This window comes from Perognathus longimembris, chromosome 2 (assembly GCF_023159225.1).
Source record: "Perognathus longimembris pacificus isolate PPM17 chromosome 2, ASM2315922v1, whole genome shotgun sequence".
Classification (NCBI taxonomy): Eukaryota; Metazoa; Chordata; class Mammalia; order Rodentia; family Heteromyidae; genus Perognathus; species Perognathus longimembris.
Genome location: NC_063162.1, coordinates 116,220,295 through 116,797,010, shown reverse-complemented (window position 1 = coordinate 116,797,010; position 576,716 = coordinate 116,220,295). Strand labels below are relative to the sequence as shown.

Sequence of the window (576,716 nt, the reverse complement as noted above, 5' to 3'; positions counted from 1 at the left end):
CTTTTTCTTGTGAAAAGATACTGTCAGGACTAGAAGTCCTGAAATGACAGGATTTCTATCAATGGACAGTAATAGCAAGTGTAGGATGTTCATTTTGAATGATTGCCAAGTGAACTGGAGGGAATAATCATGCTTGGATTTTCTTGCATTCTTTTATCACTGAGGAAGATTCTGCAATCATTCAAAGTGAGGGATGGAAGTCATCTCAGGACCATTGGATAGGAGTAACTTTGCATCATACTACCCAGATTTCATTCTTCCCTATATGAAAGAACTGAGGATATGCTTACCAAGGAAACCTTGGATATGGTTAGTGATGAATGTTAGGAATGTACCAATACAGTGACATCATCTAACCTGAGACCCTCATCTTATAAATTAGAAAACAAAGCTTGGGCAATTAGGGCTTTTCTAAGGTTTTATACAAAGCAGAGACAGAACTCAAGGCCCTGTTTATATCATCCCATGAGCAGAGGAGTCAGTACAGGAGTTACGGGCAACCCAGGTAACAACAAAGGAGTCTGTCTGTCTGTCTCATTGACAGCACGAAGGAAGAAGGCACTTGAAATGGAGAGTCAAAGGCAGCTTTCTTCAGTGAGGGCTCAAGTCAACTGCTTTGAAGTCATACTGTAAGCTTGAAGCACTAGGTTTAGTTGGCCCTATGAAAATGAGCTATGCCAACTTCAGAAGATAACATTCCTATCGAATTTTAAGTGCATCTAGAAACACATGCAAGTATTTCTTAACATTGATGTCAAAATGAGATAGGAATTTGGAGAAAATTGCTTCATTAGTTTTTTTTTTCAACCTTTGAAAAAGATTTGAAGTGTACTTTAAGTGTGACCCACACCAATGTGAGAATAATTCCTAATTGTGACATCCTGTCTTGTGGATGGGTGTGCTGTATATAACTTTTCTATGACTCATGTCATTAATTTGGTTTTAGGAGGACAATCAGTAATTGACCTCAAACTGTTTGAGCTTACATAACTAATGAAGCATGTCATTGGATACATTAATGTCATAATTTGATGTTTAGAAGTAGATTTATTCACTGGAAAATAGGTTCTTATTTCAATTAAACATGGAAAATAAATTATACTCTGTTTAAAGAGCATTGTTTTCTCAGAGTTGTTTCTGAAGCCTGAGTTTAGGATCTGCTATCAGGCTTTGGTTGAGGTACTCCGGTTGAAGATAAAGTGTACTTCAGAGGAATACCAGGGGATTAGAACTAGGATAACAGAGAAAAATGCCAATTTACTGAATAACGATGAGCCAATTAGAAAAAAAAAAACATTGGCCTGAACTTCATGGGAAGGCACCGAATCGTTACTAACTCCTGTGGTATTCAGAATAAATAACATCAATCATGGTGAACTACCCATGTATCCATATGTAATTCCATAAAAATTCTCTTCATTTTGACATTATTAATAGTGACTACAATTTATAAAATGGCAGTGCTTCATTGAAAACCCTTGCATCATTTAAATGTGTCAGCTAAGAACTTGAAACTTTTCTAGCATTCATTAAAGTGATAATTGCTGAGTTCTCATGGGAAAAAAGTAGTTTCTCATTTTAAGTCCTGAAGTTTCAACAGGATTTGGTGTAGCATTTCATTTCACTTCAAATCCTAATGACTCACTACATTCTTTTCCCCAGGACTTATCCCCTGTTTACCCTCAGAGTTCTCTCTCATGTAGACACAAGTCTACTGAATCAATGGGCATGACTATTTTCATGAACAGTGAAACAGTTCAACTTCTGTAATGCTATTGGAAGGTGCCATTTAGCCTGCAAGTTTTAAGAAAATTAACATTTCCTATATGTTTAGGTCTTTATTGAATTTGGCTTCTTAAAACTACTAATTTCTAAGAGAATCCTCTCTGAGCTGAGTTGAGCCAGTCTCATATGGTCAGGAAGTAACAGTGTCCTCATTTTACAGATGGAGGCAGCTGCCATAAATAGCTAATTAATGACTTGCCCAAGTTCACACAGGTAAAAAGCCAGAAGGTAAATTTGTGACTCTTGCACAATCCATTAGAATGTTTTCATGTCGGCCACTGTAGTAGAATTAAATATAATTTATATATCTTTGTCAGTGTTCTTTAATGAGTAATTCTTATTTGCATAAATGTGCTAGCATTTCCATGCCCTCTGGGTCATTAATTTATTTTTATAATTTTAATTATGATGAGACTCTCAGTGTATAAAATATGAATACTGATACATTAAACTTCATTGTTATTAAAACCTATAGTGTCAATGGTAGGATTAAAAAATGAGAGCTGTTACTTAGATACAGGCTGTTAAGTATTACTTAACACATGTGAAATTACATTTGGCGGGAAAAATATTTCCTTCTTTGCTTGTGAGGGAGGGCAGCACTAGAGTTTGAACTCGGGGCCTTTCACTTGCCAGGTAAACCCACTACCATTTGAGCCATTTCTCTAGTCTTTTTTGCTATTGATTGCTATTTTTCAAATAGGGTCTCATATTTATGTTCAGGCCCACCAAGACTGTGATATTTTTATCTTTTGATTTTTATTTTAAAAATGAAGGTCTATCAACTTCTGTAGTGATCAAATATAATGCTCTAGTAGGAAGTATATCTTGTGGTAGTTTAGCTAAAATCTGCACTGTACCTCAAAGCTTAGGAGTGGTTTTAATAAACCATTATACACTCTATCATTAAGTATCATTAAATCCTTTTTTCTCTTACTTCATTTATGCCAGGTAAGTTTTTACATTATGAGTGTTAGATTAAGCCATAGAAGAGCTTGTAAAAAACAATTAGAACACACTTGAAATTCACATCGCAAATGTTACAGGACAGGTTTTCCAAACCAGCCATCCTATCTAGTATATTCTACCAGTTCCTCAAAGCTACTGGGAGGTTGAAAAGTATTTGCCTTCCTCACTGTGATATGCATACATTTCTTGGTTTTCCTGCTGTTCAGAAACGGCCTGTTGCTCTAATAGAGGTTTCCATCTTGCTTAACTCCAAATTCCTTATAGATTGTGTTGGTCCAGCCATTCTCATTTTACTCTTTCTTATATTTTTCTAAACATAGAGTCCCAACCCAACTGAAAATTTAAAAAGTTAACAAGATTTATCTAATATGTTCTAAAAATTAGAGATATAAATAAAAGTGGAGGAAACATTTTTAAACACATCTGGAGGCCTTTTAAAAAAAGATTATTGTAAAGGTTATGTATTAGAGGGGTTAGCTACAGCTAGATAAGACAGGTAATGGGTATATTTCTTTTTGAACATTCACCCTGGAGGCCATTTGTAAATATTGAAAGTATCATATACACAAATTAGAAATATTATAAAATTTTCAGAATTGGAAAATACCTTAGAATTCCTATTTGAGTGAGTTTTACTGTAAGTTACGCTGTTGGTAGGACTGTAACCAGTTCATCTATTGTATTCCAGTGGACTTCCCAAGAACTGTGGAAATGTGGCTTTGTTATAACTTACATGTAGTTATTTAGTGGTTTGAATGAAGTACTGTACAGGCTTGCACATTCCTCAAGAAACAATGTTAGTTTAAACTTTGCCCTCATTTTTACCTGACCTAACCCCAGAATCAGTAACACGTTTCTTGCTAGAACCTTCATTCTTAACATTTTATTCTCTTCAACCTGTTTCATTCTTTTTTCTTTCCCTCTGAAGAGTTCTATCTGCCTATTTTCTGTAATGTTCAGGTAATACCAGAGTTTGTGTTTCTTAAACTATCTCCTTTGTAATTTCTAGTTAATTACCTATATCTTTGTTGAATCTATCTCAAATACATGGCTCTTAAACATTAACTGCACATCTTCTGTGTGTTGTGCACTCTGCCATCAAATCACTAGAGATGTAGAGATGTCCAAAAATAAGCATAATGTTATGCCTTCTCCTACAATTCACAGAAGCAAGGCTAAGAGGAATAGCTAACAAACTGGTAATGGGGCCTACCAGTTTGGAAGAGACTGAGGTACCTTCATAAACAGCTAGAACACATGGCAAATGCTGCAGAACTAGCCCCTACTCCCTGTGAGATGTGGAAAGGAGGTGCAGAAGAGATTAAAAGGATCTAAAGTGTAGGTGGATTATAGCCAGGGGAATCTAGCATGCCTATACTGAAGAATTACAAGTTTGGTTTTTTTTCTCATTTGATGTAATGTTACAAAGTCAACTTGAATCATTAATTCTATATGTATAGGTAGGAATGGAATGTCGGATATAGTATATGTATAGCTGCCCTCTGTGGATCCCAGGAAGAATATATCAAGTAGATTTGGGGACATACTATAATACTTACAGACCTAAAAGCCCAAAAAGCAATGTCTGCTTATTTCATCTGCTTACTGGATGTTGTAAAGGTCCCTGGCAACAGGACCAATGTGGTTATTGCTAGCCTAAGTTTAACTTCTCTGACTTTCAGTCTTCCCTGTTTTTTACAGATACAGATAAAAAATATGCAAGTCAAATGAATTGAACTACTTTTATATACAGCCTAATATCCTCATGTAATTTCAAAACTAAAGACCTGGTAAGACCCAGTGCTACACCCAGAAGCTCCATGTGAAGATAGAGGCATACTAATACTGTATAAAACTGTTATCAAATAGATTTTATAACCGGTCAGTGACCCACCAATGTCACTTGATCTGTTTGGTGTCCCTGATGGCTTTTTTCCCTCTTGCTTGGGTCTTTATTGACTCTTTATTGTCATAAATGACAAAGTCCATTTTGTGTTTCCTTCCATCACTTATTTGATGATAATGTTAAATTGCCTGGATTGCTATTAAAAACCTTTAGAGTCTCTGGAAAGTTAAATCCTATGAACTTTTGTTTGCAAAACTTCTAAATATAGAACACACAATATACCATCATACATTTAAGGAATTCATTTTAGGAATTTTCCATTCTGTATTGGAACACTTAAAAAGTGAAAGCCCTGAGAATAATATAGTATATTTAACATCTGTGTATTTCCCTCAGATCTCAGTCATCATGTTTTCTGGATTGCAGTTGACATATTGAAACACTAATTCTTGAAAGTACTTTAATATATGATGTATTTATGATGCATTAACTTTTATTAGCATGCGTCAAAAAGAAACAAAAGAGCTAGAGCAACAAAGAAATTCCAGTTTTATACCTGATTTATTCTGTAACCCTTTATGAAGAATGTTTGAGCTACTTGCTAAGTAAATAGCATAACACATAAGACAGGCTTAAAGATTGCTTAAAATTTTGAAACAGAAAATAAAATGTACAAAAAAACACCATGTATGACAAGTGTATGGCAAATGCTGGGTGAGTGTTGCAGATGACAGGTACTGTAAGAATTCAGAAGATGGAAAAATAAGGACTGGCTTCTTGAGAAATGTGGCAATTTTATGGGACTTTGAAGATGTTATTGTGAAACATGAGTGATAGGAGCCAGCAGAAGGTGAGAGCTAGACACCATTAAGTTGTGAATATCCAGAGAAATGAGGATCAGACGCATTGTAGGCAAGGAAAGAAACAGGCTTGATAGTGGAAGGCCCTTGGAAGTATTTGTAGACATGGGTAGATGCTGATACTTTCTGTGTGTTTTAAGCTGACTACCACTGTTCATTTAAGAGATAGATTTGTCAAAGAGACAGGTCATTGGTTTGAGAATGAGATAAACAGGGTGTGTAGCAGGGTGGTCATGGTAACTAAATGGCAAGAAATGAGAACTTGTGAAGAACAACTTGACAAGACTTGATTACTTGTTGTCCAGAGAAGGAAATACATAAGTAGAGATAGGAATTGTCAGTTTGGGAAAGAAAGTGATATTTTCATTAGTCTTTGCCTGGAGTAGGAAAATTGTATATCTAATAGTGTTGTAAGAACTTGCTGTGGCAACTGCTTAGGTCTAAGAAACCATAGAGGAAGAGGAATTTAAGGTAGGAAAAGATGGATTCCATAATATAAATCTAGTAAAGTCAGTGCTAATCTTGGTGGGGCATGGTGCTACACATGGTAATCCCAGCTAGTAGGAAGGAAGAAGGATTTGAGAGACTAGCTTACAAAGATTTGTGATACTCCATCTCCCAAAGAATGCTTACAAAAAAAGGACATGACTCCAGTTGATAGAGCACTTGCCTAGCCTGCAGGAAACGTGTGTTTAATCCCTAATACCACAAATAAACAGGTAGATAGACAGACCTATAGAAAAACATTGACTCACAGCTATGAAAAGATGCCCACCCACCTCACTATAATCAAAGAAAGGAAAAGTACAATGATAGTAAAATATTTTTCCTATTCTACTAAGGCAAGCAAAAAAAAAATAATGCCAGGTACAATAAATGGGTGATTTTATATGTTACTGGGAATATAAATTGATATAACACTATGAAGGCAATCTAGCAGTACTGACTAAAATTCATACATATTCAGTAGCATTTTAAGTTTTCAAAGAAATTCTGGCACAAATATAAAAGGTGGCATGAAAAGTTTGCTGTGGCACTAATTCATCACTCACTCCTAATTTCCTTTGTGGTGCTAGAGATTGAACCTAGAGTCTCACACATACTAGAAAAGCAGCCTAGCATTGAGCTACATTACAACCCCAGTGCATTAATTGTAATGGAAAACCATTGGAATTAAGATAAATGTGTATTAGGTGGCTGAATAGGACATGGCCCTATATGGAATACTGTGTCACAGCTAGAAAGAATGGTGTAGGTCCATGAAAACTTATTTGCAAGATCTCATGGTGAGTGGAAAGGAGCCAGATTTAGAACTGTCTGTTTTCATTTATCTGAAGAGTATGTCTGTTTTTCTCAGCATTTATAGACTCAAGAAGAATATACATAAGCCAAGCTTAGAGAGACAAATGGTGCATGTTTTCTCTCATATGGGGAAGCTAGATTTAAACTACACCAAGACATGATAAATTATACAAGACTCTAGGCATTCACATACATTGAGACCACAGGAGGATATTCTTAGGAAGGAACACAAAAGCACAATGCTATGTGTCTCTGATCATATAAAATATTTATCTAAATGAAAAAAAGGATATACAACAAACTGATAGTAGGGGCTTCTTCTAGGTGAAAGTGAAGTGGGTAGGAAGTAAATTATCAGATTTTAGCAAATCAAAATACAGACTGGTCAGTCCATTTGATTTTCAAATAAACAACTTTTTTGTTTGTTTGTCTTGTGTAGTATTTGAACATGTTTACACAAAAATTATTTGCTGTTTTACTAAAATTTGAATGTGGAAGTTTGTGTTTTATCTGGACACATTAATAAGTGGTAGCAAGTATAATTTCAGCTTGAAGTTTGTCATAACATAAATGTATCCATGTATACTTTGTGTGATAACAAATGATATTCACACCACGTGTATATGTAAAAGATGTACTAAACACTAGAAGTTAGTTTGCTTTGAGAAATGGCCTTAATAACTTACTTTCATTTTCATACTAGAGAGTATTGGTAAACCAATAGATTAAAGAATATTACAGCCATACAAGATTTTTATCTTTGAATATAAGAGTACAATATTTATTGCAATTCATTCTTGAAAATTACTGAGAATAGATTAGAAATGTTCCCACCATAAAAGGACAAATGAGGTACTACTTGGTAATAAAATTTAGCATTCCCCAATGCATAGAACTTTGAAATATCACATTGTACATGATAAATGTAGATTGGTTTTTACTTGTCACTTTAAAAACTTAAATTGGAAAAATAGATTCATTGGATACATATTCTTCCCTAGGATGTATATCCGCAACTGGGGATTTAAAAAAAAACAACAACAACAAATTGCAATTAGTATCTTTAACTAGGTATAGCTTGTTGAGATAATGCAGAATTGTTTAACATTTCTTAGAAAGTAACATGTCATTTCCTAGAAACTTTGTCTTTATAGGACTTTTTATTTTACATTCTTTATCAGGGACTTACTAAACTTTATAGTTTGAAAATGTTCATAAAAGGAATGTTAGAGAAAGAGAGAGATAATATGTAATTTTAACTGACAAATTCAAAAGAACACACAAAAAAAGGCCAAAAAAAACCTTACAATATTCCTACCACCTTTGACACTAGACATGGAAAAGCAGAATTTTTTTTTCTTCTGTTTCTTCATCTAAACTTCCTACACCCAGAAGTAAGCTGACTCTTCTGTAAAACATTTTTATTTATGTTCAGGGTATTCAATTAAATTGAAATTGAAGATAAAAATAAATAATATTTTCACAAATATGCCCTGCATATTGGTATACCCTTAATCTTAAAACGTATTTTTGTCTGAAATTCAAATTTAATTAAGTGTCCTATGTTTTATCTGACCACTCAGTTTAGATATAATTACACATATATAAACATAAACATATACTTTCCTTTTATCAAAATAGAATCACATTTTGAATTCCCCTAAGGCTTTTTCCTTTCACTATCAATTTATTTAGTTTACATGTTAGAATTACTAGTACTTCTAATGGCTGCTTGATATCATATTGTAGATACATTCAGCTGTCTGTTGCTATAACAAAATACCAGAGATATAATCACGTTTTGGAGGTTCAAGTCCATGATTGATTGGCATTGTTGCTCTGGGCTATGGCAGTGTAGCTCCTCACAGTGCAGAGAATATGGTAGAGCAAACTCTTTACCTCCTGACAGCTGAGCTGCAAAAGGAGAGGAGAAAAGCCAGGCACAGGTGGTTCATGCCTGTAATCCTAGCTACTCAGGAGGCTGAGATCTGAGGCTTAATGTTTGAAGCCAGGTAGGGCAAGAAAGTCCAAGATACTTACCTCCAATTAATCACAGAAAAACTCCAGAAGTGGCACTGTGACTCAAGTGGTAGAGTGCTAGCCTTGAGCAAAAGAAGCTCAGGGACAGGGCCCAAGCCCAGAGTTCAAGCTCCAAAATTGGCAAAAAAAAAAAAAAAAAGTGAGAAAGGGGGTGGTGGGGGGTGGTTATACATAGCACTATCCCCTTTTGAGTGCATAATCCCAGTGACCAAAAACATCCCCCAGAGCCCCTCTTCTTAAGTCCAAACTATAGGGTATATCATGCTTTATTTGACTATTTCTATCGGATGGTTAGGTATTTTATGTTTGTAGGGTTTTGTGTGTGTGTATGTGTGTTTTAATAATATTTTTGTTTATGTGGTACTGAGGAATTGAACCTAGGGCCTCATGAATGATAGGCAAGCACTCTAACACTAAGCCACATTCCCAGCCAAGTTTGTGTTTTTTGTACTTTCAGATAAATAGCACAGAACCTCTTGGATTGACTAAACATAAACTATAGTGCTGTTGGTCTGCATTGTGAGTGTTGAGTAGAATTATAGGTCTTTTTTGGGAGTGTGCAAATTCTGGGGGTTGATCTCAGGGCCTGGGCTCTATCCCTTACCTTTTGTGCTCACGGCTAGAGCTCTGCTCTGTCACTTGAGCCACAGCTCAACTTCCAGATTTTTGCTGTTTTTGCTGGTTAATTGGAGATGAGAATTGCACAGGCTTTCTTGCACAGGCTTGGCTTCTAACCATGATCCTCAGATCTCAGCCTCCTGAGTAGCTAAGATTACAGGCCCGAGCCACCAGTTCCCAGCTATAGGTCTTTTTTTTTGGTAAGTTCTAGAGAGAGGTTGGGTATGTGTATTCGAAGATATTTGTATGTTAGGGACAAAGTATTGGAAGGAACATTCTAGGGAAAGGGAACAGCATTGCAAAGATAAAATAAACAATGTTACCTTGAGAGTATAATCATATCATAAAGTACCTTAGCCCACACTCTTTTTTAAGTTTTATCTTCATGTTAGAGTGAGCGGTAGAGAATTGTATATGCGTCTTATTTACATTTTAGAAATATCACTTAGCACTGAGAAGAAAATTTGAAGGATGGATAAATCTAAAGGCAGGAGGTAGCTATGCTGAGACACCAGTGCAATAACCTAATAAGCAAGAGATACCAGCTAGCAGCCTGAAGGAAAAATGGAGGATGATTTTGTGATACTCCCAAAGAGAATGCCTCAAAAAGCTGCCTGAGTTTTAGGTAGGCCAAGAAAAGACCTGAAGTCATATTTAAGAGAACAACTAGCTCAAGTTCCAGCAGCCTGCATTTTAGAGAGGGATAACCTTAAACCCCAAGTAGCTCCTGCTGCACAAATGAGCCTGGCGCTCAACATCTGGACTAAGATTTTTCTGGCTGTGGTGATGCCTGCACCCTTCCTGTGGTGATGCTGATTTTACTATTAACCTGTTACATTCTTCTTTTTAAGAAAGTCCTAAGTTAACAAACTGAAGTCTCATGGTCGCCTTGGTAGTTTGTTGCTCTTTAGTTCCATTTGGCTCTTGGCCTCCATGCTTTTCCTGAGTAGATGTGACCACCCAGAGCCTCTTCCTGTAGGTTGAAGAAATTATTAGTGAGAAACATATGGCGCTCCTTCCCCTGGAGATACATTTGCTGCCTCTGTCCTAGCAAGCTTCAGCTTCAAAATTCAGTCTTTGCAGTAACATGAAATAAAAAATTCTGAAGTGCTGCCTCTTCAGAGTCCCCATAAACAGCTGTGCAGGCAGCTCTACCCCAAATGGATGACACGTGCAGATGTGTTTCTGGGAGGAAAGTACAAGTGCTCTCCGGGTGTTGTTTTTAGCTTCTCACTGCTGCAAGGGTGTCTTTGCTTTTTCAAGGAAGAGGTACACTGTGGTAAGCAGTGTTTTATGACCCATAATAAAATCCCTTGTAAAGACCATTTTTTGACCAAATGAAGCTAAGTGTTCTTTTCAAAGTCCTCATTTGCTCCTCTCCCCCCCTTGCATTGGAATGCAGACAGTTCAGCATTAATGAATAACATAAGGAAATAATGTCACAAACTCTAGTTCTTATTTGTTAAGCTGGGAAAGCAACTCGAGTTAATTATGTAAGAAACTTTGCAGTAATTTTGTCCCTATTTGGTAGTTGCTTCTGAATATACATGTCCATTAAATAAAATTTGACTTTATATTCTTAAAGTATATGATTGTTATCCTATGAAAGTCCCTAAAGGATAGTTTGAAGGAATCTTGAAGTCAGAGGTCCCCAAAGAAAAGTCCTTCTAGTCTGGTTTTTAAAAAAATGACTTAGAACCACCTTAGAAAGTTAGGTTGCTTACAGAAAGATACATATAATGTATTCCATGAATAATAGCAGATGATTTCTAAGCATCCTTCCAGACCTAAAATCTTTAGACTTCCAAATGAAGAGTATGCAACATAACACCTGATTTAATTAAAGTAATATTAATCATTTTAAAGATCATGTCCTATAGTGTGTACATAGTTTTGTTTCTTAACCTTACTAATGAGTTTTGGAATGATGGGAGGCTTTTGTGTGCTAAGTGCAGAAAACTAGGTAAATGTGTGCAGAGACTATTGCTATAAAGTAGGTACCAGTTCTAAGCCATTACCCACACTGGAAGGTTCACACAGTTTTTCAGTCATAACAATTATTCTAAAGAAAGTGTTGTCCCCACTTTACAAATGGGGGAAAAAAAGGTTAGAGGCCAAGGAAGGAGGTTAAGCCACAAGCCAAGATCACACCTAGCATGTGGCATGAAGATGGAGCAGAGCTCTCAGAAGATACCCATTATAGTTGACTTGTGGAACCACCAAACTAACCTATTTCATTTATCTCCACAATTAACTTTCCCCATCTCCTGTCTATTCCCTATGTTACAATATCAATAATAATATGCCATTCTTTTATATTACCACCCACTGACTATAAGATAAGATACCATGAAGTCCCTTTATGTGCCTAGTAATAAAGCCTTTGGCAGTGTGGCACCATTTAGCTGAGTACCCAGGATCTGGCCTGATGGGGCTATGACTGGTCTCCAAACATTTAAACACTTGCCTCTCTAAAGTCTTTGCTAATGCTGTCTTCCACGCCAGAGGCTTCTCACACCAAACTGGATACTAGTCCATTCCCAGCATGGCTGTTCCTTCCTTCCTGATGCTTGCTTAGTGCCTGAAGCACCTGTGTCATCTGCAATTGTTGCCACATACTGACTTGAAGTTCATAGGTGTGTACTTATGTCCTTTCTTCCTATTAAAATAGGAACTCCTAAGGCCTCTTGCCTCCCAGAATAATACCCCCTAACACAAAGTCTTATACATTATAGGAGTTTCATAGTTCTTTCAGATTTTGTGTGTACTTTACAATATATCAAGGACTTAAGTATCCAAGATTCTACTTAATATGGTATGTGTGTGTGCATCTACACACACACATACATACCATCTCTCTCTATATATATATATATACATATATATAATATAGATAACAGAAATGTATAACCTTATGTTTAAATCTCTCCTTTCTGAGGTTAATTTTGTTTTATAGATAGGGAAACTAAGGCCCACAAAAGGTTTTGAATGAACAGCCTTAGATTATTGAATTTATGAGCAGAGATTCATAACCAACGCTATTAGCTCTAGATACAGCTTTTTTCCCCTTTTAAATCAAGCTGCACTCAAAAATGGAAAAATTGCATGTCACATGAGATTATACTTGTCCGTGAGGAAGTTTTTTATATTTTTGTACTTTCACTTAGCAAGCATTCAATAAATTCTTAGGGAATAACTCATGAGCCACAATGCAGTATCATAGCCTTTTTGCTGAAGGAAAGACATGGGAATGAGTTAACTCCTGGACACAGAGCAAGAGCCAAAGTGATTTTACTTCATTTTAACATCATCTGTAAGATCTATCACGTCAAAGTAAAAAACCCACAAGATTTCTCTGTATGCCTATGGGGGATACAAAGATTGCATCGCATTTCTGTTCCTCATGAATTTCAGCGTATCTGAAAAACTGTTGGCAGTTTAAAAACAAAAACAGTCAAATGCACAATTAAAAGGAGGTGGACTCGAGCAAGACGGTGGTCCTCTTCTTCCTGCTATATTGCATATAAAGCAGTCTTTTGAAGTCTTGTTGCTGTTGGAATTGATCAGGAGCTGTCAAGTTTTGAAGCAGAGTGGAAAGTGTGCATAGGCAGGAAGCTTGATGCGATGTCCGCCATCCAGGTATATTACCTAAGTGCAGTTCGAAATGGCTAAGATCTTCAGGGAGTGAATGAACCCACCCAGGCCACCCTCCAAGACTGTGGCTGCAGTGTTCGCTGTGTCATTTCTGAGGTAGCAATGTTGTAGTACACGTTATGGGAGAACTGGGACTAGAACCAATGAGTCCATTTCTGAGTGTATCTAAAGGAATGGAAAGCAGGGTTGTAAAAGATGATTGAGGCCTGGGAATATGGCCTAGTGGTAGAGTACTTGCCTCATATACATGAAATCCTGTTCTATTCCTCAGCAACTTATAAACAGAAAAAACTGGAAGTGGCGCTGTGGCTCAAGTGGCAGAGTGCTAGCCTTGAGCAAAAAGAAGCCAGGGACAGTGCTCAGCCCCTGAGATCAAGCTCCAGGACTGGCCAAAAAAAAAAAAAAGATGATTGATTGTGTACTCGTGCTCATAGCAGTATTCTTCATAATAGCCTACACATAGAGTCAGCTATATCAATCAATGGGTGAATAGATAAACAAACGATCATGGAGATGTTTTGGGATGTTTTTCAGCCCTATGAAAGAAGTTGTAGCATATGGATGAGATAATGGAATATTATACTAAGTGAAAAGAGTCACCCAGAAAGACAAACATGGTATGGTTTAACATATATGAGGTATCCAGAATAGTCACATTCATAAAAACACAAAGTAGAATGGAAGTTTCTGGGGCAGAGGGGAAGGGGAAATGGGGAAATCATAGTTCAGTGGACATAGAGATCTATTTTGTAACAAGAAAAAGTCCTGTAGATCTGTTACACAATAATGTGGATATACTTAGTACTGAGCATGCACTTGATATTGTCTGAGATGTTGAATTGTTTGTTAAAAGTATTTTTACCACAATTTAAAAATTTTTAAGTATATGTATCAATAGTAAGGAAAAAAGATCTTGGGGTTGACTCCTGTTACTCTCAAGTAGCCTCTGCTTGCTTGATGATTTCACCATCATCATTTATGTGTTGGCTCGGGTGACTTTTACCTTTCTTCCTTTAATCATAACACCTGCCTTAATTCAGTAAGTTATCAATTCAGTGTAAAACAAAACAACACTCTTTTTAATAGATTTAGGCCCTAGACTCCTTTAACTCTTTTAACTTCTTCTTTGGGAAACAAACAACAGTATGGAGACATTGCTGTGGAAAAAAAATTTTTTTTTGAGACAAGGACTTGTTAATGTAGCCCAGATTAGCCTTGTGATCCTTCTCTTTTAGCCACCCGGATGCTGGAGTGTAGATGTATACCACCATACCTACCTCTGTAAAATTTTTTTTTTTTTTTTTTTTTTTTTGGCCAGTCCTGGGCCTTGGACTCAGGGCCTGAGCACTGTCCCTGGCTTCTTCCCGCTCAAGGCTAGCACTCTGCCACCTGAGCCACAGCGCCCCTTCTGGCCGTTTTCCATATATGTGGTGCTGGGGAATCGAACCTAGGGCCTCGTGTATCCGAGGCAGGCACTCTTGCCACTAGGCTATATCCCCAGCCCTCTGTAAAATTTTTTATAACAGATTTGAAAAGATTGGTGCTTACAGATCATAGGGATTCTACAAGTTGTATATGTCTTTAGAAGTTTAAATCAACTACTATGTATTTTTTAAATTAAAACTTGGAGGATGTGACTACATTATTCAGCTTAGCTAGATATATCTAGATATCCATACTTGTTATTTTTAAGCTGCCATTTCTGAGATTTTCTGTGTGATGTTGGGTGTTTAGTGTTTGTGGCTAGAATATAGAGTCTTTTCCTCATTAGAAAAGCTAAAAGCCCAGGGAGGGCCAGTGGCTCAAATTGTCACCCTGTCCCTTCTGGAGGCTGAGATCTGAGAATCACAGTTTGAATCAGCCCTGGGCAGGAAAAGTCCATGAGACTTTTATCACCATTTAACCAGCAAAAAGCCCAAAGTGGAGCTATGGTTCAAGTGGTAGAACCTTGAGGGGGGAAAAAAACCAACCCCAAACCTCACAACCTAAAGGACAAGCACCTAGCCCCTTGAGTTCAAGCCTGAATGAATGCAGGTATCAAAAAAAACTTGAGGTCAGTTTTTAATTTGTATATTTTGGGTTTTAAAAGGCAAGAGGATGAGGGTTCTGGAACAGGTAGAAACAGATAGATCTTTAAACATTTCTAGTATGCAGACACAGAGGTCCAAAGTCTTTGGCAGGGAGTTGCCAAAGATAGTGTCCTACCTCAAATCACCCTGAGCTGGACTTCATTTCACCTTATTGTCCTCCAAGGTCATGTGTTTTAGAAAGATAAGTAAAGGTTCCAAGTGACTACCTACCACAAGTATGACTAGATGCTGAAACCTTTTGTACCAGAACTTTGCTTTGTAACATAATAGGGGAAACTTTTAAACCTGTGTTTAACTTAAAGAGCTTTACTTGGCAGTATCCCTAGTTTCATTGCATTGCTTCACTTGAGTTACAGGGAAATATTTTAAGTCTTTTATAGGAAAGATTAATTTAGATTAAAATCTTGGGAAGCTGATGTAAAGGTATGTCTCATGATACTGTAAACTGAGATAGAACAGATAATAAGCTTAGGTAGAGAATCCTTTGAAATGTCTTTAATCGAAACATTTCTAAGAAGCAAAGGTTTGGTTTTGTTTTTTTCTTCCTTAGTATTTATTCATATTGTTCTCTGGAATTGGGCCCAAGCCCTGTTCTGAGATGTGACTAAAATTTATAATGATAATTCTTAACTTAGAATTAACTTATCTTCTAGGCATCAAAACTTGAAATCAGTGTTAGTGCATTCATGTGGATTCCTGTGCTTGGAGTGATGTTAACCAAGTCACTTTAATCTACTCTAGCCTTTAAGCAAAGGGCAGCTAGACCCACAGTCTGAGTGCCAAAATAGCACAACTAATAATAATGATTATGGCAGAGCCCAAGGAGGAAAACTATGCAGCTATTAAAAATCATATTGCATGAAAAATTTACAGTATTGAAGACATTTATTTAGATGGCAAAATATTCACAACAAACTGTTTGGAAGCCACAAAGTAAAATATATACAGAAATATCATTTTTACCTAAATAGATATTTTAGTTATCTGTACAAATACGATAATATATACAATTTTTTAAGATAAAAAGACCTATAAAATTGTTATTTATTAGTAAAGTTTTCTCTGTTCTCTAGTGAGCTTTTGAGTGATTTTCTTTTACTATTGACTTAATAGGTTTTTTGCTTTAGGTATATATGCATTCATTTTTATCATTTTTTTTTTTTTTCGCCAGTCCTGGGCCTTGGACTCAGGGCCTGAGTACTGTCCCTGGCTTCTCTTTTGCTCAAGGCTAGCACTCTGCCACTTAAGCCACAGCACCACTTCTGGCCGTTTTCTATGTATGTGGTACTTGGGAATCGAACCCAGAGCTTCATGTATACAAGGCAAGCACTCTTGCCACTAGGCCATATTCCCAGCCCCTGTCAATTTTATAGTTACAAAAATATGGAGTATTTGCTATCTAAATAAACACAAAAGCAACACACTTTTTTGACTCTTGATTCAGGCTTCTTATAAATTTAGATAGGAATTTTTAGTCATTGAGATTTAAAAATTTTATATTGCTAATTGGCAGCTTAAATTGTTTGAGCACTGTGTCATGAAGCAAGCAGATCTGCACTACTCAAAAAGGGAGGTGCTTAGTATATATAGGAAGCTAAAGATGATGCGCTAGCACGACATTACTTTAAGTTAGTCATGCTTTTTTTTTTAAAGAAATCCAGTGCTTACAAGATGTGTGCTTATGTTTCTAATAAAGATGTATTTGGCACAGCAGCAGATGATTTTTTTTAAAGTATTCTGTGCTTCATTTTCACACTCCTGTTTGCTCGTTTCCAGTTGTTTGACCTGCAGTGGTTCCCTGGCCAATGCAGTTCTCCTTCAGGGTGTTCATGTCTGGCAGCTTAGAAGGAAGAGACAACCCCCCCCCCCATCCCACCCCTGCTCAGGATGTCCACGGAGCAGGTCTCAGGCGTCCCATTTACCTGTGCCATGTGTCACTGCAGTGTCTGTCCTAGATCTTGATTCACATGGACTTTTAGAGCAGTTGCTGCATTTTCTTCCAGTTGTTTGCAACTCTGTCTCCCCCAGGAAACAGGACGCCTATCATGGCAGTGACCATCCTAATAATTACCATCTGTTCAGTGTTCACCAAACACTGTGCTTCTACTCGGCATACATTGCTCCATTTAAACCTCTGGTTACTAGGAAAATTAAACGCTGTCTTTTCCAATTGATGGGCAAACTAAAGCTTCGGTTTTAAGCAAGCTAGGACCTGAAGCAGAGCTTCAATCTGGAGAAAGAACCAAAGGGGTAAACCAGCAAGGAAAATGCTATGCTATGTTGTTCTTGGTAAACTGGTTTAGTGGTGCATCTCATGAATATGTTTGTCTTTTTTTTAGTCTCTTCTGCTGTGGATACCCAATTATTTTTCCAACTCTTGTATGAAGAAAATGCATTTATTCCTCACCCTCCCCGCCCTTTCTTATATACCATTCTCACATATTGGGAGTGAGGAAAGTCACTCCTAGTAATTCTGAATTTCAGAAGGCCACAATAGTATGCTCAATGTCTTAGAATGTGTCTCTTGACTGGACCCAAGGCACAGGAGGTAGAGAACCAGTGGAGCCAAGAGCAAGGCTCCTGAGATTGACCCCTCCCCCCAGTACCATAAGAATTAATAAATAATTTGTTTCTTGTTATTTTGGGTTCATTATTGAACCAGCTTCTACATATCAGTTTCTTGCGCTCCCAGTGGGGTGGATTAAATGAGTCACTAAGGAAAAGCTGCTTAAAATGGTGCTTGACTCATAGTGACTGCTCAGTATTAGGCACTATAAAAGCAGTGATCACCCTTAATAATAATCATATTCACCTGATTTTAATTTTAGGAGTTATATTAAACAATATAAAAGTATATGAAGAAATGCACCTCCCTCTGGTCTCTTTTTATTTCCTCTACCCAGCATTAACCACTACCAACAGTTTGATAGATATCATTCTAGAACATTTCCTGTGCCATTAAAAAGAATTATAAATTGTCCCTTCATTAATAAAATCAGGTTGAGAGTGAAAACTATTATAGTGCTATTGAGAGTGGAGACTGTATTTAATTAGTACTTAGCAACTCTGCAAAGTACTAAGGATTCAGCAACAGATATGAACTTGAATCCAGTTGAAATTCTGTTTTGAGTGTTTACTAATTTGTTATTGTTTTGTTTAGGATATGATGCATCAGCTTCTCCGAGGTCTGGATTTCCTCCATTCTCACCGAGTTGTGCATCGCGATCTGAAGCCTCAGAACATTCTGGTGACCAGCAATGGACAAATAAAACTAGCTGACTTCGGTCTTGCCCGAATCTATAGTTTTCAGATGGCTCTTACCTCAGTGGTGAGTAAGACAGTGCTGTCCTTTTGTTCAACTCATTTTTCCTGTTTCTGGATGACCAACTGCCCCTTTTTGGGCTCCTAATGATATTACTGGCCTCAGGTAGTCATGGTCTGAATGTCTTGGCACATTTTTATATAGCAGTGGGTAAGATGAAAGCGTTCTGCTTTCAACTACAGGCACATCCCGGCCAGGTTTGTTGTGAACGGGACTCATTGCAGTAATAGCCTATTGCATCTTAGCCATGAGAATGGAATCAGTTACAAGTTTCCAAATGCCTTTTGTCATAACCACTCTTTTCAGAGCTGAACACATATGATAGGTGAAAATGCACAGCTCAAGGTCAGTGTAGGTCTAGAGGGTGCTAGGAACATTGATCTGTCTGCAGCATCCTAGCTTGAGAAGCAGCCAGAGTGCTCAGGTAAAGCTGTGGTCCCAGCTGTAAAGAAGGAATTAAATTGACAGTGAACTTGGATAACCTTTAATTGCCATTTGGGTTCAAGACTGAACCCAGTGGTCCTGTTTTAACAATAATCTGTTCATTGTCTCATTCCAAACCATTGAAGCTAATAACTTTGGCTAGCTCTTATTTCTCCTTATAGTTCATTGTGTCTGAGAGGAATATTTGTGAAAATCTGCACCTTAGGTATAAAAAGAGCAGTCTGAGAGTAGGTATTAATTACCCTCTTTTTTAAAGTTCTTTTTTATTTACAGTGAATTCATGCCCTGATACAAAAAGGCAACCAGAGTTCTTTTGCTATGCTACTTTTCTTTTATATTTCTGTGCTCTTTAAGTACTTGTGCAAAGGAGTTACCATACTTTTTTTAAAGCAGGAGGTTATTGCTTTGGATCCCGTTGACTGGTGAAGAAAACTATGGAGATGTTGCCTTCAAAACACTGTTAAGTCCTAAGTAAAAAGAGTTCTGAGCCTTGAAGAGATTCTCAGATCGGGGGCAACACTGGCCTGAGTAGGGGGCATGGTTGAGAAGTACATATATGGTGACCTCACAGTGACAGTAACAGTGACTACTTCTGGCATGTGGGCTGGTGTTATGGTACCTGAGCTGACCTGACCATAAATAGGGTCAGGTCAGGGGACTCGGTCACAGGAAGCTCCCAGTCCCAGGCACTTGACCAACAGGTTCAGTAACCTATAGGTCAAGTGCCCACCCTTGTCTCTAGGGATTCAGGAACACCCATCACCTGGGATGGGACTTCCCTTCCTCTAGGAATTCAGGCACACCTATCAAGACAAGATACCAGATAGTACAAATGACCATATGACCAATGATGGCGCTGGCCAGATCCGACCTCTATATTACAAGGGTACCCAAATTCCAGTCATGAGTCAATTGAAAAGTAGAAATTTAGGAGAAAAGTTAGAAATTCTATAAGATATGTAACTTACTTGCCTGGGGGGTGGGGGATGGGGAGAATCTAATTTACCAATATGTTCTGTTATACCCTGTCCTTCTGTCCTTCTCTGTACCCCTAACTCAATAGAAATGCTGCAGCCCACACAAGAAAAGCTCTTCACATTGTCAATATCATAGACTTTATCCACGGCATCAGAATTTCTCCAGAGGGTTTGTGTTGCTATTGTTGAAAGATAAATCCTTACTCTTTTCCTCTTTGCCCAGCATGTACCAGTACTTTCTAAAGCACAAGTCGATGTTTAAAGGAGCTTTGGGTGGAGTGAAGCAAACCCTTGTGTTCTTATATAATCACAGGAGAAAGGGCTGAGTCTGTGTGTTTCCCCAGTGGGAAGGGTGAGGTAGGCTTTGGGCTTCCCTAGGAAGTTATTGCTGCATGTTGTTTTGGGGCCCTGGGGAGCAGTTTGAATAGGCTTTGTGATCCAGGAGAGTGGTGGGGGTAGGGGCCTCTGAATACATTAGTTGCAGGAGGATAAGCTATCACTAAGCTGGATACCTTCTTTTCATCCTCACTCCCAAGAAGGCACTAATAACCATAAATAAAAACAGGAAACCTAAGTTTTTAATTTTTTTTTTGGCTGATTAAACTTGAAAAAATATAGCCCAGCCTGTGAGCAGCATCAGTTAACATTCCCATTCTTGCTGAAAGTTGGATGGTCTTAACAGGAAAATATAGACCAATTATTTCAGCTTCAGAGAAAAAGGAAAGGCAAACATCAATACGTGATTTTTTTTCAGGGTCTAGTTTGTACTGTTTGTTTTGTATTTCCTATGGTGACATTAAGTAAAAGATGTTCACAGCTGGGAAAGACTTTATTTGAATTGATAGTTGGAATTTCATGACAGTAATAAATAAGTATGTCTCCTATAAGGTACTGCATGTTTTAAATTTTATATATTTTCTCTTGAAAAATCCACTTAATATAGTAATGCTTTGATTCACACTCATGTAAAAACTTAGAATGGCAGTTGTTTGGACTGAACTGGGATGTATTTTTAGTATCTCTTGAAGAGACTACACTCCACTTCCTGAAAATACACATTTTTCAGTAGCTTATGTCATACAGGAACTGGGAATTAACTTGATCTGTGGAATGGCAGAAGAATCACAATTAACTGACATCTTAACTACCCTGAGAAATGTCAATACATTACTTGCTCTCAAAGCCTAATTCAAATCTCCCTTTCTAGTACCTCATGCAGGAATCAGTCCTTCTTTCCTGCCTCAGTTTCTAGAGTGCTGTCTTTTGATAGTATTGCTTTCTGCTTTACTTGTGATTATTTGGGGATTGTATTATCAAGCTGAAGTCACTTGAAGCCATTTGCTTGCGTCTTATTCAGCTTTATTTATTTTGATAGGCTTTTAGGGTGTTTTTTTTTTTAGCCTTGGGGAACATTCCTTTATTTAGAATTGGGTATTGAAAAAGCATAATTGTCTAGTTTATGCTGTAATTGTACATTCCACTTCATAGAATGAGTGAATCAAGTTAATGAACATATCAATTACCTTCAATACCTGTCAATAGCCCTTCTATCTAATTAAGACTTTGTACCCACTGACCAGTGTCTCCTCACTTCTCATAACTCAGCAGCCACTGGCAACTACTATTCTCCTCTCTGCTCCTGAGTGTTGAGTCTTTCAGCTTCCAAGTAGAAGTGTGAACAAAGCAGTATTTGTCTTTCTGTGACTCTGTGCTATCCTCTGAAAGCCATGTTCAAACTCATCCACATGTACGTTTACAGTTCAAGGACAAGCTCATACTTTAGACCTAACATCTATATATGAAAACACATGCCAGACCATATACATATAAAGCATACATATATAATCAAACTGACTAAAGTATGGCCAGTCTGTGGAGGGGAGGATTCTAATAGTGTCCCTTCAGGAAATATTTTAATCAGTAAATTGGCACTGTAGGGATAAGCCATTGAGTGATAAAAATTGAGAGAGTTACATATACATTCAACGCTTTCATATTCCTGCATGGTTACCTGGTCATACTAAGCTGAAGGACTTACTAAAACATTTACCTTCAACTATCAGCCCATTAAGTACACCATCATGCTGATGGATTCTTTGACAGGTATTCAAGTTCAAAGTCTTGGACATTAGTCTACATGCTGTAGCTAGATCTCATGTGAGACTATCAACTCAAGTTCTTTGCCTTACATTTAGAGCAGTTTTCTCTGCTACCTCATGAATGCATGAACTGTGTGAAGTGAACTTCCTGTCTTGAACAGAAAGCTGTAGACACACAGAAATGTGGCATGTTGTAATTCTACTTCTTATTTGAAGATATTTTTACTCCACTGAGTTTTAGTATTAAAGAGGTTTTATATTCTTCAAAGATAGCTTTCTCCGAATAAAATGTGAATTATTAGACAACTTGTGTTTCTATCAGTCTGTGTAAATATATGTACATGTAATATAATACATGATTTTTTTCTGTTAGGATTATTGGTACTAGCTTGTATGCTTATGGTCTTTCTAAAAGTGTCTCAGTGTTCTCAGATACAAGCTAGTCATTTCAGGGGCAGATGCAAGTGTTACCCTGATGTATCACCTAGTTGTTCCAAACTTCCAAAGCAGCATGTTCTATGCCACCATTCCTGGACAGGTGAGCTTTTCAATCATCCTAGTGTGTAACCCTTTGTATTCTAATATATGTTATTTTATATGCACGTGCCTGTGCATGCACGTATGTGTGCATACTAGTCCTGGGGCTTGAACTCAAGGCCTGGGTACTGTCCCTGAGCTTGAGCCACAGATACACTTCTGGCTTTTTGGTGGTTAATTGGAGATAAGAGTCTCATGGACTTTCCTGCCTGGGCTGGCTTTGAACTGTGATCCTTGGATTTCAGCTTCTTGAGTACTCAGTAGCCATTAAGAATATAAAGTAGCACTTGACTCTTTTATATTTTCAATAAAAAAACTTATCCTTTTTTTTCCCCAATTCTGAAGTTTGAACTTGGGCCCTGGTACTTGTTAGGCAAGCTTCCACCTCTTGAGCCATGCCTCTAGCCCTTTTTCTTTACTTTTTAGATTGAGTCTCATACTTGTGGCTTGGGTCTGATCTCAGACATTGACCCTTCAACCTCTGCCTTCCACATAGCTAGGATTATAGGTGTATGCTACCTTACCCAGCCCTTCACTCTTATTGTCATAAATAAAATATATTATATTTGTTGCTCTTTTTTGGTAGCAATTAGCTTGTGATGATAGTCATGAATGTGTGCTGTAGTTGTAGCTAGAGGTGATATATACCTTAAGGACAAGTGTTTAGTTTGTCCCTATTTGATAAGTTGGGACTGATTTCAAGGTTAAAGTATCCATTTGATGTCTGCCTTGCTGGGCCTCCAGCATAACACTCAGATGTCTTTAGGGAATATTGGATTCTTGGTGTTACATATAAATAGTCATGTATGTATGTACCTGTACCCATACAAAAGAAAGGCTAATGCTTAGTTAGTTGAGGCTTAGTTGAGGTAAGGTCTTGTTATACATCCTAGGCTGGCCTAGAACTCCATAATTAGTTCAGACAGGCCTGGAACTCAGGCTTCTTCTGCTCCAAGTACCAGGATTATACATATATGCTACCCTAGGTAGCTCAAACATCTAGCTCTTAAAAAGTCATAGGATTAAGATATAGATGGAAGCATTGTGTGCTTTAGACCTAGGGAAGAGGAGCCTGCTGGCCTGGGTCTCATGCTTTTGGGAAACCTGTGCTGTAGTGTTCTCCCTACATCATCCTTCATGGGACACAGAACCCAGGGTGCCAAAAACACATTCCCTGACTAAATTTAAGTGGCTTATCCTTCCTCCTGAAGCAGATTTTGCCTTGTATGCCCCTCTCAACCTAGGTAGAGAGCCGAATTGTGCACAGGGACTGCCCTAGAGAATGCATGTCCACTCTCTCATGGTTTAAGAAGTAGTTAGAAACCAGAACAGAGAGCCCACTATATACCTAGCACCTGACATTGGTTTTTTTTTCAGAAAAGTTTCCTGGAGATTGTGTAAAAACAACTTCTGTATCCTATAGTAAGCTATGAGATCTGTGGATTGATTACCAAAGAGAACAAGTAAGAGGAAAGTCTTTCAGTTGCATGTGTAAGTGCTATGTAGGACTCATGATCATGCGCTTCTGTAATCTCTGTTGACAGTGTTTCAAGATATTCACTACAATGACTGAGGACTAACTAAAATTATATTCAGTTATTCTGAAGCCTTTTCTGAGTACTTCCCATTAAAATGTAGCATGTGATACAGTTCATTCCTGTCTGTCAAGTAATGGAGTCTTAGTCCTGGCAGTCCCAGTGATTCTGATTGACAGGAAGCCCTGGGACCAGCAGCTTATGGAGGGATTGATCTTCATTTAAAAGGGAACTGATAAGATCCCATTTACCACAGGTATTACAACATTTGGATTACAACTTTTGCCTCTAACACTAGGTGTTTTTTGTTTGCTTGTTTGTTTACCTCCTCTGTGTTGGTGAAACTCAGTTGTGGTAAACACTAAAAACTTTTTTTTTTTGCCAGTCCTGGGCCTTGGACTCAGGGCCTGAGCACTGTCCTTGGCTTCTTTTTGCTCAGGCTAGCACTCTGCCACTTGAGTCACAGCGCCACTTCTGGCCATTTTCTGTATATGTGGTACTGGGAAATCGAACCCAGGGCTTCATGTATACGAGGCAAGTGCTCTTGCCACTAGGCCATATCTCCAGCCCCTACCAAAAACTTTTTGAATCCAAGTAAAACCTTTACTTTTTGGTATGTTTAGGGGAGAAAATTAACAAAATGGAGCTGTGGCTTTCAGTCAACAAATAATGACTGATCAGTTTCCATGTGTCCAACACTGTCTATGAAGCTGGGAGATGATGATAAACAAAAATGGGCAAAGTCTTTGCTGTCAAGAGCTTGGAAAGCCAGGCCCTGGTGGCTCATGCCTGTAATCCTAGCTCATCAGTAGACTGAGATCTGAGGATCCCACTTCAAAGCCAGCATGGGCAAGACAAATCTGGGAGACACTTACCTGCAATTAACAGACAGGCAAAATGGCAGAAGTGAAGGTATGGCTCACGTAATAAGCACTAGCCTTGAGCAAAAAAAAGCCAAATTAGAATGTGAGGCCTTGAGTTCAAGCCTCACTACCTGCCTAAACAAGAACAAACAAACAAAAACCCAGAGAGCGTGAGAGCAAACGTGGGGAAGGAGTACTTAAGATCTGAGTAAAATAATCACACAATGAAATGTACACTTAGAAACAGAGGTAAATGCAATAAAGGAAAAGGATATGGTATGTGAGGCCATGTGACCCAGGAACCTGCTAAGGCTTGGGGAGTCAGGAAATCCTTACTGCTTCCAGAGTCCCCAGCATCCTCCCTTTTAGAACCTGTCTGGATGCCGGCCCTGTGGATGTGTGCTCAGAGCACTCTGTGCCTGTTGTGTATGTGTTTGGAATAGCTCATTGTACGGGACCCAGTTGGCACCGGCAAGTGACAAAGTGAAGTAGGACCAGAGATCGGAGAACAATGTCATCTTTTACAGGAGAAAAATAAATTGTTTATGCTTGTTTCCTCTTCGTGCATGTTTTATTTACTATGGAGACCTGGCAAAGTTTGTGCCTCAGCTTGGGCAGCCGAATTGCTCCCACAGAAGCCTCCAAGGGCTGCCAGTGCATACTGAATAAATCAAACCAAGAGCATTACATGAGTATAATGGAAAAAACCCAAGCCCTGTCGCCTCAGCACCTCAGCTGAAAGTGCAGGACACACCTCTGAAGCAGGAAAAGCTCCCGTACCTCCCTCCCGGCTCAACCTCTCACCATGACACAACCAGGTCTGTTTTGTTCAAACTTGCAGTTGCCAGTACATATTTCATAGCTAACAATGGAGTGTTTGTGCCGGTTTCGTTTTCACTTTCACCACTGAGGGAAGTAGAACACAATGGGGCAGTGCACAGAGATGGGAACAGGACACGTTTTCTTTAGGATTCCCAGGGCTGGCTACGTGGAAAATGCCAGAGCCAATATAAACATGCAAACCCATCTCCGGTGTGGCATTCTCTCAATGGTCATAAAACATTCCGAATTAGCATCTGATAGGTTAACTCTGCCTCCCAGGAAAGGCAAACATTGATGCCCACTGAGAGAAATTTCTCCCATGTAGAAAGAAAATGAATCCTGTATAGAAGGCTGCTGTTAAGTGGACACACACGTACGCATGCACGCGTGTTCATGCAGGTATCTAATTACACCAACTGTGTTGGTGAACTGAATCAAATGACTGCTCTCCTTGTTTATAAAAGATAGCCATTCATTTGACTCACCTAATTCTAGCTCCTTCATAAATGGTCACTGTTGCCAATTAGTTCTGGATGTGAACACTTGAACTGTAATTCTTCTGCCTGAGGATGTTTTCTCTAAGGGAGCACTGTGTGTTCCTCACTCCCTCTGTACACTTTCAGCCAGCATATCCTACCAAGGTGTAGAACAGATAGGGTCGGCTTGTCATCTGGCTTTTTTAGAACCCATTATAAACACTCCTTACAGTGCCATTCTAAACACAGAAGCCCGAGTCCAAATTTGAGTGTAAAGATCAAACACTAAGATTGGTAAGACCAAATGTTAGAGAAGTTACATAGGCAAAGGTTCCAAACGATGACAAAATGTTGTTGCTGCTTATCTTGAGAATTTTGTTGTTGTTGTTGTTGTTGGGTTACAATACTGGGGTTTGAACTACTAAGCCACCCTACTGCACAGCTCCATTCCTTTGTTCACAGTAGTTATTTTTGAGATAGGTAGGTCTTGCTTCCTGCCCAAGTGTGTACCTGGGCTGTGTGTGATCCTCATGTTTTTCTCTTCCACTGGTTGCTAGTATGACAAGAAAGTGCTACCACACTCAGCTTCTTGAATTAATTTGGAGTCTCATGGATTTGCTACCTAGGTTGGCTGGAAAGCCACTATCTTCCTGATCTCAGCTTCCCATGTAGCGAGGACAATAGGTATGGACCACAGAGCCTAGCTATTGGTTGAGATGGAGTCTCGTGTATATATCAAGCTGACCTGGAACCATGATTGCCCCAATCTCCACAACCTGAGTTCCTGATATTACAGGCATGAGCCACCAGTGCCTAACATTTCTTCAACTTTTTTTTTTTTTATCTTATCAGTTATGGGGCTTAGGCTTGGGTGCTGTCTCTGAGCTTTTTTTGTTCAAGGCTAGCACTCTATCACTTTGAGCCATCACTCTGCTTCTCATCTTCAGGTGGTTAACTGGAAATAAGAATCTCACAGGCTTTCCTATCCGGGCTGGCTCTGAACCACAGTCCTCACATCTTACCCTCCTAAATAGCTAGGATTATAGGCATGACCCACCTGCCCTTGGCCTCTTTAACATTCTTACAGGAATCTGCCTCCTATGCTAAATCCAGGGGCTTGTCTGAAGAATTTTAATGAGATAGTTTACTTAACTCAAGCACTGTATTCTTTTTATACTTAAACTATGAGGCATGGTCTTTGGAATTGAATATAAAACAATGTGTCTATAACTTGGATTTTTGTGTCCTCTTCACTACTTGGGATATGTAAGCTCTTGTGGTTTTAAATTGAAATTGTTACAGACTTTCAATTGGACATGACCTTTCTTTTTTAAATTTACTCAACCCAAATTTGGAATAATTCAGTTCTTCACAGTGCCTTCTGTGGATGGGAGGGAGAGAAGGAAGGAAGGAAGATAGGTTCCATCTTCCCTGTTCTCCAGTGCCTAATAAATGAATTCCAAGGCTGGGTGTAATGGCTCGTACCTGTAATCCCAGTTACTAGAGAGGCAGGGGTTGGAAAATTGGAAGTTTAAGGCTATCCCAGGTAGCAAGACCCCATCTCAAAATAAGCTGAGCCAAGTGATGCATATGTCTGTCATCCAGCTACACAAGAGACCATATTTAGGAAGACGGAAGCCTGAGGCTGAACCAGAACAAGAGTTTAAGAACCTACCTGAAAAAAATCTTAAAGTAAAACAAGAGTGTGTGTGTGTGTGTGTGTGTGTGTGTGTGTGTGTGTGTGTGTGTGTGTAGGGCAAGTGGAAGAGTACCTGCCTAGCAAGTCAAATCCCTATGTTCAAGGGAGAAAAGAAAAGAATAAATTCTAAACTCTCTCATGGCATACAGTTGTTTTACAGTCTAGCTCCATTTTCTTTTCTATCTTCCCATCTGAAGATAACCTCTGTGCACATAAACACATATTACTTTCCATCTATCATCATCAAACATCTCTATTCTTTGAACTTAATTGTTTCACAACTCTTCTTTCACAAATGAATCGATGAACACATTTTCAACTCTGTGCTTTCCATGTTCCTTGTGTCATTGCATCATCAATTATAACCACTTAAAGATTTTTTTGTATTTGTTTTAGACGCAACTTTCAGCTGGTCTTCCCACTTGCCTGCGTCACTCCCTGATAATAACTTGAGCTCTAAGGCAGTAACATTTACACTTTGGATATCTGTCTAAGCAGCCATTCCTAGTCTTCAGAGGATCAGTATTTTGTTTCATCCCTTCTGTTCAAAGATCATATACCTTCCTCCATCTCTCCAACTTGTGTATTTTATTTCCTGTGTGATATACTTGTACTTAAAAACTAGGACTTCTTGGGATAGTTAAAGGAAACAAGATATCTCAGAAAATGCTTCTACTGTAGAGCCTTTTATTTAGTCCATTTGAGTCCTTGAGATTAGGTATGTGTTTCTGTTCATCTGTACAGGTCTCTCCAAAAGCTAAGGTCACACTTGTAAATGATTATTTTTCTAATGCTGGATTTTGTCTTAATTTTATGGACTTTTTGTTACTTTGCCAAATTTGTCTTTAAGTGATGATCTTGAGGTGGCTGAATCCTTCCTTTATTGCCCCTGCTTCCAGATTTCCTTTACTATAGAGATTGAGACACAAGGTGAGGGATATTGTTGCAATCAGCATCTGTAAGAATAATAATGGTTTTTAAATCCTCATAAATGTGAATATGAAACTTGACATTGGACTGCGGTGAAATAATCTACCTTCAAGTCTCAAGCAAACATCCAAGTGAAAGAAGTGGAAAGCGTAGGAGAATTTCCTTTAGTACTGCTCATATATTTATTTGAAGGCTTGGCAAAATCTAAAAATGGGGCTGTAAATTTAACAGCTCAACCATAAAAAACCCAAAATAAGGAATAAAAAGCCCTACTACTCCTAGGTTTAGATACTAACATATAAAGTTACAAACATTGTTTTCTTCTGCTGTCTTAATGTCTAAAGCCATCCTTCCTTGTCTTCCCCATTTTTATTTTGATTAATTATTTCTTAAAGGTTACCAATGCTTTGAAATGTGTAGAAGTATTTTCTGAGTACTTGGCTGATCTACTTCAGTTGATAGATTTCATGGTAGTGTTAAATACTGTCTGCACCTTATGTAATGCTGGGTAGTTTCTGTGAGGTAGGGACTGCACATGGTATCAGTTCTTGTGGGAAAATATGCTTCAGTGGCTTACTGGCACTGGTTTTGGAATGTGGCATTTAAATGTACCTTTTTACAGTGGGAAAGAATTCTGTCAAGAATAAACAGTCTGACCTTGTTAAATGGGCCAAAGTCTGTCTGTAACCTAGTTCCAGAAAACTAGCTTTTACTAGTTTAGAAAAGGCAGATTAGGAGAAAGAAAAAATAACTGAAACATTTGTAGTGCATAAAAAAAGGTTACTATCAAGAATGTAAAACCAATTCCTAAACTGATGGTCTTCCCATATATTCATGAACATTTCTTTACCTTACTCTGAAACTCCATTTTTGCAGAATAGATGAAAGATTAAGAGTACAGTTAATCAGAAAAGCAGATGTCCTCTTTTTCCTGGAAAGACAGGACTGGCTTACAGAAGGGAGTAGTCAGAGCAGCCATGGAACATGGACTACCATAGGAAACCAGAAGGCTTGGGGAGATGAAGGAAGAGTGTACAAACTGCCAGCTACTTCCCCATTACCCACAAGTCTGTGTATTTTAAGCTCAGGAATGCGACATTTGTTCCTAACATTTCTCTCTCTCCCTGCTTTCCCACTTGCTCCCATGTCAGCCATTTACCTGATGATCTAGACTTTTATCCTGCTAGCAGCAAGACATGAGAGCTGTACCTCCATATCATGGGACATTGTTGCCCTGTGCTCAGATGGCCTTTGTTCTCCTTAGCTAGCGAACTTACTCTTTGAGGCTTAGCACACCTCTCTAAAAGCTGCCTGACTCCCCATGATTGTTCAGCAGGTCCCTTTCTGGGCACTTGTGATGATTTGCCCGTCACAGAGTAGCACTGACACTCATTTCAGTACTTGAAATCCCTTGCAAGTCCTTGGTTAGTTGCTCAGAGAGTGGAGAGACAGAGAGACAAAGACAGAGCGAACATAGTGAGAGAAAGGAGGGAGAGAGAAACAGAGATAGAGGGAGAGACAGAGAAGAGAAAAGGGCTGAGATCTGGAAGAATGCCTTTCCCTAAACACTGACTTTCCTAAAAGGTGCATGAAATTTCAGCACCTGAAATCTCATTCATTGTATTACTTTCCTTGTATTCATATTTAGATCATATTCTGGAAAAACCAAAACTTTATGCTTTTTTCATACACATATGCCTGGTTGATTGGTTGAGTATTGTCAGTAGAATGGAATCCATCTCAGTGTTACTAGTTTCTTAAATGTCAAGTAATTAATTTATCAATATTAATTTAGGAAACATTTTTAGTGGAGATATAGTAGAAACCAAATCTTAGGCTCTAAGAAACTATATAGCTCTAAAAAACACAAAACCTAATATTTTGTGTGTTGTGTGCCACGGAGCATACACAGGCTCGCATATATTCTAGACAAGTGATCTACCTCTAAGATACACTGACATCCTCCCCCAGAATTACATACATTTTTTAAAATGGATAAAATAACTAATGAGGGGCTGGGGATATGGCCTAGTGGCAAGAGAGCTTGCCTCGTATACATGAGGCCCTAGGTTCGATTCCCCAGCACCACATATACAGAAAACGGCCAGAAGTGGCACTGTGGCTCAAGTGGCAGAGTGCTAGCCTTGAGCAAAAGGAAGCCAGGGACAGTGCTCAGGCCCTGAGCCCAAGGCCCCGGACTGGCATAAATAAATAAATAAATAAATAAATAAATAAATAAATAAATAAATAAATAAATAAATAATGAAGTATTTAACCAGTGAGCTTGTGGCAAAGCTTTTCAAAATTCATCTAATGTGTGTAAAATATAATTTCATATGCATTATAAGTCTTACTAATAATACACACACATATATGTACATAGAGATACATATATATAAATTAATTTCACATAATACCTGGCCATTTTGGTTCTTAATGTGTGTATGAGCAAAGACATTGCAGTAGAATGCAAAATTTTTAAATGTTAAGAAAAAGTCTAGGGGCTGGGAATATGACCTAGTGGCAAGAGTGCTTGCCTCCTACACATGAAGCTCTCGGTTCAATTCCCCAGCACCACATATATGGAAAACGGCCAGAAGGTGCGCTGTGGCTCAGGTGGCAGAGTGCTAGCCTTGAGCGGGAAGAAGCCAGGGACAGTGCTCAGGCCCTGAGTCCAAGGCCCAGGACTGGCCAAAAAAAAAAGAAAAGTCTAAGGGAAATAATAGACTCACAAGTTCTTACATTGAAACACAAATTGGCTATTGTCATTCTTCTTACTGTAAAGGAGTTAAAAATTTGTCATAATAGTTAAGATGCTAACAAAATTAAATACATAATTTGGGGGGAGAATGCAGTCAAGAATTTATTGAATATACCACAAAATTAAGAAAAGTAAGGATGGGTCAAACGAGGCTGAGAATGTTGAAAGGGGTGACACTGATACATTATATTCATAAGTTGCTTTGTTAAATGGCATCTCCCTTGTACAATTTTTTTAAAAAGATAAAATACACAATCAGTTTAAAGTAGGAAATGCCGCTTCAAGAGTGATGTTTCTTGTGCTGTCAGAGTGGTCCAAGTAGTAAAGTGCCTGCTCAGCCAACACAAGACCCTGAATTCAAACTCCAGTACTTCATAGAACATTTCTTGAATAATTTTATCCAAGTAGACCAACAATCTTGTTGAGTTTTTTTATGCTTGCTATTCTGCATTTCTTTTATAGGTTTCTTGTTTTAAAGGATTTATGTACAACTCTTGAGTGTGGGTGGAGTAGAGGAACGTGCTTACAGTGTACTTACAGGACTTCCCTTGCTTGTGGTTTCTTGTTTACTTTTTTGCTGTTTAATTTCTTGTAGGCATTTTCCATCTCTAACATAAAGCTTGCTTGTTCTCTTTCTTACCTTTACTATGTGAATATATATTTATATAAAGCTTGTTCTCTTTCTTACCTTTACTATGTGAATATATATTTGTACAATCTCCTGGATTGAATGTGTGAATGGTCTCTTGTCTGTCTGTCTATCTCTACCTGTCTCTTTCCTTCTCACATCTCTTTCTGATATCCCTGCACAACAGAAACATCATGACACAAACTACTTATGGCTTTCCCTGTCCTAGACAATCCTCTTCCATTTTTCCTTTTAACTTTATGGCTATAATCATCAAAGCCAGAATCCTCGGATTTCTTTCCTCTGAATCTGTTTGTATCAACATATATTCAGGTGCAAGTAGGATTCCCTAAAATGAACACTCCCCAAGTAGATTCTCCCAAGTTGTACAAAATGTCTTGAATGGTAGGAACCTGGAGATATGTGATTGTGTAATTGATTCTGTTGTCAGTGGTGTCATTATGGTTCCATAACTTAATACTGGGAAAATTCCATTCTTCTTCCCTCAATGAATTGATTGGATCTTTCCTCATTGTCTCACAATAGCTGCTTCAGAATCAGACTTTATATATCCTCTCCACTAGTCTTTTAAGCACTGAGTAAGAAACAAGGGCTCTTCGATCAGGGGAACCAATCTTTTGTAAAAGCTCTCTTTAGATATCCACTTAGGTTTCATAACCCAGAACTGGATAACATAACTAACCACAGCATAGTCACATTGCACGTTAGCCCATTGCTGCCTGAATAAAGTCAGATTATAATGTTATCCAGGAAAAGGGAAATAGTTCTTGAGTAGATAACCAGTTTAGGGCAGGGCCCTTCATTGGTTGAGGAGATTTCCCCAAAAGACAAGGCCACTATTTGGAAAGAAAACATGCATTGGTTCCTTTTCCAGAGGTAAATGTATTTAGTGACACTTGGTTATTATATAAATATGAGACATTTTGGGGCACAATCTATGAAAATTCATCTAGGTATGTCAGAAACTAAAAAAAATTTTTATTGAGACAAGCTGTGCACTTGGTTCATGGCCATAATCCCAGCTACTCAGAAGGCAGATCACAGATTGAAGCCAGTCCAGACAGGAAAGTCCATGAGACTCTTTATCCCCAATAAACTACCAACAAGGCAAAAGTGGGTTGTGGCAAGTAGTAGAGTATTACCCTTGAGACAAAAAGCTAAGGGGCAGCACCCAGGCCAAATTTAAATCCTAACACAAATACACACACGCGCCATACACACAAACACACATACACACAGATACAGCAAGAGAAATGTCTATTACTTTTTAAAATATAATTTTACTAATATTCCTATAATTTAGATTACCTATATGTATGATCTCTAATGTAATACTAGTTACTTTATATTCTTACTTGAAATATATATATGTATATGTATTTAGGTACTTTTAATTATCTATAAATTTGAAGTTGCATTGTTTTATATGTGGTGGAGTCAAGGAAAGTCATATGAGAGCCACGTTTTGAGCCAGTTCTTAAAAATTAAGAGTTTCCACAAAGGTGGAAGATGCCATCTAGGTTGAGAGCTGAGGAGGGAGCAGGGCATGGTCAAGAAACAGCAAGGAACATGTGAGTTAACAATGGAAAGTATCTTCAGATAACATGATCAAAACTTCCTTTTTTTCAAAAGATCTAATGCAAAGTGACAAGAGGTTTGACTGGCAGAGAAACTTGCATGAAGCTGTAAAAGTGACATACATGATAAAGACCCCAAGGAAGCTGGCTGGGAAAGAGAGGGGACAGAATAAAGACACTGTTAAATGTAAATTCAGAAAAAAGTAGGGGGAGGGGAAATACCATGTCAGAGTTTGATAAGAAATGTCCTTTGTGGGGGAAAAACAACAACAACAACAAATAAATATTATTCCATTAGTCAAATCGTTGTCTGTGTTTGTAACTCTACATATTATAGTTGTGGAGATCAAATAGATGGATACTCAAGACACAGTAGTTGCTGAATCTATATGATACCTCACTAGTAGTTTATATAATTTATAAATTCCTAATGTTTTAAAACATTGCTCCCATGTCATTAGGATATATCATATTTTTTTCTATTTAATGCAAGGCCTTCTTTTGAAAGCTCTTCCTTTTCTTCAAGACTTAAATGACAAATGCATTTCCTTTTCGGGCCTAAAGTAATATGGTTGTGTTCTGCTTAATTAGACCACCTGTCTTTCTCTTCCTTCTTTTTTATCCCCATAATCCAGCTTTTGCTGAAGTTGGGAAATTATATACCTCACATGTGGTCATTATATGACTAAACCCTAATAAGGGCTATGTAATGTACACAGCCACAAAATACCATAAATTATTCTTTTCATTAGACAGCAAGCACCTTGAGGAAAAAAAATGGGGCATCATGTATATTGGGCTCACCGAGTAGTAATTGATGATAAGAATTTATTTTTCAGAAGTTTGTGCCTATTATAGAAGCAATGTGTATTCATTATAGTAAACATTGTGTGGTCTGAGTTTATCTCTGTTCCCTTTCTTGGTTCAGTTCATCCATGAACTTTTTTTTAATGATAACATGGATTTGTTTTTATAAAATTTTAAATTACTATCTTTGGAAGAAAGAACATAAATAGCTTACTAAAGATACCCTTTATTAGATTTTTTTTCTTCTAGGAGCTCAATTTTACATTTTATATTTGTTCTTCTCACTGATCCTAAGGAATATCAAATTTGTAAATCCTCTGTGTTCAATTCCCAGTATAGGGAAGAAATAAGCATTGGTTATGTATTCTAGTAAGAATCTGTTCTGTTTGAAATTTTTTAAAAGGCTAAAAATATCATCATCACTACCTTGTGTTCTCTCTCTCATCTTACATAGACTTGGTGATGGCCATGTCCCTTAAGGGACAAGGTACCTTCCAAGACCAGGTATTAACTTGGAACCATCTGGGAAGTTGGTGGAATTTAAAACACTATATACTTGGTGTGCTTTCTAATACTGCATTTGCTTTCCTTGTGATTATATGAGTGTGTGTGTGTGTGTATGTTCTATATCTCATCAGGTACTCGTGAATAAATAGTTCACACCCTCTCAAGAGAATAAGTCCTTTCTTTTCTTTGAACAGTGACTCCATTGATCCTGTTTTAGAATTTCTTCCCATGTTTCTCTCTTCCTTCTTGACAATCTTGTTTTTGAAGTCTTAAATGGATTCGAGTGTTCATGGAATATTCTTTTTTCTCTCCTACCATTTTCAACTATAGGCAGCAAGAAATTCTGGAAAAATCTTAGACACTGGAACACAACATGATGGTTCAGGGAACAGATTCTGGACCTACATCTTTAGTTTGAATTTTATCTTGCTACAACAAGTTAAGTAACCTACAAGAAATTCTTTAGCCTCTCTGTGTTGTAGATTTCTACTCTGCTGAAGTAGAGAAAAGGGACCTACGTTTCAGGATTGTGGCAGGAATTAAACAAGTTCACAAAAAGAGAAAGTACTGCATCAAGTTTGATCATTCAGTTTTGAAGTAGTAATATTCCTTTTTATACCAGAATGTGAACAAGAAAGGAAAGAAAAATGAGTATAAGAAATAAGTCCCTCTCCTTTCCCCTCTCCCTCTTACTGCCCTCCCACTCCCCCTTCACTTGTTCCTCTCTTCTCTTTTTCCCTCTCCCTCTCCTCCTACTCTTCCTCCCCATCTCCCTCTCCCTCTCCTTAGTAACAACAGCCTGTTACTTAAAGACCATTCATTAGAGGCTCAGTTATTAACATCTTAGAAAACCATTCTTCTTTTATTGTTATTTTTCTCAAAATGGGGAATATTCCTAAAACGAATATGCTGAGGAACTCTTTCTTTTATCAGACTTGGGAAAAAGAGATTCTAAACACATATCTGTGTTTTGAATATAGGCTATTGAATATGCAATTCCACACAATCGTAGTATTCTTTAGTTATAGACTGACTATAAAATGGATGAGTGTATTGTCATGAATGAACTGTAAAATACATCTACCATCTAGCTTTCAGACACCCATTTTTCAATGTGAGGACTTGGAATGACACTAATCCCGCATTGTTCTTCTGTCCTTGTTCCTTCCTTCCTTTCATCCTCTAGGCAAATGGGTAAGAATATTGGAAGAAGAATTGGGATTTGTCTGTGCAGTCAATGTTAGCATTTTAGTCGTGTTTTTATACTCAATCATTTTGCATTCCCTTTATCACTTTCTCTTTAGGTGGTATTTAATTTAGAAAGTTTCATTTCCCAAATAGGATAGATTCTTCTGTAGTAAATAAGTGACTCATTGTACCATGGATTAGGAATTAATGTCACAAATAACATGCACTTCACTCCCATGGTCTACTGAAGATATGTCACAGAAGAACTCTTCCAGTTATTAGACTTGAATTAAAAAAAAACAAACAGTTAAAAGAAATTCCTGAGGCTTTCAACCCAGCCCTTCTATAACCTGCACTGTCTTGTTTGTTTTACAACGTCATTCAGGAATGCCCCCATTCACAAGAAGTTGGTACCTGCTATTGTGAAAATTTTTGTATGGCATTTATACAGTTGCTTACTCTTATTAAGTCCTTATGAACATTTATCTTGGTATTGCTCTCACCTGCTTAGAATTGTATGTTCCAACTAAACCGCAATAATGTCTAAAGAAAGCATGCTTTGGCTTTTCTGCGATGAAAGGTAAAGGTGTGGTTTGGCCACATAAGCAGTACTGTGTGGAATGTAATTCAGGAGCTTCTGCAACATGACCTGACTGGGATCTGACAGAGATCCAGCTTTCTTTGAACACTTCCTGCTCTGCACTCTCACAGCCCTTCTTAAGCTGCTCAATTCGATCTTTGTATGAAACCTTTCACTTTACTTAGGTTTCATGTTATTTCCTCCCTACTCCTTCATACTGCCCATGGCTCTAGAAGATGTGTTTGCTAAGCATGTCTGAGCTCCATTATTGTGAACCAAAAATCTAGATGATTAACTACTTGTTATACTCTTCTTCTCTTGGTGCCAAAAGGAACATTATAATAGAAATGACACTACTAGTAGTCCAGATAGTCTACCACTATTTTTGTATGCATGTGAAATTCCAATGGAGCATATACTCATGAAATAGTGATAATTTCACGTAAGTGTAGTCTGGGAGGATTTGATACTGATAAGACTTTTCACAAAAGGATGTATTTCAAAGAGCAAAAGAAGAGGAGGGGGAGGGAGAGGGGGAGGGGGGAAGAAGAAGAGGAAAGAAAAAAGAAAAGAAAAAGAAATTAATTCCAACAGGAATATCTGAGAGGCAGGAAAGGAATGGCAAACATGCTTAAATAAATGGTTAAGTTGTAAGAAAGAGGATAAGGTAATTTCCATTCTGGATATCATTAACCTTGTAGTTTCATGTAGGCAACCTTCCATTTGGTTGGCATCTTCTAGTACTTTATGCTTCATTCTTTATTTCTTTCAAATATCCCCCTTTACTTCTGTAGCATCATAGTTTCAGTGTTCTGGTTTTCCTCCAACTTATTTGTCCCACTCCTCTTTGCTGAATCCCCTTCTATATACTATAGCATATTTACACACACTCTTCCAGTCATCTCCTGTACTCCGGAGGAGATCCTGGAATCCGGGAGCTCTGCTGTGTCCAACCCAGGCCTTCTCATGAGCCTCAGCCCCAAATACCATAATCCTCAGTAGCAAGCCTGCCCAGTCAGTGTTCACCACTAGCCACCCAGGATGGAGTCATAGGATTCATTCTAGATTCCTCTTCTCTTTATTTGACTTATTTAAATATTCCTCTTGTCTCTTCCCTGGTCCCCCCCCTCCCCTTTTGTCCCTACTCCATCTCCACAGAAGTGCCCTTGGGTCACCAAAGTTGTTTGGTTGCTGCCTCCAGGATTATCTTCATTTTCTTCCTTTATAATTGCCAGACTTCAGTTACAGTGTATGTAAATCAGCTCTTCACTTCCTGAATAAAACCCCTTCAGCGTAGCCCTTTCTCCCCACCACCCCCCACCTGAGGTTCTGTGGAATGTGGTCCACGCAGTTTCATAATTTTCAACTTCTGTTTAAGTTGCTCCTCCTGCCAGCTGCACCATTTCAGCTCTCTCTGCAGCCTCTAATCCTATACAGTACCCCTACTCCATCTTGTACTCCAGCCTACCTTTATGGATATATGTATAATATTTGTGGATATCTAAAATTTATGAAACCAAGAACCTGCAAAATATTTCTATGAAACTTACATGATATAAAGCCCCATTTGATCTATGAAATGGCCACCATGTTTCTCCAATTTACAAGTCAAGGAGCAAAGACACAGGGAGGATAATACATTTCAAAAAATGAACCTGGTTTTGAACCTAGGGTCTTAAATCATACTCCTATATGTGGCACAGAGTGTATACAATTGATGGCTGCATGTGTGCCTCCTCTTTCAACTGAGCTTTTTTGGCCAGGTGCCAGTGGCTAACGCCTGTAATCCTAGCTACTCAGAAAGCTGAGTAAGGATTGCAGTTCCAAGTCAGACCAGGTAGGAAAGTCCATGAGCCTCTTATCTCCAACTAACCACCAGAAATAGAGCTGTGGCTCAAGTGATAGAGCACACTAGCCTTGAGCAAAAAAGCTCAGGGATAGCAACAAGGCCCTGAATTCAAGCCCTCGGACACAGACACACCCACACCCACCCCATACCCACGAACCCAAATTTGAACCCAGGCTCCTAAATCATTCTCCTCTGTATGGCACAGAGCATATGCAATAGATGGTTACACATTAGCCGGGCCCTAGTATCTGATACCCATAATCCTAGCTATCCCAGAAGGCTGAGGTCTAAGGATGAAAGTCGATATTCGAAGCCATCCCAAGCAGAAAAGTCAATGAGAGACTCTTTTATCTCCAATGAACCAGCTGGAGTTGGAAGTGTAGCACAAGTGGTAGAATACCAGCCCTGAGTGGAAAAAATCTAAGCAAGAGCACAAGGCCATTAGTTCAAGCCCTAGTATTGGCACAAAACGACAGCAACAAAATTCAGCTGAGCTTTTGAGAGCAGATATGTCTGCAGTCATCCTTGCAACTTAGATCCAATGCTTAGCACATAGTAGATACACATTAATATATATTTGAATTGATGGTTGAAATAACATTGTAAATGTCTCATACATTGTGTGAGAAGGGATATTAAGAATATGTGACAACAGCACAGATGTATCTGCATGTCATGTCACCCACACTGTGCATTGTCTATGTAGAAGTAAAACATCTATGACTACCTTAGAAGAGGATTGGTTTATTCCTGATATCAGTAGATTGTTCTAATTTCTGTTAAAGTCATTTATCTTTTAAGGGTCGTATGTATGAGTACCTAATAGCATCATCATTAGTTTATTTACTGATTTAACTGAGGTCTTGGGCAGCTGCTGCCCACTGTTAGGACAGCCTTGCTTTGCAAAGAATTCTTAAGGAGGCCAGGCTTTCTTCCTCTGACAGTGAACTAGTTTATCAATTCAGTTGGAAGAGACTTTCCAGTGTTGGCCAGAGCATTTACAATCGATGATTGCAATTGATAATTGATCTTATGTACATCAAATATATAGAAAAGAAAGATGCCAGTTACTGCAACAGATGCAGAAATAGTTTGCTTAGGCTATAGATAGGAGCATACTGTGGTTTCTGGAACAGTCCTTGTGGAGAATTGATGAAACCTGGTCTCTGATACTTGCCATCATAGTAGTCTACTTATTTCATAAGCCAAAGCCCATATAGGAAAAAGCTTTCTTTCCTAGTGCAAAGGCTTATAACTGACAGAGGAAAAAAATTAATTAATTACATGAATATTAAGAGGTTACTTATCTATTATAACATTGGGCCACAAGTTGACTAATTAAAAGGAATGCAGGTTGGAAAGCTGCCACAAATCTGCTCCTTTCATTTAGAGGGCCACAGGCTGAAGCCAGTGATTGTGCGTGACAGACTCCGGGAACAATGGTGCAGCGCACAGACCGTCCAGATGAAGCATGCTCGTCTGAATTACACCGACGATGGGGTGGCCTGCAGGCAAACAAAATGGTTAAACAATACATAATCAAGTTTTTATTTGGTATTTCCTGTGAAGCTGTACCAGTTGCCAGGGAGAGTACTGTATTTTTTTTCTTCTTCAGCTGTATTAATTGTTGACCATAGCTGGCAGAGCCCCAAATGGGGACAGATAAGAGGGAAAATGGCATCTGGACATTAAAGCTCCAAGTGTACTGGGGGGGAAAAAGCACACACAAAAAAATTACAGCATATATCAGGAATTTTCCAACTAACGATGTGCGGATGTGGTAGCACGAGGGAAAAAGAGCCAAACTGAGCTTGCTTTGTTCGCTAAGAGAGGCCCCCCTGTAACATTCCTTTTAGCTGTGCATATTTTGGCTTCATTTGTACAGTTTTAACTTTATACTGTGTGTGGAGAAGCTCAATTTTAACTGGCTGTGCCTAATAATTCTACTGCAATAATTAAAGCTCATGGATAGCTGTGCAGCTATTAGTTGCTTGGAAGCCGCTTCAAAAAACCAAACTTGTCAATATAAGCTGGCAAGTTTTTGAAGTGATATGTCATTACTGCAGAGGATGGCAGTAATTATTATTTTTTAATTTCACAGCAGTTTTTAAGACTATTCATTTGTCAAGAAAAATAAGAACAACATCCTAAAATCTTCGGGGGAGGTGAGCTGGGATGAACTGTAACAGGAATAGAGATCATCCTTAGCCTGTAAATAAAGATAGTCTATTACTAGTTTGTAAAATAGAAAAATTTTGTGATAGTGGTATTCCTATTTGCTACTTTTACATTCCATTCTAAAGTGGATAATTATTAGTTGATGGCAGACACAAAAGTATTGCAGGGTTTTTGTTTTTGTTTTTGTTTTTAACCTTGTTTTAATTTGGTAACAGTGAAAAAACATCCCAACTCAGCACAGCTCCTTTCTTAAAAGACTGATAAGCCTTGGAGTCTCCACTAATAGTAGTAATAGTAGTATATACCAAATGTAAGAACCATGAGATAGTCTTTCCAGCTTTCCAGGGCTACTGTTACAACGGGAGTGGGAGTGTGTGTGTGTCTGTCTGTGTGTGTGTGTGTGTGTGTGTGCGCGTGTGCACATGGTTTTGGTGGTTACATACCTGGGTTTGAATTCTAGCTATGACACATGTTAGCATTGGACCTGACCTTTTCTATAGTTACTAACATGTTCCAAAATGATAAAATATAGACAAAAATGCAGAACCTGTCTTATATGTGTTTATTATATTTAAATGACATGAAATATGTCCAGTCCTTAGTGAAATGCCAGGCATGTAAGAACTTCCTGGTGAACTTTGGCTGTATAGTGACATCTGCTCTCTGGGTTTTCCTTGAGCTTCTCAAAAAACATTTGTTCTCATGAGAATCTATGTTGGAGTTGGATATAGAAATATAATAAATAGCAAGGGACAGATTGTTTGTTCTGAAAGCCAAGGCCAAAGTTTTGTTGTTGTTCTTTTTTTGTTGTTTTTATGTTTTACTTTTAAGCATTTTTAGAGGAGCTGAAACTTTGAAATCTCTTTTTGAGAGCACTAAGAGCCAATTACTAGTTGAGGACAACTGGGAAACAATACTTTCAAATCACATTGCTCTTCCTACGATAGGCTTCCAGCTGCAGAGCGCATGTTCTTCATGACGTCATAGATGCTGCCTAGTAACAGAGTCCAAGGCTTCATCTCCAGACGTGAAGAGAAAATCTTTTCTCCTTATATCAACCCTGTATATCATTGACTGATTTTTTTGTGAGTCCTGTTTTAGTGACTTTTGTACACATCAGTTACAGTTGATGGCTTAGGTTGTTTTTCATTTTCTGCAGAAAATGAAACTCTCTTAAAGGCTCAAACTTAAAACTCTAGAAATGCATACGGAAACAACCCCAGTGTTCAATGAGCTGTCGACTCAGTAAAGGAGTGTTAGTATTTCTGACTGATATGTAGGTCCCAAACATCATTAGATCCATAAAATGTCCCACAGACCAAAGCATGTATTAAAACAGTCATGAGTTCTTGAAAAATCGAACCAGCTTTTTTTCTAAGTAAATCTTAAGTCCTGGAAACATTTTGAGGTTTTGTTCAATAATATTGCTATTGAATAAGATCTTTTGGGTAATTTAGTAATGACTGTAATAAAACATACACATGTAATAAGTTTTTATTTGGTTTTAATTAGCATCAGGAATAAAAGTTATTAATTCTTCCCCACCAACACAACAGCAACAGGCTAAAATGTGGTCAGCTTTAACTTAAAAACTAGAAAACTCCCTTTTCATTTTTACAACTAGCATTTTTCTCTTCGGGTGCTTTTTAAGTTGGGCTGTTAGCAATTTAGCCTGTCTTTAATTTTAAGCACCATTCTTCCAGTCTGGAGATCCCAATAGGAAGCCCCATTTTTGTAGTTTCGCTTCCCATTGGCTAGCTGGGAAAAGAGCATTTCTGCATAAATTGGATGCTTCCTTCTCCCCTGGAGACCAAATATGCTCATGTTTCACAATCTCCTGGTTTGTAAGCTTGAGTCCATTGCCTGAAGCTGGAAACTTTCACTTTGCAGAGCATAGCACACACATTGAAAGCCAGATCCAATGCCCGTGACATGCCCATGGCTCTGACAGCAAACTGAATGCATGCTCCCCCCGGCCCCCGCCTCCAGTAATCCAGTATTTCTGAGCTGCTCTAGCTGAAATCAGAAACTGATGTGTATGTGAGAGGTGTCCTTCAAAGAAAGGTATTTCCTTTGTGCTTCCCCAGAGCACACAGAATCCAAGGGGTTAACCTGAGAGCTGCTTTGAAAACAGAGGCGAAGGTCAGTGGCGGCAAGAGCAAAGACTTTTAAAGCCTGCCTTCCTGAGCCTTTCAGCCTGCCTTCCCCACCCAGGGGATTGTAAACATTGGCTCCCAGCCACCAAGTCCCACTGCACAAAACTTCTCTGTGCTTTCAGCATATATACATTTATGCTTCTTTTTTTTTTAATGGAAGCTGAAGCAGAGGCGAGTTATTGCTGAGCCCAGAGAACAAGTCTCTGTTCAATGAAAGGAGAGGAATCCTGTCCTGCCGGAATGTGAAAGCATGCAGATACGCTTATTTAGTGGTGCCTCACATGGAACTTAGCTGCTGCTCTTAGGTCTGACTTTCTCAAGTCAAAAGAATGTGTAGAATGCTGTCACTTAATCAGAACCCAGAAGAGCTCTTTTATCTGCCATTTGTTAGTAACTAGCAATATTGCCCTTATCTCTTTGTCCTTTAGCTCAATCCCCTGCCCTCAGATACGAGAACTGGTTACATGGAAGTGTTTATTACTTTGAGCATTGTTTCTGATTTTCCCTTCTTTAAAAAACTCAAGACTTCCTTACCAACAGAGAAACTAGGGGATTCTTTTAAATTTATTTTGTAGTTTAAATTGTCTTAGTCCCAGACCATAGTTATTTGGTGATGTTTAAAAGAAACCAGGGTGATTCAGATATTTGTGCTGCCACTTACAAATTATTCTTCAAAAGCCTATTTTCAACACAACCTACTATCACAAATAAATGTCATTGATTCTCTTGCATAGAACAGAATGGAATTTCCAGAGAGTCTTAAGTTTCTTTCTCATGAACCATTTAGCATGGTTTAGGGTGCTAATATCCTTCTATCTATAAGTAATTTTGCATAATTTCAATGTAATTTAGTTGACTTCTGAAGATGGGAGCAGAGAACTCATTTTAACAGATTCACATATTAAGATGTACTACACAGGCTGAGAAAAACTATATCCCTTATTCTTTTTTTGCTATGACTTAAAAAAATACTGCTTTTTAGGGGCAAATAGATAACATCTTACCCTTCTGAATGGCTATTATGAGGAAAATTTTGTAATAAATCTGGATGATTGCCTACAGAAAGTGGAGTTAGTCACTAGACATTCCCATTTAAATAGCAACAATTCTGAAAAGCATTGGAGAGTGACTGAAGCCTCTATCTTGTTGCACAGGCATGCATGTTGAATGACTGACTCTTCTCTAGCCTGTAGCTACAGTCAGTAAGAGATAATGTGCCTTTGACTTTTGCCTCTCAGGCTAAATGATCCTTAAGAGGTCTTTTCCACAGTGTCTTCTGGGATTACAGTTTTTGCTTTATGGAATCATGAATTGTTAAATAACTCTTGATGCCCTTTCAGTTTCCCTGTTGGTCAAAGTTCCATTTCTTTAAATGTCAAATTTTGTGAACATCACTAGCCTGATGTATTGGTACACAGTACAATGTCCAAGTGGTGTCACTGAGCATGTAGAATTTATTCTCAATTCCATGATTCTGGGATTGAGAGAACTTTATAAATAATCCCACGTGACTTCGTGATTTTACAGTTGAGGAAAATGAGACCTAGTATATGAGGTAGTCTATAATAAATAGACACTGATATATCTGGAACAAAAAGCCCAGTTCTCCAAATTTCAGTCCAGAGCCCTTTCCCTTAGATCATCATGCCTTGTACCATTTATACAGTATGATGACCCTGGTGATCAAAGGTAGGGTTAATAAATGACTATATGATGGGTGTGCCTCTGCAGGTAGCAGACTATGTAGATTATGAGCAAAGGTTTTATAGCTTGAGCAGGTGGTAACATGAGATCTTGGCCGTTGCTTGTTCCTAAGGCTTTGGTGACTAGCATGTCAATCATTCATTTATCAACTTGGCACTTCCTCTTTGACTCGTTGAACATGTGACAGTGACTCTATATTACCATAGTGAACTACACATCAAAGCTAAAAATATAAGCAAAGCTACCCACAGAGGCTAATTCATAGCCCTAGCTGCTTTTAAGACTAGATGAGAAAGGTTGACTTATAAGTATAAAAGACTACAAAGTCACAAAAGAAAAGTATCCTTTTCAACAAACATCTCTTGTATGCATAGCATTTTGAAGATTAACATAATCCATATTTGATATGGAAAATGAGAACATTAATATATGATGATAATTTAGTTAGAAAAATACTCATAAACTACAAAACAGGAAAAGTTTAAAACATCATGAATGAACTTTAAAAAGGGAATAATAGGGGCTGGGGATATGGCCTAGTGGCAAGAGTGCTTGCCTTGTGTACATGAGGCCCTGGGCTCGATTCCCCAGCACCACATATACAGAAAACGGCCAGAAGTGGCGCTGTGGCTCAAGTGGCAGAGTGCTAGCCTTGAGCGGGAAGAAGCCAGGGACAGTGCTCAGGCCCTGAGTTCAAGGCCCAGGACTGGCCAAAAAAAAAAAAAAAGGGAATAATAGTCACATGGAAAAACAAACCTGATAGTTGGTCTCTGGTGAAAATGAGCAACAAAGACAAACTTGTGGCAAAGCTGGCCAGCAAAAAAGATATATAACAGAGCACATTGGTCTGCTTTGCTATTGGGTAGAAGAACTTTTTGGAAGAACTTGTGACTTTTGAGGCAGGATCAGATAATGCTGGAGGGAGTACCTATCAGCCCAGCCCATTTACAGGTCTCAACCTTGAGAACCTTATTTTTCCTTCTGTGTATTTACACTGGGCAAGGAAAATGCCTACATGTTTATATGGATATATGAATATATATTTTGTGTATACATATAGGCATAACAAATAGGAAACGAGAGAATTTGGAATTGCACATAACAGATAATCCTGTTAAATTTTTCAAACTCATTAGAATCCTCTGGCTGCACATGACCTCCATGGTAGGCATTAAGTACTGACTGCTGGGAGTATGTAGTGTTCAGAAGTGCCTGAAGAGGTTTATAATTTGGTAAGCGAATTAAATGTGGCCAGAAATACCAACTGAGAAGGGTACAAGAAGTACTTAGCAAAAAGAGCAATGATAATGAAATACGACCAAGGAACCAGAGATGAAATGATTTACAATGCTTGGTTTTCATTAATGAAACGTTTCTGTCACAATACTCTTCATGAAGATAATCATAGAGGCTTAGCCCTATTTCATTGGGTTAAAAACATGTATTATAACATTCACAAGGAATTTGGGATTCCACAGTAGATGCTTCCATTCTCTTCCAAGGTAGCAACCCCTGGTTCTTAGTGATACACTATGACTGATGTATTTGGACTTAATCGCTGAAGTAATACAGCCATTCAGTTGATAGAAGCTCTAGGTAATTAGCAAATGAACTACTCACATTTCCTCTCTTTAATCCAAGTTAGTTACATTTTGTTTCAGGATTTTCTGTACTGAATTTTGTTATTGTCAATGGTGCTTAGATGGGAGAGTTTATACATTCAGTGTTGGGGGTCTCATTGGAGCGATAGTGTGGCATCCTTCCACGTGTTCAGCTTGTTTGCTATACTCTCCTGCATTTGGTTCAGTGAATTTTTACAGTATGTCTAAACTGCTTCCCTAAATTTGAAATATACGTCTCTTCACTTGAATTTTCCTGTATGCTAAGTGCTTTCTTGACATCTGAAGTCTTACGTTTCGTTATATATCCTTGAGGTTTTTCTTTGAAGCAGTCTACTCCCTCTGCTGGCTCTAGCTATGAAATGAAAGCCTGTGAAAATACAATTCTGATTGGGAATTCTAGGGATTGCCTGCATATGTTCTTCTGTGCCTTAGAGTTTTTCCAAAGTGTAAAATTAAGCTCTGGTTTGGATGCTTCTAATTCAGGATATGAAGTTATTCATGAATCCAGGAGATATTTTATAAAGTTCTTTAGAGAGCAATAAGAAATTTTGAGGCTAACAATGATTTGATCATTAAGAAATTCTGGCATGCAAATTTATAGTATAAATTTGAATATTGATTAGTTTCTTAATTGCAATCATATTTTTATTATACACAGGCAGATTATGTGTACTTTATCATCAGGGCAGTAAATCACCCATTCTATTTAGTGGAATCATCTGTGTTTCCATATCACTATTTGAATGCCTTATAGTTCTAGTCACTTTTCTTTCTTTATTTTTTTATTTGCCTCCCTGGGTTCTGAACATTTCCAGACATGCATAGTCTAGAATTTATCTTTATGGGGCTGAGAATATGGCCTAGTGGTAAGAGTGCTTGCCTCTTATACATGAAGCCCAAGGTTTGATTCCTGAGCACCACATATATAGAAAACGGCCAGTAGTGGCACTGTGGCTCAATTTGGCAGAGTGCTAGCTTTGAGGAAAAGGAAGCCAGGGACAGTGCTCAGGCCCTGAGTCCAAGCCCCAGGACTGGAAATAAATAAATGAATGAATGAATGAATGAATGAATAAATAAATAAATAAATAAATAAATAAATCTTTATGATCTCAATTGATATCATAGTGGATTGGATGCCCAGTTGTGTTGGTGAATTTCAACATTATGAAATAAATACCTTTCCAAATGGTATACAAACAGTCAGGAAAGTTTATGTAACTAAATTTTTCTGCACTCTACTTTTAGCATCAAAAGATAATCAGCTGGTTAAAAATACAAATAATCTAAAACTTTAACATATATCCGTACTGACATAAATTACATAGTTAATAGACATAGCAAGATATAAACACACATCTGAAGTAAAATACAGTGGTAATAGATGCTCCTGTAATAAAATGCAGTGGTAATAATGGTTATAACAAAGTTTTGAAGGGCACTTTATAACTTCTATTTTCACTTTGGACTTTCATTTTCGATAAAAAAAACTAGATTTTTATGAATATTGACTTTTAGAAAGCAAAATATGTCTCTATTATGTCTCTATATCTCTATCCAAAAACATCTAAAACTTTTAAGTTATGCATACTCGAACAAGTCTAATACTTTTGTTTAATTCTCTATTTAATATCCAAATTGTCTAAAAACTCTTTATATTAAAAAGAATATCAACCAGATACTTAATAGAAAGGCTGAGAATTTGGCAAAAGTTAGATATGGAAGGGACAAAAGTGAGAAACAAAAAAAAACTTTACATCTTTCCATTACCAGGTAATTTGTATCCAAGTGATAGGTATCATTTATGCACATGCTTGTAGTCCCAGACACTTAGAAGGAGACTGAGCAGTTACTAGAGTTCATGAATTTTTGAGACCAGACTGGGCAACATAGTATTACTATCTCAAAGATAGAAAGATAGGGAGATAGATAAATGGATAGATAGATAGATAGATAGATAGATAGATAGATAGATAGATAGATAGATAAGCAAGCCCATTGTACTACCATTTTTAGAACCATATGTCCCTGTATATGAGGTTAGTCAAAAGTACAAGCAGTTCCAGGACACAGTAACTTGAATGACTAGAAATATTGAGTGGTGGCCAAGATACAAAGACAGTGGAAGTCTCATATATCCCTGTGTGGAGTGTAAAATGGTTCATTTACTTACGAACTATTGAATAGTATCCAGTCGACATTTGCTTTTTCAATATATTTTGTTCCCAAGACAAATGAGTGCCTATGTTTAAGTTGTGGTCCGAGCTGTGGTTGTGTAGATGTGTGTACCTATGTAAACTTATGTTGTACATGTTTTAAAAAAAACTGTGTATACCTAAATATAAATAGGTAAATGAATGTGGAGGCTAAGTAAACATATGCTAATAGTGGCTAAAACTTGATTTGAATTTTGTTAGATAGTCTTCAAATAATAATATATAAAATGGATTTTCTGTCCCTCTTTGTAAATCTGGAAGAGTTTTCATGCCTTCAGAATAATTTTCTTTCCTCCTTGATGTGATTTGTTACTTGTTCCTTTTTGAGTTTGGTTGTTGTTTTTAGAAGCTTGGGAGACCACTAGCTTCAAGAATACAAGCAGCTACCTGACATGGATCTCTAGAAAGTAGCAATTTTCTTTGAAATGCTTATAATTGGAAAGGTTGTTTTCTTTGAATTAGTTCTGAGGTAAAAGCCAAGTTGAACATGAAGGGTTACTTTTCCTTTCAAGTATTGTTTGCAAGCAGCAACCACACTGCCCTAAACACCCAGTGAGCCCTGAGTCTAGGTGAGAAGCCTTTGTTGGCTTTTATGTTCATAAGTGTCTCTCTCCTAATAGCGGATGTACCTAGAAATATTCTGCTAAGTCTTTGGTATGAATGTGGTTCTTCCTAGAAACTGAGACATCTTTTTTTAAAGTATTGTGGTTCATTAAGAGCAACTCAGTTTATATGTTCTCTAATTATTTAGTTAGTAAAACTTTATTTTTAAATCACCTTTTACTTCTCCTTGTAGATCTATGGGTTTTTTTTTTTAAATTAAAAAGACTTAAAGTTTGTTAAGTATAGAAATGCATTTTATAAAATGAAGATTTTGGAGATGGTTTTAGCAGCTTTGTAATCTGGTAGGTAAATTGCGTGCACTGTTGTTGTTTGACAAGCAACACTGTGTCTAAAGGGGTAAGGGGTGAGGCTGAGCAAGAGCCTGACTTAAGGAACTGGTTAGAGGATGATTTCATTTGCAGAGATAGAAAAGGAGAACAAGCTTTGGAGGAAGGATGATGACACACAGTGCCAAGATTTAGGCCCTGAGTCAAGTACTGTCAATAAGCAGACCTTCCCTTCCTTCTGTCCAGGACCCAATCATTTGCCCATCCATGACCCTGATTCAGTCCCTTGGGATACCATTACCCTAGAAAAACATCTTTTGTTCTTCTCAGCTCTCTAGTAAACCTGCACTGCTCTGGGAATGTTGATTGTTTTGCAGATAATAAAAATTATTTTAAGTCCAAAAAGAGAAGCCCTGAGACCCCACAATGAGGAGGATGAGCCTGAGTCAAATAAACCCTGCTTCAGTCCCTGATTCTCATCTGATTGGGACTTCTCTTCTGCCTGCCTCCTTTTCTTAACTATAAAAATAATCATCAATACTCACTCCACACCACTGAACTAAAGAAAATAAAAGGTAGTAGATGGTCAGTCAAGCACAGCACTTTACAGACAAAAGTTTGCTTCTTTCTTATTTCTAACCCCCTTCACTACTCTCAAAAGATAAGACTGAAAAGCTTTAGAGAAAAGAACACAAAAATCACATAGAATAACCCATTCTTATAGTTAACAGTTCTTGTTCAAAAGTACTTCCTTTTGCCTAACCCAGAATCCTAATGCTGCAATCAAAGTCCTTTCACTTGTGACATCTCCTTTTTTTTTTTGCCAGTCCTGGGCCTTGGACTCAGGGCCTGAGCACTGCCCCTGGCTTCTTTTTTGCTCAAGGCTAGCACTCTGCCACTTGAGCCACAGTGCCCCTTCTGGCCATTTTCTATATATGTGGTGCTGGGGAATTGAACCCAGGGCTTCATGTATATGAGGCAAGCACTCTTGCCACTAGGCCAAATTCCCAGCCCGGCCATCTCCTTTTTTATTTGCTGTTTCCATCTTGCTAAATGAACAGCTGGACACATCCCTATTCTTCAGAAGCATACTTTTTTTCTTGCCTTTAACATTTGAACACACAAAATGTAATAACAGCTTTGGAGTCCTCTGCGCTGGAAATTCATTTCTGGGATTCCAAGTTGTTTATTTTGTAATGGTATGGTGTGTACCTTTTTTTGGATAGAGGCATAGATAGGGAAATGTGGAGGGAGTATATACCGCAGAAGGAGCTATACCTTGGTGGCTTTTCTAGCAGAGCATCTCCAACTTGTTCTTCTTTGAGGAAGATAGTGTTCGCAGAGTTTCAGTATGTTCTAGCATATTTAGCATATGGGTGTTCCTGAGATTTGAATTTAAAACTAGGTTTCCACACCTCTTGTCCCTTGTACTCACTATAAACTGCTGGGACTCGTAGCTAAGTTTCATGCTGCTTGTGCAAAAATGAACATAGTGACCAAGGAAAAGGAAAGCATAGACATCAGAGGCATTCAATGTTTCCATAACAAACAAAGAATTTCGAATTCTCTTACAAATCTGAGTCATTATGTGGCCTCCCAAGGCATATAGATTTCCTCACGAGTTAAAATAACTTTTAAAGAGGAAATGATGAGCTCCCCAGCCTGCCATATCCTGTGTGCAGAACAATTTTCATTTCTACTTATCTGTGAAGGTTGAAGGAATGTCTGCAAATATTTGCTTGGTTTCTATGGTGAAGGCAAAGAGAGATCAAGTGGGTGATTGTTTAGTGACAAAATCAAAACTGTGCTATACTGTACCTCTACAAAGGAAAAGAGTTTGTTGCTTGAAATGTAGTGGTAACTATTTCAAGTTTAACAAGTTCAAGATAAAATTTAAACAATGCAGCCTGAAGGAAACCATCGGCCCTTCAGGCATTAAGAAAAAAATGCACTTTACAAAAATAAATTGGCCCTGGCACTTTATTAAGAAATTATCTGTTGATTAAAAGTAGTGTTGGTGGACTCTCATAATGCCAGGGTTAAGTGTAGGGACATGGCCATGTTCTGTAAATTTAAACTGTGTCCTTTACAAATGGGACTGCATCAAACTGCAGAGCAAAGCAAAGCAAAGGACATAGCTCGCAAGATAAACAGAAAGCCCACAGATTGGGAAAAGATCTTTACCGGCCATACAACGGACAAAGGCCTCATATCTAAAATATATGCAGAACTAAAAAAATTACCTTCCTCCAAAACAAAACCGCAAAGAACCAATAGCCCTCTCAACAAGTGGGCTAAAGACTTAAAAAGAGACTTCTCTGATGAGGAAAAGAGAATGGCCAAGAGACATATGAAAAAGTGCTCTACATCACTGGCCATAAAAGAAATGCAAATCAAAACAACATTGAGATTCCATCTCCCCCCAGTAAGAATGTCATATATCAAGAAAACTAACAATAACAAATGTTGGAGGGGATGTGACCAAAAGGGAACCCTACTTCATTGTTGGTGGGAATGTAAACTAGTTCAGCCACTCTGGAAAATGGTATGGAGATTCCTCAGAAGGCTAAACATAGAGCTCCCCTATGACCCAGCAGCTCCACTTTTGGGTATCTACCCAAAAGACCACAAACAAGAACACACTAAAGCCACCAGCACAACAATGTTCATCACAGCACAATTTGTTATAGCTAGAATTTGGAACCAACCCAGATGCCCCTCAGTAGACGAATAGATCAGGAAAATGTGGTACATATACACAATCGAATTTTATGCCTCTATTAGAAAGAATGACATTGCCCCATTTGTAAGGAAATGGAAAGACTTGGAAAAAATTATACTAAGTGAAGTGAGCCAGACCCAAAGAAACATGGACTCTATGGTCTCCCTCATAGGGAATAATTAGCACAGGTTTGGGCTAGTCACAGCAGAGGATCATATCAGCCCAATAGCCCTTATGAACACATAAGATGATGCTAAGTGAAATGAACTCCATGTTATAGAAACGACTGTCATATCACTGTTGTAATTACTATCAACATGCCATGTGAAATCGTAGCTTCTATTATTGATGATCCTCTTGTATCCCCTTCCTATGGTTGTACCTGCACTATCTGTGTATCTTATCTGAGTACATTGGAAACCGTGTATACTGGTATTAGAACTAGGAAATAGAAAGGGAATACCAAAATCGAGAGACACAGGGTTAAAAAAAAGACAAACAACTACAAAAGCAATACTTGCAAAACTATTTGGTATAAATGAACTGAACAACTCATGGGGGGGAAAGGGAAAGGGGGAGTGGGGGGGGGAATGAGGGAGGAAGTAACAAACAGTACAAGAAATGTATCCAATGCCTAACGTATGAAACTCAGTACCTCAGTTTGACAATAAAAATTTAACAACAAACAAACAAACAAAAACTGTGTCCTGTACTTGCTTCTCTCTTTCCCCTCCCCTCATCCTGAACCCCTCCATTCTGCTGTCTTCTGACTACAGAGACATTTCTTTGGCCATGCATTTATGTTTTGCCTTGATGTAAAATGCTGTCAATGTGCTGGGGTTGAAAAAGTCCACCCAACAGTGATCTAAACCCACAAAAGACTGACTGTGGGCCTACTAGACTGTAAGAACACAGTGAAGGAGACACCGTTTGTTAAGTGCTGTGATTGTGTCTGGGGAAAATGATGCAGGAAAAGAATAAAGAATAGACAGGTTAGAGGATCATCCAGAGAAAGTTCTCTGCATATGGGAAGGATACAAGATAGGAGACAGCAGACCTGACTGAAGAACTTCAGCCTTTGAGCGGGTTGAGGAAAAACTTCCTACAGTAAAGGGGAAGCCAGTGAGGGTAGAAGCTAGATCTTGGCATTGTGGATGAGCTGGACTCGATGTGGAACATGAGGCTCTGGAGCATAAAGGAGACTCTTCCCTCCAGTTAACAAGTTAGAAGTGGGACTGGGGGCTCAAATGGTAGAGCACTAGCCTTGAACAAAAAAGCTCAGGGACAGTGCCCAGGCCCTGAGTTCAAGCCCCAGGGCTGGCACCAAAAATAAAATAAAGTGACTGCCTAAGGATATAGCCTTGGAGAAAGCTATTATGGAAGGAATATAAAGCCAAGGGGAATACTAGAACCAGACCCTAGTATTCTGTACTTAATCACTACATGGTTCACACACACACACACACACACACACACACACACACACACACACACACACACACGTACACTGTCCTTCAGCCAACTTATTTGACCTACTGCTTTCCTAATTTCCTGTCCAGTGCTAGGATGGTAGCTGTCAGGTGGGGACATGATGAACTTAATTGAAACTCACTTTGACCTTTTAAATAAGACTTACTGTCTGGGTTAAAACTCTTTCAGAATAGATCTACTTAAATACTAATAAAATGAGAAATAAAAAAGCTCAGAAAGAGAGAAAAAAATACCACTGGTTTCATAAAAGGTCAGAAGTCTAGACTCCTGACCTTCATCTCCATTAGTGAATCATGTCTTTCCTCCCTGAACATATATCCCCATCCCTATCTTACTGAGTGGCTCTCTTCCCTCAGGTTGCCCTTTGTCACCACTTGGAGGAAACCCCCATCCTCGCTTATGTTCCTTGTGCTGTTCATTGCCCTCTGGGTCCTCTGAATCAAATTAGTACAGTTCATTCTCTCTCTCTCTTTCTCTCTCTCTCTCTCTCTCTCTCTCTCTCTCTCTCTCTCTCTCTCTCTCTCTCTCTCTCTCTGTCTTAAAGATACCTGAGTATTCAGAGGGCCATTATTGTTGGACAATATCATCCCTCTAATCTCCAATCTAGGGGATTTCCTCCATCCATCTTCAGCACTGCCATCAGGAGTTTCCTGTAACTCATTCCTGTATCTAGTCATCACCATCCCCCACCACTTAGGGACTCTTGGTATAGTAACAGAGAGTACCTGAAGGTCTTCCTGTCCTGTGCCCTCTTGACAGACAAGAGAAGCTGAGGCTTGGAGAAGTTCTATCTTTGTTAGTTTCTTCATCTGTGCACACTATGTGTATCAGCCATGATCCCAATAGGAAATAATTACATTCCCCAAATAAGGTAATTCTGGGAGGATTTGTGAACGGAAATGTAATTTATAAATAAGTGGATTTAGGGAGATGCAGGATGATGCCATACTTTGACTCTCGGTGGCAGTCAGGCAGGTAACATTCCCAGGCAGGGTGGGGAGCAGTTACTGGAATCCAAACTCAAGTTGAGCAAACCAGCCGAGGTTGTCATTGACTTCGTGACAGCAACACAGCGAGCACTAGAAAACTCACTGGAAGGAAATCAAGGAGTTAAGGTCTTGATCTTTGGAGTCTTCTCCCTCTCTCTGAACTCCTGCCAAGGCTTCCCCTTAGACAAACCCAGTAAGAAATGGAGGCAGATGGCAGATAGAGGTCCACCTCTAGGGCAGAAAAGATCCGGAGAGGCAAAAAGGAATATAACCAGGATGATGTTCATACCAGGCTTTCTGGTGTTAGAGCCATCTAATAAGCATGAATCGATAACATCAACAGTTTTTCTTAGGATCTTGGTGACAGAGTATGTGAATAAAAGACTGTTAAGTAAAACATTGAGAGAGTGTTTACTCTGACATGTATTTTTTTCAAGTCAGAGTCGGCCTTGGCTGTGCTTTATCTTATACTGTTATTGAGCTGGTTCAAAAAATTGTGACTAGAAGAGATCAAAGCAGTTTAAACAGATACATTCACTTGTATAAATATCCTTGAACTCCTCCCCCCTTCCGTTCCCCTTCCTGTTGCCAGATCCATTCAGCACCTCTAGAGGCTGTTAATACATGTAATGATTGTAATAAACATCGTATTTGCTTTAGTTCCAGCTGGCTCCAACCACCAAACTCTCTCTATAGTCCCTATTGTTATCTTTGCATACTAGACAACTGCATTGCTACCATTAGTAGCAACCTCTGTCACAGATTTCTGAGTGTTGATATTTATATATTGTACCCCTGTCTCTCAATAATGATTTTAATTTCCGATACTTTGACTGTACTTAGAATTATTTTACCATTGAGAAATTTTAATAAACATTGGTTGGATGGCTAAAGAACTTACTCTTCATAATTTCTTATGCACTAAAACTTTGAAACATTCTTTATCAATACTCTCTATAGAAAGCTCTCAACTAAAATTGATACATTTCTGCTTACATATGACTTAAACTGGTTGTAAGTTAGGCAGTCTTCCAGTGGAAGTTTTTGGAATCACAAAAGTATAGTTACTAAGAAAGAGGAATTTTTATTTTATCATCAGAAAAATTGTCACAATTCATTCTTAAGAGTTTATAACTAGGGCAGGGGATATAGCCTAGTGGCAAGAGTGCCTGCCTCGGATACACAAGGCCCTAGGTTCGATTCCCCAGCACCACATATACAGAAAACGGCCAGAAGCGGCGCTGTGGCTCAAGTGGCAGAGTGCTAGCCTTGAGCAGGAAGAAGCCAGGGACAGTGCTCAGGCCCTGAGTCCAAGGCCCAGGACTGGCCAAAAAAAAAAAAAAAAAGAGTTTATAACTAAATTTCACTGAGGTAAATACTTTAAGTTGTGCAAAATTTGAGATTTTTAACTCTTTAATATATGGGATAATAATGCATAAACCTGGGAAAAATCTACGAAATTCTATTCATATGTACATATGCACATACATACTGTGTATATACTATAAAATGTAATAACTTATTATTTTAAAATTTATGTTCTAAATTGTTTAAATTATTCTACTTGAGAAGTAAATAGAAATATGTCTTGTACTATTAGTCAAATCTATGAAGAAGAAATGCCTTGTACTTTTTGGTCACATCTATGAAGAGTAAACCAAAAAGACATCTCTTTAGACAAACATTAATGGTTAAAACTACAGTATAAAAACAGATTTAATCTAATTTCCCTCAGTTTTCTCTCAAAGTGATTTACACATATGTTAAGCAAAAATTTTACAATTAAATGTCCGTATGATGTATGTGGCAGTACCAGGACTTGAACTCAGAACCGTGCATTCTCAGTTTCTGTGCTCATGATTGATGCAAAACTGAGATGTTTAGATCTTACCTCTCCTTGGAGTCATTAAGTGGAAATTAGTAGCAGATGTCAGCATGCAGTGCACTATCATAATTCACAACTAGAAAGTAACAACCTTTCTTTGAAGCCATTTCTTGAGAAAATCAGTTCCACAGGCACCTGTGTTTTTGAAATTTGTAAATTCTTTTAGAATGTCGTATTAAAATATTTCCAAGTAAGTTTAAAATCATTCCCTGTTGGATGTTTACTTATAGCCTTTATCTTTGCCTGCTGACTTGCAGATGTGCTGTGTGTGGGGAGAGGATTGCAGGGTGGAATTAGATAGTCCTGGTTAGAAGCCCAGTTCTTCTATATCTCAGCTCTGTGTCTCTGGACAGACTACTCAACATTTGAAGACTGAATCTTCTCAGCCATAAAATGTTTTTGGTGGCTTACACTATAATTTTAGCTACTTAGGAGGCTGAGATCTGAGGATCAACAGTTCAAAACCAGGGCTAGGAATATGGCCTAGTGGCAAGAATGCTTGCCTCGTATACATGAAGCCCTGGGTTCGATTCCCAAGTACCACATATATAGAAAACAGCCAGAAGTAGCGCTGTGGCTCAAGTGGCAGAGTGCTAGCCTTGAGCAAAAAGAAGCCAGAGACAGTGCTCAGGCCCTGAGTCCAAGGCCCAGGACTGGCAAAAAAAAAAAAAAACAACAAAACAAAAAACAGTTCAAAACCAGCCTACCCAGAGGGGCTGGAAGAGTGGCTCAATTGGTAGAGTATCTGCCTTGCAAGTTAAGGCCCTGAGTTCAAACCCCAGTTCTGCTTAAAAAAAAATAAAACAAAACCAGCCAAACCAGCCTAGGCAGGAGAGTCTGTAAGGCTTCTCTCCAGTTAACCACCAAAAAGCCAGAAGTAGAGCTGTAGATCAGGGGGTAGAGTGCTAAACTTGAGCCAAAAACACTCAAGGACAGCACCAGACACCTCCTCAAGTACCTACTGACATCAGCTAGCTTTACATCATTAACTTTGCTTGTCCTTTCCACTTTCTATCCCAACACTGCCATTACCCATTACAGTGGCACTAGCAAATACTAGCAAATAGAATTCTTCATGTCTTAGAAGATTTATATACAATACTTAGGAGTGATTTATTCCAAAAAGGCAGAATCTTGCAATATTGGGACATCCATGTCACTAATACAATAGAGTGATCATATGGTCATTATTAGAGACATTCAAATTATTTAATAAAGATTCATTTTTCATTTTGAGTGACAGCTAAATTTTAGAAGGAATAAAAGGAAACTTCTTTTTACCATTTCAACTTTGTTTGATGGTAATAATAGTTTTTGCAAGCTGAAGTACTGAAAATGAGGTATTTAATCCTGTTCAAGGTTTTTAGAATGAATAATCGATGAGAAACCAGATTCTCCATATGAAAATAGGACGGTGAAACCTGTTGAAATTGTTATAAGAAGAAGGAAAGGGGTTAGGGGTAAGAGAGATTATAGAGTGAGATTGATTAGGATATATTATTTACACATGTGGGGACATCACAATAACTATCCCCTTGTATATCTAATATATGCTTATAAAAATTAATTAAAAAAGAAATTACTTCCTAAAATAATATTGTATCCAAAGGATACAAAGAATACTTCATTTTTATGAGACTTAGCTATTTTGGATGGAGTTGAAAAAGTGGTATGTGGCCCTCACAATGTCTATGAATGTGTATCAGCCACTCAAATGGAATTTCATGGAGTGTTTGCACCTGTGGGTTTTGTTTACCATGTGTCAAAGAAGCAAAGAATATTCCCCTAGATAGAACCCAGTATTGTCCTTAGTAAAAAAAAAAAAAAACATCTTTAAAATATCTTTAAAAAATACAAGGGCCCAATCATCTCATTCCGTATGAGACAAATTAAGGTCTTGCCACCTAAGTTTTCCCAAAGCTCCAACTGATAACTGAACTCACATTGTTTGGGAATTGACTGTTTGTATTGTGTTTATTTTGTTGCATCACCAGAATCTCTCCATTAGATACATCCAGATAGCCATTAAACAGAACTCTTTCCCTGAATGAATTCAAAGCATACCATGTGAGATGAAATGAAGAGGAAGGGCTTGTCAGTGTTGCTATATAATCACCCCCAGATTTAAAGAAGACATTTAATTATCACTCATAATTTTGTTGGTTAACTGAATTCAGTTGAGCACTGCTCTACTGGTGCTATATTTACCTGGAGGGATCAATTCATATTGAACCTCTAAGATGCCTCATCCACTGGCTTTCAGCTGAGAGCTCATAACTGGGGCCATCAAGAGCATCTCCCTTGTCTTCTCACAGCATGGTAACTGGTTTCCAAGAGAAAGCTTCTCAAGGGCATATATTGGAAAGGGCGAAAACTACAAGGTTTCTCAGGACCTACCTTTAGTTGCCTCCTACATTACTTCTGTCATCTTCTGTAGGTTAAGCAAGTTGATAAGGCCACGTCAGCTTCAGTGAAAGGTGAATAAACTCTGCTCCTTGATGAGAAAAGTAGTGTGCACATACAAAGAAACCGAAGTGATGGAATCTATTTTATAGCTTTGCTACCCCAATCTTAATGCACCAAGTAGCATAGCATCAACAGGTGTCCATAAAGCCAAATTTTATGATAGTTACACAAATGTCAATAATAATGCCATTAGACTGAATGCTAAGGATAATGGAATTGGAATGATATAAAATATTTATGTAATAATAATGCAATTAGACAGAATGATAAAAAGAATAATGGACTAAGAATAATATAAAATATTTGTGTAATAGATTTATGTCTTTAATTCTTTATCTGACAATCAAGACTAACTTCAGGTATTCATAGAGTATCTGCCTCTCCCCTCCCAATGAAAGGGAAGCACTTGATCCCTTATACACACAGGAAAGCCCTAACATGATGTTTTACCCAACCCATAACCCGGCAGAAACAAGTACAGTTAGTTGTGTTTGTTTTATCTATTTTGTACTGCTCTGTATTAAATATGTTCTTCTATTTGGGAATCTTTGCCTCTGAATGACTTTTTACACATGGCATGAATAATTGGGTTACACATTCTCTCTTAGATTCTTCCCCAGTTTGTATTTGTTTTCTGAAAAGAGCAGCATGGAAGATGGTTTTATTTCAATTCCTCACAGTGTCAGGATAAGAGCACTTTTGACTTGTCTTGGGTAATCAGAGTACTTCAAGGTTTCATCTAACAGCTACTCAACTCTTCTACTTTGCCATTAATCCTGGCCTGGGTAGAAATTCAATTAGAATTGTTGCTGTTACTTATTTTCCATGTTCATTTTTAGTTCCCTTAAGAAAAAAAATTGTTCTAGGATAAGAGGATTTAGGGGGTTGAAGGTGGAATCTGGTCTTCACTGTCTGAAGTTTGTGTTACTTTGTTGTCTTGTTGAGACACTGTGAGGTGGGAGCCCAGGGAGTGTGGATAATGTACTTTCCTATTGCATTTAATCACCATATCACCATGGTGATAAATCACTGTGTGCTATATAGGAGTTCTTTCCAAATCAGATGTTGTCATGAAATCATTCAAGATGGGAAGATTTTAAACCAAAAGCCAGCTTCCTTAGTAACACTCAGATCTGTTTTCCATTTTAGGTGGTCACCCTGTGGTATCGGGCTCCCGAAGTCTTGCTCCAGTCCAGCTACGCCACCCCCGTGGACCTCTGGAGTGTTGGCTGTATATTTGCAGAAATGTTTCGTAGAAAGTAAGAAATACATTTCCTTTTTGAATCTTTGGTAGTTCTAAGTTGCCCCGTGGCATTTCTGTCTCAGTGAGGTTCATAGTCTGAATCCATCTGTGCCTGACTGCTGCTTCTGGGCCTGCCCAGAAACCAGCTTCTTTGTCCTTTACGGTGGAGTTTTGTCTGTACCTTCTAGCTCTTAGAAAACTCTGGGAAAGGGGCTGGGGATATAGCCTAGTGGCAAGAGTGCCTGCCTCGGATACACGAGGCCCTAGGTTCGATTCCCCAGCACCACATATACAGAAAACGGCCAGAAGGGGCGCTGTGGCTCAAATGGCAGAGTGCTAGCCTTGAGCGGGAAGAAGCCAGGGACAGTGCTCAGGCCCTGAGTCCAAGGCCCAGGACTGGCCAAAAAAAAAAAAAAAAAAACAGAAAACTCTGGGAAGGAATACCCCATTATTTTAACTATATATATTGTTTTTGTTGGTAATGATGGCATGATGAATAGGAAGCATATTATAGTATTTTCTTAGGGAATAAATACCCTCAAGGTAAGACCTTTCCCACAGAACAACCAGGACCCTTAAGAACAGGAATTTTATAGTAGCAATTCTGATGATAAGAACTGTTGGAAAAACATAAGCCTGAAAAGATGTAGGTAAGGAAGATATCAATATTGTTTTGGAATACTTTAAGCACTGTCATGTGGATGAGAAACTGTACATATTTAGGCTACTATAGAGGGTAGAAATGTGACCAAGGATATAGAAATTAAGGAAAGAAAGATACTTTCTCAGAGGGGAGACAATTTAACAACTAGACAACCATCTGAAATGTAGAATGGGATTTGTAAATTACCACATTGATATTCAAGAAGAGTCTGGCCCTCCTCACATTGGAGACCTTTAGCAGCATCCATGGGACAGATGGAGGAGATTCACGGTCTCCAGGGCCACCTGTCATAAGAGAGTCTGTCGTTCACTTGTTTGACGTTCAGGTCACAAAAATAGCCAAACAATATAATAAGGATCTGCCAGGAAAATAATCCATACCTGGGTACTAAGTTCAGCTCGGTCAAAGTTAAATAGAACCGAGTCTTAATCTAATCTTTTTCTTTTCTATTTTTATATTCATGGGAAAAAATGTGAGTCAGGAAGCTGAGTATATTCCCATGGGACTTGGTATGTCCAAAACGTAGCTTTAGGGTACCTCATGAGGAAAAGAAGTGCTTGGCTGATGCTTGTTTGTTTGCTTGCTTGCTTGTTTAAACCAAAAGAAGCTTTATATAATAAATTGCGAGAACTCATTTATCTCTAGAACTCAACAAGTTCATCTGTATCTTAAAGGATGGGAGTACAGAGATGCTTGACGCTGGCCTAGTGTGTCCCTAGTGCAGTGCACACAGCTCTTCCTTTGTCTTTGTGTTACCTCTTGTAATCCTTACAATAAGAGGAAACTAAGATGGAGTGGTTAATTTGTTTGTCTAACATTAGGCAGCTAAGAAGTAGCAGAGGTATGAATCAGAAGGAAGTCTTGAAACTTCTGACCCAGTATTGTTCTTTTACAAGGGAAGTAAGAAAAAAAAAGTAACATTCAATTCAGCTGTAGTGTCTACAAGGCAAGCTAAATAAGTGGTTTTGCAGACCTTGTTGGAAATTCAGGCCCCATTCCAGATCTAATGAATTTGAAGATTTTGGACTGAAGCCCAGCAACCTACACTTGAGCAAGCCCTCCACTTGGTCTTAATACACCTTTCAGAATAGGAACCACTAGACTGGATGACGGGATCACCAAGGAGTAGAGTATTCAAAAGTGTGACTTCCAGGACACTCTCTTCAAGATTCTGATTCATTGTTGGGCTAAGAATTCTTCTTTTTAAATGTCTCAGGCTGGATGCAAGTGGTCATGCCTATAATCCTAGCTACTCGGGAAGCTGAGATCTGAGGATTGTAGTATTATCGCCAGTAAGCCACTAAAAAGGCTAGAATCGGAGCTGTGGTTCAAGTGATAAAGTGCTAACCTTGAACATAAAAGCTCAGGGATAGCTACCAGGCCCTGAGTTAAAATAACCCCAGGACTGACTGGTATTTTTTTTTTTAAGTATCTTAGGTAATGGTTTTCATCCAGTGTAGAACACCTTGGGTTAAAGTTATGTGGTCAGAACAGGAATAAGTGACTCAGCAGAGGAGGGAAAAGAATTAAGATAGTCATTCCAGGTCATCTGCAGAGTAGCTTGATAGAGCTGAGTTGATTAGAGAAATGATGTGTCTAGAATTCCCCTCAGTGTAAAGATGGAAACCCTTTTTTCTTTTTTAGTGTAAGTGGGGTGGTAGGAGTTTGAAGTTAGTTCTTTTTCAACAATTCAAACTTGAATGTATCAACCATGACTGATGAGTTTTAAAAACAATAGTTTTTAAAACTGTTAAAATGAAGATAAAATTTAAGATACATAAAACTAAACAGTCACTGGTAACGAATTTGCTATCTTTTTAATGTAGGCATGTCCCTCCTGTGGAACAATTGCAGCCTCAAGTTTTATTTTTCACTGAAGTGATAGTATAATTAGTAATCAGGTTCTCAGCCTAGCTTTCAGATTCATATACATTACCTAGAACAGAATATTGTGCTAATTCATCAAACTGTACATATACATATATATTATATATAATACACATAATGTATGTATATATGTATAATTTGAATTTTCTACTCTGCTGTGTTTCTGCTCTTGGTGTTATGTGACCTATACAACCATATTTTTGTCCTAGAATGTTTTGTGTCATATTACAATATAGCAGGAATGATATTTTAGAGAGACCCAAGGAGCAAGTCACATATTTAATGGCTTTGGTTGCCAGTCTCCCAATATTGGCCAGTTTGATTAATTCTATGCCATACAATTAAGAGGTATGTACCTTTTCTTCAAAAGTCAAATACTGAGGAAAGATGTAGTCAGTGAAGAGAGTCTTTATGCAGATGGTTGTCAAAGAGCCAGAGAATTTAAATACCATCTGTCACAGTTATCTGGGCTTAATAATTGTCCACCCTGACATGCAGAAACATTCTACAAAGTGGATTGGAGATTTTTTTAATCTTGTTACTTTAACTCTTTGTCCTTGAGCAGTCAGTCCATCTTTGCTTCACATTGATTTATATTTTAATGCTAAAGACATTGTATGAATTTTCTAGTGACCAGTCATCTTAAAAAATTGAGAGAGGTGGATGGTTATGGGGTTTTCCAGGTTACAGCAAAGTTATAAATAATGCATATTTAAAAAATAAAACATGCTACTAATTCTTCGAATATGGTGATTATGGCAAACAGATAGTAATTCTTAGAAGTTCTGGTTTACCAGCTCTGCTGATCCCTAGCTCAGAAATGCCAAATGCCAGCAAGGGAACATAACAAACACATTCACTGTTAGAAGGAAACAAACAAGACTTCATGGCTACATTGCCTCTTGTCTGGTGGCCTCTCCAGGCTTGTTGTCATTGATTTCTATGAATTACATACCCAGTACCTGAGAAGCCTACAGTGAAACTGTACTTTGTGATTTGGTGGCCAGTAAGCAAATGTCTAAAATGTCACTGGATGCCTTGCCAATTTTTTCATCGGTTACTGTGTTGGTACCTCTCCATATTTGAGTGTTCTTCTAGTGACACCAAGGAAATGAGGTCCTTAGCTGACTGTTCCAGAGACTGAGGTTCCAGAAGATAATAAGCTGAGACTATGAAAGAAAACCCATCACCTTAAGTCAGAACACAAGTGTTCAACTCAGGGCACTTAGCTGAACTTGTAGGTTTCTTATCTATCAGATAGTTAAATAAAGAAAAACTCTAGAGCATTTTCTTGGGAGAGAAAAGACGCAAGTTGGTACACAGAAAAAAAGATTTATCTTGGTTGAGTTTTGCCTAAGAGTTTTTGCCTAGTTCTGTCTAAGAGCATTATTACTTTTGTAATTAATCAATTTTTTTATGGTAGTGGGGATTAAACTCAGGATCTGCACACTTTTTAGGTAGGTGCTCTACTATTTAAGAGCCATTTGATCGGCTGATAGAATGACATCCCCACAAGTACTCAGCTGAGGCTTAAAAGTCAAAGTCACCTTGGAATCTTCTTCATGGTCCCATGTCCAAGTGCTGTAGATTCTGTTTCTTGGGCACTTTCAAATCTTGCCCCTTCCTATCCTGACTTCTGTTGTCATAACTTTAGCAGTCACCCAGCCTGAAGCAAAAACCTACTACCTGTCTGGTCCCTGCTTATTTGTATATTTCTGATAAATTAATACTCATTAGCACCCATGTCAAAACATCAGAACTAGTACAGATCATTAGTCCTAAGACCTTCCTATAGAAATGTCCCTCTTTATTCTGTCATCGTATACTTCTTCCCAAGATGCCATTTTTTAGTGACAATGTTCCACCTGTCCAAAGCTTGTCTCAAGATTTTCCTCCTTAGAAACAGTTGCTTTCTTACCTTCTCTTATCTTCCAGAGTGGAGCCTAGAGCTGCTTCTTTCAAGAAGAGGCCTGCTGTGCTTTGCCTCTGATTGGCTCCACAGCTGTCTATTTGTACCTGTCTCGGGGCACTTTTCTCAACCACATTCTTTCAGAAACTGTGCAGACAAGTTTCTGTCCATCTCAGCTGCAGCAATGATAAAATGCAAAACAGTGATCTTTATTAGGAACCAGACATCAATGTCTACGTTCCAGCCCTTCCAGTTTTGTGACTGAGGGCAATCAGCAACTCTAGAGCCTGGTGTCTTTCTATTGGAATTTACTTGGCTTCAGAGTCCTCAGGCCTCTTCCTACTAGAAGTCCCCAGACCTTTGTGCTCTTTTTTTTTTTTTTTTTTTTTGGTTAGGCTTCTGATATTAGTAGAAATGTTGGAGTGGATAATGTACAGGATTCACTCCAGTGTTGTTATTCTTCATCCCTGGGTAGATATATGTCATTTCTCTAACTCTTTAACATGTCTTACACAGCTCAGAATTGTTGACAAGGGTTATTCCACATCATTATGTACTATCCTGAGCACTTGACCTACATTATTCAATTTAATCCTCCAAGTGTCTTGCTACTGGTCATTGACAGCACTGGAAATCAGAGCTATACCATCTATAACAGCTATAGTAAACTACAGATGAACTACACTTGGGAAATTAGGAATAATAATGTCATCCAAAATGCTGTCATTTCAGGAAGTAATGAAGATAACAAAATATGAATAAATCAGATATTTTATGCTATTTATTTAGTTAGCTACTGGGTGTTAAACTCAGAATCATACTATACTTGAATTGGACTCCACTCCCCTTTTTTTTCTTTTTCTTACATACATGTTGTCCCATATATGTCCCAATACATGTATGGGACAAAACAACTCTAATCAAATAGAATAATATATTGAAGATTAAACCAACTACCTGCTGTTTATTAAGAAGGGAGAGAGGTCCTGTGAGTGTCAGTTTTCCTGGCCTGGCCGTTTCTCTTTCTTATCTCCTATATGCTGTCATTTTTTCTAGTTTGGGTGGAAGCTATAGATACAAGTTGGGGCTCCCGTGTATAAAACTAGCAAAGCTGAGTTGATGAAGCTACCTGAACTTGTTCCCCTGAATTAGACTGCTAGAGCAGCAGTTTACAAATCCAGTGTTGACCAGCACTCGCAGGCGTTCCTCAGTATGTCTCCTTTAAAATTTGCCTGCACCTGAGATGCCTGTTGATCTGTGGTCTCACTCCAAATGCTATTTTCCAAAACAAGAATTGCTGAAGGATGGATCACGGTAGATCTAGGTGCTGTTGAGCAGTGTTTTTTTAAATGCTGAAAGTCTAGCTGTTGTAAAAATGCCAAATGATGTAGAAGTATAAAATGTGAACTTGTCTTTCCTTTATTCTCATCCAAAATCTTGAAAGAGAACCCTTTGAATACACTTGCCAAACTTATTGATTACAAATTGGTGTGTTTACTTGTAAGGATGTAAACACAAGCAGGGCGCCAGTGGTTCACACCAGTAATCCTAGCTACTCAAGAGGCTGAGATCTGAGGATCGAGGTTCAAAGCCAGCCTGGGCAAAAAATTCCCACTGAGACTTTCATCTCCAATAAACGACTCAAAACAGGAAGTGGTGCTGTGGCTCAAGTGGTAGAGAGCTAGCCTTGAGCACAAAGGGACTCAGGGACAGCACCCAGGCCCTAAGTTCAAGCCCTAGGACTGACAGAAAAAAAGAGAGAGAGAGAGACTATTAAACACATACATTCTCTCTCTCTCTCTCCCTCTCTCTCTCTCTCTTTCTCTCTTCCATAAACCCAGAAATGGAATTATATTACTCATATTTAAGCTGGTGAATGTTGTCTGTTCACTTATTTCCCAATTTAATATTTAATCTTTGTTAAAAATTAGAATTTGTGGGGCTGGGGATATGGCCTAGTGGCAAGAGTGCTTGCCTTGTATACATGAAGTCCTCAGTTCAATTCCCCAGCACCACATATACAGAAAATGACCAGAAGTGGCGTTGTGGCTCAAGTGACAGAGTGCTAGCCTTGAGCAAAAAGAAGCCAGGGACAGTGCTCAGGCCCTGAGTCCAAGCCCCAGGACTGGCTAAAAAAAAAAAAAAAAAAAAAAAAAAAAAAATTAGAATTTGTTCCTTGGCGTGGGGGTGGGGGGACTTCTCTTATAAACAATCTTGCACTAAGATCCTTGGGCTTTTTTTTTTTTTTTTTTTGAACATTCATCCAAGTATTCCTGTATGGTAAATTCCAGAAGCAAAATTACAGGGCCAAATGACATTTTTAGAATTCTGCTAGCTCAACTAAATTACCCTCCCCGAATTCTAACCTACAATCTGTTTGTAGCTTAAGGTGGGAGATGAGATTGAGATATTTTTTAAAGATTAAGAAAAGTTGTCAAGAATGAAGCAAGACAAGAACTCACAGATAAGATTTAGCTACCACTTCTACTTTCAAAAATATCAACTGGAAAATACAAGTACTATAATTTTATAAAACTGTTAAGCTTAATTTGATGTTTCAACTGTAAAATTCACTGTGGGTTTCCTTTTTATCTGTTGGATTGCAATAGGGAAGGAATTGACCTTTTTGTCAGTTAAAAAAGTTTATCTTAGATAAAGTTCCAAGCAATTTTTCGGAGTCATTTTTTTCCCAGCCTCCATAGAGCAGAACCTTGAAGACTCATTCTTCAAGGTTCCATAGAGCCTCTGGCTGGAGAAGGTTGTGTGTGGAGTTTCTGATCTTTCCAGGCAGGACCTGAGGCCTGGGCCGCTCTCTTCACCTCATTCTTTTTTATTGGTCGCCAGAGCTCATGCATCATTATTTGATATTTTGCCTTGAGGATCTACACCTTAGGATAATTCTGGAACCTCTTGTATCCACTTCCTCTAAATAGGAAAGGAAACAGACTAATAATTTCAGATCTAGTTGGTCATAGAATCTCAAGTCTTTCTGGGCACATCTTTCAGCCACTGGGTCAGATAATAATATTTAGTTTGAAGCAAGAAATTATCTACTTTTTAACCCTAAAACACTGGCAAGGACATGTGATCCATTGAAAGCCTAATTCTTACCAGTTTAATACCATCCATGCAAATAATAAAAGATACTACAGATAAATATAGTTAATGAGATTTCATTGTGTGCCAGTGTAATTTTTCTCCAGACAGTAGTAAACATTGTTAGGACAAATTAGTTAGGACAGGTGAGTAAGGTGTGGTAATGACTAGATGTTACACTGAAGTAACAGATATGCTGACACTCTGTAGGGCACCCCATTTGGCCCACTGCTGTGGGCACTGTATTCTGATACCTAGGTTCTACTGTTTGCACTGCGGTTCTCCCTCTGTGTTGAGTTTCTTACATGGCAGCTGGACAGGCTGGTGTTTGATATGACCTACTACTTGGCAAACCTGAGAAGTGTTGGGCATTTTTGTCATGGAAATAAAATATACTAGTTTGACTTTTTTTCCTCCTTTTCATTTCCTCCTTTCATCTCCTCTTATACCTTCCGCATTCTCCTTTTCCCCTTCACTTGTCCTCTCTTTCCTCAGTTGGTCACTAACTTCTCTTCTCCCCATTTTAGGAAATATGGAGCACTCAACATGATCTTCCATACCAACTTCCTCTGCTAATATATAAAATTATTGGGGTTTTTTTACTCCATTTTTGTTTGCTAAATTAAGTTCACAGATACTAGGATTTCCTTTGGGATAGGATTCAGAATGGGTGGTTGCTTAGAAGAGTGTGTGCATGTGTGCACGTGTGTGCACGTGCACATAGGTATTCATTTTCATAAGATAGTGAAGAAATAAAAGTTGTAGCAGAGATAGCTAAAGATATATGTACTCTATTTACTTGAAAATTGAAATATTACAAAGGTACAATTCAAACTGACAAATTTCCACTGCAGGGTTAGGTGGGTTAGGTTTTATTACATACTAGCTTGAGCTGTTACCAGCTTTTATCACTGGCACAGTTAGTTTGCTGAACTGTCCTGTTCAAAACCCAGGAAGAGATGCAAAATGTTTGAAGTTAAGCAACAAGAGCCTACTACATATGTTGTGCTATGTTGCCCACCCATTTAATGGGTAGTAATTTGACTGGGTAATGCATTTCAATGTCCAGAAACAATTTGAAAGCCAGTTTGCTGTGTTGTTTTGCTTATCAGAGCCATACTGCATTCTCCAAGAAAGTCAAGTTCAGAGTCAGTTAAGTTATGTAAAGTCCTGAATGTAGTTCTTGGTTTGTTTCTTTTTAAAATCTTAACTGGTACTCTTTCTTTGTTTCTTTCCCTCTCTCTGTCTTTCTTTTTTTACAAATTGCAGATTGATAGCTTTCTATTTCACTACCTACTATGAGATCTAAATCAGAATTTACTAAGCTTTTTTTCCAGTCCTGAGGCTTGAACTCTGGTCCTGGGTGCTGTTCCGGACTTAAGCAACAGCCCTACTTCCAAGATTTTCTGTGATTTAATTAGAGATAAGAGACTCACAGACTTTCCTGCCCAGGCTGGCTTTGAACCACAATCCTCAGATCTTGGCCTCCTGAGTAGCTAGGATTACAGGCCCAAGCCACCAGCCCCCAGTTCATAATAAGAACTTTTAGTTTAAAATGATGCCTATTACCCTTTTCTCAATTACTTTACTTAAAAATACAGAAACATCCAACATTATAAATAAAGACTGATAGAAAAATAATTAACAAAATTATTTGGAAGAATTTCTATTTAGCTAGAACTGGATTTTGGGGTGCTGAGGGGGGTGCTTTGTTCGGTATGGGTGAGGCCCATCCCCAGCATGATACACATACCCAGGGGTAAGAGGGAATGGTAACGTCATTTTTGTTATGTGCGCCTTCAGATAGACCTTTTTTCGCCTTCTTTTGTCCCTTATCTCAAAAACACATGTTGATTTAACTTCAAAGGAAAGACAGCAGTTCTAGCTAATATTCTACTGAGTGCTTCAGGTACTGTGGACTTAAGTCTGCCATCAGTACTCTCTCTGTCTTGCTCTGTGTCAGGGAGAAGACTGCAAATACCAGACAAAACATGCCTGCACGAAGGGACGAAGTTCTAGAGGTGAAAATGGGGCAACTGTAGCTGAGGACAGAGACATCGTAGGGACGAAGTTCTAGAGGTGAAAATGGGGCAACTGTAGCTGAGGACAGAGACATCGTAAGAGCAGCATTAGATGAAACTGAAAATGCTACATGTGAAAATCTAAGAGAGCCTTAAATGTTTACATAAGGAGTTCAAAGTAATGTCTACATTGTATTGACTACGAATTATCTGGGTAAGCTGCTTCCCTTAGAAGAATGAGAAAACAAATGAAAGAAAAGAAATCCTTGTAACGTTTAGAAAAAGCACTACTGATCAAGGCAAAGTGACATTATCCAGATGACTCAGAAAAAAAAAAAAAGATAAAACATTCTAAAAATTATTAATTAGAAAAATCAGGTCCAACTTTGTAAAATTCTCTAAATTAATGCAAATATGCAAGAAGATATATACTCTAAAGCAGAAAAAAGTCGCAATAATTGCACATCCTAAAATGTACAAACATCTGGAAAGGGAAGATGACCAAAATGTGAAATTGTCAGGAAATTGAAGCATAGTAGCTCTTGCTTATTAATTAAAATAATTAAAATCTGACATGAAATAACAACTAGAATTGCTATGGTAGAAATAGAATCATTAATGTCACAAGCTATATTGAACATTCTCACAGAGCCTAATGTAATAAAAGATTTCAAGTGGAAAGAAAGTAGAAAAAGGTAAGTACAAAAGATAGATAAAGAAAATCTGAGCTAAGTTGATGGTCTTGAAATGCATTTAATCTAAACTATAACTGAGGAAACAAATGCCTAATCTGAGAAAAGACTTGAGTGTACAGAAAAGTTTTGGAATACTATGGGGAAAGTCACTGAAAAGAAACACCCATTGTTAAGGATACTCAATACAGTGAGTCCTGATAATGTGACTTGAATCATCTAGGGAATGAGATATTTGTTAGCTGTCATAAATGTGATTCCAGACATAAATGAGCTCCAGGGCCCACTTAACCCAGAAGCTATAGCTTTGTTTCTGTCTCTGTCTTGGCATCCTCAGACTTCATCATTCATGGCAAATTGGCTACAGTAATTCCAGGTTTCCCATCTATACACCAGGATGCCTAGATGAAAAACTCATTATTCTGGCTCAAGATTCCAAACAAGAGTCCTGAGATTCATCCTTAGGTCTGCTTATGACATACACCTACACCTGAACTAAGGACTGATACTAGAAACATGCAATCTGCTAGTCAGATAGATATATGGGAAGTTTGAAGAATATCAGTGTTCTCTTGGAAGGGGAAAAAATACTAGGGAGACAAGTCATGGACCCCACCCCCACTCGAAAGACCAACAAAGAATACATCTTGGGAAAATGTTTGAATTGTGTGGAGAAAGAAAAAAAAATGCCTACAAGAATCGAATAAATTTATTTTAAAGCTCCACAAAAGGAAAGGCTTGCTTAGACTTCTCTTGTGTTTAACCAACAGGCAGAAAAGAACAAAGAATTCTGCAGGCAGAACTAGACAGAGGGAGGAAGGAATCTATCATCTAAGAACTTTGTACTCAGCTGAGTTGTCCCAAATGTGTAAAGGCAACAGAAAGTTTCAGATCTGCAATTAGTGTGTTGGTGTGTGTTTGTTGGTTTAGTATCCTTTGGGTACACTTGATAAGAATGGAATGCCATAGCCCCTGTTGTTACTGTATTTGATTTCAGTACCCTGGGTATTGTATATCTGTTTATTTGAATTAGGGAAGGGAAGGGGAAATAAAGGATAAAGGGCAAACCAATGCAAAAGTGATACTCACAAGATACTATGTTGGAAATTAACTGTACAACTCGGGGCGGGGGGAAGTGGGATAATGAAGTAGAGGATAACAAATATGACAAGAAATGTATTCACTACCTTACGTTTGTAACTGTAACCCCCCTGTACATCACCTTGACAATAAAATTAAATAATAACAGAAAAAGAATGGGTTGCCATGGTGTGAAAGGCCTTGTTGGCTGCTCAGTGGGACTGGCCACATGACCCCACAAAGGCTCTTAGGAGAGATGGGATGTCAGCAGCCCTCACCTGTTTGTACTGGCCACACTAATGACCCTATTGGAATGTGGTTGCGTTAGGCTATTTTTTTTTCACAACATCTGGATGATGCTTAAAAGCAAATAATTTAATTATGAATTATTAGTCCTTATTATGAGAATAGCCCTGTAATTGGACTTCAGAAATTCCTCTGAAATGCCTCAGGCAAGAATGTACCATCAGATTTAAAAGTCTAATTAAATATGACTAAAAGTATGTTTCATTTGAGCCCATCTGTAACTAAAAGGAAATAGTCTTTAAATGCTTTTTTTTTTGGCCAGTCCTGGGCCTTGGACTCAGGGCCTGAGCACCATCCCTGGCTTCTTCCCGCTCAAGGCTAGCACTCTGCCACCTGAGCCACAGAGCCCCTTTTCCGTATATGTGGTGCTGGGGAATCGAACTGAGAGCTTCATGTGTAGGAGGCAAGCACTCTTGCCACTAGGCCATATTCCCAGCCCTTAAATGCTTTTTTAAAAATAGGTAAGAGCAGGTCCAAAGTAGAAGACTACAGATGAATGGAAAGGGAGATGAATGAGATCGAAGGTATTATAAAGAAAAATGTAGTAGCCAAATTATAGGTCCCTTGGGAGTCAGGCAGCAAAGAACATCTCCTTTTGGGAGATGCAAAAGGCAAATTGGCTTAAGCTTTCAAGGGGATGATTTGTCCTCTAGTAATATAATTTCTGATGTTTTCTTCTTCTTTTTAAAAATTGGTATTGGAGTTTGAACCCAGGGCTTCACACTTGCTAGACAAGGGCTATACAACTTGAGCCATGCCCTTCAGCCATGCCTCTCAGATTTTTCTTCTGGAAATAGCTTAGAATCTCAATCCTACAGGTCTCTCAAGTATCTAGGATTACAGGCATGAGCCACCAGTGCAGATGTAATTAAGTTTATAAACTGTAAAATATTGAAATTATTCCAGATTATGAGGCCAACATGAGCCTGTTAAAACATAGATCCCTCTTAGGCTGGAGGCAAAACAGATGTGACAAGAGAAAGTCAGAGGGGTGACCACCAATATTGGAGCAGGTCTGCTATTGCTGGCTTTGAAATATATGTGGGACCACATCAGGAACTGGAGAGAGGCCTCAGGGAGTTAAAAACTATCCTGGCTAAGTGCCAGGAAGGAAGTAAACCTCCAACCCCATGTCTTTTTAAATACATTGAACTACATTTGGCCAAAAACTTGAATGAGACTGGAAGCAAAATTATCCTTAGAATCTCTAAAATGCCAGCACCTTGATGTCAGATTTATAGAAGTGCCATAGCAAGACTTTTGGCTTAGAGGACTCTGAGATGGTACATGGTTGTTGTTTCAAGTCTGAATTTGTGGAATTATAGCATCAATAGGACATTAATAGACCAGTATATAAAACAATGGCAACAGCAATTATAAACCTCAATAACACCGGGTACTGGTGGCTCACACCTGTAATCCTAGCTACCCAAGAGGCTGAGATCTAGGATCAAAGTTTGAAGCCAACCCAGGCAGGAAAGTCTATGAGACTCTTATTTCTAATTAACCACGAGAAAACCAGAATGGAGATGTGGCTCAGTGTTAAAGCACTGTGCTTGAGCAGAAAAGCTTAAGGACACTCCCAGACCCTCTATTCAAAGCTCTATGACTGACCAAATGGCAGCCTAATAGGACTCAAAGGAATAAATAGTACGCATTGGAAGACACACAATTCAGAATGGCACAGTGTTCAGAATGTTTTCGCTCTACACAATAAGGAACAGTCTTAAAGTCAGTGGGACTTACTGCAAACCTGCACTCCGCACCCACCAAGAGTGTGTGAAAGGATGGGGAGCTTAGAGGAAGAATGGGATATATGTTTATATGTTTTATATATACATACATGTTGTGTGTACATTATGTATGTTGTAGGGCTTAAACTCAGGGCCTGGGTGCTGTCCCTAAGCTCTTTTGCTCAAGGCTAGGGCTCTACCACTTTGAGCCATTGGTCCACTTCTGGTTTTTGAGTAGTTAATTAGAGATAAGTGTCTCGGGTTGTTTTTTGTTTTGTTTTGTTTGTTTTTGTTTTTGTTTTGTTTTTGGTTTTTTTGGCCAGTCCTGGGCCTTGGACTCAGGGCCTGAGCACTGTCCCTGGCTTCTTCCCGCTCAAGGCTAGCACTCTGCCACTTGAGCCACAGCGCAGCTTCTGGCCGTTTTCTGTATATGTGTTGCTGGGGAATCAAACCTAGGGCCTCGTGTATCCGAGGCAGGCACTCTTGCCACTAGGCTATATCCCCAGCCCTTGTTTTTGTTTTTTGCCCAGGCTAGCTTTGGCCTGTAATCCTCAAATCTCAGCTTCCTAGTTATAGGAGGATTATAGGCATGGGGTACCCAGCTGTATATCTTTTTTTTTTTTTTTTTTTCGCCAGACCTGGAGCTTGGACTCAGGGGCTGAGCCAATGTCCCTGACTTCTTCTTTTGCTCAATACTAGCACCCTACCACTTGAGCCACAGCGCCACTTCTGGCTTTTTCTATATACATGGTGCTGAGGAATCGAAACCAGGACTTCATGTATGCAAGACAAACACTCTACAACCAGGCCACATTCCCAGCCTGTATATCATTTTTTTAAGAAAAATATTTTACAGATGAAGAGGGTTACCAAAGGGGCTTTAGCACATGTAATTTAAAGGATGGATGTGTTTACAGCTACTTGTTTGTTTATTTAAAGCCAGTGGTGTACGTACATAGTAACAAATTGGTGAGAGGAAGAAATTATGCAAAAGGCAAGATTGTTTTGACAATGGGTACACACTGTTCCGTTTGTATTTTATTCCTTCTAGAACCATTGTAAAAACCGAACCACATCTGTTATCACAAGGTCTGGGTGTTATGATTCCTAAGCTCTGAAGGCTATTTGACATAAGACTTTACCCCAAATAAGAGGTACACGAAATTGCACTGTGATAGGAATTACACTGGTAATATAAAAGTTTGCCCCTATATGTTGTAGTTCTCAAAGTAGCTGGACACAGGAATTGACACTGTGGCATCAGTCTGTCTGGGTTTAAATCCCAGCCCTTCCAATGAGCTTTGTAGCCATGGGGCCAGTTCCTTTAGTTCTCTCTGCTTCAGTTTCCTTTTCTGTGAAGATGGATATAACTACCCCTCTCATAGTTGGTTATGATAATTTAATATCAAAACCCTGAAGGAGCACCTAACACATATATCATAAGCAATAGTTGTCCTTTCTTGTGTGTGTATGTGCTGGTCCTGGGGGTTGAACTCAGAGCCTGGTCACTTTCCTTGAGCTTTTGTGATCAATGCAAGTGCTCTACCACTTTGAGCCTCAGCACCATTTCTAGCTTTTTGGTAAATTAGAAATAAGCATATCACACTTTTCTATTGATGCTGTCTTGGAACCTCAATCCTCACACCTCAGCCTCCTGAGTAACTAGGATTACAGGCGTGAGCCCTGGACATGAAGCTTGCTCTTTTCTTGAAACATGGAAATATTCCCCAAATTGAGGATTTATGGCTCCTTGGACTCAAGATGAATAGTTGGCCCCAGGGACTCCTCCCAAGTGGAGATGGCTGATGCTTTGTATCTTAGAGAGCCAAACCAGAACATCTAGCCACCTCTCAGCCCATTCCATCCCGAAATACATGCTACTGTTGTCCATTTCAAATTAGTGAGACTTTATAGATCCTATTGGCATTGTGGCAGTATGTTCTTTAAATAAAACCTTTCTTTTTGAGCACCTGATGGACATACCTCATCTGCTATTTCATGAGTAAAGCTTCACTAAATAACAACAGACTACTGTGAACTGATCCATCAGTACTGAATTAATATGAGAAATGCTAAGTTGAAAAAAGTTGTATGTCCTCTGAACTTATCAGAGGTCTTATCATTAAACTTTTGGTTTTACATTAAAAAATAGATTCCATGCACAGATGAATAGTGCATACATTCTTTTCGATCTTTGCTTCAAATTTTGCTGCAAGTATTCTGCACATTCGGTTTGAGAAACAACTGTTCTAACATAAAAGCCTAGTTTTTACCAAAACATAACATTTATGAGTTAAAATTGTTAGGAATGGTAGTTTTGTGGTAAAGATTATATCGTTAGAGATGCCGATTTATGTATTTATATGTATAAAGCAGTGTGAAGTCTTCTCTTATTTTGTAGACTGAAATGGCATTTGTTAGGTTACATTAATGACTGCTCAATAGACTTTCTCTGACAGAAAGAATGAGATCATGTCCTAAGAGGGTTGAAACCTCCCCTGGGCAAAGACTGAGTCAGCAACTACATACTGCTCTGGGTCTTCTGGATCTGTCATTTGTAAATACAGTGAACCCTTTTATAAAACAATTTGTATCTTCTGCCAGCAGCTCTTATTGAGATGGTAAGTTCTACAAAGTTAACATTCTCTTGTGTGAAGAAATTCCTTTTCATTGTCCTAAGTTTATCTTTAAAATTGTAAGCATTGACTCCTTGATTCAGGATTAGTGAACACAGCCATGTTTACTATTACTGATTTAATAAATGTCAGCCCTACTCCCCTCTCTTGGATCTTATTTTTCTAAACTAAATAATGATAGTAATAATTCCATTTTGATTAATGTTAAGAACTGCGGAGGGTATGATGTTTTCCTTTACAAGTTAAGAAACTGGTTTGCCACCATTTATGGATGCCAGCAGAAGACACAGACTTTTGGAATAGAAACAAAGGACAATTTATTACTCACAGCACTTGAAATAGCAAGAATATTGGCATTTTTGCAAGCTTTCCAGAATAGGCGAAGACGGCCAGGCAACACCTTTATACACAACTGTTGTTAAGTGTGGCTTAAATGGTAGAGCACTGACCTAATAAGTACAAGGCCCTAGTACCAATGCTTCAAAAAAGAAAAGTTTGTCTTTTGTCCCAACAGGAGACATTATGTTGAAGAGTACCACCCTGCTATGTTCTAGAGCTAAGACATTACCTCTGTTCGCTAAAGCTGTAGGGAGAAAAAAGGCCCTTGCAAATCAAATCTGCATGCAAATGTATGCAGTACCTCTGCTTGTAAGATGCACAGGAACCCAAGGGACAGGCAGCATGGTCTCCCATCATAAGATCCCCTCCATTCCTTTCTGTGAAACAATTCTAGTTTAATTACCCACATCTAAATTCTGTGGCCAGCCCTACAGTTCTGAGATCAATTTAAGTTCATGTTTTTATTTCCTGTCACACAACTTAAACTCCTTGAGGGCAGGGACCTGTGTTTACTTGGCTAGCACAAGAGCATAGAACTGTGTCTGGCATTTAGTAAAGTTTTTTCAAGTGAGCATAAGAACTTCCTGACTTCCTCTTGGAATTGGAGAGCTATTGGCACTGCCCTGCAGAAACAGCTCTGATAGCAGAGTCTTCAGGAAACTTCCTGAACGGGTTCCAGGGACCATGGACCTGGAGCACTCCCCACCCCCAACTCACCTCTGGCCCTTCCATCTCCTCCTTCACATCTCATCATAAACATTATTTCCTCAAAAGGAATACAAATCTGTGCCCTTTAATATTCCCTCTCATAGTACCTAATAATTTATTCTGATTTTTCCTGATTTAAACCTGCTTGTCACATCTCTCATGAAGCTGAGAAGATGAGCCAGTCCATCTCTGTCTGGCATACCTCTGTGTAGCTAGTACTTAACAGAACAACAGAGCATGGTATAAAAGCTACCAGTAAACAGGCATTGAATGGATGAACATCTTACAGGATATAGCTTGGCACCTATCAGAAGTAGCTTTGCCATACAATGGGTAATGCATTATTTCATTCTTGCTTTTCTGAAACCAGTTTCCCACGTTTTTCTTTTTTCCTGTCACACAATCTCAAGATTTTTCTTGAGCAGGATTTAGTCATTCTTAAGTTTCACATCCCTAGAAAGCATTTAATTTTAGAGGCTATACATTACTGATCTAAATGCTGTAAGCTTATTAAATCAGTACTGGTCCTAGCATTATTCCTTTATTCTGATATTTACACACTTACCTATTCAGCCGTCTTACCTCATAAGGAAATAAAACTTACTCAAACCAAGACTACTGGAATTCTTTTCCTAGTGAATGAACATGATTTCACTTTTGAGAAACGCTAGATAGTTAAGACTCATCTGGGCACAATGGATAATAGCAAAAGACAAAGCTTCAAAAAAGTATCTAAATTCCTACATAATTGATTAGCATGTAATAATTACAAGCAATATTAGACCATGCATGCATATGTAGGTACTAAGCTACCTAGTATAGATTTTTATAGCTACAAGAGTTTAGGAAAGTTAAATATTATTCTGAATTGCACTAGAAGACTACAGGCTCCATGAAGTTAGTCCTGAGGTAGATCTTGGAGATATTTAATTGGCTGTTTAACAAGAATTTTATGAGGCAAGCCGTAGGAATAATTGATTCTTGGGAAAGCAAGACTTGGCTAGAGTGGAAAGTATAGGTTGGGAAATAGTGGTGTGTATGCACAATCACTGTTTGGCTATAAGAATTGCACAGTCTTTTATGACTGCTTTTTCCATTCAGTTAAACAGCTTACAGAAAGGAAGCCACACCTTCAGGCAAATACAGCTGGGGTGAGGTGAGTGAAAGATGGAGCCCTACTAAGGAGTTCTCCATGAAGTAAATAAACTCTGAAGAAAAGATTTGGAAGGGCATCCAATGTTCTCATAAATTCCAGCTATTACTAAAGATGAAAGGGAAGTCAGAGCATGAAAAACAATAGGAAGAAGTGTTTCCCCAGCCCCCTGTAACTGCCTGTTTACAGTACAGGAGGAGCAGCAGGGCTGCCCAGATGGCAGAGCCAAAGTTAGAATGAAGCTTCCTTGCCCTAAGACCTCTTTAGGAAATCCTGTTTGTAACGGTGACTTCACTGCAAAGCCGTCAGGAGCCTTCTCAGCACTGGAGAAGCACACTTCTGGACAGAGCACTATAGTTTCTAATGCAGAGTTTGAAATCTTATTATCGTGTGCACTCGGCAAGATAGAAACTGCGTATTGGGTGAAACTTGGGTCAGACCATATTTTGCAAGCATTTACTTTATCTTTCTTGTGCCATTGAAACACTGGTAACACAATAGCTTAAAAACAAGATAAGCTTCATCTTTTTTCCTGTATGGGTATGTTAGGGAATGATGGTTTTGATGGCCTTTAAAAAAGCAGGAAAGGGCAAAGCCCTGTGATGCCATTTCTTTGGCATGACTTCATTTAAGAGAAATATCTGAAGAGCCTGGGAACTGTATATGTGGCTTAAAGTTAGTAAAACACCAAACCAAGTTAACCAGCAGGTCCATCCCCAAAGAGATCATTGCTATATCTAGTTAGAGTCTCTACTTTTTTCCTTCTGCCACTCAGGTTCTTTGGGACGGGGACGGGGGTGTGTGTGTCAGGGCTGGCTATGTGTTTTCTGTGCCAACCTTCACAAAATGGGATTTGTCTTCCCTCAAAAGACAGGTGGTCAGGCTATTACATAGAAAAGGATCTGCCTGACTGCTGGCCTCTTTGAACACAAAGCATTATGGCAGCCCAGCACCCAGTCCCAGATCCGACCCTGTAGCCTAACAATCTGGAGGCCCACACTGGCAGCCTGGGTGGGAAACAGCTTTGGTCAGTTAGTGTGAAGTTCTTACTGGCAGATTGAGTTGGAAAGCCAGGCTGATCTGTCACTTTCTGTGTCATAGGAGAAACCTCTAAGGTCCTGGGAGCATGTGAAACCAATACAATTCTTCCTCCGGTCATTAGGATACAAGCTCTCCTTTCTCTTTACAGGGTGGCTTAAGCTTAGGGAAATGAATTCTGGCCTTTCCAGACTATGCATATTACTTAATGTGTCCTGCACTTATTACACGAATCAGGAGATTTCACAAGCCTACCTCCTATGAGACTAGGTTAGTCATCAGAGTAATTATTCAATAGTTAGAGGAAATATGATGGGGAAAAGTAGATCTCTGGAAACCTGAGAGGAGAGGACCTCAGAACATCAGATTGCTCAGGAACAGCCATTCCGTTGTAGTCTGTGAATGTGAGAAAACAGTCACGATTTAAACTGTCTAAACATCAAACTCTTCTTAGCTATGCCAACCCCTACACATTCTTAGAGAGCTCTTCTCCCAGAGGAATTGCAGTCTGATAATAACCAAGAAAGACCCAGTTCTTCCATGTTGTTAGCTCAGTGCACTCTCAGTATCTCTACATTGAGGCAGTAATTTTGCCATTTTCAGAAATAGGAGGAAGTTAGGTCAGGGCTGCCAAACTACTGGTTGAAAAAGCTCCTGGTTTTGGATTAAATACCACATCTAGCCACTGCACAACAGCACAGACAGAAAAAAAAAAATTTGGACCTGACTTTCTGCTTTTGCCTTCCATTCTCCCCTTCAGGGCCCATATGGATTCTAAGTTTGGCCTTGTTTCCAGAGGACCCTGTGGGCTTATTTCTTATTATTTTTTATCATCTTTTCTAAAGCTGATAAGACAAGTCCATAGGGAAGAAACAAATAGTACACTTGGATGAACTCTGCAACACACAAAGACCTTTCCTCTTATCCCAGATTCTATATTTTTCAAAATGGGTAGAGGGAGATGCCAACTGGGCTCAGTGGCTCCCGTCTTTAATTTTAGCTACTTGGGAGGCTGAGATCTGAGGACTGCAGTTCAAAGCCAGTCTGGACAGGAAAAGTCCATGAGACTTTATCTTCAGTTAGCTACCAGAAAGGCCCTGAGTTCAAGCCCCAGGACTCATACAATTGAAAAAAAAAAAAAAAAAAAAAAAAAAGATGAGACAATCCCTAACTAAACAGCAAAAAAAAAAAAAAAAAATCTCACTTTCTATCATATTTGTGATCTTTTGGACAGGATAAAGAAAAGCTTTAGTGATAAGGTGTGTAGATTGTAAAATAGTCAAATAGTGATTTCCCAGCTTATCAGAACCCAAGTTGTACTCTTGAACACTTCTCCAACCGTGGAAAGATGAAAAGGAATTTAAGGAACCTCATCAGCCCTGTCTCCCTCATCCTTTAGGTTAAACGTCATCTCCTTAAGTCTTTCCTGACCACCATATATTCCCTAATGGAGTAGCATATTTTCTTACTATTACTAACCACTTAATGATTAGATTTCTTTTACCCTAATGTGTAAATTCCCTAAGACAAGCATCTTATTCCTCTTTTACTTTGTCTCGCTTTAAGTATACTAAGGCTTGAACTCAACCTCCCACTTGCTATGCAAGTATTTACCATCTGAGTTATGCTTATTTTCCATATAGAGTTTGCACACTTTTGGAGCTGGGAATATGGCCTAGTGGTAGAGTGCTTGCCTTGCATACATGAAGCCCTGGGTTCAATTCCTCAGTACCACATATATAGAAAAAAACAGAAGTGGCGCTGTGGCTCAAGTGGTAGAGCCTTAAGCAAAAAGAAGCCAGGGACAGTGCTCAGGCCCTGAGTTCAAGCCCCAGGACTAGCAAAATTAAAAAAGTTTGCACACTTTTTTTTTTCTCAGTGTCAGCTCTAGATCACCTCTGAAGCCTCCTGAGTAGCTGGGTTAACAGATGTTCACCACTGTGACCACTTATTTATTGAAGTACAGTCTCGGTAATTTTGTTCTTGCCTGGCCTAAGCCATGATCAACCTATCTTCTCCTCCCAAGTATCTGAGGTTATAGGCATGAACCACCACACTCAGCCCAGTCTTTCTGTGCTCCCTGCACTCACAGAGTGATGAGAACAACATTGACTCTAATGTGCTGAATGAACGAATGAAGTAGTGAAATGCTATGTGATCAGTTTGTTCCCAGTTCATCGACTTGAAAGCTCCTCAGGTTCTCTTTCGTTTTATGCAATCAGCTAAAGAAAGTTACCTGGTCTCAACAAACACCAAAAGCAGTATCATTTCCACTTCATGATTTTCTTTGAGAAAAACTAGGATTTTTCTGTTCGGTCTTAAGTCCACTAACAGTTCCATTGTCATATCTAAAGTACTCAGTCCAGTGAAGTGGTGATGAAAACCAGTTTGGAAGAATATCTGGTTTGGTCTCTTATCATTTCTTAGCTGGACAATGATGACTCGTTATTATCCATCCCTCAACCTCAGCTTCAAGTGTAGAAAGGATATTGATGTACAACTCCCACATAGTGGTGATCTAAAGTTAAAGATTGGCTGCATATGAAGCACTTTGTCTCTTCTACTGCACTTAGTAAATCTAAGCCATGATTGTTGTTTATATTGTTTTCCAGAACAGGATTAAGGCTTGTTTCTTATCTAGCATCAGACAGGGAAAGAATTCAGTGTCAAAAAGGCTCAGGCCCTCCTTTGTCAGGAATATGGACAGCACTTCAAGTACAAAAACTTGAATGTGGGTCACGGCTGACTTGGTGGCATGGCCAGATGACTCAATAGTGAAGTCATGAAGGTTCTTTACATCTGTGCCTCTCACCCCACCACAATCACTACAAGACTAGAACTGGTCCAGGACTCTGGCAATAGGATGAATATGCAAATGAGCTTCAAGAAACCCATCTCAGAATATTAAAGCAGCTGGTCAGTGCTCTTCATACTGAATCTTGGACAGAGGGGTTCAGGATTCCTGCCTTGTCTCTCCATTGTTTCTGCAGTACATCACAGAATCTAGAGTACAGTCCCCAAGGCTCTCATAAAGAATCTTGTCCTAAGCCACAGTAAGAAGGATCTCACACCAGCTCATAGGGAACTCCCAAGTAGTCAGCAGGAAGAAAATGACTCTCTTGCCATTCTTCTCTTCAGTTGTCCTTTTTTAAAAAAAGGAGACATTAGTTAATTAGAATGCACTTTAACTGTCCCTTCCATATCTTGGCTGTAGTTGGCTCACTATTTTTGGTTAAGGAAAGAGTCATGGCTGATACATTTAATGATTTCACAAAGACACAGCCGCCTGAATTTGTAAGGCAAGTGCTTCCGTCTCCCTTCTTAAGAGGAGTCCCATTTGCCTTACTATTTCCAAATCATGTAGTTGGCAATCTAAACTGTTAAATATAATATACATAAAACACTTGCATTATGTAGATAATTACACCATTTTCATGGTTTGTATTGTGTCTTTTATGTGACAAAGTTAATACGTGATTGTTGGAGAACACTTTTGAAATATGGGCCAAAAGTACAAGATAAAAAAATATTTATTGTACTAGAAAGTAAGAAAATGCTAAAACAAACAAACACACACAAAAAAAAACGAAAACAAAACTAACTAACTAATGGACCCTGTAAGATAAATCACAAGGTTTAGCTTGAGGAAGTCAATATCTAAGATATTTTCACATTAAAATACATAAACAAAATAAAATTCAGAGCCCATACATGTGTGAAGAAAGAGGAGAGAAAAGATTTTTCTTAAAGTACAATGCCAGCTAATAAATATACATACAAGAAATATTAGGCTACTAAAACTAGTAAGTGGAAAGTTGATACAGAGCAGATTTACAGAGTGTAACTTTCTTTAGAAACTGATTATTTTAAAGTAAAATGAAAAATTATAAATGATAATAATTCAGTGACCAAGAAATGATTATTACCAGTGATTTGATGAGTATTTTTAACGTTTCCTATGCATATTTTAATTTTAAAATGAGATTATGATTTTTGTAATCTGCGTTTCTTTCTATAAAGATAAATCATGATCTTGCTTGCATTTAAATATTCCTTAGCACTTGATAGACATGTAATAAATATGTGTTGAAATAAAATTTGTAAGATTTCATTAAGTAAGGCTGTGATGCATGCACGTTTGTACCAAAAATTCCTGCATTTTCACAGTGATTCCCTTAGGACTAATTTCTGGAAATGGGATAGTAAGGTAAAACTATTCAAAAACCTAAGACATTTTTGCTTTGTAAGAAATTTTTATTATATACTAGTTGTACAAAGGATTGTACAAAGGAGTTTCACATATAATGTACTTTGACCAAATCCATCCCTTTTTAATCCTTCTTAGCCTCCTCCCTCACTTTTAATGTCCTGCCCTGATTTCTAGCCCCCTCCCCCAGTTTTAATGGGTTTCATTGAACATGCATGGATAGTACTTGCATCATATTCAACCACCCCATTGCCTTGTTCCTTTTGCCTGACCCTGTCACTGGTTTCACCACCAAACAACCCACCTATTTTACACATTCTTTTTAGGCTTGATTTCACAGAGAGAACATTTTGCCTTTCTTAGAGAGAATATTTGCCTTTCTCAGCCTGGCTTAGGCAAATCCATGAGATTCATATTTCCAGTTAACCCCCAAAAAGCTGAACCAGAGTTGTGCTCAAGTGGTAGTGCCTCAGCTGTGAGTTAAAAAGTTGAACCAGATAGTGAGACCTTGAGTTCAAGCCCCAGTACTGGCACATATGTATACCCCACCCCCCCCCCCAAAAAAAGAAAGAACATGAAAATGAAGAAAAGAAAAGAAATGTTCCTCTTCTTATAGTGTATAGGTTTGATTCTGTCAAGACCTAAATATAGTGATCACTGGGTTTCCCAAAGCCTTCACTTTCTTATATTGTTGGAGCAGGAAGTCGGAATATTTTGTTAACACAGAAAGCTCCAATTGGGAGCTTTTGATGAAACCTCTTTTTTTTCTTTGTGATAGGCTAGCATTGAGTACCATTGTTATCACCTGAGGCAACATGCAGACTTTAAAGCCAGATCCTTAACAGACATGAGCACCAGCAGTTTCCAAAGATGGATAGGGCAAGGTATGGGGTATACATGTTCTTTGGGCAGCTGAGCAGTGTGCCCTTTTATACCAGCTGGTGCCCATGGTAACCCTGATCAGCTGACTTAAGCCTCCAGCAGTGGGAGCAGGGGACATATTATCTCCCTATCCATGAGTTACACAGATTAATAAAGAGAAGCAGGAAAAGGCTACTCAGAAAGAGAGATGTCTTTTGATTAAGATGAGCAATTGGTAAAACTGTACCATGCTTTGTATTGGCTGATGTTTGTCATTTGCTCTTAAACTGGCTTGCATATTCTCAAGCAATGACAGTTGGGCTAACTGAGAGCCGTTAGTCAAATCCAGTAACAGTATTAATCTGTGGTTGGAAATGACTGTTAAAGTAAGTGCCAGGCTATTCAGTTGTGGTTTTTCTTCCAGCTTCCAATTGTGCCAGGCTTCCAGTGGGAGGAATAGAGGCTGCGGTAGAGGAAACCGTTGATAAACGAAAGAAACCAGAAACTGTCACTACCCATAACAACAAAAGAAAAAAAATATTACAAAAAAGGAGGGAGATGACAAAGGAAATTGTACAACTTGGTCTAAGCCTGTACAGTCTGCTGTGCTCATGAGGCAAGAGGCTGGCATGGCGGTGGTGCCTAAGGCACTGACTCTAATTTTCCAATGAGAGCAGCAGGGCTGTAAGCACCAAACCATGCTCTCCAGTAATACTGCTGAGCAAGAAAGCTTTTCTTGAAGGAAGTGAATGACTGGCCTTTAATTGAGACTATTTCTGTCCATTTCCTGACATTACTCCTCAGACCACTAATGCACAAAGGAATCTGGGAAGATTTAGTCATCAAGTTATGTTAGAGGAGGCTGCCCATAGTGCTTTGTGCTGAATTTTCCAGAACAAATGTTCAGTAATGTTGCCACCATTCACCAGTTATCAAGAAATATATACTGTAACCGAGAAGTATAGCAAAGTCTCTACCTCCAGTTTCTTTTATTTCGAGAATTTCAGACTGGCAGTTATCTGTCCGTAGGTGTTTACCAAAGCTCTGAGGAATGCTTTAGAACTCTACGGAGAAAAGGCTCATAGTAAATGTGATTCAGTGAACTGAAAGATTAATTGACTCCATATAGGAACAGAAAACATGAGAGTAACAATGGAAGACAGTATATTTCCCAGTATGGAAAGGCTGTTTCACCCAATTTCACCCAATTTCAGATGTTCATTGTTTTTTTGGGTTTTTTTCCCAATTGATTTCTTCTGAAACCAATCTGTTAGTGGCATCTTAGATTCAAGGGAATCTGGTGTTTGTGTTTGGACAGGCAAAATTCATCATTTTCTGCCTGTCACTGGCATCCAGTGTCTGGGTTGTTAACTTTGAGACCCAAAGCATTTTCAAATACTGGTATGGAAAATCTATTTAATTTGGCCATACTGGGGTTTGTGCTCAGGGCTTCAGGCTTGCTCTGCAGGTTTTCTACCATGAGAGCCATGTCCCCAGCATATTTATGAAAATATATATATATATATCATTTTATAGTTACAGTATATAGTTACTCAGGAGGTTAAGGTCTGAGAGTTGCATTTTGAAGCAACCCCAGGCAGAAAAGTCTGTGAGACTCTTTATCTCCAATTGGACAAACAAAAAACTGGAAGTGAAGGTGTATGGTTCAGTGATACAATACCAGCCTTATATGAAAAACCTAAAGGGAGAGTTTCCTGGCACTGAGTTCAAATCCCAGTACTGGCACCAAGAGCCTTGATCATGGATAGACCATAGAATCTGAGTTTGTGTGGCTCATAGGTCATATCCAGTCATTGGCAGAGCAGGATAGGGTTTCCTGTACAACCTGGAGAGTCGCACAGAGTGTGTTGTCTTTGCTGCTGGTCAGAACAGACACAGAGCAGGGCTCAGTGAGGCTGACAACCACATCTCTGAAGCATCCTTCTATCTGAACACGGGCAGAATTCCCAAATGAAAACGCCAAGGTACCAGGAAGGCTCACCTCAAATAAGAGGGGTCGGTAAGAAGGGAGACAGGAGAACTTTGTTCTGTGGTAGGATGTGGGATGAGGGAGTGCTGTCATTCAGCTACTTTGTACTCAGGCTGTGGCCTCCTCCCTACTTTCAAGTGTCAGACTCATCTTTTGCAATAATTTATTTATTTGAAAAGTAGTATCAATGCTAAGAAAATAATGCCAAAGATAGGCTGAAATTTTGTTTGATTCATTTTGGTAAGTTAGTAAAGAACAAAGAGATTGCTATATAAAGAAAATTAAGGGCTGGGAATATGGCCTAGTGGCAAGAGTGCTTGCCCTGGGTTTGATTCCCCAGCACCACATATATAGAAAAGGGCCAGAAGCGGCACTGTGGCTCAAGAGGTAGAGTGCTAGCCTTGAGCACAAAAAAAAAAAAAGAAGCCAGGGACAGTGCTCAGGCCCTGAGTCCAAGGTCCAGGACTGGCAAAAAAAAATAAAATTAATAAAATTAAAATGTCATTTAGACTTCTTAAACATTTCAAAACAAAAGTAATGTAGTAAAATTAGTTCTGTGCCAGAATTACACAACTTGGAAGAGCGTTTTAAGAGCGATATACAGTTTATTATCAAAGTATACCAAGTGTTATCTTTAATGTGTTAAATTCATTTACCCATAATACTTTGTAACTTTATACTACTCTAGTTAATTAGCTGAGATAAATGAATGCAGCATAAACTTTTCAAAGTTTTAAGTTTACCTTGATTCTCCTTATTTACTTTTCCAAAATATGTGTGTACACCATTGGATTTTCTTGACTTATTGTAAACTTAGAGTTTTACAGTTTGATATTTGATCTTGACTTAACCTCCCGAGAGCTCAAATCCACTTTTTAGAATGAGGATAATATTTACCTAGCATTGTGTAGTTAGAATTAATTCAGGTATTAATGTAAAATAGACTAAGCCAACCCTTTCCTATAATAACCACTTGGTAACTTTCACTTTATTTTATTATTAGCTGTTAACAGTGAAGAAGAGTTATCCTCTCTACTCTTTTTAATTTGTAGTGTTTATTTATATAACTTTTTGGGCAATAGTAACCTAGAGATTTAAAGATTCTAGTACATTTCCTTAAAACTCCTTCTAAGATTGTGTGTGCTGGTACTGCACTTGAACTCCAGAGACTTGCACTCTTACTCAAAACTCTTGCTCACAACTGGTACTCTACACTTGAGCCATGCCTTCAGTCTGCCATTTTTCTGGTCAATTGGAGATAGAGTCTCACAGGTTTTTCTGCCCTGTCTGGCTTTCAAGCCTACTAGTGTTCTATAGCTCATCTTCTGGAGTAGCTAGGCTTACAGGCACGAACCACTGGCACCCAGCCCTTTCAGGATTTTAATCTAGTCAAAAGTTGTATTTTTATAAGTTAAAAGAATCTAAATTTGGTTTCAAAGGAAAATGTGTCCTTCATTACAATTTCATGACTGCTAAGAATAATCAAAAAGTCAAACAGCCAGTAAATAAACTTTACATTGAAAGTTAACATTTACTTGTTTAATATATAAAACATAACCAAATTATTTTCTAAATCCAGAAGCAGTTTTTGAATAAAATATCCATGTCATTCTCATAAGACTTACTCCATTTAAATCTTCAGTTTTGTTAGAGGCCTATGAAACCTCATATCACCCTCACTCTCAAAGCTTTTTGTTAAATGTCTGCATATTTATCTTTTTCTGATTCCAAAGGCTTAATAACAGGTACACATGACTGCATTTTCACTTCTTGTTTTTAATGAACTTTATTGCATTTCTTATATTGAAAAGTAAAGTCTTCAGCAGTTTTGGGAAAGGATTTGGAAGGATAGGGGAGGACGAAAATTACCTGTAATCCATACATCAAAATGTATCTTCACATTCCCATTATTATACTTTCTGGTAGGTAGGTAGGTAGGTAGGTAGGTAGGTAGATAGATAGATAGATAGATAGATAGATAGATAATACTCTATTTTAGTATATAATACATAAAGTTACAATAATAGGTAATACATTTTATATTACTTAAATATATTTACTACATTTCCAGTCATATATATAATATTTAATTTATGTGACATGAAACATCTTTTGTTGCCAAACAAAAAGAAAATGTAGCAAATAGTCACATCTAGAGAATGTGTAACGCACAAGGGTCATAAATACAATAACTCTTAGCCTCTTCATTTTGGGTTGTTGTTTTTTTTGTCAGCCACCATTGCCCAACATCCTCCTCATTTTTTTAGAAAAAAATCATTTTTCGCTGAGTGCCAGTGGCTCATACCTATAATCTTAGCCACTTAGGAAGCTGAGATCTAAGGGTGGTGGTTTGAAACCAACCCAGGCAGGAAAGTTCATGAAACTCTTATCTCCAGTAAACCACCAAAAAGCCAGAAGTGGAGCTGTGGTTCAAGTGGTACAGTACTAGCCTTGAGCAAAGAAGCTCAAGGACAGCACTCAGGCCCTGTGTTCAAGCCTCAAGACTGACACACACACACATGAAAGTTATTTGTTTCATAAATAAACTGCTTCATATAAAGGCTGACCTTAACATTTGTTGGTAACATATTTTACTGTGCTGCAAGAACTTACATTTAAATATCTCAGAAAAGCAGTATTAATTAAAAATCATAATATGTAATGTTTCCAGCTCCAAAGCTAGCACACTCTGTCTTAAGTTGTGAATTCTTCTCAACTCTGTTTCCTACATGAAAATCATAATGTCCATATTTCAGGGTTGTTTGTGGAGATGAGCAAAATAAAAATCACTGTTGTTTTTATTCTGTTTTCATTAGGCCAGATCAATGCCTTGAAAAATAAAAATTAACAGAAATATCACCATTTGTAAATAAACATGAATTAAAATGTTCAGACCCACTGCTAGTCAGGGATATACACATTTCTATAATAATTTATTAATACCTTCAGAAACAGAAAGTATATTTCATGAACTGCTCTATTTCTGGTATCCAGACCAATATCCAACACTCAGTAAATATTCTCTGAAGAAATGATTAAATGAACAAATAAATGAGTAAAAGTGTCAAACCTCTAGTTATTCATTACAGCCATAAGGACCTATGTAACTTTCAACATAAAGAAAAGACCGCATTCAAGAGCAAGGAACCTTGGTATTTATCATCATCCTAACTTATGTCATCTCCTAAGATTTCTAATGTTCTTTATAATGAACACAGCAAAATATCATGTCTAAATTAAGTCCGCATTCTTTGTTTTGAGGAAGGACTAAAATAACAACAGCACTGAATTTCTATTGCATATATAATCATGACAAGACAAGGAAAAGAAATGACAGAGAGAGGGGGAAAAAAGAAAATGGACAACAGGGTATTAACTAAATGACTAACATTGGGATGAGTGAGCATTCGATTATATTTGCATTCTCATCATTCTTTTTTTTTTTTAACTGAGCCAGGATAATTTTACTCCTCAGCAGTTCTGTCTACTTCATTCACATGGTTTGCTATTTTTATCATATTTTCATCTGTGATACAGCCAGAAGCTGGGATACCTGATTTTTACAGATGACCAGAAGTCATCACTGCATTCAGTGAATTGTTAATGAGTAACAGAGACAGCATTATGAATTTGGTCTCCATCTTCTGATTTTATACTCCTTTCCATTACACATGACTAAGTGCTTCTGTCTTGTTCTAAAGAAGTCTTTGGTGGACACAACCCTGTTCTGTTCTAGAAATAGCATTGCAACCTGGTCTGCCAGAATGACCAATTTCATGTGTTTTTAGGAAGCTGGGATTATTCTTTTCCCTCTTAAGGGAAGTACAATAAATCACGCACCAAAAATAATGCTTTAGCCGCCAGATTTTGCTTAGTAGGTGGTTTCCCAAGGATGATCCAATGTATTGAGTCATCTTATGAGCACTTATTTGTACATTTTTTTCTCTTTTTTACATGTTCAACCTTTCAAGCCCTCCTGGGAGGTTCAAGGCTTTCTTACAATGAATATAAAGCAGAATATTTCATCCCCCAAATATCCTTTTTCCTTTCGCTTCCACTTTTCAAATCTAAGATAACCCATGATTTCAGAGAACAGCAGGATAGAGACCTCATATAAAACAGTATTTAAGTTTCTCTAACATTGGGAACAATCCATCTCTTTCCCTGCATTACAAAAAAAAGAAAGTATAGACAAATATGCATAAATATGTGGGAACCTGTATCAAAAACCTTATTGAGACATAAAAGATCTACATAGACACAAAAGTTAAATATTAGGGAAAGATTTATTTTTTCTGAATGAAAAAAGAATTTCTCTTGGCCAGTCCTGGGGCTTGAACTCAGGGCTTGAGCACTGTCTCTGGCTTCTTTTTGCTCAAACCTAGCACTCTGCCACTTGAGCCACAGCGCCACATCTGGCTTTTTCTGTTTATGTGGTGCTGAGGAATCAAACCCAGGGCTTTATGCATGCTAGGTGAGCACTCTACCACTAAGTCACATTCCCAGGCCCCCTGAATGAAAAGATTTTATAACAGTCTTTCCAAGCTGAGCACTGGTGGCTCACACCTGTAATCCTAGCCACTCAGGAAGCTGAGATCTGAGGATCGCAGTTCAAAGACAACATGGGCAGGAAAATCTGTGAGACTCTTGTCTCCAACTAATGAGCAGAAAACTGTAAGTGGTGCCATGGCTCAAGTGGTAGAGCTCTAGCCTTGAGCCGAAGAGCCCAGGGACAGCACTTAGGCCCAGAGATCAAGCCTCACGACGTGTGTGTGTGTGTGTGTGTGTGTGTGTGTGTGTGTGTTTTTCCGGTGACTTTCACAACTACAATCAGAATCCCAGTAGGATTTTTCTCAAATATTTGGGAGAGTGAGATTGGTGGGGATAACCAGGAAATTTTTTGAGTGACAAAAAGTTATGAAGAGAAATTTCTATTATCAAGCACAAAATGTATTATGCAGCTGTAATAACCAAAACGATGCGGTATCACACTAAGAAACAACCAACATGGATGAACCAGTGTAGAGTCACAAAACACCAAGACAAGATAAATTATGCAGGACTCTAGGCATTCACACACAGTGAGACCAAAGGAGGATTCTCTTAGGAGAGGGACACAAAGACACAATGCCTTTGTGCCTCTGATTATATAAAATAATACTTATCGAAATGAATTCTAGGAAATGAAAACCCAGTCACAAGCAAAAATACTGATGTATTTCACTATGTAAAAATTGAAAGCTTTTGTTCATCAAAAAATAATGCTAATAATAAACACATTGCAAAATAAGTATATATCTTGGAGAATATGTTTGCAATGTATATAACGAAATATATCCTCCTTACTCTATAAAGTATACCATCCTTAATATAAAGAGTTCTTAAGGTTAATTGGGAAACAAACCACTGTCACACTGCAGTGTAGCTACATTACTGTCGTGGCCACATTATGTCAGTGTCAGAAGGCTAACCAAGCTTTATAATCAAAACGCAGTTTCAATGACACAGAAGACTGAAAGAAATTCAGTTCTTATTTTCCATTCACATATTCTTTGTGAAGAGGTAGTTTAAGGAAACTACACATGGTGCTATAAATACCTCAAGACAGTTTGTCCACATTGACACTTCCATTTCCTAAAATGAAACCCTCACTTGGCCCACAGGGAGAAGAAAGGCCGGCTTTGTTTACCAGCTTTCCTCCAATAAGCACATCCATATGTTAGAACTTCCTCTCATGAGTCATACACAGTTGTCAAATACCAACTTTACTTTGTTTGACCAGGGCAGAAATCAAGTCCTGTGGAAGCACAGCACAAAGTCTGAATCATTTGATTGTGTTTTATTCATATCTGAATTTGCATCTGTCACAAACCCAGTGTATCTTCTGTGAAAAACTGCATTCTTCAGATATTACTGAATTAAAAAAAGCAATACCATTCAAATTGAGTCTGTTCCATGTAGATAGTTTGTGAAATTTCTGAGGAATGTTATGGGGTTCATTTCCTGTACTAAATTGTCAAGTTATCACCCATGGCTGGCTCCACCTAAAATGTGCTGGAATATTATATTTCTATAGGATACCAGCTACCATTTGTAAAGCAAAAAGAAAATATGCCCCATGCCATAGGAGTTCCCTGTCATGGATATAAAAGTTATAAAGAACAGGAGGAAGCACGTGTGGGACTAGTGTTTTTTTTTAATATGTCCTTGATTCTTTTCTTCATCTTTGTTATGACTGCTAAACACTTTCTTGTCTTTGTACTTTTCAAGTGAAGGACTGCATACTCTGGGTTCACTCTCTCCAGGAATGTGGTGACGTCTTCATTTGTTTGAGAAAGATCTTAGACAGTCTGTGACTTCTCTTTATGTACTTTGGTCTCTCAAGTTTTCTACACTGCCATATACCCATGTATATATTTACAATCAGCAAAATGGATTATTCTTTTTTTAAGTGCCAGCCCATCATTAAAAATACAAATAGGGGGCTTGGAATATGGCCTAATGGTAAAGTGCTCGCCTCGTATACATGAAGCCCTGGGTTCGATTCCTCAGCACCACATATGCAGAAAAAGCCAAAAGATGCGCTATGGCTCAAGTGGTAGAGTGCTAGCCTTGAGCAAAAAGAGGCCAGGGACAGTGCTCAGGCCCTGAGTTCATGCCCTAGGACTGGCAAAAAACAAAACAACAAAAATACAAATAGGACAAATAAGCTTTTGGGGATTTTAAGCTAGTTCTTGGGTCAGCAGATTTATCCTAACAAGACTGGTGGTAACATTTTTTTTTGTCAGTTGTGGAATTTGAACTCTGGGCCTGAGCACTATTCCTGAGCTTTGTTGCTTCTAACCAGTGCTCTTCCACTTTGAACCAAAACTCTACTTCTGGTTTTCTGAGAGTTATTTGGAGATAGGAGTCTTACAGACTTTCCTACCCTGGCTGGTTTTTTACTACAATCTTCAGATCTCAGTCTCCTGAGTAGCTAAGATTACAGGCATGTGTCACCAGTGCCAGGCTCATGGTAATTTTCACAGAAATCTCTCAAGGCTTGAGACAAGTAAATAACACTACCATATCTATATGCTAGGCAGTAAGAAAATCAGCCTTCCACTGTTAATAATATTTATAACCAATGATTGAATCCAAATTGAGGCTATGTTTAGATCATTTGTAATAATCGTTGACTGATACTTTTGCTTCCCTTTTGAGAGTAGCTTCCGAGCTGGAAATATGACCTAGTGGCAAGAGTGCTTGCCTTCTACACATGAATCCCTGGGTTTGGTTCCTCAGCACCACATATATAGAAAACAGCTAGATGTGGTGCTGTGGCTCAAGTGACAGAGTGCTAGCCTTGAGCAAAAAGAAGCCAGGGACAGTGCTCAGGCCCTGAGTTCAAGCCCCAGGGCTGGCAAAAACAAACAACAACAAAATAAAAACCTTGAGAGTAGCTTCTTCTTTTTTAAATGTTACTCCAGCCAACAGACACTTTTATTTCAGAAAACATTGTTTTCCCTCAAAGCAACATTAAAACCTTTAGTATTAGAAAGATATTGTTTTACTTGACTTATATAACTGTAACCCCTCTGTGCTTGACCTTTATAATAACAATTTTTTTTTAATTTAAAGAAGTTGGGTTGTGGTGGCTCACACCTGTAATTCTAGCTACTCGGGAAGCTGAGATCTGAGGATCGTGATTCAAGGAAGTCCATGAGATGCTTACCTCCAATAAACTTACTCAGAAAAGGCCAGAAGTGGTATTGTGGCTTAAGTGGTGGAGCACTAGCCTTGAGCACAAAGAAGCTCAGGGACAACACTCAGACCCTGAATTTCAAGCCCAGGACCAGTGAAAACGAAAGATACGGTCTTGATGACAACTGGCTGATGCCAGCATTGAAGTTTTTGCAGAAGAAAGTGCATGTCTATAAGCATAGATATGATCATATCCACTCCACACCAGAGCTTGGAAGATACCCTGTGGCAAAAAAAAAAAAAATGTTGTGTTGAAGACAGGATTCATGGATGCAGAGATTAAAATAAGAAATGGTTTGGAAAGCCACATTTCAGTTGCAATAATGTATGCAGTATGTGTTAATGAAGTATGTTTCCATGAGATGGACTTAGTTTTGCATTTTACTTACTCTTCACATAAGTATTTGAAGTCAGGCTATCAGAGAGAGAAAACTTGAGACTTAGTTGTTTTGAGTGGTATATGTTGCTGATGAATCTCAGTTCTGTCTCCTGCTACACCTGGATAGCATTTGTGAATCATTCTCAACTCACTCTTCAGCTTGTCCCACCAATTAATCATCATATTGGACAAGAAGAATTCTCCTATGCTTCCTATATGTGTGGGTAGCTCCACCCCCTGAAAGCCTCCGTGGATGTCTGCCTCCAGATTATACTTCCCTCAAACTGTGACTTTAACCAATTATACTGAGACATATGCAATTCTATCCCTGCAAAGTGGAAAGAGGTATATGGTTTATAAAATCTTCTCCTGAAAAATAACATCTTAAATTGTGGTACAAAGATATATTATGCCCTCACACCTACACACACACACACACACACACACACACACACACACACACACACACACACACTCTAGTCCTTTAGTGAGCTATTATGGCAGGGGGCGGGGGGAAGATTAAACCTCCATCTAGATCACCTTATTCTCCAATGAAATTACAAAGGATGAATTTTCATTTGCCTCTTCTGCAACCTACCTTGTGCCAAGTGTCCTGAATAGTATCACCAACCATCCCAGGTGCTTGGGGATTCGAAGTTCTCTGGGATATAGTATTCGCTATGCTAAACTGGAGCTATCCTGGACAAACTGGGCTGGTTGGTCATACAGTTCCTGGGCCCTCCCCTACCCAAACAGCTAAGCACTTCTCACTTCGTTCTTAATCATGGATAGCTTCCTGTTATAGTGCTTCTCTCTTTCACAGGCAGGCACGGGACATCATAAAGCAAGGGCAGGAGTTGTGAAGCAGAATGAAACTGTTGTAAGGTGTAGTGAGGTTCTTACAAGTTGACTAGATCTCTGATTCACAGCTGTGCAGAGCCAGAGCATCAGTGGTTCACACTTGTGATTCTAGCTACTCAGGGGGCAGAGATCTGAGGATCGGTGTTTGAAGCCAGCTCAGACCACAAAGTCCATGAGACTCTTATCTCCAGTTAATCACCAGAAAGCCAAAAAGTAGAGCTATGGCTCAGGTGTTAAGAGTGCCAGCCCTGAACACAAAAGCTCGGGAACGGTACCCAGCCCTGAATTCAAGCCCCATTATTGGCAAAAGAAAAAAGAAATCTGTTGAAATTGTTTTAAGAGTGGGAAAGGAGGTAAGGGAAAGAAAAAGAGGAGGTGAGATTGATTGGGATGCATGTATACATGTCACAATGAACACCTCCCCCTTGTACAACTAATGTATGCAAATAAAATAATTACTTCTGACAATGAAAATACACTCATCCAACATTTCTTCAGAAGAATAGATGTTTTATTTTAATGACTGTTTAATCTTTTTATATGTAAATATGACTCCATAAATATATTAATTTCTTAGTTTTCTCTGGCTTTCTGAGATTTGATTAAGTTGTAGCTTAATTTTAATGTTCAATTTTGAATTAAAAATGATAGTCTCCCTCTCTACTCTGTCTCTCTTCTCCCCTCTTCCTTTCCCTCCCTCTCTCAGAAGTCTAGTAAATGTGAGCCCTCTGTGGGGAAATAGGTTATTCACATCTGGTAACAAGGAGAAAATTGGTTCAGCTGTTTGTTTTCCTTTTTTTGCCAGTCCTGGGCCTTGAACTCAGGGCCTGAGCACTGTCCCTGGCTTCTTTTTGCTCAAGGCTAGCACTCTGCCACTTGAGCCACAGCGCCACTTCTGGCCATTTTCAATATTTGTGGTGCTGAGGAATTGAACCCAGGGCTTATATGTGTATGAGGCAAGCACTCTTGCCACTAGGCCATATTCCCAGCCCCTCAGCTGTTTATTTTTAAGGGAATTTCCAGACTCTTAGTCTGCAGTCTGCAGTAAGCAGTCTCAGAGATGCCAGCATTCTACCTTGTTGGAGATAGTCTTTCTTATAAGTGGCACCTTCCTTCCCTTGTAGAGAACTTTCTTCTCATCTGTCTCAGTAACAGATTTCATCTCAGATTCTTCTTTCTGCCTCAGCCCTTGCTTTTTATTCCTAAGTTTTTCGCCTTTTCCTTCTATGCGGTTTCTCTCCTACCAGCCTTTCTCCCTTTCTGGGCTGTTATGCTTCAAAAGTACCTCCCCTCCACACCCTCTCTAATCCTTTACTCTTCATTTTCCCTTTGCTGCATTTTTCTTTCTTTGTTTTCCAAGAAGCCCATCCCTGCCTGCATACCTGGGCAGAGTCAGCTCCTGATGGCAAAATTGCCATCCTTAACGCCCCTTGCTTCTTCTCTGATGGTTTTGGCAAGATGTGGGGTTTAGGAGAGTAATTGTCCTTGGATCCCAATTTTTAATACCCACCATTTCTAGTCAGATGTTATCTAGTGTCTAGTGTAGGCTGATTAAAGCATAAATAGATACAAGACCTTCCCAATCCAGTTGAGCTCCCAGGCTTACATACCTACTCAAATGTACAGATTTGTACAACTACATATGCTCATACTTGAATTACCCAGAGATGGACCATGAAAGAAAATTCTGAATGTAGGAACTGAAGTTTATGGAAAGAGAGAAGTAAAGCCTTCTTTTTGGGATAAGCAATGATTATTCAATATATATTCATTGAGTACCAGACTTGGACAGACTGGGTAAGTTATGTGCTCTGGGTACAGAAACAAGGAAAGGATAGCTTTGCCCTTAGAAAGTTTTCTGTTGGTGTCAGATGCCGTGGCTTACACCTGAAATCTTAGCTACTCAGGAGGATGAGATCTGAGGATCACGGTTTGAAGCCAGCCAGGACAAGGGAGTTCATGATAGGAAAAGCCTGAAGTGGTGCTGTGGTTCAAATGATTGAACACTGGCACAGAGCACAAAGAGGCACAGGGACCAGGCTCAGGACCCCAATTGAAGCCCAGAGGGGGGGGGGGGAAATGTTTTCAATTGGTATAGAAACCAAATCAATGAATAATAATAGAAATGAGCTAGTATCGAAGTAAGGAATATAATCTATGGCAAGTTAACAGTGTTTTTGGCTTTTTCCCTTCTAATTTGAAAAGTAACTTTGGTTCATAGAGCAATAGAGGGGTTATTCTTATTAAAATGTAATATGTACATTGTGGGGAAAAAGTAATTAGCACTCACAAAAGACTGACAGGGAAATATAAGAAAGCAATAAGTCACTCACCTCACCACCAGGAGTAAAGCAAAATAGCGTCCAAAAAGTGCTTTTTTTAGACATAGGCAGTTGGTTTTATTATTAAATCCTAATCTGATAAATCAGATGTTATGAGAGATTCATCTCATATTAACAGGTCCTTCAGAACTTGTAGAACATAGATCTTTGGATGTGTACTGAGTTGACTAAAAACATTTGTCACCAAGCTTCATAACATGTACTTAAGCCTTTCATATATTTAGGCCTGAGGCAGTTTTCTTAGTAGTCTTTAGTGTTCTGGATCTAATGTTTGATTAAGAATATGAATGTGTGTGCATGTGTATGTGGGGGGGGTGCGTGTGCATGGGTGTGTGTGAGTGTGTATGTGAATTGAAACAAGGCTTTTACACAGCTAGGCTAGTACTTTACCAATGAGTTACATACTCAGCTCAAGAATAATTTTTAACTACTATTTTTTAACTGTTTTGAGATATGATTTTTTTGAGATATCATACAGTTGACGCAATAGTATACTATAATTCAATAGTCTTTAGTTTAATGTAGCCAGAGTTGTGCAAAAAGCATTGAGTTTTACATATTCATTGCCCCCCAAAAATAGCAGCTAAAGTATAACCACAGGTCAAATGGGGGTTCAAATAGTGTTCTGTAGGGTGACCCATAACTTTCTTATCTTTTTAATTCCATCTGTAAATGAAATCTCTTTTCTTCATTCTGCATGAATTACTTCTTTTCTCTAACAGACATATTTGTATACACTGTTCATCTACACACAGCGTATCCCACTTCTACATGTATTCCATTGCTCATTGAGATTATTAGTGAGGTTTATATGTTCTTTCTGTTATTTTCTTTAAAATATGCATAATTTGAAACTTGATCCTTTGACCTGAGAAAAAACTTTTTTTTTTTATTTTTGCCAGTCCTGGGGCTTGAAATCAGGGCCTGGGCCTGGGCACTATTTCTGAGACTTTTTGTGCTCAGGGCTAGCCCTCCACCACATGAACCACAGCACCACTTTTGGCTTTTTCTCAGTAGTGTATTGGAGATAAGAGTCTTGTGGACTTTCCTGCCCAGGCTGGCTTCAAAATGCAAATCTTCAGATCTCAGCCTCTTGAGTAGATAGGATTACAGGCCTGAGCCACCAGTGCCTGGCTTGAAAACAGACTTTTTAATACATGGCGATGTAGGTTTTTTGCCAAATACATACAGAAACAAATGATACTACAAATTCAGATTTAATCTTCATTGGAAAATTTAGCATTCATCTTTGACAAAACTTACTCTTTCCTTGATAAAATTGTAATGGCTGTGACGTGTGAGAATTATGTAATGGCTCTGAGAAAGGCTTACTCTGGAGTTCATCACAGAGAGACAAACACCCGTTTTCTTGCTTTCTGAAAAACTTTATCTCCTGTGTATAATATTGAACAGGAAAAAGAGAGATGTGTGTGTGTTAATTCTTAGATACCTATTTTAAAGCTGGACATTCTAATGAGTAGTATATATTCATTATCGCACTTTGTGGATCCTTGAAGGTAGAAGGTGTTACCTCCATTTTACAAATGAGGCAGCAAAGGTCTAAGGAAATCAAGGTCCTTTGGGAAGAAATGAGTGAGTAGGGATTCATTTGCAGAACAGACCATCTCTAGAGTCTTCCCCAGTCAACAAATACCCTTGGAAACTCAGCATATAAATGAAAAAGAAAGAAATGAAGGGGTAAATTAAGACTTACTACCCTCTTACAAATTCAAGAAAGCTTTCAAGAAGATCCTTGCCAAAAAGTAAAAAAAAAAAAAAAGACACCAAGAATACTTGTTTTGGCATGATAATGCCTTAGGTGATACTGTGAAGAAAATTGGCTTTGCTATGGTTTGAAAGGAATGCAATTTTGCCACTGTATTTTGCAACATTCTCCAATTAGTAGGAAAAATGCTTAGCAATGTAAATGAAAATCTTTATCTTAGTATTAACTATTATGAAATGTGTGGCAAAGGAATATATTTGAAGGAAATAATTGGAAATAACCTAAAATTCTATTTCATAAAAAATCATGGCAATAGGGCTAGTAGTATGGCTCAGTAGTAGAATATATGCTTAGCATGTGTGAGGCCCTGAGTTCAAAATCCTGTACCAAAAATAATAATAATAGTAATGTTCCTTTCAGAGTATTGTTCAGTTTTCAGATATTTCCCCCAAAACATTGTGAAGTAAATTGGCATTGAAGTGTGCCATGACAAAGTCCTTGCAGTAGGTCTCTCTGTAGTTTAGAGCAAGTTTAATATAGGAAGAGACTCCCATAAGTGACAGGAGTGTTTGTACAATAAAATGTAATAGTCCTAAGAAATGAGTATGGAGGCAGTTTTAAAAAATAAATGGGAGCTCATAGCTATATGATAGAAAGAGCTGATAAAATTAGAAATGAGGCTCATGAAATCTGGAGTCCATGAAGGTGTTTGGTAAGTAAAATTTCTGTGCTGTTACCCTAAGTACTTTCTTACAGTTTTTGATATAGCAAAATATGAAACTCACTGATCTTGGTGATGCTGTGTATAATAAAAATACATTTCCTTGCATGCTAATTCAGGAAAACAATTACATCATCTTTAAGCCATAGTTGGTAAATGCAGTTGTTCTGCTTTCATAATCAATCTCCAAAAATACATATATAAAAAAGAAATGCTTTGGCCTTTAGATTTGCTACTGTCAATATAATCCTTCTGTTGGTAACTGGTTATAGAGGAATCCGTAGGTATGGCACCTAAATAGACCATATGATTTTTGCTTAGTGATTGTTTCTTTGAAAAACTTGCATAGCTTTGTTGTCTTTTTAAGAGACTCACTGTAAGTAATAGAGCATTGGGTTCATTCTTCAAGCAGGGTCTCCTCTCTCTCAGTGTATCTAGGATTTCGAGAAGGGTTATTTTCAGGCTATGAAATGAAACAGAGATCAAAGTTATACTGGGCATCTTCAGGTTCCCTTGGTCTTGACATCTCTATCTCTTTAAGTTTCCTCTGCTTTCTTCCACCTCAGCTCTATGTCCTAGTAATAAAGATTCAGCCAAATCTAGGTCTGTGTGTGTGTGTGTGTGTGTGTGTGTGTGTGTGTGTGTGTTGGCTGAATCATTTTACAATTATAAAATCATCCAAGACAATAGAACTGAATTATCTTCTTCCCTTAAACCAAAAGAACATAATCAAAGGCTTTGGTTTATATTTATCTGCCTAAAATATACTGTAAGCCAAATAAACTTAAAAGATATTTAACTCGGCTAACTTGAAGAGGGAATTATTACTCAAAATGACCTTAGTGAAGACACAGTTATGGGTTTGTTGGGGCTTTTTTGTTTTGTTTTGTTTTGTTTTTGTGAGAAAACGCAGACTCTATAATCTCAGGAATTTTTTTATCCAGAGAGCTTTTATTTAGAGACAGATTATATCCTAGGAGGTCCCTGTTAGCAGAATTAGTCTTGCATCTGCATATTATACCACAGCATATTAAGATTTCCTGTTCTTGGTGTACATAGATAACTCTTGTATCAAAAACACGGCTTGTACAAACTATGAGAATCTTCAGCCCCAAATTGTGAACAGATAGTTCTGGAAATTTGATCACATTCATTATCTACCTCTGTTTCATATGAAACATTTCTATTGTCAAAGGATCCATTTTAATAGGATCTGAGAGTACACAATCAAGACTCAGTGGTTTTGTGTAACACTGCCAGCCCACATCTACAAAGGCAAGTAATATAGCTCAGCCACACACCAGGTTTCCACTCCCATAGGTGCCGAAAGTCATTCTGACATCTACATTAAATGCTGCCCCAGAGATTCTAGTATTCCCCATAGCAGGTTTTACTGAGTGTTCACAAAATGGTGGTTATGATTCAGACTGTAAAGGAGAGCCAAATGTGTGGGCCAGACATAACTCTGTCACAAGCTCATTTTATTTTGTAGGCCAGATCTAGCCATTAAGAAGACTTTGGGTCTTGGGTGTGTGGCAGAATAGATTATCCTCTGGTAAAAGAAACCTAGCAAATAATAGGCAAAATATAGAAAGAATTTGTTAAAATCGTAGAGCAAGAAAGAGAATATTGCTTGGAGGTAGAAATGAAAAAGGAGTTGAAAACTATAACAGTAAGGGCATGGGCCACTGCTACAGCTAAGCCTTCAGCTGGGTTTCAGTGCCCACTGCTACAGACTGAATGTGCTTCCCCCATATCTGTATTCAAGACTCCTAATCCTAAAGGTATTAAGAGATGGAGACCTTGAGAGGTGACTAGGTAATGAGGTGGAACCCTCACAAATGAGATTAGTGCCCATAGAAGGAAGTGTCAGAGAGGTCTCTTGTCCTTCTTGCCCTTCTGTATGAGGAAGCAAGAAGGCAGCCTTCTATGAACCAGGAAAGAGTGCATCACTTGGAAAGCCCTCCCATCCTGCAAAACCATGAGGAATACCATTTCTGTTCTTTTTCAAGTCCCCTAGTTTATGATGTTACATATAATAGCACAAAGAGAACAAGACACACACTGAAGAACAAGAGAGTCTATGTCTTTGCCTCCCTAGAAGAAACATTCATTCAAGATAGTCTGCTTTGTTTGTTTCCCAGTAGCCAAGGCCAATGAATTTATGCCAAGCCATGTCATAATACTCAAAGTTGGTTTCACACCCACATCTGTGTCTTCGTGATAGGGGATGGGGTTGTCATGTTCACATAGCCACTTACTTTTTTCAAATTTTTATTATCAAACTGATGTACAGAGGTTACAGTTTCGTACGTTAGGCATTGGATACATTACTTGTACTGTTTGTTACCTCGTCCCTCTTACCCCCCTCACATAGCCACTTATTCAGCCAAGTTAATAGTGCTCCATTCCATGTATAAACTTACTGAGCTGACACTGCTGGCCAGTGCTCATGCTGTTTTAAAATCAATCTGTAGCAAAGAGCAGTCAATTATGTTTGTTTCTAGGCCTATTAATGCCAGCTTTTGTAATTTACTCTCTCACATTAAGGAAACAAATGAGTGTGAAAAGAAAAAGTATATATTAAAGGTAGGCAAACAACTGTAAAATAAATTAGTCCTGGTAGGGGTGGAGTTAAAAAAATTTAGGTGAGGCTGGGAACATGGCCTAGTGGCAAGAGTGCTTGCCTCTTTTATGAAGCCCTGGGTTCGACTCCTCAGCACCACATATATAGAAAATGGCCAGAAGTGGCGCTGTGGCTCAAGTAACAGTGCTAGCCTTGAGCAAAAAGAAGCCAGGGACAGTGCTCAGGCCCTCAGGCCCTGAGTCCAAGCCCAGGACTGGCAAAAAAAAAAAAAAAAAAATTAGGTGAACCACTTTCGATCTGCTTGGTGGCAGTAACAAAATACCTTAGACTAGGGAATATGTTATAAACAACAGAAATGAATTGCTCACAGGTCTAGAATCTGAGATATCCCAAATGAAGATGGCAACAGATTTGATGTCTGGTGAAGATTCTCTTCTTCAAAAATGGCAGCTTCTTGCTGCTTGCAGACATGGCAGAATCCCATTTGTAAAGACGGAGCTCCCAAAGGTCCCATCTCTTAGTACTATTGACTTTGCTATGAGGTTCCATTATGTGAATTTAGGAAGAGCATCAACATTGAGATAATAGCAGCCATCAGTCAGTAAAGTCACTGTAGAAATAGAGCATTCATTTATCTGGTGGATTGCTTCATTCCTTGTTAAAAGTCAAGCAAGAATTTAAAGACACTTGCAAATCAATCTGAGTACTTAATCCCACAGGCACTAGTTTGTGAAATACTCACAATTTTTTTCCACAGAGTCCCATGCTGTTTCTCTCCCTGCGGCTTAAGCTGCAGAGATTTGAGCTAAGAAAAAAAAATTACCAAAATAAAAGTATTACATCATAATAATGAGGTATACACACTTTAGGACAAGGCAGACCTGGTTTGAATGTTAAGTCTGCAATTTGTTTTATTTAAGTTAAGTCACATGACACCTCCAATTCCCTCCCCTCATCTGAAAATAGCAATAATAATATAATAAATAAAAAATTTGAATTTTTGTGAAATTCAGTGAGATCATGTTTGGGGAGCACATGATACCATGCCAGTTACAAAATTTACACCGGATAAAAGATAGCTTTCAAAGATTGCAACTTTCTTTTGCCTTTCTTAATGTATTAACTGAAGTACTGTAGATGCTAATTCATTAGAAAGGCAAAATTAGAGCAGGAAAGGGTGGGCCAGCGCTATTCAGGAAGCTGAAATCTGAGGATCACAGTTCAAAGCCAGCCCAGGCAGAAAAGTCCCTGTAAGACTCTTGTCTCCAATAAACTACTCAAGCCAGAAGTAGCACTATAGCTTAACTGGTAAAGCACAAGCCTTGAGCACAAAGAGGCTTAGGGACAGCACCTAGGCCCTGAGTTCAAGCCCCAGGACCAGCCCCCCCCCCCAATAAAAAATGAGGGAAAGTGTGAGTTGGGAGGGATGGGTAGAAATACTGAAAGGGGGCTGGGGATATGGCCTAGTGGCAAGAGTGCTTGCCTTGTATACATGAGGCCCTGGGTTCAATTCCCCAGCACCACATATACAGAAAACGGCCAGAAGTGGTGCTATGGCTCAAGTGGCAGAGTGCTAGCCTTGAGCAAAAAGAAGCCAGGGACAGTGCTCAGGCCCTGAGTTCAAGGCCCAGGACTGGCCAAAAAAAAAAAAAAAGAAATACTGAAAGGGGTGAAGATGATCAACACACTTTGTATTTATGAGCTTCTTTGTTAAATGACAACTCCTTTGTACAACTACTTAAGGATAATAAAATATTTTTAATTTTTTTTGGAATTTTGAGAAAGACTTTCCCTTCTCATTTTGCTATTTTTTAAGGCCTATCTCTGCTGGGGATTTGTCTCAATGGTAGATTGCTTGCCCAAGCGATTGTGGGGTTCAGAGGTGTATTCACCAGCATGGCAAAAACTAGCTGCACAGATTGACTTTTATAATCCAATGCCATGATTCTTTTTTTTTTTTTTTGAATGTGTGCTTGAACTCAGAGCCTACTACTCTCCATTAGCTCCCTCCATTAGCTCAAGGCTGGCACTCTACCACTTGAACAACACCTCCACTTGTAGTTTTTTGCTGGTAAATTGGAGAAAAGAGTCTGTTTGATTTGTTAGCTTGGGCTAACTTGAAACCTGGATCCTCAGATCTCAGCCTCCCAGATACCAGAGGCTGGGCTTCATTCAGCATATGAATTGGAAGGGGATACAGTTCAGCCCATGTGGTTGCTTTAAGTACATGGTTTTCTACAGCATGGAAATAATCAATTTCAGGAATAATGTCAAGAATAGAAAGAATGAGTGAGGAGTTTTTATCTTCTAACCACTGAACTCATCCATGATCTTGCATGACACTCCATATTTGACCTATAACAATCATGTTTATTAAAAATATATTTTTAGGAGCTGGCTAGGAATGTGGCTTAGTGGTAAAGTGCTTGTTTAGCATGCATGAGGCCCTGGGTTCAGTTCTTCAGTACCATATAAACAAAAAAGAAAGTCATTAAATAAGCCATTAAAAGAATAGTTAAGGGCTGGGGATATAGCCTAGTGGCAAGAGTGCCTGCCTCGGATACATGAGGCCCTAGGTTCGATTCCCCAGCACCACATATACAGAAAACGGCCAGAAGCGGCGCTGTGGCTCAAGTGGCAGAGTGCTAGCCTTGAGCGGGAAGAAGCCAGGGACAGTGCTCAGGCCCTGAGTCCAAGGCCCAGGACTGGCCAAAAAAAAAAGAATAGTTAAGAGGTCAAATTTAAGGCTTTATAAATTGATAGTGTAAAAAAAAAAAGAGAAATGTTCTCAATATAAGCTACAAGTATGTTTGATACATTAGTGTTGAAAATACCTATTTATTTGTATACCATAGGTGTGTGCAAAATCAGACAAAAATTGTAGTTATGTACCAATTCAGGTGAAGCATGAGGGACAATGATTAGGGAGAAATCTAGAGAAGTACACTCCAAAAAGGCTATCTGAATTACTTAGGAAATATCACAAAAGGAGCTTATTAAATTGCCAGTTAAAAGTTTAGTGTAGACAAATGGGGCTGTGTGGTCAGAAGAGGACATGGTAGCCTCTGAAATTCATGGCTAAGGTTGTAAACTTGAAATGGTTAGCAATTATAAAATGAGAGAAAGGAAAGAATGATCAAGAATACAGACTCAGAGTTTCACTGGCTCACTGCAGGATTCAGAATAAACAGGCCCATGGAGTATTCTGGCAACAGCAATTTGAATGAACAGTACTCTGAGACAGTCCTTACCCGGGGTGAAACTAGGGCCATGATGGGCCCAACCCTGTCATGCAGTTAAGTCAAACTTTAAAACATTGTGGCAGGGCTGGGAATGTGGTTTAGGAGTAGAGTGCTTGCCTAGCATGCATGAAGCACTGGGTTCTATTCCTCAGCAAATTATAAACAGAAAAAGCTGGAAGTAGCGCTGTGGTTCAAGTGGTAGAGTGCTAGCCTTGAGCAAAAAGAAGCCAGGGACAGTTCTCAGGCCCTGAGTGCAAGCCTCAGAACTGTCAAAAAAACAACAACATTGTGGCAATGGCATTGTTGTTAGAATGACCATAAGTGACATATACCAGGATTATGATGATGATGATGATGATGATGATGATGATTACTACTACTACTACCTGGGAGCCAGGAAACACCAGTTATCTGTGAGAAATCTTTACTGTGAGATGAGAAAGAGAGACAGACAGACAGACACTTCATTGATCCATGGAGAAATGCCATAATTCTTCTTTCCTATCCACAGAGAATTATTTTGATTCTTATTAGCCAGTGATAATGACAAATGTGATTGAAATAATATAACATTCTGTGTTTCTCTTTTTCTCTTTTTTAGGCCTCTTTTTCGTGGAAGTTCAGATGTGGATCAACTGGGGAAAATCTTAGAGTAAGTAATGACTGTACTTTCATATCATTGGCTGTAGTGCTGAAACATTCACAGTGACTTTCCCCTGATCTTCTTATAATACATCTATCTCTTGTCTTTTCCTACCTCAAGCTGCTGCAGCATTGTTACTGTGTGTGTGGTGAGTGGGGCAGGGGAGAAGGACTGTGCTCTGCAGAGCTGATCATGATGTGTGGCCTGACTGCTCTGCTGTGCTGTGGATGCTGTATATTGCCTGCCTGAAACTTCATGTGGATGCTCTTTCTTTGCTTATCTCAGCTTCAGCCCTTTGGTATATATGTTTTGTCTGCTTATGGTCATTTCAAATCTGAAGTTGGGCACTTGGTCTACTAACTCAACCCATCCTTGTCCACTGGGTTCCTGTCTCCATCAAATATCCTTGGTTACCCAGGTTAGTCTTATATTGATATATAGATATCTTACATTGTTTTGTTTTCCTGGACCAAGGAGCTGATGCTACACAGTCCCAGTTCTCTTTCTTGCACCAAAATAAGAAATTGGAATCATAGACTCTCTTTCTAGGTCTGTGGCTCAATGACTATCCAGACTCAACAAAGTCATGCAAAATACCCTATAAAGAGCTTACATATGCCTCACACATGGCAGGTGTTTTTCAAATGTTAACAATTGTTGTGGCTATGATTATAATTCACCATGAATTAGTTAACCTTTTTGTTCTTAAGTGTGTGATCTGAGAAGTGGGACTGAGAAAATGGAGCGCCATACTGTTCTTTCTTAGGCTCACATTCTTTGGTCCTAGTAGTTTGTTACTTAGCTTCTTGATAGTTTTTGCAGAGTTCCATTCATGCTAACATGTGTTTGCATGTGAGGTTATGTATGTTTGTAGAATGTAGCTGCATTTCTTCTCACAAAGCATGCTATATGGCATTCCTTCTGGATTTACACTTTCGTCAAGCCCCATGAGAACTGGGGTGGAGTAGAAAGAAAGTGGGAATTCTGACTAAAAAAAAAAATAGTTATGCCTCTTAGGAAATTTGAAGTCTGCAAGACAGCAAAAAAAAAAAAAAAAGTATCCCCACAGAACATTTCAAGTTAGCACTCTCTATTCAAGCATGGCTACTTATAGCAGAATAAACTCTGGAGTCAGACTTTGTTCTTCTGGTGACTGGAAGCAGCTCTTCAGACTGTGGTCAGTGCTAGTGCTGCCACTGGGTCTGAACCTAAGGGTGGCAAGGCCTGAAGAAAATTTGCTAATTTTGTTTTGGGTTTTGTTTTATCTTGTTGTTTGGCTTCCTCCTCCCTCCCTCTCTCCCCACCCTTCCCTCATTCACTCACTCACTCTGGAGACCTCCTGGGTCCAGAGCAGTTGCTACTACTCCTCCTGAGCATCCTGGAAGATGGATCCCTTATACACAAAGCCTTTCTTTCACTCCTGCTTCTGAATGTCAAGTGATTTTTGTTCTTTTTTTTTTTTTCAATCATTCACTGAGGAACTCTCATCTACTTTTCCTCATGATCCTTGAATAAATTTTCGGTGCATGCAACCCTAAAGAGGGCAGAATGGAAGTTAGGCCTCTTTGGAAAGGAAGGGTGATCATCACTGAAACTCTCTTGCCAGGCACTGGCAGCCGTCACCCGCTTTCCCTTGCTCACACCTCCTGGGTCTTCTGGGCATTGTTAGCACTACCTGGTACAGGGATCCAGGGCACAGGACCAGCATGCTTGACTGGCTTCCAAGGGAAATCAAAGCCACACTGGCAGAGGCCTGCAAATCCTATGTTGTCAGCAGAGAAGCTATAAAGTTGTATGTTTTGTACCTTTGGATTTCAGTTCTTGGTTTCTGGCATTGCTTCATTGAACTTAACTTTTCCTTTTTAATTTTCTCTTAAGTGCATTACCTTGCCCCAGAAGTGGGACAATGCTGCACCCTAGTGTCACTGCTGAGATACTTAAGATTATTTCTGTCCTTGCCATTATAGTCATTATAGTTAAATGTCTTTCAAGTTAAATGTCAACGTTTAAGGCTTGTTTTCAGCTATCTAAATAGTGGAATGTTATGTAAGCACTTTTTTACTGAACCCATCAGAATTTCTCAATGCTCATGGATAGGCTATAAAGGGACATGAAATTGATTTTCTTTCAAGGAAAGCTATATTCTAGTGCTCCTAAGGAGAACCCTTTGTGGGATTTACACTTTGAACGAACAGAAAGAACCTTGAACATGGAACAGTCCTTTTCAGCCTGTGACAGTTTAGGGCATTTTTAAAAGTAGTGTCTCAGATAAATGGAAGTGAAATACTGGATTTAAAATAAGGAGAACAGGTTAACTGTGGGCTGCATGACACTTGGCTGTGAGTATCTGGCAGTCATTCTTGTCGTTCCCATTCTCTTTTCTTCATCTATAAAATGGGAATGGTGTACCTGGCCTGTGTGTCTCAGGAGTTATTTTCAGGAACCAGAGGAGGTGATCATCTTTATAACTTTACATATAAACATTCATAGAATCATACTATTCCATATCTAAGATTTTAACACACTATAGATATACTCAAAGCTGCCAATGACAGTTGGAAGGCTGAAGTTGGGAATTCATGAGTTCAAGACCAGCTAGGTATATATAGTTCAGGGTAATTCTAATTACCCCTCCTAGAAACCTTGTTATTGAGCACATTTATATATTGTTCAAGTCTCCATTTTGATTTTTGATTCCAGTAAATGTGTCCATGAGTCCGACTTGGTATAACTCAGTATTATAGCTCTCACCAGATGCCCAATGGGCAGAATTACTATGTTGACCCAGATATCTAGCAACAGGTGCAGTGGTGACAGCAATCTGCTCTTCCCCGGCAATTCTGTGTCCTGGCCTCTGTTTAGGAAAGAGAAAGGGGAACAGAACCCTGTAGATCTCATGGCATTTATCCCCACATCTTTCTGAAGCACGGAAATAGACTCATGAGATCACCTCTTCCTAGGCCTTAGGTTAGTTCTCTGATTTTCCCTGTTGTAACCTCAACACTTTTATGAAGATTGTATAATATATAAAATATGTCAGGCCACTGACCTATATTAATACTTACAAAGAACTTTTAACTCACACATATATCAGAATCAAGCAGTTCATATTTTCAATGTAGTAGTGGTGTGTTGTCTGCATTTTGTATTAATGATATTTAAAATTAGGTAATAAAATGAGCAATGTATTGATATTGACTGTATATACTGTTATCTCAGATCCTATGCAATGCATTTTAAGTAAAGTATTACTAAGTATCCTCATTACAACTGTAAATTACTGTCATTATATACCTAAAGACTGAGGCCCAGAGGTATGAAGTAATACATCCTTACCGTCCATTAAGTAGAAGGTGCTGAATTTGAACCCAAGTCTGCCTATTTCCAAAGTCTGTGCTATCTTTTTTATCCCTTGCTATTCTCTCCACATTTCCGCTCCCAGAATGCTTTTCAGGGGAAACGTAAGTTGTACTCTTTTAACTATTATTTACTCATTTTACAATACTATAGATCTCCTTTACAAAACAAAGTTTGCATAGAAAAGAATAACATGCCTTTTAGTCTTCCTTTCTGTCTGATTTTAATGTATATAATTTGCATATATTTGCTGTCTAGGGGGTTACTCTTTACCCAAAAATGTAACCAAATTGATGTGTTAATAAGCCATGCTGGATGAACACCTTGAAAGCATGGTCTTGCTGAATGAAGTGTTCTATCAGAACCCAAAAAAGCAAAGCACACTTGGGCATTAAGGAAAATGTGTGTGCTCAGGCAGGTCTTTTCAGCGGGTTTTCTTTTGTCAGTACATTAGGGCTCTCCCTTAGTATAGTATTGTGTTCCTGTTGTACCTATTTTCTTACATTTAGTATCTGCTGTTAGACTGGTTTCTTACCTCCTAAGAATGAATTTTAGAGTCATACTATGACTTCCAGGAGCTTTGCTTTCTTTACAACATAGTGAGAAAACACTGCCTAGCAGCTAATTCTCATTTACATGTTGTTCTTCCATAGTGTGATTGGACTCCCAGGGGAAGAAGACTGGCCTAGAGATGTTGCCCTTCCCAGGCAGGCTTTTCATTCTAAATCTGCCCAACCCATTGAGAAGTTTGTAACAGACATCGATGAACTGGGCAAAGACCTACTTCTGGTAAGTTCTTGCAGTGCAGAGTCTTCCCAGGGCTGATGATCTTCTGCAGACTGGGGGATGGGCACACATGTCAAGTTCAGTCTTAGCTACATGCATCACATGCCACAGCTTCTGTGGTTCCCTTTCCAGTTAGTGGCTTTTGCTTCTGGAATGTCTTTCTGATATCCACTGTAAATGCACCCTCCTTGAATATGTATTTGAATGCAGCCTTAGAGGACTCTGTATTTGCTCAGACATAGGCTTCTTTAGAAATAAATATTAGGTTTCCTTTTTTAAAGTTTCGAAATTGTTTGTCATTTTAATGTTAAATAGTTGCTTCTTTACAATTAGATCCCCCCCCCCCCCCGGTCAAAGGAATCAAATACCAACACTCCTTCTAGCTACTGATCATTTTAGTAAGTATTTAATGTGTCATGGACATAGAAAATATTTCACCCAAAACCAGATCTAGCTTGAGTGCCCACCCACCACTCGGAAGGCTATAATCTGAGGATCAAAACCAGGCCAGGCAGGAAAACCTGTGAGACACTTATCTCCAATTAACTACCAAAAAAGCTGGAAGTGGGCTGGGAATATGGCCTCTAGTGGCAAGAGTGCTTGCCTCCTACACATGAAGCTCTCAGTTCAATTCCCCAGCACCACATATATGGAAAACGGCCAGAAGGGGTGCTGTGGCTCAGGTGGCAGAGTGCTAGCCTTGAGCGGGAAGAAGCCAGGGATGGTTCTCAGGCCCTGAGTCCAAGGCCCAGGACTGGCCAAAAAATAAAAAAAGCTGGAAGTGAGGCTTGTGTGTGGCTCAGGAGGTAGGATGCTAGCTTTGAGCACAAAAGCTCAGGGACAGCACCCAAGCCCTGAGCTCAAACCCCAGGACCAGCACAAAAAACAATACCCCCAAACCTAGAACTATTGTACTCTGAGGGTAAAACACTAATACCTGATAATTTCTCGTACTTGAGGGGGTAGAGCAATAGATACAGAGAGTGTGCCTACTGTTCTTGCTGTTAGAACCCAGTGAATAATGAGCATATCCTTTACCTCCTTCATTGAGAGCCCTTGATTTTTCAGAGATGCTCCCTTTAGTGGATATTGAATCACTGGAGGCCTCTGTTTGAATAGCTTTTCTGCTGCCTGTGAGTTCTGGAGGCATTGGGAAATAGTGTTCAATGAGTAGGAGTGCTTTTCTCCAGCTGAGCTCTCAGCAGGAGGTGTTGGTGGCGGGGTACAAGGGGGAGATGGGGGATTGATTGCCTTAGAAGTGGAACTGAGATTAGGGACGTGGTTGACAGTTTGGAACCACAGAGATTACTCCTGCTGCTTCATAAACTGGCGTCTCCCTGCTTTCACCTGCATTCATTCACCATAGCATCCCTACAGCTGAGCTGTCAGCCTGGAACAGACTTGGGTGACTTGACATGAACCTGAGGGACTCATTGGAGGGCTGCTAGCCCCACCCCCATGGCCCCTTCCTGGGGTTTTTAAGGAAGCATCCTTTCTGGGGCTAATGCAGCTCTGGGGCCATAGGTGTGGCTTCCTGCCCTACCCTCTTAGGCTTCAGTCCTGACTTACCTTCTCACTGGGCACCCTTGTGTGGCCTTTTTCTGAGGAGCCATTTAAACCTTAGGAACATGTACAAAATGAATACTGTTGGACTGGGAATATGGCCTAGTGGTACAATGCTTGCCTCGTATACATGAAGCCCTGGGTTCAATTCCTCAGCACCACATATATAGAAAAAGCCAGACGTGGCACTGTAGCTCAAGAGGTAGAGTGCTAGCCTTGAGCAAAAGGAAGCCAGAGACTCAGGACTCAGAAGTGCTCAGGCCCTGAGTTTAGGCCCCAGGATTGGAACAACAACAACAACAACAACAACAAAAGATGAATACTGTCAACATACGATTGAGTGTGCCATGAAATAAATATTCATGTTCATTGCAGCCACATGATAGTAAATAGGTAGGTAAACACATGGTACTTTGACCTGTTCTCTATCAGTTGTGGTTTTCTTTATTTCTTTTTTACAGAAGTGCTTGACATTTAATCCAGCCAAAAGAATATCTGCCTATGGCGCCTTGTCTCACCCATATTTCCAAGATGTGGAGAGGCGCAGGGAGAACCCAGCTTCCCACCTGCCGCCCAGCCAGAACACCTCAGAGCTGAACAAAGCCTGAGGCCCCTGGCCGCCTCAAGCTGAGCATCTGGAGAACACCCTTGGTGGCTGATGGGACCCCCTGAGCAAGCCCTGCAGAGCTGTTGAGGCTCACTGTCTGGAGGCCTTCCAGATGCTGTCTTCTGGTTGGGCTCTACTTTCTCCAAGGAAACCACCTAGTTTACTGTTTTGAAATCAATGCAAGAGTGATTGCAGCTTTATGTTCATTCATCTGTCTGTCTGTCTGTCTATCTGTCTGTTTCAAAAAAACCTGGAAAAAACTCCAGAAGAGAAGCTGCTGACCAATTGTGCTGCCATTTCATTTTTTTCTAACTTTAAATGCTGCCAGTGTGGAGTGGGTAATCCAGGCACAGCTGACTTATGATGTAATCTCTCTGCAGCTGCCAGGCCTGATTTGGTACTTTTGAATTGCGCGCGCGCACGTGTGTGTGTGTGTGTGTGTATGTGTGTGTGTGTGTGTGTGTAAGAAAGAAGAGAGATCCTGCTATCTCTTAAAGTGTTACTTTTTGTAAACAACAAAAATAATTGCATTTCAAAGATTCCAGATGACTGGCGAGTTACATGTGCTTGTTCAGGAAGGTGAGTCGCCAGAGCAATCTTCACAAATTAGTTGAGCCTATGTCCTCAGCATTTCTTTTCTGGCCAAAAGCTTTTGCAAGCAGAAAATAAAATGAAGTTCTAGGCACAAATCGAAAGAAAAAAAATGAAAAAAATCTAATGTCTTTTAGTTCACCTGTTTTATAAAACGCATGCATTCTTATTTACTCTTCTAATGCTGAGTTTACTCTTTGTAAGTCCTTCTATATAGTATCATACTTTATTGGAAAATAACCCTATAAGCTTTATATTACTTGCTATAGATTTAGGGAATATACCTCAAATAAGTTGTTTTTTTTAATGTAGGGAAAGCTTTTATTTTCTGGGTTGAAATGTCATTATTTCTTTTGTTGTTGTTATTATTTTTGTTTTAGCAATTTGCTAAGCTAGTTCTTTGCATAGTAACATAATGCCATTTAAATCTGTATCCTTCTACCACACACTGCCTTTTTTTGTGAAATATCCACCTTATCTATCTCTCAACATGTCTCATATATATTGCTACCCCCTTATGTATGTAATAACAGATTGCCCTAGCTGTTCTGTGCCCCACCTGCTCGCTCTCTTTCGGCGAGCCTTTCATAAACAGGCAATTTCACATTGTGGTTTACAGCCCCAGTTCTGCAATCCTAGCAGGGTTCCATCTGTTCTCACTCTTCACGCAATCTTCCCACCTGGCATTCATTTATGTTACCTAGGCGATGGGTAGGATACTTGTTCTGCTCTATCACCAACAGAGATTGCTAGAAACTGTTACTTAGTGTTTTACGTTGTTATAGTATATATTGTCAGCATAGTAGCTGAGGGAATGACTTTTAACTTTCTTTTTTTTTTTAGCAGTAAATATTTAATCTCTAAAACGATCTTTTCTCCATCCTTTCCTCCAACCCCAAAGCTGTGTGTGTTTCTAGTGCCTTGTGCTCACTCTTCCTCTCTGCAGAGCCAGGCTGGGCATTGTAAACAGCTGGATTTCTTCTCTTGCTGTTTTCAGCCTTTTATATCCCATGCCACCTGTCTGCCTTATACTGACTTTAGTGCTGAGCTGGCACTAGTAAGCAGAAGACACAAAAAGTGTGTTTGGGCAACATTAGCTGCCTGTGCTTTTTCTGAATAGTATTTTTAAGTGTATACAGGAAAAGGCTAGATCATGTTTAGCCTTAGAACTTTCAAAGAATGGCCTTTGCTTCAGCCAGCAGAAAATGTTTCAGATCATGTTCATGTATTCTCAAGCCTTACTGAATTTTTCCCAGCTTCATATTGCATATGACTATCTTGAATAGAGGGGGGAAATAGGAGTTCCCTTTCCTTGAGAGCTTTTGAGGCTAGGAACCATTTCTTTTTAAATACTTATGCTTTTTAACATTTTTCTAATTGAGTAGAGGAACAGGATTTTTTAAAGTAAGACTTAAAAATATGGGCCTTAACAGTGTTTTATACTTCCTTCATTGTGACAGCATTGGTATGCTGTCAACACTAAATGATTAAGATGATGACTTTGGAGCACTCAAGACAAGGCGTAAGGCGTTCTCCATGTCTCACCTGGAAAAATCACTTCAGCCTTTCATTTGATCAAGGTTCATAATACAAAGACATTTTTGCTGGAGCCTAGAAATTGAATTTAAAAACTCACTGCACTGATTTATCATGATCTTTTGATTAGCATACCACGTCTTAAAAATGAACATAATTTTTTAGCTCTTTTTTGCTTTTGCAAAAGTATTTTCGTATATTTGCTCCAGAAGAATGCAGCTTTTCTGAACTGGAAAATTTTCAGCATTCTTAAGCATTTTAAACAAGTAGCCCAATTTTTTATTCTTATCATCTGCTTTGGGCTTATGTGTAAGTAGTGTTTATAAAGAAAAATAAGAGCATATTTTGGCATTAGATACTTCGAAGGCCCAAAATGCAAGAACATTGCAGCTTCTCTGACCTTTGCAAGCATCTCTTCCAGTTGCGCTTGAGCAGTTACTTTCTAGATATACATCCTTCCAACAGAGCCTTACCACTTCTGAAAGCCAGATCCTACGCAAGCAGAATGGCTATGAGAACTCCTGTAATGTAACAGCATCTAGAATAATAATAGCTTTAGGGAATGGGACTTACTTTTCTGGGACAAAGCTTTCAACCATCTTTGTCAACAGCTAGGCAATGGTGGATTGAAAAGGTCACACTGCCCCAGGTTCTACTGAAATATATGTCAAGTAAAATCATTGCAACTGATCCAACATTAAGCTTAGGACTCGTGTGCTGGAATGTGCCTGACACACTAGTTTGGGGGTTCCACTCAAGACACCTAGGTATTGTGAAAAGCGAAGTTGTTACAGCCATTGTATAAAAAGAGACAGAAATGTATCCATTATCATAAGCTATTTGCATTGGTAATAAAGGCCTAACCTTTTCCTGAGAGCTTATAAGAAAGCCAGTGGGTTGTAGCCTCCCACTTGTCCCTTTTAGAAGAGGATGAGAATTCAAACAGCAAAGAATTGTTTGAATTAGCTTGGAGCCATTTTGCCCCCTCCCCCCCCTGTATTCTTCCGGCTTTTCTCTCAGGAAGTACACACTGTGAATCACAGACTTTTCATTTAGCCCCGGGTGACTTAACAAAAAATAGTTTAAAATTACTCACCTAAGAATAGAATCTCAGTGAAATTTTCAGGATGCACAGGATGTTGATAACTTAAAAAACATATATTCCACCTAATAAATATATAGTTTGACCTTAAAATGTGGTACAATCCATCTTGTTGAGAAAACCAAAGTACCAAACATTTTTTAACTTAAAATCACCTATCTGTATTCATTTTTAAATAGTCATAGTTGCTTCTTTTAAAAATGGTGTCCTTTAAAGTCAGTAATGACACTTGTCATTCCAATATGAAAATTAAATCATGTAAACTTCCCTACTTGTCAACAACACATACTGAAATTCTTTTGTCCAAAGAGTTGCTTTTAAATGACAATTTGACTTTCTATGATAAGCATGTAAGAATGGCTTACATTTTATTTTCCAAACATGCCTTTTTTGCATAGTTGATTCTAGGAGAGAATTATGTTAAAAGTTAACATGTCACCTTAATTACTTGTGTTAGTGATATTGGTAGAATTCAAAATTATGCATTATTTACTTGGTGACATAAAAATAAATGGCTTCTAAATCTTTAAAAATTATTTATAAAACTGGAGAATGGAGTTAATTCTTGACAATGGAGATATTTTAAAGATAACTTCAGTGTTGCATATAGTTTGAAAGATATATTTTTCTTTAAATCCATCATTAAGAATTTATATTAATGTTTCCTGTAACTCCAAATTTATCCAAAAAACAAATTTCACAGAGAAGCTATCCCAAGCACAGATAATCATTTTCAAGATTGAGTTGCACAAACTCAAACATTTGTATTCATCCTTTCAGAGAAATAAAAAAAAAACACTTAACTATACATGTCTAAGATTATTCACTGTTTAAAAAAACTAGCTTTTAAAGGCATGTGTTTCCTATGACAGCTGGACTTGGGAAAAATTATAAACCTTACCCCCAAATCCTTTGTCATCTTCACAGTAGAAAACCTTGAGCTTACCAAAGCCTGACAAGCATTGTACATCCTGGGTAATTCCTGGTGTTCCCCCAAATGCCTGCGAGGCTTCCTTTCATGCCATCTACTTTTTAACCCAGTTTTGAAACACAGGTATACATACATACTTTATGTCTCAAACATCTCAACTTCTTTGTACTTTCTTAGGAAATAAGCCAAAACAATATCTTTGCCCTTTATCTTTTTACCTCTGTAAACAAAAGAACTGTAGAATCAGAAAGGATTCATTTTTCTTAATGTTTCTTTTCTCTTCTTTCTGGGCTTTTTAAAATGAAATACCAAATGCCTTTTCTAGTCTTTTCTGTTAGCATTCTCCAGGGAGCTCACTTAGCGTAATGAATGGACGCCTGTTAGGATATTTACATTACCTTGATTCTGGCGCTCTGGCCTTCAAGACGAAAAGAAGGACCACCTGAAAATAAATACAGGCTTTTCCTCAAGCATCTACTGAAATACTGTTACAGAAACTTAAAGTTAAAAGAGTAGGAATGGAAGGAAGTTTTCTTGCAAATTTCTGTTTAAAATTCACAGTCCTAAGAGCTGGGTTGTTTGCTTATTTAATCTAGCAAATTCCACAAGGTGGCGCCTTGAGAGAAAAATAAATACCTGACCAAGGCTAAAGAGGTACTTCTACAGACTTCATTCTACCGTTATTTTTCTGCACATCTTTCTTTAACTCTTGCCTAATGCTTGTTTTTCAGGATAGTTTATAGTTTTTATAATGTTCTGTAATTTAGATATTGTTCTTATCAGCTGGGTTCTGAATGACTGCAAATAAATTATGCTTGAGGATGGCGTTTACTCCCATTTTGATCATTTACATGAATAAAGAAAGCTTCCTCATATATCCAGAAAACCATTTTGGAGGTATCAAGTTACCTCACTTTTCTGTTTTTTTCAAGATACATACTGAAAAGGCAACTCATATCTGTGAACAAGATAGTTTTGTTAGGTGTATAAAACTCTCATGGCTACAGTCAAAACGCCCATTCCTCTGTCTGCTCTCACATCCACTATCTACAATGGTGGGCTTTTGACAGACTCAAATTTTAAATTCCTAATTAAAAGTTAGGTGAGCAAAGTAAGTAGTGCTACAGTAACTAAACTATTTATTTTCCCTAAAGAATTGCAGACTTGGAAGAGAGCCTCCAAAATACCCCAAGTTCCCTAGCACAACCCAGCCGAGGTTGGCAAGGTGCTTGCCATTTGAAGCAAATCATGCTACACGTAGCACTAGGAACTGTCAAGCCTCAGAGAAATCAGCCCCCATTCATCCCTTTGTCCCCACAGAAGTAGATTCCATGTTAAACCCCTCAGTGGAAGACCGAATTCAAGCTTCAGGTTAGTTACCTGGACGGTCTGGACACTCCTTGCTCGCTTTCCAAACTGGACACCCCCCACACCTGACAGCCTTCCTTCTAGGCCCTGCCCCCAGCAGTTGAGTGACAGGGAGTGTGGCTTCCAAGCCCCATCCTGCCAGATGCAGTCTGTGGGCCAGGGCCCTGCTGCTTCTCAGGAGCATCTGTTGTGCACTGGGGATGTAGATCATCCTAGAAGCAAACAGTGTCTTCTGCGTCTCATTAAGTACAACACAGTTCGCACATCCGGGTATACAGAGATGGTGGTGGGCACTGCTCTGCCAGCCCTACCAGGCATCTCAAGCTCTTAAGCTCAGCTTTTTTTTCTTTTTAAAGGGAAGATGTGTAATTACAAGGAAGATTTTTTTTATTTTTTTATTTTTTATCATTCTACATAGATGATGGCAGAAGATATATTCTTGGGAACGTTTAGTTTTGAAAAATTGCTTGTTTTCTGGTTCATCTTCAGTTGACAGAAGCTGATTTGTTACTTTCCAGTTTCTTCTTTTTGTTAATTATATGTAAGTTCATTGTCTCATGTATTAGGAAATTTTCCTGTTTGGAGGACTCTTCTGTGTGAATTGTTTGCTCACACAAATCATTGATCCCTTTTCTATTTTAGGGGTTTGGACTGTCAAACTTAGTTTTTCTTACAGAAAATAACATGGCTACAGATAGACTGCCAAGAACAATGACTAGCACTAAACAGCACAACCACATGATTATGTAATTTCTAACTCTTTGTGGTTTCTAGCCAAATTCCGTTGATGTGCTTTGGTTACTTGATATTTTCTAATCTTAAATTTTATGAGGCAATGACATTTATTAGCTAGCAAAATTTTCATGGTCACCAACAATTCTGAGTTTGACCTTGAAGCCTTTGAATAACTAAAATAGATTCCAGCATAATACATTTCTTGAATCCCCAAGTGTGCTACATTTTTTCACTCTGGTCCTGTTTGCAAGTATACACATGTATATTATAGCTCCTCACTTTTTATTGGTTTATTTTCCTATGACCAGTCATAAATGTATTATTAGTACATGGATTTAATAGCATCCTAGGAACAGCACTTAGCAGGTGAAGAATTTTTTCAAGTTGTTCTACATTTGCGTAAATTATTTCTATTATTATTCATGTATGTTATTTATTTCTTGAATCACACTAGTCCTGTGAAAGTGAATCTGAAGGTAGAAAATGTTAGGACTTCATTTAACCTTCATTATCATGGTTTTGATGGATCTAAGAAAATAAACATTAGACTAAATCCCAAAATAAGCTGCATGCATTTTTAACATGACTCATAGATTTAAGTCTATAGGTGTAGTACTTGGAGTATCTCTGGCTTACTGTGTAAAAGAATTAAAGCAAAGGACCTTGTAGTTGGCAGTTTTGTCAAATATGCATAGAGTGTAGTGTGAAATTATAGCAAAGGTTTAAAAAAGAAGAAGCTAATGGTAAAATATTTTAGAGGCTGCTTTAATTAAGGAACTGGACCACGTGGCCAGTAGATGCCAGGTGGAGTCAGGCCTCTAGGTGGCGCCACTTGTGTGGCCTAGTAATAAAGCTTCCCTGTGCAGTCTAGTGTCCTAGTAGGTGTCCTGTGCAATAGTGGGAACAAGTGTACTATTGAGAGAGAAGCAGAAAGTAGTTCTGTAGAAGCAGAACTGGCAGCATATGCCTAGAGGCTTCTAGAAAATGTCAGATGGAGAAGTCCAAGTTTCCAGGCTTCAGGAAACTTAGCTATGTACAGAAGCAATCCAGCTGGGTAATAAAAAAGCAAGGATTCCAAGTACCATTATTGACAAAGGGATGTTTAACCAACAATCCCCAATACCCCAAAAGCTGGTTGTGTTTCTGGTAGTTTTGGTTTGATCTGAAGGTTCAAGGGCAAGTGTTTTTGTATAGAAGAGAAAGTGTTAAGAAATGTGTTAAGAAAAGCACAATCAGTTCCCAGAGAGTGCAGATGAGGGAGTTTTATTGTAAGAATCTCATTTCTGAGATGTGTAGAAATACATTTTCACCATAAAATGTATTAGTGTTTCTGCATTCTTGTAGGGCCTACTTCATATTTTCTTCTAGGCTATCATATGCTGTGAGCTTCTTTTTGTCTGACTTATTTTTTATAATAGAAAATATTTTTTAAAGTAAAAAAATCTCAATTGGGACATTAGGCTTGTTGGTTTCTGTGTTTGAAATCACAGTTGTAGAGCTGTAGGCTGTGCACTCCAGATGCTAACATAGGCTGTGTGAACCAGTCCAGGATGGCCAATTATACCTCCCCCCACCCCCATACATCAGTCCTTTGCATCTCTTCCTCTTTCCCACTTAAGGTGCTCCCTGCCACCACCCTGAGCTGTCTACCGGGTGATTCCTTCTTTCTCTGCTGATTTTTGGGCATAAAAAAGATGTGATAAGCAATATTTTAGGCACCAAAGTCCCAACCTAGGCCTGGCTATCACCCCAACCTGACCTTTGGCTGGCCATAGTCATCAAGAGGTGGTTCTTGATAGTGGGCACAGGATGTGCTTATGACATCCATCAGACAGACTCTCTAGCATCTTCATATGCATCTTATGCTGCTTAAGCCAAGTCATTCTTACACAGAGTATTCACTTTTGGCTGTGTACCAGGAGACCAACTAACCAAGAATAAAACCACATTCCAGACTGTTTTCTACCCATCTACCATCTATACTTTGACTGTGTTTCTTCATACTTGAAGCTCATTCTGCTATTTTAATATCAGGGTACAGACATCAGGGTGCATGTTCCTTCATGGTGCATAATTCCTCTCGTTCCAATTGCTCATATTGCTACAGAGTGCTTGTTTTGGTGCTTTGGGTTCTGCAGGTCAAAGAAGCAGTGTGGAAAATCACTGTCTGGAGCACAGTCTTACAGAAATATTGGCAGATGACTTGGTGTTAAGGATATTGCTTCTGCTCTCTTCTCTGTACACGAGACAAAGTTATGGCACTGGCCCGTGCGCTGCTCAAGGGTGAGTATAGCACATTCCTTGAAAAGTAAGGATTTCTCTATGTGGCCAGATCATTACCCTCCAAGAAAAAATGACCTTGGGTACAGACAGCAACAGAATGAGAAGGGCTGAGAGGTCATGCCGCTCAAATGACCATCTCCCATTTCACACAGCCTTCCTGAGGGAAAACAAAAGACAGAAAGAAAGCTTATCTCTAAGGTTACCCTCTTTGGTGGTCCCTGAACTGAATGAATGCTCTGTCTCCCTTTCTTTGAGTCAGATGAAAATATTGGTCAGTTTGCTCAAATTTTTTGCACTTGGACAGAAGAACGGAAATGCAGGCATTCATATTTTGTAAAATATGTCATTCAAGGACCACCACAATTTCCATTAAATTTCCCATCACTAGAAATTGTTTTTTGGAGCAAGAAAAAAAACCCGTCTTACCCCAAGTTTCTGAGTTCACAGATGGCTGTCCCTTCAGGCATCTTCTTCTAAGACACTTGGAGAGGGAACTGTAGCAGCGATTCTATTGCCAGTGGCAAAGGTGACAGGTCAGGAAATTCAGAGGGTTACAGAGCAATCATCCTTTGGAAACTGGATGTCTTACTGGGTGCTAGAATGCAAATTTGGGTATTTATTATCAGATAATGCAATTCATTGTTTTTTTTTTCAAATTGATGTTGAAATGTCGCTGTCCATTGTATTCACTTATGTGCAAGCAAAATTGATGAAAGCAAAAAGAAAATGGTTTGTACATTTGTCATATCTTTTATATTTCTTACAATAAAACATATTGGTAGCAAATAAAATGGCAATTTTAAACTGCTTTCTTGGAGAGTGTCTTCTTTTACTTTAATATGAAATGAATGTAATTGCAATAACATACTAAATTTCAGAATGAGTTATCACTCCGAAGGCCAGTGGGTCGTGCCTGTAATCCCAGCTACTCGGGAAGCTGAGATCTGAGAATCCCTGTGTGAGGCCAGCTTGGGCAGGAGAGTCCCTGAGACTCTAATCTCCAGTTAATCCTCAAAAAGTTGTAGCTTAAGTGGTAGAGTACTAGCTTTGAGTGAAGATACTAAGGGATACCCAGTCCCTGAGTTCAAGCTCCAGTACTAGCACACACAAACACACACAAAGAATATATTAGAATATTTTACACTTTTAAGAGACTCCTTTCTGATGTTCAGTGTTTAAAAACATACATAGAAGTAACCTGAGCTTACAGCTTATTCAGCCAATACTGGGCCAAGTATTATTAGCTGGTGAGGAAAAACCTGAAGAACCAAAGATGAGTAAGATGTGGGCAGTCCTTTCAAGAATCTACAGATGGAAGAAGGGGCTATGGAGAAGGATGTGTGTTACCGATGGCTCCTAACCTGGAGAAGAACAAAGATTTCGCATCAGAAATAAGGCTTGACAGAACTCAGAAGTAAAGGCCAATGTTTACCAGTAGCACAAGGAGGAGTATTTTGCATGTGTGATTATGTAAGAGTAGGCAGATGAGAGGAGGAAGATTGGTAAGGCTTGGCTTGGCAGTGGCTTCCACACATTTAGATCATACCCTACAAAAAGATGTATAATCTTAACAGCATGATCCGGTACATCCATGTACATGCATACACTTTTTTTTGGGGGGGGGGGCAGTCCTGGGCCTTGGACTCAGGGCCTGAGCACTGTCCCTGGCTTCTTTTTGCTCAAGGCTAGCACTCTGCCACTTGAGCCACAGCACCACTTCTGGCCATTTTCTACATATGTGGTGCTGGGGACTTGAACCAAGAGTTTCATATACAAGGCAAGCACCCTTGCCACTAGGCCATACTCCCAGCCCCCATGCATACACTCGTAAGCTGTGCCCAAACAGATGCTTTGGTATTTCTGTTGTACTCAAAGCCACATTCCATCAAGAGCCTACTTAGTAGCCACTGGCAGCTAATTTTACTCTGGAATTCAGCCCAGTTTCAACTTCCCTGTTCTCTAAGAAAACACTTAACTGTTTGGATGGGACTCAAGGCCATGTTCTGCAAACTTAGATACTGACATAATGATGCTGTATTTTTCACACCATTTTTTATTTTTCATTCGCTATGACTATTGGTGGCAAAAGTTAATTTTGCAACCTCACTGACAGGGAGGCAGCTATGGTGATAGTAGGTGAGACTGCATGTCGTCCATATAAAGGTGTCTGGGAGCACTGAAGGGTTTTACAGGAAGATCATTTCTGTTCATGTTTGCCTACTTCTGTTCAACAATGTGTGCACAAGAGAAGTTCCTGACATACTACAAAATGGCTCTGCACTGCTGTTTTGATGTATGTAATCCCCTCTGCATGAAGTAGTAGATATGTATAAACTGACCTCCAGAATTTGTTGAATGCTCCTGATAGGATTCACCTTTTTGTTGTTTTAGTAGCTCAAAACAACACACATTTATAGTCTCCCATTTCTGTGGCTCTGCATGAAACATGGCTCTCTGGCTCAAGGTCTCTCACAAGCTGCTAACAATCACCGTGTGTGTGTGTGTGTGTGTGTGTGTGTGTGTGTGTGTGTGTGTCATGGGGGTTTGAACTCAGGATCTGGACGCTGAACCTCTGTGCTCAAAGCCAGCACCCTACCACTTGAGCCACAGTGCCAGTTCCAGTTTTCTGGTGGTTAATGGGAAATACAAGTCTCATGAATTTTCCTAACGGGGCTGACTTGGAACTGTGATCCTTGGATCTCAGCCTCCTAAGTAGCTTTAAGGATGACAGGCATGAGTCACCAGCTTTCGGCTCACCTTCATTTTTATAAGCCTTAAATCACACTGAAATTTTAAAAATCTAGAAGAAAATGTTAAGGGCAGATAACCTGGGTTGGGCTGGGAGGGATGAGAATGTTGAAAGAAAAAGATATTAAAAGTTGGGGCTGGGAATGTGGCTTAGTGGTAAAGTGCTTGCCTAGCATGCATGAAGCCCTGGGTCTGATTCCTCAGAAACAAACAGAAAAAGCCAGAAGTAGCTCTGTGGCTCAAGTAGTAGAGTGCTAACCTTGAGCAAATGAAGCTCAGTGACAGTGCCCAGGCCCAGAGTTCAAGCCCCAGGACTGGCCAAGAAAAAAAAAGTAAAAGTATCTGGTGTGTGTGTGTGTGTGTGTGTGTGTGTGTGTGTGTGTGTGTGTGTGTTAACAGAAAGGGAATCAGATACATTCAGAGTGTATTCTAAAAAAGGAGTATTATTCAGACCAATAATCCAATTTTTAAATGGGCAAAACATTTGAAATGGCCTTTCACCAAAAGAAGATAGAGAAATAAGTACCTAAGGGAATAAGGTGTATTATTCATTTATTTTAATGGAAATTGAAACCACAGTGAAGTACAACTAGTTAAAATTTCTTCAGTTGAAAACCTCAAATGTTGATGAACATGTAAAATAAACTCTCACTATTGACTGTGGGAATGCGACAGGATACAGTCACCTTGGAAAGAGTTGAGTTAAACATAACTTAGAAGCTAGGTGTGGTGGTACACACGTGTAATTCCAGTTTCTCAGGAGATGGGAGGCAGGAGGATCATCACTATGCAAAGCCAGCCTAGGCAAAAGTAGTTGATACCCTATTTGAGAAATAAAGTAAAAGAAGAACTGGGGCATGACCTAAGTAGTAGAGACCTTGCCTACTTTGCCCAGTGCTCTAGATTCAATCCCCAGCATTACCAAAAACAAAACAATACACAACCCAATTATCTCACTTGTAGGTATTTATAGAAAGAAATGGGAACTGTGTGTACAGTAACACGTATGTAAGTGTTCATAGCAGTTTTTTGTTTTTTTTTTTGTTTTTTTTTTTTTGGCCAGTCCTGGGCCTTGGACTCAAGGCCTGAGCACCCTCCCTGGCTTCTTCCCGCTCAAGGCTAGCACTCTGCCACCTGAGCCACAGCGCCCCTTCTGGCCGTTTTCCATATATGTGGTGCTGGGGAATCGAACTGAGAGCTTCATGTGTAGGAGGCAAGCACTCTTGCCACTAGGCCATATTCCCAGCCCCCATAGCAGTTTTTTCATAAGTAAAATCTAGAAATAATTCAAACATCAATGAAATGATTAAATTGATAAACAACACCTGACATATAAATATGATGGAATACTTACTACTCAACAATAAAAAAAAGTAGAACTATGGATAGCCGAGTGTTGTGTATGTGTGTAAATCCACCATGTGAAATTCTAGAAAAATAAAAACTGTAGTGACAGAAAACAGATCTCTAGTTTCCAGAGGCTAGGATGTAGAGAAGGAGATTAACTACAAAAGGGCACATGAGAATATTTTAGAGACATAAATGTTCCATAACATTTGTCACATTCATCAAATGATACATTGTAAATGATGGATTTTATTCTATGTACATACATTTTAATAAGGTGTACCTCAGTAAAACGGATCCTTGGGTGGCAGAGAGTATAGTGGGTTTCAAACTCAGGGCCTTGACCTTGCTAGAGAGGCATTCTACCACTTGAGCCACATCTCCAACCCCTTTTTGCATTAGTTATTTTTAAAGCAGGGACTCACTATACTCAGACCATCCTGAGGTCTGCTCAACCTTCTTGTGCTTCCACACTTCTCTGAGGATGCAGGCATGTGCTATTGCACCCAGCCATTAGTTCAGATGGAGCTTCAGCCTACTAGGCTGCTCTCAAATCATAATATCTCCCCTCATTTCTGACTCTTGAGTATCCAGAATTACAGGTTTGAGCCCCTTCAAACTGATTCTTTAAGAATTTCAAGATATTCTTTTTCAATGCCAACAAAAACCAGCCAACAGTCACCTGAAGAAGAGATTGATGAAGGAATAAGAGTAACCCTGAAGAAAATGGTAAGAATGAAAAACAGCTGGGCACTGGGAGCTCACACACCTGTAAGCCTAGCTACGCAGGAGACGGAGATCTGAGGATTGGAGTTCAAGGCTAACCCAAACAGAAAAGTCTGTGAGACTCTTATCTCCACTTAATCACCAAAAAGCTACAGGTGGAGCTGTGACTCGAGTGGTAGAGCCGTAGATTTGAGCACAAATGCTCAGAGATAGCACCTAGGCCCTGAGTTCAAGCCCCAAGACTAGCACACATGCACATACATATAGAAGAAGAAAAAAAGGAGGATAAGGGATAATGAAAGCGCTAATGAGAAGAATATACCATATTCATTTACAGGTATTATGTATCTTATGATATTGGAACTAATATCTGCCTATACCGCTTCTCCCAGGCGGCAGGGGGCGCTGTGGCCAGGCGCGGCCTTCGGGTCGCACGCGGCGCCGCTCTCTACGCGACGTAGAGAAGGGGCAGTAAGACTCGCGGCGGGCCCGCTTACGCTGTGTCTGTGGCCTGGCTTTTTTTCCCCGCCGTTGTCTTGCCGAGTGGCTAACCCAGCATCATGGGGAAGCGGGACAACCGCGTGGTGAGTATCTGAGGAAGAGAACAAGGGGGTGAGTGATGCGAAGGCCCGGCGCCGGGCCCCCTCGCCGGGGAGGCCGGAGGGCTGCGGCCGCGCTGGGACCTGGGCCCATAGACCCGGCACCCCCACACACCCCACCCCGTTCCCTCGCGCGTGCGCCGCACACGCAGTTGGCGCCTTGGGGCCCCAGCCCTGCCTGCTCTCTTCCCGCACCCCCATCCCAAGGCTGCTTGGGGGCTCTGTGTGCCATCTCCCCTCCCGCAGGAGCCAAACAGCACGGTGTTTAGGCCGGGAAAGATGCTCCTTCCTTAGTGTTCGTTCCCAAGTCAGGGGCCCCTCCGCGGGCCTCGCTCACCCGGGTGGGCGCCCCTTGGCTGGCGTACCCGGGCGGGCTGCGGGCGCGGCGGCCTCGGAAGTGACCCCTGCTCCCCCCCGGAACAAGGAGCGCGCCGGCTCAGCGACCCGCGGGTTGGCTCGTGGCCTCCGCACAGGGATGGAGCGTGTGAAAATAGTTGCCCCGCAGACTTTGTGGCCCGTGACTAGTGACTTGACTTCTCCGAAACGGCTTCCTCTTTTATTAAAGGGACTCCTCGTTGTTCACAACCTTGCAGAATAGTTAGGATCCCACAAGTCTAGACGACGCCCGAGTGAGTGTGTGCGTGCCCAGGCGACTTCCGTTTGTGGAAGGATAGCATTGCTCATCTTAAAACCTTCTGTTTTCTTCTTACCTAGTGTTCTTAATGGAGAAGGTTTAGGAACCACTGTGGCCATAAACCATGATTACAAGGTTAAGGGCAGCTCTTTCCTCCTGGCTGCAGATGAGGTCTCTGTTGGTGACTATGAGTTGATATGGTGGGGTTCTGGGACATCCTCACGTTTGAGTTATTAGACTGTTTGGGTTCGTGTAATGCCTTCTCTCACTTTCTCCCTCCCTTCCTGTCTCCCTCTTTCCTCTCATCTCTCTTTATCACTTGAGCCACAGCCCCCCATTTTCGGCCTTTCTGAGTAGTTTGAGATGAGTCTCTTGGACTTTTCCTGTCCTGACTGGATTTGAACCTCAAGCCTCACTCAGCCTCCTTAGCTAGCACCAGCGCTAGGTAGGCTACTTGTGATGTCTTCTAAAGCTTAAAAATCACCTGACTGGATACAGTTTCTTTCAGAGGATTCATTTGTTTCTTTACTGAGGAAAAAGTTTGGTTTACATATTTCTTTTAGATGCTTGAAAAAACATCAAATTAGCTTCATTTACTAGAGCGCTGTTGAGGAGGAGGGGTTCCTGGGGCTTGAATTCAGATCTTGAGTGCTATCCCTGAGCTTCTTTGCTCCTGGCTAGAGCTCTACCACTTGAGCCACAGCTCCATTTCTGGCGTGTGTGTGTGTGTGTTTGTTTATGTGTTTATTTGGGCCTAAGAATCTCCCAGACTTTCCTGCCAGAGCTGGCTTTGAACTAGGATCCTCAGAGCTTAGCCTCCTGAGTAGCTTGGATTACAGGTGTGAGCCACAGGCCACCAGCAAAACATTTTGGTAATAACTCAGTGTGTTGTGTTGGCATGCTGTCATGGCGCACAGTGTTCAGGTAACTTTTTGTTAGCACTTCAAAGACTAAGTGAAAAAATGAAACTAACAAGTTGAAGACATGCATGGTCCAATTTATAATTCATTCTCCTTGTTGTGGGATTATGTAGACAGTGACCAAAACTGTGTCTTCTTACAGTGCATCATAACTCTTGATTTATTTTACAGCAGTTTCAGGTTGGCAGCAAACAGAAAGATAACAAAGGTAGCCAGTGTACCTTCTGCTCCCCCATATACATAGCCTCCCCATTATCATCCTCCCCAACCAGAATGGTATCAGAGTGGTTACAGTTAATTAACTTAGAATGACACATCACTGTCAATCCTAAGGCAGTGGTGCTCACTGTTGGTATTGTACATTCTGTTGCAGGTGTGGACAAATTTGCAACATGCATCCACATTATGATACCATCCAGAGTACTACATTGCCTTAAAAATGTCTGTGCTCTGTCATTCTTTGCCCACCCTTACCCCACCAAGACCATTGGTCTTTCTGGCTCTGTATGTTTTGCTGTAACATGTTTTTTCAGTAACAAATTTTTTTTGTTTTTGTTTTTTGTTTTTTTTTTTTTGCCGGTCCTGGGCCTTGGACTCAGGGCCTGAGTGCTGTTCCTGGCTTCCTTTTGCTCAAGGCTAGCACTCTGCCACTTGAGCCACAGCGCCACTTCTGGTCGTTTTCTATATATGTGGTGCTGGGCAATCGAACCCAGGGCTTCATGTACACGAGGCAAGCACTCTTGCCACTAGGCCATATTCCCAGCCCAGTAACAAATGTTTGTCTCTGGAAATATTGCCCTTTTTTTCAGATGCTCTCAAGAATAATTGAGATTTTTTTTATGTTGATGATACTGTCATGGTTTTAGAAATAATTGGATCATTTTTTAAAACAAATTTAAGGTTGGACAATTTTTTGAAAAATAGATTATTTTTAGAGCAGTTTCAGATTGACAGCAAAATTGAGCAGGAAGTACAGAGCGTTCCTGCGTATATACACCCACATAGCCACCTCCCTAATCAACGGGACAGCAGTACTTTTGTTCACGATCCATGAACCCCCAGTCCATGAACATGGTCACGCCAAGTCCACAGTTTACATTAGGGTTCCCTTTTTGTGTACATTGTTGAACAGTATTTTTAAATGAAAATTTTAATATTCAACATTTATAAAGGACTCAAGTTCATATGGGACCGTTGTTTCTGAAAGCATCCTTTATGTTCTTTTCTGTTCATGCTGTCTACATTGTGTCTCCTAGGTAAAAACTGGTACTCAAAAACAGCAAATTAAATACTGTAGGTTATACCTTAACAGTTGTACTGTATTGTTCTTTTGTTACCTGCCAACATATATAAATAAATTACATGAATGTATAAATATATACCTGCCAACATATAAATATATATTATATGTGTATGTATGTACACACACATACATACATTCCCTTGAGCCCAATTTACTATCCTGAGTTTTATTAGCAAATCCTTTCCTGTTACCAAACTCAGCCATGTGGAGCCAATTATAGTCACATAGGAATATGAAAGTTTGAACTATGAACATATAGTATTTTAAATGATTAAGTCATCGTGAGATGTTAAATTGCTTTTTTTCCTCTTTGGTCATGGCGCTTGAACTTGAGGCCTGAGCACCGTTCCTGAGCTCTTCTGCTCAATCAAGTTTAGCGTTCTACTACTTTGAGCCACAGTGCCACTGCTGCCTTTCTGGTAGTTAATTGGAGATGAGAGCCTCACCAACTTCCTTGCCTGGTCTGGCTTTGAACGGTGATCCTCATATCTATCTCAGCCTCTTAAGTAGTTAGGATTACAGGTGAGAGCCATTAGCACCAGACAAATTGCATTTTGGGCTAATAACTCACCTCCTTAATGTGAAGAGTATTATTTTAAAACATTATCGCATAAGTAAAAGCCCTGAGTATTTTGCATGGAACCTAGCACGTAACCTAGCTTAGTAAATAAATAGGAGAATTTGGAGTGTACTATTTGTGTTCAGAAGCTTAAAAGTTTTACTACTTAATAGTAATTGTAATTGTACCTCAATTATCTGTAATTCTCCTAGCACATGAGTACTGCTTTGCTAATATTTTTGTCTGAAGTGAAGGATAGGTTCATATGTACTTTGGAAAAATAGTGTGACAAACTGGCATTCGAATTTTAATATATTTTTACAGTATTTGATAAAACATTGAAGTCTGGCTGGATGCTGGTGGCTCACATCTGTAATCCTAGCTACTCAGGAGGTAGAGATTTGAGGATATCGTCTGAAGCTCAGGCAGACATCTGGGAGATTTTTTTTTTTTTTTTTTTTTTTTTTGCCAGTCCTGGGCCTTGGACTCAGGGCCTGAGCACCATCCCTGGCTTCTTCCCACTCAAGGCTAGCACTCTGCCACCTGAGCCACAGTGCCCCTTCTGGCCGTTTTCCATATATGTGGTGCTGGGGAATCGAACTGAGAGCTTCATGTGTAGGAGGCAAGCACTCTTGCTACTAGGCCATATTCCCAGCCCCCATCTGGGAGATTTTTATCTCCAATTAGCCAGAAGTGGAGATGTATGTGGCTCAAGTGGTAGAGTACCAGCCTTGAGAGAAAAGCCAAGTAAGAGCATTAGTCCCTGAGTACAAGCCCTTGAACCAGCACATCGACACGTGCACACACAAATTGAAGCTGTTATACATAGTGAATATTGTGACTTTGAAACAGAGAATAAAAAATTGGCATTGTACTTTGTGAATTTCCATATAAGCACTCTTTGCTTAATGGGAGTGGCAGTATTGTTTACCTTGATTTTTATTTATATATTTATTTCATAAAGGTGCTGAGTTCCTTAAAATCCTTTTTTTTTTTTTTTTTTGGTATATGAAATGGTAAAAAGAAATGTCTCAATTCACACTTTGTTGCACCTGAATCCAGATTTATAAAACTGTATAGGCACTTAAGACAGTAAATTTTTGGTAACTTGTTTTTACCTTTCACCAAAGAAATGGAAAACATTTTTCCATATCAAGAGCTTCATTTGTTTGTTGCGGAGGGGGTGGGGTGGGGGGAGGGGAGGGTTGAACTCAGGACCTGGGTGCTATTCCTTGGCTTTTTTGCCAAGGCTAGTGCTCTACCAATTGCCACAGTTCCACTTGTGGTTTTTTGCTAACTAGTTGGAAATAAAGTCTCACAGACTACCCAGGCTGGCTTTGAACTGTGGTCCTGATCTCAGCCTTCTGGGTAGCTAGAATTACAGGTGTGAACCACAGAGCCCAACAGCTCTACCTCTTAAACCACACACATAACCCTCTTACCCCAATCCTTCTGTTTTTAATAGGGTCTTGCTAACTTTGCTTGACCTGGTCTTGAACTCAGTCCTTCTGCCTCCTAAGTAACTGGGACAGGCATATGCTTCCACTTGAGTTTTCCTAATGACTAGTGATGTCAAACTTTTTCATGTGCTTATTTGCCATTGACGGTGTGTTTGGAGAAATGTGTATTCACAGCCATTGCTTTCTTTTGGATTATGTTATTATTTTGGAGTTTGGTTAAGTTATAGCAGTTTCTTATATACTCTAGATACTATTCTCTTATCATATATATGGCCTGAAAATATTTTCTGTGAACTCTCTTCACTTTTTTATATCTTTTGATCAAACACTTCTAGTTTTCATGAAGTCCTATTTTTTATTTTCTGTGTACAATTTAATCTACCACCATAGATAGGTACAGTGTGTCCCTGAGCTTTTGTGCTCAAGAGTAGCTCTACCACTTGAGCCACAGCTTCACTTCCAGTTTCCTGGTGGTTAATTGGAAATAAAGAGTCTCACAGACTTTCCTGCCTGGGCTGGCTTTGAGCCAAGATCTTTAGCTCTCAGCCTCCTGAGCAGGTAGGATTACAAGGCTGAGCCACTAGTGCCTGGCTGTCAGAGTATTTCTTGGGTTGTAGAATACACAGTAAATTTAGACTTAAGTCTTCTTTGGAGTTGAATTTCTTAATTTACTAGTAAGCACAGTATGATCACCCTTACTTGGTTATTTGGTTTTAGGATAAACCACTACAAAGCTGTCACTCACTAGGTGAGAGGTGTCATTATTTCATTGAATCTCTGGTAATAAAGCAGATAGTATAAATGAGCATTTATATTTTTAGTAGTTGTTTTAATGGAATTAATTGTGTTCTTTCCTCAAGGCCTACATGAATCCAATAGCAATGGCCAGATCAAGGGGGCCAATCCAGTCTTCGGGGCCCACGATCCAGGATTATCTAAATCGACCAAGACCTACCTGGTATTTGTGAAATAATTTACTGGCTTATAACCTTTTAATAAACATAGCTGATTCTTACAACTCTTATTGCTGGATAACTTTTGTTTTTGGGGCTTGCAAGGAGGCTACCTAAAATTGTAAGTTTGAGGAACCATGCCCTTTATTGAGAGCTAACCAGATTTTAGGAAGGATAATGTTCAGCTTTGTTTATAGGTTTTCTGCTGGCTTTTCAGTAAATTAGAAACGTTTACTGAATAACTAATCTTTTGTAAATAAAGCATTTTAGTATATACCTTGTTATTTTTTAGTATGTCTTCCTTATTAGTAGTACCTTGGGCTAGTTAATTCATAAGAGAACTCACAAGGGTCTCAGCAGATAATTCCATGCCTGGTAACATTCATGATGTGAAAAGATTCCAGGGACAATCAGCAAAGAAAAAGTTGCGTGGGAAAACAGGAGAAGCCTGGCACTGGCTTCCAAGGTTCTCACCCAATGAAGTTATAATTATAAAAGACATTCTTAATTCTCTCCACAGGGAGTTTGACAACACATGAAATGTTGCTGGCCTGGGAGGTTCATTAGAGACTTGATACAACTGTTGTTATTTGTAGGCTGGGTATGCGATCTAAAATTTCAAGTTCCCAGAGGGAAGCAGCTCTTGAACCTAAACTGTCCTGCACAGTTTACTCTTAAGTAAACTATTCTTAATCAGGGAAAAGAAACCTCCAGAATCTCAGTTCCCAGATGCTCACTTTGGGCCAGTTTTGTAAGGAGGCTTTTCTAACAATTAGCATTCGATTTCTGCAGATGTGTCAGGAACATGACTAAATGGGAATATGTAGTAATTAAAATGTGTCAGACTAGTGGGTAGCCCTTAGTTCACACTAACACTGCAGCTGTATGACCTTGGGCAGATCTCTTACCTTTTGCTAACTCCAGTCTGTCTGTAAAATGGAAGTACATATTACCTTTTCTCACAAGGTTGTTGTGATGATTAAATGAAAATGTACATAAGCAGTGTCTGTTGTAATTGTTGCTGTCCCCTGTGTTAAGTCTTAGAATCCATGTATAGAAGAGGAATGATAATCATCTATTGGGGCTGGGCATATGGCCTAGAGGTAAAGTGCTCGCCTCGTATACATGAAGCCCTGGGTTCGATTCCTCAGCACCACATATAAAGAAAAAGCCAGAAGTGGCACTGTGGCTCAAGTGGTAGAGTACTAGCTTTGAGCCAAAAGAAGCCAGGGACTGTGCTCAGGCCCTGAATCTGAGCCCCAGGACTGGCAAAAAAACAACAAATATGTGTGTGTGTATGTGTATGTATGTATGTATATATGTATATATATGAGTCATCTATTTAAATGATATGAACAAATTATGAAATTGTGAACGTCCATCTGATTTGAAGTGCTTAAAACCTTATTTGTACATTCTGTTTTTTAAGGGAGGAAGTAAAAGAACAACTAGAAAAGAAAAAGAAAGGCTCCAAGGCTTTGGCTGAATTTGAAGAAAAAATGAATGAGGTTTGTTAACAGTATCTCTTAAAGAGACTAATCTTTTTTTTCTTACAATAAAAGTAAAATCCTTTTTGTATGTTTTACTTGTAGTTAACCAAGCATTTGGATATAGTTCTTTAGGTTAAGATGTCTCTTCATTTTAGCAGTAATATTAAGTTGAATACATATTTGTGTTTAAATGTATACTTTCTTTTAAAAATAAGAGAATAAGCTGGTGCTAGTGGCTCATGCCTGTAATCCTAGCTACTCAGAAGACTGAGATCTGAAGGTAATAGTTTAAAGCTAGCCCAGGCAAGAAATTCTATGAGACTCATCTCCAGAAAACTGTTGCCAAAAGCCAGAAGTAGAGCTGTGGCTCATGTGGTAGAATGCTAGCCTTGAGCACAAAGGCTCATGGATGGTACCCAGAGTTCAAGTGTCAGGACCAGCACTGAATGATTGAGAGAGAGACTTAACCATCTAATGTTAGTCCCTAGGAACACTCTCACTCCACCCATTCTCCATCTTAACCTGGAATTTCCATAGTGTCCATAGTGCTGCTTGTTTCTGATTGCAAACATATATGTATGTTCCAACCATAGTGAAGAACCCAGCTATTAGTCTGGAAAGAGAGTCTTAACTATCTTTATTGAAAAGAAAACAGGCCATGGTCTCAGCAATAATATCTATCTCTCTATATGATATTCAGTAGGGTACTCTTCCAAAATAGCAAGTAGAGGCTCCTTGGTGATAGAGTGAAAGATGGAACTTAGAGTTGCTTGAGGTTTTGTTTTTTTATCCCCTTTGTACCAATACAGGGATTTGAACTCAGGTTCTTGAGTAATCTCAGCTTTTTTGCTCACAGCTGATAGCTGGCATTTTGCCATTTGAATGCTTCCAATTTGAGTGTTTTGCTGGTCAATTGGAGCTAGGAGTCTCTTGGATTTGTCTGCCCACACTGGCTTCAAACCTCAGTCCTGTCCCGTGTCCCACCCCCCTCCCCATCAGCCTCCTGAGTAGCTAGTATTATAGGTGTGAGCCACTAGCATGTGGTTTGGAATGAGCCTGGAGTCTCAGTCCTGCGCTCAAACAATCTTCCAGCCTCAGCTGCCCAAGAAGCTGGGATCGCAGACATATAGCCATAGTGTGTCCACCACTGCAAGCCATAGTATTTTTTGACCAATTAAAAGCAGGGATACTTGAGAAACAACAGCATGGGTAGGAGGTAGTACTGGATGTCTCTATATATTGAGTCTGTTTAGAAGAGATCAATAGCTTCTGATAGTGTCTATAACTTTTTTGCAGAACTGGAAGAAAGAGCTAGAAAAACACAGGGAGAAATTATTAAGTGGAAATGAGAGCTCATCTAAAAAAAGACAGGTAATGCCATTTTAATTTATTGCTATTCTTAATCTCTTTGTCGAATTTTCATACTAAAACCATTAGCAGATGCACTTGATAACTCACATCAACTTATTTAGTCTCATATTTGTTTCCATATAGAGAAAGAAAAAAGAAAAGAAGAAAGCTGGTAGGGTGAGCAAAAGTTTTCTATTTTTATAAATATTGCAATTAAAGAGTATTTAAAAACGTAAGGATAATTTAATCTTTATGCTAAAAGTAACTTAAGACTAGGTGAATTAAGCAGCAGGAAGGTCATTTGGCTGTGATGAGTGGCAGTGTTCTGTCAATAACATGGAAGATGCCAACCTCCTTGTAATCTTGTAACTTCTCTGCTGCTGTTAGGGAAGACAGTTGATCACCATTGCCATATATATTATCATCTTGTTGAGATTTTTGAAGGGAGGATGGGAGTGAGACTTACATTTTAATATTTAAATCTTATGAATATGGCATCTATTTCTCAGATACTAGATTGATTTCACTAAGTTCTTGAGAGACTTGATAAATGAAAACAATTCCCGCATCTCACAAGCTTTAATTGTTTTGTGCTTGGTCAAGTATTCATCTTCTTCTTCATCAAGCTCTGATTCTTCCAGCAGTTCTTCAGACTCTGAAGATGAGGTAAGGTTCACTTGGAATAGCTCATAAAATAATGTCTTTATACTTTTTAATATGAAACCTATAAAGTACCTGTTATAGGACTGACATGAATAAATGAAATTCTTTTAATAATTGGTATGTTTTTACTTTTTAAAGATATATTTGATTCACAAAATATGAAAAGAAGAAAAATATATGAAAAATCTAAAATGCTATTTGACTAGATGTTAAGGTTTATATGTGCTTCAGTTCACTTGACTTATAAAACAAGAAAGTGGTTTGTTACATTATGAATATTAACTAAAGAATAATGCATGTTTACAAGCAGGTCCTTCCATTAGGTTTTTTTCATTAATAAAATTTGAATATTAGTGAATTACAGTAATTACATTTCTGAAAGAGAAAGCAATTTTTTAAATGTTTTATATAGGATAAGAAACAAGCAAAAAGGAGAAAGAAAAAGAAGAACCGTTCACATAAATCTTCTGAAAGCTCTATGTCAGAAACTGAGTCAGACAGTAAGGTAAAATGATTTAAGTTGTTAACATTTTAGATAACAAAAACACTTAATTTCTTCTCTTAGTTCTTGCTGTCTTGAATTGTTTTTAAAGTTTTTATTCTTTGAGGTTCCATGCCACCTTACTAATAATGTTTAGATGCCATTTAATAATTCTAAGTCCTTTCACATATCTCCTTGTCTCCATATACTCATGATTTGCCATTTTTACAAAGAGTTGAAGTTCAGAGGGGTAAAAAAAAAATCTTGTTTAAATTCATGCACCTAGTATTAAACTAGACAATCAGTATACATATTCCGCCCCCCCCCCCTTGGTGTACTGAATTCAAGGCTTTGTTTTTGCAAGACAGGGACTATACCACAGAGCTATACCTCCAGCCCTTCTTTGTACTGGTTATTATTATTATTGTATTTTTGTGTGTACTAGAGCTTGAACTCAGGACCAGGGTGCCCTCCTTTAGTTTTTGTGCTCAAGACTAATGATCTACCACTTGAGCCATACTTCTGGCTTTTTGCTGGAGATAAGAGACTCATGAACTTTTCTGCCCTGGCCCACTCTGAACCACCGTTCTCAGACAGGCATGAGCCACCAGCACCCAGCACTGGTTATTTTGAGATAGTATTTTGCTTCTGGACCAGCTTTTGATTAATGGATGGTATCTCAGAGAGTTTTCTGCCACACTGTCCTGGAACTGAGGTGCTCCTGTTTTCATCCTCCCACGCAGCTGGGATGATAGGTTTGCATACCTCACTCAGCTAGAATTTGAATCAATATCTCTGAATTTGAATCAATGTCTGGTTCATTATTCTGTACTAACCAAAATTATCAGACACAGCTGTCAGAATATAGTGATTATTTTAGAAATGAAGAGGCTTAGTATAAAAATCCTCATTTCAGGCTGGGAATGTGGTTTAGTGGCAGAGTGCTTGCCTAGCATGCATGAAGCCCTGCGTTCGATTCCTCAATACTACATAAACAGAAAAAGCTGGAAGTGGCACTGTGGCTCAAGTGGTAGAATGGCTAGCCTTGATCAAAAGAAGCTCAGGGATAGTGCCCAGGCCCTGAGGTTCTGAGTTCAAGTCCCAGGACTGGCCAAAAAAAAGTTGATTTCAGTGGCTAAGAATGTATCTCAGTTGTAAAGTATATGCTTAGCACGCACAAGGACTTAAATTCAGTGTTGCACACAAAAGACAAAAGTCTCAAGTCTGACTTTGTAAGTCTGATTAGGCTCAGAAGGAGTCATAATTTTGACAGATACCCAATACCCTGTCTGATTCTGATACAGAGGTATCATCCATGGACCAAAAATTGACAAATACAGTTCTAGGTTCTCAGGAAACTAAAGCATCTGTTTGAATTTTGCACAAGATGTCAGTGTGCCCCAGCCCCAAATCTAGAAAGCAACCAAGAAATGGTGATTTTCTCTTTTTTAAATCATCTTAATGATACAAAGAGGTTCCATAGTATTTACATATATATGTATATAATTTATTTGGGGAAATTCATCACACCTATAGTTTGTTGGTTTATGATAGTGCTGGGGTTTGAACTCAGGGTTTAGACAGGTTTTCTACCTTGAGCCACTCTCCCAGCCCTTTTGGTGTTATTTTTCTGAGTTAAAATCTCACTTTTAGGGCTGGGGATATAGCCTAGTGGCAAGAGTGCCTGCCTCGGATACACGAGGCCCTAGGTTCGATTCCCCAGCACCACATATACATAAAAAATGGCCAGAAGCGGCGCTGTGGCTCAAGAGGCAGAGTGCTAGCCTTGAGCGGGAAGAAGCCAGGGACAGTGCTCAGGCCCTGAGTCCAAGGCCCAGGACTGGCCAAAAAAAAAAAAATCTCACTTTTATGTCCTCACTAGCCTAGACTATAATTTTTCTGTTTTTGTGCTTTCCCGTGGTGCTGAGATAACACACATAAGCATAACACCCAGTCATTGTGTTTTCCCCACACCTGGGATGACAGGTGCTCCATAGTTGGTCAAGGAGAACTTTTTTTTTGCCAGACAGGCCTTGAACCATACATAATGCCCCAATCCCTGCCTCCCAAAGTAACAAGGATTACAGGTTTGTGTCACTGCAGTTTATGTTGCTTTTCTCAAGCTCTCTCTCCTCCCTTGTTTTTCTTCTAAAGCAGCAGTCTCATGATAATGATAGCTAACATTTTCTGAAGGTGGGGGGAGGGAGGTATTTTCTGCACTTGACTATCAATTCCTTAATCCTGTTAGATAATTATAAAGTAGACAAGAAAACTGTAGGCTCAGGGATACTAATTGCTACAACTAAGAGATTAAAAACAAAATTTCTTAGCTCTGCTACTGATGAGTGGGCCAGTCAAATTAGTGGGTGCTGAGCAACAGTATAAACTAGAAATGCAGGGAAAATAGGCAGTAGCCTAAAATTCTATTTAAAAATCAGCCACCTAATAGACAAATATCCTGACACATATCCTGATTCTAGACCTAAAGTAATAATATGACATAATTAAGAAGGGGAAGTCTACTTGAAGTGGGGGAAACAATGGGAGAAGGTGATTAGGTGAACAAGATCAAAGTACTTTGGGAAAATATTGTAAATAAACCCACTAACAAATTCAAAAAAGAAAAAGAGGCAAGGAGGAACTGAATATACATGTGTGGTATTGTTACCACTACTAACCCTTGTAATTAACATACATTATAAAATAAAAGCAACATAAAGTCACATGGGTATTTCAGGCAATTTTGGAAATACATAGATTTGATACATAGTCTAATAAAGCCTATTTGCTTATAAGCAAATATTTAACAGATTTCTCTTTTATTTTCAGAATAATGCTAGCATTAAAATAAACTTTTCCCATCATAAGCAAGTCATTTTGGATTTTAGTTTTTGTTCTATAATGCTATACCTTTTACATTTAAAATCGACTTGTGTGTTTCGTATTATATATAGATACTTACGCATATATATTTGTTTAGGATAGTTTTAAAAAGAAAAAGAAATCAAAGGATGTGACTGAGAAAGAAAAGGTAATTTTCACACTGCCTTAAGATAATCTATTTTACAACATTTAATTGACCTCAAGAAACTAACAATGATGTAAATAAGTAAAAAATACATTTATTTTTGCTTTTATGGCATTTCATGTTGTTGTAAGAAAAAATTTTCATACAGCTTCATTATTGAAGGTTAAAAATTAGAAGATATTCCTATGGCAAGTTTGAATTTGTATTTTAATGGATTAGCTCAGATTTAAAATATAATGAAAATTCAACCTTTCCTTTGTTTATGCAAGGTACTTTTTTGTGGAGGAATATGGTATTGGGGTTTGAGCTCAGAACCTCATGCTTGCTAGGCAGTTCTAACACTGAGCCATGCCTCCAGTCCTGCTTTTCACCCAAATTACTTTTGAGATACAGTCTCCTACCTGGGAATGCACCTGGATCGCGAGTCATTAATTTTAGACTCCTGTTGTTGTGAGGCTTATAGTTGTATGCAATAGCATCCAGCTTCCCCCTGAAGATGGAGTCTTACAGACTTTAATTTTACTTTGTTTGGTTGGGAACTGTAATCCTACAATTCTTAGCCTCCCATATAGCTAAAGGTATAACAGGTGCATACTACTGCACTCACCTATGAGGTGGAGATGGGTTTCACAGACTTTTCTTCCTGAGCTGTCCTGGAAGTGGAATCCTCCCATTCTAGAGAAATATGGAGGATATCATATCTAAATGCATATGTTGTTACATTGTTTAATTTTTTTTAATTACCTTGTGGGATTAATGGTTAAATCCTGATAAATGTCACCATTTTTAGATATTTCTAAATTGAAAAATGGGTGATTTTCTGATTGGGAGAATTCTTAGAACTTAAACAAAATTTGTGTTGTATCTTTTGTGTTTGTATTGTATTAGAAACAATATCTTTATGTTACACTTATTTATTTGTCATAGGACATTAAAGGACTTGGCAGAAAAAGAAAGATGTATCCTGAAGATAAACCCTTATCATCTGGGTCCTTGTCAGAATCAGATTATGCTGAGGAGGTAAGTAAAAGAAATGATGCTTGTTCCTTCAGAATTTGTTTGGCATTCCTCCAGAAGGTAATTATGACCATTATTTTAGTAATTCTCCATACTTCCTCATGGTTCCCAATATCTAATTTTTACTCTTCTAGTATCTTTCTGTACTGAGGTTCTGAGTATATGAAAGAAACGTGTAACTATAGCAATTGAATCCAGCATTTTTATATGGTTAAAATAGACTGTCCAACTTCCTGTTTTTGTTTTGAGCATATAGTAGAGTCGAAAGATGCAAAACAAATGTTGGCATGATGTTTGCAAAATGAAGGAGAATGAGGCTGTTTCTCAATCTGTTTCTGTTTAACAATCTGCATCTAGTCCATTCTTAGTTAATTTTGATTAGGTACTTATATAATCTTTAGTGTTTTTCACCTTGATTTTTTCATCTGTAAGTAGAAGTCGTGTCATATTACGTTATTGCGGCAACTAAGTGAGATGATTGTGAAAGGCCTTAGAGAACACATGGGTCAGAGTAAATGATGCTTCAAGTTTCCATAACTCTTAGCAGAAAATCTAACCCAACAGTGCACTAAAGTCATTTTGAATTTGCAGCTTTCTTTAGAGATCTACATATTCACTCCCAACAGTGCAATAAAAAGAGTTGAGATTCTGATCTTTCATTAAAAGGAGAGCTTGAGCTGGGCACCAGTGGCTCATCCTTGTCGTCCTAGCTAGTCAGGACGCTGAGATCTGAGGATTGTGGTTTGAGGCCAGCCCAGGCAGGAAACTCCTGGAGACTTTTATCTCAAGTTAACCACAGAAAAAGCCTGACGTGGCACTGTGGCTCAAGTGGTAGAGTGGTAGCCTTGAACAAAAGGAGCTCAGGGACAGAGCCCTGGCCCCAGGACCAGCCCAAAAAAAAGTGCTGTTTTTTTTCTGGTTCCGTCTCTTTTTCTGTGCCAGTCTGCTGCTACGTTTGCCTTACCTAGCTTTATTTCTATCTGCTCTTTTCCCTTTTCCCCAGGTCCTGAGTTCTACCTTTCTCTGTTGTGTCCGTTCCCTTCTGATTTGTTTGATCTGTGAATAATGCTCTCAGTCTCATCAGACTTATTACCTCCAGTTTGTAGCAGTATTTTGTAATGCTCCATGAAATGAAACTCAGAGCTAATATACTGATTTAGAGTCATTAGTTGGATTTGAACTGAGAGTATCCTACTTGTTCAGCAAGTGTTCTACTGCTTGAACTTGAACTACATCCCCCCCACCCTTTTTGCTCTCATTATTTTTCAGATAGGGCATCCATTTTTCCTGGGCCAGCTTCAGACTACAGTCTACCTGCCCCTGCCTTCCAAGTAGTTGGGATTATAAGAATATCACTGTGGGCTCACTAAGTTTTTTTGCTCCATCCTATCTACCTTATGGGTAGCTATGATTATAAGTGTGCACCATCATACCTGGCTAATTAATTTTTATATTACTATCCTTTACTAGGAATATAAAGAAGAAATGAAAATAAATTATAGTGTATTTCAGTTTAAATGTTTAAGTATCACTAGGAGACAAAATCTAAAGACAACAATGCAGCATAGAGCTGGTGCAAAATGTACACATTACAACTATTCAGTGGCATTGTCATTAATGACACTTTTCAGTATGTGGTTGGAATTTACTGAAGATCTTAATGAAATAAAATACAGTCTTCCCTCTCTATATTTCTGTGGCATGCATACATTGTACCTTAAAATCTCAGACAAGATACTTTGTATTCATATTTACAATAAATTTACTTTATCATTAACAGATTCATTACATGAATCATTAACAGGCTATTCTAAAGTCATGTAGGATGTACTCCTAGACCTTACATCGCAGCATCCCTTGCCTCTGCTTGGCTGCATATGGGTGCAGTACATCTGCTATCTCCCTAGTTATTATAATGACAAGAATAACATGGGAAGTGCCTTCTAGAACTGTCACCCTCCTACAAGCAAATGGTCTCTAATGCTTGTTGACTGTTCTTAGTTGTTTTCTTCTGTCATTACGCTTTCATCTATTTGTGTTATGTAGTCACCTAGCACGCATATCCCACAGAGAAACATTTAGTCAACTTTATACTCCAATATTTTAGTAATTATGTTTTAGCTGTTGAATAATAAAACAAAGCTTAATATAAAATGTCTTATATTTGGACATGTACTTAATATATATGAGCTTCACCAAGTTTCAATTTAAAATCCAAAGTAATTACACTTTAAAAGATAAAAATGAAATGGAAATGGGGTGATCATTGTCACCCGTAAGGATTTTACTCAGTTGGTTTGGACTGAGTACCTATATATGGACCCACCATTTGTTGGCAACATCTGGAGAAGTACCTACTCTATTTCAGGCACAGCACCTACAAGGCAGGTACTTCTTCCTTTTCATAGATGAAGAACCTAGTGGGTAGGATACAGATCCTGGTCTGCATTCGTTCAGAGCTCATTATTTTGTTCCCACAGACCACTCTGCTTATTGTTGCAGGTGCTGAAAGGCAATATAAGAGAGTACTACTAGAGATTTAAAAAATCTTACTTTTTATTTAGTTTTCACTGAAATGGCATTAAGATCTAATAGGGATTGTTTTAAAAGTGATTTGGTAGACTGATTTTTTTACATCTAACTTTTGAAAATGTAAGATGTGTTAGAATATGAAAGAAAAATGAGTACAAAAGAAAATGAGTACAAATTACAGGTTTGTTTTCTCCACAATTCCGTAGGTACGAGCAAAAAAGAAGAAAAGCAGCGAAGAACGAGAAAGAACAACAGCAAGTATTTCTTATGTTTTTTATATGGCAACAGCTAGACTGGTCCAGTTTAATATAAGACAAGTAATGGTAACACAACTGTACTTACTGTGAAAAACAAAGGACTGGGAAAAGTGTGGTGCCCAGCAGCTTCACTTGATGAGGAGAAAATCAAATTGGCTCCGGAAAGAGAAAGAAAACCTTGGTGGCAATATCTGCCTTTCTAAGATACTGTAGACAGTCTAATGTCTTACTGTTAGAAACAGAAGCTCAGATTTTCACAAGACTTTTTTTAAGGTGCTTTAAAGTATGGTCATTGCTTCTATCTTCTGAAGTTATTTCTAGATCAGCCAAAGCCAGAATAACAGGAAAAGCCTCTTGAAGCACTAGCTGCAGTGGAAAATAAGCAGGAAAGTGGCATTGTAATGACTCACTAATATTGATTACTCTTTTTTAAAACCAGTCTGTCATTATGGAAATTGAGAAGCAGAAAAGAAGAAGAGAATTAAAGAGAATGGCAATGCATTTTTCTACTCTAATAATTTCACTAAAAAAAAAAATTCATCATTTTTGTTTTCCCTAAAATCTGTCATTTTGTCAAGACAGTTGTGTTAAACTCCTCTGTAGTGGCATTTAGAAATTATACAACATGAATAATAATATGATTCTACTGAATTTATTAAAGAGATGAGATGTCTTACTTCCTTAGTTGTGTGGGTTGTTTATAATAGTTTAGATATACCTAGGTAAATATGTTCTTTGTTTGCATATTTCCCTGTAGTAATGTTTTTAATATGGAATTTTCTTTATTAGGAAAAGGCAAAAAAGAAAAAGAAGCATAAGAAACACAGCAAGAAGAAGAAAAAGAAGGCTGCTAGTTCAAGTCCTGATTCGTCGTAACGTTTAGAAAAACCAAGATTCCCTTAAAGAAAGTGCAATGTCTAAGAAAATCTCAACTGTGAAAATTATGATATATTTACTAAAATGCATGAAATTTGTTGTTTCTAAAATTATTCCTGGACTCTACAGTAGCCATTCAGATGCTGCTGTATGGAAGGCCATGATTGCTGCCTGCTTTTTGAGCATCTACTTTCTCCTCTGTGCTTGATAACTCTGGGAGATACTACACTGCAGTCATGCTAGTGGTTAAGACATTTGGGGATTAAAGCTAATACTTTTGACTAGATGTATCTATGGATAAACAGAAACTGAATCTAGATGCATCTTTAAGATGCAATCAGAAATGACCAGATGATTCTAGTTAAAATTTTTGAAGTAGGGATTACATTAATAGTTCAGAAATCTTTACTGTGTAGATAAGTGTGTGTTAATTTTTTTCCCCCTGTATATTTTTATTTACCTAGGAAGGAACTTTTAAGGCGGGAGGGTGGTTTGCTAACTAGCTAGCAGAATAGCGTGCCTTTGATCCTCACACATCCTGTTTTTGTGGACACAGCAGCCATGCTTCCTGGGGAGTTTAGAGCTGGGTACCAGCAGTCTTGTCCTTTACTGAGCTTAGTGACATCCTTGGATTTTGTGTGCTGCATTGAGTGAGCCAGAGATATGAAGCCCTTTGCAGCATGAGAAAAAAGCTTGGGAAATTACCTCCACCTCAATAATAACTGAATGTTTTTTAGCATTAGAATGTGTTATGTTGTTTGAATTTTGACTACACTTTGACTTTGGAGAGGAATAGTTTCAAATAGACACTGGTACTTTTGGAAATTGGTAGGTGAAGATCTAAAATGCATGTTTTATACTGTTAAGTTTTAACCAGTCAAGACAATTTTATGTAACCAGTGATTGTTAACTTTATTTTTTGTATGACTTTGTTTAGGTTGCAATGTTTAGCTTTAGTTAACTCCTTACTCTTGCTGTCTTACATTCATAACTATTTTAATGGCATATTTGCCAAGATATTTAGCATGTAAAAAGCAGGGATTTGATTTTTTTTTAACAGCTTCATATTGAAGCTGAGACCATACACAAGTTGAGTGCAGGCTTGATATGCTGTATCTTGTTATATAAAACTGTTGCCAGAATCTTAGTAAATACATTTTAAAAGTTTGTCGTCTTTGTATGTTAGTAACAAACTATGATAGGTTAACTTTAAGTGAGAATTACATTACTTCTCTTACTGTGTCATATTTTACTAAGATTTTGTGCCTCATATCTCCTGCTGAATTATTAGGAATGTTAAAAGGAATTGATAAGTTGTTTTCATTTTACATTTTTATATAATCACGTAATAAGAAATGTAATTTGATGTACAATTTTACCTGTTTCAGAAGGTTTGCTAATTATAGTGGTATATGCACAGAGCATTTTGGCATGACAAGAGGCTGAATAAATAGCTATTTTACTTAAAAATAGCTGTGCTCTTATGTCCCTTTGAGTCACAGGTAAACTTATAAAGGTAAAATACTAGTAGATGTTAGTAATAGTTGTGTGAGGTAAACCCTCACAATTTTAGTGGTTAAACCAAAAACAAAAACTTTTCCTTAGAATTTTTGTTTTGTTTTTTAATGCTAGCACTTCATACTATTTTTTTATAAAAGGTACCTGTATGCATGCCAGATGTGGTGTAACATCCTATAATCCCAGCACTCAGGAGGCTAAGGCAAAAGGGTTGTGACTTTGAGGCTAGCTTGGGCTATATAGAGAAATCCTGTCTGAAAGCAACTTTTGTTTTGTTTTTTTGCCAGTCCTGAGGCTTGAACTCAGGGCCTGAGCACTGTCCCTGGCTTCTTTTTGCTCAAGGCTAGCACTCTACTACTTGAGCCACAGCGCTATTTTCAGCTTTTTCTATATATGTGGTGCTGAGGAATCGAACCCAGGGCTTCATGTATATGAGGCAAGCACTTTACCACTAGGCCATATATCCAGCCCCTGAAAGCAACTTTATGTGCCAGAACAGGCTTGACCTCGACCTCACGATCTCACTTAGCTTTTTGTTCATAGTTGGCACTCTACCACTTGAACCACACCTTCAGTCCAGCTTTTTTGCTGTTTACTTGAAGATAAGAGTCTCTCAGATTTGTCTGCCCAGGCTAACTTCAAGCCTCGGTCCTCAAATCTCAGCTTCTTAAGTAGCTAGGATTATAGGTGTGAGCCACCAGTGCCTGCCTGGCTTTCTACACACTCTTTAAGTACATAACATTGAGGTGCTTTATATTTTCAAAGCACGCTTCTCAAAATTGTTCATGAAAATGCTATTAAAATCATCAGTTCATTTGCTGTACATTTGAATGTACAAGTGCAGCTTTACAGACTGGTCCCTAGTTCTGCTCCACTAGAAGCAGCTGTTTAAGACACTGGGAATGAGGGGAAGAAAGCCATTTGGAGCTTTTTCTTTTCAGTCTGATTATTCTCGAGGAAGCATCATTTCATTGTCCCCTTCTGCACGACAACCTTAACAGTCTTCCCAAAAATGATACAGGAAGAATGAGTCCCAGAGTAATGCCAGTTGTATATTCTGTAGTAGTTACATGTTGCAAAACTCTGCATCAAACTACTCTTTCATGAGTTTTATAAACGTAAAGCATGTGGGACTGGGATGGAGACCTAGCAGAAATGGACGAGTGTCTGAAAAACGCCTTTGTGTCACTTTTCCCAGTTATTTGGATTACCATATTTAAGTGCTTAAGTACCTTAAAATCAATTTAATTTTGTTTATCCAGAATACAGTTTCATATTCCTCCAACAAGATGTGCTAATGACCCATTCTTTAAGTTTCTTTTATCATAACAGTCTAGCATTGGTAAAACCAAATTTGAACCATTGTCATTATTAGTATTTTTTCCTTGAGCAACACTTAGGGCCTTGCACATTGCAGGCAAGTGTGAAATGTTAAGACCTGGTAGGTTAAAATTTTCACACTTAAGAAATTTTGCCACGTTTTAACTTAAAATCATGTGCATTCATCTGCTGTTTTTGCAATGAAAGTTTTTTTTCTAATTGTATCTGCCTTGTCATGAAACTGTGTGTGTGTGTGTGTGTGTCGGTCAGTCATGGGGCTTGAACTCAACCTGGGTGCTGTCCCAGAGCTTCTTTGTCTTTGGTTCAAGGCTAGCTCCTACAGCTTGAGCCACAGTGCCACTTCTGACCTGAATAGTTTATTGGAGATGAGTCAGACTTTCCTGCATGGGCTGGTTTCAAACTGTGATCCTCAGATCTCAGCCTCCAGAGTAGCTAGGATTACAGGCCATGAGGCACCAGAACCCAGCAAAACTTACTCTTATGCTTCATTAAAAATTTAGTAAGTGGGGCTAAAACACTGCCCTAGGTTTAATTTACAATAAAAGAAACTGGTGAAATATTTCACTCTCCGCTCAGAATGGCCATCAAGAATGCAAACAACAAATGCTGGTGAAGAAACCAGGGAAAAGGAAATTCTAACACACCCTTGGTTGTGCAGCTACTGTAGAAGGTAGTGTGGAGATTCCTAAACAAAACAACAGAAACTAGAAGTTGAGCTCCCTTCTGATCTAGTGATACCACTGTTGAGCATTTATCCAAAATAGTGCAAATTAGGGTACAATAAGGGCACCTGCACACCATGTTCATTCAATACTGTGCTATCCTAAGTTATGGAAACAGCCTAGATGCCCTACAACTTATTCTCAAGAATATAGTATGTATACATGGTGGAATTTTAGCCACCAAGAAGACTCACTTGCAGGGAGATGGATGGACCTGGAGAAAAATCATACTGAGTGAATTAAAAACAGGTTCAGAAAGACCAAGGACATGTTTTCTCATGTGGACCATCTGCATGCATGTGTGTGTGTGCACACGCGCACCTATAAACAGCCACAAGACAGATTCCATGGTGTAATTAGTCCATTTGAACAATAAACAGCTTAACAGAAATGAATATTGGGAAGCTGAAATGAGACTCCTTTGTAACCTCCCTCTGACAGTGGGCAGTGACTAGTGGACAATGACTAGTGGGCAAATGCAGTTACAATAATATACATAAGAAGCTAGAACTGGGAAGCGAGGTATGGATAGGCTAGGTGGAGAATGGTAAAGGAGTGACCAGTCAAGATGTACACATAAATGGACAGGTTAAGCTCAATCTCCAGTATACACTTATTTGAAAATAATTTAGAAATTTCAGCCTAGGGTTAATGGTCTAGGTCGGACCAGTATTGACAAAGTCCTGGTTCATGACCTTGCAACAACTAAACAGTCCTAAAAGTAATCTGAGTGTGTTTTCTTGCCTTTTTTCCTACCAGAATATTACTCTCGACATGAATTAGGGCAGCTGACATTTTGGTCACTTTGGATTACAACAGGTTTTCCTACCCATCTGATGTGAGTGGGGTTTTATAAACTTTTAAGTTCCAGAGTATCATAAGAGGATATTTGGTTAGAGTTTAAAGCTTATGTCCTTGGAGGGACCTGTTTATTGCCTGGGAAATTAGCTGAGAAAAATCCATCTCAATTACAATCATGTTCAAATACAAAAATATTTTTAGTTAGAATAGCAAAAAAATACGGATTTGGTTGTTTAGCCCTCAAGAAAAGGTACATGCTGAAATTCCAAACATGCTTCAGATCACAGTAACCTTAATGAAAATCCTGAGTACGTACTGAAGGATAGTAACCACTGCTGCCTGTTTTTCCAGTATTTGACAAGGTTCTGTTTGGTTGCTAGGAAGTTTCTGTGGTCACATTCCCTGTTGAGAGATTGGAGTAGTGAGCTGTGGGATCTAGTTTAGGACATCCAAACTTGGAGCAAGCCTATCTGGGAAGTACACAGTGTTGAAGCCAAACAGCATGGAGCAGAGGGCTCTGAGGAAACTGGTGGAATCCATCAATAAAACTGTCAAGAGCTGTAAGTACTGACCAGACTTCCAACACTACCTGACCATTTTGGTTCAAATACAAATGTTATCCTAGTAACACTAAAGTCCTATGTCTAATATTTTGGTTACAGTGAGTTAGACAAGCGGATAATTATGCTAGCTCTTGCACAGAATAATGTGTGGGCATCCTAGAATATATTTGGCTGTGTAGTAAAAATAGTTTGATATTTCACATAGTTTGAGTGCTAAAGGTAATCTGCTAACCCAAGGCTGAGCTTACAATGAAATGTAATCACAACTTCTAAATTACAAAGGTTTGTTGTAGCTACTGCCCCCAGTTTGCTAGCACAAAACCCATAGTGGTAGATAATTTTAGGGGATTAAAACTACATGTATATTTAGATGTTTAAGAAATGGCATGATTGCTTTGCACATGGCTAGTGTTTGCATATTAAAGGTACTTGTATTTAATAGATTTCCTTTTTAATCGTTGTCCTGAAAGACCTTTAAGAAACTTGTCAGTTTTCTTCCTCAGCCATGAACATAATATTGACCGACAATCCTGTCTTTTAGACACAAAGTTAGTTTCAGCCACTTTTACAGAATCATTAAGAATGTTCTTTTTTTCCCAACACCAAGACTCAAACTCAGTATTGGTTGGCAGACAGCATGTCTATTTTTTCCTGGGTGATCTGAGGATAGATGTCACCCAAGGCTCATTGTAGAATTAACTTGTTTTTCTGGTGGTACTGTAGTTTGAACTTGGCTGAGCCAAGTTAAGCCATGGCTCATTTGAACCATGCCTCCAGCTTAGGTGTTTTCTAGTTATTTTGAAGACAGACTATGGCTTTTCTGCCTGGGCTGGCTTCTAACTATGATCCTCTACATCTTAAGACAACTGCATTGTCCACTATGGTAGACATCAGCTAGAAGTGACTTTAAAATTGTATTTTCTTGGTCACACTAGGCAGTTTGGTGGGGGGAGGGGTTTTACCAGTCATACGTGGGTAGTGGCTACCAAAGTAGATAACACAGATCAAAAACAATGCCACTTCAGAAAGATCGATTGGTGGTCCCAGGGACATGTAATTCTAGTTTTTTTCCAAGTAGCCTTTTTTTGTTTGTTTGTTTTTGGCCAGTCCTGGGGCTTGGACTCAGGGCCTGAGCACCATCCCTGCTTCTTCCCGCTCAAGGCTAGCACTCTGCCACCTGAGCCACAGCGCCACCTCTGGCTGTTTTCCATATATGTGGTGTTGGGGAATCAAACCCAGGGCCTCATATATATGAGGCAGGCACTCTTGCCACTAGGCCATATCCCCAGCCCCCAAGTAGCCTTTTAATCTAATAAAGGTGTTGATCTCAGGGTATATTGACTTAATGGATGAGCTAGCTATGTATTCTTACAAGGTCTGTGTTTAATGTTCCACTGTCAGACTTAATTGTTGAACTTCATTGTGCACTGGGGCACAAAGTTGTCAGTGTTGACATATACTCTTATTTGAAGGTTAGAAATATCTACATCAGGGGCTGGGAATATGACCTAGTGGCAAGAGCGCTTGCCTCACATACATGAAGCCCTGGGTTCAATTCCCCAGCACCACATATATAGAAAACGGCCAGAAGTGGGCTGTGGCTCAAGTGGTAGAGTGCTAGCCTTGAGCAAAAAAGAAGCCAGGGACAGTGCTCAGGCCCTGAGTCCAAGGCCCAGGACTGCCCCCCCCCCCAAAAAAAAAATCTACATCATAAGAATTAATGGAAAGTTTGTGTAAAACATACCAACCTAGATGTATCCATAGTTTCCTGGAAAATTCAAATTTTTCATTCCAGATAAAACCACTGGAAATGGGGCATTTAGAACTGATGGAGTCATTTCATATTACTTAACTAATTGCTTTGACATCTAGAAATGACTCTCATCAAACATACTCCTTAACTTCTCCAATTACAGTCCTCGAAATTTGACAAGTACTCCAACTCACAAGTGGCTGACAAAAAAACATTTAAGAGCCTACCCCTGGATACTCCTGGATATTGAGTTTATGTTTAAGCATGCTAAACCAACACCTTTTGACTAGGCATCATGGGCTTCTTGTAATCCTATCTATTCAGGAGACTGAGAGCTGAATGATCAGTTTGAAACAAGACTGTGCAGGAACGTCCACTGGACTATCTCCAAAGCATCAGCAAAATGCTAAGGTAGAGGTGTGGCTCAAGTGGCAGCATGACACTGAGCAAGTCCAAGCAAACCTCTGAGTGATGTACAGGACAAATGCATGCATGCACACCAAAATCCCACTTAGTAATTATGATTTAGCAAATCTGAGGCAAGTTCTAGACTCCATTATTTTTGTTTTGTTTTGTTTTGCCAGTCCTGGGGCTTGGACTCAGGGCCTGAGCACTGTCCCTGGCTTCTTCTTGCTCAAGGCTAGCACTCTGCCACTTGAGTCACAGTGCCACTTCTGGACATTTTCTGTATATGTGGTACTGGGGAATTGAACCCAGGGCCTCATGTATACGGGGCAAGCACTCTTGCCACTAGGCCATATCCCTAGCCCTGAGGCAAGTTCTAGAAACCTGCATATCTAACAAGCATGGAGCAGTGGAGAGGGCGTCAATTCTCACAAGCAGTCCAAAAGATGAAGTCATGAGAAACATTGTTCCTGTGTGATAAACATTAATCCTCAGGTCATGCATTCAAGATCCTCTTCCTCTTCACCTCAATTTTTACTTCTTGCCAGTTTGCCATGACACCAATTAGGTGTCTTCAAGTCTCTAATTCTGTCTGTTTCTTGACTCACATTGTGTACCGTTCCTAGAATGCTCTATTCCATACCTAAATAAATGCTATTTCAAAGTCAACTTCCATGAAAATAGCCAACTCCTCTACCCCACTGTAAGTTTTCTTCCTTTACATGTCTTTGGGAAAAGTGAGAATTATTACACAATTTTGCAGTTTTATACTGCTGTAAAAGACTTGTGAGTTAATCCTACCTTAATTATGTAAGCTAAGTAAAAAAATCCATATCATATCTTTTTTTGGGGGGGAGGGGTGTTACAGGAAAGAGACGGTTACATTAGGCCCAGGTCACCTGACACCAACAGGAACAAAATAGCTGCTAAGTAAACTACACCTGAATAACTCAAAACTAACTTGTACTTTTATTCCTTTTCATTGTTTTAGTCCAAAAAAGTGAGGTACAGTGTCTCATCAACCTTTTTCAAAGTTTAGTAGAAAGAAGCGGTGGAAGATTTGATATGGGGTTAGACCGTAACACATTTCGAGGGGTCCTGTACAGCATATTTGGAATGACTGATGATAGGTTGATGAACAGAGGTAAGAATAACAGACTTATATATGCCAGTCTGAGATAGAAACTGTCTACATGTATGTGTATTCAATTGTCATTAAAAACTATTTATTTTAATGCCAAACTGGGAAGGCAAAATTATACTAAGTGTAGTTAGTATTACAAACAACAGTTTATGAGGATGATTGTTAACACGTTCACTCAATTTCTTACTCATAGCTATATAGCTCTGAGAAATTATCACTAATGAACTAAATTTTTTTTAAGGTAAGTTGCTTTTGGCTTACACTTTACACTTATCTTAGCTACTTAGGAGGCTGAGATCTGAGAATCATGGTTGGAAGCCATAAGTGAAAGTGTGGTTCAAGTGATAGAGTGCTACCCTAGAGCAAAAAGCCAACACTGGAAGGCCTGTTTAAGGCCCAGTACAAGCACCAAAAAATAAATACATAAAAAAAGAAATCATGGTAACTTTAGAAATGGAAAATTGTTAGTATAAAAATGATAACTCATGGGCACTGGGAATATCAGAAAAAATATTTAAAACAGGAAATGATTAAATGTAATCACTAAGTTTCTGGATCAGATCTTTAAAGTGTACAGTATTCACATATATGTATTGTTGAATCACAAAATAGCTCTAAATTATAATACACTTAAAAACACATTCTTTTTCTTTTAGTGTTTTTTGCATTTGACAAAGACAGTGATAATTACATCAATGTAATAGAATGGATTAAAGGATTATCAGTGTTTCTTCGAGGGACTTTTGAAGAAAAGCTGAAGTGTAAGGTTACTGGTTTAATGACATATACTGCCAATTCTGTATTTAGTGAAGGTTTAAGTATTTAAAAATACGAAATCACTTCAACAACCTTGCATATAAGAAGTTCATGACAACAGAAAGGAAGGAAGGGAGGGAGGGAAGAAGGGAGTGAGGGAGGGAGGAAGAAAGGAGAAGGAAGGGAGGAAGGAAGGAAGGAAGGAAGGAAGGAAGGAAGGAAGGAAGGAAGGAAGGAAGGAAGGAAGGAAAGGAAGGAAGGAAGAAAGGAAGGAAAGGAAGGAAGGAAGGAAAGGAAGGAAGGAAGGAAGGAAAGAAGAAAGGAAAAGAGGAGAAAAGAAAAAGAAAAGGTGGCTTAATTTATAAGGTGATGAAAATGTCTCCAGCCCCAGGGCCCCAAATCATTGCCTTCAGTTTTTTTCTGTAATACTCAAATGTCATCAGACTGGCCTGTCATTAAGATGAGCCTTTGAATTATGATCCAGACTAACAGCAGTTAAGGGTCAGGCTTGTATCAACTCTGATCAGATGGCAAGAGTTTCGAAGTTTCTAAGGCTGCCTCTGGGCTCAGCATAAAATAGGGCTTGATTTGCAGCTGGGTGTGTTGCCTAGGTGCCATGCTTTGTCTCTCCACCGAAGAAGTAGCACAAGGTTAACGCACATTAGCAACTGATGTTGAAACTCACAAGGGTGGGAGTTGGTACAGATGATTGAGGAGAGAAAGAAAGATGAAGATAATGTAAGGTCAAAGAGAAGTGTGCTATAAATGGCGCTCACTCCTTGGGAATTCCAAAGACTATGATCTCCCAGTTCACAATTTTGTCTAACACTAAGCTCTAATTTGTCCCAGATGTTCATTTCCTGTGTTTTGCTCTTCTGGTATTTTCTGAGTTCTCCTGGTTATTGTTTGGGTTCTTTCAGAGTTCTGGAAAGAATACAAATAATTTACATATCAGTTTTCAAGGAAATAAACTGTTTAGTATCTAATTACTTTAGCAAAAACTGCAGAGTTCTACATAAACAAGCACATTTTTATCCCTTGTTCTTTCACTTGAATTTGGCTTTTAGATACTGAAAAAATCTCTAAATTAATATATTTTAAGAACTGTATCTAAAAATGACCAAATCTGGTATTTGTGATTTGTTAAATTGCCTTTAAGTAGTTGTACAAAGGGTGTCAATTCAACTTTACCAGTATTTAAGTACAATGTATCTTGATCAATGTCACCTTCTGTTGTTCTCCATCTCTAGTTAGCACTTAAGCCTGGTGCAGTGTTTTCATGTTGGTGTTGATAGTGGTGATTGTTCTTTGTTGTTTTGTGGGGGTAGGGATAGAAGAACTAGAAACTCATACATGTTAGACAGGCATGAGTTCCACTACTGCTCTTATACAAAAATCTCACTGAGAAGTGAAAAGCTAAGCTTTAGGGATATAAATCCTTTTAATACTAGTACTTGGTGAAAATGACTGTGACACCGAATGCAACTGTACCTGACTAAACAGCATCACACCATCAAAAAACAAAAACACTGCTGTCTTCAAATCCCACTTCTTGAAATGTTCCTTATACATTTAAAGATAAATTAATTCACGAAAAAATACTACTTTCTTTAGAAGGGTTGTAATGAAACTTGTGTGTATGATATAGGCTGAAGACATTTAACAGAGACACAACTAATCTGGTACTCTAAAAAGTTTTCTGGGTGCTATTACTTTTGCCAAAACATTTAACTAGACCACAGACTGAAAACTCCTACATTTCTGTATCCCCCCCGGACTTGGTCACTGGTGGGATGAATGAGTGGACTCTCATGCAGGACACAGGGAGAAGCCAGGCAGGAAAGTCACTCTGGGGAGGAAATATTTGATAATTTGGGGCTGCAAAAGAGCAGGTCAAGGTAATGATTGAACGTTCTATCCTAAAATCTCTCAACTATATAGTAAATTTCAATTAGTGATAAGTATAGTAGAAAATGTTTTTATACATTAGTATCTAATGTTGAAATAACTAGAAGACTAATGACATTTTAACTACTCTTATTCACGTTTTAAAATACCTTATGCTTCAGTCTGTTTTGAAGTTTATTATTTGAATGGAGATGGTTATATTTCTCAAGAAGAAATATTTGACATGTTGAAGAACAGTCTATACCAACAGTCACCTGAAGAAGAGACTGATGAAGGAATAAGCGAATTGGTAGATCTCACTCTGAAGAAAATGGTAATAATGAAAAACTACTGGGCACTGGTGGCTCACACCTGTAATCTTACCTACTCAAGAGGCTTAGATTTGAGGATCATGGTTTGAAACCAACCCAAGGAGGAAGACTATGAGATTCTTATCTCCCAATAAGTACCAAAACCTACAGGTGGAACAGTGGCTCAAGTGGTAAAGTGCCAGTCTTAAGTAAAAAAGCTAAGGGACAGTACCCAGGCCCCAAGTTCAAGCCCTGGTGTGGCATAAACAGAAAAAAGGAAAAGCTGTAAAACCTGCAGTGCATTATATTCAATCAAGTAGAGGTTGCATAGAGCTAGAGAAAAATGATTTATCTTCCTTCTTAATGAATGTAACTCTTAAAAAGTCAATTTGTAGGCTGGGAATATGACCTAGTGGTAGAGTGCTTGCCTCACATACTACTTGAAGCCCTTGGTTTGATTCCTCAGCATCACATATATAGAAAAAGCCAGAAATGGCACTTTGGCTCAAGTGGTAGAGTATTAGCCTTGAGCAAAAAGAAGCCAGGGAAACAGTTGCTCAGGCCTTGAGTTCAAGGCCCAGGACTGGCCAAAAAAAGAAAAGAAAAGAAATCTTAACTTATTATTTTCAAATATTTTACTATCAGTAAACCTCATTAATTTGTGGGGAGATACAACTTCTGTAATATGTGGTAACATATTACATCTAGACAGCTATTTTTGATGGTAAAATTTGAGGCCATTACTTATCAAGAAATTGCCTTCCTTTCTAGGATTATGACAATGATGGAAAGATATCTTTTGAAGACTTTGAAACAGCAGTGAGAAAAGACACACTTCTGTTGGAGGTGTTTGGACCATGTTTACCCGAAGCAAAGGTAGAGTACAAGTATCAAAAGGAAAACTTCACAGAGCCAGAGAATAATACTTGGTAGACTGTATAGGTAGCCTATTACTGTTAAAAGAAATCAGTCTCCTCTTCCCAGGTGGGGCCCTACAAAGAACTATAGACTAGATCAGTGACTATATTCAAGATTTTGAGCTTGTAGCCACTCTAAACTCACAATTTGTTTTAAACACCGTGGCAATATTTTCTCAAACTAAACCTAGAATATACTGACTTTACTCAGTGATAAAACATTAAGAGTAGATTCAGCCAGTACCCACCATAAATTGCTAGATTTCTCATCTCTTTCAACCTAATTGCTATCAAACAATAAGGATAAAAAGGTTTTCAAAACTCCTAGATACACAGTTTTATACTGTTTTATCTGTGTTTATGAGGCTTTTCATGTGTGAATCTAACATGTTTTCTGAGCTGGAATGATTAGCCTCATAGTTGATTGGGCTCGTAAAAGTTCCTTTCTTTGATCAGCTCTTCTTTTCTTCAACAGGACAAAGTGATATTCAAAAATAGCAGAAGTAGGAGGCTAGAATTTCCCAAACTGGTTTTTCAACTGCTATAAATCAAGTCAATTTTTCCTGAAAGTTAACAAAAGCGTGTAATCTTCTAATTTTAACTTGGTTCTAACAGCATATTAACTTTCTTACTTTACAGAATTGTCTTCATTTTGAAGCCCTGGCATTCAGAAACATCCTGACGTTTTGAATGTAAATTGCTCAATACTGACATTAAAATTGAAAACATCTTTTTTTGAAAAGTTTTTATATTCACTTCACTTAATTTGTAGTTATTGTGATGTGAAAGAATACTGTATTAACAAGAATAGTTCCCTAACTATTAAGTATAGATCAATGAAACTATAATATTAGAGAAATAGTATGAATTAAGTTCAAAACATACATTTTAAAATAGTAGTTGGGGATTGAAGTGTGGCTGAGTAGTAGAGCACCTACCTGGCAAGCACAAGGCCCTGAGTCCAAATACCAACACCACCAAAAAAACAAAACAAAACAAAAAAACAGGTTTTTTGTGTGTGTGTGCCAGTACTGGAGTTTGAACTCAGGGCTTCTCACTTTTGCTTAACTTTTTCCCTCATGGCTGGTGCTCTTCCACTCGAACCATGGCTCAACCTCCAGCTTTTTGTTGGCCAATTGGAGATCAGTGTCTCAGAGAACTGTCTGCCTGGGCTGGCTTCAAACCTTGATGATCTGAGTAAGCATTGTAGACATAACCTACCAGTGCCAGGGAGCAATAGAAATTTTAAAAAAGAAAAAAAATTCTCTTTAGAAAATACCAACTTGTTACTGGCAATCTATATTCTTCTTCTTTGTTTTAATGGACGACTTGGACATAAATTTTCCAACTTGTCATCTGGAGGCTTTGGTACAGATGAAATTACCTAGTTAAAAAAAGAAAAAAGAATCACTAAAGTTGGTTCTTATAGGACAAGATTAAATAACTAGAAGAGGAAAGATACAGCCAGGCATGTAGCTCATGCCTCTAATCCCAGCTACTTAGGAAGTGAAGAGCAGGAGGATATGGTGCTAGACCAGCCCAAACAAGAAAACTGGTGAAACCAAGTCTCAAAAAAAAACGTGCTGGATGTGGAGGTGTGTGCTCATAATCACAGCTATGTAGGAGGCATAAGTAGGGGATCTAATCAGGCTGGCACAGGCAAAAGGGTGAGACTATCTGCAAAATAACCAACCCAAAAGATGACTAGGGGCATGGCTGAAGTGGTAGAGTAGAGCAGTTTTTTCTTAAGTACAAGGCCGAGTTTAAACCCCAGGACTAAAATAAAACAAAACAAGGGCATACATGTAAAAATTCAATCACTGCCATAGTCTTTTTTCCCCCCGCATTCTGGGGCTTGAACTCAGGGCCTGAAAATTGATTGTCCTTTTGTTCAAGGGTAGCACTCTGCCACTTGAGCACAGCACCACTTTCACCCTTTTCTGTTTATGTGGCACTGAGGAACTGAGCACTGGTGGCTCACACCTGTAATACCTAGGAGGCTGAAATCTGAGAAGTACAGTTCAAAGTCAGCCAGGGCAGGAAAGTCCCATGAGGCTCTCCAGCTAACCACCAAAAAGCCAAGACTGGAGCTATAGCTCAAGTGGTAAAGTACTAGTCGGGTACAAAAGCTGAGGGACAGTGACCAGGCCTGACACACACACAAAACACAGCTAGTCAGGCACTGGTGGCTCATGCCTGTATTCCTAGCTACTCAGGAGGCTGAAAAAAGGATCATGGTTCAAAGCCAGCCCAGGCAGGAAAGGCTGTGAGGCTATCTCCAAGTAACCACCAGAAAACCGGAAGTATCTCTGTAGCTCAAAGCAGTAGGGCACTAGCCTTGTGCACAATAGCTCAGGGACTGTGCCCAGGTTCTTGAGTTCAAGCCCCACAACCAAAAAACAAAATAACAAACCAGAGCTGGGAATATGGCCTAGTGGTAAAGTGCTTGCCTCATATACATGAATCCCTGGGTTCAATTCCTCACCACCTCATATATAGAAAAAGCCTAAAGTGGGCTGTGGCTCAAGTGGTAGAGTGCTAGCCTTGAGCAAAAAGGGGCTAGGGACAGTACTCAGGCCCTGAGTTCAAGCCTCAGGACTGGCAAAAAACAAAACAAAAACAAACCAACAAACAAAAAACACAGATGTCTAAAATGGTCTCCTTACTTTACCTAACAAAAATGTTTTATTTCAAAAGCTAATTCAAATGTTAACTTCCCTATTTGTGCTTAGGGGATAATTATGTAAGTAATATAAAAACTATGACATGTGACTATTTTTTTAAAAAAAGAACTAAACTGAACAATGTAGCAATCTTTAGAAACCTCATCTCTGGACTAGGGATGTAGGTACTTGCCTAACATGTACAAACAAGGCCCTGATTATGATTCCTAGCAATGCTAAATAAACTCATCTCACTTTTGTCTATGGCTATATCATAGCATTTTAACTTTATAATAACTCTGAAGAGACATAATTTTTACTAGTTTTCTTTATCAGTTTTGGCTTATATTAGACCAAAGGAGCTTTGAGAGGGGAAAAAAAAAAAAGAGCAGGCCTAAAATCCACTATCAGACTGATTTAATTGACTGAAAACAATGCTTTAGTATTTTGTTATCTACGGTAATATATAACACATCTGATTCATCATTGAAAGCAATTACCGTCACAACAAATGTTACAGGAAGATATATGTGGGGGGAGGGGGCTATTTAAAGAATTTAAAAATGAGGAATGGGTATGTGGTTCAGGTAGTAGAGTACCTAAATTTAGCAAAAGCTAGGCCCTGAGTTCAAACCCCAGCACCATCAGGAGAAAAAAAAAATAGCTGAAAGTGGAAAAAAAGTAACTGCGATTTTATAGTTCCCACAAATAGTTTTCCCAAATTAAATTGTACTCTTTTAAAAAAGTTTTTAAAAGTTATCTTCCCTCTTTTGTCACTTATCTTTATTACCTTTTCGGGGGGGGGGGTAAGGGGTGCTAATACTAAGATTTGAACTCAGAGGCAAGGGAGCTCTCCCTTAGCTTTTTCACTCAAGCCTAGAATTCTACAACTTGACCCATGCCTACATATAATCTCACCTCTTTAAGTTTATTCCGAATTAAGTTTGCTGTTGTATTCAAGGAGTCATCCTGCAAATCCACCTTAGGTATGTCTGGTAACTTAGGTCCAATCATAACCTCATTAGTACTTGTGCTTGTTTCAAGAAAAGTTCCAAGTTTACGGTCATCGTCTCTTCTTCTTTTCCGTTCCTGTAGTTGTGTTGTTCTAGGCATGAATCTGTCAACTGCCTCTGATGAAATAAGGGCTTTCTGTGCATTCAAGCAAGGTACTGAATTCTTGAAATTGTTTAATGGCATTTTCTGTGAAGAGTTAGTATGGTTACAATGCTTCCCGGTTTCATTATGGCTACTACCATCCTCGTAGGAGTGTGACAGTCTGTTCATGTGCTCCCCAGATGAACAGGTACATCTTGAGGCAAAATAACATAAAGGCAATTCACAAGAATAAGGAAGACAAGGACTTGAGTTCCCAGAAGTCTTCAAAGAAGCTGCACAAAATCCAGATCTATCTGAGTAGAAGTCTGGTCTGAAATCTCTGTTTTTATATTCTGGAACCATTTTTTTCTTTGACTTGTAATAGTCTTTGTGTTTAAATGTTGAGGGAAAGGGAAAGAAATGGATCATTAGTTGTTTTTATTCAGAATCATATAATTTGTAAAAACAAATTTCAAAAGTTAACAAATTTTACTCCAAATTTTTTAAAATTATCTTTAATTAATTATATAAAGGAATTGCCATTTAACAAAGCACTTTATGATAAAAATGGCAAAGAAACATATGAGGAAATGCTCAACATCCCTGCTAGTAAAGGAAATGCAAATAAAAACAACCCTGAGATACCACCTCACCCCAGTTAGAATGGCCTATACTCTGAACTCAGGAAACAACAAATGCTGGAGGGGATGTGGGGAAAGAGGAACCCTTCTCCATTGTTGGTGGGAGTGCAAATTAGTACAACCACTTTGGAGAACAGTATGGAGGTTTCTCAAAAAGCTCAATATAGACCTACCCTATGACCCAGCCATACCACTCCTAGGCATCTATCCTAAACAGCAAAATCCAAGATATCAAAAAGGCATTTGTACTTCCATGTTTATCGCGGCACAATTCACAATAGCCAAAATATGGAAACAACCCAGATGCCCCTCCACAGACGAATGGATCCAAAAAATATGGTACTTATACACAATGGAATACTACATAGCGATTAGGAATGGTGAAATACTGTTATTCGCAGGGAAATGGTCAGAACTTGAACAAATAATGTTGAGTGAGACAAGCCTAGATCACAGAAAACAAAGGGGCATGATCTCCCTGATATATGACTGTTAACAAAGGGAGACGGAGAGACAGTAGAGACCAAGTCTGTGAATACTGTATATGTTCTTGATACATTGTATATTGCATATATGTCAACCTGACCTAGACAAGGGATAGAAAAACAGGTCGTAAGATATCACAAGAAATGTACACACTGCCCTACTATGTAACTGCACCCTCTTTGCACAACACCTTGTAAAAAAAATTTATGTCCAATTAATAAAAAAAAGCACTTTATGAGCACAATATATCTTGATCAATATCACCCTTATTAACAATGCATTTGTATGGTTAAATGCTTTTAACTTTTCTTTTTTCTGTTTGAGGAATCAAACCCAGGGCTTCATGTATGCTAGGCAAGCATTCTACCACTAGGCCACATTCCCAGCCCTTATATGCTTTTAAAAGGATACAAAGGCACACCATTCCCACCATCCCCTTCCCAGGCTCCCATCTTGACAGGTTCGCTGTCCTTTCTTATCTGTGTATCTTACTCCTCACACAAATCCCTCTTTGTGTCCCTTCTCAAACATCAACCATGTGTATTTTCTCTGGACCTTTGCATTTCCTATTTAACTATAGATCTTAGGAAAGTCTTCCATGTCTTGATGTAGAAAGCTTCTATTTTTACAGCTTGCAAATACACTACATGAATAGATCATGCCACTTAGTTTGTGTTTTAGTTATTAAAGTTGTGTTGGTGAAATGGCTCAAGTAGTAGAGTACCTACTTAGCAAGCATAATATCCAGAGTTCAAAAAGTATCACCAAAAGGGCAAGGGGAAAAAAATGAAAAGATTAAAGCAAATAATACTGTGTTGGGTCCATTTTTTAGAGTCTGTACAAAACTCTTGCCTGCTTTCTCCTTCCAAAAGTCAACCATAACATAAGAGTGAGGTATAAAGTGTGGCAAGCATGAAATTTACTACGTGTTACTAATTGTTAGGGTTAATATTTGGGAGGTACATTTTTTAAAGTCTACCTTTGTATAGTCTGAGAGTTCTTTGTTTTTTCTTTTCTAAAATGAGACCATGTGTAATGGAAATGCTAGAATTCTGCAGGTGAAAAGCAGCTCAAGTGAAGTGTCCAGGACCAATCAAGTCACTGTTTAAAAAGACAGCATCATGCTGTCATCAAAGATGAAGTAATATTCAAATCTAATTTGGAGGTTAAGGGCAGAATAAAAAGGTCTAAAGAGAAAGGAATGAAGATAATGCTGTGGATTTTAATCCCTACTTTATTTTAGTAAAGTACAATACAGACATGCTTTTAGGCCAAACATTTAATTTCTTGGCATGGGAAACAAGGCCCTTTATGATTCACTTCTTGCCTACTTTTCAATCTTATCTTTCACTGAAACCTCTGTACTTTGATTATTCTGTACTAATCATGCATGCTGCTTATTTGGCCCTCTTGCTATTTCAACATTCCCTGGGGCTTGAGGTTAATTATTTAGTAACTTGCCTGGCTCCCCCTTCTATCTCTTCCATCCCCAGTAGTAGAGACTCTTCTAAGCAATATTTGCTAAAACTCAATCACTTCTTATATCCTATAAGAAGTCTTCTATGTATCAATATCTGTCCCTGTCCACTCTAATTGAAAATACAATGCTGCACAAAACTTGTGGCTTAGTAACTAATATTTATTTGCATCTCCTCCTACTAGACCAGCAACTCCAACAAGGCATACCTAGGCATACCTGAGACACAGGAAATACTAAGCTTTCCATACCTTTAGTTTTAGTAGTTCTTGCTATATAAGCCTGCCTTTCTTCTAATTTCTTTCTAGTTTCTTCAACTGTCTCAAATTCTGGAGCATAGCACACATGAAGCAGTCCACCAAAGAAACTTTGTTCATCCATTTTTTTCTTGGCTACCCTAAACAGAAATATATGTTAGCATCATTTATTAACATAGAATTACTTAGAATGAAAGCTTGCCTAGTACATAATACATGATATAAGGAGAAAAGTCCAGCTTTATACACATGTATTTATTAAATGTATAATACATATATTATTTAGGCAGCTATGCATATATCTTACCCTAATTCATAGTGTATGTGTACATGTCATACCCACACATATTGAACTAATTAAGATGTTTTGTTTGTAGATGGCACTGACTTACTGATCTCTTTCCTCTCCTGTTAAGTTTTTGAATGAAGCCATTCACACATATACTATTTCTTTTCACTTAGAATCCAGCTGGCTAGACTGAGGTAGAAACTATGCTCATGACATAAGAGTTTTTCTTTGTGCTGAGTCAAATGGGCCTTGAGAATTAGTTTATATTCAATTTAGCTTTTTCAGTAGTCCTATTCTAGGACTCACAAAAAAATTAAATGAATTAAAATTAATTAAATCATTGAATTTTATACCTTGACAGGCAGTGTCATGTGTTTCTTTAATTAACATCTTACAACAGTTATATGACAAAACAGAAGCATTTAAACATAATTTAGCTAATTTTACATACACATTTATGGAGCTAAGTTCCAAACTGTACTTAAAGATAATCTATTATATTAGGTGCTGTGAGAATTACAAAATCTTTAAAGAATATGCGAAAGAGCTGGCACAATGAGGTTAGGAAAATGAAATTACGTATTAAGAGCATCATATTACATATTAAGAACTACATATAACCCCAAGAAATCCTTTTATTGGAGGGAGGTGGGAGCTGGTTCTAGGGCTTGATCTCAGGGACTGGGCACTGTCCCTGAGCTTTTCTGCTCAGGCTAGGGCTCTATCACTTTGAGCCACAGTTCCACTTCCAGTTTTCTGGTGGTTAATTAGAGATAAGAGTCTCACAGACTTTCCTGCTGGGAACTTTGATCCTCAGATCTCAGCCTCCTGAGTAGCTAGGATTACAGGCATGAACCATCAGCACCTGGCTCCCATGAAATCTTCTGAGGTATACTATGGGTGCTACTGGCACCACAGGAAAAAAATAAATCAAAAGGAAATGAAGTTTAAAAATGCCAACATCCAGGGAAAGATGAGCCTTAGACCATATTAATAAAAGAAAATGATTAACATAAAACCAAGTAAAGACACTGTATACTTCAGCCTTATTGCAGCATTAGATGTATGATATACAGAAGTGTGGTAAAGTTTGGGTTAATTCACATAAAAGCATGACATAAGAACTGCAAGCGGGGCTAGGAATATGGCCTAGTTGCAAGAGTGCTTGCCTCATATACATGAAGCCCTGGGTTCGACTCCCCAGCACCACATATAGAAAATGGCCAGAAGTGGCGCTGTGGCTCAAGTGGCAGAGTGCTAGCCTTGAGCAAAAAGAAGCCAGGGACAGTGCTCAAGCCCTGAGTTCAAGCCCCAGAACTGGCCAAAAAAAAGAACTACAAGCACTATTATTCTGTTACTCTGGACAGGAGAGACTATTCTAAGCTTTAACAAGTTCATACAACATCAAGATATAAGTCTTTTTATATATGAACTTCAAAAACATAGGCTTGGGGCTGGGAATGTGGCCTAGTGGTAGAGTGCTTGCCTAGCATGCATGAAGTCCTGGGTTCTATTCCTCAGCACTACATATACAGAAAAAGCCACAAGTGGCGTTGTGGCTCAAGTGGTAGAGTGCTAGCCTTGAGTAAAAAGAAGCCAGGGACAGTGCTGCCGCCCTGAGTCCAAGCCCCAGAATTGGAAAAAAAAAAAAAAGAAAGAAAACAACATCAAAAGAAAAAACAACAACATAGGCTTAACAGTACTTAAGCAATAAAATAGGAACATTTACTTTAAATCCCATTTTTTAATCTACTGGACTACACAAGATGGATTTACAAAAGATGGATATAGTGGTGCACTATATCCCAGCTCTAGGGAGGCTAAGACAGAAGGATCAGCCTGGCCTATACACAGTGAATTCAAAGCCACTCTAGTCTACATAATTAAGCATGGGAAGAAGGTAATGGAAACAATATTCTGAGAAGGATAAGCTTTGAAAAGACTACAGGAAAAGCTGCTTTATATGGCTTACTCATCGCTACTAACTTTATATGCTATGAAGTTGATTCCCTGGCACTGAAAGAAAAAGAGAAAGAAAATACAGGGGATGGGAAGATGAAAAGAACAGAGAGCCATATTAAGTTTTGAGTAATTCAGACATGACCAGAGCAACTTGCAGCCAAAATGATAGCCATACGATCAAAGGAAACGAGACACTGCTTAACTGGCACATTACCTTGCTCTTTGCAAATTCATAAACTTAATAAGATAAACTTCTGTGAAGTCTTCCGCTGGGTATTCATCAAGAGCATTATATTCTTCAATGGTACCATATAGAGCAAAACGCTCAACTAATTCCTTCATTGCTCCCACTGCAGGAACTCCTTGTATTATTAAATAACGAGATTCCAAATTGATTGTATATACCTAAAAAAGGGGGTTGAGCTTGTTAAATGTATTTCACATTTAAGTCTAAAACGAACCTGCTTTGTAAATCAGGAATACTGTCAACTGGATTTGCAACAACACACACAAAAAAATTTTTTTACATGCCATTCTCTGCATAACGAATAACATCCCAGCCAGTAATCCTGAAAGTGTCTAAATAAAGCATAATACACACACACGCCTGTAATCCTAAGTGTCTAAATAAAGCAACACACACACACACACACACACACACACACACACACACACACACCCTTGGTGGCTGGGCGGAAGTTGCTGGTAGTAATCACTCAACAACTATTTAGTGGTTGCCATGTAGCAAATACTAAAAGCTCCGTTCTCACGGAGCGGCTTTCTGAAAGTTAACTAAAGCGGTAGTGATGGCCTTTGGTACCTGAGCCTGGGTTTCTCGTGCCACCCGCCACGAGAGCAAGAGCGAGAGCTGAGAGCAGCCTGGCCTTGTCTTCATTTAGGGAGACCGGCTATGGGGAGCTAGCGCTCAAGTAAAGCTATCGGCGACCGTGAGCGAAGCAGAAACCACTTTACCCTGACAGCGCGAGGCCGTCGGCCCTCCCGATATTTGGCCCGCGTGTCGCACACGGCCCTCTGGACGTGGTGGTCGAATAAACTCCCGAGCTTGCCGTCACTCGACGCCATCTTGCCCGCTTTCCTCCTGGCGGGGAGGGAAACTTCCGTCTTCCTGCGCTCCTATAATCCAATAAGAGAGCGAGATGGATCCAGGCGTGCTAGGATTGGCTGGAGGAACTGTTTTTTTTTTTTTAAGCGTCGACCATCGTTTCCGGAGAACGAGAATTTGACGAATCAGGTACCACCCCCTGGCGGCAAGGCGGAGAGAACCCGAGGCTGAGCGAACTTCGCTGGTCTCTCCCACTACAGGCGCCGAGCACCGTGGGAGAGAAGGAGGGGCCGATCGATCTTCTCGGGCTCCGACGCCCTCGGCCTGCCGGGCTAGTCAGACACCGAGGCTGTGTGGGCTGACCCGAGCGGCGCCTTGGGAAGATGTGGGGCGGCGACCGCCTCGCGGGTGCGGGAGCTGACGGGGCGGCCGTGACCGTGGCCTTCACCAACGCTCGGGACTGCTTCCTCCATCTGCCCCGGCGCCTCGTGGCCCAGCTGCACCTGCTGCAGGTAACGCGCGGGCTGCGGGACCCTGGACGGCAGCCTGGAGGTGGGACGCGGCCCCGCCGCGATCTGTCCCAGCCGAGGGGCGTCGGTGAGGGGGGGAGGGCGAGGGGGGGGAGGCTGCCTGCTGCACGTGGGGCACCGCTTAGAGGCCAGACGAGGGGTCGTTCGGGCACCCTGATCTGGGTAGCGGGGTTTTGCACCCCTACATCGCCTCTAGTGCGGCTTCCGGCCATTGAGTGACTTACTCTCTCTCGGAGTAGACTTTGAACCATGCTAGTCTACTCCCACTCTGCATCCAGAAAGAATTCTCACTCCAGGTTGGAAGAAAGCGCTTGAAAGCGTGTCTTTATCTGTTTGTTTATGTTTCATATTTTGAAGCGATTTGCAAGTGCCAGCTTTGGGGTGCTGGGGTTCCTGTGGGTTAACTGGGCGCCGTTTCCCAAGAGCAAAGCGCCCAAGAGCAAAGGTTAAGGTGATGACAGTTCTACCTTGCACTGCTGGAGCGCAAACGCCTCCGGCGTGCGCTCTGTAGCCGCACACGTAGGGAACTAAGATCTCTTGCACTTACTTGTGTGGAGCGTCACCCCTCGGGACACGGTGGTGGAGGGGTTGCATAGTCCTAATCTCGGGGGGGGGGGGGCTGGAGATGCACCATTCGCAGTATCATAATGGAAAATAGTCTCAGGAGAGTGAGTGTGCACATGGTGAGTGGGGAAGGATTACACTATTTGAAATCGAAATCCTAGATGCATGTTGCCAAATCACAGGCTAGTCCCGCAAGAAATACCTGTTTCCCACGATTTCAAGTAATCTACCTTTCCTCTTGAGCTATTTCTTAGTAACTGTTTTTCTTCTTTTTTATTTTTATCTGTCTTTGAAAATATATTCAGCAGAATGCTTCAGTTCTTGTTATTATTGATGAATTTATTTTACCAGTGAGTCTTTGGGCCTTAATCAGCTTTCTTAGTGAATGGAAGGAGTCAGTCAGTCATCAAGGTAGACCTTAACTTTTGTGCTGTCAGCTCTGTGAGAGATTTTCTGCTTTCAAATCCAAATCTAATGAGTTCATAGGAGCTTAATTTATGTTTCCTTATAATTATGATAATTATTATAATTAATAATTTCATCCTAAGATGTAGTTGTTAAATTTGTCACTGTTTAAGGATTTAGTAGTCTTGCTTTTTGTGTGCAATTTTCAGTCTTCAAGAAATATTCCTAAGAATTAGGTCAAGGGCCGGGGCTGGGAATATGGCCTAGTGGCAAGAGTGCTTGCCTCATACACAGGAAGCCCTGGGTTCAATTCCTCAGCACCACATATATAGAAAATGGCCAGAAATGGCGCTGTGATTCAAGTGGCAGAGTGCTAGCCTTGAGCAAAAAGAAGCCAGGGACAGTGCTCAGGCCCTGAGTTCAAGGTCCAGGACTGGCAAAAAAAAAAAAAAGAAAGGAAAAAAGAAAAAAAAGAATTAGGTCAAGGGTATCTTTTAGAAACTCAAATGTCTTCAGGCCTAGAACAAAATTCCCATTTCTTCTAAGCTTGTATCAGTAAAATAGGTCATAGGACCCCATTATCAAAGTGATACATGTGAAAAATTATTAAGAAAATAAAATTACACATAATCCTAGAACCTAGAGATAACTAATATTAAGACTTCAGATCAGGGGCTGGGGATATGGCCTAGTGGCTAGAGTGCTTGCCTCGTATACATGAGGCCCTGGGTTCGATTCCCCAGCACCACATATACAGAAAAATGGCCAGAAGTGGCGCTGTGGCTCAAGTGGCAGAGTGCTAGCCTTGAGCAAAGGAGAAGCCAGGGACAGTGCTCAGGCCCTGAGTCCAAGCCCCAGGACTGGCCAAAAAAAAAAAAAAAAAAAGACTTCAGATCAAACCTCCCAGGTTAGCTTCTTTTTCTTTCTCTCTTGCATGTTCACACATATTCACTCACAATTTTTTATCTTACTATTTGTTAAAAAGTCATCATCAGTTAATGTTTTAGTATAAATTGCTATAGTTTGTTCACCATGATTGGCCATTTGGATTATACTCAAGTTTTAGAAATTAAAAGTGATACTGTGCTGGGTCTGAAATCTGAAAATTAAAGTTTGAAGCCAGCATGCACAGACAAATCTTTGAGACACTTATGCCCAGTTAGCTAGCAAAAAGACAGAAGTACAGGTATAGTTCAATTGGTAATATACCAGGCTTGATCAGAAAAAATTAAGGAATAGCACCCAGGAACTGAGTTGAGCTCATGCCCAAGTTCCAGTGCAAGACAGACAGACAGATGAAGGGAAGAGGGAGGAAGAGGGGGAGAGGAGCAAAGGAGAGAGGAGAAGAGAAAGGGAATATACTACAGATAATCTGGTGACATTTTTGGTTTGGTTTAGTTTGCTTCTTTGAAAGAAGATATTAGAAGATATGTGTGTGTGTAAAAGTCTGTGTATGTTAATCCAGCTACCTATTGTCATTTTAAGTTCTGAAACAGTTAAATTGATTTGAAATACAAGGGTACCGGCTTTCTGCATAACATCACTAGTGTTGGCTGTTGAAAATGGTTATAGCCTTTTAAATGATATGACAGATGCGGATAACAGCTATGAGCTGCTGTCTTAGAACTTTTTTTTTATGTGTATAGATTGCAATAACAGTTCATCTGAATCCATCATACCATATGAAAGCTTTCAAATCTTTTTCCCATTCTTTGTATGAATAGAATCAAGCTATAGAAGTAACCTGGGGTCACCAGCCTGCATTCTTGAGCTGGGTGGAAGGAAGGCATTTTAATGATCAAGGTGAAAATGTGGCTGAAATTAACAGACAAGTTGGTCAGAAACTTGGACTCTCACATGGGGAACAGGTAAGTCCAAAATGATGGCAGAAACTTTCTTCTGATGTCTCATAACAGCAATGAAATAAAGATTAAAGTTTGGGCTGGGAATATGGCCTAGTGGCAAGAGCGCTTGCCTCCTACACATGAAGCTCTCGGTTCGATTCCCCAGCACCACATATATGGAAAACGGCCAGAAGGGGCGCTGTGGCTCAGGTGGCAGAGTGCTAGCCTTGAGCAAAAAGAAGCCAGGGACAGTGCTCAGGCCCTGAGTCCAAGGCCCAGGACTGGCCAAAAAAAATTTAAAAAATAAAGATTAAAGTTTATTTACAGCCAATTTCAATATCATAGGGTGATTACAAGGCTTAGTGCTTTTTGTTGTTGTTGGTTTTTTTGCCAGTCCTGGGGCTTGGACTCAGGGCCTGAGCACTGTCCCTGGCTTCTTTTTGCTCAAGGCTAGCATTCTGCCACCTGAGCCACAGCGCCGCTTCTGGCCGTTTTCTGTATATGTGGTGCTGGGAATTGAACCCAGGGCCTCATGTATCGGAGGCAAGCACTCTTGCCACTAGGCCATATCCCCAGCCCCGGCTTAGTGTTTTTTTAAGTATGCTCTTCATATTGAAATTGGCTATACTTCATTAGTTATTATCTTGCTTTTTGCTATGCTTTCTGCTTGATTTTATTTCTTACATTCTTCACTTCTGGTCAACTTTTATGAAATTATTTCTCCTTTATGAATTGAGTTTTATTTTCCATTATTGAGCTGAATTTCATTTGCTTCTGATGTTCTGTGCTTACCAATTCTTTCTAAATGTCTAAACTGTGGAACTAATATGTTCATTGTAAATACTTTATAGTTGGAAGGTTTTTATTTACTGTATTTTCCCTTCTAATAAATTTTTATGGTTTGTTGGAATCTCCCTGGACTTGGAGGATTTAAAGAATGAAGTTATACATTTTTACCCCCATAAACTGTATCAAAGATACCTTTCTAAAGGTATCATTCCTTGGTGTCATCAGGTTCCAGGAGCCCCACAAAAACTAAAGTCTGCCAATGGGCATGTGCCTTATATAAGATGTCATAGTATTTGCTACATTCTCCTGTATACTTTAGATTATCACTAGATTACTTATAAAAACCTAATTCATTGTCAATACTATGTAAATAGTTATACTATGTAGGAAAAAATGACAAGAAAATTCTGCACATGTTAAGGACAGATGCAATTTTCCCCCTCAGATTCTTTCCATCTACAGTTGGTTGAATCTGCAGAGGAACCCATAGATACAAATGATATGAATTGAACACTCAGTATATATGTGATCTTTTATTTTAGCAGTGCCACTAAGACACTGTCTCCCAGGGACACATTGGTGGGGACAAAAAGTGGACTTGCTTGTTCAGGAATCTTAGTATCTTGTTTGTTTGGAGCTGCTTTTATGCTTCTCAGAATCATCCATTCAAGTAGAGTCTAAGGAAGGGACTGAGGGCAAATTCACTGACATGGGGCACTTGGAGGTAATTCTACTCCAGTCCACAAAAGCAGAGAGGAAAGGCTGGTTACCTAGAACATTTAACACTTGGTGGTTTGATTCCCTTAATCTACTGATATGAATAGCAAAGGGGAAAGAAAATAAGATGGTGGTCTTCAGCTTCATTAAGGTACCACAGCATTACATGTATCTGTTTTATAACTGAGTAAGTGGGTATTTGCTCTTGTTGTTTTTTTTTTTTTTTTTCTGTGAAGGATCGTGCTTTGAAATAATTGTCTCTGATCTCTTATTTCAGTTTAGTTTCCTAGCAGCACCGTGATGAACCTAGTTTTAAAACTAACAGTTGCAAAACACTTTTAGAAATTATATTATTTATATATTAGTTCAAGAAATGACTACATCTTCTCCCTTTCTTTCCTTCTCTCTCTTTCTTTCTTCCCTTCCTTTCTTCTTTCCTTCTCTCTTTCCTTCCTTCCTTTCTTTCTTTTTTCCCCTTCCTATCTTTCTTTTTCTCTTTTTCTCTCTCTGTCTTTCTTTCTGTGTCTTTTTCTCTTCTTCTCTCTCCCCTCTCTTTCTCTTTTTCTCTTCCTCTCATCTCCTCTCTTTCTTTCTTTCTGTCTGTCTGTCTGTCTGTCTGTCTCTCTCTCTCTCTCTCTCTCTCTCTGTAAAGGATTTTGCTGTATCAACCAGTTTGGCCTTGAACTCATGATTCTTCTGCCTCTGCCTCCATAATAGCTGGAATGACAGGCATATGACACAGTACATGGTTCTTATATTTACTTTTGGGGAAAACGTTATGTTAGGATATTCCTTTATTTTTATAATTTCCTGTGAAATATTTTTCCTAAAAAATTGAGTATATCAAAGTCTAGCTAAGAATAAGTACTTATGGGCTGGGGATATAGCCTAGTGGCAAGAGTGCCTGCCTCGGATACACGAGGCCCTAGGTTCGATTCCCCAGCACCACATATACAGAAAACGGCCAGAAGCGGCGCTGTGGCTCAAGTGGCAGAGTGCTAGCCTTGAGCGGGAAGAAGCCAGGGACAGTGCTCAGGCCCTGAGTCCAAGGCCCACGACTGGCCAAAAAAAAAAAAAAGAATAAGTACTTAATAAATGTTTGTCACATGAAGTATTGTAGATATACACACACACAGAAAAAGAAAGACCTTATTATTTTCTAGGCCTACAGGAAGTCTTGTAATGTCATTTCAACTTTTGAATTTTTTTCCAGGTGTTTCTCAAGCCATGCCCCCATGTGGTATCTTGCCAGCAAGTTGAAGTGGAACCCCTCTCAGCAGATGACTGGGAGATACTGGTAAAGAAAAGCTAAAGACTTTCTCATTTTAAAATTAAGCGACTTCAAAATATCAGTGGCTTTAGATGTTTCTTCTCGCCATTATAAATTCTGAGCTGAATTATAAGAATGAGTTGATAGAGATCTAATGTATAATGTGAGTTCTATAGATAAGAAATTGTATTGAGTTGGATTCATTCTAAGCATGTAAATTTTAAGTACTTATTTATCACCTTTAAAGAATGAGTAACTGTGATAGAATGGATTTGTTCATTTTCTTAACAGTGCTAATCTTTTGGCTCTATGTACAAAATACTCTATGGCATCTTGTTGTATACCTTAAATATATACAATATGATTTAAAATAAGGAAGAATGAACTGAGATTTCCATACTAGACTTGGGATGGACGCATGTGAAGTGAATTCACTTTTCCTTTGGTTCTAGGAGCTGCATGCCGCTTCCCTTGAACAGCATCTTCTAGATCAAATTCGAATCGTTTTTCCAAAGGCCATTATTCCTATTTGGGTTGATCAACATACATACATATTTATCCAGATTGGTAGGTGTGATTGTGCTGTTTGCCATTGCACTCTGAACTCAGGTGTGAACAACGCAGAGGTGAACACACACTAATGAGCTCTATTTTCTACACAGTTGCACTAATGCCAACTGCCCCTTATGGAAGGCTGGAAACTGATACTGAACTCCTTATTCAGCCAAAGGCCCGCCAAGCCAAAGGAAATACATTGTCAAAAGCATGTGATGTGCAGGGGAAATTTCATAACTATGGAAAAGACCAGAAAGGAATGACAAAAGAACTTCAGTCAAACACAGGAGGCGTTGGATCTAATGAAACAAATTCCACAGTTCCCAGTGATTCATCATCAATGCCAAGTTTGTGGACTATGATAGGAAGCATCTTTTCTTTTGGATCTGAGAAGAAACAAGAGACATCTTGGGGTTCAACTGAAATCAATGCTTTCAAAAGTATACAGTCCCAGGCTGTTCCTCTAGATAACACTTTCAGAGTATGCAGATCTCAACCGCCTAGTGTACGTAACACATTAGCAACTTCTCTGTTCGACAGACACTGTGCAATTCATGTGTTTCCATGGGACCAGGAATACTTTGATGTAGAACCCAGTTTCACTGTGACCTATGGAAAGCTAATTAAAGTACTTTCTCCAAAACAACAGCAAAGCAAAGCAAAGCAGAATGTTCTGTCACCTGAAAGAGAGAAGCATGTGTCAGAGCCGCTAGATCAAAAACAGATTAGCTCAGATCAAAGTCATGAAGCTGATACATACTGTGTGCTAAAGGTAGTCTGGAATGGACTTGAAGAATTGAGGAATGCCATAAAATACACCAAAAATGTAGAACCTCTTCATCTTGGAAAAGTCTGGGTTAGTATAGAGTTTTATAACTTTGGTTAAAAACTTATAATAATTAAATTTCCCTAAATGTTGAATTAGAAATACACACATAGTCAATACAGTAAAGAACAGTGTTCATAGTTTGTGGTGGTGAAGAAGAGTATGCATTTATCCTGCAAACGCTTTATATGGGTAAAGATTGTATAGTATGCTTTCTAATCTAGGATAGTTAGATTGATATAGACCCACAAAGGTCAAAATTATTTGCTTAAGGTTGTATAACTAGTAAGTGGTACAACTAGGATTCAAATCCAGACAGATTGCTCCAGGGTTCATGGCCAGCATAGAGTGTGCTACAAAACTTTGCAGCTTTAATGCCTGCAGAAAATCTGTCCCCAGGGCTGGGAATATGGCCTAGTGGCAAGACTTGCCTCTTTTACGAAGCCCTGGGTTCGATTCCTCAGCACCACATATATAGAAAATGGCCAGAAGTGGCGCTGTGGCTCAAGTGGCAGAGTGCTAGCCTTGAGCAAAAGGAAGCTAGGGACAGTGCTCAGGCTCTGAGTCCAAGCACCAGGACTGGCAAAAAAAAAAAGACAGGAGTTAGTACTCCCACACTACTTAAAGCCTGAGGAGCCATAGACAGTGAGAAATGAAAGCAGTTGCCATCTGTACTCAAATACAATCAACAATGTTGGCATGAGTCTTTATTACCTTATAAGGTATGTTAATGAGGAAGGTTCTTAGTAGTAATTAAATTTGTTTTTAACTTTTGCATAAAATTGTAATATTAATGGGGCACTATATATTTGCGTTAGTCTTTAATTCAAGATATGAACGTTGTTTTTGCTTTTGTCTACCATTAGTACGTCTGAATGTACTCTTTAGAAATTAATAGGTAGTAAAGTGAGATTAAAGGCCCCCCCCCTTTTATATAGTACTGGTGATTTAATTCAGGGCCTCCTAATTCTCTATCACTTCCACCACACTCCTAAAATTCCAAGACCTCTTTTTGTTTTTATTTTGCTTTTTACATAGATTCTCTTGTGATTTTTTTGCCTGAGCTAGCCTTGGACCACTTTTCCTACCTCCATCTCCATCTGTAGCTAGGATTACAGGCATGAGTCACCATACTCAACCTTCAGTGTTATCAGTATTTGGAGAGGAAAAGAATTTCTTGAACATATTTTTATAGTTAAAATTAAAAATGTACAACTTGTCCGAAAGTTGTTTTTAGTGTCATAATTGTGATACCCTTCCCGCTATGTAAGCTTAAAAATGCTTTCATTAATGGGGATGACAAATTATACCTTTACCTGTTAAATTGAAATAGTGTCTCCATGGCAGATTAGCTTCAATCAGTCCAACTCTTTCATTAGTTCTTAGCTTTTTCAAATGAAGACTGTTCAAAGATTTGTAATTAGCATCTCATTTGAGTGTAATTCTATCATGGTTTAAAATGTATTGTGTATAGAGTCAAATACTTCCATTTAAAGCTCTTATACCGGGGGGAAAGTTTGTAGTATAGCAACGTTTGTACTTCTATCCTAATCTGCTATTGATATAGTCTAAATGTTTTTGTCCCTTTGAAATTCATATATTGAAATCATACCCCTAAGGTGGCAGTATTAGAAAGTGAGACCTGGGGCTGGGAATATGGCCTAGTGGTAAAGTGCTTGTCCCGTATACATGAAGCCCTGGGTTCGATTCCTCAGCAACACATACATTGAAAAAGCTGGAAGTGGTGCTATGGCTCAAGTGGCAGAGTGCTAGCCTTGAGCAAAAAGAAGCCAGGGACGGTGCTCAGGCCCTGAGTTCAAGCCCCAGGACTGGCAAAAAAAAAGAAAGAAAGAAAGAAAGTGAGACCTTTGGGAGATAATTAGGTCATGACAGGGAAAGTCCTCGTGCATGGGACCAGTGTCCTTGTAAAGAGATCCAAAGGAACTCCATCACCCTTTATGTCATAGGAGCAAGAAGGAGAGGGTCCTTTCACGAAGGAGTGAAGAGAACCCTTCCCAGACACCAAGTCTGCCAGCACCCTGATCTTAGGCTTCCTGGTCCCCGAAGGTGTGAGAAAATAATCTGCACAGTTGTCATTGTTTGTTATAGCAGCCCAAGCAGACTAAGACAACTATGATTCATTGTGTTGACTTCTGTAATTCCACCTGAATTAACTAACATTAATATGTATGCTATGATGTAGTTGTCATTGAACTTTGAGAATTTATTTATACATTTATTTATTTTTACATTTCAGATTCCAGATGACCTGAGAAAGAGTCTAAACATAGAAATGCATGCCGTAGTTAGGATAACGCCGGTGGACATTGCCCCTGAAATTCCAAGAGCTCTAAAATTACAACCTAGAGAGAACTTAGTGAGTTACATGTATTCCACAATATTTACTTGCTAAGTAGTAAGAATGTTCTGCTTTTGACTAAAAAGACAGAAAAGTGATTTCTTTTCATTGTGTTGAAAGATTTAGAACATAAATTGTTCCATTTTTTAATCATTTTTAAGTGTACAACTCAGTGGCATTCATTACATTCATAATGTTGTACAACCATCAGTGTTTTAAAAACTTCTATCAAAAAAACAAAAACTTGGTACCCACTGAGCATTGACTCCATTCCCTTCTCCATCATGTCTGCATTCCAGAAGGCAGAAGGAAAGGCACAGGCAAAAGCCTTCTCCTTGCAGTTTCTTTGCCTTTGATTAGGAAGAAAAGCCCTGAATTAATGTTGACTGCATGCTATTGGCCACATACGTACTGTTAAGGTGAGAAGAGAGGAGTTTGCTTTCCTCTCCTGATAGCAGAGGGAGGCAAGAGAGAATGGGGTTTGAGTGGTTATTGAGTCAAACTATTCTATTTGTGTCACTGAGTATAGAGACAAAGAACACTTACAGTTTCTCCACTTACATAAATGTTTCTTTCAACTATGCCATATTCATCACCCTAACTGTAATGTCAACCCCATGTTTATCTGTAGCACATAAATGACCCTTATTGGTTTGGTAACATTTACATTTGGTTTAGAAAAGATGTTAAGGCAGGGATATTAAAGTTAAGTCATTTCTTAGGACAACTGACTATTGTTCTTTTTTTCCCCCTCCTTGAAGCCTGAAGATGTAAGCGAAGAAGATGTAAAAACTGTGTTCTCTTCATGGGTACAGCAGTCTGCTACCACCATGCTTCCTTTGATAATATCAGAGGAACAATTTATTAAGCTGGAAATTAAAGATGGTGGGTAAATACATTCTTTTGATCTGTTTTTACAAGATATTTGTAACATTTTTGTTTTTCCAACCTATGTTATATGAGAATAGTGGAATATAGTAATCAGATTTTTACATATTGAAAAATACCTTAAAGTCTCATATTTAAAATCTTCACCTCAACTCCAATATTAACTCTCCTTTTATTATTTCTTTTTAATAGGGTTAAAAGAGTTCGGTCTGAGTATAGTTCATTCTTGGGGAAAAGAGAAAATAAAAGAAAAAGAAAAAAGTATTTTTCTGTTGAGTACCAATCTGCTGCAGAAGATCTCAGTACAAGTAATTACTTTCTATTGAATATTTAGTAAAACAGAATTTATTACATGTGATTGATAATAAAGTATGAATTTCCTTGTAAAAACTTACATTCCAAAGTATATTAGAAACCCAAATGATAAGAGTAAGGAATAACTTGATTTAAAATATTTTATTCTACAATCTCTTTAAGGTGGCTATATGAATTGTTGATTTATCCTACATTTAAAAATTAACTCAGGGGCTGGGAATGTGGCTTAGTAGTAGAGTGCTTGCCTAGTGTGCATGAAGCCTTGGATTCGATTCCTGAGCACTACATAAACAGAAAAGGCCAGAACTGGTGCTGTGGCTCAAGTGGTAGCGTGCTAGCCTTGAGCAGAAAGAAGCCAGGGAAGTGCTCAGGCCCTAGTTCAAGCCCCAGGAGTGGCAAAAAAAAATTTTTTTTTCAGCATAATTGTCAAGAAAAGACTCAGTATTAACTGACAAATGACTCATGAGTCAAAATGCTAATATTTTTAAAACAAATAAAAACCTAGTTTTAGAGGTTTGATTTTAAAAATGCATATTTGCATGCAATTTTGTTACTATTTTGGCAATTTTTAAATTCTCAGCTCTTCATGAGTATTACATTCCTTTTTTTAAAAAAATAAATATTTAAAAATGTATTTTAAAATGCTATGTTTCAGTGAATATCTTAATAGTCATTCTTAAAGAATTGAAGATGCCACTAACCATTTAAAATGTCCCTTGTTTGGGATTAGAAATTGGTTGTTGTTTTTTTAATAGAATTGAAAGAATAGCACTCAGAGAAGATATAACTATAGCATTGTGAAAAGATTAAATGTGACACAAATCAAAATTGCAAATACATATCTGTAAAATGTACTAAGGAGATTACATTCTCTCTGCTAACTGACCATAAATATTTATGAGTTGTTTTTGTCATCATAGGTATTTAGCTAATGATCTTGCATGCATAATTTATCTATTATCTATGGTATAACAGAATCAGCTTTTCACTTTTCTGAGACCCAAGAAACAGGCAAAAGACGTAACTTTGAAATGTAAAACTAATTTTTCCTTGCTACTATAGGTCCTTCTAGATCCTATGGTAAAAGAAGAAAACAGTGAGGAAATTGACTTTATTCTTCCTTTTTTAAAGCTGAACGCTTTGGGGTAAGAAGTTATGCCCAAACTAGCATGTTTGGCGACATGTTTGACATTAACTCTGGCAAGGTTTCTATGTTTAAATTTTAAAGTGGATGTGAATGTCAGTGAATGAGCTTTCTCATGCTATAGAGGATACTTTTTCAAAAGTCGTCTCTGCCTTCAACATGATTAGCAATTTTCCTTGCCCTTTTAGATGAAAGAAGTGTTACTAGAAATTTTACATTGAGAATTGATTTATGAGAAAAAAGCAGTTAGACACCACTTGGGTCAACATGTCTGACTAAAACAATACCTCCTAGTACAGTATTTTGAAAGTTAAAATTTTAAAAAATCACTTGAATGTTAAAAAATATTTAAAATTAAGTTATTCCTTTGTCTTATTTTATAATTGGGAATATTTGTGTTTTCTCAACTTTTCAAACAAATCTAAAAAGAAGTTTCTTGTAATTTCATTATATCTTATACAATATGAGAATCTCATGTAAACGTTACCCTTTAGAATACTTCACAGTGATTCTTAGTAGATGTAATGATTTAGTTTCCTTTTATACTGTTCTATAATCTGTGTTTTGGCAAAAAAAAAATTAAGCCAGTAAAAATAAAGAAGACTAACATACAAATGTTTAAGTGCAGCATAATATATATTAGCAGAGAACAAAATCTCTTCAGATTTTAATTTTACAAACTTAATATTTCTATTATTAACATGAATGAAGTTAGGATAGTGGTTAAGAAGTAGCTTAAAGTTCATGTTTGTGTAGTCTACAGATTGAACTTCGTTGGTGATATTTAAGAAGACATAAGTGTTATCCCAAGTACTTCAAAAGCACTCTTTCAGATCTATTGATTATAAAAATTATCTGAGGATAGGGGAGTGATTAGGTATATATGTTAAGACAAACCTGTTTAAGTAATCCTCTTAGAGAAAATGTTAGTAACTGCACATGTTCAAAAGTCAAAAACAAAAAACTAAATTTCAAAGCTGCTTATAAGATATAGCATTCATTAGTGTACCTTCTCTCAAGTAAAGAAAGAGTTCTAAAACTTTACTCTCTTATAGTCCTTAAGTAAACTGAGAAGGAAAGGTTAGCTAGGTTTCATCTTGTACTTCAGTCTTGTGTCACATAACAATTTACTTATTTTGCAGAGGTGTGAATTCCATAGGCATATCCTCTATGGAACATATCACCCATAGTCTCCTGGGCCGTCCTTTTTCTCGGCAGCTGATGTCCCTTCTCGCAGGACTTAGGAATGGAGCCCTTCTACTCACTGGAGGAAAGGTAGGTGGTTAAATGTGCTCTTTTTCAATAATTCAACTTCAAATTCCTCTCTTGAGGTTTGCTACTATGATATGTTAATTACAAGATAAAGCAAGCAATCATTCATTAATATTTTTGTATATATTTAGATACTGAGAAAGTAATGATGAACAGGACTGATGTTCTCCTTTTTTCTGGTTAAATGGATATAACTTTATGATTTTTTTGGTTTTGAGGTTTTAAATAGGGTATTAAAAGGTTTGATTGAACTAACCGTGATTTCCTATAATAAATTCCACTTAATTGTGATATGTGATTCTTTATATGTTGCTAAGTTCCATCTGCTAGGGTTCTGTTAAGGATTTATTTTTGGAAGTTTGTTTTGAATTTTTTTTTTTTTTACCAATGCCAGAGTTTGAACTAAAGGCTCACATTTTCTTGGCCTGCTGGGTTGGATGGCACTCTACCCCTTGAACCATGCCTCAAGCCCTGCTTTTTGCTGATTTTTTTTTTTTTGGCCAGTCCTGGGCCTTGGACTCAGGGCCTGAGAACCATCCCTGGCTTCTTCCCGCTCAAGGCTAGCACTCTGCCACCTGAGCCACAGCGCCCTTTCTGGCCGTTTTCCGTATATGTGGTGCTGGGGAATCGAACCGAGAGCTTCATGTGTAGGAGGCAAGCACTCTTGCCACTAGGCCATATTCCCAGCCCTGCTGATTATTTTATGAAGTTAGAGTTTCTAAGACTTTTCTGCTTCAAACTAAGGTTCCCCAAATCTTAACCCTTCTGAATAGTTAGGATTAAGGTATGAGCCACTGTACCTGCTAAGCCTTTTTGTTCTTTTTTTCTTTCTTTTCTTTTTCTTCCTTTCCATCTTTTTGTTATTGTTGTGGTGTTGGTAGTGGTGGTGATTAATTGGAGAGTCTTGTGCAATATTTATTGCCCAGGCTGGCTTCGAACTGAAAACCTCTGATCTCAGCCTCCTGAATAGCTAATATTAATAGGCATAAGCCACTGGTATGTAGCCCCACCCCCCCACACTCCTTTTTTTAAAGGAAACACTCCATTTTGATCTCAGGGTCTTGTTCATGGCAGGCTCTCTACTACTTGAGCTACACTTTAGCCTTGAGATTTTTTTTTGCATTTAAACTTACGAAAGATGTTACTGCTTATTTTAATTTTTTTTTACTGTCTGGTTTTTATTGTCTGGTTTTGCTATCAAATAATATTGGCCTTCTAAAGTAAGTTGGAAGTGTTTCCTGCTCTTTTGCAGGGAGGGAAAGATTATGTACATTCTTTTTTAAATATTTGGTAAGGTCTCTAGTAGAACTATCCAAGCCAGGAGATTTATTATTAGCTTTTTAGTGGCAAATCCACTTTCCTTAATGGTTATAAGATTATTTAGGTAATTTTATTTCTCTTAGTGGGATATATTTAATAGTTTTTAAATGTTTAGTCCAATTCTACAGTATCAAATGTACTAATATGAAGTTCTTTTTCTCTTATTATCCTTTAATACTGCAGAATTTGTTTTGATATACTATCTTCAGTTTTGTGTCTTCTTTCCTTTTAATCTTTTTTCTTGGCCAGTCCTAGGCCGTGAACTCAGGGCCTGAGCACTGTCCCTGGCTTCTTTTTTGCTCAAGGCTAGCACTCTGCCACTTGAGCCACAGCACCACTTCTCGCCATTTTCTGTATATGTGGAGCTGAGGAATTGAACCCAGGGCCTCATGTATACGAGGCAAGCACTCTTGCCACTAGGCCATATCCCCAGCCCTCCTTTTAATCTTTGATGGTCTTACTCAAGCTTCCTAATCTTTTAAAGGAGCTTACTGACTTATTCTCTACCAATGCCTTATTGTTTCCAAAGTGCAAAGGCAGCGGGGTGGTCTTTGGCTTTTAGTTTAAAACCGTAAGCTTCTTCATTCTCATTCACTATTTGCTTTATTTTTATTGACTTTTTTCTTCTACCCCTATTTCTTTTCCTTAATTCTTATTACATATATATAGCATCAGGAGCTGGGCATGGTGGCTCATGCCTGTAAGGAGGCAGAGACAAGGAAATGGCAAATCTGAGGTCATTCTATTTTACATAGTGAAACTCTTTCTCAAAATTTAAAAGAAAAAAAATCAAAGCAACCGTAAAGTTACTATATCTTACTGATTCAGATAACAGCCATACAGAGTCACTTAGGTGTAGTATGGCTAACATAAAGAACAACAGAAGACCTGGTTTTGAGTTCCAGCTCTGTGGCTGTTGTAGAGTATCACCTGTGTTCATAGGAATAATCTCACTTAAGGAAGATAATATATATGGAAGAGATTTATAAACTGATTGTGTGTGTGCGTGTGTGTGTGTGTGTGTGTATCAGGAGAAAAGGCCTTCTGACCTGTGAGGCTAACACCTCACCACCTCAAGGTTCTTTACTGTTTGGAACCTATTTTTGAGATAATGTGTTTGTGCAATTCAATAAACTATTATAATGGAAATGCATATTTTTTGAGAGCCTCTGAAACTTCAGACTTCTTCTATCAAGCTTGGCTGTTTTCTGGACCATAGTAATCAAAAAAAATTAAGATTGATATACAACTGTTGGAGATAGACAAATGACCATTTAAAAATAGTAGATTAAAACTGATAAGAGAACTATGAAACCTACCAGATTCAGCTTTTCTAGAGGACACTAGCAATTTCTCACAAAATATTAAGTATATAGAATATTTAATAATCCATAATATTTCCAGAAATTTATTCTAAAGATATAAATGTATATGTGTGGAGGTTTATTTTGATGTTATAATAGCTAGAAGTTAGAAGACAAGCAGCATAAATGTACATGAGAAGGGACTAAGTCATTATTTTCTAGGGAAGTGGAAAGTCAACTTTAGCCAAAGCAATCTGTAAAGAAGCAAGTGACATACTGGATGCTCATGTGGAGATAGTTGACTGTAAAGCTTTGGGAGGTAAGAATGTGCTAATTAATGCTCTACATATAACCCTTTTCTAGTAGAAAGGCATGTTACCAGTGCTATTAGTTAATGGGTATAAGTATCATCTAATTTTTAACTTTCTTGTGTATCATTTAGTTGCTCAAAATTCTTAGAAATTTTAAGACTTTGTAATGTTTATGATTTTTTTATTGTTGTTGGTTGTGGGGCTTGAAATTTGAGCCTGGGCGCTGTCCTGAGCTCTTCAGTTCAAGGCTAGTGTTCTGCCACTTGAACCACAACACCACTTCCAGTTTTCTGGTAGGTAATTGGAGATAAGAATCTCACAGACTTTCCTGCCTGGGCTGGCTCTGAACCATGATCCTCAGATCTCAGCTTCCTGAGTAGCTAGGATTACAAGAATGAACCACTGGTGCCAGTGTGGTGATAAATTTTTGAAACTTTCTATATTTGAAGGCAGCTTATTTGTTCCTTACCAAACTTCTTTGTAGACTGTCTTCCTGGAAATGTCAACTTACAGCACGTGGAGAAAATTAGTATTTAGAGTGGACTCTAGTGGATATAAATGATGTCTAATGTGTTGTGTGTTCTGGTTGAGCGGCTGACTCAAGTCAGGTGCAGTGGGTGCAGGTGCTCAGCAATGAGAATTCTGTTTATCATGTAACTGTCTGTGCTTATCTATTCCGTGAAAATAAGAGATTGGAAAAGTTTTCGACAATTTCATTTTCTCTACACTACACTACCAAATTGTCCTCTCTGGTCATTGTATTTTTTTTTTAACCTCTCTGTCAGTCTGTCTAACTATGGTAGTCCTGAGGCTTGAACTCAGTGCCTGGGTGCTGTTCCTGAGCTCAAGGCTAGTGCTCTACCACATGAGTCAACACTCCACTTCTGGCTTTTTGTTTTTGGTAGTTCATTGGAGATAAGAGACTCATGTGCTTTCCTGCCTGGTCTAGCTTAAAACCATCATCCTCAGTTCTCAGCCTCCTGAGTTGCTATAATTACATGTGGGAACCTGTGGTGCCCAGCCATCCCTGACCATCTTTGCCTTTGGGTTGAAGTCTCATGAGAAAGTTTTAATTTAGAACTGAGTAACAGGCAATCTGTGCATCAGAGTATGAATTTCTATATTTTCTGTTCTTTAAAAATTAAAACTTTAGGGCTGGGGATATAGCCTAGTGGCAAGAGTGCCTGCCTCGGATACACGAGGCCCTAGGTTCGATTCCCCAGCACCACATATACAGAAAATGGCCAGAAGCGGTGCTGTGGCTCAAGTGGCAGAGTGCTAGCCTTGAGCGGGAAGAAGCCAGGGACAGTGCTCAGGCCCTGAGTCCAAGGCCCAGGACTGGCCAAAAAAAAAAAAAAAAAATTAAAACTTTAGGGCTGGTAATGAGGCTCAGTGGTAGAGTTGCCTAGCATGCATGAAGCCCTGGGTTCAATTCCTCAGTATCAAATAAACAGAAAAGCCACAAGTGGCACTGTGGTTCAAGTGGTAGAATGCTAGCCTTGAGCAAAAGAAACCCAGGAACAGTGCCCAGACCCTGAGTTCAAGCCCCATGACAGCAAAAAAAATTTTTTAGTTAATTAAAACTTTGTAACTTTAGCAAATTTAAAGACACATTTGTGACTCAAATATAGCATTATCTGAAACTGTACCTTTTACTCAAATTTATTCTTTACTACATCCTATTTTTTATTTAATTATCTTATTGTAAGCCATCTGAAATTCTATGGAGCAAGACTGGGTATGAATAAATGCATAAAGACAGAAATTATGGTAGCATATTCCTTGTCTTAGTGATAATATTTGGCATTTTACTAAACTTCATTGAAACATATTAATGATCAATAAATTTTTGTGATGGTATATGATCAAAGCACAGACTACATTTTTATAGTTAACTCAATACTGAGTTCTTCTAATGCATTCAGAAGGGTATCCTGAAATTTTCCATCTCTGAACTAGCATTGAAACCTTATCTTCTGTGTTAAGGTAAGAGGCTTGAAAACATACAAAAAACCCTGGAGGCCACCCTCAAAGAGGCAGCATGGAGGCAGCCGTCTGTTGTTCTGCTGGATGACCTTGATCTCATAGTTGGACTGCCCACTGGCCCAGAACAAGAGCACAGTTCTGATGCTGTGCAGAGCAAGCGGCTTGCTCATGGTAATGCATCCTCCATTGGCTTAAGCATTTTTCTTCTGCCAGTCAGCACTAGTGATTCTTGTGGTAAATCTAGTCTTAATAACACATATGCTGTGCTGTATGCTACTTTTGGGGCCTTCTGTGGCATTCTGTGGTTCTGTGTTAGCAAAATTGGTAGAGGAAGAGCAGTGTGAAAGTCCTTAACTGAGCACTGGTGGCTCACGCCTGTAATTCTAGCTATTCAGGAGGCTGAGATCTGAGGATTGCAGTTCAAAGCCAGCCAGGGTAGGAAAGCCCATGAGACTCTTACCTCCAATTAACCACCAGAAAATAGGAAATACAGCTGTGACTCAAAGTGGTAGAGCATTAGCCTTGAACAAAAGAGCTCAGGGAGACCACTCAAGCCCCACAACCCACAACAACAAAAAAGTCCTCAACTTCATGGCTAACTTTTTGGGGCCTTTTCATTTTCCTTTATAGTCTAGAAATTGTTTACTTTACAGATTTATTCCTGCTTTTGTTTATTTAACAAATATTGTCAAATGCTTGTGCACGAAAGTGTTATTGCTGGATAGGGACAATGATTGCTACTACCACATATCAAGTGCCCCCTTTAGACTTGGGATTGCTTTGTGCAGTATTTACATAAATTCTCCTGGTTTTGCAGGTCAGGAAGTAGAAAGTTAAAGACATTAAGTAATTGGAACAGGGTGACTGGTTAGAAGGCATACAATACTAGAAGTATGTGCAGGATACTAACTATAGGAGCATATCATCTGAATTGGGGGTGAGCTGGTGTAAGGTGAAGGCTTTTGGAAAAATTGACAACTGAGCTGAATTTTGATGGTGGAAAAGAAATAGCATGACCTAACGTATGAAACTGTAACCTCTATGTACATCAGTTTTATAATAAAAACTTTAAAAAAAAAGAAATAGCATGAAACAATTTTATGCTGATGAAGCAAAAGAAATATGGCCACGGGTGAAGGCACAGAAGTATAAGAAATCATAGTATGTGAGGGAATATTTGTTGATTGGAGCTTGGAATGCAAAAGAGGGCTGCTCAAGGGTGAGGCTGGAGGATTTGGTTCCACTGATCTGCCTTGGTTCCTGAGTGTTGAAATTGACACACGGTATAACCAGAGTTGGGGTTATTATTGTCTAGTGTTAATATCACACTGAAGTCTGTAAGACCTATAAATCTAGTTCTAACTAGTCTTATTCTGAATCCTAAGTACCACATCTACTAGTCTAGTGTCAAGGGAATGCTGTTGACTTATGCATCAGGACTTGCATATCACTCAGCTTTATTTCACTTCTGACCTTGAATGGGAAGAGATTATTTAGAAAATGATAGAAATTTGAGCTGTATTTTGCTTCAAAAAAACAGAAAACATCCTGGAAATTTGAAGCCCTTCTAAAACATTCATGTTAGAAATGCCTTTATTATTTACTCACTTACTTCATAATAAAGATCCAGGAGTAGGGAACCTCACGCAACATTGTTCTGAGCATTATTCAACCTGAATTTACAGAGCCGCCTACATTTCTATTAGATCAATTACACCCTGGTCCATACTGGGTGCTCAGTGGTAAATGAGTGAGTGAATTAACCTTTAAAATGAATGAAAGAAGCTGCTTCATCTTGAAGCTCAATGTTAACTTAGCCTTCTTTTTATGAAGGTACAATTATAAAATTGCATGGTGTTTTTCTTGTGCTCTTACACTATATTCCTTAATTTTAGCTTTGACTGATATGATCAAAGAGTTCATTGCCACAGGAAGTTTGGTGGCACTGATGGTCACTAGTCAGTTTCAGCACTCTCTGCATCCTTCCCTGGTTTCTGCTCAAGGAATTCATATATTTCAATGTGTCCATCATATTCAACCTCCTACTCAGGTAATACACTACTACTGAAGATGATTGAAATAGATCTCTCTTTATAAAAACTACTTTTTTTTTCAATGACATGGTTTTAAACTTACTGCTTTGATGTGGTTTTAAGAATATTTACAAAGCAAAATTTGGTGTATATTATGCTAGTTGTACAAACTGTATAACCATCTGAAATATTCCCATGTACTTTCTAAGAGAATGGTATTTTTTTTTTTCTGAATGAAAAAGAACATGGAGAATGTTTGCTCAAACTTTTTTTTTTCCTGCCAGCACATATAGCCTGTGCTGTATGTCCACTTTGAGGACTCATGCTTTTAAGTTTATAGGCAGTGATCTGAAAGAAGTATATTCTGGAACTAGCAAGCATATTTAAATTCTCCATTGGAGTTCTCACCTCATGTCTACCCTAAATATTGAGACTCAGCAATTTAATCACTTTTTAATAAAAAATATTTTGCCCGTTATTAAGTACAACGAAAGATTGGGACATAGCTGAGTGGGAACATGCCTACCTAGCATGCATGTGGCCCTGGCTTTAATGCCTAGCACTGCCCAAAAAAAAAAAGTAACAGAATGATAGTGATATAGTGATGTTGGTCATTTTGTGTGCTTTTAGAAATAAATTTTATAGGAACAAAATAAAAGCTCAGAAGAACTATTAATTAAATGTATGAGGTGGTCATATCATGTGATTGACCTGGAATCAAAATGAAAAGCAAGTGATGAAGGACTACAGAAATGGAACATCAGTAATGGTCATTGATTGTTAGGAATGTCCTAATGTTCCACCATTGCTACCATCTTAAAGAATAAGAACAAAATTATTAAAGGATCTGCTTTATTGAAAGGCCACGAGGCAGGACTGGGGACATCCTCAAGTGGTAGAATGCCTGCCTAGCAAGCACAAGGCTCTCAGTTCAAACTCTAGTACCATCAAAAATAAATAAATAAATAAAGAGGTCATAAGACTAACAGACTGCAGAAGAGCCTATATCAGCTATGGAGAAAGTTCTAGGGACCTAAACTTAAAAGACCAGACTGTGCCAATGGCTTGCACCTATAATTCTGACTATTCAGGAGACTGAGAGTTAGAAATGGAGGTGTGGCTCAAGTGTGGTAGAGCACTAGCCTTGAGTAAAACAGCCATGCAAGAGCACAAAGCCCTGAGATCAAGCCTCAATACCAATATACACACCAAGACCAGACTCAGAAGTATATCCTCCTTATTTAGTATCATGATTGGTCATGGGCAAAGCAAACAATGTATTTGTAAATGTTGAAAGCAAAGGCTGAACAAACCCTGCATTGATGTTGAATTTACTATTAGCACACAATGTGGAACTGTGGGGTGAATCTGTGAATGCTGATATAAAGAAAGAATCTGTAGAAACTGGCAAGCAGTTATTTACCAGAGGAAATCTGACAGAGCAGTAGCCTAGGTGTGTAGTAGTTGTATCATCTAGGTTTGTAGAGTGCTCTCTATGATGTTTACACAATGGCAAAATTCACAGAACATGTCTCAAATGTTAAGTGAGGTATGACTGTACTAAAATATACAATTGAATAAAGGAAATAATTCGAATTTTGTGGGTTTTCCTTAGGAACAAAGACGTGAAATTCTGCATAATGTAATAAAAAATAAACTGGGCTGTGATGTAAACAAGTTCACTGATCTTGACCTGCAACATGTAGCTAAAGAAACTGAAGGGTTTGTGGCTAGAGATTTTACAATGCTTGTGGATCGAGCCATACATTCTCATCTCTCTCGTCAGCATATATCCACCAGGGAAGGTACATTTCTTGTAAAACCTGAACTTGCAAACTTCTTCCCATTGTAGAGAAATGTAATTGCAGTAGGTCAAGAAGTAGAGCAAATGTCCTGAAAATTAGAATAAATGAAGTCATTATATTCAATGTACATTATATTAAAAATGAACTGTGTAACTTGAGAGTACGGATGAGAGGGAGAGAATGAGGGAAGGGTTGACATTGACCAAAAAGTATTGTACTTATAACTTGATTATGGAATTGTAAACTCTTTGTACAACTTAATAAGAATTAAAAATGCGGACATGAGGGACAAGGCAACAAACAGTACAAGAAATGTATCCAATGACCAACGTATGATACTGTAACCTCTCTGTACGTCAGTTTGATAATAAAAATTTGAGAAAAAAAAAAAGAATTAAAAATGCAAAAAAAGAATTAGTTACATTCCATTTTAGTATTTGGATAAATTGTTATTTAAGTAGAAAAATTGACATTTTCAGATAAAATGATGGAATATTTGGAAAATTACATATTGAGAGACATTTTATTTCTTTTTAAACAGAATTATTTCTATCAACATTGGACTTCCAAAAGGCTCTCCATAAATTTATTCCCACATCTTTGCGAAGTGTCAACCTGCATAAACCCAGAGACGTGGGCTGGGATAAGATTGGTGGATTACATGAAGTTCGCCAGATACTTATGGATACAATCCAGTTACCAGCCAAGGTATTTTCGAGACAACACAATAACAAGCAGCAACAAAAACACCAAGTACTTACTCCCTGAAGAAACCTTGAACTATTGGCTTTGGTTCTATGTGTTTGTTTTTCCCAATCTGTTGGATTAAACAAATATTTATTGAGTTACCAAAAGAATTTCTAGCACTCTTTTAGATCTTTAACAGATTTTTAAATATTCATGGTACTCCTTTCTCATTGGAAATTTACAAGGAAACTCAGGTCATATTTATAGTAAATACATTTTTATGTGAATTTCATAATTCTGTTTTGCTTGATTCACTAGAAGTTATTAAAGCAAAATGAACTATGTTTTGACATCTGAACAGAAACAAAAATAGAGAAAGTGTAGGTACAACCACAGGAAGGTGATGATACAAGAAGATCATCAACAATAGAGGCTACAGTTACATATGGCACGTTGAAAGTAGTTACAACTGTGATATAACAATCGTTTCCATAACATGGAGTTCATTTCACTTAGCATTATCTTATGTGTTCGTAAGGTTGTAACTATAGGGCTCCTGTGATCCTCTGCTGTGACTTGCCTAAACCTGTGCTAATTATTCCCTATAAAGGAGACCATAGAGTCCATGTTTCTTTGGGTCTGGCTCACTTCACTTAGTATAACTCTTAAGAGGTGTAAATATCCTATAGGTCCACAGGGTAGTGCATTAAGCCACATTCCCAGACTCTGGGCATCAGTTCTGGAAAGTCAAGAGCTGGCAGGCAGCATAAAGTAGGTAGATGCCTAGCAATATGGGGCAGATGTAGATTGCTCTTCAAAAGATCCCAAGGTAGAGTCTAGGATGCAGGATGTAGGATGTGTTATGCAGGTTGTAGACCTGAGAAATGAGGATTGGTGCATGAGATGGGGGACCCATCAAAGACTTAAGTGGACAAAGGCCATGGGTGGCATGTAGCTGGATGGCAACTTCTGAGACTGGTTGTTGCCAGGACCTGGGGCATGTTGAGTGCAGCACAGTGCCTGGATGAGAGCATGGGCATGGAGCTTCGTGACTCCAGATGCTGGGTCTTTGCACCAGGCATTACTATCCAGGTAGAGGGAGACCATATGCTTAACTGCAGGCTTGTAGGCCTCATTCAGATTCCAGTGGAGATAGAGATGAGGTTGGAATTTTGTCAACAGAGGAAACTCAACAGGCAGAGACCAGGACTCCGTCACTAGAGCCTAATGTTTGGTTTACTTCAGTGTTTGGCTCACATTGAAAGGTTTTTGCTCTCTGAGCAGTTAGTGATTTAGAAAGTGATTTAGATTTTCAGTTAATTGCTTGTACCCTGGAGACTCTGATAAGATTTTACTGTCTATTGTCATTACACTTGGCTTCTCTCTTATTTCTTTGATTAGTATTTGGAGGTACAAAGGTGTCACAACTTGAACTATGTGGTTCACAACCTGTGAACCACACAAGTGGAAGTATACTTGTTAAAAGATTAGTCTTTTGGTTTTGTTTGTTTATTTTCTTATTGTAGTACTTTGATCATGCCTTAAAAAAAAGAAAAAAATAAAACCAGCTTGGCCCCAGTGGTTCCTGTCTGTCATCCTAACTTGTTGGGAGACTGAGATTAGGATGATAGTGATTAAGGGCTCGCCTTGGCATACACTCAAGACCCTTTCTCAAACAGTAAGCTGGGGGCTGGGAATATGGCTTAGCAGCAGAGTGATTGCCTTGCATTCATGAGGCCCTGATTCTTCCGCACCACATAAACAGAAAAAGCCGGAAGTTCAAGTGCTATGGTTCAAGTGGTAGCGTGGTAGCCTTGAGCAAAAAGAAGCCAGGGACAGTGCTCAGACCCTGAGTCCCAGCCCCAGGACTGGCACAAAAAAAAACCTCTTCACAATAAGCTGGGTATGATGGAATGCACCTGTCACCCTAGCTATGTGAAATGTGGAGATAGGGACAATCTTGGTTCCAGACCAGCCTGGACAGAAAAGCCTGAAAGACTCCTATATCAGCAGGAAAACTGGCATGGTGGCATGCACTTTTCATCTCAGCTATGGTAGGAAGCAAAATACAGGAGGATCGTGGAATAATGCACATGCCTAGGTAGAAAGCAAAGCCCTATCTCAAAAATAACAAGTGCCAAACAGGGCTGGAGGTGTCATTCAGTGGTAGAGCACCCGTGTATCAAGCAGAAGACCCTAAATTCAAACCCCAGTACAACCAAAACCCAACCAAACTAAAACAGGTTTAGAGTCAGAGATCACTTGCCTAGCACAAGTAAGTCTTTAGTTTCAATCCTCAGTAACACACACACACACACACACACAAAATAATAATAATAATAAATAAGTAATTAAATGACAACAGGAAAATGGAGAAAAATTCTTATGCAGTTTTATACCAATGTATTTTATGGTCCAACTGGGGAAAACAGGTGGTAGTTCTTTTGAATTAACTGATTATTTATAGTAGGAATTTTTAAATTTTTAAATTTTGTTTTTATCTTTACATAGTTATACAAAGGGATTTCAATTCAACATGTTAGTTTATGAGTATAATCCATCTTGATTAATGTCATTCCTTTCATTGTTCTCACTTTTTTCTACTGTTGTGATATTAATAAGGAAAGATGATAGTTATGAACCTCTTGAGATCTTTTTTCCTATATGTTGATCTTGAGCTGTTGCTTAGTCATGGCTGGTTGGACTTGAGCTCTTCTTCCTATTTTTAATATTTTTCAGTACCCAGAATTATTCGCAAACTTGCCCATACGACAGAGAACGGGAATATTGTTGTATGGTCCTCCTGGCACAGGAAAAACCTTACTAGCTGGAGTGGTTGCACGAGAGAGTGGAATGAATTTTATTAGTATCAAGGTATGTGTACATGTATCTTTCTTTTTCCTGTGTTTTTAAGGTAAAATCTGAATAGCATACAATTAGCTTTCTTCAAGTGTACAACTCATTGGTGTTTGTTGTGTTTACAAAGTTGTACAATCAGCATCTCTTACTGTTCATCTCCTTTTCTCTTCTCCTTCTTCTTTGGCAATCATGAATTGGCTTTCTGTCTCTGTGGGTTTGCCTCTTTTGTATATTTCATATGAAAGAAAACAGGCAATATATGACTTTTTGTCTAGCTTCTTTGATTTATTTTAATATTTTTATGTTTGTTGTAGCACGTTTCAGTACTTCATTCCATTTCGTGACTGAATAATATCTGATCACATGCCACATTGTGCTTTATCTATTCATTATTATGGGTAAAGTAGCTAAACATTTGGGTTGTTTCTACCATTTGGCATTTATGAGTAGTGTTGCTATAAATATTCATGTACAGACTTTTATATAGAGACATAAGTTTTCATTTGTCTTGATGTGTAATGACAAGTAGAATTGTTTAGTAGCAGAGTAATTTCCTGTTCCTATTTTTGAGGAACACCTAAACTGTTTCACAGAACTGCATGATTTTTCATGTGTGGGAGTTCCTAACTCACTGAGTCCTTGCCAGTACCATGTATGTTTCTTCATCGTGCCTTGGGGTCATACATGGAAAGCTCATACTAATCCATTTGTTAGTTCAACAGTGTAAACAGTAGAATAATGAGGCACTTGTCTCGTTCAACTCTTACATTCTCATGTAAGGCATATCTTCGTGCCCTGTGAGTAGAACTATACATATATTATTTTTTTAAGGTATTCAGATTTTTTTTAAAAAGGGCAAGCTGTACTTGAAGGAACAACACCTAGAGGCTAGAGACTATACTGACACAGGAAGCTGGATTTTTATTGTTCTGTCACTTGTCATTCCATTCTACTTGTGTCACACTAGGCCTGAGTTTTTTTTTTTTAAATAGGAATAATTAAGGGACATGCCAGCAGATATTATGGGGGCAATGCCTTCCTGTCTGCCAGCTGGCATGTCATTGTGATCTGGGAATCCAGATAGTTCAGATAAAGGCAGAGGAATGATGCATTCTAGGCATGTTCAAAATTGATTTATAGGGCTGGGGATATGGCCTAGTGGCAAGAGAGCTTGCCTCATATACATGAGGCCCTGGGTTCGATTCCCCAGCACCACATATACAGAAAACGGCCAGAAGTGGCACTGTGGCTCAAGTGGCAGAGTGCTAGCCTTGAGCAAAAGGAAGCCAGGGACAGTGCTCAGGCCCTGAGTCCAAGGCCCAGGACTGGCCAAAAAAAAATTTTTTTTTACTTATAATATATAAGCCAGTTCATTACTTTGTGATTAGATTTTGCTTACTTTGTTTTATTAAGATATTTTGTAAGCTGCATATATAAACATCTGACAGTGATAAAAAAAAAAAAAAAGCTAGAGCTTTAGTTGTCCTAGCTTTTTTTTTTTTTTTTTCTGAGCCCAGATCACAATTGGGCCTGAAAAGATTTCATCAAGATGCCAATTTTCTCTGGTGGGTTAAAGTGGAACCAAGCATGAGTACGCTAGAGATGCTCTTACTGAAGCCTTTGTCTCTACTGCTTCTAATATTTTTCCTCACTTATTTCTTGCTCCATCCTTTAGTCCTATCATTCTGTCTGTATTCGAGGACATGGAATTAAATACATAGCTAGATGTCTAGGTGGCTGAGTAATAGAAGTTCTTTAATTTGGTCATATTTATGATCCTTTGTACATAGTGATTTTTTTAAAACTAGAGATCACTTCAGGATCTATTCAGTTTAAAAAGAGATCTCAATTGCCTGGAGCCAGTGGCTCATGCCTGTAATCCTAGCTATTCAAGAAGCTGATATCTTAGGGTCATAGTTCGAAGCCAGCCGGGGCAGGAAAATCTGTGAGACTCTTTATCTCCAATTAAATACCCAAAAAGCTGGAAATAGAGCTGTGCCTTCAGCAAAAAAGCACAGGAACCTCACCCAGGCCCTTAGGACAAGCCCCAGACTAGAGATCTCAATTAAAGGAAAGACTACAGACATTATTAATTTTTCTTTATACAGTTAAGTTTGTTTTGAATTTTTTTCAATTGCCTTGCAAGAAAGGCAACATATTCTTCAATTCCCATGTAAGTAAGTTGATTTCCATAATTGAAGATGCTGGTGAAAGTAGGTATGTAATCTACCTTTTATTTTTAGAGTCTACAACGATTTGAGATAGATGAGTCTTTGTCCCTTTTTAAACCATTCATTGCTTCACAAAACAAATGATTATTCAGCAGTGAGGAGACAGGCAGTGTTTGCCCACTGAACAATGAGCAAAACTTTGTTTTTGAAGCTTGCATTCTACCAGTAGAAAGGGACAACGAGCAGCTAGACACATCCAGTACAAAAGCCACCCTAGGTAGTGATTGCTATGTGGAAAGAAAGCAGAAAAGAGGCATGGGGTAACTGGAGTGGATCATAGTTGGCATTGTCAGGCAAGGGTTTTTTTTGTTTGTTTGTTTTGTTTATTTGTTTGGTTATCATTTTGACAGAGGTCTAAGGGAAACACAGCTATAAGCCAAGCCATGAGATTATTTAGGGCAAATGTTCCAGACAGAGGAAACCCCAAGTGTAGGAACTTGTGGTATGATATTTATTCCAACACACATTAATTTTATATATATAATATATATATATACACACACACATATATATATATTGAGGAGACATATACTTAAAATATATTTCTCTGGCATATATATATATATTTTTTAAATGGCCATGTTTCATTTCAACTTAGAAAAAAAACAAAGTTTTATCATATCTTAACTCTAACTTTATTTTACTTAATAGGGTCCTGAGTTACTCAGCAAATATATTGGAGCCAGTGAGCAAGCTGTTCGGGATATTTTCATTAGGTTGGTTCCTTATGAATATTTTTAAGCAACTTACTTCATTATTATTTACCAATAAGTGCTTTTGTTTTTTGAAGAACTTATATTCAGATACATATAGGCATTATTAATAAACTAAAGGGTAAGATTTCTCTGTTTTACCAAATACTACTTAAATACAAATACTTCTAGTATTAAATTTTGGAGATTATTTCATTTTGTATTTATAATGAAGTGGGTTTTTTGTGGGGTTTTTTGCCAGTCCTGGGGCTTGGACTCAGGGCCTGAGCACTGTGCCTGGCTTTTTTGCTCAAGGCTAGCACTCTGCCACTTGAGCCACAGCGCCACTTCTGGACGTTTTCTGTATATGTGGTGCTGGGGAATTGAACCCAGGGCTTCATGTATACGAGCCAAGCACCCTTGCCACTAGGCCATATTCCCAGCCCTGAAGTGGGTTTTTTTTTTAATGGAATAATGACTGGGCATGGTGCCTTATACATGTAATCCCAACTACTTGGGAGAAAGAGATTGGGATGATTGCATTTCCATGCCAATCCAAGCAAAAAGATAGTGGGGACCACACCCCCACCCCTGCCACCTTATCTCAACCAAAAAGTTGGTTGTGCACCTCTCATACAAGTTATTTAGGAGGAATGAGCAGGAGAATCCTGGGCCAGGTTGGCCCAGGTAAAACACAACACCCTATCTCAAAAACAAGTCACAAAGAGCCAGAGGAGGCAGGGCTCAAGTAGTAGAACATCTATCTAGCAGGAATGAGGCCCTGAATTCAAACTTCAGTACACACAAAGTAGAATCTTAAACGGTTATTCAAATACATTTCAGATTCCTTTTTTTGTTGTCAGTATTTTGGCTCTTTTGATACAGTGTCTCACTGTCTAGCCTCCTGGCTTGAAACTTGCTATGTAGCTCTGGCTGTCCTTGAACTCACGATTCTTTTGCTTCAGCCTTCTGAGCATATGAGGGAAATAAACTATCTCTGAAGTGTCTCTATGTTTTTTAAATTCTAAGTTCTTTTTTTCCTCAGTTCCTAGTTTGTCTGTTCTACATCAAGGTATAGATGGCCAATTTAATTAAAATAGTGTTGTTATTATTGTGGACTAAGTATAAAATTGCATGTGAGTAAAGATGATAATATTTAAAGGTAAACATAATTGCGCATTTATTTTGAAATAGATAGGAGCACAAACATTGTACATATAAACAATATTTTTTCCACATAAACAATTTTTAAAAAATAGTAAAAATCGGGCTGGGAATAGGGCCTAGTCATTAAAGTGCTCACCTCATATACATGAAGCCCTGGGTTCAATTCCTCAGCACTAGATATATAGAAAAAAAAAGCCGAAAGTGGCACTGTGGCTCAAATGGCAGAGTGCTAGCCTTGAGCGGGAAGAAGCCAGGGACATTGCTCAGGCCCTGAGTTAAAGGCCCAGGACTGGCAAAAAAAAAAAAAGTAAAAATCAACATGTATCTACTACCCAATTTAAGACTAGAACATTACCAGGAAAATGGCATATTAGAAATAAAGACCATACCACTACATTATTGACAAAAGGCTCAACTAGCCAAGAAGATTTGATAACTCTAAAATTATATCTAATAATACAGCTTCAGAATATTTAAGACAGGAAAAATTGACAGATCCACCGTTCAGAGTAGGAGACTTCAACAGTTCTTGGTAATTGTTGGATTGAAGCAATAAAATCATAAGAGGATATTTGAGCAATGTTGTCAACTGTTCTGGTTTAATGAGCATATTTAGAACATGCACCCAACAACTGGAGAATGCATTCTTTTCAAGCCCACTGTACATTCTTAAAAATGAGCTACTCATGAAACCAACACGTACCACAATTGCTGTGAATTTCAAAGAAACAGTATTGTACAGACAGTTCTCTAAAAACACAATTAAAATAAGTACTAAAACTTTTACTTTGTTGGTGATACTGGTGATTGAACTAAAGGCCTTGCATTTGCTGTTTCGGAGGCTGAGAGCAGGAGGTTCGAGGCCAGTCTGGGCAGAAAAGTTCAGGAAGCCCCTTCCAAATGAGAGCTCGGCACAGTGGCTTGAACCTTGGTTAACTGTGAGGATTAGAAAGAATACATGTTTATATGTCTATGTTTGTAAGTGTGTATACACAAAATTAGTTTGCAAGCTCTTAAGCCCTATTCAAATGGACAATGTTTGCTGTTCTCAGAGCACAGGCTGCCAAACCCTGTATTCTTTTCTTTGATGAATTTGAATCCATTGCCCCTCGAAGAGGCCACGACAACACCGGTGTTACCGACCGAGTGGTTAACCAGTTACTGACTCAGATGGATGGAGTAGAAGGCTTACAGGGTAATCAGCATAATGCACAAATATACTGTCATAACAAGATTTTACTGCATTTTAGGGTTTTTTTTTAAAGTGTTGTTTCTTTTTTCCCTTAGGTGTTTATGTATTGGCTGCTACTAGTCGCCCTGACTTGATTGACCCTGCCCTGCTTAGGCCTGGTCGACTAGATAAATGTGTATACTGTCCTCCTCCTGATCAGGTGACAATTTCATATTTAGAGTCCCAAATCCAACAAATGCTACACTCTTTCCTTGTGAACTTTCCTTCTGCCAGGTAATAGCAATGGTCCTTAGAAGACTAGCTTTCTTAGGCAAGGGCTTTAGTCACTGTTTGCCCAAAGGATAAACAGATTCTAAGTTAGATGCTAAGTTTTTTCTTTGGCCCAGCCATTTTCCTGCAAGTCCAAAAAACTTAGAATCCTGCCGTGTTCACCAATTGGAGAAAAATAAAAGGCAAAGAACCTAAAGTATTACATGTCTATATTCTCTGTGTTCAAGATCACACGCCTCATTATTCTGTTAAAAAAAAAAAAAGAAAGAAAAAGAACAACCTGATATAGAATCAAGCATATATGAATAGTAAGAATGTCATCAGGTTAGAATGACAGTGATAAGATTTTTTTTTAACTGTTCTAGTTATGTGTTGGGCCAAACCTGGTTCTCAAATTTAGGAATTTTTGGAAGAACAAGTAAATAAATGGTCAGAGTTTTAAAATATCAGAATATGTCACATGTAGCAACTATTTAAATTATTTAAAAATTCCTTTATTGAACACTTGCTCAAACCTAGCAAATAATCAGTCTGAGTAAGACTGGTTTAAACTAAAATCATTACATGTTGCGTTTTACTGATTTTCTACTTATATCCATTGTATTAGAGAAAAGATTCCAAGGAAAATAGACTTGGAGTGTGGTTTTCCACTTGTAAAGCTTTTTAGACAAGTATATTTATTTTTAACTTTTAGCAATACTTGAGTTTTTTTAAATAAAGTTAATTCATAAGATAAGCTATTTAAGATCGTATTTAATTTTATTTATTGAATCAATTCATTTTTCTTCCTTCAGGTGTCGCGCCTTGAAATTTTAAACGTACTCAGTGACTCTCTACCTCTGGCAGATGATGTAGACCTCCAGCATGTGGCGTCGGTGACCAGCTCCTTCACCGGGGCCGATCTGAAAGCCCTGCTTTACAACGCCCAGTTGGAAGCCTTTCAGGGAAGACTACTCAGCAGTGCACTCCACGTGAGTTCTGCAGGAAGTTTGTCCTGTCTGTCATCTGAAAGAACAGTTCAGCCAAGTGCTGCTAGCCCATGCCTGTAATCCTAACTACTCCAGAAACTGAGATCTGAGGATCACAGTTTGAAGCCAACCCAGTCAGGAAATATTGTGAGAGTTTTAGCTTCAATTAACTACCAACAGCTGGAAGTGAAGCTGTGGCCCAAGTGGTAGCTTTGAACAGAAAAATTGAAGGAACAGCTGCTAGGCCAAGTTTAAGCCCTAGTACTGGCACAACACACACACACACACACACACATACACACACACACACACACCACCCCCCCACACACACACACACAGTTCAGTGTCAAACTTTCAACTGTGAAAAATACTAATTTTAGCAACTTTAATAGAACTGCATAGAAATGTAAATTTACCTTTGGTTAAATGTTCCATAATTGGGTTGTAGGTTTGTTATCCATTTCTTTAACATTACCTCATTATTAGCAGTATGTTAGTGTTGGGAAGGATATTATTTAACTTGAAATATAAATTAATATGAACAGAAAAATAATTGAGTTTTTCCACTTGTTTTGTATTTTGATTTAAAAAAGAAAAATCAAAGCACTGGTGGCTCACACCTGTAATCCTAGCTATTCAGGAGGCTGAGATCTGAGGATTATAGTTTGAAGGCAGCCTGAGTAAGAAAGTCCATGAGACTCCCATCTCCAATAAACTACCAAAAAAGCCAGAAGTAGAGCTATGGCTCAAATGGTAGAGCACTGGCAGGCAGGAAGGAACAAAGGGAAAGAAAAGGAAGGGAAGGGAAGGGAAAAGAAAGGAAGAAAGGTCAATCAAAATAGCTGAATTTGAATGTGAAATGTGCTGCCTGGCCAGTAGGAGACAATCTTGATTGACATTCTAAGATGTGGATCGCTGTGCAATCACTGACCTTTCCTTAAGCCATTCTCATATGTGCTTTGCTTTATTTCTCTTCTACGTTCTATATCTCAGCCCTAGCGTCATCCTTTCCTTTAAGGATACTACTCTGTGTTTTTTGTCTAGTTTTGGTTTTTGCTGTATCATAGGCTATGCCATATATTTTCTAGGAATTTTTTTGGCATATTTTTCTCTCAGTTTTTCTTGGAGATTTTTGGAGAGCCTAAAGATCTTAAATCTGAAAAGAGAATTAAAGTTTTTGCTGCTTATTTTGTCAAGTCATTGAAGTGATTAATTTTGTGCTGGCATTTGGGAGATTTTTTTTTTTTTTTTGGCCAGTCCTGGGCCTTGGACTCAGGGCCTGAGCACTGTCCCTGGCTTCTTCCTGCTCAAGGCTAGCACTCTGCCACCTGAGCCACAGTGCCCCTTCTGGCCGTTTTCCATATATGTGGTGCTGGGGAATCGAACCGAGAGCTTCATGTGTAGGAGGCAAGCACTCTTGCCACTAGGCCATATTCCCAGCCCTTGGGAGATTTTTTTGTGGGTTTTTAATTTGCTTGTTTGTTTCATTTGTTTGCAGTGCTGAAATTTAACCCAGGACCTCGCACATGCTAGGCAAGTGCCCTACCACTGAACTACATCCCTATCTCTAAAATATTAATTATCCTAATGATAGAATGTTTTAGGAATACATATTTGTATGTATGTGTACATCCTATATCGTGGTTGATTTATCATTTTGGAGAAGAATAATATGAATGGAAAGGAAAAGATTAAAACTCAGAGATGTGAGTTCTAGCTTTGTTACAGACTTTTTAAAAGCAAGATGTTTGGCAAGTTATCTACACATTCCATCTTGTCTTATTTTAATAGTTACAATTTTACTTCTGTGCCTCACAGCCATTAGAGAAATAGTAAGAGCATGTTAAAAAAAATTCTGGGTTGGGAATGTAGTATAGTGTTAGAGTACTTGGCTAGCATGTATGAAGCTTTGGGTTCGATTCCTCAGTACCACATAAACAGAAAAAGTTGGAAGTGGCACTGTGGCTCAAGTGATAGGATGCTAGCCTTGAGCAAAAGAAGCTCAGAGACAGTGTCCAGACCCTGAGTTCAAGCCCCAGGACTGGCAAAAAAAAAAAACCCTGAAGTCCCCTTGTATGGCTCTGTTCTTATGCTGTTTGGGTTCTTAGCCTCTGAGTTGTAGACTACTTATATCTTACAACTGCTTCTCCTTTTGTGTATTTTAGGATCGAAGTTCCAGTTCTGATAGTGACCTGAGTCTGTCTTCAATGGTCTTTCTTAACCACAGCAGTGGTTCTGATGATTCAGCTGGAGATGGCGAGTATGGCTTAGATCAGTCCCTTGTTTCTCTAGAAATGTCGGAGATACTTCCAGATGAATCAAAATTCAATATGTACCGGCTGTACTTCGGAAGCTCTTATGAGTCAGAACTTGGAAATGGAACGTCTTCAGATCTGGTACCTAGCACATTTGTTACTACACAGTTCAGAACTAGAAAGCTGTGCATTGGGCAGTGTGTCTCCTAACTAACCTCTCCTACATGTTCTTTCCCCTTGGAAAGTCTTGTGTTCCTTAATGCCACTCGTTAGTTGTTTTCAGACTTTCAAGAAGGGATGAAAAGTGGGATAAAAGTAGCCAGGAGGGATGGGAATATGGCCTAGTGGCAAGAGTGCTTGCCTCGTATACATGAAGCCCTGGGTTCAATTCCCCAGCACCACATATATAGAAAACGGCCAGAAGTGGCGCTGTGGCTCAAGTGGCAGAGTGCTAGCCTTGAGCAAAAAGAAGCCAGGGACAGTGCACAGACCCTGAGTCCAAGGCCCAGGACTGGCCAAAAAAAAAAAAAGAAAAAAAGTAGTCAGGAGCTGTGGCTACCCTGTTAACTCAGATAGTTGAGGACATTGAGAAATTTGACAAGATTATGTCAACAATTCTTGACCCCCCAAATGGAATCTGTGATTCTTTTGAGAAAACAGAAAGGCAGTAAAAGTAGTAATATATCAAGAAGGAAATGTTCACATGAAATTAGAATTAATTTCTGTCATTGATTTTCTACTGAAATAACATTTAACATATATTCCTCTCCACCTACCCACCCTCAGCAAGGGCTCTCATCTCTTTTTTTGGGAAACATATAATAATTTACCTGTATTTAGTTATTTTCTCTTGGTACATTTGTATTATTCAGATTCTAAACTTTGAAACTTGCCTATTTGTATTCCTAAGAATAGTAAATATTGTTTTAATTCTAATCTTTAATTTTGAGTTCTATTTCCTAATTTCCTTCTAGAAATAAATGTTCTAAGGGTATATAAGTATTTCCAAAAACCAAGAATAAGGCTCTTTTGGAACCTCTCCTGACCATTAACATAGCAGACTCTGGAACAGCATAGATAGAGGGAGGTGAGACTCAAGCAGGAAGCCCTGAGTTCACACCCAAATACCACCAAAAAAAAAAAAAGTATAGAAAGAAAAAAAGTGTCTTCACTCAGGGATAATTCTGTACCATAGATACAAATGAACCTTATAAACTTTGGTAATTTCAGTAAACTAAAATGTGAAGTTATGTATGTTAAAGTGTGTCTTTCCTTCTTTGGCCCCTCCCTCCTGTTCTTTCTTCCTTCTTGCACATTTCTATACTGATGACCTCACTGATGACCTCAGAGCTCACTGTGTCTCTCTGCACCAAGCTCCATGCCGCAGGATTTGCCGGGACTTCCTGGAAAAGATCAGTTGTTTTCACAACCTCCAGTGTTCAGGACATCTTCACAAGAAGGTTGCCAAGAACTTACACAAGAACAAAGAGATCAGCTGAAAGCAGAAATCAGTATTATTAAAGGGAGATACCGGAGCCAAAGTGGAGTATGACTGTTTTCCTTCTCAATATAACTGGGGAAGGGAAATTTTTTTTATTTGCTGTTTGTTTTGTTTTGTTTTCCTCTTTCATTTTTTTTTTTACTCTCCTTTTCTTCTCTTATTTGTGTGGAGATTAGCAGAGCTGAGGTTCCAAGCTAGCCCAGGCTAAGAAGTTAGCAAGAACCCATCTCAACCAACAAATTTGGTATAATGGTACAGGTCTGTAATTCCACATACATGAGAAGCATAGAGAGGGAGATTATGCTCCAGAGCTAGTCTTGGGCAAAGACATAAGAACTATTTAAAAATAACTAAAGCAAAGGGGCTGGCCTAGTGGCAAGAGTGCTTGCCTTGTATACATGAAGCCCTGGGTTTGATTCCCCAGCACCACATATATAGAAAATGGCCAGAAGTGGTACTGTGGCTTAAGTGGCAGAGTGGTAGCCTTGAGCAAAAAGAAGCCAGGGACAGTGCTCAGGCTCTGAGTCCAAGCCCAGGACTGGCAAAGAAAAGCAAAAGGGCTGAGGGTGTGGTTCAACTGGTAGAGCACCTGCCTAGCAAATGGGAGGCCTTGAGTTCAAACCTCAGTTTCACTAAAAAGGAAAATGAATTTTTTAAATTGTTTTTCCAGTTTTTGATGTGTATTTCTTTTATTTGTATAAAAGCCATATATATGCAAGGTATTGAAACATTGACTCAAAAGATTATGAATTTCTTTGCTTTCAAATTCTTAGTAATTTTATAAGAAAGGGAAGGTATGCCTCCTGTAAAAACTGACAAAAAATAAATGATACTGGGACTCCTAAGCTAGCTAACTTTCTGTTCATTTGTGTTGAAGGAGGATGAACCCCTTAGCCAATCAGGACCAATGAAAGCCAGTCTCACTATCAGCCAGTCCCACTTAATGACTGCGTTCACCCACACAAGACCATCCATCAGCGAGGACGACTGGAAGAACTTCACTGAGCTGTAAGTAATTACTTTCAAAGTACAGCTGCTCTCACAGGTGGAGTTATTGTCTGCTTCTACTTGGGAAGTCTGTCTCTAAAATCAAAGATGACAATTGTAAAGCTGGTGCCAGTGGCTCATGCCTGTAATAATAGCTACCCAGGAGGCTGAGATCTGAGAATCATGGTTTAAAGACAGTCTGTGCAGGAAAGCCCATGAGAGACTTATCTCCAGTTAACTAGCAAAAATCAGAAGTGGAGCTTTGGCTAAAGTGGTAGAGCACCAACTTTGAACAAAAAAGCTAAGGAATAGCACCCAGGCCCTGAGTTCAAGCTCCAGTAAAGTATACACACACATACACACACATGCACACGTGCATGCACACACACACACACCTAACTTAAAACTAGGATTGTAAGCTAGGCATCAGTGACTCCACACCTGTAATTCTAGCTACTCAGGAGGCTAAGATCTGAGGATTGTGGTTCAGATCCAGCCCAGGTAGGAAAGTCTGTGAGATTCCTATCTCCAATGAGCCACCAGAAAACCAGAAGTGGTACTGTGGCTCAAAGTGGTAGAGCTCTATACTTTAAAAAGTTCAAGGACAGCGCCCTGAGTTCAAGCCCCATGACTGACAAAAAAAAAACTAGGATTGTAGCTCAGTGGTAGTGTACTTGCCTAACATGCATGAGGCCCTGGGTTCCATCTCCAGGACACACACACACACACACACACACACACACACGTGTGTTCTATGTATATATAATAATAGCTCTGCTTTTATATACCTAGAACATGGGTAATATAGACATCAAAACCTAATTTTCATTAATTCATTTTATTACATTTGAATTATTTATAATGAATTTACTTAATTTTAGGAACTGTGGAGAAACAGGAAAATTAAAAGCTCTTGAGTATTCTAATTATGTGATTGACATTTATGAAAAAATATATACCTGTTTGTCTTTCAAAGAAATGTTTATGTTATCAATCTCAAGAATATTTACATTATATTCTTTTTACTTTTTGGCTCTATTTAGTATACACGACTTGTATGTGTTGATGTTAGAACACTTCTCATCTTGCTACCTCGCTGTCCCTCCTCTGGCTGGTCACATGTTATTTTAGACGCTTGTCATTGGCAGTTCTGTGAGCCTGTGGTACCCACAGACTATCTTTCTCCATGAGTGCATCAATGTAGTTCAAGAAATAGCTGTTCCTGGTCTCTATAAATAATCAACTTTTCTTATTTAACTTTTTTTAGCACTCAGAGGAGAAAGGATGTGGGTGTGTACATCAGTAATAAGTAGCTATAGAAAAGCAAAAAATAAATAAGGAAGGAAGAAGGAAACTGAAATTTCCCTTTGTCTCACATAGCTTGTGTGCTTTTATAATTTTTTCTTATATTTAAATAAGATGTGCACATACTGTCATGTGGCTGTTCCATCCTAGCCATCCACACACAGTGAACATTGTCTTATCCTTTAAGTAACTGCTCTTTGTTAGTGTCATTATGCCACACTCTCCAGTGTGACACTTGAACTGTTTCTAAGTTTTCTGTAGTTGCTGCATTCTTGAATGGATGTTCCATTTTCACACACCCTTCATTGTCACTTGGATAGACATAGATTTGTTGCCTTTCAAGTTACTGAAATATTTTAATGCTTTCAAAATATGTTGCTAAATTGCCTTCCAGAAATCCTAGGCCACTGTTTCTACAGTGAACATGACAGCTGAGAGAGCTTCTCTTGCCCCTGGCCTGGTGAACCTTGGCCAATTCCATTGCAGAAAAATTGTACCTTGTTTCATAACTTGCCTTTCTGTGATTAAAACTGTGGAGATTGTATCTTTTATGCTACCTATTGCCATTTGTATTGTGGGTTTTTTTTCCTAACCTCTTCATTCCCTTTTTTCTATTAGAGTGCAACTTTGAAAAAGAAAAATGTAATCATCCTTTAATTTCTGTTACCATTTTTTTCTACTTTATTATTTCTCTTTTACTTCTTAAACACTGTTCACAAACAGTCCATGATGTTTCTTTTGTAGTTCATAAATATTATCTCTCTATTTTTTAAGGTATGAAAACTTTCAAAACCCAAAGAAGAAGAAAAATCAAGGTGGACCAATGTTACGGCCTGGACAGAAAGTAACATTAGCATAAGATACACTTCTGGTTTTCTATGTTTGTGTGTCTTGTCCCAACATTTTAACAGTGAAAGTGGTGTAAATTTCTTTTTAATTTAATAAATTTGCTTAATCTATAAAATCATATAAATGCTGTGATGACACAATGATCAGGATTACTTTGAGATTAAAACAGTACAGTAAACTGAGATATTTATAACAGATTATGTATCTTATTTCCTATAAATCTATATTAAATTCTTATTGAAATAGTACTGGCCAAGTGGTAGAACTAATTTATTTCTCTTTTAGAAAAAAGATAATATAGAAATTAAATAAAGTTTTTGGAACTCACAGTTGGATTATTCAACATCTTTCTAGCATTGAACATAATTTATGTTTCGCAGGGGCTTGGGGTTGTATTTGTTTTTCCTTTTATTTGCTGGTCTTGGGGTTTGAACTCTGGTCCTAGAGTGCTGTCCCTGTGCTTTTGTGCTCAAGGCTAGTGCTCTTCCACTTGAGCCACAGCTCCAGTTCCAAATCTTTGTAGTTAAATGGATATAAGAGTCTCATGGACTTTCCTGAAGCTGGCTTCAATCCTCAATCCTAAGATATTAGCCTCTTGAGCAGCTAGGATTACTGGCACCTGGCTTTTTTATAGTTTTTGTTGTTGTTGTTTTAGGAAAAATAATGCACCCTTTTACTAACCTAATTGCTAGTTCTTATAAAGCATGAAAATGATACTGAATTTAAATAAATAGTTATCCCTTAGCCAGAAATGCTAGCACTTTGCTCAGTCTCTATGTCCAGCTCCATGCCAGTAGACTTTGAATGTGGTTTTTCTCTCCCCATGTGCAACATAATTTTATCTGATAGCCTCTTTATCTGTGATCTACATTGTAAAATTGGCCACTACTTTCTATGTATATATTGGGTAATGAAAAAGGAAAAAATTAAAATATACAAATAAACATGAGACAGCAGTATAGATGGACAGACAGTAACTGATGCCTGTCTGTGCCTAGTCATGAGGCTTTGTTCCGTGATGTCCTTCCTGCTCCTGACTTCAGCCAGCACTTCAGTGGATTGGAGATATTTCTTAAGTAGGTTGGCCTGGAACCTATCCCATTGGAGCAAATAATAAGCCTTCCTGTTTCAAGAACTCTAGCTATACCTTTTCCTCAGACCTCATGGCTAGTTGCAGTGTTTCCAAATTGATAATCTAGTATTAGCTGATAACCCACATGGATTTTTCATATCAGACATCTTATCCTTTCTGACAAAATTGAGGAGATAGGTTGCTGGAAAGTTTTTTTGTTTTTTTGCCAGTCCTGGGGCTTGGACTCAGGGCCTGAGCACTGTTCCTGGCTTCTTTTTGCTCAAGGCTAGCAGTCTACCTTTTGAGCCACAGTGCCACTTTTGGCCTTTTCTATATATGTGGTGCTGAGGAATCGAACCCAGGGCTTCATGTATACGAAGCAAGTACTCTTGCCACTAGGCCATAATCCCAGCCCTGCTGCAAAGTTTTGTATGAGAAGAGTACAGGAGGGTGACTATAATGTGCTGTGTGTTTTAAAAAGCTAGAGGAAGGGATTTTGAAAATTCAGGCCATCAGGAAATGATAAATGAGAAGAATGAAAGTATCAAACATCACATTATCCCAATAATAGGCACTTTTTGTGGCACTAGGGATTGAATCTAGCATCATGTACATTTTAGGCAAGAGCTCTACCACTTGAACCACACCCTAATCCATTTTTGTTTATATTTTGTTTTTGAAATGGGGCCTTGATGACTTTGCCTAGGCTGAGCTCAAACTCAAGATCCTCTTGCTTCTGTCTCTTATGTAGCTGGGATTATAGGTATGTACACCCAGAAATATGTACAGTTCTTTATATTTCTTTATAATATCAGTTAGAAAATTTTAAATTCTGAACTCCCTGAATATGGTGGTGTATGCTTGTATAATCAACATTTGTGAGGCAGAGGCAGGAGGATTGAGAGTTTGAAGCCAGCACAGGCTATAGTAAAAATCTTGTCTCAAAAACAGAAGAAAAAAAAATTTACTCCCTTGGGAAACTTCCTGTCTCCACCGTTGCTGAGGCGATTCCTCCATTTAGAAGTAATACGTTCACTGTGGTCAGTGTATCACAGAGAAGTTCTGGTTCTTTGATAATCCCCAGAATGCCTAGTAACTTTTCAGGGCACCTGGGAAATGGCTTGGTGAGTGGGCCTGAATTCTTTGGAGACTATTCATAGCAAGAACTTGTGATGTTATTACAAGACCATTTCCCTAGACACTTGACTTGTTCATTCTTGGCTGGGACCATGACTATATTAGAATAACTCAAATCAAACATTGGTTTGTTGATTGGAAGATTTTTCAAAACTTATTAAGACCTTTGCTCCAACATTTTGGTCTTCAGAACACAACAACTGGATAGCACCAAAGCTCCCTGTAGTTTGGTAACTGCTGTAATTAACATCTTGTCTTTGCTGCCACCTGTGATCATTAAGTACATCTGGCCTGCCACATTGCAACTACATGAACTCAGCTTCTCCATGGTTAACCTGTCTCCAGCAGAAATCAGATTTCTACTGCAATATTTCCCTCTTGCATCCTGATAGCGCTAATTCCATGCGTAACTAAGTTCACATCTGTTCCAACACCTTGCCTTACTATGCCCTGGGAAAGTGGGTTTGAGTCACTTGATCTCCGTTGCAGCCAAGTGTGTCAATGTGACATACTTCTGAACAATGAGCATAGGTTAGTCCCCAAGGCAGGCTTCGGTTATAGAATAAGGATGCATGGCTAGAACCATGTATAGTACTTGCCTGGAATGAGTGAGTCCACCGTTTCAATCGCTAGCATAGGGACTGTCTCTATGATTGCCCACCTTACTGATGCCCTGCTATCTGAAATATGTTCAGCTCTAGCAGACCTGCCAGTTTTGTGTTCCTGTAGCCTTTCCCTAGATGTTTATAATCCATGACACAAGGGCAACTGAGGCCTATTTGGGAGTGTTGGATATCTGTGTAGAGCAACACATTAAAAAAGGGAGCCCTAGCCAGGGGCCAGGGGTTCGCACCTATAATCCTAGCCACACAGGAGGCTGAGCTCTGAAGATTGTAGTTCAAAGCTATTCTGGACAGAAGTTTATGAGACTCTTAACTCCAATTAACCACTGAAAACCTAAACATGGAGCTGTGGGTCAATAGTAGGGCACCAGCCCTCAGCAAAAAAACTAGGGGAACCAGGCCTTGAGTTCAATCCCTAGAAACAGCACAAAAAGACAAAGTATGATTCACATATCTGGTATGAAGTAAGAGTTTAAAAACGTATCTAAGGGAGCCACCAACATGCCTCTCCTTTTGCTGGCCCATGATAGCCACCTCATCCCAAACATGTATATTGCATGTTCACACAGAAGAAAGCATACATTAATTACACAAATAAATTTCTTTTTACTGTTCATACAATTTCACCTGCTTATTGTGACCTAGAGTTCTTGATGGAAAACTTACATGTTCTGGAAAAGTTTTTCACAATCAAAACCCAGAATGACTTGGAATAATATTTTCACATCCTTTTTTCATCGAAGAGAACTATTAAAAACTGACTTTTAAACATCTTGTTTAAAAAAAGTAAAAATAAAAATATTGTTAAAACAATCACTTAAACACTCTGACTTGACTATTCATGATACAATTTGAATTTAAAGCTGGTAGAAGCTAGCACATTATCCACTAGTATCTGATTTGGAATCAGGACAAACGAGGCCCTTTGCTGTGAGAACTGGAATGATAGGTAAATAAAAGACACATCCTCCATCTTCTTGAGAACACTTCTCCAGGCACAAGGAAGATCGTAAAAGTCAAAACTGAAATGCAACCAGAGAATACACAACTACAGGAATCTGCAAAAACTTCAGAGAAAGAATTTAAGGGTCTTGGGCTGGGGATATGATTAGCGTATGGGATTCTATCTCCAACATCAGGCTGGGGCAGGGGAGACCTTTCAAAGGTTCTTGGTGGAGTAGGAAGTATGGACAAGGGCTCAGCACCAGAAAAGTGAGAGAAAAGAGGAGAAACAGTTCAGTGCAATGAGGGAGAGCAGGCTGGGAATATGAGAGCAGGCCTAGACAACATCAGAGATCAACCTGAAAACAATAGGAACCTTTGGTGATGGTTTTAGAGGAAAATGAAATACAAACTTTACTGTGTAATTATACAAGAATTATCAACTTCTAAACAAATGATCAGTGTATAAGGTGATTTATAAACAAATACATTTTAACCCAAACAGTTTCAAAATTAGCTGGCCGAAGCCTGTAAACCTAAACACTTAGGAGCTGAGATCTGAGGATCCTGTCCAAAGCCAGCCCAGGTAGGAAAGTCATTGAGATTTATCTCCACCTGTACTCCAAGAAGCCAGGAGCAAAGGTGTGGCTCCAGTTGTAAGAGTGCCAGCCTTGAGCAAAAAATATCTATTACTCAAGGCCCTGAGTTCAAGCCCAGTATACACACACCAACTTAAACTCTATTTACTATAGCATTTAGGAATACAGATGAAATTGTACAAAGATCCATCTACCATTGCCTTTTTCCAACTGTACAGCACTGTGTGTGCTACAGCAGAAATCATTACTATCCCTTTAGATTCTCAACTTCTCTGGGGTCAAAATCTACTGGCTAAATCAGAAAAGGCCTTGCCCTCTCCCTTTACACCACTTCTCCCTCAGGTACCCAGCCTGCACCCGAAGTACCTGGCTTCCCCATCCAAAGCATGTTATTAGGAGTTCCTGGTGTATGGCTTTACTTTGGAGTGGACATTTTTAGCTATCAAAGATATTGACCTATCAGTTACTTTCATGTCTGCCACTTGCTCTTCAGATGGTACTGGGGAAACTTCCACTAGAGATTCCCAGGTTTCCTCTGTGCTATGAAGGGATGTGTCTGCCCTGCAGATGGATGGCCTTGCTGAAGCCCATCTCATGGAGGGAAGTAAGAACAATCAGGAGCAGCTCTATTCAGGACAACCAATGCTTCTGAATGCCTGTTTGCTATTGAAGAATCAGATGATTCTTTTTTAATTGCTTTTCCTTAGGGTTATAGCAGCCAGAAGCTTGTTATGACATTTTCTAAACAAGGAAATAAAGCTACGTGACTTTGACAAATATTGTTGGTCATGCAACATTTTATTTGACTAAACCTTTCATCAGAAATCCAAAACTTAATATTTTGTAGTTATATAAAAATACAATCAATTTTTTGAGTTTGTAGAAATAAATTATGAAGAAAAACAGATGGTGCCTACTCCTAATGGTCTCTCAGAAATTGCAGCCTTTGCCTGGGAAGATACACATACAGAATGTTAACATTCACCTTCAAATGTTCACTTTCCATTCTTCTCTATCCCTTATCAATTTCTAAGTCACAAGTAGAACATTAACAATTACTAGGTAATTGGGAACACACTTTTTAGTTATTTTCCTATATAAGAATTTCATGGTGGCTCATGCCTGTAATCCTAACTACTCCGTAGCTGAGAATTGTGGTTCAGAGCCAAGCACAGACAGAAGTCAGTGCAGCTCTTATCTCCAATTAACCACCAGAAAACTGGAAGAGGAGCTGTATCTCAAAGTGGTAGAGTGCTAGCCTTAAACAAAAAAAAGCTCAGGGACAGCACTAGGCCCCAAATGCCGCCGCCCCCCCCCCAAAAAAAAAATTCATGGAAGAAGCAGTATAAATATAAGAAAATGGAAAATCCAGTTTTCAGGGATTTTGTTTGTTTTGAACCCAGGGTCTAATACATGCTGGGTGAGGGATATATTACTGAGTTTCCCAGCCTCAGTTTTAGTTCTAACTATAAGTGGTTGGCAACTGTCTCCTTAATTGTTATTGCAGGAGTAGGTCCAACATGAGTCCATATATAGCCCTTCTCTGGTCTGGTGGGGACAGTGGGAAATGGTGATGACCTTGACTTGAAATACTCAGAAGGTGCATGACAAACAAATTCCAAGTATTCCATCTTCCTTGGAAGGTCTTCCTCTGGCCCTGGAAGACAGTCAATGGAGAGGTTAAAGTCAGTTTTGAATTAATACATACATTGGACTCAACTGAGAAATGGGTCTGAAAATACTGAACACTTGAATCCTCAAAAAAACCCTGACTAGGCAGTTAGGATTCCCATTTTGCACATAAGCACAGTGAGGTGAATAACGATCTTGACAAGTCTCACAGCTGGGCAGAGCTGAGGACCCAGTAGTTTGTCCCCAGAGCTTGTGCTCTGCTTTGCGCTGGGCTGCTTCCTCTAGGGAGGGAGACACTGCAGAATTTTAGGGTCAGAAATGGTAATAGAGGAGTCATGGGGAGGAGAGGGGAAAGGAGGAGAAAGGGGCCCAAGCAGATGAATATATTCTTGTACATATATATGAGTTAACTAAGTTCAAGAAGTTACACCCTTTGTCACACTCACCTATGATATAAGATGCAGGATCAAATTGATCTGTGGGGCTAGAGAGAGTGGGAATGAGCCACGTCAGTGCTGCGCTCTTCTCACAATACTGGTCCTGGATAAAACCCCTGATCTGAGCATAGTAGAGCTTTCCGTCTTGTTCATCAATCACAGAAACAACATCACCAATTTGGTAATATACCCCCTGGGAGAAACAAGATAATATCATATTTAAAATAAAAACACATCAACACAGCTATGAATGTAGCTGCTTTAATCAGACAGCAGTTTTCAAAACAGTCAATAGAAGGTCTAAGGTATTAATGTTTATGTTGATACTTGTTTCTTTCTTTCTTTTTTTTTTTCTTTTCTTTTCCTTTTTCTTTTGTGCGGGTTCTGAGGCTTGAACTCAGGGCCTGAGCTTTTCTTTTTTTGCTCAAGGCTAGCACTCTACTACTTGAGCCACAGCTCCATTTTTGGCTTTTTGTTGGTTCACTGGAGATAAAGAGTCTCATGGACTTTCCTGCCTGGACTGGTTTCAAATTATGATCTTCAGGATTACAGACATAAGCCACCAGTTCCTGGATGCTTCTTTCATTTTTAAATAAAAAGAATTACAGACATACATGCACATTATGACAGCTTGTACCTGGAACATGAACATTTGTTCATGTAAATTCTCTGATTGCATTACGAGAGTACTTCACTTCTTAAGAGTCATTTTGGTTTACAGAAAAATGGGAGTGGTATATACAGCACTCTCTCTCCCTATACCCTTCCCATAGCACATGTGTATCCTCTCCCATCATCAGTGACACAACTAATGAACCTACACTGACAAAATTATGACCAAAAGCCCAAAGTTACCTTACGTTATAAGCTTGGTGTTGTATACTCTGTGTGGGTTTGGCAAATGTAGAATAACATAGCTTCCTCATAATGGTATCATAGAATAGTTTCACTGAATGCCTGAAATTCCTCTGTGCACCATGCTATCCCACTTTTTTATCCAGCATCATTATCCTGTAGAATGTTGATGGGACATGATAGAAGCCACATAAGGCAGAGAGTGCAGCCTGTGTTCCAACACCAGCACATAGGTCCTGGGAGGACATAGGTCCTCCCAGTGCTTACTTGTTGAGCATATACTCTATACTCTTCCAACTATCCAGTTAAACAAAACAGATACCATAACTTCACATGAAAATGTGAAGGAAAAGGACCAGGAAAAGGACCAAGGAAAATGACCACAAAATTACAAGAACTAAAGAGGCCCAGGTTCAAGCTCCAGTAAGGGCCTCTATTTCAACCCCCCAAAAAGAAAAAAAAAAGAAAGAAAAAGAGCATGAGAAACTATAGGAACACATGGAGATTGAACAACATATTTCTGAATGACTGAAAAAAATCAGGAAGAAAAAAATTTTAATTATTATATTTGAATGGAAAAGAAAATACAACTTACTGGAACCTTTGGAATATAGTGAAGGTGCTACTAAGAAGAACGTTTATGGATATGAGCACTCACATTAAAAATCAGAGAGATGGAAGTAGTGGCTCAAAGTATAGAGCACTAGCCTTGAGATGAAGAGCTCAAGACGGTGCCCAAGCCCTGAGTTCAAGCCCCATGACAGACAAAAAAAAAAAACAAAAAAATCAGAGACCACAAATAAGTAACCTAAATATGCACTTCAAGGTCTTAGAAGAACAAGAGCAAGCTAAATCCAAAATCAGTACATAGAAAAAAATAGTAAAGAACAGAGGAGGAATTAGTGAAATATAGACTAAAAGAAAAGGTAAACAAAATTGGTAACTCTTTAGCTAAACTAACTCAAAGTGGAGAAGACTCAAATCAATATAATTAGAGATGAAAAGGCGGACATTACATCAGATAACATCAAAATGCAAATTAATATAAAAGGGGGACTGCTTAGAATTAGTAGGAGGGAAGAAGGGGAATAAGAGGAATGAATATATTCAAAGTATATTATGTACATACATGAAAATAACAAAGAAATCCATTATTTCCCAAATGATTTGTAGGTTGCATCTGTTATAATCCCTCCTAAGACTTATAGTTTATATCACCTTTCTCACTGAAGTAACATGTCTGAAGTAACAGATGTCCTTTGGCTTTGTCCCAGGGATCATTATCAAAAAGTCTTGAACTCTCTCACCACGAATCACTATTAATGGGAATTAATACCTTTTCTTCTCTAACTTCTGCTCAAAGGCAGCTTAGAGTTTCTGTGATCCTGCTCTACCTACTAGAAATCATGATCATCCTGCTCTACCTACTAGAAGTCATGATCCACATTCTCTACATTCAGACACATTCCACCTCTCTTCATCTTTGCATGCCTTCACATGGGATGGGATGGCTTACTCTTTCACAGCTCCACACTATACAGTAGCATTTTAAGGACAATTCCTATCATCTGGGTTAAAAAAAAAATCTACTGAGGACCCTCAGATCATATTTCCATAGGCAACTTCTCCTCTCAACTTAGATCTGGATGCGCTGTGTTACAACAGCCACAAATAGGAAAACAGCTTGGAAGATTTAGAAAAAAAAAAAAAAAAGAACAATTTCATTTTATACAAACACAGACATTTAGACTAAAACAACAGAAGCATATTACACAGGCCCAACTGCTCTTCCATTAGCTCCACAAAAGCTTACCTTGTAGAAAATGGATTCTGCAGTGATGATAGTGGAAACAGATTCAGGAGCTTTGATGGGCTGTGAGAAGACAAAAACAAAAACATTAGCAACCATCACAACATGTACTCATGCAGAATATATGAAGAGTTATTCTTTCGGCCACATATTAGAGTTGTATAATTTGAGAAATTCTAAAATGTATTGCTTGGTGACAAAAATACAGTAAAAGAATAGTGTTGCAGCCACGTATAATAATGACACCTGTATTCCCAGCACTCAGGAGACTGAGACAGATTATCATGTGTTTTAGATCAGCTTGGCCTATATAATAAATCTAGTGTCCAAAATAAAATTCTTGAATGTACCATTTCTGCTATCATTAGCTTAAGAACTGCTTCTGATAATGCTGCTGAGATCTAACACAAAGCTCCTCATGACTCCATTAGACATAAACATTTGAATTACAAAGAGACACTAGTTCTAGTACCCTGAGTATGACAAAATGGAAATAATAAAAACAATGCACAGGTGAATACAGTGAAAAAATATATTTTTGAAGTGTTCACCTCAACAATTGAACCTGCAAGCTGTCGTTATACATTTTCCATTTTGTAGCAATCCTGAAATAAAACTTTAGAAACTTTGTAAGTTCTTCGTAATGTGTTCCTTGGGAACTATTTTGAAATCCCTGCTTAAATTTCAGTAACACTTCAATGCCACAACATAGAATCTAAGCCTCCTCCATCTGTCTTGGTATCGTCGTTGATGGATATTATAGAGATATTCATAAAGAAATAATTGGAGAGAACAATCTGCAGAACTAAAAAGGGCTAAAAAGCCTGATACAAATATAAAAATATATATTTTGTCTACTCAATAAAATGCCTCATCTTAAGAAAACTAAATTATAAAATCTCAAATAAGTTAGAAAAATTTTAATTGTTAGAAACAATACTCTCATTACGAATCTGAAATCTGGGCTGGGAATATGGCCTAGTGGTAGAGTGCTTGCCTCATATACATGAAGCCCTAGGTTTGATTGCTCAGCACCACATATAAGGAAAAAGCCAGAAGTGGTGCTGTGGCTTAAGTGGTAGAGTGCTAGCCTTGAGCAAAAAAAAGCCAAGGACAGTGCTCAGGCCTTGAGTTCAAGCTCCACGACTGGCAAAAAAAAACCATATATATATATATATATATATATATATATATATATATGAAATCTGCATAAAAAGCAATTGCAGGAATACTCTGTGCTTTATAAATGAGTATGCTCAATTTAAGAAATGTCTTTACTGGGATGTAAAGCATCTTTATTCTGAAAAGAGTAATATACTGAGGTTTAAAAGCACTGGTGGTTCATGTCTGTAATCCTAATTAGGAGGCTGAGATGAAGATTATGGTTTAAAGCCAGCTAAGCAGTAAAGTTGATGAGACTCTTATCCCCAGTTGACCACTAAGACGCTAGAAGTAGAGCTGTATCTCAGGTGGTATAGTGGTCCTGAGCATAAAAGCTTAGGAACACTGAGTTTAAGACTCAAGATTAGTACCAGAGGGGCTAGGAATATGGCCTAGTGGTAGAGTACTTGCCTAGCATACATGAAGCCCTGGGTTCAATTCCTCAGCACCACATATATAGAAAAAGTCAAAAGTGCAGCTGTGGCTCATGTAGTAGAGTGCTAGCCTTGAGCAAAAAGAAGCCAGGGACAGTGCTCAGGCCCCAAGTTAAGCCCCAGGATTGGGGAGACGGGGGGGGGGGGGGGGGAGATCAGTACCAAAACAAATCTGTAGTGAGTAACTGTGCAATGTCACCTTATGGCTTACAAAACTAAAACTGAAAAAAAAAAAAGTGGTGTCAACTCTATCATAAATATCTTTTTTTCTTTGGCCAATTCTGGGGCTTGAACTGAAGGCCTGGGCACTGTCCATGAGCTTCTTTTACTCAAGGCTAGCACTCTACCACTTTAGCCACAGTGCCACTTCTGGCTTTTTGTTTATGTGGTACTGAGGAATCGAACGCAGGCTTCATGCATGCTAGGCAAGCACTCCACCACTAAGCCACATTCCCAGCTCTATGGTTTCTGTTTTTGTAACAGAAGAGGACATAATAGTTTAAATTTTTTATTCATATTCATCAAACTTATCATTATGAATCAATAAGATGTTATAATAGCATATTTAATGTTGTAAGAAAACCAAAAGATGACACATCACAGTATTATTTTCTTAAATCTTTAAAGAATAAAAAAAAAAGTTTCCTAGTGTACCTTTGCATATCAAGAACTATGATCTTGGACTGAAAGCATAGCTCAGTGCTTGCCAAGCATGCATTAAGCTGTCAGTTCAAACCCCACCATCACCAACAATCAAAACCCAAATCATAATCTCCCCTCTTTCTTTGTAAGGATAACCTGTGAACAAGGACTCAAGGTTAATGCTTCTTTTATATTCACATTTTATATTTTCCAGGGGAAAATGATGAGAGGAGAGACAGACAGACAGACAGAATGAATGACTAATGATATAAACAGCAGGCATTCTTTTGGGAAGTCTGGCCCACTCCCCACAACATGGCTGGTGGGTTCCTAAGAGCAATTTCCATCTTCAATGGTAGTGACAGGGCAGTGACAGGGCCCACTATACACACAATGTCATTACAGTAAAAGAAGCGGCCCACAATCATCTTACATTTTTTAATTTAAAAATATGTCTTCTCCCTTTTCCTTTAGTGGAAACTTTCTTTTCAGCAGCTGGAGCAGATTTATATTTGGTGTTTCTGAGACGAGCAGACCTCCTATGAATTTCTTGTTTGCTCTGTTACATAGAAAACAAAAAGAATGACAATTTAAAAAAAAACACTGCAGAAAAAAGAAATACGAACTGTGCCAACACAACCATCTTACAAAGATCACAGAGCATATACTTTTGAGGATATCTGAAAATTAAGGGCTAAGACCTAGGCAAACATACACCTCCAAGGAGCCTCACTCTTTACGAGGTGTGAGCTGCTAGGAACAGGAGCAGAAGCTTGGGTCAAGTAGGGATTATTCATCCGTTTCATTCATCACACACAAAACCTAGAACTTAATTCAAGGCGGGAGATGGATTAGACTAGGTATGCTGTCATTGTCCCACGACATAACCTTATTACTAGCATGATCTAACGACAAGGTAACAAGAGAGGGGAACCCAGGGCCTACACCATGGGGAGCCTGCCCCTGCCACAACGCGTCCGTAAAGGGCACGGCCACCCGACGTGTTCAGTGGCCCTCCAAGTCCTACTCCACGGGGAGGCTGGGTCGCTTTCTAGCTTCTTTCTACTTTGAACTCCGCACGGTGAGAGGGCGAAGTGCTCAGGAAAGGGGTCGCGGCGGTGCGCGGGGAGGTGACCAGGCCCGGGCCGGGCTGGCGCTCACCTGCTTGCCGCCCCCGCCCCCGTTGCTCTGCGGAGGGGCGGCCGAGGTGCTGGCGAAGGTCGCCGTGCCGAAGCCCCCGCCGCCGCCGCCGCCGCCACCACTACCCCCGCCACCGCCCGCCGTCCCCGCGCTGCCGCCCGCGCCCGCGCCGCCCGCGCCGGCCGCGCCGCCCCGACCCGTGCAGTGGTGGCACAGGATCTCCCCCTGCGGGCCCTTCTTCCACATGGAGGACGACGTGGTCTTGCAGACGCTGCAGGTGGGCTTCAGGCCCAGCGGCATGGTGGCCGGCTCGGGCGGCCCCCGCGGGCGGAGCGACACGGGAATGGCGCTCGCTTGCCCCGGCCGCCCTTAGGCGGGCCCGCCACCCAGACGACAGGAAGAGCGGGGCAAGGCGAGGGCCGGGACGCGGAGCCGGCCGGAGCGAGGACCAGGCCGCATCCACTGCCCCCTGCAGGCGGGCGGCAGGTCCCGGCCGCCCGGGGCCCCGGGACCAGCCCGGGGTGGGGGCGGGGCTTGTGGGGGCGGGAGAAAGGAGGGGCCTATCCTATCAGAGAAGGAATCTGACACGGCTTCCGGAAATGGGCGGGGCTTGTGCCAGGGCCAGACACACACCCCCATCCCCTGACAGGAAGTGTCCCTCTCTACAGTAATTCCTGGGAGCTCTCTGCAGTTCATCTGACCCTCGCCTGGGGGAGCGGTTCTCAAACTTGTAGAGGGTTAAGAGTTGCTAGGTAAAAGGCAGGATGCCCTGCAAAATATGAATTTCAGATTTAAAAAAACAATTTTTTTTAGTGTGAGTATCCCATGCAGTAATCATTAACTGAGATTCACGTCTAGACAGGTGCCCTGTCCTGTAATTTTTATTTGCTAAATCTAAAAATCTTACTTAGGACATCTTTTTGTTTTTTTTTTTTTTGGCCAGTCCTGGGCCTTGGACTCAGGGCCTGAGCACTGTCCCTGGCTTCTTCCCGCTCAAGGCTAGCACTCCGCCACTTGAGCCACAGCGCCGCTTCTGGCCGTTTTTCTGTATATGTGGTGCTGGGGAATCGAACCTAGGGCCTCGTGTATCCGAGGCAGGCACTCTTGCCACTAGGCTATCTCCCCAGCCCCTAGGACATCTTGATGCTTTTAAAAATTATAGTTTGAAACTTTTCTAGTTTATGTGGGCTATGTCTACAGAAGTTTATATATTACAAGTCAAAATGGAAACATTTTGAAGTCTAAAATGTAAAGCACACCTTTAGTTGGGCATAAGGTGATGGTGCTATTGTATGTAGCTTCTATACCACTTGAGAAACATGGAAGAGGAAAAGGAATACAACTAGTTTAGCATTGTTGGTAAATAGTTCTGACCCTAAGGACTTGCTGAAAAGGTCCTAGGATCACAGTTCCGAACAAATGCCTGGCCTAGGCCAAGCTATTATAAAAAGACAAATGGCCTCATTTAACATCATTAGTCAATACAGACCTTTTCAAGAACAGGAGCCTCTTTCCAGTCTTATACATACCCTTCTTTGTAATCCTGGGATTCCTAAACCTTCCTGAACCTTGAGCCTTAGCTCAAGCTATTTGTCTTGTCTACCAATCATTCTTTATTCTAAAGAACATATGCACTTTGGGGCCTAATAGCTTCTATTTCTTCTTTATTAGTTGTTGTTCTCCTCCTTCTCCTCCTTCTTCTTCTTCTCCTTCTTCTTCTCCTCCTCCTCCCCCTCCCCCTTCCTCCTTCCCTTCCCTCCTCCCCCTCCCCCTCCTCCTCCTCTCCATTCCTTTCTTCTTCCTTCTCCTTCTTCCTTCTTTTTCTTCTTCTCTTCCTTCACCTCTCCTCCTCCTCCTCCTGCTTCTTCTTTCTAGTGTATTTCTTCTGCCTAACAAGATGCCTTCCTTTGCACTTTGGCTCCAAGTCACTTCTCATCCACTGAAAAATTTGGCCCCTGACCCTAATTTACTAGCTTCCTCTGCATCACAGGATACCATCCTCCAACCTGTGGAAATGCAATATTCTTCTCAAGTCTTTATCCCACTCACTTGCATGTTCTGCCCTTTAGCTCCCCAGACCTTGGTTGTACCCTCTGTGAACATTTGGGAGAAATATACTTTTCATACTCTAACTTCTCTACAACCTATTAATATGAAAATTTATATATATATATATGTATCCAACTCATACATTTGCAGCTTATTACAAACTAGCCACACTCAGGTAACCAAACTGAAAAACAGATCTAACTATTGCAAAAGCTATGCCAGCCCCCATCTTCATGTCCTTTATCCTGCAATAGTTAGTATAACTTCTAATAGTGTCAATTTTGTAAATTCCCCTTCATCAGGTAAAGGAAATTTCCTTCTATTCCTTTGTTTATCAAGAATGTGGGAGTTGGGGATTTAACTCAGTGGAAGAGCACCTGCCTGGCAAGGTCCTCAGCGCTGGGGGGGAAAAAAAGCTAAAAAGAATCTTTTGTCGAATGGTTCTTTTTTTTTTTTTAGGTAGTGAATTGAATATGTTCTTGTTTTTAGGCTTTTTTTTTCTTCTTTATTGTCAAAGTGAAGTACAGAGGGGTTACAGTTTCATATGTAAGGCAGTGAGTACATTTCTTATCCAACTTGTTACCTCCTCCCTCATTTCCCCCCTCTCCCTCCCCCTTTCCCTCTTCCTCTCCCCCAACCCATGAATTGTACTGTTGTTTACAATAAATGGTTTTGTAAGTATTGCTTTCATAATGGTTTGTCTTTTTATCCTTTGCCTATTGATTTTGGTATTCCCTTTCCCTTCCCTAGTTCTAATACACATATATACAGTATCCAGGGTACTAAAATCAGATACAGTGATAGCAGGGGTGAAACCACGGGAAGGGAACACAAGAGAAAAAAAAAAGAAGAAAAAAGGGTATGGTTTCACATGGCATGTTGAAAATAATTACAACAATGATATACACTTGTTTCCATAACATGGAGTTCATTTCACTTAACATCATCTTATGTGTTCATACGGGCACAGTTATTGAGCTATTGTGCTCTTCTGCTATGACTAACCTAAACATGTACTAATTATTCCCTATGAGGGAAAACATAGTGTCCATGTTTCTTTGGGTCCGGCTCACTTCACTTAGTATGATTTTTTTCCAAGTCCTTCCATTTCCTTATGAATGGAGTAGTGTCATTCTTTCTGATAGAGGCATAGAATTCCATTGTGTATATGTACCACATTTTCCTGATCCACTTGTCTACTGAGGGGCATCTGGGTTGGTTCCATATTTTAGCAATGACAAATTGTGCTGCGATGAACCTAGTTGTGCTGGTGACTTTAGTCTGGTCTTGCTTGTAATCTTTTGGGTAGATGCCCAAAAACGGGGCTGCTGGGTGGTAGGGTCAAATGGTTCTTTCTCTCTCCCTCTCTCTCTCTCTCTGAGATGATCATAATGTTTTTCTTTTCTTTTTTTTTTTTTTGACAGTCCTGGGGCTTGAACTCAGGGCCTGAGCACTGTCCCTAGCTTCTTTTTTGCTGAAGGCTAGCACTCTACCTCTTGAGTCACAGAGCCACTTCTGGCTTTTTTCTATTTATGTGGTGCTGAGGAATTGAACCCAGGGCTTCATGTATGCGAGGCAAGCACTTTACCACTAGGCCATATTCCCAGCCCCCATAATGTTTTTCTTTATTCGTATATGGATTACACAAATTCCTGAATGTTAACTGAATAATGCAACTCTTGTAATCAGTCCAACTTGGTTGTGATGGTTTATCCTTTTTGTGTATTGCAGGTTTTCTTTACTACTATTTTGTTTCAGATTTTTACATCTATGTTCAATAGTGATATAGGCTTATAATTTTCCTTCCTTATAATATCCTTGTCAGATTTTTATATGAAGTTATGTCAGCCAAATTAGAAGTTAGCAAGAAACTACTAGAGGTTATTATATGTACTGATATAAAAAATCCCTCGGGGGCTGGGAATATGGCCTAGTGGCAAGAGAGCTTGCCTCATATACATGAGGCCCTGGGTTCGATTCCCCAGCACCACATAGAAAACGGCCAGAAGTGGTGCTGTGGCTCAAGTGGTAGAGTACCAGCCTTGAGCGAAAGGAAGCCAGGGACAGTGCTCAGGCCCTGAGTTCAAGGCCCAAGACTGGCAAAAAAAAAAAAAGAAAAAAGAAAAAAAAAGAAATGGTAGTTTCTCTGTACAACACCTTAATAAAACAATATAATTTTTTAATCCCTCAGATATTAAGAAAAAAGCAATTTACAAAATAGTGCATAGGATAATCTGATTATTTTGTGTAATTTAAACTTTCTCTGTTGCATGTATTTATTAGAACTAATCAACTTTGGCAATTGATGTCAACAGGAGTGGCCACAGAGGGGTTTGGTTTCTGTTTTGTTTTGTCTTTTTGTGGTTGTGGAGCTTGAACTGGGCTGTCCCTGAGTTCTTTTTGCTCAAGGCAAGTGCTGTCCCGTAGTTATTTGCTCAAAGCTAGCACTCTGCTATTTTGAGCCATAGCACCACCTCTAGTTATCTGGTGATTAATTGTAGGTAAGAGTCTCACAGACCTTCATGCCTGGGCTGGCTTTGAACAATGCTCAGATTCAGTCTCCTGAATTCCTAGGATTATAGGCATAAGTCAACAGTCCACAGCTAAAAGGGGAATATTTTAAGGAATCTTGCAATCTTTTATATTCCCTGACATCTTTTTCAGCAATACATGCATTACTTTAAATCTAAAAGAAACAAAAAAGGAGGAGAACGCATCAAATGGAAGACATTTTTCACTTTAAACAACCCCCTTCTCCTCCAAGAGGCTGCATGAGTGGCGGCTGATACCTGGTTCTGGTCCTCCTCTCTGAGTTCATTTCCTTGCTTGGAAAGCAAGGGTGATATCTCCCTGTGAAAATATTATCAGTTATTGTGCATGTCACATAGTTCTCACTCAATAAGTGGGATTTCTCCAAATAGCAGTAACTATAGTATCCCAGAACTCTACACATAAGACAGCTGAGCAGAGAAAATGACTAGGAGGTCAAATCTAGAACAAGAGAAATGGTAGAAGAAACGAAGGCGCCATCAGTGAAGGTTTGGTCCAGTACCCTTCTCCCCCCACTAATGAATGCTTCAGGAAGACTATGACCCACAGACCAGGGCTCCCTGACATGCCAGGGGAGGAATCTCAGACTAAAACAAGGTCTTCGTGCACTGTGCAACTATAACAAATTGCCTGAGACTGGGTAATTTATAAGGACCAGAAATTCATGTGCCCAGTTTCTGGGGACTAGGAAGTCCATAATGAGGTGTGGTGTCTGGAGAAGGCTCATTGCTGATGGATGACTACGTTGGGGTCCTTCCACAATGGAAGGTTGAAGTATAAAAGGGAATGATCTGTCATTCTAGCCTTTGTATAAGATTGCTAACAGCATTCAGTAAAGTTTCACTCTCACAATTTAGTACTATCACATTGGTGATTAAATTTCATGCCGACATTTGGGGAACATGTTTAGACCATGAGAGATATTCAGCCTGGAGTCAGACAGAGAATTCAGTTGGAGTACATAGACATGATTTACTATGCATGGGTTGTCTGAGCAGATTGTGATTGATGTGTGTGTGTGTGTGTGTATGTATGTGTGTGTGTGTGTGTTTAAGCTATAACAAATACCTCCCTCTGTCTTAAAAAATTAACAGTAAGGGAAAAGAATAAGGCTAGATTCCCCCAAGGAATTGTCAGTGTCAGCGTTTGGTCTTATTTTCACGATTTAAAGTGTTTATTAACTAAATTATTAAATGTGACACTTTTGTTTCAAGGATCATTGGACATTTAGGATTCTTGACCATTTACATTTGGTTTACTCACTTGTCAAATGAGGGTGTCAAGAGCACATAACTCATAGAGTCGATGTGATTAAATAAATTAGTATAGGTGAGACTGTATCAGTAAATTTACATCTAGTAAATGTCAAATATGAGGCTCATAGGAAAGGACAAGGAAGAGGGGAAGAAAAAAAAGACAAGTAGAGGAGAAGAAAGTAGAAGAGGAGGAGGAGGAGGAGGAATAATTCCTTTTGACCAAATTAAAGCCAGGTAACTAGTTATAACTCTGGCAGATAATCATGTAAATCATGTTAACTATACTTTTGGGGAAATGTAATTTCCTCAGTTTTCCTGTTAACATCAACAAACTAGAAAAACTAAAGACTGAATGGAGAGAATGAAGGAGATGACTGAACTGTGAGAAGGTTGAAGGGAAAGCATGGCATCTCTGTCTTCTACTGCGCATGTACCTTTACTAGCTATGTTATAACCTGACAGAATGAATTTCTGTGTAGGGTGTGCCCCATGGGGCCCAGCTTTATGCCTTGACTCAGTGTTCTCAGCCCAAAATGTGCTTCCTCTCACCCTTCACGCTTGGCCCTACCTTTGAAAAACCATACAGACCTATGACATAAATTACATTGCTGATTTCCTGACTCTAAATAGCTGTTCATTTCTTGTGGGCCTTCTCTCCTTCTACTTTAGATATGCACATTTTACATATGTAGCTCCAATATGGAGAAGAGCAGCCTGAAATCAAGCTTCTCCACAGCTTCTCATGCGTGTGGAGGCTGCATAGTAATTTCCCTCCAGCCATCAGAACGACCTGCACCTACTTCCCCATAAGTAAATGTTATGTAACTGATATAACCATGCAGGGTCTCTAGAGATGGCTTGCAGTGGAATTTCCTGAACATCTTCCTCCTATGATGGCAAGACCATGCCTCCTCCCGGATGGACAGAGTAATCTTGCACCTTGCTCCTCAACATGAATTGGAGAATAAGGTATGGTCCCACTTCAACCCCCTACCCCTGAGACCCAGCACAAGTGCATCGGCCAACACACAGCTTGGCAAATTGGGCTTCACATAGAATTCCTCTCTCAGGCAGCAAGGTAAGCCAGCCACCCCATACTCCAACTGCCACTCCCTTAACTGTCATTCAGAACTCTGCTTCTCTATTCCAGTGCTTTCCTATCCTTTTGAGGGAGTGCTGGCTCAGGAGCCAGGAGCCTTCTGAAGACCAGGTGAAAGATTCCTTCTGTGATCAGACACCAAACAACTGTAGTTGGCTGAAGAAAATTCAGTTGCCTTTGGTTTTGATTGCTTTATGTGAGTGCCTTGAAAATCATACCGACTTTCACTTTTCCAGTTTGCAGGACACTGGATAAGAAACCAGATTGGTTATTTGGGCACCCTTTTGCCACTCAGTTTTAGGTGGAGGCTGCTTTCCCTGAGGATGTCTAGACTTTACCACAAAGAGAAATATTTCCTTTTCTCTTCAAAATGTAAATCTATTTGCTATTATAAGGAATAAATGATCATTGTAAAAAACAACAATACACTATACAGTATATTCCATATTGTCTGCTGTATCGCAGACAACCATCTGCTTGTAGTATCTCTCCAGTCCCTGGGAGTGTATGTGTAAAAGATTAATGTGATCTAACTAAGTACTATTCTGAAATCTATATGGATTCAAAAGTATAGCACTGCACTTTCATATCTATTCACATGTGTCCTTCTCCTGTGTCAAATTAGCCATTGCCTTACCTCCTGTTAGATGGCTGCAAATTTCTTACAGTTAAGCGTGATGAATGACATATCAAACTTCTTTTGACATGTTTCTTTGTCTGTTTGTGTGAGTACTTTTCTGGGATAAAGTGCTCCAATATATACCTACTGGGTCTAAAGTAGTGCACAGTTTGAATATGGCAGGAGGCTGCTGTAGTATGCCCTGGAGATCTCTGCCATATGGCTGCCCTAGGGCTCACTGCCTCCCAGGTACAATGGGCCCCAGTGCCTAGGATTGCTTTGGAAGCCACAAAAACATTATAATTTGTTAAAAATTATCAGAATAAACAAATACAATAAGTGTAATTGTGTGTATGTGGTGGAAGTTCATCCTCACCAAAAGGTTAATTTCATAATAAGATGCAAATTAGTTTACAGTATTATATTTATGTTTCACCTTATTATAAGTATATGTATATATTTACCATGTATTCACCTAAATATTTAACACCAACTTGGTAAGCTCTGAGCCAAGGGAGTTCCACTTGGTAAACTAGTACCTGAATGTTATGAGGATGGTAAGGTGTTGGAAGTGTGATTATAAGAGCATGAATAACAGTTTTTCTTCTTCAGGAAGATGGACTTGGAGGTCAGGGAGACAACAGACGTTAGTTTGGGAGATCACCTGGCTCAAAAAGGAGAAGATAAAGATACCCAAGTCCAATCTGCTCAGCCCTACATGTCTTCACATCAAGACAGGACACAAGACACTAGAGGGAGACCATATTTACAGGCTACTAAGCATACAAATGTGTATGTAATACACATTTCAGAAGAGAGAAACTCAAATGAGAACAATAATGCAACCAGTCCATTCTCAGATGCATCTATTCGCAGAGGTAAGAATAAAGAAATTAGAAATTACCTTTCTAGAAAAAAAGATCAAATGTTGTCTTAAAATAGTTCCAAGGATTTAGTTTTGTGGTTTATTTCTTCTACTCTTCCTTTATCATGAATCCCGATAGCTGGCTCTCATAATAGAGTATTCCAAACTTGTCCAGGAAATTCAAAAATTCATAATAAACATATGGTAAATAACTTCTGGATTTTTTTAAAATATGAGTTAGTCACTGATTGTAAATCAGAATGACAGGCATGTGCCAATGCATTCATCTTTTTCTTGGTTAAAGTGGGGTTTCTGAACTTTTTGCTTCAACCAGAATCTTCCTGATCTTTGCTTCCTGAGTAGCTAGGATTATAGGCATAAGCCACTGAGCCAGATTGCATCCAACTATTTTAAATTAACTTTTGTTCATAGCCCCCAAAAAAGATCCATATCATCCTTCTCTATGTGCATGTCCAGTGGTCCCAGCACCATGTTTTGAAATGCCTAAATCTTTTTTTTCTTTTCTCTTCATCAAATTGTTTGATGGAACAATTTGTTGGAATTAATTGACCATAGAATAAGGCTTTCATCTCTAGGCTTTTTACTCTGTTCTATTTGTCTACATGTCTATTCTTTTAAGGCTGAGCCACATTAATATTTATTCCTTTTCAGTCTGCCACATAGTGATTATTTTAATACAGGTACTACAACTTAGACACATATAGTCTGCGATTCTGATTAGGAAGGTAAGTGTCATACTTCCTATGCACAGAACTGCTTACAAAAACAAGATTCCACCTCCTATAAGTTAACATTTTTTAAAAAGCATTGTTATTATAAAAGTGATGTACAGAAGGGTTATAGTTGCATAAATTAGGTAAAGAATACATTTATTTTCTAACAATGTTATCCCTTCTTTCACTCCCAGTTCTTTTTTCCTATTCCTACCCACAAGTTGTATAGTTCATTTTCAACAGTGTCCAGTGAGTATCACTGCTGCATTTGTTCATCCTTTGTCCCACCATTTCTGTGCCCCCCTTGCCTTCCCAAAGACAGATAAACTTACAAACAAGACAAAATGAAAGAAAAACAAAAATAGCAACAAAGAAAAAAACACTGTTCCACTTCTTGGATTTCATTTCAATAAATATGTTTGTATGATCCCATAGGCATTTATATGAGCATATTGGCATTGTACTTTTTTTGTTCCTCTCCTAAGAATATCCTCCTCTGGTCTCACTATGTTATAACTTAATTTTTTTCTGCTGTTCCTAGGGCTTGAACCCTGCACCTTGGTGCTCTCCCTGAGCTTCTTTTGCTCAAGGCTAGTGCTCTACCACTGGAGCCACAGAGCCACTTCTGGCTTTTTTTGAGTAGTTCATTAGAGATAAGAGTTTCACCCAGTTGCTTCAAACCAAGATCCTCAGATCTTAGCCTCCTGAGTAGCCAGGATTACAGGCATGAGCAACTGGTGCCCATCTTATAACTTAATTTTAAACACATTTCATTTCTTCCTTTTGAAATAAGGATAATGCCACAATGAGAGGAAGATGGCCAGGGGCATGGTCAGAAGGCCCAAGGAGATCTGTGATGTAAGAAGGAAGGAAGCAAAGTCTTTCTGTGAACTGCTTTGCAGGTCATTCACATGGAACTCTCTGGTCTGACTTTGAATTTGTCAAGTTCTCTAGCTTCTGTCTCAGTCCATAGAAGGAAAGGGAGCTGCATAGGGCAGGTAGGCTGGAAAGAGAAGAGGCCGATTAGCTCTGCAAACTCCACAGCACCAGGCCATCTCTGAGGAGCTAGTGTCCTCTCCCTGTGCTGCTCCTTCTGTGCATTAGAGTGGCTGGATCCATAGTGATGGGCCCACCACACACTGGGAATCATTTTGATCCTAAGGAAGATGGGGTATGCATAGTGCAGAATTACTACAGAATTATTTCTACTACAGAATTACTCAAACCCTTCAGTTTGTCTTTGAAATTTTGGAGCTTCTATGAATAAACCCTAAGGTCTCCAATAAACACCTTGAACAGCTAAGTAGACTCTTCTAGTGTTTACTTATTTTATCCTTGGGATGGAGTCTTTCCATATTGCCCAAATGGCTCTAGAACTCCTGCACTCAATTAACCTTCCTGCCTCAGCCTTCTGATTAGCTGGGACCATAGGCACATGCCGTGCTGGACCTACAAACAAGTGCCACAGCACGCAGGTGTGGTGAAATATTATTTAAAAGTTCTGCAGATTTGTACTTTTGTTGTTATTCTATTTGCCAATGAAAAACTAGCCCTGCCCACACTCCAATAGGAAAAGTTCCTTTCATTTATATCCAAGATAGTTACATTTATAGTTTCATTTTTCAATATTGTAGTATAAAAATAATGTTTTTATCTCCTCAGCCTTCATTATAAAAGTGTTCCTCATCGTGTGCATTCAGCTGTTAGTCACTGCCATAGTCATCAGCATTTTTCTTTTCTGGTAAGTCTTTATCACATACTCTCACTGAATCAGCTTGCTTTAATTTTGATCATTTAGGATAGTATATATTTTTTCTTAACCATTTTTGTGGGGAGAGGGGTACTGGGGCTTGAACTCAAGGTTTAGGTACTACCTCTTAGCTAGTTAGCTCAAGGCTGACATTATACCACTTGAGCCACACTCTACTTCTATCTTTTTTTGTGGTTAATGGAGACAACTGTCTAATGGACTTTCCTGCCCAGAGCTCAGCCTCCTGTATAGCTAGGAATACCCGTGTTAAGCCACCAGCACCCAACACCATTCATTCTTTTTTTTTTTTTTGGCCAGTCCTGGGGCTTGGACTCAGGGCCTGAGCACTGTCCCTGGCTTCTTTTTGCTCAGGCTAGCACTCTTCCACTTGAGCCACAGCGCCACTTCTGGCCATTTTCTGTATATGTGGTGCTGGGGAATCGAACCCAGGGCCTCATGTATATGAGGCAGGCACTCTTGCCTCTAGGCCATATCCCCAGCCCACCATTCATTCTTAATCACTGTCTTCTAGACATATTTCTGAAGGTTTGTGTTGTGATGTGTGTGTGTGTGTGTGTGTGTGTGTGTGTGTGTGTGTGTGTGCTAGTACTGTGGTTTGAACTCAGAGTCCTGAGTTCTTGCTTGACTTTTTGCTCAAGGCTGGCCCTCTATCACTTGAGCCATGCCTCCACTTCCATTTTTGTTGGGTAACTGGAGATAAGCAGGTCTCAAGGACTTTCTTGCCTGGCCTGGCTTTGAACTTTAATCTCAGCTTCCTGCTTACCTAGGCTTACAGGCTTGAGTCACTAGTACCCAATTTAAGAAGATTTGTCTTCTGAAGCAACCACTAGACCAAGGTGGTGGTAGATTTCTAGAATTTTACTTGTCTTTCTGAACCAAGAACTTGCTTCTCTTATTTGGAGCATTATTTTTTCAGTCTTCCTCGAGCTACTTTCACAGATGAAACTGGATAAAGGGAAACAAGTGGGATTGTGGAGATATAGGAGGCTGAAAGGCTGTTAAATCCAGGAATTTAAGAGAGAAGTTGGGCCCATCACTGCTTCCACATAAGCTCTGAAAGTTCGGATTTACAAAATGAACCATGAGCTGATGTATTTCACTTTGCACACATCCCAATCTCAGTATTTGCATTAGTTGACATTTGACGAATAGCTGAGCTTCATGCTGCATGTATGAAATCCCAGCCCTCAAGTGGCCGAAACAGGAAGATTGCAGGTTCTAAGCCAGCTTGGGCTACATAGTGAGATCCTGCATCAAAACAAAAATAAAACAAACACAACCAAAAATCCAAAATTGCTTTTGACTCCAATTTATGAAAGTACTTTTTTAATAAATCTATTGGGAGGGAGCTAGGGACTTGAGGCTGGACTATATGCATGGCAAGCACATGTGCTCTACTACAGAGTTCCTCTGGCAACTTATTATTTCTCTCTTAAGAAACGTTCGCTCTTGTGTCCCTAATAGGCTTTTTTCATCATTTAGGGCTTACCCATGCATCTCACCATGTTGCCTTGCTTCAATTTATGTAGATAGCAAAAGCCTATCTGTGGTATAAACTTGTATTTGTTTATTTTAACCAGGAACGATTTAAGGGTATGGGTATTGGCAAACCCTTGGTTCACCTATGCATTCCTGTAAGTACCTTTAATTGATTTTAATAAAACAGTTTGTCTATTAGCAACTGATGAGAGTTTAATGCCATTTGTTGAGATAAAGTCTAATACTCTTGAGTAATTTATAGAGATGGAAGGGAAATGAATTCGTGCTTTTCCCAGGTAGGGTTAGTGGTGTGTGGGGGTGAGGGTGAGGAGACATCACCATAAAGTGGTAGCACTAAGAAGGCTTCTATCCACGCATTCCTGAGAGCATAGTTCTAAGCTTGCGTTGTGGTGGTGATTACATAGATCTACACAGATACGTATGCATAGTTCTTTGTCAAAGAATTTACCCACTATCTCAATGTGGGTAATCATGTTACCCCTACACACCTTAAATTTTAAATCACACCATTGATTTTTTACTCTTGTATGATACACTGTAACCACTGGAGGAATTTAATTGCAGGTTGCACAAAGCTTGTCTGTCTCTTGCAACTTCCTGTGAATGTAGAATTCTTTTTCAAATGAAAAAAGTTTTAAATGTCCTACAAGCCATCTGGGGATGGCAATGGAAAAGTTAATTTTAAAAAGCTCGAAAAGAGAGGGAGAGGTAAAGGAATTAATATTTTTGTTCACTTTAAAAATCCAGATAAAAATCATTCAACAATACATAGCAGTATCTATGTTCATTTATTCGTCTGTACATAATACTGGATATAAACAGGGGAAGCCAATAACACATGTTTTTACATTATCCTCTAGCCCAGCCTTCTTTATTATACTGATTTTACTTGCTTGCTGTGAGCATCTCCGCCGTCAGGTGCCTACAAATTACATTCTCCTGGGATTGTTTGTAAGTAACCCCTGTTAGCATCATCTGTGTCAGCTCACCTCTGATCTATACTGCTATTACGTTTCCTGCAGAGTAACAGGTCATATGTGTTGGTGAAACATTTTCTTCCCATGTGCTGCAGGATATTGCCCCCCATTTTCTGGTGAGTTAGGAGGATTGGGGACCCCAGGCTTCTGCTTGCTGCTTTGTTCAGGCAAACACAATCCCTCACAAGTGAGGGACATGTTTCCAGAGAGTTAAGTCCACCAGATTTCTGCGAGGTACAACAAACAGCAGTTGAACAGTCAGTTCCACGTGTAGCTCACAAACTCATGACCTAGAAACACGATTTTCTTTATTTTTGTATACCTTATTTCAATTTCAAGTCCTCCTGGGAACAGAAGTCATCTTTAAGCTCAGGATGTCTCCCAATTCCACACCTTTTCTCTCAATTCAGTGGTTTCTCCCCACCTCACTCTTCCTGACCCCACTCCAGTGTCAGAGTTGGGGCAGAGGTGGAAACAGGGCATGTAGTCCTTGGCTCACCCCATTTACCCATACTCTGGCTCCTGGTTCCCCATTGCTCATCACTGTGTACTTCCCTGACATTCAAGGCTACCCTAAGGTCTACAAAACCATGTAACTCCCTTGCTAACACCCAATCTTTTTGTTCTGCGGGTGGGCTGGTTGGGGAGAGGGCAGGATTTTACCACTTCTCAGCACATCCTTGGGCTCCTAGATTCCCTGAATTTCCTGGAAGGTCACAGGGCTCCTACCGGAACTTGGCAGCATCTAAGTCATCCTCCAAACTTGACTCCCACACCAGAAGCAGTCCAAAGCCTCTGCTCCTGGAGGCCTGGGTCTCCTAGAAGCTCACTGGTAGCAGTTGCCAGGATGTTTTGCTTCTCTTGGGAGGTCAGGGTGGTGTTAGCATTTGGGTTTCTGTTTCTTCCAAATGTCAGTGTTGGGGCTGGGAATATGGCCTAGTGGCAAGAGTGCTTGCCTTGTATACATGAAGCCCTGGGTTCCATACCCCAGCACCACATATATAGAAAATGGCCAGAAGTGGTACTGTGGCTCAAGTGGCAGAGTGCTAGCCTTGAGCAAAAAGAAGCCAGGGACAGTGCTCAGGCCCTGAGTCCAAGGTCCAGGACTGGCAAAAAAAAAAAAAAAAAATCAGTGTTGACCATCCTTTTCTATGAAGAGTTACTTTTTTTTTTTTTTTTTTGGCCAGTCCTGGGCCTTGGACTCAGGGCCTGAGCACTGTTCCTGGCTTCTTCCCGCTCAAGGCTAGCACTCTGCCACTTGAGCCACAGCGCCGCTTCTGGCCGTTTTCTGTATATGTGGTGCTGGGGAATCGAACCTAGGGCCTCATGTATCCGAGGCAGGCACTCTTGCCACTAGGCTATATCCCCAGCCCCCGAAGAGTTACTTTTGCCAACTTGTTTATCCCTATCTGGTTCTATATTGTACTTGAGGTAGCCCATACAAACCAGATGACCAGGTGAATTGATGGAGAGATCTGATGGAAGAAAGAATAGGATAGGAAAACAAACATAGTGATTAGACTCATGTGCAAAACACATGAAGTCCTCTAAGCAGGAGTGTCCTGATCCTTGATTGGGCCTTGCTGGCCCAACAAGCAAAGATTCATGACCAGCATCTGTCCCAATCCAAACTCCACTGTGATTCACATGTTGGAAGAAACACACACACACACACACACACACACACACACACACACTTTTGTGTGCTGGAGTTTGGAGAAATATGATGGAATTGAGTCAGAGGGGAGAAAGGAAATACTTTGTGAGGAAGGTTGGAAGTGAGTGCCATATGAAAGTATCGTGTGCACATGGGGTTTAGATATTATTTTTCCTCTAATGGAAGTAAAGTCAGCTTACTTAGGTAAACTTAACAAAAGAATCAGGAAATTTACCAGTTGGGCCTGAAAATCCAGAAAGGAGACCCAGGATTTTGGGGTTGCGGTTCTTTGCCAGCCTCTGACCCTGCCCATCATGGGCTAGCTGGAGAAGTTCTAGCTTTGGTTAGGGTGTGCCTTTCTTTTTCTTCCCTTAGATTAGATTTTTTTTCTTGGTCCTTTTTATGAACCAGTAGGTCCTTCAAGTCCTCCTTTTTGTCTCTCTGACAGTGTCCTGTGGGCTGGGGAACTTCTCCAACCCCTACTTGTCATCCCCACCACTGTGGGGGTGGGGGAGGACTGTGGACCTCACATAGCATGGTGCTCAACTGGCCCCGCTGCCTCTAGTCTAGTCCCACGTGGGGAGGGCATGACCTCCAGTGCAGCCCTCCTGCAAACCCTCCTGTGCACATTTCCTCTCACTCCCTTAGACTCTGCCCAAATGTGCACACTTTAAGTCAACTCCTCTGGACTCTGGGGATCAGCCTCAGACCCCTAATAGCAGGCTTCTGACTGATTGTAAATTTTGTCTTCAGACAGTTCTTCAAGGTCTGCTGCTAGGCACCATATCAGTGTAAGTTTTTTACTCTATGTTTCCTTGTACTGTGTGCCCTTTTTGTTGAACGTATGTGAAAAATAACCCTGGTCTCTGGTTCTAGTTTCTTTGACGTCGAAGAAGTGTTATGGGCCGCAGGAATAACCTCTATGGTGACCATAGGGCTCACTTTATTTGCTCTACAAACAAAAGTACGTATTACTGAAACCCATTTCTCTCACAGGGAGTGTACTGGATGTGTACCCATGTTCCTCCTGACCTTTGCATTCCTCCCTGAACTTTGCTGTCTTGTGGGCCTCACTACCACAGCCCTCTGGCCCTCAGGCTTTCTGTGACAGTAGGAGCCCCAGCTGAAGACTGGAGGAAGGAGAAAGGCATTTACTTCCACAACACCTTCCAACAAGTTCCTGTTGGGTTTGTCATGTTCCTTATACAGATTCACTTTCCCAAACCAAACAACCCAAAGTCAACCCCAAACAACCCAAGACCCAGGCTTCCTGTCCTATTCCCTTTGGGCACACAGGTCACAGCTCTTTGATTGCAAGCCCAGCTCTACTTGTGCTGGTTTCCTGCAGATACTGCTGTAAGTGTTTCTATGCAAGCCTTTTCAAATTATCCTAGTTAAGTACCCATCTGTTCCCTGCTGGGGCCTTCCCTCATACAGGGAGTTTGAACTTCAAAGGCTGCAACAGTTCACCAGCACTCAAAAGTGCCTAGATTCCCCAATTCAGGACTATTGCTTCCTTCTTTAGTCCTTCCTTCCTTCCTTCCTTCCTTCCTTCCTTCCTTCCTTCCTTCCTTCCTTCCTTCCTTCCACCCTTCCTCCCTCCCTCTCTTTCTCCCCCTCTTTTTCTATATCTCCTCCCTCCCTCCCTCCCTCCCTCCCTCCCTCCCTCCCTCCCTCCCTCCCTCCCTCCCTCCCTCCCTCCATCCCTCCCTTCCTTCCTTCCTTTTCTTTCTCTCTTTCTTGTGCCAGTCCTGGGGCTTGAGCTCAGGGCCTGGGCACTGTTCCTGAGCTTTTGTGTCCCACTTCCAGCTTTTTGGTGGGTTATTTGGAGGGAAGAGCCACACAGGCTTTGCTGGCTTTGAACTGATGGCAGCCTCCTGAGTAGCTAGGATTACAGGTGTAAGACACCAGTGCCTGGCTTTTTCTTTGCTTTTTTTGGGTGCTACGGATCAAATCCAGGGCTTTGGGGTGCCAGGTAAACACTGTACAGCAGAAGTGCATCCCTGCCAGAACTAGTTGTTTTTAACTGTGATGTCAGAGTCTCTCCAGCCTGAAGATGCTCCGTGAGACTTAGTGAAGTCTTTTCAGCCAGAACTGTTCTTTAGTTCTGGCTGCTTTACTGCATCATCCTATTTTTCTCAGTCCTGAACATCTTTTTCTACATTTTTATCTAGCCAAAAAGCTGAGAAGAGTGATGTTAGGAAAAAAAGTTCCTTATTGCCCAAGCTGATTTAGGTCACTGAACATAAAGGCAAGACCAAAATTCACAGTAATGAGTTACAAAGAATTGTTATTGCTTTGAAAGCTTAGTATAGATTTTTATATATGTATACATCTCCTTTTGATAGTTCAGCTGGTAGATTTGAGGACTGTAAAAATGAATGTATTATAAATACAAAATATATAGTATTATAAATATATTAATATATAAGACATAACCAATTAGTATAGTAAAATTAATATATTTATTATGATATTAATTATATATGTTAACAGTCTATATTATAATATATAATAATGTAATATATGATATATATGTGACAATACCCAGATAACATTTGGTATATCTCACTCCATTAATATTTTCTATGCATATGCTCTTAAAAATACAAATAATTCTGATCATACTATACATACACATTTAAATCCTACTTAGTGGATATACCTTTTATAGTAAGGGAAATTTCATATGAGTAATAAAAATAGTAATAAATAATTAGTGCAATGAGTCCCCAATGTTAGTTGTGGCTCCCATCATTTATTCATTCCCATGCTCCTATGTTTTCCTCCCTCTTGAAGAAAATCCCAGTCAGTGTAATATTTTTTATGTGGCAGTTTCCAGTGGGGGTTAATGGAGCTTCATAGTTCTCTGAATTTACCAAAGCAAACTGTTAGCAATGGGCTGATTCCTATCTCTGGGGAATAAAATGCATCTCTTAACATCCTGACATTCCTTCTAGATGATAATGGAGATGTTTGCTGTTTGTGTTTCCTCAGTGGGACTTTACCTTGCTAAATGGAGTGCTGTTTGTTTTCCTCTGTATTCTTATGCTCTACGGAATTATCTTAATCTTCATACGCTCTTATGTAAGTGGCGTTTGGGGAGCCCTTTAAAACATTGTTAAAAGTCTAGGTGAAGTACTGGCTGTGTGCATCCGGGTCTTGTGAGAAGCAGACATGTCTTGGGGCTAAGCAGGTAGGAGTTTTAAGAGTAGAAAGGTTCACGAAAGAAAGGACGACGACACCTGCAAGCTGGGTAAGTTGGGCGCCCAGGATGGCACCTTTGACCCCCAGGTGAAGGAGAGTGAAGGCAGGTGGGATGGGAGCCTTCTAAACATGATGCAGTCATAGAAAGCTCAGCAAGGCCCTCACCTCTCCCAGGAAAGGCCTTGCTGTTTCCAGCCAGTGGTGTGTAAGTTGCTTATGACACACCTTGGTGGCTGCAGAGCCCAACAGCTGGAGCCCATGGTCCCCTCCTTGACCTCCTTGTATGTGAAGGTCTGAAAGTCCATCCTAGGGGCTACCATCGTGGGGGAGGTACTACAAACAGGGATTTAGTGTGTGAATATTGAGCTCCTGCTTTAGATGATGGCTCTTCCTCAAGAGAACCTTGAGGTGACCTGTTTGAAGGGGGTCAGGCTGACTCCCTCCCATGTTCCGGTACTTGTTTGTTGGGAGGCACAGTGGAGGGAGAGATGGGCTCCTCGGCTTTCTCCATTAACAGCATTGAGGAGGCTCCTTAGTGTCCCAGTCCAGCGTGTTCTCCTTTGCTCTATGTTTATGAGCTCTTGCTGGATGTCAGATGTTGGCCTATGTGTTTTTCACACAGGCATCAATCACATAGAACTCCTACAACATTCCTGAAAGTAAATTCCTGACTGTCTCTTTTATGGATAAGGAAATAAGCTGAGAGAAATGAATCCTTTGGAGGGTTCTTCTGGGTAGTAAAGGGTAGAGGTGATGGGGAGGCCACACCTCTGTGACTCCACAGTGCCAGCTCTGATTTTTCCAATGTCAGGTCCTTATCTGATGGCAGTGACCTAAGTGAGCCCTTTTGTTATTCCAAATCTTCTTAAGCTCTAATTGTTTCCTCCTTCTCTCCCCACAGTGGCTGCATCTCCTGTATGCTGCACTTGGTGCTCTGGTCTTCTCCCTCGTAAGTCCATCTCTCCCTCTCTGATGAAGAATGTGTCATGTGCATGGGCAGGCGGTGTTCTGGTCAGGGGGAGTCAGTGATTTGCTGGAAACTCCAGCAACGCCCTGGCGCCTTCAACCACTCATGTTCTCTTGTTTTGTTTTGTTTTTTTGGCCAGTCCTGGGGCTTGGACTCAGGGCCTGAGCACTGTCCCTGGCTTCTTTTTGCTCGAGGCTAGCACCCTACCACTTGAGCCACAGCGCCACTTCTGGCCATTTTCTATATATATGTGGTGCTGGGGAATTGAACCCAGGGCCTCATGTGTACGAGACAAACACTTTTGCCACTAGGCCATATCCCCAGCCCCCCAACCACTCATGTTCGCAAGCAGAGCACCCTCAGGAGGCCTGGAGGGCCATGCTGACACACAAAAGCATGGCTTTTCTTGAGATGGTCAGTGTTGAAGAAGAGATCATTCATAGGCCTGGAAGCTTACTGTTGCAGATGTGGCTTCAGTTTTCCCTATAAGACACTGTTGCATTCTTATTCCTTCCCTGCAGGAACTTCTGCAGGAACTAGTAGAGGTCACTATGGATATACCTGAGAATAGCTTTCCTCCTATCTATCATCCATCTATTTATCATACCTCTATCATCTATCTATTTATCATCTATCTATCTAATCTATGTATCTATTTATCTGTCTGTCTGTCTCTGTCTCTGTCTCTGTCTCTGTCTCTCTCTCTCTGGGTGTAGGTCCTCAGCCTTGAATTCAGGGCCTGGGCACTATCTCTGAGCTTCTTTGCTCTAGGCTGGCACTCTACTACTAGAGCTATAGCTCCACTTCTGATTTTTTTTTTTGAGTAGTTAGTTGGAAATAAAAAGTCTCATGACTTTCCTTCCCAGGCTGGCTTCAAATCTTGTTTCTCAAATCTCAGTTGCCTGAGTAGTCAGGATTGCAGGTGTGATCCACTGGTGCCTGGCTTAGTCCCATCTCTTTCTGTCCTGTCTTTACTGTGTTTTATTGTTGTTGTTATTTTTAGTAGTAGTAGTAGCAGCAGCAGCAGCAGTAGCAGCAGCAGTACCAGGGCCCTGAATTCAAGCCTCAAGCTCATTTCATTTCTTTGCTAACAGCTAGTGCTCCTCACTTGAGCCATGCTTCCAGTCTAGCTTTTTGAGTTAGAACCAGGTCTGTTCATAAGTAGAGTACATCATCATCATCATCATCATCATCATCATCATCATCATCATCATCATGACTTTGCAGTCCTGGGGCTTGCACTCAGGGCCTGAGCACTGTCCCTGGCTTCTTTTTGCTCAAGGCTAGCACTCTGCCACTTGGAGCCACAGCGCCACTTCTGGCCATTTTCTGTATATGTGGTGCTGGGGAATTGAACCCAGGGCTTCATGTATAGGAGTCAAATACTCTTGCCACTAAGCCATATCCCCAGCCCTTGTGGCTTTTCCTGTTTATGTTGTGCTGACGAATCGAACCCAGGGCTTCATGCATACGAAGCAAGTGCTCTACCACTAGGCCATATTCCCAACCTATATGTAGCATTCTACTTTGGTTCTTTCATTTAAAAAATAACACAGGGCTGGGAATGTGGGTCTGTGGTAGAATGCTTGCCTCGTATGCATGAAGCCCTGGGTTCGATTCCTCAGTACCACATAAACAGAAAAAACCCACAAGTGGTGCTGTGGCTCCAATAGTAGAGTGCTAGCCTTGAGCAAAAGAAGCTCAGGGACAAAAAAAATAAATAAAAAATAAAATAAATAAATAAAGTTTTACTTCAAGAAAAAAAAAAAAAAAAAAAAAAGAAGCTCAGGGACAGTGCCCAGGCCCTGAGTGCAAGCCCCAGGACTGCAAAGTGATGATGATGATGATGATGATGATGATGATGATGATGTACTCTACTTATGAACAGACCTGGGTCTAACTCATTCTTTCAAAGAACTGCATGGTATTCTATTGTTTGTTTTCATCATGTCATCTCTTTTATGATTTTAAAGCTTTGTTATGGTATCACGGCTAAAATTCAGGATATTGTGCATGCTAGGAAAATACTCTTTTCAGTTACATACACCTACAGCTGCCAAGGTTCTTTGTAAAGAAATTTATTTTGAAAATTTCTAAACATACTCAAATATAGAAAATGGCATAATGATCCCCATAATCATCACTAAAATTTTAACCATCTACATTTTGCTTTATTGTATTTCTTTTGATTGTTGTTGTAATTGTGTCTTCTAAATGTTGGGAAATTTTTATACTAGGAGATTAGGTCTCATTTCTTCTCCTATTATAAAGAAAACTGGTCTGTAACAGTCTTCCTTTATTGGGTGTGCTCAGCTGTTGTGTGTGATGTTGGCTGCTCTGTCTTGTGGCTTGTTTCAAGCAATTTGTTTCCACACAAAAGTAGGCTGGTGTTCTTTTGTTTTCCATTTGTAGGCTGAGCAAAACTCTTGAAGGTTGCCCAACACCAAAAAAAATAGCTAGAGGAAGAATCTTTTCTATCTCTGTCTCTCTCATATTGTGTGTGTGTGTGTGTGTGTGTGTGTGTGTGTGTATGTGTGTGTGTGTTTTGTTTTGCCAGTCCCTGGCTTCTTTTTGCTGAAGGCTAGCACTTTACCACTTGAGCCACAGAGCCATTTCCCGCTTTTTCTGTTTATGTAGTGCTGAGGAATCGAACCCAGGGCTTCATGCATGCTAGGCAAGCATTCTACCACTAAGTCACATTCCTAGCCCCTTGTGTGTCTATTTTAACTACTGCAGTTGTATGCATATTTGTGTGTGCAAGGAAGTGAGGCAGGGCACTGCACTTTCAGACCATAAAGATAGCTATATTCATGTACAATTTCAGTATCTAATTTTTCTTCTCTCTTTTCAAGTACTTGGTGGTGGATGTGCAAATTATGGTGGGAGGCCGCCATCATTACTCCCAGCTGGACCCTGAAGAGTATGTTTTTGCTGCCCTGAACATCTACTTGGACATTGTCAACCTTTTCCTTTTTATTTTGCAACTAATTGGAATGGGGAGGTAGTCTTATGGCCCGATGGGCTTGCCTGGGTAAGAGAAGAAGGAAGGGTATGCATGAGTTGGTGCCAGGCTCAAGCATGCAAAGGTTACTGCTTCCTAAGCACTTTTATTAGAAAAAAAAAATTAAGGATACTTATTTCTGGCCACATGAATCCGAGTGTTCTGTAGATGGTAGCTGTTGCTGTTGCATTTTTAGTTCTATTATCACATAACAAAAACTTTTGGGGGATATTTCTGATATAAATTCAGAAGATGAGTTTCGCAAATATATGTGTTTTTAAGATACTCATGCTTCGTTTTGGGGGCATTACTTAAAAGCTGTAAACATCTTTCTACTTGAATAAAACTGGTTACAGAAATCCAAATTTACCTTTCTTTTCCCATATTCTGTGGCAATATTTCAGCACCTGGTGTGTGTGTGTGTGTGTGTGTGTGTGTGTGTGTGTGTGTGTGTGTGCGCTTATGTGTGCATGCACACACCAGTACTGGGGCTTAAACTCAGGGCCTGGAGGCTGTCACTTAACTTTTTGCTGAAGGCTGATGCTACTTGAGCCACAACTCCACTTCTGGCTTTGTACTGGTTAGTTGGAGATAAAGAGTCTCAAGGACTTTCTTGCCCAACCTGGCTTCACACTGAGCTTCTCAGATCTCAGTCTCCTGAATAGCTAGGATTACAGGTGTGGGCCACTGGTGTCTGGATCCAACTTACCCATTTTTTAAGTGCACAGTTCAGGAGGGTCAAGTATATATCATTGCACTAACTAATTTCTGGAACAAATTCCGATTTCATAAAACCAAAAGCTCTATAATAGATACTCCTTAAATAAGAATTCCTGTAATATTCTGAATTGATATGTACTTATATTTTATACCAGTTTATATTCTTGAAGTTCATATTCTATATAGCTCTTTACCTCCATCCAAGAGCCTCACAGCTGGTGGGAGTAAGATGATGAGACAAAATTTTAATCAGATGTAAAAGCTTATGCTTTCAAACACATCACTTGCATCCCTGCTTCATCTATTCTAGTTTCAAATTCTGGGCCAGGCAGTCTTTGGTGTTTGTCCTAGCAGGAAGAATATTGTATGGCTGCAGGATGAACAAGGGCACTAAGCAGGCCCATTACTTGTGTGCTTGAGGGAACTGGGAAGGGAACTAGAAAGATGGCTGTGTCCTATGAGGGCCCTCAAATAGTCCCAAAACATTTAAGATCTTGTAGGCACAAGGATTTGATTTCAGTATGGCTTTAGAACTAGTGTGGTTATGGTGGGTAGGTTAGGGTAGAAAAGTGGGAAGAGGGCAGAAAGGGTTCAGAATGAGGGCTAAGAAAACCTAGGCTTACAACAGTAAAGGGCAGAACTAGGGTGCTAAGTGGGGGGGGTAGGTAGAGTGAGCTAATCATACATGATCAAGATAATGAAAAAAAGCTGCTGCTGTCTGGAATGGGTCTCAGAACAGGAAACATTAGGGATGTCCCAGGTTTTCCTTTGCAATTATCACTAAAATTAGGCCATCTTCAGGAAGACATGGCTTGGGGAATGGTAAGATAAGGTGATAAACATAGGCTTAGATTAGATATTTTCAATATGTAAAAACAACTTGGAAGAGCAAGAGTAGAGTTCAGGACTTAGCGAGACAGAATTGGGGGCAATTACAATGTGCTGAGAACTGGAGCTGTGACATCATCTAGTTGCCAGGAGTGAGGGAAAAGAAAAGGAAATCCTAAGGGTTGAACTCTGGAGATGCCCAGAATTTGGAAATAGAAGGCATAAAGAGAGTACTTTTGACCAAGATGTGAGAATGGCTAGAGTATAATATGGGGAAGGCAGCCTAGAGACTCAGGGAGGTGTTGATACAATTCCTTTACGGTGATGTGTTTCAAGTCCTTGAAACTTCCTGAGGCTCTTCATCATGAAAAAAGGTACACAATGAAACTAGTAACAGGGCCAATGGGTTTGAAAATGACCAATTGAAGCAAGAACCAATCCCAGTGGTATGGAGACCGCAGGGATGGTTGGGGTGGAACAAGAGATTAGAGGCCTAGCAAGGTCAACAGGTTCACCCAGTGAGAGGAGAGAAGTGGCAGGGAGAGATACGAAGTTGTGCTTTTACTCTTGATTTTTTCCAGGAACTCTGTGCCTGTTTAATTGCAGAGGGAGGTGAAGGTGCTGGAACTTGGGACAAACTAGAGTGAGGAAGGATAGGAAAGGATGGTTTTATTTATTTATTTATTTATATTTTATTATTACTATTATTTTGCCAGTCTTGGGGCTTGGACTCAGGGCCTCAGCACTGTCCTTGGCTTCTTTTTGCTCAAGGCTAGCACTCTACTACTTGAGCCACAGCGCCCCTTCTGGCTGTTTTCTATACATGTGGTGCTGGGGAATCAACCCAGGGCTTCATGTGTATAAGGCAAGCACTCTTGCCACTAGGCAATATTCCCAGCCCGAGAGGATGGTTTTAGACAGGCCAATGGCAGGACTGACAATCACCTGTGGCACTTTCTGGAGGTAGAGCTGAGAAGATATGAATAGAAGGAGGGAGGAATGGATTCTGCACAACCTATGCTGGGGGCTGAGGAATTAGAGAACATTGGAGATTTGATCCAACATCTCTGGACTGTGCATGAGAAAGTCAGCCAGAGATGACTTCATCAAAAGTACCAACAGAAATAGGCTTAGTGGTAGAGTGCTTGCCTAGCATGCATGAAGTCCTGGGTTTGATTCCTCAGTAACACATAAAGAGAAAGGGCCACAGGTGGTGCTGTGGTAGAGCACTAGCCTTGAACACAAAGAGCTCTGATCAGGGAAAGAGCCCAGGCCCTGAGTTCAAGCCTCAAGACTTGTTAAAAAAAAAAAAGTACCAACAAAAATAAAGCTATGATTTATCTGAATGTATAATTATGAGGAAGATGAAACCCTATACATTACATAATTCCTGACCTTCTGATTTACTTTTTACTTTGATATGAAAGGCTCTGTGAATTAATTTCATATGAGAAAGCAAATACAACTGGGAAGCGGGAAGTTTAGCACCTTCTCCTGGGCATCCAGAAAACCTTCAGGCACACAAGCTGCTGGTTCTTGAGCTCCTGCTGCCTCAGGACAGCATCCCACGTCAGTGCTGGTCCAGCACATTCCCACGTGCACACACAGTCTATTTACTGTAGAAGCCTCGCTGCATGTGCTGCTCAGGAGGGCTGGAGACTGAAAGAACATTTAGTGCTTTGTCAGTCTTTTGACTTAAGCATTCCATATAGACTGACCAAGATGCACCTACCTACTAGGCTGCTTAGCAAATGAGTAATTTGTTCTCAGGTACTAGACATTCATCTTGAGGGAAAAAAGTGTAATTTGAATTTGTCAGGAGTAGTCCAAAATCCAGTGGTTGTTAGCATATCTCAAGCTATCCATGAAAAAGTGATGGGAGATTTTTGCACAGGAAAGAGAATTTACAGAAGTCTTCAGGTTATATTTTCTCTAACACCCATAAACATAGGTCCTACCAACCCTCCTCTAGCACTAGGCAGTTTGACAAGCACATCTAGCCACACACAAGTGAACTTCAATTTTTTTTCATATTGCAATGTATTATCCGTACAAAGGTTTCTTTCCCAGAAGTCAAGTAGTGATATAATGCATCTTGACCAATGGCACACCCCACCTCCTCTTTCTTGAGAGTCTCCCTGTCTGGCTCAGGCTGACTGGGAACTCACTACATAGTCCAATTTGAGATCCTCCTTTCTCAGCCTCCTGTTGGGAAGCTAGGCACATGCCTCTGTGCCTAGCTATAGTTTGTAAACTTTGCTACCCAGGCTGGTCTCAAATAGTCATCCTCCTAATCTCAACCTCCCAAACTGCAAGGATTATAGGCAAGTGCTACTGGCATTTCAGCTCATTTTAAACTTCTTATGGGGGATGAGGTTTACACAGGAACACATTTTCCCCTGCTTTACATCAATTTACATCATTTGTGTAAATCAGTTGACACATCTCTGTCCAGGGCTATTTTGGGCTCTCTGTTCTATCAATCTACATGTTTATCCACTAGTGTCCTAGTTGTGGTTCCCATGGTTCCAAAATTGGATAAATTCTACTTCGGTTTGCTCTTCTAAAGTTTTAGTTACTCCTGTTTCTTTGCCTTACCATATAGTTATTTTATCGATGGCTACAAAATAAAAGTCTTGCTCAAATTGAGTGGAAATCATTGCAAAGTAATTGCAATGCAACGTAGTTCTTCTGTTGCCTCGTGGCTTTGTACGTGCCTCGTGCCTAAAGCTCATGGCTTTAGGCAGTGGAAATGTGAACAACACTCAAGTTTTCAGATAAAATGGAGATACACTGGTAGGGCCAAGCTACATGCATTCTCAAATTCACAATTTCTACTTGATTAGCAAGGCCTATTGGACTCTTTCCATCTTGTTTAATCCTCCAATTTGAGCCAATCTACTCCAAACTCAAGGTGTCAGATCAGGAAGTCATAAAGCTTCCATGGCTCAAGGTTCAGTTGTAAGGGCTTAGCTGGGTAAATAGCTGCATTTTTTTTTTTTTTTTTCAAAATGGGTGCACTTGGAGGCTTTATCTGGTAGAGGGCAATGTGCTGGGAAAAGCCTCTGTTCATAGACCTTTGTATGTGCAGCCTATGAAAGAATCCCATTGATACTATGAAGCAGGTTGTGGGGTTACAACGTATCAATTCTATTATTCATTCAGACTTGGAAGCCACATGGCCCTGAATTATTCAAAGGGATCCCAACCACAAGGTCTCTTTGGCTTCTCCTCCCCATCACAGAACATTTCCCCAATCGATTTCCACTACAGGAACATAAGGAAGAATTGTGAAAACATGTGGCACAAACAGACAGCAAATGCTTAGAAAACCAGCGGCAGAAGAGGCCAGCTGTGGGGAAGACGTAGCCTCTCTTCTTCTGTAGCTCTTGCTCCAGGGCCAGGACTCAGGAGCTGTTAATTACTCTCCTGTGGTAGCGAGGATGTCTCAGAAGCTAGAAAACCCAGGACTCTTGGACCTGCAGTCTTTCTTCTCCCCTGCCCGCAAGTCTTTGGTACTTCCTGTCATCCTTGCACTCAGCACTTTGTCCTTGTTGTCACTTATGTCAACTGTGGCAGGGACCATGGCTGTGAGTGTAGCCTGCTGTACATCTACAGGCAGCATTGTACTGACTCTTCCACTTGTATAATGCTGTCAGTCTGTGGCTCCAACACTTGTGTTTTCACTTCTCCCAGAGCTCTTGATTAGACTGTTTCTTATAATGGATACTATATCTTACATGAGGGACTAACTGCCTGCTAGTCATAAAAACAGCCAACCTTTGTGTCTGGTTTATCTGCTGGAGTCAACCAGGAAGGCACCATTTGGATGGTTTGTTTCCACCTTTCTCTAGTTGCTAGGCCTCTGAACATTAGTACAAATCCTGTTCATTAAGTTAGGGCAGCAGGGCCCTATAGCCTCTCCCAGCCATACTCTACTTCCACCACTGAAGTGACAGCCTTCTCTATCGGATCCTTTCGTGTCGGTTCCTCTATGACTCATGGTTTCTTTTCCAGAAAATCATGTTTCTGTCAGCATTCCTTCATCTTTGCCAAACTGAGGTCAAAGACTTCATTTTATCCCACTTACAAACCAGTGAGTGAGCCTGTCAAGAGTCTTAATAGAGACATGAGACTCCTGGGTCAGAGGCAAAGGACTTTTTCACACATGCAGAATGCACGTGCATGCGTGAAAAAACACATCTCTGGTTGTACAGAGGCCATGATGCAACAGGCCTGGATAGATGCTGGGCATGTTTTGTGTTGTAGCTGAAGAATATTGAGCATGAGGAATAAACTGCTTTTATAGGAAGCAATTAAGCCTTGTCCTCAAGGTCATTAGTTACATCAATCTGGAGATTTGGCTCAGGCAAAGTTGTTAAGGCCTTGTAGTTAGGCACACCAACTGAGCAGGATATATGGCATAAGAGACCCAAGAGGCCTGTCTCTTCTAGTTACTATACTTCCCTATGTTGTCCTATTCACTCATGTATTTACCTCTTAACCTGCCTAAAAGCTGATGCATCACAGTTCAAAGATTGAAGGATAATTTCTTCAGATGTTTGGCCATGTCTGTTTTGTCAACGACCTGTCCATAAAGAACTAGGAACTAAAGAAAATTTTGTGGTCCATCTCTTTTAAGAAGAATTACTATTGCCAGTTTTAAAAATGACTGTTACAAAGTATATTACTGTACATGACTGATACAAAGAGCATTTCTGGGGGCTGGGAATATGGCCTAGTGGCAAGATTGCTAGCCTCATATACATGAAGCCCTGGGGTTTAATTCCTCTGCGCCACATATATAGAAAATGGCCATAAGTGGCATTGTGGCTCAAGTGGTAGAGTGCTAGCCTTGAGCAAAAAGAAGCCAGGGACAGTGCTCAGGCCCCAAGTTCAAGCCCCAGGACTGGCAAAAAAAAAAAAAAAAAAAAAAAAAAAGAGCATTTCCATCTTTCTAGAAATCCACTGGATCTGGTGAGGTTAAAAGACAGTACTGGGGCTGGGGATATAGCCTAGTGGCAAGAGTGCCTGCCTCGGATACACGAGGCCCTAGGTTCGATTCCCCAGCACCACATATGCAGAAAACGGCCAGAAGTGGCGCTGTGGCTCAAGTGGCAGAGTGCTAGCCTTGAGCGGGAAGAAGCCAGGGACAGTGCTCAGGCCCTGAGTCCAAGGCCCAGGACTGGCCAAAAAGAAAAGACAGTACTACCCATGTACCAATAATATCAATAATACCCTTGGCACAATGCTGAGATGAAACTACCTCTCAGTGTAAGAGCTGAACATATGGGTATTTTCTCCTATGGGATATTTTTGGCCTAACCACCTTCCAAAGTCTATATTGTGTTTGATATTTACATTCCAAGGTTTTACTTTTTAGAGACACAAGTGTAATTTTAAAAATTACAACCAAACTTCAATTAGTCTCAGAGTTTAATTCATCACAGTTTAAGCAACGAATAATCAGGACTGCCACGATGACAAAAATGAGATGACTGGCTGCAATAAACACCATTTAAGGGATAATTCAGCATATGGATATTGGTAGTTAAGAATCCACACAATGAAAGGCATATGTAAAACCATATGATTTTAATTATCAATGGCAGACACCCATCAAGTAGGACTTAGTGGCCTGGAATTACATATGTGCATTAAGGGCAGATGCTGAAGGGTGATTTGGTCACTCAGAAGTAACAGAAAAATAGTTATGGAGAAGCAGGTCATTTTATTAATATGAAAAAAATTCCTAAGCAGTTAAAGAAACATATCAAAGTTCTATAATATTTTTGTGTGTGTTGGTCTTGAAGAACAAAATTTTAACATTATTCTCCTGAACACTGCAGTGGGGAGAATAAAAATGAGCACTAAAGTCATATCATTTTAGCACACTATCCTGTAATGCTAATCAGATTTCTCTTTGGGACACAAGATGCTTAGCAAATGGGCTACTGTAAAAATACTAGACACTAATCAACTACATGTAAGAACTAAATTAATCTCTTTGTATACATTTAATTTGAAGATAGTTAAAGCTTCCTGACTTGCTTGAAGTCTATAATGTAATGAGACAAAATGGAAGTAGTTTAAGTAATAAATGTTTAATCAAAGAATTTTACATATTATTAACAGCATTCATTTGGCCAAACATCTACATGTTTGTAGAATCCTACTGTATATAAAGTGGGAATGTATCAAGTATAGACTATGAAAGTGCAAATAACAAGTCAAGGTTAATTTTTTTACATTATAAAATAAACTTGTTTACAAAATAGGCTTTGCCGAACTTTATTACTGAATTGTAAAGTCAATGACTGTGTCATTTTTTAAAATATGTATGAAGGAAATACAAACTGGATAATGATCACTTTTCATGCTTAGGAGAGACCAGCACTGGAACAAAGGATACTGCACAAGTGTATGGACACTGGACCCACCAAACCCATGTTCACATGGGGCCCTCCTGCTCCTCACTGGGGCTGTGCAAGACATCTCAACATGGTGCAAACTCTTCCTACTGAAAGGATGACAGCTTGGTCTAAAAACTTAATGGTGTTCATATTTATAATCCAAAATAAATTTGTAGAAAAACCATTAGTGGACTATTTTGCCTTCATATACAGTAGTAAACTGTAGATATTAATTTTAATAGGGATTGATATCAATATTTCCAATAATTAGAGGAATAAAAAATTAACATTGAATTTTGATATCCACTGCATAGGAACAATTCCCACAGTTTTTCTTAAGGAAATAATATAATGAGTCCTGGCCATATGAATTAAAAATAAAAGAATATTTTAAAAGCAGGTCTTAGAGAAAAAAAAAGTAAACAAGTATAATCACAACTTACGTGGATATCAATACTCAAATGACTTTTTGCCTGGCCAAGGACTTGCCTGTACAAACTCAGTACAGAAATTTTGGTTTCTGTAGATTTCTGGTAGCAATCTGGAAAAACATTAAATGGAGTGTTGCGTATATCTAGTTTGCTTATGTTATGCTAGTTTTGATAATATGTAAGTAAACAGCCATTCCAACAGTTTACTCTAGTTTTAATTACACACTGTACCATTGTATCTTAATTACAACTAAGACCAGTAGTTTCTTCACAGTAATAAGACACTGATAACTAGGAAGTTGATTTTTTTCAATACTAAACAGTAATCACACAGCGAATGAGTATTGTGCAAGTGAACAAACACATGTCAGCATTTGCTCGTTAGGCAAACAAACTGAACAATTAGTTGTATTTACTGTAAAGGCAAGGCCATGGGTGGTTTTATGGAGGTCTTTGCAATTCATAGCATAGTTACTTCAGAAGAGACATGGAAATTTGAATTAATAACTTATTTAACTGGCAACTATCCATTTAGGTTAGGCAAAGGCACGGTAACATGTTGCGCAGGATGTTTTATTGAATTTTTTTATAATTGTGGGATTTACTATAACTCATGAAAACTCCACTTTTTCTATTTTATAAAACACCATTAAAAGTAATTGCACCCATTAGTAATTAGAATGCACTGTAAAATTGTGAAAACAAAGAACTATGATTGCACTTCCAATAAAGTGTCTCTTAAAATACAGCACCGCTGTTGCTAATCAACTGTATTTTAATATTAAAATAAACTGTTTTTAACAGCAGCATTAGGTTTAGTTAACTTAAGCTACAGGCTACATTTATTTAAATGCAGTCTCCATGGCAACAAAAGCCCATTAAATTCTGGAACATCATTGCTACCAAGTGGCACCTTTTACTCCCAAGATCGCTGACACTGCCCTGGAGCACGCTATAGGATACTGCATACCTGAATGCTTTGCTAGTCAGCGCACGAGGCAGAGGTTTGGCACAATTGGACTGTAAATAGACATAAGAGATCTTTGATTTATGTGAAAATTAAAACTAATTCCACTGTAGCACTAGAGAGAAACCTTGGATACTTCACTTCATACTGCTTAGACAAAAGGGAAGAAGAAAGTTTTGGAAGAGCACAGAGATTGAGGACATACATGTTATCACTGTCCAAACCAGGTTTCTAAAATTAACTTGAAAAAAAAGCCACAAAAAGACTGGGGAGTATGACTTCAATTTAAGTGTTCAATTTAAATATTACCAGCTCTAGGCTAAACAGCACTGAATTTTCTTAGAATGTGAAAACAACCTGTTTATTTGTATTTCTCTTGCTCTTTTTTTTTGTCAGCAAAAAGGGGAAAAACTAACCAATTATGTACAAAAGAAACTCCTTGTGAGGTTATATGGATGATGAAGCTACCTTTAAGGGGACTCTTTTGTATTCAATCCTAACAGTGATGTATAATTAGATTGGAATTAAGTGGATCAAAATCTCTATAAAGCATACTCCACCTAGCATACCATCTGTACCTGCCATTCATTAGGAGCCCAAATGTGTGCACTTCAGACTAAATGTACTTGGTCAAGCCAGTCACTTGAAGTTTGAGGTGTTTGACTTGAAGCATCTGAACCATTCCCTTTGTTGGCTGCTTCAGTATGACTCTCAGCAGCTTGAGCTAATGTTTCCCCAGCCAGAATATTCTCTTCCAAAGGATTCTCTTCTCTCTGGATTCCTCTACTTTCACTGACAGCAGCATCTTCAAACACTGTATCTTCTGGTGGCACCAGTTCCATGTCCCTCATACCTTCTGACTCATCTTTGTCTCTGGGATGTTGAGACTCTGAACTGATTTCTGTAGTTGCTGGAGGAATCAGGGCAATGCTCTGAGGGTTCATGTCATGGAACCACGCCATGATATTGCCAAGGAGATTGTCATTTATATTGGAGTCCTGGCCGGCTGAGTCAGGGTCACTCGATGAGGGACAGAAATCACTTCTTGTTTCACTGAGAGGGTGTGAACTCAAGGTATCAGTTGAAAACGGGTCACTTTCTGCTCCAAGTCTCATAAGGCTGTCACCAAATTCCAACAGCTCGGAACTACTCAATGCAGCCCGTGGGCTATCTGTATTCCTGGAGACAGAGTCTAGCCTGGAAGGTAAAGAAGTGCCTATTGCTCCCAGGGATGCTTCATTACCGAGGAAGTCTCTAGTTTCTTCATCAATGGCTAGCCCAGACTCTTGCAGTGACAACTGAATTGCAAGAAGTATATTGGGATCATCTTCATCTAAGGAACTCAGAGCCTGAGGAAATAGAAAGTAAAATCACATTAAAATTTGACCAAAGGAAAAACAATTGAACTGAATCAGATTTGTCATTCTTCCTTTAATGAACAGATATTACTACTACTTTTTTTTTTTTTTTGCCAGTCCTGGGGCTTGAACTCAGGGCCTGAGCACCATTCCTGGCTTCTTTTTGCTCAAGGCTAGCACTCTACCAATTGAGGCACAGCGCTCTTTCTTGGCTTTTTCTATATATGTGTGGCTGAGAAATCGAACCCAGGGTTTCATGTATACAAGGCGAGCACTTTACCACTAAGGCCATATTCCCAGCCCAGATAATATTACTTTTATCTATACAAATCATCTTATAGATTCACAGTTTATAATTTTCTCTTTGTCTATGTTAAAGAGGAAAAATAATCTAAGATAAGTGTGAAATACAGGAATCTTTTCTTGCACAGTATCTTTGAAACAAATTATAATGGAAGAAAAAAGTGGAAGTCAAGAAAAGTAAAAGCAGGAAACCACACTAAACAGAGAAGAAGCACAAGTTAAACAGAGAAAGAGTAAAAGCATGGGCAATGTGGCTACCCAGCAAGGCTACCTGAAGAGAATCCTGGTTTTCAGAGCGACTGGCAGGGGTGTAGTCACGCAGAGAGGAGCTGTGTAGCACACTCATAGATGCAGAACTTACCACCGAGGCGCCCGGCCTGCGGCCACTGCCGCCCTCTGGAATATCTGTTGGAAGCAATTAAGACCACAGACAACTTAGTGACAACTTAGATTTATCTTTTTTTCTCCATACATTTTGCTATTTAACTTGGCAATTTCTCTTTCAGTGCTAGGGAAAACCTGTGTTCTCACACATGTTCACTGGTCTTTCTGGTATTTCTCAACAAATTAGTTTCACTGTGAGCAATAATATAGACTTAACACAATCACTTTGGATCTGTGCATGTAAAATGTTTGTACCTTATATGGTTTGTTTCTTAAGGGCAGGGGCTACCTACATTCATTCCACTTTCATTTTTCTTTTCTTTTTTTTTTTTTGGCCAGTCCTGGGCCTTGAACTCAGGGCCTGAGCACTGTCCCTGGCTTCCTTTTGCTCAAGGCTAGCACTCTGCCACTTGAGCCACAGCACCCACTTCTGGCCATTTTCTGTATATGTGGTGCTGGGGAATTGAACCCAGGGCTTCATGTATACGAGGCAAGCTCTCTTGCCACTAGGCCATATCCCCAGCCCAATTTTTTTTTTTTTTTTTGCCAGTCCTGGACCTTGGACTCAGGGCCTGAGCACTGTCCTTGGCTTCTTTTTGCTCAAGGCTAGCACTCGGTGACTTGAGCCACAGCGCCACTTCTGGCTTTTTCTATATATGTGATGCTGAGGAATCGAACCCAGGGCTTCATGTATACAAGACGAGCACTTTACCACTAGGCCATATTCCCAGCCCCCCGCTTTCATTTTTCTTAAGTTAGAAAAGTTTTCAGATCTCAAAGAATTTTGGGTACTATAATACCCCAAAGAGCAAATCTTTAGTACCTGACATCATAGTCTGTATATAATTTAACACTTAAAAATTAAGTAATTAAAATGACTTTTTCTTTAAAGAGTATCTCTAGGAAAACTATGTCTAGGAATAAGATAGTCTGAACATGGTAACAGTATCAGCAGCTATAATTTACTGAGTGCTCATGAAGTGTTTTAAATATGCTATTTAATTTAGTGTTCACAATGAGTCTACAAGGAGATATTATTATTACTTTCTTTAGACTCAGGAAACTGAAGGTTAGAGGGGATGACTTGACCAAAACTATACAGCTAATTTGCAGGGCAGACAGTGTCATAAACTCAGTTATGTCCAATTCTACAACCCATGTTCTTTTCTTCTTTTTTTGTGCTGGTGCTGGAGCTTGAACTCAGGGACTCACTGAAGGCTGGTGCTTTACCATTTGAGCTCTATCTCCACTTCCAGGTTTTTGGTGGTTAATTGTAGATAAGTGTCTGACAGTTTTTCCTGCCTAGGCTGGCATAAAACCGTGATCCACAGATATTAGTCTACTGAGTAGCTACGATTACAAGCATGAGCCACTGATGAATGGCTACAACGTATGTTCTTACTCCCTCTGGTTTTCAATATTCTGTGACAATAGAAGCATCTACACTTTTATTGTGAATCTAAAGTACAAACTTGAAAATACTGACATTATTTTGAAAATTAGCTGAGGAGAAACTAAGGAATTAACGTTACATTCCAGAGCTTACCTAAAGTGCTTTCACTTGGCTCATCAGCCTCTGGAGGGTTACTGAGCAGACTGTGCACATCTCCTCGACGGCGCTGCTGCCTGTGCCTCCTCCGGTACTGAAATTCAGCATATTCCTGCATAAACCAAAGGTTATAAAATACAGGAGAGCATGCAAGTTCTTAAAATGCAAGTAAAATAAACTACACTTTTTGCCAAGGGGGAAAGGTGTGATTTTATGTATATTATAAAATCACTTGGTTGTACAAAAAGAAACCTCCAAATTGTGTCATGCCAAGGAAATGGGAAGAGCAAACAAAAACCAAAAAGCAAAAACAAAAAATTCAAACAGCCATTACATGTGTTTCAATAAATTGGGAATACTTGCAAACCTCAATACTAGACAATAACTCAGTGTTATTCTTATGCCTGATGTTATCTAATACTATAGCTAATACAACAACCACTTTATTACCTTATGTTAGTTTCTCCCTGGAGGTCTAGTTTATAACAAGTGACTGTGATGTATGTAAGGGTGGGAAGGAGGGGAACACAACAGAAAACCCAGAATACACACATAGTGTTAAGATACTTTGCTAGACCTTCAACTTTGTGGTCTATGGTGTTTGTCTCACAAGACAAATGACTAGATTAAAAACTAGATTAAAGAACAATGTTAGGTTAGCTTTAAAATAAGATTTATCATTGGGCTTTCTTATTAGGTTATCTTTAAAGTAAGATTTATTACTGGGCTTTCTTTTCTTATTAGCCAATGGGTAGTGTTACCTACAACACACAAAAAAAATGTTTTTGATTTAGCATATGGAGAGAACCTAAATTAAAGACAAATGTCCTTGACTAATTTATATTTGTGGTAACAAGTTAGGTTTGTTAGTCCCAAAAGCCCTAGTCTGTAAGGATTCACTATTATCTGGGTGTAAATGTGCTTTTCCAGATTTCAATGACAAAGGAACTGAAAACTAGAGGTAGGCCAGGGTATGTGACAGCCTAGTGATAAACATTATAGGTTTATGATTATCTCAGTTATCTGAGAATGTTCAATATAATTATATAAGGCTTTTGCACACAACGAAAGCACTCTATCATGAGTACACTCTAAAATTCGATTACATTTCTTCCTCTACCTGAGTTTAATGGATTCTAATTAAGAAGTGGGAGGCATTCTACTAAGGTAGAAACCAAAGAGTGAATGATACTACAACACTTGGATTTTTAAAAAATAACTGCAAAAGAAACCTATTCTATTTCTAATTATTTCTGATTGAAAATGTCCTTCTCTCATGATGTAAGAGATTTAAAATGGTTTTCACATAAGTATCTGAAAATTTCCAAGGAATCATAAAGTTCTTTAAGTAAGTGCTTGAAAAAGCTTAGTCAGGATGCTCCAAGTGACTGGAGACTATTAAGGCCACAGAGAAGATGAAAAACCTCTTAAATTGGCTGGGTGCCAGTGGCTCATGTCTATAATCCTACCTAATCAGGTGACTGAGACCTGGAGGACCTAGGTTCAAAGCTACATTGAGCAGGAAAATCTGTGTTACTCCATTTCCAATTAAATGCTGGATTGTAAGACTAGCTCTAGTGGTATAGTGCCAGCCATGAGAAGGAAAGCCAAGAGAGAGTGAATCAAGGCCTGGTACTGGTTGGTGCCTGTGTGCACATACAAACACCGAAAGTCTTAAGACATATAAGAAAACAGGCTGGCAGTCGTTTTTTAAATTTAAATACAATAACCAGCATTTATTGAGTACCAATTTCATTAGTGCTTTACTGAGATACTTTAATCCTCTCTGGATTTCTCTGGGGTAATCAAGGAAGAACACAGTCTAAGAGCTAGTAAGATAAGAGAATTTGAATTCACATGCCCTACAGACTTTAAGACTACTCTTCCCATTGATTTCCACTGTCTGTGACATGACACAAATATTTATGCCTATCATGACCTCATTCAATTTAATTCAAAGAGAATATTATGGAATTAAAATGGAAGATATAAATTCGATCTAAAATTCATTACTTCTAGAATCTGTATTATGGAAAAGAGTTAATTTTAGAAGTATAATTCTGATAGTTACTTGAGATAGTTATACAGTGTATAGAATTTGAAGATCTCACATTATGTGGTAATTCTTTAGATTCATAGTAAAGTTTACATAAAAGTTTGATTTCAACATGCCGAAGACTTTAAAGAAAAGTAAGTGAATTGAGTAATTTTTGTTAATGTTATCAACTCAAAACCAAATTTAAGTGACAATCATATTAGCAGGCCCAAATATTGCAGGATTTTTAAAGTGATATCAGAATCAGAACCTACGAGAAGTTAGTGAATACAATGATAAAGATTCCGCCTTTTGCTAAACTGTGTTCGTTTCTTTATAAATGAAGCTTATTTATGCCTCCTTTAAGGAGGAGATTTTACATGAATATTCTCCAAACTGTCATTACAACACAGAAAAGTAAGTCCAGGATCAAGATAGGAAAGAATAAGGCTCTTAATTTTTTTATAATACAAATTAAAAAATATATTATTTTTGTTTGCAATTTAAGCCAATTAAAAATTACCATATGTGCTCTTTTTCTAAGAAAACTAGTCTTTCAAATCATTAATTTCTTGCATGTCTTTATGAATAAGAAAGGCCATAGGATGAGTGCAAGTATCCTCAGTAGCAGAAAGGTATCTGATTTAAATAAGCCACATTGCTTCTGGATAATAATTACTTTCACTGTTTTTTTTTCAGTCTCAGTAATCAAATGGGCTATAAATACAAAGGTTTCATTGTTCTGTCTCTAGAAGAATTGAGTTGAAGGATCATTATGATATATGTATCAAATGTAGCACCACTTTTATAAAGAGCAAAGGAGAGAGAAGTACAGAGAACTGCTAAAATTAAAATTGACAGTGGCAATTTAAATCTCAGAAAGCTGTGACTAAGATTTTCACTCAGTCTTATTTTTATTTGGCACAACTGCTGTTGGTAGTGTTAAATTTTTTAGAACTTTCATATTTTAAAAATGGCATACCAATAATAATAAGAACAACAAAAAACAAAGTAAGAGTGAAATCTTAGAGGGAAGCAGAAAGTGTTTCTTTCACATTATTACTGTGAAGTTTTCTATCTTATTACCTGATTACAAATAAATTTTATCAAAATCTTACAGTAACTTCAAAAATATATTGTCATTTAGTTTCTTTTAACAGATGCAGAATGGAATAACACTATAACTAAAATCACATCTCTAATGTGTATATGTATTTACAAAATTTATGGTGCTAATAAATTAGAAGATATATTTCAAAAATTTATCTTGCAAATATGCTATTACTGAGTAATAAAAAGGAATGTATTTAACAATATGTAGCCCAATAAAATCAATAGCTGAATTTTGTTACCAACAAAAGAGGAAGTATCGTTGATAATTTCAGTAGGATTTAGATGAGTGTGCAAATGCAAGTAGGGTTGCACTAAAGAAAAACACAAAAACAAACCAATGCCACCTCCCTCCCCACAAAACAATTACCTCAGGTGATGCAAATCCTAAATATTCCCAATCCCATGTTCCACCAGCAAAGCTACAAAGAAATTAGACATACCATTTGATTTATTAGCAGTACTATAAAGTACATACCAGATTCTTGTCCTTTTAGTTACTTTTAATTCTTTTGCTTAAAACTTAAAGTAGATAAATCATTCAAATATAAAATGATGAAAAACACTGCTATGTTATAACAAAGCATTATATGATTACTTCTTTTTATTTAATAATTAAATATTTATGTAAAAATAATAGAGCCAGTGAATTTCAAATGCTTATAATTCTTTTGTTGTTGGTCCTGGGGCTTGAACTCAGGTCCTAGGCACTATCCTTGAGCTCTTTTGCTTGAGGTTAGTGCTCTACCACTTTGAGCTCTACTTCTGGTTTTCTGCAAGTTAATTGGAGATAAGAGTCTCATGGACATTTTCAGCCAGGCTGGCTTCAAACCATGATCCTCAGATCTCAGTCTCCTCAGTAGATAGGATTACAGTCATGAGCACATGCTGGTGCTCACAATGCTTATAATTCTTGCAAATAAGAAAATACATACTTCAGATGATAATGTCAGAAGTAGTGTAAATATCTGATATAAAATAACCAAAACAACTACTCTTAATATTTGAAAGATGAATATGGATCACTTACTTAACTTTACTAATGTCAAGTTTCTCATTTCTTTATAATTTAACACAAATATGCTCCTCCTAACAAGGCAGTTTCTAAATTCTATACCCTAAAATCTTTGCAACTATCATTGTGTCACCTCATATATTATACATTTGAAATGATGCAAAGAATACTCTTCAAAGTGAGTTCACCTGACATGTGAAATTAATATTGCCTAATTTAGTCTGAAGAACTCCATACTGATAGACAAAACCACCAAGAAAAATAGCAAGTACTAAGGGAAAAAAAAAAAAATCCCCAAGGGCTGGGAATATGGCCTAGTGGCAAGAGTGCTTGCCTCATATACATGAAGCTCTGGGTTCAATTCCTCAGCACCACATATATAAAAAATGGCCAGAAGTGGTGCCTAAGTGGTGCCTAAGTGGCAGAGTGCTAGCCTTGAGCAAAAAGAAGCCAGGGACAGTGCTCAGGCCCTGAGTTCAAGGCCCAGGACTGGCAAAAAAAAAAAAATTCCCCAAAAGGAGTGAGCATAACTTTTATCAGCTATCCATATTTGAAGTGTAAATAACTTCTGAGGACATGTGAATTGAGTACAGAAATGTAAGTGCTAGCATGTGGCTCTGTGCACATCCTTTTACCTGCGCCTTGGAGCTTCTGGAGAGTCTGCAGGAGCAACTCCTCGAGCTACGGATGCCAGGAATTCTTGCCTTTTCTGCTGTACAAGGCATGCTGCTTTGATGATCTTGTGGCGGGGTGTGCGAAGGTAAGGCCTATTGACTTTTTGGGCAAGGTCTTCAGTGACCATTTCTAGGTCTGTCTAGGAAAAGAAAAGGAAAAAAGCTTATAGGATAAATGAACAGTTGCAGTAAATCTGGAGTTTATAGTTTCTCCTTTAACTCCATGTCTTTTGGAATAAACCCAAATTTTGAAAAAAAATTTTGAACATGTCTTCTATTCTGTGCATTTTTCTAGGTTAAGAAAGAATCACTTTAAACTCAAGGAAAGCAGCAATCTTTTGATAGAAACAGAAAAGCAGATGGTATAATTATAAAAAAAAAAAAAAAGCAACTGCAAGCCAGTGGCTCACACTTGTAATCCTAACTACTCAGAAAGCTGAGATCTGAGGATCATAGTTTGCAGCCAGCCCAGTAAGTGAAATCTGTGACTCTTATCTCCCATAAACAATCAGAGAACCAGAAGTGGTGCTACTGCTCAAAATGAAAGAGCTCAGGGATAGCAGCCAGGCCCTGAGTTCAAGCCCCACAACTGACCAAAAAAAAAAAAAAAATTAGGGGGAGGGGGAAAGGGAAGAGGTGGAAGAGGAAGGGGAGGGGGAGGGGGAGGGGGAGAAAGAGAAGGGGAAGGATGAAGAGGAGAAAGAATGAGCCTAATTGTTTACAAGGAATTTAGAATTTATCTATGTGAAAAAGCCTAGTACATTTCAAGGCATTCTATAAGAAAATACACTAATGCTATGATGTAGACTACATCACTGACAAAGGAATTTATGGTATATCAACTCTACTGTGATTTGAGATTAGGTCTGGAAGGCTTATGGAGTAAATGCATACTGAAATTTCAAAGAAATATAAGCAGCTCAAAAAGATAACATGAAAATTGCAACAAGTGGTGGCTTGAAAAAGAGGAATTAAAAATATAATTGTATTATTATTATTAAGGTGTTGTACAGAGGGTTAGCACAACACAATCCAGGTAATGCTTACATTTCCACTTAGGATAATGTTACCCCTTCCTTTCCTTTCCCTGAAGTTCCCTGCCGCCCCTCCACCCCACCCACTACATCCCAGTCCCCAAGTTGTATGGTTCATTTTCCATGTGGTACATACAGAATACCATGATCGATTGATTTGTTCACTCTTCCTCCCTCCCTTTCTGAGACTCCCTTTACCACCACTAAGAAGAAGAAAAAGAATAAAAGAGGAATATACAATGCAGTTGGTTAGCTATAGTAATATCAGGTTAGCTTAAGTGTTTTTGCTTTTTAAATACTGTAACTTTGATGTTATACTTTAAAAATATCAGTACAGCACAACATTCATTCAAAACTTCAGCACATTTAAACATAAAGAAAATTTCAGCAGCTTTCCCTTTATTTAAGTCATTTTAAAATAAAAACAAAATTATTTTATTAGTTTCACCTAAATTAGTTAAAACTTAGTTAAGTGGCTGAAAATGGGGAAAAACTGTTTTTGTGATAATTATTACCCCTTTTAACATGTCATTTTAAAAGGTATCTTACTTGCATTAGTTCAAAAATTTCTTTCTTTGTGCTTTTAGGCTCTAGGAAAAATCCATATGGATAAGAACACTTGAGAATACGTCGAGTTTTTAAGAGCACATGAACTGCATCTTCGATGAAAGTAGTATCTGGGCAGCCTCCTTCAGCTATAAAATAATTAAAACATTGTGAATTTTTTGGAAATATTGTAAGGTAAAATTAAACTCCTAAGAAGAAAGTAAAGTAGCTGTATGATAATACTTACTTAAACAAACCCCCAAACTTTCAGCATTCATAGGTGATACATATGTGTTTGTAATGACAAAGATGAGAGCCTAGGAGCCATGAAGGAATACATACTCGTCCCAGAACCTGTTCTCATTCTACTGGCAAACAAATGTGGCTTTAGGTCAGCCTAATGTTTTATACTTCACCATAGTTTTCAGATTATATTGCTAAGTTGTTTTCTTGCCACTAGGCCATATCCCCAGCCCCCTAAGTTGTTTTCTTGCTTAAGAAAAAGTCTAACTGTTCACATAAAAACAACCATGTATGCCAGACGCCCATGGTTCACATCTATAATCCTAGCTACTCAGGAAGCTGAGATCTGAGATGAGGATCGTGGCTTGAAGCCAGCTGGGGCAGGAAATTCATGAGACTCTTGTCTCTACTAAACTACTCAGAAAAAGGCAGAAGTGGCACTGTGGCTCAAGTAGTAGAGAGCTAGCCTTGAGCACAGTGAGGCTCAGGGACAGTGCCCAAGCCCTGAGTTCAAGTCCCAGGACCAGCAAAAAAACCCAAAAAACAATGTAAGGAAAAAGATAAAATATTATGAGAAATGAGTAAGTAAACAACGCTAATAAATAAAGATTCAAAGCGAAAAAACAAAAGAAGGATAAGTGAAGAGGACAAGAGAAAAGGAAACTTAATAAAATAAAGATATAACACTCTTGCTTTTTCTTTAGCTGAAAATAAAAATTAAACTGTAGAATAGATTGGTAAGTATAGATTAGTCTGCATGCTTCTACAAAGATATTTCATGTACATATACACAAACTGATATATAAACCACCCTAAAATTTCTGTGTATATAACTAAGATCCCTGGGTATCTGAACCAAATGTTAAAAAAATAAATTCAAGGGCTGGGGATATAGCCTAGTGGCAAGAGTGCCTGCCTCGCATACACGAGGCCCTAGGTTCGATTCCCCAGCACCACATATACAGAAAACGGCCAGAAGCGGCGCTGTGGCTCAAGTGGCGGAGTGCTAGCCTTGAGCGGGAAGAAGCCAGGGACAGTGCTCAGGCCCTGAGTCCAAGGCCCAGGACTGGCCAAAAAAAAAAAATTAAAAAAACCAAGTACCCCTCTCACTTGTTCATTATGTGTGAGATGGGTTCTCGCTTTGAATTGCTCTATCTTTTTTCTTTTTTTTCCTCTTAATTTACTATGCTGTCTGGAACCTCAAGTATATTGAACAAAAGCCATTATTAGCACCTAGAAATACTGAATGTTTACTACATGTTAGGCAGTTCTAAGAACTAATGTATCATTAGTGAAGAAATAGGCAAAAATTCCTTCTAAAGAAGTACATACTCTGTGAGACCTTTCCTCTTCTAACTTCATTGTGTATAATACTTCCAAAGTTTGATATTGGTGTGAAAGTTATATAATTAATAATGCATACAACCTAATAATAACTAACAGACAAAGCTGCAATGGACAATCTTTCCTCCATTCTTATTTATTTTAGTTATGGCTATATTATGAGTAATTATTCTTACAAAATGAGGGTTGTTCTAATTTTATTAACTGGAGTAAGTACTTTCCACATACAAGCTAGGATTATTTTAAGAAACATGCCTTTTAAAAACAAACATAAGGACTAGGGAAGGGAAAGAAAAATGAGGGAAGGTGTAATAAATATGACAAGGAATGTACTCACTACCTTATTATGTAACTGTACCCCCTCTGTACATCACCTTGTCAATAAAATTTAATTAAAAAAAACACATAAGGGCTGGGAATATGGCTTAGTGGTAAAGGGCTTGCCTTGCATGCATGAAACCCTGGGTTCAATTCCTCAGCACCACATAAGCAGAAAAAGCTGGAAGTGGCACTGTGGCTCAAATGGTAGAATGCCAGCCTTAAGCAAAAAGAAGCCAGGGACAGTGCTCAGGCCCTGAGTCCAAGCCCCAGGACTGGCAAAAACAAAACACACACACACACACACACACACACACACACACACACACACACACACACACACACACACACAAAACAAATAGAAGAACCATTACTCTTTGTGGCGTTTTGGGATATAAAGTTCTAATAACGTAATCAATCAACACTCAATCTGTATTTATAAATCACTTTAAAAAATACTTTTAATTAAAAAATTCCCAACTTGCCGTTTCTCATGGCTTTGCATGCTGACCTCAATTCATTATTCTCTACTGAAAGGATTTTTAAAAACTATACTTGACTTCCATTCTATTTGGTAGTCAAGTATATTTTCTCAAGAATCCTTATTATGTAAAAGCTGGGTAGCATGCTTATCTTGCTCCCTTTGACTAGCCAGGGTCAAGGTATTCCGTTAGGGCCCACCCATTCTTCCCCAAACTAGAATATCAGTAGTAGCATGGAGTACACAAACTATGATGCATTTTTGACCAGTAACAGCAAAGAGGAGCAGATTATGTGCCTAGTGGGAAACCAAATCACAGAGGCCTCATCTAGACTATATTCAGGGCTTAAGAAAATTTTGTATTGGAAGAAGCCAATACATCTAAGGTATTACTTTAGGATCCTAACTTCCTACCAGTGAACTGACTTAGCATGGAAGAATTTTTATATTAATTATCACACACACCATGTACAACTTACTTTCTTTGAGAGCTCTACTCAATTGTTCCATCTTTTCTTTGGCTGTTTTTAGAAGGCGTTGTTCTAACTAAAGGAACAGAAATAAATAATTTAAAACATTCTCTTTACTTATTCACAACAGTGCAGTTTAGTGCATTTAAAATGATTTAGAACGTACCTGATAACTATGCTCATGGTTTTTAAATCTTGTATAATAGTGCATAAATCTGTCAAGTTCCTGAAATCGTTTGTGTTTTTTCTCAGCCTAGGAAACAAAAGTCCATAAATGACTTTCATTAAAACTACTGTTAAAATTGTTTTGGGGGGAAATTATTTAAAGGTTTTATTAGTAATAGTTATGTATAAAAATGATTTTTTTTCTTTTGGTTGGGAGAATAACACATTTTAAATACTCCTAGAACAAAAGTAATAATACCTGTAATAAACCACTAAATCCATAACCCTGTATCTTCAACGTTTTATATTGTATGACTTGCTAAGGACTGATTTGTCCCTCAAACATTCCTAACCTTAACTCTCTAACCACTAATGTGACTGTATTTGGGACTGTCATTTGGGTAGGAACTACTCTAACAGGGCTGGTGCCCTTACAAGAAGAGGAGACATCAGAGCTCTTTTCACTGGTCAACATTGAGAACAGAGGTGAAAAGGTGGGTGACTGGCTATAAAGAAAAATGAAAGCCCTTGCAAAGAGCCAGTCAACTGGAACCTTGGTCTTGAACTTCTCAGCTTCCAGAACTGTAAGAAATATATTTCTGTTGTTTAAGCCACCTAGCCTATGACAGCTGTCTGACACTTGACTGGATGCTTTAATATTGCACTGTTGAAATTATGTTAAAATTGTTTTTAAGTTTTGCTGAACACCAGTGGCTCATGCCTGTAATCCTAGCTATTCAGGAGACTAAGATCTGAGGATTACAGTTTGAAGCCAGCCTGGGCAGGAAAGTCCATGAGACTCATCTCCAATAAACTACTCCAAAAAAGCTGGAAGTGGCACTATGGCTTAAGTGGTTGGTAGAGTGCTAGCTTTGAGCAAAGAGAGGGTCAGGGACAGTGCTCATGCCCTGAGTTCAAGCCCCAAGACCAGCAAAAACAAAAAAGAAAAAAATGTCTTATCTTTATCAAAACAGGAACTGGAAAACAAAAAGAAAACATTCCCAGGTCTTAGAGCTATTTTGTTTGAATGAAAGGCTACTCCAAAGTGTATTCAACTTAATGGTTTGTTAAGACAGAGATAGGAAAAGAAATGCAACATATTTCAATGTTATTAACAGGCTTAGGGTAAAGTATTGGCTTAACTAGTTCTTTTTACCTCCACAGTCATTTCCTTGGATTGCTCCTCCACATGCTGAATGACTTCATAGCGAGTACATCGGTAATAACCTCCAGTGGAGGAGCTATGTTTTTTCCACTCTTCTAGGCAAATCCAGCAGAAGTCATACTTGCACTTAAAAAGAAAACATATATGCCAATTTTTCTGTATGTTAACCACAAATGATGTTCTGCTTTTTAGTCAAATTATGTGTGATGATTACATAATCCTGAATGTGTGACCAGAAATAAATCTCAGCTATGTCCTCCATTTCTTATGTTTCCGTTGGGTATCTCTTCATCATAGAAAAGAAGTGAGGAATAGTGTCACTAGTATACAGCCCCTTATACTGAATTGTATGAACTCATTTAACTCCATTACCATTAATTTCTATTTTATTCCCTTATGACCACAGAGTACTGTTTTGTACTGTTTCCTAATTTTTGGAATGTTACTAAGATTTTCTTTGATGAACAACGATATCCATTGTTTATGAATGCTGATACTTGAAAAGATGGCTTTGTCCACATTTCTAAGATACAGTTTAAATATATACGTATACACATATTAATCATCACATATATTTTATTAATTATGTATTCATGTACTTTCTTTGCCCACTAGTTTTTGGGTTGTCTGATACATCATGGACAGAAATAAAAGTAAGTCTCTGTGATCATGTACCTTTTCACAACATAACACTTACACAATAAACTGTGCACTTGTTTCATGGTTTTGTTGTCAATTCTATTTTTGACAGATAGTAGCAAACTTTTGTGTCTGATTTGATACAAATACCCTTCAATGCAGCTTTACTGATTTCTCAATATTAGTGAGAAAACTTTTAAACAATAGTCAAACATTACCTTCTATAATGGGAAAAACGATACAGAATTTAAATGATTTTTGTGTTTTAGTTACAATGTAATTAAATTTGTTCATTTATTTTATTAAATAGTTGTATAAAGGAGTTTCAATTCCATAATTCAGGTTTTGAGTATAATGCATGTTGATCAATGTCACCCCTTCCATTGTTCTCCCTCATCTTTCCCAGCCCATCCCTCTCTTCAAATTACACAATTACATTTTTACATAATGTATACTGACTATAATGACTGCATTTGCTCCCTCCCTTGTTGCCTCTCTACCCCCCATGAACATGTTTCAGCTTCTTGGTATTCATTTTGTTAAATAGTTAGATATTCAAAGGAGTTATACCACTAGACACTTCCCTGTAGACACTCCCTCTAGATACTAGACACCTGTCCTTTTGTCAATTTGTTTTTGTGTACACACACATAACCCTGAATACCCTCAATATATTATCATGTATGTATTTTAGATCTAACTTCTACATGTGTGCAAAAATGTGCCCTTTGTCTGATTCTGACTTACTTCACTTAATATAATTTTTCTAGGTTCCTCCCTTTCCCTGAAAATGGCATATTATTCTTTCTGACAAATGAGTAAAATTTCATGGTATATATGCACCATATCTTTGTGATCCACTCATCTGATGTAGGATATCTAGACGGTTTCTGTAACTTGGCTATTGTGAATAGTGCAGCTATATATGTATGAATGTACAATTTATTGTATCCCGACTTTAATACTCTGGTAAGATATACCTAAGAATGGTATTCCTGAATCACAGGGGTGTAGTATAATGTTTTGGGTTTTTTTTGGAGGAATCTCTAAACTGCCTTTCAGAGAGGCAACAATTTTTTATTCTGATGTCTAACTCAGATGAAGAAAGTTACTGTTAATTGATTTAAACTAACTAATAATGAAAAGTTTATAGTTCCCCCAAAATTACATAAGAGGAACTAAACAGGATATTTGTTTTAAATATATGGCAGTTTATTTCTGTGCAATGAAGCCAGGAGTGTATGTATTTATATATTTTGTTAACCTTCAGTCCTATAAAAGTCATTTTTATATTACTTTTCAACCAAATGGATCTTTGTTGGTTTTTTCATTTTATAGTAGTAAATTATGCATTTAGCCAATAGTTTCATTAGCAGAGTAACATTTCTGTTTTGGACTGATAAATGATATATATTAGGACTCCAAATGCAAAACATGTAAGATGTTCTTTAACCTCTTACCTTGGCGCACTGCATGTGATTGCAACCTTCATTCTTCTGTATTGGGGACTTACAATTAGCACAAGGCTTGGAGTTAGTTAACAACCAGAGACAATTGGCAGCATCTTCATATGCTTCACTAACTCCTACAACTTTGGGATATTAATTCGAAACATAAGAATATGTAATTTAGTACACAACTTCAGGGAGAAAAAACACGCTTTTGTTTTTCAGGTATCATCACTGTGATCACATTTATTTTCATATTAGAGTCTACAACAAAGTTTCTAAACTGCTTCATTTTGATAATATAATTGTAAGGAATTCTATTCCAAAGAAAGGAATAGAGGAAAAGCATAAAATATAGTGTTTTTTTTTATGTTGTCCTATTCACTCATGTATTTACCTCTTAACCTGCCTAAAAGCTGACGCATCACAGTTCAAAGATTGAAGGATAATTTCTTCAGATGTTTGGCCATGTCTGTTTTGTCAACAACCTGTCCATAAAGAACTAGGAACTAAAGGAAATTTTGTGGTCCATCTCTTTTAAGAAGAATTACTATTGCCAGTTTTAAAAATGACTGTTACAAAGTACAGTCTAGAAAGAGCATTTCTGGGGGCTGAGGATATGGCCTAGTGGCAAGAGTGCTTGCCTCGTATACATGAGGCCCTGGGTTCGATTCCCCAGCACCACATATACAGAAAATGGCCAGAAGTGGCGCTGTGACTCTGGCAGAGTGCTACCCTTGAGCAAGAAAGAAGCCAGGGACAGTGCTCAGGTCCTGAGTCCAAGGCTCAGGACTGGCAAAAACAAACAAAAAACAACAACAACAAGGTTTCACTATTGTAGCTCAGCCTAACCTCAAGCTTGGAATTCTACCACAGACTCCTAAGTACTGAAGTTAAAAGTATTTGCCAGTACATCTGACTCAATCTTTTTTATCCACATGATATTCCTAAAACTACACCTAGCATTTGTCCACTTATTTCTTTCACTCTCATTCCTATGCTGGTACATGCTTTATATGCCCCATGTCAATCTAGAAGCAGTATGTGATCAACACCTTTCTTGTTCCCCCTTCACAGCATCTCGTTTATTCTTCCACTTTCTCCTAAATGGTTTCTTTTCCATTTCCACCTTTTATTACTTTAGTTAGGGTTCTTCATACCTATCACATGTCAAAAGTACAGAAAACCAATCTACTTCCTTTCCTCCCCCCTCCCAGTTATATAGTGACCTTTTCAAAATTAAAATCTACTTAAAATATATATATATATTTTTTGGCCATTCCTGGGGCTTGGGACTCAGGGCCTGAGCACTGTCCCTGGCTTCTTTTTGCTCAAGGCTAGCACTCTGCCACTTGAGCCACAGCGCCACTTCTGGCCATTTTCTGTATATGTGGTGCTGGGGAATCGAACCCAAGGCCTCATGTATATGAGGCAGGCACTCTTGCCACTAGGCCATATCCCCAGCCCTAAAATATTTTAATTGTTCCCTACTGACTATAAGAAAAAAATCAACTTGCTTTAGCAAAAAATACAAAGTTCTTCATGATTTGGTGTAATTATTTATTGGTTAATTCTGTGGCTTAAACTTGGGGCCAAGGCGCTGTTCCTGAGCTTTTTTGTTCAAGGATCAGGCTCTACCATTTTGAGCTACAGTGCCATTTCCTGGCCCATTTATTTGAAAGTACTTCAATCAATCAACCTGATTATACACACATTTTCCAAAGGATGGTGAGTTAAGGTTTAGCTCTACTGTCCAAAGCAGAGAAGAAACCAGACACTTTTGAGATTTTAAAGATAACAATGAAAAGCCATCCAATACCCATATATATGCCACAAGATAAAGATAGCTGACCCTTTGGGAAGTGGCTCTGTCTGTAAACTAAGGAGCTGAGTACTGTCCACAGCTCACTAATAGTAGAGAACTAGAGCTCTCCGGCTGCAGAAACTGAGTGCCTATCATTAAGTTTATATCAGCACAATAGCTCCTAAATGATGGAATGTGAAGCACTGGTTTTTAATTCTACACAGCAAAGAGTAACAACTGTAGCAGAGCAGTGAGGAGACTACACTCTAGACCTAAATCCATTGTAGGAGATGGGTTTGATGAGGGTGATGACAGGAAGAATTTTCAGATAATTCAGTGGATACAGGAATTTCAGAAGGAATTTAGTGTAATTATGGCTAATCTGTGAAGACAATGCTGCTCACAAAAAGTACTGCTATACAACTTAATCATTATATCTCTTTTATATTTAAAACATCTAATTTTACTTAAAAGTAGAGGCTTTGCTCCTCTCTTTGGCATCAACAATATTTTTAGCTCAGAGACTCTAATATATTCTTATGACCCTAATTGTCCATTGTCATAATAAATAAAGCACAAAGACATAAAACAAAGACGCTATGTAGTGTGCGACATAACAATTTTTTTTCTTCCACTCAGAATGCTAGCTCCTAACTGCATTCTAGAGGATGGCATGAAGCAAATTATATTAAAAAAAGAACCAACAATTAATAAAAAATTACACTGGAAAAAATGCCTTCACTTTCAATTCTATAAACATGTTTGTGCTGTGATTGTTTTTTTTTGTATTTACTGTTCACACCACTTAAAATACCTCATCTTCTTTTAACTGTATGCTAATCTTTTTCTCTTCTACTGAGTTGCAAACTCTTGTATTAACCTAAATTACAAGTCTATTATATCTTGAATTTATTATTATTTTTAATGATGTAGTGTGCTTAGCCCTCTTGGTAAGAAAACTTAACTTCACTTAGTGTGAACAGAATCTAAGTTATCTAATCTAAATCTAAACAGTTGTTTTTAAAATACTGCCTTTTTAAACAGACAACTTGAATTCCATAACTACTGATTAAATATGAAGTATGAGAAAGTTGGTATGGAAACTTTATAAATTAATCATATTTTCACAGAAAATATAATCATTCCAACTTCTTATTCTGATTAACAGACAAACAGAGGTAATTCAATGCTTAAAAATTGTTTGAGCCATTACATAAAATTCATTCACAGGCTGAGGAAGATTATGAGTTTAATACAATACAGCAAGACTCTGTCTCCAAACATTTATGTTACTTATTTTCTCAGAAAAACTGCTTATAACACTAAGAAATATGTAAATTTGAAGCATTTAATCATACATTTTAATAATATATTTATATATATTTAATAATGATGATGTTCTACTTTAGTATAATTGCTCACTAAGCTGTACCCTAAAGATCATAAACTTAATGGTCACTAATAGTATCATCCTTGTTACATCTTTTAATGTGGAGGATACAAGAGTACAATGAGAAAACAAAGCAGCCTTGGCTTTGGCTCTTTCTCAAGTGTCCTCAGATTCCTATCCTATTTTCTAACATTCCTCAGTCTCTGAATCAAACCAAGCTGCATGCTATGGTTCTTATATTCCTAGCTACTCTCTCTCTCTCTCTCTCTCTCTCTCTCTCTCTCTCTCTCTCTCTCTGGTACAAAAAGGCTCTAACTCAGGGACTAAGCACTGTTTCTGAGCTTTTTTGCTCAAGACTAGCACTCTACCACTTGAGCCACAGCTCCACTTGTTTTTTTAGTGGTTAACTGAAGATAAGAGTCTCATGGACTTTCCTGCCTGGGCTGGCTTTGAACCATGATCCTCCTGAATTCAAGCTAGAATTACAGGCATGAACCCACCTGCAGACACATGGCAAAGGTGAAATTTTAATCTGTAGCTTCTTTACCTTTGGATAACAGAAATATACTAAGGGTCTCACACTAGCTAGGCAGGTACCACAGCTCATCCTGTTTTGTTTTGGTTATTTTGGGGATAGTATCTCTCATTTTTGCCATCCTCCTATATCACTGAGATGACAGATAGCCCCAATTATTGGCCTTATTGGGGTCTTGTTAACTTTTTATATAGGGTGGCATCAAACCACAATCATCTGGATTGTTTCTGCTTCTGGAGTAGCTGGGATTACAGGGAATGACTCACTGCTCCCAGCTCTTATTATTATCAGGATCATAATCATATGCAAGGATATTCCTTCCCATACCCACCAACAATCTGCTCTCATTAGCCAGGCCATATCCACTTCCTTACATAGAAAAAAATTTATCTGTGAATACGGAATGACTGATCCAATCTTAAAAAGTTAGCAAACAACTAGATATAATTACTTATCTTAAAATACTTGCTTTCATGTCTCAAATTAGAAACATATTTAAATTTCAGAATAAAACTGTATGCTATTTACTTTTCTGTGGTACTTTAAATCTTTTAGGCAACTAGTACACACACTAACCTACAACTTAATAAAATTACATCTCCTTATACTTGTCCTGCAAAACACTTCCTTCTGAAAGATCTGTGACATTCTCCACCCTTAACTTCCACAGCAATCTCATCTATAACTTATCAGCTAGCTACCATATCACACTATATTATATGCTTCCCTCTAGTCTCATAAGTTTTTTACGTGAGTATATGGTCACCAGGTAAATTCTTCATCCTGATTTGTAACACCTCAAACCAACTCTATTATCTAAAACACCTAAAATAATTTTCCTTTATATTAATTTGAAAGAAAACAGGTGCTGCAAAACACTTGAGGAGATGAACAATTATTGTGTAGTAATTGCTACTGGGATAAAGTATTTAAAAACAAGTTCCCACAGTGATTCAGATTTATTGTACCACCAGCCACCAGCTCCTTGGTTACTCAATATAAACTAAGAATTAGTTTCATCAATAAAATAGGATTACTAGAATTAACTCATAGCATTTCTGTGAGGACAACAGCAATAGCGCATTTAAGGAAGTCTTAGTGACGACAGTTGTTGCTATGGTATTTAATATAAATATATATACATATATATATATATATAACCACATAACAGCAAGAAATTAACTTGGCTTTTCTTTCACTGAAAGCTTTTAGGGAAATGAGAAATTCCTTCTTACTACAGATAATAAATACAGTGTTTCCTATAAGGTACAGAAAAACTAGTTGACTTACTATAGTACCAAAAAAAAAAAAAAAGAGAGAGAGAGGCTACAAAGGTTGGGGGGTACAATTCAGTGGTAGGGTGCATATTTAGCATGTGCAAAGCCTTGGATCCTCAACACTAGGGAGGGGAAAGAATGGCTGAAGGTTATAACCTTCACTTAGTCTATTTACCTTAGGTTGGAAAGGCTTGCTAGAAGATGTGACCTAACTATGATTCCTCCTTGGAATTTCCAAAATAATGTTGGTTAGAGGTATAAGACTAAACAGGAGAGATCTAGCATTAACAAACTTCTTCAATGAAGAATGTAGAAACATGGCACATTATCTTTTGAATGCTATTAAGAAATATGTAACACAGCTATCTAAAATTCCCCTTACGTTCTTCTGGTTTCATTTCAGTTATTTTTTGTAGCCAATTTTTCCATGTTTCACAATCACAAGGCTCATGTGCTTCACCAAGGCACTCCCTAAGAAAGAAAATAAAAAAAAACATTTAGAAATATTGTTCATCACTATCAAGATGAAAAACTAACATACAAAGTATTCTTCTAATTTTATAGTTGAAAAATTAAGACATAGTAACTAATGAAAAATGAATATTTCAAAAGATGAATTGAAATGTAGTGTCAAAGCTTTATTAGCATACATTAGTGATACAAGGGAATTTCATTGTGACATTACCATACATGCATACAATATACCCCATCCCATCAACCTCAACCCTCTAATCACTCTCTCTTATTCCCCTTGGCCCTTTCCATAAAACAGTTTCAACTGATTTCTACTTTCAAATGTACATGTAGAATAATTGGACCATATTCACCCTCATCTACACACTCTTTACTACCTGATATCACTTCCCAACAGTCTGTTTCACTCCATTTTCTGTGTATATTAATTGTACAAAGTAGTTTCACCACAGTATTTCAAACATGCATATGTATTTTAATCAAAATAACCCCTTCTGTTGTTCTATTCCCCTCCCCCACTCCCGTTTAATAGTGAGATTTCATGTCATCTTCATAATATACAATTTTGACACTATTTGCCCTCCCCTCTGTCGTACTTTTAATCTTCCTCCTTTCTGATGTCACCTCAGCCTCATAATATATACCAACACATACATACATATATATGTATAAAAATAAGTACATATGTCTTTAAAGTCTAGAGTATATAAAGTGGTACATTCATTTACCTTTTAAAAGTTTCAAATGGATTTCCTAATATTATAAGTTTTTGCCTGCCTTAAGAGAATAATTTTGAAATTAAATTTTATTGACAAAGTGATGTGCAAAGGTGGTACAGTTACATAATAAGGTAGTGAGTACATTTCTTGTCATATTTGTTACACCCGCATTTTTCTTTCCCTTCCCTAGTTCAGGTAAGCATATATACGATATCCAGTGCACCAAAATCAAATACAGTAACCACGTAGGGTACACCAAAGGAAATTCACCTAGAACATTAAACATAATGACAACAATAGAATCCTCCTGTGTCCTTCTCTTGGAGATCTTTTTGCTTATCCTCATCTTATATAATCATGTGTACATAGCTGTTGAACTATTGTGATCCACCAATAGGTCTATTATAGACCATTTTATGTTTGTTTAGTAGTTGTTTGGTTTTAGATACATAGTGTAAAGTCGCTGACCCAAACATGTGGAAATACCATTTGAAAAGAAGTTTGTTATTTTGCAGGCCTGTTCTCTACTATCCACCCCCCAACAGTCATATATCAAGGAGACCATGTGCCTGTTATCTGTGTTCTAGGCCTGTCTCGCTCAACATTATTTGTTCAAGCTCTGACCATTTCCCTGCGAATACCAATTTTATCATTTCTAATAGCTATGTAGTATTCCATTGTGGACAGACACATTTTTTGGATCCATTCATCTGTAGTGGGACATCTGGGTTGTTTCCATATTTTGGCTATTGTAAATTGTACAGCAATAAATATGGATGTGCAGATGTCTTTATGGTATCCTGAGACCTGTTGTTCAGGATAGATGCCTAGGAGTGGTATGGCTGGGTCACAGGGTATGTCTATCCTGAGCTTTTTGAGGAACCTCCATACTGTTCTCCAAAGTGGTTGTACTAGTTTGCACCCCCACCAACAGTGGAGAAGGGCTCCTCTTTCCTTGCATCCCCTCCAGCATTTGTTGTTGCCTGAGTTCAGAGTATAGGCCATTCTAACTGGAGTGAGGTGGTATCTCAGGGTTGTTTGTTTGTTTGTTTTTGCCAGTCCTGGGGCTTGGACTCAGGGCCTGAGCACTATCCCTGGCTTCTTTTTTGCTCAAGGCTAAGCACTCTGCCACTTGAGCCACAGCACCACTTCTGGCCGTTTTCTGTATATGTGGTGCTGGGGAACTGAACCCAGGGCCTAATGTACACGAGGCAAGCACTCTTGCCACTAGGCCATATCCCCAGCCCCTCAGGGTTGTTTTTATTTGCATTTCCTTTACTGCCAGGCCTGTTGAACATTTCCTCATATGTTTCTTAAGAGCATAATTTTTAATCAATTAGGTTTAATCCTCACTAATACTTTAAATTCTTGCTACTTAAGATTCCCTGGCTAGCAGTATTGCTACTTCTTGGGTGCTTACTACACAAGCAAGAGAAGCAGGTACAATGGGACCTATAGTTTAGAAGTCTGTGTGTATGTGGGTGTGCACTGGTCCAGGAGCTTGAACTGAGGACTTGGAGATGTCCCTGAGCTTTTTTTGCTCAAAGAAGCACTTGAAGCACAGCTTTAGGCTTTGGGGGTAATTACTTAGAAATAAGGGTCTCATCAATTTTCCTGGTCAGTTTGGCTTTGAACCATGATCCTCAGATCTCTGCCTCCTTAGTAGTTAGGATTATAGGATCCTCAGATCTCAGCCTCTAGAGTAGTTAGGATTACAGGTGCGAGCCACCAATAGCCAGCTAGAATTTCATTTTATCACAATTACCACATAACTCATCATTGCTGCAGAAACATTGTTTTAAGCCATTCTTCTGCCTTCTTGTTTCCAAGTAATCTAAGTTCCTTTTGGAGTAAACTAAATTCCTTTGACTAGAATTTGGGAAACTTTGATTTAAATAATTTAAAGCACCAATTTTTCATTTATAATTCAATTTTATATTGCATCTATGGCTATATAAGAAGTCAAACACTAAAGCCATAGGTGGTGTGCTATGCCTATAATTCTAACTAGTTGAGGTAGAGGCAGAAGGTTCTCAAGCTTGAGAACTACCTTGGGAAAGTTAGTATGACCCTCTCATAGTCATTTTCTTTTCTTTTTTTGGTAGTATTGAGGCAGGCAGAAAGAAGTCAAGCACTGAAAAAAGCCTAAAGCCTTGATTTTAATTTAACGTAATGTTATATTGTGTAGTACCAAATTCATTACTACAGTTAATAACAAAAAATTCATTTTAGGAAGAAAAAAACACAATCTGGAGATATCACTATCACCACCCCCACTTTGTTAAATAAATATCTTATTTGCAAAGGTTGTGTTTGTTAAGACACCCCAAATGACTTAGGTAGAGTTATCAACTTAAGAGGCTAATAGTTTATTATGCTAAGACTGTAGCAATTCTATTTCACACTCATTAAGATGACTATTATAAACTAGAAAATAACAAGTGGTAGTGATGACTTACAAAAACTAGAGCAACAAGGTATTGTTGATAAAATCACAAATAATTTTACAGCATTATGGAAAAGTTTGGAGGTTCCTTATAAAGTTAAACATAAAATTACTACATGACTGAACACATCAACATTAGGTATGAATCTGATTGAACTAAAATCAGAGACTCAAACTTGTATATCAATGTTCATAGCAGCATATGACAGTCTAGTCTAAAGTCAAAACAACTCAAGTGTGTCCATCAGTAGATGAATGGGATACTATTCAGTCAAAAACAGAATGGTATTTTTACACATGCTACTACATGAATGAACTATCATCTTGTTAGGTGAAATAAGCAGACACAAAAGGAAAAAAATGTATAATTTCACTTATATTAAATGTTGAACATAAGCTAATTCAGAGAGAGAAAACAAAATGGTGGTGATTTGTGGCTAGAGAAAATAGTCTCTATCTGGCATCATAAAAAAGTCCTAAAAAGGGGCTGGGGATATAGCCTAGCGGCAAGAGTGCCTGCCTCGGATACACGAGGCCCTAGGTTCGATTCCCCAGCACCACATATACAGAAAATGGCCAGAAGCGGCGCTGTGGCTCAAGTGGCAGAGTGCTAGCCTTGAGCGGGAAGAAGCCAGGGACAGTGCTCAAGCCCTGAGTCCAAGGCCCAGCACTGGCAAAAAAAAAAATTAAAAAAAAAAAAAGTCCTAAAAAATGGATAAGGGGTGGCAGTTGCATTGTAAATGCAACTGATACCAAGTGGCACACTTACAGTGGCATATACCTGTAATCCTAACTACTCAGGAGGCTGAGATCTGTGAGTTGTAGCTCAAAGCCAACCTAGGCAAAAAAGTTGGTGAGATTCTTACCTCCAGTTAACCACCAAAATGCCAGAAGGAGCTGTGGTTCAAGTGGTAGGGTGCTAGTCTTGAACACAAGGCTCAAGAACAGCACCCAGGTCCTAAATGCAAGCCCCAGGAGCAGCACACCACATACACAGGCACTATTTCAAAAATCTTCCTTGTAAACTATAGTTTATTTACAGAGCTCCTTGCAACTTAACACGTATTAAACAATATTGAGCCAGGTGTTGGTGGCTCAAGTCTATAATCCTAGCTACTCAGAAGGCTGAGATCAGGGCTGGGAATATGGCCTAGTGGAAAAGTACTTATCTCATATACATAAAGCCCTGGATTCGATTCCTCAGCATCACATATATAGAAAAAGCCGGAAGTGGTGCTGTGGCTCAAGTGGCAGAGTGCTAGCCTTGAGCAAAAAGAAGCCAGGGATAGTGCTGAGGCTCTGAGGTCAAGCCCCAGGACTGGCAAAAAAATAAAAAATAAAAAAAATAAATAAACAGAAGGTTGAGATCAGTGGCTCACCATTTGAAGCCAGCTCAGGCAGCAAAGTCATGGCAGTCTTATTTCTAATTAACCACCAAAATGCTGGAAGTGGAACTGTGGCTCAAGTGGTAGAATACTAGTCTTGAGCAAAAAAGCTCAGGGACAGAGTCCAGGTCATGAGTTCAAGACCCAGGACCAGCAAAAAACAAAATAAAACAACTAAACAACAACAAAAAAACCTCCCACAAGTGGTTATTTTAAAATGGAAATGCATGTATTATATTTAAGTGTATATCCAAATCAACTGTTTTCCAGAAAGTGATATCTGTGATAACTGTACATTATCGTTTGGCACATATACTATCATATTCTTCTGAGTAAGAAATATGCCCCAGATCTAGAAATAATACTTCCATATGTTGCTTGAGATCATGTGAAAATGCAGAATCTATATTCATCACTACTCATCTTTCAAGTCTATTTGTTAATTATACCTTAATAAAAAAAAGTCTTAAGATGCAATATATTCTTATGCATGTCATATCTAAAACAAATGAGGCCAATGAAAATGTATTTTGATTTACGTTTAAGATTTTTCCTCCTAGAGAATAAACAATCTATTCAATATTCAATATATCTTCTTTAGAGGAATCAATACAATGGTCTCTCCTAATATTTTCCAAGGGACAAATAGAAAATAATCAATGGCAAAAAAGATCCACTCTCTGAAATAGACCTAAAATGACTACCATCTTCAAAAGGCTAGCCAGTTATCAATGTGCTTAGTATTGTGGCCCTGTTGTGTGAGACAGCAAAAGTCAAGAGGGTTTTCCTTGCCAGAAACTCACAGGAAGACACAGACCTGCTGTGTCCTTGAGTGCTAGCCCAACCAGCAGTATCTCTTCTGAGTGTTGTAGTAGCTTGGCACAGTTTCCTAGTTCCAATGCAACACAAAGAGTAGATATAAAAAGAGAAGCTTATAAATAAAGAAGCTACAGCAAGAACTGCTTATTACAAATGAATGCTAAAGTATAAGAGAAAATAAGCTTGTCTTTCTCTAAGTGACTGATAATCTTGAGTAAAGTGTAGTTTTGTTTACACTAGAAAGTTAAAAATTTCTACTTTGTTTTGTTTGTTTGAGACAGACCCTTGCTCTGTGGCTGAGGCTGACTGAATTTTCTGTGTAGCCTAGTCTGTTTACAAACTTATGATCTTCCTGCATCAGCCTCCTCCTGAGTGTTGGGATTATAGGTGTGTGACATCATGCTCAGCTCTTGAGGACATTTTATTATTTATGGAAATACTTATGTTTGCACTTGGCCTATTTGCTACACAGGCACTGTACTAGTGAGCTATGCCTCTATCCCTTTTTTGCACTAGTTGTTTGTTGTTTTTTTTCTCTATCTTTTTTTTTTTTTTTTTGGCCAGTCCTGGGCCTTGGACTCAGGGCCTAAGCACTGTCCCTGGCTTCTTCCCGCTCAAGGCTAGCACTTTGCCACTTGAGCCACAGCACCGCTTCTAGCCGTTTTCTGTATATGTGGTACTGGGGAATCGAACCTAGGGCCTCGTGTATCCGAGGCAGGCACTCTTGCCACTAGGCTATATCCCCAGCCTTTAAAAAAAATTTTATTGCCAAACTGATGTAGAGAGAGGTTACAGTTTCATACGTTAGGCGTTGGATACATTTCTTGTACTGTTTGTTACCTCCTCCCTCATTCCCCACTTTCCCCTCCCCTTTTCCTTTCCCCCCCCATGAGTTGTTCAGTTGCTTTACACTAAACAGTTTTACAAGTATTGTGTGTGTAGTCGTTTGTCTTTTTACCCTGTGTCTCTTGATTTTGATATTCCCCTTCAGTTTCCTAGTTCTAATACCAGTGTATACGGTTTCCAATGTACTCAGATAAGATACAGAGATAGTGCAGGTACAACCACAGGAAGGGGATACAAGAGTATCATCAATAATAGAAGCTACGGTTTCACATCACATGTTGAAAGTAATTACAACAATGATATAACAGTCGTTTCCATAACATGGAGTTCATTTCACTTAACATCATCTTATGTGTTCATAGACTTCTTTGATGAGGAAATAAGAATGGCCAAGAGACATATGAAAAAGTGCTCTACATCACTGGCCATAAAAGAAATGCAAATCAAAACAACATTGAGATTCCATCTCACCCCAGTGAGAATGTCATATATCAAGAAAACTAACAATAACAAATGCTGGAGGGGATGTGGCCAAAAGGGAACCCTACTTCATTGTTGGTGGGAATGTAAACTGGTTCAGCCACTCTGGAAAGCAGTATGGAGATTCCTCAGAAGGCTAAACATAGAGCTACCCTATGACCCAGCAGCCCCACTTTTGGGCATCTACCCAAAAGACCACAAACAAGAACACACTAAATCCACCAGCACAACAATGTTCATCACAGCACAATTTGTTATAGCTAAAATATGGAACCAACCCAGATGCCCCTCAGTAGACGAATGGATCAGGAAAATGTGGTACATATACACAATGGAATTTTATGCCTCTATCAGAAAGAATGATATTGCCCCATTTGTAAGGAAATAGAAGGACTTGGAAAAAATTATACTAAGTGAAGTGAGCCAGACCCAAAGAAACATGGACTCTATGGTCTCCCTCATAGGGAATAATTAGCACAGGTTTAGGCTAGTCACAGCAGAGGATCACAAGAGCCCAATAGCTATACCCTTATGAACACATAAGATGATGCACTAGTTGTTTTTAAGATAGGGCCTTCCCCTTTATGCTCAGGCTTGTGCCTGGACCCAGATACACCTATTTTACGCTTTCTATTACAACCAGGCAGACAGGCAACTGCCACTACTCCCATCATTCAATGGAAAGAAAATTTTCAAACTTTTCTGCTGACCTTGAACTATGATCCCTAGCTAGTATTATAGGTATGAATCACTAGCCCTTGGCTTGGAGGAATTTTATTTTTATTTTTTTATTGCCAGTCCTGGGGCTTGAACTCAGGACCTGAGCACTATCCCTGGTTTCATTTTTCTCAAGGTTAGCACTCTACCATTTGAGCCACAGTGCCACTTCTGGCTTTTTCTGTGTATGTGGTGCTGAGGAATTGAGCCCAGAGCTTCATGTAGGCTAGGTAAGCCCTCTACCACTAGGCCATATTCCCAGCCCCTGGTGGAATTTTAATGAATGACTAATGACAGTATGTCAAAGAACATATTTACTGCTGAAACTACATCTCAAAATGTCAGTAAAATGTATAGAAGGGGAATGTTGGCACACAGACAACTGAATACTGGCTATAGACACTAAGGAATGAATATACTAAAGGCAAAAAAGTATCCTGGTAAGAGATTATAAAGACAAAAGTAGTTGTCTAGATTCTTCAATCCTGTCTAACTATGACTGGAAGGAATGGCTCTTTCCTTGAATATGAGCCAATATACAGCAGAACTACTAGCAGGATTATACAGTGGCTTTAAAGGGCTCTGGAAAGAATAAAAATCTTAAGTAGCCAGAGATTCCTTCAATCTAGAAAGCTCTTTTTCTCCTCTACCATATCAAAAGCTATTAAGCTAGTGTTAGAAACTGATGTTCAAGAGATGTTATTCTGTCGACAAATAAGAAAAATTTCATCTATTTTGGCCAAAGGACTTTTCAGAATCTCTATTTGCATATGAAGTCTATGGAGTGACAGATGAAGCATGAAATTACTGCTTTACTCCAATTAAGATTTATGATTCTAAGAAGGAAATGGGTGTTAACAAGATGCTTACTATGGGTACTGGAGGAAAACAGAATGAGTTGGTGACAACTTTAATGCAAATTTACTTTCCGAGTTCCTGAATACTTATGTACTTGAAATCACTGGAAACATGAATAGTCTGGAAACCTGATACTGTGATTGCTCACCCTGTGCATCACTGATTCAAACCTTCCTACAAGAGTTTTACATCTTCTTCCTTTGTGTGGTGACATTATTTTGAAGGGTTCTTTTTTAACAGTTTTGTAAATACATGTTCCAGTGCTCGGTGCTATATGAAAAATCTATATTATTTGGAACATTCTTGCTAATAAATGTGAAAAATAACTCTGAATTGTAATTAGCTGTCTTTGTGGGCTTAGAGACTAAATTCCAAGTAAGGTTCTCAGTTTTCTTTCTTTTTGTCGGTCATGGGGCTTGAACTCTGGGCCAGAGCGCTGTCTCTGAGCTCTTCAACTCAAGGCTAGCACTCTACCACTTGAGCCACAGCACCACTTTCAGGTTCTCAGTTTTCAATAGAGATATACATGATTACAATTAAGGAACAGAAAACATTCTGAAGCTAAGCAGAGTAGAAATGATCACTATATTAAATGAAACATGAGTTGGCTAAGAAGTAATTTTGACAAGGAATTTTTAAGACTGTTGTCTAAGACAAGAAACTTTGTACTAGTTCAGAGGTCAGAGAAGTTACACAGTAATATATTTTACTTAGCACAAAGAAAAATAGGGGAAGTCTATCTAATTTTTGAATACCATTTTCCCAGATCAGAAAAACTCCTATAATAAAAGCTAACGCACCTCTCTGTACATCAGTTTGATAATAAAAATTTGAGAAAAAAAAAAAAAAGCTAACGCAACATTCTAGGTTCAATTACAAGGGTTGTGATCAAGTTACAAAAGGGCTATTCTGTGGTAAGAAGGAAGAAGCCTATGAACACCTCTCTCCCAACAATGAATTCAGTTATATTCAAGCAGATATTTCTTGGACATCGTCCAACTGACTCTGTCACATGTTATTTTTAAAAGAAATTATTGTTGTCTTTTGTAATCATCTTTAGATAAGCATTTCTGAGTGTGTTGGGGCCAGAAAGGAGCAAAAAACCTAGAGTTATATGGCTTTATTTTGTAAAAATCTTTGCAGTTTTATTTTACAGGATATTTTTGCTTCTCCCTTAAATAAAAGGACAAAAGAAAGAAAGAAAAAAGATAAGGGTGACAGAAATTGTGACCATTTCTACTGAGAATTTGATTATAGCTAAAGTTTTCATATAAGAGGGCAAAACTGTAACACAGGGATCATAAATTAATTTCTTGATAGATAAAGCAAGCAATGTAAAATTCTAGAGAATCTACCTCATAGTCTTATAGTTTAATAATTATCAAAACTAAAAGGCAACACTACGCAGAAGAACTTAAATGTTAGTCTGATCTACATAAAACCTGTTTTATTTTATACAAGTCACCTTATTCTCTTCCTCTCAGGTGCAATGTCCAGAATATTATGTTCTATTTGCTAAGTTCTCTACTACCCTTATAAATATAAGAAGATCAAGCAAATGATTGCCCAAAGTGACCTTAGTCCACAGGATCATTTGCAGATCCTTTTAAACTGGGAAGAAATTCAAGCAGAGCCTGAGATTATGACATACAGTCTCCATGGATTTGAGTATTACCAATCTGGTATTTGAAGTGCATTTGAGAGTAGAGTTTGTCCAAGTTTGTCTACTGGGTTCGATTCCCCAGCACCACATATATAGAAAAAGCCAGAGGTGGCGCTGTGGCTCAAGTGGCAGAGTGCTTGCTAGCCTTGAGCAAAAAGGAGCCAGGGACAGTGCTCAGGCCCTGAGTTCAAGGCCCAGGACTGGCAACCCCCCTCCCCCCAAAAAAACATGGTTTATCATTAACTCCCTTTTCATTCCCTAATTTTACTCTCACACTGATTTAGTGAAGTAGAATTAGTATCAACCATTCATAATAAAGATATAAAATTTTAAAGATTAGAAATTTCTCCTCTATACATATTGCAAAATTAAAGTATGTAGGTATAGATACAATCATTGCTCAGTATTCTGGCATTTTATTTGCTCAGTGTGATTCAGTGATGAAAGTAACAAACACGGTTTTCGTTTCATTAAGCACTATAAACAAGCATAAAATGTAGGAGTCAGCAAATATTTTTGTCAAGGACTCACTAATAAGCATTTTGAATTTTGCTGCATATAGTCATTCTGGCAACTACTGAATTCTACTTCCTCAGACATAGAGCAGACAGAGATGATATATAAATATGAAAGGTTATGGCAGTGTTGCAATAAAATTTCATCTTCAAAAATAGGTATAATACATAGTGTGCTGGCCTTTGACGTACAATGGTGTCATCCCTAGGCTGCTAGTTCAATAAGTATATTCAGATAATGATGATTAAAAAAATAGACAGCCAGGGATAAGGATATTTCCCTAAGTGTTTAGCAATGTTAAGATTAATTTTCATTTCTAAGTATAAGCCTAGAATTTTATATCAATCTAAGAGACAACCATTCATAGGTAATAATTAAGGAAAAAGCTAAAGTGGTAGACCATTTGCCTAGCAAGAGGGAGAGCTTGACTTTAAATCCCAGTACACACACACAGACACACACACACACACACTCTCTCTCTCTCACAAACACACAGAGGTACAGTGAGTGCCTGGCAACAAGCACATGATACATATGAATTGTTGCTGCTTATTACACATTTTTAAAAATTGGTAATTATAATGAGGACATTGTAATTTAAAGGCCTGATTCCAGGTAGAAAGTCTCATTAGAAAAGTGAAAAGGCTGATTCCAACTTGTCTTATACTAACCAGCAGAAGAGATGTCCTTTTCCACAGTCCACAGCAGGGGCTCTCAGCAATGGGAAGCTGAGTGTATCAGATCCAGATGTGTTGGACCCTTGTTTTGTTAATCTGACTGCTCTTTCACACCCCGCAGTAGGACACCATTTAATGGCAGGATTATTTTCAACAAAGGCCTGTTTGAACAGTAACAACAACAACAACAACAACAACAACAACAACAAAAGAAACTATTTAAGCTGTAACTTCTAACATAGTGTACCTCCACAGAAGATAAAATCAGATAAGAGTGAAATAAAACACTTGAAAAGTACTGAGAAAAAAAGGAAAAAGTGGCACTTCAGTAATGACATAATTTTCAAAACTTATTTTCTCTAATTTAAGTATCAGGCAAATATAAAATTATTTACACAAGAAAGTATAACTTATATTTTGTCATTCAAAATGTCACTTTTCTAATGGCATTGAAATTATATGTAATTACGATTGGGGTTAGAACTGCAAATTTCAAAGTGGTACCTCAATAATACATAAAAATCAATATTATGATGTTTTCTATGTTAAAGCAAGGCTGCTTATTTTATAAATTATTTTAAAGTCTATGCATTAGAAGTTTTTTGTCCTGTTTTGTTGTGGCTTGAGCTCACAGCTCAGGATATTTCCCTGAACTTTTTTTTTTTTTTTTTGCTCAAAGCCAGTGCTATACTACTTGAGCAAAAGCTTTAGTTTTGGCACAGGCTGGCTTCAAACCACGAATCTCAGATCTCATCCTCCTGAGTAGCTAAGATTACAGGACTAACAATTCCAGTGCCTGGCAACATTAGAGTTTAGACTAAGAAAAAGCTGTACAAAGCAATTAAAATGTAATTTATAATGCCACAATTTATTTTTTTTCTTAGAAATAAAGGAGATTACTATTTTAAAAAAAATAAAACAGAAACAACTAACAACTGTTGGATGATTTAGTATAATTAAAATTGATTATCGGAAACATACCTTAATATCAAACTGTAGGTATCGTTTGTCCATCTCCTTAGAAACTACACTTTCTATGATATCCACAGGCACAAGTTGAAAGCAATCATATGCAGGGCAGAAAATGTTGTGAGCTTCACCTTCTTGAATTTTCAGATTCAAAAATCTATTAAAATGATCAATTGATGGAAAGGGGCAAGGATATAAGTTGTTAGTACATTTTAAGAGTTTTTCCTTCATGGTAAATTTTTTCTTAAGATTATAATAAAAATAACACCAACAAGACTGGAGGCATATATGGTTCAGTAGCAGCCACTTACTAGCATGTACCAGGCCCTTCATTTTATTCTCCAAAACATACACAGACACACAAACATGATCATATGTGACCTTCTCAGGAAGCTGAGAAGGATGAGTTTGTTGCCATCCTGGGCAACATAGTGAAATCCTGTCTCAAAAAAGAAAAAAATCAAAACATACATATACTATAAATCTTTTAAGTTTCTATTTTGCTTTATAGTCTCTAAAAATTTCAAAAGTCTTAACATTAACATTTCAGAAAAGAATGCCTTAGAAAGGTCATATTCTATTCTCAATATTCTACAATTTTAAATAAAAGGATCAATGGTATAGAAGTTAACCACAGGTAATTTGAAATACTTAGGAGCAGTATTGCAAGGTAACATGAGTTTTTAAAGAAAAAAGGCATTCTCATATTTTATTTAGTTGAATATTAAAATGAGTGCTATGACCTACTGTACATACATTATTTTTATTTTTTATTTTTTGGCCAGTCCTGGGGCTTGAACTCAGGGCCTGAGCACTGTCCCTGGCTTCTTTTTGCTCAAGGCTAGCACTCTACTACTTGAGTCACAGTGCCACTTCTGGCCGTTTTCTGTATATGTGGTGCTGGGGAATCAAACCCAGGGCTTCATGTATACATGGCATATTCCCAGACCTGTACATACATTATTAACATAGCAAAAAACAGGCATCCTGCAGATGTGAGTTAAGTTATTAAGAATAGGATTTGGGGCTAGAAATTTCTAGGTTTTAAACTTAATGATCTTAAGCATTTACTTCACAGTTCTGAGTCTCAGTTTCATAATATATAAAATGATGAAATAATAATTATAAATAATATGTATTCTTCAGGGTTTTTACACAGATTATATATGTGAAATACCTACAAGGTACCTGACATTGAATAAAAACCTATACATATTAGCAAGGACTATTATTATTTAAGAATCAAACTTACATAAGTAAGGTAAGGAGTACATATCTTGCTGAACAGGGTTATCCCCTCCCTGTTTTCTCCCACTTTCACTCACCTGACTCCCCTCTCCCCAAGCTGTAAAAGTTCATTTCCAACATAGTGTCTATTTTTTTTAACTTAATTTTTTGCCAGTCCTAGGGCTTGAACTCAGGGCCTGAGCACTGTCCCTGGCTTCTTTTTGCTCAAGGCTAGCACTCTATCACTTGAGTCACAGCGCCACTTCTGACTTTTTTGGTGTACATGGTGCTAAGGAATTGAACCTAGGGCTTCATGCATGCTAGGCAAGCACTCTACCACTAAGTCACATTCCCAGCCCTACCTCAACAATTTTTAAGAGTGTAAAGAGGTATCAAGAGTAAGAGAACCACAAAATGTAGACTTCTTTTTTTTCACACCACAGGAATCTTTCTTTTAGTTACACATAGATTCCATGAAAAGTTGGCTATAGTTTGGTTTAATACTTATAGTGCCCTGTTAAAGAATGCAGTGTGCTTAGACACAGCTAACTAAATGATGTTTTGAACTTTATATATCCCTAAATACTTCAAAGCAGATTTAATTACCCCCAGGTAACTAAATGACAGAACTGAAAAACAAAACCTCATTAAAGGTGGGATCAGTTCTCTGTTAGTCATGTTACTAATTCTCCTTAAAATATATTTTTTTTTGCTAAGTTTACTAATAGATAATAGAGCTGATGACTATCAGTAAAAGAGATAAATTTGGGGTAAACTTTACCTACATTTTTATCTTGTAGATCAGCTTCACAGATGCTATCATAGTTAGGTTCTCTGCTTATTACAAGGCTTAGAAAAATGATAATTAGATTTATTGACTGATTACTATATATCCTGTTTTAACATACTTTATATATGTTGTCACTTAAAACCTGACAGTAATACTATTAATTATTTACTATTATCATCATTTTAGAAACTAAGAAACTGAGGCACAGTAGTTTACCAATTACTTAAATAAACAATAAGTGACAGGACTGAAATTTATAACACAGACAACTATTTAATCTACAACTCGAGCTCTTATCCTTAGTATTAGGAAAGATGTTCCAGTCTGGAGAAATCATAATTCTTTTTTACCTAAGCCTTAGGGATAAATGCTTTATAGCATTTGGGGAAGAACAATACAGATTGAGAAACTTTCAAACTATACAAAAACCTTAAGAAACTCTCCTTAAAAATATTTAACAACATATGAATCACTCAACAAGGAACTTGTTTTACTGGTCTTTGATTTGACAAATACTACCCTCATAGCCTTGGTAGCGTGGAGAATCCTATAAAGGCTGGTAATATACCAATGAAAACAATAATTAAATCTTTTAATAATATTTGACAATTAAACTTTATTTGACAATTAAACTTAACATTATCTAATGGCTAGTGTGTCATGAATATGGAAGATGGTTACTGTGGTACAAAATTAGGCTAAGAAGTTCAAAAAAATTAAAAGTTAATTGTTGGGCAGACTCAGTTTTCACATATCAATCAAATCTAATGGCTACAAACTTGGGGCTACAGTTAATAATTTTAAGGTAAATAAAGTACTGTACTTTAGAAAGACTTTCTGCCTGCAGAACTGAGTTAAGCTTGCTTTAGATTTTAAGCTACCACCCTTGCCTATTAGTTTACTTGTATCAGCTATAGTGATCTGACTGTATCTGTTAGACTCACAGAAAGTCTAATCTGTTTTAAAAAGAACTACATATTCTTTACTCATTCTGATTTCTTGAAAAGCAGCAGCTATTCTTTCCAAATGAAGGCTTGCCTCATATCCCAGTCAAAAAAACACATAAAGAAAATGTACTTAAAATGAGACCAGAATGACAGATTAGCAAGTTGCCTAAAGTACTGGGATGAGGAAATGGGTGTACGAGAATTTTAGGAGTCAGAAAATGGTCAGGAAGGCTTCAAGGAAAAATGAGGAAATTTCTGAGGATGATATATATTTACTACCTTGATTGTAGTAAATGTCTCTCAGGTATTTACATGTGTTTAATTTATATTATTTTAAACATATGGCTTCATATATGTCAACTGTACCTCAACAAAGTTGTAAATTAAATCAAACCAAAGAAATCTCTCAAAACAAAAAACAAAAAAGACAATAAGCCAAAACCCAGAAAATGCCTCAAGTTCTTGCTCTTAGCCATATGGTGTTCCTCAGTTCACTACACTTTGTATTCAGTACTTCAAGGAAAAAAATTTTTTGAAATCATTTTGAATATTTCCTTATTAAATACTAAGAATATACTTTGTGTGGCTCAAGATAACCAGATAGTTTACTGCTTACTAAATTGATGTGCATTTGCTCACAAATCTCTCAAAACATACAAACTCATAACAGAGGTACTAGATAATAAGAAAGTCTAAATCTAGACAAGATAATGCGAAGGAAGAAATAAACAGGAGAAGCAAAATAAATTTCCATTTCTAATATATACTCAATCCCCTCTAGGAGAGATATTTAATTTTGAATTGACTACAAAGAAAATCCGAATACCCTTAGTTTTCACAGATGTTTTAAGGTTATCTGCTTATCCAAAAACATTCAGAGAAAGTATACAAAACAAATGCTTAGAATTCTTAGGATATAAGTAAACTGATTCCTGAAGTTAAGGTGTAGGCTTGAAATTTATAGTAGATGTAACAAGATATTAAGAAAATTAAACATACTTGCTTTGATATGAAAATGAGAAAAACAAAAATATTCATCCTTGGACTTAAGGTGGAACATACTGTAGTGTAACTCAGAAACCAGTGATTTGTTTCTTTAATATTGAAAGTAAATAATTTCATTACAAAATCAGTGTTATCATGCAATAAGAGATGCTAAGCTGTTTATATACTCACGACTCCCAACATCCTCTACAAAAGTCATGTCCACAAGGCATGTCCACTGGATCTTCAAATACAGAAATACTGCACATACAAATGTCACACTGGAGATAAAATAAACAATTACTCAAGGAGAGTCATACTTTGGCAAGAGAACAATACATTCATTTTGTTCATTAAAGGTGAAAATATTAGTAATTTAAAGTTTTTCAAAATTATAATGGCAGTTAAAGTGCCTACCTTTTGATAGCAGAATAAATCTCATTATAACTTTTATAGTATTTAAACGTTTTGTTGCAAAAACAAACTTCTAAATTTACCAATTAATCATCATCTGTGCATTTGGAAAAAGAAGTACAAAACCAAGTCATTACAATATCTTCAGGTTAAGTTCAAATTGTGTGCTATAAAGTAATCACTTCAGTATCATGCTCTTCTCTTACACTGGAAAATCTACATAACTTGGTGTTTTAAACACAGCAACTCAGGATACTAAGAACAGCAATTTAGGGGCTGGGAGTATGGCCTAGTGGCAAGAGTGCTTGCCTCGTATACATGAAGCCCTGGGTTCAATTCCCCAGCACCACATATATGGAAAACGGCCAGAGGGGGCGCTGTGGCTCAAGTGGCAGAGTGCTAGCCTTGAGCAAGAAGAAGCCAGGGACAGTGCTCAGGCCCTGAGTCCAAGGCCCAGGACTGACAAAAAAAAAAACAAAAACCAAAAAGAACAGCAATTTAAGGTTTTCTAAGCAAGGATTCTTGATATAGAATCTTTTCAACAACTACTTATTAGAAGCAATCTCTATAATGTTATAAATATGAATTTCTCTATAATGTTATAAATATGAATTAAAGAAACAGAATTCTTTCTTTTGCTTATTTATTTATTGTCAAGGTAAAGTAAAAAAGGGCTACAGTTACATACATTAGGTAGTGAGTACATTTCTTGTCCACCTTGATAACCCCTCGCTCATTTTTCTCCCACCTTGCTCCTCTCCCCCATCCCCCCCAGTTATATAGTTAGTTTATAACATATTGTCTTATAAGTATTGCTGTTGTATTGCTTTGCCTTTTATACCCTTTAACAGAATTGTTTTTGTTTTCTAAAATGGACTATATAAAACAAACAATGCTTTTATATTTGTCACAAATTTTGAGCAGTTGAACCCTTCAAGAATTATTAAAATTTTCTACATGGCATACAAATGGTATGCTGATTAATCCTACAAAAGAGTAGCACTGTTTCTTAATAAAGAACAAACATTTGGGCTGGAGGCATGGCTCAGTAGTAATGTGTTTGTTTAGCAAGTTTTAGGTTCTGAGCTCAAACTCCACTGAGGGTCAGAGGAAAAACATTATGGAAATCTATCTGAATAACAAACTCCAGGAGCTTTCATGAAATAAATACAGAATTACTAATGTTTGTAAAATTAAAAAAAAACATTACACTTTGTATTTTTGGTTTAAAGTACCTATCAGAAACTCAATTTTTAATATTTCAGTATGCTGTGTTTAAAGATATGAAAGCATTTTAAGTGAAAATGTAGATGCTTTCCCCAAATTATTTTGTTTAGAAATGAGAAAAGAAATATTTTGGTTTTTAATACGTAATTCAGAGCTAATATATTCTAATAAGTATTTACAAAAGCATGAAAACAACTAAATCTTTAAAGAAACATGTAAGATTCAATTACAAGAACACAATCAGATAATGCACTGAACAGTATTAAATAACCTAAAAGGTGCAAGACTAAAACAAAGGTATGAGAAGTAGAATTAATACTCAAACTTACCAAGCTGGTATCTAAATCCCCTGGAGATAAACTGACTTCATCTGGAGAGGTGACAGAAGAGCGTGTAGTCCTTGGAGTTCTTGGAGAAGGAAGTGTATCCCAAGCATTATACCCACTTGGTGGTGGAGTTGGCATTTGAACTCCTGATCGTTGGCAGCAGTTTTCTGGGTTGGACATCCAAGCTTCAAGTAATTTTTCCCTGTCCCAGTCTTAAAATTAAAAAAAAAACCACAGAAAATAAAAAATAAATTAAAAATCAGAAACTATGATGTTTTAAAGCTACATAGTAACTAAACAAATATGAAAAATCAAAATACAGATCATTAAGGAAAATTAATAGTAGTTACATACAAGTAATAGCTGAAAGTGAGTATTTAGATATGTTATCAATATTTAAAACAAGATTTAAACTTCTATAAAACTACCATGGCTAATCAACATGTCAATATCTACCAACATGTTAAAAAAATCCCAGTAATTTCTATCAATAATCAAAACAGATGACTCATACCACTTTTAGATTTTATTAAATTTTTATTGATGTACAACAGCTTTTTTATCCCTGTCTGTCCCAGTCTCTCTGCCTCTCCCTGTCTGTCTGTCTGTCTGTCTGTCTGTCTCTCTACACATACACACACCTCAAAACACTGGTTTTTTACTTTGTTAATAGAATAGCAACAAAAACAAAGTGCTTTCTTCCCCCCACCTTTTTTTAAATTTTTTTTTCCTTTATTGTCAAAGTGAAGTACAGAGGGGTTAGTTTCACATGTAAGGCAGTGAGTACATTTCTTGCTCACCTATCATGGCCTCTCTCATTCCTCCCCTCCCCCCTCCCCCTTTCCCTCTCCCTCCCATGAGTTGTACGGTTGGTTACATCAAACAGTTTTGTAAGTATTGCTTTTGGAATTGTTTGTTTTCTTGGTCTATTGTTTTGGAGAGTCAAAAGCTTTTCTCTGTCTATGGGTTTACATTTAAGTGTCCCAGATCTTCTAAGATTATTTGATTTTATTTCAAAAAATTATCTTCAGGCATAACTTTCTTTTAAAAAAATTCTAACTTTAATTCTAGATAGTTTGCCAGTCAAATTAGCCTCCTTTACTAAATTATATATCCTTTTTTCCCCAAGGGTAGAATATCCCTTTTGCCATAGATTAAGCACTGGTGGCTCTTGCCTGTAATCCCAGCTACTCAGGCGGCTGATGATCATGATTCACAGCCATCTCAGACAGGAAAGTCCATGACACTGTTATCTCCAAGTAAGCAAGAAGCAAGAAGCCAAAAGTGGAGCAGAGCTCAAGTGGCAGAGGGCTAGCCTTGATCAAAAAAGCTCAAGGACAGTGCCCAGGTCCTGAATCCACACCCCAGAAAAAGTACAAACTTTTTTTTCAAATATTACAAACTAAGGTCTGTATTTTGTTCCAGTGGCCTAATAATCTAGATTTGTGCACTTGCTATATTGCCTCAATAACAGCAGTGAATAGTATGTTGTTTTCTGGTTAAGGCTAGTTCCTTTTATTAGAACCAACTGGAATCAGAGAGGCCATGGAGGATAATCCTAGTGAAATCTCATGGAGTGGACACCTGAAATACGTACGATAGAAGTTCATCAGGTAGAAGGGAGAGATACACAAGAACTCAGTATTTTTTTTGTTTTGTTTTTGCCAGTTCTGGGGCTTGAACTCAGGGCCTGAGCACTGTCCCTCGCTACTTTTTGCTCAAGGCTAGCACTTTGCCACTTGAGCCACAGCGCCACTTCTGGCCTTTCTGTATATATGTGGTGCTGAGGAATCGAACCCAGAGCTTCATGTATATGAGGCAAGCACTCTTGCCACTAGGCCATATTCCCAGCCAAGAACTCAGTATTTCAAAGGCCTTGAGGCAAGAGGGGAACAGACCAATGTAGCTAGAGCATGGAGACCAGGGGGGCAAGCATCATGTGAAGAAGGAGAAACTAAGAGAGTCTCAGCCACACAGGATGTTTGATAAGCACCTCGGTCTTCAGTTTAGGAATGACAGAAAGTCAATGAAAAACTAGAGAATGAGTGGAAGCAAAGCAAAGCAGGAAAAGGCTATTATAGAGTAAAAGTAATAAAAGCTGGGAGGGTGAGGCAACATTTGTGAAAATGAAGAGAAAGGCTAGGCCTGTATTCACCAATACCTCGACAATACTTGAGTTTGAGGTTACTCTGAGAAAAAAACCAAAACAAGCTATTGAGACCATCTTAACCAATCAGTTGGACATGGTAGCTCATGAGCCTATCTTCCCAGCTATACGGAGTGTAAATAATAGGATTGAAGTCTAGACTAAAACTCAAGACCTTATTCATAAAATAACTAAAGCTAAAAGGGCTTGGGCCATGGCATAAGTGGAAAAGCAACTACCTAGCAACCTTGAGCACTTGAGATAAAACCCTAGTACCACTAAAACAACCAAAATTAAAAGGAATTGATTATTTACTAATACTTGATATATAAAAAAAGGAATGGAAATAATCCTTTTAATTACAAAGAAATTATGTTAGCTTTAAGTTCCGTATGATACTATAATTTACACCTAAATGTTATCTAGCTGAACATAGATACCTGTGGCAGAGATGGTTATACGATCACCAAAATGCTGCAGTATAGAAATGATGCTTAAAGTTAAACCTAGCCACATAACTTAAATCTGGCCAACAGAAAGCATGTATCTCTACTAAGACTGTCTCAAAAAACTTCCCACATTTAATCTTCCAAACTTTTCTCATGTCCTCTAAACTGCTTGGCTGGAATGAAGATAACCCCCAGTGCAAATTCAGAAGCCATCTGTTTAAGATGACAAAGTTTCAGACAGGGTCCCTATTTTACCTAATCAAAATGGAAATACTCTGGACTATGATATGATTAAGAAATGTTAATAAGGGTTCCAAAAAGGATATATTTGAAGACTACTAGTAGATTTTTGAAATTATGGATGGTAATATACCAGTAATATACTAACATTAATTAGAAACAATATCAGGACAGTTAAAATATTATACTATAATAAAACTGTCAACATCATTACTCTCATCCTTTGAAGCCATTATTAAGTAAAGTAAGTACTGTGATAGAATGATTGTGATGATGGTCACTACATGACTAGTAAGTGGGTAACAAACACCGCATAGGTAGACTAGACAAAGTGATGGTTTACATGTTCTGATTGGTACAGTGAGACATGTCAACATACTACTCAGAATGATGTACAATTTCCAACTATAAATTGTTCCTTTCTTGATTTCTTTAGTAGTTTTGGATTTTCCTGCATAAACATATCAATTTTCTACAAATTCTATATTATTTGTATTCTGTTAAAACCTGCAATTATTGGACTGAGAATGTGGCCTAGTATACACGAAGCCCTGGGTTCGATTCCTCAGCACCACATATACAGAAAAAAGCCAAAAGTGGCACTGTAGCTCAAGTGGTAGAGTGCTAGCCTTGAGCAAAAAGAAGCCAGGGACAGTGCACAGATCCTGAGTCCAAGCCCCAGGACTGGCAAAAAAGAAAAACAAAACAAAACAAAAAAACCCCAACCCCCCTGCAAATACAAGTATAATTTCTAGTTCTATGAATTTTGCCTTAAAGAAACACAATTTAAGGTATTTTGTTTTTCTGCACAAGTGTTTTTTCCTTTTGGTGTGGGTGTGTGTGTTTTAGATGTAGTTTGGGTTGCTCGTGAACTTGCCACAGTCTGCAGAGTGCTGAGATTCCAGATGTGTCATCTGCTTGGCTTCTACATAAGATTTTATATTATGATTACTAAGCATTATTATTAACAAAAAATGTTTTGTCTATCTCATATGACTTAAAAAGATTCTGAATTTGTTCGGATTTTGTTTTGTTTAGTTGGGGGGGTTATTTTGGTACTGGAGCTTGAACTCAGGGTCTGGGTACTGTTCCTGAGCTTACCACTTGAGCCACATAGCTCTACTTCTGGCTTTTTGGTGGCTAAGTAGAGATAGAAGACTCACAGACTTTCCAGCTCAGGCTGGCTTCAAACTGTGGTCCTTAGATCTCAGCCTCCTGAGTAGCAAAGGCATGAGTCACAGGTCCCTGGCTTAAGTTTTGGTTTTTTTGAACCAGGATTTACTTCAGAGTTGATATAGTACAACAACAGTAATGGAACATTAATAGATGTCCCAGGAGCTTTCCAGGTAGATCAAGAGAAAGAGCAAATAAATATTATAGCATTGTGTTCTACGAGTATAAACACACACACACACACACATACACACACACACACAAACACACACACACGGCTGGGAAAAGACAGAGAGTGTTCTGATGGAGATTTGGTTAGTCAAAAAAGGTTTCCTAGAAGAGGTGTTTTTTTTTTTTTTTTTCTTAAGGAGAAGATGGAATAAGTAAAGAACTGGGAAGACTAACTGTTGGATAAAGAAGCCTGTATCACAAAGTCTATTGAAAATTTTGGATGTTTTTTAACTTTGTAGAACATTAGTAAGGATTTTCAGCATGGATGACATGATTGAACTAGAATTTTAAAAGAACATATAAAAAATAAATTGAATGAAAGAAGACTGGAGACTAGGACATAGGGAATTTAGATGAAAAATCAGAGCTCAAATACAAGTCAGTAGTAGGAATGGAAAGAAAAAGGGAAAGCTGGGGGAGGCTGAGAGATATTTAGGAAGAGTAATTATGGACCCGTGGCTAGATGTAATGGACACATAGAAAGTATGGCCATTCTATTTCTAGCTGTTACTTAGGTAAATGTTGGTGGAGACTCATCAAGAATAGAGAAAGGGATAGATCAACTGTGACATCTTAGGGTGGGAAGAAAATGACAAATTGGCACTTAGAAATAAAGTCTAAGCTGGGCACAGGTGATTCACACTTGGTAATCCTAGCTATTCAGGAATTAGAGACCTAGAAGGTTGATGGTTGAAGCCAGTCTGAACAGAAAAATGCAACAGACTCCATTTTCAATTAACCAGCAAAAAGCCAAACTGGAAAAAGGAGTCAAGTGGCAAAATCACCAGCAAAGAGCATGACAGCTGAATGAGAGAGACTATGAAGCTCTAAGTTCAAGACCTGGTGCCAGGAAAACAAGGGGAAATAAATAGTCTAGAATGTTTGATCAAAGTAAGATAGTCCATATTATTTAGATGTTTTGTTTTAAACTATTAGTTTCATTATATAAATGTGCCTAGGAATGTCACTCAGAGTAATCCACTTAACAAACTTATTTATAATGCATTTTAATACTCAATCCATATTTAATGACCTAAGGCTCTTTGGGGTTAGTTCTAGTAATCTCTGTTTAGTTTCCTTGACTGTTCTTTCTACAGTAAAATTTTAAAATGATTGGTTTATAAATTGAATCACTTTACACAGGCAGTTCAAAAAATTATAGAACAGTACAAACCAATACTGAAAAGTTACTCTGGAGACTTATCAAATTAACAGTGGAGGGGCTGGGAATATGGCCTAGTGGAAAGAGTGCTTGCCTCATATACATAAAGCCCTGGGTTCAATTCCCCAGCACCACATATACAGAAATCGGCCAGAAGTGGTGGTGTGGCTCAAGTGTCAGAGTGCTAGCCTTGAGCAAAAAGAAGCCCGGGACAGTGCTCAGGCCGAGTCTAAGCCCCAGGACTGGCAAAAAAATCCCAACAAAAAACAGTGGAGATCAATGGATGATAAAATAGAATTTGAAATTATTTTCTGGTCAAAAGATAATATAAACATTTGGAAGGTGGTATTTTAGTATAGGTGATAAAAGTTTGTTTTAAAATATACAACTAGAGGTAAAGATATGGCTTAGTGGCAGAGCCCCTACCTAGCAAGTGTGAGGCCCTAAATTCAAACTGTAGTTCCACCAAAATTAAATAAACAAAACAAACAAGACCAGAGCCTCAAAGTAACTGTTATAACCATTTATTTTTCTGTATTTTAATACATTTGTTAAAACTTAACATTTACTTTTCTCTTTAAAATATATCTTAAAATGTCAAATATTGAGTACACAAAAGAGGGTCCAACTCAGGCATGTGACAACTCCTATAATAAGTAACTTAAAAATCACCTGAGCTAGGTGCTGGTGGCTCCTACCTATAATCCTAGCTACTCAGGAGGCTGAAGTCTGAGGATCACAATAAGACTCTTACTTAATCAAAGACTCTTAAGTTTCAATTAATCACAGAAAGCACTAAAAGCAGCACTGTGGCTCAAATGGTAGAGTGTTAGCCTTGAACAAAGGAAGCCCAGGGACAGTATGCAGGCCCAGAGTTAAAGCCCCAGGACTGGCAGGAGAAAAAAAAAGAATCACAATGAGCTGTGACAAACTTATGCCATAAAGAAAAACTAACAGCTGGGTGCTAGTGTCTCACATCTGTAATCCTAGCTTCTCAGGAGGCTGATATCTGAGAATCATGATTCAAAGCCATCATGGGCAGGAAATTCTATGAAACTCTCATCTCCAATTAACCATTAGAAAACTGGAAGTGGTGCTCTGGTTCAAAGTGGTAGAGTACTAGCTTTGAGAGAAAAAGCTCAGGAACAGCACCTAGGCCCTACAACCGATGACAAAAAAAAAAAAAAAAAAAAAGAAGAAGAAATAACAACAAAGAGCCCTTAAAATGTACGTAGTATGCTTCTGAGTCTTTTATTTTCATTTTCTGCATTTCATGGTAAGAAATAGCTTTTAGATACATAATTTCAAAACTAACACCATATTCTTAGGTATTTGATAGTACTATCACAACCTCAGCCCTAAATTACTATGAGAACAGCACTGGCACTATGAATTCCAACATCCAATCACTGTCAAATCAGACACATTTCTAAAGGGAGGTAATCTATAAGCTGACTTAAGTACTTTAAATAAAAAATAGCTCATTTTCTCTTTTTAATCAATAAGTGCTTCATGCTTCAAAACGCAGTAACCACTGCACAAAAATCTACAGAGGCTTATTTGACAAACCATTTTGTTTTATATTGAAATACCAAGATAGCTCCTCTCCCACCACTTAACGCTGAAAGGTTTCACAAGGCATCTGTACTCTAAGAAGCATAATAAATTTAGTTCATTACCATGAGCTCGAAGTAAAGCTTCAGCAGTAAAGAGAGGAGCCTGAAGCATGTCTGCTGTTTCCACAATAAGCATATCTTTCAATCTACGAAGATCTTGCGGTCTTAGTCCTTCATACGGCTTTGAAAAGAAGAAATATAAAGTTAAACTGATCATACTGTATGGTAGTATCAAAGTATCTACAAATACATGTGTATTGTCATTTATTTAATCTTTCAGTTTCAAGTTTGGTTATAGAAATTCTAAAGAGTTTTTTAGGTGCTACCACCTTAGATTCAAACTACAGCTTTAAGGTATCCTCTACACTTCTTTTAAGCTAGAAGGCAGATGGTGGGGCACATGCACCTAATCATTCTAAAAATAACAACATTGCATTATAATAGCAAGATCTCTGTTCCTTATAATCTAGATTTCTTTGTGTGTGGGGGAGTGGTCTTGATGCTTGCAGAACCTGGGTGCTGTCCCTGAGGTTTTTTGCTCAAGGCTAGTGCTATACCACTTGAGTAACAACTTCACATCTGGCCTCAGCTAGCTTTGAATCATGATCCTCAGCTCTCACCCTCTTGAGTAGCTAGGATTACAGGTGTGAGCCATCAATGCCCAGAGAGTTTTGAAAATTTGCATACAAACAAATGAGAAATAATAAAAACAATAGTCATTATTACAGTTCTCATATATATTTCCTTTTTTTAAAAAGGCCTTGTGCAAGCACTCCTCCCCTTAAAGAACAGCCTCAGACCTCTCTGTTTTAGTTGGTTTTCAGATAGGACCTTGTACTTTTGCCTGGGCAGACTTAGACTGCAATTCTCTTACCTCATGTGCAGCTAGAATTGGAGACATATACCATCATGCCTGGCTTATTTGTTGAAATGGAGTGTCACTAATTTTTTTGCCCAGGTGGTCTCATACTGTGATTCTCCTGTTTGTTTCCCAAGTAGCTGTGTTTACAAATGTGTACTATTCCAAATGGTCTCAGTTTCTATCACTGAGACCAGAGTAGCCATGTTAGTACAGTAAATATAAAACAAAAGATCACAGCTTGAGGAGCAGTAGAAATTTCAAATACTTAGTAAAATAACCATTAAGGACATCCTGTGCCAGTAAGTATTTGAGTTCTTACAGAGCTGTTAACAAATATAAAGGACTTAGGACCCACATTAAAACAGTTAGAGTAATCAAAATGATTTTTTATAGCTGGTGCCAGTGGTTCACTCCTATACTTCCAGCTACCCAGAGGTGGAAATGAAGAGGATCACAATTTGAGGTCAGTCTAGGCAAAAGTTCAAGAGACATCATCTCAACCAACAGGTGGGCCTGGTAGTATACAGTTGTTACAATGGAGGCAGAGATGGAGAGGATCACAGTTTCAAATCAGTCTGAGCAAAATTTTTAAGAAATCATCTCAAAAGGAAAAAGCTGAGCGTGATGGTAAATGCCTGTTATCCTAGCGATATATAGCAGTAAGTGTCCATAGAAAGATGGAGGTATAGACTGGCTTGGGGCCAAAAAATGAGATTCTACCTAAAAAATACCAGAGCAAAGTAAGGCTGGAGACATGAATTAGAATTAGAGTACTAGCCAAGTAAGTACAAAGCTATGAGTTCAAACCCCAGTACTTGAAAAAAAAAATTTCATGATAAGCTTGTACAAACAAACCCTACAGAATATAACATACATTATATCAACATAATAATAAATATCAGCAGAAAAGTAGAGGGGTAATCCTGTAGAGTGTTATAAGAGGTAAAATAATATCTAAAAACTTAAATATTATTTAAAATTTCAATCTGTTTACCTCTATAAAAGTTGTGTGTTTCAGAAAAATATATTAAAAAGAAAAAGAAAAGAAGCTGATGTAGGTCAGTGGTAGAGCACACACCTAGCTAGCATTCCAAGGCCCAGGTTTGATCTCCACCAAAATTAAAAAATAAAAAAGGAAAGAAGTATATGCAATATTATTAATTAGTCAAACTTGTCATTGCCATAATTTTTATTGGATTAAAAATGAAATGAATAGGCTGAAAGTCCATTTTATGTTCTGAAACACCTTCTTTTGAAAAAAATTATCTTTAATTATATAAAGAGGTTTCAAATCACTATGTCAGTTCAGTTTGTGAGTACAATGCATCTTGATCAATTTCATCCCTTATATCATTTTATCTATCTGCCCCAATCCCACCCATTTCCTTCAAGTTATCTGGTTCCATTTTCACATATGTACATTGAATATTGTGGCTATATTCACCCATCCTTCCTCTCTCCATGAGATATCTTCATAAATCCTTTATATTTGTTGATTTGACATGGTTAAGGCCTAGTAAGAATTGTCTTAGTTAAGTTTTAACCATGAAACTGCCCATCACCTTACTCTATAAAGCATTAATTTCGCCTAACAATCACAGATTGTGTTAAAAGCTAGCGTTTTCCTGTCAATTATCTTCACCAATGCCTTTTGGTATTTGTAGAACCCTTGTGAGATGCAATGAAGGATTAGCTGAGACTTTTGTCCTCTCCCATAGGAAGTTAGTTCACTGGGTTCCTGGAGTTCCTGCTATTGTTTTCCATCAAACACTAGAAAGACATAATGGCTGCCACTCATACAAGGCACAGCTGGCTCTCACCTTCTCTGTTCAACACAGTATTTTCATTCCTTATCTTGGCTTACCTACTACTTTGTAAGCAAATAATTTTTAGCATGATATAAGAAAAACAAATGGGATTTATTAGGAAAGTAAAAAAGAATCAGTTGGGATGGTAAAGAACTGCCAGCAGAGACAGTGCACAAAAGCAGTCTGTGGTGCTCCTCTTACTAAAAGTAAGGGTGCAGACTGTGTTAAGTACATTTCCTATCACATGGCGTTAAAAACCTATTCATCTATGTACCCATATAGTTGTACTGCCATGAATGTCTCCATATGCAGGTATCCCACTAACTTATCTAGAAAGAAATGGAAAATTTACCTACTCTCTCATATTCGATGATTAAATAAACACTGCAATGCAACTTTAATTATCCTTAGAAAAAAACTTAACCTATGATGCACTGTTTACATTTAAGCTAATTATAAAAGATAGTTTTCCCCTGCAAAAATCTTGTAAATCTTGCAATGGTGAACTGTGTAGTACTCCTTGTCTAGTACAGAAGTTATACATGATGTATCATATCAGAAAATGTATTCTAAGTCCACACTTGGGATTTGGGGTACTTCTTTGGTACCTCTCCTTATTTCATCATTCCACACCTTGTTTCATCAATGAGAGTATTTCTTGATATCCCTACTGGGAACAACTGTGTATTTCTTGGACTTAATTCCCACATACTTAAAATTTCAGGTTAGCCATCATTCTACGTCATTCATTTTAGCCAAAGAATTAGAAAGAAAATGGTGAATTCAATTATGACTGCAAATTAGTGTTGTCTAGAAACCAATAGTGGAAGTAACAGGAAAACGATAGTTTTCGTTCAATTTTAACAGAATATACACAAGTGTTTTTCCTTTTTTTTGGCTGGAGACCAGGATTCATACTTGGTATGTGACACTTTTGTTGACTGGCTACAGCTCTACCAACTGAGCCATGAAAGTTTTATTTATTTTTAATAAAGATTAAAAAATTAATGAATGCATTTTGTTGTTGATGTTGTTGTTCCTTTTGCTAGTCCAGGGGCTCGAACTCATGTCCTGGGTGTTGTCCCTGAAGCTCTTTGTGCTCAAGGCTCGTGCTCTACCACTAGAGCCACAGTGCCACTTTTGGCTTTTTTTTTTTTTCTTCTGTTTATGGGGTGCTGAGGAATCGAACCCAGGGCTTCGTGAATGCTAGGCAAGCACCCTACCGCTAAGCCACATTCCCAGCCACTTTTGGCTTTTTCTGGGTAGTTTACTGGAGATAAGAGTCTCACGTACTTTTCTGCCCGGGCTGGCTTCAAACCACGATCCTCAGATCTCAGCCTCCTGAGTAGCTAGGATTACAGGCGTGAGCCACCGACACACGTAGTTTCAAATTCCGATTGGTAATGATGAAACAAAAGTAATTCTTGAAGGACAAAGACACACTGCTTTCACGAACATATAACATATTCAACTCAATCTCTCCAACAGAAATGTAATTAGGTCTTGTGAAGCGCTTCAATACATTTCTCAGTCCCAAATGGGCACTAGCTCTTTTCTGTAGGTAGGATTAAAATGAAGGTGCCTTTCTTTTTCCTCTTGCAAATATAAACTGCTTCTATTTTCAGATAAAACATAAGACAAGCAATAACCTTCAAAAGAATCAGTACTGATAAGAAAAACGAGTTAAAAAGAAACAATGAAACTAACTCCATCTATCAGTGCTATTCCTACTCTAATACCAACTCAAGATATGAGAAACAGCCCAACACAAACTGTACTACTTACTATACCATGTAGAAAATGATAGTTACCTCCAAAAAATTATTTCTTGAACATCGATACAATGGTATTATGAAAGGAATATATTTGCTTTTGTTGTTTTTCCACAATGAAAGTAGATCCTCCCCCAACTGACTGTGTATGTGAAATGTTCGTTATAAAAAAGACTTTATCCCAAAGTATTAATAACTGTTAAAAAATTTAAAGGGAAACTGAAACCCCTCTGTACTTCTCTTTGACAATAAAGAAGAAGAAAAAAATTTTAAGGTTAAAAGACATTCAGCAGAGGAAATATTTCTAATTCCCCCGCTTAGGGGAAAAAAGAAGGTGAAACAGAAAAACAAAACAAAACAGAGAAAAGCTTCCATTTAGTTTCTTCTCTCAATTAGCTGTTTTCTTTTTTTGCTTGGGCACCAAAATTTCAGCTAGTCTATACTTTGATCTAACAGGAAGGCAATCCTTCTATAAAACGGAAAAGGCTAAATCTGTCAAACAGTGAAGCCTGGCAAAGCAATGTCCAGCGTGCAGGTTCCCTGCCAGATAAAGACCATGAGCTTTCCTGCATTATAGGCAAGGGAGGATTCTTAACATAGTAGGGTATAACTTCATAGTAGAGTATGGCTCAGTTTTCCTTCCTTTACACAGCTATAGTCATATATTCTATTCTTTCAGATGTCTAATCCTCACCAGTTCCCTTGTTCATTCTTTAGAGATATTAAGAAACTGAACATACTTTTCTAATTGTTGGAAAAGTTTTGTTAGAAATGTTAGTTTCGGGCTGGGGATATAGCCTAGTGGCAAGAGTGCCTGCCTCAGATACACGAGGCCCTAGGTTCGATTCCCCAGCACCACATATACAGAAAACGGCCAGAAGCGGCGCTGTGGCTCAAGTGGCGGAGTGCTAGCCTTGAGCGGGAAGAAGCCAGGGACAGTGCTCAGGCCCTGAGTCCAAGGCCCAGGACTGGCCAAAAAAAAAAAAAAAAGAAATGTTAGTTTCTTCTCTCAGTCTCTCTTCTGACACCTGTTTTCATTTCTGTATAGCAGTTATTACCCTGAATATTATATTCTCATTAAGTATATTTTTGGCAGTAGAGGGTCTGAAGTCAGAGCCTATGGCTTCCTAAGCTGGCAATCTACCACTTGAGTCATGTCTCCAACTCTGCTTTTTGCTGGTTATTGGAGATGGAGTCTTGTGAAAATTTCTGCTAAGGTTAACCTCAAGATCCTGATCCTCCAGATCTCAGCCTCCTGAGTAAGTAGCAGGTGTGAATCACTGATGCCAGTTGCTCATTTGCAGGGTTTTGGGTTTGTTTTTTTTTTCTGTTGATACTGAGGCTTAAATTCAGGGCTCTCGGTCCCATTCCCATTTAGATTATTTTTTTTCAATCAAGACTGATGCTCTATCACTTAAAGCCAAGTCCAGTTCAGCTTTCTGCTGAAAATAAGAGCCTCTTGGATTTGTCTGTCTGAGCTGGCTTATAACTGTGATCCTCAGATTGGAGCCTCCTAAATAGCTAGGATACAGGGTGAGCTACCAGCTCATTGTTTTCAGTTTTGTTGATTATGGGGCTTGAACTCAGGGCCTGGGGCCGCTGAGCTTTTTCACTGAAGGCTAGTGCTGTACCACTTTGAGCCACAGGGCCACTTCCTTTTTAGCCTTAAATAGATATGTATTTTTCTTTCCCTGGTGGAATACAAAGAACTAGAGGGGAGGTGTATGTAATTTCTCACTGTTAGCCTCCAAGTACCTAAAATCATTCCTAGCATAACAGTCTTTGTTTTGTTGAGTGACAGCATTAAGAAGTTTCCAAAAATTGTTAGTATACAGGTCCTCTATGTGTACTAAATAAGTATACCCCAAAATAACCTAACAATAGCAAAAACCCAAACAAATAAGAAATACAAACTTCAATTCTACTCATTTGTAAACTAATCAATGGAGAAAAGAATTTAATGTGTCAATTAGTTATAGGTTATAACTGTCCAGATCATTAATGGAATAAAAAATAACTCAAGCTGTAAAGTTCAAAAAAACACCTGATTTATTATTGTTCATCATTAACTGAGTGACCATAATATGTAGATTGTATGTTCTTATTTGAGAGACATGGTCATGTTTTATTAAGTTGAAAAACTATTTGGTAGAACTCAATATATAATATGACGTCAGTGATTTTAAAATCACTAAATTCACTTGGTATATGAATGTGATTAAGTCTGACAAAAGAAACTGCTAACATTTAGGGGATAAAGTCATGAAAGATAAAAATATTTTAAAAATAAAGTCAGTGAGGATTTGTTTGGGGGGAAATTAATTTTTTGAGTTCTAAGTATATTTTAGATATGAGGCCTTTGTCCGTTGTATGGCCAGTAAAGATCTTCTCCCAATCTGTGGGCTTTCTTTTCATCTTGCAAGCTATGTCCTTTGCCATGCAGAAGTTCTGCAGTTTCATGCAATCCTATTTGTCCAACCTTTCTTTGATTCGTTGTGTTTCTGGGCTTTTATTAAGAAAGTTTCGACCTGTGCCAAGGAGACTCCTGTTGCTTCCTGTAATGTTTTCAGGGTATCTACTTTTACCTCGTGGTCTTTGATCCACTTGGAATTGACTCTGGTGCAGGGTGATATATAAGAATCTAACTTTAATTTTCTACAGGTGTTTAACCAATTCTGCCAGCACCATTTGTTGAAGAGTCTTTCTTGCATCCTATTTTTATGGCTCCCTTATCAAAGATTAGGTGGCCATAGGTCTATGGGTTCATTTCTGGGTCTTCAGTCCTATTCCATTGGTCCTCAGGCCTATTCTCATGCTAGTACCAAGCTGTTTTTATTACTATTACTTTGTAATACACTTTGAAGTTTGGTACTGATATTCCTCCAGCACTGTTCTACCTGCTTAGAATTGTTTTTGCTATTCAGGGTCTTTTATTGTTCCATATGAATTTTTGGATTACTTCTTCTGTTTCATTAAATAATAAATCCCCCCCAAACAACTGCCCCATCAATAAGTGGGCTAACGACTTAAAGGGAGACTTCTCTGAAGAGGAAATAAGAATGGCCAATAGACATATGAAGAAATGTTCAACATCTCTGGCCATGAAAGAAATGCAAATCAAAACAACATTGAGATTTCACTTCAACCCAGCATTATCAAAAAAACTAATAACAACAGATGCTGGTGGGGATGTGGCCAAAATGGAGTACTACTACAATGTTGGTGGGAGTGTAAACTTGCTCAACAACTCTGGACAGCAGTATGGAGGTTCCTCAAATGATTAAACATAGAGCTCCTCTATGACCCAGCAACCCTACTTCTGGGCATTTACTCAAAGGATCACAAATAAAGCTATACTAAAGCTACCAGTACAACCATGTTCATTATAGCATTATTTACCATAGCTAAACTATGGAACCAACACAGATGCCCCTCAGAAGATGAATGGATCAAGAAACTGTGGTGTATATATACACTATGGAATTTTATGTTTCCATAAGAAAGAAAGACATTGCTCTATTCATAAGAAAATGGAAAGACTTTGAAAAAATCATATTAAGAAGTAAGCCAGGGGCTGGGGATATAGCCTAGTGGCAAGAGTGCCTGCCTCGGATACACGAGGCCCTAGGTTCGATTCCCCAGCACCACATATACAGAAAACGGCCAGAAGCTGCGCTGTGGCTCAAGTGGCAGAGTGCTAGCCTAGAGCGGGAAGAAGCCAGGGACAGTGCTCAGGCCCTGAGTCCAAGGCCCAGGACTGGCCAAAAAAAAAAAAAAAGAAGTAAGCCAGACTCAAAGAAACAGAGATTCACGGTTTCCCCCTTTTTGGTAATAATTAGTAAATGTCTAGGATAGTCCTGGCAGAGGATTACAATAGCTCAATACCTATGTACATATATGACCATATAAGATGATGCTAAGGGAAATGAACTCTAAGATATGAATATAAGAGTTTTTTATTGTTGTTATTTTAAATGTACTATGTGAGTTTTTTTTTTCTTTTCTATGATTTATCCCCTGTTGTTACTGTATTTGATTTCAGTGCCCTGAGTGTTGTACATATGTTTATCTGAATTAGGGAAGAGAAGGGGACCATCAAAATGGTGAAAAAAAGGATAAAGGGCAAACCAATACAACAGTGATACTCACAAGACAATATGTTAGAAATTAACTGTACAACTAATGGAGGAGAGGAGACATGGGGAGGGAAAGAGGGGGAAAAATGAGGGAGGGAGTAACAAGTATGACAAGAAATGTACTCACTACCTTATGTATATAAGTGTAACCTCTCTGTACATCACCTTGACAATAAAATTAAATTAAAAAAAATTCAAATTTCAGGAATTACATAAAAATAGAAAAATAATAGTAAAGTAAGTATGCTAAAACACAATAATCAAATAATCATTTCATTCTTTTCTCCTTTACTTAGTAGTTGTTTTATACAAAATAACTAAGCAAACTGTTCTTAACTTTACAAAACTTAATGTAATAGTTTATTATAGTTATAAATTCATTTAGGTTAATGAACTCCATTTTATGGAAATGATTGTTATATCACAGTTGTAACTACTTTCAACATCCCATGTGTATCTGTAGCTTCTACTATTGATGATGTTCTTGTATCACCTTCTTGTGATTGTATCTACACTATCTCTGTAATCTTATCTGAGTATATTGGAAACCATGTATACTGGTATTAGAACTAGGAAATTGAAAGGGAATACTAAAATTGAGAGACACAGGGTAAAAAAAGAGAAACACCTACAAAAGCAATACTTGCAAAACTGTTTGGTGTAAGTGAACTGAACACCTCAGGGGGGGAAAGGGTAAGGGGGAGGGGGGAGGGGGGTATGAGGGACAAGGTAACAAACAGTACAAGAAATGTATCCAATGCCTAACGTATGAAACTGTAACCTCTCTGTACATCAGTTTTATAATAAAAACTTTAAAAAAATCTGTTAATTAGTTCCAATAATTTTTTAATTTTTAAATTGCTTTTCTCTCTCCTGATAAGTTCTATTATGTTTTAACTTTCAATTAAATTAAGATATTTTGGGGAAGAACTAAATACACAATCATAAAACCAACCATATCAATATTATTTCTGAAATGTTAATGTTTAATTGTTATCATCCTACTAAATGACTACACTATAGTAACAATTTGGGTTTGGCTCAAACATCATGGATTGATCAAAGTTAAACAATGTCTCAAACAAAAGATGTTTGGTTTTAAAGTCGTAAGAATAAAGTTGAGCTTATTTGACCCTGACAAGTTATTCACACATTTTGATTTATTTTCCTTATAAAAATGGTTGAGGGGTACAAGTACCACTCAAGGTCCTGTATGGATTCAATATCAGTGTTGAAGGGTATATTGACAAAATGCCCAGAAATAGGCACTCTTTCTTTCTATGTGTACACAAACTGAATAAACAAGTCTGAATAAAAACTGAATAAATACTAAATTTTTTTAAAAGAAACAAAAAGGTAAAGAAATTTAATTTGAAGAATTTCAGTTATTTGAGCCATTATATGAAATATTATACCTTGAAACTGTTAAGAATTCAAAAATAAAGCAAACAATGTGGGATGATACATATATAAACTAACAATTTAACAGAAAACAAACACTGAGGATCAGATTTGGGGGGGAATAACATTCACTGTGGTATAATTTCTTCATTTAAGAATAATCTAGGGCTGGGGATATAGCCTAGTGGCAAGAGTGCCTGCCTCGGATACACGAGGCCCTAGGTTCGATTCCCCAGCACCACATATACAGAAAACGGCCAGAAGCGGCGCTGTGGCTCAAGTGGCAGAGTGCTAGCCTTGAGCGGGAAGAAGCCAGGGACAGTGCTCAGGCCCTGAGTCTGGCCCAGGACTGGCCAAAAAAAAAAAAAAAAAAAAAAAGAATAATCTACACAGTTCAGATAAGAAGTAGCATTATGAGAGTCTTGGGCTTAGCACACTGGAATGAAAAGAGTTAGGTTATGTTTTTGGGAAGTAAACGCAACAGGATTTCTTGAACTGTAAGGATGTAATGGTTAAGGAGATGTGAAGAATGAAAGAATGTCATCTGTATTTATGGTTGGGCAACTCAGTAGGTAGAGGAAATGTTTACTGAGACAGGGATGGCATAAGAGAATACTATATGTGAAGCCAAAGAATGTTTCCCCAGGGAGAGAGTTTGAGGTCAAGTGTGCCAAAGTAGTGCTGAGAATTCAAGTAAGATGAAAAAAGAAAAGGACCTACTGAATTTGGCAATATATAAGTTCATGCCAAATGTAGTTTCATCTTAGTAAAAAGGATGTGACAAGGTACTGACTGAGAATGAAGAGTGAGGAATTGGCAGGTACAAAGATAATGCTTGTTTTATTTTTCCTCTATAAAGACATAGGGCTATAATAAAGGAGGCATAATGATGGAAATGAATGGTAAGAGGCTGTTTTATAGTTTGTTTTTTGTTACCAAAAACATGTTTATTAGTAAGAAGAACCTAAAAGAGATAGAGAAAAGGATGAACAGGAAGAATAGACCCTGTAGTAGTAGTAGTAAGGAACGGGCAGCAGTTATATCACATATTTGTATCTCTATGTTAGTACTATAAATACATTCACATGTGAGGGAAAATATCCTATCCCCAGGTTTTTGTTTTGTTTGGGTTTTTGTTTTTTTTTGCCAGTCCTGGGGCTTGAACTAAGGGCCCGAGTACTGTCCCTGGCTTCTTTTTGCTCCAGGCTAGTACTGTACAACTTGAGCCACAGGAATCGAATCCAGGGCTTAAGGTATACGAGGCAAGCACTCTATCACTAGGCCATATCCCCAGGCCTATCCCCAGGTTTTCTAGATATAGTTTTATATTTATTGCTATGGAGATAATAAGATATTAAGTATATGGATAAGATGACCATATAAACTGAGTGTTAAGAATACATAAAAATTGAATATAAAATAATTATTACATCTAATTATTTTTTAAAGTTAACCTCACCTCTCGTTTGTCTAATGCAGCATATTCAGCTTCTATTTCTTCAGCATCAGGGTCCCGTGAAAATACCATCTGAGATTCCAGATTGAGGGCCAGATCTTTGTGGTGTTGCTTCTCCGCACAATCACAAGGAGTATCTTTATTTTCATTCTCAGCAAACAAGTCTCCTCCATGTTTTACTAAAAGCTAAGAGAGTTTTTTCTCAAAAGCTTATTGAAACATATATTAGTATTGATATTAAATACAACATAAGTACATATGTATACTCTATTTGAAATGATATATGTACAGTAGTAGCTTCTGATTGAGATTAGCAATTCATGTTTTAGTAATTATTTCCTTTAGTAAAAACAACAAAAGTAACAGTTCTTCAAGGTTTAAAAGATTCTTAAGAATTCTGACATCTTTCAAATAGTTTTACTTAAAATTTTAGTTATTTATTGCTGTAAAGTTATATTTTCTTATAATTTCTATAACTATTATATCTGAAAGAGGGTCTCTCTATGCATCAAACTAGCCTTGAATTTACAATCATCCTGTCACAGCCACCTGAATGCTAGTACTACAGACATGTATTATCACATCTACCCTTTAATTTATTTAAATATTTTATTATCTTTAAATAAGTAGTTGTACAAAGGAGTTGCCATTCAGAAAAGCAGTTGATAAATACAGTGAGTTTTGATCAACATCCTCACCAATCCCTCCCAACCCAACCCTTCCTCACTTTTCTTAAAAGTTTGAAGGATATACATTGAATTTTTGACTGCATTCTCCCTCCTCCCCTAAATCTACTATATTTCAATTAATACATTTATGTATCTTATGACCACCCTACCACTCTTAAACAAGAAAAACAATGTGGACACTGTTACTTTTAACACTAAAACTGGGATGTCCTGACAGGGTAAACAAAAATTTTCACTTGTATTATTCATTATCTGTGAAACACTGGAATTAAAATACTATAAACAAGTCAATGAGGTAAAACTGTTTTCAATATTCCTTAAAATAAATGATGAGAATAAATTGGGAAGATATACTATCACATAATCTCTATTTGGCACAAAGAAACCCTGCCTTTAAAGATATGTGAAATAATGTGAGGACTAAATTTTTGTGGGTTTACAGAAGTTAAATATGTTGTTTTTAAGGGTGGTAGATTCAAGATTTCCTACTGTGCTTGAAGAGACATTAGGGAGGATGTGTATGCCTTTGAAAGACATGTTCTAAAGTCATATTTGAAGGACCACCTAACAATTAGTCATGAAGATTCTTTCATAGAATTCAATTATACTCACAATAATATAGTTTTACAATACTGTATAAAGTCGCCATGTGTTGTTTTTTAAGTGACATGCACTACACTAAGCACTTCAGCATTAACAGTTCTGTGTAGTAGAGGCATTATCTCAGAAAAGTTAAGGAACTTGACCAAAGTTACTTAGCTAATAATAAGCAGTATTTGTGAATTAGATACAACTGTGGCCAAGTTTTAACCATGGATATGGTACTGATTCATTTTGTGCAGGCCTAGTAAATAAACTAAAAAAGTCAAATACATCTTAAAGTTCTGCTCAGGCACTCTTTATGGCATAAACATAAGTACTTTTTAGAGGTTTGAATTCTGTATGAGGGGTAATCAAAATGGCAGAAGTTTTTTTTCATTTTCTATCAACTTATTTTACCTTGTTCGTCTACCAACAAACGCAGACTTTATAAAGTTCACTGGGCCTGGAATTCTCAAAATTCTCCAACATTATCTCAACAAAGTCAAGACAAGCTAGGTACTGAGAGCTCGTATCTGCAATCTTAGCTACTCAGAAGGCTGAGATTTGATGACTGCGGTTCAAAACCAGTCTAGGCAGTAAAATCCATGATATTCTTCTTTTTTTTTTGTACTGGTTCTGGGGCTTGAACTCTGGGCTTAGGTGCTGTCCCTGAGCTTTTTTTTTGGCTCAAGATGAACACTCTACCATTTTAGCCACAGTGCCACTTCCTGATTTCTTAAGTAGTTTACTGGAGCTAAAAGTCTCAAGGAGTTTCCTGCTTGGGCTGGCTTTGACTGCGACCCTCAGATCTCAGCCTCCTGAGTTGCTAGGATTACAGGCGTAAACCATGGTGCCCAACTATCTACGAGATTCTTATCTATGGTTAGCCATTAAAAAACCAGACTCCGCCCAGGGCTTTGAGCGTGATCTTTTAAAAGTTTTATTCTATTAAATTGTTGCTATATTTCTGGTTTTCTTAAAAAAAAAAAAAGGAACAAACAGAAAGCTTTAGAATGATTTCTATACCCTTTGTATCACTGCACTGTTCCATATGATCTGGAGTTCAATTGTATCTGGATGGAAAAATGGAAGCATGGTGGGTGCCAAATGGCCTCCTTGCACTGCCCCCATGGAAGACACTGCCAAGTGTGGTGCTTAGAGCAGGTGCCACTGTCCCTAGTATGTAAGATCATGGTGTGTCTATGTTAAAAGTTTTTATATATGTCTTTTATAAGCTGACAGGTCTATTCTTAAGTCTATGAATGAGATGTTATAAATGCCTATCAAACAAAAATATTGAAAAAAAGACATGGAGGTATGGCTCAAATGGCAGAACACCACTCTTGAATAAAGAAGCTAAGGGACAGGATCCAGGCCTTGAGTTCAAGCTTCCCCACCAAAATCATCATCATCATCATCATCATCATCATCATCATCATCATCATCATCACCACAAAACAAGATATGTAACAATGTCAGGCCAGGGGGCAAGAGGATAACTTGATAAGTAGGTTTTTCTTCATATTTCTTTTTCCTGGTCTTGGCCTCAAAAGGGGCCTGGGCATTGTCCCTGAGGTTTTTTTCCACTGAAGGCTAGCACTTCACCCCTTGACCCACAGCTCTACATTTGGCTTTTCTGGTAGTTAATTGGCGACTAAGTCTCACATACAAACTTTTATGCCCAGGCTGTCTTCAAACCTTGATCCTCAGATCTCAGCTTCTTGAGTAGCTAGGATTATAGGCATAATAAGCTACTGGCGCCCAATTGTCTTCAGCTACTTGCTCTAGGTCAGGGATATGTCTCAGAGCTAAAAAGGTTTATTCTTTTTTTAGGTTGTAAAAATAAGCAATCAAACAAAAATCTGAAATATAGACTTATAACTATAAACTTTAAAGTACAATCTGATCTTTTATGGAAAAATGTCTGCTGAGGATTGCACCAAGCAATCACTGTTGAAGCCACTTCTAGAGTGAGAGGGCAAAGTCTTATTTGCTGGTATTTACCACTGACAGTATAACCTTTAGTTATGGTATCTTCAGGAACCAGTAGTATCTAACTTCCTAGTTAGTTAGAAATGCAAAATCTAAGTTTGACCATCCAACCCTCTCACAGTCCCTATTTCTGCATCAGAATTTGATTCTGGCCTTCTGGAGATTCTTAAGCAGATAAACCTTTGAGAAAAAATAACTGAAGAGCACAACCAATATAGCTTTGGAAACTGACATATTTACATTAACTAATCTTTCAATACTAGAACTTGTAGAAAGTCCACATACTTATGGATGGTAACAACAGTAAGATGTTATCTAATACCTAAATGCAAAGTAAACTATTTGCGCCTGATAGGCTTAGGACTAGGACAGCTGATTTTGTTCTCCAGTTTGCTATTTTGAGTTTACAATATGGTTTTCCTTTTTCTTTTCTGTTTCTTTTTTGGTGGGTGCCAAGGCTTGAACTCAAGGCCTAGGCGCTGTCCCTGATAGTACTCTACCACTTGAGCCACAGATCCACTTCTATTTTTTGTTTTTTGGGGTGTTTTTTTTTGGGGGGGGGAGATTAAAGTCTCATGGACTTTGCTGCCTGGGCTGGCTTCAAACTGTGATCTTTAGTTGTCTCCTGAATAACCAGGCTTATAGGTGTGAGCCACTGACACCTGGTATACAATTTCTAAAATAAAATAAATATTAAGACAGTTTTTAAAGTTATGACTTGATTTACTCTCACAATATATTACCACCTAACAGATACAAAATATCAGCTAACCAGACAAACTATCTTTTTTTTTTTCTCATCTTGGGGCCTGAACTTAGGGACCTGGGTGCTGTCCTCTACATGGCTCTACATGGCTCAAGGCTAGTCCTCTACCAGCTGAGCAACAGCACTACTTCCAGCCTTTTCTGAGCAGTTTATTAGAGATAAGAGCCATACAGACTTCTCTGACTGGGCTGGACTTTGAACTGTGATCCTCAGATCTCTGCCCCAGTAGCTAGGATTGCAGGTGTGAGCCACCTGCTCCTGGCTAAGACAAATTATCTTAATGCCCTAGTCTTCCTTAACAAAAATCAAAGACAATAAAATTTCAGAAGTTGTGCCCTAACAGAAACTTGGTAAAGAGAATATCCTTTAAAAGGTATGTAAAAAGTGTAGAATTCATTCACTGTGGAATTAAGTCACTGCTAACCATTGTTAAAACCTGCTGAGTTTGACAATCTGCCTTGCAAGAAGTCATCAAGTGATCTTTGTTAGAGTGGGTAGGGACCCCCCACAAAGACCTTTATATCTTGTTGCTACAATTGTTATCTGTAGGAAACCTTAAACAGTGATGGAATGAAGAAACCAATATTTGTAGCATTTGCCGTAGTGAAGAAAATCCTGTATGCTACCTTTGGCACAGAAACTAGCTAAGAACTGTATGGTCTGACATTGGAGAATAAAATATTAAAAAATACTTTAGTTTCCGACTTGTGGAGATTGATGAGAGGAATACCAGTGAGTGGAAGATACAACAGTGTTGCTGCAAAAAGTCAGTTGTTTCACTTTGACAAAATGAGTTATATCTGCTCCTTTTAAAATGCTTCAACTAAAGCACCCCTACTGTCATTTTCCTGGCTCTCAAATAAGCTAAGGAAACAATCCTAAATAGGAAGACTAAATATTTTATTCATAATGTACTTTTTAGCTTATCTCAAACATTTAGAGGTACATGAAATGTTCTATTTTAGAAGAAAAAGTTCACATCAAAATTATCTCTGTGAAAACATCTGCTCTTCTATTCTACCCTTCTTTCCATAAACAATTCCAGAAGAAGAGGAGTAACCAATAATATTGAAGACAAATCCAGCCCCATGGTTTTGATGTATAATGTAAATGGGCTGGTGACTCTTAAGCAAGTCATTTAACTACTTCACATATCAAGTTTATATAGCTCTGTCTGTAAAATGAGACACATTTTGTGAAAAGGTATAAATCAAACTGGGTCCTAAAATCTTTATTGGTTCCTAACATTACCATTTCTCCCATCTGTGTATTTTTTTTTCCCTTGTCCAAGGCCTTCAATTCTGGGCCTGGGCAGTATCACTAAGCTCATTTTGTTCAAGGCTAGCACTCTACCAACTGAGCTACAGCACCACTTCCAGCTTTTTCTGTGATTAAGTGGAGATAACAGTCTCTCAGACTTTTCTGCCCTGGCTGGCTTCAAACCTCAATCCTCAGATCTCAGCCTCCTGAGTAGCTAGGGTTAACAGGCATAAGTCACCAGCCCCTGGCTTAATCTGTATCTGTGTATTCTGTATAATCTTGAGCATGCAATTGCTTTCTTTATCTCCCTTATTCACTGTATTAGTTCTTGGCACTGGGCTTTAGTTTAATACTGCTATCCTGCTACTTCCTTTTTTTTTTTTTTTTTTTTTTGGCCAGTGCTGGGCCTTGAACTCAGGGCCTGAGCACTGTCCCTGGCTTCTTCTTGCTCAAGGATAGCACTCTGCCACTTGAGCCACAGCGCCACTTCTGGCCATTTTCTGTATATGTGGTGCTGGGGAATCGAACCCAGGGCCTCATGTATACGAGGCATTATAGGTCTGAGACCTTCTCTTTGTCTCAAAATTCTCCTCCTAGCATCCACGGCACTGTACCATTTTGGTCTGGTTCTTTTTTTTTTTCCTTCATATTCCTTCTTATTTTACCCTCTTCAAACAATGGGTAATCCCTAAATTGGTGTTGTGACTTGAACACTATTTTATCTATAACTTAAAGTCTTCCTTTATCTCTCATTTATATATTATCTTACTTTTAGTTATCAATTCTGTAGATAACACTCAATCTCAAATCTACATTCGTTCTTTTCTTTTCTTTTTTTTTTTTTTTTTGCCAGTCCTGGGCTTGGACTCAAGGCCTGAGCACTGTCCCTGGCTTCTTTGTGCTCAAGGCTAGCACTCTGCCACTTGAGCCACACAGCGCCACTTCTGGCCATTTTGTATATATGTGGTGCTGGGGAATCAAACCCAGGGCTTCATGTATACAAGGCAAGCACTCATGCCACTAGGCCATATTCCCAGCCCCTACATTCCTTATTTTCAAACTGCAAAAGCCTGTCTACCAATTCCTGTGGACAATCTAAGACCTTAATCTCTATCCTTCTAAACAAAGACTCAATAAATATGTTCCCTTTCTTCAAACTAATTCTTCCACTTTTCCAATGTCTGGTAATTGTTTGGCTTCCAAGTTGCTCAAAAAATAATGCTTATTTTATTTAAAAATGTTAATTTATTTTACTCTAGTTATATATACAAGAACAATGATAGAAAATGTGGAAAAATCAAAGAGGAAATGGTTTCAAAGATACCTCACTGTCAAAACTGCCATTTTAAAGCCTCCATCATTTTATGTATTTCTCTCCCTTCCTTTTTTTTTTTTAATTGTCATTCAATGATACTAGTTCTTCATGATGTCCCTAATATCCTAATATTTAATTCCTACTATTTCCCCTGGCATACTTGTTCTTAACCTTGGCTATAAACTGGAGTTACCTGGAGAATTAAATAGTATGTTTTCAAAGATTTTAATTAAAATGTTTAATTAAAACTTTTGTTCCAGCACCAAGTTTTCAATTTGCATAAGCATCACCTGAGTAGCTTGAGGACTGTAGCAACAGTAATATTGATGTAATATTAATAGCAAGATTGGGTAGATTTGAAGTAGGGACTGTAAAAAGTGTGCAAAACTTTTATAGGTGATTGCAATGCAGAAGGTCCACAAATATAGTCTTAGTGTTTCTCGATCTTAACTGTAAATATGATTGAGATTGGCACTTTGTTAAACTACAGATTCTTATCCCACTTATATAATACAGGGCTGAGTTTCTGTATTTTCAACAAGTTCCCTCTGTGGTTACTGGTATTTATAATAGCTTAAGGACCATTTTTAAAAATTAACTTAAAAAAAAATTTACTTTTTTGTGAGGACAATTCTTGAAACAACAAGAAGTACTGCTGTAGCAATATCCTATTCAAAGCTATTCAACATTCTATTAGGCTAATATTTCTATAATTGCTTTTATAACATTACTTCTCCAACTAAAAATTTTCAATGGCTTGATTTTCTGAAAAAGAAACCACTAAGTCTTAGACTCTGGCACTTTGTAGTTTCTACTCGTATGTCCTCTGTCTTTCTTTTAAGTCACTTGTCTTATTCCTTCTAAAAAGACACTAACCTGTATAAGCTTGAGACTATAATACTGCATCTCAAATACTGTTATTAAAAAGGATCACAGAATCCTTTTGTTCATGTGACAAAATGTCCTTGGAATTTACTCCTAGAGATTTCACTTTAGAATCTGGAAGCTCATGGTACCAAAAATTTGTATTTAACAAGTTTTGTAGGAATTACTGATGCTTCAGACCTAAAAGCCATATGAGTACTTATCTACCTACTAATAAAGTGAAATTTTATACACTTAAATCTTAACTACTACCTATGAACCTTCCAGAATGTATTAAGACTTTTAATAGCCATTTTATCAATATCCCCATTAGCACATATAACCAGTAACAGTAATGAGATTATAACTTTGGGTTAAAAATTAGAAAATTGAGGCTGAGATATGTACTACTCTATTGTTGAGGTGAACTACAATTCCTGTATTCTTTTTTATTTTTAAAACTCCAGGTGCTAGAAATACAATATAATTAGGTAAATTCTTCAGTTTAAGCTGTGAAATTGTTTTTATGGCTTTTCTATGAAGTGTGAAGTCCTCTAATAGCTGCCAGAGTGTCAAACAGGCTCTGTGGCTGCAAAGGAAAAAGTGTGACTTGCAACCTTCAGTTTTCTAGTGACCTCTATTTGATGTGACATTAAGCAGTTACACTTAGTGCTCTGAAAAAAGCAAATGAGGTGTACAGAAAATATATGAGTACAATCTTTTTTAAAAAAAGGTTTGACAAAGAATAGAACACTATGAAAACAAAAAAACATCTGCCAATCATTTACTGAATCATTATGCTTAATGACTAGAATTGATTTAGGAAGGTTATGAAAAGGGAAAGTATAACTGGACTTTTGATTGGATCATATTATCAGACATATTTCCTTTCTTTTCTCCAAAGTTCATTATCTAAATGATAATACAAAAATTCTCAGCAACTAAGCTAATTTTCTTACATATTAACAATGGCATTCTATATACTGAAAACAAGCATTTCAAGTGTGGAGTAATCTTTGCTTTCCTTTCGCATTTGCTGCATTACATGGGAGAGAGTCTGTCCCAGTCTGTTGACTGCTTCTGTATAGCCATGAAATATTTTTACATAACTGAAAAAAACTAAGGTTCATTTGACGATATGTGAAAATTAAATGGTACCACCCACAAATGAAGTCTTATTGGAACACTGCTCTGCTTTGTTTACTTATTGTCCATGATGATTTACAGGCTACAATGACAGGGTCACCCAAAAACTTCCTATCTAAGCATTCACAGAAAAACTTTACTAATTTCTGAATATGGTATATGAAAAAAAATCAGAATTTGATAAGCATTAGTTTATCCTTAAGAAATGTTTGTCATATAATCATTTCTAACTTTCAATCAATTTCAGTCTGCTTGTCTCTTCTTCTCTAACTTTCTTCTCACAAATAATCCTAAAATACTCTATTTGTGAAACTCCAGAATTTTCTGTTTGAAGAAGGTCTGAAAATTAGATACCAATATGGAGATTCAATACAAAGCACTATGTAATATAGGTGCCAAAGAGGAGACAATGAAGACTTACATTCTGCCAACGAGTGGTATTAACTTGGTGCTGCTACAAAGTGATAGATAGGGAAGGAGAAAAGAATGTAAAAAGAGATAGACAATAGTCTAAAGTTCAGTTAAGAGAAGATAGGTGTACAGAAGAAGACTGAGTATATTTTCAGAAACTCTAACCTAGGGAGTACTGAAATATACCTTTGAGGAAATCAACTAGGCAGCAATATAACACAAAGAAACTTCAGAATAGTTAGGGTGAGGCATCAGAGAAAAACAAATGTAATATAGTAGTATTCAGGAATAATTTAATACAGATTAAAATAAAAAACACATTTTAAAACTGCTGTTTAAGATGCCAATAAATGCATTCAGTAATATTAAACCAGTGGTGAGTAAAATGATCAATTCTAGGTAATTTCTAGGTCCCATTTATACATTTGCTATACCCAACTTGTCTAAAATGACCCCAAAAAGGTAGACTGAAACTATTATTCTCAATATGATCAGCATCTTAGGCAATATTAGCAATTTCTTAATTGCTATTGATTGCATTTTTTTTCTTGTGGTCTTGAACTCAGAGCCTGGGCACTGTCTAAGCTTTTGGGCTCAAGACTAGTGCTCTAGTACTTTAAGCCACAGCTCTACTTCCAGTTTTCTGGTGGCTAAATGGAGTTAGGAATCTCATGAACTTTCCTGCCCAGGCTGCAATCCTTACACCTAAGCCTCCTGAGTACCTAGGATTACAGGTATGAGCCATCAGGACCCAGCACCTTGATTGCACTTTCATTTCAAAGACTATGAAGATGTATGTGGGTTCTCTTACCTCCCTCCATCCCTGCCCCAAAACCTGATGAAGCAACTTTTAAAGGTCTTTGTTTGAGAAAGATGAAAGGGACAAGCAAAATAAATACTAAACTATATATCACTAAGACATAAATTTTACATTAACAAGCAAATTTTACCTCTACACAGGCTTTCATCCCTGAGGCAGCAGCATAGTGAAGGGGTGTGTTTTTTTTGTTATCAACAGCATCAATAGCTGCTCGTTCATATTCTCCTTGGTCAAGTTTTGCTCCTTTCCATTTTAAGATCATCTGCAGACAATCTGCTCTTCTAAAATCATCTTCCACAGGCCGTACTAAGCGAGGATGAAGGGCTCCTTCAGATATCATAATTTGAGGTCCCATACACAACAAATGCATAGATGTTTCATTATGCACATTTCGTTTATTAGGATTTCCATCTCTACCAAAAAGAAAAGTCCTAAAATAAAAAGGAATGGTGAAAAACACTTTTTCATAAGGAAATACACAGTAAAGAAAATAAAATATAAGTTCTACTTTAAAGCTTAAAGCTCATTTCTGTTGAAGTGTTTAGTTCACAATATACTGAATGACTAAATTCTCAGTTTCAAAAATCTCCATTTTAGGGGCTGGGAATATGGCCTGGGTGCTGTCCCTCCCTGAGTTTCTTTTGCTCAAGGCTAGGGCTCTAGACTTGTGCCACAGCTCCATTTACGGTTTTTTTTTTTTTTTTTGATAATTAATTAGGAATAAGATTATCACATATGTTTTTGCCCTGGCTGGCTTCAAACCTCAACTCTCAGATTTCAGCCCTCTGAGTAGCTAGGATTCCAAGCATGAGTCACCAATAGCCAGCTGAGATTTGAATTTTAAACCTATGAAATTTGGAGCTTGGAGGTCCAAGATCAAGGGGCAATAAATTCAGTAGTTATTAAGTGTTTCTAGTACCTGCATGTAAGGTCTCTTCTGTAACAGGCTCAGAAGATAATTAAAAAGAATATGCATTAAGGAAAACATTAACTTGAGGTAAACACACACACACACACACACACACACACACAACTATCCCTTTCATTTGACCCTAATACCCAATCCAAGGCCCAAAACTCTTTCAGATTCCTTCACTGATCATTTTCCAGTGGCCAGTTTTGCAAACTGTTATCTCTACTTCTACATTCATTCTTCACTCCAATATAACTATTCTTTCTGGTATGCTAAACTTTTACATTCTCATATTATGACAATTTCTTAAGAGGTAAATTCTTCATCATTATTACCCCAAACTTGACCAATTATTTCATTTCTTGTTTCGTAACTAGGGCTTAAACTCTGAGCCTTGTCATCTTGCAAAGCTTTTTCTCTCAAGGCTGGTCTCTTATCACTTGAGCCATGTTTCCAGTTCCTTAATGTTTGTTCTAAATCTACAACTGCTGCTTCATTTCTACCCTAACCTTTCTATCACCTTGAATTTCATAACTACCCATTAATACCATTCAATTTTGTTTTCAGCACAAGTAAAAATAAAGTTGTGCTTTAAAAACTCCCACCCTTTTCAGAAGCAAATTCCAGGCCTTTACTACATTTCCTTCTCCATACATATTCAAAAAGTACATCTACTCTCAGAGCTATTTATCATTCAATGATGTAAAGTGTATACTATGAATATACTTTGCAAAAGTATAATCAGAATTCAAATGACAAGCAGTGCTGGAAGAATAATGGCTCCTTTTAAATGGCTTCTACTGTTACTTTATGATAATTCTTAGTTTTTGGTCAGCCTGTGACTTTACATCTGCCATCTATATCATCTCCCCAACTACCCCTTTTTAAAACTCCTGTTCCCCTGTGGTTTTAAGGATGGAAGCTAGGGTCTTCTGCATACTATACATGCATGCTACCAACTGTATACAGCTTTTTTTGTCTTCTTGGTCGTACTGGAGGTTTGAACACAAGGCCTCATGGTTTGCCATGCAGGCACTCTGCTACCTGAGCCACTTCAGTTTACTTTTCAGAGAGGGGCTCAGCTTCTTTTTCCTTGGGCCAGTCTTGGGACTGTAATCCTCCTACTTCCACCTCCTGAGTAGACCGGGATGCAGGCATGAACTCCATGTCTGTCTTGTTTTAGGGGTAAGGTTTCAGTTTTTGTCCTGGCTGGCCTCAAATAATCCTCCTATGTCCACCTTATGAGTAGATGGAACTGCAGATATGCAGAACTGCAGAATATTTTAACTTCTTATAAGCCCTTTCTCTTGCATAGTTTTCTCTCCCTTACTTAGCTGAACTTCCTTCAAAATAAGTCTTTTCTTCTAGAGTCTCAATTTCTTACAATAATCTTATTTTTCAGTCAATAACATATACTTAAGCCTTCATTCCTTTAAATCTCTCTGTGTCACAAATGCAGATTAGGCATTCATTATTTGCCAGGTACTATTTCAGAAGTTTGGCATACTGTTCAGAAAATGGAGTATGTTCTTGTGTTTATGGGTATGCATACAGAGTAAGAGAGAATATGCCTCAATTTAAATTCATTTAAAATTACCCCTAAAATAGGTAAGGAAGGAAGGAAGGGAGGGAGGGAGGGAGGGAGGGAGGGAGGGAGGGAGGGAGGGAGGGAGGGAGGGAGGGAAACAAATTTTTTGGCCAGTCCTGGGCCTTGAGCTCAGGGCCTGAGCACTGTCCCTGGCTTCTTTTTGCTCAAGGCTAGCACTCTGCCTCTTGAGCCACAGCGCCACTTCTGGCCATTTTCTGTATATGTGGTGCTGGGGAATCGAACCCAGGGCCTCATGTATACAAGGCAAGCACTCTTGCCACTAGGCCATATCCCCAGCCCAGGAAACAATAATTGAAAAGTTCATTTTAACGAATCCTCAAAGCTATGGACTTCGATGTCAATGCTTAATGCATAAGCATTTCATTTTCTATTTTTTGTTAATACTAGTATTTGAACATAGAGCCTCATGCTTGCTCAGCTTGCTCACTTGGCTGGTGTTCCACCAGCACCTAAGCAATGCTTCTAGCCCAGCTTTTTGTTTGCCAGTCTTAGGGCTTGAACTCTGGGCCTGAGTTCTGTCCCTGAGCTTTTGTGCTCAAGGGTAGTACTCTACACTTGAACCACAGCTCAACTTCCAGCTTTTTGTGATTGAGATAAGAGTTTCATGGATTTTCCTGCCTGGGCTGGCTTTAAACCACGATCCTCAGATCTCAGCTTCTTGAGTAGTTAGAATTGTAGGAGTGAGCTACTGGTACAGGGCTCTAGACCAGCTTTTTGCTAGTTATTTTGGAGATGGAATCTTGTAGAATATTCTTCCTGGGCTGTTTTTAACTTATGATCTTCCAGATCTCAGCCTTTTGAGTAGCTAAGATTACAGGCATAAGCCACTGGCACCCAGTAAGACTTTATGTCTTATGAATAACCAAACACACATCTCTTATGCTTATTTCCAAAAAGGCAAAGGAGTTATTTTGTAGATGATACAACCAATGAATTACAGAGCAACTTAGAACACAATAGCTCCACAGTTCATAGTCTTTTTGCTACATTAAGCAGCAAGTATGAATTTAGATTCCTATAAAAGAAGCAGTGTGGTGTGGTAAAATGTAAATAGCACTTGGGTTCAGATTGAGCTGTCAATTCCACTGCTTTTATCATATCTTACTACTTAAGAAAAGAGAATGATGATTGTTATTGTCATTACCATAGAGCTAAAGAAATGAGATTTTAAAAAATCAATGAACACCATGCCACGTGTCTCTGTGTTCGTGTCCGGTGTCCTGTCTCCTGGCTGTTCTCCAGTCACAATGGCATCCCAACTCAGCTCTCCCTTGGAGTTGAATTGGTTTGTTGGTATTGTTTTTGTTCTATCCTTCCTCTCTGGTCTGTTTCCTAACAGTGTTAAGGGTATTAGTGGGCTGCAGGCCTTTGTAACAATTAGCTGCCTGCAGACTGCTAGTATTCTAATAAGGACTCCAAGATTCAATCCTTAAAAAAAAAAAAATCAATGACATTCCAAATTGATGCTTTATCATCTGGCTAAAAGGCCTCTGATTAGGTATTTTTATCTTTGCCTATAAATATATGTCACAGATTAGACATCTAGCTAAACAGCAAGAGTCTACACTAAAGTAATAAGCAGGAATCCCAGATTATGAGAGGTAGCATAAGAAAACTGAAAAAAAAACAAAATAAATCAGAGTTTTTAGAAAGTTAGGCAAGGTTAAATCCAGTGAAATCTTTACAGTACATAAAACAAAAGTAACTAGTTATCCTATCCTGATGAAATAAGTTCTATTTAGCCTTATTCTACAAGACACATAGTACTAAAATAGTTAATTTTTTCTGAAAGCAATTAATCTTTCTCATTAATAATTGAATAAACTGATAAGAGGAAACCTATAAAATGGGAGAAAAATATCAATAGCAAACCCCCACAAATAACATTATTTTAAAATGAGTAAAGGGCCCAAATAGATAATAATTCAAATAATACATGGCCAACAGGTACATAAAAAATGTCCAATATCACTAATCATACATGTGCAAATCAAAATCACAATTAGGAATCACACTTGTTAGAATAGTTGTTATCAAAAGGTAAATGTTGGCAAAGGATATGGAAAACAGATTCACATTGTTGGTGGGTATGTAAACTGGTATAGTCATTATAAAAAATAGTATGGAAGTTTCTCAAAAATATAAAAAGAGAACTATATGACCCAACAATCTCACTTCTGGTATATATTCAAATGAAATAAAATAAATGTCTCAGTAAGATAACTGCATTCCCATGTTGGTTGTATTATCACAGTATCCACCACGCAACATAATTATAACTGCATTCCATATTGGTTGTATTATCACAATATACACCAAGCAACATAATTATTCATGAAGGAATGAACAAAAGAAATATGATAAACACATAACACAGTGAAATACTATTCAGTCTTTAAGAAGAATAAAATTCTACCCAGATGCCATTGGCTCATGTCTGTTGAGATCTGGAGGATCATGGCTTGAAAGGATGGCATAGGCAGAAAAGTTCATTAGACTCCATTTCCAATGAACCAGCAAAAAACAGGGCCAGAGGTATGGCTCAATTGCAAGCCTAGCAAACATGAGGCCCCTAATTCAGGCCACAGTACCAACAAAATAAGTAATAACAACAAAAGAAGGAAATCTTGCAATTTGTCACAACATGGTTGAAACTGAAAATTTACTAAGTGAAACAAACCAGACCAAAAAATTATTACCTGATCTTACTTGTATGTAGAATGTAAAAAAGCTAACTCCATGGGGCTGGGGATATGGCCTAGTGGCAAGAGTGCTTGCCTCGTATACATGAGGCCCTGGGTTCAATTCCCCAGCACCACATATACAGAAAACGGCCAGAAGTGGCGCTGTGGCTCAAGTGGCAGAGTGTTAGCCTTGAGCAAAAAGAAGCCAGGGACAGTGCTCAGGCCCTGAGTCCAAGGCCCATGACTGGCCAAAAAAAAAAAAAAAAAGCTAACTCCTTGGGTGCATGTGGTTTGTGCATAATCCGAGGTATTCAGGAGGCCTAGACATGAGGTTCAAGGTTCAAAGGTAGCGTGAACAGAAAGTCTCTGAGACTCTACCTCCAATTAACCAGCAAAAAAGATAGACTAGAGACACAGTTCAAGTGGCAGAGTGTCAGCTGTGCGCAAAAAAGCTGAGAATGTGTGAGGCCCTGAGTTCAAGTCCCAATATTGTCATCAAAAGAAAAAGAAAAGAAAACCTACACTCATAGAAATAGAGAATAAAATGATGTTCAAGGATAGATGAAATGTTAGTCAAAAGTTTCAGTTACAAAATCATTTATGTTCTAGAGACTCAATGTATAGCATGGTGACTATGAATATATTTGAAATTTGTATATTTGAAATTTACTTTAACAACTGATGTTGAATATTCTTAACATACACACAATAATAATGTGACATAATGGATACTAGTTAATCTGATACTAGTAACAATATTTCTATAGCACAATATCACATATACATCTTAAATATGTACAATTATATCCCCCTGGTGAAAAAATTTTCATTTGTGACTATGCACTATGCAAAAAAAATTCTCAAACAAAACAACTCATAACTCTAAAGGTACAACTGTTATTATTAAGAAAGCAGTAAGATAATATTTGATTTTAAAGTAGTATGCTAAATGCTTTAATAAAGAAATTATGAGCAAGCTGCTAAACCATAAACTGCAAGTATTTAAAAGGTACATTGATCTACTATGTTGATATATGCATAGAACTACTATTAAGATATTAAAAATCTGAGGATTTTAATATTAACACACAAACTATGAGGATTAGAGGCATGGTTCAGTAGCAGAGTTGCCTAGCAAGCTTGAGGCCCTAAGTTCAAACTCTAGCCCTATGAAAAAAGAAAATTCTGAACGAGTGTTTTTCAAATAATGAAGCAAAAAGAAAACATTTGATTATAGGTTGATATTATTATTATTTTTTTTTTTGGCCAGTCCTGGGGCTTGGACTCAGGGCCTGAGCACTGTCCCTAGCTTCTTTTTGCTCAAGGCTAGCACTCTGCCACTTGAGCCACAGCGCCACTTCTGGCCGTTTTCTGTATATATGGTGCTGGGGAATCGAACCCAGGGCCTCATGTATACAAGGCAAGCTCTCTTGCCACTAGGCCATATCCCCAGCCCCGGTTGATATTATTTTTAAAAGTATACAATTAAATTTAAAGTATATAATCAAATGATAAACGTAATCCAAACTGGTAATGAAGAGAGTAAGACGGGTACTGGTGGCTCACACCTGTAATCCTAGGTACTCAGGTGGCTGAGGCCTAAGGATCACCGTTTGGAGCCAGCCTGCACAGGAAAGTCAGTGAGGCTCTTATCTCCAATAAACTACTCAGAAAAAGCCAGAAGTGGTGATGTAGCTCAAGTAGTAGAGTGTTAGCCTTGAGCACAAAGAGGCTCAATCATCTACCTAGGCAATTCGTTTTGCCACTAGCAAGCTATTAGTGCTTCAGCAAGCTATTAGAGCTTCGACAAGCTGTTTAACCTTATGACTTCAGCTTTCTCAATATAAAAAGCAGGCAATAAAACTATACCACAGAACTGTGGTGATTGAGATGATACATGCAAAACATTGTCAATAGAATCTAGAAAATAGTACACTCTTGGACTGTTTGTTTTGTCTGTTTCCTTTTGTCTTGTTTTTTTTTTTCCTCCTCTGGTTTATTCCTTGTGGTCACTGTTTCTGATTTCAGTACCCTTTGTCTTATACATGAATTTATCTGATTTGGGGAAGGGAAGGGAAATAACAGAAATGGTGGGACAAAAGGTGAACCAATGCAACCAACCATACTCATTAGACACTATGTTGGAAATTAATTTTACAACTTGGGGGGTAGGGGAGTTACTGGAGAAAATGAGGAAGATGGTACCACTGTTGGATATAAAATGTACTCATTACCTTATATAACTGTAACCCCTCGATACATCACTTTTATAATAAAAGTTTTTTAAAAAAAGAAAATAGTATACTCAATAGATATTTGCCATTATTACATTAGCACAATATCTTATTATCATTAATATAGACTCAGTTTGGGATATAAAAATACAAATGTCAAACAAGCTAAATTTAAGATGCATCTGTACAGAAATTAGAATTTAAAATTTTTTTAATGATTTAACAGCAACACCTATAAATGCCAAAATATACTTGATAAAGTCTTGGAGCTGGATGACCTAAATTACTTATGGAATTTTTTCACACACAAATCTTTGTCTAATGGTTTTATAAAACTGCTATATACTTTGCATAAGACACTATGCTAGATGCTCGAAATACAAAAAAGGTAGGGGTAAGCAGAGAGAAAATACATAAAATTGTAAAACACAAAGTGGTACCATAAAAAAAGTTTCTAAGTTGTTTTTTAAATAAGGTTACTGTGAGTTGTAACCATCTAAGATGATACATGTAGCATACACAGGACCTTGAAAGGAGATAATAAGAAAGTAGATAACAATAGAAAGGTGAGAGCATGGAGGAGAACTAACTTCCTGGCACAGCATGGACAAAGCAAACAGAACACCCATGCCATATTCCAGAGATATGAAAAAGAACAGCTTAACTTGAACAGTGTGTGAACACAGAAGAAATATAAAAAGTTGAAAGCAAAAGGTTCTAAAAAGCTTAGAATCACAGTGGTTCAAAAATTATTATTTCATGGTATAAGCCAAGAAGTTTATGCTTCTTTTCTAGCATCAGACTCCCGTTGCTACATGATCAACTTCTAAAAAAGTTACAATGTATTCTATCCTTTGTCCTTTTATTTTATAGACTAGCAAATATCATATATAAGTAAATAAGAATCTTCAAGTATTTGCTGTCCATAGTTTTTTTTTTGCATTTTCACTTTTAAGAAAATGTTTTAACTTTAGAAAGCATGTTTCAAGTAAATGAATCCATTACAAGAAAGTAAATTCAAACCTGACCATGACTAGAAAGGCAAAACCTGTTTTCCAGCTTAAAATAGCAGGTTAGAGAGAATTTGAAACCTCGCCTTTGGCACAATTTCCTACAATTTTTTTTTATCATTTGCAAGTACTTTCTAAGAACTGAAATGTACACTAAGACAATATTATGTATAGTAAATCAAGTGCTATATTTTATTCTAACAAACATGGAATAACTAAAATAAGTTCATAGCAACAACATGTGAACCAATTTTGCTATTAAAACTTTTTTTTTTTTTGGCCAGTCCTGGGCTTGGACTCAGGGCCTGAGCACTGTCCCTGGCTTCTTTTTGCTCAAGGCTAGCACTCTGCCCCTTGAGCCACAGCGCCACTTCTGGCCGTTTTCTATATATGTGGTGCTGGGGAATCGAACCCAGGGCTTCATGTATATGAGGCAAGCACTCTTGCCACTAGGTCATATTCCCAGCCCTATTAAAACTTTTTATCTAATTTAGGTATAATGAAGTAAAAGAGTACTAAGTAATACCAAAAAACTTATACGAAATAATGTGGGCATATTTTAGTATTTGTATCTGTTTGCAGATCACAATTGCTTTCCCCTCTTGCCAATAGTTTTCTATTTGTTTACAGTAATACTCACCCTAATATTCTATTCATTCCATGTCGAGCAGCATAGTGTAATGGAGTATTGTGCTGGTAAGGTTCCCCATAAGATGTATTTGGATCAAGAGATTCTTTTAACTGAGGATTATTTTCATATATTTGGCAAGCCAGGTTTTCATCACCATTGATGAGTGCTTTACGGAATTTGGTGGTTGTATTTCCCATGTTTTGTTTTTTCTTTTCTGATAGGCAGTGGCACTTTTTTCTTCCCTCCTTCAGCCACTTATTCAATGCTTGAACATGTTCCACATTCTAATGAAGGAAAAACTGTTCAAATTAGGTTGTAAAGCAGTAATTACAAAAGCAACAGCCTAAAGAAACAATTAGAAATACTAACAAAATCTGGAAAACACATATAGGAAACAATTATTACATGTTACCAAACAAGTTAGTTAAAAAAAAAAAATTCAAAATTTTCATGCTGCTCAAGCTAACTTCTTGTTGAATAGTAACATTTTCCCATACAGAGATTGTTAGGTTTCAAAGGCTGTGTACTTTGCCCTACAAAAGTTATCTACACATATGAGCTCTTTTATAATCTTCTTCATAGGGACAACAAAATCAGTTTGATTAAGTTTTTATAGTTCAATGCACTTAAATTTCTGTTAATTATGTAAAATTTTACTCTGCCAATTTGTGGAATAGTCAGATGTCTTGTTCAAATAAAAACTGAAAAATAGGTCTTACAAAACCAGTAAACAAAAGGTGAGAATGTCTAGTACTTATAAGAACACCAGAGGAAAAAAAAGACTTTATTTTACTTATTTATTTTCTCTTGCCAGTCCTGGGGCTTGGACTCGGGGCCTGAGCACTGTCCCTGGCTTCTTTTTGCTCAAGGCTAGCACTATACCACTTGAGCCACAGCGCCACTTCTGGCTTTTTCTAAATATGTGGTGCTGAGGAATCGAACCCAGGGCTTCATGTATAGGAGACAAGCACTCTTGCCACTAGGCCATGTTCCCAGCCCCAAAAAGACTTTAAAATGAAAATACATAGTACAATATAACTATCTGATAACAGAAAAGAAAAACATAGCAACTAATAAAAATGACTATACATAGGCGATAGTAATTACCTAGTACTGAATCCTTCCCCCTTATCAATCCCATATCCTAACCCTTTAAAACTATTAAATTTATTCCTCCTTTTTATAAAGAACTAAAAACCAAGCTGAAAATATCAAAAGTTTATGTACACTATGTTTGAAAAGAGACTATAATGAAGATCGTATGGGGATATAGTATTGAAGCAATGTGAGGAAAGTACATTAGACCTGAAGTTTAAAATACCATATTTTCCTAAAGTGTAATTTTAAGTAAGTTATTTGTTCTCTAAAACCTAAAGTTCCCATCTGCACAGCAAGAAAAATGACTCCATAGGTATAGTGACAAGGATTACATGAGCAACATTTTATAAAGAATCCAGAAAAGTCCTGGGTTAATAATGTATTCAACAAGCACTAGTGTTGTTCTGTCCCTGAATCTCTTGTTGAAATATGACTGCTATACCTTGAATTTCTCTCATAAACCTATATGTTGAAGGCTTGGATTCCAGCCTCTGGCACTACTAGGAGGAAGTTAGATGGCTGAGTGTTTACACTTGCAGAAGCTATTGGCGCACAGTCCCTTCTTCATTCATTTTTGCTTCCCTATGGTCTTGAGGTGAACAGGCCAGCTCTGCTGCATGTTTCTGCCATGATGTACTGTGCTACCACAGGCCAAAGCTACAGAACTAAGTGACTATCAACTGGAAACTCTGAAAACAGCCTGAGCCAAAATAAACCTTTCCATTTTTAATTTGTTTATCTCAGGTATTTTGTCACAGTAATGGAAAGCTAACACAATAATCAAAATTAACAACAGAAACAAAATAAAGGAATAGATATAAGTAAATGTATGAATGAATGAATGAATGAGTGAATGAATGAATATAAGCCCTGGGGGAGAACTGGTAAGAATGGAGTTCAGGTTCTCAAGTGTTGAATGAACAGAAGATAAAACTGAAAATAGGTTGTATCAGATAAGAAATTTATAACTTTCTCTGAAAAGGATAATTAAAGGTTTTTATGCTGAGCAAGGATATAATTCTTTTATACTTTAGAAAATTAACTCTTGTGACAATACAGATGATAGAAAGGAGGAAGGAAATTTTAAAGCAGAGAATATAAAAATCTATCATTACCCAATTAATTAAGTGGCAGCTTGGATAGTAAAACATAGCTTTAAAAACACTTGCAAAAAGCCAGACACCAGTAGCTTATGCCTATAATTCTAGCTACTCAGGAGGCTGAGATCTGAGGATCCTAGTTTAAAACTAGCCCATGCAGGAAAAAAGTCCCTGTGAGAATCTTATCTCCAATTAACTACTCAAAAACTGGAAGTGGCACTGTAGTTCAAGTGTTAGAGTACTAGCCATGAGTACAAAGAGGCTCATGGACAGTGGCCAGGCCCTGAGTTCAAGCTTTGGACCTGGTAGTAACAATTTCAACAAAATACAATTTAAAGAACAAAAAAAAATGAGTTGTTTAGGTTACTTATAAAATATTGACTCTCAAGTGTGACTGTACCTCTAATAAGTGAACAATTTCCAAGTGTTCTACTGACAAAGCTATAACTTGAGCAATTATCAGAGTGTTTGAGGTGGCACTTATGCATGAGCATTTAAGTTCCTTGGGTGATTTCATTATTTAGATACCACAGTATAAAAGTTCCTGGATGCTTCTAGCTAAATGTCAGGGTAAGGCATCTTTCTTGCCTAGGGCATTATCTACTGACTATGATGAGACATTTTCTAGCCCACTTATATAATGAGGTCCCCTATTAGGTCTTTTATATGTTGTCTGATACTGATTTAAAATGTGTTTAATACGCAAATAGAAACACATAGTAAAATTTCTTGAGACTGCAAATAAAGAAAAAGAGTCAGGCTGGGAATGTGGCTTAGTGAGAGAGTGCTTGCCTAGCATGCATGAAGCCCTGGGTTCAATTCCTCAGCACTACATAAAAGTGGTGCTGTGACTCAAGTGGTAGAGTGCTAGCCTTGAGCAAAAAGGAGCTAGGGACAGTACTCAGGCCCTGAGTCCAAGCCCAGGACTGGCAGAGAGAGAGAAGAGAGAGAGAGAGAGAGAGAGAGAGAGAGAGAGAGAGAGAGAGAGAGAGAGACAGAGAGAGACAGAGAGAGAGAAAGACAGAGACAGAGACAGACACAGAGAAAAGAAAAAGAGCCAAAGTTTACTAGCACTATGTAAATAAGAACCTTGTTTATAATGTGTAAATATATGTACTTATGCATATATATACTATAAATATATACACAAATTGAAACATACTATAAAATACATAATTTAAATTCTTATTTAAGTTTTTGGAGAGTTGTAGAAATCTTAGTATAGTATCTTAGAAATTTTAGATAGTATTTCTACTTTATTGTAGCACCTCAAATCACAAGAGTAAATCAATCTATTCCACACTCTATACTTACCACAATATACTAGAGATAATTCTGTAATCTTTCATGGACACCTTAGATTTTACTTTTTGTTTTCACAGAATGTATGAGTAATGTACTGATTATTCTCCATGAGATAATTTGCTTGGTTGTACTGCTGTACATTTTTTTTTTTTTTTTTTTTTGGCCAGTCCTGGGCCTTGGACTCAGGGCCTGAGCACTGTCCCTGGCTTCTTCCCGCTCAAGGCTAGCACTCTGCCACTTGAGCCACAGCGCCGCTTCTGGCCGTTTTCTGTATATGTGGTGCTGGGGAATCGAACCTAGGGCCTCGTGTATCCGAGGCAGGCACTCTTGCCACTAGGCTATATCCCCAGCCCTGTACATGTTTTTTAAGGGGGTGCTGGGATGAAAAGCAAACTAAACCTTGTCCAGTTTTTTAGTAGTTGAGATAGGACTGAGCAATATTTTTCTGTTTTGTTCCATTTTGAGACATAGTCTTGCTATGTTGCCTGGGCTGGACTGGAACTAATAATCCTTCTGCTCTCTGATCTGAGAACTGGAATTATACACATGCACCACTACATCCAGTTGTGTTTATTTCTAATAATAAGCACTCCATTCACTTTGCTATATATTTTTAGCCATACAAATACAAAGGGCATGGGTTCCAAAGAGTCTTTTCCAAGTATTTGGAAACTTTCAACTATTTTGATCTTATCTTCTCTGATAGAACTCAGCTTGAATTTTCAGAGTTAAGGATAAGATTAACTAATAACATTGTCTTTCATTTATTTTACAGTGTTACTTTAGCAAAATGTTCTGTGAGAAAAATAATTTGTACGGGGGGAGGGTGGAGGGAGGGAAGGAAGGAACAAAGGAACAAAGGAACGAAGGAAGATAGACCTAAGGAAGCAATAGCATTATGGAAGAGGAACTTAAAGGAACAAGATGGTTTAAAAAAAAAATCAGTCATTTGCCAAATGTACATACAATATTGGTTATTCATGCAGAAAACCATAGTGGCACTTAGAAGGCATTTTGGTGGCTTTCAGTCATCTTCAATTCTATTTCATTTCTAAAATTTGATCAACAGGCCTGAAAAGCCAGCAGGAAACACATCATTTAAAATTCATAGTTCCGGGGCTGGGGATATGGCCTAGTGGCAAGAGTGCTTGCCTCGTATACATGAGGCCCTGGGTTCAATTCCCCAGCACCACATATACAGAAAATGGCCAGAAGTGGTGCTGTGGCTCAAGTGGCAGAGTGCTAGCCTTGAGCAAAAAGAAGCCAGGGACAATGCTCAGGCTCTGAGTCCAAGCCCCAGGACTGCCCCCCCCCCCCAAAAAAATTCATAGTTCCATTCTCCACAGAATTACACTCAGAAGTCTTGCCTAGAAATTTTCCTGATGTAATCTTTTACTTTTTCACAGACACAGCTATTATTGCCTCAAGTAATCATTACTGTTAATCAAAACCCTTAAGTAGCTGGGTGCTATGGATTAGGCCTATAATCGTAGCTACTTAAGAGGGTGAGACAGGGAAGACTGCAGTTCAAGATCAGCTCATGCAAAAGATGTTCATGAGACCCCTCTAACAGCCTTAGGTGGACAGAGTAGTATGTGTCAGTCATCCTAGCTTCGTGGGAAGTATCTGCACAGGAAGTGGAATCCTACCTCAAAAACAACCAGTACATAAAAAGTGCTGGTGGAGTTGCTCAGTGGTAAGAGTATATATTAGCTAAGTGAGAGGCCTGATTCAAACCACAGTACTGCCAAACAAAAACTTTTAAGTAATATTTCTCCATGTAATGTAGAATTCACATGTTATAGATATCAAATATTGGGTTTGTACAATATTTCCTGTGGGGGTGTTGCTAAAAATTAAATTCTATGTACTCATTTCTACAAGGCAAGCACTCTTGCCACTAGGCCATATTCCCAGCCCCTCATTTCTAGTATATAAAAATACAACTGAAATTATATATTGACCTTGAATTCTGTAAACCTGCTGAATTCAGTTATTAGTTCTAAAAGCTTAAAAAATAGATTTATGCAAGGGACAAAGGATAAAGAGACAAAGCAATGCAACAGCAACACTTACAAAACTGTATGGTGTAAATCAACTGTACAATTCATGGGAGGGAGAGGGAAATGGGGAGGAGGGAGGCGGAAAAATGAGGGAGGAGGTAAAAAGTTGAATAAGAAATGTACTCTCGGGCTGGGAATATGGCCTAGTGGCAAGAGTGCTTGCCTCCTATACATGAAGCCCTGGGTTCAATTCCCCAGCACTACATATATAGAAAACGGCCAGAAGTGGCACTGTGGCTCAAGTGGCAGAGTGCTAGCCTTGAGCAAAGAGAAGTCAGGGACAGTGCTCAGGCCCTGAGTCCCAAGGCCCAGGACTGGCAAAAAAAAAAAAAAAAGGGCTGGGGATATGGCCTAGTGGCAAGAGTGCTTGCCTCTTATACATGAAGCCCTGGGTTCAAGTCCCCAGTACCACATATACAGAAAACAGCCAGAGATGGCGCTGTGGCCCAAGTGGCAGAGTGCTAGCCTTGAGCAAAACCAGGGACAGTGCTCAGGCCCTGAGTCCAAGCCCAGGACTGGCCAAAAAAAAGAAAGAAAGAAATGTACTCTCTGCCTTACATATGAAACGGTAACCCCTCTGTACATCAGTTTGATAATAAAAACTTAAAAAAAAAAGAAATGTACTCTCTGCCTTACATATGAAACGGTAACCCCTCTGTACATCAGTTTGATAATAAAAACTTAAAAAAAAAAAAGAAATGTACTCTCTGCCTTACATATGAAACGGTAACCCCTCTGTACTTCACTTTGACAATAAAAAATTCAAATAAAAAGAGAAACAAAATCACATTTATGAGGATCATTTAAAACAGATTCATATCATCTATAAATTGTCTTACAAGCCTAGCTAGATGGATATTGTAGATGAATATTAAATAATTGATTAGAAATGGGGAAATATATTTTTATATACTTGAATAATTTTGCTCAAGATATTTAGCATTTGTAAAGTGAATAACAGTAACTGTACAATGAAGAAACATGGAAGATGCTTTCTTAATCACGTGATCATGACTAAAACCTCAAGAAACATACTGACAATATATGTATCTTAATTTGATGCACTAAAAATGTTCTGAGGTGTTCTCATGGAAATAAATGTATAATATCTACCTAAATTTGAGAAATATTAGAACTCAAATGGTGAAGCATTCTCAAAAATAACTAGTCAATAACTTCAAAAATGTTAAGACCATGAAAGTCAAGAAAAGTCTATATACCTGATCACAGATTAGTGGAGAGTAAGAAGACGTGACAATTAAAGCCATGTGGGATACTAATTTAGACGGAAATGGAAAGCTGGGTGTGGTGGTGCACCTCTCACCCCAGATATAGTGAGAAATGTAAATAGGAGGCCAGAGGTCCAGCCCAGCCTGTATAAAAAATGAGACCTTCTCTCAAAAATCACTAGAGCAAAAGAGGATAGAAGTGTAGTTCAGGTGGTAGAGCAATCAGGAGGAGGTTCAAGTGGAAGGGCAAATGTCTCACAAACATGAAGCTAAGTTCAAACCTTCCCCCAAAAAAGACTAATGATGAAAAATTGGTAAGATATAAAATGTATTAGACATCTTCATGGATGGTATCTTTTGTCAATACCAAAATCCACTGATACTTGAGTCTCTCACATAAAATGGCTCAATCTGTACATATAAGCTACATACATTCTCCTGCATGTCTTCCTTTATATCTTCCCTAAATTATTTTTAATACTTGACACAATGTAAGTCTGAAGTGAAATGCTCCTGATAATAAAGTCTGTCCTGAGAAATTTGGGGTTTAGATTGCCAAACTGCCTACTAAGACTGGAGTCAAATATACTTTCACTCTTAGCTTCCTAGAAGGTGTTCATGAATATCCATAGTTTATAGAATAGCTTCTGAGTTTAAGAGTATTGCTAGAATTACCTGAGCTGAGAAAAAACTTTTTAACATAAAAGCAACTTCCTTGGTAACACACATGACAGAATTAAAACTCACTTTGCTGTAAATAACAGCAGTATTCAAAATTAAAGAGATACATAAACACTATAGACTGTTACCATGATAGTAATAAAAAGCTGATCACTTTACCTGCCTCATTAAGAAGGAAAAGGAGGTAACCCATCATGTTCTGACTCCTGGATATCTTTTAGATCCACATAGCTTTCAAAATGTGTAAAGAATGTTGCAATTAGAAAAGGAAGAACTGGAAATAGCTGTAAAAGGCAGCAGCTAACAGCTGCTCTTTGCCAAGGACAAATGAACACTGAAAATTGTTAGCATGAAGTTCCTTAGTGAGAAGCTGTAAAAACATAGGCTATACCTACAGTATGAACTGTCATTCTTTTCAATTTCCTACTGAAACATAAAATTGCCTTTCATAATTACAACCCTTCACATAAGTAAAGTCTTCAGACAGGTAAAATTTTTCTTAGGAATATTCAGCTTTCATGTACATTTAACTTTTCAACTACTCAAAGTTATATGTTACATTTTAAACACTCCACCAACTGCTTTTCAAACTTTGAATTCAGAATTTCATACAGTAACTGACAAACATTTCACAGCTCTAATGCTATGATGCTGTTAGTGAATAACTTAATTCCGGCAACTATGGCATCTCTGACTGTTCAATATTGTTTGCTTGCATAATTTCTTAATAATACATTGTTTTTATGTTGAAAACATAAGTGAAAATGCTAAATTAGAAGTACTTACTTAGGCTGGGTACTGGTGGCTCACGCCTGTGGTCTTAGCTACTCAAGAGGCTGAGATCTGAGGATCGCAATTTGAAGCCAGCCCAAGCAGGAAAGTCTGTGAGACTTTTATCTCCAATAAACTACTCAGAAAAAGCCAGAAGTAGCCCTGTAGCTTAGGTGGTAGAGCACTAGCCTTGAACACAAAGAGGCTCAGGGACAGCACCCAGCCCCTGAACTGAAGCCCCAGAAGCAACCAAAAAAAAAAAAAAAAAAAGTGCTTACTGGGGAACTAGGTAAGTCATATCATAGTCTCAAAAATGATTTTTTCCCCCTGGGGGCGGAGTCAGTCATGGGGCTTGAACTCAGGAACTGGGTGCTGTCCCTGAGCTCTTTTCTTCAAGGCTAGTGCTCTACCACTTTGAGCCACAGCTCCACTTCTGGTTTTTGAGTGGTTAATTGGAGGTTAAGAGTCTCATGGGGACTTTTCTGCCTGGGCTGTAATCTTACCTACTCCAGAAGCTGAGATCTGAGGATCCTGGTTCAAAGCCAGCTCAAGCATAAAGTCCAAAAGACTCTTATCTCCAATTCACTATGAAAAAGTCAGAAGTGGAGCTGTGGTACAAGTAGTCAAGTGCTAGCCACGAGTGAGAAAAGCTAAAGGATGGTGTCCGGGGCCCTGAGTTAACACTTCAATACTGGCACACACAAAAAGTAAAGGCTTATAAAATTATAATAGAATTGATTCCCTTTCTGAAATCAACCACAAAGAACAGAGTTGCTACAATACAAAACTGCTTTACTATCTTAATTTGAAAAGACCATTCTTTAACTACTGCTTTTTTAGTCTTTTTAAAAAAAATCTTTAAGTAGTTCTACAAAGGGGTTACTATTCAACATGTCAGTTTTTAAAGATCATTGTCACCCCTTTCATCATTCTCTCTTCCCTCCCAACCCCATTCTTCTTGTGTATACTAGTTTGTGTGTTCTTACTTGGCTTTTTCCTGGGGCTCTACAACTACAGCCACATCTCCATTTGTGACTTTTTGCTGGTTAACATATAAGCAGCTCATAGACTTCCCTGCCTGGGCTGGCTTAGAATTACGATCCTCACATCTCAGCTTCATAAGTACCTAGGATTACAGGCATGAGCCACCAGTACCCAGCTTATCATTCACTGTTTTAAAGTCAATGAGTCTTTCTAGTTTGGTATGTCCTCCACTATAAGGTGTTCTTAAACTTACTAATATGAGTGGGAAAAAATCAAGAAATATTATATTGTGTCAAAGTATAAGTGAGGGTTCTTTCATTTCTAGTACCCTCCATTTTTCTTATCATTGTACTCCTAAGCAAAAACAAAACAAGTTAAAGTGTTTATTTATTATCATAAACTTCAGAGGACACTATCATAATGTAGGGAAAGGTTAACAGAGCAGGCTAGAGACAGCTATTCTTAGGTTTGCCTGCAAGGCTCATTGCTGGTGTCTAGAAAGCTGGACTTCAGAAGGATTCCTACCATTCTTTGACCAGAATAGTTAAGTATTCCTAACTGTAAAAATAATGTAGTAAATGCCAAGCATGCTTTTCTAAATGTGCTATTTTTCTTCCTGGCAATCTGGAATTTTGGTACATGCTTGACAAAAGGTGGCTACATAACTGAACTCCAATAAAAACCTGAGATGTGCTGGAAGAATCTACCACATCTTGTGTGAATCCAAAGTGCTGTGGCTACTTCCTGTGGGTCTCATTCCATGAGGCTAATATCTCTGCTAATTTTGCTGAGAATCTTTTTGCCATAATAAATTCTAGCTATATATACTACATGCTGAGCTCTGTGAATCCTTAAGGGAATCACTAAATCTGGGGTGGCCATGAAGACTACTAAATGTAATGGTGCCAGAAAAGGATACATCAGGCCACTAAAATATGGAAGCACTGTCAGGTGATAAAAGGATGGAAGAACAGAGTATTATGAATCACTGGTACTTGAGAAGCTATGGGATTATTTATAATATGAACATTAAGTGAGCTATCTTCTATTTTGAAAGAAAAGAGTTGACTACAAAATTTGAAAATGATAGATGTGACACCAGCAAGCTGGCGTGCTAATCCCCTGGCCCTTTGCTGAAGTAAAGAAAGAGAGAATTGGGGCTGGGGATATAGCCTAGTGGCAAGAGTGCCTGCCTCGGATACACGAGGCCCTAGGTTCGATTCCCCAGCACCACATATACAGAAAACGGCCAGAAGCGGCGCTGTGGCTCAAGTGGAGGAGTGCTAGCCTTGAGCGGGAAGAAGCCAGGGACAGTGCTCAGGCCCTGAGTCCAAGGCCCAGGACTGGCCAAAAAAAAAAAAAAAGAAAGAGAGAATGTTTTGAATTTTGTTCTTTCCTACAGAAATAAGGATATGGGATCCAGTTATTCTCAAAGGTGAGCTTTGGGTGGGCCAAATATGTTATAAGTTTACATTTTTCTTCCTCCAAGAAAGAGGAAAAGAAAGTTAAATCAACTTCTAGTGCTGAAATAAATGCTTAGAAAAAAGGATAACCATCTAGCTGCTGCTGAACTAACTCCATATCTGTGCACTCTGGTTATTATTTACACTAGGCCTTAACTTTATTTTTCATCCTCATAACTGTAACACTAACATTTAAATGCAAATTTTACTTCTAAGGATTTTCAATAAATTTACAAATAGAAGAAAATTTTACAAAATATTTTTGTATTCTGTGACTGCTATACGTGGATGCATGATAATTGATAAAAAAAAAAAATCTGGGAATATGGCCTCGTATACATGAAGCCCTGGGTTCGATTCCCCAGCACCACACATATAGAAAATGGCCAGAAGTGTCACTGTGGCTTAAGTGGCAGAATACTAGCTTTGAGCAAAGAAAAGAAGACAGGGACAGTGCTCAGGCCCTGAGTTCAAGGCCTAGGACTGGCCAAAAAAAAAAAAAAAAAAAAAGATATGTTAGAATGACTAAGTAGGACAAAGCTTGTATTTTCTTGTTTTGATTATGAGAATAAATGAAATTTAAACTCTTTGAATGTTAGAAAAAGAGTTAAGTGAGACCAGTTCCACTGCTGGGACACCATGAAATCTTGTCTCCTGTTCCTGTCCTGTCTCTTGTTCTCATGTCTGGTCACCACAGTGTCCCAGTCTAACTCTCCATTGGAGCTGAATTGGTTTGTTGGTATTGTTTTTGTTCTTTCTTTCATCTCTGACCTGTTTCCTAACAGTGTTAAGAATATCTGCAGGCTGTAGACCTTTGTAACAACTGGCTGCCTTCAGAAGGTAATGCTCTAATAAAGACTCCAAAAGTGGAGCTGTGGCTCAAGTGGCAGAGTGCTGCCTTGGGCATAAAGAAGCCAGGGACAGTGCTCAAGCCCTGAGTTCAAGCCCCAGGACTGGCAAAAAAAATAAAATAAAATAAAATAAAGAAAAGTTAATTTCCATAACTGATCATTTTTGCCTACAGGAGCCTCTGCAGAACATTAGTAACTTGAGAGACAATTCTAAATATAGATATACTTTTGGAGTTTTAAAAACCAGTTTTTAGTTGCTAGTAGACACTTAATAAAGTGAATGTTTAACCCTTAAAGGTTAATTTTGGGGGGTGGATCAATTTGGACTCTAGAGCTTAAGACTTGCTTGTAATTTCAACTTGGAACACAGCTGCCTGGCATTACAGTCTTGGCTTAATGCTGCAAAAGACTAGTTACCAGCATTTTCAAAATTGTGAATTCATTGATCATAATTGCCAAGCCCTGACTCTAAGCTAAAACTGTCTGATATGGGTCATTCCAGCCTCAACATGAAAATATACTGAACTGAAAATAGATCAGGCTCAAACAGGACTTAGGCCTGGGACAGTTGTAGATTTAAGATACTCATTGGTGGGCCTTACACTACAAAAAAAAAATCAGTAGATGACAGATGGTTTGTCTGGGTCACACCCAAATGCAGGAAAAGGTTTATTCTCTGATGGGGCAATATGCAATTAGACTGCTGTTCTGCAGTGGATAATTATATTTATAACTTATGATTCTTGCCAAAAACTGCCAGGTAGGGGACAGTACATCAAAAGAAACATGATTCTTCCACCTACTCCAATATACAGAAGACATCCCTTGATGTTTTCTAATGACTTGTGTTCAGCAATTTACAGGAAAGGACACATAACCTGACCCTACTTCTTTCACCTTTCTCCTGGCACCTTAAGTGAAGTAGTTTGATTGTTAAATGTAGCTTTCCCCTAAAAGGGAAAGCTGTTTCATTTTTCTAATTTAAGTGAATCATAAGCTTATTTGACAATAACCTATTATTCTACTGAAGTAACTACTGTCCTCAACCTAAGAAAACTGGTTGAATAAAATCTAGGGATTTTGTCCCCATCCCTCAATGCTATCTTTCTGATGCAATCTAAGAAACAGAATAAAATACACTATTGCAAAAAGATTCCAGAGGTTAGTGACCTATCCTATTAGCATAACATAAACTTTCAACTGTAATATATGACAAAAGATACAATTTTTAACGGCTATTGTGTTTAAGTTCTGGAAAATAGAGTGGCCCACTGCTATGTCTGCAGAAGTATGCTCTTGGGCTGGGAATATGGCCTAGTGGAAAGAGTGCTTTCCTCATATACATGAAACCCTGGGTTCGATTCCTCAGCACCACATATATAGAAAACGGCCAGAAGTGGTGCTGTGGCTCAAGTGACAGAGTACTGCCTTGGGCAAAAAGAAGCCAGGGACAGTGCTCAGGCCCTGAGTTCAAGGCCCAGGGCTGGAGGAGGAGGAGGAGGAGGAAAAGAGGAAGAGGAAGAGGAAGAAGAGGAAGAGGAAGAGGAGGAAGAGGAAGAAGAGGAAGTGGAAGAGGAAGGAGGAGGAAGAGGAGAGGAGGAGAGGGAGGAGGAGAGGGAGGAGGAAGAGGAAGAGGAGGAAGAGGAAGAGGAGGAGGAGGAGGAAGAAGAAGAAGAAGAAGAAGAAGAAGAAGAAGAAGAAGAAGAAGGAGAAGAAATTGTAATTACCTTATAGATTTATATAAAAATAATATAAATTAAAATGACATATAAAATATTTTTAATATGTTCTTATGATGAATAATTTATACCTTAGAATGATAGCTCCCCCAAACACCATCATAGTTGGTCTTATGATAAAGGCTTTTTGCACTTTAAATCCTTTGTACAAAGCTTATTCAAAAAAAATGTCATGTAAGACAAAGGAAGACATGCAAGTTGAAAGAAAATATCCACAATAATTGCAGCAAGTTTGTTATTGAAAGGAAATGGATTTAACAGGAAGATATCCTTAAAAAAATTTACAATATGATTACATTAAAAGAATCACCTTTTAATTCACTAATTTTACAAAAAGACAATCATACTCTTTTACAGATAAAGGTAATTCAAATGCTTTTCTTCCTTGTAGTCCAACACCTTTTTATTTACCCTGATAATATCACAACTTTTTCTACTGTGATAAGAATACATTCTCCTTTTTTTTGTTGAGAAACTCCTAATAATGTAAATCATAACGAGGTTTACTAGTAGTGGCCCCACACCACAAATTCAATGGAGAAAGGATAGTTTATTTAACAAATTATGTTGAATCAACTAGATATCCACCTATCAAAAAACAAAACAAAGCAACAACAATAACAAAAAAAAACTCCACAAACTTGAGTATAGCTCATATGTTGAAGGCTTGTTTACTACATATTCCCAAGGCCTATAAAAACATTTTCCTTTCCTAATCTATATTCTAAGGACCCAAATTTATCTCATGAACAAAACAGAAACAGAAAGAGGGAATTAAAACTTGTTTTTCTGGGGCTGGGAATATGGCCTAGTGGCAAGAGTGCTTGCCTCATATACATGAAGCCCTCCCTAGGTTTGATTCCTCAGTACCACATACACAAAAGAAGCCAGAAGTGGGCGCTGTGGCTCAAGTTGGCAGAGTGCTAGCCTTGAGCAAAACGAAGCCAGGGACAGTGTACTTCAGGCCCTGAGTTCAAGCCCCAGGACTGGAAAAAAAACCCCAACCAAACAAAAAACTTTTTTTTCCTTTTCACCTTGTTATAATGGATTGCATCCCTTTCAGAACAAAGGCATATATACTATTTATGCTATCAGTGCCTACCATTCAAAAGCATTTTCTTTCATTTCAAAAACCATGTTCTCATTTACCATATTCTATTTCTATGCTACCATAACCATATAATAGAGAATTATACCACTTACATCACCTATAAACCACAAACATTTTCTGTTTTTAAAGTAATCCCTGAGTTGGTGGTTTGTGCCTGTAATCCTAGCTACTCAGAGGCTGAGATCTGAGGATCAAGGTATCAAGGTTCCAAGCCAGTTTGGTCAAGAATGCCCATGAGATTCTTAGCTCCAAATAACCACGATAAATACTGGAAGTAGAGCTGTGGCTCATGATAGACCACTGACCTTGAGCCAAAAAGCTCAGGGACAACAGTACCCAGGCCCTGAGTTCAGGCCTCAGGACCAACACACGCGCACACATATACACACACACATACACACGTGTGCACAGAGTGTACTGATATTTGCCTTTGTTCCCAGATACTAGGAGGCAGAGGTAGGAAGATCACAGTTTAAGGATAGCCCATGAGACTGAGACTAAAACTAAACAAAAAATCGACTACAGTTGTATCAAAAATCTGAAAATAAGATATGAAATTTTAAATATACTACAGAAAAATGTAGCAAAAACTCTAGAAGATATAAGCATAGATAAAATTTTCCTGAATAGGACTCTGGATGACCAGGGGATGAGAGCAAGAATCGACTAATGGGACTACATCAAACTGAGTTTCTGCAAAGCAAAAGCAACAACCACCAGAACCAAGAGAAGACCCACAGAATGAAAGAAAATCTTTACTAGCAACCCAACAGATAAAGCATTAGTATCCAGAATACACTGGAATACAAAATCAAAATCAGAATGGTGATTAAATCTAATCAGAAAATGGTCAAGGAAACTGAAAAGGTACTTCTCATAAGAAGTACAAATGGCTAATAGATACATGAACAAATGTTAGCAGAGTGCCAGTGGCTCACGCCTGTAATCCTAGCTACTTGGAAGGCTCAGATCTTCAGGGCTTGAAGTCAGCCCAGGCAGGAAAGTCTGTGAGACTCTTATCTCCAATTACCAAAAACCAAAAACCAAAAGGCCAGAAGTAGAGGCGTGGCTCAGGTGGTAGAGTGGCAGCCCTGAACAGAAAAACTAAGGGACAGTGCCCAGGCCCCGAGTTCAAGTCCCAATACTGGCACAAAATCAGAATAGTTCCACATTCTTAGCCAGAAGAGAAATGTTAATCAAAACCATACTCTAGTCAATGGCAATTGTCAAGAAAACAATAACAAATGATGAAAAGGATATGGGGAAAGAGAATCCTTCACAAAGTGTTGGTGGGAATGTAAACTAGCAGACTAGAAGACTAAAAAAGTAGATCTTCCTAAAGACTACACTATACCATTATTGAATATATATCTGAAGGACACTGAATCAATATACCAGAAAGACACCTGTATATTCATGTTTATTGCAACACTATTCACAAAAGCCAAATGATGGAATCACTGGAGTTGCCCAACAATGAATGAAGATGTATTTATGTGTATGTGTATATATAAATACACATTTACATGTTTAATATATATTTTATATATATACATTGTGCCATAAATATGAAATCAAGCTGAAAAAACAAAATATTATTTGTAGACTTAGAAGATATGCATATTTATGCACATATGTGTGTGTACAAACACATTTCAAATCTCTTTTTTTAAATGTATATCAATTAAGTTCACCTTCTGCTACAATGCTTTCTCGCCTCATCACAGAAACACTAGTCTGTGAAAGTGTGTGTGTGTGTGTTTATAAATGCAGAATAAGCCAGGCACAGAAGGCTCATGCCTGTAGTCCTAGCTACTCAGGAGCCTGAGATCTGAGGATCATGGTTTGAAGCCAGCTGGAAGTCCATGAGACTCTATCTCCAATTAACTACCAAAAAGCCAGAAATGATGCTGTGGCTCAAGTGGTAGAGCAGAAAAAGCTCAGGGACTAAGTTTATTCAAGCCTCAAAACCAGCACACATGTGCACGTGCATTCACACACACACACACACAAAAAAAAAAAAACAGAGAGAGAGAACAATTTAGCTATTCATTTTAGAACAGACAAAATAAGCAGTGGTTTGCTGACCACTGGTGGCTCACTCCTGTAATCCTACTCAGAAGGCTGAGATCTGAAGATCACAGTTTGAAGCCCAGTTTGAAAAGTCCCTGTGAGACTCTTATCTCCAATTAACCACCTGAAAACCGGCACTGTGGTGCAAAGTGGTAGAGCACTAACTTTGAGCAAAAGAGCTCAGGGACAGCGCCCATGCCTGAGTTCAAGCCCCATGACCAACCAAAACAAAGCAGTAGATAATAAGTAGCAAAAACCATATTTTTTAAAATTTACATGTACATTGTCCAAAAGAATATTTTATGTATCCAATAAAATAGTAAAGTTGTTGAGATGGTTTTATAATTCTTCATAGTTCTCATAGGTAAATGTAAACTTTTCTAATCCAAAACTAAGATATACAAGTAGAAAAATACAGAATCTAAATTATTTTAAAGAATATTTTTTCATGGAATTTCTTCAAGGTATATTTATTATATTCATGATGGTATAACTGAAAATATAAGTAACCTATATCTATATTATCAATCTGTTCATATTTTGCTGAAATAAAAACTATCAGCTAAGGCCCATTCAACATACTTTGGCATTCCAGTAGCTTTTAATACTAGTCTAAAAACAGTATGAAACTAGAGATATGTTGAGAGTAACAGTTCTTTCATGCTCATGTGTTCTTTCCCTAGCAAAGAGCACTGTTTCAATATTCCTGTTATCTATACCAGGAATAGCACCAAATCTAAAAAGAAAAACTGGGTGGTTAGGGATTTAGCTCAATAGAAGAGTACTTGCCTGGCAAGTACAGGGCCTTTAGTCTGGTCCTCAGCTCTACAAAATATCATCATCATCATCATCATCATCATCATCATCATCATCATCTGTAATGTTCCTATTTTCAATAGGTTCAGACTTCAGACAAAGAATAGAAGTCAGTCCCAAGAAAATAACAGGTTTCTTACTATGTAAGGAAGATGTGAAGCATGACCAATACCCTTTTTAACAAGTTCTCACTGATCTTTATACAAACAAAACTCCCAAAATAATCGTAAAAGTGAACTAAATAAATAAAACAAGTATAAAGAAAAAAATCCAAATAGATAGCTGAATTCTGTTCCTTGAAGAAATGCAACTTTATTACAGATCTATTAGATAAAGTGTAGACAAAAGACTACAAAGACTGAAGCTGAAGTGAAAGGAAGCTACTTCTCCATGATAGAAAGAGCAAACAGTTCATGGGAACTGGATTTTCCTCTCAAATAATAGTTTCTCTGGCATCATCCCAAAGAATCAGGACTGAGATAATAATTAACCAAAACATAGTCTTATTACAACTGCTTACCTCTTGCCATCTGCCCCAATATTTTCTCTATTTCAATCTAGTGTATGTTAGTATCCAGAAGGTGGGCCCAAATGTTTGATGTCCATCTTCCCAATTTGCCATGTTGACTAAAATCCTTTCTACCATTATTTCTCCACTATCTGTGATTACAAAACAGTATTTTAAGATACCCTCTCCCTGAAACCTGGTCCTCTACTCTAGAACTCTGGTTACAAATACAACTTTGTTTTCAACCTTCTCTTGTGGGTTGTAGTTAATTTCATCCATTTTTTTAAAAGCTCTCCCACACATAGTAGAGAAGAATGTGAATGATCAGAATATATTCTAGACATGCGTGGAAATGTAGCAATGTAATCCATCCCCTTCAGTATAACTAATATACGCAAATAAAAAAATACATTTTAAAACACTAAAATCAAAACCCAACCTTTTCAGGTTTTCTCTATCAGAGAAAGCACATCTCATCTAAAGCACAAAACACATAAAAGGAATTGTGAGCTATTTTTAAATTCTAGTGGTTGTATACAATTAATCATTCTAGAGGTATGGGAGAGAAAGAAATTAATTTCATACGGTAGTTGACAGCAATACCAAGTTCCCAAGAACTTCTTAGGAATGAAACTCTTAAGCTCCACCCAGACATACTGAATGGAAAACTCTAGAGGTGAGGTCCAGCCACATGAGGATGAATAACCCCTTGAGATGATTTTGATACACGCTAAATTGTTAAAGAACCTCTGGCTTAGAGCATTAGGGCTCAATTTTCTCAAGGAATCATCAGATAAACTTTTATTCACAAGGGTAACTGCTGGTAGGCAATGCAGAAGACCTGCAAATTCAAAGATCTTTTAGGCTCAATTGTTGATTCGAGCACTCATTTGATTTAATTTTATAATGAAGAAGCTACAGTATTAGTAAGATGCCTCATCTGATGATAAATATTATGTATTTAAAATATAAACTTAAGAACTGGAACTATATGTTTTGGGGGCTTTTTTGGTGCTGACTCTGAAGCTTGAACTCAGGGTCTGGGCCCTGTCTCTGAGCTTATCTACTCAAGGCTGACACTCTACCATTTAAATCACTGCTCCAATTCCAGCCGTTTGGTGGTTCACTGGAGATAAAGAATCTCAGACTTTCCTGCCTGGGCTGGCTTCAAATTGTAATCCTCAGTTCTCAGCTTCCTGAGTAGTTAGGATTACAGACATGATCCACTGTCACCTGGCTAGAAATTACATACTTACAATTATATGTGTATACATATGTAACTTTATATATCTCTATTTCTTTGCATTATCTTATACAAATATCAATAAAATGTACTTAATATTAAAATAGATTTTAATATGTTAGAAGAGATTCCATTCATTCCTGATTGCACATGAAGTATATTTTCCCTATTAAAACCAGGTTAATTTTAATAAAGGACAAATCTGATATTTCCCAATTCTACTCTAGAATTTTCCAATGGCTCCTGGGCATAAAGAAAATTCCCTGCCAAGACTAATATTTATCTCTTCACAAACTATCTTTTATAATCCAGCTGACTATTGAACTAATAATAAAGTTCCTGGATACTCTTTCCAACTCCCAAAAGTTCTTCCTGAATAAGAAAACTCCTATAGGTCATTAAGATTTCAAAAGTCATTTTCTGTGTCAAGTTCCCTAATTATAGCTCTTTGACTCTTCGACATTCTGTTTCTCTAACTTCAGAGTACATTCAATTTAAAAACTAAAACTATAATTAAATATGTATCGGTTTCCCCTGTTATGTGGCAAACTCCTTGAAGACAAGGACCACACTACATTGTTGTTTCTTACTTTTTATTTTCCAGTGCTAGAGATGGAACCTAGGATCTTATACATAGTAGTCATGTACTCTGCCACAAAGCCACATTCAGATTTTGTTTTTATTTCTTGGTAGTACAATACTGGCACAAGAATTGGGCTAGAAGTCAGGGCCTCTAGTTCTTACTTGTCTTTTTTGTTCATGGCTGGTGCTCTGCTACTTGTGCCACATCTTAACTTTTTGCTGCGGATAATAGTCTCCAGACTTGTCTGTCTCAGCTGGCTTTGAACCACAATTCTCAGATCTTAGCTTCCTGAGTAGCTAGGATTATAAACATGAGCCACCAGTTTTCAGTATATTGTTTTTTGTGGGTTTTTTCTTTCTTTCTTCCTTTTTTTTTTTTTGCCAGTACTGTGGCTTGAACTCAGGGCCCGAGCACTTTCCCTGGCTTCTTTTTGCTCAAGGCTAGCACTTTACTACTTGAGCCACAGCACCACTCTGGCTTTTTCTGTATACGTGATGCTAAGGAATTGAACTTCACGTATAACTTGGCAAGTACTCTACCACTAGGCCATATTGCCAGTCCCAGTATATTCAGTTTTATACTCACTGCTTACCACACTTATTGCATACATAAAACTTATATTGAACATGATTTATTGAACACAGTGATAAACCTATTTCCAAAAGTTTTCAACTTGTTTACTTCCCGTCAGCTTGTTAAAAAATAAAAATAGTAACATAGTAATCCAATGGGTTATAGAGAATACTTTCTGATGCCTTCTGAAGATACACTTATTATGATACCAAAAGTAAAATCAGCACTACTTTTTCAAAGAAAAGAAAACTCATTGCACAAGAACTTGTTATTCTAAGAAGCAGCCTGTGTCTTGGCCCTCACTCCAGAGAACACATTCACCAAAGGCATGAATGAAAGAAGAATTAGAAAGAAGCTGCTATTCAGCCTGATATGTCACCTCAGAAGCACAAGACTGGCCGGATAGATAAGTGAGGCTGTATTCCATAACACAAAGTCACCATCCGGGACATCCACCTCTACTCACACTTGAGGAAAATAGTCTATTCTCCCTCCTTTTTGTGTGGTGATAGGTATGGAACCCAGGGCCTCAAAATGAGAGGCAAGCATTCTTACTTTGCTATGCCTCCTAACCTATTTTTTTGTGTTTGGAGATAGGGTCTCCCTATGTTGCTTAGGCTGGTATCAATTCCAGGGCTGAAGTTGTCATTCTGCCTCAACTTAAGTGTCTAGAACTATAGGAAGGTGCCAACTTACATACCTCTCCCTAATTTATTTATATAACTCATCTTTAAAAAAAAGAATTCTGAAGCAACTAAACACAATTCTTATTCCACAGCAAAGATAGTACAAAGTTAGAAGAAAATCTAGGAAGAAGTTTGTCTAACCTACATCAGAGAGATAATTCTCAAGACAGGAACTTCAAGTCATAGAGAAACAGACATAAATGATTACATGAAATGCAAAAACAGAACCTCATGGCTAATACCAAAAACCAAACCAAAACCAAAAGACTAAAAAGAAGCATGTTTTCAAATTAAGGATTATACCCACACAAAAGCAGCACAACTGGTAAGGAAAAAACTCCAACAGAAAAAAAGCTGAGGAAAGTTATAAATAAATATTCAAAACACTAAAAACCAAAACAACCAATAAGTATTTCTAAAGATGCTTATTACCATTGCTACTTGACAATAGTTCATGCATATAATCCTAGCTACTAAGGAGGCTGAGAACTGGAGTGCATATTACAATTCAAGGTCAGCCAGGGAAAACCATTTGAGACCCAATCTCAACCCAACAGCTATGCATGGTAATACATGTATGCACAAAGCATAAATAGGAGATCCTGGTTTCACACCAGGCTGGTCAAAAAGTGAGACCCTATTTTAGGAATGAAGTAGAGCAAAAAGTACTGAAGAACAGCTCAGGTGGTAGATCACCTGCCCAGCAATTGTGAGGCCCAGCTTGTACCAGGGACTGGGGGGCAGGGGGTTGAGGAAGCTTAGCCTCAGAAGAATTAAGCACCTTAACAAGTTGGGGAGGGGTGTTTTTCTCTTTCATTTTCTTGAAAAGGAAAAGCATTCAGTGATGGTCAATCTGTTCAGGAATAGTCATTTTCAGATATTAACGGTAACTATAAGAACTATGTCAGTAGTACTCAAATTAGATCAATGTATGTTTTATATGCTTTATATTCTATATAGTTTATACTTTATATTACATATATATATAAATACATGTACATTTCAAAGTAGACAGCTAAAGATTAGTTTGGTGTCCAAATGAACATAATGTGATATCAGTTGTCTATTGCTCCAGAACAGGCCATTCTAAACTTCAAGTTTTAAAACTATATTACTTCTCACAATTCTGTAAGTTGACTTTAGATTTCCTGCTGGGGTTATCTCTGGTTCTTCGGCAGTGTATGCAGCTATCAGTTGATCTAGGAGGTTCATACTTTAGTGTTTCCTGGTTGGCTATCAGAGGGGTGTGTTTGTTCTCCTATAATGGGCATCTTCTTCTCCCATAGGTTAGACCAACTTGCTATAGGAAAGTACTCTTAGAGCCCGCTAAAGGATTTGGTTCCAGAGCTCACATTACTTCTACTATATTCATGGCCAAAATAAACACAAAGTAGAGACTCAAGAGATAAATAGATTCTACTTCTTGATGGAAACAGCAACAAAGGCACACTGAAGAAGGAATGCACACTAGGATAGAAGAAATTTATATAATCACTAAATACTCTACCAGGTAAGCAGAGGTTATATGTCTGGATAGATACATGCATTCACACATATACATATACAGACCCACATACACATACAGAAAGGAATTGTTATATAGACTGAGGTATGTATAACAATTTAAAGATATGCTAAGGAAAACACAAAACATCAACCAAGTTGTAGTAATGTTACCAATCATGTGAGGGAAATCGTGCATATATGTTTCACATATATTTGTGTTTTAAAATCCCTAGGATACGGGCTGGGGATATAGCCTAGTGGCAAGAGTGCCTGCCTCGGATACACGAGGCCCTAGGTTCGATTCCCCAGCACCACATATACAGAAAACGGCCAGAAGCGGCGCTGTGGCTCAAGTGGCAGAGTGCTAGCCTTGAGCGGGAAGAAGCCAGGGACAGTGCTCAGGCCCTGAGTCCAAGGCCCAGGACTGGCCAAAAACAAACAAACAAACAAAAAAAAAAATCCCTAGGATATATTTAAAAGCAAACTACATACTGTAACATGGAAAGAAGTCAATAATGCTTGCTGAGAAGGTAGGGCAATGAGGACAAGGAAGTAACACTACTAGAGGTTGGCCAAATAGCCTTCAGTTGAAGACCAGGGATATTTTGAAGGACAGAGAAATGCACAAACCTAGAAGTCAATACATAGTGGCACAAGGGAAGATGCAAGTAGCAGATGGTCTATATGGCACAAAACACTGAGAAAGTAAGTAAAACAACTGGTCAAATGGTGAATATATTTAGGCTAATATCAAGTTAGTTTCCTGCTGAAAGAGAAAGTATTTATATACATGAAAAGGGAATGCTTCAAAAGAATTCTGGTTACTGGGCTGGAACTACAGAAACAAACTTATGATTTTATAATGAAAACACACAGATACAGAAATAATTCCAGTTGTAGGACTATGTGTGTAATGTGTAGGTATGTATGTACAAATCACACACACACACACACACACACACACACACACACACACAACTAATTTTGTCCAGTCCAAGTAGCAATGAGAAAACTAAATCCCAGACCTTTCTTTTTAAAAACCAACTTTTACAAAAATGAAAAGCAAACCATTTCCTTGGAGAAGTGGTTGATTTCAGGACTACACAGCAAAGCACAAGATGATCCAGGAACAGCTTATTCTGCCAAAGTCATAAGGAAATGCGCAATGAATGAGATAAAAGCATGATAAATGGGCATGGAAACCAGCTTAAAGGGGCTCCCTCTGGCTAAATTGGGACAATTTACAAAATAAATGGTAACGGTAATAAATCACAATGTATCACATAAAGAAAATCCACAGATTTTATAATGTGGAAGGAATAATGGAAACAAGTATCATCTAGCAATCACAGAAGTCATCAATTATTTAAGTCATCAATGACCCTTACTGAAGCTAGTGTATGAAGGTTTGATAAGAATCCAGGTACAAGCACAATTTAGGAAAATGCCTCCAGAAAAAAATAATCAAAGGGACACACAAAATGGCTTTGTTAATTAACATTACTGTTAGTGATAGAATTTAACACTATATGTCTCAGAATGCAATGCACTGAAAGGAGCACAGTGCCTTTTCTGTGGGATACCTACCCTGAAAATATCTGACTAGAGTCATGAGGAAATACTGCACAGATCTAAGGTTGGGGTCATCTTACAGAATGCAAGGCTTGCACTCTCTAAAGTTTCCAAGGACATGGAAAAACCAAGACAACTGAGGCAGTTATGACAATCAAACATAACATGTATTCTTAGAGGACTGTAGGAATGTTTTAAGAAGTAGAAACTGTAGTGAAGGACAATAAGATACTAAGTATGAACTTGTTTAGGTTTAAGGCAAGATCAATATTGTGTGTGTGTGTGTGTGTGGAGTGAGACAGACAGACAGACAGACAAACAGACACAGATAGACAGAGAAAGACAGAAAAAACAGGCAATGGAAGAAATGCAGCAAAATACTACAATAAAGCCAGACGCCGGTGGCTCAGGCCTATAATCCTAGCTACTCAGGAGGCTGAAATCTGAGGATTGAGGTTCAAAGCTAGCCCGGGCAGTAAAGTCTGTGAGACTATTATCTCCAATTAACTGCCAGAAAACTGGAAGTGGCACTGTAGCTCAAGTGGCACTATGGCTCAAGTGGTGGAGTACTAGCTTTGAGCTAAGAGCTCAGGGACAGTGCCCAGGCCCATAGTTCAAGCCCCATGACTGACAAAAACAAACAAAAAACAGCAATAAAAGTAATTTGGGCTAGGTGCTGATGGCTCACACCTACTAAGGAGGCTGAAATCTGAAGATTGCAGTTTGAAGCTAGCCTGAGCAGAAAAGTCTGTGAGAAAATTGGAAGTGGAGCTGTGGCTGGTCAGGGACAGAGCCCAGGTCCTGAGATCAAACCCATGATGACCAAAAAAGTGATCTGGGTGAGTGGGGATACCTAGGTTCTTTATACTATTTTGAAGTTTTTTGCGTGAAGCTGAAATTATTTCAAAATTATTTTTAAAAACTCAAATAAATATGTGGTATAGAAAAAATATGAATCATCTATTGTTTGTAGCCAGTAAATAGAATAAAACCCTAGTGTTGTATATTTACATACCTCCTTTGTCCATACTCTGAGGGGATATATTAACAAGGAAGGCAATATTTTTATACCTTTTGGAGAACTAAGAACATTACATGAACTTTTCAGCCATGGGTTATAAGTGAGTACTTCATAGGTCAATGAACAAAGAAATCTTGACTTGTTCATCTTTGCAGTCCCAGCACTTAACAAGATTATAATTTTGTCATGGCTATGTCCTGAAAAGAAATTCTACTCACTCTCTCAATACTGTTCCATGAGGAAAAATAAAATAACTTGAGTAATGTCAGTATTTGACTACCCTTAAAGGGAAGGGCTATGCTTTCCAACTTAAAATATAGGTCAGTTTGAGACAGAAAAAAAAAAAAATCAAGTGAAGCTAGCCATAGTGGCTCTGAATGCCTACAATCCCAGCTACTTGTGACAGGAAGATGAAGAGAATTCCTGACCAGCCCATGAATTCCAAAACAAAATATAAAAGGGTTGGAGCACGGCTAAAACAAAATCTAAAAGAGACTGGATAAGACTCAGTGGTAAAGTGCATGTCTGACATATCAGAAGCTCTGGGTTCAATCACTTGTATACTGAAAAAAAAAAATCAAGTATCACTACTGCTTTCAATACTTAATTATCTACTCTATAATCCTGTAACTAGATGCAAAAGGCATTAGCCTAAGGCACAGCAAACTATTAACAAAAAAAAGTAAAATAAAGTTTGACAAAATCCAACATCCTCTTATGATAAAAGCTCTAGAGAAGCTAGGAACAAAGGGCTATTATAACAAACCAACAGCAAACATCATACTACTGAAAAACTAGAAACATTTCCTCTAAAATCAGAAATAAGGCAAAGATGTCCACTCTTTGCCCTTATTTTTTCAATATAGTACTGGAATTCCTAGTCAGAGTAATAAGGCAAGACAAAGACATAATGGAATCCAGATAGAGAAGGAAGAAGTCAAACTATCCCTCTTTGCAGATGGCATAATTCTCTATATCTAAAGGTCCCTACACACTCTACTCTCAAGGTCCTAGAGCTGATAATGTGACAAAGTAGGAGGATATAAAATCAGCCCATGAATATTACTGGCTTTTTTGTATATCAACAAGTAGAGAGGGAAAGCAAGAAAACAATTCTGTTTGAAATAGCTTAAAAAATACCTAGAAATAAACAAAACTAAGGAAATGAAGGACCTCTATAGATGAAAACTATAGAACTCTGAAGAAAAAAGTTGAAGATATCAGGAAGTAGAAAGACTTCTTATGTTCTAGAATGTGAAATATTAATACCATGAAAATGGTCATACTTCCAAAGGCGATCTACAAATTCAAAGTACTTCCCATCAAAATCCCAATGTCATTCTTCATAGAGTTAGAGAAAACAACCAAAAATTAATATGGAACCATAAAAGACCCTGGGTTGCCAAAGCAATCTTGTGCAAAAAATAGTAATAATGCTGTAGGTATCACAATTCCAGGCTTACTACAGACTTAGAGTAACAAAAATAGTTTGGTACTGGAATAAAAATAGGCCCAAAGGCCAACGAAACAGACTAGAAGAACTAAAAATAAACCCATATACCTATAGCCATCTGATATTTGATGAGCCAAAAATATATGTTGGAAAAAAGCCTTTTCAACAAATGGTGTTGCGAAAACTGGACATCCATATGCAGAATGCTAAAAAAAAAAAAAAAAAAAAGTATTCTTATTGTAATATGGAGGTTAGATCAGGCCAGTGCCATCACTGACTGTTGAGGGGTGTCAGATTGACTCCATCTCAGTTAAAGAGAACAGAAGCTGACTCCATCTTCACTAAGCTCTCCCCCGCCCCAGAGCCTCAGGGTTGGGAGTGTGCCCTATCTGCTCAGAATCCAGGGAAGTTCCCCTTCACTAAGATAAGATTGTGTAACTGCTTGACCATCTGAGTTGTGGAAGGTTCAAGGAACATACAAGGTTAAACCTGTGCCCTCCCATGAGTAGGTGTATCCACCTGTATCATGGGAACCCCACCAAATCCATGCACCAATTCTAACTAGAATGATAGGTTGGTTCAAACAGATAGTATGAGACAGACTGTAACTCCATTGGACACGTGTGTGTGACCTAGCATGCTCTGTAAGTGTTGTAACCTCATTGGCCACCTGCTTGTGGCAGGTTTGACTATGTGATGTTTGCCTTTATAACCAGGCCTGAAAGGCCTCATGTGGTCACAGTTTCAGCTCCCAAGTCTGGGCTGCGACCCTGGCCAGTCGGTTCGCTTTTTACTTCCCCAATAAATCCATCCTTTTATCATCTTTTTGCTGGAGAATGAGTGGTGGACTCTAGGAGGAACCAGGAATCCCTTCTGCTGGGGGGGGAGGGGGGAGTGACTCCATTACACTTATCACCTTCTACTAATATCATTCCAAAGTGGGTCAAAGATTTAAATGTAAGACCTGAAACGTTGAAACTACCACAGGAAAGGAATAAGAGAAACAGAACTTAAAATGGCATGGGCAGGAACTTCTTAAGAATTCCGGGAGCTCAACAAATGGGATTCATAAAGCTAAAAAGCTACTACACAGTAAAGGACATAGTTATTAAGCTAAAAAGACTACCGCATAGGATATCTTTTCCAGCTATCAATCTAACTAAGACCTATATATCCAGAATTTACAAGGAGATTAAGATAAACCTTAAAGAGTCAATAAATCAAATAGATGAACAAAGCAGCTGAACAGACACTTCTCAAAAGAAGTGGCCCATAACACAAGAACACAACATCTCTGGTCATAAAGGAAAACTCAAATCAAAAAAACACTGAGACTCCATCTCACCAAGTAAGAATGGCCATCATCAAGAATATAATCAAACATTGTTGGTGGTGGTGATAGGGAAGTGAGGTAAAAGAAACCCTATTACACTGCTGGTGGGAATGTAAATTAGTGCAACCACTATGGAAGGCAGTTTGGATATTCCTGAAAGAAACTATAAATATAAGACTATAAATATAAAAACAACTAAACACAAACTACCTTACATTCCATCAATACCATCAGGCATTTATCCAAAATATTACAAGTCAGGATATAATAAAGATACTTGCACCCATGTTTTGCTATACTATTCACAATAGTCAAATTATGAAAACAGGGGGCTGGGGATATGGCCTAGTGGCAAGAGAGCTTGCCTCATATACATGAGGCCCTGGGTTCGATTCCCCAGCACCACATATACAGAAAACGGCCAGAAGTGGCGCTGTGGCTCAAGTGGCAGAGTGCTAGCTTTGAGCAAAAGGAAGCCAGGGACAGTGCTCAGGCCCTGAGTCCAAGGCCCAGGACTGGCCAAAAAAAAAAAAAAAAATTATGAAAACAGTCCCGATGTCCTACAATGGATTAATCAAGAATATTGGGGGAGGGGGGTTTACACACACATTTAATGGAATTTCACTCATCCATTAGGAAGAACAGTATGTCATTTAAAATTACAGGGATGGGCTGGGGATATAGCCTAGTGGCAAGAGTGCCTGCCTCGGATACACGAGGCCCTAGGTTCGATTCCCCAGCACCACATATACAAAAAACGGCCAGAAGCGGCGCTGTGGCTCAAGTGGCAGAGTGCTAGACTTGAGCAGGAAGAAGCCAGGGGCAGTGCTCAGGCCCTGAGTCCAAGGCCCAGGACTGGCCAAAAAAAAAAAAAAAAAAAAAAAAAAAAAAAAAAATTACAGGGAAATGGATGACCTGGAAAAAAAATTATGTTAAGTAAGTAAGTCAGGCTCAGAGAGGCTGAACTTTTCTCTCATATGTAGAAGTTAGATCTAAATTGTAAACATAAATGAAAACAGGGTCACATATGTGTATGTATATACATGTATGTATATACATGTATATGTATATACATATATACATACATACATATACATACATACATATGTATGTATATACATACACATATTGACTAAGGTACGTGAAAATGGAACCAGGTAACTTGGGGTTGGGAGATATAGAGAAGAACAAAGGAAGGGGTGACACAGATCAAGATGCATCATATTCATAAATTAACATGTTGAATTACAAAAAACGAATTAAAGACAACTGAATAAGTATAAACAAATGAAGTTTTGGGAGAAGAGTTGATAGTGGAAGACTTTCTTTTTTAAAAATAGGGGAAGGAAGGAGGAAATGAGAGAGGAGAAAGGAAAAAGGGAAGAAGGGGAAGACAGGCTGGCTGGAGATGTAGCTCTTTGGTACAGCATTTGCCAGCATATACGTAGCCTGAGATCCACTGCTAGCACCACAAGAAAGCAAGTGTGAGTCTGAAAAGTTATTAGATTGAACTCTATCTAATCACTGACAAGCCTTATATCTTACTAATAACAGAAGAGTAATATTATTGTTAAATCTAAGGAATACATTGTTAACACAGAAACTAAACTCCCAAGCTTTAGTTGTCAAAAAGTCAAAATATTCAAAAGCTGAAGGGACTTAACAAAGCCTAATAATCTACCATTCCTAGAGAATACACACTTTTAAATACATTTTAGCACACATTTTTAGTACGTTTTATAGGCTCTTAGTCCTGCTGATGAAGCTGGACAACAAAATTATATACAGTTGAAGATCTATTGTCTATTTGTCTTAATGAGTTAGCACATTTACCTATTTCAAGTGCTATTGGAGAATTAAAGAACTGTTTCTACTATATTAAAACTTCTTCCCCTTGGAAAAAGAAAAATGGAGAGTAAATAACTTCAAAATATATTGCAATTATATAGGAAGTCAGCATAGGGAGCTCAACAAAAGCTGCTGAACAATAGGGTGAATGGGAAGAAGAAAGCAATAGAGATGTTTGCTCTGAGTAAGGTTCAGTATATGCACATCTGAAGCAAAATGGTGCAGCTTCTTGATGCAACTAATACACACTGAAAACAAATGGCAGGAAAGTGAGGCAGGCAACACTGAGGGTGGTAGTGCCACTGGCAAGAAGGAAGGCTAAGGAGGATGAAAGAGGATGAATATAGTAGAAATAGTTTGTTTGCACATATAAAAACAGAACTATGAACTTGTAATCCTAGCTACTCAGGAGGGTAAGATCTAAGGATCTCAGTTCACAGCCAGTCAAGGAATAAAAGTGTGTGAGACTTTATTCTCTAATTAACCATCACAAAGCCAGAAGTGGAATTGTGACTCAAGTAGTGCTAGCCTTGGATGAAAAAGCTAAGAGAGAGCATCTGGGCCCAGAATACAAACTCCAGTGTTCATATTAGATTTATTAACCAATAAATAATTAATAAAAACAGAATAATGAAACCTACTGAAAATGTTTGGAAACTTGGCAATAGCCTAAGAGAATGATAGAAGAGGTAAGTTGTATACTTGGAAATGTTACAAAGGAACCCTCTTACACATCTAAAGTATGCTTACAAAGAAAAAACTTCCTCACCTGTTCTAGAATATTACTGAATGAAATGAAATTGAGTCATAAATTTAAATGAAAACAAAAGACTTCTTAAGACTGTTTTTAAAAATTACGTGTAACAACATATGACACTGAGCATGACTAGCACAAATTAAGCACATCATATTGCATTTATTGTGCTTATTTTTATTGAAGAGCTTCAAAGAGACCCTGTAAAAACATTTTTTGTTGTCGAGGTTGGTGGGGTATTTGTTCAGTTTGGTTTGATTTTTGGTAGCTTGCGGGTTTTGAACTCAGGACTGCATTGGCTTGACAGTTACTCTACCACTGGAGCCATGCCCAAGACCTTTATTGTTTGGAGAGGGGTTCAACCTTTTTGCTTGAGGCTGGCCTCAGACTGTGATTTTCCTACCTATGCCTCCCAAGCCACCAGGCTAGCCCAAGAATTTTTAAATCTATTAGAGAAATCTAAAAAGGCAGATGGGTAGAATCACAGACAAATATCTAGACTGGCAAATTTAATGAAGAAAGGAAATTGTGATACATTTATCTTGTAGGTCTACAAAGTAACTGAGCTTCCACAAAGATACTTCATAAAGGTTTTTTTTTTAAAAAATGACCATGAAAATTATTTGTTTAAATTATCTACAAGTAAGTTGTAAATACACACTTCATTTTCACAAGTTTGAAAATATACCCAGAAAAAGAAAGACAACTCTCTTAAAGTGGGTACTACCACAGGAGTACTAATGACTTTCAAAACTTACCTCCCATGTCTCAGCAGTCACCTGTCACCTGTTATAGCTCTCATTTGGAAGCTGGTCTTCAAGACTTCAGAACCCTTTCATTTTATAAATAAAAATCCTCAGAGCTATTGGTAAAGAAGCAAATGGAATAGAAAAATATGGTCCTCCCTGCCCCAAGAATAAGAGGAACCAATGGACTTATCTTTTTTCTTTTTAAAAATTCCAAGTTAATACCTATCAGCTTATTACAACTTCCTAATCTTGTTGTTCAGAAGCTGATCAACTTCATAGAAAACAAAAGCCACACCCTAATAATTTGCTCAACTCTGCACAGTGCTTGGCATCTCTGCCAAGTACATTTCCAAAGAGGCAGATGAAGCTACATACATCATGTAAGGTTACAGATCAAATAACAGCACAAAATCAGCTGCCCAAAAGAGGTTTTGATGGGGGGAGAGGGGAGGCAGGCAGGAGTTGGGGGGTATGAACACTAAATTCATCGTTCTTAATAACAGTGTTTGTCAAGCAATACAATTCATCAAGACTACCATACTACATCACAGAGTAATTTACAAAAATAACAATGAACCTACAAAATACAGAATAATTTTCTTAAGTTTTCATTTGTTTTCTGTGATGCCTTGAAGTAGTTATATGCATGAAGGCACATCAAAGCTATTGTCCAATCATTGACAGCATTAAAATATTTTAATCTAATTTCTGGAAAGTTCTGGAGCAGCAGTTTACAAAGCAATTCAAATTATAATGAGGGAAAATGTCTAGTCAAAAATCTAAAAATACACATTGGAGATATTTACAGTTAATTAAAAAACTAGTATGCAGAAAGCTTTGCATAGGCGCAAAGATGTGTAACATTCATGGATTGTTTGATACAAATTAATAAATTACCTGAAATTAAAGATTGTAATGTATAATAATGTAAAATGTAATCTGACAGTTTTTTAAAAATCACTTCAAAGTATTTTTAAGCTCCATTATGTCTCCACTAACAAAGCAAACGATTTAATATAAGGATTGTCACCTTCATATACAAATATTCACTCTTGTAAATTAAGAACCAACTGTAAATCAGAATACCAAAAATCATCTAAACGTAGCTAAAACGACTATTTGAAATGCCAGACTTATTCTCGCATTCATTTGTCAGATCTACTGGTAACGCTTTGCTTTTCGGGAATGGGTGTTCTTTTCAACACAAGGTAGTTCAATATGCCATTCCAAGTGAACCGAGCTTATAGACTAATTCTCAAGATCTCCACAGAAGAGGCTTAATTACAGCTCCACCTCCAATTTCCTTCGACTCACAGAGCCACACAGAGAAAAGAGTTCGTTCATATAGGGAGAGGAATGAGGGTACAGGGAGTGCCCATTCTTTTGTTTTTGGTGGCAGAAGCAGCAAAAATAAAGGTTCGCTGTAGCCAACTGCACCTATCCCCACCCATTACAACCCTGCAGAGTACTTTTAGCCCATCCACTCCCCTGTCTCTTAAGATCGTGAGGTCCATAGAACCCGAGGCTTTCCACATCTCAAAAATGGGCCAGGAAAGCTGTGCGCTCTCGGGTACGGGGAGAAAAACGAGGGAGGGCACCAAACCCTCTTGAGGGCAGATAGATAGGGAGGATGCGCCCTGGAAAAGCAGGCGTCTTCCAGGAGCTGAGCCCTGAGGGGCAGACGGAGCATGGTGCCCAAGCACAGATGGAGACTTTGGAGCGACAGTGCTTGAGAAGGCAAGAAAGGCAGCTCCCAGGAGACTCGGGAGGGCGTGAACTAGGCAGCCTTGAACTCACACCTCAAAATGGACTGAGACAGTCCCATAAACCCACCCGTACCGCGAAGCTGAGACTTACGGTGACTTCTTCAGCCGAGAGCCAGGGTCAGGGAGACCCCCGTCGGTCTGCAGCTCCGCCTCTCCCCCTGAGCCGGCGACCTCAGGTCCCCTCCCCGCCCCACCCACCCTGACGAGCGCCCCTTCCTCGCCGGCCAGGGATGCCCGGGCTGCCCGGGCGGAGACTGCAGGCTGGGTGCCGAGGGCGCGCCCTGGAGGCCCGTGCGAAGCCCGGCGCGAGCCGAAGACGCGCGGCGAAGCTCAGAACCGGCGGGCGCCCCCCATCCTTCGCGGGCCGCCGCACCGCCTCTCTCCGGGGAGGGGAAGAGGGGGCGGTGGCTCTTGCCTCCGCCTCGCGGTCAAGTCCAGCTCATGCTCGAGCCTGGCGCGCGCGCACAGCCCCCGCCGCCCTCCTCCCCTCCCCTGCCTCGGGCTGTGTCGCGGACGCTCCCGCCGCCGCCACCGTCTGCGAGAAGCTCGTCGCCGACCCTACAGGAGTGGCACCACAGGCAAATAGCAGCAGGAACCGAGGCACTTAGGCTCCTGACCCGGAAGCTCTTCCGCCGCCAACCACGGGACTGCCGTGGGAGGGGGTGAACCGGAAGCGATTTCGTTTCCTGGGAAGCGGCGGGATGGAAAGTAAAGGCCTTTGGAGATCCGAGACCACTTAGCTTTGGAGTGTGAAGGGTGACTGGTGCTGAAACGGGAGGAAAGAAAAGAAAAGGAAAAAAAGAAAAAGAAGGGAGAGAAAATTAAAGGAGAGATTCTCCAACTCCAGAGATCGGCGCTTTCGGGGCGCGGAGTTGGCAGCGCGGCGCCGCACGCCGGGCGGCTTCTGGTGGCGACCCGAGAGTCTCCCTGCCACAGGAAGTCGGGCCGAACCGAAGTGCCCGGAAAGAAGGGAAAGTGAGGAAACTGGGGTGGCCCCGGCCCCATAATCACCGTCCCCTCTCTCAATGAGCTGAATGCAGCGGCCCGAGAGACTGTCGGCCGCCCGCTGGGGGTGAGACCGCTGGGTTTCATTGGCGGAACCGAGGAGCCATATCCAGCGACCGAACGCAGAGGTGGGAGACTGGATTATCTCCGCATCTAGTTTCTCCAGGCAAGGAGTTTACTGTTGTTTTTTTTTTTTTTTTTGGTAAACAGTAGTTAGAGAGAAGCCAAAAATCACTTCTTCCTTGGGTGGGGGAACTCTAGCCCAGAGATGCTTGTCGTTTTCCCGGTGGTGGATGTTGATGGGTGGTGCCCTGGAGAGCTCCTCCCAGGCTGACTAGTGTTGTCCTTGCAGGGAAAACGATTCCCAGCTTCTCCTAGACCACGTCTCCTACATTGGTTTTTCCTCTCCATCTTTTAAGAACCTCTTTTCTTTGATTTTTCTCCATGATGTCTTTTAGCTTCACCAGAAGTCTTCGAACTCGAGTCCAGCTCAGTTCCTTTCCCACTCTAGAAAACCATCTAACATACTAAATGGACTTTACCCCCTGCCCACGGGCAGTAAATGGCAGCCTGCTGTACATTCATTTTCCCCAAAAGCGCCCCAACATATTTCCAGGTGATCCCAGAAAAGAGTCCACTCCCAGTTGACAATCGTTTCCACCGCTTATTTCTAAGGCCTCATTACTTGAGCGGTTTATTACCATATATGCCAGAGTATGTTCTCCCAAAGAGGATGACAGAATGCTACGTATTTTCTGAGCATAGATATTTGAGCTCTTCTTAAACGCTATTCTAAACACTTCAACCTCTAGCTACATCATTATTTTTTAGCCCAAGTTGCTCTTTTCCTATACATTTGTGGTTTTGCCATAGCAGCCTTTCCTTCATATGTTAAGTTTTGTCCTAGTTTAAGCTTTTGTTTCATTCTTTCATGTCTCCTAGTAAAGTCTGACCATATATTGAAAATAAATTTTTAAAATCATTTGCAAGTAGAGGTATGTGACTCAAGTGATAGATTGCCATCCTTGAACAAAATAATGTTAGAAATAAGTTGGGACTGGGTATTTTAAAATGAATTCATTTTTTTTATGACCACTAACTGCTTCATTAGTAGATATTGTTTTAGCAAGGAAAACATCAATACAAGAATTGATTTGCTTTAAATTTTGTTTAGAAAACCTTAGTTTCTCAATTTTGTTTTAGGTACTTTGTAGAGAACATCTCTATAGTTGTGCCATATTTATTATACAGTGTTTGCACACAACAGTGTCGTTTTTAGGAGGCATCCACACATCTCATAATTTTTTTGTGTTTAATTCATTGTTAATCAGATGAAAAGCAGGTATAAAGTAGCTGAAATAGATAATCTGACTACTGTCTGCAGTGGATTTTTTAAATTATGGGATAAAAGGACTGAAAAAAATTACATGAGGCATAGAACAACAATGAATAAGTTCCTCAGAACATTAACAAAATGAAATACCTCCATCTCAAAATTTCACTGTACTATCTCTAATGAAATACTTGTAGTTTCTTTGCATTTAAGTCGTGAAAAATTTTAGAATTTAAAGGACTTTACAGTCATTCAGATAGTCTATCCATTAATTACCAGTTATTTAAAATTTCAGAAATTACTGGATTTTAAATGGATTTCATGTTAACAAAATTTTCTGAGAACATACTTTAAAATTGGCTAAGTGAATGAAAGATTCTAGAGTCACATCAGTTATAGTTGAGAAAACAACTATTATTCAAAACTACTATTCAGGTGTTATTAAAAACCCTTTCTAGGAAATAGTCTCTTTTGTTTCTATCTTGAGAGTTGGAGCTGTTAGGAACTCATTAAATATTAACAAACCATTTTTAATGCCCAATAAGATTTAAGAGAATTGGAAAAAAATTGATGCAAATTTGGTTAGGAAAGAAACTTTTTAATATTCTTTTACAAATTACTGATATATACCTGAGAAAAACCTTTCAAAACAAGATAAAGAGATTAAGACCAGCCATAAAAAAGTAATAACACTCAGACAACATTAAACAGCCAGCAATGTGGTTACAATTTAATTATTTGTTAGAAATTACACACTGGAGACTTAAAGGGGGAAAACAGTATATACATAGAAACACAATGGGTATATTTGGAATGATAACAGTGAATTATCTATGAATTGGACTCTAAATTAACCATACTGGGATGTTTGATTCAGAGGCTTACCTTTGGTAGGCAGGTACTCTTTCAGTTGAGTCATACTCCAAGTGTAGAAAAGATTCTTAAATCATCATCAGAAAGATTCTTAAAATAGGTACTTCCAAAGAAAATTATAAACTGTTATCTGGGGGCTGGGAATATGGTCTAGTGGTAAAGTGCTCGCCTCGTATACATGAAGCCCTGGGTTTGATTCCTCAGCACCACATATATATAGAAAAGGCCAGAAGTGGCGCTGTGGCTCTAGTGGTAGAGTGCTAGCCTTGAGCAAAAAGAAGCCAGGGATAGTGCTCAGGCCCTGAGTTCAAAGCCCAGGACAGGCCAACAACAACAGTAAAAAAAAAAACAAAAAACTATGTTATCTGATATCTGTGTTAGACATCCAGATGTCTTAATATCAAAATTTTCCTTGCTAAAGACTCTAGAGTGAATATTAATGATATAAGGAGCTAAGCTATGTATAGCTTCTAAACTTACCAATATAACATTCACTTGTGTTATACATGGAAAAATATGCATTATTTAGAATCGTTACTTCAAGTAACTAAAAGATTTTATATTGTATCATTTTTTTAAATCCTGGGCTGGGGATATGGCCTAGTGGCAAGAGCGCTTGCCTCGGATACTTGAAGCCAAGAGCGCTTGCCTCGGATATTTGAAGCCCTGGGTTCGATTCCCCAGCACCACATATACAGAAAATGGCCAGAAGTGGCGCTGTGACTCAAGTGGCAGAGTGCTAGCCTTGAGCAAAGAGAAGCCAGGGACAGTGCTCAGGCCCTGAGTCCAAGGCCCAGGACTGGCCAAAAAAAAAGAGTAAATCCCAAAGTCAGATTTTACAGTAAAGAACACTTTTGAAAATATGAATTTTACATGTAAGAATTTTTTACCCTTAATAAGAAAGAGAATAAAGGAAAATCTCAGATTTTAAGCTAATATTTGTAATAGTTCAATGATGAAAAACCGGTGAAAATCATCTCTGGCTTGTATATTGTATAAGACATTGAAATGTCATTTGGCTGAGTGCCGATGGCTCATGTCTGTATTCCTAGCTAATAATGATGCAGAAATCTGAGAATAGTGGTTTAAAGCCAGCCAGAAGTGGAACTGTGGCTCAAATAGTAGAGTGCTAGTCTTAAGCAAAAGAAGCCCAAGGATAGCACCCAGTCCCAGAGGTTAAGCCCTAGGACTGGCACAAAACTTAAATTATCATTTTATTTTAATTGTTTTTCAAAATGATTATATGGAAATAAAGGTTATCAGATTGGAAAAAAAATACTATTAAAGTTGGTTTTGTTGTTGTTTTTTACCCCTAGCCACCAGTTGTATTATTTAATCTCCCAAGGAAATTTTTGTCTAATAAAGCAATGGGAAATCCAGAAAACATAGAGGATGCATATGTTGCTGTTATTCGTCCAAAGAATGCTGCCAGTCTCAACTCTCGGGAATATAGAGCTAAGTCCTATGAAGTGAGAACATGTACTTTCTGTTTGCTTTCTACTACTAAATGTCCTACCATTTACATATACCCCTTTCAGTATGCTGTGTATTAATATTGACAAGCTAGTTATGCCATATCTTTACCCATTGCTGTCCTTTTTCTGCTGCATATCTTTTGACTGCTATTCATTGACATTTAGTTTATTAGATTAGAAAAGATTTTTACATTAAGATTACATAAAAGATTTTTATGCATTAAGATTTTTTCATATGACAGAATACTCAAAAATAAAAAGCTACTGGAAAAAAAACATTACTGCAAAAACGTTAATACAAATATTAATCTTGGCTGTTTTCAAATTGTTAAGTTTTAGGCAATCAAGTTATATTAATCTTTAGTCTTAAATTATATTACATATATTAGTAAGCAAGGAATTGAGATTATTCTGTTTTATATGCAATGGAGTTTAAGCATTATGAAATCCTTATAACCCAATTTCTCTAGCATTTTGTTTAAATTGCTTTTTTCAGGTTAAAAGATATTGCTCTGGTTTACCACACTAATATTCACCTGGAGAATATTTTTAAACTACCTGTACTAGGAACCCAGTCCCCAAACATTCTGATTTAATAGGTGTAGAAATGGGGCAGAACATTGGTATTTTAAAGCTTCATAGATTAGTCTAATATGCAACTTATAATAAGGCTGTCTGCATATCATAGTATTCTACTTCAAATACATTTTATTTTAAACTTTCTCTTAATATTTTCCTTATCTAAGATTTTATTGCATGAAGTTCCTATTGAAGGACAGAAGAAAAAGAGAAAGAAAGTTTTGTTAGAAACAAAACTTCAAGCCAACAGTGAGATAACACAAGGCATATTGGATTATGTAGTAGAAACCACCAAACCAATTTCTCCAGCAAACCAGGGTATCAGAGGTAGGAAAACTTCCTTTGTTTTTCTTCTTTCCTTTTCTCAATGCGTCACTGTAAATACATGTGAAGAAAGATTTTTTTTTATTTTTTTTTTATTTATTAAATTTTGTTGACAAGGTGTTGTGCAAAAGGGGTATAGTTACATAATAGGGCAGTGAGTACATTTCTTGTGATATCTTACACCCTCGTTTTTCTTTCCCTTCCCTAGATCAGGTAGGCATATATACAATACCCAGTGTACCAAAATCCTACAGTAGCCACGCGGCATACGCCAAAGGAAATTCACCTAGAACTTTAAATATAACGTCAACAATAGAGTTTGCTTATTCTTGTCTTATATGATCATATATATATATATAGCTTTTAAGCTATTGTGATCCACTGAGAGGTCTATTTTAGACCTTTTTATGTTTAGTAGTAGTTTGGTTTTAGTTACATAATGTAAGGTCGCTGACCCAAACCTGTGGGAAATACCATTTGACCAGAAGTTTTTTGTTTCACAGACCTCTCTACTGTCCCCCCCCCCACCTTAACAGTCATATATCAAGGAGATCATGCCCCTTTATTTTCTGTGAAGAAAGATATTTTTTTTTTTGTTTTTTTTTTTTTTTGGCCAGTCCTGGGGACTGGACTCAGGGCCTGAGCACTGTCCCTGGCTTCTTCTTGCTCAAGGCTAGCACTCTGCCACTTGAGCCACAGCGCCCCTTCTGGCCATTTTCTGTATATGTGGTGCTGGGGAATCAAACCCAGGGCCTCATGTATATGAGGCAGGCACTCTTGCCACTAGGCCATAGCCCCAGCCCCGAAGAAAGATATTTTTAAATCTTAAAATCTGTTTGTCTTTAGGTTGCTTTATATTTTTGAAAGTTGCAAAAAGGCTCAGAATGTTTCTCAAAGCTCTAGTATGGTCAATAAGTAACTTGATTAAGTATTCTCATCCTTATTTTTCTGTAGCATTTTATTAACGTATATTAAGTATATAAAATAATAAGTTTGGTTATATTCCTGTCTCAACAAAATAAACAAATGAAAGTTGATTTTTTTTTAATTAGGAAAACGAGTGGTGCTAATGAAGAGATTTCCTTTAGATGGAGAGAAGATGGGCAGAGAAGCAGCATTATTTATAGTTCCATCAGTTGTCAAAGGTAAAGTCTAAATTTATTTTGTAATTTTTTATGTACTTTAGATGGTAGTTGAAAGTCTATTGAGGAATTAGACATTTGCATTTATAATTACTATCCTAGTGTTGTAAAATACATGCTTTTACTTTAATAGAAGAGTTTCTTACTTATCAAAAATATTTTGGTTTTACAGTAATGTGTAGGCTTATTGGCTGAACAGAAATGTTTCAGTTTTTTTTTTAAAGTAGGATGCAGAAATAAGGGAAATAATTATTGAAACATTAAACATAAAACATTCGGGTTATATTAAGGGACTTTTCAAAGGATGTGCTATAGATAGAAATACGTAAGTATTCTAGAAAATCAACATTATGATTAAAGCCTATGTTATATTGGAGAGGAGAAAATACCAATAATAGTTTTTAAATCCTCCCACCAAGTAGTTTTATTGGCAATACTTATTGACCATAGATCCACTATGAAATTTTGATTTGAGCTTTTGACATCCTTAAATAATAGAAAACATTTGGAGTTTCAGTGCAAACCTTGTGACTCATTTTGTGACATTGCAAAACAGGTAGGTGCCAGTGGCTCATGACTATAATCGTAGCTAGTAAAAAAGCTGCGATCTAAGGATCACAATTCAAGGAAAGTCCATAAGACTCTTATCTCCAATTAAGCAGCAAAAATAGCTGGAAGTAGCACTGTGTCTCAAGTGGTAGGGCACCAGTCTTGAGCAGATAAGCTAAGGGACAGTGCGCAGGCTATGAGTTCAAGCCCCAGTGCGGGCACAAACAAAAACCCGATAGTGTGCAATTTACTCCTTTAAGAGTTACTCTTTGCAAAATAAAAACAGTATTGCTACCTACCCATACTTGATTCATCATGATTCAGGAAGAATTAGTTGAGATGTTGAATGTGAAATCACTAAAATCTAAACATTACTTGTCTCAGTAAGATGAAATGTCAATGACCCACCATAGACATTCCATTTGTCTGTTGCATCATAGTACTTATATTTAATTAACCAGCTCTGGATTCTAGATACATTTTCCCAAGCATTCTTAGGTTAAAAGTTGAACATTTTAAGTGGTGGTGTTTTACAACCTTGTTAAGGAAAAGAAAGCAAGATGTCTATGTGTTTGCACGTGTGTACGCGTGCATATGCTCTAGTCCTGGGGGCTTGAACTCAGACCTAGGTGCTGTCCCTGAGCTTCTTTTGCTGAAGGCTAGTGCTCTAACCACTTGAGCCACAGCTCTACTTTGGGCTTTTGTTTTTTGAGTAGTTTATTGAGATGAGAATCTCACAGACTTTCCTGTCCGGGCTTATTCATACCTGAACACTAAGAATTCAGCCTCCTGAGTACCTAGGATTACAGGCATAAGCACCAGCACTTGGCTCAAAAAGATTTTTTTTTAAACCTTTGCATTTTAAAATGAAAATGTTACAAGCTTTTTGTATGTTGGCATCATTCTTCATTTTTCTTTTTCAGATAATACTAAGTATACATACACTCCAGGATGCCCAATTTTTTACTGCTTACAAGATATTATGAGAGTGTGTAGTGAGTCCAGTACTCACTTTGCAACCCTTACAGCAAGGATGTTAATAGCCTTGGACAAGTAAGAATTACTATTATAGTATTTTTTATTCATCAAATACATCTTAAGAGTGAGAAGTAATTTGATAGATAGACTTTTTGGAAGAAAGCAATGAAAATAACATACTTTACTGAAAAATAATAAGTTTTCAATTATATAAAAAATCAAAAACCCCAAGACAGACCTATCTGGTCCACTTACATCATATTAACTCTATCCTTTAAGAGTAACAACACTACCCTGGCTTACAAATTAAATTAAGATCTTTATGTTATAAGTCTAGTTTGAATAGTTAGTCTTCTCAGTGACAAGTTATTTAACTTCTCTTGCCTTTATTTTTCTGTAACAATAGGGTTAATGTCACTACATTTCAGGGGTTTAAATTTTAAAAGTACTTCATATTTTTAAGGGTTTTTTATGTTAATAGCATATGTAAGTTCTAGGAAAATTGCTAGGTCACTTGACAGAACTTTTAACAAATAAAGTAATTAACACTAATTAAAATGATAAAATCTGGGGCTGGGGATATGGCCTAGTGGCAAGAGTGCCTGCCTCATATACATGAGGCCCTGGGTTCGATTCCCCAGCATCACATATACAGAAAATGGCCAGAAGTGGCACTGTGACTCAAGTGGCAGAGTGCTAGCCTTGAGCAAAAAGAAGCCAGGGACAGTGCTCAGGCCCTGAGTCCAAGCCCCAGGACTGGCCAAAAAAAAAAGCTAAAATCTGAATATAATTCTAGAAAGTACCACTTATCAGAGTTAGTCTAGATTTTTTTGTTTTTTCATCTTCACTTTTGAGCAGGCATTTCTACCTCCTTTTTTCCTATTTTTTTTTTTTAACCAGGTGGTTGGATGAACGTCATGCACAATCTCACTTTATTCCAGCTTTATTCCGACCTTCTCCCCTTGAGCGGATAAAAACTAATGTTATAAACCCTGCATATGCTACCGAATCAGGTCAAACAGAAAACTCACTACATATGGGCTATAGTGCACTGGAAATAAAGAGTAAAATGTTAGCACTAGAGAAAGCAGATACCTGTGTTTATAACCCTTTGTTTGGATCAGATCTTCAGTATACAAATCGGGTAAGAGTTGTATTTTGGTTTTGGTTTCAAAAGACATTCCATCTCAATTGTAATTTTTTTCCTGGGATACATACATGAATTATTGTAAAAATTAAGGTAATATCCAGGCTCACATACGTGTGTGTGTGTGTGAGAGAGAGAGAGAGAGAGAAACATACACACACATACACATGTCAAAAGTTTAAAGCTCTTAAGTGGTTTTTGTTTCTATTTCATTTTCCCTTTCTAGGTAGATAAAGTGGTAATAAATCCATACTTTGGCCTTGGAGCTCCAGACTACTCAAAAATACAAATACCCAAACAGGAAAAGTGGCAGAGAAGCATGAGCAGTGTTACAGAAGACAAGTACTGTTTTGGCTTTGTTCTGTATTGCCTTTTTTAAAACATGCATTATAATGTTAAAATGTTTGAAATTATATGTGCAATAAGTATGCAGTCTAATCACTAGCTTATGAGCTGCTCAGGGTTTTGTAGTTTTCACAGATATATCACATTTGCTTTGAAACAATTTGAATTTCAACAATGTTGTTTGTGTTTTTAATGATTAGAGAACGACAATGGGTAGATGATTTTCCTCTCCATCGAAGTGCCTGTGAAGGAGATTCAGAATTACTCAGCCGTCTTCTCAATGAGAGATTTTCAGTCAACCAATTAGATAGTGACCACTGGGCACCCATTCATTATGCATGCTGGTAAAGAGATTACTTTTTCTTTATATACTGCCCTCCAAGTAAAGTATTCCAAGTAAAGTATTCTTAGATGTTGTCAAGTCATGAGTAACATAATTAATGATTAGTCAATGCCATTATAGATCACAAGATCCCATATTTACCTTGCAGTTTGTTGGTTTGTATTGACATTATTTTATCCTTAACTATAACATGTTTACATGTGTTAATTACTTTTGGTTTGAGCTTGTTATCATATCTGAAAAGTATTCTTCGAGTTCTTTGGGATGCTGTAGTATCATAAAACCTCCAAAAGCCTTCTTTAAGATCACAATCCTTCATCTAATAAGAATTAGATGTGTGAGTTGGAACAAAATTGAGATGAACTTTTTCATCTAGTTGCTCAGTGTAGTTCTTGTTCTCTCCTACTCTTCTCATATAATAATAAACTTTCTTAGATGGATTGATTTCTTAGTAATGGCAGTAATTAACTGAATGCTGTAGCTCTTTTGTCTCAAAAGGACATCCTCTTTTTACAACTTGTTTGCATGTTTCAAAAGTACTATATTATTTACTATATCCACAATAACTTAGGTATTGACTATGTCACATTGAGGAAAGAACTCTACCTTTGTGCATCCATGTTTATTTACCTGTATGTAAAATTCATTAATTAAGATGGTGATGTAGTTTAAAGAGCACTTACCTAGCATATGCTAAGCTGTGTTCTGTGACCAGCAATGCAAAAAAGACTAGACTATTTCTAGTTATTTCCAGTTCAAAATTTATTTATTTCTCTGATTCTTATATTTGTAATTAAGTAGCCAAATAGTTGCTTTTAACATACATGTTTTCTTCTGTTTCCTTAATGTTTCCCATTATGGGGAATTTTTTTATTTAGATTTAAAAGCAGTCAAGCTAAATGGTCTTTAGCTGATCTAGTAGTTTTTGTTCAGATTACGAATAAATACTAGTGACAGAAACAATAATAAATGAGACCGAGGGCTGGGGATATGGCCTAGTGGCAAGAGTGCCTGCCTCATATACATGAGGCCCTGGGTTTGATTCCCCAGCACCACATATACAGAAAACGGCCAGAAGTGGCGCTGTGGCTCAAGTGGCAGAGTGCTAGCCTTTAGCAAAAAGGAAGCCAGGGACAGTGCTCAGGCCCTGAGTCTAAGGCCCAGGACTGGCCAAAAAAAAAAAAAGAGACCGAATGCTTTACTTGGAGTAAGCAAAAGAGGTAGAATATAGTCAACCCTTCAAATAATTACACTAAAAACTGGAAAACACATAGGCAGTACATTTTAGTTTAAGAATTTCAATTTTACTTTGGGCTGTGTCGTTGCCTTCTTTGCAGCAGGTGGTTATTTGCCTTTAGAAAAGAGTGGTAATAGTTTTAATTACTTATTAAATGAAAGCAAAAGTATGATATTTTAATATACATTGGAATGTGAATGTACCTCACCCTCAGTACCAGTGGTCAGTTCCTTAAACTATAACCATTGGAAAGTTTCTTTCTTTTTTTTGGCAGTGCTGGGGCTTGGACTCAGGGCCTGAGCACTGTCCCTGGCTTCTTTTTGCTCAAGGCTAGCACTCTGCCACTTGAGTCACAGCGCCACTTCTGGCCATTTTCTGTATATGTGGTGCTGGGGAATCGAACCCAGGGCTTCATGTATACGAGGCAAATATCCTTGCTACTAGGCCATATCCCCAGCCCCGGAAAGTTTCTTAATGTCTTTAAAACTGTTTACTTATCTTCAAGAAAAGACTTTATTTCTTTTGCCATTACTAGGCCTAAACTCAGGGCCTGAGTTGAGATAGGCAGGTACTCTACCCCTTGAGCTATACCCCTAGACCTTTTTAGCTTTAGTTAGTTTTCAGATATGGTCCACTTTTTGCACAGATTGTCCTGAACCAAGATAATCTTCCATATGCCTCCCATGTAGCTGGTATCACAGTTGCATATTACATATGGCTTGTTGGTTGAGATGGATGGTTCTCACTAATTTTTTGCTTACTTGGCCTTGAACCATGATCTTCCAGATCTCTGTCTCTCAAATTACTGGAACTGCAGGTGTGTGTCAGTACATCCAGCCTATAATAGCACTTGCTTCTGGTGCAGGTGGCTCTCACCTATCTATTCCTACCTACTCAAGAGGCTGAGGATCAAAGTTAGCCCAGACAGAAAAGTTGTGAGACTCTTCTCTCCCATTAACTAGCAAGAAGCTGGAAATAGAGGTGTAGCTCAAATGAGAGAGTGTTAGCCTTGACAGAAAAAGCCAAGTCAGGATGCAAGGTTCAAGCTCCAATATTGGCACAATTTTTTTTAAGTTTTTAAATAGAATAAAATGGTACCTTCCCTAGGAAAAAAATATAGAAAGTACAAATAAAGTACTTTGAGAGTATATAAGAAGGACTCAGTAAATCTTGGCTTTTAAAACAAATACAAATACTGGGAAGATAGCTAAGAGATAGAGCACCAAAAAAAGAAGAAGAAGAAGAAGAAGAAGAAGAAAGAAAAGAAAGGTTAAGATTTTGATGGCTAAATCTGAGATTTATTAATTTATAGTATTTTTAATTGTAACTATTTATTAATAGAGTAAGCCAAGAGAAAGAATGTTATTTCTTGATTAAAAATATTTTGTTGGCTAGAAGACCAGAAAGAAAAAAAAAAAAAGACTAACTTGACCTCAAGGTTTAAGAACTTTAGAGTTGGGCTGGGAATATGGCCTAGTGGCAAGAGTGCTTGCCTCATATACATGAAGCTCTGGGTTCGATTCCCCAGCACCACATATATAGAAAACGGCTAGAAGTGGTGCTGTGGCTCAAGTGGCAGAGTGCTAGTCTTGAGCAAAGAGAAGCCAGGGACAGTGCTCAGGTCCTGAGTCCAAGGCCCAGGACTGGCAAAAAAAAAGAACTTTAGAGTTTTAGTCTCGTGAGCCCTTCCCCTTTTAATATCCCAAAGAGTTTTTGTTTTTGTGGAATATATCTAGTTATTTGCCATATTTTTTGTATTATCCTCAACTGTTGCTTATGGTAAACCATACTGTATTATGTAACTTGTAGGTGTTTATGCCTTGTGTCTCTGATTATGTTGTAACTCCTTCAGAGCACACAGATCTTGATACATAGATGTTTGACTATTCTACATTGCCTAGTTGCAACTAAAAGTAGAATTATCTTTGAGCTTAATTTGTACCATTTAGATGTGGATTTTAGGGATTGAACTCAAGTCTCACTCATGTAACTGTGTCAGTAATCCATACCCTCTGAATCTATTTTATTTTACTAAAAATTTTATCTCTAATTTATAACCATTGTACTTTGTATGGATATTTCTCTGCCATTTACTTTCTCCTATTTGAACTTTTATTTTTTCTCAGTTGATTTGAAATAGAAACAGTTGACTTGAACAAGAATAATATATATTCTGAGATATATATTATTTATATCAACATCTTAGTCTTGTGTACTTATATTTCTTTGAGAGTTCATTTTAAATTTAAGCATTTCAGTTGCCTTTTTTTGGTGTTTTTTTTTAACATAGGTATGGAAAAGTTGAGGCCACTCGCATATTATTAGAGAAAGGAAAGTGCAATCCAAACCTTTTAAATGGACAGCTAAGTTCTCCTCTTCACTTTGCTGCTGGAGGAGGACATGCTGAAATAGTTCAGATTCTCCTAAACCATCCAGAAGTTGACAGAGTAAGTTAGTTTATGAATTTGTTTTGTTTTGCTTATGGTTAAGCACTGACTAATAGTGTTAGGCTGAAAAATAAAAACAAGTAATATTTGTGTATAAGCTGTACTTGTCAAAATACTTTTTATTGTAATATAAAAAGTCCATTCACATTATTGTGCACTCATTACCACTATCCCTCTTGAGAATGTAGATAAAATTCATTTTACATTGAATTTCCTCAAAAAGTATCTTCAAAAGAGAAAGACTTTGTAGAATTTTCTAGAATATGTAGTAAAAAGTACTTCATAGAGGAAAAAATTCAGCCATTAGCAAACCTTTGTTATATCTAATTAGAACTTTCAAAGGTAATACCATTGATCAGTGCCTTGAGTCTTTTATATATCACAATTCTTAGTATTTACTTAATACTTAACAAGAGTTACTAACATTTTTGCTCAGACATTAAAATAGAAGTAATAATTAGAAGAAATTCAGAGGGTTAAGAGTGTGACTTAAATAATGGAATGTTAGCCTGCTGAGTGTGAGGTTTAGAATACCATGTATGTGAGTTGTCTTCTTTTTCTAGCACATAACAGACCAACAAGGAAGATCCCCATTAAATATTTGTGAAGAAAACAAACAAAATAATTGGGAAGAAGCCGCTAAATTATTGAAGGAAGCCATTAACAAACCAGTAAGCATTATCTTTATAAATAGTTACAGCCAAAAATTGTATTTGAAGATCTGTGTAAAAGGGAAAGGAGAACCAAGTGGATGACTTCTCTGCTAATATAAAGACTCATTGTTAGAATTTATGTCTGTTGACAGGTCTGGGGATATAGCCATGTGTCACTCCAGGGATATATTTTGATAAATGCTCCATTAGGCAATTTCAACATTGTGCAAACATCATAGAGTATATTTACACATGCCAAATGGCATCGACTATGACCTAGGCTATATGGTATTATATGCTATCATATATGTGGTATCATCATATATGTAATTTTCACATGGCCCAAAATGTTAGGAGGCAACTTGACTGTACTTGATGTATTGTGTACAGATAATTCTGATCTGTTAATTGAAGTATATCCTACTTAGGCCTCCTAAGAAACATTTGTGTTGCACATCATTTATTAATTTAGTCTCAACACATTAGTGTATATATAACAAATTCATTTTTATACTCGCAAAAGGAAAATAGATATTTTCCTAGGTCTTTTATTCTGCTTATTCTTCCTGCGTTTTCTATCTAATTGCATTCAATAAATCTAATCATAGTCACCCATAGCTGTTAGACTATTGTTGGGGCTGGAAATGTGGCCTAGTGGTAGAGTGTTTGCCTAACATACATAAAGCCCTGGGTTCAATTCCTCAGCACATATACAGAAAAGCCGGCAGTGGCTCTGTGGCTCAAGTGGTAGAGTGCTAGCCTTAAGCAAAAAGAACCAGGGACAATGCTCAGGTCCTGAGTTCAAGCCCAGGATTTGGAAGGGGGGGAGGGCTATTATTAAAAAGAGTAAAATTTAAGAGACTACAGTGACTTTAAGATAGAGAAGTAACGAGAAGAAATTCAGAGGGCTGGGGATGAGTACATAATAGAGTGCTAGCCTAGCCAGTACTAAGCTACCACCAAAAATAAGTAAATAAATAAAAGAAAATGTTTTATCACCAGATAAATTATGAAAATCCCATAGATGTAATTCATGTGCCTAAGCCTTTTAACATTACCTATTGACTATATGATAGTCACTTTAACACCATTAAATGCTGAAAATGACTATATATCTATATCTGTATAGATATCATAGGTATATCTATCAATCAACAGGTAGTTGCACCTGGCAACATTTAGTAGTTTTTTTTTTTTTAAGCCATTTTTCTTAGTTTCACAAACTTGTTTCACTCTAGTACTTGAGGAGAAACTAGCTTAGAAAATACAATAGTAGATGCTAGTGAAAGGGCTTTTTAAATATAGTCAAGTTCTCACTTGCAGCAATTTTCTGTGTTAAAGATTTATACTATAGCTGGGTGCCAGTGGCTCATACCTAAAATCCTAGCTACTCAAGAGGCTGAGATCTGAGGATCATGGTTCAAAGCCAGCCCAAACAAGAAAGTCTGTGATCTTCACTCCAGTTAACAACCAGAAAATCAGAAGTGGAACTGTGGCTCAAAGTGATAGAGCGCTAGCCTTAAGCAAAAGAGCTCAGGGATAGCACCCAGGCCCCAAATTCAAGCCCTTTGACCAACATATGTGCATACATACACAACTATTTATACTATAAAATAAGTAAAGTTAAAAGTATTCGTTGAATTTTGATCATGTAATTTTAAGTTAGTTGCGTAATACTATTTTTTGTCCTAGTATGAAAAAGTTCGAATATATAGAATGGATGGATCATACCGTTCTGTTGAACTGAGGCATGGAAATAATACCACAGTGCAGCAGATAATGGAAGGAATGCGTCTATCTCAAGAAACTCAGCAGTATTTCACTATATGGATCTGTTCAGAAAACCTTAGTAAGAAAGTTTTTTACTTTGTTGTTTAAACTTACTAATCTTTTTGGGGGAGTAGATTCATACATGTCATTTTAACAGTATTGACTTTTAAATTTGAAATAACATAGTATTCTTTTTTATATAAATTACTAGTGTTCAAACTGCTGAAATAAGTTCTGATCTAAGACCCCTCAAAATTCATTCAAAGCGGGGCTGGGAATATGGCCTAGTGGCAAGAGTGCTTGCCTCGTATACATGAAGCCCTGGGTTTGATTCCCCAGCACCACATATATAGAAAACAGCCAGAAGTGGCAATGTGGCTCAAGTGGCAGAGTGCTAGCCTTGAGCAAAGAAAAGAAGCCAGGGACAGTGCTCGCCCTGAGTTCAAGGCCCAGGACTGGCAAAAAAAAAAGAAAATTCATTCAAAGCATCTTGTGAGAAGAAAAGAACAAACCTTTCCTTCTCTAGCAGTGCCCTTGATTTAAATATCATTAAGTGTAATGCTCATTCAACTTGTCTTTAGTACTTATCTCAATATAATAAAAGATCTTTTCGTTCTTTGCATTTTGTCCTATCAAACCTTTTTATTTAAAATCACCATAATATTAGGTTGATTCTTCCTTAAAAGTATTGCAAATATGTTAGAATTTAACTATGGATGTCATTGGTTTCTAATACTTAAATATACCTTTAACATCAAATGATACTGGATTATTTCATAATTAAGCTGTAATGGAACAAAGAATTCATGTACATTTGATAAATTTTATGTTTTGTTATATTCTTTAACTTTTTTATTAACTTTAAGTAGTTGTACAAAAGAGTGTCAATTCAGCATGTCAGTTTATACATACAATGCATCATTCATAACTCCTCCACTGTGCTGGGGATTAAAAACCCTCACACTTGCTAAGGAAACACTCTACCACTGAGTTATATCCACAGACCAAAAATACCCCTCCCTCTCTCCCCTCCCTCCCTCTCTCTCTCCCTCCCTTCCTTCCCTCCTTCTTTCCTTCCTTCCCTCCTTCCTCAGGTCCTTGCTCTTGGCTGGCAGGCACTTGGCCACATAAGCCATGAACATTTCTGTACTTACCTACCTATTTAAAATTATTTCTCACATAGCTACAGTGGCATGCATGAACCAATGCATTCAGCTATTCATTTCAATAGGGTCTTCTGTTTATACCTGGGCTAGCTTGGATCCAAATCTCACCATCTTGCCATGGGTTTTTCTTATAATTTTTTAAAACAGTGGTTGCTCAGAATTTGTTCAATAGTGATTAAATATTGATTTAATTTTAGACCTTTAATTTGAATATGTTCAGTACTTAAGCATACTTAATAGTTCAGTACATACGTACAATATAATTGAATATTTTTACATTGATGTTTATAAAAGGAAAGGTGTTTTTTAGGCCTTCAGCTCAAGCCTTATCATAAACCTTTACAACATGTTCATGACTGGCCAGAAATACTTGCTGAATTGACTAATTTGGACCCCCAAAGAGAAACACCACAGCTTTTCCTGCGAAGGGATGTGAGACTTCCTCTAGAAGTTGAAAAAAAGGTTTGTTTGGAACTCTTTTTTTGTTGTTGTTGCTGTTGTCATTGTTTGTCAGTTGAATAAAAAATTCCAAAGGAAATGAGGGAGAGAACAGAAAAATACCTTCTGAATGGAGTATATATTTGCAAAGGGAACATAAAGTTATTCTAAACAGTAACCGTTCTTGACCCAAGAAGAAACTACATAGATAGTAAGACATTAGGAAGTAGTTAAGAGATCTCACAATATTATTGAAGAAAAAACAAAAACAAATGCATTTCATGGTTTACAAAAAGGAATTTAAACATGCAAGGCTAAACAAATTTCAGAACATAAAAATTGTGGCATCAGAGTCCAAACTTGATAAAAATTTTGTCTCTTTATATTGTCTTCATTCATTTTTATGATACTAGGATTGAACTCAGGGCTTGCTAATTAGACACTGTAATTTGAGCTGACTCCATCAGCCCTTATATGTATATTGTCTTTGTATTATCAAGTGAAAAGTATCTTTGATCCTCTCAGCCAAATACACTTGGAATTAAGTACAAAATTGTATATTTACCAAAAACCGAAGTATTGATATGTTTTAGAATCATATTCATAGAATAAGACAAACAAAGCAGTCTTTCCAACTTAAAAGGCATTTGGTAAAATCCAACATCCTTTCACAATAGAAACTCAGAAAACTAGGAGTGGTAGGGAACTTCCTCAGCATGATAAAGAATATTTATGAAAACCCACAGCTAACATCAGACTCAAGGTAAAACGCTGAAAATCTCTTCCTAAGATCAGAAGGAAGATAAGGATGCCTTGTTTGCCACTGAACTTTATCATTGTCTTGAGAGGATTAACCAGAGCAGTTAGAAGAGAAAAACAAATTATAGAAATTCCAAAGACTCTACAAGATAGCTATGGAAGCTAATAAATTAATTTGGGTAACTGCGGGTACAATCTTACACCATAAAAATCATTGTATTTCTATATACCCAGTAATGGATAATCCAAGAAGGAAATTGAGAAGCCCATTGAAATAATACTTAAAACAAAAATATCAGGAAAATATTTAACAAAAGAATTTCAAGACTTTGTATACCAAAAATATAAAACACTGTGGAAAAAGTATCTATACAAAAAGCCATATAAGAACATTGCAACACCAATTTATTGATATATTACTTATAGTTGCTTTTGTCCCATAATGGCAGTTGAGTAGTTGGCAACAGGAACTATATGGTTTGCAAGCTTAAAATTTTACTGAAAATGTTTGGCAAATCCTGCCTGAAAGTAATGATAGCTCATTTATGTACAAATATGTAGCTACTGCTTTTTTAAAAAGGAAATTGTAGCTTAATAACAGAATTATTCTTTTCCTTTTAAGATTGAAGACCCACTAGCACTTCTTATTCTCTTCGATGAAGCCAGATACAATTTACTGAAGGGCTTTTATACAGCTCCTGATGCTAAACTGATAACGTTGGCAAGTCTCTTACTGCAAATAGTTTATGGAAACTATGAGAGTAAGAAACATAAACAAGGCTTCCTAAAGTAAGTATTTAGTACAATGCATGATCTTGTGCTATGTTCAAAATTTGCTTCACCCAGAAAGTTTTAAAATATCATTATAGCATATTTTTACATTGGTAAGCCAAGGATGTTGACATGGCCTGTGGTCTAGCACTTGGAAGTGTGAGGCAGGAAGATTCCGTGTTTGGGGCTAGGCTACTGGGCTACATAGCAAGACCCTGTGTGTCTGAACAAAAACAAAAGCAAAAACATAACAACAACAACAAAAAACCTGTATACATTGGTTTGGAAAAAATACAAGGCATAGAATGAGGTTAAAAAAAAAAACTGATACAGTAAAAATTCTTAATTTTTTTCCAAAGTTATTTTTCTTGTTAAGTTTAATATACTTCATTCATCTCTTTTCCATTCATTTGTATTTCTTTGGAGTAGGTTCAATGTAGTTCACTAAATTTGATTATGAAATCTTGATTAAGTTAAAAAATTATAAAATCTTATAAGGCAGATGCTTAAGAATCACACCATAAAAATAATCATGTGAGAGAAAACACTGAGATTTTAACACATCTAAAGTTTATTGTAGTTCTCAGTTTTCAAAAATTACATCTGATTAATGAAAAAAGAAAATCTCTAACCTGATAATGTTAAGATTGCAATTGTTTTTTAACTCAAAAGTTTTTAAGTTCTCTAATATTTTAATAGTACTTTTCAGTTTAAAAATTCGGTTCCCTACAATGATTTGTGACAGAAGGAATACTGTACTTTAGCTACTAAAGATGACTTCTTTAAAGGATGTTTGCATATGTGTTTACAGTGAAGAAAATCTGAAATCCATTGTACCTATTACCAAACTGAAAAGTAAGGCACCTCACTGGACAAATCGAATTCTTCATGAGTACAAGGTAAGCAGTTTAATGAACTAAGGACATTGTAGGATCTAATTTATATTTTGTTAGTGCTATTTTTATTATTGTTGTATTTTTTTAGGTACTAAAGTTTGAACTCAGGGCCTCTTGTTTGTTAGGCAGGCACCTTACCACTTGAGCCATATTTCAACCTTTTTTTGCTGTCGTTATCTTTCAAATAAAGTCTTGCTTTTTGATCAAGCTGGCCTGGACCAGGATCTTGTTATTCTTCCCATTTGCCTGAGATGACAGGTATGTGTCACCATGTGCACTGGTTAAGGTGGGGGTCTTACTTTTTGACAAGACTGACCTCAAACAGTGATCCTTATTCTCAGCTCCCCTAGTAGCTATTATTACAAGTGTGAGACACCATGTCTGGCTTAGTATTATGAATGTTGTAAACATAGATACATTAAATTCATAGTCTTAATTAAAATTAGATTTTCTACTTTGCAATAACTGAAAGTAGCAAGATGTTTTTATTAGGACTATAGAACCCCACCACTACCACTCTTCTTAATGTGGCTTGGCTTTTTTGCTCGTGGCTAACATTCTACCCCTTGAACTACATTTCCAGCTTGGAAACTGGCTTTTTGCTGGCTAATTGGAATTGGAATTTCATGGTCTCTTTGCCCAGGGTAACCTTAAACTTCGATCCTCCAGATCTCAGCCTCTTGTGTAGCTAGGACAATATATGTGAGCACTGACAACCCATTGTAATATAGACGCTTTTACCAAGTGTCTTCCATATAATAAATACTATCATAAGGGCTTAGTGATGAAAACTTGAAATAATCTACCATCCCTGGTCATGAGACACTTAAAATCTAATAGAATAGACATAATTTTAGACCTTAATTTTCTTTTTGAAATATCTCACAAAAATATAAATGCTTTGGGCTGCCATGATGACACACACATACAATCCCAGAAGACAGGGTAGGATCTCAGTTCAAAGACAGCCCAGGGAAAAACAAGATCCTTTCTCAAGTAACAACTTTAGCATGGTACTACATACCTGGAATGCCAGCTACAGAGGAGGTATAGGTAAGAGTATCTCAATTCGAGGCAGCACTGGACCAAAACATGAGACCCTGCCTGAAAAATACAGGGCTGGAGATGTGGCTTAAATGGTAGATTACTTTCCTAGTAAGCTTGTAGCTCTGGGTTCCATCCCCGTGCCACAAACAGGAAATGAGAAAATTTTGGGATGATGTGCCATAATTTCATTCTTTAAAGTTAGCCTTAAATTTAGAATTTGCTTAGTTGATCTAATTTAGATGACCAAAAGTATAATTCTTTCAGGTCTTTTACTTTTCTTTTGCCTTATTTGTTTTCAGAATCTAAGTACAAGTGAGGGTGTCAGTAAAGAAATGCATCACCTGCAGCGAATGTTCTTACAGAATTGTTGGGAAATTCCTACATATGGAGCAGCTTTTTTCACAGGACAGATATTTACCAAGGCAAGCCCCAGCAATCATAAAGTAATCCCTGTATATGTAGGAGTGAATATAAAAGGGCTTCATCTCCTCAACATGGAAACAAAGGTAGATTTTTCAGCTATTTTTGACCAGTCATGTCAGAATATCTAAAATAACAGATCAGCCTACGTGAAGGAATATAGAAATGGCATGTATATAGGACTGTTTATTCTAATTTCATTGCAAAAGATGAGGGGAAATTTTTAAATGACTCTCCGGAGGGGAATTATAGATGGCGACCTATTATAATACATTTCTGCATTGGAATAGCTTCCAGCCATACAAAAGACTAAGTAGTAATTTTGTGTAGAGTGTTTATAAGATGTATTTCATGAACAGGCTACTGAACCTTATGTAATCAGCTGTTGGTGAAAAGAAAACCACTATGAACTAAAGACTTTACATAAATATATGCTTCTTGTATATGAATTAAAAAATCTTTTAAACCCTTAGAGGAGAAAACTAATTGGGCACTGGAGTTTTTTTCACAATGTGGAGACTTTTTCACCGGAGACTTTTCACAAATGTACCCATCTTAGTTCTATAACAGAGTACCATTAAACTAAATTTGATTATCAGTTACAGAAGCTGGAAGTCTGAAATCAGACACACCAGTATGGTATGGATTGCAGACTACTGCCTTCTTACTGTTTTTCACATGGTGGGAAATAGAGAGCTCTGTGAGGCTTCTCTGTAAGAAGGCTAATCCTGTTCAATGAGGGCGCCACTCTTCCCAAAGACCTCACTTTCTAATAACATACTACATTATTGGGAGTAGGAGTTTCAACATAGGAATTGGGGGAAGCACAGAAACATTGAGTTAATTGCATTTTTTTCCTTTATTGAGATTAAATAACTACATAAATTTCAGAGTACACAGTTGAACCTTCCCAATGATGGACATAGGCATTCTAGTCTACAAAGCTTTATGAACTCTACAAACATTAACAATAAAACAATTTCTTCTGGGTCAGGTGATATATACATTTCTTTCCTTTTGCTTAGCATCATCTGTTCCCTTTTTCTCTAATTTCTTCAGTTAATGGCATTTTTGCAACATAGAAATTTTAACTGTATAATTACCTATTTAAAATATCCATTAAATGAAAGAAATTATAGCATAATTAAGCATGGTGGTACCCACCTGTAATTCTAGCACCAGGATATGCTGAGTTAGGAGGACCACATGTTTGAGGCCATCCTGAGCTACATAGGGAGTTCAGGGTCAGCCTAGGCTATATAGTGAGTTCCTGGATCTTGGAAAAAGAGGAAAATGGGGCAGGGGGCGGGGAGGGATGTTCCTTCATTTCAAAAATGAAGATTTAGCTATGAGAAGCTTTTGGGAGACAGGATTTGGTGTTGAAGAGATTATGACTGTTCATTTGAACACATACATGTTTTGCATGTCATGTGACTCGTGTATGTGTGTGTTAATACTGAGACTTGCTAAGTGTTTGGGTGCCATTACTTTTTCACTCAAGAATGACACTTGTCACTTGAACTTCAACTCCACTTCCTGGTTTTTGGTGTTAATCTGGCTTTGAACTGTATTCCTCAAATCTCAGCCTCCTAAGTAGCTAGGATTACAGGCCTGAGCCACCAGTGCCCGCTAATTAGCTAGGATTGCAGGTGTGAACCATGGGTATCTGGCTGCATTTGGGTGCTTTAAATCAAGTTGTACAATATCCAATTCATAATATTCAAACTGTTATGTTTAGATCTGACTAGGTAAGTATAGAAGTGCAAGAAAATTAGGTGTTGCTTTTAGTGTTATATTTTAATATAATGTTTGTTAATTGTGTCATAGGCTTTACTCATCAGTCTTAAGTATGGCTGTTTCATGTGGCAGTTGGGAGATGCTGATACTTGTTTTCAGATCCATAGTATGGAAAATAAAATGAGCTTTATAGTTCACACAAAACAGGTATGTATCAGTTATTTTGGACATCCAATAATGAAGTACTACTGTATTATTAAAGTTACTTCTTGTTTTAAAAAGTGAAAAACTGGGTGCTGGTAGCTTACACCTTAATCCTAACTACTCAGGACTGAGAACTGGAAGATCACAGTTCAAAGCCAGCCAGAGCAGAAAAATTGGCACAACTCCATCTCCAAGTAATCAGCAAAAAGCTGGGCTGGAGGCATTACTCAAGTATAGAGTGACAGCCATGAGCAAGCAATCTGAGTGAGAACCAGAAGCTCTGAATTCAAACTTAAATATTAGCAAAGAAAGGAAGAAAAAGAGGGGAAAGGGGAACAACCATTTAAATTCCAGGGAAATCGCTAGTAGAAAAAATTGAAGTACCTTAAGAAAAGAGGAAAAATGGAAGACCTTTCCTAGGCAAGGAAACAAAGTTGAATAATTTCTATGTTTTTCTTTTGTTTGTTTTTTTTGTCGGTTGTGAGGCTTGAACTCAGGACCTGGGCACTATCCCTGAGATTTTGTGCTCAAGGCTAGTGCTTTACCACTTTGAGCCATAGCACTATTTCTGGCTTTGGGGTGGTTAATTGGAGATAAGAGCCTCATGAACTTTTTCTACCCAGGCTGTCTTTGAACTGCAATCCTCAGCTCTCAGCCTCCTGAGTAGCTAGGATTGGCCATCAGTACCTAGCTAATTTCTATTTGATACAAAAGTCTAGTGCTATTTATTTCTGATCTGTTATTTTTTCTCTTCCAAGAAGGAATTAGGTAGTCCTTCCCCCTGACCTGTCTTGTCTGAACAACTAGTTCTAACTAGCAGTCCACTTCTTAAATCTCTTCAAAAACCCTGAGTAATTTTTCCTCTGTACCCAAATTGCTTCCTGATAACAAAATCCCCTTTCAAGAAAATAGGGAACCACCTACTGCAATGTATGTCTTTTAAATTTCCCTATGTTCATATTTATTATTAACATATATATTACTTTCTAGGCTGGTCTGGTGGTAAAATTGCTAATGAAGCTAAATGGACAATTAATGCCTACTGAAAGAAATTCATGAAAGGAAAATAGCTGGTATCCAAGCTACCACATTGTGAAATGCAGAATTTTTCCATGAAAGATATCTTAAAATATGTTTACAAAGCATTTGTCCTGTAACATATGTGCATACTATCACATTGTACAGAATCTGTACTTACCATTGGTGTGTAATATACCAAATCATTTTATATATTATCATAAGCTATTCTAATTTTTGAGAGACACATAAAGCCATAGGTTGGCAGTCTGTATACTTGTAGACAAAATAGTAAGCTTTATTAAAAGTTATTTTTGGTAAATAGTAAAGACTTTGGAGTGGAATGTGATTAAAATATAGCTTTGGTGTAACTATGTGTTATTTTAAAGTATACTTAAAGTCAATATTGTTTGAATAAAGAAAATGTATTTTCTACTTGGACCGTATAGCACTGTTATTTAAAACATCTTCCCATAGTCCATAACATTTTTAACAGGTTTTATAAAATTTTTTATTAAAATGTATATATAGCTTAAGACAGTGTTTCTCAAAGTATTGTTCTTTAAACTCTGACTAATAATTACCTAAGTAAAAAGGAAGAACTCAGAGATTCCCTCTAAACAAGTTTATGCATTCTCTGGAAGTAGCAGGAACTGGCTACAGTTGGGAGGTTTATTTTATTTTTTCTTTAGAGGTAATTCCAGACCCATTAAGGAGATGATATCAAAGTTGAGAAATTATACCATTGCTTATGACATACAAACATGCATGTACATGTTTTATGTAACAATCTGGATGTCTGTGGTTGCCCTTATGGAATACACAAATATTTTTATGGCTTGAGAATGATTTTATATTGCCTTTACATTAGAGGAAGTAGGTCACCAAATACCAGTTTCATTTAGGGGAGTGAATATATAGATGAAGTGCCAACTTGATGAAAGTGCTATTTAATAATCTAGATGCTAGTCTTTCCAGATTAATGGTCTGATGTGTTCTAAATTAAGTTTAGAGATGATTAAGCATATTGAAAGTTTTCCTACAGATTGCAAAAAATTTTCATATTTTATTTATTACTTTTCACTTTAACTCTGCTTATTTGGAATGGTACTGTCTAAGCATTATTAAAATTTAGATTAGGTACAAGGTTAAGAAATCTTGATTTGTCTTTAATTCTGCACTTGACACCTTCATTTCTATATTTAAAAAAAAACACAAAACCCTCCCTTCACAGTTCCAGGGTTCATGGTTACCAAATACTCCCTAAACCTAAAATTTGACTCTCTAAACTTAAAATTTCAGCTTCCTCCTTCCTCTCTCTGAACTCTAGCCCTGTGTATATAGCCTCAAGGAGCTGCAAGGATTTAAAGTGTTACAAGCCAAGGGAAAGATGACAAGGCGTTAAACTGAGGTGGTTGCAGTACCAGGAAAGAAGGCAATGGAAAAAGACCCACAAGATATTTGATAGCATATGATCAACAGCATGTGTATGATGAGAAAAGCAAGAAAAGCTAAAAGCCATTTCAGTATATGCCTAAGTCTATAACATATGTTTCCATTTTGCATGCTGTATAATTTTATATACAATTGTATGTAGGCAGGCTATGTTACTTGTGCAAGATGAAAAACTAAGAGAATTTGAAGTATGGGAGTCTGGCTTTGAATTTGGACATTAGATAAAGGTAGCTGGAGAATGTGAAAAAACTAAAAAGACCAAACCTTGAAAAGTGGCCTTGTTCACTGCTTTTGGGGAGCTCCTGGAGCCTCTGGTCTCAGACTGACTGGAGTTTGTTGAAAGATGCCCCTGGGACAGTACAGACTAGTGGCTCTGAGCAAGGCTGTGTAAAGGATTCTGAAACTAACCTAAGATGACATTGATGGGAAGGAATGAAATGACATTTTGACAAATGCACTGACCCTCCAGATGTGGAAGTAAGGAAGAGGTAAGAGGCAAATAGCCTAACATAGTTATGGAGGAGGTTTTGAAAAACTTGTGCCTGGTAATGTGTAGAATTTCTGTGGGTCTGCAGCTTCAAAGGCCCTATAGGAGGTAGCTATTAGAACTCCAGGAAGAGCAGAGCACAGAGCAAGAGTCCCAGAATTTGAGGAATAGGCAAAGATGAAAGGGAACACAAAGCATCCTAGTATGGTAAGTGGATAGCAATATGAAAAAGAACAGCTTGGTAACCTAGCACGTAATATAGATCCAGTAAAAGGAAGATACTGAAATAGTACTCATCATCACTAGGCAGAAACTATTGTCAGCATGTTCATTTATGGAGATTTTTAAATAAATAGGAAAGGAAAGGTTTAAATGCTTTTTAGATGTTCACAAAAGGAAAGTAAATGAATCAGGATTTGGAACAAGTGGAACTGAAGATGCAGATGGCACCACCATCTTGGAAATGTTTAGTATATTCTTAGAAGTTACATATATATCTACTCTTTACTCAACTTTCTACTCCCAAGTATTTTTCCCCAACAAATGCTGCTATTTGCATATAGAGCTCTCTCTATATAGTTTATAGATTTGCACTGTTTTCATTATGAAAAGTAATTTATTCATAAAGGATCCAAACTGGAAACAATACAAATAGTCTTCAGTGAGTGAATAAACAGGTACATCCACACAATGGAATGTTAACAAGAAAAACTATTGATGAACAATATGAACTACTCTAATAAGGTTCTCTTTAGTGTTTATGTTAGCAAAGATTAATATTTCTATATGTATAAAGATACTATAGCATTTCCTTTAGATGAAATCCTGAGAAGACAAAACTAGAATCTGAAAGCAAATAGCATTTACTAGAGATTAGGTATGAGAGAGATTATAGATACATAGAGAGCAGTGTGAAGGAATTTGGAGTAGGGAGGTAAAATATTCAGTATATTTGTCATCTAGTAGACAAGAGATAAGTCAATACCCAAATTCCACTTAATTTGTGGTCAAAGATAAAAAAGGAAAAATACCTGGAAATGCAGACAACCTTCAAGAGTGGAGAAGTAGAATTTTTTTGTACTTAGAAACAGCAAAAGTTAATCACAATAATTAAAAATCATAGGACTGAGACAATCTGTGGGAAGATGTTTAGAAAAGCATTGCAGTCTGGCAAAGCAGTCTAGTAACTGTTCACTCCCTTTATCCTGAGAAACACACTGGAAGATAACCTAAAGATGAGGCCCCTGCGCCCACATCCCCACTCACAATTTCCCCTACTTGTGTGGAGAGTAAACTGTGTGTTCCATTTCAACAAGAAAACACAATGATGGTTTTTAAATATTATGGTTTAAAAAAAAAAAGATAAAATTTTGGCTGGAGACATGGCTCCAGAGATAAAGCACCTGCCTAACAAGTGTGAGACAGAATTTTCAATCAATCATCAGTACCACCAAGAAGATAGGTTCCCTTTTGCCTGGACTGGCCTTGAACTCTAATTCTCCTACCTGTCTCCTAGGTAACAGATAATTACATATATCATCATGCCCAGCTTGCTTTTTGAGATAAAGTTTCACTAATAGTTTTACCAGGCTGGCCTCAAACCTCCATCCTTCAATCTCCGCTCACGCTGGGATTTAGAATATGTATGTGGTGTTTTAATAGCATATATTTTCATTATATTTTGTAGATTCTGTATTTGTATTGATATGCCAGTAGGACAGTGGAAAAGAAAGAATCGTAAATGGTAAATGATAGATTGCCTGTAGATGAATAAACAACTCTTGAATAGTGTGTTAAATGTGTCATTTTCTATTGTTTGCTTTCAATTAGTACTACACTTAGTAGTACTAATTACTAGATAGTACAATTACTAGATAGGAGGAAAAAAATCTAGCCTCCATATTTATTTCAGCCAGTTTCTACTAACCATTAACTGTATAGATAGCTAAAAGTTAGGCTTATATGCCACTTAATATTTTTAAATTTATGGATGGCTATAAAATTGCTACATATTTTATGCTATATAATCATTTGAAAGCAAGGTTTTCCTGAGTGCACTAAAACTAACACCCTCACTTTTCATAATCTGGCATTAAAATGAGTAGTGAAGCATATTGTCTCACATTGACATCTTTTTTTGGCCAGTCCTGGGCCTTGGACCCAGGGCCAGAGCACAGTCCTTGCCTTCTTTTTGCTGTAGGCTAGCACTCTGCCACTTGAGCCACAGTGCCACTTCCAGCTTTTTCTGTTTATGTGGTGCTGAGGAATTGAACCTAGGGCTACATGCATGCTAGGCAAGCACTCTACCGCTAAGCCACATTCCCAGCCCCTCACGTTGACATTGTTTAATAAAAATATATGCAAACAGAACATTTCCAAGATATATTAAATAAACACTATTACAGGAGCTACTATAACCAATATTTTTAAATTTTAGAACAATACTTGTGTAAAGATAATCCTAACCTGCTATCTAATGTGGAGTTTACATTGCAATCCAAAATGTAGTATTTAATCTTTCTAAAGAAAAGTGAAGTTAGAAAAAGACTCTCTACTCCAAAGAGGTAATATAAGTTGTCTGATTAAGAATTTTTTTTTCACTTCTACACTGAATAAAGGAGGTAAGAATACTAAGCAATCGCTTTTATTGGTGGAATCGATTTCTGGAACACTAATACATTTATTTCCCATAGTTATTGTTCGATTGACAACTCAGGCAAATGACAACCTGAAAATCCAATACATAGAATCACTAAGAGTTCACATATGCAACGTATGATACTGTAACCTCTCTGTACATCAGTTTGATAATAAAAATTTGAGGAAAAAAAAGAGTTCACATATGTTAAATTATGCAAAAGGGAATATCACGGCATTTCATAAATTCTACAAATTCGTTACATTCATTACCTTTAAATTCAGAACTGAAATTAGATGGTGTTTGGAACTGTAGCAGAGGATCCATACACTGAGACAAGTTGGAAATAGCTGCAGGCCAGAGGAAAAGCAACAGGGAAAAGCCATGGGCCATTCATCCTGTTACCAAGGAGAACTGTCTTCATCAAGGCGGCTGCCATGCTGCATGGCCTTCCACCCTGCAGATGAAAGGCAAGGGCTTAAGGTAAAACACTGGACCAAATCCTATTAAGCACTTAAAACATGTTAAGCATCACCGTGAAAGAGGGGTAATGACATGTGTGCCCATATTTCTGTTTCTCATCAAAAGGACCAGGTGCAAAGGATGGCACCTATATTCCTAGAAACTTGGGAAACCAGGACCAGAAGGATTATGATGCTCAGCGAACTTGAACAAAATGCTGGTGGTTGAAATCAGAAGAATCATGGCTTCAGAACATCCCAGGCAAAAAGTTCCTGACATCACCATCAGAAAAAGATGTTGGGGGGAAGGGCTGGGAACATGGCCTAGTGGCAAGAGTGGTTGCCTCCTAAACATGAAGCCCTGGGTTCGATTCCCCAGCACCACATATATAGAAAACGTCCAGAGGTGGCACTGTGGCTCAAGTGGTAGAGTGCTAGCCTTGAGCAAAAAGAAGCAAGGGACAGTGCTTAGGCTCTGAGTTTAAGGCCCAGGACTGGGGAAAAAAAAAAGATGTTGGGGGCAGTGCCTGTCATCCCAGCTATAGTAGGAAGCACAAACAAAAGGGTCACAGTCTAGAACATCCAGGCAAAAGCCAGCCCCTGCCTGTCAAGAAAATAACCAGAGCAAAAGGGGTGGAGGTGTGGTTCAGCCAGTAGAAGGCCAAGCTTTTCAATGAAATCCTCACATTCCCCAAGTACTTAATTTTCTTTCCCATAATGAATGCCTAAGTTAGTAGTTTGGAATGATGCCGGGAGCCAAAGAAGCTGCCATGATATAACATAAAGAAAATATAAAACTTAACTAATAAGGACTCTGGTGCTGGCTGTCATGTTGTAACATATAGAGACTATAAAACTTAACTGATAAGGATGTCTGGTGCTGTCACACATAATGTAAAGAAACTATAAAACTTAACTGATAAGAACGCTTGATGCTTTTACAACCTTGCCTGTTAAGCCTAACACCTTGTCTAGCTTTGATGAACAACCTTGTGAACTTTCTACCCAGTCCCTGTCCTGGCAAAGAGCATCCCAGGGTTCTGTAACCTAGCAACCTAACCACCCTATCTACTTGAGTTACCCTTTGCTGATTACTATATAAGCTGCCCGGCAAAAATAAAATTTGGGACCTTGATCAGATTCCTGTCTTGGTCTCCTTCCTTGTGTCTGGTTTGTCTCTCATTCAGGTCAATTCCCCCTCAGGCTCCTGTTGACAAAACCCGCGGCCCGGGGCAGAACTAAATTGGTCTTTTACTATTATTCTTTTATCATCTTCAAGTAATTGTAGGAAGGTAAATTTGTTTTCTCATCTCTTGACTTGTCCCTCTTCAGATAGGCGATGGGACACAGAGACGGTCACAGGAGCTTCCCCTAAGCCAGGTGACCTTTCCTCATTTACATCACCCTCCAGTGAGGATCCCTGGAACCTCCAAGTCAGATCTGACTCCACAACTTCGAAACCGGCGTGGCCCGGGGGTTGCGACACCATGGTCCCCTCCTAGAGCTGAGCAATCTCACCCTCATCCTGGTGAGTGGTTGGCTGAAGACAGTACGTGGTCGGTACTACCCTGTCAGTATTGTCTTCAGGTTTGGTCAACCATGACACAGGAGGCCAGGGACCGCGAGGTTTGTCTGCACGGTGCCCAGCTGGGTGCCCCACTTCGTGGAGTGCCGTTTTTCACCATGCCTACGTCACCTGCGAAGCACCTGGGAGCGCGAAGGTCCCACGAAGCTGGACTCCGGGAGTCTAAGGCGAGCAGCACCCGGGACCAGGAGCCTGCCAGGGGTTCTGCATCCTGACTGATCTCGCGGTCTGCTCCCGGGGAGGGGATGGGGATCCGACTTCCAGCCCTAGCGGCTCCACGTGACCTAGGACCCGCGTCAGGGCAGCGCCGGGCCGCCGCCGCCGGCGCCACAATAGGGGCGTCATTGCCCAGGCCCCCCCCCCCCCCCCCCCCGTCTGCCGGCGGAGGAGCTGCGGCGGCGGCGGGAGGCCCCAGGTGAGATTTCAAAGGTGGGCTTAGCCCAGGCCAGCTTCTTTCTGCCTTCCCTTTCCCCTTCTCCCTTTCCTGGGGAACCTGCAGCGTCTCCACACTCCGGGGATGTCGCTTCACGTGCTTGCATTCCGTCTCTAGTTGTTTTAACTTCTGAGGTGTGGCCTTTGGTGGGATTTTTCCTCCATGAATGACCATCCGTGTCGGTCATGGGGCTTGAACTCAGGGCCTGGGCACTGCTCAAAGCTAGCGCTCTACCACTTTGAGCCACAGCGCCACCTCCGTTTTTGTTTTTGTTCTTTTAATTTTTTGTTTTTGAGTAGTTTATTGGAGATGTGTCTCAGGGGGACTTTGTTGCCCGGGCTGGCTTTGGACCCGAGATCCTCAGATCTCAGCCTCCTGAGTAGCTAGGATTACAGGCATGAGCCACCGGTACCCGGCTCATCCATTTTTTTTCTGATATTAACATATTACTATGGACCTTTACACTACACTAAGAATTATTTAAAAACAGGGCTGGGAATATGGCCTAGTGGTATGAGTGCTTGCCTCATATACATGAAGCCCTAGGTTCGATTCCTCAGCATCACATATTAGAAAAGGCCAGAAGTGGCGTTGTGGCTAAAGTGTCAGAGTGCTAGCCTTAAGCAAAAAGAAGCCAGGGACAGTGTTCAGGCCCTAAGTTCAAGGCCCAGGACTGGCCAAAAAAAAAAAAATTTTTAAAAAAATAGAAGGACTCTATTTTTGTCTGCCAAATGAGCACTATTTGTTTTTAAGTGAAATTCCATGCTTTGGAGAATAATGATTGACTTTCTTCCAAAAATTGGTAAATTCATCTGTTTTGTATACCTCCTAATTTTGATTTTTTTCCCCATTCTTTTTCTTTATTTTTGGCATTACTGGAATTTGAACTCAGAGCATTATACTTGCCAGGCAGGCAGTCTACCAGTTGAACCATTCTATTTATGCCTCCTGTGTAGCTAGTATTACAGACATGTACCAGCATTTCCATGTTTTCATTGGTTGAGATGGAGTCTTGTGAACTTTTACCCAGGGTTGGTATCACACTGTGATCCTTCTGATCATCAGTCACCTCCCAGGAAGCTAGAATTACAGGTGCGAGTCAGGAAAGCTAACTTCTTTTTCTACAATTTTAATGTAATTTCAACTGTCAAATGATAAAAACATGCAGTAAATAAACAATATTTAACCAGGAATCTTGTTCAAAATTAGTTTGTTATAAATGTATTAACTTTGCATCCATTAATTATTCCTTATAGATTAATTATATCACAAGTCATTTGTAGTTTTGATAGCTTTCTTTTAATATTAACATTTGTTTTGTAGGTTCAAAAGACAAAACATGAAAAAGTATAGTTATCATTTTTAATTGATATAAAACAGGAGCAAATACGATGTCTGATGATGAAGATAGATCATCAGACATAGAAGATACAAGTACAAAGTTTAGGAAAGGATCTCGATCAGAGTCAGTGGAGGAGCCTGAATTTATTAAAGAAAGATCAAGTTCCTTAAATGAAGTTTCTCATGACCAGAAACGGAAATCTTTCAATCAGACTTATGAAACATATTTCATGAAGGATACATTAGAGCCGACATTCTCCTCTGAAAGCAACAGAGATGAAGACAAAAGGAAAAAAATTCATTTTACTGAAATAGGTCCTATGGATGCCAGCCCAGTGCCTGAACCAGAAACTTTTCCAGTTTCATTACTAGAAACAACTGAGGAGATTGAAGACTTACCATATGATGAGAAAGTAGAAAAAGTTAGTCCACAAGTCTCTGAAGAAAGTGAGGAAAGAGTTGTCTCAGAGTCAGATCTGTTTACAGTTAGTTTGGAAGCCCATGGTTTACAAGAATTCCCTAAGGACATCTTAAAAGTCAAATATGTAAAGTATCTCTTCTTAAACAAGAATCAAATAAGAAGTTTTCAAGGAGCAGACACAGCAGATCTTCTAGGACTTGAGATTCTGTCTTTGCAGGAAAATGAGTTAACATCACTCCCATCTGAAATTCAGCTACTTCATAATTTAAGGATATTGAATGTCAGTCACAACCAAATATCATCTGTTCCTAAAGAAATATCAGAGCTTGGGAATATAACACAACTCCTCCTCAATAACAATTGTGTCAAAAATTTTCCTTTCTCTGGCCTAGAAAATCTTAAAAAGTTGGAAGTTTTAAATTTGGGTAAAAATAATTTAGGACACATAGACACTCTGCCTACTTTGAAAACCTTGTGTGTTCTTAATCTGGAATATAATCAGTTAACAATATTTCCTAAAGTTCTTTGCTTTCTTCCAAACTTACTTTCACTAAATCTTAATGGGAACTTGATAGGAAGTTTGCCAAAAGAAATTAGAGAACTTAAACAGTTAGAAAAATTAACAATGGATCACAATAAACTTACATTTTTGGCTGTGGAAATTTTCCAGTTATTCAAAATAAAAGAACTCCGACTGGCTGACAATAAATTGGAAGTTATTTCATGCAAAATTGAAAATTTCAGAGAACTTAGGATCCTCATACTAGATAAAAATTTCTTGAAAGATTTACCAGAGAAAATTACCAACTGCAGGATGTTGGAATACCTGAGCCTTAGTGATAATCAACTGGCAGAACTGCCTAAAAACATCCAGAAGCTCAAAAATTTACGAAAACTCCATGTAAACAGAAACAACATGATGAAAATAACTGACATGATCTCACATCTTAATAATTTACATAGTCTGGAATTTTCAGGAAATATGATTTTATATGTCCCCATTGAAATAAAAAACTGCAGAAAAATAACAAAAGTTGGATTAGATAATAACAGAATAGAGTTTTTCCCAGTGGGATTGTGTGCCTTAGAGTCACTTTATTATTTGAGTTTTAATGGAAATTTAATTTCAGAAATACCTGTGGATATATCTTTCAGTAAACAACTACTTCACTTTGAGTTGAGTGAAAACAAACTCCTAGTATTTTCTGAATACTTGTGTTCTCTTACCCATCTTAATTACCTGGATCTTGGTAAAAACCTAATCAAGATAATTCCACCATCTGTTTCTAATATGATGTCACTCCGTGTACTTATTTTATCTTGTAATAAATTTGAAACTTTCCCAACAGAATTGTGTGCTTTAGAATATTTGCAAGCACTTGATATTTCTGAGAACCAGCTACAGAAAATCCCTTCAGAGATACATAATTTAAAAAGAATCCAGAAATTAAACCTCTCAAGCAACCAATTTATGTATTTTCCTATTGAACTATGTCAACTTCAATCACTGGAAGAACTCTACATGAGTCAGGCAAATGGGAGAAAGGTAAGAGACTGGTATTTGGACTTTGAGGAACAAAACAGGATAAGAACATAAGTATGCCATGCATGTGTTTTAAACTTAGATGAAGTGCTTTAGTTTTTGAAAATAGGCTCTCCCTCCAGAGCTCCACACACAAAAAGAAACATGGTTTATAGATACACTTCTTTTTTGTTTAGTTTTTTTTTGCCAGTCCTTGGCCTTGAACTCAGGGCCTGAGCACTGTCCCTGGCTTCTTTTTGCTCAAGGCTAGAACTCTACCACGTAAGCCACAGCACCACTTCCAGCTTTTTCTATATATGTGGTGCTGAGGAATCAAACCCAGGGCTTCATGTATACTTTACCACTAGGCCATATTCCCAGCCCCTATAAATACACTTCTTAACACAATGAGTTATAGAAAAGTTTTCACTAAAATTCAATGTGAATCAAATAAAGCTGACAATTCTCTACATCTTTGTTTCAGTTTACTTAAAAAAAATTACATTACAAATGTCATATAAACTCATCTCTGAAAATATAGAAATTTTTGACAATAAGTTAAAAATGTTATTCCACAGGTATCTTTTCATCTTCTTTTTCTTGTAAGGCTTTGTAATTAAGTATTAAAAATGCTGAACATACTCAAATTTAATTCTATTTTCTCACTTCGTATTGCAAGAATTTCTCTTAAGTATTTTTCCTTGATATGTAACCTTCCTAATAATTATAACCAATATATGATTGATGTTGCTAATAGTTATTGTTAAGTACTTTGAATCTTGTATTTTCTTTAAGGCTGTGATAAATTTCATTAAGATCTTTTTTTTTAGCCGTTTCCTTAGGAAATTTTCTTCATGTATACGAGGCAAGCACTCTACCACTAGGCCACATTCCCAGCCCTATCCTTAGGAACATTTCACTGGAGAATTGTTAGATTAGGGCCTGCCTGCCTTCCTTTCCCTCCCTTTCTCCTTCCTTCCTTTCTTTTCCTTCCTTCCTTTCTTTTCCTTCCTTCCTTTCTTTTCCTTCCTTCCTTTCCTCCCCCCCTCTTTCCTTCTTTCTTTCCTTTCTTTCTTTCTTCCTTCTCTCCTTCCTTCCTTCCTTGGATAAAATTCAGATCTACAAATATGCTAAGCAAGGGGGCTGGGGATATGGCCTAGTGGCAAGAGTGCTTGCCTCGTATACATGAGGCCCTAGGTTCGATTCCCCAGCACCACATATACAGAAAATGGCCAGAAGGGGCGCTGTGGCTCAAGTGGCAGAGTGCTAGCCTTGAGCAAGAAGAAGCCAGGGACAGTGCTCAGGCCCTGAGTCCAAGCCCCAGGACTGGCCAAAAAAAAAAAAAAAAAAAAAAAAAAAAATATGCTAAGCAAGCACTCTAACAGTGAATAATAGTCCAAGCCCTAGAAATACTTTACTTTTTTTCCTTTTTCCTTTTTTTTTAATTTGTTTGTTCTGGTCTTGGGTCTTGAACTCAGGGCCTAGATGGTGTCCCTGAGATTTTTTCCATTCAAGGCTAGTGCTCTACCACTTGAGCCACAGCTCCAGTTTGGGCTTTTTGCTGGTTAAGTGAAGATAAGCCTTCCACAGACTTTCCTGCCCAGGCTGGCTTCAAACCATGATCCTCAGAGCTCAGCCTCCTGAGTACAAATCAGTATATGTATATATACTGACATAATGCATGTGCTGATTATACTAGTTTGTCTTAGAATCTCAGTAATCACAAGTAGTCTATGGCTATGTTTAGTACTGAGCTAAAAGTAAGATTTCTTGATGTCTGTTCCTTAAAATCCTAGTTCTATGATCTTTTGCTTAAAAAAGCTCTATCTATCTATCTATCTATCTATCTATCTATCTATCTATCTATCTACCATCTATCTCCTACCTCACTCCTTCCCTTCCTCAATGGCTGAAGAGATAATTTGATGATAAATCTAACCTTTCATTAAGGAGAAAGGTACATGCCTCTAATCCCTGCTACTTAGGTAGTGGAGGTCAGGAGTATCTCAGTTCAAAGCCAACACAGGCAAAACATTAGCAAGACCTCACTAACAGTAAGTTGATCATAGCGGAATGTACTGATCCAGCTATATGAGAAGTGTGAGTATGCAGAATACATATGGAGGCCAGTGTTTTGAAAAATAGCTAAAAGACAAGGGGTGGGGGTGTGACCCAGGTAGTTGAGTACTTACCTAGCAAGCACAAAGCTCTGATTTCAAACCCTTATATTGCCTAAATATGTTACATACGATGACACCTGTTATATATTCCCAGTAAGACAGCTCCAGAAAATAGTTACATAAGCACATGGAACAAATAGTGGTACATGTTGTATTTTTAAAGAGTTGCCATTATACTAAATAACTGTCTTTAGTTTTGCAATATAATCATCAGCTAATTCCTTCACTAATTTATGATCCTCTCCCTGTCCTTTATGTATATGATGTCTTCAATGCTATTCCCTTGATTCTCTGTTTTAAGAACTTCTTAGACCTCACCATACCTGCTGTCACTTCCATGTTCATAGTCCCCAAATGTGCATAATTGGAGCTCTCCTGACTAGTACTCAGTTCCATAGTTTACAAGTTCCCCTGGAGTTTCCAATATCACTTTTCCTATCCTGGTCGCTGGTGACCATTGAACCTTTCATGTCTAGATTACTTCAAAAGCCTCCTAGCTTCTATCCTCTCTGACTTAGTTTCCTTTATAGCAAGCCTTGTCAAACAACTAGTCTTGATTCCAGAGTTGTTGTTTTTTTGTCAGTCGTAGGACTTAAACAAAGGACTATTCTTTTTTTCTGAATAACTATATTTATTGTCAAAGTGATGTACAGAGGGGTTACAGTTTCATATGTAAGGCAGTGGGTACATTTCTTGTACAATTTGTTACCTTCTCCCTCATTCCTCCCCCCCAAGGGACTATTCTTAATAGTCCTGAATACAGAATGCAGTTAGTAACTGGGAGATTATCATAATCCTAACACTCAGAAGTCTGAGTCAAGAAGAGTTGAGAGTTTGAGGCAAGCCTGGTGTATACCCTATTATTCAAGAAGAATATCCTATGAAAATATTCAGTGACATTTTCAACCTGAGAACTGAGGGGTTTGAATTCAGGACCTTGAATTTTCTTGTCTTGTCTTGTTTGATTGCTGTTCTACCACACCTTTAACGCAGCATTTTTTTTGGTTATTCTGGTGATGGAGTCTTTGAACTTTTCTGCCTAGGCTGGCTTTGAATAAGATACTGTGGACTATAGCCTCCTGAGTTAGGAAGAATTACAGACAAAAGCCACCAGCACTGGACTTCAATCCTACTCCTTCTTAAAAGGCCATTCAAATTTCATCTTTCACATAAAGCTTTCCTTTACTTCCCTGATTTATTCTGCTGTACCTTCAAAGTATATGCATCAAGAATGATAAAAGCATAATTCATTTTTGTTACAGTTAACAAGGCTTCCAGAAGAGCTGTCTAATATGACTCATCTTAAAATACTTGATATCTCATATAATGCAATCAAAGAGATTCCAAGAAATATAGGAGAATTGAGAACTCTGGTTAGTTTTAATGCAGCCAACAACCAAATAAGTTATCTTCCACCATCGTTTTTATCTTTAAAAGATCTCCAGCAACTAAATCTAAAAGGTGAGTATCAAGCATAATTAATAAGTAGAATATAAGTGTCATCGTTGCAAGTTTTGCTGGAAAGATTGAGAATGGCAGTTAACATTAATGCATTAAGCACTTAATGCATTCCCTAGGTACAGGAAATGAAAACAAAGCATAAGATTCCATTCTTGCCCCAAAAAGCTTATTATGAAGCTCTGGAACAGGAAGACATTTCCATTCTTCTCTGGAAATATCATTGAGTATGTCTTCCCTTTTAAACATGAACAAACCTCGCAACACAGGCTGGTTCTCCTGATGCTGCTCTATACCCTACAACACTAGTAGCTTACAAGCTTTCAAACTCAAACCAGAAGGGACATGGAAAAGTAAACCACAGCTGGGCGCTAGTGGCTCATACCTGTAATACTAGCTACTCAGAAGGCTCAGATCTGAGGGTTGTGGTTCAAAACCAGCCCAGGCAGGAAAATCCATGAGACTCTTAATCTCCAATCAACCACCAGAAAACCAGAAGTAGAACTGTGACTCAAACTGCCAGTGTGCTAGCCTTGAACAAAAGAGCTCAGGGACAGTGCCCAGGCCCTGAGTTCAAGCCCCACAACTAACAAAAGAAAAAAGAACAAGCAAATCACTCACTTGAAAGCTATCAGAAAATATTCCTGAAAGTACAAGAAATACTAGGTTGGTAGTTTTCATAATAATTCCAATTAAGAAATATTCACATTTACAGAAAATAATAAACATGTATGTATTCATTCTTACATACTGGATGCTAGCATTTTATGATAGTAATATTTTGTATATATACTTAAGATAGTCTTTATCTATATAGTCATTTAAAAATCTGTACAATATTTAATAGGTACAATCAATCCATCATCAATACTCTCAATTAGGTTATTTCCAGTATGTTTACTACTACACACATTTCTGATATACATCTGCTTGAGTTTCTCTAAGGCATAAAGTTCTAAGAACAGCTGCTGTACACGAGTGTAAGTACATTATTAGATTTCAACAAATTGTTCTCCACGGTGTTTGTAGAACAGTTGATTTCATGAAACTACATTTTTCAGGTGGCCTTTATAACCAGTGCCCCACACCTTATTAAATTTGGAGTGTTTCTAGACTGAAAACAAAACTTACCTTTTTTTTTTACTGCAAAGTACTAGTAGAACACTACTACTAATGCACCAGTATGCATTAATAGTATTAATAGAGGGTAATGGCGGAGACTAGATAATGGAGGAGCCTAAGCATGTGTGGAGGTGGAGTACATGGGAAGTCCTTGTATTTTCATGTCAATTTTCATGTGGAACTACAATATGGATAAACTTTGAAAATATGCTAACTGAAAAGTTCATACACATGTATATGTATGTATGTATGTATGTAAATGTATATATAAAGGAGTTAAATAGTTAAATATAATTCCATGTATATGAAATATTCATAACATTGGGCAAATACAGGGACCCAGTGCAGATAGATAGTTGTCAAAGGATGGAAAGTGGGCAGAATAGGGAGCAACTACCTACTGCATGTAGGGTTTCCTTTGGAGTTGATGTTCAGAATTCACATGAATTACTGCTAATGTTCTAAAAGTACATTTAGTGCACTGTTTGCTTTAAATTTGTTTATTTTGTTATTTGAATTTCACCTTAATAAGACAAAACATGCAGCCAGGTACTGGTGACTCACAGCTGTAACCCTAGCTATTCAGGAGGTTAGGCTCTAAGAATCACTGTACAAAGCCAGCCTGGGCAGAAAAGATTGTGAGACTCTTCTTTTTACTAAACTACCCAAAAGTCTGAGCTGTGGCTCAGTGGTAGAGTCCTAGCCTTGATCAAAAATAAGCTCAGGGACAGCACCCAGGCCCTGAGTTCAAGCCCCAGGACCAGCACAAAACAAACCACAAAACCAAAAGAACCCAAAACACCCAGTCACAGCAGTCAAGCCCAAGAGAAACAGAAAAAAAAAGTTACATTTAAAAATTCACCACCAGAAAACCAGAAGTAGAACTGTGGCTCAAATTTCTAGGTCACTTAAAACAGCAATCCACAGATACCAGAAAGGCAACAAAACACAAGAAGAATAAACAAAAGAAATCAACGCACATCACACATGGCATAAACACATATATAGGAACTCTTATTATTTGAAAAAGACTTATTTACATACAGGATTATTATCCAAAATGCACAAAGAACACTTAAAACTCCAACAATAAGAAAATAACCGACATGAGTGTAAAACAGTAGAGGGACTCTTTTGGGGAGTAACCAGTGGGATGGGGAAGGTGAAGGGAGAGGGTGAAGAGGGAGGTGAATGTGGCTATAGACAGGCAGTGACACCCCCTCATAATCCTAGAGACTTGGGAGGCAGAGAAAAAAGTATCACTATTTGAGGCCAGCCCAAGCAAAAATTTACCAAACCATATCTCAGAGATCAGGCTGGGAAATAATGGTATATAAGCATTGATGGGAGGATCACAGCCCAAGTGGTAGAGCACTTGTCTAGCAGGTGCAAAGGTTCTGTGTCCAAAATCTCCATAACCAAGAAAAAAATCTAAGTAGTATTTCATTGTTTTTAATGTTATCAGTGAGCTTGTTTTCTTGATTTCTTTTTTAGACTGTTCATTACTAGTATATAGAAACACAAACTAATTTTGTGCATTGATCATGTATCCTGCAACTTTACTCAATTTGTGTATGTACACTACACTTCTGTGACATTCTTTCCTAAAACCCAGAATACTACTCTAATCATGAGAGATTATATCAGACTATTTCAAATACAGAATATTCCACAAAATTTCGAATCAGTAATCTTCAAAACGATTCATATCTGAAACAAAAGGAAAGACTGAGAAGACATCATACCATTCATACCATAGAGAACTATACAATATGGTGTCCTGGAATGGATTCTGGAAATAAAGAGCATGATGGGAAAAAAATTAGTAAATCAAAATGAGTCTAATTTGGTTAATAGAAATGTAGCAATGCTTTGTTAGACTGGGAAAATGTGAAATGTGAGATAATACCACAGGCATGTAGGAGTATATAAGATCTCACTACAATCTCTGCAATTTTCCTGCAGATCTGTAATTATTCTGAACAAAAGTTTATTTTAAAAATGACCACCCACGCAGTTCAAAGCCAGCTTGGGCAGAAAACCAGAGGTGGTGCTGTGGCTCAGATGGCAGAGGGCTAGCCTTGATCTGAAGAGCTCAGGGGCAGTGACCAGGCCCAGAGTTCAAGCCCCATGACCAACAAAAAAAACAAACAAACAAACAAACAAACAAAAAACCCCACAGATATCCACCTACTCTGTAAAAATCCTTTGCTGTACTGTAAGGGGATAACCTCCTGTGTCATTTTTCCAAGGCCAAAGCTGTTTCTGTATACTCTCTTAGTATGAGGACATTGATAAAATCTTAGGACTTCCTACCATTAGGGAATCTGGTACTTTGCAATAGATATCCATACATAACTATTATTTGTCTCTGTAGTTTGATTTTATAGAAAGGTATGATTCAATTACCTTTTTTTTTCCTCTTAGGAAACAATCTGATAGATCTACCTAGTGGTATCTACAACCTTTCTTCACTGAAGGAAATAAATTTTGATGACAACCCTTTGCTGAGACCTCCTATGGAAATCTGTAAAGGAAAACAACTGTATACTATTACACGTTATCTACAAAAGGCAGATGAAAGAGATGGTAGGTGATGTGTGCTTGGTGTCTTTATAAGCAATTTTACAGTATTATCTGTAGATAATAGCTCTGATTGGAGGCATTCACTTAGAAACACCATTAAAATGTCTTCACTATTATGAGAGTTACTGGTTTGTTTTGCTTATTCAGATTATTTGATCCAGAACTACACAAATTGAACCTTTGAAAACAGACAAATTCCATGGAAGGGTGGGTTACTTCCTACACATTGACTTTAATACCTTTCTTTTTCTTTTTTTTTTTCCTTTAATGTCAAAGTGATGTACAGAGGGGTTTACAGTTTCATATGTGAGGCAGTGAATACATTTGTTATCCAACTTGTTATCTCCTCCCTCATTTTTCTCCTGCCTTCCCCTTCTCCCTTTTCTTTCTTTCTTTCTTTTTTTTTTTTTTATTAGTTGTGGGGCTTGAACTCAGGCCCTGGGTGCTGTCCCTGAGCTCTTGTGCTCAAAGCTAGTGCTCTATCACTTTGAGCCACAGCTCCACTTCAAGTTTTTTTCATGGTTAATTGGAGATAAGACTCTTGTGGACTTCCCTGCCTGGGGTGGCCTCAAACCACGATCCTCAGATCTGAGCGTCCTGAGTAGCAAGGATTACAGGCATGAGCCACCAGTGCCTGGCAACCTCAATGCCTTTCAGTAGGCGTTTCAGAACATAGGTGGCCAGAACATAAATACATGGACTGCTTCATTTCTAATCTTTTCTAATTTTTACCAGCTACAGTTGTTCGAACAAACATATTTGCCTGGAAGGAAGTCCATAGATATTTCCACTAATACCAATTAGTTTGGGCCCTACTCAATCATCTGTTTGCCATCTTTGAAATTAAAAGTCACAATTGCTGTCTTTAACTTTCTGTGTAGCCTGTGCTAATTATTGTTATTAAAAAGGAATATCCCATGGTAATTCCATTTCTGTAAATAAAGATTTGGGGTTTTTTCAAAGATCCACAAAATATTTTTGATAGGTATAATATTTTAGAGAAAGGATGTTATTATGGGATTAACCTCCTAGCTAAAATTGTGTTTCCCAAGTTCTCAAAGAAGGAGGATTCATTGTAGTCTTTATGGGAAAATGCAATAGGCAATGGCAACAGATTAGAGAGAGAACCTCAGACATTTACCACTTTTCTGTGTATTTAAGAAGCCTTCCTATTGCAGCTTAAGCATCCATGAATGTAAGGAGAAGTAGCACGAGGGATGTATTTATTCTGCAGTTATCAAAGATCATAAAGTCTCTCTATGAAACTTTTATTTGTGAGATTGGAATTTTCATTTATAGCATTGGCATGTAATCTACTTTCAATAACTAATAGCATACATGCCTAGAATAGAAAAAGCAGGGAGCCAGAGGCATGGCTCAAGTGGTAGAGTACATGCCTAGCAAGCAGAAGGCTGTGAGTTCAATCCCCATTACCTCTAAAAATAAAGGAAGAAAAGAAGAAAAGGGAAAGGGAGAGAAAGAGAGAGGAGAAAGAAAACCCAGAACATATCTGAGATGTGCACAGTGGATGGAAGAAATCTAGTTTGGGGATGTAATGCAATTTAGCTTGAAGTTAAAAGCTTTCATTAAAAAACAAAATCACTCATATTTAAACCAACACTTACTAAAATGATTATAATATAAAATATGCATGTGTTGGTTTCTCAATTTGGCTCATAAATAAGCCTATAAACGAGAATTAAAGAAGGAATGCAATTCATTTCAAAACTTGAATGAAGTTTGAAATTCACTTTAAAGTTCTTTATAATATCCTTTAAATTAGGCATTTCTGGTTGAAGGACTTTTCAGATTTTAAAAGAAATGGAATGAACTGCTCATGTTTCAGATTATATTTCAGATCTGTATTGTCATTTTCAATGTTACTGAACATACATATTTGATAGGAGTACAGAAGTAAGAAAACTAAATATTAATTCAAAATGGAGTATCTTCTTCAAAAGAAATAGCTAAAAATGTTTATTTCCAAATATAGATAAAATCTTAGAGAAGATATTGAAGATAGTTGCCAGTAATATAAATGAAACAAATTTTGAATTATTGTATCAAAAACTATATCTGGCAAGCTCAGAAACCAGTACTTATACTTCAAAGAGGTATGTAAGAATGACAACATTTGGGCTGGGAATATGGTCTAGTCTAGGTAAAGTGTTCGCCTCTTATACATGAAGCCCTGGGTTTGATTCCTCATCCCCACATATATAGAAAAAGCCAGAAGTGGTGCTGTGGCTCAAGTGGTAGTTTTGTAGCTTTGAGCAAAATGAAGCCAGGGACAGTGCTCAAGCCCTGAGTTCAAGCCCCAGGACTGGCAAAAAAAAAAAAAAAAAAAAGAAGAAGACAACATTTGTACAAGTTCATTCTCACATCTGATTTATGTTATGTTTATATTATGTGGCTTTGGCATAGTCATGTTAAACTCTAATTTGTTATGGAAGATTTATTTTAGTTTATTATACATTTGAGATTCATGCTGGGAAGGCCATAGAGTATAAGAGAAAGGTCTCTAAGGATAAAATGCTTGGCTTTAATCCAGCTGGAATTGTGACTTTGGCAAATCCTTTTAACTTTGCTATGCCTCAATTTCTTCCCTGGTAAAATAGATTCTTAGAGATGTGTCATTAGAGCCAAGTGAAATCAAGCTGTGTGTGGTAAATATAAGTATTGGTTTATAATCAAGTTATTTGAAGCCTTGAGAACTCATGTAAGTTGAAGTGTTGACTTATCATAAGGAAATGAGTGATACCATTCATGTTCTATGTGCCAAACTTTGTAGCAAGCTTTCATATAGACAATTTACTGATTAATTTTAGGCTCACTTTCATTTGATAAATTGGTTTAAAAAACTTAGATATACAATTTTAAGTAATTTAAGGTAATAATCTCAATTGTTATTTAAAATAATATTCTCAATTGGTTATTAAAATAATTGTTACTTTATTTTTTTCAGCACTGGTCCATTAAAGGAAAGAGCCTACCAAACTTTTGTTAAATGGAAAACTGAAAACAACCTATCACTAACTGCTGCTGCTTTAAGAGACCAACTAGTTCGGACACTGAAAATGATTGGAGCATATGACATAATGGACAAAATAACAGCTTTAACTCTTTATACACGTGCAATTAAATTCTAACCAGTGGATCCATAAGAAGCAAGGAAAATTTATGATGTATTTATATAGTTGAAGCTGGATTTTCAAGACATGTCACTTCATTTCATCATACAAGATAATTATTGCTTTCCTTGCATTAATACGACATGCCAATTTATGACTACAATTCTAATGTTAGCACAATAAAATATTACAGACACTGTTTTGCATATTTGCAAATTAGAATGATTTTGAATTTGCAAATAATTTCATGAAAATTTCTTATATAAGCCAGGTGCCAGTGGCTTACATCTATCATCCTAGGTACTCAGGAGGCCGAGTACCTAGAGCAAGGTTCAAAGCACCAGGGCTAGAGGCTTGACTTAAGTGGTAGAGCACCAGCAGAGCAAGCAAGCCTCATGATTGAAAGGCTCTGAATTCAAACCTCAGTGTTAACCCCCCCTCCCCCTAAATTGTTATATAATACTTTTACATGAGACAAATAGTAAGATTTTCCTGTTTTATGTGCCTTTCCCTTTCTTTTTATAGGAGAAATCCCCTTCTATATGGGGAATACATTTCACATATTTTAGGAAGAGATTCTCTTGTCATATTTTACATCTTACCCTTTGCCACAGTCACTAACACCGGAGTCTTCGACATAGTTAACCACAGTGATTGACTTAGAGAAAGCCATTTGACTCAAGTCATGGCATTAAGAATCTCCCTTGGGCTTTTCTGGAGAGCTATGAGAGAAGTTGCATGCTTCCTGCTGGTAAGGATTTTAGTTTTAGTGTCTTAATATATGCATAGTGTGTGATAGTCTGTTGAGAGTTTTATGAAGAGAAAGAACCTGTCTGTATTTGTTTGGGCCCACAGTCCAACTTTGTCTAAAGCTATCTATACTTCTGAACTACATCCTTAGCCCTCTATATTTCTTCATAGGAAGCATGCTGATCTCAGGCTAGTGCTGATACTCTCTCTGTTTAATGAAATTGCAGAATGTTTAAAAATGGTGTCACTCTAGTATATTGTGAGTGCATTTCCCACAGTTTACTTTGGATTATTATGTACTGAACATGCACTTTAGTATGATTTAATTGGAAAATATGATTAAATGGAGTTTTAAGCTGGGTGCCTATCACACATGCCTGCAATCCTAGTTACTCAGGAGGCAAAGATCTTACGATTACTGTCTGAAGCCGATTAACCACAAAAAGCCAAAAGTGGAGCTGTGGCTCAAGTGGTAGAATGCTAGCCTTGAGCAACAGAGCTCAGGGACAATGAATGCCCAGGCCCCATGTTCAAGCCCCAGAACTGAGCACACACATGTTTTAAAACATGACACAATATAATGGTAGTGAAGTCTGGAGGACTGGGACAAGCTAACTTTTATCTTCTTTTTGTTCATTTGTGTCCATTTTCTTAAAATGGGTGTATGTCACACAAAAAAAGGATACCAATTGGGTTGGGAAAATGGCCTAGTGGTCAAGTGCTTGCCTCGTATACATGAAGCCCTGGGTTCGATTCCTCAGCACCACATATATAGAAAAAGCTGGAAGTGGTGCTGTGGCTCAAGTGGTAGAGTGCTAGCCTTGAGCAAAAAGAGGCCAGGGACAGTGCTCAGGCCCTGAGTTCAAGCCCCAGGACTGGCAAAAAACCCCAAAAAAATCCCAAAAGGATACAAATGAAGACATGCAATTTCATTAACACAACGAGTTTGATATTGGCATGTTATTTTTATCTTGGAGTTTGGGATTTTATGCATATACTTAAAAACAGGGCTGAAGTTTTTAAAAATTGTTATTATAAAGGTGATGTACAGAGGGGTTATAGCTTCATAAGTGTACTTTAACAATAATAGCAGTGCAGTTAATATACTTGTTTGAAGCCAAACAATTCTGTTCTTGCTTTATCACTAATTAGTTGCTTAGTTTTGTGAAAGTCATCTAACCTGTCTTTTTTTTTTTTTTGGCCAGTCCTGGGACTCAGGGCCTGAGCACTGTCCCTGGCTTCTTCCCGCTCAAGGCTAGCACTCCGCCACTTGAGCCACAGCGCCGCTTCTGGCCGTTTTCTGTATATGTGGTGCTGGGGAATCGAACCTAGGGTCTCGTGTATCCGAGGCAGGCACTCTTGCCACTAGGCTATATCCCCAGCCCTAACCTGTCTTGATGGAGAGAATTCCTAAGATGCTAGGCTCTAATGAGGCAATCCTTTCTATAATGTAATTTATTTAGTGTATTAAAAAAAGAACAGTACTTGTATATTTTAAAAATATATTTAAAAATGCAAAACAAAGTTTACATTATCTATTTTCACAAAATGGACTAGGTTAGGCAACTTTGAGTTGGGAGTCTTATATGTATTTTCAGTTTGTTTTGATTTTTTTTCTTATTTATATCTTCCCAATACTGGAGATATTGTGTAAAAATTTTTGAAGACTTGTATTTTATTTTGCACTTTTTTCTTTCAAATTTGACTGCAAAAGTCAATACACATTGTTCTCATGTAAATATTTTGTGTACATGAATACATTGAAACTTTCTCAGTAAATGAAGTCCTTTGAGAATTTGGTTCTTTGGACCACACTGTGTATTCCTGCATTGCCTTTTGCTGATTATCTTGAAGATGGAGTCTCACTGACTTTTCTGTCTAAGCTAGCTTCAAATCTGGTTCCTCTAGATCTCAGCCTTTGAAGTAGCCAAGATTAGAGAGCTGGTGAGTCACTGTTGCCTGGCCTCCCTCTCTCCTTATGATTTGGGCTGTTATTGTGGTATTTCCAGTGAGCATAGTTAGAGCTAGCTGCACAGAACAGAACTATCAACAATAGGTCAACTATAGGGATATACATTTATATAAGTCACTTAAAAATCTATTTCCTTATAGTATTCATTTTCTCATGTTTGTATACTATGTTTATGCTCTCAAAAAGATGGTATTGCCTACTTTATTGTGTAAAGTGGCCTTTGTAAAATTTTGCAGTTTTTCTCAAAACTTTTTTTTTTTTTTGCTGGTCATGGGGCTTGAACTCTGGGCCTGGACACTGTCCCTGAACCTCTTTGTGCTCAAGGCTAGCATTCTACCACTTGAGGCACAGTGCCACTTCTGGCTTTTTTGAGTAGTTTATTGAAGATAAGAGTTTCATGGGGACTTTTCAGCCAGGGTTGGCTTTGAACAGCCTCAGATCTCAGCCTCTTGAGTAGCTAGGATTACAGGTGTGAGCCACCAGTAACCCAGCTCTCAAATCCCCTTTTAAGAATATATATATATATATATATATATATATATATATATATATTTTTTTTTTTTTTTGGCCAGTCCTGGGCCTTGGACTCAGGGCCTGAGCACTGTCCTGGCTTCCTTTTGCTCAAGGCTAGCACTCTGCCACTTGAGCCACAGCGCCACTTCTGGCCGTTTTCTGTATATGTGGTGCTGGGGAATCGAACCCAGGGCCTCATGTATACGAGGCAAGCTCTCTTGCCACTAGGCCATATCCCCAGCCCCCTTTTAAGAATGTTTTAAAAAGGATTTTTCCAGAATTATATAAACTATATAACTATATATTCATTTACATCTGAGTTTATAAATTTGTATCTATTTTAAGCATTTCAATTTTTCATGATTTTAGACCTTATGAATTTGTTTGTGGGTCCTGGGGCTTGAACTCAGGGCTTAGGTGCTGTCCTTGACAGCTTTGGGGGTTTTTTCCCCTCAAGGCTAATGCTCTATCAGCCACAGCTCCACTTCTGGCTTTTTTGGTAGTTAACTGTAGATTAGAGTCTCACCAACTTTACTGCACAGGCTGGCTTCAAATTGCAATTCTCAGATCTCAGCCTCACAATAGCTAAGATTAAAGGTGTGACACATCAGTGCCCAGCTCTTTTGATCTTTCAGGATTTCAACAGTTGGGACAAACCTGGAAGTAAGAGTCTCCTGTTGTAGTAGGATCCTGTTGCAGTAATGCAGACAGGAAATTAACAAGGCCTTCCCTAAGCCAGTGGCAACAGGAATGAAGAAACTTTTAAGAAGGAAGACTTACAGGATTGGATGACTGATTTGACCTGAAGAATGGAAGAGGAGGAAAACAGTGGACAGCAGTGCCGTTTCAATGCAGGCATCACATGAGGGCAGATGGGTGGGAGGGAATGAGTTTAGGTTTTGGATTTACTGAGATGAAATACTTTGGGAATACCTAGCAGGCAATTATCTCTATTCATTTCCCAAGCGACTTACAGTTTTGTTTTGTTTCTTGTATTCCAAAACTTAGCACTTAATCTAGCTCTAAATCAATCTGGTCAGGACCTCCGGTTAATAATCAGGAAGGAGGGTTAAATTTGGCAGTCATATTGTCAGAGAAGCTTTAATTTGATGCCATCAGACTCATTAAGATCAAAGTTTCACTTGCTGCAAAATCTTTGGGTCCTTCAATCCTCAAGAAAATGGGTGTTCTTGGGAAATGTGACAAATAAAGAGCTCACAACTTCCCATACATTTACGTTTATTTCGCTACAACTTATTTTGGTGCAACCCAGCACACCAAATAACCATCTTTGGTTTAACTTGATGGCCGTCCGTGTACACTACCTGCGACACTGATTACCACTGGGGTAGGACGGGGCTGACAGCATCGTCCCATCTCCATGACTTGGTTTACTTCACGGCTCCACGTCCCCAAGGTTTTATTTAGGACCGTTTCTCCAGCGTTGAGAAACGGTACTTTGGAGATATCAGTGCGGCCGGCACACTAGCCCCGACTCCCCGACGGGGGGGCGGCGCCTAGGTCACCCACCCGGCTGACGCGACATAGGCCGAGATCACCTCAGGTGCCAGCGGTGCAATCACAGAGCGTGCCTCAGCGTCCGGCCTGCCCAATCACGATCCCAGAGATCCCTCCGCCAGCTTCCTCCGCCGGGGTCCTCCTGGGCCCTTTCCGGTCGCTCCGCACCACAGACACATAGATGCGAGTGGCACGTGGTTTCTCAGGGATGGTCACCTCCTAAGCTAAATCTCTCCGGTCAGTGTACTCTTTGCGCGACTCCTGCATTCCGTTCCCTCAGGTCCCCTCTGAGGCGCAAGGAGACATTGGTGGCGTGGAGTCCTAGTTAAGGGCGTGGCCAGCGACAGGCCCGCCCCGTTCTGTGACGCACTAGGTGGCGCGCGGGCGGGTAGTGGGTGTGGAAGGGAGGGGGGTGGCACCGGCCTTACTTGGAGACCTGGAGGCCGGGGCCGCCTCCCAACGCCCATCTGCCGGCTTCTCTGGCTCCATCAATTCGGAGGAGCGGCGGCGACCTCGGCCTCCAGTGTCCCCGGCGGAGTGTAGCGCATCCGCAGCCGCCGCCGCCGCCGCCTCAGCCGCCGCCACAATGGTGCTTCTGGGTTTCCTGCAGGCGGGAGGGTCCGTGCTGGAGCAGGCGATGGAGCAGGTGACTGGCGGCAACCTGCTCTCCACGCTGCTGGTCGCCTGCGCCTTCACGCTCAGCCTGGTCTACCTGTTCCGCCTCGCTGTCGGCCACGTGGTCCCGCTGCCCCCGGGGGCGGTAAGTTGCACCCACCGGGGTCCCCGGCGCAGAGGGCAGCAGCTGGCTTCTGGGCGGTCGCCGCCTTGGCTCGGGAGGCCGGGGCGGTAGCTGATGATTGCCTGCAGCGGGGCTTGGGGACCGGCTGTTGGCCAGGGCGGCTGCAGCTCTGCTGCTGCTGGAGTAGACCATCGGCCACCGCCGTGCCCTTCGCTGGCTTCGCTGACCGCTAGGATCGCAACGACCAGCACGTTGCCACCAGCCCCAAGGAGGCCCCAGGATCGTGCCGGCGAGTCGCGATGCTGAGCGACGGCCGTGACTGCTCGGGTCGCCCTTTGCACCGGGCCAGGGCTGAGCTTGCTGCTTGCTTGTAGTCCTAGTGATGGCTGTAACCCCGGTGGCCTTGGTGGAAGTGGCCGGTCCAGCAGCCGGGCCCCTCTCGGGGTCCTCAGCGCGCCCCGGTGGTCTTGCTGGCTGTAGTTCCCGGCACGGGGAAGTTATTGGTAGCCGAGACCCTGGGTGATCATCAGCCTGGAGCCCACTTGTGTGGTTCAGTGTTCGGCGGGCTCTATCATCGCCCCTAATGGCGATTTACTTATATCAGTATCCGTGTGGAAGGTGGATTGAGTTCCGTTTAAATTGTGACTTGTGTGGTAATTGACTTCATATGATAGGCTTAAAAAGTATCAGTTTCTGTAATGTGGCAGCTTTTTCTCTTTTTGATCCCTGGCTTCAAATTTCTGAAATATATTTGACGAATAAATGTGCACTTAGTAATCAAGGCAGCTTTTGAAAACTGCCCTTCAAAAACTGAACTGAGAAATGGAACATGTAAAGTTTATTGTACTTAGCACCAAGTAGTTTTAAAAGCAATTTTTGCTTTATTCATAACAGACATAAGGCAGAGTTAATATTTTTCCTACACGTTTTGTGTGTGTTTCTCTTAATTGTTGGGAAGACAAAGCTACCTTTCATATTTGCAATTGTTTTTCCTATTATCTGAGGAGCGTCAGGAAGTGACATTCTATTTGAGACCATCAAAGACCTGAGAACGTCATCCTTTCCTATCACTATAAGTTTATTTTCAGGAGTCCTAATCTTGTAGTCTGATTTTATGATGAGTGCCAAGAAGATTCCTCATAGAGTTGATCTACTGGCTTTAAAAATCAGTGGAGCTAGTTCATTTGCAGTGAGATAAACATGTTGATTGTGAATGTTGCTTAAATCCCTTCTTTGCATACCTCAGGTTTCTGTTCAGCTTTTTCTATCACTTATTTCTGATTGCAGTGGTGTAATATTTAAAATTGAGGTGAAAGTCTAAAATATTTCAAAATATTAATGTACTCATGTATCTTTTAGAGAAATAAGATCAATACTACAGAATATAGAGACAATGGCTAAATATATTTAAATGATTCTTTATAAAGAAATATATATAAAGTATATATAATGGATAATGCTTTTTTTTAATTTTTATTATCAAACTGATGATTTTTAGCCATTTTAAAAAAAACTTACCAATTTTAATCCATCCTAAGTGGCAGTTTTAGAAACACCAATCAAATCATTCATTTTTACCATCAGGTTTCCAGTGTTCATCTGAAAGCAAAAGAGACAGGACGAGGAAAGGCCTGCACTGGCTTGTCCTACAGAATGGGCATATACTCATCCCACTCAGAGCTTGATGAACTGCCTTGGTGCCAGCTTACCCTCTTCCACCATGCATGGACTCCCCCTATGGCCTGTCCACCATGCATGGACTCACCCCAGGGCCTGTCTCACCATGCATGGATTCCCCACTAGGGTCCATGCCACCATGTGTGGACTGGCTAAGGTATACCTTTGCCAGATCACCCCTCACTCCTGAGGATAGGCACACAGGCCTGCCCCAGGTTTTTTCTGTCCTTTCCTATTAATCTCAATGAGAAACCCAAGCAGTTCTTTAACATTAATATCCAAATTTCTAACATTTTGTCCCAAACAGTGGAAATAAATTTCAAGTTCCCAATGCCTTTTGCTAAACCAGATAGCTTGATGACAGTGCAAATAGCCTATGCATTAAGCTACCAAAAATTTCAACCACAAATTAGAGAAATTTTTAACTATTGTTTCTCTTTAAGACAACACAATATCTTTTTAGACTTTTGGTAATGCCCAAACTTGATGACCCTTGAGTTTAAAACTAAACTCACCCATTTTTACATCACACTGACAGTTTTTAATCTTGAACATGTTCACATACACACACACACATTCTCATGCAATAAGATCTTAAAGAGCACAAAAATGAACATTAGGTCATGTATATTTTCAGTGGCAAGAAACATTTGCCAATCTTACACTTGCAGGTGATCAAGATAAGGCTTTTTAACAAAGCACTTTACCGGGCCCTATTTTTCCTGGGCTTGCTAGTGTTAGCAAGGCATTTTAGCTTCAAGTTCTTTTCAGCTGGAGAAAGCTGGATGGGGGTTCCCAGGACTAAGACTCAGCCCACTCATTACTTGCCTACTCTTTAGCCCAATTTTGACTGGAGCATTTTACTATCAATTGACCCTTTAAGTACCTTCAGTTGGTAGAAGAGTGTGGTTACTTGAGTCATCTTAGCCCACCAGGTGGCCTGACTATCTTAGGCCAATTTCAGCCAGGAGCATCAATTTCAACTTGTTAACTTTAGCTAGTTGTTAGTACAATGTCCTCAGCTGCCTGCACACTCCCAACTGCCTCATTGCAGAAGGGGACACAGCACAAAGCAGGCTGTGACTTCCCCTATGGAGACACGAGACTGAACACAAGAGACTCAAGACTAAGGCAAACAGAATCTGGAAAAACCTAACACAAAACAGGACAGACACAGAATTCCCAAAGATTTCTAACACAAGAGACTCAAGAGTAAGGTGCTGGAAAGACCACAGGGCCCTGGAAATTCCCAGGGTGTACGCTTTTTCCTACCCCAGCCTTTTTGTCCACGAACAAGTGAAAAGGCTGGTAGATACTCTCCTGGCCCTTTTGGGACTGAGGGCCACCCACCCAGTGCCGGTGGGCCACATAAGCTGGAAAATGTTGTAAGACCAGGCCTAGGGGAAGTTCCTCAGCGGACACTGCTTATCCCTTGTTTTCTTATAAAACATGTCCAATCACAATAACAGCAAGCAAAAGCAGGATTGAGAACACAACCATACACAGGAACAAGATCAACATACACGCCCTCCACTGTGAGGACCTTCAGAAGGGGGGGGGGTGTCAACATGTCCCTTGGCCACCCCAGCCTTAGAGAGCCCCTGTGTCCAGCTTCTCTGTTTCAAGCCCACAAACAGTGCACTCTTCCATATAGAAACAGAAAAATTGGCAACTAAGCTTAGACACACCTACACCTCCTGAGGTTTCTTTTCCTAACCCGGGCTTCCCCCCGCCCCCCCCCCCCCAAAAGAAGGTGGTTAAGGACTCTTTCCGGTCATGGAACCAATGTTATGGGGTTAGAAATGTTCGAGGGAGGGAATTTCTCCATCCCTTCAAGAGTCCACCACTCAGAGACAGTCTCAAGCAAAAACATGGATTTACTGGGGAAGCAAAAAGCAAACTGACCGGCCAAGGCCACAGTGTACACTTGGGAGCTGCCACTGTGACCCCAAGCAGTCCTCAAATTGGGGTTTATAAAGGTAAAGTAGCACAGTTGTAGGAGGTTGACGTAGGCGGTAGAGCAAGCAACAAGCAAGTGTGGCACAGGTAGGAGGTTGACGCAGGGGGTAGAGCAAGCAACAAACAAGTTAAGCCATTTATACAAGCAGAATTTTGGGGTCAGGTTGACCTAATCTACTGCCCTCAACATTTCCTACCATGTTTCCCTAATGAAGATGGAATCAAGAACTACATTTTTTATCCTGGTCATGGGACTTGAAATCAGGATCTGGCACTGTCCCTGAGCTCTTTTGCTCAAGGCTATTGCTCTGTCCCTTGGAGCCACACAGCACCACTTCCTGTTTTTTAGTGGCTAATTGGAGATGAGTTGCATTGGCTGGCTTTCAACTGCATTCCTCAGATCTCACCCTCCTGAGTAGCTAGGATTATAGGCATTAGCTACTAGGGCGAGGCCTTGAATTCCATTTTCTTTATCCATTCATTAATTGATGGGCACCTAGGCTGATTCCATAGTTTGGCTTTTGTAATTCCTTATCTGGGGACTAAAATTGCCCGAGGTAGTAGAAGTGACAGTACAGTTTCTTCCCTTCATAACTCTTCTAGGTTGAATAGATACACTACTAATATTAGACATACTTAGCATTGTTTATTGTTTAAAGTCCCAAAGCCTGTTTGTCTAGTTATTTATCTTATATATCATCTTTACAGTTTTTGTACTTTTTAGATTTTCTTCAACGATATTGTCAGTTTGGCTGTACTTGTTACTTTTGATGCTTCACTTTTTGGTAAACTATTTTTCTTAATATTGATGAAAAATTTAATTTAACTGTTTATTCATGGAACCAACATTTTTCTCTTAAATGAAGTGGGAACTGAAATATTCTTTTTTCTCTTACAGAAAAGTCCACCATACATTTTCTCCCCAATTCCATTCCTTGGGCATGCCATAGCATTTGGGAAAAGTCCAATTGAATTCCTAGAAAACGCATATGAGAAGGTAAGTTTTACCAATGGACTCCCTCTAAAACCACAACCCCACCCCACCCCCCCAAAAAAAGAACTAGTTTCAAGAAGTGCTTTTCAAGCTTTTCCTTTAAAATGGCAGAACGGTTTGGAAAAATGGTGATGATATGCTTATTGGCAGTAGAAAAACACATAAAATATAGAGAGAGGCAAAGGCCTTGTTAGACTCCTTTAGTTTCTCTGTGTCCTGGGCTAGTTCTAAATTTTGTTTTCACTGATTATGCTTAAGATGGATAAAGTTGATATTTTTGTTAACCATGAATCTCAAATTTTCTTGACCTGCTCTGTCCATTTTCTGTGACTTCAGTTGCCCCTTGGATTGGGTCACATGCTATGGGCACTGGAACCTTTGACTCTCTCTTATGAGCTTTCCTGTTAGTTCAGCTGTTAACTCCACACTCTTGGATTTCACTATTTTACACCACAATAGTAAGTCACCTTATTCTTAGATCATATCTTCTGATTGCTTGTGCAACTCCCTGGATTATAACCATTCTTTGATGTTATTAGTCCATGTTCCCATTTACTTTGTTTCTAATCTGGCAGACTTTCTCGTTTTCCTGCTTTTGCTACTTTGGGTTCATGTCACCTCATTTCAGTTACATTCTTGTCAACATGTCTAGCTCCCTTGTCTCTGGATCTTTTCACTGTGCTCACCTGGCTAAACAGTGTCTGTGGAAAGACTTACTCATTTTCTCCTCCTTCTGCCAGATTACTTTGATTACTTATCTTACATGAAATTCATATTGCTCAACAATTCTATACTGTTCTTGTTATTGACTTTCCCATTCACCAGAATGACTAACTCAAGCCTTTACTTGTCTAAACTTCTGAGTCTTTCTACTTCTCTATCAAAGCAGGTGATTTTACCTAATTGAAAGGTGATTAAAAAGCCTCCAAGCTGGAGCCAGTAACTCAGGCCTGTAATCCTAGGTACTCTGGAAGCTGAGATCTGAACATCTCTGCTTGAAACCTCCCCCAACCTCCAGGAGAGCCTGTGAGACTCTTTATCTCCAATTTATCACCAAAAAGTTGAAGTGGAGCTGTACGAAAGTGGTAGCACTAGCCTTGAGAATGAAAGCTCGGGGACACCACTCAGGCCCTGAATTCTAGGCCCACCACTGGCACCAAGAAATAAAAAATAAAAACTTCCTTTTGGATACTTCCTCCTAACTATCCATTGCCCATTCTGCAGATTCTGTGTTCAAAATAACAATTTTCTCTCTTCTTGAACCTCCCTATGCCTCTGTTGCCTCATGCCAATTAAGTTTTTGCAATAGGTTCTGATTCATGGTGTGACATTCCTTCTTCTCTTACATCCTTATATTTTGCATAGATTAATATGTATATTCACCTATATACATGAATGTGTCCTCACCACATAATTGAAAACTTACCCAGTTTTCCAATGGCTTGCAAGGAAAAATCTTAATATGGCTTATCAGGATCTCTATTTCTACACCCTGCCTAACTTTTTTTTTTTGCCAGTTCTGGGCCTTGGACTCAGGGCCTGAGCACTGTCTCTGGCTTCTTTTTGCTCAAGGCTAGCTCTCTGCCACTTGTGCCACAGCGCCACTTCTGGCCATTTTCTATATATGTGGTGCTGGGGAGTTGAACCCAGGGCTTCATGTATATGAGGCAAGCACTCTTGCCACTAGGCCATATTCCCAGCCTCCCCTGCCTAACTCTTGACTTCCATCCCCTCTCATCTTTCCCCCCTTCACCTTTAGGTCTTGTGCACACTTAACTACTACTATATTTGCTGTTCACTCTCAGCCCAATGTCTTTTATTCTTAGATCTCCCCTTTCCCTTCTGTCATCTGCGTTTCTTTTCTTTGTGTAATACTTGTTTACATTTGGAATTCTACTTATGTTAATATGACTATTTGACTATATCTTTTTCTAATAGGCAAAAGCTTCATGAATCAGGGACAGGCCCTGTATTTGTGATTATATCCCAGAACCTAGTCTTTCGTAATAACTATAAACCTGCAAGTTGAAGCATTTAACACTTAACAGAACTGACAGTAATAACAAAAATGAAATCTGATGGCGAGGTAGCAAATAAAATACTGATAACTAAGTAGTATTCTGGCAAATCCCGGAGAAAAAGCTATAACATTTGGTTGCTCCTCTGCACTTATTCTTTTATTTATGATATTATTATGGTTTAAACTCAGGCTTCCTGCTTGCAGGCACAAGTGCTGTATTACTTGAGCCATGTTTCCACCTGTACATTTATTTTTATATAGGAAAAAAATGGATTGTCAGAGTTCTCAGAACTGTTCATTACAGAATTCTATATATTAAAGAAAAAAACCCTCAAATCTCTGTGACACATTACCAACATGTCCAATTATAACTGAGTAGTTAACTAGGTTAATATTGTTATGTATAATGGTAGAAAATGCTATGTTTAAGCGATAGAACAGGAAAAGGAAGAATAGGAAGAATAAAATGTTGTATTTATATAGCCTTTATGACTGGATGAAAATAATTATAAATTTCAACAAAGATTGGGTATTGAAAGATGAGATTTTTTTAAAAGATTGGAATGTCATGAAATTTTCTAGTGAAGTATTATTTTTATGATTTAAGAACTTGAAGTATGTAGTGTTGCTTTTTTTTTTTTTTTTTTTTTTTTTTGTTAACCTCACTATGGGTTCTTTCTTTAGTATGGACCTGTATTTAGTTTTACCATGGTGGGCAAGACATTTACTTACCTTCTGGGGAGTGATGCTGCCGCACTGCTTTTTAATAGTAAAAATGAAGACCTGAATGCAGAAGATGTCTACAGTCGCCTCACAACACCTGTGTTTGGAAAGGGAGTTGCATACGATGTGCCTAATGCGGTAGGTGGTACTGTTACCTGGACAAGGATGGCTCTATACTAAACTAATTATAGATAAGTGTACATTATTGCACACCTATAACGTATTGTAGAAGCAGTTTTTTCTGTGGATCAAATGATCTGAAAAATTTTAAGACATTAAATAAATTAAAAACTGAAGGAAGATAAAAATAATGTCAAAGTATGGTGGACACCTGGGAAATTGCAACAGCATCTGTACTGGGTTGGGAGACTAGAAGGTAACCAACCTAGCAAAATGGTCTCTGGAGTTAGGAATAGGAAAAGGGAAGGGGAAGGGGGAGGTAGGAGGCAGGGTTGGGACTTGCCTAGGGCCCTTGGAGCAGATACCTTTCTATTTGCTACTTCACATATATAGAGATGCTTGAAGTGTGCTGTACCTAGTATCATTTTTTAAAAATCCTCGTATTTTTATTTTGTACTTTTTAAAATGTGGTTTTCTCTAAGTGCTATCTAGTTAGAATATCCCATTGGATCCTATGATGAAACAAAAACATTTTAATGTTATATTTCCTTGAATTTTTTTTTCTTTTTCTTTTGAAGGTTTTCTTGGAACAGAAGAAAATGTTAAAAAGTGGCCTTAACATAGCCCACTTTAAACAGTATGTTTCAATAATTGAAAAAGAAACAAAGGAATATTTCCAAAGTTGGGGAGAAAGTGGAGAAAAAAGTAAGTAGAATGTTTTATACTTGTCTTGTTCTTTTCTGTGAAAAGATATCTAAAATATGTGTGAATCTAGAATACGTGTATATATACAAAATAAAGCACAATGTATTGAATTACTTTGGTTTTAATGAGAAGAACATGTCTGATTTCTGTGGAGTTGTAAATAGAAATATGGCCTTTACTGCAGAACTATTGCTTCTAAAAGTCAATAGTTTTGTTTATAGCAGAAAACTTCACTGCACTACAATCTTTTCTGTAAGGGGCTAGAAACCTGCTTTTATTGTTTGTGAACCTAACAGTGATACATATATTTTCTAACTATGAAAGAAGCTGATGTGAACATTAGAACATTTATACCTTTATTCTATGTATGTATGTAGGTGTGTGTCTACATATGCATACATCATACATACATACCTACATACATACAAGGTCTCATTTCATATCCTAAACTGGACATGAAGTTGTCTTCCTTTTGACTCATTCTTCTGAGTGCTGGAACTGTAGGCATGTGCCACTACTCTGGTTAGAATTCCAATTTAATAAATGCTTCTACTATAGGTAATTTTAACTCAAAAGGACCAGAACATTTGTTGAACTTTTTTTTTTTTAACAAATCTAGTAAAAGGCCAAGTAAATTGACAGTTCACTGATGAATGTGGAATTCAAAAACAAAGAATAATCTCGATTATTTTTATAACTTAAAAAGTCAACAAAATGGCTTGATATAGCAATTGGTGACTGCAGTTTCCTGGTCAACACTTCAATATTTTTCCTTCATTTCACCTGGGGAAAAATCCAGCCTTTGGACTGCTTTATGTTGGGAAAGCATGCCATTACTGTCTTCATGCTTTTTAATTTATTGAATTTACTAGGGCTTAAATTTAGGACCTTGTACTTGCTAAGCAAGTATTTTACCACTTGAGCCATGCTGTAGCTCTTTCTTTTTTTTTGTTCTTGGATAGGTCTTACATTTTTTTCCCAAGGTTGGCTTCTGACCATCATATTCCTGCCTGTGACTTGTGTGTTGTTGGATAGTTGGAAATACATGCTCATTACATGTACCATTCTGCCCATCTTATTGGTTAAGATGGAGGTCTAGCTGGGATTACAAGTGTACATTACTATATTTGGCCTGTCCTCAGAGGCTTTAAGCAACCTTATTGATGGTTTTTACTGTGAATCAAAAAGAAGATAACCATATTTATTTTTATTTTCAAGATGGAGAAGAGCTTATGACTGAATTTAGATACCTTTGTGACATCTATTTAGGCTGACAAAAGGAGCATATGCATCCCATAATGTTATTGCCTTCATGTTCTTGATTTTTTGGGGTAGTATAAGTGGGATCTTTTTGTTCTTGTTAGTATATATTTTTAGATACATAGCTCCCTTCTCACCCCTTTTTACTCCTCCTGCCTTTTGAGATGGAGCCTTGCTATACTCTCAAGCTCACAAATCTTCTCCTCTACCTCCTGGGTAGCTAGGATTACAGGCATGACCCACCAAGCTTGGCTGTGCTTGTCTTTTTTTTTTTTTTTTTCCATTTTTTCTTTTATATCTGTCAAAAGAAGTAGTAATGAGAACAATCTTTTTTCCCTTAGATGTGTTTGAAGCTCTTTCTGAGCTTATAATTTTAACCGCTAGCCATTGTTTGCATGGAAAGGAAATCAGAAGTCAACTCAATGAGAAGGTGGCCCAGCTGTATGCAGATCTGGATGGAGGTTTTAGCCATGCGGCCTGGCTCCTGCCAGGATGGCTACCGCTGCCTAGTTTCAGGTATGGATAGAGAAAATATTGCACTTGATTATTTCACTTTGTATAACTACTGTAATATTGGTGTGTTTTGCAAATTTGGGAAGATTAGGAGTTCCCATTGTTTTATAAGAAATGAAGACAGGTTTCCTTAATGTGCTCATTTAAACTGTTTTAGTTGGCTGAAAAAGGTAATTTGTTGTTTGTTGTCACATATTCCTGTACTCAAGCATGTCTCAGCTGGGCCTCTGTAATGCAGCTCGCTTTTAAGCACTGTATGAAAGTTCCATGGTTTTGTAGTATGTACATTGTGAAACTTCTTTCTTTTGAATATTTATCCCTTCATGTAGTTTTCTCTTGGTCAGCTTGGCAACAATACTATGATTTCCTCAAGGATGGTGACCATCTCTGGTGCAAAGCAGTAATTTGGTTGTTGCTCTGAGTCCTGTTTTTTGTTTTTTTTTTCCAGTCCTGGGGCTTGAACTCGGGGCCTGGGCACTGTCCTGGGCTTCTTTTTGCTCAGGGCTGTTATTTCAACCACAGTGCCACTTGTGGCTTTTTCTGTTCATGAGGTGCTGAGGAATCAAATCCAGGGCTTCATGCATACTAGATAAGCAGTCTACCACTAAGCCATACTCCCAGTCTGAATCCTGTCTGTTAATAGCCTTTCTCTACCTGTGCTGGGATTAAGTTAGTTGGTAGTTTTTTGCTTTTTTTCTTCTTTTATTTTGCTGATTAATTGGAGATAAGGCTCTCCCACACTTTTTTGCCCAGGCTATCTTTGAACCTTGCGTCTCAGCCTCTTGAGTAACTTGGATTACAGTTTTTGAGGCACTAGTGCCTGGCAAGTTTTGCAGTTTTTTTTTTTTTTTTCCTTGCCAGTCTTGAGACTTGAATTCAGTGCCTCGGCACTGTTTCTGAGCTGCTTTTGCTCAAGGCTAGCATTCTACCACTTGAGCCACAGTGCCACTTCTGGCCTTTTCTGTTTATGTGGTACTGAGGAATTGAACCCAGAGCTTCATGCATGCTAGGGAAGCACTCTATCACTAAGCCACATTCCCAGCCCAGGTTCTTTTGTTGTTGTTGTTAAAATCTCTTATGTGAAAATACCCAGCAGAGCGTTTGGACCATAGTCAGTTTTCCATAAAGGTGCACCCCCACCCTGTTTCCAACTCCTTCTGTCTTGGGTTAAGTTGGAATCCTTAGCTTATTAGGATAACTTACTCTTTTTCCGTTTGCTTGGGAAAACTGAGTTACTTATTTTTCCTATTTTTTGGTGCTAAAATATTGAACCTTGTGTGTACTAAGGATGCTTTTCCACAGCTACACCTCTCCTCTCCATTTACTTTCTTACATAGGCCATGTGTTTTCCTGGCTCTGTTCTAGCTGTTAACCTGAATGCTTCCTTCCTGTGCATATTCTGTGTTAATCCTCAATAGCAATATTGCAAGTGGAGTTCCTATGAGGAAGTTTGACTTCAAAGGGGGTTTAGGAGTCAGATTGCCTGGGTTTAAGTTCTAGCTCCAGTGCTCAGAGCTATCTGTGAGCTTAGGAAAACAGTATCTGTCTCAAAGTACTTGCTGCATAGTGCACATCATGTTAAAGGCAACATTTTGAAAGTTGAAGCTTGGTTTTTTTATGAACCTACTACTAATAGTAGATGTAGTTTTAGAAACTGAAAAGTATACTCAAATACTCTAGAAGAACCATTCTAGAATGGTTCTGTGGTGCTAAGGAATTGAACACAGGGCTTCAAGAATTGATTTGGTTAAAATCAGTATTTATTGTTAGTTTAGAAGAATGTACAGGTTTCTCTTGAACTGGAAAATGTTTCTAAAGGAATATAGACTTGCCTTAGACCTTTAGGTAGAAGACAGATAGTGCACTAACAGTTGTGATGGACAGGCACACCTAACACTGTACGTTACCCTTAGGCTTATTGTAATTCTTAATAATATGTTTCATGGCTTCTTTTTCAATTATTTTAGAGGTATTAGGATGAAAGTTTTCAAAATTAATTTGATCCTACAAAGTATTACTGTTTTGTAAAAATAATTTTTATTTTTGAATTACAGACGCAGGGACAGAGCTCACCGAGAGATCAAGAATATTTTCTACAAGGCAATCCAGAAACGCAGGCAGTCAACAGAAAAAATTGATGACATTCTCCAAACTTTACTAGATTCTACATACAAGTAAGAGCAGTTCAGATTGCATATCAAGCTGAAGCAAGAAATTACTCAGTAAAGCATAGTTCATTAGTTAAAACTTAAGGTAGAAGCTATGTCCCTTTTAACTGATGGAACCTAAATGGGTCCCTAAATTGGTATAAAATATGACTTTGTCTAAGGGTGGAGGCATGGACTGTTGAGTGGCTGTGTGCTTCATTCCCTAGGGATGGGCGGCCTTTGACAGATGACGAAGTCGCAGGCATGCTTATCGGGCTGCTCTTGGCTGGACAGCATACATCTTCAACTACCAGTGCCTGGATGGGCTTCTTTTTAGCCAGAGACAAAACACTTCAAGAAAACTGTTACTTAGAACAGAAAACCGTCTGTGGAGAGAATCTGCCTCCCTTAACTTATGACCAGGTTTGTGGGATTTTTCAGTTTCATTGCTGCCTGTTATTTTTATATTGTCCCTTTTAAAGAGACACTTCTGAGATTTGTCTGTATATCTTAGCTTAAGTTACTGAGCTTCTACTTTTAGAAAATTCTGTAACTTGATCTAACATATCCCTGTGTGATTGCTTCTTTCCATTGAACTGTTTCTGTTTTGCACAGATGCTTTGGGAGTTCTATGTATGGTACTTTGCCTTTCAAGCGTGGCTTCTGTAGGTAGGAAAGTGTGTTGTGTGTCTTAGGAAAAGTCAAAGCCTCCGAATTAAAGTTATTGGTCCAGATGGGCACATTGTTCAGTGTTCCCAACGTGATAGTGGTAGCAATGGAGATTAGAAACCCAAATCATTGCATCCAGCTTGCTGGGCGGAAAAGAGAGGACTAACTATACAACCTGACATTCTGTCTTTGAAGCAACCTGGTCATATATACTCTTCCTGGAGTTTATTTTCTTGTGTGTGTGTGTGTGTGTGTGTGTTCATTTAATGTGTACTAACATTAATTTTCAGATGGTAAATAATTCCACATTCCTGGGTTGTATAGTTATTTTTTATGCAACTCCATCTGTTTGGTAATATTTTATTTTTGAGGGTTTTTCCATTGAAATGAATAAGGGATATCTATAATTTTATTGTGGTATCTTTTATTGGCTTTGGTATCAGGTTTATAGTTTGGAAATGTCCCCTTTCTCTACTGTTTTTGGAAGCTGTGGGGAATTGATACTCATTTTTTTTCATGGCTATTAGAATTTCCCATGTATCTTTGTTGGAAATTTCTTGATCACAAATTCATTCTCTTATTACAAGTAGTTTTTAGTAATATAGCTATTATAAGTTACTAGTATATTCAGATGTTCCATTTCTTTTTCTGCCAGATTCCAAAGTTTGTGTCTTTTTAGGAATTTGTGAATTTCATCTTGGCCAGTTTGTTGCTATGCATTTGTTCATAATATCTTATTATCCTTAGGTTTATAAGATCAATGGTATTATCTCTTTTTCCCTCTTAATTTAGTAACTTTAGCACATTTATAATTGCTCGAGGAGTCAGTATTCATTAACAATCATGCTCCATTCCCCATCTCTAGCCCCTGGCAACAATGTACCTTTTTCTCTATGAGTTTGTCTGGTCTAATATAAATGGAATGATTCAATATGTGGTCTTTTGTGACTAGCTTTACTCCACATAGCATGGTTTTACTCACTGTTTAATTACTATAATGAAAAAAGAAAAAAAGATTTATTTAGCTCACATAGAAGTAAATTGAGCATTTTGGTTAGGCAATGGTTTCTTGGATACCAAAAGCACATTAAGAAGATACATGCCAACTCAGCAATCAACCAATTTTGAAAATGTGAGGCTCAAAGCCCAAAGGAATTTCTTTGGTTCTGGTAATGGTCCCTTTGATTGTCATATCAAAGAGATAGCATCATGGCAGGAGTAGTATAAAAGGGAGAGATAGGTCACCTGATAAAATAGAGAACCAAAATAAATTTTTAAAAATAACATCTCTCAAGAATTAACTCAGGATTCCATGAGAATGACCTTAATTTCTTATGAGGGAAGTACCCCAGAATGCCCTACTAGTCCCCCTTCTTAAAGGTTCTATCACTTCTTACCATCACCACATTGACGATCAAGCGTCCTACACATGAACCTTTGCAAGATACGCAACTCATGTTCAAATGATAGCAGAGTGTTGTAGCATGTATTAGTATATCAGTGTTTATCACCAGTAATATTTGATTACATATATATCAGTTTATAGATTTTCCATATATATATCACACTAGCATGTAGTAGTATTTGTGTTTATTACCAGTAATATTTGATTACATATGTATATCACAGTTTATAGATATGTTTACATACATATATACACACATATCACAGTTTATAGATGTTTGGATTGCTTTTATCTTTTCAATATTATTTGCAAACATGAGTGTAACACTTTTGTGTGGACTTTTGTTTTCAGTATTGTGGGGTACATTCCTAGTTGCATAATGGCTGGGGTCACATGGCAACATCATGCTTGGTCTTTTGAGGAATGGCCATGTGATAATACTGTCCCCTAAACTCAACCTTTACAGTTGTTTGGTTGCTGTAGTGGAAACCATGCTGTTGGCTTCAAGACTACAATGGATCTGAAAGTTGTAGCTACACTACCACAGGATTTATTCTTTTCACTGTTTTTTTTTCTCTTTCCCCCTTGAATTACACCCCTCTCCCTTTTCCCCTCACTTGTCTTTAGTTATGGGCCTGAGCACTATCCCTGATTTTTTTTTTACTCAAGGTTAGTACTCTACTACTTGAGCCACAGCTCCACTTCAGGCTTTTTGTTTTGTTTTTTGCCAGTCATGGGCTTTGAACTCAGAGCCTGAGCACAGTCCCTGGCTTCTTTTTGTTCAAGGCTAGCACTCTGCCACTTGAGCCACAATGTCACTTCTGACTTTTTCTATATACGTGGTGCTGAGGAAGCGAACCCAGGGCTTCATGTATACGAGGCAAGCACTCTTGCCACTAGGCCATATTCCTGGCCCCTCCAGGCTTTTTTTTTTTTTTTTTTTTTAAGATAAGAGTCTCTCATACTTGCCTGCCCAGGCTGGCTTTAAACTATGATGCTCAGATGCCAGTCTCTCCTGTGTAGCTAGGATTACAGGTGTGACATACCAGCACCCAGATAACTCTATTTAGATATTACAAAATCTTTGGCTAATTTACCTGAGTTTTAAAGAAGTTGACATTGATGATTTTTACAAATGTTCTCATTCTTTGATACTTTTTTTTTTTTTTTTGCCAGTCTGGGGCTTGAACTCAGGATCTGAGCAATGTCCTTGAGCTCTTTTTGCTCAAGGTAGCACTCTACCACTTGAGCTTCACTTCCAGCTTTTTCTGTGTATGTGGTACCAAGGAATCGAACCCATGGCTTCGTGCATGCTAGGCAAGCACTCCACCACTAGGCCAAACTCCCCTGTTGTCATTCTTTGAAAAACTCCTTTTTGTAAGTCCTTACCGAACCATTCTTCAGAGTGGCTGCCACTCTTCCTGTCATCTTGCCTGTTTTCTTTTCTTTTACCATGGATAGGAATGAAGCATGATGGGCTCAGCCATATTGAACCAGTCCCTCTGAACCTCTACCCAGAATGCATGCCAATCATGTACTAAGAAGTCAAAGTAATTTTTGTTCTGTTCAAGTTAAATGTTGGTAAAACAAACAAACAAACAAACAAAAAACCAACTCAGGAAGTTCATTCTCTCTTTAGCTCAAGGACTTAAGTTTGCTTGACCGCTGCATAAAAGAAACATTAAGACTTAGACCTCCCATCATGACTATGATGAGAATGGCCAAAACTCCTCAGGTGAGTGTCTTTTATTAATCAAGGAAAGAAAATACAATAGCATCGAGATGTTTTAAAATAAATTTTTGTTAGTTTATATTAGCTTTATTTTTTTATTCAGGGTCTCTTAGGTAGCTCAGGTTAGCCTGCAACTCACTATGTAGCCTAGACTGGACTTGAACTTGGAATTGTCCTACCTCAGCCTTCTAAGTGTTGGGATTACAGGCATGTGCCACCACCTCTGGCCAAAGACTTTTAAAAATTATTAAAGTTAAATTGTCATTACTTTTGTTTTAAATTTTCTTCTTGTTAAATAACTTACAATTTTCTTTAACATTTTGCTTTTTTAATTTTTAAAAGTGTTCTGAAATTTTTCAAAAGATAATTTAAAATAAGTAACTATTTTTCATAATTGCAGGTAGTGTATATACTAATCTCTAATGTGAATTATGCTATTTATTTTCACTTAACAATAGATTTTTTTAGAAATATATATTTTTTGCTTTAAACAAGAATGTTTTGTGCCTGGGAAGGAACTACATGGCAAAGTACTTTCTAGTTAGTATACATGAGGTGCTAGGTTTGACCTCTAGCACTGATATACATACATACATACATATATATGTGTGTGTGTGAGTATTGAAATATCAAGTTGAAGATGATGTTTTGTTGTTATAAACAATTGTAACAGTAGGAATCATACACATCAGATAATGGAAGACTCCTTGAAATTCTACTTTACCTCATATGCATTATGAGTTTGGTTTGTGTATATGCTTCTAAATATATATGTATATATTTGGTCCCGGAGCTTGAACTCAGGGCCTGAGGACTGTCCCTGAGTTTCTTTTGCTCAAGGCTAGCACTATACCAGTTGAGCCACAGTGCCACTTCTGGCTTTTTCTCTTTAATATGGTGCTGAGAAATCAAACCCAGGGTTTCATGCATGTTAGTCAAGCAGTCTACCATTAAGCCACATTCCCAGCCCTGTGTATATACTTCTAATTAATTGTTGGCTCATTTGCAAATCATTTTCAGTCAAAATGAAGTTTAGCTGACCTAGTTATCTGTACATAGGTTAAGTGCATGAATGCTTTCTTATATAATGATGTGTTGTTTGTTTAGTAACATGTTAGTATTCTCTAATGAAATGTGTTGCTTTCTTTTGTAGACTGTGGCAGGGTATACCATTCCTCCAGGACATCAGGTGTGTGTTTCTCCCACTGTTAATCATAGACTGAAAGACTCATGGATAGAGCGTCTGGACTTTAATCCTGATCGCTACTTACAAGATAACCCAGCATCAGGAGAGAAGTTTGCCTATGTACCATTTGGAGCTGGTAAGATGAGTTGAGATAGTTTGTTCTTTTCCAAATAATTAATGTGAATTTTCTTTACAAATTTATATACAAATATTTCTGTTTCTTCATAAGCACATTCCATCATTGTCTGTAGGAGTAGAACCTTGTAAATTAAAAAAAAAAGTAATTCATTCATTCAAGGAGAATTGTCCTGTGAATCTTTATAATCCTACATTACCTTTTAACTTAGCTGGTTTTACTAGTTCTAATTTTTATAGTGTACTATTGTTTTCCATTATACTACTATTTAGAGAACTTTGTGAGTTCTGTTTTAAACGGACCATTGGAGAGAGCAAAGGAAGGGGTGACATAAGCCAAAAGAAATGTACGGGGGCTGGGAATGTGGCTTAATGGTAGAGTGCTTGCCTAGCATGCACGAAGCCCTGGGTTCTTTTTGTCAGTACCACGTTATTAGAAAAAGTTGGAAGTGCCCAGGCCCTGAGTTCAAGCCCCAGGAGTGGTAGAAAAAAAAAAGTAATGATTATCTAACTTATGAAACTGTAGCCCCACTCTATATCACCCTTATAAAATAACAAAATTTAAAAAAAATTCAAAGGAAAGAACCATTGGAGTTAGCAGACCTTTTAGGAAGCTACTTGAGTTTAAATATAATTTTACCAGCATTTCAGAAGACAGCAAAGGCTGCTTTTATAATTGAAGCATTTCTGGAATAGTAATCAATATTTTTGGTGCTTTGAATATTTTTATATAGTGGATTTTAAATTTGAGCAAGTTGTATGTAAATCTGCACACAGAAATAAGTAGTTATGGGTCATACATTTCCAGAAGGATCCTTAAATAAATCACAGAGACCAACAATTTCTCTATCAACTGGTACTCTATCCTACGGCTTTTATAATGTCAGATAACTCTTTGTCATGTAAAGGAAAGTATAAAGACCTTTGAGAATTTTAGATCTGTAGTTATGAAAATGAATTTAACAATAACATAGCAAAGGATCTGAACATTATTAATAGTTACAATGTTAATAACAACATAGTAACTATTACATTCTGTGGCCCAAATTCTGCAAGAGGGAGGAGTCCTTTCTAAGCTGCCCTCCACTTTTCAGAAAATGGAAAATTACTTAGTTACCTTCTATGGCAGTGTATTCTATTACAGGACAGCTGCCATTTTAGAACTAATTTATATTACATTCTTTTTGTTGTTGCTCCAGGCTAGTGCTCTACCACTTGAACCACAGTGCCACTTCTGGTTTTCTCGTGGTTAATTGGAGATAAGAGTCTCACAGACTTTCCTGCCCTGTCTGGCTTTGAACCTCGATCTCTGTCTTCTGCTAGGATTATAGGCGTGAGCCGGCCGCTGGCTCCCAGCTGTATTACATTCTTTAAATGTCCTCTTTATACATAATGCTAAGATAGTCTCTGAAACTATGTTTTCTCTCTAACTATTCGAGTGAAGATATAATGTCCTCTCAGCATTTTTTTCAAATCACTGTAATAATTTTCTAGGGCTTCTATAACCTGTAATTACCAGAAACTGAGTACCTTTGAAATGAGAAAATTACCCTCACAATTCTAGAGGCTGGTAGTCTCAAGTCTAGCTCTTGGCAGTTCCATGTCCTTGCTGAAGTCTCTAGAGGAAATTCTTTCTTTGCCTCTCCCTAGTTTGGTAATCATTGGCTTACAGTTTTTATCATGTTCTGACATTAATACTAGGCTCTTTTTTTAAAAAATTAAATTTTATTGACAAGGTGATGTACAGAGGGGGTACAGTTACATAAAAAGGTAGTGAGTACATTTCTTGTCATCTTTGTTATACCCTCCCTCATTTTTCTTACCCTTCCCTAGTTCAGATAAGCATATATACAATACCCAGTGTACCAAAATCATATGCAGTAACCATGTGGGGTATGCCAAAGGAAATTCTACTACTACCTTATTGCAACGACAACAATAAAGTCCTCCTGTTTCCATCTCTTGGAGTTCATTTTGCTTAGCCTCTCATCTTATATAATCATATGTACATAGCTGTTGCGCTATTGTGATCCTTTGATAGGTATATCCTAGACCTTTTTATACTAGGCTCTTCTTGTTGATATGTTTTGAAATGCCTATTAAAGACACCAGTCATTGAATCTAGGACCTACCCTAACATAGTATAACCTCATTTCCAACTGTTTTGTTTCTAACATTTCTTTTTTTGGGTGTTTTTTTTTTTTTTGCCAGTCCTGGGCCTTGGACTCGGGGCCTGAGCACTGTCCCTGGCTTCTTTTTGCTCAAGGCTAGCACTCTGCCACTTGAGCCACAGCGACACTTCTGGCCATTTTCCATTTTCTATATATGTGGTGCTGGGGAATTGAACCCAGGGCTTCATGTTTGGGAGGTAAGCACTCTTGCCACTAGGCCATGATTCCCAGCTCCCTCGGGTTTTTTTTTTTTTTAAGTTAAATTTTATTGACAAGGTGATGTACAGAGGGGGTACAGTTACATAATAAGGTAGTGAGTACATTTCTTGTCATGTTTATTATACCCTTCCTCATTTTTCTTTCTCTTCCCTAATTCAGGTAAGCATATATACAATATCCAGTGTACCAAAATCTTGTTTCTAACATTTCTAACTGTTGGATTCAGGTAGGAAAGGAGTACATATTAAACATACTCAGTTTCAATTTTTTCTTCCTTTTCCCTTCCCTCCCTCAGTTTATTTTAAGAGACTTGTTATGTAGCCATGCCCTAAACACCTGGCAATCTTCCCTTCCAGAGACTGGAACTACAGGTGGTGCATACCAGCACACCCAGCTCCAGCTATTATTGCACCCAAAAACATTCTTGTTTATGCTGTTTTTCTCTATATTGGTTCATATAGTCCAGTTTTATAATGTTATGTTTTGTTAATCAATAGAACTTATCAACCCTTCTCTTGATTCAGTTAGAATGTACTTTGTTGCTAAAATTAACCTAAAAATAACCTTTTCTCTCATCTTTTCAAGAGTAAGCAAGAAGGTTGATCTGGTTAAAGCATAGTATATACATTGTGACATACTTTAGTGAAACCTCTTTTGTTTTTTTCTCTGCCTGAATTGGGGCTTGAACTCAGGGCCTGGGCACTGTCCCTGAGCATCTTTGTGCTCAAGGCTAGTGCTCTACCACTTGAGCCACAGTGCCACTTATGGCTTTTTCTGGGTAGTTGATTTGAGATAAGAGTCTCTTGGACTTTTCTGCCTGGCTGGCTTCAAGCCAAGATCCTCAGATCTCAGCTCCCTGAGTAGCTAGTATTATAGGCGTGAGTCACCAGCATCCAGTGGAACCTCAGTAAACAACACAAACAAACCAAATGAATGAGAGGAATGTAAAACAGGTCCTGTCCAAGGTAGGGATATTAGAGGGAGGATGAGGGTGTACAGCGAAGATGAAGGTGAATATAGTCAAAATACTTGACATACTTTGAATGGGGTTAATTTAATTACGATGTATTATATGCATATGTGGACATGACAAAAGAAATCCTTTGTGGGGCTGGGAATACGGCCTAGTGGTAGAGTGTTTGTCTCGCATACATGAAGCCGTTGGTTCAATTCTTCAGCACCACATATATAGAAAAGGACAGAAGTGGCCTTGAGGCTCCAGGGGTAGAGTGCTAGCCTTGAGCAAAAAGAAGCCAGGGACAGTGCTAAGGCCCTGAGTTCAAGCCCCAGGACTGCCCCCCGCCCCCCCCCCCCCCAAAAAAAAGTAATTCTTTGTGCAAAAAAGGTCAAAGAACTTTTGGAAAAAGATTTTGCAAAAATGATGCTTTGCTTAGTTCTCCTCTAAGCATTTTTGTATTTTTTATATGGACCAGTTTGTACGTGTCCCTCTTAAATGTGGTTCCTGTAAGTGCAGTTATAAGCAAGTAATGTGCTAAACACATATTTTGTGTTGTGTGTGTATGTATGTACCGGGCCTTGCCTTTGGCTTTTTTGCTCAAGACTGGCAGTCACTTGAGCCACATCTCCACTTCTTGCTTTTTGGCGGCTAATTTGAGATATGAGTCTCAAAGACTTTTCTGGTTGGCCTCAAACTGTTATCCTCATATATCTGCTTCCTCTGTAGCTACAATTACTGGCGTGAGCTACTGTTGCACAGTGAGGTTTTTCTTTGTTGTTGATAAAAATAAATTTACAATGGAATGCCTGCTTTAAGTTAGTTTTCATAGTCCTGACGAATGATAAATTGACTTTTAAAATAGTCATTTCTGACTAGTTTTCTTTGCCTAGCCCAAAGTGATGCTAGGCTCCTGTTCTTTTATATTAAATCTTGATGATTTTAGCATTTATGGTCCATTCTCTTTTTTTCTTTTCTTTTTGTTGCTCATGGACCAGCTTGAACTCAGGGGGCCTGGACCCTGTGCCTGAGCTTTTTCACTCAAGGCTAGACTCATCACTTTGAGCCACAGCATCACTTCGGGCTTTCTGGTAGTTAATTGGAAATAAGTCTCATGGACTGTACTTCCCTGGCTACCTTTTAACCACAATCCTGATTCTCAGCTTCCTGCATAGCCAGGATTACAGGTGTGAGTCACCAGCACCCAGCTTCAATGATTTTTAAACTGACTTTTGAATATGGTGTTAGATAGGAATTGACTCCTCCCCCACTAGTATTCCAGTACCACATGTTGAGAAGTGTCTTCATTGGCCTGTTCAACACTTGATAACTGAATAAGCACCTGAGTATTTTTTTTTTAATCTTTTTTTTTTTTTTGGCCAGTCCTGGGCCTTGGACTCAGGGCCTGAGCACTGTCCCTGGCTTCTTCCCGCTCAAGGCTAGCACTCTGCCACTTGAGCCACAGTGCCGCTTCTGGCCGTTTTCTGTATATGTGGTGCTGGGGAATCGAACCTAGGGCCTCGTGTATCCGAGGCAGGCACTCTTGCCACTAGGCTATATCCCCAGCCCCAACACCTGAGTATTTTTGAGCTATCTGCCCCGTGTTACAGATTTGTTGCTCCTTGTCCAATACCATACTATCTTGGTTACTGAACTTGCAGTCAAGAAGTCAAACTTGGTCAACTTATGTCCTTTTGTATAGTCTGTTTTTAAAATGGTTTTGGGAATACTAGGCCCTGAGTTTACCTTCCACAATCATTTGTAATGATGCTTGAAATTTTTTTAGTATGTTCATATTGACTTAAATAGTAGAGTTCTTTTGGGATAGGAACTGAATATTCCACTATATTAAAAAACTAGATTATAATCTTATGATTTAATTTTCTTTGTTTACTCCATATAGGAGGTATTGACTTCTATGTTAAAATTTTTAGAAAACATCATTGGAAAAGTAACCATAATTAGTCACATGACAATTGCTTAGAACACTGAAAATGACCAGGGATGTTCAATGAATTATTTACATCCTCGTTTCGTATGATAGAATATACCATCCTTTTATGTTACTATCGGTACATGTGGTGTTGGTTTTAAATTTCACTTCATGTTAAAAGTTTTTAAAACTGACGGATGAAACCCTTTTTTTTTTCTTTCCCAACAGGGCGTCATCGTTGTATTGGGGAAAATTTTGCTTATGTTCAAATTAAGACAATTTGGTCCACTATGCTCCGTTTATATGAATTTGATCTCATTGATGGATATTTCCCCACTGTGAATTATACAACCATGATTCACACCCCTGAAAACCCAGTAATCCGTTATAAACGAAGATCAAAATGAAAAAGGCTGCAAGGAACTAACACGTGACACATCACTGTAAAGATGCAAAGGCATTTGCAGAGAATGAAGTTCATGAAACAACTCTGTGTAATGTTTTCTTGTGTAATTCTAAAGCCAATATGAAGATTTTCTTAAATGACTGATACTGTTAAGTATAATGACATTGAAACATTTTTTCTAACAGTTTTGATACTATGTGCTTTCAGGATGTTGTGTTCATTTAAAAAAAATTAGGGGATCTAGGTAACTGACAGATTTTAAATGGTAGTTTCCAGGTACCAGTTTTAAAAGCACAAATAGCTTTGGTATAAAAGTCTACTGAAATACTTCAAAAGGCTGTAATTCTTTTACCTGGGTAGTTTTTGTGTATAAAGATGGGGTGGGTGGGAATAAACTGACAGTCAAAGCCTTAGGTATGGGACTAGTCTATTGTTCTGATATGATACTGAGTAGTGGTGGAGCTTTGCTATAGAAAAATGTGTCCTTTGCAAATTTTACTTGAAGCATTGTTATATGAAGTTGAGAGATCTAGAGCCATGTCTGGATAATCATATTTCCTAAAAATAACACCTTAATACTAAATAGTGCTTATGTATAATAAATATGTATTTGGTTCCACAAGTCCACATTTGTATCAAATTCACAAATCAAATCCTTAGGGAATGTTTATTATTTGACTCAAGGTTGATCCTAGAATTCGGTCACCAGAATCCAAGGAGGGATGTTTTATTACCAGTTCTGCTGAACAGTTAAACCAAGATCAAAGGGTTCTTGGGAGATGGTGTCGCTGGTCATATTCTGTGTTCAGGAATTGACTTAACTCACAATGTAAATGGAGCCTAACTGTATGAGATACCTGTCACCTGTTATTTTTTTCTTGCTGGGCCCGGTGGCCCACATCTTATCCCAACACTTGGGAGGTTGAGGCAGGAAGATCATGAGTTTGAGGCCAACTTGGGCTACACAGTAAGACTGCCTCAAATTTTTTTTTTCTCATGTATATTATAGTTGAGGCTAGAGGATTCATGTTAAAGTTGTGAAAAGAGTATTAACATTTCACATTAAAATTCTCTTTGAGAGAGCCTGCTTGGATTCATGAATCTGTAGTGTTTATTTCATTGAATAGTTCAGCAAGTAGGAACATAGATGGAGAAAATTAATCTTTATTTGCACTAATTCCTAACTGTAATTTAGTATTTCCTTTATAAACACTATCTTAGTGTAGTGCCTTGAGAGTCTGTCAGTAGAAGACTTCTTGAAACATCTTGCTCATCATTATGTTGAAGTTTATATAATTATTTTACCTATTACTAGAATGTATTAATGTTTCAACTGTAAGCATATTGTTTTTTTTTTTTTTTTGGAAGTTGACAGTTCTTTTGAGGAGGTATCTCTAATCTCACTAGAGTTCTAGAGAGATTCTATGCATGAAAGATGTCAGGACTCTGTTTTCCTGAATTTAGGCTTTCAAATGCTAAAAATGCTAAGTGTTTAGACCTTGTGCATGCTAAGCAAGTGCTTGACTTCAGATTTAGATTCTGTCCACTACGTATTGATATGTGTGAACAGCAGTGATTCCAGAGGCCCAGCAGAAGAAAGGGTGATGGTCCAACAGTGTGAGTGAACTCAGTTGCAGTCCACTTGCCCACCTGCTTTTCTTTTCCCTTCTGGCTCTATAGCGTTGAATGGCAACCATGTTTGCTATTGAAAGGTTTCTGTCTATAGCTGTTTCAGCTGTTTTAGAACATCTTTGCTATTTCTAGAATTCATTTTACTGCAAACTAGCTGCTGCTACAAGGAATTTATTTGCAATTCCAAGAATGTACAACTTGTCCCCAGGCCTATTGTGTTTATATAAATCACAGAACATCCAATAACAGAAAAATCCTCTGAAAGTAAACAACAAATATTACTGAAGTTATTAGGAAAGACTGGACAGAAAGTAGTGCTGGTCTAGATTTATAATCATAGTTACTTGAGGGGCAGAGGTTGGAAAGTCACCACTGGAGAGTAGTCTGGGCAAAAAGTTCACAACAATCAGTCATCCCAACTACACAGGAAGTATAAATGTAAGGCTTGTGATCTGAGAAAGTGTGGCCCTCTCAAAGAAGCAGGGCAAAAAGAACTAGAGGCATGGCTTGAAGAGGACAGCAGCTGCCTTGCAAACATGTAGGTTGGTTTAAACCCCAGTGTTGCTCCCCACTCAAACATTATCTCCATAAGAGCTTCTCAATCTGGATTTCTTTTAGATTGTCTCAGCTAAAATATTTCTGTGTGTCTCTGTGAGGATAACAGTAAATATAGATTAATTATAGATTAACTTTAATTAAATATAGATAACACATCTACAGCTGGGAAGTTGAGACAAAGGCACATGAAAAACTTACTTCTTCACTGTGAGAGAAAAACCCTAATGATATGTCCAACAAACTTCTCTGAATCCCTAAATCAGTAACAGGATGATGTGCACCATTACAGCTTAGCTGAAAATGAAGACAGGTCAAATTCAGTGTGGTGAAAATGGTGAAGTCATTTTTATTTCAGTACTTGACAAAATACCCCATAAATTTCAAAACTTCTACCATTATACAAAAATAGGTCTCTACAAGTGATAGGTTCTGTCTTCATCACCAGTAGCAAATATATTAGGCAGAAACATGTAACTTCAGTAGCCTTGTAAGAAAAGTGCAGGACACTGCAAGCTACACATTCAGCAGTATCGTAATTTGCAAAAGTTTAATCTGTTCACCCATTTGATAAATACACAGGTTTATAATTTAATCATTTAAATTAGCATTCCACACATATACATGTAACTTAATGATTATTGTGCATGATTACATACACAATGCTAGTATGTACAAACTCCAGTTCGTTTTCCTGGGCTGGGCAAGGAATTTGTTTACAATCAGAAGCTGTGTTTGTATTGGTCCCGCTGAATATTCACAATACAAAAGCACGAAAGAACCAATGATTTACAAAAGGGAATTTGTTTAAAACATGTCAATCACTAAAGTTTCAAATGATTATCTTCTCATGCCAGTGTGAAACTGTGTAGTGGAACCTGCAAGAGAAAAACAGGAGATTTAAGTGATTGCAAATTAGATTGGTACCTATGTCAGCACACAGGACGGAGATTACTTGTGTGCTTCATTAAAAAAAATAACCTGGGGTTGGGAATTTAGCTTTGTGGAAGAGCACTTGGCTGGCAAGTGCAAGGCCCTGAGTTCAGTCTTTGGCTCTGGAAAAAAAGCTTTTTTTTTTTCTTCATTAAAATACCTTATACTTGCATTGATTTTTGAGTGCTTTTTGATGATATATTTCAAAGTTATCATGTCCAGCTCCATAGATAGGTAAGTAAATTCTAATATGGGAAGTACTGGCAAGACTGGGTATTCTATTTCATATATCTTGGGAAGTTCAAAATCTGTCTTAAGCAATGTAGCTGCTCAAAAGAAGCCAAGTAAACAACAAAAAGTGAACATCAGCTACCACATTGTTACTTCATTTTTCTTACTACAAATTGGGTTAAAAAGTGATTTGTTAAGCCAATGCCACTGGTTCATGCCTGTAATCTTAGCTACTCAGGAGACTGAGGGCTTAAGATTCATGTTTAAAGCCAACCAAGGCAGAAAAAGTCTGAGACTCTTCTCCAAAAACTACCACAGGGCCGAAGTGGAGCTGTGGTGATGGACTGGCATTGAACCACAAAAACAAAACGAACAAACAAAAAACTCAGGGACTAATGTCCTGAGTTCAAAATAAAATTTTTTTTTTAACTTTTTTGCCAGTCTTGGGCCTTGGACTCAGGGCCTGAGCACTGTCCCTGGCCTCTTTTTGCTCAAGGCTAGCACTCTGCCACTTGAGCCACAGCGCCACTTCTGGCCGTTTTTTATATATGTGGTGCTGGGGAATCGAACCCAGGGCTTCATGTATACAAGGCAAGCACTCTTGCCACTAGGCCATATTCCCAGCACCAAAATAAAAATTGTTAAAAGGCATAGTTTGTGGGATTAGTAGTAAAAAAAAAATCCTTAATAGACAAATCATGAAAGCTGCCAAAGCACAATCACATCAAGGGAAGTGAGTCAAGTCTGGATCAGGAATGAACTGTAAGGATATAAGGAAAAGACCTTTTCTCACTGAACAGGCAGACCACCTCTACACTTCAGGTGCATTTCTGATGAGAGAAATAAAAGATCATCCTCACAAGGTTTTTAAATGGACAGTGCTTGGGATGATACATAGAAGAGGGGATGAGGTCTACACGGCTTAAGGCAGTTGCTTCTCCCCACCTTATTTGTGGGGAGCCTCAGTGGAGCCTCAGTGGAGCCTCTTCATGTTGGCATTCACCAGGCAAATCTTATTTAACCTGTTTGCTGAATGGAGGCAATACAGAATGGCTCTTTGGGAAAAGTGATAATGGATAATAAACCATATCTTAAATTTTTCCACGTCAGTTTCTTTGCTAGTTACAGACTTTTGACTAATTTGGTCACTACATACTGCATTAGAGGACTGCATTATCCTAAAGTATGAAACGTTTCAAAAAACGAATGCGCTGTGGGTATAGCACTATGGTGCTACTGCTGAAGTGGTTAAAAACAGTACCTGACTGTACAGTTCCAAGTCTTCTTTGCAGTGCTTCTAGTCGAGTGATGTAATCTGTCAGGGCTCTGTCGGGATCGTAATTCTGAAGCTGAGAACATGCTAGGGAACCAGGATTTAAATCAGCTGGAGTGCCTGCATACCTAAGGATTTAAGAGTATGTACATGAATCCAAATGATCCAGTGGAACTAAGTTGCCTACCCAGTTCTATCCCTCTAGTTCCAAACCATGGGTCCCAAAGGTCCTCTATTGGCAGTCGATAACTACCAGCCCCATGCTGCTAAGTTTGAGAGGACAAAGAAATAGCTCTTCAATATAGCAGTGAAGCCACTGAATCATAAGAATGCCTAGTGCAAAGGCTGCCAGAGGTCCTCAGTAAAAATGTATCTTGTCATGAGGATTGCAATGGCTTCATAATGGCCAGTAAACAATTTTAGTCAATATTTCCCCAAATTCCTAACCACAGTGTATATTAACACTTGGTCAATTGTTTTATAAACCCTTAAATACCATGTATAAACTTGAAAACCATGACAGTGAATCTTAACTTATATAAAATATGTCTAGCTATCACAATACAAAGAAGCCAAAAGGTGAATGGTATCCATGGCTCAAATGTGGCTTAATGTATTACTCCAGGCAGGTTTGATCAAATTTTACCTATTTGGAAATGGTAAAGGAGACCTAGGATAGTCCAGGTCTGATCTTGACCGGTATGTGGTGTGTCTTGGTTCTCCATACAGCTCCATCCCACCAGAAGGATAAAATGAGTCTGTCTTTTCATTACCTAAAGTAATCCAAAGTATACTATTGTAAAAACAAACCACCAAACGCTTGTAAATGTCTGCAACACTGTAATAAAGGCTCAGACTAGTTTATTAAACCACACTATGTCCTATTACAGTCAATTTCAATGGTTTTTGCTCAAGGAAAGGAACACCAACAACAATAATTTGCCTTTAAAAATTTTAAATTGGGTTTTTCTCTGAACATAATTCTCTCATATTTGAAAAATTTCGAAGAAAATAAACAGGAACATTTTCTTTTTTAAAAAAGTCAACATTGAGGTCAAGGGTTTGAGGCAAAAGATGGTGTGGATAAAATTGATTAAACCAGTGTAACTGTGTCCTTTTATTACTGTGTTCTGACCTTTATTGGGAAAAAAATCCTTGCAATCTAGATTTGTTACTTTTAATACAAAAGAAAACCCATGGCAAAAATCTTGGCTGTTTTCATGTACTTCAAAATATTCAGGTACCCAATGTTCCCTCCAGCTCAGTTCCTGAGAGCCGCAGTGACTCAGCATCACACTCTGGGTAGGCAGTTGCCCATGGAAGAACTCTGTGCTCTCCAGCTCTGAACTTCAACCTCACCACTGTAATGTTCAAACTACAATGCTTTCTATTAGGTGCACAGAAGGAACTTTAAGTGGTATCATTATTTGTTAAGTTATGAAGCCTCAAGCCATAACTCTTTCAATTGACTAACTACTCTCTCTTGAACCATAATGAAATGTACTGTAAGGAGAACAAGGCTCTTGAGGAACTCAACCAGGATTTGGTACTTGCTCCACTACTTCCCTGCTAGCTAATCTAGAGCAAAGGACATGCATTTTCTCTGGCTCAGTTTTTCATCTAACAAGTGAAAAATAGTGCAATTGTGCTTCTATCACAGCACTGGGAGACTACATGAATAAAGCATAATTCAAACTAAGTGCTCCTTTAAATCAGCTATTCATATTCTTGAAATGATGAACCTCCTGCCTTATTAGAGATGATCTTTTTGGATAACACTGGCTTAAGAATTTATTATTTGGAAGCTATTACACATGCAGAGATTGGAGAGTTAGAAGAAAATACACTACTAGATTTCACCTGGATTCAGTCCAAAGCCATCCCTGTTAATATTGATGGAACCCGAACCTGTGACTCGATGCCACCGCTGAACCAAAAATTTCATCCTAAAAAAGATGCCAAGATAAAATTTCATAACATATGTATAGAAGATAAATTGTATTGAGTATGACTATAAATACAGAACAAGCAACAAAATCATGATTGCCTAACCCTAAATGATGTAAATGCCCCTGTGGTTTATGGCACAATCAAGTAAAACAGAAGACAAAGACTGGGCTGGGAATATGGCCTAGTGGCAAGAGAGCTCGCCTCGTATACATGAAGCCCTGGGTTCGATTCTCCAGCACCACATATCTAGAAAACGGCCAGAAAAGGCGCTGTGGCTCAAGTGGCAGAGTGCTAGCAAAAAGGAAGCCAGGGACAGTGCTCAGACCCTGAGTCCAAGCCCCAGGACTGGCAAAAGAAAAAAAGAAAAAGAAAAAGGCTGAAAGCTCCCCTCACCCACTTCCCAAGAGGCAGTACAATTCTACAGTTGCCATCATATGTTTCTAGCCTCAGACCCCAGAGAGAAATAAGCAGACAGGGTTCAGCGATGGCAAGTATCTCCCTATTATGCAAATTTACATTTAGAAAGTCTATTAATAAAATGAGTTTACTTGTCAAGCCTTACCTGGAAATTGCAATTGACACTCTGGCAGCTGAACGAAACCTGGTGAAGCCCTTTGGGCGGTTGGTGATCACCTCTAGATCAGTGAAAGCCGGCTGTCCCCCCATCCGGGCAAGTAGGGCTAGGGTGGCATCTTCACACTCCTGGAATCCACCCAGTAACAGCAGCAAGTACTTCTTCTGATAAATGAGAGCTTTCCGGAAACTTTCTGCTCTCAAGTATTTTCCATAAATTCTCTATATTTAATGGAGGGACAACATGAAGACACAGAAGTCATTCAAACTGTCATATATATATATATTATTAAAAAAATAGTTGCGGAAATGGAAGTGTGGCTCCAGTATTAGAGCAGCAGCTTGGAGTGAAAAAAGCCAAGCAAGAGTTCAAACACCTGAGTTCAAACACCAGCAAATACACATTCTCTCTCTCTTTCCTCTGTAGAATTTCAGGTAGTCACTGCTTTCCACTTTATTAGCAAAGCTAAAAATTAGCATAGAGGATTAGTCTTCACACTTTTGTTCTTTTAGTCAATGGGGTATGAATATTAACCTTACAGTTATGCTATTTAGTTTAGATTTTTAAACTATATTTAATGCAAATATTTTTGTCCATCTATTATCATACAAGTTTTCTTAAGTTTAAGAGATATTTTTATTGTTATGCTCACTTACTTAGCTTTTTAAAATAAGTTCATGTTTTCTGTTCCTGTAAGTCACACATTTGTTTGCTCTATATTTAATATGGAATATTTAATTCCAAATATTTTCCTTCTTTGTTTTGTACTTTAGCTGAACTGATTATGGTAGAATTTGGATATGATAGAAAGTCTTAGGCATTAGGCTCCTTGGAGGGACTCCTGTCTTTTAGTAGGGTACAATGCTCTCACACTGATGGCAGTAGTGCTTTTATTGAGTTGAAAGCTACACTTGTCTTATTTAGGGAAGAACTATGGGAAGCAAGACAAGGAGACCTTTGGATGCTGACACTGTGACAATGGGCATAATCTAGTCCCAACTCATACCAGTCTCTGCACATACCTCCTGTGAGCAGTGAGGGACCTCATAATCATAACACAGAGACAAACTGAACAGAGACAGACTGAATACCCACCTGTCTTTAAACTTTTCAATGAAAGTGACAGACAGATGAAACAAGACAGAAAGGGATGGAGTACTCTCCTACCTTAAGGGCTACATGTTCAGAGTCAGGACTCAGATTCTGCAACAGTGTGTCATTTCGTATTTCAGCTTTCAGTTTGCACACTTCAGCTTCTGCCCTTTTCAAGGTTTTCTGGAGAACTGATTTTTCTCTGTTCCATACTTCTTTTTCAGAAGCAATGATGGCTTCAATGTTGGGACTACAACCAAATGCAAACCTGGAAGACTGGAGAGAACACAGCCTACCTGTGTAATTTTGTTTTATGGGGGTGGTGGTGGTAAAGGGTTTGAATTTAGGTCTTCTGCACTTGCTAGACAGAAAGATATGTACGCCATGCATGAATTTCAAGAACAAATTCTATATAAGAATGTGAATTGAACATATTTAAAGTATCCTTATTTTGGATGCCTCGTCTTGGTTTTCTAACATCAGACAGAGAGAGGTCACAGCAAATCACTACTGACATGAATGTGGTTGTTTGCTGAAGAAACTAGCTTTCCAACTTACACATCTTTTGCAAAAAGGACACAAAGTTTAGCAGCTATCTTTGGACCAAGTCTCTTGTCAACTCTGGTCAAGATGATACTGAGACTGAAATGAAGAAAACTAACCCTGAATGTACATAGGCAAGCCAAATTACTATAGAAGCTGGAAAACATGTTACTGCTTATTTCATTATACAGTTGTCTCACTGGCTTTTTTCACTTAAATAGAATCTAACTATTGTATAGATTTTTTTTTAAGTGGGAAAATTTCAATCCCCAGAGTGGTTTTCTTAGATTGTAATTTACAATTTAGGTGCTTTTTTCACTAAGTCATATTTGAGTATTTCTTTACATATGTCTGCCACCCGCTCCGGAGACAAATTTTGGTTTCTCATGTGAAAAGCTTATCGGGGATTAGATGCTGTATGTAATAACCCCAAGTCTAGTGAGAGAAGGCGTCTGAGAATAGCAATTATTATTACTGTCATTTCTATAAAACTTTATACAGCACTTCCTAAGAATCAGATTACTTCATATTTTACACCAAATTTCAAAAGTGAAACTAGACAGAAAAAAACTAACTTTTCACTACTAGTAAAAATAATGTACATAGGGCTGGGAATATGGCGTAGGGGTAGTGCTTGCCTTGTATACATGAAACCCTGGGTTTGATTCTTCAGCACCACATATAAAGAAAAAGCCAGAAGTGGCGCTACGGCAAGTGGTAGAGTGCTAGCCTTGAGCAAAAAGAAGCCAGGGACAGTACTCAGGGCCTGAGTTCAAGCCCCAGGACTGGCAAAACAAAAAAAAACAAACAGAAAAAAACGTACATAATCTCTCCCAGCTCCAGTCTGTCGGTAACACCTGATCTGCTCCTCCAGCTTCATGATCATGTTCCTCAAATCATTCTTTTCTTCTGTCAGGTGGCTGATATGTCCTGTCAGCTCAGCATTTTGTCTCAGTAGTCTTTCAGTCAACGAGCCACAAGAAGTATTGGAGGCTGTGAATCTAGGCTGGAAAAATAGTGGTATAAGGTCAGGCATAAATGTGACTGACACTTGGTTAAATAACAGGGAGAAATTTTCCAGAAGCTAAGGAAGGACACACAAAGTATGAGAGCACATGTTGAAGGCACAGAGGCTTATGCAAGAGATGCTGCTTTTAGGAGCTACAAGTTGTTGGTGAGATAGTAAAAGTCATATAATTTTATGAATAATAGTCTTAAATGAAGGCAATGGAGGGCTTGAAAGCTTTTAGGTAGGAGCATGACACAAACAAATATATGTGTTCATCAAGATTCCTCTGGTAGGGTGTACAAAGTGAAGTGACTTAGGGAACATATAAGAAACAATGAAAGCCTGAGGCAGTGCCTAGGGATAGAGGACACACAGTTAAGGTCCTACAGGGTCTGGGTCAGGAAAGTTAAAAGGAAGATGGTGTTCCATTTGGAATATGCCTGCTGGGTTCCTGAGGGGTCATTTTCCTGCAAAAGGTGTCTAGCAACAAATGGAAACTATAAGCCTGCACCACAGCATTCTACTAGGGAATAGCCTAATGGTTAATGCTTATACTCCTGGTTACCTGAGAGGCTAAGATTGGGAAGATAATGGTTGGGACCAGCTCAGGTAAAAAATTTGTGAGAGCATACCTAACAGTTAATCTGGGTATGCTAGTACATGCTTGTCAGCACAACTATGTGGGAAGCATACATAGGAGGCATACTCCAGGCTAGCCTGAGCAGAAAGCAATACTCTACTAAAGCAAATAACAAAACAAAAAGGGCTTGGGACTATCTCAAGTGGTAGAGCTCTAGCCTTGAACTTTAAAAAACAAAGCAGAACTCAGGGACAGAGGCTAGACCCTGAGTTCAAGCACCCAGGATAGGCAAAAAAAAATAAAGAAGGTCAAATGCAACAAATTCCAGAAAGATAGAGAGTGAAAAGATTAATTAGATTAGCAACAGTGAAGTCTCTGTGGGCTTGGAAGGCAGTTTCATGAAGTGTAAGGATAGAAAGTAGATGCTCTCTCAAGAACCTTGACCTCTTAGGAGGACAATGATACTATTCAGTAACAATAATGAGCTAATTCCCTGCTACCCAAACTTTCACTATCTTTATTGGGGAAATGAAAACACACACACACGACAAGTCATATATAAACAGTGTTAAATTCTTAATAATTTGTTACCAATTGTTTATAAAAAACACTTTAAAAAAGTCATACCTCTTCACTTGACTGGATAATTAATTTCTGTAGTCGTAAAAGAATTCCATCAATATTTTCTTGTACCCAAATGAAAGCTTCATCATCTGCTGCTTCAAACTGTAGTCTTCAAGAAAAATATAAAAACATCAGAGGTCTTTTCAAGACTGCTTACTAATCACACATTAAAAACTAGGGATGTATCATTTTACTTATCATTTGACCCTTCAGTTGAGTGTTCTCTTTCTCTGTGCCAGTTTTTACTTGTTTTCAGATGTAGGAGTTTTATACCATCTCCTAATGTAAATCCCCATTCTTGACTAGCATGTCTAAGAACGCCATTTTCAAAGATCAAACAAAACATCTAACCTATTTGAGGCTTTCTGGGCTAGATGCTGCAGTTTTGAATCCACATGCTGAAGATTCTGTCTGATCATTTCTAATTCATGATTATAGCCACTTTCTCCTCCATTCATTTCAATCAATTTTGGATAGCTTGATTCTTTCGTCTCTCCTTCTATTTTCTGTTGAAGAACCCAATTTCTAGTTCGATCATTAATTATGCTCCAAGTGGTAGGCTGGCAATTTAGAAAAAGACAGCAATAATAAAAATTATTATTTAGTATTCTTTCTTAAAGAATTATTCATTTTCTAAACAAAGTTCGGTAGACTTAATTTTTAAATAAGTATTTAAATAATTTAATCCAGTATAAAAATTTGATGATCAAGGTTTTAAAGTACAAAAAAAAAGCCTTTAAAATATTTGAAAAGAAAACGCCAATTTACCTCATTAAGATTCTGATAAAGAATTCGCCTACTTTCTCGTTTTTGTTCTCGTTCTAGTTCTTGCTTCTGGAATTCCTGCATGATTCCTTGCAGCCTTTTTCCCTCAAGGTCTAACTTATAAACTTGTTGTCTTTTTTCTTCAAGCTGGCGCTGAAGATCTTCCACTTTGGATTGCAGCTCGTGCATTTTTTTCTGTCCCTCAGTGTTGGCATCTTGTTCTGTCTGCAGTGTCTTCCTATGAACCTGCCTATCTTTTTCCATTTGCTGTCTTGTTTGCAAAGAATCCAATTTATATTTTTCAGTCTCATTTAATAATTCTACGATGTGACTTTGTTTTTCTTCCAGCTGTTTCTGTAATTCTTTAAGTAAGTCCTCTGTGGGCAAAGATGGCCTTGGTTGCCCACCATCTCCATTGCTTTGCAGCTGTGCATGTAACTCCCGCTCCCTGTCTAGGGCACTACTCATTTCCCGGATTCGAACTTTCTCAGACTCCAGAAGTACTTGAAGCTCTAAGTTTCGGCCTTGCTCTTCTGATAACTGGGCATCATACAGCATTCGTTGTGATTCTGTTTTCTGCTGTGATTCACTAAGTAGTTGTTTCTGCTGTTCCAAAAGAAGGTTTAACTGAATATTCCTCTTTTTCTGATCCTCAAGTGAAAATTTCAGATCCTTTAAGATAAAACCAAATTGAAATTGTATTAATGTTATTAAAACTACTTTGTAAGTACACAACCACGCCTTTATTAATACCAAATTAGGAGTAGTGATCCAGTTAACTTATATTTTCAGTGGTTATACTGCAATTCTTTAGACAGTCATCTGATTTTTTAAAAAAATCAATGAGTAGAAATAAAAATGGGTAAAATAACAACAACTTTCTCTTAAAAATATTGACCTTATTTGGCTAAATATGAAGCAGGGCACATTTTGTTAACAATCTTTAAAATAAGAATTCTTATATTCTCACTATATTAATAATCTGTCTTTTTAAGGCTGAAGTGATATGATCTACTTTACTAATTAAATACTACCTTTCTCAGGCAACACATTATTTCAGTTCTCACTTAACTCTATCTCCCAATTAAAGTACAATTTTAAGTATGGAAAATAAAACTGGACCCTCAGATAAAGGAATATCAATATTAAAAATGAAATTTGAGTACTATATAATCTTTTTCATTAAAGTTTCTTTCATTTTGGTCAAATTGGGAGTTACTATGTATTTATTTACACCCTCAAACTACCTAGTCCTTTTATAATTCAAATACTTATGAGGACAAAGGGATCTAAGTGAGTGTAATCACTTCAGCTGCAGGGATGTGAACTAAGGGTGCTCAATTTGAGTTTTTAGTGTAATACTATACCGAATCTTTACTGTTAGGTACTTACAAGTAAATGTGAGAAATAAAATTATCCATCAGTAGTATATACATGTAGAGTTATGAATGATGGAAATGTCAAACTACAATTTTACAGGATGGCTAAGATAGTGATACCTTTCCTTTTCTTCCAAGAAAAAAAAATTTGTTTCATGCACAAAACTATTAAAAATATCACATAAAAACTGGGTTCTAGTGGTTCATGCCTGTAATCTTAGTTAAAGGAGGCTAGAGATCTGAGTACCATGGTTTGAAGCCAGCACAGGAAGGAAAGTTCATGAGAATTTTATCTCCAACTAACCATCAAAAAGTCAGAAGTAGAGCTGTGGCTGAAGTGGCAGAGTACCAAATCTACAGTGAAAAGCTAAGGGACAATTTCCAGGTGCTGATTTCAATCCTCATTACGAACACACACACACACACACACACACACACACACACAAAATCACAAAAAGTTTAAAATATTTATGTGTTCCTGTTATAAAGTGATAGGAGTTTCTGAAAACCTTGTGTTTTGCAGTATCGCCAGCTAAAAATAATAAGTCTTATGAGGAAGAGATCGGGATGAGTACTTAAAATCTATGCAACTTTTAATGATAAGAAGACTAGTAATATGGCAGTAACATGTCCTTATGTGGAGTACACCACAGTGGAAATTAAATAAACAGGAAAGAGGGAAAAAAAGGAGAAGGAAGGAAAGAAGACACAGAAGGATGGGCAGAGGAAGGTAGGTGGGACAAAAATGCTAGCAACACATTATTTCTTGCCACTGAGTTAGTAAATACTGGACAACGTACCAGAAAAGTATTCCTGTTCACTAGGAGAAAAACAGGAACCTAAACTACTTCTGCATTAAATTGCCATGACTGTTCTATTTATTAAGTGGTGTATGCACTAATCACATCTCCAAAATATAGCACAGGGGAGAATCTACTTGCATTCTTGGATGTAGTAAAATAAAACTTTTTGCCATTTACATTAATTCAGAACACAGGTTAGATAAACATTACAATGGTAGTCAATGCATAGTGAACAACTTATTATACCTTGTAATAAAGGAGATAAAGTTGACATTTTACACAGGGGAAAGTCTAAAGACTGGATACACCAGAGACACATAAAGACAAATATGGTAATACCTCCAGTTCTTCTTTCTCACGCTCTTCACTGTGCCCTAACTTGGCTTTCTCTTTCTCTAAAGCCCACTGAAGCTCTCTTGATTTCTTTTGCTCAATTGCCAAGGTATCATTAAGCAAGTGTACTTCATCTGTTTTATCTTTAACTTCCAACCTATATCAAGAGACAAATGAGTTTTGGTCATAGTATTAAGTACATGTTGATAGAAATTAGCTCCCATTGAAAAGTTGAAGCATGTTTTACACTAGCTATAACATGTTAGATATACCATGAGGCATGTTATAAACACTGTAAAGGCACATTCCTGATTGTAGTTCATTTCAATTTGTTTCTAGTAATTCTTATTATCATAAAAAATTAAGCCATTCATTGCTACTAAATAATATTTTCTCTTGTCTTTTACTGACTACTTTTACGAAGGAAACCATAATGTGAATTTTGTAAATGAAATAAATCTTCAAAATCAAAATAACTGCACTTGAAATATATTTTGGCAGGAACAGATCTCAGTATTTTCAACAATAAGCATCTCTTTTTCATAGTACTGTCTCTTTATTATTTTTATTTTTTATTTTTTGGCCAGTTCTGGGCCTTGGACTCAGGGCCTGAGCACTGTCCCTGGCTTCCTTTTTGCTCAAGGCTAGCACTCTGCCACTTGAGCCACTGCACCACTTCTGGCCGTTTTCTGTATATGTGGTGCTGGGGAATCGAACCCAGGGCCTCATGTATACGAGGCAAGCTCTCTCGCCACTAGGCCATATCCCCAGCCCAGTACTGTCTCTTTAAACGGTATATTTTAGAGATCATTAATGTTACTTCAATCTAGTTGGTGGTAAAATACAGGTCAAAATGAAGTCTTCTACAATTGTTTAGTAGAAATTAAATCATGGTAAAGCATATGTCAAAATAATGAAGAGTATGTAATTCAGAAAAATTTGAGGTTTCCCTGTCTATAACAATTTTTCTTATGAATAGCGTAGTTTCATACTACTTAAACATCATGTATGTTGCGTTTTTCCATATTATTTGCACAATGTTTCTAACAAAGTTAATCCAATTCCTAATACATGTTTATTTTATAATTAGAAAATTTTGCACACCTGAATGCTTCTAATTCCTTTAGATGTTTATGTTGTGCCTTGAGTGTTGTTTCTAGCTCCAATTTTGTTTGTGCAAGTTCACTTTTTAGTTCTGCAATGACCATCTTTTCTGAACTCAGCTGTTCCTGCAGTTCAGTTGCTCTGTCCTTTGCATTGCTGAGCTCCACTTGCATCTCCAGCATTTGAGACTGCTTCTGCTGCATGTTATATTCCAAGAACTCTGAAGAGAGTATGTTTAATAGTTAAAATACAATCTAGACACTCATATTTGCCTTATCACATTATTGAGAATGAATGTGTCACTTAGAAGATCAGTACAAAGCAACTGTGAAAGGAGTATTGTCCCTCAAATTTGTAAATCATACAAATAAACCATCCATGTTTTCATCACAGGCTTGACATGTAGAAGAACAGAAGTTTGACAGAATACATTCATTGTACAAAATGTAGAATACAATAACTTAAATGCACACAGTATGTTCTAAGTAGGAATTTCTGTCTTTATTTGCTCATTGAGAATTCACACAAAAAAATGCCATCCACAGTAGTGGAAGTTTCCCACAGAGCCAAGACTACAATGAACACCAGTGATGGCTTTGTTTGTTCAGTCCCTCTTTGCAGATGGTCCCTAGGAACTTGAATGCCCAAGGTAAAGTTAAACTTTAGCTTGGATCTTGTTTGTTTCAAAACCAGTCAAATTCTTGCTACATGTTTATCACAATGAAAACAAATCTAAGAGTTTAAATCTTCAAGTATGTTAGGTGATAAAAGGTTCCAAATATGTACTGAGTTTGTTTATGAACAATATATACTTACATACACTGGAACAACACGGAAGAGCTCTGTGGACATGGTCACCTGGATGTTAGTCATTATTTTAGGCTTTATGTAATTCTGTGTGGGATTTCTGCTCTCTTCTTTTGGTTTTCTGTTCTACCATCAACATGAAACCGTACTCAAATAAGAAAATTTCTTAACCTAGACATTCTATCAAAATCATCAATTCATAGTACAATGATGTCAGGAGATTGGAATTAATGATAATCATGTTCAACAAAGATTTTAAACCTCTTTCATAGGGATAAAGCTAAAGATTTACACACATAAATATGAATCTATAAGATAGTAATCATGCTTTCAATGAGCTTCTACTTAACTTAGATAAAATATTAATAAGTATTTTCAAAACACTTTAAACTAAGCCTGTATCTAAAGGGACATGTTTAATTTATCTCATATCTGCTTTTTCTAAAGTAATTGAAACTTGATTCAGCTTTAACATAAATATATGAGCCTAGAATGTGACCTCAAAATTGGAAAAAGTGTGTTTATACCATTATATAAAACAAAACTATTACAGATGCAAGCAATTGTTCTCACTATATATCATGATACGAGTATGGATGTGGCTGCTTGTTACAACTGTTTCACAAAACTTCATAATAGTAAAGCCATGCATCCTTGGACACAGCAATTCTACTCTTACATGTATATGTGTAATACAAACAAACACTTTAGTAAACAATGTCCATATCAGCATTGCAATATTTAACAACTATCAACAACCCAACTGTTCAACTATATATATAAATTTATATATAAATCATGCACTATCCACACAAAAGAATTCAATAGAATAACAAATGAATGACAAATAAATGTAGTAACTTGGAAGACTGCACAGTATATAAAATACATACAGATTGATAAAAGCTCAAAACCACACAAATCTCAAACATGTATAATTTAGGAATATATAAACTGATATATTTATATTGCCATACAAATATATACATTGGTTGTATGTACAAGCCTCATACTCTGGTTGTTTTCTTGCTCATGGCTGGCACTCTTACCACATAAACCATGCCTCAAGTCCATCATTCTACAGGTTAAGGAGATGGGGGGTCTGACAGACTTATGTGCCATGGCTGGCTCTGAACTGTAAACTCTAGGTCTCAACCTCTTGAAGAGCTAAGATTCCAGTGTGAACCACTGGCACCTGGCTGAAATACTGGTTCTAAGTTACTACAGATTAGCATATGAGGGACCCTTTAGGATTTGGGGAATGTTCTTCTCTACATGGATAATGTTGCTACAATATTCATTTTGTTGTTTTTGGTGGTGGTCAGTTGTAGTCCTTGATCTCATGGTGTGGGCAGTGCCCTGAGCTTTTCTGCTTAAGGCTAGCACAGTTCCACCGCCACTTTTTTGAGTGGTTAATTAGAGCTAAGAGTCTCATAGGCTTTTCTGCCTGGGCTAGCTTGAACCTGGACGCTCAGATCTCAGCTTCCTGGGTAGCTAGTATTATAGGTGTGAGTCACCAGCACCCAGCTAACACAATACTCTTAATTTAATAAACTTGGCATAATGTGTATTTGAATATTATACTTTTCTGCATGTATGGTAGTTCCCAATTTTGCAAACCAAGTATTTAAAATTGTAGATTTTCTTTTCTTTAGAAAGTTGTTCACTAAAGAGAGAAGGAAAGCCTTTTCTTATTCAGCTTTAAAACAAACAAAACTGGAAACAAGAGGATTCTATAATGTACTTTTTGCAGTTATTTCTTTTGTTCTCGTGTGTGTGTGTGTGTGTGTGCATTTCTTTGCTATATCTTTTATCTGTATATAAGTTTATCTGATCCACAGAAGGAAAAGGGAATCGCAGAAACAGCAGGGCAAAAGGATGAACTGATGCAACAATGATACTCACTAGACACTAAATGAACTTTGCAAGGGGGGGAAAGCAGAGTGGGGGGGGGGAAAGCAGAGTGGGGAGGGGAAAGTGGGAAAAAATGAGAGAGGAGGGTAATGTGTCTAAAAAGACATGTACTCATCACCTTATTTATGTAATTGTAATCCTCTGGTCATCACCTTAACAATAAATAAGAAAAATTAAAACACAAAGACCTTAATGGTCTTAACCGGAATGTAAGCCTACATATACAAAGTTAAATATAGCTGTAACCCTACAGTAATAAATATCAATTATCTCCTAAGTATAAAGATGAGAGGAAAATGTGACTGAGAAGAAATGTTTCAACTGACTAATGATGACATCAAGCTGAAATATTTTCATTTATTTGTGATATCACATGAGCCTATCATTGAACATACCTTGGCTTGGTTTATCGCTCTCTTGTTCTCTTTTCAGGATCATTCTACCATTCATTTGAGCACGCAGTGCTTGAATTTCAGATAACAAACTCCTTCGATCTGCTTTTTGTAGACAGTCCATAGCTGCTTGATATTCAATGCCCTGTAACAAAGGAAAATGAAAAATGAAAAAAACTAATGAAGAGAGTTGTAAAGAAATAAGAATAAAATTAGTAACCCGGAAGTCTGAAGAATGAATGGAATGTGCATTGTAAGACACGTCAGGTTGTTTTTGTTTGCCACAATATGTGAGGATATGCTTTACACTGATGCTCCTTCATCTCTATACCTTGCTGTTACTTCTGAAGAGCAAGAAAATTCTATTAACTGCAATTAACAAAAATTAACAATACAAAAAGCTTATTCATATTTTTCAAAATGTCTTACAGCAAAAAGGAAAGCATATTAAGTCTTTGTGACTTATTGAAGAATACTGATAAAATATTTTGTTGTATGTCTTCCAATTTTAAGAGTTTTTGTTTGGGTTTTTGGTCAGTCCTGGGTTTGAACTCAGGGACTGGGTGTTGTCCCTGAGCCTCTTTGTGCTCAAGGCTAGCACTCTCCCACTTGAGCCACAGGTCCACTTCTGACATTTTTGAGGAATTTCTGCCCTGGCTGGCTTTGAACCATGATCCTCAGACCTCAGCATCCTGAGTAGCTAGAAGTACAACAGGTGTGAGCCACCAGCACCAACGTAAGAGTTTTTCTTTTGCGTAAATGGAAGCCAAAGTTCTGTGTACTCCTCAACCAGATTCCCCAATGATAGCATCTTAAATAATTATAGTATGTTACCAAAATCAAGTAACTGACAATAATGCTATTAATACATTTCAACTAAATTTATTCACTGTGCCTTAGCTTTTACATGTATTCATTTCTTGTTAGTGTACAAAACTATATTTTTTCACTTGTATAGATATTAATCTATTTGTGCACGTATCACAGCAGATTCAGTACTCCGCTGAAGGTAACTTTGTAGTCACACTCTCTCCTTAACCCTACCACAGACAATAGCTGACCTGATCTCTGTCATTAGAATTTTGCTATTTTGAGAGTTGTTATACAGAAAAAAAGTGGTTGAAAGCAAAAACAATTTGTTCCTTTATCAATTGCTAGATAGTGTTTCATTATTTGGATATACCACAGTTTGTTCATTTATTCTCTCTTATAGGACTTTATAAATAGAACCACAAATATTTGTGTACAGGTTCTTATGAAGACATAAGGTTTCATTTCTAATTAAAGAATCTATGAATATGACTGCTAGGTGTGTTTAATGTAGTGGATATTTATTTAACTTGAGAAGTTGCCAGATTACTTTCTGGAGTGGATCTCTCACTTTACATTCCTACCAGCAATATATGGGAAATTAACTTAATCTGAATCTCCATTAGCACTTGGTGGCAACACTATTTTTTCATCTTTATGATTCTAATAGTTGTACAATGAGCTATGTGATGTTCCCAAGAGTGTATTCTGCTATGCATTTAATAAAAGTGTCACAAAAGTGATATTTTCAGATGAGAACAAGTGTGTGTGTGTGTTTCACTGCTAGTAATATTAACTCTGGTTGCTTGGGTCTTGTGGTTGTTTGCAAAGTCTTTCCACTACAAAGTTACTGCTTTTCTCTTTGTAATTAAGAGAGTCCTTCTAGACATTTACTTTGGTATTGTGCAAACATTCTATTATTATATGACTGTACCAAGAGGTTACAATTCCTTAATCAGGCTATACGTACTTCTTGGTACTCAAGAATGCTTCTTGGTCAATGTTACCCCTTCCATCATTCTCTCCTATATTCCTCCTGCAATCATTATATTCAAAGTACAAAATAAACTACAAAACTGCAAACGTTATTTTAACATCTTTCTTCTATTAATTCTTAGCATCTATTGCTAATTACTGCTTGAGTAGATCAGATTTAATAATGAAGTGATTAACTAATTCTATCAATACTATATTTACCAAATGCCATTCTAATTCCAAATGTCATACTTTTTGTCCACTCCTACCAGTATGAATGCATTGTTTTACTCAGCTTTGCAATCTGTCAATATCATTTAGTTTGATGCTTACATTTTCAATTTTGGCTTTTAAAGGAACTGCTAAGCTGAGTTCTGTGCTTGTTTTTGTTTTTGTGCCTGTACTAGGTCTTGGGTTTAGGGCCTTGTGCACTTGGTTGGCTTTTCTACTCAAGGCTAGCACTCTTTCACTTAATCTATGACTCCAGCCCAGCTTTTTGGCTCATTAGTCAAATGTAAGTCTTTCCAACTTTTCAACTTGAGCTGGTTTTCAACTTTGATCCTCAGATCTCAACTTCTTAAGTAGCATTACAGGTATGAGCCACCAGTGCCCAGCTAGCTTCTCTATTTCCTTCATGCTTTGAGCAATTGTCAGTAAAATAAGACATTCCAAATTCATCTAGGTAGTACCTTCCTTGCTGCAGCTCTGGTATCCCAAGGTCTCCATAGAACCTTATTATTTTAACAGAGAATGTATTTAAGACTGAGACCTGTGCACTAAGGATTGTGAGTATACTGTATTACCAGATACAGGTCTTTTCAGGTTTTCCATTTGTTACTGAATCACTGAATCATCCACGCTTTAAAATGCACTGAAATGAAATTATTCACAATACTGTATATTTTATTATCTCAAGCTAATGTTTGAACATTGTGCAGTATCACTTTTCTTAAATCAGTTCTCCAGAAATTTGTTTTATGAATCTTTTCAAAGAACTTGAATATTAATTATCCGTAGATTCCAATTTTATAGCTCACTACCCACAATCAACAGAACCAAGGATTAAAAACTTGAGACCTCTGAAACTCTGAGCTGAAACAAATCTTATTGCCTAAAGTTGTTTGTGTTAGGCCTTTTGTTAAGACCATACAAAGTCTAACACAACTTCAAAGAAAGCAAGATCATGTACTAACTGATAAAAATGTAATAAAAGATTTATGGAAACTTGTGTATTTCCACTAGGAGCAATGGCTACTGGCAATTTCACAAAACATAAATGTTGTGAAAAATGAGATATTATTTCTTCTTTTTCTTTGGTCTTATTGTTTTTCTTTTTTGAAAAAAAGTTTCCCAAGTTTGATGAACAGCTCATTCATTTCCTTTCTTACTTTCTAACGTAAGATATTTAAGGTAATTTTTTTCTTCTAAGAATCCTTAGTAGTCCTTGTTAAAATTAGGTTTAATACTTAAATCAGTAACTCATTTTCTTATTACTACTTAGAATATTTTTTAAAGTTTTGTTTTGATACCTGTTCTTGTAGTCTCTGTTCCAAACAGTTTAATAATCCAACAACATCTCTAGTACCTAAAGTGGTCAGTTCAGTCTGAAATGTGGCTAGTAAGCAACTGCGTTCCTTTAGAAAAATATGTTGAAGGGCAAGTAGAAGTTCACCCCGCCAGTCTGAGAGGCTCTCTGGAGATTGAGAACTGTCATAAACCTAGCAGAGAACAAAATACAAAAGTCAGTTAAAATAAGCACATTTTAAAAACATTCTAAAATATTAATCTACTGACCAAAATAAAATTTAAAAGCCTGAGAACATATGTATGTTCAAGTTTGAAAATAAATAATAATTCGGATTGAACACATACGAAGTGAATTATTGTTATTAAGATAAAACTAGGGCTGGGGATATAGCCTAGTGGCAAGAGTGCCTGCCTCGGATACACGAGGCCCTAGGTTCGATTCCCCAGCACCACATATACAGAAAACGGCCAGAAGCGGCGCTGTGGCTCAAGTGGCAGAGTGCTAGCCTTGAGCGGGAAGAAGCCAGGGACAGTGCTCAGGCCCTGAGTCCAAGGCCCAGGACTGGCCAAAAAAAAAAAAAAAAAAAAAAAAAAAGAAAATGGAACAACCTCCCATGCCCCTGGATTGGAAAGATTAACATAATGAAAATGGCAATCTACCCAATGTTATCCACAAATTCAATGCAATACCCATAAAATTCCCAACAACATTTTTTGGTGATATAAAAGCAGCAATCCAAAAATTCATATGGAATAATGGAAGACCCTGAATAGCAAAAACAATCCTTAGAAGGAAGAATAGTGCTGGAAGAATATTAATACCAAGTTTCAAACTCTATTACAAAGCCATAGAAATAAAAACAGCTGGTACTGGCACAAGAATAGGCTTTTGGACCATTGGAATAGAACTGAAGATCCAGAAATGAACCCATGGACCTACAGCCACCTAAACTTTGATAAGGGAGCCAAACACACAGGACAGAAGAAAGACAGCCTCTTCAACAAATGGCTGGCAGAACTGGCTATACATGTGCAGAAAACCCAAGTTAGATTTTTTTATATATCATCCTGCACCAGAATCAATTTCAAATGGATCAAAGACCCCAATATAAGACCAGATGCCCTGAAAATATTACAGGAAGGGATATGGGAAACACTAGGGCTCCTTGGCAGAGGTGAAACTTAGCACAGGTCAAAACTTAGTAGACCTAGACTCATAACAAATCAAAGAAAGACTATATAAATAGGCATCAAACCAGTTTCTGCATGTCAAAGGACACAGCTAGGAAGATTAAACAGAAAGCCCACACAGTATGGGAGAAAATCTTTACTAGCTAGGCATCAGACATGGGCATCATATCTAAAATATACTTAAGAGCTCAAAAAATTAAACCTCCTCCAAAATAAATCCTCAAGAAACAACAACCCAATTAATAATTGAGCTAAAGACTTAAAGAGAGCCTTCTCAGAAGAAGAAATAAGAATGGCCAACAGACACATGAAGAGATGTCTGACATCTCTGGCCATAAAAGAAATGCAAATCAAAACAACACTGATTCTCCCTCACTCCAGTAAGAATGGTCATTATAGAGAAAATGGACAATAACAGATGCTGGTAGGATATGCCAAAAAGGAATGCTACTACACTGCTTGTGGGAATGTAAACTTGCTCTGGAAAGCAGTAATGGAGGTTCCTCAAAAGACTAAACATAGAGCTTCCCTATGACCCAGCAATTTCACTCCTGGGCATTTATCCAAATGACCAAGCTGCACTAAAGCTGGTACCAGCACAATCATATTCATTGCAGCATTGTTTACCATAGCTAAGATAATGGAATCAACCCATGTGGGAATCTGTGAATGATGAGCTGTGAAGTCTAATAAAGAGAACTGGAATGCTTTTCTTGGACCTCAGAAAGCTGTGGCCCAAGAAAGATCAATCCCTCCTAACATTACAGAAACCCAAGATCCTACCCTGAATGTGAGTTAATCAAAACCCAAGGTTTTTTGTGGTTGTTTACTGCTTGCCTCTACTTTCGAAGATAAAGAAGTCCTTCATCCTAGAATTGTTTCACATGTTGGTGCCTGTATCTTCAAAGAGATCGCTACCTTACTTTCTGAAAATACTCCACTGTCCCAAAATCAATGAAGACCCTGTATGAGACCTGGGGGGTTTGTTGCTGATGAGAGAGAGGCACAGGCCTCCTGGTGCCCCCAAACCAGTTTCACAGTCCCCTTTCTGTTACTGCCTTGCTCCCAGTCACAGCGGGTTAAGTCAGTGGGTTTAACAACAACCCTGATGCTCCTCAGAGACAAATGGATCAAGGAAATGTGGTATATATATACACAATGGAATTCTTTCCATCAGAAAGAATGACATTACCCCATTCATAAGGAAATGAATATACTAAGTGATTTTTAAAAAAGCACAAAAAACCCCAGAGAAACATAGGCTACATGTTTTTCCTCACTTGTAATGATTAGAATGTGCCTATAAATATACAAGTAAGTCCAACAGATAGTAAAAGACAAATAATTACACTTGGACATGATTAAACAGCACTCTAAACATTCACAATGAGACAAAAAGAAGATCTTCTTAGGAGAGGATCACAAGGTCTCAACAGCTATGTACATATGATTATATAAAATGATGCTTATCAAAATGAACTCCAAGAAATGGAAATAAGAGGTTTTTTTTATTGTACTGTTTGTGAATCTTTTTTTCCTTTGGTTTCTTGTTTTATCTTTTTTTTCTTGCTGTTTTTGATTTCTGTACTTTTTGTCCTGTATATAAGTTTATCTGATTTGGGGATGAGAAGGGGAGGTGGAGAAATGATAGGACAAAGGGTGACCCAATTCAGCAGTGATACACACTAGATTCTATGCTGGAAATAAAATATACATCTTGGGGAGGAGGGATGTCAGGAAGGGAAAAACTGGGAATGAGGGAGGGGGGTGACACTGTTCAAACAGAAATGTAGTCATTATCTGACTTCTGCAACTGTAACCCTTCTGTACATCACCTTATAATAAAATTTTAAAAAATTAGAAGCATAATACTGTTTGAATACCTCAGTTTCTCTTTGCACTTGCATTTTGGTAATTAAGTCCTTAAGAGATGAGATGGTGTTCAGGTAAGCTCTTCTCTCTTCTAGCCAAGATTCTGACACTTGCGGAACAGAATGGTCTTCTCCATCACCATAAGGTGACTCAGTGAGAGAAAGCACTTGCATGCCCTCATTATGGACAGCTCTTAGTAATCCCTAGTAGCCAAAACCCAGAAGCAAAATTAAGATAACTTATTCAAAGTTACATATACAAGGTAAATAAATTTTAACCAAAGCTGCTTTATCAAGCTAGACTGATTAATAGAAACTCCAGCTCAATTTTACTGAATGCTTGCTTCCTGTGGAGGAATAAGACAATCCTAAGCAACTCTCCATGATGTTTTAAAACTTTCATCATTAAGTTCCTTCTTTTTATTTAGTTAATAATATACTCTTCCTAGATTTAATGATTAGACACTGACTTGACCGAAATAAAATGTGGGAAATAACTTCTATTCCTTAAGATGGCTTTAGTAATTTTGACAAACAAAAACATTAGGAATAAATTCATTTAAAAAAGATCCTCAAACCTGGTGCCAGTAGCTCATGCCTGTAATTCTACCTACTCAGGGGGCTGAGAACTGAGGATTGTGGCTTGAAGCCAGTTTGTGAGACTTTTATCTCCAATAAATGACCCAGAAAGAGCCTGAAGTGGTGTGTGGGTGTGGCTCAAGTAGTAGAGGGCTAGCCTTTGAGCACAAAGCTCAGGGACAGTGTGCAGGCCCTTAGTTTAAGCTTCAGGACCAGCAAAAAACATACTCATAATCACGGAACAGACTTCATTTTATTACTTTGGAAATAAAAGAACAAAATGCACAGGTTCCAACAGAGAGGATTCTACTATGTAATTTCAACTAAGCTACTACATTCAAGATAAATAGGATACTGAGTAAATTTACTAAGGGATCTTTATCTTTTAGTACCTTTATTTTCTTTGGAAATGAATCTGTTGAACTTTCACCTTCTTCTCCTTGGCTTTCTGATGTTGCATCAAATCCCTGACTCTGTGTAAGATAAATTCCCTGACCCCAGTCTGATCCAGAATCTAAAATGAAAAAAAACCACTATATGTAATTAACAGCCACTCAAATCACCCCTCAACTGTAGCACTGTAAAATACTAAAAATATTACAGAAATTTACATATCTTACCACTGGAACATATTTCTCTAGTTTGGTAAGCTTTAGAATACATTAATTCAGGAACTGAAGATACCTATTTAGAGAAAACAACAAAATTTAAATATTTCCTTCCTTAGTAAGAATAAGATCCCATGAATTACTCTGGTGTATTTTGATAGTGAAATCAATGTACTCTTTCAATTTTTCATAATTAATAAAACTCTCTATAGTTTATCATATGTCTATATAACTTTTTCCTCACGAGAATAGACAATTATGAATTAAGGAATCATAGTAGGTTTTAAATCCATACAAATTTTATTTTCTAATTCTATATAATGGGAAGATTTAAAATTATAATAATGTATCATGAAAGATGTTTCTTATATGTTTAAAATTTTTGTTCTTGAAAACAGAGAAATATCATGGGAATATCAAAAGAAATATCACGGAATGCTGAAGAAAACTATTTTGTGAAAACCAAATACCTCTTTGGATCTCAGACACTGTATCACAGCTTTCAAGGTACCACATTCTTCTGTCAGTAACTGAACAGCAACATAATGTTCCCTCTTCAAAGTTTCTGTTTCTGAAATATGTCTGGACTCCATATCCAAAATTTCAGCAGCATGTAGTTCTTGCATCTGCTCAATTTTCTCAGTAAACTGATTGATTATTTCAGTAACTTCTTCTGATGCACATTCATTCTGTAAATCAATTTGAATTCCTGCATTTCTAACAAGAACTTGTGGAGTCTGATTGCTGCTGCTGACCTTGAGAGTCCCCTCTGTCTGGGATGCAGAGCATTTACCCATTATACTAGGAAACGGCTCTAATGTGCAGATCTTTCTGTTTTCTTGTTCCTTGGACTCATCTTTTTCTAAGCGGGATAACTTCTTTTCTGCTTGTGTGAGTTCATCCCTGACTTGGCTTAAATCTTTTTGCAGAGATGCTATATTTAATTCCTTTACCTAAAAACATAGGGAATAGAATTCAGTTAAAAATTTCACACAATGTAGAAGTTTGGCTAGGAAAGGGAGAAAGTAAAATTCATACTTATTGTTCATTTACCTCAGAATACAAAAACAGAAGCCCTCACAGTTGTTTATCAGTATGATTTAACTAGTATAGAAAGTGAAATATTTTTATCTCTGTTTTGGTTCTCATTAGATTTATTTTTCTCTTTAATAATTGTCTTTCTTTATTCCTGGTTAGGCTGAGGTGAGGAGGATCTTTCCAACAAAGATTGCCAAGAAAACCAACCAAAGAGAGGGTGATAAATTTATAGCGAAATGTTATGAAGTCTACAAGATTATTTTCTAGCATTCAAGTTATGGATTTGGGTTTATTAAAATTTTTTTTATTGTCAAGATGATATATAGAGGGGTTACACTCATGTACTTAAGGTAGTGAATACATATATATTTCTTGTCATATCTGTTTTACCCCCTTCCTCATTTTTCTCCCTCCTTCCCTCTTCCCCCAACCAACCTCCCCTTGCTTTATTCATTTAAAAAAAAATTTCCCCTTGATGAACATTGCCAATATAGTCTACAATGCTTATGAGCTCTATGATTATTAACAATACAACAATTAATTTGGGCTTATTTTTATAGAATATGCTGAAAAGAATTATAGCTGTGCTACTTATCTTACCAAAAGCTCTTCTTGAAGTTTTTCTGACTTTTCTTTATAACTGACAAGTTCTTGGATAGCCATTGCCTGGGTTCTAGGAGCCTCAAGTTCACCAAAAAGTCTACTTTCTCCACTGGTATCAATTAGTTCAGTAGTTGTCTGAATTACAATAGAAAATGAGAGAAAGAATTAAAATATATAGTTAAGTTTAAGGTTCCTATGCTTTCTAATAAGGCTTTTTCAGAAATGACATGCTACAGATGAAAGAGGTTGTCCTCTTTCAACAAATAAGGAAATGTTTTAGAATGACTTTATATTCTTAACAGAGTTCAACAACAACAAAAAGATTTAAATTAAAATATTTTTGTTATCATTCTAAAGAGTTTCTATATTCCCTTCCCTTTCCTCAAAGGATACCAGAGGTAACTATGATACTTCTTATGGGAAGTTATAAGCTATGGGGAAAATATAGTCAGTGTGGAATCACTCTTGGGAATACAAATCTTCTGGTGTTCAAATAAGGTTACACTTATACTAGTCATAATTGTAAATTTATAAAGTGACAATTTACAGAAAACAAGTTTTTGTCATATCTGTTGTACACTGAGATAACTACAAGTTTAGATACTTAGTTAAGTAGATATACAGAGGTCAAACAATATTTTGCTAAGAAGGATAAAATCTGTGATCAAGTATAGTATTTGTAGAACATAGTTACCTGTCATTCACACAATAATTCAGGAGAATAATATTTTGATACTTTCCATTACTTACAATAAATGATGGCATAAGATGTGTACTAGAAAGAAGTTTAGGGGTAAAAACTATACTCAAGTCCTAGAAGACCTTGCTAATTTTTTTTTTTTTTTTTTTTTTTGTGGGAGTACTGGAACTTAAGCTCAGGGCTTTGGCATTGTCCCTGAGCTTTTTTGCTCAAGGCTGGTGCTTTATCACTTCTGACTTCTGGCTTCACTTCTGACTGCTCTAATTGATAATTAGGCTAATGTATAAATACCACAGGATTTATCTATTCATTTAGTGATAACAATAATTTTAGAATGCTAAAATTAAATTTAGACCATTTGTTATACATCAAATTCCTGGGTATGAAACTGGAAGCTAAGTTAGTTTATAAACACACTGAAAATCTAATTTAGGAGCCTAATAAACAACCAAGTCACAGCCAATCACAGACAACCAGCTGATCAGATCATACCCAAAATAAACCTTAGTTATAACCAATGAAGCTATTTCTGTACTTTACTCTCAAGTACAGAACAGAAATAGCATTTATAGACAGTAAAGTACTTGTAACACATTAAGGACTATATTTGAGTATAAATGCTGCCTACTGTTGTAGAATGTTCTAAACCTCTTCTGGCTCTGAGAGAAGCACAATTTATGAATCACATTGTTTATATAAATTCTGTTAAATTTAGTTTGCCTCATGTTTTTAAAGAACAGTAAGATATTTTCATACAACCTTACTACATATAAAATTTTCTAGGAATACACAAAACATTTTTTAATCTAGCACATTATCAATAACCTTAATGGAAAAAGAAAAGTTTCCTAGGGAATTTAGTTGATGAAAAATGACATATAAAACTAACCTTGATAACTTCAAGATCTTTTTGAGGGTTTCCTTTCTCTTCCTGCCTTTTCTCACTGTCTCGCAACAGTTTCTGTAGTTCTAGCAATTTCTTTTCCTTATCCAAAGCATTTTTCTCTGCAATTTCTACTTGTTCTTTTTTGGACATCAAACTAGTGTGCATTTCAAATACCTGGCTTTCTAATTCTGATATTCTCAAGGTTAATACAGACACATCATGTTCTATCTTGTTTTCTGTTAGTTCACTTATATTCTGCCTATCTGTCCTCTCAGGCTCTGATGAAACTGTTTTTTTATCTTGATATGACTTCACATATTCCTGAAGTGCCTCAAGTTGGATTTGACTAACAAGAGCAGCGGCTACTTTTTCCTCAAGTATTTTCTGTAGGTTTATAATCTTTGTTTGGAGCTTTTTGGTTTCAGACTGGTCATGGTCTTGCATGTCTTTTATTTGCTTATAACATTGGATAAGTTCTAAGTCCTTGGTACTAACAGAGCTCTCAAGTTGTAACACTTTTGTTTCTAAATTTCTCCTGGAAATGTTGGTCCTTTCTAGGGGTTTAAGAGTATTCTCAGTAAGGACTCCTTCAGGTTCAGATTTGTCATTCCTAAGATCATCCATAGCCATGTTAACACTTTTCTCAGGTTCAGTTTGGATTTTCTCCTTATTGTTTGCATGTTCTCTCTTTAAACTGCACAATTCTTGCGTTAGCTGGTTCATTTTAGAATTAGTTTCTTTAAGAACATTTTTTGTGAAGGCCATTTCTTCATTAGTGGTTTCTACTTGCTGTTCTAAAGCCAATTTTTCAGCTATAAGCTTATCCAACTGATGTTTTAAACTATCAGCTTCTTCTGGAAGTGAATTAGCATCCATTGATGTCTTTTGCTCAATATTTGCCAATTCCTGTTGAAGTGTTTCAATCACTTCATTGAGCTGCTCTATTTCTTCTTCTTTATTTTTCTTCACACATTCTTGATCGCTCACCAAACATTCAATTTGTGCTTCTAGATCCCTTATTAGTTCATTTTTTTCTTCAATGATCTATTAGTTAATAAAAAGGAAACACCTAATAAATATACATTCTTATTTTGGAAGCTTTATTTACAGCAAGATCTTAAAAGATCATATAAAAACTCAATATACTACTTAGACATATTTCAATATAGTAGAGCACCAATCTCCTCTATCATGTAAAACAAAGACCTTCCTTATTTAGATTGTTATTCTGAAAGATCTGAGAGGTTTATATTTTTAGGAGTTTATTTCCTATGAAGAAAATACCATTACATTCTTTTGAAAAGGAGAAAGTATTGAAATAGCTACAACAAATGGCACTCACAGGTAATTACCATACCCAATTAATATCATAGAAAAAAATTAATATACTTAGAATGAGATGATGAAATGAGTTTTCTTGAAATCTTTAAAAGATACTTTTTAAAAATTACAAGGGAACAAAAGTACCCATAGCTTGTTAATAAGCCAATAGGTTGTAAGTTAAAATTAAAAACTAAAAGAGAATTAAGATTTGTTTTTTGAAGTTCAACAAGGAAGTGAAAACAGTTACCACTTTGTTTCTTAAAATTCTAGATTATAATAACTGCATGAAAACTAATTTTAAATGAATATACCTTGTCATTTGTTTTAAATTTAAGTTGTTGCTGAAGTTTTGTAATCTGCTCATTCAATTGGTCAATTTCTACCTCTTTTTCCTGTATTATTTGAGTAAATTTTCCAAACAGTATATGTTGATCCTGAGTAGAAATCGTATCAGGTTCATTTATGGCAAATCCCAGTTTCTCCATTTCATTCTAGGGACAAAAATAACTGTCATACTACATATGTTTCACTTTCAGAATATTCTTTCAATTATGTTTATGAAATATAATGGTGCTCATAATATAACAATGATGAAAAGTCAAAGACAATGAATTTCAGTAGTTCTTATGTTTTGATAAAGAATTAACCTATTTTGATTTATGATTATTCTAAATGTTTAGGCTGAGTAGAAAGTAGCTTCCCTGCAAATCCATTTGTCTACTACTATTTCTCTGTTAACTACTATTTAGTAGCTGGACATAGCAAATACTAAAATTAGAAAGTACGAAAACCAAATTATTCCAAATGTTTTTCTAAAGTCATTACCTTAAATAATTTGTTTTCTTGTTCAAGTTCTTGCAGGCGAGTAGTAGATTCCTTTTTCTGTATTTCTAATTGCATATGAAGCTGTTGGACTTCTTCATTCTTATTTTCCAGTTCTTCTCTAAACTGCTCTAACTGCTCTTCCAAGTTTGTGATCTTCAATATAAAAATTATCAAAAGAAAAGGACCTTTATACAATGGCTTTTGGTCAAAACAGAAGAGTGCTGTGCTTGTTTTACAAAGTAAGCATGCTTAAAACAAGTGAAATATGGGAATAAAGGAAAGTGGTATACTAGGCCAGGTATTCATGTGTGGTTCCTAGACATATTCAACCTATTCGCTCTTAAACTATCCTGGTTTTAAAGCAGGGAGGAACCCTTAAACAGAAAGAATAACAAGGTGCCCTTTCCTATGTAACATATTTTCTGATGAAGCCTAAGAGGGTCATGGAAGGAAAGATAAGTCCGTATTTTATGTTAAATCTAGTTGCTATTTTTCAAAAAGCTCAAAGGCTCCATAGAATTCAGTTATTTTACCACTAAGACTATTTGAAATACTGAAATTAAACAACCAGTAGGTCTGTCTGCCTTGTGGTTTGAATGACAGCAGAGGCTGACACTTAACACCAAGGGATGCTAGGTCTAAAGTACAGTAAGGAAATGTATTTTTAAGGTGAAAATTAGTTCCTGTGGCAGAACAAAAGAAATTTAGCTAATTTATGAAGACAGCTTATCAGTAATAATAGTAAAGCACCATTCTTCTATTATCTCTTCCAGTTCCCAGTAGTAGGGTCTGAACTCAGGACTTTGGGCATGCTAGGAGGTGCTGTACTTCCAAGCCATGCCTCCATCCTTTTTATTCGCATTGGTTATTTTTTGAGATAAGGTCTTGCTTTCTGCCTGGAAGCCTGCCCGAGCACCCAGATCTCAATATTTTACAGTTTCCACTCTAGCTGGGGTGTGTGTAACATGTCCAGTGCCTTCTGCTGACATGGACTCCCATGGACTTTTCTGTCAAGGCTGGCCTGGAAACCTCCATTCTCTCGATCTTAGTCTCCTGCTAGTTGGGATGATAGGTACATCCCACTAGTACCTGGCTAAAGCAACCATATTTGATGGTAATATAGAAACAGAACTGGGAATATGGCCTAGTGGCAAGAGTGTTTGCCTCGTATACATGAAGCCCTGGGTTCGATTACTCAATACGACATATACAGAAAAAGTCCGAAGTGGCGCTGTGGCTCAAGTGGAAGAGTGCTAACCTTGAGCAAAGAAGAAGCCAGGGACAGTGCTCAGGCCCTGAGTTCAAGCCCCAGGACTGGCCAAAGAAAAAGAGCTAATTATGTTTAAAAAGACTGAGCTTAATTGAAGACTTAACAGTCATTCGGCTGCTTTTCAACTACTTAGTAAATGTTCAATGAATGGATTTCTAAATGTGTATCTACCTGATGATCAAAACTGCTGTGCCAAAAGCTACCTAAGACACAGAAGCAGTGTTCAGAAATAGTGTCTCAGTGTCTCCTATAAATCAGTGCCTGAGAAGTTCTTGGACATAGCCTACTTAGACACTGACATGTTGTCTAAGGAGAATCATACCATAGCTTTGGCAAGGCAAGGCCTTAAAAACAGGCCTAATATTTATTAAACAGAAATAGTACCAATATTAATAATAGCTATCTCTTACAGAAAATTTACTGCTACTCACTATATAAAATGTTTACATGTATTAAAAAATCTTATAAGAACCCAATGAGGTATATGATTATCATAGAAATGAGGAAGGGAGTTTTTAAAGATGACTAACTTGTCCTGGGGTCACATGGTTGGTATGTGGTGAAATCATTTTTTGAACCTTGAGAGTTAACCTTATATTTAACCTCTGGAGAATTATACTTAAAATATTTTTTGTAACACTGTGCATTAAGCTTTGTAGACATTTAAATATATTTAGTGGTTGTGTATATGTAATCAACAGACTATTGATAAAATCTAATGACTACACCTTCTTCAAAGCTGTTTTGCCTAACAGTATGCCTCTTTCCTGTCTTTATAAATACTTTTGAAGATAAGAGGTACATAACATGTAAATAGTAATCTGTTCAAAATTACTGCCTTACCTTACATAGCATATATTCTTTTTTGATATGTCACTACAAATTCTTAGCTCTGTGCTACTCAAAGTGTGATGTAACATCATGCGAGAGCATGCTGTTAGATGTGCAGAATCTCAGGCTACATTCAAGATGTATGTATGTATGTATGTATGTATGTATGTATGTATTTATTTATTTGGCCAGTCCTGGGGCTTGAACTCAGGGCCTGAGCACTGTCCCTGGCTTCTTTTTGCTCAAGGCTAGCACTCTGCCACTTGAGCCACAGCGCCAACTTCTGGCCATTTTCTGTATATGTGGTGCTGGGGAATCGAACCCAGCCTCATATACATGAGGCAGGCACTCTTGCCGCTAGGCCATATCCCCAGCCCCCTCAAGATTTATTTTTAACCAGCACCTTTGGTGATTTGGTATACATTAAAGTTTGAGAAACCTGACCTAAAGATTACCATTTTAAGTAGCTTGATTTGAAATATCACATCAGTGATTTTAATTCTCTCAGGAAACACTAAAGAACAATATTTCTTCTTACTCAATCACTCTAATTTCAGGCATAGGTTGTCATTTTTTAAATAGATATACTGATTGTACAAAGGAGTTTCATTACATAATACCTCTATATATGCGTATAATGGCTTAGGCTATCTAATTTTTGCACAATCCCCCAAATCATCATAAAGGTTTAAATTTGTTTTATTCATGTTAATCTATTAACTGATACCTCACCTATTTGGATTGCACAAATTTTTGTGGTTTTGTGGGTTCTTTTAAAGTGTTTTACATCGTACAAATACCTCATTGTGAGATTTCTTGAAGTCTGGTGGTTTTACAATGGTAGAGAGGTACTCTACCTGTAGTAACTCAATGAGTATTGAATTATAGTCTTCAATACTTCCTGTCAACTAATAAAATATGCCCTGATGTTTTGCTAGTGTAACATTACAAGAACTCTAGAATCAGCAAAACCTGGAAGAAATTCTTGTTCTGTGCCAAATATTAACCTCTTTAGGAATTAACTTTATATACTGGCAAAATGAAAGTAATAGAGGCTTTTCCCAGAGAGAGTTTAAAAATTAAAGGTATAAGGAAGGCATTTAAAATACTTAGCAGTTTCCAAAACTCAGTCATTAATAAAATTTATTAGTATTGTGTATAGTCCAGAGTTCATCAGTTCTATAGAGAGCTAAAACTTATTGCAGACTTTTCTAAAAAAAAAAAAAAAAAAAAAACCAACCCTTTTATTCCTCTTCATATTATTGCCTTCTCTTAAAATTCTCATTTCTTTCTATTCATTCTGTATTTCTAAATAGAATAACAAACTTCAAAACGTTTTTGTATAAATTTAGGCCCAGAGTAGTTGAAGAAATCTCAAATAAAGTATGTATATGTATATATATATACATATATGTATGTGTGTATACACATATATATGAATAGAAGTGTATATATTTATACACATATGTATACATACACATATGTGTATATATATGAGTCATCTTATATTCATACTTCATCAGACATCTAGAAATATTTGCTTAGTTTTCAGAGAGAATGCAAGTTTTTTGTTTTTGTGTCAGTACTTGGGCTTGAACTTAGAAGTCTCATGTTTGCTCAGCGTCCCTTCTCACAACTGGCACTCTACCACTTGAGTCATGCTTCCAAGCCTGGCCTTTTGCTGGTTATGTGGAGATGGGAGTCTCATGGATTTTCTTTCTGAACCAAGATCCTTCAGGTCTGTCTACTGAGTAGCTATGATTACAAGTGTGAGACACTGGTAGATGGGTAGAAGACATGTTTCAATTCTATGCTCTTATCTCTCGTTCTCTAGTTATATACAGTAGAGTGTGTTCTGACAAAGTACTTGTTACTGTTATGAAAAACTAGCAGATGAAGATCAGCTGCCAATTTAACCTGTTAAATATATGCTTTCTAAAGTCTATTGTAGTTCTAAATATGTTTCTGAGTAAAAGGTAGATATTTAAGGAATTAAGGATACTAAAGGAATTAAGGTGTTTGGGTATATGTATTCAATAAATAATAAAACTGTTATGGTGATGTTGCCTTCTGTAGTCTTGCTGTTCAAGAGACTGAGGTAGAAGGGTCACTTGAACCCAGGGGCCAGCCTCGAGAGCCTAAAGAAATCCCATCTAAAGAAAAATGTGTGTGTCCCAGCTGACTTTGATAGAAATTATATGTGGTTCTGGATTCAATATCCCACATTAGGGAAACAAATTTTTTTTTCTCTCTCTCAAACTAGCAAGCTTAAGCAATTACCCATCAATAATCAATTACCACTGTTATGGATACAATTTTGAAGCTCATATTCTGGGGAGAAGATAATGTAAAGAAATTTTTAAATTCTAGTTCTTACTGCTTCCATGAAAAACAAAAGACAAAATAAACAAGAACTTCTCAAGTAAACCTTACTATCATGTGATAGTAGGAAAATAATAGAAAAAATAACAAATAATAATTTCAACCCCTAATTGTTTTATTCTAAGCTATAGTTTTATTTAAATTATTTTAACAACAAAGACATTTTTACAGTACTTATGAACACTTCTATGCTAAGACCAAAGAATACTTATTAAAATATATTGTGCAGGCTAAGTGAGTACTCAATACATTCTCAGCCCTACTTATTGTTAATGATTTATTCTAAGAATATGCTTCATGTACTGTGAAACAAAAGCATAATCTCAAGGGAACAGTTAAAAAAAGAAAGCAAACAAAAATCCACAGGAGGTTAGCAATAACTCAGTGCTTATACTATAGTCAGGAGACAGATACTACCTTTTGTCCTAACGCTATTCTCTTCTTTATTCAGTCTACACCTGCTACAATGGTGATTTAAGCATTGAACTGAAAACAGCACAACTTTGGTATTAGACCATATACTACATTTTATTTAATTTATCCTTTCAGCAAGTGGATTTCAAACCACCCTTTGTCGTTCAAAAATAAACTCCTTACCTCTTTTTCCTTTCTGTCTATAGCATCTCGTTCCGCTTGCAACTGTACTTCTAGAGACAATTCTGCTTTAGCTTCTATAGCTCCAAACTGTTTTCCATCTTCTACCTTTAAACAAATAAGAATTTTCTCATCACCACCGAAATAGCTCAGTTGGGAGAGCGTTAGACTGAAGAATTTTCTCAAAAATTTGGCCATTACATTTTTGATTACTCATTTTATGTGTGGGCACAGCATTTTTAAAAGAAGTACCAATTCTAGCTCTCTGGTAAGAAGGAAAGCAACACTGATAAGCAGTAAAAAAAAACAAAAAAAAAGCTGCAGCTATTCAGTGCTGAATGCAGCTTTCATAAATTTAATCATGAACTTCTGACAGTTAAAATTCATTACTCAAATAAACTGAAGACTTATTAGCTCCCAATTGTCTCACTCTCAAAAGCTTCCTCATTCTGGGCTTCTTCATTTACTCATGTCTGCTTTCTGCAGGACGATGGGACAGATTTCACTACTTCTTATGTTGGGATAAAGCATCATCCTAAGCTGGTGCTCATTTTTCACTTAGGTATTCTTGATGGCTAAAAAGATAATTAACTCTTCTAGTACAACTAATCTTTCTTTATCAGGACGAAGGTATGAAAGTAACATTTAAAAGTAAAATAAACAAAATGGTTAAAAACTTATTTCCTTACTATGAAACTGTAACCCCTCTGTACACCACTTTGACAATAAATAAATAAACAAATCAAGTCAAGTCATAGGAGCTGGGAATGAGGCTTAGAGAAAGAGTGCTTGCCTAGCATGCACGAAGCTCTGGGTTTGATTCCTCAGCACCACATACACAGAAAAAGCTGGAAGTGGAGCTGTGGCCCAAGAGGTAGAGTGCAAGCCTTGAGCAAAAAGAAGCCAGGGACAGTGCACAGGCCTTGAGTCAAAGCCCCAGAACTGGCCCCCCCCCCAAAAAAAAGTCAAGTCATAAAGATACATTATCTAATATCTGTAATAATTTTGTTTACATTTTACAGAATATCTGTATAACTAAGAATGATCTTCATTAAGACAGCTGATCAAGTTAACTCAAATACACTGTCATACCTTTTGAAAAGTGTCTGTGCTAAGTAAGGCTTGCTCTAGCTCTCTTACTCTGCACTCCAGTTTCTCAATTTCTTCATTCCGCTCTTGTACATCTCTCTGAAGCTGCTCTTTAGACAACAAAAGTTCACTGCACTTGTCTGTTTTTTCTTTTAGATGATTTGTTAATTGCTCAACCTGAAAACATATTAAGCCACATTAAGATCCATCTGTTTTATTCTTCTTTATGATTAACATATATATATATTTTCTTAGTACATTCATCAGTGCAGGTCACTAGGGCTGTTTCTTGGCTATTGTTAATATGGCAATCAACATGGGTGTGCAAGTGTCTATATCTGCCCTCATAGTCCTTTGGATAAATGTCCAAGAGTGGTATTGCTGAGTTGTAAGGTGTTCTTAGTTTTTTGTGGGATCTCTGTACTTATTTCCATAGTGGTTGTACTAGTCTGCATTCTCACTATCAATGTATTAGGATTCCCTTTTCCCTATATCCTTGCCAACATTTGTTGTTTGTGTTCTTCATGATGGCCATTTTGATTGGAGTAAGATGGGATCTCAATGTTGTTTTGATTTGCATTCCCTTTATGGCCAGGGATGTTCAGCATTGCTTTATGTATTTACTTGCAATTTTACTTCTTTCCAAAAGTTATCTGGTTCAGCACAAATCTGACCCATTAGTAGTTGGAAGCAAGGTTGAGAAAATGAGCGAGATAAAGAATTCTTGGATAAATAACAAAGAAGGTGTAGCGGGTACAGAATTTATTTGGATGAAGGGGCATATTTTAACATTACCTTTTTTTAGTATATGCGCTAATCAGTAATCAACAGTTCTCTTTTGGACAAGTTAATTGAGACATTTAAGGAGAGAGTTGGCATTTAAGTATGAACCTGTTAGCAATAAAGGTACAAATGTGGATTTATAGATGGATACATGGAAAGAGAATATACACATACCAAGAAAAAAAGGGGACCCCAAAGAAGTTGTAGGGTGTTCCATAATTAATTTTGGTTATGCAGAGAAGAAATAACTGTTAGAGAAGGAAAAGCAGTGGAGAAGGCACATCATGGAAAAAAAGGAAGTGTTTCCAGAGACTATGACTGGCTGAGTAGGGTGAAGGCAGAAAAGAGATTACTGGGGCTCTGAATACCTTCACAGAACAGTCTAAATGGAGATAGCTGAATGGAGAGCTGAAAATTTCACTGAGGTGGATACAAAATAAAATAGGAAATAGGGTAGTAATGACAATATAGGTAACCCTTTTTAGTGGAAAAATGAACAGAGAAGTTTTACTTAATTGGGCAATATTAGACTTGGAATGATTCCAAATTAGAACACAATTTGTGTATGTACGTGTGTTGCTAGAGACTGGATTCAGAACCCCAAGCACACTTTACCACTAAGCTTTATCAGCTCACTGAAATTTCTAGGGTTAATGTCTCACGTTTAAGTAATATTTAATTTTCTGATTTATAAGATTTATAAACAGTAGAGAGAACCCACTTAAGTTTTATGATAAAAACCTTTTTATACTCAAGATAAATTAATATATAAAATTAGGCAGTATCAATAATAGTTCTTACCTCTCTAGTTTGATGTTCGTTGACAGGCTGGAATCGAGGTATAACCTTAAGTTGCTGTTCTAGTTTCTGTATTTCCTGTTGAAATACATCTCTTTCATGCTCTCTATCAATGGCTTGCTCCTAAAGATTAATAATAGTAATAACTGAAGAAATAGTAATTATAAAGCTTATTTTTTCCCTTGTCACCCTCTAGATATAGATTTGCATATGAAGGACAAAATTTAATTTAATTTTTGCTATGGTCATGGCCAACTTTGGCTTTTTTTTTGTTTTGGTGGAAGCACTGAGCCCCTATTTTGCATTAGTTTTCTGTGAAATAGGCTCTTGATTTTTGTCTCAGACTATGTCTGCACTATGGTCATCCTATTTTACACTCCCTACACTAGGATGACAGGTGCACATCGGTATGTCCAGGTTCTTCCACTGAGATGGGAGTCTTATGAGCACTCCTCTTCAGTCCTCTGGCTGACCTAGGATGACAGATACACCATGCCTAGTAATTAGCTGAGAAGAAGTTCTCATGAACTTTTTGCACAGGTTGGCCTTTGAATCAAATTTCTCCCCTTAGTCTCCTGGGTAGCTATAATTATAGGCATGATCTACTACATCCAGCTCTAGACTCTTCAGTAAAATATTAAATATTTTAAGATACTTTTTTTTGGTAGTTCTGGTGTTTGTGCTCAGGGTGCTAGCAAGGAAAGCACTTTGCCACTAGAGCCATACCTCGAATCTCTACAGTTTTCCTTTTCGGTTTTTAGCCGGTATTGGTGCTTACACTCAGAGACTCGTTCTTGCTTGACCTTTTTGTTCTACCACTGAGTTTTACCTCCACTTCCAGGTTTTGGCTGGAAGGTAAGCATCTTCTGGATTTGTCTGCCCATTTTCAACTGCAATCATCAAATCTTAGCCCTCTGAGCAGCTAGGATTATAGGCATAAGCCCCAGTGCTCAGGGGTAAAGTTAAATGAATAAAATAAAGTTATTCTACTTAAAACAAATCACTTTTTCTGTACAAAGGAGGCATTCCAGTTGTTAATGATTAAAAAATAACTAAACTGGTAAATCAATGTCTTTAATGGTAATCGATTTTAGACCTAAAATTAAAAAATGTGCAATATTAGTAGTCTACTATGTGAAGAAAACATCAGCTTATAAAATACTAAAGAAGAAAACAACTTTTTGGGACAGAGAAAAGCAACATAAGAGATCTAGTCCTTTTGAAGGAAAGCAGTGGTAGCCAATCAACTGTTGAAATTCTTCCCTGAGTTTGCTCTTTGTCAAATGAAAGATTAGGATAAGGTTAATTCCAACGTTAGAATAGCTAACTGGCAAAACTAATAAACAAGCTAGATGTGCCACTTTTTAAAATTTTGGGTTCTCTCCTTCCTTTCTTTCCTTCTTTTCTAGGCTACAGATTAAATCCAGGGACTAACAGATACTAAACATGAGTTCTACTACTGGGCTTATTATAACTCCAGTTCTAGCTCTAATTGTACTAATACTTTATTACACTTGTACATATGCATTTATTTACAGACAAGGACCTATGTATCTCAAGGTGGCCTGGAATTCAGGATCTTCCTGCTTCATTCTCACAAGGGCTGGGATTACAGATGTAAACCATGATACCCTTATCATGTATTAATTTTAATTCTGATTACCACACACTAAAAATTGTTGAAATTTTTGCTAGTTCATGCTTGTGAATATAGCTACTTAGAAGGCTGAGATCTGTAGGAGTGCCTGGGCATTGGACTAGAGGCATGGTTTAAAAGGTAGAGTGCCAACTATGAGCAATAAAGCAGAATGAACGTGGTGGGAAGGCCAAGTTCAAGCCCCAGTTCCTGGTCAAAATTGGTAAAATTTTAATAATAGTATTTTTGAAAAATTGGCAGAATACATATTTAAGTGAAAATATTAATGTAAGCGTCTTCAAAATTCAAATATACAGCCTAAGTATCCAGTAGAATTGCACTGAAAAATCAATACTGAAATTGTGAATACTTACATCTAAAAATTTCCTCATTTTTTCTAATTGCTTCTCCAGTGCTTGACTTTGTTGTCTTAAGTCCATTAATTCGGCATTTTTTTCTTGCTCCAGCTCAATAAATCTACTAACTTGTTCCTCAACATCTATTTCCAGAGCTTTCACTTGCTTTTGAAGGTCATCACGTACTTTTTCAGCTTGACACTGTACTTCTAGCTTTTCCTTCATTAGTTTTTCTGTCTCCTGTAGCAATTCTGTTTAAAATGTGAACATATGTTTAGTTAAGTTATAACTAATGTTGTGATTATGAAATCATCTATAACTATGTTTAAATTATACCTACATGAAATAAGGTTGAGAATTTTAAGTATATATAAAAAGAATTACATTCTCTTATAAACCTATGTCTCTTACTACTATATAAACAAAAGAACAGTAATAACATTATATAGTAATAACAAAAAGGAAGTTATCTTACCACAAAAAATAACTTTTTTTTGTGAATACAACATAGCAAATAACAAAGTAATCCATTTCCACTATTAGGAAAAGAACAAAGCCAATTAAATTCAAACAGAAAAAACTCACCATTTTCTTTATTGCAAGCAAATTCATTCTTTCCAAACCCCAAAGTTCACTTGTATATGCATATATAATACACACAAAAATCAAATTCTATGTCTTTAACCAAGGCAAGTAAGAGTTACAGAAAAAAACACAATACTAGGATCAGAATTTCCTGTTAGTCTTCCTTCTTATTAGATTCCTACTCCTGAGTTGCTTTTGCATGGTCACATGAGTGAAGTAGACTATGACATGATTGAAGTAGACCATGAATTCAAACCCTAGCTCTGCCATTTGTTCCCATGTGACATTCAACACGAAGGCCTTCAGTTTCCTCATATGTAAAATAGGTATACCATCATTAACTATCTCTCAGACTTTGAAATTAAATGAGGTAAAGCTCGTAAAGATCAGTGACTGGGGTATGGTAAACACTATGGAAGTGTTGGCTATTATTAATACAATGAGAAAGAGTACATAGGCAAAGTAAAACAATCCATTACTGGAGAAAATGGAAAGGAAATATTTATAATATTTATAGAGTTTTTATACTGATGTGCCAACACTATATGCAGAACTGGGACTCTACAGAAAGTATTTTTTCTTTTCAAGCAATCCTTGGCATTAAGTATTAATATAATAGTAAGTCTACCAGAAAGTTCCTCTTACTAAATTTCATTGATCCTTTTGCTACCATCATCTTATAAACCTCCTGATTTAGAAGGAGCATTCTGAAACAGACTGGAAAAGTTAATACATTGGCAAGACGAAATGTGCTTTCTAAAAAACATGTTCTTGGAAAAAAATCTAAATATTCTTAAGCTCTGTGAAAAAGCAGGTGTAATAAGATGATGGTGACTATGAATCTCATTTGTTAATTTTGAATAAAAGTGTGCACTCTTATTATAAACTAAGTTGTGTGGTTAAAGAGAAAACTGTAAGCATGAAACAGCAACAAAACTGGAACATGTTAGGAACATGTTAGTTGGTTGAAAATCCAAGGGCCACCAAATTTTGAGTTAAGTCTACCACCAAAAAGAAGTCCATGCAATTGTATACACACACACACACACCTGTTCCAGGTGCTGCATCGACTGCAGCATCTATTGGTCCTATGAGAATAGAAAAAACAAAACAAACACAACAGAAATAGAATTATGCCTTCTGTTTTCTAAAGTAAGATAATGCATGTGCACACATACTTTGAAAAAAAAGTTTAAGATACCAATTCTTACTGGTAATATTTTTAGAAGGTCTAATAGTTCCTGAATGTTTTCTGTGTGTGACATACTCTTTCCCACATTAAAAATTCTAGCCCTAAGCATTTTAAACTAATTTGAGAATCAGATAAAAGCTTCACTATATTATAAAAATGTATGCTGTATTTCTTTTTTTTTTTTTGCCAGTCCTGGGGCTTGGACTCAGGGCCTGAGCACTGTCCCTGGCTTCTTCTTGCTCAAGCTCAAGGCTAGCACTCTGCCACTTGAGCCACAGCGCCACTTCTGGCCATTTTCTGTATATGTGGTGCTGGGGAATTGAACCCAGGGCCTCGTGTATACGAGGCAAGCACTCTTGCCACTAGGCCATATCCCCAGCCCCTCTATTTCTAAATTAACAAATGAACACTAGAGAAAGTATACATTTATAATTTCAACTATGTGTCCAGTGTTGCAGAGGTCATGAAAATAGAATTTAATACTCTATTGTTTCAAAGACTGATATTTGCCATTAAGCAAGTTTTAAGATATTACCTCATTCTTCATTTAAATAAAAATAAGTATTACTGTAAATTTAAGTATTGAACTTATTTAAGTATTGAACTTATTTGTGGATATGTGCAGGTAATTGGGCTTGAACTCAGAACCTCATTCTTTCATTCAGTTTCTTTGCTATGATTGGCATTCTATTATTTGAGCCACATCTCTACTTCTGGGTATTTGCTGGTTAGACAAGAGTCTCATGGACTTTTCTGTAATCCTTAGATCTCAGTCTTGTGAGTAGTTAAAATTACATGCATGAGCCACTAGTTCCCACGTAGAACTTCTGTTATATAACCTAGACATTAGCTTGTTTTAACAGTAACAGACCTTTTCAACAGGTTCTGCTTGCAAGCCCAAATCCCCACACCTGCTTACTTCTGATAAAGATCATTTTTTTAGTGATTTAATCTAGTTTTGCTGATTTTCTTCTGTTAAATCAAGAAAGCTAACACAATTTACAAAAATTCAGCAATAATCACTTGAGGAAGAGGTTTAAGAATAAAGAATTTTTCTTGTTATTTTTGTTGTTATTTGTATCTGTCAAAGCTTAAAGGCCAAAAATCTCCAATTCCAACAACAGTGATATGCATTAGACACTATGCTGAAAATGAACTATACAATTTGGGAGGGGAGAGTGGATGGGAGGGAAAAATTGGGAGAAAATGAAGGAAGAAGTGACACTGCTCAAAAAGAAACGTACTCATCACTTGACCTATCTACGTAACTGTAATCCATCTGTACATCACCGTTACAATAAAAAAGAAAAACCCAATTACACATGAATAAAAGACAAAATACATTATCTTGTAATTTTTCAAGTTCTTATCCAGAATATAGAAATAATGGCACTGAAAGAGATGAAAAGAGCACACTGAATGTTTAACGAATATAAATAAAAAGAAAACTATCATACAAAGTCTGAAAACACATATCTGAAAATACATACGCTGTTCAACTGGGCCTGCATCTGCTTTCATAGCTTCCTTCTGTCTACACAGTAATTCTCTTTCTTCTTGAATGTGCTGCTGATCTATTTCCAATTCTTGCAATCTATTACTTGCACATAGCAATTCCTGCTCGAGGCGATCTATTATATCAGCTTTTTCCTGAATTTGCCTTTCAAAAAGAGTTTTTTCATCTGCATAGCCATCAATGACACCTGTAAGAGAGAATCAACAGGGAATTTGCTGACAGCACCAACTCTTAACCTTCACCACAGTATGTGCAAAATACTGTTTCCTGTTTATCTCCGTAAACAAATATGAAAATTTCTAAACTTTCCAGTACTTTGCTACACTGAAGTATCACATTTTGTACGTGTGGTTCTTTTATTTAACGGACTAAAGTAGATAAGCTTGTGGAAAGCGTAATATAAATGAGGTGTTTGTGAGCTGAATCACATTTCAAATATACAAGAGGAGGTTGATATCTGAAGTACTATTGGAAGTCTAACACCCATAACAGCATCAGAGGATTCAGAATCTTATACACTGCATTTACCACTTCACAGAGACCTTAAAACATAATGGTAGTTTTTAGATTCAGTCTGTTCTTTAAATTCTAAGAACTGTCTTAGGCTGGTGGAATTATAGTAAGAACTCATCATCACTTCTGTATTTTCTAACATTTTTAATATTTTCTATAATTCTATAAACCATATTTATAATTAAGTATATTTTCTTAGTTATAAACAAATATTGCCTAAAGAACTCTAAAGACAAATGACAACTACTTTTCTTTTTTTTTGGCCAGTCCTGGGCCTTGGACTCAGGGCCTGAGCACCGTCCCTGGCTTCTTCCTGCTCAAGGCCAGCACTCTGCCACCTGAGCCACAGCGCCCCTTCTGGCCGTTTTCCATATATGTGGTGCTGGGGAATCGAACCGAGAGCTTCATGTGTAGGAGGCAAGCACTCTTGCCACCAGGCCATATTTCCCAGCCCCGACAACTACTTTTCGATGGTGACTATAAATCAGAATAGACTAGTTTTCCAAATCCAGCTGTACATCAAAATCTCTAGTTTAACATTGGAATTTCTTTATTCCCAATTGCCAGTGGTAAGGTACTTACCCTCAGCCTTACTGAGTTCCACAGCCAGCTGTTCTCTAGCTCTGGACTCCTCATGGAGGCGCTCTAGCAGTTCTTCTTGGCATTTAAGGGATTCTGTTGCTTCCTGTTTCTGTCTAAATGACTCACGCATCAACTCTGTTTGTGTAACTTTTGCATGTTCAAGCTATACAAGGAGGGAAAGAATGAATAAAAGAAGATAAACTGTTAGGAATACTAGTATTATTTATGGTTTTTTTTTCTGTTGTTGTTGGTCATGGGGCTTGAACTCAAGGACTGGGAGCTGTCCCTGAGATTTTGCACTCAAGACTAGTGCTCTACCACTTTGAGCCACAGCACCACTTCGTTTTCTTGTGGTTAATTGGAGATAAGTCTCCTGGGCTTTTCTGCCTCAGCTGGCTGTGAATTGCAATCCTCAGATCTCAACCGCTTGAGTAGCTAGGATTACAGGCATAAGCCAGGCGCTGATGGCTCATGTTTTTATTATAGCTAAAAAATGACTTAAAATATATGCTACCAAATTACAGTCACTTTAAATACTTCTATTCATGCTAACATCAGCCGGTGAGAGGTTATAGTAATCAAGTCAATTAGCCATTTGTCCCGTTCCAAAAAAGATAGTTTTACCGAAAAAAGAATGTGCTTGGTTGGGCCAGGTATGGCAGAGCACATTAGTGCTCCCAGTTACTTAGAAGGCTGAGGTATAAAGACAGAAGTTCTAGGTCAACATGGGAAAAAGTTAGGGAGACCTTACCTTTAAAATAACCCTGGTGTGGTGATTCACACGTGTAATACCACTTACTTGGGGGCAGAGGCAGGAGGATAACAGCATGACTGTACAAAAGTATGACCCTCTGCCAGATAAAACAAACTAAAAGCAAAGCTAGAATGTGGCTCAAGTGGTAGAGCACTCGCCTAGGATGCATGGGGCTCTGAGTTCAACCTCCAGTACCATTCCAAAAGGGGAAGAGAAACATGTTTCTTTTTAGAAATAAACCACTTTAAATCAATGGACAAGTTCTATCATATAAGTGGAAGTGAAAAAAAAACCTAAAGCACAGGCTTTTATTGTATTTGCTAAAGACTTTAATATATTTGGTCTATGACAAACGTTATTTTTTTTAATCTACTATATGCTGACTACACTCCTACAGTGTAGCTGTACTTTACAGTAGACTAATGATACAAGATTAATACAATTAATCAAATGAAAATGTCATCACTGGCATACACTGACTACATTTCTAAATATTTTCAAAAATGTGAGTGCAGATTTGAGGCCACAGTTTTCACTCAGGAGGTAACTGGATCAATAGTTATTGATTCAGTTATATGAAATTACAAAAATAGCACTGTCTCCATGGTGGTTACATGGGTTTGTAAATATTACTACCTGCTTATCTGTTCTATTAAAAAAAAACTTTGTTGGGAAAAACTGAGGTGTTATGCATCTCAAAGATATATTACTATATTTGAAGCTTATGTATTGGTTTCTAATTTATGCATCAGTAATGCATTATAAAATTATGATATACTTAATATTACATTCTAATGTTTCTTGTTAAAAAACTTGCTAAGTTGTACAGAGGAGTTACTCGTTATCATAAGTAATGAGTATATTTAATATTTTATTCTTTTTTTTTTTTTTTGTTTTTGTTTTTTTGGCCAGTCCTGGGCCTTGGACTCAGGGCCTGAGCACTGTCCCTGGCTTCTTCCCGCTCAAGGCTAGCACTCTGCCACTTGAGCCACAGCGCCGCTTCTGGCCGTTTTCTGTATATGTGGTGCTGGGGAATCGAACCTAGGGCCTCGTGTATCCGAGGCAGGCACTCTTGCCACTAGGCTATATCCCCAGCCCCTAATATTTTATTCTTAAAGATTTCCATTCTTCACATCTAAAGTGTTATCTTGCAAAGCAAATGGATTATAGTGTTATTAAACTATTCTATGGTGACATGAAATTAATTTCTGAAAATACTATGCAATCATTATTTTCATAGGATATTTCAAATACCATTTATAATTTACATATAAAAACAAGTAGGAGCTTGGAATATGGCTTAGTGGTAGAGTGCTTGCCTTGCATGCATGAAGCCCTGGGTTCAATTCCTCAGCACCACATAAACAGAAAAGGCCAGAGGTGGTGCTGCAGCTCAAGTGGTAGAGTCTTAGCCTTGAGCAAAAGGAAGCCAAGGACTGTGTTCAGGCGCTGAGCCCAAGCCCCAGGACTGGCAAAAATAAATAAATAAATAAGTAAATAAATAAAATTTAAAAAATGAGTATACATATAAGGCTCATGGGAAATTAAACATAAAATTTAAATTACAAGCTGGGCACTTGTAGCTCATGTCTTTAATCCTAGCTACTCAGGAGGATGAGATCTGAGGATTCTTGAAACCAGCATAGGCAGGAAAACCTGTAAAACTATTATCTCCAGTTATCTACCAAAAAAGCCAGAAGTAGAGTAGAGGCTCAAGTGATAATGGTGCTAAACTTGCAGAGGGATAGTGCCTAGGCCCTGAATTCAAACCCCAAGACTGGCAAATGCAAAAGACATTTAAGTTACAAATGATTTCCTAGAGTATATGTGAATATATAATGCCATCACCAAAAAAGATACAACTTTAAAAACATATTTGCTCATTTTTTTCTTCCCTCCCTCCCTTCTATATTGGGGTTTGAAATTAGCCCTTCTACTTGCTTGTCAGGCACTCTACCATTTGAGCCACTCTGCCATCTCCTTTGTGGTTTGGTTATTTCCATGATAAGGTCTTGATTTATGGGCATTTTGGACTTCGATCCTCCTAAGATCCTATTTTGTTTCCCTATGTAGCGGGGATGACAGATGCATATCACTGCACTTAACCACTGTGTACCTTGGGATGTAGGAGCATACCACGATACCAAACTGTTGGCTGAGACAGTCTCAGTAGCCAGAAATACAGACTTGAACCACCAAGCTCGGCTTAAATATTTTTTTAATATTTTATCATTTCTTTATTTCTTTATTTTTTCCCCCCAGTCCTGGGGCTTGGACTCGGCCTGAGCACAGTCCCTGGCTTCTTTTTGCTCAAGGCTAGCATGCTACCACTTGAGTCACAGTGCCACTCCTGGCCTTTTCTATGTATGTGGTGCTGAGGAATTGAACCCAGGGCTTCATGTATACGAGGCAAGCACTTCTGCCACTAGTCCATGTTCCCAGCCCCGGCTTAAATATTTTATACTGTTCACTGGCAAATAGTCTTTTTTCTTTACTTGCAGGTAGTCAATATACATGAACTTATAAATGAAATGAACATGACCAGAAAGCATAAGCTAATTTATATATAACTTATAAATATGAGTTTAGTCACAACCAGTAATTAAAAAACATATGTATGTGTCCCTTATTATACTATATAGTGGTTACTTATTAACACATGAAATCTCTAAGAGTTCAAAGCCATAACTAAAATTGGTAAATTTTCCTTTCTTCTTTTTTTTTTTTTTCTTGTCAGTTATTGGGGTTGAACTCTGGGCCTAGGCACTGTCCATGAGCTCTTCAGCTCAAGGCTAGTGCTCTACCACTTGAGCCACAGGGCCACTTCCGGTTTTCTGGTGGTTAACTGGAGATAAGAGTCTCACAGACTTTCTTGCCTGGGCTGGCTTTGAACCACAATCCTCAGATCTCAGGTTCCTAAGTACCTAGGATTACAGGCGTGAGCCACTGAAGCCTGGATAAATTTTTTTTTTTTTTTTTTTTTGCCAGTCCTGGGCCTTGGACTCAGGGCCTGAGCACTGTCCCTGGCTTCTTTTTGCTCAAGGCTAGCAATCTACCACTTGAGCCACCGTGCCACTTCTGGTTGTTTTCTATATATGTGGTGCTGGCGAATTGAACCCAGGGCTTCATGTATATGAATGAGGCAAGCACTCTTGCCACTAGGCCATATTCCCAGCCTCTGGATAAATTTTTGTTGTATAAATTTTTTCTTGTATAAATTATTTTTAACAAAATAAATACTTGCTTTAGAAAAGTAAGTAAGTCTTGGCTTCTACGTTCTATTTTACAAGATCTCAACTAGTTCTTCATTCATATAAATAGCATAAAAGCAGAAGCAGTAATATTGGTTTTTACAAAAGAAAACAAAAATGTTAAAGCAATCAAATATAGTAAATCCAGCAAACAAATTTTTATGACAGATGGGACCTACAGTTTATTGCGATATTTCCTTCTAAGTCTTAGCTCAATACTTCACACTTGAAAATCTCTCCCAACCAGTTAGTACTGAAATAGTTGGAAGTACATAAAAGTTTCAAATTTAGCATTTAGTAAGTTTTAAGACAACTTTATCATACATTTAAAAGATGGGTAAAGGATTAGTAAGTGTATTCCAGAATTATCATAACCATTTGGAAAATCCATCTGATTTGTTAAATATTAGCTAGAATATATAAAGTCATGAAAGCAATAAGAAGTGCTGTACAGCTTTTAGTGAAATCATTCACAAAGATTTAAGTATCAAATGAACCTCAAATATTGAATATGTAGGGATCATTATACTAAACATACCCTTCACATTTATAAAATACATTTCCCATTAAAAGCAGAAAAAGGTATTTCGCTACAGGATTAGTAGGTATGTTAGAAACAAGAAAAGTTAAGATCCTTAGTGTGTTAAGAAAATTTAGAATCTGAGCTTTCCTTATCTAGAACTACAGCTAATATGCTATATGATTATAACTATTTCCCAAATGGCTGACAATTCACTTTGCTGTTTATGTATTATAATGCCTATTCTATCAAATATATTCCATTTTTATTTGGGATCAGCATTATATACATATAAATACATGAATCTCAAGGACAAGCAAGATCTTTTAAAATAGCTTTCCTGGCATTGAAGAAATGTAGTATCTCATTCTGATTTCTGGAATTAAAAACAGCCAAGTGAGGGCTCTAGGACCAAATCTAGTCCTTCAATACATCTAGAATGAATGAGCAGTAATACACCAAATAAGAACAAAACAAGATTTGATTGTACTTAATATAAGGATACTTAAATTTTCATTCCTCATTATATTTAGTTCTTAAACCAAATTACTTTTTAAAATACTTACTGAATAAGGTGGGGTGGGCAATGAAATTTTAGAAATAAGCTTTAATATGTGCCCATTTCTTTTGTGAATAAAATGAAAAATAGAAGTATTAATAATTACTGAATTATTTTCATCCAAATGTTCACATAGAGGAAAAGGATATGGTAGAGGTATTCGAGACTCAACCTCATAAATGTCTTCATCTTGTTCTTCCAACCAAGAGCCATTGAGATTAACAGCTGCCAAATATGTCCTGTATGAATCCATTCTAGAAGATGAAGCTGCCACACTTCTTCATTTACTTTTTCAACTTTCCACCATGTTAAAAAGTTCCTTTCAGCTTATCAAGTATCAGTGAATCAATAGTATTCCATACTATTGTAAAAATTTTGTTTTAGCCTCATAAAATAAGCATAAAATTCATACAAATCAACACAAAGAGTGAAAAGTCCATATAAAAATTTGCAAACTGAAAAAAGTTCAGTTAACCTCACCTCAAAAAACAAAAACAATAAGAACAAAAATAAAAGCAAGCGAACAACCAAAAAACTAGTTCTAACTAGAATAAATCATTGCGAATAAAAATATCTAATTAGCTGGGCAATAAAACTGCTCGCAGTTCCAGTATGTCTCATAATAAGTGAGCCTTCCAAGTATGCTGGCAGGGAAGGTCAAGTTTTAAATCTCCATAGTAGCAGTCTTGAAAAATGTAGTTGCAACATTATTTTCCTGTTGCAAGCTTCACTCTATTCAAAAGCTCTTCTTAATAGAGCTATTCAAATAGTTTCTTCCCAGAGCTAAAAGACTCTACTCAGTGTCCCTGGAGGGAAAGGTCAGAACAGAGGGTGTGGTTTAATGTCTCTACCTATATAGGTACAATGACAGGTGGAATGTGAATTAAAACGCCCACAGAAAAAAGCCTGCTTAACAGGATCCAAGTTCCACGTCAGAGCTTTGAAAAAGGTATTTAGACAAGTTTATGATGTTTCTAAGATAATGTTTTTCCATCTCATTAGAAATTTAAAGATAAATATTAGCTATTGGAGTACACACTGCTAATCAGTTACTGAAGTATATCAAATAATTCTAATGCATTCTAGAAAACTGAATTAGAACCCTTGTTGACATTTACTTAGAAACAATACATTTGAGCAGCTACTGAGACTAAATATAGATAGTCCAGTTGTCACCTATTTTCAGACTTGTTTATAGAGTGTGTGCAAAGGAAAAGTAATCCTTTTTAAAGCTGCTCTGTATATAATAGTTGGTAACTACATTTAAAGGTAGCTTGTGAATCCCAACTGAAATGTAAAAGTTCAAGCTCTATATAATAGTTAGCTACTGGTAGATCCAGAAATTCATGAAATAGTAAATAAACTAGATAGAATTTTTAAGGATAGTTTTAAATACTAGAAGATTCTAAAACAAAATCACTGTTACTATGGCACATGTTTTTCTATGTAGTAATTAAATATCTCAAAACCACAAAGCCCTTATCTAGGTGGAAAAACCTATACTAAAGGATGCAGGTAACAACAAAACTGTTTTCAGTAGCCACTCTCACTACATGAAATTTTTCTTTTTCAAGGAGCTAGTAGTATTCCAGCTAGTATTCAACCTTTTAGTGGAACACTAATAATTAGACAGAAACAAGTGAGATTTTAGCCAGGTGATGGTCACGTGACACATGCCTGTAATCCAGCTAACTCAGGAGACCGAGATCCAAGGACTATGGGTTGAAGCCAGCTCTGGCAAGAAAGTCTGTGAGATTCTTATCTCCAATTGACCAACAAAAAGATGGAAGTGGAGGTGTGGTTCAAGTGGTAGAGCACTAGCTCAAGCAAATAAGCTAAGGGGAAGCACCGAGGCCCTAAGTTCAAGCTCAAGTACTGACATCAACCCCCCCCCCCCCCCAAAAAAAAAGAAAGGAAGAAAGAACAGAAAACCCCCAAGGAAGGCCTAGTATTCAGGGAGTTAGCCTGTAGCTGGAGAGGGGAGCTATCTCTCTTAAAATTCAGAAAAATGTTGTTGTAGTTTCTTATAGTCCCTTCTAGTCCACGCAGATGAACCTAACCTTACTATTGCTGCAGCTAACTGTAATTTTTTTTTTTTTTTTGGGCTGGTCCTGGGCCTTGGACTCAGGGCCTGAGCACTGTCCCTGGCTTCTTCCCGCTCAAGGCTAGCACTCTGCCACTTGAGCCACAGCGCCACTTCTGGCCGTTTTCTGTATATGTGGTGCTGGGGAATCGAACCTAGGGCCTCGTGTATCCGAGGCAGGCACTCTTGCCACTAGGCTATATCCCCAGCCCCTAACTGTAATTTTTAACAAGGCTTCAGCAGATGCCAAGTATCTGTTAAAATTCTCAGCAAATTAGAGCTCACTTTGTGATAATTGGATGTCTTAATTTCTCTCACTTGAAGTAAAACAAACCTATCCAGACTTGCTCAATATCCTCTGGTTGTAGATTATCAAGATTTTAATATTTGCAGGGTATTAGTTTACACTATAGAGCTGTTCCTCCAATAAATCAGCTTTATATTAATGACATCATATTGAGCCATTTAACCTTTTTCTCTCTATATATAGTTTCCTTCAAATTTGCAAAACATTTTTGCTGTTTTCTTTTGGACTTATTTAATAGAGGCCCAAATCCTGCATAATTACCTGACAGAGAGTCCTCATAAATGCTAAACCGCCTGGGGATAACACTGGATGGTAAAATGTGTGTTGCACTTTAGACTGCAGTATGCTTAAGACAATGACAAACAAAATCTTTTTTCTTTTCCTTTACAGATATGGGGCTTGAACACAGGGCCTGGGCACTGTCCCTGAGCTTCTTTTTCTTGAGGCTAGCACTGTACTTGTGGCTAGCACCACTTCTGGTTTTTTTCTGTTTATGTGGTATTGAGGACTCAAACCCAGGGCTTCATTCATGCTAGGCAAGCACTCTACCACTAAGCCACATTTCCAGCCCCCAGACAAACAAAATCTCATATGACTGTTTCATCCTCAGATTCTGCTTTGAGAAAATACAGAAGCATGATCTTTGATTCCACTCTTCTCAAAGTAAGTATTACTAAAATACTCATGAGAGTGTCATACTATGCAAACCATTATGTGGGAACAAATTACTAATCCATTTATTTCTTCCAAGAAATTTCTTGGTAAATAATTATAGTTCAAACCTTAGTTGCTGAGACTATTCCCATAGAATAGACAGTTATATTTCTATCTGATAGAAAACTGACAATCTATGAAACCAAATTCTGAAAGATCATTTCTCTGTAGACCACAGACTACTGAATAAAGATTATACTATAGAGATTACCTTCCTAACAGCTTCAATAGGCTCTATAAACACTTTTCATCATACTATAATGAAAACCATCCCAACCAGTACCAAACTACAAATATGTGGATTATAATTTTAATGTTAGTCTATAATAATTATATTATTAAAACAACCAAAGTATTACTATATGTATACTTGGACATATCAATGAGCATCATGTAACATAAAATCAGCCTTTAAGGCTGTTCAATTCTTATACTTAGTAGATGTATGCTGGTTTTTTAATTAAAATGAAATGTGCCTATGGGGTCCTAAGGCAGCAAAAGATCTTGAAAGTATAAAGTTTAACCATTTATCTTCTAAAATTACACAACATATAAAACCATTAAAAACAAAATGGTAGGCTGGGAATGTGGCTTAGCGGTAGAGTGCTTGCCTAGCATGCATGAAGCCCTGGGTTAGATTCCTTAGCACCCCATAAATAGAAAAAGCCCGATGTGGCGCTATGACTCAAGTGGTAGAATGCTAGTCCTGAACAAAAAGAACCCAGAGAGAGTGCGCAGGCCCTAGTTCAAGCCCCAGGACTGGCAAAAAAAAAAAGAAAAGAAAAAAGAAATGAACCTTAAATAATCAAAATTTATTTAGACCTTTCAATAAAATTTACTTGTCACAATCTTCTGCAACAGTTTCTTTCTCAAACTTACCAGAAGCAAGATCTTTATAATACAAAGGTCATACTTTCCACCTGTGTTCTAGATACCATCATTACCTATCTCTAGGAGTTGGCTGTACAAAGTCTTTATCCTCTTTGTCCTGCATCTTCGGTCTCTACTGCTAATCAATACAAACTAGGCTGAATCTTTACCAGCTGTAACTTTTCACTGATACTTAACATTTTAGAAACTTCATTGGCTCTTAAAACTTTTCCTTAGCTCTGATTCTCAATTTCTTTTGTGATTTTTTTATTCTCTTTCAAACGTCAGCATTCTACAATGTCCAAAACTCGAATTAACAAACAAAATCCAAAGCAAACAAAAATGCCATTTTGTATACCAGGAAGCCTATGACAGATTCCTTTAACTTTTGAAACCTAACAAGTTCAATTTTAGATGAGCTGAGCTTTAATGCATAAATGGAAAAGTATATAACTAAGCTGAGCTAGTCAATCAGTGTGCATCCAGAAATATGGTAATGTCTGCATTAGGATGTCTTTCTTTGGCCAATTAATGAATTCTTACTACAATATGTGATAATTCATGATACTTTTGCTCTTCAAGGTACAGTTCATACTTTATCACAGAAGAGGATTTAGGTTATTTCCAAACAAAAAGAATTAACCTGGGAAAAATTCTGTGTAGTCACATCAGAAGACTGTTTCATAAGACAAACATTTATTGGAAGCATGTTGTCTAGATAATACCTTCCTCACTGAATCCTAATACCCAGGAAAAATACTGATAAGCTAACCAAATAGAAGGTAGTTAACAAATTAAAGCGGGACTGAGATAGATTGGAAGATACTGTAAATGTAGAAATGTAACAATGAAACCTCCTTCAGTATAACTAATGTAAACTAAATTTTAAAAAGAAAGAATTTAACAAATTATTTCGTCATTAACTTAAAAATGGCCTATAATCAATAAATTACCCCCAAAATAAGTGAATCTGGCACTAAAATACAAAATATACAACAATATTTGTTACAATTGTTTCATCTAATAGTGATTAGTATTGCAGAAACAAGCTACATTAAATACTTTCTTATAGAAAAAAAAGTAGCATTAAGGAAAGCCAGATACCAAAAATGACATTATACTCTCAATTTCTCAGCTTCTGTTTCAAACATACCTGGGTCTGGGATCTCTGAATGAAGATAATGAGAATACTAATTCATGTCCCATAGTTGATAATAATAAAGCACTTATTTAATTAGTGTGATAGCTATGATTTGACAGTTAAATTAAACATTATGAAAATGTTATTTTCTTAATTTTAAAGTATAAATAATGTAAACATTTTCTAGGAGGCAATAATCACACAAAGTAGAAAATTTTTCCTTAACAGAAGACCACAATTTATAAGTATCATGGTGATATCTTCTTAAAGTATGTATAAAACAAGACTTTAATGTAAAAACAATTCTTAACTAATTTCTTACCAAGAGAATGTAAGGTGAACCTATTCATATTTGTAAAATGAATGTAAATATCACATGAAGAAATTGAAAGTATGATTTGATTGTAAGAGTAAGTAGTATATTATAGTGGCTTGAACGTAAGGTTTTAGAGATTTCTCATATTCTTTAAAATAAATAAATAAATGGGATGCTTCATACAATGGTGAGTTGAAAAATCTATTTTTCCTTACTGGTACTGGGGCTTGATGGTCTCAAGGTCTGGAGCCCGATCCTTTGAGCCACACCCCACTTCTGGCCTTTTGCTGATCAATTGGAGAGAGGACTCTCAATTCTGCACAGGCTGGCTTCCAAATGAGATCCTCAGATCTCAACCTCCTGAGGAACTAGGATTACAGGCAGCTTTGAATAGCTTTTGATAAAAAGTAATGTATGGGGCTGGGAATGTGGCTTAGTGGTACAGTGCTTGCCTAGCATGCATGAAGCCCTAGGTTCTATTCCTCAGACCCACACAAACAGAAAAAGCCAGAAGTGGCGCTGTGGATCAAGTGGAAGAGTGGTAGTCTTGAGCAAATGGAAACCAGGGACAGTGCCCAGGCCCTGAGTTCAAGTCCCAGGTCTGGCAAAAAAAAAAAAAAAAGTAATGTATAACAACATGGGGGGCTGGGAATGTGGCCTAGTGGTAGAGTGCTTACCTCATATACATGAAGCCCTGGGTTTGATTCCTCAGCACCACATATATAGAAAAAGCCAGAAGTGGTGTGGGAGCTCAAGTGGCGGAGTGCTGGCCTTGAGCAAAAAGAAGTCAGGGAGAGTGCTCAGGCCCTAAGTTCAAGCCCCAGGACTGGCAAAAACAACAACAACACAAAAAACAATATGGATACTAAAAAATAAATTTTACTGTTTATCCCTTATGAACTGAAAAGATGTCTGATACCAGTGTTGGTTGTCACAATAATTACTAAAGGAAAGCCTAACTTTTTGTGGGACAGCAGAGAGAAACATTTAGTTACTTCCTGACCTGAAAGAAAATGTGCTTTAAACTCAGTAGACATTAGGAAGATTAAGAGGTTACCTGGCTGCTGGTTTCACTTATAGCTTCTAGGAGTTTTTCTACCGCTGCCTGAAGTCGAGAGCTAATATTCAGCATAAGTTCCTCATTTTCAGGGTCTATTTCAGTTCCTGTAAAACCAGTCCTCACAAGCCGCTGTGACAACTCTGTTCCTTCCTCAGTTACTTTTGACCACATGCTGCTGTCATTTCTTGGCATGTCATTTTCAGAATAAGAAAGCATGGATTCATCTGTAACTAGAATAATATGTTAGGTGTTTTGTGTTATGTCATTAATTATAAGTCAGAAGCCCGAAATCACAGAAATTAGAAGGTCTTTTTATACCAGCATTGCAGTGAAACCAGTAACATATGCAAATGCATAACGTAGTACTATCAAATTACCAAGTATATAAAGAAAGATAAGATTATCTTTTTTGTATATCCTTCTATGTATTACTCTTATGCATCCTATTAGCACAATATATACAATAAGACTTTGAAGAAACTCATATTTGTGTTACATGGAATTTTTCTTTGATAAAATTTCTTTCTTTTTTGGTGCTAGGAATCAAACTAGGGTCTTGGATTTTCTGAGTATGCACTCTAATCACTGAGCTATGTTCTTAGCCCGATAAAAACTTTCAAGGTCATTTTTAGTAGATATTTACCAAAAGTCAAAGATGTAGAGTTTGGGGCTGGGGATATGGCCTAGTGGCAAGAGTGCCTGCCTCATATACATGAGGCCCTGGGTTCGATTCCCCAGCACCACATATACAGAAAATGGCCAGAAGTGGCGCTGTGGCTCAAGTGGCAGAGTGCTAGCCTTGAGCAAAAAAAAAGAAGCTAGGGACAGTGCTCAGGCCCTGAGTCCAAGCCCCAGGACTGGCCAAAAAAAAAAAAAAAAAAAAAAAGATGTAGAGTTTGCTAAGTAATGAGAATATGTAGTTAACATGATCATAACACAGCATACTTTCTTTTCACAAGAATTAAACATAAAATCACATGAAAAAAACTAGGCTGCATGACTTACTCTGTCCACACAGCAAAATTGTAACAATACATGGAGAAGAAGAGAGGACTTGTTAAAAGACCATTTCAACTACCCAGATGAGAAGCGAGGAGAATATGAAATAGGATAGTGGGATTAGTGGTAACTGGGAAAAGACACAATTTGGAAAAGAGTGAATGCACAGGGCAAGATGGGAAGAAAAGGAAAAGATGAGTCTAGGTTTCCAACTTAGATGATTCTTACATGACAGTAGTCATTAAAAGAAATGCTAAAAAAAATCAGAAGTATTTATAGTAGGCATGGAAAAGTATTACTATGAAGTGTTTATAAGATACGTGTAAGCTGTTGTAAATTTGGGTCTGGAGATTTAGAAGTTATTTGTAGAAAGGTAATATAAGAAAGACTGGAAGTGACATTTATTTTTTATTTATTTTATTTTATTTTTTTTGCCAGTCCTGGACTTGGACTCAGGGCCTGAGCACTGTCCCTGGCTTCTTTTTGCTCAAGTCTAGCACTCTGACTTGAGCCACAGCGCCACTTCTGGCCATTTTCTATATATATGGTGCTTGGGAATCGAACCCAGGGCTTCCTGTATACGAGGCAAGCACTCTTGCCACTAGGCCATATTCCCAGCCCGACATTTGTTTTAGAAGTAATATTTAGAGGAAAGAAAGAAGACAAAGTTGGAACTTGTATCTACCATAAGATAACGAAAGAATCTGTATTAAAAACACCAGAAATAGGAAGGAGACAAAAAGAACACTTCAATGACATAAGGCAAGGACTGAAAAGATGTTATAGATTGGATAACTGGGAAGTTATCCAATCTTCTTCTGAGAAAATAGTGTTGGTACTGTAAGTTGGTGAATGTAGGTGGGAGTTTAGTCTATTGTCTCATTAAATGTATTGAAATTTATCTTGGAGGAGGGTAAAGTTGAGAACAACCGACATTGTTTTTTTAATAGTACAAATACTGCAGCCTTTTTTTTTTTGTGGTATAGAATAGCAATTAGTGATGAGGAAAAGACTAAAGATACTATACTATCCTGAGAGCAAATCCCAAGCACAAAATGGAGAAGATAATAAAGCAAAGCAGATTACAAAAGGTCACCAAATGTTAGTTTTTTGGACCACTTAACAAATAATGGGGACTAAAGTACTTGGAAAAGATAAAAATTCCAACAAGATTAAAAAGTTCAATGCATAACATGCACAAGATCCTAGATACAACTACCAGCACTAAAAATCAAAACAAAACAAGAAATATTTTTAAATGCCTGGTAATATTCCGAATGAAATCAAGCTCATTATTTATAGTACTAGTCTTGATGAAAAAAAATTCAAGAGTAATATAAATAAGCAGGATAACATCACAATATGCCAGTAGAAATATCTTGAATTCCCAGTTTAGTGAACAGAATCCTTTTATATTGGTGAATCACTCAGATTTATATTGATAACAAAGCAAATAACAGCAGCTGGGGTCTTTTCATCACATATTTTGTTCATTATACCATTTACTCTCTAATAGATAGCAATAAATTCTTTAGGTTAAATTAGAGGGGCTGGGGATATAGCCTAGTGGCACGAGTGCCTGCCTCGGATACACGAGGCCCTAGGTTCGATTCCCCAGCACCACATATACAGAAAACGGCCAGAAGCGGCGCTGTGGCTCAAGTGGCAGAGTGCTAGCCTTGAGCGGGAAGAAGCCAGGGACAGTGCTCAGGACCTGAGTCCAAGGCCCAGGACTGGCCAAAAAAAAAAAAAAAATTAGAGTGGGTAACATTCCTGCCTCAATGGCTCTGTGAAGTTCTCTATGGCACTAACTGGAAATCATCATGTAGTCTAACAAAGAATGAAAGATAGGAAAACTGTACTGAAGATCTGGGAAATGGAAAAGATTTGTCCAAGGTCACAGTGACACAAAAAAGAACCAAGGCCTTCTTATTGTGAAGTTGGCATTTTTTCACACTGCTCCAAAAGGAAGCTACAGCAAACAAACTTGACTAAAGTTCTATGAGAAGAACATTCTATGCCTAAATTATTACAATGTACTTAATTTTCTTTCAATACAACTAGAAAACTTAATTTTTGTGAACTGCTCTATTATTCACTCAAGTTGAAGTGATTTCACAGTAGCTCAAAATTTCCTTTGAATTTCATAAGCTCATTTGTTCTTCTGTGGAAGCAAACATTAGCAAACCAATTATTTTTTTAAGTGTTAACAAGTCCATACATGTTTAAAATCTAAACAAGTTCAAACTTGAAGGCTGAAAACAGATCACAAGTTTTGTTAGAACAAAATCTTATGTAGAAACTGAAAAGCAAGTAAGTTATTAAGCAGATTAAAACTCAGCATTTTTCTGTTATGTTACAGAGACATGAAATAAATCTTTCCAAGGTGTGTTTAGATTTTATGTTCCTATTAAAAATATAAAGTAATATCAGTAAATACTCTTTGTGTAAAGAAAATTGTTATTTCAAGGCTAGTAAATTCATAAGAGTTCCAGAAAAATTGAATTTTTAAACAATAACTTCTACTGCTTCAAACTATCCTTCAAGGTGTAAAATGGATCAGATAAGTGTTGCCCAATAATACTGATGGTCACACTAACTTTATTTGGAAGATTCATGGTCTAACATAAAAGACATAAAAATTGAGTTAAATGGAAACTGCACATAACCAATGATACTAATTATCAGAAAAATTATCTGTCATAATATTCTATACACTATATTTTTTGAGGCTTTAATTCCTCTCAGGTCATAATATTCTTTCAGAATTAGTTAACAATAAGCATTTTAAAAGATTCAAGTGATTAACATAAGTGAATGACTTTAAGTAAATTATTAAGTACTGTGGGTTTACTTGGCCTTGAGTGGAAATCTTAGTGCTTCTTCATAAAGCAGAAACTATACAGAAATTTCCTAACAAATGTTTCTAAAAGTTCAATAAATATTGTTTACGGGTTTGGATCAAGTGCTAGAGCATCTGACTAGAAAGCATGAGGCCCTGAGTTTACTACAATGTCACACACACACACACACACACACACACACACACACACACACACGGATAAAGTAGACATACTAGTCAACAACAGCTAATCTATGTAATCAACCTAAGATCCCATCAATCAATGAATAGGTAAGAAAATATAGCATATATACAAAATGGGAGTATTATTCAGCCACAAGAAGTGAAATTATGTTGTTTGCTGGAAAAATGGATGAAACAGAAATTATCATGTTGACTGATAGATACTAGATAAAACAATACAAATATCATATGTTCTTGTATATGTGGAATGTAGGACAAAAATAAATGAATGAGTGTGAAATGGGGGCTCTTTTGGGTACAAACTACTGGTGAAACGCTAAGAGGGGAGGGTGAAGAGGGTTGTATATGATGGATAAATTCCATATACATGTATCAAAACAGAAAAATAAAAACTACTAAAAATTGTTTTAAAAAGAGGATAGAAAGCAACACACTGATGACTACAATTCTAGCAAGAGGATGAGATCTGATTGTCTAAAGCCAGTGTGGGTGGGGAAGTCTATGAGACTCTTATCTCTAATGCAGGAAGTGGAGCTATGGCCCAAGTGGTTAGAGCATTAGCTTTGGGGGGGGGGGGGGAAGAGGGCGTATGCAAGAGCTCAAGGACAGAGCCCAAGTCCTAAGTTCAAGCCCCAACCAGTACAAATAAACAAACAAATAAAAAAAAATTTAAAGGTAGAGGACTGGGCCCCAGTGGCTCATGCCTATAATTCTAGCTACTCTGGAGACTGAGTCCTGAGGATCATGGATCATGGCTTGAAGCCAGCCTGTAGAGGAAAGTCTGTAAAACTCTCTTCTCCAATTAACGGCGAAGAAAAAGGAAGGAAGAGGGAAGGCCAGGGGGAGGAGGGGGAGGTGAGGGAGGAGGTGGAGGAGGGAGAAGGAGGAGAAAGAAGGAGGAAGAAGAGGAGGAAGGAGGAAGAAAGAAGAAGAAGGGGCTAAAGTAGAGCTATGGTTGAAGTGGTAGGGCAATAGCTCTGAGCAAAAAGAGCTCATGGACAGTGCCCAACTTTGAGTTCAAGTCTTAGGACCGGCACTTAATAAGTAAAAAGATAAGAAAGAATAATAGAAGAGGCTAATCTGAGCAAAATACATTATATACATGTATGGAAATAGCACAATTCATCCCATTTATACAATTAATGTATGCTAATAAAAACAAACTGAAAAAAAACAGATTTGCTGAAGATGATTATTTCAACAGTATATGACAATAATACCTCTTGGATGTTCCTCTTGGACACAAGATGTCTCAGCTTCTGACCTCCAGATAAGGTTAGTAGATGACTGGCCTTTACTAGATCTATCTAGAATCCCCAAAACATGGCGGCCAATTGTTTCTTCAACAGCTGCTGTTGTCTTTACGACTTCTAAGAGGATCTTCAGAAGTCTGTTATTAGCTTTCTGGAGTGCATACCTGTACAAAGAATCACTTATTAAAATGTTGACCTTATTAAAGGAAATATGTTGCTACTGTTACAGAAAAGTGCCATAAAATGTTAATAAAAAACCATAAAATGTTAATAAAAAATACTGTATGATCCTACTAAATGTGTAACAACACCTACAATGAAGTGCTTCTTATTCTGATTTATGGTAAGACTATTATTACAGAAGATTTGTTTTCTTTTCTAAAAATTTGGGCAATTTAATTGCAATCTTTTTTGTCAAATCTATATCTTATTGACCCCAAATAAATCAAATAATTCAACTTTAAGGTTAGTAATTAGAAAAAAATTAAGTTAGGAACAACTTAAGTTAGGAAAAGTGTGGCAATACCCAAGCACATGTAGATTACTAATTCCTAATATTATTTAGGGTTATGTAAGTGTATGTGTGTGTGTGTGTGCGTGTTTTTCTGTAAGCTTCGTCTTTTTATGCTTTGAACAACAGACTTAAAAATATGTAATTCCACTAGAAAAAAAAGTGGTAATTTTTACAAATAGGAGGTTAAACTAACAAAGTTAATAGGCAGAGGCCAGTTTTTAAAACGTCTATCATGAAATTTCAGTTTCCCAACACCAGAGGGAATATCATAGGCTGTTTCATTCTTTATAACATCTGCTCTTGAGACAAAACTATATATAGTTACATACATCACAAATTTCAGCCAGTAGAAAAAAAATGCAACTAAATACAAACAACAGTATTCCTTACCCTCCCAACTCTCAGAAATAATTAGCATTATAATTGTAATGCATAGAGATCTCCCCCTACAAACATTTTAAATACAAAGAGGGGTCATCTTGGACAAGGTGATTTTGTAAGTTTTCTTTCTAAAATGAACACTTTACCATGCTAACAAATGAATTACCATAAATGGTAATCCAAAATATTACCTAATTAATATTTTGAACAAAAAACTCGTAACAGCTTCATTCACCAGCGGTACTACAGTGAAAAATAGAATTACTAATGCATAGAGACAAAATAAAAGACTTTTGTGGGAAAGGTCCTCTAGCTTAAGGCAGTTTCAGCTCTCAGCTTCACATTGCAGGAGATTACCAACAATCAGGCTAAAGATAGTGTTTCACAGGCACATGATACACCTATTTTTAGACAAAGTAATAAACAGAGATGCCTTCCTTTAGTACTTGTCAAATGAAAGACACAGTTATATTTTTGTATACAGATCAGGTTCCCTACTTACATAATCAAAAATATTAAAAATAAAAGTCTAATCAAATTAGTAGGAAATAAAGGGTTTTATTTCCCTAACCATTTAAAGAGTTTCTGTTCAAGTTTCAAATCTCAAGAGTAAGATACTGTGAAAAATATCTCTACTTAAAAGAGAAATAGATTTTTAAAAAAGTGGTAAAAAGAAATGAAGATGACTGTTTAGTTTATCAGCACTCAGTATAAGATTCTTAAACATTAAACAATGCATATTTTGTAAAATATACAAATTAGTGATAATATAAAATAAACCATGTTTATTTTATATTTCCATGGTAACTCTAAAGTTCATACACTGTCTTTCTTGTTTGAGTTCCATACTGACTGTGTTCCATACTGATGATCCAATGGGGAAGCCAAAATCTTAGGGGCCAAATTCCTCCATGCAAGCTGAGGAAGGAGGTTAGGAGGACACAAAGGGTTGACGGTCACAGAAGTTAGAAAAGGAGGAAATTACGTTAGTAGATATTAGTTTTAACTTAATCTTACAGAAGTATCTTCACTTGAACAAAATAAAATTTAAAACATGGGTGCTGCTTAAAAGGTCCTGCTTAATATTAACATGGGATGACAATTTTTATATGGTATAGCTTTGTATATTTTCAGATTAGTTACTACATAATCAAAGTGAGGAAAAGCTTTAACATTGGCTGATCAATTTACTCTTCTTTAAAACTGAGCTCTAGATTAAAAGTTCACCTCTGTAATACAGTAAACATATGAAAAAAGATGAATATGAATGAAGCACTTGTACTTATAGTACTTTTTCTCAGCATAAACCAACAGGGAATAGCTTTATTACTAAATGCTTGTCCAAAAGTGAATGGAGAAACAAAAAATAAGGCTCAGAAATAGAAGTGTGTTTAGGATTCAAAGAACAGCATTAAGAGGAATAAATGAAAACAAAGTTTAATACCCTCCAAACCCTAAACATTTAGAGCCAAATATGTGTACAATATACAATACAAATTATGAGATTTTTAAAACATTTATCCATTTACATAGTACTTTATATAGTGCACATCTATGGACATATCCATACATGGTATGATAAGACTAAGTACAAATGTAAAATATAAAAATAAGGACAAATAATTCTACTATGTAGAAAAAAACATTTTAATTTATTTTGCAATGAAAAAGTACATTTTATATACCTTTCATTGGATAGAATATCAAGAGGTACATCTTCAGGTTTTCTGTCCAACTCTTTTTCTTTAAATGTCTCCTCTTCAACTTCCCCTTGGTTTTCATTTCCATCCTGATTAAGTTTATGTAAAGGCAGAGAAGACAAGACAGAAAGAAAGCCTGTCATCTTGGAAGGAGCATGTCATATTCTGGTCTGAAGGGTACATAGAGATACTACTTGAAATAATATTTAACCATATTATATCAAGATTAGCATTGTAAAAAAAGATAAAGTAGTCTAGTACACAGCTGAGAGAAATTTTAATGAGTTCAAACTACTGCATGCTATATATTGCAACAATAAAGTTTGTTAGGTTGTTCCTTAATGGAACAACACCTGCTGCCATAGCAACGACAGATTCAAATTACCATAGAATGCATGGTATTTGAATGCGTGGCATTTGAATTCTACCTACCTTACATGTAAGCAATGACAAATCTGTTAAACTCAATAGTAAAAATACATTTCACACCAACAGCACACACAACAAATCCTACTGCATTGTTGATCCATTGCTCCTAATGGGCCAAGGTCCATACTACCTGTGTTTGCGTACTGCTGTTGCGCAGCTCACAACACAGCTTCTCTCTTCCAGCTAAAGACAGCTGCTTTAGTGATTCCATCTCCTCTAAAAGCACCCTCTCTCTCTCTGAAACCAGGTTTTCATTATCTATTGAGGATCTCTAAATAAGAAAAAAGGTCATGAGAGAATATTGCTTGTGAGAGAAGAAGAGAACAGAATAATAAGCAGATTTCTTTTAACCCCTTTAGGCCAACAGGCCTTGTTTCTAAGGGGTTAAAAGGCAAACATAAAGTTCAATGCAAAATTTGAAACTTGAGAAAAGTTAATAATCTGTACAGTTCGATTAATATTTTTATGTCAATTTTGCATTGAAAATTCAGAAATCTGAATTCACAAAATGCAATGAAGAAAAGCAAAGTTGGTTTCCCCAATGTGTTTTATGCTTTAATCCCAATTTTTCTATTATTTTACATTTGAAAGTATATATTAAGAGTTCTCTTTCTCCCTTCAACATTAAAAATCAAGTCCAACAAATTTTTTTCCATAGGAACTTTAAAGTTTTTCTTGCTTTTCTGCAATGATTTTGTGAGTGTATTATATACAGCAATTGACAAGAATATCAAGGATACCCAAATACCAAGGAATATTTAAATTTAGTCAAGAAAATGGTAAGAATGTTATATAAATGTATATTGCTCAAATCAGTAAGAGATGTTTCCCTGGAGAAAGTCCCAGAAACATGCTATTTATGATTTAAAAGTAAAGATAGGGAAAGGTAAATCTTGTAGAGGCTAACTAGTGGACCCCACCAATGAATATGAAAAAACTGAATGATAGCAACACATACGTAGGTATCTCCATACAAAGTATTTCCCAAAGTGTAGAAGCGCTTTTGCTATTTATGGTCACTGGAATTATTATTTTTAAAAATAACTTTACAGCCACTTTTCCATTTTTAAAACTTCAGTTAAATAAAATGACAAGAAGTTGAGTTAGACATGTCTACCAAGATCTGTGGGCTTGATGGAATGTGTTCCTGATATTAAACATCTGTAGCTAATTCAGATCCTGGAGAAGTAACTAAGACTAAAAAAATTCTACATTAAGAACACAGTTACTTTAATTAGACAGAAAAGGGACTTTAAGTCCCATACCTGAGCTAACTGTCTATTAAGTCTCTTAATCTCTTCTTGCAGTTGTTCCTGGTCTTCTCGCTGCCTTTCCATCTGTCGCATGTGTGCCTGCCTCAGCAATTCAGTTGCTTGTTGATGCTCTTCATACTGTCGTACAAGTTCCTGCCTCATGTCTTCCAACTGTTCTTCATTTAACATCAGTTGTCTAGAAGCATCTATGCCTGATGCCAAAATTTCATTATGGATCTTTAATAGTTAAAAAAAAAGCAAAACAAAAAGAATAACACATTTGTGAAAGTTAACACTGATATTTTAAATAAATATGAAAGCAATTCTTCCAAACCTATCATACACATGATTTTTAATTTTATTAGTAAGTAAAAGCATAATTAACTTTTTTAAAAGGTAGTTCTTTTATATATCATTTTAAAACAAAATTAAGTTAGTGTATTATTATTATGTTATTTTCTGAAAGGAAATCAGCTATTTGTCAGTTTTTCTAAAATTGAATTCTAAGGGAGAAAAATAAAAACACAATTCCTTCTACTCTTAATAAGATCTACCTTACTTTAGTTGGGGACTGGTGGCTCACACCTGTAATCCTAGCTACTAGGACTGGAGATTAATGTTTGAAATACATGTAGAACTCAAAAGAATAAACACTCAAACAAGCCAGTGAATAAAAAGAAAATCAACTGAACAGAAAACTCTCCAATGAAGTATATATTGGTCAATACATATGTGCCAGTAAGTATCAGCCATTAGGGAAATGGGTATCATTGAGACTCTACCTCACATAAGTCAGAACTGTTTTCAACAAGAAAAAAAAATACTAGTGAAGATGTAAGGAAATGGAACTCTTACCCACTGCAGGTGGGAACATAAATTAGTTCACTGCTTGTGAAAACAGTATAGATTGTCCTCACAAGCAAAAACAAAACTCGTAGATGATCCAGCCATACCAATTGTGGGCATACACCAAAAAGAATCAAAATTAACTTACTAAAAAGATACTTTATGCCCATATTTCTCATAGAACTATTAGAGATAGATATACGGTAAAATTATCCTTGGTAGCAATTAATGGATAAATGGATAAAGGAAGTTTTGTATATGTACATATTGGAATTGTACTTAGCATAAAGAAAAATGAAATTATGTCATTTGCTGGAAAATTGAACTGGAGATCATATTAAATGAAATGAGCCAGATTCGTAAAGCCAACTATCCAATGTTTTCTTTGTGAATATTAGGAGAACAAACAACGAACAAGACAATGAAAATATAGGGAACCACTACAGAGTTGAAGGGAAAGGGAAAAGTAGGAGGGGGAGGGTAATATGAAGAAGGGCAAATATGATCAAAGTATGCTATATGCATATATGGAAATGTCATAATAATTCATGTAAAATATAAACACAAAAAATAAAAACAATTAAAAAATTTTAAAACTAACTGAACTTGATTCTGTTCTACTCTATTAGGAAGCACTACTACTAATAACTTTATATTGAAGGGAGTCTAAATTTTATGAAATATTTTATCTTCAAGGAGGCATACTTACAGAATCTCTGACTATATAAGTTTTATCTTTGGAGAACATTTCTTCTGAAATAGTCAGTCCATGGTCCTTTGATTCTAGTATATAATCAAGATCATTATTATTTGACAAAAGGACTTCTTTTCCATCTTCTAACTCTTTACTAAGTGGTTTAAATTCTTCTTTAATTTTTTTGTCTTTTACTTCAGAAGTTTGAACAGCAACCTGGCCATCTGAAAATTCCATTTCATTAAAATAATGTTCTGCCTGTTGATCCAGAGCATATGCTTGTTTTGATGATGCAGCATTTTCTTTCCCTCCAGATATTCTAGACAGTTCAGTCTGTTGAGCAAAGGCCACACTCATTGACACAATGACCTAAAGAAAGCAAACAAATGGAAAAAAAGAAAAAAAAAACCCAGAGATTAAAAGCATCTGAAATTTATAAAAGTAGTTATTACTCAAATAATAAGAATTAGAAATTTTTTTTTTTTTTTTTTTTTGGCCAGTCCTGGGCCTTGGACTCAGGGCCTGAGCACTGTCCCTGGCTTCTTCCCGCTCAAGGTTAGCACTCTGCCACTTGAGCCACAGCGCCGCTTCTGGCCGTTTTCTGTATATGTGGTGCTGGGGAATCGAACCTAGGGCCTCGTGTATCCGAGGCAGGCACTCTTGCCACTAGGCTATATCCCCAGCCCGAGAATTAGAAATTTTTTTGTCTCATAGTTCTAAGCAAAAAATCATATGATACAAAGATTCTGTATTTTACAATAAATGTAATGTCAATGTATTTATTTATAGCCTGTTTAAAAAATTATTTACTTATAGCTTGTTTAAATAGCACTGTATAGTACACTCCTGTTCATGCAAACTACATCCTGCCTACATATTATGAATCATTTTGGATCTCTTAGATGGTTATGTTAGCCCAGACAAAATGAGTTGAATAATAATGTTCTAGGCAGCAATTGGAACATACACCCTTTAGAGTCAAAGATATAAAAGAACCAGTTAACTAAGTAACACAGCTTAGCAAAATGTATTTTTGGATCTTTTTTAACTAGTGGGCAAAATTTTAAGGCCTTCCCATTAAGCCTGATTGGCCTCCAGGTTCCTCTATGTTAACAATGCAACACAGTAAAAAAGAACGACAACCAAAGAGATATGAAGCTATAGAATGTTCAATCAGTATCTAAGCTGAGTTCCAGGAGGACATAATGGAGACTGAGAGGAAATATTCCAAGAATTATGAGCCACAAACAAATAAAGAAAACATCAAGAACAGAAAGAACAAAAAAGGCTTCCAAAATAATACCTTAATGGGAACAAGATCATAAAGATCTCAGCAAAAACAAGAAAAATTAGAAAACAGTAAAATGCTACCTTCAAAGTTTTGACAAAAAAGTAACTCTCAACCCCATGCAAGCAGTCAGTCACAAAGTAAAGACATACAAGAAATAAAGTTTGTTTTTCAACAAAGTCTTTTAGAACTCCTAAAAGATATCATTCAAAAAAGGGGAAAAAGACCCTAAAAGGAAAGTCTATAAAATAAAAAATAAAAAAAGTTAAAAAAATTAAAGAAAATAAATGCCAAAGATATCTCATACAATAGCAAGTAAAAACCAAATTTAAATACTGATAGCAAGGTGACACTGATCAAGATATATTCTATTCCAAGACTTAAATGGCAACTCCTTTGTACAACTATTTAAGTAATTAAAAATACTACTACTAGTATATGGGGAATGTTAAGCCAGAAAAATGACTCTCAATTCACCGAAAGAGGAGATGGAAGGGGAGGGGAAAAGGGAAAGGAATAGAGAAGAGAAGGAAGAGATAGTGAGAAGAAAGCTTTCATTACTATTTTTCAAACCTAGAAAGGAAAAATAAAAGGATGCCCCTGAAATTTCCTTTTACAAGTTTCTGAAAAATGCTGTCTTTGTCATAAGTCTCTGGCAAGAGCATCTAGAGGCAGAAAACTTAACACCGTTATGATACTTTCATCTTACAAGTCATCACATATAAAACTGGAAAACAGATGCAGAAATACTTTTTTTTACATATATGTCAGACTAGTTAATGAGTATAACATGACTATTTAAAAAAGACTAACATGCCTTTAAAAATTTTAACTTTGTATACTGCCATAATAAAAACCTTTTATATATACTGTCATGAGTTAAAAAAGGATAAGTAAAGGATAAAGGACACCTTTCAGGCTGAAGAGAAGTAATACCAGAGTGAACTTAAAACTATAGGTAGAATTTTCATAAACACATGCATATATTGACAAAGTATTAGTAATCAGAGTCCAGCAATATATAAATGGAGGGGTTTCTAATCTAAGAGGCATTAGAAAAATTTTAGGGATGATCAAAGTGTGTATCTTTTTCTTCATTGTGGTGACACATGCCTATATCGTAGTGCTTGGGAGACTGAGGCAGGAGGATGGCAAAGTCTGATACCAGCCTGAGCTAACCAAGCAAGATCCTATCTTAACAAAACAATAAAACAGAAAACAAAGCAATTAATAGTTCTTACCACATGACAGCTTAAAGTTGAACTACACACAAAACATATATCAAAGAATATAGTATATACTATAAAAAAACATACTTTTGGAAGGTTCAAATAGAATATAAATTAAAATAATCTTAAAAATAAACTATAAACACACCTTAGCTACTTCTTCTTCTAATTGTTCTTGATACTGTTTTTCCAACAACTTAACCATATTTGTTTCTTGTTTTACTCCAATTTCATCAGAAGACTAAATGAAAAACAAAAAATGACATTTATTTACACAAATTGTACACTATTCAATTAAAATGCTACTTACTTTTAAGGTTCTATTCTCATAACATTCTCAAATACTATTTCTTATAAAACATCAGGACATTTTCAATAAAAACAAAATTTTAGTTCTTTCTTTTAGATAAAACATTATTTCTAGTGAGCAATCTTACTAATTATATATGTAAAGAAGCATTTACATGTTTAAAATTTTGCCAATGTAATTCTAGGATGAATTAAGAATCTTAAATATAATAAGATTGTGTATATTTTTATGTTACTTTAAGTAAAAAGTTAAGATAGTGGCTGTATTTGCTCATGAAATGATGAACAAGTTTCCTTGCTGGTGTTTATTTATAAATTTGAACCCATAAATAAATGTCATAAAAACCAAAACAAAATTAAAACCATATATGAAGGGAAAACTCTCAAGTTTAAATTTCTCAGTGTTTTTCCTATGTTATAAAAATACATTACATTGGGGCTGGGGATATGGCCTAGTGGCAAGAGTGCTTGCCTTGTATACATGAGGTCCTGGGTTCGATTCCCCAGCACCACATATACAGAAAACGGCCAGAAGTGGCGCTGTGGCTCAAGTGGCAGAGTGCTTGCCTTGAGCAAAAAGAAGCCAGGGACAGTGCTCAGGCCCTGAGTTCAAGGCACAGGACTGGCCAAAGAAAAAACAAATACATTACATTTCTTTAATATATTTTAGTCTTTATACTGGCATTATCCCAATACCTGTGTGATTACTTCTTAGCAACTATTTATTGCATAATTATAAAACAAGTCATAAAAATCTTAATAAGAAAAAGTCAGTGTTCAACAGTTCAAAAATAAAAGGTAAAAAAAGATACCTTTATTTTATCAATATTTTCTGTAAGACAGTTTCCAGGGTACACTGCTTTCCGTACATCAGATTCTTTCATTATCACTGAATCAATGGAGAAGCTAAATATAAATTAAAGGGGGTAAAAGAAAAGTTGCGTTTTACTGTTCATCCACAATTTATACTACGAATACAATGTATACTGGGGCAAGAAAGAAAAAAATGACAGTTTAAGGGTTTCAAGTATTATAACTTTATTTTTTTATGATCTTTCCATGTAAGAATAACACAACTGCTAGGTACCAGTGGCTCACAACTGTAATACTACTTGAAAAGTCTATGGTTTGGAGCCAGCCCAGAAAGAAGGCATGGCTTAAGTAGGAGTGCAAAGCTATGAGCAAGAAAGCTGAGGAAGACCATGAGACCCTGAGTTAAAGCCCTGGTACTGGCACCAAAGTAAATAAATGAATAAAATATAATAAATACACAACCACAAATATATGACAGAATATTTTAACAGATCTCTAAATTTGTAAAATCACTATCAATGTATCATATGAGGTACTTTCTTAAAAGCTCATTAAGGTATACTATTTACTAAAAATGAATCCTACTTTTATTTGAAAGTGGGATTTGTAAAAAAAGATTTAGAGGAGATGAAGAGTTGGGCACATAAACACCTAAAGAATGACCATTTTTTCCCTCACTGGTAATAATTAGTACATGTCTAGGATAGTCTTAGCAGAAGAGCACAAAAGTTCAATAGCTATATGCATATGAACACATAAGATGATGCTAAGTGAAATGAACTATAAGTTATGGAAATAAGTGGTTTACATTGTTGTTATTTTGAATGTACCATCTGAAATTATGTCACTTTCTTTTGTCTTTCTTCCCCTGGGTTTTACCCCTGATTTCACCTGTATTTTACCCCCGGTATTTATGTTTATTGCAATTAGGGAAGGGAAGGGGAATATCAAAATGGAAAGACAAAGGGTAAAAGGCAAACCAATGCAACAACAATACTTACAAAATTATATGCTATAATCCAACTGTACAACTCATGGGGGCAGGAAGGGATAGGGGAGGGGGGAAGGAAGGAGAGAAATGAGGGAGGAGGTAACAAGTTGGGTAAAAAATGTACTCACTGCCTTACATATGAAACTGTAACTCTGCTGAACATCACTTTGACAATAAATTAATTTTTTAAAAAGAAAAGAAGAAATAGCCAATGATAAATCTCTAAAGCAGAAGAATACAGATCAATTTATTTGAGGACCCCAAAGAGGTTCTATGGTTTATGAACTGTGACAGCCAAGTTCGTAAGAGATTAGAGAGGTCATGGTGGCTTATTGTACAAAATCTAGCAAGACACTGAAAGAACATAAGAACCCTGGATTAACATGATCTATTTTTTCTAAAGGCAAAGCACTGCATTGGTCTGTGTGGGGAACAGACTGTAGGGAGGAGTTAAGAATAATCCAACTAAGACCTATTCCTATGACTTCATCTACTTCACACATTTTAAATGTACAGAATTATCTCCTGGTATAATTTCTTAAAAATGCTACATCCTATCTCCTTGTATAAATTACATTTTAGTGTAAAAATAACCAAATCTAGGTGACACTATAGTTTTTACTAAGCCATAATAGTGTAAAATGAAGCAAGATGTAAGATGAGATACCTTGAATGAACCGTAGATTCACTAACATCTTGAAGCCTCTCTTGCAAACAACGGATCTCTGTTCCATAGCTTTCTTCAGTTTCTTTCAACTGTTGTTGCAAACAGGATATGAGTTTTTCTAATTCTTGAATTTGTTCTTCAAGTTCTTTAATTTTCTTAACATCTTGCAGAGAACATATCTCGTTTTGGTGATTTATACCTATGTTACAGAAATAGAATAAAATGCACATTTTTCTTTTTTTTTTTTTGCCAGTCCTAGGCCGTGAACTCAGGGCCTGAGCACTGTCCCTGGCTTCTTTTTGCTCAAGGCTAGCACTCTGCCACTTGAGCCACAGTGCCACTTCTGGCCATTTTCTGTATATGTGGTGCTGAGGAATCGAACCCAGGGCCTCATGTATATGAGGCAAGCCTCTTGCCACTAGGCCATATTCCCAGCCCCAAAATGCACATTTTAATAAAAATTTCTTAGTGAAATAAAAGTATCCCTTATTTGTATGTGGTGATAATATTCCTTGAATGCTTTTAATATTTTTATAATAACTCATGTTTTAATTAAGAAAATAGATTAACTGAAGAGCATTTCTTCCATCATCATTGCTATAATTTTTGTTTGGTTATTTGCTTATGCTGGTATTGGGGTTTGAATTCAGGGCCTAGTGGCTTGCTCAGCATTTCTGCTCATGGCTAGTGCTTTACTACATGAGCCAAACTTGTAATTCCAACTCTAGCTCTCTGTTGGTTAACTGGAAGATAAAGAGAATGTTTGCCTAGGTTGGCTTCAAGCCACTATATTTAGATCTCAGCCTCCTGAACAGCAAGAATGATAGGTATTAGGTTGGTATTAGGTTGGCTAAATTCAACCATTTTACATGTTTTAAAAGTTATTTAGAAAAAAAGGGTTGGAAGCATAGCTCAGTTGGTAGAGTGCTAGCTAATGAGCAAGACCATGAGGTACTGAATTCTAGTTACAGTATCAGATCAAAACAACAACAATGTGAGAAGGGACAACCAAAAAATGAGTATTCTATAGCTATAATTTCATGGATGAGAAAATTAAGACTAGATAGGTTATAGTAAATTGCTCAAGGTCATCAAACTATCTCAAATTTTAAAGTATAAAGGCAAATACCAAATACTTGATATAAAAATAACAAAGTGCTATATCATCAAACTTTACCAATGTTTTGTGAATTGGTCATCTGAGAATGTGTTGATGAAACCTCTGTTGCTTCTTCTGTATGATTTTCTTCTGTAAGTCCAAGTTCCATAGCATCTGTTTGCTGTCCTTGAATCTATAGAAAACAATAATAGTAGCATGAATATATGATATAGTAATTAAAAATCAATACTAATGTTACAGGGTCTGTGGGAGGTACCCCAAGTGGGACTCAAACCCACGTCCCTCCAAGAGTCCACCACTCAGAGACAGTCTCAAGCAAAAAGATAGATTTACTAGGGAAGCAAGAAGTGAACTGACTGGCCAGGGACAGAGCACAGACTTGGGAGCTGAAACTGTGTCCTCTAACAGTCCTCGAGCTAGGGTTTATAAAGGTAAAAGCGCAGCACAGATGTAGGGAGTTGATGCAGGGGGTAGAGCAAGCAACAAACAAGTTAAGCAAGCCATTTACAGAAGCAGAATTTTGCGGTCAGGTTGACCTAATTTTAACTTCATTTTAACAATTGTTACCATGTTTCCCTAATCAAGACGGAGTCAGCTCTACTCTCCCCAACATAGCAAAAGTGCTAGACAGCTAGTTCTTCTAATTCATAGGATTTAAAGTTTTGATTGTTTTTCCTGATGCTAGGGATATGCGGTAACTATTCTCTTCAGTATGCTGGTAGCAGCAGCAGCTCCCAGGTAGCCAAATGATAATGAAGGAAAATGGGCAACGCCCTTTAGAGGTGACCTTGGGTAGGTAATGTGGAATTATTAAATGCATTGATGATTTGTAATGCTTTCAACTTCTGATGGGTTTATCAGGATAAAACACTATCATAGGGCAGGGAATGTGGCTTAGCAGCAGAGTGCTTGCCTAACATGCACAAGGCCTTGGGTTCAGTTCCTTAGCACCATATAAACAGGAAAAGCCGGAAGTGGCACTGTGGCTCAAGAGGTAGAGTGCTACCCTTGAGCAAAAAGAAGCCAGGGAGAATGCTCAGGCCCTGAGTCCAAACCCCAGCACTGGCAAAAGACAAAACAAACAAAAAACCCTATCACAGTTGGTGAGCCCTGGTATTATTTTTTTCAGATCCATTAACTTGCCTAAACTATCACTGCTAGTAAACAAGAGATAGGGGATTCTGTTTTGGATTGGTCCATCCAAATATAACCTGCTTGGATACATTTTGTTAAGGTGTCCCAATCCTCTTTATAGTACGAAATTATATCAGTAATATTCTTTCAAAGGTAACTGTCACAAAAACAAGTGCTCCAAGATATTTTGATAGAAAGATCTGTCTATTATGCAACTTCATCTTTAAGTTTCAACTCATACGCCATATTTACTATATAAATACATGATACATTAACTGTTACTCATCTCTAGGTAAATGTACAGTCAGGCAACTAACAATTGATAAACTGTTCTTTACAATAAACACAAATAAAATAAATAACTCAACCTTAGCTTATTTCTTTAACTATGAAAACTAAACACAAGTAAAATACTGAAAATAAATCTACCTTGGCTTATTTCCTTAACTATAAAAACTAGTCAGTAGTACATCAGACTTACAGGTATGTTAATTTATTCATTCATTGAACAGTTAATAATCTATGTTGTCAGCATTGTGACAAGGCATAAAAAGACATAAAGTCAGTTCGAAAAATGTGTGTATCTATCCTCACAGAATTTTTCAACAAATTGGCGAGTAGGGGAAAAAATTAAACTAATTGAGAAGTACTAAATGACACAGGAATAAAATGACATAGCAGACAAATGTAGATATGAGTAATTATAGAGAAAGTCAGGCAAAAGAAAAAGAAAGTCACTTTTCACAATGACTTTTTTTTTAAAAATCTTTTATTTTTTGGCCAGTCCTGGGGCTTGGACTCAGGGCCTAGGCACTGTCCCTGGCTTCTTTTTTGCTCAAGGTTAGCACTCTACCACTTGAGCCACAGCACCACTTCTGGCCTTTTCTGTTTATGTGGTGCTGAGGAACCGAACCCAGGGCTTCATGTATAGGAGGCAAACACCCTTACCACTAGGCCATATTCCCAGCCCCTAGCAATGATATTTTTAGTATTTGTAAAGATGGATCTTGTTGATACTGGCTTAACTTGTATATCTATATTTCAAAGGACCTTAAAAGCAAATGAGAAACAATGCTATAAAAGTTGTAAGTGTGATTAAAAGCTACTTCCCATGAAGGCTACACAATTTAAACAGTCACTTCTTAAGTAACCTCCACCCAATTCTTATCTTTTGAGTAAATTTCAGCAGATCTTGCTTATAACTTTCCAGTCCAACATTTTTCTATCTTCCCCTAATTAATTCTGCAAACACTTTCTAAAGAAAAATTTTAATCTAACCAAATGCTTTCCTACTGAATTCTCTGTAAGATGTTAGAGTACATTTACTGATTTCAGGAAGGCTGTTCTGAGGCTGTTCTTAATTGCACAGAATGTGAGGAGTAAAGAGGGTCAGTAGGAAAGAAGAAGGTTTGAATTTCAGCCAAAGCAGCTCTCATCAGTTATAAAACTTTTACTGCCTATCAATGAAATCTTTCCAATCTTTCTATACATTTTAATAGAACTGAACATCAAAAAGTATCTAAAACCGACATAGATTTTAGGGCTGTAGGTATGGCTCAACTGGTAAAAGAAGCTGCTTAGCAAATGCAAGGCCTTATGTTCAAACCCCAGTGCTTCCAAATTTTTTTTTGAGAAGTTTTTTACATTACAATTACAACGCTTTCCTTTACCAATATGTGTTTCATTTTTTGAAAATAGTTAAAAGTACTGGGCCATGTATACTATACTTATTTTCATACTATTTTTTATACACCATTCTTTACTGCTTGCAAATAAAACTGATATATTCACAACCCAATATGATACTAATTAGCTATATGGTAAACAAATGAACTAATAGTGGTATTTTTCTAAAACATTAAGACAGTCCATTGCTTTCTAAGTGTTATATGTAGGGAACTAGTGATGTAGTTCAGTGTTTGCCTATCATGTCCAAGGGCCTTGGCTGGATTCCAACCACTGTGGGAAAAAAAGTCTACATTTAATTAAATTATGCGATCTTGTGAGATAATCCAACAGCTAACATACATAATTTATCATCCCATAAAAAATACTCTCTGGGGTTATGTATTATTCAATATACAGAAATCCCTTTAGCTCACTGTATAAATGCTTTACTAGGAACCTAAATGTTTTTTAATCTCCTTTTTTATGTTCACTTCTTTTAGAGCTTCTAGACTAATAAAGCAGTTAAAAAACAGCAGGTAATACAATTAATGCAAACATTACATAATACATTACTATTTTACACACCTTGCTTAATTGAGTTTCGAGTACCAAGAGTTTGTTGTATTCTTCTGCTACTTTGTTGAGAAGGATGTGCATGTTTTCTTGAAAGTCTATGTATTAAACAAGGACAACAATTAACACTTCACAGCAAAAGTATACACCTTTCAGCAAATATTATCCATTTATTATAACTTTGGAAATTTTCCTAAATAAACCTAATATATTTAGTAGTCAAAAATAAAAATTTCATAATGTGAAACATTTGCTATAATGCTAGGTTGAAAATTTTATAAAAATGTAAATTTCTTTTGTTTTTCATTAATAATTTTATACAATTTCCAAACTGTATACAATTTATCCGCTATCCATAGAAATGAACAGGACTATGGAATATTATATATGTGAAGGAGCACCAGAATACTGAGGTTACAGTTTGTTAAAATGTACTAATACCAGATTCATATTAAGGTATTCCTTAATGTACCTTATCTCTCAATTTTATCATCGATTTTTAAAATGATAAACCATTTGCACAAATTTATGCAAGAAATACAATTAGAAGCATTATGTTTTGAATAAAATGTTAAAGGAAAAAACTGAAAAAGGTGAGACTGAGGGAATAGAAGAAGAGAGATGAGGAAACTTCTATAAACAGTACAATTATTTCCATAGCACAATTACTGTAGCATAATAAAATGTATGCATTAAATGCATATTTTCTATTGATAAGGCAAAAAACCAAGAGTTAAACTCAACTTCAAAGAGTGACGAACTCACGATAAAAGCTAAAAGCTCATTCTCAATTCACTTAAAAAATTGTAAGATTTTATTACCTTGAAGTTCATATCTATAATCTTGTAATTCTGGTCCTTGATTTGAAGCAGTATTAACACTAGGATTCTCTCTCTCTTTTATGTTTGCTTCACATTTTAGAGCAGGAGTATAATATTCACCAAGGACATGGGCCAAAGTCTGGTAACAAAAATTGAATATTTCAAAATATTAAAGTTTTGATTTCTATCTCTAAATAGCATTAAATATTCCACTAGAAGTAAAAGACAGTTAAATGGCAGGGAAAACTCATGTCTTGCGCCATGCATCAAATCAACGTGCAGAAGAGACAAAAGGTTAAATATAAATATTCTTGTTTCTCGAATACTTTTTTTTTTTTTTTTCTGCCAGTCCTGGGGCTTGGACTCAGGGCCTGAGCACTGTCCCTGGCATCCTTTTGCTCAAGACTAGCACTCTGCCACTTGAGCCACAGCGCCACTTCTGGCTATTTTCTGTATATGTGGTGCTGGGGAATTGAACCCAGGGCATCATGTATACAAGGCAATCACTCTTGCCACTTGACCATATCCCCAGCCCCTCTCTGATACAAAACTTTTACATCAGGAAAAAACTGATAAGCTTCACTGTACCACACTGTATTTTTGTTTTGGCTCCTTTCCATTATAAACTATATCCTTTTTATTGTTTTTCTATTTTTTGGCAGTAGTGACGTTTAAATTTAGAGCCATACACTTGCTAAACAAGTATTCTCCCACTTGTGCCATGTCCTCAGTCACTTTTTTTTTAACCTTTGTTATTTTTCCTATAGGGTCAAAATCCTCTATGTTTCTCGAGTTACTGGAATTACAGATGCATAATACCATGCCTGTTGGTTGAAATGAGGTAAATTAACTCTTTTTGTCTGATATGGCCTTGAACTATGATCCTCTCACTCTTTGCTGCCAGATAGATGGAATTACAGGCATGCATGCACCAACATTTCCAGTCCAATAAAATGTATATTTTTTAATACACCTCACTTCCTACTTAGAACCTATTCCAATGTTATCTCTGTACTCTTAACATATTGTATTACTATGTTAACTACCCTTGACAAAACAATGCAGCACAAGACAAATTCACAAATAAAATCTAGAGAAGTTATATCAAGTAGGAGATGATCACATAGAATAACATAGGAGAGTAGTTTTAGGCAGTTTATACACACACACAAAATTTAAAATATTTGATATTGTTCTTGTTCTCCAGAGGACTGACCATTCTATCATCATTTTGCAGAGTTGAACAATGTCTGCTCTGTGTGCTCTTGAAAAACATTTGGTACATGACAGGATAGACAAATATGCTTCTAATCACCTGCCTGCTGCCCATCTAACTGTATTGGTAGTTTTGTATGACTTGTGAATGAGGTTACAAATATCCAAATGGTCCTGGCAGAAAGTAACACCTGTCTCATGATCATCTGATAAACCTTCCACAAAGTTTCACTGTTGTCCTTCAATAACTGGAAATAATTATCAACCAATTCTAAACTTAAAACCAAATTACATATAGCTATTTTTTGTGTGTGTGCTGGACATGGGGCTTGAACTCAAGGGACTGCATGTTGTCCCTGGACATTTTTTATCATGGCTAGTGATCTCAGACTCCTTAGTAGCTAGGCATACAGGCATTGAGTCACCAGTGCCCAGCTATGTATCTGTTTCTTAAGATGTCTTGAAACTAAAACTAAACTTAAAACTAAAACTATACTGAGTTTTATACAGTTACTGAGTGTACTAAATTTTCAACATAGTCCCTAATGTGGAATTTTATCAAATCAACAAGTGAAGTAACCCAGACTCAGAATAATTAATAGTTCTTGTGTGGCTACATTGATGATTATTGCCTGCTCTACTGCTCAGATAATTTATGTGAATTTTTTTTCTTCTTTTACATGGTGCAGAGGAATACATCCAAGATGTCATGCATGTTTGGCAAGAGCTCTATTACTGAGCTACAATCACAGTCTTTTATTTTCTTTGGCTTCAAATTGATTAACAGTAAATCTTAAATGTGCATTTTGAGCTAAATAAAAACCTTAGGAATATGTTTTAAGTGCAGTTCTAGAAATATGATATTTGGAAAATCCAGGATGGGTAATTCTTTCCATCAAGTAAATAGCAACTTAAATTTAGTTCCACTTGTCCCAAACTAGTGTGTGTGTGTGTGTGTGTGTGTGTGTGTGTTTGTGTGTGTTGGAAACATTGCTGTTTTTTCTTCTACACATTTTTAAACATCAATTAATTGTAAAGGGGGATTTCATTTTGGCATATCTATGTCTGAATACAACGTACCCCGATTCGACTCATCTCTTTTGTCACTCTCTCCCATTCTCCCCTTTTGAAACAAATCTTAGTGCTTCAAGTTCCATTTTCACACATATACATAAAATATTTTGACCATATCACCCTTCTTCACCCTCTTTTTTTGTTTTCCCCTATCCCATTAGTAACCATACATGAGACAGGATCTGTTTTATACTCCTGTCATTCATTTTCTTTTAAGTGTTTACTAATAGTCCAAGGGGCTTTCACAGTGGTATTTTACACATGCATATACAGTACTTTAATCAGACTGACCAACTTACTTTCGTTTTGCCCATTCCCACTACCCCCAATTACTCAACAGTTTTCAATGAGTTTCACCGGGCCATCTTCACTCTATATAAAGTGCATTTGGGCACTATTCCAGTGTTTGTCCTATTCCTTCTCCTTCTTATGGTAGTTTCAGTTTTCCATCAAGATCCTAGATCCATGTTCAAATGATGTTAATACAGCATGAGAAATGGGATATAGTTTCAGTCTTCTGCAAAAACAAGATGCTGAGAGTTGTTTTATTTCTGGGTCTTGATTCTGTTCCACTGGTCTTCAAGTTGGATTTTATGCCATGCTATTTTTGTTACTATGACTGTAGTATAATTTCTTTTTCTGTTTCTGGTTTTTTTTTGTGCCAGTCCTAGAGCTTGAACTCAGTGCCTAGCTGCTGTCCCTGAGCTTTTTTTTGCTCAAGGCTAGTGCTCTACCACTTGAGCAACACCTCCACTTCCAGCATATCATTCCTTCCTATCTTTCCCTTCCCTACCTCCTTCTACCTCTCTCTTTCTTTTCTTTCCTTTTTTGTGTTTAACTGCAGGTAAGAGTCTCACAAACTTTACTGCCCAGGCTGGCTTCTAACCTCGATCCTCAGATCTCAGCCTCCTGAGAAGCTAGGATTACAGGAGTAAACCACTGGCCAACTGTACTATAATTTAGTCTAGTGTTGTAATACCTCCACCATTGCCTTTTTATCTTAAGACTGTCTTGACTATTAGGGGTTCATGTGATTCCATATGATTTTTTTGAAATTGATTTTTCTACTATTTCTTGCAGGAGGTATAGATTTGTCACACATATAGGCCTGCCAATCTGTACAAAAGTCACTTGCCTTACATGGTAGAGGCAGCCTTGGCTTTCCCTTTCCACCAGTGCAGACAGAAATGAACCTGCAAAATGTTTCTTAAGTTTCTTTTTTGGTTGGTTGGTCCTCATGCCTGAGCATTGTCCCTGAGCTTCTTTGTTCTAAGGCTAGTGCTTACTACTTGAGCTACATACAGCCCCACTTCCAGCTTTTGGGTGGTTAATTGGAGTCTCATACACTTTTCTCTCATGAGTGGCTTCAAACCATGATCTTCAGATCTCAGACACTTGAGAAACTAGGATTACAGGTGTGAGCCACTTTCTGTTTCATAACACTTTACCAGCTGTCCTACTCCTCTTTTGTGGTTCTCAATGCTCTTCCTCACTTTTGGTCTTCCAAATATAGTCTCTCTTTCAATTCTCAACTTTTCTCATTCAAAGTCTGATGAACTCTTCTTATTCAGAGTCTGATGATAAAAACTACATGATTAATATCTTACCTTTGAAATAGAGGAGCATTCTTCAGACACTGCCTTTTGAAGTCTTCCAATGAGCTTCTGCAAAGACTTTGCTCCATCACCTGACAGAAAGGATATAGTCACTTAAGTTAGATGTTTGAGTGCTATTACATTTAATTTATCTCTCAAGTGGAAGATTCCCTGAAAAAGACTGGTATTAAATTCTTCATTTCTTTCCAAGTTATTTTCCATTGTTCAATGTTAACTATCTCAGATAATTTGTACAATTTCAACTTTTATTTTACAAAATTAAATAAAGCAAGACCTTCCCCTAACACTCAATATAAAAAATACATTATATTTCATTATCTTCTATATGTCTTTAAATGAAGCTGAGACAAAAATTTCACAAATCATTACTTTTCTTTTCAGGAAAATTAACTAGCTGAATGTTTGGTCCCCAGTATTGAAAAACAATGATAATAAAGGAAGAGAGTCAGATGTGGTTGCTCAGGCCAGTAATCCTAGCTACTTGGGAAGTAGAGATCATGATTTGAGGCAACCTGAGCAAAAAGTTCAAGAGATGACATCTCAACCAATGAAAAAGCAGAGTATGGAGGCAGGTGTATGCCATCCCAGCTATGTGGGAAAGGTGAATAGGAGAACTGATCTGAGTAAAAACATAGGATCCCATGAAACTATCTAAAGAAAATGGGGCCAGAGGCATGGCTCAAGTGGTTGAGAAAGCACACAGCCCTGAGTTCAAATCTCTGTAATTAAGGAAGTAATAAATTAAGAAATAAAAATAAGAAACAGAATTTTCCCTTTTCTACCTTCTATGTATGCCTTAAGGCTTTTTTGTTTCATTCTACTCTTGAACATATTCAAAAGTCTCTCTAAAGAGAGCAATTTAAAAGTACATGTTTAAAGTATTATTCAGTAAGTTCAAACCAAAAGAACCCCTAAAGGAAAAAAATAAAAGGAAAACGTTCTTAATTAAGTCTTGAAATTCTGTTATATTTTATAAATAGAGAAATTCCATTAAAAACTTATGAACTGGGGCTGGGAATACGGCCTAGTGGTAAAGTGCTCGCCTTGTATACATGAAGCCCTGGGTTGATTCCTCAGCAACACATATATAGAAAAAACTGGAAGTGGCGCTGTGGCTCAAGGGGTAGAGTGCTAGCCTTGAAGAAAAAGAAGCCAGGGACAGTGCTCAGGCCCTGAGTTCAAGCCCCAGGACTGACAAAAAAACAAAACAAAACAAAAACTTATGAACCACCTCATTCTTAAAGATGAGGGTAGACACCTTAAATACAAGAAGCCTAGTTAACTGAGTAGCTATCTCATTACTACAGACAAAACTTAATTTCAATGAGTCCATAAATGGGTCTCTTCTTCCATTTATGGTCCCCTAAATGTTACTGCTTCATACAGTGCCATCTTAGGTCTCCCAGGATGTCTCATTCTAAACCTCAGCCTTGGGGCTTCTTATCCTTCATCTCCTTGTTAATTCTACATCTTTTTTTTGTTTTGTTTTGTTTTTTTTGGCCAGTCCTGGACTTGAAATCAGGGCCAGGGCTCTGTCCCTGAGCCTCTCTGTGCTCAAAATTAGAGCCCTACCACTTGAGCCCACAACACCAGTTCTGGTGTTTCTGTTTATGTGGTACTGAGGAATTGAACCCAGGGCTTCATGCATGCTAGTCAAGCATTCTACCACCAGGCCAAACTTCCAGCCCCCTTTATCTTGAACTTCTAATTCCTGAGATTCTATTTTCAGACCTCAATTTTCAATGACCAGTAAATATTTGTATTTCAAAGTCAGTAAGTATACTCAGTATGTTTCAAACTGATTTTATTATTTATCTATAAATATGCTCCTATTTGTGAGAGGAATTACACTTAATTCAGTTACCCAAGCAAGCAATTTAGGGATGGTTCTTACATTTATTCCTACTTTTACTAATACTAATTACCAACTATAGCCTACCATTTTAACTCTTGAATTTTCTTTTCTACTCTCAATAATACTTAGTTTAATTAATATCTTAGTTTTTGAAAAAAGATGTAATGGAAAAAAAAATCTTAGTTTATCACAGCCAAAGTTGACAGTTATAGTCTTCCCACTGATAAGTATACCTCACTCAGTCCACCCTACTAGTGTCATCTAAAAAATCTTATTACTCTATTTAAAATCCTACAGTGAATCTTACCAAAAGCATGCTTAAACACTTTCTATATGGTAAAGTTTTTTTAAAACAACCAAGCCCTTGGTCTTGTCTCCAGAAATATCCCCTGCTACTTTCTCAAACAACTGAACTCTGTTTTCCAAAATGGATGGATGCACCCTCATAGTTCAATGCTTAATTTTCCATAGGTTTCCTTAAATTTCCAACCCAACCGTATTTGCCTAACACCTCTACTCATCTTCGCAGGAAGCACTAGCTTTTCCCTCCCTTTCTCTTTCCATTCTTCCTACCCATTCGTCTATTTCAGAATTTATCAGTTTATTTTATATATGCTTTCTGAATGGATTATGACTTCCAATGGGAAAAATGATTCAATGATTTTAGCTTTCTCAAGAGAATGTATAATGATTATATAAACAAATGAATTCAGAACTCAGATAATACATGCCCTTCTCCTATGGGTTCTGAAACAAGGATAGCATTATATTATGGTGGGTTATAGTGATACTTATCATCTCCATGGTATTTGTAAGTCAAAAACCATTTACCTGTTTGTGTTTCTACATTCTGCAGCTCTAACTGGTGTATTTTCTGAAGTTCCTTGATCCTTTCCTCTTGAGCAGAAATAAGCTCCTCTTTAAGACTGCAAAGAGCTTTATCTTTTTCATTTTCCAAATATTCACGAACCTGATTCACGTGAGTTGAATAAACCAAAGAGAGGCATATACGCTGAGCTTCCATCTGTAGCCTTAAATCGTTCTTTAAGTGAATATATACATATATAATTATTAGAATATCTTAACAAATAATGTAACTTGTTTCTTTGCATATTGTGAACTCTAAAGGGAAAACGCATTAGTTTAGAGTTTAAAAATTCATAAAAAGTAACTGAAGTCTATTACTTTTCTCACTTGTTTCAAGGAAAGTATCACAATGCTTTTACAATCTAAATTTTATAGTAAAACCTGATATTTACTGTAGCCAATATGACTTATATTTCATTTTTGTTTTAAAACAGCATCTTAAATACTAAGAATTGCAAAAAGTACTGCAATAAATACCAATCTATTCAAAATACAAATCAACAAATTTTCATTTTTGCCCCTCAATCTCCCTCTTAATGCTAACACATTTTTTTCATTTAGAAAGAAAACACTGTAGATAAAATTTGCACACTACAGATAAAATTCAATCTTCTACTTTCTCATGACACCATGTTATTACAAATCTGGTACAAATTCAGGACAGTTTTTCTACTATCACATTTCATAGTTTATGGCTTTGTGGTCTACTAGTGTAGATTCTCTTAGTTTCTTCTTTACTTGCATACCAGTGAATTATGAAAATTAGCTATCTTTCTATTAATGCCATCTTATCTTTTTCTCTTGGCAATTATTAATATTTATAGAAAAATACTGAACAGCAAATTACAAAAAAAAATTCTAATTTTCCTAACATGAAAGTCAATGTTGTTTCACTGTTGATTCTGGCCAAATGTGCTTTATTTTTCCTTTCATTCATTCATTAAAAATGTGCTAGCTGCCTAGCATGTGTCAGACATTATTTTGGCACTAGGGATAGAGCAGGCAGATCACTGCTCTGAGGAACTGACATTGTAGCACTTCTGAAGTTACTGAGTTCCAATACTGTAATTCTACAAATTGTTATTATAGAGAACAGTCTCATGGGGACTTTTCTGCCCACATTGACTTGGAACCACAATGCTCAGATCTCAGCCTCCTGAGTAGTGAGGATTATTGGCATGGCCACTGGCACCCAAGTTTAGAAATATACATTTTGAATGTTCTTTACCATATAAGTAAACATACCTGCTCTGATTGAAGTACATTAAGTTCCTGCTGAACTTTATCATTTTCCAATGGTTCAGTTGCCCTAGGCAACAATTCATTTATTAACGATGGCAAAAATAATGGTTCTTGCTTGCTCTCTCTTCTAATGGCAATATTTTCAGTTTTATCTTCCATTACTTTTGATTCTGCATCAAAACCTTTACTTATTTTAGAAATAGATCCAGAATCCCCGCTTGTCATAGTCACAGCTTCATTTTTTAAAATACTTAACTGAACATCACACAGGTTTATATTTTCTAATCTGTTGTGGTTAATTAGGCTTTCTAGCTCTCTACATCTCAATAAAACTTGCTCCTTCTCTTGTTTTAAAGATTTAACTTCTTCACTTAGGGAGCTAACTTCGACATGTTTCAGTTTTAATTGTTCAGAAATATCAGACAGTTTTTCGGATAGTTCTAATTTTTCTCGCTTGGTCACTTCAAGTTTTTCCATAAGCTCTGTTGTATCTTTTTCAATGACCTCACCAATTTCCAATGGCTCAGATATAAAAGTTTTGTCATCACTTAAGATGGTGGAGCTTTTCACTTGCATTACAGTTGGGTTTAATCTTTGTAAATGAAGCTCTTTGTTAAGTGCTTTAAGCTTGCTTTTATACTCTAATTCTAGCTTATTTTTACTGTCTTCCAAATCATCTTTTAATTTAAGAAGACAAGCATACTCCTCCTGTAACTCTTGATAGTTAACTTCAAAGTTTTTTTCAGCAAAAGAAAAAGTATTTTTTTGCTTTTCAATTTCTTCATTTAGATGAATGCATTGTTGTTTGAGGTCCTCATTTTCTTCTGAAAGTATCTGTATTTCTTCCTGCCAGCTATGGTCTTTGGATTTAGACTTACTAGAATCTATGAAAGTTAATTTTTCTTCTTGGCTAACAGGAGTAGAAGTTTTTAACATGTCTTCAAGGGCTTTCTTTTCATCTTTAAGAATGCTATTTTCTGCTTCAAGTTGGATAAATTTTTCTTGAAGGTCATCCTCTTTTTCCTTCATTTGTTTCTCCAAGAATTCAGTTTTAAGTTGTAATTCTTGAACTTCTTGTTCAAGACTACCCTTTTCCTTTTCTTCTTGCCTGAGTATTTCTATTTCTTTTTGAAGTTCGTTGATTTGAAGGATCATTTCTTCTGATTTTGAACTCACTAGGGACTGCTGTGAATCTTTTAGCTTTGAAATTTCCAGAATTAGTTGATTCTGTTTAGTTATCAAATTGTCCTTTTCAGACTGCATAGTTTCTATCTTTTGACTCATTTCATCCTGTAAGCCATCTATCTGCTGTTTATAGTGAATGCCTAAATTATCTTTAAGTTTTTCAATACTTATTCGATGTTCAATTTCTAAATCTTCCCTTAGTTTGGAAAGTTCTTCCTCATGACTAAAGAGGAGCTGTGTTCTCAGTCTCTCTAATTCTGCTTCTTGTGATTCAGCCATTCTGTCTAACACAGCATTCTTTTCCTTTTCTAACATTTCAAGTTTTATCTTGTAATTTGTAACTTCTGCTTCATGTTTTAACTCAAGTTCCTTTCTGGATTCTGATGCAAAAACAATTTCAGCCTTCAAATCTTCCACTGTACTAAGAGATTTATGCGCTTCATTCAGCTTGCTTTCTTGTTCAGCTATTGTCTGTCTAGCTCTTTGAATTTGGTCTCTTAAAAAGCTCAGTTCTTCAAGAAGGTCTTCAAATTGTCTCTGTAGAGCAGACTTTTCTCCTGAAACGACCCCTAGTTCTTCCTTGAGTTTTTCCTTTTGAAAGTTAGTATCATGCAGTTTTATATTCAGTTCATTTATTGCCACATTCATTAGATTTACTTGATCTTCGTTAACTGTAATATTTGAATGTGATTTTAAAGCATTCTCAATTTCCCCCTTATGCCGTATTTTAAGTTCTTCTATCTGTGACATGTGTTGTTTTATTAATTCTTGTTTCATCTGCACTATCTGCTGCCCATACATCTCATCCAGCTCTGCTCGGAGCTGTTCTAACTTTCTCTGTGTTTCTTGTTTCATTCTTTGTACTGTATCAATTTCAAATTGGCTATCTTTATGATTTCTTTTCTGAAGTTCTTCAACTGTCCCCATTAACTGTTTTATTTCCTCAGAACATTGTTTTTCTTTTTGCTTAGAATTAGTCAACTCTAGCTTCATATTTTTTATCTCTTGGTTTTTCTGTACAACTTGTTCCTGTAATTCTCCTAGTAGCTTATCTGTAGCTGTTACTTTATCTTTGAGTTCAATATTTTTTCCTTCTTCTTCTACTATTTTTGTATTTAATGCTTCAATGATTGCATCTTTTTCCTGCATCTCTTTCTTATTTGTGTTTTCCATTTTTTTATCTTGTTCCTTTAGAAGTAAAAATAGGAAAATTTAAGCATTCTGGCCATTACTATTATTGCTTATCTTATTATTAAAACATAGACAGAAGGCTGGGAATATGGCCTAGTGGCAAGAGTGCTTGCCTCCTACACATGAAGCTCTTGGTTCGATTCCCCAGCACCACATATATGGAAAACGGCCAGAAGGGGCGCTGTGGCTCAGGTAGCAAAGTGCTAGCCTTGAGCTGGAAGAAGCCAGAGACGGTGCTCAGGCCCTGAGTCCAAGGCCCAGGACTGGCCAAAAACCAAAACAACAACAACAAAAAAAAAACATAGACAGAAATCTCCATTTTACACAATTCTATAAAAGTAAATATTAGACTTGCCCCACAGATTCTCCCATAGCAATGACACTTAGGATTTTTGCACATAGACATTACTTGCAAGCAAACAATGTAACAGATTTAGCCTACTATGATCAAAAATTTAAATCTAAAAATACAGTCTGACTTGCCCACTGTGCATGAGCCCTTGAGTTCAATCCCAGAACCACTCTACAAAACAAAATCCAGTCTGACTAAAATTTCCCCAACTAAATCAATATAATTTCATTTCTCTAATCAAATTCTCACCTCCTCTCCTCAGTAGTACTAGGGTTTGAACTCAGAGAAGGCAATCTACCAATCCAGCCTCTTTCACTTTTTAGTTATTTTCCAAGTAGTCTTGTTTTTCTTGCCAGCCTGGACTATGATTCTTTCTACTTCATGCCTCCAGTGGAATACAGAAGCGTCACTGTACCACTGCTTGTTTTTGTTTCTGAGATAGTGATTTGCTAAGTTTATTTTGCCCAGGCTGGCCTCCAACTGTGATCCTCCTGATCTATTCCTTTTGAGTAGCTAGGACTACAGGCATGAGTCATTGTATTGGGCAAATGTTTAGTATTTTTAATAGGTAATTGTCATACTACATAGTCTTTGGATATTCTCTGAAGTAAAAAATGAATGCAGTTGTTCCTATTGACTCTAGTAACTTAAAGGTATTCTATTAACAAGTGCTAAAGAGAAAAAAAAAAGAGAAAAAGAGAAAAACAAGAAAAAAACAACAGTAATAAAAAAAGATTACTATGGGTCTACCTTAACTGCACCCATGGGCACTTAGGTGAATCAGAAATGTAATATGCAAATATGTAACTGTTTGTACCTCAAGAAACATCTACGATACCTAGTGTGCTTATGGGAGATCAACTCAGCCCTAGAGTTCTAAGTTCAAACGAAAAATTTAAAAACACACGACATACTTTCCCTAGTTTCTATTTAGGAATCAATTTTGGAAATGTAGTCAATGCTAAGTCTAGACATATACCAAGGCATATTCATTATGTCAGATAACAAGTCAAACTGAAGCCTGGGTAGTTTGGGCTCAGTTACTTAGTTGCCTTTTTAAATAAATACTGCAATCTCAAAAAGCAAGAAATAATATCCATAGAAATGATCAGGGTATAAACAGGTAAGTGAAATTGCTTTAAGAAGAGTCCTTGGTAAACAGTACTTAAAGGTATCTTGAAGGAATAATATTATGAACAGATGTAAAGAAAGAATGTCAAAAGACTAGAAAAGAAGTCTCAGACAAAAATCTTGCAGAAGTCAAGTACAGCCCAGAAAAGACCAATGTGCCATCAGTATTTGAGAATTCTGGTCCTTTTGAAAAATTATACCTAATGTAGAAAGCAGTCATTGGAATAATAGCAAATAGCATTTAAGAATTTGAATCTACCAGCTAGAACATTACTGCTTTGAAATGGATATATCATGGTATCTCAGCCTCAAACACAGATCTAAGTAGTACTATCTTTGATAAAATATTGTTTCTTAATTATAAAATTTTATGTTACATGCATAAAAACTAAAATTTCAAAGATACAAGTTGGTTGACTTTTTCAAATTAGTATACCATTTCATATACTTTAATTTTCTCTTGCAAGAAATTAATCTGCATTTTAAAGTCTTCCTTTTTCTTTTGATAATCTTCCAATAGATGGTCTTGTTCTTCCAGCTGCTGTTGATGAGTAAGGATCTGTTGTTTGGCTTGTAGTAAATCTGCAGCAGTGCTACTATGAGTGTTATTTCTCAGAGTTTCACTAGCCTGTAACTTGAAAACAAACAGAAATCTCAAATGAATTCTGGAGCAACTATAGACTAGACATCTTTTAGTGTATCACAATGGTTATCTGGGAACTCTGTTTTATAGGCCTGAGACTTCAGCAAATATGTTGCCATGACTGACTGCACTGATAAAATTATCTTTTACTTGACAAAGCAGAGAAAGTATGTCTAGTAAAGAAAGAAACAGACATGCAAAGACAAGTGGGGTCAGATGACAGTACCTTCTGGGTTCCTGGTAACTTTCTAGAGTCTAGCTCCAATTTCATCCAAAGGTTTGGTTTTATTTCTGTTCATAAATTATGTAAGATCAGCCTTACACTCTTTCCTTTGGACGAGGCTATCTTAAACTATTTTCTGTTACTTGCTATCATAAACCTCAATTAATGCAATTAGATTCCTGTGGCTCTACCAAATAAATTGAGCTCAAATCTCATGCTTTCACTCATATTTGGAATCTAGGCCAAAATGACAATAGTAACAATAACAGAAAATGAGTATAAAAGGGAGAGAGTGAAGAGAGAATTAGTGGAATGGGGAAGACTACTGGGTTAAGATGGGGAAGTTTAAAAATATATAGAGAGATGCAATAATGAAAACCACCAAATAGTGTTTGGAAAGGAAAGTGTTTGAAAAAGTAGAGTTAAGAACATATAATAAAAGTGCATTAGCTCAAAATACAGTGTACATCTATAACATTTTTTACAGTGAATTGTCTTACACTAGTAATGATTCCTAGAAATAAAAAAAAATAAAATTTAAAGAAAAAAAGGATACTAGTGAAAAAAGGGCTGGTAACTCAGCCCTATAATCCTAGCTACTCAGGAGGCCAAGATTTGATCATTAAAATTCAAAGCCAGCTGAAGCAGACAGATCTGAGAGACTCTGATCTCCAATTAACTAGCAAAAAGCCAGAAGTGGAAGTATGGCTCAAGTATAGAGCACCTGTCCAGATGGAAAAAGCTATGATGAGAGCTCAAGCCCCAGTACCAATGAAGGGGGAAAAAAAAGTTCCTGTGGCTCTACTTAAAAATAAATGGAAGAGACTTTAACTCTCACGTCTCTTTTCAATTTTTCACTACTTTTGCCTGTTATACTAAAATAAACCCTTATTAAAACTCTCAAAAACAAATCAAAGTAAAAAGAATTTATTCAGTTGAGCTACCAACATATAAAAATAACTAAAGCAAAACCATAGCATAGTTGGCACAGGGAGGATGTAACAAAAGGTTTATTTCTACAAAAACTTTTCTAAATTAGCCTGGTAAGATATTGTGTCATTTCAAAAAAAAAAAAAAGACAAAGAACAAAGAAAATAATAATGGCAAACCTCTCAGTAAGTATGAAGTTAGTTTATACTTCACCAATCTTTTTCTAACATAATAAAATAAGTAAATGGCTTTCTAACCAATTTGTCTGTTCTGGAAAGTGAAAAAAATCAACCCATTTCTAAAAATCTTATTCTAATAGTTAATACTTACGTGCTGAAACTGAATCTGTAATTTTTGACTTTGTTCTGTCAACTCTAAAAATTCTCGCATTGTCTCGTCCTTTTCTCTTCTTGCTTGTTGTAAATTAGCAGTGAGCTGGGTAATGATACCATCTCTTTGTTTAATGGCAGCTTCAAACTCTTGTAACTAAAGAAAATAAGTGGAAAGAACAAGTGCTAGAATTAATTATTTAAAATAAAATTTTGTTCTTTAAAAATATGACACTCAAAGCACACTGGTAAAATTCTCAGATTTTAAACCAACTTTCCATATTTGAATATTATTAGTTTGCTAATATTATTGTTATTTCTAAATCAACTTTTTTTTTTTTTTTTTTTTTTGCCAGTCCTGGGGCTTGGACTCAGGGCCTGAGCACTGTCCCTGGCTTCTTTTTGCTCAAGGCTAGCACTCTGCCACAAGCCACAGCGCCACTTCTGGCCGTTTTTTATATATGTGGTGCTGAGGAATTGAACCTAGGGCTTCATGTATGGGAGGCAAGCACTCTTGCCATTAGTCCATATTCACAGCCCTCTAAATCAACTTTTAAAAGAATTACCTGCATTAAGGAAAAATATATGTTCAATCAGGCTTTTCCATATAAATAATTCTGGAAAAACAAATCTTCACATTTTGGGGCTCCTTAATCTGCTACTAGACAACACTCAGATTTCATTGCAACTTCCCTCTGAAGAGACTAAAACTGACCTGTGCTTTCTACCATCATTTTTATCAGTGTCCCTTATCTTGATTTCATAACTAACTGGCTCTGACAACAGATGTCACTCTTAACTACAGAAATTATTTACAAGGACTCACTGACATCCTTACTGGGTATTCATAATGGTTTTTTTGTGGCTTTTTACTTTCTCTCAGGATGAATAGAAAAACATGTGCTTATTTAGTTCTAGCTATCATATAAAGTTATAAAGAAAAGTCTACATATATTAGCTCTGTGAATGGAATTCTAGTTTTAAATGAAGTACATTATGCTTTATACAACGACAGAAATTGTGAAGTAATTTTTTTTTTGCCAGTCCTGGGCACTGAACTCAGGACCTGAGCACTGTCCCTGGCTTCTTTTTGCTCAAGGCCAGCACTCTACCACTGGAGCCATAGTGCCACGTCTGGCCGTTTTCTATGTATGTGGTGCTGGGGAATCGAACCCAGGGCTTTATGTATATGAGGCAAGCTCTCTTGCCACTAGGCTATATTCCCAGCCTAGTAATTAACATTTTAAAACCCTATCTTTATCTGGGCACAAGTGGCTCATGCCTGTAATCCTAATTATTCTAGAGACTGAGATTCAAAGACTGAGGTTTGAAACAAATTCAAGAGACTATTAACTCCAAGTCAGAGGCATGGTTCAAGTGACAGAGTGCCAGACTTGAATGAAAAAGGTAAGCAAGAGCATGGGGTACTGAGTTCAAACCCCAGTGCTGGTATACAACAATAAAAACAACAAAAACTATTTTTAAAGAATATACAGCTGGGCACCAGTAGCTCACATGCCTATAATCCTAGCTACTCAGGAGGCTAAGATCTGAGGATTGAAATTCAAAGCCAGGCAGACAGGCAAAGTCTGTGAGACTCTTCTCTCCAATTAACCATAAAAAGCCGGAAAGCTGGAGGTGGAGTTGTAGCTCAAGTGGCAGAGTGCTGCCTTGAGCAAAAAGAGCCTAGGGAATGAGCACAAGCCCTAGTACAAAAGAACAGAATAGAATAGAAAAGAAAAGAGAGAGAGGAGAAAGAGAGAAAGAAAGAAAGGAATGGGGGGAGAGAGAGAGACAGACTCTATACACTATTATTTAAATGTCCCGTTTCTGTTTCTGCAAGTAGTGAAATAAAAGTCACAGAAGGTAAACATACTTGTTGCAGTCCTTCAGTCCCATAGGTGGTCCTCATTTCTTCCAGTTCTCTGTTTAACTCTTCAATCTCATGCTGTTTCCCAGCCAACTCATTTTCCATCATCTCTACTTGAGTATGACCATACTGTGCTCCTTGTTCAGAGTAGGAATCAACACCAAATTCTTCTTCCTAAATCAACCCAAGATCTTTAATAATTCAGTACTAGCAAAATTCTCCGGAGAGAAAGATTCAACTACTGAATTCCTTATCAAGGTCCACTTTACACATACTCACCTTCTGGAAGTTTACTAGAATGGAACTCTACTTTGTTCTGATATAGACCTTAAGAGCACAAAAAGGGTAACTGCAAATTTTGTTATAACGGTTATATAATAAAAAATAGGTAACTCTGTTCTGTTAAATATTAAATGCATTAAGAAATTATACACCCAAAGAAGAACATGCAGGAAAAAACTGTTAGTAGGCCAGATGATCTTAAGTAGTAAATAAAACATTAGTATCATAAGCAGCTTTGAATACTGTACCCTTAATAAATCTGTAGGCTTTCCTGTTTTCACCACAAAACTGCAACCATTTACCTGTATAAAAATAAGTTTCTGATGATCTTAAACTGAATTTAATACACCAAGTAACAACATTCGAACGGTCTATTTCTTATGGCTAGCAAAAAAGTCTTATTGTTAAAAAACAGGTATACTATTTTAATTGAAGTACCCAGACATATGACCAATTCAAATAATCATTTCTCAAACACTTGAATGCTTACAATGCAAGGCACTATGCTGTAGTTTTTCATGTAAATGACTTAAAGTTCTAATGAAGTGTAGTTTCTATTTGGTTTTTAGAAGGTAACTATAAACCTCAAGTTACTAGATCCTTTTCTACAAAACCTCTTTGTTAAGATCATTTCAGTAATTATTTTTCCACATTTTCTAGTAGGCCATTTATTGGTATGAATTTCTTAAAGGCTGGTAAGCAAGCCAAGGGATTAGAGGAGATGAAAAGATAAACTTTCCTAAGAACTTACCTCTGGAACTGTTTGGTCTAAGTGAATTAAACACCTCATGGGGGGAAAGGGAAAGGGGGACGAAGGAAGGGGGTACGAGGGACGAGGTAACAAACAGTACAAGTAATGTATCCAATGCCTAACGTATGAAACTGTAACCTCTCTGTACATAAGTTTTATAATAAAAATTTGAAAAAAAAGAAAAGAACTTACCTCTGGGACTAGCACTAGTACTTTCTTCTTGGATAATCTGCCAAACCTGACAGGTGTGGAGTTTTTGTGTGTTTGTTTAAAACAAAATTTACTTTTAAATAATTTTTTTTTAAATGCAGATCATCGCGGGAGAGCCAGATGGACGGGGAAAGCCAGTACCACCACCACCAAACGACCGATCACCACACCCCAGCACCCCAGCCCCGAAAAGCCCACAGCAGCACGGGACACACACACACAATCCAGGACCAGCAAATTCCCCATTACCAACCCCCCCCCCCCCCCCCCGCTCCCAAACGGGAGACCAGCTCTAGCAGAGACCCAAACCCTACAAAGTAGCTAGAGCTACCTCCCTCCCCCTCCTTACCCCCAGGGAATAAAGGAGTCCCATATCTGGCGGCTCTAGGACCCTACAGACTCTGGGAGGACAGGGGAGCTAGCAGAGGCGAAACAGCACCCAACAAGGGGACCAGGAAACACCTTAGTCAGGCATCCCCCCAAAGCCACAGCGGAGGAGCCTGAATCTGGCCACACCAGCCCTGCCCCCTCCTCAGCAGGGGCCTGGAGACTGGTAGGCATTGGAAACCCCACCTGAGGTACCTGGTCCTTGCAGACTTTTTGAACAACAGCCACAGGCTTGCTGGTGTCCAGTCCAAGCCCAGCAGGGACACTTGGGCCAAAACAAATGCCCCCCCCCCCTCACAGTTGAGGCGCAGAGTCTGTGGGCACCAACTCGCGCCCGGACACTTGAACCTGCTGGGGTCCATGCATACCACCCCCCACAGCAGACTCGCGAGAGGGCACAAGCACCCTCCAACAACTCGGGGCAGCATGTCCCCAAAGGAAGCACTAGAGTGCACACGCACGTGCCCCCTCGGAGGGCCAGCGTGGGCCAGCATAGTAGCCCTCCAGCAGGAGGATCTCCTGCCAAATCCCCCGCGGGAGCCCACAAGTGGGCAAACTACAACACCCGCTCTGATAGGCGCACTCTGCACAGGTGGGCAGGGCCCCACAGCGGCAGCACCTGCTCTGATAGGCACACTCCGTGAAGGTCGGTGGGCCGCCCCTCAACAGCAACACCTGCTCCGACAGGAGCAATCCACACAGGTGGGCGACCCGCCTCTCAGTGGCAAATCTCAATCTGAGAGGTGAGCTCCTCTGACCACGGTACCAAGTGGGAAAAAGAACCGAAGAAAGAAAAGTCTCCACGCCATGCTGAATCAGCGACCCGCAAACCCCCACCAGGGGCACGCTAGGGTCAGCACAGCACAGCGGCAGGACACTGTCCTGCAGAGAAAGACACAGAACCTACCCACCCCCAAGTGCAGTGAGGGCAACCACACCGCAACAACCGAGACGGTCACACTCACCCATTGGGCAGTAAGGTTCAACAGCTAAACGCGAACCCAGAGCCAGGACACAAACAAGTCTCCACTGTCAGACCAGCGGGAACCAGCACAAAGCCAACCCAAGGACGTCACCTACAGATCTCCAGATGCGCAAAACACAAAGAAATATAACAAATTTCATCAAAGGGCAAGCCAGCTCACCAGCTCCAAAAAGCAGTACGACTGAAGAGGAGATGGAGAATAAAAAAAACAACTGAGGCTATGATAGCAGAAATGATGCAAAGCCTCAGGAACGAATTCAGAAAAGAATTCCAGGAGTTTAGAATGGAAGTCAAGAAAGAAATGGAAGCAAAAATGGATACAGTGCAAACTTCCGTTAAAGAAGACCTTAACATCCTGAGAAGCAAAATGCATGAAAAAATAGATTTAAAATACAACTCTTTAAAGGAAGAAATTTCCACCATCAGAGCTGATCTGGCAACCATAAATAGCTCCCTGACATCTATAAACTACTGAAGGACAGAGTAGAAAAGATGCTTATAGGCACAGGAAGGAATTTCCTGAATAGAGTCCCAGGGATACACAGATAGGGGAGAGACTTGACAAATGGGACTACTACAAAATAAAAAGTTTCTGCACAGCTAAGGACATAGCCACCAAACTAAAAAGACAGCCAACCATATGGGAAAGGATCTTTACCAGCACAGCAACAGACCAAGGCCTAATATCTGTCATCTACAGAGAACTCAAAAAACTAAGCCCCTCCAAGCCCAGTAAACCAGTTAGGAAATGGGCAAAGGAGCTACAGAGAGACTTCACAAGAGAAGAGATAAAAATGGCAAAGAAACATATGAGGAAATGTTCAACATCCCTGGCAGTAAAGGAAATGCAAATAAAAACAACCCTGAGATACCACCTCACTCCAGTTAGAATGGCCTATACTTTGAACTCAGGCAACAACAAATGCTGGAGGGGGTGTGGGGAAAGAGGAACCCTTCTCCATTGTTGGTGGGAGTGCAAATTAATACAACCACTTTGGAGAACAATATGGAGGTTCCTCAAAAAGCTCAATATAGACCTACCTATGACCCAGACATACCACTCCTAAGCATCTATCCTTAACAACAGGCCTCAAGATATCAAAAAGACATCTGCACTTCTATGTTTATCGCTGTACAATTCACAATAGCCAAAGTATGGAAACAACCCAGATGCCCCTCCACAGATGAATGGATCCAAAAAATATGGTACCTATACACAATGGAATACTACATAGCGATTAGAAATGGTGAAATATTGGTATTCGCAGGGAAATGGTCAGAACTTGAACAAATAATGTTGAGCAAGACAAGCCTAGAACACAGAAAACAAAGGGGCATGATCTCCTTGATATATGACTGTTAAGGTGGGGGGAAGGGGAGACAGTAGGTCAGTGAAACCAAAAACTTCTTGTCAAATGGTATTGCCCACAGGTTTGGGTCAACAACCCTACATTATGTAACTAAAACCAAACAATTACTCAACATATAAAGGTCAAAAATAGACCTCTCAGTGTATCACAATAGCTCAAAAGCTATGTATGTACGTTCATATAAGACAAGGAGAAGCAAACCCTATTGCCGACATTACATGTAAAGCCCTAGACGAATTTCCTTTGGCGTCGGCCACTTGGATACTGTATATGTTTTTGGTACACTGTGTATTGTATATATGTCTACCTGACCTAGGGTAGGGAAAGAAAAACAGGGTGTAATATATCACAAGAAATGTACACACTGCCCTACTATGTAACTGTACCCCTTTTGCACAACATCTTGTCAAAAAATTGTTTAATTAATAAATAAATTATATAAAAAAAGCAGATCATCATCTGTCTCTCTACAGTGATTTGCAGTAAGAGAAAAAAAATCACAGAATCTTCTCCCAAGTACCTAGTGGGAAATTAACTTCAGCTCAATTAATCTACGAATTCCCCTTTTCCCACTAACAGTATAAAAATCAATTCCATTTCTTTCCTTATCTTATTCACAATTCTATAGTAAAAGAATCTAAAATAATCAAGTTGTTACTACTGAAATGTGTAAAATCCTAGAATTAGGGTTTATTCATACAAGCTATACTTTCAAAACTGAAAATCCTAATTATGGCTTCTTAATCCAAGTTTGCTTCTTTTGTTTTAATACTAAGGATAATTTCTGGGAGAGAAAGAGAAAAGCTAAGAAATATGTCTCCAGTTATTTGAATCCTTCTGATTCTTACAGAATGCCTTATAATAAAATTTATTGTATTCTCTATATCCCACTAGCTGTGAGAGGCACTAAAGGGACTTCTTGACAGTGTTTTTGCAAATGACTTTCAAGATTCTGTACCATCACAGCATTTCTCAAGAGTATTCAGAGGCACCAGGTCCTCAAGTTAACCACATGATAAAGCTGAGATACTCAACACCAATTCATCAGAGCTGGCCATAATGAACATGACAAACAAACAGCCTATCTTGTTCTTTTGCTCTCCAAGAGGTCAAAAGAAGCCTAACAATGGATGAGCAGCAATTACCTGAATCCAAACTATCCTCAGAGAAAAGCATGATTGTCCAGTTATCTACCAAACCACTCCTGAGGCTCTCGTATAATTCTCACTAGCCTCCTGAATGATGTCAACAGGGGTTCTAATGCAAATAGAGCTGGTTTTGTTCAATTCCTCCTAATAAATGTTTTACCTCAACTTCATCTGTGCCTACAACTCTAACGTTGGACTTCTCTTCATCAGCTTCATCATCCTCTTCTACTTTTGCTCATTTCTTTTCCAGTGCCTTGTCATCATGAATTTCCTTCTCGCATTTCTTCAAATTAAGAATGATGGCATAGCCTATGAATTGCAAAGTGCTTCTTCCTTCTTCAAATTAAGAATGATGACATAGCCTATGAAATGCCAAGTGCTTCTTCACTCCTTCTTTGACCTGCCTTTCTTCTATACACTCTTGTGGGTTTGTGCTTGTGTAATACTAGGGTTTGAATTTAGTCTTACACTTGCTAGAAGACACTCTGCTACTTGAATTATAACTCTGGCCCTCCCTTTTTTTCTGCTCTACTTATTTTTTCCACAAAGGGTCTCTCACTTTTTTCCTGAGCCAGCTTCTTATCATGATCTTCCTACCTATGTCATCCACATCACTGAGAACACAGATGAACCTGTTCATACCCAGCTTACTTGTTCACTAACCTTTGGCCAAAGCTGGTCTCAAATTGTGATTGCCAAGATCTTCACCTCCCAATTAGCTGATATTTTAGATATAAGCTATTGTGTCCAGGCTATATCTGATATTTTTATTTTATTTTTTTTTTGCCAGTCCTGGGCCTTGGACTCAGGGCCTGAGCACTACCCCTGGCTTCTTTTTGCTCAAGGCTAGCACTCTGCCACTTGAGTCACAGCGCCACTTCTGGCCATTTTCTGTATATGTGGTGCTTGGGAATCGAACCCAGGGCTTCAAGTATACGAGGCAAGCGCTTTTGCCACTAGGCCATATCCCCAGCCCTATATCTGATACTCTTTAAAGTATAAGATTACTTTGGTACCCCAGACAACTGGGATCACTCCAACTGTACAGTGAAGGATCACCAACAAAAGATTGATAAGCACCTATTTATCATTACTATGCTTTGTGATCACAACTACTTTCATTGCTAGGAGACAGGCTGAATAAAAACCAAATTGAGCTGGCCAGTCATGGAAATGTCTACAGCAGCCTGAAGAGCATCCATAAATTCTTTAGTATCAAACCTGCAATGGTTCCCAAACTATTTAAGAGGTCAGCCTTGGTCATGCCAATACCTGTGCTACCAAAGCCAGGGTGTGCTCCCAAGGGTTGGGGATGATGTCAATTTCCAGGTCTTTACCACTGTCTAAATTGACTCTGTTAGGGTCTCATAGCAAATTTTGTCCAATATATCAGAAACACTGGCAATCAACTCCCAATTGAGTTTTATTCCTTGTTGGAATAGAAGGTATTGATGAGAGACTTTATTCCAGAAAAACAAATATCTTCACTTCTTCCTTTAAGTGGTATAATTCCTCAGCCATCTTTAATAGAAAAGGCTACATGTACTGGAGGGCAGGGTTGTCCCTGATTGTATTTGCCTTGCATGTGGCCTTGAAGCCATAATTTCTTTCTCAATGTAATCTGCTAAATCACTGTTTCCTCCAAACTGTAAGGCAGTTAATCTGCTTTATGTGACCAAATTAAGAAAAGGTATCAGAGCATACATCTTACTGTAAGAGTGTCCTTGCTTAAAAAAATGTATATATTGTGTATATATTTCATTATTCATAGATTATTATATATAATACCACATAGATGTAACTATATTATGTCTATGTGAAATTACATATACATGTAAAATATATTTCTTACTGTGAACCATTGTTAACAAGTTTATAAACACTATTCTAAATTTTATCTTGAATGCTTACTAAAATTCCATTTATACATTATTTTGAAACACAGATGTCATGAACCAAAAATTTCAATACATTTTAAGCTCCATAATCTCCTTCAGTTTAATTAAAAATTTAAAGACTGTCTCAGTATAACAAGAATTTCTAATATTATTTGTGTTTTCATGAAGAAAGTTTAAAATTGACCATTTTTGATGCCTCACTTTTCAAATTTATATTAATAAAACTAAATTTTGCTCTATTATCCCAATATGAGAAATCAAATATATAATTTTCAACAACTTTCTTTTTTTGTTTTTGCCAGTCCTGGGCCTTGGACTCAGGGCCGGAGCACTGTCCCTGGCTTCTTTCTGCTCAAGGCTAGCACTCTGCCACTTGAGCCACAGCGCCACTTCTGGCCGTTTTCTATATTTGTGGTGCTGGGGAATTAGCCCCATAATTTTCAACATCTTTCATACAACCAATTGACATATGATAAAACTTGACTATTGTATGAAGAAAAAAATGCACCTTTAGGGATCTAGGGTGATTCAAAATATAGATAGTTCAGATGCCAAAGTATCTGAAACTTTCAATGAAGAAAGGCAAACAGAATGGAAAGATAGGAGAGAAAGGAGAAAAAGAAGAGAGCAAAAAGAGGAAAAAAAGAAGAAAAAAAGAGGAAGGAGGAGAGAGGGACAGGGGGAGGAAGAAAGAGAGGGGAAAAGAGGGACGCAGGAGAAGGGAGGAGAGGGGGAAGGAGAGGGGAAGAGTAGAGAGAAGAAAAGTAGGGAAAGAAAAATGAAGGAGGATGTAACAAATATGACAAGAAATGTACTCACTACCTTATTATGTAACTGTACCCTCTCTGTACATCACCTTATCAATTAAATTTAATTAAAAAAAAGAAAAGTAGGAAGAGGAGAGGCAAAAAACTAAGACTGAACACAGTGGCTAAAGCTTGTAATCCTAGTCACTTGGGAGGTGGAGTTTGGGGATAGTGGTGGAGGCTAGCCTAGGCATAAAAGTTCGTGATCACAAGCTATAAGGGAAGCACAACAGCTGGGGACAGTGGAATGTGCTTGTCATTCCAGGGACAAAGGAAATCACAAAAAGGAGGATGGTGGTCCAGACTGCCCAGGCTTAAAATCTGACCCTATTTCAAAACACAACACAAAACACACACACACACACACACACACACACACACACACACACACACACACACACGGGCAAAATGGCGCAAATGGTACAAGTGCTTGCTTAGCAAGGATGATGCATAGGATTCAATTCCAAGTTTAGACCCCACCTCAGAACACAAGTAACAGAATTAAAGAAGAAAAGGCAAAAGACGAAAACAGTGGTTTTATAGGTCAACATTAGATCTGGAAGTCACAAAAGCAGATTCTGAATTTTAAGTGTGGATTTTAAATCAAGATACTTCTCCTAGGGGCAATTTATATAATATAAAATCAGATACCTATTTTGGAAACCTACAATAAATTGAGACTCAAGGAAGACATTAAGTTGTTGAGTCAGAATGGAATATTTCTGCATGTCCTCTAATTCCAATATAATTGTCAAGAAATAAGAATCACTCTAAAATTAGATAATAAAATGATATATACACATTAGCAACACATATAGATATTCCCAAAGGCTAATTATAGTTTATAAACTAAAATAATTACAGCATTAATTTCAACAGACAAACTTGTATGGTTAACTAGAATTCAAGCATTTATAAAATGTTTCACTCCACTCAGGGTTGGGAAAATGGCCTAGTAGCAAGAGTGCTACTCATAAAATGTTTCACTCCAAAGAAAACAAAGTAAACCTATACTCCAAACAAAATATCTGATAAAATTTCTACTGTGCTAAATAAGGACACTTTGTAATGGTTATGTGTACTAAGAAATTCAGTTTCATCACTTTTCCAGAAATAAAACTGGTTCTCAATCTAATTAAGGACTAAGCTATTAACAAGTAAGACAGTGAGCAATCTGAAAAAAAGATAAAATACATTTTTGTGTTTTCTAGCTACTTACAATGTTATTTTATTATAAATTTACAAGAAATAAAGAACCAGTTAAGATTTTCAATAATAGAAAACACCAATTTTGTTTGAAAATAAGATGTTATGTAGTCTTACCTCTGAACTATAATCATCTGCTGTGGTTGAAATTTCACTTTCCGGCTAAAACAAAAGTAAAAACCTATTGTAATCATGACTTTTTAAAACTGCTAAGTATTATACTTTATTAAGCTATTAGGGTTATTAACATATGTTAGAAAACTCACATAAAATTCAAAAATTCGCACAAAATATTACCAACAAGAGACATTCAAATCTGCACAATTTGTACTTAATTCCAAATTACTTTGCTAAATAATGCATATAAAATTTATCAAATCATTTTTCTAAGCATAGTATTCTCAAGAGGAATGTTACACAACGTCTTATACCTAGTACATATGATCTATAAGCCAAGAGCACCAAAAAAGACAGCATTACTCTAACCCTTCTACCTCTATCCTCCCAAATAATACACACTAGGGTAACTTGGGTATTCACTATGCAAAATGATCACAAAGTGTAATGATGACATGCTGTCTTAGTTTTCCTAGCAATAGAAAGGTTGTGATGTGCTCTAGGAAGAAAATGTGTATCCGATGAGCTTTGCTTAGATTTTGAACAAGGATAGGCTAACAGATGCACAAACACACATAAAACAAAATTGTGTATCCAATAGCTGATAAAATGCCCCATGGCTCCCAGAAACCAAATTCTGATTTCTCCTAGGAGAAATGGTTCAGTATTCACTATTCAGCATACAGGGCAAATGACAGAAATTGCCTGTATATGCAGAATAATTGTTAAAGAGCAAGTGCCTTGAACTTATGGTCTTGCTGTTTCATCTGCCCAAGTGCTAGAATTAAACACATGCAACATCATGCCTCTTCATCTTTCATATTTGTATTCTTTTTCATCTGTGTTTTTGTTCTTCTGTAAGAGAAACTGTCTCACTCTTAGGATAAATAGCTTATCTCCATTCTAGCCTGACCTTTTTTGTGTGTATGTGCCAATTCCAGGATTTGAACTAAGGCTTTACACTTTTTGGGCTGTCTTGCTAACAGCTGGCACTCTTGAGGAGCCACACTTCTAGACCAAATTTTGCTAGTCAGTGGGGAGATGGGAGTCTCACAGACTTTTCTGCCTGGGTTGATTTGCAACTGTGATACTTACTACAAGTCTGAGCCTCCTGAATAGCCAAGATTACAGGTATAACCACTGTTGCCTGGCTTACCATGACCTTTTGAATAAAATTTAAATCCTCACATATTCCAATCTTGCTGTTTTCAAATAAATGTCATAGAATAATCCAAATAATTATCAGCATCTACCTTGTCCAACACTCTTCCTTCTTTTTTCTTCACCTACTCTATCAGTGGCCCAACCCTTCCACTCATCATTCTAATCTAACCATAATTTCTCTGTCACGAAACTCACTCTCAGGAGTTATTGCATAAGGTCAATTTAGCTGCTGTGCTACTTAAGTTTGCAAAAGGACATAAAAACTATGACTCACTGCAACTACTTTCCATTTAGAGCTCTAACGTTTCAGAAATCTGGATGGATACTTACTTCAACAGAGAAGAGCTGGTCATGCTTGATTATTCCTCCACTATGCAAAGTTCTCATTACTGTGGAATCGGGAGTCACAGCTGATTCTACTCGCTGAGAACTATTTACATATATCTCATCACTCTGTTGATCAATACTCAAGCCATGCATAGCATGTTTACTACTTGAGACTTTTCTCTTTCTTTTCTGCTTCTTAGGAAGAGTCTGCCCATCAGATTGAGCTTTTCTTTGTCGAAACTGGGCAAGCTACAGAAAAAAAGAAAAAGAAAGTTCTATTATCAATTGTTCTTTATTGTTACTAAGAATAAGGCAGTTTGGGGATCAAAGCTATCAGGGAATGATTTCTCTAAGTTTAACCTAACACTAAAAGAAAATGATGAGAAAAGTAAAGGACAATCATTAATAATATAAAGTCTAACTATACTGAAAAAAAAAACACACTAGGCCCTTCTAAATGGGGGTTAAAAACTGAAAATTTCATGTCTGAAATTAAGTCAAGGGTTAGGTAGGATGAGAGAAAAAAGGTACTGAAATTTGTTTATTTCATAACAGTAAAATCTCTAGATTTAAGATTATATGAAAACACACACATAAACACAGGTAGCTCCAAGTCTGTTTGCTTCTAGGGATTTCTGGGAATTCTGCTTCATACTAAAGGTAATTATGCTAAAATACTTAGCTCTTAAAATGGCCACTGTAGCCTAAATCATAAAGGGAAAAAAAAGAAATAATTTAAATTTCAGACTTTAAGATGCTCTGGCCCTTTAGCATCAGTAAATCATCATCAGGATTTCTCCTACATACTGGGCGCTGTTCACCAGCGCCCTGCCCCACTAATTAGTATATTCTCTTATTTATAATTATCTTAAAAGGAGACTTTAGTCCTTTGTGAGTTAAAAGTAAATCCTAGGCTGGGAATATGGCCTAGTGGCAAAAGTGTTTGCCTCGTATACATGAAGCCCTGGGTTCGATTCCGAAGCACCACATATATAGAAAATGGCCAGAAGGGCCGCTGTGGCTCAAGTGGCAGAGTGCTAGCCTTGAGCAAAAGGAAGCCAGGGACAGTGCTCAGGCCCTGAGTCCAAGGCCCAGGACTTGAAAAAAAAAGAAAAAAAAATCAAGAAAAAAAAAAAAAGCAAATCCTATTTCCTTTGTAAAAGAAATAAAAATAAAAACAATAATACACAACTATCATAATTGGAAAGAAAACTGGGAAAGCAAAAACATTTCTACAATGTTACTGAGTGTTTTTTAATATAAATGAGAGGTATGACCATGAGTAGTGGCTCAGACCTATTATTCCAGCCACTTGGGAGGTAGACACTGGAAGGATCATAGTTTAAGGCCAACTTGGGCACTTTCCTCCTTTTATCCCACTCCACACAATCTCAACAAACAAGCCTGCTGTAGTGGTATACACTGAAATCCCAGTTACCTAGGTGTCCATAGGTAGGAGGACTGTGGTCTATGATCACCTCAAGCAGAAATGCTACAACCTATCTGAAAAACAGCTAAAGCAAAAATTGGCTGGGGGTAGAGTTCCTTCCTAACAAGAATGAGGGCTTGAATTCAAACCCCTGTAACTGCTAATAAGCAAATAAAATTCAGAAGTACTAAGCACACACTTTAAGCAATACTGTTAACTACAGTAGATTTATATCAAAAATATGAATGTAAACTATGATTGCGAATAGAGATATTCATGACAGAGTAGGTATGAAATACTATTGCAGTATAATTATTTTTTTTAATTTTACTGTTAAGTAGTTGTACATGAGGTTTCAGTTCCAGAAGTTAGGTTATGAGTACAAAACATGTTGATCAAAGTCACTCCTCCATCATTCTCCCCCATTATTTCCACTCCCATTCCTAAGCTCAATTATGTAGCTCAATTTTTACATAGTATACATTGAACATAATGACTACACTTGTTAACCCTTCCTCCCATCATTTGTGTGGGAAAGAAAAAAATTAACTTTTTTTTTTTTTTTCTGATCCTGGGGCTTAAATGTAGTTCTTGAGTGCTGTCTCTGAGTTTTTTTGTTTAAGGCTAGTGCTCTACCACTTGATCCACAGTGCCATTTAGGCTCTTTTTCTTTGAGTGCTTTATTAGAGGTAAGAGTCTCAGGGACTTTTCTGCCCAGGCTGTCTCTGAACCACGATCATCAGCTCTCAACTCAGTCTTTGGAGAAGCTAGGATTACAGGTGCCACTGGCATCCATCTTAAATGTCTTAATAAAGACAAAGCAAGTCAAGCCTCATACTCATTGCTTTCAGCAATTATACTTAGCTTGAATTTTAATAACATCGTATACATAGGCATAGGTAAACTCTGAAAGAGTATATCTATAACTCTAATGTATCTCTATACTTGAGACTAGAGTTTTCTTTTTCCTGATTAAATTTGTTTTTATGCAATAAACCTTCTAATTTGTATAAGAAACTATAACCAATTTCTACACTTAATTTAAGCACTTAAATCATCTTGAGAAAAACAAGAGGACCAGAGTCCCTTGTGCATTAAAAAGAAGGAATATACGCCTAGAATTTCTATAACTATTAATTACAACAATTTTGAAATGGCCAGTTTTTTATTATACACAGTACTAAAACAACCTTTTTTATGATGCTGTTATTAGCTATCAAATATGTCGCAAAAATATTACCTATAAATAAAATGTTCTATTTTTATGCTTATTTTACCTGCTGTAACAGAAAAATATAGATATATCTGTTCTATTTGCTAAATGAAGGCATTTAATACATAAATCAAAAAGAGATAATGACACCAGCTATCACTGTAACTTCCTGTAATTCCAGTAAGCAAGATTCAGTTTTAGGCCAGCATGGGCTACATATCAAGACTGTATCAAAAGGAAAAAAGGAAAAGAAACAGCTAATCACTAGTTATAAAATATATCCTTTTTTTTTAAGTTCTCACTTATTTAGTAAGCACTTAGTTATGCCAACTAATGTCTGCTTGAGGAACAGGTGCAAGACCAGTTGTGTCTATTTGTACATTATTCAGCTGCTAGAATGCACTTCAACTACTTTGAAGGACAACAGATTCATTCTTAAAAATAAACTGAAATAGTATTAAATACATAATCTGTAAATACAATTAGACGTCCAAGAACACCATTTAATAAGGAAGCTTCAGAAAGAACATAATATCAAAAACATTAATAATGACATTCTCAATGTTTATTCTATATTTCAGAAACTTCTGGAAATAGCACATTATCTGCTCTAGAATAATAGACAACAGAAGAAGTCAGGATAAGGATGAAATGATTCAAAATTCTAATTGTTAAATCACATATGATTTTATTCAATATCTATTTAGATATACATGTACATAAAAATAGTAAAATTAAAACTTTAAGTACTAGTATTCAAAGCTTTCTAGAACTCTGAGTACTAAAACAGTACTCAAGAACAAATCCACTGAATAATCAGATTTATCTTTTACGGAAAAGTTAGCACCAAACAATAGTTTTAAGTACTGCTTCACAGAGCATGAGATCCAAGGTAATGTGCAAGGACTATACAATTCTACATTTTAAAAGGTGCAGTTTCAAGATTAAAATAATTTCTAGTTAATTATTAAACAGATGAAAACATAAAATTAACCTTTCTCTCTATAATGCTCTCCAAGAAATAAATTCTCAGGAAAAAAATAATATCCAGAACAGATTTCTGGCAAGAGAAATAAGAGAAAGCACAGATTGTATCACTTACTCAATTTCTAATAGCTATTTATTTTAAATCTGCAAAGTAGTTGGCAAATAACCTACGCAATTAGGTAACCATCTGATACTGAAATGATGCACTTTAAATTACTGAGAAAACATTTATTCTAAAACATGCTGAAAATTCAGACTATGGCCATCTGTGTTTGCCATTTGGAAGCAAATTATAAAAATGTTAACATATGTAGTCACAGAAATAGTAGCAAGATTTACTGGAAAGATTATGTCTGTATACATTTATCTTTCAAAACTGGTTCACATCTCAAACAAATGGCTTACTCTAAACCAGAATATGAATGACTAAACAAAAATTAACAATTTGTTCCTAATGTCATTTCAAAAAAAGACTACTGTTAATCCACTCTGTGTGTGTGTGTGTATGTGTAGTCTGAGCACTTACTATGTGCCAGAAATTGTGTTATCCATGAGTTAAAATATATAATTTTAACTGGAGGACCTTTCAGTATAGGCCAACTCCTTATTTCACTAATTTGCGAGGAATGAAGGACATAAAGGTCTGTACACAATTTCTTAAGTTTGACAGTCCTAAATATTTCTAAGGATACAGAATGGGAATCAGTCACTCTTTTCCTGATTTTATCAAAGGCTTTCCAGAAGAGATGTGGATGTACAGTTTTATATTTGTGAAGGATATAGGATGGGCATATGTTATGTATATGTATGTAGCTTATTTATTCAACAAGTATTTGTTGTCTCCCTATCATGTAATCAGTTGTGTGCTAAAGCAGGGAATGAAGTGATGATGAAGGAGATATAAGTTCTCTACTGTTATGAATTCCAATGCAATAGGAAAAACAAATTATACAAATATAAACACAGAACTATGTAATTTTGAGTGATAAAAGGGGCTCTGAAGAAAATGTATAGGTATTAAGAACGTCTACAATAAAAAACAATTTGAATAGAGTTTGGGCAGATGGCAGAAACAACCTATTGAGAAAAGAACATGTTAGCCAGTTGAGACAAAAAATGATTACAATGAGTAACTGGCAAGACAGAATATGATTTCACATAAAAATTTCCATTGTGTCAACTTTCTTTTTGTATATTTGAAGCTCTTTTCCTTCAATGTCACTGTAAACCTCACAATCCAGTATGCTAACCTTAAAGATATGAACAAACGAAAACACCAACCAAGTTCTTTTTTCCCAACAAAAACAGAAGAAAAATAAAAACAATGACACTACCTAGGTGACAATGGCTCACAAATGTAAACCTAGAAACTCAGGAGGCTGAGATCCAGATGACTGTAGTTCAAAGACAGCCTGTGCAGAAAAGTCTGTGAAACTCCATTCTAAAATAACTACCAAAAATCTGGACTGGAGGCATGACTTAAGTGGTGATACATCAGTAGAATAAGCAAGCCAAGCAATTACAAAGCACTGAGTTCAAACTCCAGTACCAACAACACACACATATGCATGGACCCACCCCAAAGAGAATGATACAAAGTACTTTTAATGTGAAATATAGACCAGGTAGTGTTGACTAGCAAAGTAACTATATATAGTGATTTCCTGTATTTTTGCTGTAAATATTTTAATAAACCCTAATTCTAATTATGTGATTTGTCAATACTGCCTTTAAACCTTTTTAATATTCTTTAAAGAACAATAAAGAGCTATTACAACAAAACTTTACTGTCCTGACATAATGACCATTTGCAGAGATAGCTAATAAAGAGCAAGTGAAAACAAGGAAGACAAAAGCAACATTTTAAGAATGTTCTGCAGTTTATCAGTACCCATTGAGGGAACTAGAATAATGGCAGCTTGCTACTCCGTTTACTAGAAAAATCTTAAAAGTTTCAGTTATGACACCTTTATGTATATTTGGAGAGGACTATAAATTGAAATTTAAAGATTAAAACCGCAGTGTTTATATCTAGCATGATCGACTAATTCATTACATACTCTTTTTAGTAAAATTTCTACTCATAAGAAAAAGAATGTTCTGAAGCACAAATTCCAACATCAAAAGGTACATCAGGGCACTAGAGCCCTAACTACTTAGAAGGCTGGGGTTGGGGTTTGAAGTTAGCTTGAGCAACAGACTATGATTCTCTCAAACAAAAACAATGAAACAAACAAATAATAAAACACTCTGTTGAAAAGCAAACTGAACAAAACAAAACAAAAAACAGTGCCAAACAGACTTAGGGAAATAAAGAAGGAAAAGGTCTTAAGACCTTATTATTGAATCAACAACTCTATTACCCTATATAATACCATGCAATGCAGTAATTTTTTTTTCTTTTAAATAAGAGCTTTAAACACCATTAAGCCCAGCACTACTGGCTCATGCCTATACCCCAAGGTCAGTATACACACATACACCAAAAAATGGTCAATAGAAGAAAGCAGATTCAGTAGCTAAGGAATCATGTTAGTTTTTCATACTTTATTGTTGCAGTTTATTGCTGGCCATATAGTAAACAAGTATTTGTTGAATTTCAAAAATAGTATAGGTTACAAATGAAAAAGTACTAGGCTTTTAAGTGTACAAAAGCTAATTGGTTATATGACATTGGACAAACCACTTAAACTCAGCAAAGTTCAATTTCTTCAACTGTACAAGAAGATATATTATAAAACACTATAAGTTGTTTTTTTTAAAACAAAGTCAGTAATAGTATACACTGCTAGATTATCCCAAATGGAAAATAGCTTGTAGCTATAGAATCAATAGTGCAATGATTCAATTAACACTTACAACCAATTACTTCTAAGTAAATAAGATTATCAAGGTTATTTTAGGTGCTGGGAGTATAGCCTAGTGGCAAGAGTGTTTGCCTCCTACACATGAAGCTCTCAGTTCGATTCCCCAGCACCACATATATGGAAAACGGCCAAAGGGGGCGCTGTGGCTCAAGTGGCAGAGTGCTAGCCTTGAGCCAAGAAGAGGCCAGGGATGGTGCTCAGGCCCTTAGTCCAAGGCCCAGGACTGGCCAAAAAAAAAAAAAAGGTTATTTTTGTCCCATGTTATTAACTGTATGAAGCCTCACTGTTCCACACAGACTGCTAGAAAGTAAGCTCCTGGAAGACAAAATCTAAACTTACTCTAAGCCTACATATTGGTTATGCACAGGATCTCAATAAGTATTTGTTAAGTTTAAACAACAAATTAATTTTAATAGCAAAGGGGCACCACTAAAGAATATTAGGCAATATTCCTCGGAATTTCAGAATGCTCATGTTGTTAACTCTTAAAAAAAAAGATAATATATTAGATCCATAACTATGTTATTGCAGAAAAATGCAGTGTAGTATTATACCCGTCAAAAATAATTGTTTGCCAGGTACTGATGGCTCACACCTGTAATTCTAGCTACTAAGGAGGCTGAGAATCATGGTTCCAAGCCAGTCGGGACAGAAAAGTCTGTGAGACTATTATCTCTGATAAACCACTCAGGAAAAGCCAGATGTGGTGCTGTGGTTCAAGCACTAGCCTTGAGCAAAAACATCTCAAGGAGAGTGCTCAGTCCCAGAGTTCAGGCCCCAAGACCAGGAAAAAAAAAAAAAAGGTCTCTCAACATAAAGTTGGGTAATCAGAACAGAAACAGAACTGCAAGGCATAGTGACTGACATTTATAATTCCAACTATTCGGGAGATGGAGTTCAGAAGGACTGACGTTCAAGGCTAGGTGAAGCAAAAAGTTATCAAGGCTATCTCAGCAAATAAGTTGGGCACTGTAAATGTGTGGAGATGTAACAATAAAATCTCCCTATGTAATTAATAAGCTAATAAAAATTTAAATAAAATGCCTATCATTATTTATGAACTCATCAATAGATCCCACAATGTATAGGATAAAAGTCAACCTCCTTTTCATGAGATTCAAGGATACTCAGATGGTGCCCTGGCCTACTTCATTAGCTACATCTTCTCTTGTTACACTCTGATTTCATACTCCAATAATATCCCTCTCATATACCTTCTACCAAAGAAGTCAAACTGTGATACTTCTGTATGTCACTCACCTTGTCTTATTCTCCCTAGAATGGCTGAACAAACTAAAGAGAAAGGCTACTTTCTCCCCCTACTTTAAGGTTTCATTCAGTGCATCTATCAAGGAAGCTTCTCTGTCAAATGGAATCAGATATTCCCTCCGTCTGTGTTTCACCAACAGAATTATATTAAACATCCAATATTTATAACTGTTTATGGTTCTGTCTATTATCTAGATAACACTTCTGTTCAGCAGAATCCCTGTCTTTCACATCCTGCAACTTCACTGTGACTACTCAACTTATTTTGTGATTGACTTCCTACTCTATCAGAATATGAAAGTATCGGAAGCAGGAATGTGATTTCATGTCTGAAATGCCACTGACTGCAAAGGGAAAGCTCAAATAAACGTTTAACAAATGAATAAACCTAGGATTTGATCTGAAAGACTGAAAAGAATTGAGTAATAAAAATAAAGGTAAGATAAATCTAGTAACTATGTATAGAACCAACTGGAGAAGATTAATCCAGGCAAGAAAACTAAAGAGAAGTGAGGCAGGCCTTATTTCATTGGGTTATAGTGTGAGGACAGAAAGCAAAAGGCCAAATATAAGGTAATTGAATAAAAAAAGATTGAGATTTGGGGATAACTGTGCACAAGACAGGGAAACAAAAACCACAGATTGAGGTCAAAGGATTTTTTATTCTAGGCATTAATTGTACCTAGAAAATATGATGATACAAAATATAGAAAGAAAAAAAACTTACAGTATTTAAAAAAATTAAGTCTAGATCCTAGGGAAAAGATATTGACTCTTCTTTCATTTGAGTAAAATTCTGGAACCTACTTAAATCTTATTTTATTTCATCTTTTAATTTTATGAACGTATGTACATATTCACATACACCTCACACTTCTCAACTAACAAATGTTTCCCCTTTTTTCTTAATCTTTGTCTTAAAATTTGCTGTTGGAGAGGGAGGACTGGGTGTGATAAGAAAAATAGAGGCATAAGTATGATGAAAGTATGTCATATATACTTATGCAAATATCATAATATAGTATGTTCTAATAAAAATGACCTTATACCTGGGTGTCTGTATCTTTTAGCTAAGCCCCATTACTTCCTATAAGCTCTCTCTACATATGAAGTTTTCCCACATTTTCTTAGACTTATCCTTTAGAACACAATTTATTTGACTCTTAAGAAGCTAGTCAAATGTACATGAAATGTGATCATATTCATATACAGTCAACAGAACATAAATGGGAATTAACGAGATCACTTCTCCATGCCTATTGCAATCTCCAACCCTTCCCTCTCACACTTTCACATTAAATTTGTTCATGATACATGTGGAAAAGTAATATTTTAGTTATAATTGGTCCCTGTCCTCATCTCCCCTGTGGAAACAATAAAGCAATGCCAACTTAAATAAAGGTGAGAACCCCCTCCCCACCAAGGAATAAACACAGCCTAATCAGAGAGCCCACAATGAACAGACCTTAGAAAGCAACAAAGAATTTTATGGTGTATTCAGTAGCAAAAACTGAAGCAAAGAGATTCAAGGTTGTACTATGATTTTTTTATTAGCATCAATTAGCTGTGTAAGGTGGTTTAATTTTGGCATGTTCATAAGTGCATCCAATGTAACTTAACCAGAATCATCTCTTCCACTACTCTTCCTCATCTGACCTCCCTTCTTCCCAATTCAGTCTCAATAAGCTTCACCATTCCATTTTAACACTTGCACACATAAAGTATTTTGACCATATTCACCCTCCTCCGCACCCCCACTAGTAGCCACATCTCAGAGACGGCATGTTTCACTTTTCTAATATTCATTTTTGCTAAAGTTCATGTTAATTGTTCAAAGGGGCTTTATTGTGGTATTTCGCACAGGTACAGACAATAATTTGATCAGACTGACCCCTTGCTTACTCCCACTTTGCCTAGCCCCACTCCCTTGTTCAACAGCTTCCAGTGAGCTTTGTTTTACCATCTGCACTTACAGATGCAGTGAATTTTGATACTGTTCCTCCTGGAACTCAGGGCCTGGGGCACTGTTCCTGAGCTTCTTTTGCTCATGACTAGTTCTCTACCCATTGAACCACAGCTCTACTTCCAGCTGTGTGTGTGTATGTGTGAGTATGTGTGTGTTTAAGCAGAGCTGTGGTTAAATGGGTAGAGACTTTAATCTAAAAATTATCCTAGCTTCTTTTTATCTAGCACTGGAAGAACTCAAAAAGTTCTCTAAAAGCTAGCTGCCTGGGGCTGGGGATATGGCCTAGTGGCAAGAGTGCTTGCCTCATATACATGAGGCCCTGGGTTCAATTCCCCAGCACCACATATACAGAAAATGGCCAGAAGTGGCGCTGTGGCTCAAGTGGCAGAATGCTAGCTTTGAGCAAAAAGAAGCCAGGGACAGTGCTCAGGCCCTGAGTCCAAGCCCCAGGACTGGCCAAAAAAAAAAGCTAGCTGCCGGTGCTGCTACTCAGGAGGTTAAGACCTGAAAGATTATAGTTGGGAGACGCCATCTCCAAATTAACCAGTGAAAAACTGGACTTGGAGCCATGGCTTAAGTGGTAGAGCACCAGCTGTGAACAAGAAAAGCCTTTGAGAGTATGAAGTCCTGAGTTTGTGCCTCAGTATGAGCACATACACACATTTAGAAAAAAAAAAAAAAAGCTTTTTCAAATCATAGGTTACATTCCACATACTGTGATAGTATTATTCCTAGACAATAAGGCACTGAACTTGTAATGACTTAAACACTTGCTAAGTAAAAATCCATAGCTGCAGTTGTAGGCATTCAAAAATGTTCACTGACCAAATGAGAAAATAAATATCAAAGAGACCTAGTGCCTTTTCTGCTAGACTAAACTCATTCTATTTCACACACTCAAACACTCTCTCACGCTCACATACACAAACATATGATAATATTTAATAAACTTCTAGCTGGGTACCAGTGGCTCACACTTGCAATCCTAACTACTCAGGAGACTAAGATCTGAGGATCACAGTTCTAAGCCAGCCTGCGTAGCAAAGTCCATGAGACTCTTATCTCCAATTAATCACAGAAAAGGCTGGATATGGTACTATGGCTCAAGTGGTAAAACACCAGCCTTGAGCAAAAAGGAGCCCAGGGACAGCACCCAGGCCCAGAGTTCAAGCCCCACAACCAGCAAAACAAACAAACGTCTAAATTTTCAGTCATATTTTCAAATTAAGCTTTTAAAGAAACACTAAACAAAACATCCAATTTTAGAGGAATATTACCGAAAAATAAATATGTTCTTTACTAATAATATTTAGCAATTTACCACGAAAACTTTCTCTAGGGGCTGGGAATATGGCCTAGTGGCAAGAGTGCTTGCCTCGTATACATGAGGCCCTGGGTTCGATTCCTCAGCACCACATATACAGAAAATGGCCAGAAGTGGTGCTGTGGCTCAAGTGGCAGAGTGCTAGCCTTGAGTAAAAAGAAGTCAGGGACAGTGCTCAGGCCCTGAGTTCACGGCCTAGGACTGCCCCCCCCCCCCAAAAAAAAAAGAAGAAAACTTTCTCTAGTTGTAATATTAGAAAAAATTAACTTACATTTAAATAATAAGTAGTTTGCATTAAGTATTTTGCAGTTAAAGATGAGCTTGCATTGCAACTCTTTTTTACAAAAGACACAATTTTGTTTGGAAACAATTTTTGCCCCAGTCCTGTCATAGTCCAATTTCTTGGATTTATCCTATCTTTATTGATTACATCTTTTCATTTTGTTGACCACAGAAGCACCTCCTTGTGGAATGATTGCTTCCTGTGCCAGCAGCAAAGGAAGATAGAATATATCTGAATATATATGTATATATAGAATATATCTGAGATAGAATATACCTGGACTATGACAAGATTAAGACAAAAGTTTTCAAATAAAACCATGTCTTCTCTGTTCATGTAGCTACATTTTTTTTTAATCTGCCTCAGAGATCTTTCTTTAAATACATTTTAAGAAGTCTGTTCTGTTCATCCTTTCCTCCATCTTACCTCTCTAAACATGTCTTGCTTTGTTTTCTTTTCAGCAAAGCCTCAAGGTTATAAGTTGGTTTAAGTCACAGGACTGCAGCAGTGTGCACAACTGTTGAGAAGGCATCAAACTGCTGCATCCACTTTGAAAGCTATTTTAAGCTCAGTCACACCTAAGTACAAAACCTAGAAGGCTTAAAAGAAAACAAATAGGGAGAACAGTAACATAGCTGTGGGTAGTGTATCTGACATATGCAAAGTACAACTTCACATTTTAACTTCATCTTCCATGGTAGAAGCAGTAATTGAAAATTTTTGCTCCTGATACCTAATAGCATAGACAAAAACTGTCCTTTTGGACACAACTGGCACAACTGTTCAAACTGCAGACACTGGTACAACAAACAAATTGGGTAATTACAAGTTAAAGATGCAGAAGGCAATTTTAATTATACAATAAATATAATGCCAATTATATAAAATCCTGATTAGCTGGTATAAACCTTTGGATTTTGCTATGTTAGAATTAAAAAGTATATATAATGTGATTTATGGGAATAATTTTATACTAAATACACAACTGCCCTCTAGTTTTGTCCACTAATACTAAATGAATTCTTATATAATCATAAATAACTTTACTTGGAAAAAATGAAATCACTAAAGTGGAGTTGGTTCAATAGAAAGCCTAAACAGAACCGTCCCTGGTAGCATGTTGTAAATAGGATTAGTCTAACTCTGAGATGATACTTAATAATATATAAATGTCTTTCCTCTCCAGGTATCAGGTAGATGTTTGCAACATCATACTAAAGACATAGCTGAGGCCCCAACAGGAAACTACAGCACCACAAGCAGCAGAAAAACTAAACTGACATAAAGCTCATTCTATTGGGCTTCGGAGGCCTTTGATTTTTACAGACCTCTCAGTTTCTGAGTTGTCTAGTCACAGAAAATCTAAAATTCCAAGTATGGTTGGCTTTACTGATGCATGTTTAAGATCCCAGGTACTTGGGAGGTAGAAATTGGGAGAATCATGGTTCAAGGCTAGCCAGAGCAGAAAGGTAGCAAGATTCCCCCACTTCAAGCAGTCCTGGAGGAAGAATTATAGCTCTAGTACTTCACTGAAGTAGGACACCTGGTTATCTTGTTCCTCATATTCTTTTCTATGATGGTCATTTAAAAAAACAAATCACAGGTCTTTATCATTTTTTTCTGATAAGTCTATTATTTTAAAATACAGCATCTGAACATTTTGCCTGATCATAAAAGATCTACAATCTACTACCCAAGGATAACTACCATTTATAAATGCACCAGAAGGTATCTTTTCAGGTGTCTTCATATATCAAAATGTGTGTAGAAATTTTCATTTTCATTTTATTTATCTTTCCAATCCTGGGGTTTGAACTCAGGACCTGGGCACAGTCCTTGAGCTCTTCTGCCCAAGTCTAGCACTTGAGCCACAGTTTTACTTCCAGCTTTTTGGTGGCTAATTGGAAGAGTCTCATGGACTTTCCTGCCTGGAATTTTCAGCCCTCAGCCTCCTGAGTAACTAATATTACAGCCATAAGACACCAGTGCTGAGCTTTAATTGTATTTTTTTTTACCTGATATTTTTCCAACTCAAAAAGTCTTTGTAAAACAATCTCAATGGCTAAATATATCATTATTTGTTCTATTACTACAATTTTTTAGTTCATATAAATTATAATAAGCTATACTATATAAATGACAAGCCTTTTTTTTTTTTTTTTTTTTTTTTTTTGCCAGTCCTGGGGCTTGTACTCAGGGCCTGAGCACTGTCCCTGGCTTCTCTTTGCTCAAGGCTACCACTCTACCACTTTAACCACAGCGCCACTTCTGGCTTTTTTTTTTTTCTTCAAATTTTTATTATCAAACTGATGTACAGAGAGGTTACAGTTTCATATGTTAGGCATTGGATACATTACTTATACCCCCCCACCCTCCTCCCCCTTTCCCTTTCCCCCCATGAGGTGTTCAGTTCACTTATACCAAACAGTTTTGCAAGTATTGCTTTTGTAGTTGTTTTCTATATATGTGGTGCTGAGGAATCAAACCCAGTGTTTCATGTATATGAGGCAGGCACTCTACTACTAGGCCATATTCCCAGCCTACAAGCTATTTTTTAAATGATCATTTATGAGGTCTAGGTAAAGTAAAATCTTCAGTGAAACAGTTTATCAATTACCAAGAACAAAACTAAATAGTTGTGGCTTATAAACTAAGTTAACAAATATAATAAAGTTTAATGAGCAGATAAGACTTAAATAACAAAATCTAAAGAATTTTGGAAAATGATCATTTTAAGTGGTTTCTGATATAAGAATGATATCCCTAATTAAAAACATTCTGGATTCCATTATTAAATTATACCTATTCCAGTAAAATTAGCACCAATGAAGGACTCAAGTCATTACACCTATTCATTCAATAAGCAAGAATTTACTGAATAACTCCCTGACAGGCACTATGCTAGACTGCCCTGACCTCAACACTAAGAGCCCTCTTTGCACAGTATTTTAGAAAACAAGGTAGAAGCATTAAAACTATTTTAACAATATATGAAAACAGTAACTCAAATCCCATTATGCTTTACTCTCAGTGTACCAATGCCTGTTTCTCCAACTATAATTGAGTAACTAGAGAGAAGTAACATAGGGCAGTACTTCTCCATTTCCAGCTCTTAACATAGGAATGCAATGCAAGTTTGCTGAGCTACTTTTTAAAATATTTTGGTGTTGAGGACTGAACCCAGGGCCTTGCACCCTACACCACAGAGCTACAATCTCAGTCTCAGAATAACATTTATAATCCAGAGTGTTTCAGTCCTAATCGAAATGCATGTATGTTTATACAAAGAAAATAATGTATTATTTATTTTTACTATAAAAGAAATGTATAGTTACATAAGTAAGGACATAAGTATATTTCTTTTTGGACAATGTTACCCTTTCCCTTGCTCTCTCCCAGCTTTTCCCTCCTATCCTCATCCACAAATTGTATAGTTCATTTTCAACAGTGTCTAGTGAGTAGCACTGCTACATTTGCTCACCCTTTGCCCCTCCATATCTGTGCCCCCATTCCCCTTCCAAAGGACAGATAAAGCAAAAACAAAAAAAACAACAAACTTTTGTTTTCATTTCTTAGAGTTCATTTTGATGAATGCTATTTTATATAATGAGGGGCACATTGCACTACTTTCCTTTGTACGCAGGATTGATCTTGAAATGTAGTCCAAGCTGGGCTCACCACTCTAATACTGCAGCCTCCAGAGTGCTGGGATTACAGGCCTGTCTCACCATGGTGGGCTCCTATAATATTTTTAACTATACAGTTTTTCACTCTATTTCCCATATTTCTACCTGTTTTCATAACTTCATAATTTTCCACAGTACTTACACAACTTATAAAATGATTCTCAAGTTGTCTTTAAAAGTTATCAAGTGTTACTATATTATATAGTTAATCCTAGAGCAAATATACCTTGCCTGTATAACAAGTCACAGACTTAGTTCTCACTGGAAAAAACAAAGTCAATTCGAGAAGAAAATAATATTCTAGGATAAAAGTTAGCTCTAGTGTATGTGTGCATGTCTACCCCAGTAAATAAAATTTTTGTGTGCGTGCATGCCGGTATTGAGCTGACACTCTTCCACATGGGCCAAGCCTCCAGTTCCAGGTTTTGGTTGGTTAACTGTAGATAAGTCTCATGGATTTGGGAAGTGTGACTCAAGTGGAATGCCAGCTTCCATTCTCCTATGTCATCCTTCCAAGTATCTAGCATTATAGGCCACCATGGCCCAGCCCATTAGGTACAATTTGAAAGACAAAGAATACACATATAAAGAAACTAAAATTATATTTTTCCAAATCAAGTACTCATGGCAAACAATTCAATCATGAAATGTGTCTGTCCAAATTGAACCACATGTAGAGGACATACATATGGGAAGGATACTCTTAGGGGTGGATAGTAAATATTCTGAGGTAACAAATGAGGCATTTTATGAGAACTACAGTGCCTTTAATGGGGGCTACACTACGCTTAGAATTCTGGGCATGCACATGGCTTGCTCAGTCACTCAGGTTGCACAAATTTAAACAACTTTGGGCTTCAGAAAATGCCCTGATTGAGCTGGGAATGTGGCTTAGTGGTAGAGTGCTTGCCTAGCATGCATGAAGCCCTGGGTTCAATTCCTCAGCACCACATATATAGAAAACGCCAGAAGTGACCCTGTAGCTCAAGTGGCAGAGTGCTAGCCTTGAGCAAAAAGAAGCAAGGGACAGTGCTCAGGCCCTGAGTCCCAAGCCCCAGAACTGGCAAAAAAGAAAATGCCCTGATTCCCTTCCCTGTTTTTGTATTCTAAAGTTAAAAAAAAATCTACCTGGCTACATGGAAAAGCAAATTACATTTTACAATACAATTATGAAGTTAATGTACATATTCTTTTAACAAACTTGTACTGGAGACATCTAGAACTACATCTGTGCACTGAAATCATTAGCCTGCTTTTCTTTATGTATGGAGAGAGGGAAGACAAAGAGGTAAAATAGTTAATATAATTTAAAAATTGTGGTCCAAGTATGATTGCTAGTGATTAGCTCTAAAAAAGACAACATGATCTATGGGAGGAATTTCATTGTAGGGGCCTTACCGGTTGGCCAGAAGATAAGCTCAAACAAGCCTTCTTTTTTTTCTTTTTAACTAGTGTATTCCCAAGATCAGAGAGACAAATAAATGGTAATGTTCTCTCACATGTGGAAGTTAGATCTAAAATGCACTGGGATATGACAAATTACAAAGGATTCTATATACTCACCTACAGTGAGACCAAAAGAGGACAATCTTAGTAGAGAATCACAAAGGTGCAATGCCTAAGCGCCTCCTCATAATTATATAAAATAATATACACACTGAAACTAACTCCAAAGATATGGAAACAAACGACTTTTTTAATGTTTTATTTTCCTGATGAATCTGTATTCTTTATGTTACACACCGTGTATTCACGTGCATACCTGTGGGAGAGTGGGCAGGGAGGGTACAGAATCTGAGGGGGGAAAAGATGAAAAAGTGCAGCAGTGGAGTGCACTGAACATTGATGAAAGTGAACTATACAACTCATGGGTGGAGATGGGAGGGAGGGATTGGGAGAGAGTGAAGGAACAGATGATACGGTATGAAAGGAAATGTACTTATTACCTGATGCATGTAAATGTAATCTCCCTGTATACCACCTCTAAAATAACGAAGTAATTTTTTTAAAAAAAGAAATGGGCTATTCAATTTATAATTTTTCTAGGTCACATTTTTTTTAATGAAGCAAGCCCACGGAAGGACGGTAAAGTCTAATCCCTTAGTGTTTGCTTTACAGTATTTTACACACACACACTCCAAGCTCGCCTGATATACATACAACAAAAAAATCATCTAAAGCAGATTCTACTGCTGTCGCTGGCTACCTGGAACCTTTCTGTCCCCCAAGTTCCAACCCCAGGAGAGCAGGGTACAAAAGCGCGTGCCATGACAAAGATGTCCAAACAAACATACAAAGAGATGCTTCTGAAGACGCCCCTAAAAGCCAAGTTGTGCACTGGCACTTGTGGCACCCACCCGCAAGCCGCAGGAGGCAGCTGTCACCGGCCAATCACACACGCCGGAGAGTGCCAGCCCGGCAGCCACCTAGGACAGGCCGACCGCCGGCGCGCCAATCCCCCGCGGAATGAAGACAAGCCCCAAATCCCCACCCTGGAAATACAGCACAAAGCCGACACCACCCAGAAAAGGAAAAGAAATAACTCCCGGGAAAAAAGTGAAAGGTTGGAGATGTAAAGGCAATTAATTAGCTTCCAGTCACAAAGAGGGCTTTCTTTGGGCATTTACGAGAAAGGAGCCGCACGGTCTCGGAAGTGTCCCGGGCCAGGCAGGAGCGCCCGGCTTCTCCCGTTGGGAAATTGAGGGGGGGAGGGCCGAGGAAAGAGGGCGTGGGGAACACGCAGACCCCACTGCCCCACCTCCTTCCCGGCCCGGGCCGCGCGTGGGGCGTCGGAACGCCGCTCGCTCGGCCTCCTTCCACCCGGCCCGGCCACAGCCTCCCGCCGCGGGCCGCTGGCCCTGGACTCTCCTACCTTTGCTTTGCCGGCCTCCAGCTTCTTCTGCCTCTCCTCGTCCTCCATGGCTTCTGCGGAGTGGGCGGGGAAAGAGTAGGGAGGGTCAGGGTGGGAAGAACCGAGCGGTTCAGACGGAGGAGGGATGCGGTCTCCGTGGCCCGAGGCGCGGGGCTGGGCGGGCGTTTCCCTCCCCCAACTCTCGTGGAACCAGTGCGCGCTCACGGGCGAATCGCCCCCGTCCGCACGAGCCGCGCGGTCACCGCCGCCATCTTCGTCTCCACGTAAACACACGGGGGGGGCGGGGGAGGGCACGTCACTCCGCGCAGCCGCTGCCGCAGGCCCCGACGCGACTGGCAGGTGCGTCTGAAGCCCCGCCCCTGCTGGGGACGCTAGGCCACCCGAAGCCCTGCCCACGCCGGGACTAGGCCCCGCCCTATTCCCCGCCCCCGCGGGGGCCTCGTACCCGCCTTCGCACCGCCCGCGCTGGGACCAGGACCCGCCCTTCCCCCCACTTCCTGGCGCGGGGGTGTTAAGGGCCCCCTGCGCTCCTGGAATTCAGTGCACCTAAAGCTTTCTTTTTAACTCAAATTACAGAACTCTGGAACGCCTAATGGTGAACGCTGCAAAGACTAGTGGGAAAGATGCTTGGAAGGAGGAGTCTTTGTACTTGGGAATTGCTGCTTGCTTTGCTTCCCTAAGCCTGAAAGCCCCTCCCAATACCCCACAAGCTGCATCCTTCAAGGCCTACTCACGTGCTGCCACCAGATAGCTCTATGGAACTCTTTGTTCCAATGCACACAATCCTGCCCCTCCTTAAGCTATAGTGTTCTGAAAGAAACTTCAACTGTAGAATTTACGAGGACAAAGCTGGCTACATTACCTTTCTAGCCTTAATCACCTTAAAACCAGTTACCCTTCGTTTCTGGTCTTACCTAGGATTTTTGGAAGGGTTGTTAATGTATATGATTGACTGTTAAAACATTTGAGTTAATGCCAGTTTGATTTTCCCTTGTGTTTCCTTTGTGCCCTAGGGTGATTTTTTTAATTGTGTTATTGTGGTTCAGCTCATACATCAGGACTTCCAGCTGTGACTCCCAGCTCCTTAAGGGCATAAATCTTACCCACCTTGACAGTACTACAATGATTTAGCACACTGTCCTCCATGCAATAACTTTGTTGAATTGAGCCAGGTTTATAATTGAACAATACTTTCTTATCCTCATCTGCCTTCTCTGTCTGTCCATCATCCACTCAAACCCATTCCTGGGATGAGCTACACATTTTAATGTCTTAATGTTTCTCCTCTGTTTTGAGCTTGGTTGAACTAAAGATCTGGGAGGTGAAAACTAAAATAGGCTGTGAGTTTACTCATTCATATAAGTGGTGTTAAGTGAAAGTTGAATTTAAAAAAGAAATAGGGACAAACTAAAGACCTTAGGTCCGCCATAAGCCAAAGTCTAATTCCAGTAGCACCAATTCAGAAGTTTATAGATGAATCTTTTTTCCTCTCAAGCTCGATGTTAGATGCAACACCCAAGTATAAATTGTCCCGTTCTCAACTTGAACTGGGAACTGAGTGAGATTAGACATCTGACCACAGGAATAAAAGAATTGGGGGGGGGGGGGGGAGAAGTATTTAGCTTATTCATCAAGCTAAACAGAATTAAGATTACAACCAAGTAGTAATTCTGTCTGAGATTCTGATTGCCTAGAAGGAGGAAGCCCAGGATGCTGGATAGACATTCCTATTCATTAGTGCATACTGCTTTCTCAGTATGTGCTGAAAATGTTCAAGAACATCTGCTAAAGTGACAAGGGCATTTCAATGTTTCCCAGTGCTAACAGCCACCAATCTGCTTTACGTATAATAGGTAGACACCTATTATATAATAAATAATAAATGTTTAATAAATGTTGAAAGTTGTGCATTCACTTCTAGTAGGAGGGCAAGCTGGTAGAATTAGTGCTCTGACTCTTTCTTACAGCAGTCGTTTGTTCATGTTCATGTAATAATACAAGCTTGAGCCACCACACTAACTTTCATATTTATTTTTAATTAAAAATATTTCCCTTACCATGTCATATCTCTTAAATTTTTAATCAATAGTAATTTAGCATTAGTTTATCTCGCTTTTTCTCTGTTTTTGAGCCAAGAGCATACTGCATAAACCAAGTTGGCCTGGATCTTGCTATATAGTCCAGTCTAGCCTTGAATTTCTGGCCTTCTTGCTTCAGTCTACAGGTGCTAAGATCACAGGCGTGCACAACCACACTTGGCTTATTACTTTTCTTCAAGTTTTTTTTTAAGGAACATATTAATATACTGGTAATTCAGAGAAACAATCCAATGGTTTAAAAATAAAAGTTACCAGATTATAACCAGGACCGAAATTATTTAGAGAAAAACATGCATCTATTTGTTTGTTTGGATAAACTACATACAATAATTATCTACTCATCTAACTCATCTGTTAACTTCTCATCATTGTGACCAAACACCTGAAGGAGGATTTATTTTTGTTCATAGTGATGGACAGTTCAGTCCATTGTCACTTGGCTCCATTTGCAGTGGGCCTGAAATGAGGCCAAATATTATGGTAAGGACAGGTAATGAAGAATGCCAGTCATCTCATGGCAGCCAGGAAGCAGTGAAGAGGAACAGGAAGATGCCAGAGACAAGATATATATTTCTAAGGCACACTTCCAGTGATCCACTTTCCCCAACCAACTAGGCCCTACTTCCAAATAGTCGATTGAGCTAGGGACTCATCAACGTATTAATCCACTGATAAAGTTAGAACCCTCAGAATCCAATCACATTTCAGTGATTGGATCTACCTGTTGCAGGCAAAGCCATAAAGACACAAGGCTTCAGAAAAACTTCATAACAAACACTAACAAAACCATTGTTTTCTGTCTTCATGGCTTTGCTTTGCTTTAGAAGACATTGACAGCTACCATTCACATTGAACATTTCCATCACTTGCCATGCAAACTACCCCAAACTATGCCCCTTGTCTTCCCTACAGTACTCATATTCCAGGCCTATTCCAGGCCTCTCTATTTCAGATAATGACCTCCTTCCACTCTTCTCCACTCCTCATTTTTTATTTACTTCACCTATCATATCAGGTGCCATGACCTGTTGTGCCTTCTTTCCCACTATCTTTTTTTTTTTTTTCTTGGCCAGTCCTGGGCCTTGGACTCAGGGCCTGAGCACTGTCCCTGGCTTCTTCTTGCTCAAGGCTAGCACTCTGCCACTTGAGCCACAGCGCCCCTTCCGGCCATTTTCTGTATATGTGGTGCTGGGGAATCGAACCCAGGGCCTCGTGTATACGAGGCAAGCACTCTTGCCACTAGGCCATATCCCCAGCCCTCTTTCCCACTATCTTTTGACCTATTCCTAGTTTTCTTTTCCATTGCCACCCCATAAGAATTCAAGCTGGTAAGTTTATTTAATTTCTCCCCATTGCATTCCAATCCCTATGTCTTTCAGATGAGCTTTCAAAAAATACAAAGTTCAGCAAATCTTCTCATTATGAAATTACTTCCTACCACTTGTAAAATAAACTTCAAATTCATTTTTCCCAATTTAACTACTTAGTCCTAACTGCAGCTTCTCTGCCTAACCAACTTCTCATTGTTGTCAGATAGGCTTCTATGAATAATCAAGTTTTTACAATGCCAGAAAGCCAGGCAATGTAATAGTTTTCACAAGGCTTAAGATTTAGGGGACATACCCTTAAGCTTCTTTTGCAAATGTGACTCAAGTTCTTAGCACTTAGCATCACACTGAAAAAAACAGAGACTTTAAACACTTAAATCAACAATTATAATTTGTATTAATTCATAGAAGTAAAATATAAATAAAGAAAATAGGAAGAAGCATGCTGATACCTTGTCAACATTTTATAAAGAAACTGAAAGCTCAAAAGGTAAAATTACTTGATCATTTTTCTTAGTTTGGTAATGAAAATCCTTGTTAACTGTACTCCAAAATACTGATTTTTTTTTAAGCATCGAATCTTGGAGTCTTTATTAGATCATTAGCAGTCTGTAGGCAGCCAGTTGTTGCAAAGGCCTTCAGCATGCAAATACCTTTAACATTGTTAGGAAACAGGCCAGAGAGGGAAGATAGAACAAAAACAATACCAGCAAACTAATTCAGCTCCAATGGAGAGCTGAAGTGGGAAGCCATGGTGACAGGAGACAGGACACCAGACACGAACATGGAGATATATGGCATGGCATGGCCTGATATTTTAAGTCTTACTACATTTGATTCTATCTCCAAATAAAATCAAAGTTTGAAAAGAAGAAAGACATTCTTACAGAATGTGTTAGATAAAATTTAGGACAAATTTGTTAGTGATTTAGGCTTCAAAAGCTAAGTATTTTGAAATAACAACTTATGAAACTACGATTCCTTCAAATTGGCCCACAACCTAATTAAGGTATTAGAGAAATTTAAGGTGTTACTATTACAGTGGGTGTAAATATAAGCCTGCCAGTATTACAGAAAGTGTTAGCTAAAACTCAGAAACAAATTGTCCTAATTGCAGAACATATACATACTATTCAGCTCGTTACTGTTTTCATATCACCAAGTAGTCACAGAATATCAACTAAGTGAGTTTCCTGAAGAAATGTTTCCATGTAGTTTTATACTAAAGACCTGTTTAGTATAAACAAAAAGCAAATTTCAAGTAATCTTACAGTATCTATTCTTTTTCAGCCAAGATTACTGTTTTTGCCTTATTCTTCCTAGAAGAACTTCCAGAAGGTGTAATGGTTTGTGCAGACTTTGAGTAAATACAGCTTTGTTTTTCTTGGGAAACACATGTTTGGACTACTATAAAGAGTGGACACAATGACCAACCTGTGAGTTGGACTAAACCTAGTTCTCCAGTTTGAATTGGTACGTATGGATGCAATCACCTTCCCTCATTAGAAAATAACATTCCTTGTGAACTAAGAGAATTCAGGTCATTAGAATTTAGTCATGATTCCAATTTCCCATGAGGTCTGCCCTGTTGTATTTCTCAATCTTGGAAGTGCCTGCAGTAACTATGTAACTCAGAAGATGATGTCCTGAGACAGCTTACATTTCATCAGGTCCTTGCACAAATTCTCCAGTGCCACAAAGTCATCTCATATAACTTGGCTTTGTATTGTTAAGGACTCTAGCAAACAGACCTTAGATGAATTATATGCCATTTTAAATGGGTAAAATAAATATTTGAAGTATTTCTATATTTCCAGAATTATAATTCTCATATTCACTTTTATACTTTACAAGCTTCATCCATGTAACCTTCAGGAAACATGCTCAAGCCTTACTCAAGCATAGCACCCTGGGGCATGTTCTCCCTCATTCCTTGCCCAGCTTAATTTTTGTTGTTGTTTGTAGGACTTGAGCTCTGAGCCTGGGCACTGTCCCTGAGCTCTTCAGTTCCATGCTAGTTATCTACCACTTTGAGCCACCATGCCACTTTTGGTTTTCTAGCAGTTAATGGGAGAAAAGAATCTCCCATTTTCCTGCCCAGCCTGACTTTGAACTGTGATCATCAGATCTCAACCTCCTGAGTAGCTAGGATTGCAGACATGAACCACAGGTGCCTGGCCCAGTTTAATTTTTGTCCATAACGTTTGCCACTACTTGATATCACCTGTTTATTTTCCCCATATTATACCAGAAATTCCCTGAGAACAGTGAAAATAAATATGTCCATGTTTACTAACATTTATTATTTCAATATTTAATTAAATAGTTCATCAAATATTTATTCAATAAGTATATAGTCAATAAATATTTAATGAAATAAATATTGCTTTAATATTCACTAAAACGTTTAATGATTTTTGTAGTGAGACTGCTCGTCCATTCTTTGATAGTTCCTAAGCCAATTAAAATTATATTAAAATGATGGGAAATGACCTTTACGTGTTCTTTTCTTCCTCTTTCTTGGGCAGTGTTATCTATACACCCTGCCATTATACTTAAAGATACATTTTATGCATTCACTGATATGGTAGTTGGGAGCAAGATACAGTGATTTTATTTTTTAGATCTGGCTAGTGTATCTGAGGTTCCAAATGGTTATGTAAGCTTAATTTAAGTAAGCAAAATTACTAGTGGCTACCATATTGTACAGTGAAGTTTTGGGAATATAATTCATTGTATGGGGGCTGGGAATATGGCCTAGTCGCAAGAGTGCTTGCCTCATATAATTTATTGTATGCCAATTATATTTTTGCTAATTTTTCTTTTCATATTTTACTTGTAATTCAATATTTCTTAAATTGTGAAGCAAGTGGCTTTATAATTTCCAAATTAATGTTTTCATTGGTTTATTTCAAAGTAATTATTATTCACAATAATTGTCATTATTATTTGTGTCTATTACATTTGTCATTTGTGGTTATTACATTTACCTTGAAATGAGATAGTGTGCATTTCAAATAGTCATAAGAATGAAATCTAAATTTTAGCATGAAGTTCAAAACTGCACAATTTATTTCAGGCTTTTAACTACTCAAAGGTCATTGTTAACTTAATTCTCCCTGCAATCTCCAATAATAGAAGCCCAAAAGGCAATACTTTCCTATTAGTGACTGCTGCCCATGTGACTAGATCACAACCACGATTTGCAAATAGACCTTCCTTGGGGTAGTTTTTAAGAAAGCTTTGGTATTCTCATAAGAAAGGAAAAATGAAGCCTACTCAGCATCCAAAAGCTGTACTCTACAAAAACCCAGGGCAATCTCAAAAATATTATGTTTATTAAAAAATACATGCAGGGCTGGGAATATGGCCTAGTGGTAGAGTGCTCACCTCACATAGTTGAAGCCCTGAGTTCAATTCCTCAGCACAACATATATACAAAAAAGCCAGAAGTGGCGCTGTGGCTCAGGTGGTAGCGTGCTAGCCTTGAGCAAAAGCCAGAAACAGTGCTCTTACCCTGACTTCAAGCCCCAGGACTGGCAAAAAAAAAAAAAAAAGCAATAGCACACTATATGATGTAACTTGTATGAAATTTAAGAATAGATCATCCAGAAACATGTGTGAAGGGACTGTCTGTAAAGGACCATAGGGCACTATCAAGATGATGTTCTATGGTACTCTGTTTCAGCAGAAATTTTTGTATGTTATTTGTTTGATGGTCCCATTCATTATCAATTGTTGTATGTAAAAAAGCTTATTTTCATTACATATAAATTATATCACAATTTTTTTAAAAGGAAAGAAGCAGGTGGTGCAAGTGCACATTAAATATCCTTTTTTCTTCAAGACATGATCTCTGGAGTTGCCAGTCATTTGTGTCTATGTAGTAATACCAAGAGAATTGGAGACAGGGTTGTAACATTGCCAAACCACTCCATGCCTATAGTAATTGTTCATCTTGGACTTCTTGTTGCATCAGAAAAATAAATTCCTGTTTGTTTCAGATACCATAGTTGAGTTAATTAAGGAAAAATTAAAAATACATTTTACTTGGAACATTGAATGAGATTATTGATGTAATTACTTCATATTATATGACTTGTTTACATTCTACCTTATTACCCAGAGAGATTCTAAAATGACACAAAGTGGTTTGCTGCTATAAATGCACTGGAAGAGGCATATCAAGAAAGATTGTCTTGGGGCTGGGGATATAGCCTAGTGGCAAAAGTGCCTGCCTCGGATACATGAGGCCCTAGGTTCGATTCCCCAGCACCACATATACAGAAAACGGCCAGAAGCGGCGCTGTGGCTCAAGTGGCAGAGTGCTAGCCTTGAGCGGGAAGAAGCCAGGGACAGTGCTCAGGCCCTGAGTCCAAGGCCCAGGACTGGCCAAAAAAAAAAAAAAAAAAAAAAAAAAAGAAAGATTGTCTTGGGCTGGGGATATAGCCTAGTGGCAAGAGTGCCTGCCTCGGATACACGAGGCCCTAGGTTCGATTCCCCAGCACCACATATACAGAAAACGGCCAGAAGCGGCGCTGTGGCTCAAGTGGCAGAGTGCTAGCCTTGAGCAAAAAGAAGCCAGGGACAGTGCTCAGGCCCTGAGTCCAAGGCCCAGGACTGGCCAAAAAAAAAAAAAAAAAAAAGAAAGATTGTCTTGCTGTTGATTATATTAATAATACATACTTAAATAAAATTTAAATTAAATAAAAATTAATTAAATTACATTAATAATAAAGAAAAATGTACATATACAATTAAAGTATGATTTTAGAAATAAACAAGAAAACAAATAAAGAACAAGATATGACAGAGCTTTTGTTTTAGAACTTTGGTTCCTAAAAGGGAACAAATCAACAGCTGATAAAATGTAACGAAATCACGCAGACTGTAATGGTTTGAATTTTCTACCATAAAAATAATTGTGAGAATTAATGTTTGTTGAATGGTTTCCAAAAGTCTATCAATTGTGTACTGAATACTTTTATATACATTATCTCAATGTAATCCTAATCATTCTCTGAGGAAGATATAAGAATACCTGCTTTGGGAGTTGAGGAGAAATTAATCTTATCAAAGTCATGATAAAAGATGGATGAAGTCCTTAGTCCTGGGTCTGCCACACAGTAGAGTACCCAAAGCCATGCGACATTTACTTTTCCCATGTGACCACAGACAACTTGTCACCATTTTACTGGTTTAGAATAGAATTTCCTATTTTTCTTTTCTTCTGTTTCCCAACAAATATATGGAAAGAACCTTAAAAATTTCTAAGCTGATAGGGCATTCTTATACCCCAAATTTCATATTTCAGTTTCGATTCTCTTGTAAGATATCACAAGAAATGTACTAACTGCCTTATTATGTAACTGTACCCCTTTTGCACAACACCTTGTCAACAAAATTTAATTATTAAAAAAAAGAAGATATAGAAGTCTCAGAGAACCCTAAATGCAATGATGTATGTAAGTGTCTATAAGTAAAATTTTTTAAAGATAATTAGAATACTTTCAATTTTGCAACTTCATCTTTATAAAATTTAAAAGTTATCAAGCACAATTGTAAAAGCAAATAAAACTAGTCAATAAAAATGAGGTTTGAAAAGATTAAATGTATCAACATGCATTATATTCATGAGCTGATTTGTTGAATGGTAACTCCTTTGTACAACTACTTAAAACAATAAAAATATAATTTAAAATTTTATTTTTTCCCAAATATGAGAAAAATTCAGATGCTTTTCTTGAGTAATTGAAAAGTTTGTGAATGGACTTTGATATCTGATGACACTGAAAATGTTTAATGAGGGGTTGGGGATATGGCCTAGTGGCAAGAGTGCTTGCCTCACATACATGAAGCCCTGGGTTCGATTCCCCAGCACTACATATATAGAAAACGGCCAGAAGGGGCGCTGTGGCTCAAGTGGCAGAGTGCTAGGCCTTGAGCAAAAAGAAGCCAGGGACAGTGCTCAGGCCCTGAGTCCAAGCCCCAGGACTGGCAAAAAAAAAAAAAAAGTTTAATGAATTACCTATTGTCCTTTTGACATGCTCTTTTCTTAATCTTATTAGAAAACATATCTATTAGCTTTTTGGTAAGTCATCTCAAAACTTAGTGGCTGAAAACAAAAGCTTTTTGTTCTTTCTTGTGATTCTGTGGGTTCAGCTGGGAAGGTCTTCAGGTCTGTAGCTGTGTAGCTGGGGTTACAATCTAGCTGTAGTTTCATACACATCTGTCAGCTGTTAGATGAGATTTCAGGCTGCAACTGGCTTGGCTCTTCTCTGGCCCATTTGAGTTTCAAAAAAGCCTAGTTTATAGTTCTTCTTATTGGAGACTCAGGACTCTACAAAGTTGTAAGAAAGGACAAGGCCCAATGTATAATTACTTTTAAAAGTCTCTGTTGTATTATATTTGTAATGGTTCCTTGGTTCCTTGGCTTAATCAAATGGCCTAGCAAAGCCTCTCAAAAATCACTGAGAATAGAGACTTTATAATGTCATTACTCATCTAAGGATCAAGATCTTCCCAAATATTAGTCATCAAGGTTTGTAACACATTTTCAGATGGGGAGGGCGGGAAAGCAGAGTAGTTAACAGTTGTGGCAGCGAGAAGGTAGAGAAAGAGGCTTAGATACTGTTTAAGAAAACATTTAGTAAAAACTTAGAATTGAAAAAAAAACAAACTTAGAATTGACACTAGCCTTATTTGTCTTCCCACCTTATTATTGAAAGCATCTGAAAAAATTTATCTGAATTTAGTTTTTGGTCAGGTCATCAAGCCTCATCCTTATTTTAATTTCTTTCCCTTGAAATATAGAAAGCGCATTTACAATTTTGTCTACATTCTCTGCAGCATCAGGAAATAGAGTGAGACAGGAATAAAGAATTGTTGATCTATTGACGAAAATTCTTTAAAATTTCCTACGTCTTATTTATTTATTGGCTATTTTCAATTACCTATTTCATGTAAACATCCAAGAATGAAACAAAATTAGGGGCCAGTGATAAACAGAAGACATAAAATGTGTTTGATTATTGAAAAAGCATTGTTTCTACAATGATGTAAAAATATAATAATGATCCCTCCTGTGCCAAATATACCAGAAAGTGGGTTAAAGTAACAAGAAAGTTCTGGAAACTGATATTGAATCATTTGAATATTTTGAATGGCTCAAAACAAAAGCGTTAAGTATATTGGAAAATTTACTGAGAATAAAATAACTGAGGAGAAAACTTCATTTGATAGCCCTAATGTCTTTGTTGCTCATCTAGTTGTATAACTAAATACAATTTATCTGCTTTTATGAGAAAGATGTGAAAGAAAAGATATCAAGCTGATAGCCAACATTTATTCAAGAAATTAAATATTGAGGTACAACACAGAGAGATAGCTGGGAAAAGTTCCATGCCTTCTATAACCCAGGATACTAAGTGATTGTGATGAAGATCTACAATTGTCAAGGATAGAATACCATCTATCAGGATGTCTTCCAGGACTCAATGCCCAGGGGAACAAGCCATCAACTTTCTCTAAGATATGACCCCTTGAAAACGCTATTTTGGAGGGTCATGGAAAATAGTGCTGAATTGTAGGGAGTAGATTTTTCTGGCTGGTTTGGAATTTATACTCCTTACTCTGGGCCAAACTGGATGAGAGGCATGAAGAAAGAAGAGAAACAAGCGTTAATTTTATGTGTCTATAGCACAGGACATTGTGTATGGGTTTTATTTATATTATTTCATTCAATTATCACAATCTTATAAAACATATATCTCTAGCAATCAAATGTTATAGCTAAAGGAATGAAGACTAGAGCAGCTGAAATAATTTTTCCATTATCTCATGAATAATAAATGACAGGATTCAAACTAAAATCTGAGTCACTACAGAACTTGACTATAAGTGCTCTAGATAAAAATATTAATAGATGAGGAACAATGAAAGATTCTGAAACTCAAAAATATGTTTCCATCAGATTCCATCAATTAGATGTTCACTTTAAAACCAGACCACTCTGTGTAAGAATAGCTCCTCCAAGGAAGTAGAAGTTTTCCTAAAGAAGTGGAGGATTTGAGAAAGAGACTAACATTTTGAACACAAGATGAGAAGTCCATAGTTGAAAACGATAGATCTTAGATATTGATCAAGGATGTTGAAAGACTAGACTCTGGTGTTAGCCAGCGTTTCAGGTGTCACAATGAATTTCAAAAGCTGCAAATCCATTTCTTACTAATTAGCTCAATCATCTCTGTTCACTGTGGCTCTCTTTTCCTTACTATTTTACCTGGATTTTTTTCCCATCCAATTAATATCAAATCTTCTGGGGAAAGAAGGCAAAGAGGGAGAAGAATTGACCCTATGCATTTCCAGGGCCTACTGTGTTATTTTGCTAGGGTTGTCATCTTAAAGATAACTTGTATAACAGATAGTTTATGTAACAGAAATGTATTATCTCACTAGGCTGAAGGACAGAGTCAGCTACAAGTGTTAGTGGGACTAGTCTTTTCTGAGAGCCATGAGAGAGAATTTGCTTCAGAGCTTCTGATGATTTTCTGGCTGTTTTTGACATTCTACGAGTTATATCATTGTCATCTTTGCCATGTAATCACATGACATTCTCTCTCTTTCTTAATCTGCTCTCCATTCATGTTTGTTGCTGTCCAAATTTCACCTTGTTAGCAACAGTCTAGCCAGCCCATCTCCATTCATTCCTCTTTACCCATTCTCTCTCACATCCACTCTAACCATCTTTTCATCCTTATCTTGCTATTCAAACTGCTCTACCTAAAATTCTCTGATGATCTCCTGATGCCAAATATGTAGCTAATATTCAGACTTCATCTTCTTGGATCTATCAGCAGCACTGGGTAAATATGGTGACTTTTCTTTGCGACACTGTTTTCACTTACCAGTACATACTACACTTAGTTTTTCTCTTTTTAGCTGATCCTTCTCTATCTTTTAAAGTGATTCCTTTTTATCTCTTGTGTCTCTAACTACTGGAGTACCCGAGGCTTTAGTATCTAATTATAATCCCTGAGTGCTCTTATCTAGTCATGTAACATTAAATATCACTGATATATTGGTGAACATTTGTAACTCATCTTGGACATTTCCTGGACTGTCCATTTGTTGTACTTTCATTTTGAGGCCTACACTTAGTGTTCTCTGTGCTCAGAAAGTTAATGTTCTGAATATAAACACAGTCTGCTTCACTTCTTCCTTGGATCTTTACTCAAAATTCTCATCTAAGTAAGTCTTTCTTACCCAAATTTCTCCCTGAATAGTATATATCCTCCTTTTGTGCTTGAGGATGCTCATTTTTATATAATATACTATATATTTTACTTATTTCTTGTTATTTGTCATCCCCACTAGAATACAAACTCCTCAAAAGCATAATATGGGCCTTTATTTTCTCAATGAGATAATCTTCAGCATTTAAAACCAAGCCTGGTATAGCAATGACTACTCAATAAATATCTATCAGTTAATGTTTTATAACCCAAACCAAGAAAACCTCTTATTGAAGCTGAAAAGGCTGAGGCAAGAGGATCATGAGCTACATAGCAATATCCTGTTGTTAAATATAAGATAAGAAGAAAACAAAACAAAATAAAACAAACAAACAAAAAACTAGATTCAGAGAATACAATGGCACTGTGCTTCTCAACATTAGGCTGTCAAATGAGATTGATACCATGAAAAGTGAAATGATTTCATTTCCCTGGATTCTATATCAGCCAAGTACTAACCAAGTATAAAGGACACTTTCAAATATGCAACGTTTCAAAAATACTGTTTTCATTAACTTTTTCTTAGCAATCTATCAATGATATGTCCACTAAAATTAGGAATTTTTTTTAAAAAAAGACCCAGGAAGATATAATTTTCAGAAAACAAAAATATGAGATCCAACATAGGAGAGAGAGACAAAGGAGAAACATAGGCTGATAATATGGGAAATAAAAAAATCTATTTCTAAGTTGTCATGCAGAAAATCTAAAGTACATTTTGTCCAGAAGGAAGCCAGAAGACCCTGACTCCAGGATGGATGTCTCTAAGGAAAAAAGACAAAACAGAAATAATACCTTATCTATATGTTCACATAGGACTTCTAAAGTTAGAGAATTCATAAAGAATAAGTAATGAATAAATAGAAAACTAATCAGCTATATGTCTTCAAAGGCATAATGTCTTTGTGCTTCTGGTCAGACAAAAATACTTATTGAAATGAACTCCAGGAAATGGAAACAAGCAGTTTGTGTCTACTCTCTTGTTTTGTCTTGTTGGATCATTTATTTGGGTTTTTTTTGGGGGGGGCGCAAGTAAGGAGGACACAGAAAGTGAACAAATGTAGCAATGGCACTCAGTAGATACTAGGTTGAAAATGAAAAACGGAAGAGTGAAGGAAGGGGTCACATTGTCCAAGAAGAAATGTACTCATTACCTGGCTTATGAAACAGCAACCCCTCTGTATATCACCTTTATAATAACAATAAAAAAATTAATAATAAAAATGAAATTAAAAGCCTGTATCTTAGTTGTTAACAATATTTACATAGCCACAAATAATTAGAAAGTGAACACTGAACTGGCCCAGAGTTGTAAAGTTGGGTATGAAAGAATATCCAAGCCAAATTTTTCCAGAGTAAGAAGTTGATATGTATGTATATAAGATGGAATAATAAAAATATCAGTATAATCCTGAGTATAAGCCTGGTGTTAGCCCGGAGTTCAAGCCCCAGTACTAGCACACATACAAAAAATCAGTATAAACATAACAATTAGAATTATGAATGCAAGTAGCTAAACAAAAAGATTGAAGAGTTGAAGGAAGTTGCTCCTGGAGACTATGAGAAATTGAGAGGGACGGGACATTCAGAGTCTCCTGTTCCACTTCCTCCTGTTCTTCATTGTAAGCTTTATAGTACTATTTTATTTTCTAAGAAATGTAAATGCAATTTTGATAAATGCAAACATTTTATAAGTTCATTTAAAATCAAGAAATTGTACTGCAGAAATGACATGAAGACATACGACATTAATAAAAAGAACTAAGGATAGCTAAAAGACAATGATTACCTTTGAACAATGGTAAAGACAATGATTACCTTTGAACAATGGTTATTAGTGGCTGGCTTTTTATAACCATACATATGACTGTTTTTACAATAAGAATTAATAAATAATACCAAACCACAGTGTAGGCTAGCCTATCAGATATTTGTGAATAGGGCTGAAATATAGTTGGGGCCGGTTTGACAGAATACATACACAAACAAAGAGAAAGTACTATTTTGAGAAAATGGACATCTTCACACAATGTTGTCATGTATCTTAATCTGCCAATCTACTATCTTATTTCAAGGAAAAGTGCCTGTTGGCTTAACAGGAGTTACACAGATGCTGAAGTTTGTCTATTTGAATAGAAATGACCTTCCTGGAAGAATTAATCCTCTTGGGCTTTTGTTCTAATCTTATTTTAGGGACAGATTTTCTCTAATACGCAGTGGAGTTATTTTAGTTCTGATACAGAAATAATGACAGTTAAGTGTATGGGAAGAACTTCTATGTATTCCACTCTTAAGATAACCCAAGGGAAAAAAAAGATATTGGGTTTTATTTTTAAGCCATTTGGATAGATTTCATAATATCTCTTAATAATTAATTTCTTTTGGGAGTGTAAAGGGAGGTACAGAAATAGAGGGACAAAGAATGACTAGATGCAGCAATGGTACTCAGTGGACACTGTTGAAAATGAACTCTACAACTTGTGGGTAGGGAAACACTGGGAGAGAGTGAGGGAAGGGGTGACATTGCTCCAAAAGAAATGTACTCTTTACTGGACTTATGAAACCATAACCTCTTTGTATATCACCTTTTTAAAAACAATACAATAAAAATCATTTCTTTGAAATCCTAATTGTTTTCACAGAATAGTTTAATGTGAACAGAAAATGTAGCACCTACATCAGGAATAAGGTAAGGTGATATAATGACTACTGGTAAGCCTGCCACCTAATTTAAGAACAGGAGTACTACTAATACTTCTGTCATTTCCCAAGTGCTCCTTTTCATACCCCATCCTCAGAACAAAGTAGCATTCTCTGTAAGGAACTTCAGTATTGCTTGGTAGGATTCAGATTCATTTTGTCTGTCTTTAGTCTCTGGATATGAGTATTTACAAGACATATTTACTTTCCCTCACAAGTGAATATGGTATTTAAAGTTGAGAGATCTAGTTTCAAATCCAGCCCTAACCTATAAATATGTTATTTAACTCTTCTGATGTATATGTTTCTCGTTTGCACATAATAATAATTTTGATTTCCAGGAGGGAAATCAAGGCAACGGCTTGGAAGGCTTAAGTTAACTAGTGTTTATAAGTCATTCATTAACTAATGTGTGCATGTGTGTGTTTGTGTGTACATGCTTGTTAGTATTGGATCTTGAATTCAGGGCCTTATATTGTCATGTGGCTTTTTCTCTCATGGTTGGCACTGTACCACTTGAGTGATACCTACGATCTAGCTTTTTATTGCTTAATGGGAGATTGAGTCTTTTGGACTTTAATGTCTTGGTTGGCTTTGAGACAATGATCCTCAGATCTCAGACTTGAATAGCTAGAATTATAGGCATGAATCTAGCCATCTTCATGGATGATTTACTTGGGGAATCAAACTCATAAAGGATTGTGTGTGTGTGTGTATGTGTGTGTGTGTGTGTGTGTAGTATTGAATCTGTGAATGATTTCTTTTTTTAAAGTTTTTATTATAAAACTGATGTACATAGAGGTTACAGTTTCATACGTTAGGCATTGGATACATTTCTTGTACTGTTTGTTACCTTGTCCCTCATACCCCCCTCCTTCCCCCCCTTTCCCTTCCCCCCCCCCGGAGGTGTTCAGTTCACTTACACCAAACATTTTTGCAAGTATTGCTTTTGTAGTTGTTTCTCTTTTTTTACCCTGTGTCTCTCAAATTTGGTATTCCCTTTGAATTTCCTACTTCCAATACCCATAAACACTGTTTCCAATATACTCAGATAAGATTACAGCGATAGTGTAGGTACAACCACAGGAAGGTGATACAAGAACATCATCAATAATAGAAGCTACAGATAAACATAGGATGTTGAAAGTAGTTACAACTGTGATGTAACAATTGTTTCCACAACATGGATTTCATTTCTCTTAGCATCATCTTATGTGTTCATAATGGTATAGCTATTGGGCCTTGTGATGCTCTGTTATGAATTGCCTAAACCTGTACTAATTATTCCCAATAAGGGAGACCATAGAGTCCATGTTTCTTTGGGTCTGTGAATGATTTCTGATTGATTGTTCAGCTGTTGGTTGCCAGAGTCATTTAAATCTTCTATTCATTAATAAATTTAATCACTTTTAAAGACTGATGAAGGAAAGCAACAGAAATTGCACATGAGTGGCTGGCATGGTGACACATGCCTATAATGTTGAGATTTAGGAGGCTGAGGTAGGAGAACTGTGAGTTGGGGCTTAGTTTTAGCTAACTAGTGAGTTCTATGCCAGCCTAGGCTCATAGTGAGACCTTGTCTCCAAAGAGAAAACAGAAGAGGAAAAGAAGGAGAAGGAAGAGGGGGAAGAGGAAAATGAGGAGGAGAGGGAGGAAGAATGAAAAAAAAATTGCACACAAGAAATAACTATTTAAATCTATGTTGAGATGAGATAATAAACATAAAAAGGGACAGTGACCTGGGAAACATTTCCTTTTAGTATTTTAGTTTTGAAAAACATGTGCTGCTTTAACTAATAGCAGGAACAGCCATGATAATAAAGTAGTTCAGAATATTATCAGTTAGTCCATCACCATGGTAGCAGATTCTGTGGAACATTCAAGATGTATTATTCTAGCAATACAGAGGCTGACTTCAACATTTGAAAAAGAGACTTGTTTATCTGAAGAATTTAAAAAGTCCATATTCTTTATACTCTTGAATGCTCTATAACATTAACTTCTAGAGAGAGAAGATATTAGTGTATAAAATTCTAAAGTACTTACAGATGGATATTTTAAATAGCTATAAGCATGAAATCAGTATTGAATAAAACATAAGATTGAGAATTGATCATTTAAGCTTAAAACTATTCTTTTGATAGCAAATATGATGTCGATGCTAGAAATGGTGATAATAATGATGATTCAGATCACACAATTGTGATCATATGATCACAAAATAAATGTTAAGTGTTCAATAATATTATTGTATTTCTTGTCCATTCTTCTTAGAGATGTAACCTCATTTTCACATGATGTGCAATCTATGTTACAGTCATGCTTTGTGACTCACACATTGTAGTGAAACATGCCATAGTTACATAATTAGATTAGGCTTAAAGAATTCTGGGGAAAACAGTTTTTTAAAAACCATCTTTACCTCTGATATCATTCACAGGCTATAATTACAGCATGCAAAACATTTGGAGGAAATAGGAAGAACTGGTTACACAGTACGCAGTAGAAAATATGTTGAAAATGATCTATACACCTTGTGGGTGAGGATGGGAGAGAAAAACAGGGAGAGAGTGAAGGGAGGGGTAACAGTGTACAGAAAGATATGATTGATTTATGAAACTGTAATTCCTCTGTACATCACCTTTATAATAACATAAAACCTCTGATTTATTGTTGGTATTTTAAAAACAACTTAAATACGACAATTTGCTTTGTGCACTTTTATCTTTAAAATTATTTGTTAGCATATATTAGATAGATAGATAGATAGATAGATAGATAGATAGATAGATAGATAGATAGTGGTGGTACTGGGATTTGAAACTAGGCCTCACACTTGCTCAGTTTTCTTGCTTGATTGGCGCTCTATCACTTGAGCTGTGCACACCTCCAGCCCAGATTTTTGCTGGATACTTTGGAGACAGTCTTACAAACTCCTCTGCCCAGGGTGGCTTCAATCTATTATCTTCTGGATCTCAGCCTCCTGAACAGCAAGGATTACAAGCATGAGACACTGGTGCCCAGTTGCTCAGCCACTTTTAGTCAGAGGCTGGTAATCAGCTTGCTCATTGAGCTATCTCGTCCATCCAATTCCAGTAATGTGATAAAATTCTACAGTGCTATTGGATTTCAGTGGAGCATGACTTTTGAGTGATAAAATAAATTTCGGATGAGAAAAAAGATGGTTGAAAATTGTCTGGGAATTCTTTACTAATGGACTTGACTCCTGTTTCTGTTAAATTAAAATTAACATTATTCTAGGAATTGTAGGACAGGTTATTCTGATCTAACTTCATTAATTTTTTTCATAAGAGTACATTTTATATGAGGCATGGTAGTACACACCTGTAATTCAAACCTAAGGAGACTGAAGGATCATGAGTTTGAGGTCAGCCTGGGATACATAGCAAGACTGGGTCTCAAACATATTTTATCTGTTGATATAAAAATATTTAGAAGTGGAAGTCTGAGTATTTGCTAATGCATACTTTAATTTTCCTTTTCATGGAATAATCAGTGAGCACTCTCAGAAGCCTTACTTATTAGATAGGACCTCTTGGGGCTTGAACTCAGGCCCTGGTGTGCTGTCCCTGACCTTTTTTTGTTCAAGACTAGCTTTCTACCACTTGAGCACAACCCCATTTCTGGCCTTTTTGTGTTTAATTAGAGGTAAGAGTCTCGCTGACTTTCTTGACTAGTCTGGCTTCGAACCACAGTCCTTAGATCTCAGCCTCCTGGGTAGCTAGGATCACAGGCATGAGCCACTGGTGCCAAGCCTTTCACTTCGTATTTAAAACCCGCATTTTCCTTAAGAATCTAACCTTTGACAAAATGATCTTAGAAATTTCTGAACTGTTATGGTTTGGAGTTTGGACCTTTTCTTGAGGGGGAAGGGACTTTCAACTGAGGACCTCATGCTTATTCAGCTGGTGCTCTATCATTTGGTGTACAATTCCAGCTGGGCCTTTTTTTTTTTTTTAATTTACCATTAAGTAGATGTAGAAATATGTTTCAATTCTCTAATGAGGTACAATGCATATTGATCAAGGTCATCCTTTCCATGGTTCTCCCCATAAATTCTCCCTCCCATCTCTGCCCACAAATTATATAGTTCAATTTTCCAGCTGGGCCTGTTGCTAGTTATTTTGGAGACAAGTTTTCCAGGGCTTTTTTTTTTTTGGCCAGG

The 576,716-nt window shown here is 37.7% G+C and overlaps 12 protein-coding genes and 1 long non-coding RNA gene across 38 annotated transcripts in view; 8 read left to right on the top strand and 5 right to left on the bottom strand.

Moving 5' to 3' along the window:
- Cdk6 (cyclin dependent kinase 6) overlaps positions 1 to 122,107 on the top strand; it is a 189,861-nt gene extending 67,754 nt beyond the window's left edge. For 3 of the 4 annotated variants that reach the window (XM_048340027.1, XM_048340028.1, XM_048340026.1), the window contains exons 4-8: positions 18,325 to 18,492; positions 60,252 to 60,361; positions 106,868 to 106,918; positions 110,920 to 111,055; positions 113,077 to 122,107. In XM_048340027.1, the coding sequence (XP_048195984.1) occupies positions 18,325 to 18,492; positions 60,252 to 60,361; positions 106,868 to 106,918; positions 110,920 to 111,055; positions 113,077 to 113,223 (612 nt within the window). In that variant the 3' untranslated portion in view covers positions 113,224 to 122,107. The remainder of the gene's footprint in view (positions 1 to 18,324; positions 18,493 to 60,251; positions 60,362 to 106,867; positions 106,919 to 110,919; positions 111,056 to 113,076) is intronic. The other variant, XR_007210085.1, reaches the window with a different exon arrangement.
- Positions 122,108 to 127,050: 4,943 nt separating this feature from the next.
- Fam133b (family with sequence similarity 133 member B) lies at positions 127,051 to 145,999 on the top strand. Of its 5 annotated transcripts, XM_048340021.1 has the most exons (11): positions 127,051 to 127,173; positions 132,925 to 133,022; positions 134,447 to 134,525; positions 135,804 to 135,878; positions 136,002 to 136,034; positions 136,461 to 136,523; positions 136,933 to 137,025; positions 139,982 to 140,032; positions 140,957 to 141,049; positions 143,785 to 143,832; positions 144,625 to 145,999. In XM_048340021.1, the coding sequence occupies exons 1-11, from the start codon at positions 127,150 to 127,152 to the stop codon at positions 144,709 to 144,711; spliced, it is 744 nt and encodes a 247-aa protein (XP_048195978.1). In that variant the 5' UTR covers positions 127,051 to 127,149; the 3' UTR covers positions 144,712 to 145,999. The 5 variants fall into 5 exon arrangements, with proteins under 5 accessions (XP_048195978.1, XP_048195977.1, XP_048195980.1 ...); XM_048340020.1 differs by lacking the exon at positions 144,625 to 145,999 and having other exon boundaries at positions 143,785 to 144,611; XM_048340023.1 differs by lacking the exons at positions 139,982 to 140,032; positions 144,625 to 145,999 and having other exon boundaries at positions 143,785 to 144,611.
- On the bottom strand, positions 131,315 to 153,883 carry LOC125347002. Its single transcript, XR_007210084.1, has 3 exons — positions 153,315 to 153,883; positions 137,656 to 137,658; positions 131,315 to 131,334 (listed from the first exon to the last, which is right to left on the bottom strand). It is a non-coding gene; the product is annotated as an uncharacterized LOC125347002 (long non-coding RNA).
- LOC125347001 (EF-hand calcium-binding domain-containing protein 1-like) lies at positions 149,596 to 157,809 on the top strand. Its single transcript, XM_048340024.1, has 6 exons — positions 149,596 to 149,653; positions 152,806 to 152,958; positions 153,615 to 153,719; positions 155,784 to 155,935; positions 156,684 to 156,788; positions 157,469 to 157,809. The coding sequence occupies exons 1-6, from the start codon at positions 149,596 to 149,598 to the stop codon at positions 157,517 to 157,519; spliced, it is 624 nt and encodes a 207-aa protein (XP_048195981.1). The 3' UTR covers positions 157,520 to 157,809.
- Rbm48 (RNA binding motif protein 48) lies at positions 153,955 to 166,826 on the bottom strand. 2 transcript variants are annotated; one of them, XM_048340017.1, is made up of 6 exons: positions 166,672 to 166,826; positions 165,914 to 166,104; positions 163,443 to 163,588; positions 160,411 to 160,973; positions 158,113 to 158,213; positions 153,955 to 154,638 (listed from the first exon to the last, which is right to left on the bottom strand). In XM_048340017.1, exons 1-5 carry the CDS (start codon positions 166,780 to 166,782, stop codon positions 158,127 to 158,129), a joined length of 1,098 nt encoding a protein of 365 aa, XP_048195974.1. In that variant the 5' UTR covers positions 166,783 to 166,826; the 3' UTR covers positions 153,955 to 154,638; positions 158,113 to 158,126. The 2 variants fall into 2 exon arrangements, with proteins under 2 accessions (XP_048195974.1, XP_048195975.1); XM_048340018.1 differs by lacking the exon at positions 166,672 to 166,826 and adding an exon at positions 166,520 to 166,609.
- Positions 166,827 to 166,846: 20 nt separating this feature from the next.
- On the top strand, positions 166,847 to 206,155 carry Pex1 (peroxisomal biogenesis factor 1). The gene is made up of 24 exons (XM_048340016.1): positions 166,847 to 167,274; positions 169,986 to 170,129; positions 172,825 to 172,908; positions 173,334 to 173,448; positions 173,544 to 174,292; positions 176,520 to 176,639; positions 177,383 to 177,506; positions 177,702 to 177,817; positions 178,887 to 178,969; positions 180,111 to 180,243; positions 183,087 to 183,183; positions 185,162 to 185,332; positions 187,057 to 187,211; positions 188,810 to 188,999; positions 189,541 to 189,707; positions 192,426 to 192,560; positions 195,428 to 195,492; positions 197,688 to 197,830; positions 197,923 to 198,026; positions 198,892 to 199,068; positions 201,231 to 201,461; positions 202,669 to 202,866; positions 203,699 to 203,829; positions 205,888 to 206,155. Exons 1-24 carry the CDS (start codon positions 167,146 to 167,148, stop codon positions 205,970 to 205,972), a joined length of 3,846 nt encoding a protein of 1,281 aa, XP_048195973.1. The 5' UTR covers positions 166,847 to 167,145; the 3' UTR covers positions 205,973 to 206,155.
- Positions 206,156 to 211,722: 5,567 nt separating this feature from the next.
- On the bottom strand, positions 211,723 to 218,936 carry Gatad1 (GATA zinc finger domain containing 1). Its single transcript, XM_048340014.1, has 5 exons — positions 218,468 to 218,936; positions 217,740 to 217,865; positions 215,073 to 215,132; positions 212,414 to 212,597; positions 211,723 to 211,992 (listed from the first exon to the last, which is right to left on the bottom strand). The coding sequence occupies exons 1-5, from the start codon at positions 218,744 to 218,746 to the stop codon at positions 211,802 to 211,804; spliced, it is 840 nt and encodes a 279-aa protein (XP_048195971.1). The 5' UTR covers positions 218,747 to 218,936; the 3' UTR covers positions 211,723 to 211,801.
- Positions 218,937 to 226,635: 7,699 nt separating this feature from the next.
- On the top strand, positions 226,636 to 240,702 carry LOC125345833 (protein lifeguard 2-like). Its single transcript, XM_048337886.1, has 9 exons — positions 226,636 to 226,897; positions 229,281 to 229,359; positions 230,970 to 231,023; positions 231,750 to 231,840; positions 234,277 to 234,314; positions 234,400 to 234,487; positions 236,521 to 236,610; positions 237,632 to 237,679; positions 240,550 to 240,702. The coding sequence occupies exons 1-9, from the start codon at positions 226,636 to 226,638 to the stop codon at positions 240,700 to 240,702; spliced, it is 903 nt and encodes a 300-aa protein (XP_048193843.1).
- Positions 240,703 to 250,302: 9,600 nt separating this feature from the next.
- Positions 250,303 to 360,649, bottom strand: Ankib1 (ankyrin repeat and IBR domain containing 1). Of its 9 annotated transcripts, none has more exons than XM_048340003.1 (20): positions 360,177 to 360,649; positions 327,216 to 327,490; positions 318,256 to 318,556; positions 308,284 to 308,466; positions 296,909 to 297,026; positions 289,832 to 290,040; positions 288,054 to 288,142; positions 283,926 to 284,070; positions 282,939 to 283,105; positions 271,727 to 271,815; positions 266,351 to 266,481; positions 264,243 to 264,377; positions 263,088 to 263,174; positions 262,931 to 262,997; positions 260,069 to 260,214; positions 258,447 to 258,625; positions 257,167 to 257,218; positions 253,649 to 253,763; positions 251,990 to 252,126; positions 250,303 to 251,406 (listed from the first exon to the last, which is right to left on the bottom strand). In XM_048340003.1, exons 2-20 carry the CDS (start codon positions 327,401 to 327,403, stop codon positions 250,669 to 250,671), a joined length of 3,276 nt encoding a protein of 1,091 aa, XP_048195960.1. In that variant the 5' UTR covers positions 327,404 to 327,490; positions 360,177 to 360,649; the 3' UTR covers positions 250,303 to 250,668. The 9 variants fall into 9 exon arrangements, with proteins under 9 accessions (XP_048195960.1, XP_048195959.1, XP_048195961.1 ...); XM_048340002.1 differs by lacking the exon at positions 360,177 to 360,649 and adding an exon at positions 358,329 to 359,013; XM_048340004.1 differs by lacking the exon at positions 360,177 to 360,649 and adding an exon at positions 345,011 to 345,807.
- A 132-nt stretch (positions 360,650 to 360,781) lies between these two features.
- Krit1 (KRIT1 ankyrin repeat containing) lies at positions 360,782 to 388,470 on the top strand. Of its 6 annotated transcripts, none has more exons than XM_048340010.1 (17): positions 360,782 to 361,218; positions 364,613 to 364,765; positions 365,518 to 365,677; positions 366,727 to 366,819; positions 368,289 to 368,418; positions 369,244 to 369,487; positions 369,717 to 369,832; positions 370,036 to 370,179; positions 373,706 to 373,862; positions 374,426 to 374,533; positions 376,208 to 376,364; positions 377,762 to 377,913; positions 379,271 to 379,437; positions 380,231 to 380,318; positions 381,662 to 381,868; positions 383,610 to 383,726; positions 384,714 to 388,470. In XM_048340010.1, the coding sequence occupies exons 2-17, from the start codon at positions 364,664 to 364,666 to the stop codon at positions 384,780 to 384,782; spliced, it is 2,211 nt and encodes a 736-aa protein (XP_048195967.1). In that variant the 5' UTR covers positions 360,782 to 361,218; positions 364,613 to 364,663; the 3' UTR covers positions 384,783 to 388,470. The 6 variants fall into 6 exon arrangements, with proteins under 6 accessions (XP_048195967.1, XP_048195968.1, XP_048195966.1 ...); XM_048340011.1 differs by having other exon boundaries at positions 360,782 to 361,256; positions 364,642 to 364,765; XM_048340009.1 differs by having other exon boundaries at positions 360,782 to 361,256.
- Positions 388,471 to 393,190: 4,720 nt separating this feature from the next.
- On the top strand, positions 393,191 to 405,578 carry Lrrd1 (leucine rich repeats and death domain containing 1). Its single transcript, XM_048337885.1, has 5 exons — positions 393,191 to 395,107; positions 398,526 to 398,724; positions 402,271 to 402,432; positions 404,423 to 404,543; positions 405,395 to 405,578. The coding sequence occupies exons 1-5, from the start codon at positions 393,191 to 393,193 to the stop codon at positions 405,576 to 405,578; spliced, it is 2,583 nt and encodes an 860-aa protein (XP_048193842.1).
- Positions 405,579 to 410,451: 4,873 nt separating this feature from the next.
- LOC125346994 (lanosterol 14-alpha demethylase) lies at positions 410,452 to 435,074 on the top strand. The gene is made up of 10 exons (XM_048339996.1): positions 410,452 to 411,073; positions 415,587 to 415,685; positions 418,387 to 418,563; positions 419,124 to 419,250; positions 420,852 to 421,026; positions 423,078 to 423,197; positions 423,398 to 423,593; positions 426,884 to 426,979; positions 428,130 to 428,298; positions 433,804 to 435,074. The coding sequence occupies exons 1-10, from the start codon at positions 410,900 to 410,902 to the stop codon at positions 433,980 to 433,982; spliced, it is 1,512 nt and encodes a 503-aa protein (XP_048195953.1). The 5' UTR covers positions 410,452 to 410,899; the 3' UTR covers positions 433,983 to 435,074.
- Positions 435,075 to 436,492: 1,418 nt separating this feature from the next.
- Positions 436,493 to 557,406, bottom strand: Akap9 (A-kinase anchoring protein 9). Of its 5 annotated transcripts, XM_048339990.1 has the most exons (50): positions 557,111 to 557,406; positions 539,218 to 539,463; positions 537,724 to 537,768; positions 529,094 to 529,147; positions 528,570 to 528,737; positions 526,695 to 526,850; positions 525,005 to 525,202; positions 520,713 to 523,082; positions 519,432 to 519,642; positions 516,737 to 516,816; positions 512,841 to 512,979; positions 512,032 to 512,117; positions 508,702 to 508,816; positions 507,525 to 507,723; positions 505,866 to 505,959; positions 504,893 to 504,985; positions 502,243 to 502,596; positions 500,700 to 500,924; positions 499,565 to 499,705; positions 498,991 to 499,094; positions 496,378 to 496,574; positions 491,110 to 491,342; positions 479,538 to 479,700; positions 478,417 to 478,629; positions 475,168 to 475,400; positions 473,161 to 473,280; positions 471,580 to 471,753; positions 470,491 to 470,595; positions 465,411 to 465,563; positions 464,897 to 465,076; positions 463,266 to 464,306; positions 461,674 to 461,811; positions 460,506 to 460,988; positions 460,048 to 460,111; positions 459,820 to 459,941; positions 458,861 to 459,052; positions 455,789 to 455,977; positions 452,478 to 452,619; positions 449,362 to 449,581; positions 448,264 to 448,414; positions 445,746 to 446,414; positions 445,329 to 445,537; positions 444,981 to 445,086; positions 443,588 to 443,770; positions 442,297 to 442,497; positions 441,118 to 441,350; positions 440,466 to 440,551; positions 439,252 to 439,378; positions 438,594 to 438,733; positions 436,493 to 437,046 (listed from the first exon to the last, which is right to left on the bottom strand). In XM_048339990.1, exons 1-50 carry the CDS (start codon positions 557,156 to 557,158, stop codon positions 437,009 to 437,011), a joined length of 11,631 nt encoding a protein of 3,876 aa, XP_048195947.1. In that variant the 5' UTR covers positions 557,159 to 557,406; the 3' UTR covers positions 436,493 to 437,008. The 5 variants fall into 5 exon arrangements, with proteins under 5 accessions (XP_048195947.1, XP_048195949.1, XP_048195948.1 ...); XM_048339992.1 differs by lacking the exon at positions 499,565 to 499,705; XM_048339991.1 differs by lacking the exon at positions 529,094 to 529,147.
- Positions 557,407 to 576,716: the final 19,310 nt, after the last annotated feature.

Coding starts and splice junctions, on each gene's coding strand:
- Fam133b (XM_048340019.1), top strand. CDS start 127,150: ATGGGGAAGCGGGACAACCGCGTG. Junction 127,174..132,924: donor GGAAGCGGGACAACCGCGTG/GTGAGTATCTGA, acceptor TCTTTCCTCAAG/GCCTACATGAATCCAATAGC. Junction 137,026..139,981: donor AAACTGAGTCAGACAGTAAG/GTAAAATGATTT, acceptor ATATTTGTTTAG/GATAGTTTTAAAAAGAAAAA.
- LOC125347001 (XM_048340024.1), top strand. CDS start 149,596: ATGGAGCAGAGGGCTCTGAGGAAACTGGTGGAATCCATCAATAAAACT. Junction 152,959..153,614: donor TGATAGGTTGATGAACAGAG/GTAAGAATAACA, acceptor TTTTTCTTTTAG/TGTTTTTTGCATTTGACAAA. Junction 156,789..157,468: donor CATGTTTACCCGAAGCAAAG/GTAGAGTACAAG, acceptor CTTACTTTACAG/AATTGTCTTCATTTTGAAGC.
- Rbm48 (XM_048340017.1), bottom strand. CDS start 166,782: ATGGCGTCGAGTGACGGCAAGCTCGGGAGTTTATTCGACCACCACGTC. Junction 166,105..166,671: donor GACGGCCTCGCGCTGTCAGG/GTAAAGTGGTTT, acceptor CCCCTTTTTTAG/GTATATACAATCAATTTGGA. Junction 160,974..163,442: donor AAGAACTACTAAAACTAAAG/GTATGGAAAGCT, acceptor TTAAACACAAAG/ACTATTACAAGTCAAAGAAA.
- Pex1 (XM_048340016.1), top strand. CDS start 167,146: ATGTGGGGCGGCGACCGCCTCGCGGGTGCGGGAGCTGACGGGGCGGCC. Junction 192,561..195,427: donor TGAATTTTATTAGTATCAAG/GTATGTGTACAT, acceptor TTTACTTAATAG/GGTCCTGAGTTACTCAGCAA. Junction 202,867..203,698: donor GATACCGGAGCCAAAGTGGA/GTATGACTGTTT, acceptor TTTGTGTTGAAG/GAGGATGAACCCCTTAGCCA.
- Gatad1 (XM_048340014.1), bottom strand. CDS start 218,746: ATGCCGCTGGGCCTGAAGCCCACCTGCAGCGTCTGCAAGACCACGTCG. Junction 217,866..218,467: donor GGGGCGGGGGCGGCAAGCAG/GTGAGCGCCAGC, acceptor TCTATGTAACAG/AGCAAACAAGAAATTCATAG. Junction 211,993..212,413: donor TCCTGCATCTTATATCATAG/GTGAGTGTGACA, acceptor ACTGTCTTCCAG/GGCCAGAGGAAGACCTTCCA.
- LOC125345833 (XM_048337886.1), top strand. CDS start 226,636: ATGGACTTGGAGGTCAGGGAGACAACAGACGTTAGTTTGGGAGATCAC. Junction 234,488..236,520: donor TATTTGCTCTACAAACAAAA/GTACGTATTACT, acceptor GTGTTTCCTCAG/TGGGACTTTACCTTGCTAAA. Junction 237,680..240,549: donor GTGCTCTGGTCTTCTCCCTC/GTAAGTCCATCT, acceptor TCTCTTTTCAAG/TACTTGGTGGTGGATGTGCA.
- Ankib1 (XM_048340003.1), bottom strand. CDS start 327,403: ATGGGAAATACAACCACCAAATTCCGTAAAGCACTCATCAATGGTGAT. Junction 288,143..289,831: donor GGGATTTAGATACCAGCTTG/GTAAGTTTGAGT, acceptor TTTTATCTCCAG/TGTGACATTTGTATGTGCAG. Junction 257,219..258,446: donor CCAGAAGCTCCAAGGCGCAG/GTAAAAGGATGT, acceptor ATTTCTTTGTAG/CTTTGCTGGTGGAACATGGG.
- Krit1 (XM_048340010.1), top strand. CDS start 364,664: ATGGGAAATCCAGAAAACATAGAGGATGCATATGTTGCTGTTATTCGT. Junction 374,534..376,207: donor AGGAAGCCATTAACAAACCA/GTAAGCATTATC, acceptor TTTTTGTCCTAG/TATGAAAAAGTTCGAATATA. Junction 383,727..384,713: donor TTATAGTTCACACAAAACAG/GTATGTATCAGT, acceptor ATTACTTTCTAG/GCTGGTCTGGTGGTAAAATT.
- Lrrd1 (XM_048337885.1), top strand. CDS start 393,191: ATGTCTGATGATGAAGATAGATCATCAGACATAGAAGATACAAGTACA. Junction 398,725..402,270: donor CCAGCAACTAAATCTAAAAG/GTGAGTATCAAG, acceptor TTTTCCTCTTAG/GAAACAATCTGATAGATCTA. Junction 402,433..404,422: donor AAAGGCAGATGAAAGAGATG/GTAGGTGATGTG, acceptor TTCCAAATATAG/ATAAAATCTTAGAGAAGATA.
- LOC125346994 (XM_048339996.1), top strand. CDS start 410,900: ATGGTGCTTCTGGGTTTCCTGCAGGCGGGAGGGTCCGTGCTGGAGCAG. Junction 423,594..426,883: donor CTCCCTTAACTTATGACCAG/GTTTGTGGGATT, acceptor TTCTCTCTTTAG/CTCAAGGACTTAAGTTTGCT. Junction 428,299..433,803: donor CTATGTACCATTTGGAGCTG/GTAAGATGAGTT, acceptor CTTTCCCAACAG/GGCGTCATCGTTGTATTGGG.
- Akap9 (XM_048339990.1), bottom strand. CDS start 557,158: ATGGAGGACGAGGAGAGGCAGAAGAAGCTGGAGGCCGGCAAAGCAAAG. Junction 525,203..526,694: donor TACAGATTCAGTTTCAGCAC/GTAAGTATTAAC, acceptor TTTGTTTTCAAG/TTACAGGCTAGTGAAACTCT. Junction 499,095..499,564: donor ACAGCAGTACGCAAACACAG/GTAGTATGGACC, acceptor AAACTTAATCAG/GATGGAAATGAAAACCAAGG.